General features: G+C 48.1%; 46 protein-coding genes and 2 long non-coding RNA genes across 134 annotated transcripts; 27 read left to right on the forward strand and 21 right to left on the reverse strand.

Moving 5' to 3' along the window:
• Positions 1–4,815: 4,815 nt before the first annotated feature.
• On the forward strand, positions 4,816–26,421 carry LOC1273814 (neurofibromin). Of its 8 annotated transcripts, XM_061647020.1 has the most exons (11): positions 4,816–5,011; positions 5,888–6,031; positions 6,097–6,283; positions 6,366–13,301; positions 13,382–13,665; positions 16,745–17,512; positions 19,746–19,841; positions 20,993–21,195; positions 21,293–21,479; positions 21,574–21,739; positions 24,664–26,421. In XM_061647020.1, the coding sequence occupies exons 1-11, from the start codon at positions 4,952–4,954 to the stop codon at positions 24,780–24,782; spliced, it is 9,150 nt and encodes a 3,049-aa protein (XP_061503004.1). In that variant the 5' UTR covers positions 4,816–4,951; the 3' UTR covers positions 24,783–26,421. The 8 variants fall into 8 exon arrangements, with proteins under 8 accessions (XP_061503004.1, XP_061502997.1, XP_061502999.1 ...); XM_061647013.1 differs by lacking the exon at positions 19,746–19,841 and having other exon boundaries at positions 24,652–26,421; XM_061647015.1 differs by lacking the exon at positions 19,746–19,841 and having other exon boundaries at positions 6,112–6,283; positions 24,652–26,421.
• Positions 26,422–27,217: 796 nt separating this feature from the next.
• LOC1273815 (neural/ectodermal development factor IMP-L2) lies at positions 27,218–45,541 on the reverse strand. 2 transcript variants are annotated; one of them, XM_003436357.2, is made up of 3 exons: positions 44,916–45,541; positions 29,264–29,621; positions 27,218–29,189 (listed from the first exon to the last, which is right to left on the reverse strand). In XM_003436357.2, exons 2-3 carry the CDS (start codon positions 29,615–29,617, stop codon positions 28,644–28,646), a joined length of 900 nt encoding a protein of 299 aa, XP_003436405.2. In that variant the 5' UTR covers positions 29,618–29,621; positions 44,916–45,541; the 3' UTR covers positions 27,218–28,643. The 2 variants fall into 2 exon arrangements, with proteins under 2 accessions (XP_003436405.2, XP_312831.6); XM_312831.6 differs by lacking the exon at positions 44,916–45,541 and adding an exon at positions 31,436–34,266.
• Positions 45,542–50,809: 5,268 nt separating this feature from the next.
• On the forward strand, positions 50,810–53,705 carry LOC1273816 (sulfide:quinone oxidoreductase, mitochondrial). Its single transcript, XM_312834.6, has 6 exons — positions 50,810–50,998; positions 51,143–51,248; positions 51,915–52,340; positions 52,421–52,630; positions 52,737–52,923; positions 53,088–53,705. The coding sequence occupies exons 1-6, from the start codon at positions 50,898–50,900 to the stop codon at positions 53,387–53,389; spliced, it is 1,332 nt and encodes a 443-aa protein (XP_312834.6). The 5' UTR covers positions 50,810–50,897; the 3' UTR covers positions 53,390–53,705.
• Positions 53,706–54,025: 320 nt separating this feature from the next.
• Positions 54,026–55,697, forward strand: LOC1273817 (seipin). 2 transcript variants are annotated; one of them, XM_003436358.2, is made up of 4 exons: positions 54,026–54,660; positions 54,755–54,894; positions 55,040–55,381; positions 55,470–55,697. In XM_003436358.2, the coding sequence occupies exons 1-4, from the start codon at positions 54,380–54,382 to the stop codon at positions 55,682–55,684; spliced, it is 978 nt and encodes a 325-aa protein (XP_003436406.1). In that variant the 5' UTR covers positions 54,026–54,379; the 3' UTR covers positions 55,685–55,697. The 2 variants fall into 2 exon arrangements, with proteins under 2 accessions (XP_003436406.1, XP_312835.4); XM_312835.5 differs by having other exon boundaries at positions 54,036–54,660; positions 54,755–54,903.
• Positions 55,698–82,782: 27,085 nt separating this feature from the next.
• On the forward strand, positions 82,783–108,765 carry LOC133391639 (uncharacterized). The gene is made up of 4 exons (XR_009765122.1): positions 82,783–83,004; positions 85,676–86,267; positions 103,179–103,349; positions 107,562–108,765. It is a non-coding gene; the product is annotated as an uncharacterized LOC133391639 (long non-coding RNA).
• Positions 108,766–134,471: 25,706 nt separating this feature from the next.
• Positions 134,472–183,451, reverse strand: LOC5667465 (uncharacterized). 3 transcript variants are annotated; one of them, XM_061647022.1, is made up of 3 exons: positions 183,338–183,451; positions 181,767–182,035; positions 134,472–147,857 (listed from the first exon to the last, which is right to left on the reverse strand). In XM_061647022.1, exon 3 carries the CDS (start codon positions 147,838–147,840, stop codon positions 143,224–143,226), a length of 4,617 nt encoding a protein of 1,538 aa, XP_061503006.1. In that variant the 5' UTR covers positions 147,841–147,857; positions 181,767–182,035; positions 183,338–183,451; the 3' UTR covers positions 134,472–143,223. The 3 variants fall into 3 exon arrangements, with proteins under 3 accessions (XP_061503006.1, XP_061503008.1, XP_061503007.1); XM_061647024.1 differs by lacking the exon at positions 183,338–183,451 and adding an exon at positions 183,084–183,324; XM_061647023.1 differs by lacking the exons at positions 181,767–182,035; positions 183,338–183,451 and adding an exon at positions 151,489–151,791.
• Positions 183,452–184,555: 1,104 nt separating this feature from the next.
• Positions 184,556–188,516, reverse strand: LOC1273818 (ralA-binding protein 1). The gene is made up of 5 exons (XM_312836.6): positions 188,231–188,516; positions 187,977–188,109; positions 186,899–187,738; positions 186,400–186,583; positions 184,556–186,289 (listed from the first exon to the last, which is right to left on the reverse strand). The coding sequence occupies exons 1-5, from the start codon at positions 188,409–188,411 to the stop codon at positions 185,564–185,566; spliced, it is 2,064 nt and encodes a 687-aa protein (XP_312836.6). The 5' UTR covers positions 188,412–188,516; the 3' UTR covers positions 184,556–185,563.
• A 64-nt stretch (positions 188,517–188,580) lies between these two features.
• On the reverse strand, positions 188,581–190,555 carry LOC5667466 (golgin-84). The gene is made up of 4 exons (XM_061643392.1): positions 189,345–190,555; positions 189,096–189,270; positions 188,945–189,020; positions 188,581–188,861 (listed from the first exon to the last, which is right to left on the reverse strand). The coding sequence occupies exons 1-4, from the start codon at positions 190,553–190,555 to the stop codon at positions 188,647–188,649; spliced, it is 1,677 nt and encodes a 558-aa protein (XP_061499376.1). The 3' UTR covers positions 188,581–188,646.
• A 45-nt stretch (positions 190,556–190,600) lies between these two features.
• Positions 190,601–192,189, forward strand: LOC1273820 (lanC-like protein 3 homolog). Its single transcript, XM_312838.6, has 2 exons — positions 190,601–191,011; positions 191,081–192,189. The coding sequence occupies exons 1-2, from the start codon at positions 190,750–190,752 to the stop codon at positions 192,157–192,159; spliced, it is 1,341 nt and encodes a 446-aa protein (XP_312838.5). The 5' UTR covers positions 190,601–190,749; the 3' UTR covers positions 192,160–192,189.
• A 37-nt stretch (positions 192,190–192,226) lies between these two features.
• On the forward strand, positions 192,227–193,802 carry LOC5667463 (uncharacterized). Its single transcript, XM_001688356.3, has 2 exons — positions 192,227–192,996; positions 193,096–193,802. Exons 1-2 carry the CDS (start codon positions 192,680–192,682, stop codon positions 193,661–193,663), a joined length of 885 nt encoding a protein of 294 aa, XP_001688408.3. The 5' UTR covers positions 192,227–192,679; the 3' UTR covers positions 193,664–193,802.
• A 1,600-nt stretch (positions 193,803–195,402) lies between these two features.
• On the forward strand, positions 195,403–197,660 carry LOC3290757 (uncharacterized). Its single transcript, XM_562918.5, has 3 exons — positions 195,403–195,850; positions 195,941–196,089; positions 196,188–197,660. Exons 1-3 carry the CDS (start codon positions 195,564–195,566, stop codon positions 197,009–197,011), a joined length of 1,260 nt encoding a protein of 419 aa, XP_562918.5. The 5' UTR covers positions 195,403–195,563; the 3' UTR covers positions 197,012–197,660.
• Positions 197,661–197,774: 114 nt separating this feature from the next.
• On the reverse strand, positions 197,775–200,053 carry LOC133391251 (uncharacterized). Its single transcript, XM_061643499.1, has one exon. It carries the CDS (start codon positions 198,938–198,940, stop codon positions 197,930–197,932), a length of 1,011 nt encoding a protein of 336 aa, XP_061499483.1. The 5' UTR covers positions 198,941–200,053; the 3' UTR covers positions 197,775–197,929.
• A 383-nt stretch (positions 200,054–200,436) lies between these two features.
• Positions 200,437–202,119, forward strand: LOC133391252 (uncharacterized). The gene is made up of 2 exons (XM_061643500.1): positions 200,437–200,638; positions 201,426–202,119. The coding sequence occupies exons 1-2, from the start codon at positions 200,573–200,575 to the stop codon at positions 201,810–201,812; spliced, it is 453 nt and encodes a 150-aa protein (XP_061499484.1). The 5' UTR covers positions 200,437–200,572; the 3' UTR covers positions 201,813–202,119.
• Positions 202,120–202,360: 241 nt separating this feature from the next.
• Positions 202,361–203,672, forward strand: LOC11175666 (uncharacterized). Its single transcript, XR_009764732.1, has 3 exons — positions 202,361–202,901; positions 203,191–203,289; positions 203,410–203,672. It is a non-coding gene; the product is annotated as an uncharacterized LOC11175666 (long non-coding RNA).
• A 1,788-nt stretch (positions 203,673–205,460) lies between these two features.
• Positions 205,461–206,929, forward strand: LOC11175912 (apolipophorin-3). Of its 2 annotated transcripts, XM_061643881.1 has the most exons (3): positions 205,461–205,587; positions 205,723–206,200; positions 206,289–206,929. In XM_061643881.1, the coding sequence occupies exons 2-3, from the start codon at positions 206,156–206,158 to the stop codon at positions 206,823–206,825; spliced, it is 582 nt and encodes a 193-aa protein (XP_061499865.1). In that variant the 5' UTR covers positions 205,461–205,587; positions 205,723–206,155; the 3' UTR covers positions 206,826–206,929. The 2 variants fall into 2 exon arrangements, with proteins under 2 accessions (XP_061499865.1, XP_003436408.1); XM_003436360.2 differs by having other exon boundaries at positions 205,572–206,200.
• A 1,285-nt stretch (positions 206,930–208,214) lies between these two features.
• LOC133391273 (uncharacterized) lies at positions 208,215–211,442 on the reverse strand. The gene is made up of 5 exons (XM_061643892.1): positions 210,696–211,442; positions 210,508–210,617; positions 210,272–210,439; positions 209,638–209,785; positions 208,215–209,509 (listed from the first exon to the last, which is right to left on the reverse strand). The coding sequence occupies exons 3-5, from the start codon at positions 210,305–210,307 to the stop codon at positions 208,368–208,370; spliced, it is 1,326 nt and encodes a 441-aa protein (XP_061499876.1). The 5' UTR covers positions 210,308–210,439; positions 210,508–210,617; positions 210,696–211,442; the 3' UTR covers positions 208,215–208,367.
• Positions 211,443–213,620: 2,178 nt separating this feature from the next.
• On the forward strand, positions 213,621–217,813 carry LOC5667459 (ankyrin repeat domain-containing protein 27). Its single transcript, XM_001688357.3, has one exon. The coding sequence runs from the start codon at positions 214,829–214,831 to the stop codon at positions 217,679–217,681; it is 2,853 nt and encodes a 950-aa protein (XP_001688409.3). The 5' UTR covers positions 213,621–214,828; the 3' UTR covers positions 217,682–217,813.
• A 1,009-nt stretch (positions 217,814–218,822) lies between these two features.
• On the reverse strand, positions 218,823–223,615 carry LOC1273824 (V-type proton ATPase catalytic subunit A). Of its 13 annotated transcripts, none has more exons than XM_003436363.2 (6): positions 223,495–223,615; positions 222,754–222,899; positions 221,835–222,029; positions 220,676–221,759; positions 220,204–220,600; positions 218,823–220,093 (listed from the first exon to the last, which is right to left on the reverse strand). In XM_003436363.2, exons 2-6 carry the CDS (start codon positions 222,827–222,829, stop codon positions 220,001–220,003), a joined length of 1,845 nt encoding a protein of 614 aa, XP_003436411.1. In that variant the 5' UTR covers positions 222,830–222,899; positions 223,495–223,615; the 3' UTR covers positions 218,823–220,000. The 13 variants fall into 13 exon arrangements, with proteins under 13 accessions (XP_003436411.1, XP_312843.1, XP_061499873.1 ...); XM_312843.6 differs by having other exon boundaries at positions 223,480–223,607; XM_061643889.1 differs by having other exon boundaries at positions 222,754–222,896; positions 223,495–223,594.
• Positions 223,616–224,455: 840 nt separating this feature from the next.
• LOC1273825 (elongin-B) lies at positions 224,456–226,803 on the forward strand. Of its 2 annotated transcripts, none has more exons than XM_003436364.2 (3): positions 224,456–224,605; positions 224,772–225,119; positions 225,654–226,803. In XM_003436364.2, the coding sequence occupies exons 2-3, from the start codon at positions 225,117–225,119 to the stop codon at positions 226,002–226,004; spliced, it is 354 nt and encodes a 117-aa protein (XP_003436412.2). In that variant the 5' UTR covers positions 224,456–224,605; positions 224,772–225,116; the 3' UTR covers positions 226,005–226,803. The 2 variants fall into 2 exon arrangements, with proteins under 2 accessions (XP_003436412.2, XP_312844.5); XM_312844.6 differs by having other exon boundaries at positions 224,586–224,704.
• On the reverse strand, positions 226,671–227,831 carry LOC1273826 (esterase AGAP003155). The gene is made up of 2 exons (XM_312845.6): positions 227,194–227,831; positions 226,671–227,110 (listed from the first exon to the last, which is right to left on the reverse strand). Exons 1-2 carry the CDS (start codon positions 227,723–227,725, stop codon positions 226,842–226,844), a joined length of 801 nt encoding a protein of 266 aa, XP_312845.6. The 5' UTR covers positions 227,726–227,831; the 3' UTR covers positions 226,671–226,841.
• Positions 227,832–227,872: 41 nt separating this feature from the next.
• Positions 227,873–231,402, forward strand: LOC1273827 (isoleucine--tRNA ligase, mitochondrial). Of its 2 annotated transcripts, XR_009764764.1 has the most exons (4): positions 227,873–228,128; positions 228,233–230,534; positions 230,613–231,105; positions 231,214–231,402. XR_009764764.1 is itself a non-coding variant. In XM_061643895.1 (3 exons), the coding sequence occupies exons 1-3, from the start codon at positions 227,949–227,951 to the stop codon at positions 231,050–231,052; spliced, it is 2,922 nt and encodes a 973-aa protein (XP_061499879.1). In that variant the 5' UTR covers positions 227,873–227,948; the 3' UTR covers positions 231,053–231,174. The 2 variants fall into 2 exon arrangements, 1 of the variants encoding a protein (XP_061499879.1); XM_061643895.1 differs by lacking the exon at positions 231,214–231,402 and having other exon boundaries at positions 230,613–231,174.
• On the reverse strand, positions 231,111–235,382 carry LOC1273828 (DNA polymerase iota). The gene has a single exon (XM_312847.6). It carries the CDS (start codon positions 234,392–234,394, stop codon positions 231,971–231,973), a length of 2,424 nt encoding a protein of 807 aa, XP_312847.6. The 5' UTR covers positions 234,395–235,382; the 3' UTR covers positions 231,111–231,970.
• Positions 235,383–235,672: 290 nt separating this feature from the next.
• On the forward strand, positions 235,673–240,472 carry LOC1273829 (serine/threonine-protein kinase stk11). The gene is made up of 6 exons (XM_312848.6): positions 235,673–237,042; positions 237,167–237,529; positions 237,598–237,734; positions 237,813–237,998; positions 238,069–238,226; positions 238,307–240,472. Exons 1-6 carry the CDS (start codon positions 236,539–236,541, stop codon positions 238,660–238,662), a joined length of 1,704 nt encoding a protein of 567 aa, XP_312848.6. The 5' UTR covers positions 235,673–236,538; the 3' UTR covers positions 238,663–240,472.
• Positions 240,473–241,503: 1,031 nt separating this feature from the next.
• Positions 241,504–245,130, reverse strand: LOC1273830 (integrator complex subunit 5). The gene is made up of 5 exons (XM_061643894.1): positions 244,970–245,130; positions 244,604–244,821; positions 243,923–244,532; positions 242,020–243,836; positions 241,504–241,946 (listed from the first exon to the last, which is right to left on the reverse strand). The coding sequence occupies exons 1-5, from the start codon at positions 245,127–245,129 to the stop codon at positions 241,572–241,574; spliced, it is 3,180 nt and encodes a 1,059-aa protein (XP_061499878.1). The 5' UTR covers position 245,130; the 3' UTR covers positions 241,504–241,571.
• Positions 245,131–246,205: 1,075 nt separating this feature from the next.
• Positions 246,206–264,870, forward strand: LOC1273831 (protein bunched, class 2/F/G isoform). The gene is made up of 5 exons (XM_061643896.1): positions 246,206–247,206; positions 252,910–253,098; positions 253,937–254,448; positions 256,015–256,472; positions 256,543–264,870. The coding sequence occupies exons 1-5, from the start codon at positions 247,164–247,166 to the stop codon at positions 259,787–259,789; spliced, it is 4,449 nt and encodes a 1,482-aa protein (XP_061499880.1). The 5' UTR covers positions 246,206–247,163; the 3' UTR covers positions 259,790–264,870.
• Positions 264,871–270,252: 5,382 nt separating this feature from the next.
• LOC1273832 (uncharacterized) lies at positions 270,253–272,244 on the forward strand. Its single transcript, XM_312851.5, has 4 exons — positions 270,253–270,636; positions 271,242–271,706; positions 271,774–271,933; positions 271,997–272,244. The coding sequence occupies exons 1-4, from the start codon at positions 270,486–270,488 to the stop codon at positions 272,118–272,120; spliced, it is 900 nt and encodes a 299-aa protein (XP_312851.4). The 5' UTR covers positions 270,253–270,485; the 3' UTR covers positions 272,121–272,244.
• A 644-nt stretch (positions 272,245–272,888) lies between these two features.
• On the reverse strand, positions 272,889–291,543 carry LOC3290758 (protein unc-13 homolog 4B). 5 transcript variants are annotated; one of them, XM_061651613.1, is made up of 11 exons: positions 290,486–291,543; positions 284,772–285,123; positions 279,540–279,898; positions 279,290–279,461; positions 277,339–277,931; positions 277,038–277,265; positions 276,462–276,969; positions 274,177–274,791; positions 273,682–274,109; positions 273,413–273,612; positions 272,889–273,344 (listed from the first exon to the last, which is right to left on the reverse strand). In XM_061651613.1, exons 1-11 carry the CDS (start codon positions 290,584–290,586, stop codon positions 273,223–273,225), a joined length of 3,678 nt encoding a protein of 1,225 aa, XP_061507597.1. In that variant the 5' UTR covers positions 290,587–291,543; the 3' UTR covers positions 272,889–273,222. The 5 variants fall into 5 exon arrangements, with proteins under 5 accessions (XP_061507597.1, XP_061507599.1, XP_312852.5 ...); XM_061651615.1 differs by having other exon boundaries at positions 284,772–285,048; positions 290,486–291,542; XM_312852.5 differs by lacking the exons at positions 284,772–285,123; positions 290,486–291,543 and adding an exon at positions 280,682–281,211.
• Positions 291,544–293,297: 1,754 nt separating this feature from the next.
• LOC1273835 (protein unc-13 homolog 4B) lies at positions 293,298–327,365 on the reverse strand. 5 transcript variants are annotated; one of them, XM_061651612.1, is made up of 14 exons: positions 327,178–327,365; positions 326,843–327,111; positions 326,395–326,768; positions 325,113–326,311; positions 324,678–325,047; positions 324,488–324,612; positions 324,072–324,417; positions 323,549–323,986; positions 322,980–323,482; positions 322,643–322,889; positions 322,445–322,573; positions 321,950–322,365; positions 321,531–321,864; positions 318,236–318,354 (listed from the first exon to the last, which is right to left on the reverse strand). In XM_061651612.1, the coding sequence occupies exons 1-13, from the start codon at positions 327,363–327,365 to the stop codon at positions 321,531–321,533; spliced, it is 4,938 nt and encodes a 1,645-aa protein (XP_061507596.1). In that variant the 3' UTR covers positions 318,236–318,354. The 5 variants fall into 5 exon arrangements, with proteins under 5 accessions (XP_061507595.1, XP_061507594.1, XP_003436413.2 ...); XM_061651611.1 differs by lacking the exons at positions 321,531–321,864; positions 321,950–322,365; positions 322,445–322,573; ... (8 more) ...; positions 326,843–327,111; positions 327,178–327,365 and adding exons at positions 293,298–293,553; positions 293,656–293,849; positions 293,932–294,380; ... (7 more) ...; positions 312,029–312,719; positions 320,116–320,206 and having other exon boundaries at positions 317,963–318,354; XM_061651610.1 differs by lacking the exons at positions 321,531–321,864; positions 321,950–322,365; positions 322,445–322,573; ... (8 more) ...; positions 326,843–327,111; positions 327,178–327,365 and adding exons at positions 293,298–293,553; positions 293,656–293,849; positions 293,932–294,380; ... (7 more) ...; positions 312,029–312,719; positions 319,053–320,176 and having other exon boundaries at positions 317,963–318,354.
• On the reverse strand, positions 301,246–304,481 carry LOC1273834 (succinate-semialdehyde dehydrogenase [NADP(+)] GabD). Its single transcript, XM_312856.5, has 2 exons — positions 302,810–304,481; positions 301,246–302,713 (listed from the first exon to the last, which is right to left on the reverse strand). Exons 1-2 carry the CDS (start codon positions 303,143–303,145, stop codon positions 301,478–301,480), a joined length of 1,572 nt encoding a protein of 523 aa, XP_312856.5. The 5' UTR covers positions 303,146–304,481; the 3' UTR covers positions 301,246–301,477.
• A 58-nt stretch (positions 327,366–327,423) lies between the features above and the next one.
• On the reverse strand, positions 327,424–338,705 carry LOC1273837 (NAD(P) transhydrogenase, mitochondrial). 6 transcript variants are annotated; one of them, XM_061651621.1, is made up of 10 exons: positions 338,571–338,705; positions 334,040–334,080; positions 333,759–333,902; positions 332,111–332,356; positions 331,908–332,019; positions 330,862–331,016; positions 330,646–330,786; positions 330,124–330,577; positions 327,861–329,967; positions 327,424–327,785 (listed from the first exon to the last, which is right to left on the reverse strand). In XM_061651621.1, the coding sequence occupies exons 4-10, from the start codon at positions 332,202–332,204 to the stop codon at positions 327,642–327,644; spliced, it is 3,207 nt and encodes a 1,068-aa protein (XP_061507605.1). In that variant the 5' UTR covers positions 332,205–332,356; positions 333,759–333,902; positions 334,040–334,080; positions 338,571–338,705; the 3' UTR covers positions 327,424–327,641. The 6 variants fall into 6 exon arrangements, with proteins under 6 accessions (XP_061507605.1, XP_061507603.1, XP_061507606.1 ...); XM_061651619.1 differs by lacking the exons at positions 333,759–333,902; positions 334,040–334,080; positions 338,571–338,705 and adding an exon at positions 332,752–333,023 and having other exon boundaries at positions 332,111–332,577; XM_061651622.1 differs by lacking the exons at positions 333,759–333,902; positions 334,040–334,080; positions 338,571–338,705 and adding an exon at positions 332,752–333,020.
• LOC1273838 (isocitrate dehydrogenase [NADP], mitochondrial) lies at positions 338,680–341,799 on the forward strand. Its single transcript, XM_312860.6, has 6 exons — positions 338,680–339,000; positions 339,382–339,524; positions 340,175–340,287; positions 340,393–340,976; positions 341,067–341,318; positions 341,387–341,799. The coding sequence occupies exons 2-6, from the start codon at positions 339,422–339,424 to the stop codon at positions 341,670–341,672; spliced, it is 1,338 nt and encodes a 445-aa protein (XP_312860.6). The 5' UTR covers positions 338,680–339,000; positions 339,382–339,421; the 3' UTR covers positions 341,673–341,799.
• On the reverse strand, positions 341,769–343,612 carry LOC1273839 (uncharacterized). Its single transcript, XM_312861.5, has 4 exons — positions 343,235–343,612; positions 342,851–343,126; positions 342,486–342,776; positions 341,769–342,400 (listed from the first exon to the last, which is right to left on the reverse strand). Exons 1-4 carry the CDS (start codon positions 343,473–343,475, stop codon positions 341,850–341,852), a joined length of 1,359 nt encoding a protein of 452 aa, XP_312861.5. The 5' UTR covers positions 343,476–343,612; the 3' UTR covers positions 341,769–341,849.
• Positions 343,613–345,919: 2,307 nt separating this feature from the next.
• On the forward strand, positions 345,920–347,639 carry LOC4576840 (uncharacterized). Its single transcript, XM_001237500.4, has 3 exons — positions 345,920–346,583; positions 346,688–347,008; positions 347,093–347,639. The coding sequence occupies exons 1-3, from the start codon at positions 346,265–346,267 to the stop codon at positions 347,542–347,544; spliced, it is 1,092 nt and encodes a 363-aa protein (XP_001237501.3). The 5' UTR covers positions 345,920–346,264; the 3' UTR covers positions 347,545–347,639.
• Positions 347,640–347,796: 157 nt separating this feature from the next.
• LOC1273841 (uncharacterized) lies at positions 347,797–385,922 on the forward strand. 17 transcript variants are annotated; one of them, XR_009765528.1, is made up of 13 exons: positions 349,044–349,324; positions 364,656–365,219; positions 365,461–365,660; positions 366,296–368,590; positions 368,676–368,815; positions 368,887–369,494; positions 369,570–369,698; positions 369,779–369,905; positions 369,989–370,116; positions 370,532–370,644; positions 377,082–382,665; positions 383,281–383,439; positions 383,608–385,922. XR_009765528.1 is itself a non-coding variant. In XM_061651638.1 (13 exons), the coding sequence occupies exons 2-13, from the start codon at positions 365,065–365,067 to the stop codon at positions 383,264–383,266; spliced, it is 9,099 nt and encodes a 3,032-aa protein (XP_061507622.1). In that variant the 5' UTR covers positions 349,044–349,324; positions 364,656–365,064; the 3' UTR covers positions 383,267–383,418. The 17 variants fall into 17 exon arrangements, 16 of the variants coding, with proteins under 16 accessions (XP_061507616.1, XP_061507612.1, XP_061507610.1 ...); XM_061651638.1 differs by lacking the exon at positions 383,608–385,922 and having other exon boundaries at positions 377,082–381,884; positions 382,383–382,665; positions 383,149–383,418; XM_061651639.1 differs by lacking the exon at positions 383,608–385,922 and having other exon boundaries at positions 377,082–380,558; positions 381,588–382,665; positions 383,149–383,418.
• A 52-nt stretch (positions 385,923–385,974) lies between these two features.
• On the reverse strand, positions 385,975–390,038 carry LOC1273845 (solute carrier family 23 member 2). Its single transcript, XM_312870.4, has 3 exons — positions 389,486–390,038; positions 386,355–387,877; positions 385,975–386,263 (listed from the first exon to the last, which is right to left on the reverse strand). Exons 1-3 carry the CDS (start codon positions 389,618–389,620, stop codon positions 386,209–386,211), a joined length of 1,713 nt encoding a protein of 570 aa, XP_312870.2. The 5' UTR covers positions 389,621–390,038; the 3' UTR covers positions 385,975–386,208.
• Positions 390,039–390,725: 687 nt separating this feature from the next.
• On the reverse strand, positions 390,726–393,027 carry LOC1273846 (protein max). Of its 8 annotated transcripts, XM_312872.6 has the most exons (7): positions 392,905–393,027; positions 392,556–392,813; positions 392,210–392,379; positions 392,048–392,116; positions 391,870–391,977; positions 391,655–391,778; positions 390,726–391,414 (listed from the first exon to the last, which is right to left on the reverse strand). In XM_312872.6, exons 3-7 carry the CDS (start codon positions 392,303–392,305, stop codon positions 391,233–391,235), a joined length of 579 nt encoding a protein of 192 aa, XP_312872.4. In that variant the 5' UTR covers positions 392,306–392,379; positions 392,556–392,813; positions 392,905–393,027; the 3' UTR covers positions 390,726–391,232. The 8 variants fall into 8 exon arrangements, with proteins under 8 accessions (XP_312872.4, XP_061507627.1, XP_061507631.1 ...); XM_061651643.1 differs by lacking the exon at positions 392,905–393,027 and having other exon boundaries at positions 391,858–391,977; positions 392,045–392,116; positions 392,210–392,419; positions 392,556–392,763; XM_061651647.1 differs by lacking the exon at positions 392,905–393,027 and having other exon boundaries at positions 391,858–391,977; positions 392,045–392,116; positions 392,556–392,762.
• Positions 393,028–393,042: 15 nt separating this feature from the next.
• LOC11175802 (uncharacterized) lies at positions 393,043–397,023 on the forward strand. Its single transcript, XM_061651641.1, has 5 exons — positions 393,043–393,302; positions 393,419–393,613; positions 393,682–394,379; positions 394,455–394,520; positions 394,609–397,023. Exons 1-5 carry the CDS (start codon positions 393,171–393,173, stop codon positions 396,833–396,835), a joined length of 3,318 nt encoding a protein of 1,105 aa, XP_061507625.1. The 5' UTR covers positions 393,043–393,170; the 3' UTR covers positions 396,836–397,023.
• Positions 396,965–397,984, reverse strand: LOC1273848 (thioredoxin domain-containing protein 17). Its single transcript, XM_312874.3, has 3 exons — positions 397,460–397,984; positions 397,298–397,382; positions 396,965–397,221 (listed from the first exon to the last, which is right to left on the reverse strand). Exons 1-3 carry the CDS (start codon positions 397,602–397,604, stop codon positions 397,068–397,070), a joined length of 384 nt encoding a protein of 127 aa, XP_312874.3. The 5' UTR covers positions 397,605–397,984; the 3' UTR covers positions 396,965–397,067.
• Positions 397,985–398,047: 63 nt separating this feature from the next.
• Positions 398,048–402,542, forward strand: LOC1273849 (E3 ubiquitin-protein ligase HRD1). Its single transcript, XM_061651642.1, has 5 exons — positions 398,048–398,698; positions 398,791–399,036; positions 399,121–399,500; positions 399,635–400,074; positions 400,148–402,542. The coding sequence occupies exons 1-5, from the start codon at positions 398,570–398,572 to the stop codon at positions 401,059–401,061; spliced, it is 2,109 nt and encodes a 702-aa protein (XP_061507626.1). The 5' UTR covers positions 398,048–398,569; the 3' UTR covers positions 401,062–402,542.
• Positions 402,543–402,684: 142 nt separating this feature from the next.
• On the reverse strand, positions 402,685–411,369 carry LOC1273851 (cyclin-dependent kinase-like 1). Of its 5 annotated transcripts, none has more exons than XM_061651651.1 (7): positions 410,342–411,369; positions 405,624–405,692; positions 404,180–404,516; positions 403,934–404,099; positions 403,558–403,808; positions 403,394–403,489; positions 402,685–403,322 (listed from the first exon to the last, which is right to left on the reverse strand). In XM_061651651.1, the coding sequence occupies exons 1-7, from the start codon at positions 410,407–410,409 to the stop codon at positions 403,068–403,070; spliced, it is 1,242 nt and encodes a 413-aa protein (XP_061507635.1). In that variant the 5' UTR covers positions 410,410–411,369; the 3' UTR covers positions 402,685–403,067. The 5 variants fall into 5 exon arrangements, with proteins under 5 accessions (XP_061507635.1, XP_061507637.1, XP_061507636.1 ...); XM_061651653.1 differs by having other exon boundaries at positions 404,180–404,486; positions 410,342–411,359; XM_061651652.1 differs by lacking the exon at positions 410,342–411,369 and adding an exon at positions 405,838–409,010.
• Positions 411,370–412,178: 809 nt separating this feature from the next.
• LOC3290763 (cell growth regulator with RING finger domain protein 1) lies at positions 412,179–432,201 on the forward strand. 4 transcript variants are annotated; one of them, XM_061651657.1, is made up of 9 exons: positions 412,179–412,433; positions 414,531–415,367; positions 416,191–416,490; positions 421,832–421,989; positions 424,442–424,613; positions 425,171–425,321; positions 428,339–428,446; positions 430,329–430,653; positions 431,103–432,201. In XM_061651657.1, exons 3-9 carry the CDS (start codon positions 416,384–416,386, stop codon positions 431,282–431,284), a joined length of 1,203 nt encoding a protein of 400 aa, XP_061507641.1. In that variant the 5' UTR covers positions 412,179–412,433; positions 414,531–415,367; positions 416,191–416,383; the 3' UTR covers positions 431,285–432,201. The 4 variants fall into 4 exon arrangements, with proteins under 4 accessions (XP_061507641.1, XP_061507640.1, XP_562955.5 ...); XM_061651656.1 differs by having other exon boundaries at positions 412,197–412,433; positions 414,531–414,656; XM_061651658.1 differs by lacking the exon at positions 412,179–412,433 and adding an exon at positions 413,880–413,970 and having other exon boundaries at positions 414,531–414,656.
• A 245-nt stretch (positions 432,202–432,446) lies between these two features.
• LOC1273854 (superkiller complex protein 2) lies at positions 432,447–436,721 on the forward strand. Its single transcript, XM_312880.5, has 5 exons — positions 432,447–432,610; positions 432,686–435,040; positions 435,135–435,897; positions 435,993–436,171; positions 436,256–436,721. The coding sequence occupies exons 1-5, from the start codon at positions 432,599–432,601 to the stop codon at positions 436,616–436,618; spliced, it is 3,672 nt and encodes a 1,223-aa protein (XP_312880.5). The 5' UTR covers positions 432,447–432,598; the 3' UTR covers positions 436,619–436,721.
• On the reverse strand, positions 436,708–437,945 carry LOC1273855 (protein SEC13 homolog). Its single transcript, XM_312881.6, has one exon. It carries the CDS (start codon positions 437,784–437,786, stop codon positions 436,815–436,817), a length of 972 nt encoding a protein of 323 aa, XP_312881.4. The 5' UTR covers positions 437,787–437,945; the 3' UTR covers positions 436,708–436,814.
• Positions 437,946–438,485: 540 nt separating this feature from the next.
• LOC1273856 (5-aminolevulinate synthase, erythroid-specific, mitochondrial) lies at positions 438,486–448,410 on the reverse strand. 4 transcript variants are annotated; one of them, XM_312882.6, is made up of 2 exons: positions 448,249–448,410; positions 438,486–441,108 (listed from the first exon to the last, which is right to left on the reverse strand). In XM_312882.6, exon 2 carries the CDS (start codon positions 441,046–441,048, stop codon positions 439,327–439,329), a length of 1,722 nt encoding a protein of 573 aa, XP_312882.6. In that variant the 5' UTR covers positions 441,049–441,108; positions 448,249–448,410; the 3' UTR covers positions 438,486–439,326. The 4 variants fall into 4 exon arrangements, with proteins under 4 accessions (XP_312882.6, XP_061497049.1, XP_061497051.1 ...); XM_061641065.1 differs by having other exon boundaries at positions 441,854–448,407; XM_061641067.1 differs by lacking the exon at positions 448,249–448,410 and adding an exon at positions 446,260–446,536.
• Positions 448,411–448,572: 162 nt separating this feature from the next.
• LOC1273857 (Golgi resident protein GCP60) lies at positions 448,573–452,016 on the forward strand. Its single transcript, XM_312883.5, has 6 exons — positions 448,573–449,236; positions 449,341–449,387; positions 449,467–450,163; positions 450,264–450,385; positions 450,454–450,625; positions 450,723–452,016. The coding sequence occupies exons 1-6, from the start codon at positions 449,065–449,067 to the stop codon at positions 450,971–450,973; spliced, it is 1,461 nt and encodes a 486-aa protein (XP_312883.4). The 5' UTR covers positions 448,573–449,064; the 3' UTR covers positions 450,974–452,016.
• A 15,350-nt stretch (positions 452,017–467,366) lies between these two features.
• Positions 467,367–489,846, forward strand: LOC3290764 (upstream stimulatory factor 2). Of its 4 annotated transcripts, none has more exons than XM_562960.4 (6): positions 467,367–469,990; positions 472,088–472,125; positions 472,255–472,305; positions 474,862–474,981; positions 475,356–475,474; positions 480,708–489,846. In XM_562960.4, exons 1-6 carry the CDS (start codon positions 469,950–469,952, stop codon positions 481,092–481,094), a joined length of 756 nt encoding a protein of 251 aa, XP_562960.3. In that variant the 5' UTR covers positions 467,367–469,949; the 3' UTR covers positions 481,095–489,846. The 4 variants fall into 4 exon arrangements, with proteins under 4 accessions (XP_562960.3, XP_061508311.1, XP_061508310.1 ...); XM_061652326.1 differs by lacking the exon at positions 467,367–469,990 and adding an exon at positions 471,083–471,438; XM_061652327.1 differs by lacking the exon at positions 474,862–474,981.
• Positions 489,847–495,591: 5,745 nt separating this feature from the next.
• LOC1273859 (tyrosine-protein phosphatase 69D) lies at positions 495,592–505,460 on the forward strand. 3 transcript variants are annotated; one of them, XM_061652323.1, is made up of 12 exons: positions 495,592–496,318; positions 496,417–496,525; positions 496,615–498,485; positions 498,553–498,780; positions 498,858–499,119; positions 499,265–499,853; positions 499,928–500,239; positions 500,316–500,468; positions 500,546–500,836; positions 500,918–501,216; positions 501,310–501,445; positions 501,530–505,460. In XM_061652323.1, exons 1-12 carry the CDS (start codon positions 496,237–496,239, stop codon positions 501,611–501,613), a joined length of 4,416 nt encoding a protein of 1,471 aa, XP_061508307.1. In that variant the 5' UTR covers positions 495,592–496,236; the 3' UTR covers positions 501,614–505,460. The 3 variants fall into 3 exon arrangements, with proteins under 3 accessions (XP_061508307.1, XP_061508308.1, XP_061508309.1); XM_061652324.1 differs by having other exon boundaries at positions 499,328–499,853; XM_061652325.1 differs by having other exon boundaries at positions 499,331–499,853.
• A 14,419-nt stretch (positions 505,461–519,879) lies between these two features.
• On the forward strand, positions 519,880–535,064 carry LOC1273860 (broad-complex core protein isoforms 1/2/3/4/5). 10 transcript variants are annotated; one of them, XM_061663626.1, is made up of 7 exons: positions 519,880–520,120; positions 523,019–523,219; positions 523,297–523,460; positions 530,381–530,612; positions 530,688–531,005; positions 531,073–532,448; positions 532,534–535,064. In XM_061663626.1, exons 4-7 carry the CDS (start codon positions 530,436–530,438, stop codon positions 533,135–533,137), a joined length of 2,475 nt encoding a protein of 824 aa, XP_061519610.1. In that variant the 5' UTR covers positions 519,880–520,120; positions 523,019–523,219; positions 523,297–523,460; positions 530,381–530,435; the 3' UTR covers positions 533,138–535,064. The 10 variants fall into 10 exon arrangements, with proteins under 10 accessions (XP_061519610.1, XP_061519604.1, XP_312886.5 ...); XM_061663620.1 differs by lacking the exon at positions 523,297–523,460; XM_061663624.1 differs by lacking the exons at positions 519,880–520,120; positions 523,297–523,460 and adding an exon at positions 520,150–520,268.
• Positions 535,065–538,724: the final 3,660 nt, after the last annotated feature.

The raw sequence follows: 538,724 nt of genomic DNA on the forward strand, positions 1-538,724 counted from the left end.
AATGAAGAATTAATCATTGTGCCTAATGGTGACATTTTCCCATAAATTGTTGCAAACAATGAAGTGCATCTATTTTCGTACAAAATCGTAATCAATAAATTAACATTGTGGTTGTCGGTTTCATGCGCACATCATGTTTCCTTGTTACAACGTCAAGGGCACGATTTTTGATCTACCACACGGAAACTGATCACTGTTGGCTTTTGGTTTGTTTCGCTTCCGCTTCTGCATTTGTTATGGTTTTTTTTTCAACTTTCTAACGCATATTCTTCCATTTACTGATAAGCTAGCCGCTTCCATGCTTAACAGGGCTCACATATGTCTATCGGCGTAAAAAACCAGCGAGCGCTAAAGAGAAACATCAGTTTAGCTAAACAATGCACCCACTCAACCGCAGACCGGCCGGCTGATTTGGCGGAAATGGATTATTGTTTGATGGTTTCAAGGTATAATCATAGCATGGTAATGATGTAGTGCACGGTCGTGGGTTATGGTCGAGATTGATCGCGATCCGTGCATACAGATATGTACCGTTCACTGCGAGATCAGAACTCATTCTTATTGTTAAAGTTTTTGATGATATGTTTGTTGGTGTTTTGCTGTGATGCGGTACCGTGAAGTCGATGCAAATATAAGAAAATTATTCTAAAATATTACCATGAAAGTCTTTTGTACATTTGTTAGTTAGTTCTACTAACAGTGATGATGCTATGCAATTAAAAAACATTGCCATTTAGTCAAGTTCATTGGTTCATTAGAATTGGTTTAAGCTTATGATGCTCGTTCCGGAGCATAACTTTCTCAATCAGAACGATCGGGATTAGGTTCCAAGCTATTTTAAACTTAGTAAATTCATTCGGAATGGTCAGACGCACGGAACGATTTGATGTATTGGCAGGGGCGAATTAAGCACTACGCAAACATAGCGGCCGCGTGGGACCCCGACGTCTCGAGGGGGTCCGAGCTTAGAAACCTACCCTGCACTCACAATTAATTTTTTTCTAAATCTTTTTCTGGTTTAGAAATTCTCTTAAAACTTCTCGCTCGTCATTTTCTCGGGAGAAAGGCCTACATTCGTGTGACCGCATAGAACCTCAACTCGTGTTAATCCGCCACTATGTATTGGGCCATTCAGATCGGTCGAAATAGTTTCTTTCTTTATCAAATAAAGCCTGTTCCGTTTCGTTCCTAGTAATTCAAAACTATTTTAAGCTTAACTCTGGTTCTCTCTCATAGAACAGATCGCGTACTCGATACGATACTGGACTCGATCATTTACCTGTAACGAATAAGTACTTAACCTATTGTGACTCTGGAATCACCTAGAATTTAATCACTCCATGAACCTGGTACTACATTAATCCCAAACCTGGAACTGATCCAATACCTTTACGTATGTTGATACAAATGAAGTTGTTTTCATGGTACAACCTATAACCGAACATTATTCTATTTGATACAGAATCTTTTTCGACTCTGTACCTTATATCGAATCCATCCGAGACTTGGAACATGTCCCAGCTTCTACTGCATTGATGGCACCAAATGTGTAATTAGGGATAGACATTGTGTGAGGAAATCCTTTGACAAATTTAATTAATTTAATCAAAAGATACAATTATCAGGCAATTCATTTCCCACCGTACACGTCAATAGCAATTTAATGCACATTTACTTTTAAAATTATTTCTAATAAAAAAAAATATCACTTCTTCTCTTGGGCGGTAGTGTTGGTTTAGCCCGCACTGTGGATAAACAAAGAACGAACCTCTCATCTCTACGACATTAACACAAATTTCCCCCTCCTTCACCAAACCCCACAGACCAAAATCGGTTTTCTCGAGCTCGCCAACGCTCCAAATCGTTGCGATTTTCGCTCGCTGGCGATTGTTTTTGTAAGGCGTTCCCGCCATGCAATTGACAGCGATTTGCGAGGGCGCGCAAGGGCTCGTACGCCATACAAGTTCACAGCCCCAGCGCCCTCGCTTTCGATCACGGCTCAAGCGCCACAGATTAAGCTTAAACGACTGGAAAATCAAATATTAAAAGAAAAAAACGAAAGCTCCATAGCTTCACTGGTTTGTTTGCTCAATAGATGTCGTTTTATAACTCATCATTATATAACTGTCCTTTTCTTGCAATGTGTTGTGCCTAACTTCATCTAATCATGGCCTATATACCTTTCAAACTTTCCTAGCAAAAATCAATAAGAATAGTATCATTGATCACCACCAACGATTGGAGTTTAGTATTTAAAAAATCTTATCGCCGTTCTAGTTCTAGCGATGCATAACTTCAATGCGAAACCAACAGTACAGTACAACAAACATAACAGTACAGAGGGAAGGCGAAAGCTCTTCAAACGAGGAAAGCTCCACTGGTTGGGTATCGCACCAACAGATGGCGCCACTAGCTTTTTGCTCTTTTTAGAATGCATGAGTCGTTCACCGTCTGCTAAACGAAGTCTTTCTATATTCCGTTGGGTAGGTAGAGAGCTTGACTCGTTTAGTGGTCATTTAATGGATTTGTGGCACTTGGGAACCGCTTCGATTTGAGGAAGAACGCATTGTGCAGCACGCCTAAAGCATTCTATCAGTTCTTTAATTTTATTTTCACTTCACTACGTCATGTTTTCATCAAAATTTAAAGCAAAAATTGCACTGTATCTGCGTCTAAATTGGTGTACGTGTAACAGCACCACGGGCGAGAAAGAGACAGACTGACTGATGCCAGCTGTGAGCACCAACAGAACGAATGGTGTAATGCAGGTATGTCAAACTGGCGGCCCGCGGGCCGCATGCGGCCCGCGTCGATTCTGAATGCGGCCCGCGAGAATATTTTGAGAATTGCTAAAAGCACTGCAAACCATAAATCTGTTATTACTATTTGTCAAAGTGTATTAAATTTTCCAGAGAAGAACAATCCTTTTGTTGGTATATGGAAACTAACATGAATGTACCCATAACATCTCATAAACTTATTCTACACAAAGGTACATATCAATCGAGACCCTTAAGAATCATTGAATCGAATGCAAGCTCAGTCGTATTATGTTTCGATTAAATTCTGAATATTAGCATAATTTTGTGCACACTCGATTGCACATTCTGTATGGAAAAATAGATCTGCGTCAACTGGCTACAAACGAAAAAGGAATGAAAATAACTTGATACATACACTAGGAAACTTCGCAACAACTAATGATGGATTGTCAGAATCGCATCCACGGCTCAAAACCATTTTCGATCTTAGCTATAGCAACTTCGAATCCGGCCAAATCAAACCAACAGTTACCGTTCGGTGCCGTCCGAAGCCTATAGAGCCGTTAGGAGCCATTCGGAACCGTTGGAGTCATCGGTTGTCCCACCGAATTTGACAATCTCCATGCCCCCGACTGCCGAGTAAAGGATTCATTCGGCTCCGATTTTTTTCCGACCTTAGAATGTTACATCATTGATATTCGATTGGAGCCACTTCTGTTTTTTGTCATAAACATGCCACCATAAATGTTAATAAAAGTGGTTGTAGCCAAGTTGCAATTATTTGTACCCCCCATTCTGCAAGACGAATTAATGTACTTTCCAACCTCTCCAAAAATTAAAACAAAAATAATATGATTACGCTTAAGTATAAGGGATTTAGATCAAGGATAAAAACAATCGAAATGCCGAAGCCTTGCAATACAAAGCTAATTAATTAATAGAGATTAATAGAGCTCAAACAGTCCTCAATTCCTCAATTCGTGAATCATCTCCCTTCAAGTGTCAAAAACAGATTTGCCGATCTGTATGGAATCACACTCCACGAATCTTCTTCAGATAAAATTATCGTTATTTAAAAAAAGTTATTCGTAAAATACGAATATATATTGTTATAAGAAGTGAATATGCCACCAGAACACTTGGAACTTGGAAATTAGCGAAAAATAATGTATAAACACGAGTTTTTACATTTTTTTCCTTGATCTGTCAAAAAAATACAAGTGTAAACAGTTTAAAATTAGGCTACTTATACTTACCTCGGGTGAAATCATGTAATCTACAAGAACTGCAAAAAAATAGGAATGACAGCGAACAGAACGGAACTTCCTACGACTCACAAAAAACGATAGAAAGCCCTCGTGTACGATAAAAGCAACAATTATGAAAAATAAAGCTGTTTACACAAGCAAATATTTTTGTTATTCATCCAGCGATGGATAGTTCGGATTGCATGAAAAAGATTCACCACAGGCTGCTGGACTTCCGCTACTTCAGTGAAAAAGTGTGTTTGACAGATTTTTGCTAGCACAACTTCCGTAAGAGAACGCGAGTAATGAAAAATATCCTATTTGAATAATAACATTGAAAGTACAATAAACATTTTTTCTAATATAAAAAAGAGCACATATGAAAATAACATCGGGAATTTGTACATAACAATCGATTCCAGATAAGAGGCGAGTAGTACAAAAACTCAATTAGAATAAAAATAAAAATGTAAATAGTACTTTAGATAAATATTGGGGTATTTTTTCCATTCTCCACTTTGCGGCCCGCGAATCACTGAAAATTTGTACTTGCGGCCCTCTGATGAAATGAGTTTGACACAGCTGGTGTAATGCATGACGTCATACGAGCAAAGCCGATGAGTAGCAAGAAGTTCAGTGCGAGGAAGCCTGAATGCTTGGCTAGACCGAACTGCTCTAGGTGAGAACAAGACGGCAAGAGAATTAGAGCGAGAAATGCCGCAAACAACCCTCGCATGGTTTGGCGGGGCAGCGAGCCGTCAGCCGTGACATTCGGATAGTTCGTGTCGTTGCGCCCATCCGGGCTGCGCAGGAGTGCACGATGGGACCTGCACAGAACTTTGCCTTGCCCCAAGTGCTACAGCACCAGAACTGCGTACGCTCCGTGCAAAAAGTGAAAATGCTGTGAAAAGTGACACCGCCCAGCACGGAAACCGCAACGAAATGGCTACACAGAAACCGGGCGAGTGGGCCAACTCACTGTTGGCCCGGTTCGAGGAGCAGGTACGTTGGAAAAACCCGCCCGTTACCACATCGTCGAGCAAAGTTGGCACACGGGCAGCGCCCCATTCGGGGGGCTACTGCTGGAGCTGACCTGCCCTGGTGGGACACCTGCGCAGGACGTGTGCGGGAGGAGTGGGGGTCGCGAGGGAAGCTGTCAGCAGCGCGAGGAGAAGATGCAGAAAAATCGATAAAACCTGTCCCATCATCATCTGGCATGCGCGTGCGGGGTTTGGTTGGCGTTTGTGTGTGGGATCTGGCATGCTCGGTCCGGGGCAGGCGCGTAGCACCATTTTTGTGAATGAATTCGTCTTTGGCCGACGGCCAGGCGGAGGCCGTGGTGGGTACGTGAGCCGGCGTAGGCGTGCGGGCAAGGGGCAGGCAGGCAGGCCGGCGGTTTGTTATTGTTTTTGTGCACGATGCTTCTGGGGGTGGGACTGTTGTAGAGTTTCACGTGGCCGATTGCGAGTTTCCCCTCCGATCGGCACCGGGAGGGGAAGTTAGCCGGCTGTAAACAATGTTCAAATGGGGAAGGTGTGTGTGTGCTGCAAAGGTAGGGGTTTGTTTATATTTACATTTGCCTGCGATGCCCCTATCGGTGTGGGGAGGGCCAAGCAACAGTTGCGAATAGAAAAAGAAAACGAGTTCGTTCATCGAAATGTTATTTGTCTGTGACGTTCTCATGAATGGGAATCGATCGGAGTTCGCGCACACTTGAAGCTATCCTAGATCTTAGAGAAATGGTATGAATGAACCGATGCATTGGGAAATGTAACGAAAAATTTCTACTTTATAGAGTTACTAAATTTATAGAATAAATGGTTTTTTTACTATATACTTTTAATTGTGTTCTTTCCTTTCACCCAATCCCCACCACAGCTCCCTTACCGCACCGGTCCCCATGGCACACAGGCGCGGCTCAGCATTGACGAAACGATGAACTGCTTGATACAGATATCGCGCTACCGCTTTTCACTCGTCATTTCCGGCCTGACGAAAATGTTGCAGCGTGTGAACGAGATTGTGAGTATCGGGCCTACCTCCCCCGTTCGGGCCGTCCGGTAGTGCTGCTTGGAACCTGAGCCTAGTTTATTATCTTACAGTTTCAACCGCCTGCCTGCCGGGGTCACGAGCCGGAACGGTGCTGCTATGATTCGTTGATCATCATCCTAGAGACGCTCGAACGGTGCCTGTCCGGGCAGTCGAAAGATACGGCACGTTTCGAGGAAGCGATGAATGTGAAGCTGCTCCTCAGGGAAATTTGCCAATTTATTGGTGCGTATTGTACAGGAAAAAAGGCTTTACTCTTTGCATCGCCGTCAGCATGTGTCCGTACCGTTCTGTTCCGTTCTTTCAGATATACAGAATGAAAACAATCAAAATGCCACCTCGCTGAAGGCGCTCGCCTCGAAGGTGCTGTTCGCACTGTCCCAGAACCACTTCGGGGCCGTGTTTAACCGCATCTCGGCCCGCCTGCAGGAGCTGAGCACGTGCGCGGAGGAGAATCCCGACTACAGCGACATCGAGCTGATCCAGCACATCGATCTGGACGTGCACCGGCTGACGAAGCTGCTGACGGAGACGATACAGAAGTTTAAGTCGCTGAAAAAGTCCGCCCACATGATCCTGCTCAGCTCGCTGGAGCGCGCGCTCTGGAACTGGATCGAGTTTCACCCGAAGGAGTTCGAGGACCTGCAGCGCAACCCGAACGACGAGCTGAGCAAATGCTGCGAAACGTTCTTCGACATACTGGACTCGTACTCGGAGAACAAGAAGGCCCGGGCCGCCGTGTGGCCGCTGCAGATCATGCTGCTGATACTGAGCCCGAAGGTGCTGGAGGAGATTGTGAACGCCGACTCGGGTGCGCCGTGCTCGCCGCGCCACCTGAAGAAGAAACACTTCATGGAGGGCATCAAGAAGGGGCTGGGGGCGCACGCGTCCTCCAAGCAGTCGACCGAATCGGCCGCGATCGCGTGCGTGAAGCTGTGCAAAGCGTCCACGTACATCAACATCAACGACTCGAACAACGTGACGTTCCAGCTGGTGCAGAGCGTGATAAACGATCTGAAGGCGCTGCTGTTCAACCCGGCGAAACCGTTCTCGCGCGGCCAGGGCTTTAACTTTCAAGACATCGATCTGATGATCGACTGCTGGGTGTCCTGCTTCCGCATCAAGCCGCACAACAACGAGGCGCTGAAGGTGTGCCTGAGTCTCAACTCGCCGCCGGCCTACCACTTTGTTATCGTCAGCTCGCTGCTGAAGATCGTCACCCAGGCGCGGCTACCCTGGTGGCCCCAGATCGACCTGGTGTACGCACGGTCCGGCGAGCTGCGAGGCCTCTTCACCGACACGCTGAACAAAGCGACCCAGGGCTACATCGCCCACACGCCGCTGCGCATGATCACCTCGCTGACGCTCAAATCGAAGGACGCCCAGAGCCGGCTGACCCGCCCGGACGAGGGACCAGCGCACAAGGCGCTGCTGCTGCTGATGGTGCGGCTCATCCATGCCGATCCGATGCTACTGCTGAACAGCCTCGGCAAGGCGGGGCACGAGGTGCAAAGCTCGACGCTCGAGCTGATCAACGGGCTCGTCTCGCTCGTGCACCAGCCCACGATGCCGGACGTGGCCCAGGAAGCGATGGAAGCGCTGCTCGCCCTGCACTCGCCCGACAAGATCGAGGTGTGGAATCCCGAGGCGCCGATCAACACGTTCTGGGACGTGAGCTCGCAGGTGCTGTTTTCGATCTCGCAAAAGCTGATCCAGCACCAGATCGCCAACTACACGGACGTGCTCAAGTGGCTGCGCGAGATACTGATCTGCCGCAACACGTTCCTGCAGCGGCACAAGGATTACGCGAACGTTGGCAGCCAGATCGCGATCTGCCGCCAGGCGCACATCAAGCTCGAGGTGGTCTTTTTCATGTACCTGTGGTCGGTCGATCTGGACGCGGTCATGGTGTCGCTGTCGTGCTTCGGGCTGCTGTGCGAGGAGGCGGAAATACGGTCCGGTTCGGACGAGCTTACCGTGGGCTTCATTCTGCCGAACTATCACCTCTACCAGGAGCTGTCGCACACCTCGGCCACGCTAACGTCGCCCCAGAATGCGGAATCGCGGTACAGCTTCTTCGAGCATCTGCACGGGCGTGTGACGCTGCAGCGCAACATCATGTCGCTGCTGCGCAAGATCGAACACTGCGTGAACGGTGTGCAGCCGGCATGGGAGGAAACGTTCCGCAACTGGGAGGTAACGAGCAAGCTGCTCCAGAGCTACCCGAAAGGGAAGCCGGAGGAAGGGCAGGCGGAGGTGTTTCACCGGAGCATGGGCAAACGGCGCGCGAGCCACCAGAGCTCCGAGCACGATCTCGAGGAGCAAATCACCGAGTGGGCCAACATGACCTGGTTCCTGCTGGCGCTCGGCGGTGTCTGCCTGCAGAAGCCTCGCAATCAGCGACAGGCGACGCAAGGCTACAATCTGCCGATCGGAACGGCCGGACCGTCCCTGATGCAATCCACCACCTCGCTGTCCAGCTCGAGCTCGGGGCGCGGCTCGATGCATCCGATCATGGGATCGCTGGTATCGTCGATCGGGCCGGGCAGCAGCCAGGAGGTGCAGTACTGCCCGGTGACCCAGTTCATTGGCCAGCTGTTGCGGCTGCTCGTGTGCAACAACGAAAAGTTCGGCCCGCAGATACAGAAGCACGTGAAGGAGCTGGTCGGGCAGGAAATGTCGGCCCAGCTGTATCCCATCCTGTTCGACCAGATACGCTCGATCGTGGAAAAGTTCTTCGACCAGCAGGGCCAGGTGGTCGTCACGGACATCAACACGCAGTTCATCGAGCACACGATCTACATCATGAAGTCGGTGCTGGACGGGCGGCAAAGCAAGGACCAGAACGACCAGCCGGCGAACGCGGAGCATCTCGGCGTGACGAGCATCGAGAATCTCATGCTAGCGATCGTACGGTACGTGCGCCACCTGGACATGACCGTGCATGCGATCCACATCAAGACCAAGCTCTGCCAGCTGGTGGAGGTGATGATGAAGCGGCGGGACGATCTCGCCTTCCGGCAGGAGATGAAGTTCCGCAACAAGCTGGTGGAGTATCTGACCGACTGGGTGATGGGCACGTCGCACCAGATCGCGCCGCCGGGCTCGGGTGACGTGACGATAATTACGCGCGATCTCGACCAGGCGTGCATGGAGGCGGTGGCGGCCCTGTTGCGCGGTTTGCCCCTCCAGCCGGAGGAATCGGACCGCGGCGATCTGATGGACGCGAAGAGCGCACTGTTTCTGAAGTACTTCACGCTGTTCATGAACCTGCTGAACGACTGCGTGGACGGTTCGGAAGCGGACAAAGACACGAACAATCCGCCGCTGTTGCCGCCCCGGCCGAGAGTAGCGGCCGGGAAGCTGACCGCCCTGCGCAACGCCACCATCCAGGCGATGTCCAACCTGCTGAGCGCGAACATCGACTCGGGCCTGATGCATTCGATCGATCTGAGCTACAACCCCGACCTGCAGACCCGGGCAGCGTTCATGGAGGTGCTGACGCAGATCCTGCAGCAGGGCACCGAGTTCGATACGCTTGCCGAGTCCGTGATGGCCGACCGGTTCGAGCAGCTGGTGCAGCTCGTGACGATGATCAGCGACAAGGGCGAGCTGCCGATCGCGATGGCCCTTGCCTCCGTGGTGACCACCTCCCAGATGGACGAGCTGGCCCGCGTGCTGGTGACACTGTTCGACGCGAAGCATCTGCTATCTCCGCTGCTGTGGAACATGTTCTACCGCGAGGTGGAAGTGTCCGACTGTATGCAGACGCTGTTCCGGGGGAACTCGCTCGGCAGCAAGATAATGGCGTTCTGCTTCAAGATTTACGGCGCGAGCTATCTGCAGGGGCTGCTCGAGCCGCTGATACGTCCACTGCTGGGCGACGAACCGACCAGCAGCTTCGAGGTGGACCCGGCCCGGCTCGAACCGACCGAGGACATTGAGGTGAACCGGAAAAACCTGATCGCCCTCACGCAGAAGGTGTTCGACGCGATCGTCAACTCGGCAGACCGGTTCCCGCCGCAGCTCCGCTCGATGTGCCACTGCCTGTACCAGGTGCTGAGCAAGCGGTTCCCGAACCTGCTGCAGAATAACATCGGCGCGGTCGGCACGGTGATCTTTCTGCGCTTCATCAACCCGGCGATCGTGTCGCCCCAGGAGCTGGGCATCGTCGGCAAGCAGGTACCGACGCAGATCAAGCGCGGCCTGATGCTGATGTCGAAAATACTGCAAAACATCGCCAACCACGTGGAGTTCTCGAAGGAGCAGCACATGCTGTGCTTTAACGATTTTCTGCGCGCCCACTTCGAGGCGGGCCGGCGCTTCTTCATACAGATCGCTTCCGACTGCGAGACGGTCGACCAGACGTCGCACAGCATGAGCTTCATCTCGGACGCGAACGTGCTGGCGCTGCACCGGTTGCTGTGGTCGCACCAGGAGCGCATCGGCGACTACCTGTCCAGCAGCCGGGACCACAAGGCGGTCGGGCGGCGCCCGTTCGACAAGATGGCCACGCTGCTCGCGTACCTCGGGCCGCCCGAGCACAAGCCGGTCGACTCGCATCTGCTCTTCTCGTCCTACGCCCGCTGGAGCTCGATCGACATGTCGTCGACCAACTTCGAGGAGATCATGGTGAAGCACCAGATGCACGAGAAGGAGGAGTTCAAGACGCTGAAATCGATGAACATCTTCTACCAGGCCGGCACGAGCAAGGCGGGCAATCCGGTGTTCTACTACATCGCGCGCCGCTACAAGATCGGCGAAACGAACGGCGACCTGCTGATCTACCACGTGATCCTGACGCTCAAACCGTTCTGCCACTCGCCGTTCGAGGTGGTGATCGACTTCACGCACACCTGCTCGGACAACCGCTTCCGGACGGAGTTTCTGCAGAAGTGGTTCTACGTGCTGCCGGAGGTCGCGTACGAGAATCTGTACGCCGCGTACATCTACAACTGCAACTCGTGGGTGCGCGAGTACACCAAGTTTCACGATCGCATACTGGCCCCGCTCAAGGGCTGCCGGAAGCTGATCTTTCTCGACTCGCCAGCCAAGCTGAACGACGTGATCGACCCGGAGCAGCAGAAGCTGCCCGGCGCGACCCTCTCGCTCGACGAAGATCTGAAGGTGTTCAACAACGCGCTCAAGCTGAGCCACAAGGACACGAAGGTGGCGATCAAGGTGGGGCCGACCGCGCTCCAGATTACGTCCGCCGAGAAGACGAAGGTGCTGGCCCACTCGGTGCTGCTGAACGACGTGTACTACGCGTCGGAAATCGAGGAGGTGTGCCTGGTGGACGACAACCAGTTCACGCTGTCGATCGCCAACGAAAGCTCGCAGCTCAGCTTCATCCACAACGACTGCGACAACATCGTGCAGGCGATCATACACATCCGCAACCGGTGGGAGCTGAGCCAGCCCGACTCGGTCACCGTGCATCAGAAGATCCGGCCGAAGGATGTGCCGGGCACGCTGCTCAACATGGCCCTGCTGAACCTAGGCTCGTCCGATCCGAACCTGCGCACGGCCGCGTACAACCAGCTGTGCGCCCTGACCGCGACCTTCGATCTGAAGATCGAGGGCCAGCTGCTCGAAACGCAGGGCCTCTGCATCCCGTCGAACAACACGATCTTCATCAAGTCGGTGAGCGAAACGTTGGCCACGAACGAGCCGCACCTGACGCTGGAGTTTCTCGAGGAGTGCATCCAGGGCTTTCAGCGCAGCACGATCGAGCTGAAGCATCTGTGTCTCGAGTACATGACGCCCTGGCTGGCGAATCTGGTACGGTTCTGCAAACCGTCCGACGAGGGCAAGCGGCAAAAGCAGGTAGCGCAGATCCTCGAGAAGCTGATCAATCTCACGATCGAGCAGAAGGAGATGTATCCCTCGATACAGGCCAAAATCTGGGGCTCGATCGGCCAGATACCGGAGCTGATCGATATGGTGCTGGACAACTTCATCCACAAGTCGGTCAGCTCCGGGCTCGGTTCGCCGCAGGTCGAGATAATGGCCGACACGGCGGTCGCGCTCGCCTCCGCCAACGTGCAGCTCGTGGCGAAGAAGGTGATCGGGCGGCTGTGCCGCGTGATGGACAAAACCTGCCACTCGCCGACGCAGTACCTCGAGCAGCACATGATGTGGGACGACATTGCGATACTCGCGCGCTATCTGCTGATGCTGTCGTTCAACAACTGTCTCGACGTGGCCCGCCATCTGCCGTACCTCTTCCACACGGTGACGTTTCTCGTGTGCACCGGCTCGCTGTCGATGCGCGCCTCGACCCACGGGCTCGTGATCAACATCATCCACTCGCTGTGTACCTGCACCAAGCCGTCCTTCTCGGAGGAAACCCAGCGCATGCTGCGCCTGTCGCTGGACGAGTTCTCCCTGCCCAAGTTCTATCTGCTGTTCGGCATCAGCAAGGTGAAGTCGGCCGCCGTCACGGCGTTCCGTTCCTCCTGCCGCCATCCGAACGACCGCTGGTTGGGCAACGAGCGTGTGTCGCAGGCACCACCAGCCGATCGCGAGCGACTGGCGCTGCCCTCGCTCGAGGTGATCACCGAGGCGCTGCTGGAAATCATGGAAGCCTGCATGCGCGACATTCCCGACTGCGACTGGCTGCAGACGTGGACGTCGCTAGCGAAAAGCTTCGCCTTCTGCTTCAATCCCGCCCTGCAGCCCCGGGCACTGATCGTGTTCGGCTGCATCTCGAAAAGCGTCACCGATCAGGACGTGAAGCAGCTGCTGCGCATCCTGGTGAAAGCGCTGGAATCGTTCAACGATATCATACTGCTCGAGGCGTTGGTAATGTGTCTGACCCGGCTGCAACCGCTGCTCCGGCCGGAATCGCCCATCCACCGGGCATTGTTTTGGGTGGCGGTAAGCGTCCTGCAGCTCGACGAATCGACCCTGTACGCGGCCGGTTTGGCACTGCTCGAGCAGAACCTGCACACGCTCAACTCGCAACAGCTGTTCGACAACCAGAACATTGCCGACGTGATGATGGCGACGCGGGAACCGCTCGAGTGGCACTTCAAGCAGCTCGACCATGCCGTCGGCCTGTCGTTCAAGTCGAACTTTCACTTCGCGCTGGTAGGGCATTTGCTGAAGGGCTTTCGGCACCCGACGCCAACCACCGTGTCGCGCACGTCCCGCGTACTGACGATGCTGCTCGGGATCGTTGCGAAACCGCACCGGCGGGACAAGTTCGAGGTAACGCCGGACAGTGTCGCCTATCTGACCGGTAAGTGTAATTGACCCCTCCCCTTTCGCTAGTGGTGCGACACTTTCACACACTCAATTTTTATTTTGCCTTTTTTGTAGCGCTCGTTTGCTTCTCGGAGGAGGTACGCTCACGCTGCCACGTCAAACACACCGTACCGCGATGGCCCGTAGAGTCGGGCGGTTCGGGCGATTCGGCCAGTGGTAGCAGTAGTGATCCGTCGGCACCAAACTCGGCCGGCGGTGGCCCACTAACGGGTGGATCGGGCCCTAGCGGCTCCAGCGGCTCCGGTGGCCATAGTGTGCGCCGTCAAAAGTCCTGGGATATGTTGGACCAGTCCGCTATCCAGTACGCACGCCAGTCGCACAAAGTACAGCAGCACCAGGTAGGTTCGGACGGAAGCTTGGGTTTGTTTTTCGTATTGGTGTTACCTCTGCTATCTAAACTAAATGTGAGTGACTCGCATAATCTATTGTACTGCGCATTTCGCATACTATTTCGGCCCCAGCTTGCACTAACCGTGGAGTTATCGTTTCGTGATTTTTAAGGCACACTCAGATTTAGAGAGTCTCCGTGGTCTTATGGTGGTCGTACCAGTTCCTACCTAGCCCGAACTTCCGATTAAGACTGTGAAAGATATAGTAAGCTAGAACTGGGTTGTTCCAATCTTACAGAGAGTTACCAGAGCCTTATTTTATACATAAGGAAGATGGATAATACCCTTGTGGAATAAGAACGCACTCTCGTTCATAATCACTTTAAAGTTTGTTTTACGATGTATCTAAAGCTGAATCCATAGTTCACATTGTGTCTCTGTTTGTGTAATAGCTTATACAACGTAATGATAAAACAATGACGTAAAGTGTCTGGTTACTTATTCTTAAGTAACTAGTAACAGATACTAGTTGTCGGATTGCAATAGAACGATTCATTGAAAGTAATCAGCTCGAATAACTAGTCACCAATAGTCACCAATAACTGGTAAGAGTAACTACTTAAAGTAAGGCCGCGCTCTGTCACCCTTCTAACAAGACATCAGACTCGAAGAAACGTATAGAGCTATTTGGAGGAGCACCGTAGGACAGTTTCGAATAAACAAGACAAACCTGTCAAATTATATGCGTTTTCTCGAGTCTGATGTCTTGTGCGATAGATAACAGAAAGCGCTCTAACTGGTTGAAAGCAACAGGTTATCAGCTGCAAAATGTAATGAGAATCACGTGACAATCACTACCGAATACAATGAACCTATCCGTGGTAGCTTGATGTTTAGTGCTGATATTCAATGAAATTGCGCCATGACATGTCCAACGCAACGGGCGAGTACTTGAGTCAAATCCGATACTCTGATTGACATGCTGAGCTTAATGCCGGCAACAGCATAATCATGTTTTTTTCTGACTGTGAACAGTGCTGTCAAATGACTGTCAAATGCTGTTTCAGTCACCAACACTCATGACTGTAACGAAGCTCAAATCAGCTACCGTATACAATTGAGGTGATCAGAGGTGAGATTTAAACAGTTGGTGAATCAATCACATGCTTCGTGACATTTTGTTTAGCACTAAACCCTTGATCACTCATTTAATTTTTTGGTCACTCATTTTCTGGCGTCGATAATTCCAACATTCATCGGACTCGGCGCATGGTCCCAATCAACAAAATGAGCATACTTTCTCGTTCTGTCTGGTTTGATGGTCTGTCGGGTCAACCAGAGCGAGAAAACATGCTCATTTTGTTGCTTGCAACCACTCGCACGCATCGCATATCTCCCATGACTATCATGATGATCACCGACAGAAAATGTCGCGACCAAGTGACTGACCAAGAGTTGGTTGCACAAAATATCACCAAGCATGTGATGACCGCAACAACTGTTTGAGTCTCACCTCTGATCATCACAGAAGAGCTCGTGACGCTGACTTCATGTTATTTCATTCAAAATTTGTCATGACTAGGTCAGTGACATTTTGCAGAACTGTTCACACTAAAAAAAGGTCATGACATAGTGACTGTCCAAGCGTTGGTTAATAAAATGCCAAGAGGCATGTATTGGGCACACCAACTGTTTGAGCATCACCTCTGATTATCACAATTGAGTACATGACGCTGACTTGGATATTGTTTCCTTGAGAATGTTTTATGACATTGACAGTGACATTTTGCAGCACTGGTCATCGTAGTCGAATACATTGAAAGGGTAAAATTATCTATTATAAATTAACTTTTTAACAGTAACTAGTTACAAACAGCTATTTGGCATTAATTAAATTACAAGGATGAACGTAATTAGTGAAAAATAACTGGTAATCGGAGCGATTCTTTACTAGCAAATGATTTCTAAAATAGTATTTTACCAGTTATCAGGTATTTTGACCAGTTACAAAAGATTATTCGTTTCTCTAATTTAAAGTCATATCCTAGCAACCAAAAATGACCCTGTTAGGGTCTTATCTACTCGAAAACGGCCAAAATGGCATAGAGAGTCGCACGATCGTCTGTTTTATTGGCGCTTATTCTCTATCGATCTGTCCACACTTCCACCTACTACAACTCGGCTCATTTCAGCTCATATAGATTGTACCACGGGCCCCTTACCACACTATTTGACTCCTTCAAGCAATCTGAGTGTAAGGTAGCATTGATGGTGTAAACTCCTTCTTTCTTTTCCCCGTTTGGTTGCTAAATTTCGGGTCTGGTAAAGATCGTGTGTTCTTCAATAGTTTCATTTGACAGTTATGATTTGATGGATTCCCATGTTTTTTTGTTTGTTTAATACACGTTTGAAAAGGATTGTTGCTGTTAAGTGCTCAATAAAATATAATCGTTGCATTTCACCGGTAGCTATTGTACATACGTGATTCATTAATTGTACATACGTTAGAACCATGTTGTCATACCATCTGCTCTTTATTTCTTGCCCATCAATCCAGTGTATCGTAATCATCATCATTATCATGCACTACATAATACTTCTGTGTGTATTTGTTCACCCTTGTACATATATATGTATATAGGCGTTGGATGAGTGAGTGGGGTTTGTAGTTACTTTTGTATTTAATGTTGCGAGAATAGGGTTAACATGTTCATACCGTTTGTCGTTTGTCGAAATCTCGATCGTTTCTTTTAGCCTAGAAGTAGAAGTTGTTTTGTTTCTGCCCCTTTGAGTAACTTGTGTAAACGTGCTCTGGTCTGGGCTAATCGTTTGAGACACACAACCACACCCGCAAACATCTACAAAAGATACACACTCAACAACTCGATGCAGTGGAAGAAAGGGGGAACATCTGCTTATTTTGGCATGTTTGAAATGCTTCACAAGACGATGAAGGACTATTGACTTCATTCAATAATGTTACACAAGACGATACACTCTACTGAAATGCACCCCACGGGGCGGCAATCGAAAAGTCCCACAAAGAAACAAAAGACAATGCCTTCCTCCCTTTTGCCCAATCTTATAGGAACCGGTCGTTATCAGAGGAAAGTCGTGGAGAAGTCTCGATTCGGCGCACAATCCGCACCTGGGAATGATCAGTCATTCCTCTTTCGTTACTCACGGTATCAACACTACTACCAACAACATCAACAACATGATCACCATGATCAACATGAACAGCAACACTTCAAACTCCATCACTCCAGGCATGCCTAACCTCAACAACAACAACAACAGCTCCATCCTTACTAACATCATCAGCAGCAACAACAACAACAACACTACTAACACCACTTCCACGGCCGGTAGTTTCGCTAGTGCTGTCGCCACTAACGCTACCACCGTCGCTGGCCCGCTAGGCGTCGGTGCGTACCAAAGCCAGCGGAACGATTTTCGGAACCGCCGCTCCTCGTCCGAACCGGTCAACCATGGGCAGATGGTACTGATGAACCCGAACATTGCCAAACTGATCGCGCTCAATCAGGGCCACACGCCCACCTACGGCCATGGAGGTGGTGGAGGTGTTGGTACCCACCAGCAGCCGAGCCAGGTCGCCATCGCTGCTGCAGTAACGGCTGCCGCGGCAGCCGCAGCGACGGCGGGTGCGGCCGCCGCTACTGGCACACAGTTACCACGGCCAACATCTCCACTGCCGCCGGCGGTTCCGACCGTACCGGTGACCACGGACGAAGAAGGCTCCGAGCAGGCGCGGGACGCGACAAAGCAAGGGACAAACAAGGACGAAAGCGAAAACTTTATCGTCGACTGCTTGCAAGACATATCATCGATCAAAGTAAGAGCGCCCGCAAAAACCGTTTCTGTTACGCATCCCACCATATCTTCCGTCCGTCTGTCTATGTTTTTTCTTTCTCTCTTTCTCTCTCTCCTTCGAGATACTTTGCTAGTACTACTACTACTACTAATTACTACTAATTACTACTAACTACTGCTGGCTCTACTATTACTATTCTATACCTCAAAATTTGAATACAGTTCACCACCCGCTACCATTTACACCTGGCCACTATCCACTACCACTACTATAACAAACCAATTAACAACTATTCCAATTCGTGCTATGTATGCAACAACAAAAAAACTCAAACGCTCAAACGTTCAATCGGTTGTTGTACTAGTGCTGATGATTAAACTCCTACGTACTTCTCTGTTGCTTCTCTACCTCGTTAAATTTTATTTCTTATTGATGTATTGTTGTACCTGTACCATATTCATACATTGCGTGTGTGATCATCTTGTGCGAATGTGTTTATAAATGTATGTATACCCGGATTATGTTGATGTTTTTTTTTCTTCTCTCCTGTGTATCAGTTTATCTACTGTTCAGTGTTGTATTTCAAGGGGGTACGGTTGTTGTAAATGATTACTATTGTTCTAAGGGCGATCGTGTGCTGTGTATGGTATTTTCTGCAAATCTTTCCAAATTATCTGGGCTCGATGTGTTGTAAGCTTATATTGGCAGTTTGCACGCGGTATTGTGAACGGTTGCTGTGGTGTAAAGGATAACCACGCAGGATCTTGCATGACTGGATGATGTATCGATTCCCATTCCGAGCGCGTTCAACAATCAATAAAATACTTCAAAATATATGACCTTATAGTAAAATTAAGCCTAATGATATGATAAACCTTCTTTGTGTATATGTGACACAGATCTGAAGATGAAGAAAATTGGCTGATTTATATTATAAATTATTTACTTTATACATTGAACTCTTCGTCTACAGTTTCTTTCAAAAGAAGAGTCCCCTAAGAGAATGTTGTTTATGTTGTAGAAAATCTACAATTGCAGCATGAATCGGGTCAGCCTTTCGTGTCTTTCGTGTCTGGGTTGTGTATTACCTGTTATCGATTGACAAATGTGTGTATTTGTTTATTTACGTGCTATAATATGTTTAAGTTCAAACATTAAAGCATCGCTTCAAACTGTATCTTTCCTTTTTGAGGGTATATTTCAACTTTACTAAAAAAACAAACATGCATTAGCTGACGGTATCGGCCACAAAACGAATAAGAAATAGAAAATATAATTTTTAGCTTGGCAAATGTGTATGTCTGGAGTGTTGAGGTAATTTGAGGAACCAAATGTCAAATTCCATTAAAAAAATATCTGAAAACTTAGTCATCCCTCTAAGAACTCGAAAATATTGCAAAAGCGAGAGGTAAATCTTGCCTCATATTGAACCCATTATTCAATATTCTAAGCTTGTGTATACGTGGTATTACTTTGATATTCTTTTTCTCTTTTCTTCTTATCCCAATTCTACTTTGCTCCGCCACCTCACCGCTCATCGGAACTCAACGATGAGACTGTTGCAATGCTCATAATAATTACTCTAAATACATAACCACACTCACATGCACGGACTTGTTTTCGTATATACAAACATGCAAAACTTTAAAATAATAATTTTTGTAACACGTTCCAATGTGCCACATATTTCATGTCACTATTTACCTTATTTGGGTTATGTTTTCATTTCAATTGTTTTTGTTTAACCTGTGTTCCCCTTTTTTGCTTTTGGGAATTTGTTTAAATTACTTCTTATTGTGTCTATATATATATATACATATTACCATGTCTTGTCTATACTATCATCTGATTGTTCTTATATCCTTCTATCTCTTTCTATTTTTCTCCGTTAATACGCCTCTTCTTTCTCTTTGCATGGACAATATACGGCAATTATCAATGTTCCGGCAATGTTCGCAAATAATTGCGTTAATTCAAACCATATCTGTCTGTCTGTTTGTATTTTTGCACTGATGTTTTTATTTTCCTCTTTCTAAATGTTTCTATAATCTACTGTTTTCTTTCACTGTTATTGCCTTCTTTTTACATTTATTTCCCTTTTTTCATTTTTTTTCATTATGAACACAAATTCTGTTTTTGGTTTTATATGATATATGTGTTGTATGTGTTTTCCTATCATTTCCCCGTTCAACATAATATACCTACAAAAAACAAATGGAAAAATTTCCCACACTTCCCATTAAAAAAAAAAAAGATTGCACGTATGCTGTTCAAAACCCACCGATCCTTCTCCGTTCCAACGACCAAAGAACGCCTGGGTAAATCAACGCGGATTGACAATCGTCAGAAGGTACCGGAAGCTAGAAAACAGAAAATAAACAGAAAAGCTAATTAAAAATCAAAACAAAAAAAAACATGTAGAGAATGTAATAAATCGTCCTGCTGCATCTCCTTCTCACACCTTTCTGATTAGATTTGATGTTCACTTCTTCACTTTTCAGATATGTTTCTTTCTGTCACTGTTTTGCTGTTTAGATGATTGTGTTTTACTCGCGTGTTTTTGTGTTAATGAATATTTATCTCCGTGCATTTTGATTATTGTTTTATGTTAGTACACTGTGTGCTTTCACTGCTTTTTGGGTTTCTTTTGTTATGTTTTAGGTTGTCTTATTAAGTTTTCTTTTGTTTATTTACTATCTTTTTCGTTGTTTGCCACTAACAGGTGTACATAAGTAAATTATCTATTTTGTTTTTATCATTTATCAATAACTTACAATTCTCGGTGGTGGGATTGTTTCAGAACGTTTTGTTGTACAAATTATGTACTGTGTATATTTGTGTTGTGTATGTCTATATATGTGTATGTATGATATTTTTCTGTTAGTTTCTGACCTTATCTCACCGGAGTTTTCTGTGCTCCCTTTATCTTTTATTCTCTCTGTTACTCTGTCACACTCTTCTTACTGTATATTTCTTCTGTCAGTGTCGATGTATGCCTTTAGTGAACTCTTATTCCGTCTAGTGGTACCTCGATCGGTAGCGATCGAGGCGCAGGTAGCGAAACTTGCATTAAAAACACTGCAGACTCACCTAGTCTGCCCTGTCTATCTATCTGTCTGTCTGTCTGTCTGTCTGTCTGTGTCTGTCTGTCCACCTTTCTACCTATTCTTTTCTATGCTCTCTTATACATTACGCGTGCTTTTAAACCCAAATTGTAAAGAAAGCATTAGGCAAAACAATGAAGTATGTTTACCGATAATAAAACCCACCGCTCGGGAATTGTGCACCATTTAGGCATATCTTTCTTGCAAACACCACCCTCACCACACCATACACACCGATAGTTTTGCTCACTATTCTGCGACCCACTTCTGCCGGTCGGCTCTCTCTTTTCCTTCAGTGCTCTTCGCTCTCCGTACCGAGACGAACCGAACCGTGTGCTCTAATCAATGATTTCTTTTGCGCTTACTTTATCCTCCGCACGCCGTAACACCGTACCAGGAACGTGGCTCACGGTCGTCGGTGTCGAACGAGTCGAACGTGCTGCTCGATCCGGAAGTGCTGCCCGACTCCTCGACCCAGGCGCTGGTGCTGACCGTGCTGGCAACGCTCGTCAAGTACACGACGGACGAGGCAGAGACGCGCGTCCTCTACCAATACCTGGCGGAAGGATCGATCGTATTTCCGAAGGTTTTCCCGGTGATGTGAGTGATGGAAGTGATGCTATGGGAGGAATTGCGAAGGAGTGTGTTTGTGATGTTTTTCTTTGTTTTTTTTTCTCTCCCTCCCCCCTGCACACAGTCACTCACTGCTAGATCAGAAGGTCAACAATGTCCTGTCGGTGTCGAACGATCAGATCGTGCTGGCATCGGTGCAGAGCATCATACAGAACATGCTGGCGAGCGAAGACGCTAGCCAGCAGCCCCTTCACTTCCTGCAGAGCTGCGGTTTCGGAGGGCTGTGGCGCTTTGCCGGACCATTTACCAAGGTAGGATCATTGTTTAAACTTCCAAAAAAACGACAACGACGCCATCGCCCGTAATGCTGCGTTGTTTCTGTTCTATTCTCCCCACTCCCCACAGTACAACATGATGGTGGAGTCGTCCGAGCTGTTCGTCAACTTCCTGGAGGCGATGGTGGAAACGTGTCTGCCGGTGGAGGAAAGCACCCCGATGCCACCGTCCCCCCGGCCGTACAATCTCAGCTCCAGCCTGAGCAGCCTCACGCTCGGCTCGCCGACGGATAAAGGTTCCTCCTCTAACTAATACTAGACCGAGATGTTCCTCTGTTTTGGTTCCGTTTCGCTGTTTTCTCGATGTGTTGTTACCGATGCTGCCGCGCGCCGCAGTAGCAACGGCGAACAGGCCGACGATCGTGACGATCACGAGCACCGTCCACGGCCGTGGTCGGACAGTTTCTACCGGCGGCTGCGGGCCCTCTTTACGCGCTGTGTCGATCATTTTCTGTAGAGCCAGACACACGTGTGTCTCTTATTGCTGTGTTGCTACTTCTTTTGGACGTTTCCGTGTGGTTTTTTTATATTTTTTTTTCGTGTCATCGTACACGCGTGTACTGGATGACGATCGTCCTGGCAGGCACCACCATCTCACATATGTTTCACTATTACTTACCATTACAAAGTGAGTGTGTGTGAATGTGTGTGTGAGATGGTTCTGTTAAGTAGTTTATTTTTACTTTACGATCCCTGTTTTATTATATATTCTTTTGATCTCTTAATCTTCATTATTGCATTGCTGCAGTAGTTTTCTACGCTCTGTATGTGTTTATATATATGCGTGTGTATTTCTCTCCTTCTCTGTATATGTGTATGTGTTTTCGGTATATCTTTACGCGTGATTGCCAGCGCTTCCTCCCCTTTTGTTTTGGTGGTATTTTTGTGTGCGTATTACACAGAGGAATTGGATCTCTCGACAGAAAAGCAACACCTTACATCTCTTACACCTTCTTGTCCCGATTGTACCTGCCGCGAATCAGTGCAAAAGCACACCTTATAATAGAAACGTCGGAAAAGAACATTGTCCATGCATTGATCTTACACCCATCTTCCCCAAGCAGCTGACCAGAGCAAAGCTTACAGGGTTTCTCTCACCAGTCTGCGCAACACTGCAAGCAGATGTTTCAAACTTGTCTATTACGTTTCAAATCATCGGTTGCTTGGACCGACATTCGGCAAACAATTTGTGCAATATTTCAAATGGAATGCTACTGGTCGGAAACGATGCTTATAATGTTTGAGAGCTGGATAGAGAGAAACCCTCCTAGAACACGTGTGTCTTACCCTTTATATGTCCCAATTTTGGTTACGTCTTAAGTAGTGAAAGAAACGCCATAACAACGTAAACAACGAGACGAGCTACGTGGCAGCTATACGCTATACTCTGTAGCAGACGGACTGCTCATTACTAGATCTGTTAGTTAGATTATGTAGTTGTTGTAGTCGCATTAGCTGTAAATTACTGCGGCTTGCTAACCAAGCCAACCAAATGAACACAAAACAAAGGTACCAATGTTTAGGCTGTAAGAGTCTCACAGTACATAATACCGTGTCCACCGGAACGATGAAATGTTCGGAACGATACGATTATCTGTCGAGTTTAGAGAAGCAGGAGAAAGCAATCACTAATGATAGAGAGAAGGCGAGCGAGTGAGAGCAAAGCTCTTTGCTTAGGTTATTTGCTTGTTAAGATATCTTGTTCGATGAGAGAACTGTTGGTGCTAGAGTAGGGAATGTTGTTGTACAAAAGCGTGGCGCAAGGGCGCCTATCGCCATATGACCCAAGTGACCATTACACCATCCTGTATGTATCCACTATATCCTAGCAATACATTTATTTATTGTTATCATCATCCGCGTGTGATCTCAGTGACTGTTTCGCGATGGGTTCGCGCTTATGCGCTATTTTCGGGTTCGTCGCCTGTGCTCTGTTGGTAGCAGAAGAAATCCTTAGTCACGCGACAGGGTTTGCCACTCGCTTTGGTGTATACGTTGTATTGTACTACATTTTACATTATATTTTTATTATGGAACCATTCTAACGATAGTAGACCGCTGGCTATCGAATTATTGTATGTGTGTATGTGTTTCAGAAAAAAATCTGCGTTTCAGAGTCAAAATTTACAGGGATTTTCAAGGGTTCTGAAACATTTGGCACACTTTCTGGATTCTTTCGCACGGAAAGTGATACTGCGACGGGAAATGATAAGCTGTCATTTTAATGAACTTTACAGGATTTCCCACGATTTATTGGTTGGTTCCCATATTTTTTTTGGGGTATTTCCACGAATTTTTGGGCATTTCTCAGAATTTTTTGGTTCAATTGTATTGATATCCAATCGAACGATACCAATACATTATGGGAACGAACCAACAATCTATGGGATACGATGAATAAATCGTGAGACGAGCCCAACAAATTATGAGAACCGCCCAATAAATCGTGGGAAACCCTGTATGTGTTGACGTAGCTTTATCACCTGCGCGCCAAAGCGTACCACTTCACGTGCGAAAGAGTCTAGAAAGTGTGCCAAAAGTATCAGAATGCCTGAAAACCCCTGCAAGTTTTACGCATTTAAAACTTGTTCAACATCCAGTATATTTGAAGCATGATGCAAAATTGTTGATCAAAAATCTGATGTTTGACATAATTTTCATCCTATTTATTGGCTGCTGCATATTTGCTATCGGTACCATTGACGGAATATTGCTATCTCCTAATTATTGGCTTTCCGCTTCTATTTTCAAAAACTTTTTGATTTTCTTTTTTCTCCTTCTCTATGTGCTTTTCCGATATGTCTCTATTTTTCTTCCCTCTTGTTCCTTCTTCTTTAAATGTTTTGTCACTTTACAAATTATGCATATGGACATCCCAACTTTGAACCCTCCTTTTTGCTCAATGTGTGATGATGACTGTGTTCTACCGTTCCGTTCCATCGATAATTTGCAACATTTTTACTTTCTTGTTCGAACATGCGGAGGTTCGTCTTTCGCTGTTCCACTTTTACGTTTCCGTTCACGTTTTTTTACATCTTTCTCGGTGTATTTGGTTGTATGTGTGTGTGTGTGTTTTCTTTTGGGACATACTTGGAATAAACCGATCTTGTTCCCTCCGGCGCACGCGCGTTCCTGTTTTAATTCGTAGCGTTCTCATCAGAATCTCTAGATCACGATGGGTTCAGTGGCAGCGTTAGCTCGTTGCGGCGTGCCTCCTGCAGCAAGGCGCGGACCGGCTCGAAGCACCGCTTCATCGACAGTCCGACGCACAATATCTAGTCAGAGATCTGGTGGAGCGCCGGCCGGATACTGCCCTCGATTGTGGCCGCAGCAGTGAGCCGTGCTGGAGCTTCCACCATCACCACCACCACCACCAAGAACACCACCGATGATACTGCTGATCCCCGGCGATCGCCTACTACGACTCAGCGACCCATGATCACGAACGAACAGCGGCCCTAACTCCACCAACCGATACCGCGGTGATTGGCCGCGAGAAAAGACGACACAATTGACAATTGATTGGAAAGGTTATCATGACAACAGAGAAACTTACTACGCTGTGCAAAGATTTTACATCAGTGTGCGCGCGTGTCTGTGTGTGTGTATCTGTGTTTGTGTGCACCCATTTGTGTGTTGCAGAGTGAATGCAGAGGGAGGTCAACTAGTGAAGGAGGCAAATTGATTTTTTTCCGGAATCGAATTGATACGATTTCGGCTGACTTCGGGTGATTCCGGTTGAGTCCGGACGACTCCGGACAAGTTAATTTTACAATGCAAATCTAAACAAACGAAAGTTAAGCGGCGCAAGCCGCAATTATACGGATGCTTATGATCACCATGTTATGGGTTGACGAATGGAAAACTATACTTTTTTATATTACGATGGAATTAGCTGCCATTACTGCAAGCAATGATATGCACTTTGATTTGACCTTGTTTGGATTCATCCAAAACCATCCTGTTTGAACACATCCAGGCCCATCCAGCGCCGTTCGTAATCAACCGGAATCGCCCGAAGCTAACCGGAATGGTTCGGAGTCATCTGGACTCATTCGGGGTCGTCGGGAGTGACCTGGAATCGGCGGGAGCCCTCCAAAGTTGGTCGCCGCATTCTTCCGGATTCGTCCTTGCACTTGTTTTTGATTCTGATTAGGATTCAGTGGATATCGGAGTGGATCTGCTCCGCATGACACATCACTAATCTCTACACGCCGTAATCATGCTGTGTGGTATCAGTACGTCGTTCGTAACAGAAGGGTGGACACTTCCCAACCCCATGGACTGGGTATTTGTTTGCGGATGTATTTGCGCCCAATCGTAGAATCCTATTGGAATATTCATTGGGCGAAGCGTCCAGTGCAGTGGTCGGCAAACTTTACGGCATAAAGAGCCAAAATCATCAACACATACCGGTTAGAATTGTATGTGCAAGAAACGAATTGATGAACTCACCACTATAATGTATAATGGTTCAAAGAACGGAGAAAAGCCCGCCATCTAGCGATCATTTGATCTAGTGCAAAGCACTATTTCTTAGGGACAAACAAGCGAGGTTCCGAGATCCGGAGCGATAACGCTAGCGAAAAATGGTGTGTTGGGTAAACATTTGAAATGTTGCATACATCCTAAGATAACGCAATACAGCCTTTTCAAGCTGGACAAACGCGTGAAAATGAAAAAAACAGGCAACGCAAGAATCGAAACAACTGAATCGAAATAATTTTCATTAGTAAGATTGCAAAAAAAAAACAACAACAACAAACAAAAAAACGTTTAGTACAATGTTTAGATTACGAGATGATACAATTTAATCACTCACGTTAAATGTATATTTTATATATGAATGGATTCTATCAATAAATGTTTAACATCACATATAGTAAAAAAAAAACATTAAAAAACTGGAACGGATTAATGAAGGGTTTAAACATCCTTCTCTTTTTTTAAATAACATTTATATTTATTGTTTTTTTAAAGCAAAAGTGAGTTATTACAGATTCTCTATTACAGTAATGCCCTGGCACTTCAGATACCGAATTTTGTAAGTTCGCCAAAGATTTAGGCTTCTATATATGTATAAAGTTTCTTAAACCTTGTAAGAATCATGATACCCTTTTTGAAATCTCTAAATGTCTCAAAAGATTGATTAATCCCTCTGTTTAAAAATATTTCCTTTATATTCCAAATATGAATGCTACTTTCATTCATATTTGACAACAATTCGTTTACAGAAACGTAGACGCTTTGGAGATTGAAGAATACCTAGAAACTTATTTATTTTTAGATATTATTTAATCCTTCGAGATAAATGAATCTTAAAAGCTTCATGAATATCCAGAACATCAACATTGAATGAATGAATAAATCTTCACAGGTACATGAGTGTTTTGAGAGTCATATGAATATTAAAAAAAATCAACTTTTAGATTTTAGATCTCTGATTCGTGACTCAAGATTCGTATAAATGAATCTTTTAAAAGATTAATGAAGTACAACACTATTCGAAACATGCAAGACTTATCTCGTAAGGAGTTGAAGTTGTTGCTGCTGTTCCAATATCCAATATCAATAAGCGTATATCATCATCAACGCAGAACATCCAGGACAACTACGACGTAACCAGGAGATGCTGTTCCGTATCCTACAGGTATGTTTTCTCAATTCCAAACACCCAATAACCCCATAACTGCACTACCAAAAAAAAAACGTTGTTTTCTTTTTTCTGTTCTTGGGTTTTTTTTTATTTGAAATGAAACATTTGCTTGATCCATTTACAATTCTTTGCACACAAACAACGGTTCCAACGTTCCTGTTGCTGCATCCGCGTTTTTTTTTTGCAACACACGACCGAGTGAACCGCACCGAGCAAAGGGAACACACATTTACGTGCACTCTTCGTGGGGCGGTCAGGGAGTGTTGGTGACGGTGTCCCTCAAACCGTCGTTGCCCTCGTGTGGGGGGTTGCGGGTTTTTTACCACTCAAGCACGAAGCAAACAAGCCACCCGCAAAACAACGTGCGGCACTTTGTACCGTGGTTCCTGTGTGCCACCAAATAGCTAGCTAGGGGCCCTATCTCCTAAGTGGTAATTGTAGTCACGGTAGCCTACCCGGCCCGTGCGTACGTTTTATCTGTGTATGTGTGTGTGTGTGTGTGTGCGTATGGGTGTGTATGTATGTGTGCATGTGTACGTATATCAACATGTAACAGCGATTGACATGAAGACGGAAAAGGTATTTCTATATGTACATAGTTGGTGGTGGTGGTTGGTTGATTTCTGGTATTTGCAACGTGTGTCTATTCCGTCTACCCTCCCGGTTCCCAAAAAAACTGATCACCAATGGCAGTCGTGGCACAGAGGGTGACGATGGCATGCTTCCAGATTTGGGGAAGGGAGGGGAGTACCTATTTCAACTCGGTATCGCCACTAAAAGCCTATAGATAGAGAGCATTCGTGCTGCAGAGTTTGTGATTTACATGTTCTCTTAGTGTACATGCACACACACACATACACACACGCCTACAAAGACACACACACAAACACACACTTTGAATATGTTCTCGTTACATCAAATAGGAGGTATATGTTAAATAAGTTAAAGTTAGTGAATGCATCCTGGATGCGCTGGAAGCAAGGGATGGTGGAAGAACCATTGGAGATTCCTCCCTTCTCCCGCCATCACCCCCTTCCTTCCCATGCGCATTACTGGTGCGTTAAGTTGGTGTGCTGTCTAACATTGATTGGTTGGTTGGTTTAGTATAAGCTAATGCGCTGCTCCACCCCACTCTCTCTCTCTCTCTATCTTCTCCGCTGGTTTGGATTCTAATAGTGCACAAACAACTTTAAATAAGTTAAGTATATGGCATAAGTTTGTTTTTTGTTCCTTTGCTTTGTTGCAGCTATTCTGCAAATACCGTACGCATCCGTTTGTTTTTTTTTTGCTTTTTCTTCTGTTTTTTTTCTTTTCATTCCATTATTCTAGCCTCTCTCTCCTACCCTTCCTTCTCAGCTTGTATTTTGTAAGTTTCCATCCATGTGTCCGTTACATCCGGGTACGGGAGCCGCATGGAAGATTGTTCCGGGTTTTCCCTGGGGGTCGTGGAGGGGTGTATGTGTGTGTGTTCGGTAGGCCGCACCTTAGTTGGGTCGTATCGGGTACACGAACGTTTCCGACTCATCCTTCGCCAGCACGTTCTTCGCGACGCACGTGTACGAGCCCATGTCGGCCCACCGCAGCCCGGTAATGATCAGCTCGCCGGTCGGGAGCGTGCGGAACCGCGCATCCTGCAGGCTGCCCACCACATTGCCCTCCTCGTTCAGCCAGGTAATCTCGGGCAGCGGCCGGCCGACCGCCTTGCACGGCAGCACCACGGTCGAGCCCATGTTCTCGAACAGCGTCTTGTAGTGGAGCGTGATGCGGGCGCCCTTCAGATTTTTGAACATCGTGTCGACGGCCGCAACCGGGCGCAGCAGCGGCACGTCGGAGTAGTTGCCGAGATGCGCCACACTGTCCACGTGGTACACGACGGTGGACGAGCTGACCTCCTGCCCGGCCGCCCGCCCGATGCAGGTGAAGGTGGTCTGGGAGGCGCGGGACGCCCGGTCAATCACCAGCCGCGTTACGACGCGCGCCACCGACGTCGGCGTGTCCTCCGAGATGACGTTCACGCTGATATCTTCCCACTGTAGTGAAAGGAGAGAGAGATAGAAGGTTAGTTAAGGGAGTGTCGCGCCACGATCGATGCTTTGCTACTTACATCAGCTGTCTGTCCGCTACCGTGCACCCACTGGACGGTGGGCGTCGGCGAGCCCATTATTTCGCACTCCAGCTCGACGGTGGTGCCACGGATTTGGGCGACGCGGGCCGGCGGTGCGGCGGTAATTTTCACAAACGTCGGTCTTATCGCGCGGCCCCCGTCTCCTCCGCGCACACTGCCCTCGGCCGACGAAACCACCGTGCCGGAGGAGGAGGAGGACGACGACGAGGCGGACGCGGACGCACCGAGGGCTGTGTCCGGGTCCAGGACGACGGCCCGCCCGCTACCGGGGGTAACGAGCAGGGCCAGCAGCAGGCACACGGCCAGCATCAGCAAATGCTTCACGTTCATCATGGCGCTGCAAGGAAAAACAAGCCGAGAGAGAGAGAGAGAGAGAGAGAGAAGGAAACACAATTAAAATCAGCTGTTGTAGAAAGACAGGTCAGTCTGTCAGGCGAAAGCGAGAGATCATCAGAGCCCCGTCAGGTGTACTCATTGTGTGCATGTGTGTGTGTGTGTGCTCGGTAGTTGCTCTTGCTTGTATCAGCCGTGAGCGGCGGCCGCGTGCTCTATCGCCATTTAGTGAACACACGGTGCGAGAGAAAAACGTCGCGGCGCGTGCACACCGGCCCGAAGAGCATAGAGCCGGCGCTATAAAAAAAGGGGTGAACGAAGGGCCCCGAACAGAGCGGTGTTCATCGGGCATCGGGCATGAGAAATTCCGATCGGAATTGCATCAGACACGGGTCGCGCTTTGTGGCAGCGAGTTTTCGACCATGAACAAGGCGCGCGAAATCCGACTGGCCAGGTGGTGGCAGTGAGCCGTGCCGTATGGTTTTTTTTGTTTTTTCGCAATGCTTTTTAACACAGCCCCGTGGTGGGGGAAGAGACCCAGTTTTGAGCGCGCTGTGTCACGTGCTGTTGTGAATGAGCACCATGATGATGATGATGATTGTACACGATAAGGCACAAGGAAAGGATATGTGGCATGCATCATTTGCAACCAGTGTAAATCGGTTTTACAAGAACAACCACAGACCCATTCATCGGCTAACATTTAATTCATTCTTTTTTTTTCATTTCAGTCGATCGTCTAGCACAACCACACATACACACGGCGCGATCAGAGAAGGCGTTTTTTTGGGGTTTTTATTTTTAAACACCATGCCATGGCACACTACTAACAGCGGAAGTGTGACGCGTGGGAAACAACGCTTACACAGAGCAACCGCGCTTCCGTTCTATCATCGAGAGTGAGCGCACACACACACACAGACATACGGTGAAAGATTTCGCCGTGATGATGACGTACCCGAGCGCGTATCAAAGTGTTCCGCTTATCATCATCGCGGGCGCAGTTTGGCGCCAAACGTGCGTGCGTGCGTGCTTGCGTGTATGTGTGGTGCGTATGTGATCAATCAAATCCATGCTCGAGTGACATCATTTAGCGGAGCAGTTGAAGAGAGAGAGAGAGAGATAGTGAGATACGACCGATCGTGTCTATGCGTGTCGCAGCATGTTCGCACAATCCGACCGATAACGGAAATTGACCGCCTTCTCGCGTGCGGCGTTTGCCAGTGAAAGCCAGTGCTGAAACAGTTCAATGAATGGAACGGAGAGGGGGGATTTAAATCGAAAAACGAGAGGAAGGGACCGACCACATGGTTCGCCGGTTTAAAGTGTCTAAATTTACTACGATGAACTCAACCCACAACAGCAGCAACAGCAAGGGCAGCAAACGAAAAGAAGAAGCTCACCTCTCTCTCTCTCTCTCTCTCTCTCTCTCTACTGCCACCGTGTTGCGTTGGTAGTGGGAAAGGACCGCAGTTTGTTGTACCGTGCCCAGGGAGGTGCGGGGGGGGGGGGGACACAAGCCAAATTCCAAAGGTTAAATGGCAAACCGCGAACACGTTTGGCTTGAACCCCCACCGCAACCCCCAAACGCCACGACCGCTGGCGACCCAAATATTCTTTTTACGACGCTGTCGTGTCGTGTGGTAGGAGAGTGGACAGGTTCCTTTTTTTTTATTTCTACTACTTTTTCGATTGCCGATTGTCTGCGCCGGCCTCCGCAAGGCAAAGCAGCATGTTTTAAGGCCAGCCGGCCGGCCATTTCGCTCCATGCAATCGCTTGGCGCAACAGAAAGAAGGGAGCGGGTGAAAAATACTTACTTTCTAACGTGCCTTTCGGGGCTGAAGGGGGGATGCTTTTCCGCAAATCTTTGCAACCGGGAAACTTTGCTCACACACAAACACACACAGACACTGACACAGACTGGAAGCAAGCCGTTGGCTGGGGTTGTGTTTCTTTGTTTCAAACGCTGGCGGTGACGGTTGGCGGTTGGTGGTTGGTGGTGGTAGCGGTGGTGCGCCTGGTACTGCCTTTGATGAGAAAATTGCGCACACACCAATACGAATCCCGCAAGTGTCCAATCGAATTTTCCTCCCGCTTGCTGCGATGCTTCCTCGTGCTGGAAGAGTCCGTCTGTTTCACACACAAATGTCTCTCTCTCTCTCTTTCGTTCTTTGTCGCTCTCTGTTCGTAGCTCGCTTCTTTCTTCTTTTGCTAGCTTTTCCAAGTAGCTTGCACGCGGTACAAACTTCTGCCGCTTCCTTGTCTTACTTCAAGCGCGGGAGCTCCACCACCGGGAGGGTCGTTAGGGTCGTTCGCTGTCTTGTGCGCCCTTTTGCGCCTTTCTCGCGGGCGGGCTTGATGATGAAGCAACTTCCTGCAGAAAGGGGGGTGGTGGGGTGGTATGCTAGACCGTTCAAGCCTTCGCCTTCAGCGCCGGTTTGGGTTTTCGGCTGCCGACGTCCCGGTCGTCGGTCAGGCGGTGTTTTCGAAGTAGCCTTCTTCTGCGGGACGAGCGTAAGTCAACCTACGCTCTAATTGCTTCTGCGACGGGAGGGGAGCGGGGTGCTTTCCCTTCGACACACACACACACACACCGGTGATCTCGATCGTACCGTTCCGCACACACAATTGATCTTTCCTTCGGTCCAGACGCGTGCTCCTGTGTCCCTCCGTCCGTCCTTTCTGCTCGAAACTATCTCGCTCTTTCGCTTTCTTGATCGCTCTTTTGTCTCCCTCTCTTTCTCACTCTCTGCCTCTCTCTCTCTCTCGTTCTTGCTGGTTCGTGCGGGTTGGACTCTCTGTCTCTCGCTCTCTCGCTCTCTCGCTCAAGCACACGCTCTGTTCGCTTCTCGCTATGCCGCCTGTTTCGCTAGCATAGACGAAAACTCTATTCTCCGTCACCGTTGGTACAGCGGTCACAATCACCCAGGCCAGGCAATCCGCGACACGCGCACACAAAAAACTCAAAAATCAAACCTTTTTTTTTGTATATTGCCAACACACACTTACACCAGCGTCCGGTGCGCGCCGCGTGTTATGTAATGTTTGAGTTTGTGAGATGTTTTATCAGCACATTTAGCAACATTAACTCGGAAAGGTTCACCTTTTCGCCGAACCCCAACATAGGGACGCTGCGTAGCTGCGTAGCTGCCGGCGGAGCCGTCGTGCCTAGAACAACCGCGGCGGGGGAACTGCAGCGGGGCTGGTTTCCTTTGCTTTTTTGTTGTTTCTTTTGGCGGATTTGTTCGGGGGCCTACTGGCACTGCACTGGCCCACACTGCTGATCTCACTCGAAACGAATCACGCACACACACACTCAATTACGCCTTTGTATGATGGGTACCAGCAGGTTCCGGATGAAGCTGCACGATGATGTCCCTTTTTTATTCGGTTGTATGACCGGTACACTAACACCACGCTACAATCGCTCCACAACCGTCGATGATATTGCTGCTAATAATAATGGCCGTACTACTACGGGTCGTTACCGCCAGCTTGCGGATGCTGCTTTCACACTGATGCTTGGACGACGATGATAGACGAATTGCACCAAGGGTGGACATTAAACGCGCTGTATGTGTGCCGTGGGTGCCGTCGTCCGTTGATTCGTGCTCAACAATCAAACGCTCCACACACTAGCACAGTAGTAGGCATCGATATGATACGTGTGGAAGCTGCTGCTGCTGCTGCTGCTGCTGCTACTGGTGACGTGACGTCAACGGGGCGCCGCTACTCGTCGATGGCTACTGCGGAGGATCGCACGGCAGATTACACCGTGACTGTGACTGTGTCCAGCGTAAGAGAGAGGGAGGGCTCAACACTACGCAACACTGCGATTGCAAGCCACCGGATCGAACAGGATCGCTCGTCGTGCCAGAGCAAAGGCGGGCTAAGGCTTTTTGCTTTCGCTAAGTCACCGTCGACACACACACACGCGCGCGCGGGCTCGCTCGATCGCTATTGTTTTGTCTAGCGCTCCTAACGCTAGCTAGTAATGGTCCTGCCCTGCTTGCTCTCGTTGCCTCCTGAATATCGTGTAACGCGGTACGAAGCTACAACACGGACACACACACTTGGTGGAAGAAAAACGATTGACACCGTCGCGGGTGGGGGGGAATGGATGGCAAACACTACCGTCGACACTCGGGCTACGAATGAATGGCCGACGGTGCCGGTGGCTCGAATTTATAATCTCTCGCTCACCCGTGGCGGGGGCGAACGCGCGCGCGCACCGTCCCGTGGTTCATTTTGCGTTCATTCTCTGTGCCCGTGTCTCTACGGCCACACTCGCCTGTCTCTATTCTCTCCGGCCGCACCGCTCTCTCGCTCTCGTGTGTCCTCGTAGCACACGAGACAAGCGGGTGTCCCGAACCGGTGGCCGGTGGTGGAAGGTGGCGGCGGCGGCGGCGGCAAACGCATTCCTTCTTCCGTTTTGTTAAAACGTGTCCCCAGCACACACGGTTTGTGTGTCGCGCGCTTACTCCGACAGATTATTAGCTTTACCCTCCCAGCGGAGCAGTGGCCGATGCGATACTTTTACTTGTTTTACTTGGGAGGGCGAGAGACGAAAGAGGGCTTCTGCAGGCACGGAAGAAACACGCCAGCCGGAAAACTGTATCGATGGTGGATCGGGCTGGTGGCCAGCGTGGCAATGGCGGCAATCGCAGTCATGATCAGAAGCCATTAGCACCGTTTCGTTCGCCGTTCGTTACATAAAATTGCCCCAACCACACATCCGAACTAATTGGGGGTTGGAAGGGAAGGAATGCTTACCACCACTCCCCCCCCTCCCCCTCCCTCGCGTTCGACACGGTCAACCCCCTGCATCACCTCCCTCGCTTTGCATTTGAATCCGATGATCTTTGAATCGTGTAACCCCCTTCCCCCCCCCCCCCCCCCCTTCCTTCTTTTCGTCCGTCGCCGGGTTGGGTTCGTGCCTTCGATCGTTCGATCGTACGATGCCGTCGTTCGTGCCCTTCCCAACACCTCCCCGAGTTAGTCACAGTCCGGCAGTCCATGGTGGTGGTGGTGGGATTGTTTCCTTCTCGCCAGACCTCCAATCGGGATCACGTTTGCACCAGCGTTCTTAGGGGCTCGGCAACTCCAGCGCAAATTTACCCCCGCGCTGAGCAACCTGTGAGCTCTAATTAGAATCTTTTTTTGTTCACTTTTTCCAATTGTTCCCTTTCGAGGCGTTAATGAGAATTGTTCACCGTCGCAGTGACGCGTTGCTCCAGCAAGGGCCATTTTTTTTTGCTGCTGCCCCTTCTTCCGAAGCCGAGCTCGAGTCGCTGTCGCACGGTGTTTGCCACACTTGCAGCGCAGGGATTAGGTGACCCTCTTTTTTCCCATCCCCAGCTCCAGTTGCTGGGATGATAAACCCGGCCTGATGGGCCATAAACTTACTCGGGACAAAAGGGGGGGGGGGGGGAAGAGGAGAGGAGCGTTATGTGCATGCGGCGGAAATATTGCACCGGAATCACAACCTTCCCGTGTTCCCGAGAGAGGTACTAGAGAGCAATGAGTTGCATCACCCGCGCTCTGCATGCTGTGGGATGGGAATACTTGGCGGATGGGTGTGTGTGTGTCTGGGCAGAATGTGACTTTCACGTGATACGCCACGCGATGGGCGAGCCTGGTCGAACATGAGGAAGGTTGCTGTGCCGTCCGTTGCCAGCGAACGCTCGAGGGCACACTTGATTCCGGGCGAAACAAGGGGAGAAAACACTACTCCCCCCCACCCGCTGTCATCTATACACGATGTGACAGTTTTCGTCAACTGTCAGTAAAAAGGCGGCTGCGGGGGTATAGGGAAGGAAGCTAAAACCGGGCTATAAATAAACGGTTAAGTTTAGTTTTCTTCCCGGAAAACCTTGAGGCGCGCGCTACCTGCTGATGGCGAGCACGGTGGACAGCCGAAGCGCCCATTGCCAAATACACAACAATTAACACCCTCCGGCGGTGACAGTCGCGATTGTTTCAATGCTTATCAGTGTCACCTCCGCCAAACCCGCTTCCGCTTCCTCCCGCTTTCCAAGGTTTCCAATTTGCTCCACAAACAAACAATCCCAAAAAGAAATAGATAGGGCTAACAAAACAGTGCGAATCAATCAGCGCGCGTGAGATACACATTTCGTCGTCCAGCGTGTTTTCGTAAACTTTCCATAGTTCCACGAACACACCAGCACGTGGGGGCGGCGTTGGACCGTAGTTCGGTAATTTTCCGATTGGAATTTATTACGCACCACCACGCGTTCGCGGTACGCGTCACGCTGATAATTAGCGGGGGAATGTATCGTATGTGTCTGTGTGTGTGTATGTATCGCCAGTTACACAACGAAGCCAGAACGAACGTTTGAGCAGCGATTGGGGGCTCGACCCAATCGAATGGGGCAGTGTGTGATACACGGTCATTAGCTAGTAGAACGTTGCGCGGTGGCGGCTTAATTAAACGTTTCTCGCACACGTGTGCTTGCGGGTGGGGGATGGATTTACAGTGACTAACAGACTAATCACACCCGGTCGCCCCACATCACAGTGTTCACATGCGACCCAAGAGGGGCCGGTCCAAGGTTTCTCCCAAACGGTGTGACTTTTTTCACCGGCGCGGAAAACACTCTGACGGCTTGACATTTTCCCCCTACACAGCCGCTCGACGCAACCGATGATCAGAATTTCATCATCCATCCGAGCGACTTCCTCGAAAGTCCAACACACACACACACACGTGGTGCAGGGTGCGCTCGCATATCAGCATGAGGTAGAAGGAAAAAAAAAACCCAAAACTATCCCACGTACGCCCCGCTAGCCCTTGCCCCCCCCCCCCCCTCCAGTGGGGCAAACAGCGCAACAGCGAGGTAAAAAGCAAAAAAGAAATAAATTGTTTAAACATTCCTTCGCTGCCATCGGAGTCGGAGTTCCCGCTGCCCCCGTTGAATGTCAACGCATGGCGTGCCCCTAACGGTAGCACACGGTTGCCGCAAAAAAAAACAGACACACACACATACACCTTCGGGAAGAGGCGCATCAAAGCATGTGGCATGTGATTACACATACCGGACAGCCCTCATCACCTCGCAGCCCTCAGTGTCGCAGCCCGTGCTGGTCCTTTCCTGCCCATCCCGCAAAGCTAACATTTGCTTTCCGTCACATCGGCGACCGACATCCTGTCCATGCCGGAGTATCCGTCGATGCCTAACTCGCAGCCGGCAGGTAATGTTCGGTGCGCTGCAATCTTAAAAGCTTCCAGCGAATGGCCCACACATTGTGCTGCACTGGGCGAGGGGAAGCGGAAGAGTGGGATAGATATCTTAATGCTGATATGACAATTTCTCTAACGACGAGCCGTCTTATCACCAGCTGTCGCCAGCGGGCTCTTGCGGCCTATTGCGTGTGAGAAACGCCGGCAAGCATGAACCCCGGGCCTCTCCTTTTCACTACCCCGTGGTACGTACCGGGTTTTGGGTCGACGCATATCTCGGTCGGCAACCTCTCCAACACACACACGCACACACGTGGGTCAACTGTCGCCACGACCTTCGATGGGCGATGATGCGGGGTTTGCCCACTTGCGACCGATCGATCAATCACCATTAGAAACGAATCACGATTGGAATCGCACACTGCCCGCCCGCCCGGTGAGATGCCCCCGTGTGTGTGTGTGTGTGTGTGGGCCCGAGGCAAGCCCTTATCTTTCAAGCCGCTCAAGTGAAGCGATTCGCTGCTACGCTCCAAAACCCTGCCGGAGCACGCGTAATTTGCAACGACATCAAGAAGCGCGTATCGTGTCGTTGTCTTATCGCACATTCGCTGGGCGCGTACGCGTTTGAATGAAGGATTGCTCATTATTGGGGCGTTCGAAAATTCTTACAGGTGTGTGCGGATCTATTGCGGTGGACGGTGCGGGGTTTCGATTGTAGGCAATTACGTTGTAGGCTATTGGCCAGCTGCTGCCAGATTTGACTGATTCGACTGATTGAGCTGGAATTTTCAAGACTGAAACCCTCCGTTCAATCATACCTTACTAATGAGAAAATGACGGAGATGGCAAATCGTCGAACATTTAGTTTCTATTGGCAGTCGCATCTGAACTTATTGCACCTTTTTTTCTAGCAATAAATTAAATCGTTTTTACTAAATTTGTTGCAATCTTTACGAAAAGTTCAAGCAAAAGCTGTTTAAAAATGAGGGTTACAAAACGCGTCGATCAAACTATCACTGATTTGCACTGCCAATCATTAAGGCCGGGGGACACTGTCCGTACTCGCTAGTGTAATTTCGATTTTCACTAGCACATCTGGCGGCGGCTGGTAGAAGCATTTTTCCAAACAACTTGGAGCGGCTGTAGAAAATATGTTATTTTCTATGTTTTTTACTTAATTCGGACAAGAAAAGTTTTGTAAAAGGTAGATGCTCATGTCCTGCACGCATTACATCCATTTTCATGAAAAAAACGATGGAAAAACTACTTATTTTTGAGATCCGGCATGACCATTCCCTCGATGACCTAAAAACGCTTCCACCAGCCGCCGCCAGATGCGCTAGTGAAAATCGAAATTATACTAGCGTGTACGGACAGGCTCCCCCGGCCTTAAAGGCCGGGGGAGACTGTCCGTACTCGCAAATGTAATTTTGATTTTACTAGCGCATCTGGCGGCGGCTGGTGGAAGTTTTTTTTGTCATCAAGGGAATGGTCGTGCCGGATCTCAAATTTAAGTTGTTTTTTCACCGTTTTTTGATGCGAAAATGGCTGAAATACGTGAACAACATATTCATCTATCAATTTCATAGCTTTTCCAGTCCAGTTAAAGTAAAAAACAAGGAAAAATAACTTATTTTCTGAAGCGACTTCAAGTTGTTTGGCAAAATGCTTCGGTCAGCTGCCGCCAGATGCGCTAGTGAAAATCAAAATTACGCTTGCGAGTACGATCAATGTAGCCCGGCCTTTACAGTTGCCTAGATACAACGGTTGCTTTAATTTATTTCAAAACTATCCTGCTCAGTGATGCCTACAATATGGCAAAATATTGAAAATACGTCCACTGAAGCCACCATTTCATTACCTTTTTTTACATTTTGACAATCGCTACGATCGTTTCCGTATTCGATCGAGTTTGGGCAAGTGGCTGCATTTAGGCCCGTGTCTGTGATTTTATCGCACGTGCTGTCAAACGCTTTTTCGTATAATATTGCGATTAATTGGATGATTTGAATAATATAACTATTATGAAAAATTAATTTGAGATTGTTCCTACAAAACACCACACATTTAGTTTGACAGATAAAATCGGATGCGGCGTCCGACGAAATCAAATTTTTTTGATTCCGTCGTACGACGAAATCGCACGTCCGACGTTATCTGTCACATCCCATATAGAATTTTGACAGGCCTTCCGATAAAATCGCATCCGATGGAGCACAGACATGGGCCTTATGGGTTAAAATGTGTAAGTGCTAACCAGAACCTTCGTGGCTTAGTGTGAAAGACGTAGCGCATCAGCTTCAAAGGGCATGACTGGACGGGGTTCAATTCCCAACCAATGATTAGGCGCGTGACACAACTCCTCTAGGTTTATAATAACCTTGTTTTTATAGGTTAGTTTGCGGTTGATCAAGATCGCCAAGTACACTAGAGTTGTATTTTTCAATTAACTGAATTAGCTGTCTGGTGGAGTGCAAATCCTTATGCCCACGAGAATCGAAACTCTCTCCTCCCTTTCTCCGTTTCTCTCTCAAAATGAGGGGGATTCATTAAGTGAAAAATATGTTAGTCTTAGCCCTGCCCCCCCTCCCCACGGTGATTGATTTGCATTCAATAACCAATTTACGTTAAATCATGCGATGCAAAAAGCTTTGCCTTTAATGCAATATTGCTCCCGCGGCCGTGTTGATAAGATAGGGCTCGGGGAGGAGCGCGCGCGATAAGCGTCATTCGGTGGCCGGATGACGACCAAACCTGATGACGGGACGATTTTTCCATCCCGATTACGCCCCAGATCGAGAAGGAAATGGGTGTGGGTGCTTAGCTGTGCAAAAACAAAAAAAGAGAGAGAAAACGCAAACAAACGGCTTAGGAGAAGCTGCCCGAAGATTGATCAGACAGACGTACGTCGGCTTATGTATGACGGCTAGCCGCGAACCACGGTGCTAACCAGGTTCGCTCTGATTTGCGCGAAAGGCTAAGGCTTAGCGGAAATGGGTTTTCAACGGTGAGGTAAAGCTTAAACCACCCTCCGCGCAGCCTTCCGGAAAAAAACGGCGGTGTGCTGCGGAATTACGCTTGCTAAGCCGAATGGAAACGTGCTGCACAAGGGGCGAATGGAAGAGGAATCATTAATGACCCAGCAACAGTGCCCGATTGGCAACGCGCGAAAAAGCCATTCGCCTCTGTATAATCCCTTCCCTTTGCCCGTGGCCTCACATTACCCACCCCACTCACACACACACTCACACATATACACGTTTTTAAAGGGCGATCATCCACACGGGCACGTCCCCACCCCCCCACTCACGACGATGCCGCGCACACCGGTTTTGATTCGATATCTGCCATGCTGTATTAATTTCACACCCGTTGCCTCTCGGGACACACTCACAAGTAAATGTGTGTGTGTGTGTATATGTGTGTATGTGCATGTGGCTTAAGCGGAGTGTGATCGCGACCGCGAAAAAAAAAAGCGGCGACCGCAAAAACCCCAGCCAGCCGCTCGCTCAGCTGTCGCACGATCGCACTCTGCGCACCAGCCGCACCCGGCCTGCCTGCGTGTACACAACGTGTCCGCACCGGCTGCACCATGCGCTTTGACGCTGCGACTAGTGTTTTAGGATGGACAGGGGGGGGGGGAATTAGCGATGGGGAACCCCCGGGTACGGCAGCCGCAGCATCAGCCCCAGACACGATGGAGCCGATCACGTTCGGGCGCTGGTCGGCGATCGGTCGGCGATCGTACGCAAAGACCACCGCGAGCGCGCGCGCGCGCACACACACGGTTGACGCAACTCGTGGTGGCCCTTTGTGGCCATACACAGCCGGAGCTTGTGACAGGCCGTTTAGCAGCCGGGCTCTCCTTCCATCTCTTTCTCTTCCCCCACTCCCCCCACCGGGGTTTCAGACTGGCTAATGAATGACCGTGCAAGTTTATCGCGCGATCTTTTTGCTGATGTGTGCATGTGGGGCCGTTGCTTCTGCCGTGTCATTTCATTCCTCTGTGCAGACCGCCGGTCACTTTCGTGATTGGAAGCGTTTCGGAATTGGCACGTCCCCCCCCCCTCGACCGAACAAGAGAGACAGAGAGAGAGTGGGAGTGGGAGAAAGAGTAAGCGAGGATTGTACAAAAGCTCCGCCATCCTCCTTGCCGATCGCGATCGCGCGAGGAAAGAACTGACGTCAATTCTTGTCTCTTTCTCCATTTTCCCTTCCAAAGAGGGGTAGAGTTGAACTGGGGGCGGGGGGGAATATGTTTGACAAATTTATGATTCACGAACACCATTAACGTAATGCTGGCGGCACGACACGCCGGTGGCCAATCTACTGCTGGGGACCAACGAACACGTGCTTTTTTTATTGCTTTCGAGAGTTGGCTAATGGTCAAATGAGCAAAAAGAATGGAAAAAAAAGAAGCAACCAAGATTGGTGGAGGAAAGTCCACGATATCAGCCATCTACCCGCGCATCTCCAAACGGCCTAGACCGCGTGGCCTCTCCCAGCGGCGTGCGGTCAATGCGATAGGTTAGTTGCGCATAGATAGGTGCGCATCCGCCTCGGTGGAGCAAAACGTTCGTTGCGCGCAACGGCAACACGGACGCAACGTGGCGCGTGAGTGGCCGGCTGCATCGCGTGCTGCAACTCTATTGCACGAAACTGCCGCGGCCAACCCACACACCAATAGGAAGTGTGTGAGTGTGTGTGCATGCGTACACGAGGCAGATACGAAATCAGTTCAAATGAGACAGCAGAACGACTCGCAACGAAGCGTCGCAATCGCAACGAAGCAAACCCCGGCCCGGTTGTATCCTTTTTGCCCTCACCCTCATCCACCCCTCCCGTCGAAAACGGAACGACTACCAAGGTCAAAATAACTATAAAAATGACATATTACACAGCTCACAGCTGTTCGCGCGTTCGCTGTCTGTTGCCCCGCTGTCAGTTATGAGGACGGATGCGTTATTCCATTCGGGTGGGGGGGGTCGGTGGGGGGTGGGGGAGTGGTGTAATAAGGCAAGGGGCGAATCAAAAAAGGTGACCGGGTAAATGAACAGGTCAAGTGACGTGTCCTCTCCCTTTGCGCCGGAGCGTGCGCTTCCACTTCCTCGTCAGCCTGTGCCAAACGTGATTCAATGTGATCATCGTCGAATCTTGCACGATCAGTCTTCTTTTTGCTTGATCTTCGATGATCGTACAAGGCAAGAAAAGCACAAAGCATTTGCCTGCAGGCCTGTTGCCCGACTTTAAAAGCGACCGGCCGGGCTGGATAGTGTGCTGTCCGGCGTGTGCCAAACGATGGGCACCGAAAACTAGTTTTACCAACACACCAACATGCAACATTCCTGTCCGCGCGCTCACCTTCGCCGTACCTTTACAGAATGGGCTGGAATTTCCGTTCATAAAACGTTTATCTCGAGCATTTAAAATGAGCACGCGGTGGTGCTACACTAAAAAGGAAGCACCGCGCGATGACTCACGATCGTTAATCGGGGCTCCTCCGCCCGTTTGCTGCTTCCTCGTTCCGCACACACACACAACTAGCCCTGGGGGCAGTGATCCTTTTTCTTCTTTTCCTTTCTGTCAGCTGATACGATGGGCAGCAGAAGCCATAAAATGGCACAGTTTTTTGTTGTTGTATTTTAAATCTTTAAAACCTGGTCCACTTGACGACAAACGCCGTTCGGAATGGTTGGTTGGCTGCATGCAGGGCCGCTTGATCGCGGAACTGTCGCCGCCCGCCCTGCCCTCGTATATTATATGCTCGAAACTGGATTGATCGATGTCACCTCCCCCCGGGGGGTAAGGGGAAGGAAAAAGAACGGCGGGGACTGGGGAAGTACACGGAGGCAACGTTCTACATGATCACCGTCACGTACGCATGTCAAAGGCCATATAGAAAGGGAAAGTGCCTCGGTACGTGCTGGTAGCCGGTGCCGGTCTAACGAGGGGAAGGAGGGAATGTGGAGGGGAAGGAGGGAATAGAAGAATTATCTCGCCTAGCACCGTGTGCATCTAGTGCGGTAACTTTCCCGCCAGGGGTTTTACATTCCGTGTTCCGTGGTCCAGGCAGGTTGACCACCGATCGGGTGTGGGGCACGATGATGGATGATGGGGATGGGGAAGGAGGGCCTGTATCATGTAATTGGTAAGCTGTAATCGCGGGTTTTCTCGCGCAATCACCCGCCACTGTTGCGCGTCGTGACGTATTGTTGTAGGTGAATAGTGCTGCTCATAGTGTGTGTGTGTGTGTGTGGGGGGGGGGGGGGGGGGGCAATTTAATGAATCATTTAATTAGTTGCATTCAAACCGAACCGTTTGTCATTCAAAGTTAAGTGGTAGAATAATCAGAAGCCGCAGATAACTTGTGAGTACGATCAGATCCGATTGTTGCATACCACGTGGGCGATTGTCTGGCCGAGTAAGGGCATGTAAATGTAGAAAAGGATAATTGATTTCACCACCGTTCAATACGGTAGCATAGAAACGGTTTATTATGCATGTATTTGATGGGGCTTCAAACGCCAGTACGACATTCTAATAGTTTTAAAACAATTATAAAGAAATTACTTGGCAGAAGAATGATAAGTAAATACAGAGGTTTTCAGGGGTTCTCAAAGTTGTGGGACAGTTACGCCCAAAAGTCATTCTTACAGGAGATGAACATTATACTATTGGAATTGGTACCCGTTTTGGGCAAGCTCACTTGAAATTCCTGTTAGATTTTGGCCAAAAAGGTTGCAATAGAGTCCAATTCCCATCACATTAGATTATTTTCTCTTGAGAAAGAGTAAAAATAAAAAGTCGAACAATTATGAGAACCCATAACCCTTTTTCATCAACAAAACTGGTAAATTTAGATTATTTTTATTTATTTTAATTTACTCTTTCGTCGCAAAAAAATTGTACCAATTAAAAAAAAAAAACCTCAAACCTACGGTTTGATGATCGTGCTTAGTGTTTTCGTGAATAAGAAACGATCCGTGCGATAAGGGCCAGTGACGATCGTTGCACTAAAAATAGGCGACCGTGTTTGGTACGATTATTTTGCTTTGGCACGCCAATCGACCGCTCAGCCAGGTGAATCGAGTGCAGCAAATCAAATAAATACACACAAACCCATGGAGTTGCATGAATGACCTGTACAAGGAACCGTGCGACGGAGCGTCTTCAAGAAACGTTCAAACATACACACACGGTCACCGTCAACTGATAAGCAGTATCAGCGACAACATCCAGCAGGGCTTTTGTGATTTGCCCCGGCACGTTCTTCCCTGCGAGCGATCACGAGACTAGAAAATGGGCGTTGACATGGGTAGATAATGGAACGTCACGTGAAGCTGGGCAGGCAAGTAACGCTCCCGTAACGCTCTGCGCGAGGAGTGCGGTCCAGGTGCTGATGTGCATTTGTTCAGTGACGTTAACGGCGGTTTGCTACTGCTCGAGATGGATGGCAACACTGATCTAACACGCTCGCTTATCATTAGCCACCAGGGCGCGCTAGCTTTGCACGGGTTAGCGTGCAACGGGTTGGCAACACTGCCGTTGATAGCATATAGTTCTCCTTCTTATGCTGACCCGGGTGTGGCTGATTGCTCGCTGGCGGCATTGCCTTATCGAAAGCCACTTCACACGGCAGGATTGGAAGCGCCTCAAGGAGGGCATTAGTCTTTCCACTGCCTGCAACTTTGCAAATAAGGTGTTGTTTTATAATCGCAACAACAACAGCGGCCACTTCATTTGCTGAGTGGCGTGGGCCAGCTCAAGAAATCTGACCAAAAACGGGTTCCATAATAATCACCTTAGCGATAGGCCACCAAATTGCCCGCAGTTCTTTGTGTTTCGCTGCGAGCGGCAAACTTTCCTAGGATTCAAATCCATCATTCTATCAGGATGTTGCGCGAAGCTCAGAATGCGATGGCTGGTAACATATGGTTGCGCACTAATCAGTGCAAGCGAAACGCTGCTTATTGCTCTTTCCACCTCATCAAACACACACACACGGCAAACGATCGATCATGTTGGGTGTTGGGTGTTATGCTATTAATACTTTTAATTATTTTGCCACCTCTGGCCACACGACGCTCGTCACTTACCTTGGTCTCCGGTGCGGCACTGTTACTCGGAACGCACGGGGTCGTTTTTCCACCGAAACGGTCACACTTTCCGGGGAACTCTCGCGGACGACAACACGTGCAGCTACTCGGTTGCACCGGAACACAGATTTAAACGCGACCAATACTAATGTGCCCACCGTTGAACGTCGCCACGCAACAGGACGAAATGATTGTTCTGCACTGTTTTTTCTGTTTTTCCTTCAAAAAATGAAGTTTAAAATTGTTTGCAACCGGCACACACTCGCGTCTCTGAAAACCACACCAAACTCACTTTGTCCGATGCAAATTCTCTTTTATTACTCTGCAAACACTGCCCACTACTGCTACTAAAACTCTGTCCTGCACTGTTTCCACCCGTTTCCTTCTGTTCAGCAGGGTTTGCTGGGGGTTTTGGTACGATCAGATCGTTGCGGCTATCGACACACGATTAAACTTCTGCCGGCACTGTAACTTCCTTTTATAATCCTTGATGGAAATTTATACACTATCCGCCGCACACACCACACACACACCCCATCCCTATCCGGGGCATGCCACCCGCTTGCCAAGATTCCCGCGCGCGCATACACCGCACCGCGCCGCACGCAGTCGGGCGAAAAAGAGAAGCAACGGCTGCGAAAAGATGCTGCGCACCACCGCTTGCCAGCGGCCGCCGTGTAGGAGCATGGCGGAAAAGTAGTCGAAATGGATGGACCAAACGAATGGTGGAAGAGGGGGGGGGGAAGCAGGGGGTTGCGTTTTGAGTGTAGCTAGAGCAGGAGGAACGATACGAGTGGAGAGAATAGATGGCACGAGCTTCTCGCTTCGGCTCCTTTGCCGCGAACTGTGCAACAGGCAGTTAGATCGGGGCGAGCGAGCGAAAGATGGAGACAAAAAGAGAGAGAGAGAGAGAGAGAGAGTGCGAGTGTAGCGATGGATATCATACGAGCAAGATGGAGAAGGATGCTGAGCAGCGCGCGGTAGTAGTAGTAGTAGGCGATGGATTGGACGATATCGAGCGGCAAACTGCTCCAGCACGCTTCGCGCGTATAGCGAAACCCTTCTGTGCTTAATTGTTAGCAATTTCTGAAAGCTTTCGCTCCCTCTCTTTCCCTCTCTCTCTCTCGCTCTCTCCCTCTCTTTCTCTAAACAATTAAAGCTTTCAAACAGAGTTCTATGACACGTTACAGGGAATCAAATTAAATAAATAATGTTTAATTGTTCCTTTTTTTGTTAAGCATGTCGCCACCGCTGCTTCTCCCCTTTTGCGGCAACGGTTTTCACGGCAAATTTGAACCGACCGACGATGACGCATCGTATCGGCCGGGAGGGCACGGCGGGTTGTGGCCGGTGGTTGGCAGTTGGCGGCACTATGTCCTTTCTTGCTTGCTGTGGCGGAGAAAAGTATATTTGAGCAATTGACTTTCCACAACGAAATGCACCACCATGCTGACCGCGTATGTGTGTGTGTGTGTGTGTGCGCTCAAAGGACCCCCCGCCGTGGGGCAGAAACAAATGGTGATGGTTGGGGTCTGATAATGCGTGATGATGTGTGCCACTGTATGCCACTGCAATCGGTGACGTTCGGTTCAATTGATGACTTAATTCTTGACAAGCGGCAGCATATCGATCATTTCAATTGGCGATGATTTCTTACCCACCCGCCTAGTTATTTAATTCAATTCCGAACCAATCCCGACCCGTAGCTGCGCAGCCAAAGGGGTGGCCAGGGTAAACCTCCCCCTTGTTCGGGGCGTGATGCGCGCGTCATCAGGCGACGGAGGTTTGATGGTGTGCCGCCTGGAACGCGCGACGATCTGCGCTGCGAAGACGATTCTTGCTTCAAGGTGTTTCGGGGGGTGAACCATTTCAGCTAGTCGGCTGCGGCCATCAATTTATTCCCACCTATAATCGAGGTTAGACCGGCAGGGAAGCACCTTTACCCGAAAAAGGGGGAAAGGAAACTGCTAGAGCGTCTAGCAACCCGGGCGCGAGTGTACGCATTTTTTTTTCGTCTTCCTTTCTGCCCCTTCCTCATGCTTCCCCTTAGCAGGGGACCTGCACTCCTCTCGCGCAAACGGCGAGGCTACACCCCTGTGAAATTCATCATTAATCCATTACAATTCGGTTAATAGATTTTGCTGGCGCTTCTCATCAGGAATCCTGCTGCTTTTCAATTGATTGAAATGAAGGCGACTGTAAGCGAGTCGGCAAGCAGTGGAGTGGAATTGGGGGAGCTGCGGAAGGGGAAGTGTGGGGGGGAAGAATTTGCCGGATAGGTGACGCCTCTGGCCAGTCTTCACTGCTGGCGATGGCTGGCGGCTGGCTGGCTGGTGAGGGGAAGGCGCCGGGACGCGGGGTTGCTTGGATACTCGACCAACCGCAGCCCAGCCTGGGGCGATTACGCCGCAGCGACGGCGCGGGACGATGCTTCCAAGCGTCCCGTAGCCTGAGCGCCCAATTTGCCATTCAGATGTACGGATGTCCTCTCCTGGCTACTGAATCATGCATGCGAGATATTAGAGACGAGGTGTTGCTGATGATGATGATGCTGCTGCTACAGCCGCTCCTGCTGCTGTTGCGACGTTCAGGTGTGTGTAACCTGCGACAGGCTAGCAGTACACACGCAGCAGGGAGTAGAGCAATCCGCGCAAAGCTCCCGCCTGGTGAGGAGATTTCAGCCGCCGAATTAGAATATCAGAAAGACAAGTGAGGTTACGATGTGCATGACATTTGCATCCATGAACAGAACTCCCCAAGAGGGAGGACACGGCACAGAGCAGGGGCGCGTATGTCGGGCCGGTTTGGTGCTGGAGCCGTACGAGAGTCGTTCGTCACCGGCTCCGCGCCTGCCTCTGGTGGTGTTGATCTGGAATGGTTTAGATACAATCGAATTAAAAGAAGCCCCACATGCGCTGGCAGTGTAATTAGCTGCCGCGGGGTAAACATGATTGTTGGCAATGAGTACGCAGGAACCATGTCCCTTTTTCCTTCCTTCTTTGTGGGCTAACAATGCATGGCAGTAAAAAGTAACGATCCACAAAAGAGATACTAGTTGCTGTTGTATTTATCTGCTGTTAGCTCCTTTAAGAAGAAGGCTCTATTAACATGCGTCTCCATGCCGATTATCGTACAGAAAGTGGACGTCTTTCTCTCCATGTTCATTAGCTCATCGGTATTGATTAGTAACTAACTCTATTAGTAACAATGGTTGTAGATTTAAAAGATGTTTAATATTTTAAAAATAATTTATTGGTCTATTCGAAATACGTGTTGGCTCCAACAAGGCAAAATGGGACAAATTCTCATACAGAATCGTTACTCCCTAGAAAAGACAAACTATCTAGTCTAGACTTGTCTAATGTGTCCTAAAGTTTCTGGTACTGAAAAAGTATTCAAAAAATAAGCATATTCTTCCTAGCTCCTACGAGGACTTGCTTTTTGTTGGTGAATTATTGTAACAATCAATCTTGTTTTGCTGGATTATTTGATAGTCAGATAAATGGCGGGTTTATAGTATCGGAGGCACTAGGCAGTGACCAAAATGTAGGCTTCCTGATACTTCAAAACTAGCATCTACATACATTTTGTTTCAATGGAGAGCAGAGTGTTCCTATCCATAAATCAGGTTCAGAATTGATGACTTATCGGCTATCTTTTTCTAATACCGATACTAAAACATAAGTTGGACTTACTTTCCTGGGCATCCCTAAACCGATGGAGATCATCAAACCATTTCCGATAGTAATTTCCACCTATTTACAGCACCTTTCCATCGCTTGGCTGGTTGCTCCAGCCTCCCAGTCTTTGGATACGTCGTAGTACTACTTGCAAGATTCATTTCATCTGTTCCACCAGGATGTTAGAAAGAGCTGTGATTTTCCTATTTGCGTTCCTGATAAGGTTTTACGCGTTTAAATAAATAGAAAATGCGTGAATGATAGAGGCGGTGAATGTGAATCATTCCTCATACAGACATTCACCATTTGTAACAGATTGTCTTTGACATTCCATTTAAATAGTAAAAATAACTCTCATTAGCCTTTATCAGGACGGTGGGACCGCGTAGGACGTTATGAAAAAAAAATGGAAATAGACAAACAATTGATAAAAAAACATACTCAAACGGAACCGTTCACTACTTCCTTATCAGGCCTATTAATTACTCCAAATGAGTCCGCTAGGCATTCGGAGCTAAAAATATATTTGGTGGATTTTGGTTTTTGCTTTGCCAGCATAATAGCGAAATAATCATTTCGGCCCGTCGCGGGGTCATTCCATAAGGCAGACCTGAGACACTTGTTGGGTTGGTTGAGCGTCATTGCTGTTTGTGTCCCATAACGATGGAAGAAAAGTCGCTGCAGTTCACAAATAGATTAAGCAATTAAGACGTAACTGGTGTGTCCAGTGTGTCCAGGGGCATTGTTTGGGTGACACACACATACAAATAGCGCAAAGATTAACGATTTATACTATGAAATGATAGGCAAATCAGCCAACATCTGCATTTTGAGACTACGAAATGATGTTGCTCTTGCGGAAAGATGACGAATATAGGTACGTGTTGTTTTAGGCTACATAATATTCTCACCATAAAAAATACGTAAGAATGTAACTCAAAATTGGAAGTGATCAATAGTATTTCTCGTATAGGGAACAAAAAAGACTCATAAAACTATGTGAAATGATGACTAAAGGCCAGACAGTGAATTGGAGATATGGATCTAGCAAAGACACTTCATTGGTCACTAAGCTTTAGCGAAGAAGCTAAAGAAGAATTTGACCGGTGAGTGGCCAGAAAAGTGGTAGAAAGTGTTAATAAAAAAAAAACAAATCTTTTTTTTTTTGGACAACCTGAACAGGTTTTTACATCCAATTTTTTCTTTATTTTTATAGAGACTTTGAGCCAATTGGCCTCATTCGCCTCTTTAGCTTTTACATCCAATGACGTTGAGTTGTGGATGATTGCAACTGCCAACGATTGTGTACTTTACATCTCGGTCATTATTCGATTACTGGAAAAGATTTTGTGACGTTTTACTGTGAGATGTGCTAATGAGAAAAGTGATAAAATACCTGTCACATGCTAAACATACATCTTTCAGAGTATCTGTAGTGCCGGTCTCATGGTACATTTGTCAACTCGTACGACTTAACAACATGCCCATACTTTTTTTTGCTTTTGCAACTGTTCCGTTCATTCCAGTACTATAAAATTTAACTGCATTGTCTCGTGGATTAGTTTAAGTGCGAACTCACGATTTGCGATGAGTTAGTCTTAGTTAGTTAGAGGCACGCCATCAACGAAGTTGTTAATTATTTTAAAGCAAATTTCTTATTGAGATCACTTTCTCGCTTTTTCGAAGTAATTAAATAAATAAAAAATCAATTATAACCTTTACGAGCAGGATTCGATTCCGACCTGAATGTTTTCCTTCGAATTAAGGACCAAAAACTGAGGACCGAGCAAGCCAAAAAACTATAAAGAAGAATAAGAATATTCCATATAGTAAGTTTAATAAATTAACCGATAATGCCTTATATTCTCATTCATCCATTTCAAAAGTCTACGAAAGTAAAACATTCGTTAAGTAGCGGCAAATTTAAATTGCGGCACATTGCAACCGGCTCAACTTTTCAACCCCTTTCCATAAACACATGTCAAAAACGTCATAATTTTGTTTACATCGAAGCGGCAAAACAAAAGGGCAAGGATAATGTATTTAGAAGGTTGATTTTTATCGCTTTTGCTGGGCGACATTGTGGGGGACATCTGTCACTCTCTGCATACAAATTTCATTACCCCGCACCACCCCTCCCCGATTTTTATACCGGAGCCCCCGGAAGAGAAATGTCAAGTCGAGAAATGTCATTTTGCTCTGAACAACTTCACCTTGTCATTTATAACACCTTGATCTTTTGGGCCCGTAGACATACGGTGGCATAAGATTGTGCAAGAAGGACGTTGGTTCGCAAACAAAAATGATAAAAGTGTTGTGTTATACAATTAAAACAGCAAATTCTCCGCTTAGTATTGCGGCAAGAGGATTCGCAACAAGCGGCATTCTGAACGAAAACCACAAGTAAGTCAAACGAAATGAAACGGGAAGATCCAAAAAGGGTGCGCAACAGGTTGTTGTTTTTTCGGGGAAAGTTCCCCGAAAAAGTTTCTCCTCCGGAATGAGATTTTATGACAACGTTTTCTTATTGCTTTACTTTCTTTTCAGATGTAAACTGTTAGTGGTTGGTGGGGGCGCCGGAGGATGTTCCGTGGCGGCAAAAGCATCCAACAAGCTGGGGGCCGGAAAAGTGATTGTGCTGGAACCGGCTGATGTAAGTTGCAGTTTTAACAGTTAAAACTCGATCTTTATCAAACGAATGTTGAAAAAAATGAACCAAAAACCAATTGGATTCATCCTAATCAAATGAAAGTCAATTGGCTAGAGGTGCAATATCAGCAGCAGTACGGCTTATCGACTTCCTGTGCACTATCGGTCGAACCGTGGTTGCGTTTGTTAGCCCAATCGAGTGTTGTAAAATGCATGTATTCTGCTTAGCAACATTCGTTACACATTGATCTCTTTCTGTTTCAACGATTTCACTCTTAAGATCTGGCCTTTTTTGGTGCTATTTTTATTGTTTTCAATTAGCTTGTCTGGTCTGACGGACTTAGCCCCATTTAGAGTGTACATTTGGACCGTCATCATTGTGTAGCTTGTGCTAATGAATTAAACAAACTATAGTGACTTTGCATTTTGTCCCAGGCAAAAAAGATCGAACGGGAAAATAGCCGTGAATGTTTTATTAGTACTCTCCTACCCTTTGTTCGTTTCATTTTTTATTGCTCTAATGGCCTCGAGAGAATTTATTTGCTACTAGGAATTGGGTGGGGCACAATAATGCATATAAAAAAAGCGTAGTAACAAATTTATATTTCTCAAGCGCGCTGCTCCTACATAAACCAATTAAAACATCATCATGCTATTTTCCTTCTTCCAGAACCACTATTATCAGCCGATGTTCACCCTAATCGGCGGTGGCATTAAAAAGCTGGAGGACAGCTTTCGCCCAATGAAGAGCGTTCTGCCCGCGCTGGCCACGTGGATCAAGGATTCGGCCGCAAAGTTTGAGCCCGAAAGTAACACCGTCCACACCAGTGGTGGTGATACAATCGAGTACGAATATTTGCTCGTTGCCGTCGGATTGCAGCTGAATTACGACAAAATTCCGGGCCTGCTGGAAGCCCTGTCGATACCGAACGGGAAGGTGTGCTCGAACTACTCGCCGAAGTATGTCGACCGTACCTACCAGGCGCTGAAGAACTTCCGCACCGGCAACGCCGTGTTCACCTTCCCGAACAGTCCGGTCAAGTGTCCCGGAGCGCCCCAGAAGGTGCTGTACATTGCGGAGCACTATTTACGCAAGGTAGTTTTGGTAGTCGTGGCTGACTGACAGGGGGTTAGTGCAATTGATTTAAACATTTTTTTTTTTACTTCAACCACCAGTCCAGAAAGCGCAAAAATGCGCAGCTCCATTACAACACCTCGCTGCCGGTGCTGTTCGGCGTAAAGCACTATGCCGATGCGCTCTGGGAAATAGTGAAGAAACGGGACATTAATGTAAATCTGCGCACGAACCTAGTCGAGGTGAAACCCGGCACGGATGAAGCTGTGTTCGAAAATCTCGACAAGCCGGACGAGCGGTTTACCGTTAAGGTAAGGTTAAGTAGGTCAGGTGCCTGCGGGCAGGCCACGGACGAACGGGTTGGAGAGGGCACAATTGTAACATGATTGCATACGATTTGCTTGTGCATATTTGCAGTACGAGCTGCTGCACGTCACCCCGCCGATGGGTGCCCCGGATGTGCTGAAGGCTTGCAAAAGCCTAGTTACCGAGGTGGGCTTCGTAGACGTGAACAAGGATACGCTGCAGCATCAGAAATTCAGCAACGTCTTTGCGATCGGTGACTGCTCATCTTCGCCGAATTCTAAAACAGCAGCGTCCGTCGGTAAGCGAAAACGAGACCTCATTGTACATGCAAATGAAGCAGGCAGGCAGGCAGGCAGCCAAAGGCAGGACTGTTGATCCATTTGCATTGCATATGCATATTCGATGATGGTGGAACGATACATTTGTGTGAACGCTTCTTGTCGCTGTTCTTCTTCCATTCAGCCGCCCAGACGCAAGTGGTGTACAAAAATTTAATGGCTGTGATGGAGGGCCGCACACCTAATCGAGTTTTCGACGGGTACGCGTCCTGCCCGCTGGTCACGGGATACAACACGTGTATGCTGGCCGAGTTCGATTACTCCCTGACGCCCTTGGAAACTTTCCCGCTCGATCAGCGCAAGGAGCGCTTCACAATGTACCTCATGAAGAAGGATTTCATGCCCCCGCTCTACTGGCATCTGCTGCTGAACGGTCTGTGGAATGGGCCGGGACTGATGCGAAAGTTGATGCATTTCCGGCTGTAAGCGCAACGCGTTGAATGACCTGTCTGGTACATTGGTTTATTTTGCTCTTTGTTGTCCAACTTTTCGATATCGATCGAATAGGAATGAAGGGATGAGAGATTATACATCACGTTAGTATCGATCTAACCACTGCAAATCGATCTAATCCACTGGTGATTGAATCAAATGCAATTATTTTACAGTCTATCTTTTAATGTTTTCCCGAGATTTATCGTAAATGTTTAAACTAGCTTAAAGCTACATTCTAAATTGCATTCAAAATCAGTTGGTAAATAAACTATCAAATGCAACATGTGCAATATCAAACCTTTAAAAATGTGGCGCTATATTTTAGTAAAAATACTTTAATAAGCATTATTTTCAACAACTATTCATGATCATACATCATTGTTTAAATTTAAAAAAAATTAAACACAACACAGCAATGCAAGGGGCAATATCCCCGTCATGGAATTATGTTTTAAAATCGGTTTCTTCAAATGCGTACCATTTGCAACTACTTTTAAATTGATAAGTTTTTCTCAATTTTTTGCCATTTCGTTGTTTTTCTTGCTTTTTCGAAAATTTCTTTCACAAAATAAAATAAACATTTCCTAACGAAATGTCCTTGGACCGACCACAGTGTAGAGCCAGACCAAAACAAACAAACGTCAAAACGGTTTCGATTTGGCTTCTGCTGAACTTTGTTCCGCATCATGCGATTGTAAACTTACGGTTCAGGAGTTACCCCGTTTTGTGGAGCGTCGTGAAATGTGAAAAATCGTGCATAAAGTGCATTGAACTTACACAAAACCGATTCCATCTTTCCTTTCAACATTCCCGCATAAAGACCATTCCGGTGGCGGAAGTTGTGATGTGCTTGCGGCCACGGCTTCTCCGCTTTAAGATCGTTAACCGTACTGCGGGCTGATTATCAAGGAGGCAACGATTCCTTATCTATTCCTTATCCCGTACCACAGCCATTCGCTTGCCTCCCGTTGCACACGTAACATGGGTCTGATTGGTTTGGTGTTGATGATTTTGGACCCTTTCAAAATCGTACGAAACTATGTATTCAAACCGGTCGCTACGCTGGGCCTGGCCGCGGCCGAGGAGTACCGAGCGCGGAAGGAAAAGAGTGTGACCACTACGAAGAACGTGTTCCTGAAGCTGCTCGTCGTCGTGCTCGTCGGCTTTTCCGTCGTGTGGGCCTCCATCTTCCTGTACCTGTACTTCTACTACTCCTACATGCCCTCCGTTTTGCACGTGAAGGATGTGCACCTGAACATACGGTATGTGCCCCCCCTGGCGTGACGGCAGAATGTATGCAGCGCACGCTTCACGCTTCAAGCAGCATTATTAACTCGATTTCTTCTCGCTTTGCAGCGAATGTCAAGATAATGCGTACGATTGCAAACCTTATCCGACGGCGAACGTTGCGCTGACTAATCATCAACGGTTCCTGATGGTGGGACAGCCGTACAAGATCGTACTGAACCTGGAAATGCCCGAATCTGAACACAATGGTAAAATAGGTAATCGGTTGTAGCAAGTGTTTGTTCTACTGCTCTCGGGAGGGTGGTTTACCTGGGTTGTAGCTGGTGTTGTAGTGTGTGTTTAGGCATCCTTCTACGAAAAAACCAATTCATCTCTCTTTCTTCCCACGTTCAGGCATGTTCACCGTGTGCGGTACGGTTAAGGACTACGGGCACGTCGAGGTGGCGCGTTCCTGCCGCATGTCCATGCTGCACTACAAATCCGACCTGCTGAAAACGATTCTAACGTTCGTGTTTGCGCCACTGCTAGTATTCGGTTATCGGGAGGAGAAGCAGCTGGTAACGGTGGAGCTGTTCTCCAACTTTCTCGACGACTCGACCCATCCCGCCACCAACATCGACATCACCATCCACTGTCGGGACATTCAGCTGTACTCGGCCCAGTTACAGGTGGTCGCGAACTTTACCGGCCTGCGGTATCTAATGTTTAACTGGCCCGTGTTGTCCGCGCTTATCGGTAAGCAAGTCATGCCACTGCTCGCAGCGCTATGTATTCGCTCGTCGCGGAATACGGATAGTAATGTACCTGTATTGTGTCGTTGCAGGCATCACCACGAATCTATTTTTCATTCTAATCGTCTGCGTACTGAGCTGGTACCACTGGGACGATACGGAGTGGATATCGGACATCCGGGACAGGTATCAGCAAATCGTGAAGGGCGTATCGAAGGTCAATGCTGCAATGGAGCAAACGAAAGCGGTCAACCCGCTCAAGGACACCGACACGCCATCGAAAGACTGGCTTCTAGACGAGGAGTGATATTGGTATGGAGCAGAGGGGTTTATTTTTCTTTGTGGGTTTGTAATAAAGTGTTACATTTTTTACATACGTTTTGAATCCATAGTATTGGATCGGAGGGTATTCTATATTTTTTAAATGCGCATCATTTAAATTAACGACCAGAGTGCAACGATTTTGCAGGATGGTATGTTTGACAGAGGTGTCAAACTCATGTCGAGCAACGGAACCCTACAACGTTTGCAGTCGACAGTAAAATGTGTCCAATTGCGATAGAAATTGTGCAATCGTGATACACAAACAACATAATTATCAGAAAAATTTAGTAATTTAATGTTTCATGTAAGTGTTCCACCATAAGTAAGTTGTATTTTCTGCCGATTTATTGATTATCCATATAAATATGCATTATTTATTCAAACGGTTGAACTATCACCAATTCCATTAATTATTTTCTTGTGGAATGAAAATAAGCATTATATTATAACATAGATATTTCAAAAGCAGTTTTTTTGACATAGGAATGGGCAACAACCCTCCTTGGGCTGTATGTCGATATTTCCGACCAAACGAACCTCGTTCAACAACCACAGTTGCTGAGCGATCGTACAGTTCAGTAAAGTGATCGAGGATTTTGAAACATATAATTGCCGGTATAAGAAACATTTATAAATCCAGCATTAAAATATAAGAATCACAAATGCAAATACCAATTATTGATCCATCCGGCCCACAACTACGCCAATACAGTGTGGTGGTAATATTTAATTTTATTTAATTTTAACACCCATGAGTCACAGGGTGGATCCCGCATCAATCAAAATTTAAAACCACCAACACACAATTTTACCTTCGCCCACCACTTCTTTACCCCCCCTTTTCTCCAACGGACCAGAAGATTTTATTTACACAAATCTTCCTCCTTCCCACAATCGAATGGCCTTGGAGGAAAAAGGAAAATGCGTGTGCGTAGCTTGTCTTACAGTCTTACAGGTACGAGACAACCAGAGAGAGAGAGAGAGGGGGTGAGACAGCCCGAAGCGCAGCGCGCAGCTTCGTCGTGGCCGAAATAATAGGGAAATTGAAAATGGTTTTTAAAAATAGCACAATCGGCAGTTTGGCTGCCGAGCACGGTTCGCGTTCTGTCCTTCCCAACCACCCCTTCCACACCCCCATCGCGTGCCAGTTATCGCGCAGACAGTGGTGGGGCATAGTTCTCAGACTCGACTTGAAATGTTTCCCCCAACCGCCACGACCCGAGTGGGCTAGGGGGATCGCGTTGATGCTCCTATTACGCAAGAGCCGAGGGCGCATTATCATGCGCAAATTTGGCAAACTTGGTTGCTTCAAAACGGAAAACGAGATTACACTTCCATCTCCTAGGCACGACACGGACAGCACGACGACAGCGGGCACAGGCCGACGCGTAACGGGAAACGATCAGCAAACACTCACAGAACACTCTCAAACGCTCAAGCTACAGCGCGGGCATGATGACATCATTGCAACACTGCCGTCACAAGGCGGGTTGTAATGAAAAAGCACACATACACACAATCCGTTTCTAAATAGTAGAACCTCTAAATGTCGCCAGGGGAGAGGAAGAAAAAAAACGGCTCCTTATGGAGTTGCTGAATCAAGAAAACAGAAAAATGGAAAGAAATAGAAAGTTGCATTTTGGGAGCGTTTTTTGGGGGAGAGAAAGCTGAGCAAACAGCAAGTAAAGCATTGTTGAACTACGGTATACACGTCCATACACACCTTCTTCGCACCGGCAGTACGATCACCAAACAAACATCGAGAGAGTTATCCAAATCTTTCGATCTGTCATCAGCTCTTGTCCGATGAACAATATGTTTACATCGAAGGTTCAAAGAAAAGTTTGAAGATAAAAGAAACACATTTACGTACACATTATTAAACATTCTTGTGTGTAACGTGTAACGGTCCCATTCGGTATGGGTTCGCATATAGTTCGCTTGTGATCATCAACAATGATGGTGAGATGATGGGGAAGATACGCTTAGAGCTGCGAAAATTCGACCAAACCGTGTGTCCATCCATCTGGCAAGTCAAATAAACGACATCTTTATGAGCCAGCAGCAACAATGAACTGCCGTTCACTGGCGGTAAATGACGATAATTTCGCGTTTCGTGTCCGGTTCCCAGGCGTCTTATGGACCTTTTTTTCTGCATCATTCTCAAGCAAAAATCTTCAACCTCTCGGTCGATGACACTCTGCGCTCATACGCTCATAATCATAGTACGCATTAGACCACAATAGAGCAGCAGTGTTGCCGATGATCGAGAAACGATCGCGATCGATAGTGGTGAAGAGAACACCCGCTCCATATCATTTCTTCTTTTTTCCAACAATTAGAGACTCCAGTGTATGCATTACGATGCGTGTACGTCAATTATGCCAAGATACAAATCATCGCGTATGTCCACACGTACTCATTGCTGGTAAGCGATGACGACTCTCTCTCTCTCGACTGTCGTCTGTAACATGCTGCTGTCGACACGCATTCTATCGACCGGTGCTGGAACTCTGGCTCTGGATATGGTGCGTAATTAAAATTATCATTCAACACACACACACACGCACGAGCGGACGATAATTAGAATCGGAACTGCCACCAGACAGGAAGCTCCGTTCGTACGGCTGCCCGGAAGAACACACATACACACGGGCGACGGCCGATTCCAATCGCAATTGTCCCATCCGTCTGTTCGTCTGTTGCAGTTTTGCGCACCCTCCCAACCCCTCCAGCCCACCGGTCGGGAAAACGGGCGGAGTGAGTAATTAGAACTTAGATTTACTACCCAACCCCCCCAACGACCCCCGTCTCTCCACCGGAACTGGTTAACGCGAACAGGAGTTTGTGCGAACAGCCTTCCCCCCCCCCCCCCCCGCAGGCCACAGCACCACCATTCCGGAAGTTGAGTACATGAGCGTTTCCGTTTGCTCCAAACGGGTTGGCGGGGTGAAAGAAAAGAAAGTTGTTTGGGGACCGAGAGGATGTTGAGCGTAGTTATAACACAGTGGAATAAAAGAGGAGCAGAAACTAAACAATGAACTTGTATGTAATGTATTTTAAACTAGACTGACAATATTAAACATTTTCTAAAGACTACTATGATGTGTTCATTGCACACATGTTGCTTTCTCAACACTCCTCCTCAACGTGTGCCATGAAGCCCTAACATCTCCGTAAATTTTCTTTGTTTTGTTGCTCCTAGTGGTTTCGTTAGAATGTCCGCAACCATCTCTTCCGTGGGACAATATTCAAGCATCATTTTTCTAGATTCACACTGTTGTTTGACAAAGTGTTCTTTTGTTTCAATGTGTTTCGATCGACGATTGGTTCTATCAGAGTTGACGAAACAAATGCAACTCTGGTTATCCTCAAAGATTTTAACGGGGTTTTCAATATGTTCTCCTAAGTCTTTCATCAATCGAGTAAGCCACATTTGTTCTTGAGTAGCTTCACTTAAGGAAATATATTCTGATTCCATCGATGATAATGCAATGCTGGTTTGTTTGCGACTGGCCCATGACACAGCTCCACTAGCATAGAAAAACACATATCCGGAAGTCGATTTTCTTGTTATAGTATCACCTGCCCAGTCAGCATCAGAATAACCAATCAAATCGCTACCAGCTTTGTTGAAAGTGAGCTTAAAATGTTTAGTTGCTTTTAAATATCTTACAACACGCTTAGCCGCAACCCAGCATGATTCAGTAGGATTACTGACATTACGACCAAGTATTCCCGTACTTACAGCAATATCTGGTCGCGTACACACCGATATGTATAGAAGAGCACCAACTAGACTTCTATATTGAGTAGAGTCTTTCAAAATAGAGCTTGAGTCTTGCTGCTTCAAAAATCCTTCATCCATCGGTGTTTTCGCAGTTTTTGCTTCGCTCAATCCGAACTTACGAATCAATTTTTCAATGTAACCTTCGAGGCTAACGCTGTAGTTACCTTTTTCATATTTAACCTCCATTCCCAGAAAGTAACTAACTGGTCCCAGGTCCGTCATTTCGAAATGTTCGGTTAAAGCGTGATACACAGAATCAATGAGAGTCTCGTCCACACAACCGACTATCATATCATCCACGTACACTAAAATGTAGACTCTTTTTCCATCTTCAGTTTTAATGTACAGACACTGATCAGCAGCACTTTGTTGGAAGCCAATCTCTAGCAGAACACCGTGCAGTTTCTGGTTCCAACATCGAGCTGATTGTTTCAGACCATAAATACTCTTTTTCAATCGACAAACCAAATGCTCTTTGCCTTTTATCTCGTATCCAGGTGGTTGTCGCATAAAAAGCTCCTGATCTAGATCACCATATAAATAGGCCGTTTTAATATCTAAATGCCGTAATTTCATCTGTGTTTTAGAAGCTATAGCGAGCATCAAACGAAATGTTGTATGGCTTGTGACCGGAGCAAATACTTGATCATAGTCTTCGCCAAATTGCTGGGAATAGCCTTGCGCCACTAGACGAGCTTTGTGTTTGATTACTTGTCCAGCTGCATTTCTTTTCAACTTAAAAATCCAGCGGCAACCAACAACCTTTCTGCCAGCAGGTAGCTCTACCAATGCATCCCATGTTCCGTTTTCTTCGTGTGATTTCAGTTCATTTTCCATTGCCGATATCCATTTTTCGCGCGCTGCACAGACAAAAACTTCTTTCAAATTTCTGGGTTCTTCGTTTTGTTCAGAAGATCCCGCCATATAACTTTCATCCCTGAATCGAACAGGTGCGATGCCTTTTGTTGTTCGCGTGGACCTACGTACACTTTGATGCATTTCAATAGCCCCTGGTTCATCTGATAGTTCGCCATCAGATGCACTGTTGTATGGTGTAACATCAAGTTCATCTACAGTATCGTTCATGTTCGATTCCCTAATGCAGGAGGATTCAGCAGAAGCCTCCATTTGAACGATGTTTTCTCTCGTGGTAGTTTCTTCTGCGCGACATAATGAAGGAGTTGATCCAAGTGGCAGTACCACTACTCCTCCTGATGTCGTTGGTTTCGGTTTTGTTCCAATTTTCTCAATCTCGCATTGTTCTAAAAATTTTGCGTCACGACTAATGGTAATTGTTTTCGTCTCCAGGTTTACGAATCGATAGGCCTTCTGATTGTCCGCGTATCCGACGAATACCAACTTTTCAGCCTTTTTATCCAACTTACGCCGTTTTTCTTTAGGAATGTGTACGAAAGCTTCTGAACCAAATACTCGAAGATGTTCATACGAAGGATTCTTTCCGTGCCACATTTCGTAAGGTGTCGATTCCAGTAAGGAGGATGGCAAGCGATTTTGTAAATAATTGGCAGTGGTGATCGCTTCACCCCAGAACACCTTGTCCATGTTCGATTCTGCCAACATGCATCTCATCATTTCAACGAGGTACCGGTTCTTACGTTCAGCCACGCCGTTTTGTTGTGGAGAATATGGGGCAGTTTGTTGATGCACGATCCCGTGATCTACAAAAAATTCCTTTAAAGAATTGCTCCTGTATTCACCACCACCATCCGATCTGATGACTTTCGGATAGTGTCCAAACTGTGTTTTCATCATGGTGCAATATTCTCTGATCCGGTTTTCTGTCTCACACTTGTTTTTCACCAGGTAGATAATTGTATACCGACTAAAATCATCAACCATAGTCATAAAATATCGGCTTCCTCGGGCTGTTGATACTTCAAACGGTCCTCCCAAGTCCGTATGTATCAGTTCGCCAACACCAGATGTCCTTGAAGATGAAGAATTTGGGAAAGGATCACGGCTCATCTTCCCTTCACAGCATGATCCACAAATGGATTTCACATGACATCGGTTGATGTTCAAGCCGCTTCCCAAATTGTTCCGCGCAATCTTCATTATGGCTTCTATGTCACGATGGCCAAATCGACGATGCCATAGGTGTATACAGGAAGCTTCATGGTTTTTATCTACCAACATGGCTTGTTCAGCCTGTTTTAGATAATACAGACCACCTTTACGTTCACCAATCAGCAATACTTGTTTTCCTTTCAGGACACGACATCCATACCTATCGAAAAACATTTCGAATCCATTATCGGTAATTTTACTTACAGATAATAGGTTTGTCGTCAAAGATGGTACATGACACACATTGTCCAAGGAAACTTTCTTGCGTTTTCCGTTTCCATCCATGGAAAACAATTTGCAGTTTCCGACACCAGCTGACTTGATGGAATCTCCGTTCGCTAATGAAATCGAGGATTGCTTCGATTTATCTATTAATTTCAAAATAGACGTATTGTTCGTCATATGAGAAGTTGCACCAGAATCGAAACACCATGGTCCAGTTTCGTTTCTTTCTCCAATGAACAAACATACTTCCTCTCGATTGTCTTCATTAGCAACGTTGACGCTTTCACCATCTAGTTTACTTCTTTTGTCTGCAGCCCATTTTCTACAGTCTTTTCTTATGTGCCCATTCTTCTTGCAATAATGGCACTGTTTTTCCTTGTTGGTTGTTAGTTTCCTGTCCTTCCAAAATTTCGTGATATTCTTTCCTCCAGATAGTAACGCTTTATCTTCATCTGCACCATCTGCTCGACGTCTTCCTTCATCCAACAATTTGCCTTTTACATAATCCACCGTAAGATCTTCATCAGGCCTACTTTCCAAAGCCACGATCAAACCATCAAAGGATTTTGGCAAACTGGACAACATTAACGCGACAAAGGATGGATCTTTCATTTCTTCTCCCAGCGCAATTAAACGAAGTCGCAGAGAACATAGTTCTTTGAGATGGTTAGAAATGTCTCCACCTTCAGTCATTTTTGTGGCAAACATTTTTCGCATGACGTGTATTTTGCTGGACAAAGATGAACGCTCATGATAGCCTTTTAGGGCATCCCACATATCTTTCGATGAACTCGTTTGCATGACATGGATGAGTTGGCTGTCGTCCAACGACAGACCGATCAGTGCCCTAGCACGTTCATCATTCGCAATCCATGCAGCGTCGGGACTTGCTGGTTTCGAATCTTTCACGACAGTCAGCACCTTTTCCCTTGCTAACAAAAGTTCCATCTTGAATTTCCATATTGCGTAATTTTGATCGTTTAATTTTTCAATGGTGACGTGTGATTCAGACATGTTTCTAGATTTAAGTTTTCAGTGTTTCTTCAAGATTAAAATTTTCGATAAGTTTTCAGTATTTCTTCAAGATTAAAATTTTCGATAGATTATTACTTCAATATAACACAAACTTAACACTTGTTCGACAGTACTTCTGGGCCCATAACCTGTTAAGCGTAGTTATAACACAGTGGAATAAAAGAGGAGCAGAAACTAAACAATGAACTTGTATGTAATGTATTTTAAACTAGACTGACAATATTAAACATTTTCTAAAGACTACTATGATGTGTTCATTGCACACATGTTGCTTTCTCAACAGAGGAGAGGGAACGGATTGCAACGGGAACGGATCCGGCATGGATGGGTTTACGGCACTTTTCTACCCACTTTCATTGGCCAGCCAACGAACGGAAGGAAGTGCATGTATAGAGTATAATTGTGGTCTGCGCGTTCATCCTGCAAGCGATCTCAACACTCGGCACACGATCAAGTAAAGGAGGAAAACAGGGAAATGATGTCGGAGGGGGAGAGGGTAAATTCTAGCAAAAAAAGATAAGAGTCTCTTGGCTACCTTTGGTGGAAGGTAAGAAGACGGAAAAAAGAGATCTTCATCAGCCCTATGCTGGTTCCTATCCGTCACCTCGAATACAGAGGAGGGGGGGGGGGGGGGCTGATCACTTCCTGTGTGCTGTGATAACTAGGGGTCTCCGGTGTCTCCCTCAGTAGAAAACAGTCAACACACAAACGCACAGACACATCGCAGACCGTTCTTGCCCCATTTCCCCCCATCCCCCCATCCCTTCACACAGGCACTACTTGCTGCTTACCCGACTACGCAAAACGGCCCGAAGGCGACACATCCGGCTGATTACTTCATCGGATTCGCTAGCGCTTTATCCCCGCCGCAGCCGAGTTTATTGCTCCCGTATGGATCTCAAAAATAAACATGTGTGGCGCGCGCACACGCAACGACAAAAAAAAAGAGTATCAAACGGCTTAACGGTGCGCGTATGTCTCTCGCGTATATTCGCAGTTGGGACAACCGAATTTTTGGGGACGAAAGTAAGGGAGATAGAGAGAGAGAGAAAGGCACTAACCATGAAACGCTACCATGTGTCAATACGCTGTCGCTGGCGGCTTAGTGGTCGGCCGTGAGGGGGGGGGGGGGGGGGGGAGGTGAAGGAGGAGTTAAATTTGGATTAGGATATTGCCGGGAATAGGCACTTAGGACGGTGATGGGGCAAAAAGAAGTGCAATTTCCAAGCTTTACCCCTCTACACACAACGATACGTAGTGGGCGACAGGAATGAGCTACTATGGATGGTTTTGACTTTGAAGATTGACTTTGAAGAGGTTTCGTCGGAATAGTGTAAACTTCCCAATAACTCGAGTTCTCTTAACTTTGTTCATAGTTTATTCCTCTGGACATGGCAATTGTATCTCCCATACTAGAACGCACTTTCAAAGAGAGCTACATAAAAAAGTAGTAGTGTTGGGTGCGTCTTATTTACTTGAGTCTGAATGAATCTTTAAAAGCTTCAATAAATCTGGATCTCGATTGAAAAGATTCATGAATCTCTAAAGATACATGAATCTCAAGATATCTAGGGAATACAGGATTTTCGAGGATTATATAGACATGTTCAGCGATTTGTAGATTCGTTCAGGCATATAATAGACTCTTTCAGCTAGATATAGAATTGTTCGGAAGTAGGCGTTGACATGTTCAGCGATTCTGTAGTGTTGTCATTTGTTTTGTTTACACCCTGTGCCGCAGCATTCAATTTTTCATTCTTAAATACCATAAAAGTAGCAAATAATCATTCCCCAAGCTGTTTAATACATAAATTAGTTGAAAAAAGCATATTTTTTCGAAAACCGTTTGTTTACCTCCTGATGAGAATGATGGAAGATGCAATCCAAGAGGTACGAAAGTGGCAGCTCTACAGTATAACCGAACATGTCAACGCCTACTTCCGAAAAATTCTATATCTCACTGAAAGAGTCTATTATATGCCTGAACGAATCTACAACTCGCTGAACATGCCTATACATAATCCTCGAAAACCCTGTACAGAATCTCCAAAGATTCATAGAGCTTGAGCTTCTTCTTACTCTTCTTCTTCGCGTAACGACCTACGTGGTCTTCTTGTATTTGGCGTAACGTCCTACGCGGACATCTCGAGACTTCATTCATTACCACCGGATAGTCAAATCCTTGCTAAGGAGGCACGGTCCATTCTAAGCTTGAACCCATGACGGGCATTTTATTGAGTCGTTCGAGTTGACGACTGTACCACGGGACCTACGTGGTCATACCAGTCTATACAGGCTCTGGTGACTTCATAGCAAGTATAACCACGTAGCCGGATAGTCTGTACTTGCTGCGGGGAGAAGGTCCATTGCGAAGTTTGAACTCAGGACGGGGATATTGCTATAAGTTGTGCGAGTTAACACCACTGTACCACGGGATCGTGCAATCGAATCTTAATCTTATTCAAATTTATCGAATCTTTATTCATGCATCTTTGGAGGTTCGATGCGAGATTCGAATCACTCATCGCTGAAGATTCTGAGATATGAATGAATCTCAACGAAAGATTCATGAAACACAACACTAAAAAGAAGTAAGACTTGCTGATCTGCTCTAATGGTGTTAGTGTGATCCACCAAACCCGTTTACAGTCTACTCTCGAATTCGAGCAGTTTATGCGCTCCGAAGATATTGTAACTGGAATATCTGCGTATGTCAAATATCACAATTTTCAGCCAAAACACATTTGCTGTACGAGCAATTTAAATTAAAAGTGAATGTTTTTAACATTAAAATAATTATGTAAAAAAGATCATGCAAATTTTCTAAGCACATTTTTTTTCTTTTCAGACTATATTGAATGAGTATACAGTTAGTAAGCTAATGGTGACAGTTAGTGAATTAACGAACATCAAATCTCAGTGATTCCCATGGGCGTTATAAATACTTCTTAGTCCAGCATTTTCGAGACGAGAAATCATTGTAATAGCAAATCAAGAACGCCAGCGTCTTACTTAAGGTAAGCAGACCACACACTGGCAGCACCAGAACAACCCCTCCCCCCCACCCCATCTTTGCATATCGAAGGGAATTGAATCTTTATTAATTCAGCTCTAACCTTGAGCTGAAATTTTCAATTCTTCAACCATCTGGTACCCACATTGAATGTGGCACCAGACTCAAAACAAGCAACGTCCCCTTCAACACATCCAGAGCAGCAACGATCCTGCTAGTTGCGCATGTGTGTGTGCGTTTCTTCGTCTATGTGTGTGTGTGTGTTGATAACGGATGAATTACCCAACAATGTTCACAATCACAGCGATAACGCACAGTCCCTTAACAATACACAAAACAAACACAGAGCGTTAGCATCCCCTAATTTCCACCCTTCACTCCCTTCAGTATGATCCACCGTGTTCGTGTTCAGCAGCTGACGGAATGTGCTGAACTACGTCTCTGCGTGTGTGCGTACGCTAGTACGTACGCAAATGTGCAAGTGTGTTCGTACTGCCGTGAACGCATCTTCCGCAGCAGCCCGACTTTCGATGACGTCAGCAGCAGTAGGCGAGTGCGTGCGCACGCAAGCAAAGCGACAGCTCTCTCGCTCTCTATCTCTCTCTCTCTTTCGATCAGTTAATTTACGGCGCCAGTGCAAAGTGTGTTCGATTGGTGTCCAATTGTCCGCGTATGTAGTTTTCTACTAAAAATGTTCTACTAAACGCGTACTCATATCGTACTCATCATCGTCGGGTCACACCAACGTATGGGCAGTAGACCCAGCCGTGACTGTGTGTTTGTGGCCTTATTGATAAGCCGCAAATTGCTGAAGTTTGTTGGCCAGCAATTTCTAAACCCAACCCACGAGAGATCAAGGGGGTCTGTATGGGGTGCGCCTAGCAGCTGGTCCCCTTCTGTGTGAGTACATTTAAAATTTAAATGCCCCGCGCCGGGCGCGCGCTCTCTCTCTCTTTCACTCTCTCTCTCTCTCTCTCTCTGTCCAGCCCGAGATGATAAATCTCCGGAAGAAGTCTGCAAAGGCGTGGCAGGATGGGCCAACACTACTGCACACTCACACGCACACACATATATACAGGAAAATTCGCTTCCGTTGCGTTGCAGATAGAACCACGTCTGGCATTGGGGTGGCCGAAAGTTGTGCGTGGTGGCCGAAGGGCTAACGCCGGTACTGGGGCTGTGGTGCTGGGATGGGAACGTGGGGCAACGAAATTGCGAAAAACGAAACACACTAATCGACAAAACGGTCGAAATATGCAAACAGAACCATTCGCGAGTCGGTCGGTTTCCTCCGTTACATCTCCGGTTTTCTTCTTTTTCTGCTTCTTTTTGTGTGTGTGTATGTGTCTTGGTGCCGCTTGTGCCCCCTTGGCGTAATGTGAGATCTCGTGATCGGTTGTGTTGGGGAGCCAGGCGCCGGAATTGGCACCGTTGCGGCCCCTTTCCTGCGCATGGCATCCGTATCTCCCCCCCCCCCATTTGGAGGCCATTTTTCAACGGGGGACGATAGTATCTCGGTGTGGGCCCCGTATGTAATAGACACGATCGGTATGTGCGTGTGTGTGTGTTTGCTCCAGTTTGCGTGTTGTGTTCGTGCGCGGGAGGTTAACGCGATAGATTAGAGTCGCCGACATTGCTGCGAGCGCTTGGAACGCGTACGAAATACGAACGCGCAAAGCAAATTCGCTGGCTGGTTTGCTGAAATACTCTATTCTCCGGTACGGAAGTAAAGTCACGGCTTTGGCCAACACTGGCCATCGATCACCAGCATCACTTACTATTACCATATTGCCTGTGCTCTAATAACGAGAGCGCCACTGGCTACCCGATTGGCGCATGCAGATCGAATCCTAGCTTGGCCGGCTTATGCCACTTGAAATTCTTGGCGATCTTCGGCAGCAGTTTCGGGCAGTTTAGCGCAACCGAATTGCCAATAACGGTGCTCCATAGAGGAAGCTGTATCAGACGTTCGTTGGCTTGTATGTGTGGTTGGCGTTTGGGGCGAAATTACACCATCACCACTGCTAATCATTTTTGCATTTGGAAATGTTTGGAGAAAGCTATTCCATTTTTTTTCGATTCGTGTAACAATATGAAGAAAAGAAGGGAGCAAGAGTGGCTACGTTAGAAACAGTTTCCAATTCTGGTTGCATCTGTTTGTTGTGGCAATCCTAAAGCAGAAAAGATGATTTTTTATGTGACTCCCCATTGACTTATGGTGCTCTTCTGGAAAGAACTTATCAAGAACACAATGTCCTTGAAACAACCATTATGATTCTTACTTATTTTGTAGCATAGCATGAATTTTGTCGAGCTAGTCATAAATTATATCCATATACCGTCTTCCACGAAAATGGAAATTTGAATGTTTTGTTATATTTACCACTCGTTCGTTACATAAACCATACTGAAACAGTCTAAACTAGGGGATAGGTAATCATGAGCGAACCTGAGGGGGAACGTTTCGGCACCTTGATTGGAGTGAACAACATCAGGTTCAGCTATTCAGCTTCATTCCATTGCCGAATCTAATGCAGTTCATGCAGGGGTTTTCAGAGGGTTCTCATAATGTTGGGACACTTTCTTTACTCTGGCTTACGTGCCCAAATCCTATAAGAATTTCCAATGTGCGCGTCCAAAATCTCATCTAATAGGAATTTCCTATGTGTCTATCCAAAAAGAGTGCCGAAGAGTCCAATTCCCAGCACATCCCAGCACGTTTACTTCCACGTAACAAATTGTCCCAAAATGATAAAGGACTGCTGAAAAAATCCTATGAGGTAGGATAGGATAGGAAACCATTCTTTCCTGGGTCCTATTAACAACAATTATTAATGTCGATCTGAAGTTACTGACAACGATAGGCCCACAAATCGCTCATAAGTTCCAGAGAACAACCCAGTCAGACAGCCTTCTGTTGATTTACCCATGCGAGCAGTTTTGTGTCTGTCATAACAGTAATTTAAGAGAAATTTAGCGGTACGAAGTGTTGTCGTTTGTTGTCAGTGAAAAGATGTAAAAAAGAACAAAAAGAGTATTGTTTTAATTATCTTTTAGTAGAAGACTAAACGCGTTGTTCAAAACTAGGTGTTTGAACGTAGGCGGTGTGTTCAAAACTGTAAAATGTAAAAATCAGCCGAGAAATTGTGTTTATCAGTGCTAATTGTGCATCACCTTCTCCGGGAAAAGCGGCTGTTCAAGTCGAGTTTGCTTAAAAAAACATTATTATCGTTTGTATAAATTAAAGAAAATGATTAAATATAACCATTAAACTGTAATATAATACATTTCGTGTTATTTATTTACAATTTGGCCGAAAAAAAATAAAAATAAAATAGAGGAAGGAATAGGATCTATCAAAAATGCTCGAATGGGTAATTTAACGACTGCTAATTTACCAATAAATTACTCTTAAATTACCGGTAATTTAGCGGAAAAATAGGGGCAAATTAAGTCCGATTTGTCTGACTGGGAATCACTAGGAATATTGCTCATATGAACGACGCTCCAAATATCGTTCATAAATAGCTATGAACAATCGCGCCAAAGATAGTTCAAATGATCCTTTATCTTTATCCCAGCCAGGTTAAAAACCTAATGGAGTGGTTCCGTTCCTTTCCAGCAGGGAACGAATCCAATCCACCCGGCCAGATTGCCATCTCTAGTCTAAATATTCGCTTTTTCTACATTTTTGCATGCTTTTCATGTGATCAGCAAAACTAATGTACGTATTAATGTATTAAATTAGTGTAACATAATGTATTAATCTTGTGTGAAAGGATAGAAGCTACGCAAAAAATTAAGATTATTTACAGGATCTTTACCCTTCTTCAAAACAATGTATCCCCAATATTCACCTGGAAAGAGCACTACTTAAATCGTGTGTATGTGTGTGTGTTTTTTTTATTATGCAAAAACTTTCTCAGCTTCCCCCCTCGATTCTCTCCCCTCGAACACGTGCTATACTGCTGCCGCTGCTGTTTGCGCCGGGCTAGTCGCTGCTTTCAAAAGGAAATTAATCTCCTTTCCATCTATCTGTATTACCCACCCCGCTCCCCGAGTAACGGCCTATCCCTCAAGATCGTTACCGCACCCCTCCCTCCCCCCCCCGCAACCCCCTTTACCCCCAGAGGTCCGCGATCCAATCAGCCGCGATTGATGTGCAAAAAATTGGCGCTGCCAACCCTTTTCTCCACTACCTGGCGTGGCGTGGCGGTGGCGCAACGAAAAAAAAGGCTCGTTTTGTTTGGAATGGAAAAAGAAAGAAGAAAAATAAGGTAGGCCCACAAAAAAAAAACCACACTCGAAACAAAAAAAGGGGGGAGAAATGCGTACCTTGGCGAGACCAAAATGGCAATCGCGGGGCGAATGCAGGACGGCGAAAGCAAGATAAAAATCCGATAGCACCAACAACCAGCAAACACACATACAAACAAAAGAACAGCAAAACTGGCAACAGCAAAAGAGGTTTCCGCGATCGAGCGACTCGGCTGGGCGATCGATCGCGGGAGGGTTCGGTGGAAGAAAGGAAACACACATAAAGAATTCAACCCTTAAAAGCCAAAAACTTAAACCGAAACGAAAAAAAAAACAACCAACGGCAACCAAGAACAACAACAACAGCACAATCCGCTGTTCTGCAGAAATCGTGAGATGGGGTGTCCCTCCCTCCGGTGGAAAGTGCGCTTGATTTATTGACCGGCGTTTTGGTCTTTTGGCCGGCCCGGCCCAGGCCCCCGTCGTCCGTGCGTTTGGTCCGCGTGTGTGCGGTGTTTTGCTAAATTTATTCAAATTTCAAGTTCAATACACAAAATACCGCAGGCCATTCGATTCGAGTGCGTGAGAGAGAGAGAGAGAGAGAGAGAGAGAGAGAGAGAGAGAGAGAGCCGAGCGATCGGTCACGGCGTACAAACGTAAGCATAAACCGGCCTTCCTTCATGGTCCTTTGGGTCCTACGGGATCTCAGATGCCGTCAAAACCGTTTCGCACGATGACGCTGTGTTAAACCGCTCCTCCCGAACCACCCAACCCCATTCACCAGCCATCGGAATAAAAACGGCAATCCGTTGTGCGGCCAAATCGGCCCAATGTCGAAGGTGACGCATGCCGAAACAGCGCTACAAGGCGGGTGGAGCGTGGTGGTGGTGGTGGTGGTAGGCGATTGTGGTTACAGGAAGGCGGAGTGGTAGGCGGTGTGCCGGATTGCGCAGGAAGCGATAGAACCGGAATGGCAGAGCGGGTGAATGGCCCGGATCAGATCGACCTACCTACCCGAAATGCTTCATTCTGGAAAGAGAGAGCGAGAGCGAAGAGAGAGAGAGATAGACAGAGAGAGAGAGAGAGAGAGAGAGAGAGAGAGAGAGAGACCAAGGCGAGTACGTTTATGCGATCGACCGCCCAGAACGATCCTTCACTCCCCACTTTGGACCACACGATCGCTAGGGGGTGGCGGGGTTTGGGGGTCTATGGGTGATTGGGGTTGCGTTGGGGATCGGTTCGGGGTGGGCCCAAATCCAGGCCACCCGAGTGAACAGTGCAAAAAGGAAGCAAAACCGTTTCAGACCTCCGACCACGACCAGCGAGCGCTCCAGCGGCGTGAGGGAGGGGAGCGGTGGTTCAGGAAAAGAGAAAAGTCTTAACGGCAAATGTCCAACAACGCGACCAGCAACGGACAGTGACGGCAACGAGCGGGCTCAAACTCCCCGGGCAGCGGGTATAAACAAAAGTTTTATAGAAATACACAAATTTAAAGCGATGCAAACACGCACCTACTTGGTACGTTCTGCTCACCCTATTTCGAATATTAGTAGGTCCGGGAGTGGAGATCTAATGGGGGGGGGGGGGGGAGGGGGAAGGGCATCAGATGTTAAATGTTGCTCCATTCCGCGCTCAATCTCGGCTCAAGAAAGGTTGATCGGCGAACGGCAAAACGCGCGGCTCGCTGAAATGCGTCAGTGTATGGGTTTTTGTTAAAGGGAGACTAGGATAGATAGAGAGAGAAAGAGAGATAGAGAGAGAAAGAAAGAGAGAGAGCAAACCTATCGGAACAGACACAAAAAAGGCCACAGCAGGGAATGTTGAAGCGAAAGCGACCAAAGCAATAGGCCGCAAAGGTTCGGTGGAGGGCAAATAGGAGAGCGGCGATTTGATGGGGTGAGCAACAAGGAACAAGGCCGGGAGGGGGGGGGGGGGGAGGACCAAAATGAAAGGAGTGAAAAGCGCTCGGTCTGCTCTTCGGGCCGGGCAGAAACCGCATTCCACGATCAAATTCCCACGCATTCCTCTCGCATAGTCGTTTCCAGTGAGTCGTTGTTCCCGGGGCTCGAACCACCACCCCACCCGAGCTCCCCCGCCCCACCCCATCCGATGCATCATTTTCAATCTCTTCCCTTTTGATCCTGGTTTCGCCGGGCAATGTGTGCTCTCTCTCCTTTTCGCTCTCTTTCTTTTCTGCTCGTCGATCGTCTGCAGAACCTAGCGGATGATCGTCGTTTTCGCAGCATCCGCAAGGAACCAGCGATGGATTGGTTCGCGCGAGGGTCTGGATAGAGCAGAGGGTCGGGGGATTGATGAAGATAAGATGAGCGGGAGAGAAAGAAAGAAAGCGGAGCGAGAGAGCAGATTGTAGCTCGCGGTTGGACGCCAGCCGACCGACCGACCGACCGGAACGCGGTTCCGCAGCCCAGAGCGCCAGAGATCAGCAGGGAAAACGGGGCATCTCTGGGAGTTTCTTAGTGGGTTGGCGCACCGACAGAATGCCGCAACAAGCAGGTAAGTCGAAGCGATATGAAAGAGAGCATGGGGAACTAAATGGGAAGATTCGTTCAACAGCAACTCCGCATATATGGGCTTTCGGCCGGCGCAAAGTGGGCTCTCCTAAAGGCACCAAAACGGGGCCCGTCTGTCCCTCCGTACCGTCACGTTTCCCCGATCGCGTGAGTGAACGATCTTTACGATCATGCGGGATCCTTTTTTTTTTTTTGACGATTGCAAAAGTATTGCATGTGGAGCACAAGCAAGCAAACGCACACGAAGAGGGCCAGTTTGGGGTGCGCAACGGTGCCATTTCGCCTGCGATACGTTCTCGAAATCCGAGGGAAACAATCTCAGCGCCCTTTAAATACAGGCACAAGTACTAACGACAAGTTGTAATTGTATCAGTAAGGCGAATTACGAAAAATTTTAATGGTAAAAAATTGGAAAAATGGTAATTGTGTGGAGTTTCTATAGACTTTTCTCCAAATCCAATCGGTAGGCTCATCTCCAAATGCTCACGTCACCAGTGGAAAGTGGACTCATGGAATGTTGATCTCTTCGTAGAGTTGAGCCGGAACCATCAAACAGCCAGCTGTTTTATCAGCTGGATATCAGCCAGCTGTTTTATATGGAGTTTGACACATGGCTGCTGAAATCATGTTAACACTCGACAGAAAACCACACACGAAACAAGCCTCAGATTTTTTTGCCTAGATCGGCGATCGGCAAAGTGCAGCTCGCGAGCCAGATCCGGATCTTTGATATTGAGATGGCGGCTCTTCAAAGTTCATATATTTTCATAGTATTTTCACAAATGTTTGCTCTTGGGTTAGCAATTTGACTCTTCACCTGAAACTCTACGAACATTTTTATAGAATTTGGCGGTCGGACTTTTCAAACATCCTTATTGGCATATCATACCACTTTTGTATTAAAATGTTGTCATTTTGTATTAAACTGACAGTTTTCAGATAGCGGGTCACCGAAATAACGTTATACCTAAGGTAACCTGGTGTCACAACAAGGATGGAGATCTGGTTAGTAACTAGCCAGAAGTCCTCTCGCGGTGGACTTAGTACTTTGATGAATGACTCAACGACTAGTTTAACGAACAGCTAGAGGCTCTACTAGCAGATAGTGTCTTGATATCGCCACTTAGCATCGACGGAACACAACAAGCTATCCATCGGCTAAAAAATACCAAGGCACGCGGAACCGACGGAATCGCAGCTGAACTGATCAAAAATGGAGGTGCACGAGATAGAAAACCAGATTCATCAAATTGTTACTGAGGTGTGGGATAGCGAAACGATGTGCCTTGTGATTGAAATCTCGTTGTTGGACTGCAACAACTGCAAGGGTATTACGGTGTGGACTACCGCTTGTAAAATATTCTCTCTGATCCTTCAGGATCGTCGTGTCCCGCACGTCGAAGAGATAGTCGGACACTATCAAAGTGGATTCCGAAACGGAAAATCAAGCACTTATCAGATCTTCACCATTCGGCAGATCCTGAAGAAGATGGCAGAATATAGACACATCACAACACATCTCCATTGACATCCAAACTGCATATAATAGCATTGCCAAGAATCCCGGCCAAAGTGATAAAGCTAGTTAGAATGACTATGACCAACGTCACTTGCCAGGTCTTCGAGACGGGCTTGCCTGTCTCCTATTCATCTTGGCGCTAGAGAACCGGCCATCCGGGACTCGAGAGTGGAGACTTCGGGAACCATCTTCTATTAGTCAACCCAGATTCTGGCGTATGCTGATGATGTAGACATCATTGGTCTGCGGCTCTCTTATGTAGTAGAAGCCTACCAAGGGATCAAACAGGCGGCAGAGAACCTCGGATTGCAGATAAACGAGGCAAAATCCAAACTGATGGTGGCAATATCAGCGACCCTACCAGCAACAAATCCAAACTTACGTAGGCGTAACGTATATATAGGTCAACGCACTTTTGAAATCGTCCCAGAATTGACCTTTCTCGGGTCAAATGTCAGCAACGACAATGGCATGGTTGCTGAGATGCGCGCAAGGATACTGGCTGCGAACCAGTCATTCTACAGCCTGAGAAATCAGTCAACCTCAAAGAACCTGTCGCGACGGACGAAGCTGGATAGCCATATAGTTCCGGTACTCACATACGCCTCTGGGACATGGACACTGTAAAAATCTGACGAAACTCTCTTTACTCCGTTTGTGTGGAAGGACAATGGAGGAGTCGTTATAACGACGTGCTATACGAGCTGTACGGCGACCTCACTATCGTGCAGCGTATCAAGTTCGTCAGGGTCCGGTGGGCTAGCCATGTTGTACGCATGGAAACGGACGAACCAGTCCGTAAATTCTTGTCAGGCCGTCCACAAGGACAGAGGAGGCGTAGTAGCGCCAAATTCAGGTGTCAAGATGTCGTGAAGGCATCCGCCATTAAGGCCTAGATTACAGGATAACAGACTGGCAGACGAAGGAGCGAAACAGGTATAGTAAGTAAATAAGTAAGTAAGTAAGTAAGTGAGTAAGTAAGTAAGTAAGTAAGTAAGTAAGTACGTAAGTAAGTAAGTAAGTAAGTAAGTAAGTAAGTAAGTAAGTAAGTAAGTAAGGCAGTTCTACTGTAGTTTAATCCACGTTCCTCGTTGTAGATAACAAGAAAAAAACCCATTCAAATCAGAATAGTCCATTGCAACAATGTGAATATGAATGATTTATTATTTTCAGCACAACTATATCTTAACAAGTCAGTATTTCAAAACATAATTTTTCTTTCTTTTTTATGATCGTTGTTATTATTTTATAATGCCTTCTTATGTTTTAATCGAAGAGTGTGTTTGTCTGTCTTAATTTGTATGTTTCAACTAGTTTACCGTACAATTAGCAAAATACAAGAATTTATCAATTACAATGCTATCCATCCGTCATTTGTTCATTATTGATCCAATCCATTATACTCTCTTTTCTAATGAGGTTTTGCCATGATCAAATACTTGTAGTATTTGGAGCATTGTTTGTGTTGAGCAGTGGAATTTGAACCCTTCTCCCGTTTGCCTTATTTTTGTGGATGATTCCTTACTTTTTCTCTAATTGCAGAGGTTATGCATTAAGTCAGAGAACAGGAAGGTTTATTATTTACAGAAAAAAACTACAACTACATTGTAGCGTTCAATCTACTCTTCTAATTATTGATAGAAAAATCACCACACAATGTCTAAAATTCCAAACACACAACCAAAACCCAACCAACGAAACAGCTATCATAGCACGGGCAATCAATAGCATCGTCGCTGCATAGATTAGGAACCGTTCGTTTGTTTTGTTTTCGTTGCATTCCAGCGCCCTGGGAAGGTCAGGCGGACGACAGGGAGACATGTTGTTTGTTTCCTTTGGGCTTTTCGCCATGCCGAAAGCCATTGAACTGATATAGCAGCAGCAGCAGCAGCAGCAAACGTTGGGAAACATAAACTCTGCCATATTATGTTTTGTTTTTTTCTTTCAAATTCCTAACTCTACCGAACCGATTGTGAATGATTATTTAAATCGGGGATCTTTCACTGTTTGTCTGTGTTTGTGCGAGTGTGTGTGTGTTTCCATAAAGTCCAACAAACCACCCCACAAGGCTGACTTTATCTCCCTCTTTCTAGTGGTGTTTTATTTCTTCTTTTTGTTGCTGCTATTTGTCACTAACGGTTCCTAAGCTGTTGAAAAAGTGATGAGGAGAGGAAGAGGGGGGGGGGGGGTGAGGCCAGTGGTGAGGTGCCCACACAGTGTACGACCGCATTCCAGTGTACCCTTCTATCGTTGCCGACGATCACCACCATCGCGGAGTGGCCTACGAAGCAACCGAGAGAAAGAGAGAGAGACACACACACACACACGTACACAGAGAGGCGAGGGTCCGGTAACGAACGAATCTTAGTTGGCCACTTTCATTCAACAAAAAAGCCCGGTGTGTGGCCTTGCCTAGTTCGCGGCGAAAGAATGCCAAGTCCCGTTAGAAAGTCTTTCGAGTGTGCGCCGAATGTTCACGGTCAACGTGCCCCTGGCTAGACCACTACCACCGCACGTACACACCCATAAGGCTGGACACAGTCGTTGTTCCACCCTATCCCCAACCCCATGAGTTGGCAGGCAGGCAGCATCGTCAGCATCGGAACCGAGCGGTGTTTCAGGAATTTCGTGCTGGCAAAGCAGAAAAGCCACCAATACAGGGCCATCTGGACAAAAGCAATGCTGGTGCCTGGGTTTGGATGGTTCGATGTTGGAAGTATGCAGGATGATAATATGCGAACATATCAAATCGAGTTATTCTTTTGCTTTACTGTGTGTGTGTTTGACGCCACAATTGCGACAAAAGAAGGAATTTTGAACTCCAATTGTGGCAAATGCTGCTACGTGATCATGCCGGAAAATGGCACGATCACTTTAAAAGGCGTCTTAAGCAGTAGGACGGCAGTGGTCTGTTACGAATCACTGGAATCGATCCACGTCCGGGCTTGCAGAAGTTGGCATTATCATGCATTCTGATTTCCAAACCGCCCGTTTGAAGTCCGCTTATATCCATCCACGTTGTGTAATCCAATAATTGGTAAGGACGCATAATGACAAATACTCAACCAACCTAGACGATGCGCCGAAATGTGACGCTCAAAAATGTATCATCCTGCAGCCGAATTGAATACTGCAACACGAGAGCACGGGCGAGTCAGCAAGTGGCAAATAATTCCCCCAAACCTCACTGCGGCCGTGAAAGCGGCAAACAAACCCTCGCAAACATCGTACATTGTCGAACGGCGGATGATTCGGAGCTACAGACACTCTTCCCTCGGAGCAGCAGCAAAGCAAAGAAAACAAACCCGACATGCACTAAACGACCTGCCAGGCTGGCAAGTTTTGGGCCGAAATAATAAAGAAAAAAAAACTAAAAATCACCTCCCCGCGACACACCAACGCGGGCGACGTCCAGGCTGGAATGTGTGCACGCGGATGTATGCTGCTGCATACAAAAATCGGTTGGATGTCCGCGCCTGCCCGGTTGTACGCCGGCCAAAAACACACCTAAGCTGCCCTTGCATAAGCAACCCTCCCCAGAGCCACCCGCTTTTGAAAAAAGCTCCCCGTATGTGTGTGTGTGTGAGCGTACCGGAGGCCTCCGGATTCTCCGGTTTCAGCAAACCATTGCAACATTCCAGCGACGGTTTGAAGATGTTTCTAAAAGCCCTCAAACCCTCTGTTCCACTGTAGCTTTGTGCGCTTCGTTCCGAACTCTCGCCCCGAAATGTAGATCCTGTTCTCTTCGGACCCCCACTTCAGTATGTGTGTGTGTGTGTGTGTGTGTGTGTGTGTGTGTGTGTGTGTGTGTGTTTGTGCTGTTTCTCTTTGCCTCTCTTGATCGCATTTATTTCGCTACCTTTGCTGGTTTTGATTCTGGAGCTTCGCGATGAAATATCCATGGCGGTGGTGCTCACACTTCAACAAGGGGCCCGGCGGCTGTACTGGCATGATCACGGAATGGAATGCAAGTTCCTTCACCTCCATGTACCATATCCACTCCCCACCCGGTGCGGGGATGGCGAGATCGTTTCGATCGGTTTGGAGCACGTAAGCGACGAACCCAAACTGCTGATCGCGTCCCCGTCAGCATGCGTCTAGTGGGCGCACAATGCAGGCGCACACACTGGCTCCAAGGGCTAACTATTGAAGTATGTGTATGTGTGTGTATGCGCACAAAGCTACTGGCCACTGTTTGGTCGTTGGTGCTCGCTGGAATGTCTGCGCTTAGATTGCCCAACAAGAGGGAACGAGGAAAAGGCAACCTTTGCCAAGGTTTTTGACCTTGAAAAGCACCCTGTGCACGGAAGAAGAACGTCGATTCCCAGTTCAATGCAGCTGCCCTTGGGTGTACCTTGTACGAAATATACACACACACAAAAGACTCGCTAGACGCATGGCTGATTGCTCGCCGCTTCCTACCGAAAAACTATCCCAAAAAGTCCACTCGCCGTCTTGCGGTACCTTTGCTTTCCGGTTTTTCCGTCGGGCGCGCCAATATTTAAATATCGCGAAAACGCGAGTGCGCGCGCGAAACCCGAATTTTTGTTGGGTGGAAAACGACGGGAAAAAGGGGTTAACAACACAACCACCCGAAACGGCCAAGGGGCGCTTCCCTTGGATTAAAAAGTGATCGGCGGCGCGGCGGAAACGAGCACAAACCCAAAGAAAAAAAGGGTTCGTCTCCTGGCCGCCCGTGTCATCCTTGACGCTCGCTCTCTCTCTCTCTCTCTCTCTCTCTCTCTCTTTCTCTCTCGGCAGGGCATTTTGGGCATGCCGCGTGTCCCTACATTTCGGGTGCAAAGAATGCCTGCCTAATTAGCAGAGGGAAAACGAGTCGTCGTCGGTCAGGATCCGGGCCAGGATGATAGCAATAGACGACGACGAAGACATTGGCGCTGCGTCTTAAAGCCTGTTCCCGAGCAAGAGTTATGGGAAAATGGCAACGTTTGGTCTGCGCTTCCACCGCGAATCCTGGAAAGATGCTGGAAAAGGAAGGGTGACGGACAAAAAACGGTCGCCTTTCGGGCGTGTGTGCCCACCCGAAAAGGAAGGCCTCGTCGTTCAGCAGCAGCAGCCCCTTTTGCTAACGGCATTTTGTTTTGTTTCTTTGCTGTTTTTTTTTTTTATTATTGTACACATTTTTGGGTTGCGCAGATCGGTGTGCTTGCGCGATGCAAAGTTTTTCTATGCGCGAGCGGGAAGCAGCGGCGAGAATTCGAGAACATCTCCGGCCATTCCGGCCATTCATGGTGGCTTGTTTGGCTGGCTGATTGTGTTGTCCCTCTTTGGCCGTTTTGTGTTTTTGGGGTTCCCCCTCCACACATACACTCCACAATCCGGTGGGGATTTGGAGTCCGCAGCAACCGTTCGCGCAGTTCGTCGCCTGTTCACGCACACCTACCGCGCGCGCGCGCGCGGGTAACACTAAACCCGGTTGAACCGTTGTTTTTTTCGGCTTTTCGGTACGGAATCGGAACCGCCGACCATCAAGCGGGGAAACCTTACACCTCACTCAATCGGTAATTAATTAGGCAGAAAATTGCCTCCCGCGATGCAGATAATCGGCCCCAGATCGGGGACAAACCCAAGCAGAGTCGGAGGGGGGGGGGGGGGACGTGTTTTGTTTGTCGGAAACCTATTGCGGACCTCGTGCGATCGGGTTTCTCGGGTTCGCCGTAGAAAAAAACAAACCCCCAAAATGCTTCAAAAGGTCCCCGGGCCGGTTCATTCACAACAACGGAGAAAGAAAAGAGGAAAAAAAAAACAGTGAGAGAAAACTGACCAAAACGGTTCTATAAAAATTTATGACCCGTACCGTGTCCACCTCTTGGTTGGGCTCGCTTGGGTGGGAAATTATGTGCGCGGTGTGCCTGCCTGGGCTCTGTGGGCGCGAGATTTGCGATATGGTGTGCGGCCGCCCGGAGTGGAATTTGGCTTAAAGGTCCATCCGACCGGGCCAAAGGGTTCGCAGGGTAGGGTTTTTTTGTTCTTCCTGCTCCAGCTCTGCACGTCCGACTGCACTGATCGTCCATGATCTACATTTGCGCTGCGCACTCGGCCCCGAACCGATAATGGGTAACAGGATGTGGATAGAGAAAGTTCCCGGCCCGTCCGGCCCATCGTCGGCGTCGTCGTCGTGCCACGATTTCCACGTGCGAGTTGTGCGTCCGACGTTGGGAAATTATCATAGGTATGCTAATGCCTTCACGCGGCTAGCGGGCTTTCCGTGTCCGACCTAGAAAAGCGTACATTGTACGGTGATCGTGGTGGTGGTGGTGGTGGTAGTGTGGAGCTCGCACCGTCACCAAGCCGCGTGCAACGCGAGCGAAAAATGTGTCTCCGGTGCTGGTCGAGGTGCTCGTCCGCTGGCGACACGAGGACACTTGATGTAAAGGTCGGAACGGAGACAAAGGAGAACGGGGGGAGGGTAGGGACGGCTACTGCATTATGTAACAGGAGGGGGCGCGCGATAAGATAACATTCCAGTGGGTGGTGGTGTTGGGCGTCCGCTACAGCGCCCTATGTTGTTTCAGTAGCGTTCACATGACTTGTTGAAGCAGTGTAGTTTGGAATGCTAGGTCATCCGCTTGTAGAGTGGATGGTTGGGAGGGGTGCTGGGAGCGAGGAAATCGGTTGTCTATTTTGTTTCAAACACCAAAATCACACTCCTCATTAAAGGTGAACGCGTGAGGACCTACTGCTTCTGCCAACAACAAATTCCTGATATTGTACGGAAGCTTGAGCTGGAGCTTGGAGATCCTCCTCCCGGGCAGCGGTGCGGAAAGCCTGGAACGCGGAGACATTCATCAGCGTCGTCACGCGACGGTGAAAGGTTTTTCACCGCGAGTCTCCAACGGCAGAGCGGCAGGCCAGCTGATCGCGATCGAGCGAGATCGTGAGCTGAACAACATCCGCGTTTACATGCGCTAAACAGCGCTCATTCATGGTTCCAGGGCTAGGGCGCAACATTCCCGCTGATGGTGGAGCAAGCCGAGCGCTGGTGGTCCCTCACAAACACACACACACACACACCCAGGGCAGGCTGGTTTTGGTTTGACCTCAAATCAGGAACTGGAAACGACATTCCTTTGGAAGTGGCCCTCTGGCGGGGCGCGCACTGGGGCGCGAGTTCGAACGAGGAAGCTTTCCCGGAGATCGCGGTTGGCGTGGCATTCTCAACCCGGCCGTCCGGGAAGTTTGTGGAACACGCCAGAGAACACGTAGAAGACGCAGGGTGTAGAGGGAAAGTTTTGGATGCGCAAAAAATCTTACATCTCACATGACCTCAATGGAGGAGCTCCAGGGTAACGAGTCGTTTTTTGTTGCTGCTGATAACACACGAACACTTTTCATCCCTTTTTGTGGCGCGTTACAGCCAGCTAATCACGCACCGGGAGAAGATGAATGATCACCATCATCATCATTGTGCGTAATGAATATGGCAGGGGTAAAAAAGACTTGGACTCTTGGAGCATGGTTGAAAAAGATCATGTTGCCATGTGCCAGCAGTTTACTAGGGGGTCCGCTAAGGGTCTTTTGTACGATGACTTTGTACACTTAACCATACGCTGTCACTCTAATTTGTAGTCAAATCTACTACAAATGACTCCTTTCTGTGATTAAATGGTCATGAAATGGAATTGTTCTACCGTATTTGTTTGCATCATTTACTACATTTTTTACCCGTAATAGCAAATTCAACAAAGTCCAATCTGTTACCGTTTTTGTTTCTCTTTTTTTTTTGGTTGGTTTCGACGATATTGGCCAGGCTTTGCGCGAAGGAATGTCAAACATTTTCACCACGGCGAGCTGTTCGAGCGCATTGCGCATGTAGTTGCGCGAGAGCGCCAAACGTCTGCAAAGCGACTATTGGAACACGCGCGTGTGTGTGAGTGAGTGAGTGAGAGAAAAAAGGAAACGGCGATAGAGAAAGATCCACGGTACGGCGAGAGGAGCACCAACTGAACCAATCTACAAGCGACTCACATAACTTAAAATTCGTGATTCGCGGCAACTAATACATTTGATGAACGAAAGTTTTAGCTCCAAAATCTTCTAATTCGTAGCTTTGATGACTGTTTTGGCTTGAAGGTAATGTAATGAACCGTTGAATGATACTTATTGCACATTGTCATAAATGCAAATGTCTTAAATTTACACAATGAATGCCTGTATGCCCCTCCACGAACGGTTCCCTTCAGTTCTTTTCCTCCCGTTAAGACTTTCTAGTTCCAATTAAAATTTACCAAAACCCTGCAAAACTTCGGTAACAGTGTGAAGCAAAAAAAAAACCCTTTTCATTTGCATGTTTTTTTGAGTGTGTTCTGCCTCTGGTTCGTGCAACTGTATTGGGGCAGCCTTTACACACGCGAAGGAATGTCAAACATTTTCACCACCACGCTCTCTGAGCCGTTCGAGTTGTGCGCGTGAGAGATAGAGTGAGAGAGAGAGCACACTCATGCCAGCGCGCGCGTGAGACGTAACGAGCGAGTGAGAAAGAGAGAGAGAGCGCGAAAAAAGAGCGAGAGCGGCACAGCATCGGCGAGAGCGCGCTGAACAGCTGAACCAATACAAAAGCTGACGGGCCCGCAGCGCCACAAAAAAGAGGGAAAGAAACACACACACACAAGCGCACGTCCTCAACGCACGTCAGGCGAGGAGCAGCTCCGAAGAATACCGAAGAAACGCCAAACATTCTCAGCAAGACAGGTATCGAGTGAAGTCACAGTTTCCGCGTGCAGAGCGCGCTTTTGGTGGTGTGGTTCGGTGTGTGGCCGTGGTTCGAACCGTGGCCGTCCCTTCCCGCAGCGGCCAGCGGAATCAGTGTGCTGTGTGGCGCAAGGTAATGAAGAAGTGTTTTAGGCGTTACGGCGGCTGTAACGGCAACTGATCGCGTGTAGTATGCGTGCGCCATACACTGCTCCTCTTTGGAGTTGCGGGGGGTTCACTTACCAAAAGCTGTACCGCGGGTGCGGGTTGAACACTCTGAATTCCTATGGCTACTGTGCGAGTCATCTGTGCGTGTGTGTGTGTGGTGTGTGTGCTGGGAGGTGTAGTGTGTAAAATGTGTGCTACCGCAATTAGTTCCGTTACTATCTGCAATTGCTGGTGCGTTTGATCTTTTTTTTCGAGGGGGAAAAAATGTACCTTTTTCGCTGGTGACGGATTTTTCCATAGACCGCCCTTTTCCGCAGTTTGTGCCAAGGCAGGACCGAGCAGGCAGGGAGGAGAAGGTGTGTAAAATGTGGTGTAACTTTGAACTGGTTACCGGTGGACTTTGGACTGCTGATGAACTGCTAGTAGACTCTGTAGAGCGCTGTGTGCTGCGTGTGTGTGTGTGCATCGTAAAAAAACAGTAGTGTCTCTGTGTGCTGCGATGTCTCTCGCCGAGTTGATCGCCAGTGGTAGAATAGAATTGGTTGGTCGGTTGGTTGGTGGTGTGTGCGCGCCGATCTACTGTGGCTTTGCGTTTCTCGCGTGTGCGCTCATCGTCTTCCCCGTAGTGTGTGTTGGTTGGAGGGTCTCTAGAAATTTCGGTTGAACAACAGCACGCACAGCAACGCCGATGTCACACTCAATACGCATTGGTGGGTGGGGACCGAGTTTGCGGATTAGCAAGCAACGTAAAGGCCGGGCTACATTGACCGTACTTCGTAGTGTAATTCTGATTTTCACTAGCGCATCTGGCGGAAGCTGGTGGAAGCTTTTTTTGGTTGTCGAGGGAATGGTCATGCCGGATCTCAAATTTAAGTTATTTTTTCACCGTTTTTTAATGCGAAAATGGCTGAAATACTTGCACAATATGTTTATCTATCAATTACAAAGCTTTTCCAGTCCAGTTAAAGTAAAAAACATGGAAAAATAACGCATTTTCTGGAGCGGCTCCAAATTGTTTGGAAAAATGCTTCGGTCAGGCGCCGCCAGATGCGCTAGTGAAAATCAAAATTACACCAGCGAGTACGATCAATGTAGCCCGGCCTTAACGACCACCAAAGGACACACACAACACGCCGTGTTTGTCGTCGATATCGTCTACCTTTACCTCTTTACCTTTTGGAAAAGTGTTGAGCGTTTTGCACGGCCGCAAACACCACACCGTTCCCGGAACCGTTCCGGAATTAGCCCGGCATGTGTGTGTGTGTGTGTGGCGAAGAAAATCGTCAGCCCAACAGCACAACACATTTCTTGCAAACCATCATCTTCTTCTCAGGCATAGAGGGGCCTACTCGATGAGCTCTGCGGTCTGCACCAACACCACCACCCTGTGCTTGGTGTGGAGGATTCGTTCGATTTTTCCCTCCGCATATTTCCGTGGCACTGTGTCCGAATCTAATTGAAGTTAATTGAAAGCTTGACTCTTTGGATTGGATGGGGCCGCGACCGACCGCCCGTCAGCCGCACGGCGGTGGACACATTCTTCTGCCGTGTTTGTGGAACCAAAAATATGGAGCGGGTGGGGGGCAGGGGGGTGACAGGGGTGCTCTGGTGGTGTGGCGGTACACGCGCGTCACCAGCATTGGTTCCGTGTGTAGTGTGCGCTCTAGCTGTGTGTTGCTCCTCGTTTTCGGCTAACTTGTGTCACGCATACACACAACACCACTTGACAAAAAAACAAATTTTGTATTAGATAAAGAGCACTAATGCGTGTGCACATGGCCAGTGTTGTTACCCCCCCCCCCCCCCTGGTGTAAGCAATAGAATAATAGAGTTTGAGCGATGATGGTGTACCAATTTTGGGGAGAGTCCAGTTAAATTTGAATACAACTAACACACACACATACGCAGATACATTTTGGGGTTAAGAGGTTTTTGGTAATATGCAGAGTTGCGCATACAACACACAGACACACCCGTGATGGTGGCACTTGTCTTATCCTCAGAACGCCCGCATCATTTCGGGACGCAAGAGGGTGGTTCAAAGTTTTCCTCGCTTTCAGAAGAAGGAAGTGTTGCTGCTTGAACACCACCAACACACACTACACACTGGGCAAAAAGACATCCAGATCGGAGGCCACCACAACCACAGTAGGCCATGATTCTTTGCACTACTACTGCGCAGTGGCAAGTGTTGGCTTTTCGAATTGTTGCGCAGAAGGCGAACCTCTCTACATCCGTGCCGGTGTGTTCTACGATTGTTGTGTTGGGGTTTTTGTTTCACCTGTGGCAGCAAATCGTTTGATGGACGCTTGACGGTGCACACATACACACAAACACACAAGGAGAGGTGCTAATACAGTATGCAAAGAAGCAGCGAGTGTGGACACTTCCGGAACTGCGTTGCGTCTCGTCCTTCAATTGGAGGGAGATTCAAATAGGTTGTGTGACGTTTTGGTTCGAACACAACTGTCTTTTCGTCCACAGCAAAGCACTTACACCTAGAATCGGGGAATCGTTCGTAAGCCTAGAAACTGGCCTAGACATTTTTAATTCGAAATCATGCAAACACGGCGCAAAACAGCGATAAATAACTGATATTTCAATTAGTCTCGTTTCTATTTTTTTTTTTTTTGCAGATCGGATCGTTCCCTGGAAACTAAGTATGGGTGTCGCCAGCAGAAAACGGAAGACGAGCAAAAATTATGCACCCATTCAACAACTTGCAGCAGCTTCCAGGGAAGTGCCAGTAGTGCAATGAAAAAATCCGGAGCAACCATCCTCACTGGGTGTGCTGGTGTGGGTGCGTGCACGTACGTGACAGCCAGCTGGCGCTATACAGGATCGCCAACGACGTCAGGGGGTGACTGCAGTCAATAACAATCGTGCTGGTTGTGAAGAAACCGGTACATTATCAAGCAACGCCCCGCCGCTACATCCTCCATAACGCTGAGATGTGAATTCTCTCCTCGAATGTGGGGTGGCAAAACGCAGAACGACGGCACCACTACCATCCAATCATCCCGACCCCCCGCTCAATAGCTTGTTGGCAATCGCGCGGTACAAAAAAAAAGGGCAAGAGAACCTGAGGACGGGGAGCGCACCCCTTATCCCGGTACGGCGGTTCCGCGGGTTGCTGCTATTTCGTGAAGGAGAACACCACCACCGGGCCACCACGAGATTTTAATGAGTTTTCGTCGTCCCACTGCTCCCCGTTGTGGAGCCGATGATGTAAGTATCGCACACACACACACTCGTCTCTAAGCAAATCGGTTGGTGGTGGGGGGTTGGTGGTGGGGGGTTGGTGGTGCTGGCATCTCATGACTTTGCGCATTGCATTGGTTTGAAACAAAAAAACAGAGATGGACACAGGAATTAATGTGGGTGTTTTTGTGTTCCTACTCACAAAAGAATTATTATTTTTTTTAGCATTCATAAGGAATTTTGTTGTAAAAAAAGTTTGGAAGCAAAAACACGACGGTCGATCACGGCTTCATAAGCTTCATTTAGGATCGTATGCCTTTTTGGTGGAAGATGGTGTGCGATATGGCATTACCTGTTACGCACTGTGGCTGGAATAAGCAGCATCTTTCCCTTCTCATGTGTCAAATCACCCCTTTCTTGTGGTCGCCAAGTATGTGTGTGTGTGTATGTTGTCAAATTACTACCAATTCTAGCTTCTCGCTCACTGATAAGAATGTGCATGTGAGGGAGCGGATTATTTTTAGCCGTGTGTAGTTACGGCTGCGGCTAGCAACAGAGCATCGGGGCGGGCTACTACATCATGTAAAATCATTAGATAAGCTGTCTCGCTCTTTCCCTCCCTACTTTTCGCTCTTTTCTACACACATACACACACAGACACAAGCACATGCTCTCAAAGGCAATGGAGGAACAAGCGGAACGAGGGAATAGGCCACAGGGCGTAGGCCCATGAGACTCGAGGAAAACGGTTAAGAAAAGAGGAGTTTTGTTAGACGAAACAGGGAGGCCAGTAGTGTGTGTCCCCCTCTCTCTCTCTCTCTCTCTCTCTCTCTCTCTCTCTCTCTCTCTCTCTCTCTCTCTCTCTCTCTCTCTCTCTCTCTCTCTCTCTCTCTCTCTCTCTCTCTCTCTCTCTCTATCTGTCTCTTTCTTTCGCTGTCTCTCTTCGTATGGGGGTGTCCGCATTGCGCGTGCGAGAGTATATTTGTCTTGCGTGTGGTGACACCCTCGTTTAGATCGCTTCCTCTCCGGGGGTGTCGTTTTAGTAGTATCGAACCACCAACCCCACCTGCGGGGAGGATGGGGTTTAGTAATAGTGTGTCCGGTTGTCGATGAGTTGGCGATCTGCTCCCCATCCATCCGGGTTAGTTGCTCATGGCGGCGCGATGGTAGGCGCCGCGATTCCGGCCGCAAGATGTATGCGCGCAAATAAAGTTAAGCCTCCGCGCTCGGGTTCGGGATCGAGCTGCGAGCAGTCGTGTAGGCCGTTTGTGCCGCCGAGCGCAGGAGTAGTTTGTCGTGGGCTAGCTATTTTAACTTGACAGTTAAAGTATATTACACCACCGCCGGAAACAATGGCGAATTGGTGACGTGCGGCGACGGGGTAGTAGCAGTGTTGCGCACACAGTGGGGCAGCCACACAGAGGTGGGACGAATTTATATGTATTACACAAACACACACACACACACACACACACACACGCAGTGTGATGTGTGTGTGGGGCAATGGCGCCAGACGTGAATCTCGGGGGCGATCTTTCTAATCGCGCGGCTGTCCGGAGGAGCACGCGAGATAACCTTGCCCATTGCCGCTCCACAAAACCATGACGAAAAAAAAAATCCCCCTTTCGGAGCCAAACACTGATATGTGTATAAGCGTATTATGGCTCGAGATCGAGCCAGAAACCCCCACGATCATGCGCGCGCCCCGCGTTTGTGGGTGTTTTCAATGTCCGTTACTATCTTTGGTTGCAAATTGGAAGCTTCAGACCGACGCGCTCTGCATTGTACAATGAGCAAAAAAGGTGGATATTTTTGCAACAACAGCAGCAAAAAGAGTAAATATGTTTCACATACAAACACAGCAAACGGCGGTTTCCGTACCCAAACGGTAGGGAGCAAACCTCTCTCTCTCTATATTTAGTACCCAAAACGGATATTGGGATCTGTGACTGATTTATGGATTAAAACATTTCCCATTTTCAAGGTTGCGCATCCCACACCAAAGGCAAAAGTGCGGCGAAGAGCAGAGAACAATCTCTGTAAAAGAGCGGTGAAAGACAAGAAAGAAAGAAAGAAAAAAAAAACAATCTCACACAACCCAACCCTGAGATTCCACGATCATCTGCGATCCCACACACGGCCACAACGGTGTGTGAATCCCGCGTGTTGTGTGCATTGAAAACCCAGAAGTAAAAGGAAGCGAAAGAGAGAGAGAGAGGAGCGAGAGTAAATGCGCACGCAAAAGGGCGAAATGGTGAAACACACGGAGCTAAAGAAGAGATTCCCTTGTGAGAAACGACACTTCGGGCAACGGCACAAAAGCCAACGGAGGTCGGCCGAATCCAGTTCACTTTGTCCCGATTCCGACTGCTGCTGCTGCTGCTGCTGCTGGTGCTTGGAGTGTGTGAATCTTCCCTCGCCTGCTCGCTCGCACGCTGGGATTATGGTCACGTCCGTCCTGCCGATCCCGTCCCATCAGCACACCCTCGTCATCGTCCGTGGTGTGTGTCCTACCGAGAAGGATGAAGGTGGTTGGTTTTGGCATTGTAAAACCGGCGGTGCGCGCGCGGCGGCGTTGCACAAACGACAAGAGAGCGCGTCGTCGGTTGCGGTGTGTGTGTGTGGATGTGTGCGCGCGCGCGGGGTCGAGTGGGTTGGTTCGGTGGTTGGGCCCGGGATCGGTTTTTGGTTCTGCACCAACCAACCAACCCAACAACCATGGTGGCGCGAATGGTGGCGGCGGTGACGGAGTTGTTCTCACGAGAAAATGTACAATTTTCTGGGAACCGGACCGATTCCGAGATGATTTCCGCTATCTTTCTACGCGGGGTCCCCCGATGCGAACGACACACGCGCTCTTGCCCGCGCCCAGGGTTATCTCTCCACCGCTTGATTGTCCCGCCGTAATGTTGTGTCTCTTACTCTGCAGCTCGGCGAAAGAAACTGTGGATGGTTTCTCAGTTGTTTTTTTTTGTTTATGGCCAAAATGATATGGAGATCATCATTATAAACAACAAAAATGAACCTTTTCCGCGCCTGCTTGAAATGTTATTGCTGGTCCGTTGGTTTCCCTTCATGCACACGGCACGGGACATAGGCCAAGCAGGTCAGAGAGAGAGAAAACACCACCCTCCCCGACTGCATTTAATCATTGTTTATGTTGCAATCAGCACGTTCTTTCTGTTTATCGTTTTGTGAAGGGGCTTATTGAATCTACCGGATGCTATATGATGATCATACGATCATTTGAAGATTATTGGAATGTTTGCATTCGAATCAAAAAGAGCGTTTACAGACCACCATAATTGTCTCTCTCCCTACAGACCAACCAGTGTCTGAGGTCCTCTCCGGTTCGATCGGTGCCATCAAGTTAAGCCTTTAACTTATCAAACAGCAAGAAAGAAACTGTGCTGCGGACTATGTGTGATTCTCCGCCACGCCAAGAAAGATGGCCAAGGGGGGTGTGGAGATGTACAAGAAAGCAGAAAGGCAACGAAACAACATTCCTTTCGCCTGTCGGAGAATGTCTGCGCTGCTGTCGGGCGCGCTGCAAATTCTGGACAGAGCCGACGACGGCACACACTCACGCACACACACACTTACCGCGCTCACATTAAACGAAGAAACTCCAAATCGGGGCCTGTGCGGGGAAAGGAAAAGAAATGATCACACGGTTTGTGTGTCTCTGTCTGTGTGTGTGTCTGTCTGTGTACGAATGTATGCTGCCCTTCGTTGGGTCCCGTGCACATGCAAAATGGAGCAAAAACAGAGGGAAACACGAGGCATGACGCAAAGTGAAGGGGGGAATGGTGGCTACAGATCGAACCGGTGGAATGTGTGTGCGATTTAAACGCACGGAACGGTTGGCGATGAAGGGTAAGGGGGGGCTGCCTTCGGATCTCCCGAAAATAAGTCCGTCGTGTTCATCCCATATATGCGGTCGCGCTTGGCGTGTTGCTGGTGCGGCGAACATATTTGCTATCATTTTATGCTTTCGGTGGTCGGGCGGGTTCGTTTTCCAATTTCTTCGCTCACTGGTTCTGTGTACGTGTTTGTGTGTGTGTGTATACTTTTATATCTTTTGCCTACACCCTTTTTCGGTTTCTTTCGCGCCCCGTTCGTTTTGGGGTTTGCGTTCGCCCAGCTTTTTCTGTGGTTAGAATGTGGTTCTTTCTCTAAATAGAGAGGGAGAAAGAGAGAGAGAGGGAGTGCCCAGTGTTGCGGTGGAATGTGTAGCCGGTTTTCATACACCTCCCCCCCCCCCCCCCTCTCTCCACCGGGCCATTTCTCGACCCTGCTGGTATGCTGGTCGTGTCTGTGTGTGTATGTGTCCCTTTTCTTTCCTTCCTTCTGCACGTAGAGACCATCGGGGGAGAGAGAAGTTGGTGCGGAGGATCGTGCTCGATCGCCACAAGCCAAGCCGCCGGTGGTTGGTGTTTAAAGGAAATTTATGAATGAACTCAATCCATTCCACCGGAGGAGCCTTCCGCGCGCGCGGCAAGTTCAACGAACTCTCTCTCTGCGCCTCGCTGCACGGCGGGACGGTAGATGGCCGTTTGGTGTGTATTGCATTGGCGTGTTTCGTTCGATCATTCGTGTGTGTGTGTCTGTGTATTAGAGGATGAGATTGTTCGATTGACACTAAGAAGAAAAGGAATGTTGAAGGAAGAAGGGGAAGGGGGAGACACGTTACACATTGCTGTGGTGTGCGCCCAATAGCGATAAAAATGTCTGCGGCGGCGATATGGTTGACTTTGTTTATGCTAAAACTAATGCTAAAGCTTAACAGCAATACTCTTGACAATTTTCATGAAATTGCTTGAGCGGTTCTTTACTATTAACTATATTTAATTATCCATCAATTTATGGGTTTCTCATATTTACTATTCAGTGAAGCTCGGTCATAATCCCGGTCATTAAGAGAAGCTCCGATGCGCACTACTCAACCCTCAACATTTGAGAAAGTATCTGAAATCATTATCAAAAGCATAATAAGTATCAATTTCAGGTATGGCTTTTTCTTTCTCCAACTGCATGAATGATGGTTGCACCCCGAGCAATCATGCAGGGAGAGGTGCGGGTTAGGTACGCGTGTAAGGGTTATCGAAGGTTCAAACAAGTGCAGCGCGCACTGCACCTCCTCCAACCACGCTGTTCCGTATGTAGTGCGCATTCAGTCGACTGCGTCCAATTAGAAACGCCATTCCAATGCAACGCGCAGCTCGCGGCCCAGCAGCGCAACCACACTCTCGAATGCCGTCCTCTGTTCCCGCCTTCCTCCCCATAGCCACACGCCACTTGAGTCACGCAATTGGGTTGGGTTTGGAGAGAACAACGCACGGAATGCGCTCCCCGCGATTGTTGCAGTTAATAAAGTTATTAATGGATTGCACCATGCATCCGCGGCGGGCTGTGTCGCGGCGGTATTTATTTATCTACCCCCCGCGCGCGTCTGGTGGCGTGGCCGGTTACAATTGCCCTAGTATTAGTAGTCGTAGTTCTTCGACACCTCTATCTCTCGAGTCACAGTTCGACCTAGTTTTTGAGCAAACACACAACCCAGTAGTAGTAGCAACATAGCAGCGAGTGACGAGAGGTTCATGTCCCGATTTTCCCCGTTCATTGGGTCCATCTTATCCCAGTGCGCTACGACGACGACGCGACACTTACGGCGATCTCTCTGGTGCGCGTCGTTCGGGGGGGCGGTTTGCGCAAGCAGTGTATATTTCAGCAGGCTGTTTGTGCCTCTCACTTGCGGTTTGTGGGTCGGCGCATGCGTGCGTTGTTCCGGCGGGCGAGAAAGATGGATGGTGTGTTGTGCTGTGTAGTTTCACGACTTATTTCCTAACGCGCAGCGGACTGCTCTAAACTGCTGCCGCTGCTGGTTGAGGGAGAGGGGCGAGGGCAAAGAATGTCTTCTAAGTCGTGCGAGCGAGACTTACTTCCGGTTGTGGATGGGGATTCGTTTTTTTCACTTCACTCTTCTGCCGTCATCTATCATCTGCTCTCGAAATCATCGAGGGTAACGGGGGTTGTTCCGTTTCTTCCGGCAATGTCGAGACGGCAATGTTGGTTGTGTTGTGTCGGGACGGGCGTTGGGAGTTTATTTCTGTCCCCTGGGTTTGTGTGTGTGTGCTCTGTTGTAAGAGAGAGAGAGAGAGAGAGAGTATATGTCTGTTCTATATTGCTGATATGGTTGCGAGTTCAGTTGGAAGCAATTGAAGTTAGCTTATTTGCATTATTTTTTGAACATCTTTCAAAATATCTGGCATCTTGTGACCGTATTTGGTGATAATAACATAGTTTAGACCTTTGTTTTTAATTGCCACTGTTAGAAAGGGGCTATAATAAGCTAACTCTATCCGTTCCTTCATTTTACCCCATCTTTTATGAATTAGCAGCTTATTCATTTCTTCTTTTCCAACACAAACACGCCGCCGCTACGCAACATTTGAATAATGGGTGTGGGAATCGCGAGAAATCGTGTCGTCAACGCGCGGCGCATATATTTGGCCACATTCAATCATCGTTCGCAAATTGGGGGAAAAGAAAATAAAGCATTCACTGGTTGTGTGTGTGTGTGCATTTTTTTGCGCTTTTCGTACCTTCCTTTTCTACACGAAAACCGTTTTGCTACATGCCGTGGTTTTTTGTTTGCCAAAGAGAGAAAGTAGCAGCTCTAGCGGATTGAGAAAGGGGGAAAAGTAGTGAAACACACACTCCGCTAAGGAAGGAAGGGAGGTCCGTCAAGCGGAAAGAAACTAGTTTGGGCGAGCCATAGCAAAGTAGTTACCTTCGGCTGGTTGAGAGGTGGCTCTGTCTTATCCTTTTCAAAATAAACCTCTTTTACCTCCTTTTTTTTTGTTGTTTGGTTCAAAGCCGAGCTGACCTTTAACGCGCGAGAGCGTGCGAGCCCGGCTTTGAGCAGCCTTTAGCATAGAGTTTTTGGGCATATTTTACACAATGACTGTTAATGTGGGGCAAAAACCCTAAAAAAATGAAGACCAACGCACTCGAAAAAACGGAGGGAACTGAAAAATAAATTAACGGGAAAACCCGCGTTACAAGATTAGATTCTCATGCATTTTTTGTGTTTGTGTGGCACCAATGAAGAAGAGAATCAAGCGCGCGCACTGTCTTGGGTACGCGCACGGAAGTGGTACGGAGTGATGGTGTGGCATGACAAAGCGGAAGTGAAGGTACACACACGCAAACAGTTTCGTTAAAACCTTCACGTGTGGTGATGTAATTGTGTTTGATTTAGACACACACACACACACGCACGAACCCTTGCGGGGTGCGATTTTCGCGTTTTTGGAAGATGAAAAGTGCGCAAAACTAGCGTAAAACGTGCGGCGGCTGCTTTTCGAACCCGACGATCTCCGTCTCTCACTGGCAGGGCGCTTTCTACTGCGCTTGCGTGTGTTCGGTCGGGGAAAAGTAAAATCTTTGTGCATAAAGAGACGCGTTTCGAATGGTGAAGGCACATGTGTTCGTTCGTTCGTTCGTTTCATGTGTGCTTGCTGGTTTAGTTTCCAAATTTCGCGGATATTTGCGATCGTGTTTCACGAATGTTTTCTTAAAACCTCCCAAGAGAGGGACTGGTGGGCTACCAACCAAGGAAAAGGAATTGGCACGAAACAACGGAGCAAAGCGGCCTTTTAGAGTATAAGCAAACAAGGTTGTAGGAGGTCCAACCAATCTACAAAGTTCGATTCCCTTCGATCGGGCTTAAACCAACGGCATCTGTTTAAAATCATCGTAACATATCAAGCAGATCTCACCTCACTCACATTTTTTTCTTTACATCAAGCTGTTCAAGGAGAAAAACGCATACTCGGGTGATCTTAAATGCCTAGGAATAATCGATCGAGTCCGGATGAAACGCACGTATCTATGTAGAAGTTTACGTATCTATGACTACAATGGAAGCAGCAAAGGAATTTCGTTTTATATTGCCCCAGGGTTGATCTTGCCCCCCGACCAGCTTTATAATGCCTAGGTTGCCTTCACAGCAGGGAGGGGTCCTATAAGGGTATTATAATGATGGCAATATGACTAACACCTGAGGAGTTTATGATAGGAAAGGCGGGTGCCGTGTATAGGAATTGAATGAATTAAACATTTGCTGTTCATGATTGCTCAACGCCATTGTTAATTGGTTGCTAGTTTAGTACTACCAACATCTACCAACCGACCATCTATCACACCGTCGTGGACTAGTCAACAATCCGAAGTTGACTCCGATCCATAATTTAGGAACTGACTCCGGAGTGTAGGTCCACCGTGCATTATCTGGAGTCGTTCGGAATCATCCGGAATCTTCCGGACTCCAATTCCAACCAATTTCGGACGACTCCGGACGACTCAGAACGATTTCGAACGAATCCGAACGACTTTGGATGACTCTGACTACCAATGACTCCTAACGACTCCTAACGACTCCGGACGACTCCGAATCCTCGCAGAACTATTGGTTGCCATTTTGCCGGAGTTGGAATCGGGCTAACAATAGCCGGAGTTGGATCGGAGTCGTAGGGGTGCGCTCCAAAGAGCACATCACTACCGTGAACCTTACCAACTTCCACAGTTGACTCTTTCTAGGAATTCTGAGAGTGTTGGAATGTGGTTTATTCGCTTCCCGACAAGAGATGAGCGAACATTGATTACTTTTGTTTTAGCATCACATTCATTCGGAAGGGTTCCTCCATATTTGGGCATATTTTAAACTCTTATTCTCTAGGGTACCTTCCAGGGATGCTTGATGGTCGTTACTGGGGAGCGTAATTATCCAACATCATCAGCACTTGCTCTTTAGAAGGAGACAAGTAAACGCAAGGCTTCAGCAATGAACGGTAGGAGGGTGTGAGAGTGGAACCTATAGTGTAATTATTTGTGTAACTACCCTCCTTGGCTCCTGGCGGTGTTTTGCTGCATATCATTTTCTATTTGCATTGAATGCATCATCATGATGATGTGAGTCGACGACGACGACGACCGAAAGCAAAACGGTTTTACATGCACTCGATAGATGTGTGCAAAATGGTGGCATCCCCGCGTACACGAACCTGCCATTGAGTGTGTGCCTGTTGGTGTGGTGGTTTAGAAAACATCCGCCAATTAGTAAACATGGGTTTTTCCACCTCATACGACTAGCTGCTTTCTCACACATCCGCAGCTTTCCAGCTCCCCGTAGCTTTTCCAACCGGATCGGCCGGATTTCCCAGATAATCACACACATACACGAGATGGCTCCTCTTGCTGCAAGGGCTGCCGCTTTAGCCCTCGTTCTTCTATATGCCACGATTTTTTGGAAAGAAGATGAACTGGGGCGGGAAAGAAAGAAACTAGTTAAATAAATTCCCATAGTATACTTCAAAGCCATTCTCTCCCTTCGCGCGGGAATTTGGTTGCCTTCCCCTGTCTCTCATAACCGATCATAACCGTAATTTTTCTCGGTTATGTTGATGGCTGGGAAGGAGAAGGAGGAGGAGTGGTGGTACACCTTACCACAGACACAACGAAAAATGGGAAGCAAAAGGGAAGGGGTTGTTTTATGAGGAATTTTTAGTTTTTCTCACCTTTTGGTTTGAATGGGCGTCTGTTTGTCCGTTGCGGCCCCGTGTTCGGTGGGTATATTTAAAGCAGTGTTTAGCTGATTGACAGACAGCGTAATTGCTGCCAGGGTAAGAACGGTATTAGAAATCTCTTCGGGCATGTCGTCTCCTCTTTTAGCTATTAGTACGTGCCTTGTGAGTGTGTCTGTCTGTGGATTTGGTTCGGGTCACTATTTTCACGGATGTGCCATTTCTCAGGCGAGCGCGCTCGCGCAAAACTAATCGCCCGCGGTGTTTGGCGTCGTCGTCGTCGTGTTCGCCTTTTATGTTTCGAAGATGGTGGAATGTCGGCGCCACGCTGCTGCGCCAAGTCGTTTGTGTGTCCATAGTTGTGTTTGTTTGCTGGCAGCCAACGCCTCTGACCTGTGGCTGGCCCTGTGACTGGCCTGACGTGCTCTCCTCTCGGGTGCCGTCGAATGGCTGGAAATGGCCTTTTTTGCTGTTGTTGTCGCACCGGTGGTGGGTAGAGCTTGTCGTCGGCCTCTTTCGTCGTGAGTCGGTGGCGGTACGTGCCCGTTTGTCAAACTTTCGTTGCCTTTTTTGGGGAGGCTCTGGGGCGGTTGAGAATCGCAAATGTGTGCGGCGGTGCGTCGGTGGTGGTTCGTTCGTTCGTAACCGGAACCAAACACTCTTCGCCACTATGTTGAAAACGGAATGAAGGAAGACAAAAACTACTGGCCAAATCATCATCGTCGTCATCGCCCTTTCCGCCAGTTGGCAAATAAGGCCTGTGGACAGTGGTGAGGAGTTGTGCTACTACCTCTGCAATGGATGGGAGAAAGATAATTGTGAACAAAAGTAGAGTGGTGTTTTTGCAAAGCCAATAGTAGGCAGCTAGACTTTTTCTGATTCATGCTCTTGCCCTCCTACCACACCATCCATGGTCATTCCGTCGTAGCGGTTTGATGTTGGTAAAAACCCACGGCCGCCAGATTGAAACGGCCGCCCTCGGCCTGACCAAAGACACACTACCTACAAAGACAACCTTCTTCAACTATTATTTTGTATCGTGAGCAGCACATACCAGGCAGGCAGGCAGCGCGTGCGTTAAAATATTTGTCACGCATTGCGCTTATCGCAGTCTGTGTGATATGTATTTTGCTTGAGACATCTCCTCTTCAGCCTTTATCTCTTCAACCACCCTGGCTGAAATATATTACAACACTTCTTACAGCAGCACGGGGGTGAGCAAAAGGTATAGAACGTGTCTTCTTCGTCTCTCGCTGTTCGACACGGACAGTTTGTGGCAGTTCCACCTGTGTCTGTCTCTCACGGTTCCGATTTTACGACGGCTCGAGGACACACGGGCGCGCGTGAACATGGTTTATGTTCATGTACGAAGGTTGTTACAACACCAACCCGATAGACAACGACAGACAGACACCGAGGGCAGAGAGAGAGAGAGAGAGCGGATAGAAACACTGCCGACAATGTTGTCTTTTGGTGCGATAAGGTGTGGCGTTTTGTTTCTTCCCCCCAATGTCAATAGTGCCTGCTCTCTGGCGCCATTGGCCTGGACTGCAGTACCTCTTTGCGTTGATTGGATTTTAAGCTCTGCTGACACTCGGGGCGGCTAATGTGGAACCAATCGCTACCTATCGTTAGCAGCTAGCTAGATTGAAGATCCGCTTTCTTGCTCTTACGCAATGACTTGAACCGGAAGTTGCGAATGACCCATCCAGATTCGAAATGTTTGATGTCTCCTCCAAACACAAACAAGTGGTGCAAAAGGGAGCGAAAGCCTCTATGAATGACTTAGTAATCAACAACTGTCCCAGATGTGGGTTGGACTCATCATGATGGACTGGGCTGCTGCTGCTGCTCGTCTTATCAGGGGGTTAACCGAACCCCGCGCACGTAACCTTTACACCTTTAGCTTTAGAAATCTCCTCTGTTTGGCCTGGCCTGCTCATCTGCCAGTGAACGGGGTCAGCCTCTAATCTTTTGTCGGTCAGCGGGTTGTTGTGATTGGACGAGCAACGACGTGATTCAATCAAGAGCAGCCTCCTTTCGGGTGGTTTAAATGACGAGCATGGGTGTATTCAGTTCGCGTTTCCAGTGGCGGCAACAAACAAACAATGTTGCTGATAAGCGCAATACAACATTTGTTTCTTCAATGGGGTGGTGTAGTGTTGTGCTCTTTGGAGTGCACACACGATTCCGATCCGACTTCGACTATTGTTAGTCCAATTCCGCGACTCCAGGAAAATCCGAACCACTAGTTCTGCGCGGAGTCGGAGGCGTTCGGAGTCGCCCGGAGTCGTCCGGAATTGTCCTGAGTCGTTCGTAGTCGTCCGAAGACGTTCGGAGTCGTCCGAAGACGTTCGGAGTCGTCCAAAGGCGTTCGGAGTCGTCCGGAGTCGGAGTCGTTCGGAGTCGTCCGAAGTCGTTCGTAGTCGTTCGGAGTCGTCCGGAGTCATCCGGAGTCGCTCGGAGTTGTTCGGAGTCGCTCGGAGTAGTTTGGAGTCGGAGTCGGCCAGAGTTAACCAGAGTCGGAGTCATTGGGAGTCGTCTAGAGTCGATCGGAGTCAACCGGAAACGGAGTTGATCGGAGTCAACAGGAGTCGTCCGGTGCAATGTGCTTGTGATCAGGCATTTAATTTCGTTGTCTTTCTTTTTCTTTCACTTTGCGCGTGCACTTCTTATACAGGCCTTTGTGTCGAAGGCCGACTTCGGAAGACTCCAACTCCAACCGATTCCGGACGACTTCGGACGACTCCGGACGACTCCGGACGGCTCCGGACGTCTCCGGACGACTCCGGACGACTCCGACTCCGGACGATTCCGGGCGACTCCAGACGACTCCATACGACTCCAGACGACTTCAGACGACTTCAGACGACTTCAGACGACTCCAGACGACTCCGGACGACTCCTGACGACTCCGACTCCGAACGACTCCGGACTACTCCGGACGTCTCCAGACGACTCCGGACGATTCTGGACTACTCCGTCTCCAAACGACTCCGGATAATTCCGGGCGGACCTACCTTCCGGAGTCGGTTCCGAAATTATCGGAGTCGGATCGGAGTCGATACTGGATTTTTGCCAGCTTTACCCATCACTAGTGTGGTGTGTGTGTGTTTGTGTGTGAGGTAGCATCTATCACCATCCTTCTTATTTAGTAGCAATCACAGAGAGGCACAGCTTTAGTGCTTTTGTGCCACGTTTAGTTTTCCATTATCAACTCCGGTCGGTCATTCCTTCGTGTACAGATGATGATTGATTTCATGAGATCGTCGTGTGCGCCTTGTGCATTGTTTGCCGTCGGTCTTCAGAACAGTGTGTGCGCGCCGACCTTTGGAATTTGCTCTGCTTTGAAGCACAATAATCAGGCGCTGCTACACTTTAGATTGCGCGCATACTTATCAGTTATATACGAGCTCCTCCTCCTCCTCCTCTTACACACAGAGATCCAAGATGCATACGTTACATTCACCAGCAGGCATGTTCTTTCCACCCAGCAGCAGTTGCAGCAGCAGCACACACGAGATGAGGAGTGCAACAGGAGCGCAAACAGCATCATCGTGTGTGTGTGTGTGTGTGTCTGCGCCCCGGACCTGTGTGCAGTAGACGTGAACGATGATGATGATCATGCACACGACACACGCGATGCACATGAATACCGCGGGCGGTGGTGTGCATTTCATTCGTGAACGGAAGGGAAGAGCGAGACAAAGAGGACGGTACAAGGTGAGGGGAATGCGTCTGAACACATTCTCTCAGGGTTTGGCAAAAACCACAAGAGAAGCGCCGTACTTATCCCTACAGAACGTCCGCGAAGAGAAGGAAGAACACACGGGCGATACAATCCTAGGCACCCCACACACAAACGGGTTAAGGATTTGATGCCGATTAGAGCGAACGAGAGGAGGCGAACAAGCGAACGAGAAACGATACCCCTGCGAAGAAAGAGAATTAGAAAGGAGAAACCGCAATAGCGCGGCGTACGAAAAAGAACGAGAGAGAGAGAGAGAGAGAGAGAGAGAGGTAGAAAGAAACGGAGCGACGAACCTCCACCGGTTCGCGGTAGTGTGATGTGGGAAGTGCGAGAGCGAGTCAGCAATATGCGCCGTGCTGTTGCTGCACCACCACCACCACCACTACTGAGCACGGTTGGCGGTTGATTTCATTCAACTTTTTCAACCGTCATTCATACGACCGGGCGACGACGATGTACTTTCTGCCTTTCTGCCGGCGCAACCACAACCCCCCCGTCCGGGCTCACACAACAACCGTGCCCATTCATAATTTTAGCTTCATTCATGGGCTGCTCGAACGATGTAGGAAGAGAGTGGTAGAGAAGGGGTCGCCGCTCGGTTTGGTTGCTTTGCCCTGTAGTGCAATTTTCCAACGCATGTTCTGTGCTCTGTATGTTAGGGAGTCTCGTGTATGTATGTGTGAGTAATTTAAATACCCAATCGTTTTTTGGGGGTTTGGGGGAAAATGGTCCCTTAAACCTTAAATCATACTCAGGATGATGAAGAAATCCCACAAGAGAGAGCCCCAGCGTTTTATCGTTTAATGTACAACCACAGTCCAACGTGCGAGGATCGATCTCCTCGCGCATTGGGGTTTTAGTAGGGTTCGTCGTGTTGCAGTTAATTTGTAACTATTATTACGTGTCTCGAATGCTGTTGTGCTGCTATTATTTATGCGCCACCAACACACACACACACACAAACACATATTTTAAATCTCGTGCGCCCCAAAACTAATGAGCAATTATTCACTTGTTTGACTCCTTTTTCGCTCTGGCGCGCGGTGTACGCTTGGTGGTGGATGGCGCCTCCGCGGCGATGGCTCTCGACCACAGCGTGCCCCCAGCTACCTTTTTGTTACCCCTTTGCTCCCTCCGTCAGCAACCGAGAACTGTAATTTGTGTTTTTAGTTCGATCACGTTCAACGTGCACATCATAATGCTGCCCACCACCCATCATCACCGAAACCCATCATAAAATAATGCCGACGAACCTCCTGGAAGAGAGAGAGAGGCGGTGAGTGGGGCTTCAAGCCGCAGGAATGCACGTTGCGGATCGGTGTCGCCGGTGCGGATTTTGGGATGAAGGGGTGAAGCAGGAAAGATGGATAGAGGGGAAAAAAGCGAAGAAAAGTAATTTTCTTGTGTGGTGCCCGCTCGCGCTGCACATGATTCAAGATTAAACTGCTCTCGATGTATCTCGCTCGGCTTCGGGTCCTCCGCTCGTTTCTTGCGGCAAGCGTTGAAATCTTGCGCCCAGCGTCTCTGAGCGGCGTCAGTTGATGGCAAACTGCCGAAACACAACGTGATTGGGTGAAGATGCACTATCCCGGAGGTGGTTACAACAATCCTCTCAGTAACCGTGGCGTTATAATTCATTTTGCTGGGTGTACAGTGTGGTCTCCATTTGAGGGCACTGAAGCGATATTTGCTGTGGCGCTGTGGCTCTTTGGGCTATAATATGCAGGATGTAACACCATCATCACCACCGCTCCCAACAAGCAGCAATCGGGGCGAGTTAAACTATGAATGTGTACGGAGATGAATCATACTTTTCCGTGCCACCACCACAAGGCTTTAGTTTGAACAAAAATCACAGTGCCAATCAATGGCATGCCACACAGAGGCCACCGATGGAGGGTGGAAATGGTAGCCTGCCTGCCTGCCAGGAGGAGAAGCAAGAGACGAAGAAGAGGAAGAAGAAGCACTGGATCGTGTCATGGCACACGCAAACTTGTTTCCTCACCCGAGGGGGGGGTGGTCAGCCCCGAGGTGGAAACGAGTTTCTCAGTGCCTTTGGTGTGCGGAGTCATAGAGAGCGAGAGAGGTGTTAAAGTGTGGCGCAAGGGCCTCCCGGAAAGAAGGGACAAGTGTGCTGTTTTGTGTGTGAGAGAGGGAAGTGAAAACTACATTCCAGTGGCGCGCGTTTTACCGAGAAACTTTAAATCCAAAAGCGCCGTTGCCGGCTTTTTTGTATGTACAGATAGATATATCTCTCCCTGAGTAAGTTGTTGTGCGGCAATGATGTGGACGGACGGACCGGCCACGGAGTCACGTAGTAGTCGATGGTCAGGTTTGAAATGGGTTTTTTTTCTCCCCCTCCTCTCCCGCCCGCCCCGTACACCCCATAGCGTGCGTGTATATTAAGTGCTATGCAAATTTCAGCTCGATTCCGGTGAAAACCTTCGTGAAGTACACTTCTACTACCACCAACCTACTACCCTCTGGAGTGTTGTGTGACTTATGTGTATTATAACACGCCTTCGTCTGCTCGTTTGTTGGAAATTTTCTTTGTTGGTTGGAGTTTTTACTTTTACACACATCCCCTAGGAGGAAGTTGATCGTAATTAGTTGTTTGTTTTATGTTTCGTTTGCTAACAGTGTGACAGCGGTGAAGGGGGTCCTGTTTTTTGCCATTTTGGTTCCTCATTGTAAGTAAGACATGTCGGAGTGTGCAGATTACATTGTCGTCGTCAACGCTTCAACTCCACCATCCGTAGACAGTTTCTTTGAATTCGCTCTCGCGCAAAAGGGAGTCCGATGACGCGCATTCCATTCGCATCAGATCAGCAGTTTTGTGCTGTGTGCGCCGCCGCCAGGGTTTAGTGTGCTGCGCGTGTTGGCGGCCTCCAAATAGGCCATTGGTGTTGATGATCGCATGCCCGAGATTACAGTGTGTGTGTGTGTGTCTCTTTGTACGCAGAATGTCGCTTAGTCATAGACGTTACGCGGTCGATCGGTCACCGCAGATATTCGTCCATAACACATAACCGCTCATCAGTGTGTACTCTACTCTCACACTGTGGCAGTTGTGTTGTAGGTGTTGGTTGGGTTTGTGATTGGATTCTATCGAGGAAGAGGGGGGAGACTGAACTCCTCCGCACCGTCTCAGTGTCTAAGTAAGACACAGTTATGTAAGCAAACCGGTTGTCGGCATTGCCGAGGACGAGTTTTTGCGTACCGAGTGCGCGCCACAGACACAGACTCTGAGACACACAAGTGTGCGGTGTATGCATGATGATGATGCTGATGAGAATTATTCCAGACCTTGCTCTCTGTGGCCGCTTAGAGCTCTTGCGCAAATGCTAAAGGTCACCATCACTCATATAATTCGTGTTCTTATGGCTCACTCGTTTTGCATAAGGCGACACCAACACTCGTTCAACAGACGATCGGCTCAAATGTGCAAAAACGAGGGAAACACTCAGCTTCACATCTGTAGTACCAAAATTTTAACACATTTATTTCATTGAAAAAAATATATAATTTTAAACTCCATCTGGAACAAGTTGTTCGCGCATATGTCTAATGTTTTCTCTCTTCCTTTTTGTCTATTTGCAGAATCATCAAACCTTTATCAGGGCGCCGTTTTGACTATACTTCCGGTTGGTCTTTTTTTTGGCGGCGTCATGTACAACGTGTGTCACAAATGTTCTGGCGGCACAGGAACAACCTCTACCCTCCCAACCGTAGGCCATGAATGTGGATCATTGAAGCGCACACACACACACAGTAAGCAAACATCATCATCCAATATAGCAGCGAGAGAGCCACCTTGTGTGCTGGCGCAGAGCATATTTTCGGAACCCGTTAGGGGGGGAGCCTTTTTTCCATGTGCCCTTTACAACATTCCCTGCGCCAATGGGGTTTGCGCATGTCTCTGTGAATAAGGGGGAATGTAGGGGCACATTCTTCTTCTAAGAGAGTTGTTTTTTACACAGTAAGCTCTAGCGGAAGTTGGCTCCAGATGTTTCTAAAATGTGTGTCACTGCATCTGCGTGTGCGTCTGTGCGCGCAGTTTGATGGGACATACATTGTACACCCCACACTTGAGAAACGATGATTATTTCATTATCAATCGGCGTATTGATTTTCTTACAATGCTTTTCTAGCATTTTCTTCTAATCGTTACACAAACGGTTGCTTCATTCCTCCTCCTCCTCGTTCATATTACTTTTCTCTCTCTCTCTCTCTCTCTCTCTCTCTCTCTCTCTCTCTCTCTCTCTCTCTCTCTCTCTCTCTCTCTCTCTCTCTCTCTCTCGCTCTCTCTCTCTCTCTCGCTCTTTCTTCCCTTTGTCATGGTGTCCCTCATACCACACACCATTTTGCGACTGACTGATCCCTCTAGCTTAGATCGCTCTGATGGATGATGTGCATGTACCCGCGGTAGTGTTGGCGTGATGTGTGATGGTAGTAGTAGTAGTAGGACGCGCGCGCGGTACTGGTTTTGTTGTCCGCTGTGGGCCCAAGCGTAGAGGCGCAGAGGGAGGGAGGCAGGCAGCGGCGCCGCCGCATTTGATTCAGGCCTGTGATAGTACGGCAATTTTCTAGCTTTAGTTCGTGAATGAACATCGTCCAGTCTACACCACAACGCGCGGGGTGCGCTGCGTTGTCGATCGCCACAGCAGCAGATCCGGGGCCAGTTTCCAGTTTGCCAGTCGTGGGCATTCCAAGCTCTGAAGTGGTAGGGTGCATAACAAAAAAAAAAACAGGAAATGAAGTAGAAAAAAAAACAAAAGGAGATGTTTTTGGTTCTCCACCAGCACCATCAATTTTCCTATTAGAAACATTTCTCTTCGTGGCCCTCCCAGTGTCGATGAACGATCAAGCGATGAAGCCGCCAGATGTATCAAAGAAAGGGAGACAGAAGGTACGAAGTAAGAGCAAGAGATTAGAGAGAGAGATAGAGACAGGGAGAGCAAGGAAGAAAGTGCAGCTTTATAAATCGGAGCAAAGGTTCGTTCATTATCGATCCAATGTATAATATCGAAGTGTGGCCGCATGAGAGGGCCAGAAACCGCGCAAACCGCGTGTGTGTATGTGTGTGTGTGTGTTTACACGAGGGTGCAACATTCCAAAGCCCTCCAGGCGGTCTGTGTGTGTGTGTGTGTGTGTGCGGTGTGCTGCGCGCACCGGTTAAATCAAAAGACCATCACGTTGCTGCTGGGTGTGCTGCCAATCCCCCATCATCCAAGCAGTCGCCTCCTAACCCTTGGATGATTGGTAGTTGGTAAGTGGTGGTACACCACCAGCGTGTGTTGTACTGTAACGGCATTCGGCAGCGGACTCCTTGGATCTCTCCTGCTTCTGGCTCTTGCTTCGCGCTCCTATCGGTGTTCAGCTGTTGTGTGGCGGCATTCCTCCGGCTCGTTTGCTGTGTCGACCAACGTCTTTGGTGGAGGAGCGCGAACCCTCTACAATGTGTGTGGAACCAGCAGGGGAAGCGTGGAATGTTCGAGTGTGTATCAACAAGCTCGCGCGAAGCCGCGCAGAGAGAGAGAGAGATAGTGGTGTTGTGGAGTCGCCCGTGTGTCGTGAATGTATGGTGGGTTATCATCATCCGACCACCACCATCACCGACCGACCTGGCAGTCGCCCAGTTGTTGGCTTTCACTCGGCATTACTATGATCATCTTTATCATCATCGCCGTCGTCGTCGTCGCCGTGTATTGCTGGAGAGGGCGGAAGGGCCCTGCTGCTGGCGGCAGCTGATGGAATCTTGTCCTTTTGAGGATGATGGTATCAATTTTTTAGATCGTTCAAAGACAACCCACTACTACATCCATCCCACCTTTTCCCCCCAAGCGGCGGGGACTGCGCGCTATGAAAAAAGAAGAGAATCATTCATAAAAGTCATTCAGCGGAGGGGACTGTGACCGTGTGCCACTCGATTGCAGCAATCTGGGAAGAGGAGGAAACCACCTAACAGGAAAGCGGCACCGGGGTGAAGGAAGCAATACAGGGGGCGGAGGGAAGAAGAGAAGCAGGAATGTGGGGGCAGGGCTTGCTCTTTTTATGGTTGAAAGTTGGCCGCCCGGCGTCGCTGAGAGCGCCATACACTGAGCGATATTGGAAAAGAAAGTTATGCTGCTTTGGTGGTATTGGTGTATTATTTCGTCTCGTTGCTCTCTTTGCTCGCCCAATACGAAAGACACACACGGTATTCAGTTGAGGGGGGGAGGGGGGGAGGTAAGAGGGGGATTGTTAGTAGGGTGGCTGTAGTTTATTTAGAACGGGATATTGTAGTGCGCGCGCCCCTCTTGACGCACGACTGCGCGAGAGTGGCCGCGAGTCCCACCGGATGTTTACTCTATATACATAGTATAGAGGTGGGGGGGGGGGGAGGAATAGTTGGAGAGTGTGAAGGGCATCGGAAGGAAAGTGGACAAAAAAAAACTGCACACACTCACACCGACATGCGAACGAACAACATCATCATTCACTGTAAAGTAGTCCAGAGTCCGGGTTGAAGTCGTGATTGGCAGTCTCCACAGCCCCCATTCCTCTCTGCTCTCTTGGCGTGTAAATTGAAGCCTCACGCCTCATGGTGGTGGTACTTTCATTCACAGATTTCTGTCCACTTTGTTGTGCGCTTCCGAAGGGAGGTCGAGGGGGGCACCACAAATGCTGGAAGCAAAATAAGAAGCAAGAAAAAGGAGCGTGTCGTTGAGTAGGCTGTGCAGCGCTGATTATCTCAAGCTAAATGGGTAGTGTGTGTAAGTAGGCGCCCATGGCACAGAGGTCGAAAGTACAGATACGGAGGGGGGAGCCGTGACCCATTCCCCTGGTGTGTTGGTTTTGGTGTGCGACGTGCAATGACGTCCTCTTTGCGGCGCGGTAAGACGGGTTTTTATTTTGCTTTTTTTCCTTAACCTTTCAAATTCCAGCCTGTGTGTGTGTGTGTGTGGCTGGATTGTGTTTCTTCTCAATACATTGTAGCTTGAGAGCCGCTGCTCCATGGTGATGTGCCTTACATAGCGCAGAAAAGGAACGCGAACCCGTGGAGTAGGAGTAGTGGAAATGTGCTGCTGCGACTACTTTGATGTTTCGAAACGCGGCGATGTGTGGTGCCTCAAGCCTCAAGTGAAGAAGGGGAGAGCATTACCGACCCGCTAATTCATGAATTTTCTGCTTGTGTGCGTGCGTCCGTGCGGTGATGTATTGCTGCATCTTGAGAGGAAGTCTCCTCCTGCTTCGCGGCTTATACCTGCAATCATAATTTTGACACATTTTTAACGAGAAAAGCTGCGCACTGGTGTCCATATAGTCTCTCCGTGCAGGTGTGGAGGAGGAGAAGGAGCAGGAGCAAGGCACGATCGCCGCTGCTGGTTTGGTTAACGCGCGGGTATAAAAGCATAAATCAACGATAATTGTTCGTCGATTACATTTTAATTTACACATCATCATGAGCGGGGGGAGGGGGGGCATTGGCGCGCGCGCAGCTCGAATGGAACCGAATTTTCTTGGTTGGTGGTGGTTTTGGTGGTGGTGGTGATGCGTCCTTCTTCAAGCGGCAAAAAGGGAATCGGCGAGAAAAGGAGAGCCAAAAGGCCACCACCGGCGGCCGACAGCTTTATCATTCGAAGTTCGCGTGTGTGTGTGTTTGTACCTCCACCATGCAAAGGGGGAAAGCACATGAGACCCTTCGATGAGCACGAAACTGTGTTTCTTCTTCTTCTTTTTCCGCGTGCACGTAGGACCGGCAGGAGGCGGCGGTGGCGGCGGCGCTAATTAATGGTTCAATTTGTTGTAGAGCGCGCCCAATGCGCCTGGACCTCTCTGGCGGTCTGGTTGGTCAGCCACTGTGACTTGTGTTTTACAATATTGTATATTTGCTTATTTATACACATACACACACGTACGTACACCACTGACCAGGCCACTTCTCCTCCCCTCTCTCTGCTGTGCTGGCTCGTTTAGCTAATTTTTCTTCTCTTCTTTCAGCTGCTAAATCTAATCAGAAACACCATCCCCCTGCCACCCGCTCCCTGGTCACCTTCTCGCGATCGCCTCGATCATCATCAAGTCCATTGAGGGTTGCTGCTGGTGTTGCTGCTGCTGTTGCCGTGTGCCTCTGCTCTCCACCTAACGATCGCAGTAGGGCCAGTCGGGGAATGGGCAGGCGAATTTCTTCATCAATTAGCCTGTCAGCTACACCAACGGCGCGCGCGGGAGGAGCGCTACGTCGTCGGCGGGTGATGAAGAAGGGGGGAGGAGGAGAGAGTGCACATTCCATTCGCGCAGCAGCAGAGCTCGGTGGATGGATGGAGAGCTGTTGTTCGGATGATGGCTTTCCCGACCCCAGGAACGCCGCAACCATGTTGCTGCTGATGCTGCTGCTGCTTCTGCAACCCTTCATTGTGTGTGTGTTTGTGTGGTTGCCTGTGGCTGCTCAAGCACGTCAAACACAACACACTACCCGCGACTCGAGATGTGGTGGTAGGCTCGTGTTTAAGGTTCCGTCTCAATACAACGCGGGGAGCGCTTCCTTTTTGGCCCCAGCTCTGTCGGGCACAGAAGAAAACTGTTGGCCAGCCACGAAATCAATTCGCCGGCAACAGACACACCGCTCCTGGTAGCAGCAGCAGCAGCAGTTCGTCGACCCGCGCGGGCACGACGTTGCATTCCATTGGTGGAGCAGAGAGAGAGAGGGAGAATAGGGCGGCTGCGCGCCTGTGTGTCACCACACACAGCTCCCCAGTGAAACGAGTCTCTCTGTTTCTGTTTCGGTGCTTTTTGTGTGTGCGTGCGCCCAAAACGCCGCAGACAAACAGGAGGAGATATGGTTATGGTGGTAGCCATTGACTTTCTTTGACCGCGAAAGCTCCCAAAGCCTGCGCAGACATCAATTCTGGCGATAAGAGGAAACAACTCATGGGAACGGAAGCAGCAGACACACGGGGGAGAGGAGTGGTGGACCCCAATGGGTTCCCTTTACTCAAGAATTTCCCCCAATATGTCCCGTTTCGACGTGTGTGTGTGTGTATCGGTGCTGAGATTGAAGTGTTGATCGTGTGCTGATCATCGTTAAAAGTTGAAGGACCCACCGATCCTGTTTCGTTATGTGTGTTGATCGGGTTGTGATTTCGTCGTCGGGATCGGAGTGGGAGAGGGTGTGTGTGTGTGTGGATGAAATGTAATCACAGAACCGGTTTTCATTTTCGATCTGACTTATTTTTTTTCACAAACAAGTGAGATCACTTTGAAAGCTGATTTTGTACAATTAATTCAACGAGACCCAAACCACACAAATCAACCACACCCGCGTCATGTTGCCATGCGAAAAATGAAGTGAGAGCGAATGTATAAGAATGTGTGTTGTGTGTGAAAGAAAAATGTTGGTAAAATTATGAATATCGAAGACCTATGTAGCAATACATGCTTAAGCAGTAGGTGAGTATATGGATCATCATCATCGGCGCTTTTTTTCTTTTGCAGATACAAAAAAAAACTTAAAATTAAATCCATAACGAGGATACTACAATCGATTGGGAGGAGTCAAGACGGATCTTATCTCGAAGGATGATCGTTATAAGCAGGCCAGGAACAGCAGGGGACTCGAGGTCCTCAGACACGGACAAGCTATATATTAACCTAATTTCCTACAGGTGCTCCTTCACCACATCCTTCACGGGTCCTTATCCTTACGGGATTTAACAGGAGTTCCCATAGCTGTGGGACACTTCATTGATTCTTTCCTATATGAAAAGAGCTTGATGTAAAGGGAATTGAACTCTATAGCACTCTTCTTAAACAAATCCAATACGAATTTCCAAGAAGCCTTCCAATAAGGATGCCATAGAGCCTAATTTCCCTAATATGAAGTTAAATTCCTATAAGAAAAAGTAAAGGAAGTGTCCCACAACTATGAGAACCTCCGGAAAACACTGTATCGGAGATTCTGTTTGACTTTTTTTGTGCCACGTGGCCAGTGAAGCAATTCCAAGAACACGGAGCTACACCAGCTTCAAACAATCGTGTTTATTCATCTCGCTCTTTCTCCCCTGCTCTCTCTCTTTCTCTCTCTCTCTCTCTCTCTCTCTCTGTGTCTGTCTCTGTCTCTCATACTTCCCGTTGCTCTCAGTAGTAGGCGATGCTTTTTTAGCTCGAACAACGGCGGCCCGGGTGATGATGGGTCACTTGGATGGAATGCACAATTACCCTTGCGTTGTCAATCAATCAATGAAGTCATACTGCGCTGAACCTGAGACTAGCTGCTCCTCTATGAAGGGTGATGACGCCGATGATACGAAGCCGCTGGCAGGGTGGAAGGGGAGGGGGGGGGGGGAAGGGTGTTCCGATGACTAATGATTGCGTCTCAATTCCAGTGCAATTTGTTGCCGTGCTGTCATATTGAAGAAACTGATTGAATTACATCACTCCTTGTGCTGTAAATCATTTAGCAAGTTACTGTGCAGGACTTATAAAGATGATGAGAATATTAAGGAGCTGACTACCTCTGACATATGAATGGAAATGAGAAAATAAAGCCAAACAAGAAAAAAGCACTTCAAAATATAACAAACTTGCGTACAAAATGAGAGGCGGCTCTTCTTTCTCGTCCACCGCGATGAAGGGTGCAATAAAACTCTGTGTGTGTTGCGGTGTATGGCCATCGAAGGTGTGAGAGACCGCCCCTCCCCTGTCCTCCCAATGTATTTGGAATTCCAAACGGCCAGCAGCAGCTGATGGAATGCGCGCCACCCTCTCGATCGCGCTTCCCTATTTTATTCCACTTTAAAGCAAACACCTTCCCATCACACCCCCCCCCCCACCCATCCTAGGTCAACCGTTATGCTGCTGGCGGTTCGGTGGAAGAAGGTGAGGTTAGGAATTTAAACTATGCGCTTAAACGGGTTTGTATCTTCCATCCCATGGCCTAACACTTTTGGCGTACGCCGTTAGTGTACGCCAAAAACAATGAAAGGGGTTGCGGGAAAACAAAAAGGAAGGGACAAGAAAAGGGAAGCAATACAGAGAGAGAAACAGAGAGAGAGAGTAATCCTTTTGTATTTGGCTGTTGATGATGGTGTTGTGGCTGAAAAGGCCGCCGCCGCCGCCGCCGATGTTGATGGGTCCGTTTTCGGCGTGAACGGAACGTGTGAAGCAAAACCGGTTCTCGTGCTTTTTTATGGGCGCATTGATCATGTTGCCACGGATCATTTGCCCCACCATCGCTGTTGCCTTGGATGGAAGGATGAGGTGATGGTTGTCTGCCCCGGCGGTGGGGGGAAGAAGCAAAAACGCAGGTATGCGTTTTCGTCTCTTCTGCGGACGCCGCGGGAGTAGCGGAATGAACCGTATCACACGAACCCCCCGCACCGATGTTTTGGTGCTATAAGCTGTATCTGGGTCGGATGGTGTTTTTAGGAAGGAAAAGGCTAAATTGGGCTGCAGGATGGTGTGTATCCTCTGCTGTTACGACCAAGCTCAAACCGTTGAAAAATCGCAGCATTGAAGCAATGTTGTCCGGTTTCTATCACAATTTTCTTTTACTTCATATCTTGGTTTGTTTTTAAACGTAAAAAAATGCTTTACAATTCACCTACGAATTCTAATCTTCAATAACGGTACAGCATGTGCACACGAAGCTGGTGCTTACCCGCTGTGCAAATTTGCTCAGCGTGACCGTTTCAGCCTAACGGTATGCAATGTGCCTTCTCAATTCTTATCGACAATTGCGCTACCTATATGTCAAAAAATAACATTCAACTATTTCAGCCTGACAGTATGCAATGTTTCGTCACAATTCCACTTATCGATTATTGCGCCATCTATAGGTCTAAAGGAATAGCATGCAACAGTTTCAGCCTGACGGTATGCAATGTCTCGTCACAATTCAACTTATCGACGATTGCGCCACCTATGCGTCATAAGAAATAGCATGCCACTGTTTCAGCCTGACTGTATGCAATTATTTTATTTTTAATTTAACCTGAAGGTATGCAATAAGGGAGCAGCTCTCTCTAAAGGCCTTTTACGCCCGAAGTGCATGCAATAAGTGTTTGCTATTTATTCTATTTTCACCACAAATGTCGCTCCCTAATTGTATGCAATGTTGTTACTATGCAATGCTCCAAAATGTATGCAATGCGTGAAACAAATTTTCAAATTGTTAATCGAATTTAGCGGTTTTTTTGTCGTTTATTCCACAAGGATACCACGACTTTTTCTGAAATGTGTTCACGCGTTTAGAGCTACTTAAATGGCAACACAACTTTGACCGAAGCAATAGCAACTGGATATGAGGCATGACTTCGAGCATGACCAAAAGAGAACAATACATGAAAGATGTTAGCAATAAAACAACATACCTGTGTGTGTGTTTTCCCACTCTAATTACTGTGATATATTATTGTAAATGCTGAACAAAAGAAGAGATAAACACTAAATACAACCCACTTTGTTCCAAACATTTTGTAAGTATATTTTCTGCCTTTAGCCTTAGATACAAATTACATTACATACATTGGTTGCGTGTGTGTGTGTGTGTGTTTGTGTGTCTTTTTGTTGTTGTCATAGAATGTTAAATATATTACTTGTCCGGGTGTTTTTGGTTTTTGCTTTATCTTAGGTTCGTCTCCAAAACCCTCCCTCCTTTCCCTCCTCTCTGCCACCTCAATACCGCCAATCAACAACAACGCAACGTGTTGCTTGTTCGTTTGCGGAACAAAGGGGGATAAGGAGAGAGAGACCGAGCGAATAAGAACGCAACACGAGAGGGAGAGATGCGTGTGTGTGTGTGTGTGTGTGTATGTGTCTTGAGGCGATCTTGAGATCATGGGCGAATGTCGAATGCCTTTTGAATGTCGTGTCGGAACACGTTCCGAATGTTTTTGTAATACACTCACTTGGTTCCACCCACTAATCTGCTATAGGCGTATTGCCCGTTTCGTAAAAATGAGTAAATAAAAAAAATCTGAAAACCCCTTCAAAGCCTTGTTCGAGATTTCAAGCTAAACAAACAAAACAATGATTGGAAATGATGATTCCGGCAGTGCTGTGTGTTTTGTGTAGTTCTAGCACCCTTCAGATAACTCTGCCGAAACGTTTGCATTTCGCGACAGTTTAAAATATAACGATTCTGTTCTGTTTGTACGTTTGTACGTCCTTTTGCTGTATTGCTGTGAGTGTGTGGTGCAGTAACAGTAACGCGTTGCGCCCGAGAAGTATGCAATTGCGTAATTCATCATCACGATTATCGTTAACATCGTCATCATCATCGTAGCCGCCTTCCGAGGTAGTTTGGTTAGAATTTGCACACTTCTACAAGCGAACAGCCATTTGCCTGCTTCTGTTTCCATTTGAACTTTAAAGTAAATGCATTAGTGTGCAAAAGTGTAACGTGTTTGAATGATTGTGTTGCTCCTGTTCAACAACATTCGAACGCGCTTGCATCCCTCTCTCACGCTCTCGCTCTCTTTATTTCTCTCTCTACGTTTCTCTCGATTAGTGCTAAGTGATGCACACACAGACACACGTTTTTTGCGAGGTTTTTTTTTGTTGATTATTTTTGTTTGCTTGAAAAGGTTGGATCAAAAATCCATCAACCAAGAGGAGGTAGATTGCGTTTTGTTTGGTTTGTTTATTTATTTGTTTGTTTCTTTGTTTACTTGTTCATTTGCTAGGTTTTTGTTTCTCATTTGTTTTTTTTTCTTTTGTTGGTTGTCAATTTATTTTCCTTTACTTGTTTGGTTGTTTGTACTCTTGTTTGTATGTTTATTTTTCTCTATTATTTTGTTTGTCTTGTCAGCTTGTTTGTCGTGTAAATACCAGCATAATTGGAAGAGCACCAAAAAGGAAACCTCTCCTTTTTCATGTTTTTGTTTTTTTTTTATTTTCAAGAAATACATGTAAAATGTGCATGTTTTTGGTTGTAAGAATTTCAAAATTGCTTTTCCCGCTCTGTTCCCCGAAATTGCTCCCCCAAATCCCGGCATACACACACACATACACACATTCACATCTGGTACAGGTTGAAAGGACGCGTTATTACCATTGTGCAGTCTACTTTGACGAATAAATTTTATATTTATTAATACCGAACCGGGCCACACACACACACACACACTCACACATTCCGTGGTACCCACTTTTCTTCCACCTTTCGTCAGACTCTGAGGCAATCTCCATGGTAACCCAACGATATGGGTTTACACTTACACCGCGGAAAGTGGGGGTAAAGATGTCGAAGGGACGTTTGTGTGTGTGTTTTTTTTTGTTGTTTTCAATCCGAAGACTCACACACACACACACACACACACAGTTTATGGGAAAGCATCTTTGGCGAAGGAATTTAATAAATTTCCATTTCACCCGCGCACATTACACCGCAGCCGCCGCGCGTAACGCAAAAAATTGTTTCCCCGAAAGAACCAGAAGCTCTGTCAACCTCTGTGTGTGTGTGACCAATATCAGGATCCAATAGATCTTTTCCAGTTGGAATTTGTGGCCAAGTGGTTTCGCTGGAACGCCGGTTTTGCTCCAATTGCTCCAATAGCGAAATCGGTGGCCAGCGTGTGTTGCTAAGCCCAAGGTGCTTCTCATGGCCTGCTGGGAGAATTTGGAGGAACAGCAGCAGAACAGCAGAAGAAAGAGAAAAGCACAAAATAAAGGAACCAAAACAACCGTTCAGCAAGAGCAAAAACAGTGAAGGAGCAAGAAATTCTGCAATGGGTGAAAGTGAAGTGAACGACTCCACCGAAAATCATATCCAAGGGGAGGGTGGGAGGTCCAGTTTTTGAAAGGACCCACCCCAAAAACTAAGGTTTATCTACAATGTTGGGCTTTTTTATTGGTAGCCATTTTTATATCTGCTTCTGACATTGCACATACACACATATTGCCATTGCGCGCCGGCCGGTGGAGCAAGCAAGCCTCACATAAAACAAAGACAGGGAACAGGGGTGAGTGGAAGCAAAGTGGGGGGGGTGAGGGGGACTTTCTTTCAGCCTTTCCCAGTCTGCGCTTTGCTTTGATATCCCGTGAGTGGGTGGGTGGTTGAGAGGCGCGGGTACAATTGAGGCTCGAATGTTTCCCCCCTCCCTCCCCGGGTTTACCCCGTTCTTACCGATTCTGGTCCGCGCCCGCGCGTGTGTGTGTGTGTTCGTTTTTCATTTTGTCATCACTGCCACGCAAAACCATTCAATCGGCGCTCGAGTTTTAGAGGCGCGGTGGCGTGGGAAAAATGTGCCCCTTTCCCATCCCTTATATCTCCCGGCCAATTCCATTGGCGGTACTGGGTTTGCTTTTACCTGGCTGATAAATTTGGACGACTCTTGCCAGCAACCCGGTCGCACCAATCCCACCCAACGAGTGCAATAAAACATGAAATGTTACAACAACAACCAAAAAAAAAAGTCAATAGATAGATTGGTTGTCGGTGTGGCTGCAGGTGAGGTGTGGGGGAGCCTTTTTTTGGATAAAAATAAAATTTGTTATGTAAAAAGGCGCCATGTTTTGCAGTTTTTGACGAAGATGACGATGGCGGTAGTGTAGCGGGTACCTGTGGCACCCGTGGACGACTTTTCAACTTTCAATAACGTTACTGGTGAGTTTGTTTATGGCGTGGCTCGAAATGAAAGAGGGTTGTTTTTTTTTTTAGTTTTCTGAGAAACTCAACGGTTGATTCGTTTTCGTTTGAATTTAACAAGTGTTGTATTTTTAAACATGTAGACGTATTATGTGTATAGGGTTCGCATTGTATAAGAGGAAGAGTCTTAAGGAAACAAATTCTTGCAATTGTTTTACTATTTATCCATTTTTACCATTTGTTATAAGAACAAAAGTTAAAAATTTTGTTTGCAATTTTGTTGGTTTATGTTTGTGCTTTGAAAACTCAAAACATATAACCAATCAAACAATCCGAGGATCTAATCAGAGGATCAAACGATATCTGTCCCCAAAAGAATGAAGATAGAATGGAAAGATCATTTAGGGTTTTAATGGATTTGAGCGTTAACTTACAAAAACAAACTGCCCTAATGTGCCCCCTTTCAAACCTGGCATCGTATGCAAGTCCGCAAGTCTCAGCCGCAGGTATAAGGTTTGAACAACATATCTCGTCCAAATTCAGAAAGTATTAAACCAAATATTCGGTTTAATAAGCTCCAGGGCTTGGAGGGTTTTAATTTAATTTTTGGAAAAAAGGTCTCATTTATCTCACTCCTATCCCTCTAAGTAGCTTCGTAGTTTCGTCCCGTGCTAGTTAGAATAAATTATTCACACAATTTAATTCTGCTACCAAAACTCGTTGACTTAAAGAGCGTGGAAACTTAAGCCTTAACATCGGCACAGCTCAGTCCGAGGCGCCAAATAGCTTTCAATTAGAGATCAAAATCGTCTTATTATTCAAATAGTTTTTCTTTCCCACTCCGGAACGCGCGGAATAGTAATCATTCAGTTGAGTCATTTATCACTGATTGTGTCCTCTTTCTTCAACTCAAGCCAAACGTCTTTATCGTCCATCTATCTAACAATAATAAAAAAAACTACAATCATTCCTTTTCGACACCTCCGAATGTCCTCAGGCTGTACCTTCCGCTAGAACTACCATCCCCGTTGGCCGAGCCCGCCCGATAAGCGGAAAGCTAATATTTCTCACAAACATTTTCATTGGCAAGCATTTGTCAAAAAGTGGCCGCGTTTTTTGCTCACTTCTTGTCTTGTGGGCACACACACACACACACACAGACGCACAAATTGAATTGAGACAGCGGGGCGACTGGTCTTAATTTTGCACCGCTTTGCTTCTTCGCTTACTGCCAGCAGCACGGTGTTCGTATGGTGGCTCAAAGGCTCGCCCACCATCAATAACGCACGGCAGCGGAATGGAAGGAGGAAACGAACAAGAAGCTACACAAGGACATCCTTGCTTCCTTGGCCGCTGTTGCTTGTCCGGTAGCCAGCGATTGAGCCGCTAAAAATCGACGGAAAATGACACCTTCCGCTTTGTAGCCTACATTCAGGCGTTTAGCGGTGAGTTGCGCTTCCTCTAGTGTGCTGTGCCTGTGGCTACTACGACTCACACTTCTCGGTCTCACAAACCGCAATCGCTGTGCGTTGTAGTAGTAGTAGTAGTTGCTGTTGTTTTCTGTTTCGTTTTTCTTCCATTCTTGCGCTGATTCGGTATTTGAATAAATCGACAATTTACATAAGAGGAAGAAATGTTGTTTTTTTTCCTCCTCACGCCAAGGTAAACAAAAAAAAGCGCCAAACTGACAAAACGCGCCTAGGCCTAGGGGGAAAGGCTCACCTCTCACCCACACACATCTCCAGTCGAGGACATTGTAACGCCACTTCTTAAATCACCAAATCTAACACAAACAGCAACAACGAAAGAGGAAAAAAACAACAACATCTGAAAACACATCAACATCAGGAATGCAAATAATTTAATAAATTAATAAAATTATGATGGAAAGCCGTTCGCCTTTCGGGAGCCACAGGGTGGTCCCGCGTTGCCGTCCATCGGGTAAAGCAGGAAGGAACATTATGGGGGGGCCAAGTGGAAAAGGGAAAACAAAACAGGAACGAGCAACTTGTGAATAAATTAAATTGCGTTAAACTTTTCACCCGGTGAGTGTATTTTACATCCCTTCCCAACCCACCCCCCCCCCCCCCCCCATCCCCTACCAAATTAGGCCGGAAAGGACCCGTGGCGGAGCTGGTGGTGCCCATAATGAGGTGCGCGAATAAGATTAACGTAAATATATAGGCTCGTCTACACATTGGCCTGGTCTGCTTCGCGTTTTGTACTTCCTTCCAGCTTAGAGAAGGTGAAAAGAGGGTGGAGGGGGGGGGGGGGGAGTGACGAGGAGTTTTCACAGCTTGCTTTGAGGGAAGCAATGTTGTAGTGTGTTACCTAACACACGACATGGTAACAATATGGGTTAAAAATTGGGACTGTTTTAAAGTGGTTTAAGATTTTTGGTCAGAAAGTCATATTACATCAATTTGATTATTGTAAAAATTAAGGAAAGAATCGTTTACAGTTCGATAATTTCATTTTTGGTGCCTTCCATTTTACACTTCACTTCAACTTATCAAGCTGACACGATTTCCCTGAGATTTGTTTAGTTTGTTAGCTTTGTTTTATTGTTTAGTTGCAATTTTGTTGAATTTGTTTCTGTTGTTTGCTCTGTTTTGTTTGCTTATCTTTTAAGTTCTGTTTGTCTTGTTTGTTTGTTTATTTGTTTTTATATGCTCTTGGTTTGTTTTTTTTTCGCTTGTCTATTGTTGTTCCTTCTTCTGTTTGCACATTGCGCTCTTACCGACTAACGTTGTTCATCTTCCTCGTTTTTTGTTTGTTTTACAGTTTATTTAAAATCCAGTACACCTAAAATATTTTATATTTCATCCACTAATGACTAATTTTGATTTTGTGCCTCCGATATATCTTTTCGCTCCACCGCTTTAACCACTCTTTGCTGCCCTCCCATCGTTGCATGCAAAACAGATTTAGCTGTGTTTTCAATCATCTTTTCAAAACGTAAACTAACGCGACCCAGCGATGTGAATGCTCATCCACAGAACACGGCACCACGCGCCTACACACGTGGCAAAGTAACGAAACTCAAAACGGCCCGCTGGCTGCTCGATTTTCCTTTTTATAAGTGTTTATTGAAAACAAACAAATTCCTTCGGTTTGCTCTCTCTCTCTCTCTCTCTCTCTCCATCTCTCTCCCTGTCTGCTCTGTTTTGTGATACTTTTTGATTGTTGGCTCATGAAACTTACTTACTTACGTTTGATTTGGTTTGGTGGTACGAAACGAAATAGAGTAACGTAAACCTATAAGCACAGTCGATCACACGATTGTTTTTTTTTCTTTTTGCTTTCCCATTCTCTTTCCTTCTTTTGCTCTGTGTTTGCTCTTTTGCCATCTCTCCACACCAATATATTCACCAATATTTCTTCTCCCAACAATTTTGATTTTTTGCTCATCTTACATCTAAAATATTTTTTTCCTTTTTATATGTATATGTATATATATATATATATGTTTTTTGTCTTTTGTCTTTTGCAAATAGATTAAAGTTTTGGGTTTTTGTTTTGCCTTTCTATACTGGAACCGCTCTCTTTGCTTTATGGATGAGGAGGGGTGGCGGGGGGTAGGGGGTGGTGGGAGAAAAACAACACAACAATCAATATTATTTCTATGTCTAATAATCTTACTACTATTATTATTATTATTCTTATTATTCTTATTACTATTATTATTTGGCTGTGTATGTAAGGTTGCAAAACAAACACCGAAGCGTTCAAATGAGACATGTTTTTGGGTTAAGTTTTTGGGGTTTTTAATGATAGTGCTTTTTACGAGTTTCAGACACTTACAACAAAACCATGCCGATTAACGTCACAATGAAGTGAAATGGTTCCTTGGCAGTTCAAATTCAGATAGAAATGTTCTAAAGATAAGGTATGGCGAAGTGTAACGTAAAAAAAACAACTTCAATAGATTTATTAGAACAGTCAAGCTAAAATGGTAACGTGGCATAACTACACTTTATTCTTTGTTAGAAAATTGCATCACGGGTCAGAGATAGTTTAAGCGTGTGTCAACCAACATACAAAATCGTGAGGTCATAAATAAAAGTTTGTGAGGGTTCGTTTTTTATTCGATTTTCAGCACAAAATTGCGATTTCCCTTTTTTGCCCTCTCCACCTAATGGAATGGAATTAAGCAAAAGAGAAATTATAAAAAGGAAAAATACGTTTACGATATACTCAATGTTTCACAGACATTATTATAAATCTTTTGTTTCAAACATTTCGGAACAATGTCAATAAATGTCTGAATAAAAAAATGTAAATATTTTGTAAATTGTAAATAAATCGTAGGCGACACTCGAAAAAATATTATGAAACAATCAAAAACGTTGCGTTGTAAAATGTCCCACCAGGAAATTGTAACAGTCCGTTCCGTGGCAAAAAAGGTCCACAAAATAGGGAAAAAAGACACGGTACAAACACGAAAAAAAATCGAAAATAAATCCAAAATTTTGCAGCTGCTCCGCACACACACACACCGGGCGATTTTCGATTTTCTGCTCATTATTGAGAATTGTCGTCGTTTTACTACGACGAACAACAACGAAAAAAAAGTAGCATCCATCCACCCTGTCAAATTTCAAAAAGGGTTGGAAATCCCCAAAAATTGAGCCGCTGTCACTGGTGTGGCACATGCTGAAATGGCGTCGAAATCGACGAAAACGAAAAAGGGTTCCTAGCCAAAACTCGGTACCAAATGCCGTCATACCCTCTTTCCCTCTCCCCTGTGCGCTGTGTTTTGATAGACCCTCGCCTCACCCTCTGCCCGTGTCGCCAGGACTCGTGCGCACACCACACATGTGCGTCGCGCCGTGGTGGTGGTGCGTATCGTAAAATTAATATTTATCTTTCACGCCGCTGCGCTGCTGCGCGCACACCTTAAAGGATTGCACAGCGCGCTGGTTCAAAAGCGAAACATTAAAAAAAAGAGAGAAGGAGAAGAATAATAAAAGGGACACACATGAATGCAGCAGAGCAGGCTACAGTTTTGGGGGAAAAAGTAGCGAGTTTTACACCAAAATTGTACGAGCGGCGACCCCTTTTCTACGCACCCGTGGCACCCGTGCGCTTGTTTTTGATTAGCAACTAGGAATGCGACTAGAGCAAAGGTACGGTTCGGGTCCGTTACCATCTAACCCCTTGATTCGGCTAGCGAAGTGGGACCGGGGGCGAACGTAAAGGACGTGGTGACGACACCATATGCACCTCGAATTGCGACCCTACCGGTGTGCGTGCTCGGAAAGGTGTGTGTGTGTCAGAGAGGAAGAGTGCGATGGAAGTGCAACGTAAAGCGAGATTTGCCTGCTCCTTTTTTTGAAGGTTTTGTTTGAAAATTGTAGACCCCTGTGTACCTTACCGAACTTGGTCCTCTGACGTCCAACGAGTCCCAACGATACGCGGCACGCTCGCTCGCTCACTATCCGACACAAGTGATGGATAAATTTTGCTGAATTTTGTTCGCTTTTAAAATTCCCGTCCCCTTTTTGAGGCATTAGGCTGGGGACTGTTCCCTCTCGCTGCTGGTCCTGGACGTGTTGGACGGAACGGGAAGGGTCCATCCGGTTCGTAATAAGCTTTAAGAAGCCTTTGCCCGCTTCCCTTTCGTGGTAGGGTGTCGCGTGTTTCACAATTTTACCGGATTAACGATTTCTCCCCCCTCCCCCTTTGTATTGAGGGATTTTCGATCCGTTTTGTTTCTTCTGCTTTATCGTCAAACATTAGCAACAGGAGACGGGGCTTTTCAACGGGGCTCATCAGGCCCGATAATCCTTTTAATGCCACACTAGTAATTTGCGCTTTCTTTCCTTTCTTGTTAGATAAAAATGTGTAATTAGACAAAATTCTGGTTAGGAAAACACGCAACTCAGCGGGAATGTGAATTACAATCAGAATAATTACAAAACAGATATTTCTTGCAGCGACTTTTCAATCAAACACATCGTTTAGAACGTGTCGCACAACAAACGTCGTCCTAGTGCCGCAAACTTTCTCCATCCCCGTTCATCCTGCCAGACGCTGCTTTCCTCCCAAGGCAAGGCGTGTTTTTACGACCACATGTTAGTGACGCCACGAAACACCCATAAATGTCAATTTGAATAAGCGATAAAAGCTCGACCGGCCGGTCTCGGTCGGTCTGAGCGAAGGATCGCGACATCTCTCGATATCCCGATTGCCACCACGACAGACGCAGCGTGTGTCGTTGTTGACATTTTCTCGCTTTTAATGTGTGCGAGTCGTTGCTTAGTCGTTGGGAGGGTAAAAGCGAGTGCTGGGATTGGTAGGCAAATTTTGGTCCCGAAAAAAACATAATGGATCGCTTAAGTTCCATGATTCCCCAACAGCCCCAACCGGCCACACTTTGCGGTAGGTCAGGGCCGATTTTGTGAAGAAAACTTTCCGGCCCCGAGACACAGAGTTTTCATCCGGCAGGAAAGCTTCTCCTCGATAGCGCCCAGGCGCGCCCTACTCGGTGTCAGTGTTGTGTAAGGAAGCAGCAGGAGAAGCAATACCAAAAAATGACAATTAAAAAGCGCAACGAACGGACAACCTTTTTTTTTGGTTTGGTTGGTTGGTTTGTTGGTTCGTCCCCTTTTATTTTCCCCGGGTGCAAACTTTCGCCCGATCGTTTCACGTGCCCGGCGCGTGTTGCGTTTTGCGCGAACCCGATTGCACTTTGACCGACACGGAGGACGCACACACACACGCACATACGCACAATCGGGGCAACCCCAATTTCCACGGTTCGCGTAAAGTTTAGAAAACAACCGGGTAACCCCTTGACGGGGTTACCTTTCCATCCCTTCCGGTTCCCCCGGTTCGTGTTTTCTCCGTACGGGGGTTAGTGGCTCGTAATTGAAACCTTTTACACAACCAGCGACACGGAGGGGGTTTTCGAACCGGAAGCAGGTAAGACCCGCGTGTGTGTGTGTGTCTGTGTGCGTAAACTTTGGCGACCCTTTTCTGGTTGATTAAGGTTTTTTTTTGGAAAAAAAGACTTTTTTGGTGGAAAATTTTTAACCAAAAAAAAAAAAAAAAAAAAAAACAAGTCAAGCTCAGCTCACAATGGGCCGAATAGCAACAGGCTGCTTAAAGGAAGAATGAAGGGATTGGAGAAAAAAAAACTCAGCGTTGTTTCCCCTTTTCAATCGATTTTGTTGGGTGCAAAAATGGTCGAGAGGAAAGCAGAGGGAACCAATTAAAACATTAGCTACCCATGCATCAATCCATTATATGTGCGCTGTTGTGTCGATTGTGTTTTTTTTTGTTGCGTGTTTGCGCTTGCTGATACATTGTTATACAAAAAAAGGGTTTTAATAGATTCGCTTGCAACACCATTTATTAGTTCCCATTTTGCAGAACGTTGCCAAGGTTATTGTAAACTTAAGCTATTGGATTAGATCAACCAACAACTTTTCACTAGTCCAATTGTGAGCATTCTTTTTGAAAATGTTCTTTATATTCTTACTTCCCCCAAACAACCGAAATCGCTCCGAAAGGTTACACCCGAAACGATGACAAACGATGCTGCTGCCCTCGATGTGAAGCAATTTTGCGCCCGAAAAACCACAAACTGCCAGGGAAAGCGTACAACAAACCCCACACGCGGAGGAGGGAAAAACAATGCCAAAAAATCTCATTACATACTTGTGCGCCGTTTTCTCATCCGCCTTCGCCCCAACCTCCTCCCGGAGCAAAAAATGCTCCTTTTTTAGCCACTCTTGTTGTCCGTTGGGGGGGGGGGGGGGGAAGAAAGCATGTATGCCGTGGAAGCAAAGCGGTAAAACTTGCCAAACAACATGCCCACAGCAAATTGCGTACCTTCGCACGGAAAGAACAAACGATCGGTCGCAACGGGGTAAGGAAGCTAAAGGATCTTCCTTTGCGAGGTAAAACTGTTTTTGCCCCTCACGCGACCAGACGGCGCGGTGGCAGAGGCGGCAGGTGGCGGCGAGAAGAATATATTCTCTAAATTTTGCTCCATATATTACAAATCGACCGATATCGGCCCCTTTCTGGAGGCTTTCGGGCGGTGGTTTGGGTAAAGATGGTTTTATTTTTACCCTTCCAGCAAAAAGAAAAGATCCATCGATTGGGAGATGGGAGTGGGACAGGAAGGGAGTGGAGTTTTATCACACGGACGGTGTGTAAGCATAACGCTTGCATACAGTGTAGTTGAAACATAATGGAAGCAAATTGAATTTCGGAACGATGAAGCAATACTTCTTGGTACGGCAGCGTGGCGGCCAAAGTGGTCCTTCGAACCGGATCAATTGCGCTGACGACAAACAGCGCGGAACGCATGGTGCAGAAGTTGTTTTTTCCTTTGCCATTGCTTGCGATGAAACATGTAAAATGCGACAATGCTAAAAATAACAATCAAATATTGAATAATTTCATAAAAATAATTCTCAAAAGTGAAAGAAATGAATTCATCACATCTGTTTGAATGCTCAAGACTCTCCAAGGAAAGGTGTCCACCTCACAATCCTCAACAGAGTAAGGGGGAAGGGGGGGGGGGGACACAACAACCACATCCATCCTATATACTTTTCCTTAGCAACCGAGCAGCAATGCTGGCCGGGGAAACTCATCGCTAAAGATGGAGCGCAGCAACCGGTGCGCTGAGTGCGTGAGGTGAGTGACTTTCCCCGCCAACTGTGCACACAAACACACACACACACACACACCTTGATGGGAGCCGGCGAGAGTGACCCGCACACACACAACGGTGGGGGAAATCGGAAAAATCGAACTCACGCACGAAAATCGGTTGATCGGTTTCTTGAGCGATGGAGGGGGGTTTGCGTATTTTTTTTCCCTCTCCATCACCAACACCAACGCCACCATCGAACACAATCGAACATCATTCAATTTCTTCCACCACCATGTCCCAGCATGGCCCGCTGTCTTCGCAATAGTGATGGAGCATTTTTCGTTGCCCACTCTTGCTCTCTCTCTCTCTCGCTCCCTTTTTGCTCGCGTTTTTCCTTTTCCACGGTGTGTGCAATGTGAAAAAGGGAGGCGGTCGGAAGGAGGGCGCCGGGTGGATCGGTTTGTTCGAAAGAAAAACCATAATCGAACTCGGGCCCACTATACTGCGCTTGAGAAGCACACGTTCGGGCCTCGTTTTCTTTTTGCCTCTCACGGGTGATGAAAAATGTTGAGGCTATGTGCATGCGTGTGTGTGTGTGAAGTTTTTCTTTCATTTTCGGCTTTTCTTTAGGAAGTTTTATACATTTTTTTCCTCTCTCTCATGGGCTTTTGGGCAATTGGGGTGACGAGGGTGCAGAGAAGTGCAGGGAGGCGCATATTTCTTAAAGGTCCTTTTGCGTAGAGGTAACACGTGAAGACTGAAGGCGGCTTGCGGGGTGTAGTGTTTCTTGTGTAGATTTGTGGTTGTAGGTGGAAGCAGGCGGAAGAGACGACCAAAAACTCGATAAGTGTTGGTGTTGAGATGAAGGGAAAAGGGAGCGGTTGGGTGCGGGGAGGGCACACAAAGTTCGTCTTCTCGCCTATGGTTTTTTTTTCCTTTTGCGAACCACGACACGGCACAATTGCGGCCTCTCGGTGCGATGTGCGGTGGGGGTTCGCATGGAGCGAAATGGGCAGGAGTGGAATATTGATTTTCAATAACGTACAGGCAGCAGCAGCGGCACCGCACTTTATATTTTCATTTTTATTTATATGTAGCAAAGTTGGGTGCTTGTGCTACAGTTCCCCGCGGTCCGGGGGAAAACTACCAGCGCAGAGCATGTGCAATGAGCGGGACACGTTAGGGTTGCTGGGAAGCGTTCCTTCGCCTTGGCCGCCTGCTGTCCGGTCTGCTACGCACTGTGCAAAGTTAGTGCAAAATTTAGTTTAGAGCTCAATTGTGACAAACAGTTTCACAAGAGTCGAGCCTATAAAGCGTTGGTGAGAGATCGAAACACTTTACTGTGCTCGTCATTTAGCAAATCATGCTTCTGCAATTATTGCAAGGAAAATTAATGCTCCCTTTATCATGAAATTTCCTTAATTCTAGTTATTTGAAAGTTGACGTTGCAATGTGCAATCGAGGGACGCCTTAATTCGCACCGTTGTCGCCATTGGCAACGGGACGGCCGCGTGCGGTGTAAGATAAACCGGCGCAAGGATATCACCGCTTGTGTGTGTGTGTGTGGTTGCCATTTGTGGTTGCAGGCTTAAAAGTGTGTCCATCACCACTAAACCGTCTGTTTGCATACTGACACGATACACAGCGGTCCGGATAAGAAAAAAAAAATCCGGGAAAACATTAACCACAACGGGAGCACTCTCTCCCTCACTCGCTCTCTCTCTTTCTCTCATACGTGTGTGTGTGTGTGAGTGTGCGAGTGTAATGTTGAACCAGTTTCAAGGATGCATTTGCCTGTCTGCTCGCACATTAGCTTTGGTGGGTCGTCGCCGGGCAGTGTGCGAAGCAAGAGGAAACCCACCCACCACCGAGTGACCAGCGAGTGTTGCTATGGTCGAGAAAATCATCATCCCACCCACGCACATGAAGTTTTATTTATTTTTTGCTCAACCCCCCGTCTGTCCTGCCACTACACACCCGTACGAGCGTGTTCTGGAGCGAGAGAGAGAGAGAGCCATCAGCGAGCAGGGCTTGTGAGCAGGACACCAAACCAACTGGCCGGACCGGATAACACTTGCCAACTTTACACACCAACTGTGGCCGAAAAGGGCGAGAAGTAGTGTACGGGAAACCGCAGCGCCCGATATCGCCTTGCTCAGCAATTTTACACCCGTGGGGCGAGAGAACCCTTGCATGCCAAGATTTCAAAACTGGTTTTTGCATGTAAGCTAACCGTTACAATAAGGGATTAAGTTGCTTTGAAACCCCAAAAATTAAACTGATTTTCCATTTGACAAAAAATAAATTAAATATATTCACTGTCGCTAAGTATGTGACCACCAAAGCGGAGGGTTGCAAGGGTTTGCTTGGTAGTAGGGAGGCGCCCGGAGCCCGCCAACCCGCAAGACAAAACCGTTCGTCGCCTACTTCGTCGCCGGGAAGGCCAAGTTGTCGTTAGCAGCATTCTTTATCATTATCACTAGCACGCGCTGCCCTAGTTGGACGAAAATCCCCGTTTCTCGAATTTCCCTTCTTCAGACAACATGCCCTCCACACACACACACACACATGGACGGACATACACATTTGTGACCGATTCAATGTGTAGTTCCGATTGCTTTCCTCCTTCCAGCAACTGTGGCTGTGTGAGCTTCTTTACACAATTCAACATTTTATGTAGCCCGCTCGTATAGAATCTGCCGTCAAGTTTCGTTCTTTTGTATCCTTGCACGATGTTTCTCTATCTCATCCTCTCTCTCTCGCTCTCTTACTCTGAACACATTTGGTGCCCAGTACGGTAAGGAGTTCCAGCGTCTTCCAAACAACCCTCCTCCCCGCTCCACCCCATGAAGGGGCTGTGCAGTGGCGCCTTTTGGTCAGTTTATTTCTTTTCATCTCTTAAATATTTTTATATGCCTTCATAAGCACCCTGGTGGAGCCATGACAACGCCCCAAACGGCGGACGCGGCTGGACGTAATGGCCACTGTGGGGGTGGGCGTTGGACATGACATGAGGGTGTCGGAAGGGATGCAACAACAACAGCAGCAGCAGCAGCAGCAGCCCAAAGCAAAAAAAGCTGCTCGCTATATTGCCATTTGCTGTTTGTGTGCTCATATGTGTAGGAGGGCTAGGAGCGAGGGACGTGGGGGGGGGGTTAAATATTTGGGTGGGGTGTCGACGGGGCGGGTGTTGCGGGTGGCGACAGTGACGTACAGTGTTCTCGCCCGCCGATGGTGAACGGAAATGGAGCCTTTGCTTAATTAATTAAAAGAGCAAAACGAACGGAACGCTGGTGGGGGGATTGGAAGGATGGATCTGTGATTTTTGGAGGGTTTTTGGTTTCGGTGGTTCAATAGGTCCTCCAACTCCGTTCACTGCCTTTCAATTCCCTGATGTCACACACCCTCTCTCTCTCTCTCTCGCTCGCTCGCTCTGCAAGTACAACGCGAGATATAAAGGATAATTCCTCGAAAAGATGTCGCTATCCGCAATGTCGCACACACATCCTAACGGAGAAACAGTGGCAGGGGAAGGATGGATGTAGTTAACACGGACCGCTCACGGTGGCAGAGGTGGTGGTGATGGTGGTGGTGGTACAGACAGACGGTGCAAAAAATAAATTGGAAACCATATCTTTCCAACCGCAGCAAAAGTGGCCAAAATTCCGGCACCGATTGCCGATCAATAAGGGAGACGCGGCGCGGAGACCGGAAGGAGCGGTGCTTCATCCAACGTACAAGCACACGCAGGCACGCAGAAACTGTCCTTTCGGTGGTTCGACAGTTTCGGGCATGGATGGAGACGATTCGAAAACTATGGAAATTCGTTGCTTATTGACAAGCAATTAGAACTATCAATAAAAAAACATTTGCACCAGCTTTGCCAACGAGGGTGGACCGGATTATGCTTTCCTAAGCAGATATCCTGCAGAAAATATGTATGAAATATACTTTGGCCAAAATCGTATTGGAAATGGTCAAATGCGTATTGAAGGTTCGCTTTTATACGTATGCGTTGGCATTTTCCTGTAGAGAATCTTGTTAGACAAAGGCGGAATGGAGCGTAGAAGACGAACCCCCGCTGCTTATACCTCGGTTCCAGCAATACAATCGATCGTTTGTAATAATGAAGGCAGATCAAATTAGATGCATTATACATTCAGCCATTCTGCCTCGGAATCCATAATGCAAATTGAAAATTTTTGAAAATCAACACAAAAACAACCTTCCCACCCCAGAAGCTTAACCATGTTCGGTGGGGAGAGTGCTCATATTTCTTCAACCTCAATCTAGTTAAAAGGGAAGGGACACACACACACACTGATCATCTTCTGCACCGTGTAGTGATGGATTTTGGGGGTAGACCCACAAACCCAGACCATCCAACGAAAGGCCCCGTACCAACTATTTGGTACGCCTCCGGAGGGCGCCGAGCGATGAAGTAGTTATGCATAATTTAGCCATCGCTCAAAATTGGAATAAATTTTTCGTTCACTCTAAACATTCCGGTCCTACCGGCCGAGATAAAAAAAGGAAGAAAAAAAAAACACCCCAAACACAGACGATCCTGTCAGGGCCTGCACGATTGCAGCAGCAGCAGCAGCAGCTCGGAAAAGGAACGAAAAAAAAAACGCCCAGCGTGACGAATGCAGCAAAACTTTGATAAATTATTCATTTTGCTCAATCTCATTTAAAATGGCAAAATCTCCTTCCATTCAGCGCAACTGTGTTCAATTTGTTCAAAACACTTTCCAGCTCCAGCTCGTCTTTTCACCTCCCTTGCCTTTTGCGTGAACCACACATAAGTCAAACTTGCGCTACACCTCCTCGTCCGCCTGATAAGAAGCCGCCGCAACGACGTCGTCGCTTTGGATGACATTTACCAAAAATGAAAGTTGCGCAAACGGGGGGGGAGGGGGGAGGGGGGGGGAGCGAACAAAAAAAGACACACCAGCACCGGCACACCGAAGGCTTTGTTGGATGGATTTTGTAAAGTTTAATTAAAATTTTTACTTTACCTTCTTTTTTTTGGCTTTCCCCAGGCTTTCCAAGGAATGAAAAGCAAAAAAAAACCAACAACGATATTACAACATCACAACACGGTAATCTCTCTTGCGGTGCTGATGGTAGGGATGCAAACCGACACACCAAAATGTGCTTAAAAAAATAGAAATTCACCGGTGAAAGGTGCGAACAAACAGCGCCATTTCCCGGGCGTCGCCTTTCGTTTTCCATAAATTTGGAATTTTCCAAACGATCGCCAGGGCCAGGGAGCACAACCAACACCACCACCACCACCATCACCACCACTAGGACATTCTTCATCCTTCATTTATCATCAGCAAAAGGCGAAAGTTTTGTTGTTGTGGTGCTGCTGTTTGTTTGTGGGTTTGTTTTTTTTTTTTTGCTTCGTTTTTTACATTCTCGTCCCATCTCATAACACCGTTTTCCATCACTCAACGATTGCAATGGGAAAAAATTGGTAGGCGATAGAGTAAAGCAAGAAGGGAGAAGCTCTCCCATAGCACATTGGAACCCAACAGGCGTCAACTGATGAGCATAAGGAGCAACAAAAACAAAAAAAAACTTAGACAACAACAAGAAAAAGGGCATTCCACAACACCACACCATCGAACCACAAATACGCCACCCTCCCTCCCCCCTCCCTACCCTCACACACCAGCCATCCTGTCGTTCGTTGTCGCAGTCTTTCGTCACAGCCACAAACTACAGCATAAAAATTGAGATATATCAACCATGCTCTCGCTCCTCCACGACGTTCCGTGCGCTGCTGCCCTTCCAATGCATCCGCGCGCAAGCATTCCGGTGTGTGTGTGTGTGTGTGTTTTTGTGTTGCTGCTACTGCTGTTGTACCATGCTTAATTTTCTTCCCCCAACTACTGCCGGTGTGATAACGAACCAAGAAGTTCAAATAAAAGTAAGAAAAGCAAACGATCACAAACCAAAAAAAAAAAACGCAAAAATCCAAACCGTCACCTGCTTCGCGAAGTAACGTTTTGTGTTTGTTGCTGCGTGTGTTTCTTTTTTTGTTCTGTTTTCCCAATGCGAGCACCCGGGGACTTTACTGGGGGGGAGGTGGGTGTGTACCACACTACCCGGCGAGGAGGTAAGATGTATTTTCTAAATAAGCCCCATCCTTGCCACCATCGCAAGACGCACGACGATAGACAAAACCTGCCTCCCAAAAGCCGGGTGGGGAGCAAACTGTGAGGTTTTTCTTTCTCCGAGCACACACACACACCGAGAGTGAGAGAGAGAGAGAGAGTGTCTTTGCATGGCTGTTTTTTTTTTCTTCACCATTTCGTCAACTGGCATTCCGGAAGGGAGAGGGAGGTATTGGGAGGCTGGCGTTGGCCTGGGCGGGTATAAATCATCCTTCCATTTATCTCTCCGGTCTCATTTCACGTTCTAGCCATCAAATTCTTCATGCAATCGCTCGCAACCGCAACACACGCCACCGTTTCTAGCCCCTCCAACACCCCTCAGCCACCCGAAAAAGCGGTGGGGGAAAAAAACTAGAAGGAAGCAGCATTGCCGGTGCAAAACTCTTGCTTCCCAACTACCCTCCGAATTGGTATGCTGTGCCGCTGCTGCTGCTCTCGGCAAAAGTGAAAGTTGTGAAAAATAGGATCTACTCTAGCGATGAAAAACGCAATGCATTGCGGCGGGCGGCACAGAGAGGCGATGGGGAGGTAAGGAGGTAAGGACAACAGAAAAAAAAAGTTTTCTGTTGTCGGAAAATTTTTCTTCACTTTCATCATCATCGCCAGCATGAGAATGGCGTTTTTTTTTGGTTGCTACTGCTGCTACTTCTTCTCTCGACCTGCGTTGGTACGACTGCGAATGTAAGTAGAATCTTCACGGGCTAGTACACTCGGCCGGGGCAGTGTCGGAATGGCTACGAGACCAGGAGTCTAGAGCAAGACGAATTTGGCCCCAAAGTTCGGCTCAGTTCTTACTCACTTTTTCCTTTTTACACATTTTTGTGCAAGGTAAAATTATCTGGTAAAAGAAATTGAATGTTAGGATCGTTCCGGTAAAGATGAAAAATGTGTTGACTTGTACAAAGGAAAAATGGAGCTACGGTGAAAGGTTTTTCGTAATGCATTCGAGCGACGAGAGAAAGCCTATGTGGTCATATTTGCTTACCGATGACGAGAGGGGGAAATACATCGGGAAGATGAGGTATTTAAGCTTTGTAATAAGCCTTATTTTCAATAAAATTGTTTTCAATTTCTAAACGCAAAAAAACGATCGTTTCGGTCTAGCTTTAGGCAGGATTTGAATCTAGCACATCTGTGAAAACGAAATGCCAAAATGCATGTTTCCAATAAAATTGTGAAACAAATCTTTGCTATCAGGGAATTCTTAAAAGCCTTCGTTAAACTTAAAAAAATACGGATTATAAAGAATTTAAAATAAAACTTTCCTTAAAACAGATTGGACGGTGCCATTGTACAATCTCACCCAGTGCTGTCTTTCTGCATTAAACTGCAAGACCCTCGAATGGTTTTTGCTCCCCGGGCTAGCTGGGAAAGGTAAAAATTGGCACAAGCAACACATTGGCCTACGTAAGATATTCCAAACGATAAGAGAAGAAGCTTTTTTTCTTCTTCATTTGCCCATTTTCATGTTTTCTATAGAATATGTAGATAGTTGGGGAGGCAAAGGACCAGAGGAAAACATGCCAATACTCACCACACATATAGAGGCTTTGTGTGTGTGTGTGTGTGTGTGTGTGTGTGTGTGTGTGTGTGTGTGCAGGAGCAGGAAATTGAACAACCCACATTTGCTGTGCCAAAACCTCAGCAAAAGCAACAAAAAAAAGCCCATAGAGAAAAGCGCAGTTTCACGCAACCAAGTCGGTCCAACCGGGCTCTGTGTCCTAGATTTGGTAATGGCAACAAGCCCGCAAACCATGCCCAGTGTACGTTGGCCTGATGCTGCATACCCAGCATAGCATAGAGAGCACCGAGAAACGCATCTTTCGTCTGTGCGTAGAGTAGGGTGGAAAATGAAAACCATTTCCCTTCTTTTTTTTGCAAAGTGCCACCATCACCACCAGCCACCACCACTATCGGCGGAAGTGCGTCAGCGTTAGCTATCGATGGTACCACGTCCATCCGGCACTGATGAATGTTTATGCAAGCTTCCAAGATGCTGGTGCGTTGCTTGCTTCGTGATGTTTTTCAATATACCTCAATATGGTGTAGCACTACTCTGCCATCATCGCGGTGTGGAGTCCAACCAAACAACCAAGCAACTGACGTACAAAAAAAACAGTATGAATCAACCGAACAAATGCGCTAGATTCGCTTTTGTTGATTCTGAGCGTGATGGTGGAGGACCAACGAATAGAGAGGCGAGAGCATGGGAAAAGAGCAGAATTTTTGATGTATGCTACACGTTTTGTGGTTGTTTCGCAATTTCACTTTACGTAAGACGAACGCCTGAAGGAGCCCGTTGCACATGTGGCCAGAAGTAAATCGACAAGGTGGTAGTGGCGATTCGAACCTACCACGCTCCCATCTAGCTCTACTATCGTCTAGTTTACTTAAGAAGAGGGAAACAAAAGCATAGGAAAAAGGGAAAGGAAAGGAGAAACAGGGGGATACGAAAATATAGATTCAATCCCAACTAAATGAACACAAATAGTAAATCAAGTAGCCAACATTTCCTTCTTTACTTGGGCGTGAAAAGAGAAAGAGTGCACAAAATAGACTCATTTTGGAAGGAACAGTTGATTGAAAGGTGGAGTAGAATGAGACCGAAGGTCCATTGCAAATGTACAAGCCGGAGCACGGATACGTGCAAATGCATGTTTACTTGGCGTGTGAAAAATTACAAACAGATGAAGCCGTTGGACACGTTAACTCCAGCGAGTTTATGTTGCATTAAGAAGTGAAGAAGTTTAAAGCAAAATAAACCATTTAATTCCCAACACGCACTGTGGCCTTCGCGAGCGAGCGACAAACAAGGATGCTAAAAGTTTTGCAACCCAATAACATGACATCAAATGTCGTAAACTGTGACCCGGACTGAGGGCGCACACCACATTACGAGAGCACGATAAACGACTGCTTGCTGTTTCTTTTTTTTATTGTCGCAGTTGAATAAAACATATTCAAGCGTTGTAGGAGGATACACTTCCTTTTTGTCGAGAAAGGATGTGCAATTTTATAGGTTATAAAACATAATCCATCCACAAACCATAAATTGCATGATGGATGGACCCCCAACCAAACCAACAACCGACGCCGACTGTCGAAATCTTCAACTTGCAGCCCTTAACACAGCATCCGTCTCGCCCTCCCTGTACAGCCTCGCCGCTACATCGCCTCCGTACAGTGAGTGAGTCTGTTTGATGTGATGTTAAAATCGTAAAGAAGCGGATATGATCTTTTAACGATTATTTGATTGAGCTAGGCGTGGGGCGAAGGTAAATGAAGTGCTTTGTAAACTTGTGTTTTGCAATTAGTATATACGGAAACTCGTAAAAAGCGCGTACCATCCATAACTACCTGAAGCGGTCAGCTTTGCTTAACGGTAAAAAACAAAACAAAACAAAACAACTTTTCAACTCATTTGTTGCCATAACAGAGCGATGTAAAACCGCGTGAGAAAAAAAAGAAACTAAAAAACATTAACTTGGTAACTGGCATTTTGAAACTCACGCTCTGTTTCCTTTGTATTTGAGAGCAAAACGGGTTTGTTTACCGGGTTTTGTTTGTGTTTTCTTGTTCTGTTTGCTTATTCTTTGTGTGTGTTGTAGGAAGGTGATACGGGGGGAGTTTTTGAACCTGAACCAGTGGCACCTACAAAATAACAGGTGCACACGGGTACAAAGGTTCTTTTGATTTTTCGCTCATTTTTTTTTGCTTTAAATGTATGCTTTTTCCACCACCTTTTTGCTCCATTTGTTTTGGTTGCATTAGAGTTGCATTAAGTTTAGGGTTTTTGCTTCAAAAGGTACGTTTTGTTGTTACTTGCTACTTTGTATCTTTGTCCGGTCTAACCATATACACGCAACATACTATTGGTTTGATTTTCCGTTTTGCTTGCACTTTTGTTACTATTCCATTAGCCACTTTTTTATCGTTTGCAGCGTTTTATAGGTTCCACTTATCTGCTGCTATTGTTATTGTTATTTTTGTGTTTCATTTCTTTCTTTCTTGTGTTATCTTCTTTTTTAGGAAGAGAATTTGTTTGTAATAGTGTTCGTTTGTGTGTTGAGAGATAATTCACACATAGTTTTACATTGTTTTACCTTCCTCTGTTAGTCTATTAGTTTGCTGTTGTGTCTTGTTATACTTCCTGAGACTGTTGAACAATGTTGTTTCACGCAATTTGTATTTTGTTTGTTTCTTTACCCGCCCACGAAGCCCCCCGAAAACCTTAACCTCATAAAACACTGCTTTGTTCTGCTGCTACTAATAATTGTTACGATATAAGTTTGTTTACCATACACACACTGTCCACTGTTTTGCTTTTTACGTCCACAACAAACGATTCTTCACAGTGGGAAGGATATCCAGTGCCATCGCCACTCGGCTTTGGTTGTAATATTAATGTAATGTTACGCGTATGAAACTTGCTGAAAACAAAATTTCCTCAATAAGCAGTTTTCGCGTTTCTAGAAACAGTTTTCCCGTCCCTGAAATGTTGTTCCATTTGAAGTATGCTTTCCTTCTTTGCAGTGGGGCGTGGATTTGTTACTAAATGTTTGTGTTTTATTTCTTTCCTTAAAGTACACACAATTATTCCGGCAACCATAGTAGTAGGTAAGTTAGGTTTCGGTTTGCTTTCCCTTTCCTTACGTATCCTTACACACGAAAATGTCTGTTGTAGTTCTGGACGCCTGAGAATTTGTTCTAAGATATATATATGTGTGAATGCATGCGTTCAATTCATAGTTAGAGTACGAGAGACATACGAATAAACTCCAAATTTGCTGCGTTCTAAATGCAATTTAACTACACATACCATTATGCCATGCACTGTCGTTACATGGTTGCAATATTTTTCGATTTCTTTCTTTTTTTTTGTACAAAATCATCAACCATCATCCGTTGGATAAGGTTTTTGTTATGCTTTTTCTTTACGCGATGTGTTTGTAGTTCTGCCCTATCTCATTCGCCTGTTTGAGAAGGTGGATTTTATGTGTATTATGTGATGTTGGTGTAATCATCGTTTGGCTCGCCTTGCCGATTCCTTGAAATGTTCATGTTTTTTTTCGCTGTTTTTTTCCTTGTTATAATAATCGATCCCATTACGTTATCTCGTTGAAGCATCCACATTTCGCGATGTACGGCCATTTGCTGCGTTCAGTGTTCCCGGCGCGCATCGATTACAGGTTTCAGCCGTAACCGATTATGCACAATTGTTCTCGCGTTGCACGATTTCGAAACGACAGGCTATCGAGTATCGATCGCTGCTGCCTACCCGCTCTGCCTCGGTTACACGTGGGGTTGATGCGCTTTTATTGCATTTGGCAGCTCCCGTGCTCGAGATACGGAGCAGAATAATGCGCGTCGTAGGCAAGTCGTCGGTAAATTGAGCCAATCTTTGTACTACCCTGGTGGTCAAGTTGTTATTTTTTTGTTTTATTTTATCTCTGTTCGGGTTGGTTTGTTCCGTCCACTTTCGTCGCCCGCCTGCTATTTGCTATCAACCGCTGATCAATTCTGGACAAGGGTCATCTAGGCGTTGGCCATTGTATCAGTTTGCAAAGGGACTGTGAAATGAAATTCATTTTCGAACAAAAAAAGCAGCTCTCGGTTGCCATCGGGTTTGTCCCGAGCTGGAGGGTTCATTTTACAGGATAAAGCAACGTGAAAATATCACGTGCCCTTGAAGAATGCAATAGAAAAAATGCATTCGTTTCACAAATTCGGCACATGCACTGCCGATAGAATTACCCAAAAACCATATTCCACCCTAGCTTCGCAAGCTTACTGCTGCAAAATATGGAAACCCAAAACTCACTCACCCTCCCGCAAAAATGAGATGCAAATTTTTGATTCCTACGAGTGTTTCGGACCGACCGACCGACCGTTTGCCCCGTGCCGATGGCCGTTAATTCATCGATACAATCGGCTTTTCGCTTGTGCATGTGTCCTGCAGCAGCAGCATGGAATAATTATAATTTATGCTGTTAATTTGGTTACGGTGGAAACGACCGTTCCCTTTAAGAAGGGAGAAATCAGCAATCTCATACAATTGTCAGTGTGTGAATTTGAATCTAGTTCAGTAAAATTGAAGTCGTAGAATACAAAAGAAGAAATACAAATCTATGCACACACACACATACTACAAAGAGCAATGAATCATGAATATCCGAACAACGACGCAAAAAAGGACGAAAAATCTCCCAAAAACACCAAGCGACGAACGTGTCCTGTACACAGACACACACGCGGAGGCTGCAAATTGGTTCAACCGTCGTTGTTCAATAGTTTTTAGGACCTTCGGGAAGAGATACGAACCTTCTGCAGTCCCCTTCTCTCCTCGGTTCACCCAAAAGGTTTCGAAGGGAAACGTTTGTTAACATTGACGGAAGGGACAATGCCGTGGCGGCGATCGGTTTTCCTTCGAATGCAAAGCATGGGGTCCCCCTTGTGCAGCGCAACCAAAAACCATTATTATTTTCAAAACAGTGTGTAACATATCGCGGAACGAGCACGCGATTGGAATTGAGCATTGAGAGGAAAAGTAGAAGAAAAAAAAGTTTTCCTCTGAATGGAATAAAGCATTACATAGTGGCAGGAGCCATTAATTGTGCCAGATTTTGAATATTTTCGGTTAAATTTTTGGGATTGGCATGCCCTTGCGATGCCCGTTGCTCGGTATCCTGTGGCGAGTAGGGTCCGATTTTTATGCCAAGCAGCAATAAACGTTCAGTATTGAACAATTAAACTAGAGAGAAAAGCGAAATTCGAGCCCATCTCTGCAGGTTCGTGTTTGGGAGTGGGGGAAAGGTTGCGTGCAGCTTCCCTGCCGCGCTTTAAAAGCGGCCCGTGGGATGAAACATATTTGTGTGTAAAAAAATGTAATTTATCACCACAAAGCTGCGACAGTTTATGATGCATTTCGTTTTCCAGCGTTATTGATTTTTTTACGACAAACTAGCGATACAGACACATGTGTGTGTGAGTGGCAAAAATGGTGTCCAGCGTGATAAATTGGCGCAAAAAAAACAGCGAAGAGCACAAGATTTCTGGCGTGGCGTCAAATGTTGTGCGCTCCCTCTGCCTTTGGTCGATAAAAATTGAAGTGGACACATCAAACAATAAGACTAAAATAACACTCCAACTCACACACGCAGACGCATCTTCGGTCACATTCGAAAACAACAAAACAAAAACCTTATGCTTCCCAAACAGTGAGCCCCCGAGCCCGAAGAGGCGTAAAATAACACATAACCGCCCAATCGTGCAGCAGTAAAGGGCCCGAGACGGACGCAGAGATGGTGGCATCCCAACAAAAAAACACCAACCCAATGAACCGTTCGGTGGTCATTAACTGCGCACATACATAAATTTAATCAAATTTATATGATCCTTACTGGTTCGCCACCAATCCACCCTCTCCCCGCCACAAAGTAGGAAATGGATTGACCAGTTTTACAGAACCCATCCGCACAGAAGTTCGAAGGGGCTCGCCATTAATCCACCCCAGACTGACCGGTTTGTGGGAGTAGTAGTAGTAGTAGTAGTAGTAGTGGTAGTGTGTGGAAGGGTGCAGGACAAAAACCGGACGGATTTATATGTGTCCCAGCGCGTCCCGGCTCCCCGGGCCACGACGACCCAGCGTTGGATGTTGACGTTACCGCCGAAATGGTATCAGTCTTCGACTTCGACAGATATTGGATCGGGTTTAGTCGTTTGTCGCATGTCTCTTTCTCTTTCTCACACCCTCAAACCTCCTCTGCCATACCATTAGTTTTTACTGTTATTTTTTTTTTTTTTCGCTTTTTCGGGCACTGGCACTTTCGGTAGATATTATGGGAAAAATCGAAATAAAAACTTCAGCTTCGATAATGACTTCGAGATAGCATAATGAACGCTTGAGGCCGCTGAGGAAAGGAAATGGCAGGCGTACGCGCGTGAAACAAAAAATAAAATCGATAAATAATTTATTTTCCCTCGGCCACCACCCGTCCCGTGGCCACACCAGTACTATGCCAGCGCAGGAAGCGAACAAAATACTAACGACGGCTTATCATAATAGCCACCGCGAAAGAGACAGAGAGAGAGCGCGCGAGAGGGGATTTTATATTTTGATAAGAATTGTTTGTTTGTTTTGTAACCACAAAAAATACACTCCTTTCGCAGTTGCTGCCACAGAGAGGGTGAGATATTGGTGTGTGTGTGTGTGTGTGTGTGTGTGTGTGTGTGTGTGTGTGTGTGTGTGTGTGTGTGTGTGTGTGTGTGTGTGTGTGTGTGTGTGTGTGTGTGTGTGTGTGTGTGTGTGTAATAACAATCGCCACCAAACTGTCCAGCAAGTTTTGGCCGTGGCTCGGTACAGCTCCATGTGTTGCTGGTCACATCGAACGAAAAACGAAACTTTTTTTTTATTATAAAAACCACTAATGGGTCGTTCATTAACATTGTGCACACTCGGTCTGGGACATAAAGCACGCGCCGGGAAGATGGGTGGTGTCATCCCGAAGGACTCGCGAACATGGCGCCAGTTTGTTCAAACTTTTCCGATTTACAAATCTCATCTCTACCGACGACCACGGCTATTTCAATTCATAAAATAACACATTCAAAATCGCGATAAGATTGTTAGTTCGCCTCAAACTTTAACTCTCAAACTGACTGTAAAACATCTAAACCTTATCGCGCCAACAATTTCCATCGTGGCACGGAGCGAACGAACGAACTTCAACGGCGCACGCTTTCAAAGACAGCGAAGCAACGTCTGAAGCGGCGCCTAATAATCACTTCATTTCGATGCAAAATGCTATCGCGCCATAACGAATCGGATGCCACAATCGTTCTACCATGCCACCGTTGAGAAGGGAAACTTCACTGGCTGAAGAATCCTGTGGTGTGTGTGTGTGTTCTGGGTGAATTTTCTTTGGGGTTTCTTTCGCAGTGTTTGTGTCTTGTATCGCCTTAGAACCCGAAACAGACTTTTAGATCTAGGCGATCTAGATTCTACGCTGTTGAGCTGTAAGCTAGACAAACACATCCTTGTCGACAGCGTTAAAAGAACCATGAAGCAAGCGATTATGTGCCGTTACGAATGATTTAATTAAATCGGAGTATGCAAAACACCCCACGGGCCGGGACTCCAGGTTTCGCTATCTCTTAGCGACTCAGGTTGACTAGTGGTGGATGTCTAAGGTGGAAAACGATGGACAAAACATTCAACACGCATTCAGTCATTGTTAAAAGGGTGTTAAATATGGAGCTAATGGTGTGTTCTATGTCATCTAAATATGGCATTCAAAATAATCGGTCTTCCCTCGCGTTTAACTTTCAACGCATGACAACGAATGGTTTTGAATAAATTTCAGAAGAAACCAGCAATTGATAGGAGATAGCGTAACGTGGACGAACGGAACATCATTAGGATCGTGTGATTATCTGCTGGAAGTTCAGTCTCTTGTTGAGGTATTAGCAGTCGCGATGTATAGTTGATGATATTCGATCAGGCGCCAGATTTGATCTTTGGTGTAGTTTCGTCCTAACATCTGCCTAATACTCTGTCTGTGTGTGTGTCTGTCGTCGAAGTTAGATAGTGAAAAGGTGTGATACCAACTATGGCATGTGTTTGATACAGTACTCTATGTAGCATCCTTCGCTGCTTCTGCTGTTTCTCTAAGTAGTTCTCTCCTGCAGCATTCATCACCAGCCGATTGCTCGGTCTTACAAAGCATACACACTTTAGGTCTTTAGCATGTTCTAGTTGCATTATTATCAATTATTGTTTTGCCCTTTGCTGTTACGACCCGGTCGCTTTTGTGTTTCTTGCCCGTGTCATTTGTCTTCCCGTGGTGTCTAGTCTTCCCGGTCACAATTAATTACAAACACTTCATATATCACCCGAAATTATATATTACAAATATATGAAATATTACTAATTAATTCTTAATTACTCAAACAATCCAGCTTCCGAACGTCCCTAACGCACACATCTCGCGCTCCTGTAGCCCGTGCTTTGCTTACGTCATTTGTTTGCAGTGTTTCTCTCACTTCCTTCTGTATATTGTTTCGTTTCTTCTATTCCGCTTTCGAGCCTGGGTACGCTTTCTTATTGATCCGTTTGTCCGCAATTGCTAAAAAAAAGGCACACAGCATTGTACAGTTCCATTGTTGTTTTTTTTTGTTTTGTTTTATAGCAATTGCAGAAAACGTGCTATTATCATCATATGTTACGCATTCATAGTCCTTGTTTTGCTATTTCTCGCATTTACGCTCTTTCTCTTGCTCTCTGTCTTGCTTGGTACCAACCCTGAAGATTCTTACAAGAAAGTCTTTCCTATCTTTCCACGCCTTCATGTCTTGTTTCGAAGGAAACCAACGGGTTGGAGAGCCTGCTACGCACCCGCCATATATCCTGCCGCTTCGCCACAAAAGGTGCCAAAGCAGTGGATCAACAATTGTGCAGAATCGCTTTGCGAATTTCCGCGACCAACCGTACGATACACTGAAGTGCAAACGACGGGGGTTTTCTCCCGCTAAACCTGAGCAACTGCTCGAGAATCCTGGATCGCTTTTGCCCGTTGCCGTAGATTTGCGGGGGTTTTTTGTATGTTGTTTTATCTTAACGCATCGCTGGGATTGGAACCTCCAATGAGGAGAAGGGAACTGTCTTCTGGTTCGTTTGTACTAAACTACTAAACTGCTAAGCGGGACTGATCGACTGATGGAACAGCAATTACTGATACCGGAAACAGGACACTAAAACCAGAAGAGCTCTGCCAGAACCAATTGGGGGTAGCCACACCCCCGTCTGCATATGACCGAATCGGGAAAAGGGACACACCGTGACACCGAACGGAAAGACGTCAAAAAAGTAAGCGTACAAATTAGTTACACCAAGGTTGTTATCCTAAGGATCTTGCAACTCGCCTATTTCTACTGCGTACTGGCTGTACTACGGGCTGCTCGACTCCTCCATGATGTCAAACACGAGACGGGAAGATCGCTTAAACTTAAAAGCGATCACTAACTTAAACTAGCTCTGCTGCCCCGAGAGTTTGGTTGCAACAAATGTCTAACGAGCCTCTTTGGTAATTACTCTGTTGTGGGTTGCTGGGTGGTAAAAGGATTGCGTTAAAACAGCTGAGGAAAAAGAGACAGCATACTAACACTAACAGCTTAAGTTTTCTTTGTTTTAGGGGTGTTTAGGTAATTACGCTAGGATATATATATAATAATGTATGTATATGTATATGTATAAGTATATGCTATAAATGGTAGATTTTGTTTAATGATCTAATCGCCCTTTGGTTTCGGTTTTGACTAGCAATGATTTGAATGTTTGGTTCGCTCAACATATTACGACGACATATTACGTACTGAAGGAGGAAGTGTTGTTGTGGCCAACGGGGAGCTTGCCCCGAATCTCCCGGCCCTGTTACCCACTGTACTTTGTGTTGCCTTGCTTTGCGGGGTTTATTTTTGTTATCTTCGTTTAAATAGAATCTCTTGTACTTACAGGATCTACGGCGCCTTCTGGTAACTTTCGGTGTTTGTGTGAGTTTGGATAAGTATTTCTGCGCTTTGCGGCGACGTGTACTTTGTCTACGTTCTAAGTGGTAGGTGCACTACCTTTTATCATCCCTGAATAGTTGCGTGCCGCCACACGCCCTTGCCCTCGGTAGCTCGCAGTTACGTTTAGCCTAATATTTGTTGCACTCTCTTCCGGTCTGCCATCGGTTGTACGATCGAATACCCTGAGTAAATGGTAATGCATGTTTTGGAATGATTCTCCTATACATCATCATCCCTGATTTGTGTTTGTCTGTGTTTGCATAAATATACATTCTGTCTGGGTTTTTGTTTGTTTGTTACGTTCTTGTTTCACTACACTACACATAACCTAAAGATGCAAACAATCAGAAACGATGCAGCGCTTTTAAACCATTTCAAACAAACACTTCTTCTCTGCGCTCAATGGTACAATCGGTTGCATAAATTATCAACAATCCCTACTATGGCGTTCACAAAAAATGATATTTTAGCGCTACACACTTATCGAGTTTGTTTGTTTGTTCGTCTGGTTTATGTTTGCGGATTTATTTGCGCATCTCCTATCACGCGAAAATGGCCGCAAAGCACAATTTAGGTTCTGCCGTCTCTATCCTTCTTTCAACGACGCGTAAGACTTTTTCTCTAAAAAAATCTATCATACCCGAAGAGATACAACAAGTTCAGTTGTCAGTTTGTTTCAGTTTTACTCATAATAGGAACTTTGTTAGAACATCACGAAGAAGTTAGCCTTCTCTGCTGCCTTCCTGCCACGCCGCTAAATGAATCTCCTGCACACAGGCGCACCCGTGGACCCACTCTTATTTTCATCCGCCTCTTACCCACGGGCAGATGCATTACACGCTCTATTTTGTTGTTATTTTGATTAATTTGCCATATCATTTGAAAGATTAGTCGAGACAAACATTCATTGTTTTTGTTTTGTTTCGATCGCTTTTTTTCGGTCGCTACTTCGCTTTGCTTGGGCTGTGTGGGAGCAATTTGATAAAAAGCTTGACAGTTTACTGATTCGGTTAAAACAATCATCCTTCCACACAGTGTGACAGCGGGGACATGGCACAGAGACTTTATAATGACCTTGCTGGTTTGTTTGTGTTTGTTAGCGTTTTTTTTATAGGTAACTCTCTCTTTGGTTCAGTCTTGCGCTTCAATCCTGCATGTAAGGTGGCACCTTTACCACCAATGCCTGCACGCACTACACATATGAAGGAAGTTTTGCTTAGTTTTGCTGCGTGTGTATGGCCTTAGTTTTGCATCCAAACGCGTTTTGGATGGTGATACTTGTTGCAACGATTACGATTAAAGCCCTTCTGTCTTGTGTGAATTTCTCTACAAGTGTCTGACAGCGTCGAAACAGACAGGCCATAGCATTATGCTTGGTTTGCTGCCGGCAAACCAAGAACTTATGCTTTCGCTCCCGGCGATTAGGTCTACTTTAAAGGTTAGGGGTTTTACATTCACTAGCTTCACATATTATTATACTTTTTTCTTCTTCTTCTTCTTGCGATAGATCTAGGTCGTGGATTTGGATTTTTGTTTTCTTCTTCGAAAGGATAAGTTTTACGTACGTATTTGCGGATTTTCTTTGCGATACAAGGTTGATTTTGCCCGGTCAGCACTCGGTTCAGCCGGTCGGGTAATTTGGATGACTAGAGACTAGAGAGGAAGGGAACGGTCCGAGCGTTCACACCCGGTTCCCACTCCCGGCTCGGTTTAGGCCGGGCTCAGATTGAACGATATTGTCATCGGCGAGAGGATACGCTCTTTAACGGGTAGGAAAACAACGGCTGGTACGAACCTGTGATCCGGGGCGAGCGGCGACGACCCGTCCGCCTTGTCGGCGGCATCCCGGGGCGACCGGGGACCCCCGCCGGCACCTGCTGCCGACTCCTCGATCAGGAACGACTGCATCATGAGCGGGCCGCTCTGCTGGGGCAGCGCGTACACGGCCGGGCGCTGGGTCAGGTTGGCCACCTCGGAGAGCATCGCGGCCGGCTCACCGCGCGCCGACGGCGAGGAGGCGGGCTTGGGCGACGCTGGCTTCGGCGGTGCGTCCGGCTCGGGGCGGGGCGATCCGGCCCGCTCGGGGCTTTGGGAGCGTCGGGCCGGCTGCTGGTGTAGGTTGAGCGCTTCCTGCGACAGCGATGGTATCGGTGTGGAGGCCGGCGTCGACGAGGGCGTCTCGGACGAGGTGCCGGGCATGAGCTGGCTGGCCGGCTGGTCCTTCGCCAGCGAGACGGCCGATTCGGACTTGAGCAGCGGTGCGAACGGTGCCGCTCCGAGGGCAGCGGCCGCAGCAGCCGCCGCCGCCGCAGCCGCAGCCGCCACCGCTTGCGCTTCCTCTTGCTGTTGATGGTGCTGCTGCTGCTGCTGCTGCTGCTGAAGAAGCTGCTGTTGTACGATGCTCAAGCTGGAGTGCGACCGTTCGTGGATGAACAGCAACGGCAGCAGTGGCGTCGCGAACGAGCAGTACGAACACTGGTACCCCTTCAGGCCGCCCATCGGCGAGCCTGGCTGTTGCTGGTCCGGCCCGAACAGTGCCGGAATGCTGCCGGCCCCCTTCGGCAGGAACTTGGCGGCCTCGGCCGGGCTCAGTCCACCGAACGGCGACTTTGGCCCATACTTGCCGCCATCGCTGTTTGCCGCCGCCGCCCCGTTCGGTACCTTCAGCGACGGGCTGTTCGATTTGCTGCGGCTATTGCCACTGCCGGCGCTACCCGGCCCATTCCCCATCAACGTGCCCCCGTTCTGGGCGCCGAGCTTCTGCTCCAGCTCCTTCAGCTTCTCCACGCCCACCTTGCCGTGGTCGCAGAGCAGATGCGCCCGCAGCCACTTGGCGCTGCGGAAGCGCCGGCTGCACAGCGGACACACCTCGGTAAAGTGCGAGTAGTACCGGTTGCTCAGGTCGCTGACCTCGCCCGGCTTCAGGTCGGCCGGTCCGCCGGGGAACCCGCCGTCGGTTGACTCCGCGCCCAGCTCGCCGGCCAGCGCGGCCGCACCGTTCTGGCGCGGCTGCGGCAGCGGTGCGCCCTCCTCCACGATGCCGTGCGTGTTGTGCTTGTGCACGCGCAGGAAGTACTTGCTGCACAGCTCCTTGTTGCAGATGTTGCACACGACGCCCCCGATCTGGGCCCCGTTCTCGATCTCGATGCCGTGCATGCGCTGCATGTGCGTCTTCATGAAGTACTTGTTGCACAGCTCCTTGTTGCAGATCTCGCAGTAGCTGCTGGTGGGCGTCATCGAGAAGCTGGGTTTGCGGTCGGCGTACGCCGGAGCGCCCGGTGGCATCGGGACGTTGCCACCGGCCGAACCACCGCTTCCAGCACCACCCGCCAGCGGTCCCGTCGTTGGACGCTCCGGCGTGACGAAACCCTCGCGCTTCGGACTCGCCATACCCGGCAGCCCGCCGCCGTGCACCTCCACCAGGTGCTGCTTCAGCATGTACACGTTCGCGAACTCCTTGTCGCACTGCTTGCACGTCTCGAGCGCGTCGGCGTTCGGCGTGGGCACTCGCGACCCCTTCGGGCCGTTGTTGTTGTCCAGCGCGAGCGCCCCGTGCTCCTGGATCATGTGGGCGTGCAGCAGGTACTGATTGGCCAGCTCCTTGCCGCACACGCCGCAGCCCACCTTCCGCTGCTGCTGCTGCTGCATGCTGTTCAGATCGTTCAGCTGCATGATCATGGACTGTAGCTTCTGCAGGTCGACGCTGATCGCTTCCGCATCCTCGTCGCTGCCGTCCTTGGCCCCCTCGGCACCGCTCCCGTTGCCCGGTGCGCCGTCCTGCGACTGCTGCTGATCGTCCGACTCACCGCCGCCATTGTCCAGCTTCGCCGACGGGGACTGTTCGCGCTTAATCTCCACCCCCTTGGCACCTTCGATCGCGATCGAGCCGCTGCTGCTGCTGCTGCTGCCATTGCCCGCCCCGGTCAGCTCACCGCCACCAGCCGCCATCAGCTTCCGCAGTGAGGAAGGGGACGCGGCCTGCAGCGCCATCTGCGCACCGACAACATCCGCCGCCGTACCGCCCATGATCAGGTTCAGCGGGCTGGTCTGCAGGAACGGGGCCCACGGTTGGCGCGCCTCGTCCTTCAGCTCGTCCGGCGTGGGCAGGATGCCGTGGCGCTTCAGCTTGTGCGTGCGCAGGAAGTACTTGTTGCAGTACTCCTTGCAGCAGATTTCGCAAAACGCTTCCGGGTTGACGACGCCGAGACGGCGCAGCTTGTCCGCGGAGAAGTTCGCCTCCTTGGCGGCCTGCATCGAATGGGGCGACAGCTTGCGGGGCTGCGGCGTGAACGTGGCGTCCTCCTGCTCGATCGTGTAGTCCTCGCGGAACCCATCGGGAAGCTGTAGCGCACTGGGCGTGATGCTCGCGGTGGAGTCGACACCGCCCGCGTCCGGCGCGTCCTGCCGGGAGCTGGCGTGTTTGGCGGTCTGTTGCTGCTGCTGCTGCTGTTGGTTTTGCAGCTGCTGGTGGTATTGTTGCTGCAGATGATGCTGAAGCTGCTGCTGTAGCTGTTGTTGCTGATGAAGCTGCTGCTGCTGCTGCTGTTGCTGCTGTTGCAGCTGATGATTACTGCTGCTCGACAGCTCGTGCGCCTTGCTGCGATGTTTGCGCATGGCGCTGAGACTGCTGAACTTTTTGAAACAAATGTCACAAAACACGGTGGGCTGTATTGGGTTGGGCGTTCCCCCGGCGACCTTTGGCGAGTGAGCCGAGCGGGCTGGTAATGGTGGCATCGGTTTGCCCGCACTTTGCTGACTTTGCTGCTGCTGTTGCTGCTGCTGTTGACCAGCTGCCAGGGATTGGACATGTCCCCCCTGCAGCATCGACTGGGGCGCCATACGTTCCGTCTCGAGCGCCAGCGCCGGCAGCTGCTTCTCCATCGGTTCGCCCGCCATCGGGCCCGGGTGTTGCTGCAGCTGGAACACCTGCGACAGCTGGTGAATCGGATTGAACGGGTTGCTCATGGCGGACAGGGCGGAGCTGTTCGCGTCCGCGCTGCCGTTGCTCGCGGCCGGCTCGTAGATGCCGTGCTTGTTCGCCTTGTGCGTCTTCAGGAAGTACTTGTTGCAGAACTCCTTGTTGCACAGGTCGCAGTAAGCTTCCGGGTTGAAGATGCGCAGCGGCGGTACGCCCGGTCCGCGCCCGGCCCCGCTGCCCTCGCCGGCCGGCCCGAACGCCGAAACAGACGGCACGCCCAGCAGGGGCAGCTGCGGCAGATAGCCCGAGGCGGACAGGGCGGCGGCCGCCTCCGGTGGGAACGGAAAGGACAGCCCCGCTATCGAGATCCAGTCGTCCGCCTTCGGCAGACTGCTCCGAATTTCCCCGTCCCATTCCGGGTCCATCAGCAGCTCCTTCTTGAGCGAGATCTTCGGTGGGCTTGCTGCCGTGGCGTGCTGTTCCGGTTGCCGTTTTCCCTCCCCATCGTCGGCCGTCGGTGAATCGTGCCTCGGTTGCGTGTGTGCTGTTGGATGCCCATTACCACCTTCGCGCTCACCGTCCTGGCGCCGCTGCCCATCATCCTCACTGGCAGAGGCGCTTTTTCTAACAGGCGACTGCTCGCGGCTTCTCGGTTCTTCTTCGGCAAGCGATTGGGCCCGCTCGTCCCGGCCATCGTCGTGCTCCTCGTCCTCACTTCGCGCCAGCGAGCTCGATTCACGATCCGCCGCTGCCCGCACGCCGCTCAGCGCGATGAAACTGTTCAGCTTGGAGGTGAGGAAGCTCTCCGGCAGCGTTGCACCGGCACTGGCTAGCCCGAGAAACCCTTCGCTGTTCTGCTGCTGATGTTGCTGCTGCAGCTGCAGGTGCTTCTGCTGTAATTGACTCAGGTTCGAGAGGAATATCTTCTGGAAGTTGTTCTGCTGCTCCTCGAGCAGGGCGGCTTCCTCCTCGTCGTCGCCGGTTTCCATTGCGGGGCTGGCGGGATTCGGCGACCCGTTCGCTTCCCCCGTTGCTCGATGCTGCTGCTCCTCTTCCGGAGCGGGCCGCGCTTCATCGGCGGACCGTTCGTCCACATCGACTATCGTCGTGTCGGCCGCCGGTGGCACCTCGATGGCCGCACCGTTGGAGGAGAACCGGATCGGCATCGACTGCTTGCGGCGCTTCTTGGACAGATCGGGCAGCGAGTCCGAGCTGAGCTGGGAGGTGGTGGTCAGCGTGCTGCTTTGCGTAGTGGCCGCGTTCAGGAACGAGGACGAGAGCGTACGCTTGGACGCTTTCAGCGTGGAGCTGTGGGAGCTGTTGGTTTGCGATGAGTTCGAGGCATCGCTCAGCACCGCTTCCTCGCCGCTCAGTTCCGGCGGCGGCGTGGCGTAGACTGAGGCAGCCATCGCGCGCTTGTTGATCACTGTTACGGGGAGGACGGAATGGAAAGAAGGCAACGAGTTAGAGATATTTTAGAGGTTCGCATTAAAAACAGAAATTGAAATGTTTGTGTGAATATTACAAACAGGTTCATTAACTATCTATTGGGTGGGGGGCAGGAACAGAAACACACATCATTTGGCGACATCTGTTCCCGTTTTGGAGCTGTGCAGAGTAGTGTGCAGCGGCTTCGCACTCTATACAAGAGCTTTACAACCACACCTCACGAATCGATCGATCAGCCAACCGCCACCGTCTGTTCCGGCAACCGTTCGGCATAACGCCCCAGAAGGTGCCAAAATAAATGTGTTTTTCTCCCCCTGCTTTCGACCCCGATGGCCCCTACCACCTAACAACTCAAACGGTGAAACGGAAAAAAGGGTTCGTCGCTTGGGCGGCGCGGATGGAAAGGCAAAAGGCAGGCGCGGAGCGGGATAGATAAACATATTTTTCGGTTTTATTTCGGCTCTAACGCGCGCGCGCTTCCAGCTGATAGTGAAGCGCAACCATCAGCAGGACCAACTGGCTGGCGTTGGGGGTTTGTTTTTTTTTGTTGCCCTTTTTTACACCTGCCTGCTTGCCCGGGTACTCTGCCGTTTGTCCCGCGTGGCCAGATAAAGTTTGCTGTAATCAGGAGTGAGGTGTTGTGTGTGGTGCTAAAAAGTGCGTTCGGTTTGAAAGTTGCGCTTTGGCCCGGCCGGGGCCCGGTAATGGCAGGCAGGCCAGGTTGGGCAGTGTCCCCCCGCAAGAAACATCAACGCGGTGTTAGGGCGTCGCCGGCAAACTATTAGTCACCCTCCTGACAGGGATCGTGTGTGTGTAGCAGGGTATGAAGAAGGAAAAGGAGCACCGTGAAATAACGAAAACATGTCGAGTGTTGAAATTAGAAAAGCATAAAGCCACAGCCATTTCGACAAAAATCGACCCACCCGTGTTCGTGTTTTCGTCGTCCTCGAAGGGCACTCGGAAGCCGTGGATGCGTACCCTCCCTCCCAAAAAAAAAAAAAGAAAACACAGCCACCTCCCCCGCCAGTGGACACACCACCGATTAATATATAATTGTCGAAAGTTTCTTTTCTCTCTTTCTCTCGGTAGACCCCTCCCTCGCTGCCTGATAGGGTTCGTTATCGTACATATTTAAAATGTAGCATTACCATATGCACACACACACGCACACGCACGCACACACATGTTCACTAACAGCTAGCTTGAAAGTACTCCATCATAGCTGTCCGGGGGCGAAAGGTGGCCCCCGGTAATGGTGTGTGTCATTACCGTCATTAGTTAAATTTTGTTTTCACTATTGCGCAGCCCATTGGGGGTGGATAGGCGGTGGGTGACGATTAATGGCTAAATCGTCAAGAGAAGGACATACCGGCCGGAGGGCAGAGTTATAATGACCCGTGGCCTTCCTTTATGAATGTGTACAAGCTAGAAGCTCAGTTTTGAATGTATTCTAAAATTCTACATTTTAATAAAAAAGGTTGAAACTGTCGCTCAACTCTTTACGCCTTCTGTTGCGTCCGCTGCAACCATTCGAAGGGCGGCATATCGCAAGGGCCTCTGGGACACCGACAAGAATAATAAACGTTCAACAAGGACCATCTGCGACATCTACGACACACACACACGGGTGAAAAATCAAACACAACTTTACTCCACCACTTTACAGCAGCAGCAGAGAGGAGAGAGGTGTTTTGTGGTATCGCCATGCTGAGTCACAACACGATCCCTTAATGGTCGCCGACTGCTGTGCCGATTGTACCGAAACAAGCAATGAAGTGACTGAATGGTTTTTGAATGAACCTTTCCCGACGGGCGCGGGTTCGGACGGCCAGCCTCGAGCGGAGGGAGAGTGCAAGACCGTGACAAAGGAAAACAGCCGAAAATAAGGGATAGCGAATTTAAAATCCCAAACCCCCGTACCCAAACCCATTTGTTCGGAGCTGCTCGCAAAGCACAGTGTAAAGCAATGTGATGACGGGTGGTGGTGTTGTGTCCGCTTTCCGCTCAAGGTGCATGGGATAGGTAGCTGGCAAACAAGGGGTTTGTCGCTTGATTTGCTGAGGCTGCGGCCCTTCGCAAAAACCAAATGCAAAATTAATCTTTAAACTGTTGCTCTCCTGTTGCATTCAAACCACTGGCTTTGGTTTACAATTTGAACCTTGTGACGTTGTGATTTTTTCTTGCATAAATTAATCTCTACCGCGCTTCCAAAGCACCGCAAAAACCTTGTCGGTCCACTACGGTTGGCGCCAGTTTGTCGCGAGTGTCTTTCCTCAGCCTGCAAAGTAGCAATAGAATATTCAATAATATCGACAAAGAAAAAACTACCAACCCCACGCACGCATCACCGAAAAGTTAACTCAACCGAATCGCAAAACGGGACGGACACCAAGCACAACAAGAAGATGAAAAAAACGATCCTCCCGATATCTAAAGAAAAACAGTTTTACAAAGTGATATAAAACTTCCAAACAAAAGGAATATAAAACAGGCATATTCCATTCCGCGTGTGTCTGTCTGGGGCCATTTTTCTTCCTGCTCCTTGTATTTGCCGTCAACAAATGCCCTTCTGCTGCAAGCCCAAGCGGGTTCGTGTTTTGTGCTCTGGTTTTGAAACAATGCAAAGCAAAAAAAAACATTCACAAACATTTCCTCAATTTAAAAACAGTGCACCACCATAAAGCTGGCTGGCTGGCGTTGTTTCTCGGCTCACATCACATCTTATGGCACCTTCCCATCCCATCCGTTTGACTCCCACGTTTGGGTTCATTTTTTCCAACTGGGACCAAGACCCGCACCAGACACGGAGGACCAAAGCCATCGAGAAAAAAGGACAGTAAAACGGGAGGCTATTTGTTTGCAATCTACATATTTGTCAGACGCATTGCAAGACAAGACGAACAAGACCATGCAGCAGGAGAGTGGGAAGAGATTGGGTTGGGTGCAAGGAACGAATTTTTCAGTGAACAGATAAAGACAACCAAAAAAAGAGTGCAAAGTCTGGATTCTATCACGATTGCCGAATGAGAAATGGGAGTTTCCATCTTCCATATTTACGAGCTACAAAAGTTGTGTTGCGTTGGATATCCAAAACGGGGCGTCGGCGGAGTCCTTTTTTGCTGTCGGCGTATGAATTTTATTTATTTTTTTAAAACGGTTGTTTTCCTCTGCTAGTTTGTTTGCTTCGCAGTGGCAAACCGCTGGGGAAAACATGAAAATAACGAGACACAAAAAGGCTGCAGATAAAACTATCAAACTATACTCATAAAACGGAAGCAAGCATAAAGCCAAACTGCTTCCTTCACAAATCGTTCTACAAACACACACAGTGGGGGAATCCATCTCCATCCATTCAAATTTAGTTGTTTTTCTCCTTTCAATGTAAAGTTTTGATTGAAAACTTGAAAGCTGTTTGGAGACTATCTCAAGCACAACACACACTCTTAAGAGTAAGATTACAAGTACACAGAGCCACTTTCAAGTACACATTTCCATGCATTAATAACAGTTTTTCTTTACAAGAAAACAGTTAATTTTGCTATATCGTTTCTGCCCCGAAAATAAACACATAATTCACCTCATCATCATCAGCCCTTCTTTACACTTACATTTTAACTGTTTCTTTTGTTAAATATTTCCTTTGACTGTAGTTTTCCAATCGGTACCGTACGAATCTCACGACACGCAAAAGCACGAATATCTTCGACACTCTGTATCGCTCTGTATCTCTAAATGTGACGGCACATGTTCGCACCTCTGCACCTTCTGTCTCACGCGCTATCCCGACGGATACTGACGAATTTCGGTGAAAAAGCAGCAAATTGAAATCCAAAAAATACTAACACTCAACCAAACGCACAAAGCTTTTTCCCTGCCCCTTTCCCCGCGGCTGGCCAGCATCCCCTTGGCTGGCCCGTTGACGCTAATTTTTGAGCAAAAAAGAAGAGAAAGAAAGCAACAACAACAACAAAGAAAAAAACAGCAACACAGTAACGAAACGCATCCATGCTGCACAATCGGTCGGGGTTCGTCGTCTCTGTCTCCCTTCTTTTCGCCCATTTTTTCTTCCCCCCTCGTCCCTTGTGTGAAAAAGAAAAACGCGATTTTTGGGTGAAAAAATCGAAAAATCCCATTAAAACCTAGGCCCCGAACCCGAATGTGGGCCAGTGGGACGGTGGTCCTAAAACGGAGGGAAGGGACGGGATTTGCGCTGCACCGTTGCACCGCTACCGGTCGCTGCTGGTTGCTGGTTGCTGGCTTGCGGATCACAATGCAGCACAACCCCCGGCGGGCACAACAGCAGCAGCAGCCTCAAACCGATCGGCACACACACACACACAGCCATTAGGGACGCGTGTCATATCGAATAATGAGAGCGTACCGAAAGACGACGAACACGGGACAACCGATGGATGAATGGCCTGCTGCTGCACATATATGCATACCGGTCAGTGGCGACAGCAGTTTCCGAAGGGATCGCGAGCAAAGAAGCAATGGTTTTAATTTTTCCCGTCCAATAGCATCCCTGTGCCGATTCGGGGATTATGCTTTATGCCGATCACACACACACATTCGCTTGCTTTACACGCAGCACACAGCAGCAAAGCTAATAATGCACCCCTATTGCACCGCGGTCCCGATTGATTGGAAACTGTATTCAATTTTTCGGACCTCTTCACTCACTCGGCCCCGATTTATGTTAATTTACTCAGCGTTCCCCGGCGGCTCCGGGTGCTATGAATTATTTGGTCACCCCCTCCCCGCCAGTATTCGTTCGGGACACGAGCCGAGCAACGGCGAGTGCGAAGTGCTGTAATTGTTGGTCATAACGAATTGTAATATACGTTTTTTTTGGCTGCTTTAGCTACCCTGATACCTCCTGGCTTTAAAAAGCGTTCAGCGTCTTTCTAAATACCTTATCGGAAACACTCCTTCAAAGCGCTTCCACCACCATAATTGACCTATTTGACGAGCAACGAGCACATCCGGGAGAGGAATACCAAAAAAACAAAAAAAATAAAGCCACCTCCATATCCTCCGACCGAAGAAAAATCAATACCGGCTTTTCAATTAGTGGATTTCGTAACGTTCATCAGAGCCACAAAGCCTACGCTCATTTTCCGTCTTATTGCGGTGTTTAACACCCTTCGCGCAGTGTAATAACCCGCAGCCCCGGCCGTTGTGGCACGGTTGTGATTTGTGAACGTGTGTGTCCACCCCCAAGGGGGGGGGGGGGTTGGGGGGGGGGTCCCAAGATACTAATCCTCCTTCGGAAACGCTCACAGGAAATTTGACTTGTCCGGTGGGCCGTTTGTTTTTTGTTTTTTGCGGATTGGAAACCGTAAACTGGCCTTCTGGAAACCCTACAAGGACTTTTCTTCAAAATTGTCTTACTCTGATTTGGGCGCACCTTGAACGCATGCACACACACACACATGCGCCTGGCAACGCTAAAGCCGTCCATCATTTGTGCGGTGAGGAATTATTAAGAATTCAAAAAACAGCCGTCCCCGGTGGTACAGGGCGCGGACAAGGCGCAAGGCGACGAACCTCATTGCTGCTGTCATTGCGCTGAGCCGCCGTCTGCGTATGCAAAGGTGCCGTTGCTGTGCACGACGATCGCATGTGCTGAAATTTATTGGATTTCAACTAAGGATAATCCACCCCCGCGGGAGTCGTTGTCGTCGTTGTGTCGTGCGGTGCCATGTGCCCCACAGACGGCGGTTCCTGGAGACGACGGATATTACGGCACGGTTTGAAGGACATTCACAGAAACCGTTCAGAGTATACCACCCACCAAAATAAAAAAAAAAAAAAAAAACACGCGGGGGATGAACGAGAAAATAAAAATCCTCCACCGGTGTACGCGTGTGTCTGTGTGTTACCCCACAGACGCTTTACGCCGTATGTACAGGAGGTACAGTGAAATATAAATATTTATTACCCTTCAATGCGGAGTTGGGTACACACATTGCGGGAGGTTCGGAAAGGAGGCGAAATAAAACAAAAGCCCCGAAGAAAGTAGATCAGACCATGAAAATCCTTCCACGCCGGTGGCCGGCGGGAAGAGTTGCCCGGCTCCGTATTTACCTATTCAATGAGAGCGCAATGTGGGGGGGGGGGGGGGGGCAAAAAAAAGCTATATAAAACTGTACGTCTATCAAAAACCACCCCGAAACCCTGTAAAATAAAAATCAATTCTATTGAAAGCTGCCGGCGGAAGGGGGCATGAAACTAAAGGCCCCACCCGGTATGCGGCCGCCATTCGGACATAAACCAAACAATTGACAAATGCCCCGACTCTTACTGCTTTTGCTAGGAAACAGCGGTGTGTGTGTGCCAAGGATTCCAAGACGTAGTGGAACAGATCCCCCCCCCCCCCACATTGGTGAAGGCTTTCGAGCGCGTCTTTGCAGCCAAACACCAACGGGCGCTACTGGTAGGACGACGCTATAATAATAAAGTTATATTTTAATGCATTCATTATGGTTACGATTCTTTTTCTTTGTTTTCTTTTCTTTTGCTCGCTCGCGTTTGGTTCGCTTCAAAGCAGCCGGGGAGCTTTTTGAACTCGAGAGGAAAAAGGGTATCCCCAAAGGGGAAGGTGGGTCGTTTGAATAAATTGATAGTTATGGAAGGAAACTATCAAATTTAAATAAAAATAGCTCCATATAAAACAACAGCACCAGCAGCACCAGCAGCAACGATGGTCATGTATTCCAATGTTTCTCCATCTGACTCGGGCGCCCGTACTTTCCCGGTTGGCTGACTTTTGACAGTAAATTTTTACCACATTCAGATCGCCTTAAGTTGCCATTAAAAAAAAGAAAGAGGAGAACCAAATGAAGCTAAACATGCCACCCCACACCCCAGCCCACTAACCGCCAGTTTTCCTTCCGTTTTCAATCGGTTGGTAGTGTGTGGTACACGATAGTTTTACTATTCTTCTGTGAAACTTTCGATTCCACTCGTAAGTACAGCAATTGTTACCCGTTTACGTTTACGTGGAGCGTTTGTTGGGGGGAAAATCCTTTTTGAAAACAAAACCCTCCACTAATCACCTCTCGGTAGCACCTCCCGGACGGTCAACTTACTATCTTCCCTCTGTTTTACGTAACCCATCATCCATTTACATTTCTGCCTTTATTGTGTTACAAGAGCCAGTTGTGTTGCCTTTTCCGTTTTTCTTCGGTGAACTTTTATTTTTTATATCTTTTCGCCTCCAACCTCACCTCATTTGACTGGCCCAGCTTTGGATGATAATCTGCCAATGTCCACCAGGAGAGAGGGCCAACCCGATGACAGTGGCGGGACCGGAGGGAGATGGTTAATTTTACGACATGGGCGTCTTCCGTTCTCACCTCGGTTCAAAAATCGTCCACCAACACGACACACGGTGGGACGCTCGGTCACTAAAAATCAACATCCAGGTGCTAAGGTGCTGGCCGCCATCAGCGTGGTGTGGTCACCAATTTCGGCTAATTTTATTACGGCCGTTCGCGCTCACTGTTACGAAGTGCTTTACTTTCATAACCTCGCACAGAGAGAGAGAGACCATGTGCCACCGGCGCCCACCGCACCGAATATGCGCCATCTGCTGGGTGTGTGTGTTATCCTCAAAAATTATGTACCACCGCTTGCCAGGGCGCTTTCGACACCTTCTCCTCGGGTAATTCGGGCAATTTTGTTTGTCCACCTTACTCAAAAGGAGAGACAGAGAGAGAAGGAGAGCGAGAGCACTAGTAATCGAATGGGAACGTTTGAACTACAGGGCAGGCTGGGACATGCTGTTGGTGGAACGTAGTGGAAGTAATCGAGGGAAAATCGCCCCCTAAGCACCACCGAAGGTACTTTTCACATGGGACAGGCACGGTGAGCTGCCGTGCCTTCCAAATGAATATGCATTGTTTTTATTCGAACGAGCGCTTTTGAGCGCAATGGCGCAATGGCTGTCCGAGTCTCATTAGCGTCATGCTGGTTTGTGAGCAAAGACAAAGCAGCGCTGATTTAGAGCGGCTAAACAAAAATGTGCCACCGAATGGTGGAAGGGCAAAGTCGCCCTTAAAAGGACGCAAAAGTGTGCAGGCAAGCAAGTCGTACCGTTTTGACCGCTGCAATTGTTTTAACGCGTGTATTTGTACGGCATCAATTGCAGGAGAGTTGGTTTAGCTTGCGCTGGCATTTTAAAAAGGAAAAGAAGACAATATTAACTATTTTTCTTGCAATGATCCTACTTATTGCAGTATCCTTCATAATTGATTGCATCAAAAATCGATAACATTTATTGGTTATTTTGCTAAATCCGAAGTGAAAAGAAACGCTTCCTGTTTGATGGATATGGTAAATCTATCAATTCCTCCATTATCCTACCGTATCCAAAGAAAGGTGAGAGCGTCAAATTAAAGCCTAGTTCAGGTCACCTTCTCTTAATTGACCGGTTTGAAAGTCTTGGTGCAGAAGTTGAAAAGGAAATTCAAACGTAACGAGCTCAAGTTATGGACAGACAGATTCAAGTATCCGACTCCAAGTGGTAAAAAGGTGCTTGTATAAGAGAGTCATTGTTATCCAGTGGCGTCAGCTTAGGTTATCCAAGTCTTAGGGTTGTTCAAAGTAGACTTTTTCTTCTTTGACACAACAACCGTTGTCGATCAATGCCAATCTGTACCATTAGTGGGCTTGGCTTTCAGTGTGGCCCTCATTGATTACTTATAGCAGAATAGAGGCATGGTCCATTTGGGGATTGAACCCATGACGGACAGGTTTATAAGTCGTCCAAGTAGATTTTCCACGAGTAAAAGTGGGTTGATAGTAGTGTTGGGTAATTCAGATTCAGATTCATGAATCTTAATGAATCTTTGGAATGATTCAATGAATCTGAATCCCGATTGGAAAGATTCATGAATCTCAAAGTTTCATGAATCTTCAAAGATTCGTGAATCTCGAAAGATTCGTAAATCTCGAAACATTTATGAATCTCGAAAAAAATCATGAATCTCGAAAGATTCATGAATCTCAAAAGTTTCTTATATCTAGAAAGATTAACAAATCTCTAGGGGTTCATGAAACTCTAAGGATTTATAAATCTCTAAAATTCATAAAGCTTGAGCTTTTTATTATTCTTCTTTTTGGCGTAACAACCTACGTGGTCATGCCAGCCTATACAGGCTTTTGAGACTTCTTGGAAAGTACCACGCAGTTGAACCGACAACGGGCATCTTTGAAGATTCGTTAATCTTTGAAGATTCGTGAATCTTTAGAGATTCATGAATCTTTGAAGATTCGACTCGGGATTCGAATCACTCGTCACTGAAGATTCATATGAATGAATCTCAACGAAAGATTCATGAAACCCATCACTAGTTGATAGTGCTGGTTGCAAAAACAAGCTCTATTTTTAGCAAAGATTTCTGACGCCATATTTCAAATGAATAATCAACTCGGGTTGACTAAGAGTGTCAAGATACGATGTATGATGTTTATAGGGCATCACTCCAATAATTTTGCGGCCAAAATTGAGTTGCAAGCTGGACCTAAGGTCATAAAGGAATTAGAAACTATGACCATGGAGCATCAGAACATTTAATAAGACTTCTTAGGATTTTTGAAATAATAATAACACACGAAGAAGTTAAGAAACAAATATTTTATGGAGCAATAGTTGGAAAGCTTAAATTTGGAAACTAAATGTTAAACAAATAATGAATACTGATATCACACGATAAATCGACTGTGCGCCATTACCGGATTGCTAGTCAATTCAACATCATGAACTTCATTCATTTTCAACTCTTAGAATCCCATCTCAATACAGTCTATTTTTTAATTTTAACGGTATCTACTTATGGCATTGAGATACCTTGCAAACCCCTGTAAGAATTGTGTTATGTAGGACCAAAGGATAATGCTCATGCCATACAATGTTTGTGATTGTGAATCAGAATGATTGGTAACAAGTTTCCAAATACTCCAAATCGTTACGCGACTCTCGAGAGAATTTGTGGCATGCACAAAAAAAGGACACTCGTAAACCCCTTCTGTTTCGTGTCGCTCAATGACTCATTTTTGTGCCAGGATGTATAATTTAAGCAACGCTATTTATCTTACCTCTACTCACCCACCCCACCCACATCCCTCCTCCGACACCCAGTTCAAATACGTGGACTAATTTTTCACCTACGCAGCAACTGTTCACCAGCACCAGCCAGCCAGCCAGCCAGTACCACACCGACAGCCAAAAAAAACAACAACCTCCCGAAATGAAACAACACTTGGAATGTCCAGCACCGAAAGCCTCTACTCGTGTGCCTTCTTCCGCCTCCCCTCCCCGATTGTCTGTTTTTCGCTCAGCCTTTTTCAAATAATTCATTATGCGCGCTCCACAGCCCGGCAAATAAACAAATAGTGCGTCCCGGCCCGCCAGACAGGCCAATGTTTGCAGTTGGCATAGATACACAATCGTGGCATACATATAGCCCGCACCGCAACCTGCAGCTCTCAGCCGTCCCACCGTATCCTTCCATGGCGGGGTCTCTCGCCTTCGTCTTCCTGCCTTTCTGGCCGGGCTTTGTCCCCCCCGCTTTTATGGCTTGCTCATTCCCGGTTCAATTGATCGGTGCCGTCCAATCCATCGGTCGAAGTCATTTTCACCGCTCTCGGCACCATCACTCGCTCGCTCCCTCTATCCTGCTGTCTCTTTCTGCAACGCAAGTGCGCTCACTAAAGCAATACACATCCTTTCGGTATCGGATCGACAAATAGTCGAACGAAAGTACGGAAAAAGCCAAACTCGAAACGGGGAAAAAAAATTGGAGCAGCGCAGAGTTTTTCTTCTCTTTTATCCGTTTCCTTTTTCCGCACACAGTTGACCAGTGAACAATGTAAAAGCCTCCATCTCTCTCTCTATCTCTCTTGCCTATGTGTGTGTGTGTGTGTGTGTTTGCTCGTGTACTTCTGTTATGTGCTATCTCACACGTGTGCACCACAGGAAGGAAGCAACATCTAACGGTGATAGGAGGTGAACCGTGGCCGGGGGAGAAAAACGCGGGGAGAAACTTTAATAAGTGACTTGAATTGTACACACTTCCATTCCCTTTCCCCTCCAAGCTCCTTTTTCCTTCGTATCATTCCTTCCTCGCACACATTCGAGTTTCTTCTAATTTTCCTTCCCGACCCTTTCTCGTCCTCGCTCACGTTACACACACTTTCACTGGAAAATATGAAAGAAGCGAAACAGCAAATGAGAAAGCAAACCCCGTACAGAAATGAAGACAGTGGGCAACAACATTTTCCAGGAAATCGTTGCCGCCCCCGCACAACATCCTTCTACAACCCCCGCGAGGGTGGTGGTGGTCAGGGAAACACACGTCGTGGAACAAGTCACAGAGGTAGGGCCGAAATATCTCACTTCGTTCGAATCGTAACGAAGGCACACACAGCATCACCAACTCTACACACACACACACACACACTCGTCGGTCTCTCCTCCATCTGGCCCTTTTCCCTCTTCCAGCTGCGCATCCAAAGTCCGGCCAGGCGGGAGGGCGACGATAACGACCGAAACGAGGGCGCACACGTGTATGCGCGCGTACATAAATGTTGCTCCTAACATCGGCATCGATATGTGTGTGATGTATGCGTTGCGTGTGTGAGGAGTTGGCTGGTGGGATGCTTCAGGCGGTGAAGAGCAAGTGCACGCTTATCGTCCTTTTTTGCCGGGCTAGCTTTTGTTAACACTCACCGCCAACCTTCACATCCTACCGGCGCCACCCGCGACTTATCCGGTCCAGTCCGTGTACTCGTCCGTGCTTTTGACGTCTTGCTGTCAGTCAAACTGATGTCTTTGTACACTACCGAGATGGGCAACTTCGCCATTACAGGGTTTCCCACGATTTATTGGTTGGTTCCCATCAATTTTTGGTGGGTTCCCATGTTTGTTTGGTGCGTTCCCACGGTTTTTTGGTCGTTTCCCAGAATTTGTTGGTGCAATTGTATTGATATCCAATCGGAAAATACCAATAAATTATGGGAACGAACCAAAAATCTATGGGATACGACCAAAAAATCGTGGAAACGCACCAAAAAATCATGGGAACTGACCAATAAATCGTGGGAAACCCTGTAATGTTGCAATGTAAGGCGTGACGTTGTAGTGATGCCGAAGTTTTTATTTTCAAAACGTCAAAAATGATCCATTTTTGGAAAATAAATCCTACTGAACTATGTTAAAGCCCTGTTATTTTGAAGCTAAAGTACATGTTTAATATTTAGATAATTCGAATCAAGTTTCGAACATTTTTTTAATGTTACAATCACTCCATTAGACTTGTCGTTTGTCCAATTTTCTCAAAGTATTCTACCCTGTCGTGCACGCATTTAAATTTCTCCATCGAATAATGCCAACCTTAGCATGGACAGGGAAAAAAGCAACAAAGATTTTCCCCTTTTGCCCAATGCACAGAGTCTTTCATTCTCTCTCCCACACACACACACACACACACACACACACACATCTCTCAATGGAAGCGGCATGGTGGTATCTCATTTTCCACCGCACGGTAACTCACGGTCCCAAAAACCAAAACACCACCGCCCGGCCGGTTTGTTTTTGTTTGGTTTGGCCGGAGGAGAGCTCCTACCTTTGACGGGCTTTCACTTTCTATACGCTCAGCTTTTCCGACTGCTGAAAAGTGAAAGTCGCTCAGCGTTCTCAGCGCCGGCATACGAGACGCGACAGACGAGCGAGCAAAAGGACGAACCTGCTTCGGCCGAACGCATCGAAGAAAGTGAAAACTCACCCCGAGAGCAGCGGGTGATGCGTGGTTGTGTTGGTGAGTGAGTTTTTAATTTTTCCACCCATACTCCCGAAAGTGCGCGCAAGGAAACGGGGGAAAACTGTTTCAGTTTTGGTCGGTTTGCACATAGGGCAGCGAGGACACGCAGGCGTACACTTAAGCAACCACTAACCTTCAGCGATGTGCAGCGGTACCGGTGTGTGTGTGTGTGTCTTTGTCAGGGAAAGGGAAAATCCTTACCAACAGAGAATTAGATTTTCTGTCCCACTTTACAGTGGCGGTACTACGGTATGTGTGCAGCTTATAATTTATTGCGCATTTTTATTGCTTTTCTCGCACGGGAAGCCATTTGTACAGAATTTACAAGGAAATAGCACAACAAATGTGTTTCAAAGTTTACATTAAATTCTTCATCACAAACACCTATTACAAAAAGGGAAATTGTTTCACTGTAAGAATAACAGTAGGTCTTGGTTTGAGTTTTAGCTCATACACTATTAAAGAAAGCATTCAAATTGAAAAGGATACACATTTCCAATCCAGCATACTTTAAGCAAGTAAATCATCTCAAACCCAGCATCACAGCATCCTTAAAATGCACTAACGAACCCTTCATCTAACCGAAACCCCACCGGACGACAGCATCGCCTCTCTAAATTAGGTCAAACGGCGCACATGCCACAGCATCTCCATGTTCGATACACAATCAGACACGCCCGGTCGATGGCACCGAAACCCCTTTTTTGTGGGCGAAGTCTGCCGACCTTGTCCTTGAAACTTCAAACCCCCTGCGCCCGATTTTACAATTTCATCGTCGAACGGGACGACACAGCAGCCAGCCCCGAATGCCGGCTACGAAATCAAACACAACAATAAACCCATCTCAAAGCCTCAACCCACCCAGCCACCCACTGCCAGCCCGCCATCCCGCTGCAAAATATAATAAACTCCTCAATACGGTGCCCTCCGGTCTTTCTCTCCGCCAGACACACACCGCCAGCTGCGCAAAACTTAAAAAAGTGAAATAAAACCCGGCCCGGCAGGTCTAAAGTCAACAAACGCGCGCCGTGCTCCTGCCCCGCCACTTCTCGTGTCCTATGTCGTGGTGGGGTGGGTGGTGTGTTTTTGGCCGAACGAATGGCTGGCGAATTTTCATTCCACCCACTCCCCCCGCCCGCCTAGAGACCATCAAACTGCCATCGTGACTTTTTGCTCCGACTCCGGCCCAGCATTCGCCGTGTACCGATCATTCGATCCTGCTCTCTCTCTCGCTCTGTCTCTCTCTTTCTCTATGGTTCTGCTCAACCATGCCCTAAATCTCGTTTGTTTTACATGAGTCTTTCTACAGACGCAGCCGGAAGGAAAAGCAAGGGAAGGAAGAGGATATTCGCAACAGGTTGCATCATTTGAGAGCATTTTAAAATAATTTCTCCCCGCTTCGCATTTTATGTATTTGAAGCGGCGGTGCCTCTTATGTACGGCACGCGCCCCGGAAAAACACGCTGTACCTTTTTGGGAGGGAGGGATTCGTTTTTTCTTACTACCATCGGTACGATGGCGAAAGTGATTGTTGCGTGCCATTTACGAAAGTGTGTCAAACGTGCGCTACAGATGGGTCCCCAACGAGATGGTTTTTTGAATATTTCATTTTCGATGCTATTTACTGCTAATTTTAATATCGAAATTTATTACTTACAACATACTTGTTGCATAACATACTTATATTTGAAGAATAAAGACAAATCTCCAGCGTTTACTGTATCTGAAAGATGATAGATTGCTACAACAACCGCGTATAAATTAAAACATTTACATGCCTCACGCATACGTTCTTATCATTTGACTTGACAAACTCCAAACGCTGCGAATCCTAAGAGCAGTGTACTTGCTATACGAATCTATCTTACCCAGTTCACTTATCTCTCATAACAGACAGCTTTGCGAAACAGAGACCACTTGCAAAAAGAAAGAAAAAACCGCTGGACCAAAAACAGTGCTGTATGATGAATTATTGTTCAAAAGGGAAGATAAATGAAACAGATTGGTCCAGCAGCCGGCAGAATTACACCGAAAGCCGCGAAGACGAATGTGCGAGTGTCCTCATCGAACCGAGGCAGCGAAAATAAATCTGTAATCTGTGCTGCCCATTATTCCCGGCCTCGAAAGAAGCATACACGCACATAGTTCGCATGGGGACAGCTTGGTCGGGCCGGAGAAGGTTAGAATAATTTATGTATGAAACTGTCACTATCGTCCCGGGGGCTCATCATTGTCATGCGTAAAAATTTGGCCCCGATGATCTCGGTACGATATGGTCCTTGCTTATCCTGATCCATTATTTTGTAGCCTGTACGAACATTGGGAGCTTCCCTTTCCTGTTGCTGATGCTTACTTGCACAAGTCTTTCTCATAAATGTATGTCCTTTTTTTAGTTAACAAATGGAAACAGTATAGAGATGGTGAAATGGAGGCGCTGTATCTTTCATCATTCCAGTACGTGGGTGACGGGCAATAAACACGTGCAGTGGTTGTTTAAATTACTATTACACGCTTCACTACTTAATATTATTATATTACACTATTAAGCTGTTTAGTAAACAAATATTATTATTTTTTAACAAACTTCTACTTCCATTTTTGTGCTTTTGTTGTAAAAACAACCCCAACAGCATCGCATTTTATCCACCAAATCAATAAATATCGGTACCCTTATCCCTTACGAAACGAATCGTGTTTAAGTGCGATTTCTTGTGAAGCCTTCCGGTCTTACGAGAGCTACTAGAGCGCGTACGCTGAGCTTCGGTCAAGGATCTACGATGCAGCAAATAAAAAAAAGGAATCGATAATGTAACTGATTCGTCGTTGAACCACTAGCAAACCATTCTAATAATTAAACATCTTGCTTGCCTAAACGTGATTCAAAGTGAACAAAACAACCCGCTAGACTATGTAGCTCGAATGATACAAAACCCCGAAAAGTTTCAACCGGTCTTAAATATCACTCGCTGCGTTAATTATAAATCTAAACTTTCATTGCTCAATTATCCCTATTTCCCGGGGGTGAGTTAATTTGATTCCCTCTGTCCCTGTTTCAAACGCTCTATAGGCCATCGTCACGTTCTTGCTCCATAGTGCTCGTGCTCGGGGGAACAGTAGCGTTTTTCGCTAGAATGGAAAGGAAAATGTAAAAACTTTCCGAAGAAACCAACCGAGAAGACACACACACACACACATACACCATTGGACAATCACCACGAACCCACCCACACACACACGCAACTGATTTGCATTAGACAGCGCACATTCATTTTTATGTTTTCCTAAATGTGTACAGCGCACATTAAGCTAAACACATAAGAGCCTAATAAGAAATTACATAAATATTAATTTAATGTACACCAGACCAGCAGCAGCAGTAGCAACGCAACCACCCATTTTGCTGCTTCGCACCTGGTTCGGTTGTGTCTTTTCTTCGGGAAAGGGAACGAACCACGTTTATTGTGGATTTTGCCTTCTTCGAAACCTTCTTCTTTGCGAAGCGCAGGATAGTAACGTGTGTCCACTTTCGCGCCGAGCCTTGGAGTTGAAGAGGAAACTAACACCCAGCGGGATGCGTGGAGTTGGGATGGGAGAGAGGACCTTAAGATAAGAGTATCCGAACCGGCGCCGCTACTTGGTCGGCAGAGAACGAAAAGGGAAAAGTTGGATTAATTTTTACTTTCCATTTACCAGGCTATTGGACAGCAGTGGGCGAGTGTTCTTGAATTTCTTAGTGAATTGGTGAAAGTCTGCATTGAATGGACTTTAATGTAATTAGACATTAAGGATTTCAGTATAAAACTTATACACCTGCATCACAACTTTCCCTGTATCATACATATATTTATTTAGTCGTTAATGAAGTACTTCACAAATCCTGGGTGCCAGAAGGTAAAAATGTAAATATAAATAAGGAAACTTATCCTCCAAGTACCTTTCTTTATAATTACCCTCAACCGCGATGAAAGGGCGAAAAACGGATGGCCAGACCATAAAGTTGAGGAGTGTTTAACCAGGTCGTATGAAAAATTAAACAGACATAAACTTAATTTTTACTTCGCCTATGCAACCGAAAGGCCCCATATCGGTGCCTAGCTTTGGTGCCACACCGCCAGAATAGACAGCACATGTCCCGTGTGCAAAGCGGCGAAAAACATCGCAGCGAACCTAGAACGGGCACGGGGACTTGGAAGCGAACACACACACACACACACAAACCCGCCACCAAACGCACCAAGACCTTCAGTCACGCAAACAACGCGTTTGTCTTCGTACGGAGGCGGTGTTGATGATGAAGTGGTAAGCACGACTACAGCCTTTTGGGCCGTTTGGTTCTCTCTTTCTTTCTCTTTCTCTCTCTCGTCCGTAGTGGGCTGAATGTAATGAGTTCACAAACGATCAAAACGACCCAGCGGAAGTGTTCTAGCGTCGCGTTGATAAACGCAGGGCGCCGGTTGGCGATTTCATTGGGCCAACACCACCCTGTCACCCTGTTCAGCACATTCGTTGGAGTGGAGACGGCGAAGTGAGGTCAGGAAAATTTCACTACGGAAAAGATACGTCGGCCCAGAATCTGATGAAGCCATTTCTATGCAAAGAGATCAATCGTAAAATTATTCCACTGCCAAGCCCAACCCGCCTAGGCTTGCTGGTGACATAAAATTATTACAACCCAGAAAGCCCCGGACCGTAAGGGGCCACAAGGAAGAGAGGACGACGACATCGCCCTGCTGCCGTAGTTCATTTTACACATATTTTAAATCGCTGGACCATTGGTGCTATAAAAAGGCGCGAACGATGAAGCATGTTGGAAGCAGGAGGGAGTGCGTGGAGTTGTAAAATTAATGCATGATTAGAAGTCTAACAACATTTTCTATATGAAGTTTATGTGTACACTATGTGACTATGATTTCCTATGTATGGTGAGCACTTCGAAAGTGGAAATTTGTTGAGGGATTGAATGTTAAATTGTAGTTATTTTTTGTTAATTTTTGATAGCCGAAATATATTATGAATTACGTATCAGATGAAAGACTAAATATCATAATTAATATTGTACAAAAAGGTCACCTCATAATCCTGTTCATGTGCATCCGTTTATTCGCTTCGAGATCATGGTTATGAATTAAATTTTAAAATCAAGTGCACAACGTATGATGCATTCAACTTCATATTTCAGTTTGCTTTTTAGTAAAATAAAACCAAAATAAAATAAAGTTATATTTTCACTGCAGAATAACTCTAATATCTTCATTCAATTGAGATACTTGATGTGGTTTAGCAAATCAAGTATAGTATTCATAGTGTTATCGAAAGAAATCGAAAGTTAATGTTACTTTATATGAAACTGGTAATAAGCACAACACATTCACTTACTTCATAGAAAAAAATCTAGAAAGTAATGCGAAGAGTATGAAATTAGATGCAAACCCAAGCAACAATGTAACACAAAATATGAAAAGTTAAACAGTAAAAGGGAAGCATTAAGTGAAGATGACGTGTGAACATAAAAGTGCGTGGGCCAAAACACACACACACACACACAAGGCAAGAAGGCGCCGTCGTGTACACTTTGCTCGACAAACAACCAGAAAGAAAGACTGCATGCGAAAGGGCAATGAGGTCGGAAGGGAGGGAGGGTGTAATTTTCCCCCCTTTTCTTCACTGTTTCCCCTTACCATTTATCCAACGTTTCCCGGAAACAGGGCGAAGAAAAAGGAAAATCAAATCTTGACAGGTTTTCAATAGGGAAAAGTTAGCAGAAGCTTGGTTTGTATATGTTTTGAAAGCGGACCAGGACGAGCAGCCCCGTTGGACGTTGTTGGAGGTAATGAAAGTGACTTTATGTTGAAAATGAATAAACGTATGCGGAGAGGAGAAGGATGAAGAAAAATGACTGAGCTAAAGGGACGAGATATGTACGCCAAGATAGAAGGAATTAAATAAAGTAGAAAATAGAGCAAGCGCGAGCGATTCGAGAGAGAGAGAGAGAGAGAGAGAGCGAGAGAGAGCGAGAGAGGCAGCAGCATCCTCCTCGAAAAGCCTGGCCCCCGGTCCCGGGGAAAACGCGACAGGACAGCGCAAAAATAAACATTAACAGCAGCCTGCGGTGAGGAGAAAATTTATACATCCACCGACGAAATATGAAACACTCGCGCTCATTTGGCCGAAAGCAATGGGCCGAGGGAAAGAACCTCGGCCGAGGAAAAGACGTCAAGTAAGCACCACTTTCCAGCACATACACGCAAGCGACCACGCATGCACGAACACACCACACACACATGAGGCTGACGATGATGATGATGATGATGATAAGGCTCGAGAGAAAAATCGCCGCCCTGTGTTGTTCCGCTTTCCACTCCGCCTTTCCCTGTCGACGCACGGACGCTGCCCAAGACACGATGCGTTGCCCAGACCCCGGGGGCTAGCGCACATAAAGATATAACGCCAACACACGCGCAGCATCACCCCCGCGCCACCGTATGCGCACAAACACACGCCAACACAGGCGAGAGTTATAATTAATTAAAAATATTATATTTATTGTACATAGGAAATTCAAGCAAAATATTCGCTTCTCTTTTTCCTTCTCCGCCATGCTGGTGTGCATGAATCGGTCGGTGTGCGCGTACCGACACACACATGCAGACACAATTTGGCTCTGTATTTGCGAGCGCTTATTTATCATACATTTTAGCTTTTAGCCCGGGTGCTGTTGATTGGATTTCGGAGTGCAAAATACCGAAAAAAAGGAATCCAATGGCGAGATTGGACAAAGAAGTTACCAGCTTTTCGGGCAGGCAACATACACACTCACTGATACACACAGCTACACACACACGGCTTTTCGCACACTATCGATTTGTCCGAGTTTGCCAACAGTGCACAAAATATCTATCTGTCGTAATGTTGTGTCATCAAGCACCACACCGGCACAGAGGCAGACGGAGACGGATCACTCGACCCTTCATCTGCCTGTCCGGAACCCTCCCCCCATTGGTCCCGGTTCCTGCCCAAATGTCTTGCATGCTGCTCGTTGCACTTGGAGGATGGAAAATAAAAGTATAATCCCAACCTGGCCCGGGCTGACTCTACCTGGAGGATTATGTGTGCTGAAGAATTCAATATGTACCCGGTTTATAGATTGCGTCAAGCGGGCGCAACCCCTTTTGCTATGGCACGTAACCCTCCCTCTTACCAGAGTGCGGAAGAGAAACGGCAAAACACACACACAGGAAAATGGATGGATGCGATGGCCTTGCGACCGTAGCCACTCCAGCCCAAGCCCAAGGTAGCCCTAGCAACCCCTCTCCACGAGCGTTATATGTATGCTCCCTTTCCAGGGCCGGTACACGTTGGCGGAGGAATAAAAAATCAGAAACATAGTAATGAACCTTATATCGATACGTGATCAGATTAGCAAAATTATTTTGCAACAAGCTGCAAACCGAGTGCCGAGGACCATCCAACACAATTACGGACTTTCGGTGCGCCGGCAACGGTGTCTGGGAGGGTATGCTGGATGGCGGAAGGGGGATGAACTATAGAGGGATCTTCCTTTTTTCCTTTTTTTGCGTACTTATTGGTATACATCGCTATCGGTCGGTATTTTCCAAGACATTCCTACTACGCTTCTTCTGTGCAGGGAATAATCCCAACAAAACATGGGCAACAATACATGCAGTGAAATTAGATTTTGAACTTCACGATGGAATTTCCTCGTCAAGGATGAGCAGGTGGCTTGGTAAATTGCAACAGTTTTGGAATATGTTGCCAAATATTTAGAATTTAACCATAACTTAATAGAAGAAACATTGAAAAGCCTTAGTAAAAGCCGATTCTCCAATAACACGGCAACAGTAGCAAGCCATATCCTTCCATCAATACTAGTAACGAAACATTCGTCCCGAATCTACTAGATTCGTTCCGTTCCTTCCACGGAACAAATTACAAACAAAATTAAAAAGTAAGTTTTTGCACCCACGTGATGTTGAATAAGAGAAGGTTAAAACAGGAACTGTTTTAATAATTTAAAAGGAGCAAGGGAAGAAATTATGTGTGACCGTTTTTTTTTTCTGAAAATTGATTTGATTTCTAGAAATATACCGTATTTCTTCACCTATCTAGCGCAACAACAGTTGTGTCAAATTTTCCAACTAACATTTAGATATTCATAAATGAAAAGAGCCTACATCATGCGTTCCGTTCCTTTTCGAGCAGGAACTAGTTCCGTTCGGAAATGAATTGATTTTTCCAACACTATTCACAGCTTGGGCAGTAAGTCAAGGATTCTTATAAGATTTTCCAATAAGATTATCCGAGTAATGGAATTCATGATTCAAAACAACAGCAAAAAGGAGTAACTAAGTAAAGAAAACGAAAACAATTGCACAAACGGTAAAAAGGCACCAGCAACGAAGGAAACAACATAATGCAAAAGCTAATCTCCCCTTCCCCACACGTGTGTTTCTTCTGCAGTGTGACCGTTGCTGCAGGAGCAAACAGGAGCCGTGCTGCAGCTTATGGGCCAGAGAGCCTTACCCGGGCCGGCTTTTACGTTTTCAGGTTCTTCTGGCCCTTGGTACGGCCCAGGGAGGGAGTGCCCCCAAGTGCCAACCAACCATCGGTGACGTAATGTAATAAAGTATTGATTGATTTCATTTTTCCAACCAATGCGTGTGTTTGTGTAGTTGCGAGTTGCGACGGAGATTGGGGCTGTAGTGCCCGGGCAATGGACGTGCACTGCACATATTGCAAACGAAAGGTAATGGAATTGGTTGCCCGGTTCGGGATCATACTATGCTAGATTAGCAGGTATGTCCCCGCACGCACGCCGGATACAAAATGAATCTCCCGTGATGAGAGATAGAGCCGAGGTCTGGCCCGGCGGTGGAAGGGTTCGTTGTGTTTGTGCTTCATGCACGATATATACTGTTAAAAAGACGTACAGATTCGATTACTATTTTTTGTGCTGTGAGCAGAAAGAGGGAAAAGCAAGAAATTCCAGCAATACAGGAGAGTTACTGCCAAAGTGAAAGTACGAAATGGTTTCTTTCCCTTGCCACAGGCTTGGCCAAATTTTGATGGAAATTTTTTTCCATACCCTCTGAAAAGTTGAGCTCGTAGGACGTCAAAAAGCACTGACCGCGCTCCCAAAATGCACTTTCCCTGATTAAGCACGATGATAGCATACCCGGGGAAAAATACTCCAACAGTTTGCTTTTAATCTGATTGTCAAATGGCAAGAATGCCCGAACAAAACCAACAAACAAAAAACAAAGGCACAAACGTCCTTTAAACAGCCCTTCCCGGGTGGCGTTTTCTTTGGTCAGAAAAAAAAACAGAAATTATAAGCAACCTCCCGTCCTCAAAACAAACCCATCCCAAACGCCTAACGATCATCAGCGGTCAGACTCGGTCAGAGCGTCAGGCCCCCTAACGATGGAGACAAGGGAGGAAGAATAGAGAAGGATGTTCCACGCGTTTTTCTCGCGCATACGACAACAGCGCACAATAACAACGGTAAAAGGTAAAACGAATGATAATATACCCTTTACATCCCTCCAGTCATCAAAGGGACGGCCCGGAAAGAAGGACGACGACGACGACGACCACGCAGTTTTTCAAGTCCAGCGCGAGCTCCACCCTAAAATCGTCGTAACCATAATCATCAACCTAATCGTCGTCACCGTCAGCAGGCAGCACCGCACTGTCCAGCGCTTGCCGCAGGAAGTTCCCCCTCCCCTCCGCACGTTCGTTGGGCGCAATGAAAATATCATAAATGAAAAATAACCTAAACGCTATTTCGGTTTTAAAGAACCATGGCAGGGCATTAGGGGCGTAATAATTGTGAGCACGCGATTTCGTTGTAACCGACCGAGTCCTCGTCATCGTCCTCCTCTTGACGGTTGTGGCGGCATTCACAGCGGCAACGAGCGGACCCGGGAAAGGACAGTGGAATCGTTGGGCGGCGCTGACCGGAAAGCACAATCCAAAGCAACGCGAACGAACTGCGCCCACTGCGCCCTTAATCTGTGGGAGGAGGGAAGGAAGCATTCCCAGTTCAACCTAACCAATTCGTTGGCCGCGATAGTGTGTAGATTTCGTTTTTATGATTAGATTTTCTGTTTTAGAGTTCTGTTTTAAGATTGATTTTTGTTGCGGTGCTGCTGGTTGAGTATTTGTTTTTTTGCTCTCCGCTGCAAATAAGCGTGACAGTGTTAAAGTTTATGCCCGCGAGCTGCTACAATAAAACAGCGCCCAACGACGGGGAAACCCCTTTGGGAAAGGCAAATTAACCAAAAACACATCGGATAGCTGGATTTATTTAAATTAACTTTATCGACCGTTCGACCGTACGGTTTGCTCCTGCGTTTTGCCTCATTCCGCGTGGGGGAGAAGAGGGAAATTAAACACCCTTTTCCCCTGTGATGTCTCCACTCCATTTACGTTCTTTAGGTGTATGTATACCCAGTGTCGGCTTTTGACTGCGCATTGTAAAAAAAAGAAAAAACAAAATAGTTCACCAGACCAAAGGTCATAACTTGAAAGTGAAATTAATGAAAAACGAAAAGCTTTGTTGCCGCGTTAGCCGCTACTGGCAGGGCACGAGCGGGTAGTTCTAATTTATAGCACCGCGAATGGCCATTTGAATTCAAACTGTGGCGCACGGTAGTAGTTTTGGCGTGAGAAGAAGGGAAGGAGAAAGTTATGATTTTAATGGCGCACATATTTTACTGCTTTCGTTGAATTTTTAGGTGAAAATAAGCCGAAGTAGAGCTGCTGAAACATCTTTTCCAACCGCATTAAAGTAGCGTTAACAGTAGCAAGTAATAAGCAAGATTTGCATAGCAAAATTCCCATTGAAATTGCCCCAACCAAAAGCCAAACTTAAAGCCCGTACTCCCTCCCAAACGGATTGTACCGCATCGTAGCCAAACTTTAAATCCCTCGACGTTAAAAGTAGCACAACGACGAACCTTAAAACATACCCATCGAAAGGAAAGGTTATTATAGCTCACCCTCTTTTCCTCTCCCACTCCCTGCCCACCAGTGCCATCCCAAAACATCGTTGCGTATGCGCGCAACTGGTGATCTTTAAAATTTAGCACAGACCGTCTCGTAAACCCACACCAAACAGCAAATCTCACTTTAATGGCATTCGGGGCGGAATGGTGTGTGTGTGTTCGAAAGGCGATGAAAACTTTAACGTGACCCTGGACCCTCGCAAAACAAACCCCACCCTCCCTCTCAAGCGGTGTCCTATATCCTACGGCAAGCGGCTTTAAACTGTGTGACGATAAAGGAGCAAGATTCTTTAAAGTCATTTGCCAGGTTCAATCTTTCCGTTGCCGTCAACGCACGAAACGGCCGCTTCCCACCCACGACAAAAGTCTCGTCCATGTAAGATTCACGTTCTCTCTATCTCCCTCTCTCTCTCTCTCCTTATTCCTCTTCTTAGCTTCGTATCTCTAAAATTCTAACGTGAAAAACGGGCAACAGAGAGGCAAAACCCATTGGAAATAAGGATAGAGAGTTGCAATAAAAAAAAATTAGCTACTAAAAACTGTCCATGTATCTCCATGACGTTTCAAGCACACCCACACACACCCACATACTCCCACACACACACACACACACACACATACGTGACGGGGGAGAATTATCTTTTGCTAAAATGAGTATTTTCGGACCAGTGGTCACTAGGTAAAAATGCTACTAACCGAGAAACACATAAAAGTTGCAAACACCACCATCCGTCGGCCGCCCAACCACCATCCTGCCTCGCCAAAACACACAAACCTCCAAGCAACCATTCGGCCACACACACGCGCGCGCAAAGGACGCATAAGGATTCGCTTACGCTCTTCAAGTACATCACACTCATACAAACACACACACATACATCGGAGACATCGGTGGGCGAATGGTCTTCTCGGTCGTGACGGATTCGGGAGAAAACGGCCCTACATTTCCTCAGGATTTTCCTTTTCCGCTTTCGTTTTTTTTTTATTTACATCTTTCCAAAAGTGAAAGTGAAAATCCCGGCCCCGCGGCTCGGTCCGATTTGAACTGACCAAACCTGAAGAAAAAAACCCTCCATAAACCCGAACGATGTGTGCGGTGCATGTGTGTGTACGCAAAAGTAGGAAAAACAGCAACAGGGAGTGCGGAGCTGATGGGAGGAGGTGGAAACTGAGCGGACGAAAGTGAAAGTATGTACACAGAGGCATGCATATGGGGTAAGGACATACATACACACACACGCTCATCTCCCTTACCACGCCAACAAATCGCCCCCGTTCCTCGCCCTGCAAAGGGAGGAAATGGCGTGAGCACAACGACGACGTTCGCGAAAAGGCAAGAAAAATAAAGTTTGCCCGCAGACGACGATGACGGTTGGAGGGCTATGTCTTCGTGGGCCTATCGCAGTGTGCCAGAAAGGGAAGCGAAGCACGTGTGAAATGGGAGTGTTGCTCTGGAAGGAGCGAGTGAGTGACAAGAGCGCACCAAACCAAAAAGGGAGAGCCCTGTGGAGAGCGCTGTGAACTCAGGGAAAGAGGGCAAGCTCATAACTCATCTCCTTTCGCTGGGGCTCCCTTTCACCAGGCGCCAGGGGCAGGAAAACTGTGGGGATACACCACAGTCAGTGTGTGCGTGTGTGTGTGTGTGCCTGCGACGTTCAACATTTCAATCGTATCTTGGGAGAGGTTTGTTTTCTTTTGCCCTTCCTTTTGCCTTCCGGCAGCATTGCCCCAGTGTCCCGGCGCTTTCGACATTTCTTTCTCATTTAACACAACTTTCACTCCCTCTGCCACCATCCTTTCCTCCCACTGATATCCCCCACCTCCCTCATTCACCCCTCGTGGCCACTGTCTCTCATTTTCTTTTCTCCAAAGCCCAGCAGAAGGATGTGAGTTTCTTTTGAAAAACAAGGAAAAACTCCAACCCCTATTCACACGCACACACACACGTACACACGAGACGTTCGGTCATTTAAATTGAGGCCAGCGTCGGGCCAGCCCCGCAACAGAACAAATTCGCCGGACACAGCCGGAATACAGCATAACACACTATCCAGGAAGTCGCAAGACTTGTAGGCAGGTGGAGGGTGTCGGCGGTGGCGGCGGCAAAGGACCAGAAAACGCACGCAGTTGTGTTAGGAGGGTGAAGAGAACAACAACAACAAAAAAACACTCATCATTGCATCCCCATCCTCTCCGTCCACCGCCGGTGTGAGTGATGTGAGCTTCTTTGCCTTTTTTTCTCACCAGACGACGACGACGACGACGAAGATTTGATTCGTGCCCTCTCGCTCGCTGGCCCACGAAACCGACCGCCGTCGGGGAAGCCGGAAAGAGAGGAAACATCCGCCTGTCTCCCTACCCCGGCCATCCTCACAAATCGCCCACGTTGGATGGACGAACGGCCATTACATCACACGCCACGCCAGTGTCCTCTGGCTGGGCCCCGTTTTCCAGCCACCTCCAGCCACCGACGCGCCTACTACTACCCAACTGCTCTCAATCGCACATTGTACTTGCACACCAACACTCACACGCACACGCATCCTTGGATCAGTTTTTATTTTATTTCCTTTACTACCGCCGGCTCTCTCATAGCACCCGCTCCAACCTACTTCGCCTTTAATTCCCTCAAGCGTATCGTGCTGTAATGGTGTGTGTGTGTGTGTGTGTGTGTGTGCATGTTTCTGTGTTGAGGTCCGGGGAGGCCTGAGTAATAAGAGGGGGGATGAAAATCGAAAGTAAAAACTTTTCTCATTTTTACATTCGCTCCGCTTCAACTTTGTGGCCCCCACGTTGAGCAGCATCCGCCACTGACCGTTGCCTTTTTTCTGCACCAGTTTTCCCTCGAGTGAGAAGGACTGACGTACACAGACAGAGATAGAGATAGAGAGAGAGAGAGAGAGAGAGAGAGAGAGAGCTCAAATTCAAAGTGAGAAAGACGATGAGCGATAAACTGACCAGCGGAAAGCCCACGCGAAGGGAACCCCACACAACTGGACTTTCTCCGATTTGTTACGTCTTCCTCTTCTTTTTTATAATGTTAGACGAACAACACACGCCGGACACGCTCTCCTTCGGCCCGTTTGCATTCCCTACTTTCTTCTTTGGCAGGATTTTTTCTTCCGTTATTGCGTTTTCCACACCGCACACACTGGCACATTCATCTTTTGGGGCTGCGGCTCGGCTGGACAGTCCTGCCAACTGCTCTCCCACCACCATCCATCACACACCCAACACCCTCATCCCCTCAAATCGTGAGCAACTTTCCCTGTGCAAGATGGACAAGCCTGAGTCTTTTGCTTTTCTCTTTTCCACTCACGGCCAGCCCGCGGTGACTGACTTTGATAGATAATTTTTCTTTTTCTCTCTCCCTTCCAAGCACGAATGTGAATTTTCTCCTTTCCATTTCTAAATTCTTTCCGCACGCTGGGCTGGGCTTGCTGGGCTGGACTTGCCCTTGTGTGTGTGTGTGTGTGTGTGTGTGTTGATGTGAGTGTAAGCCTCAGCATCCCTAGTTTTCTTTTATCGCGTTATTAATTTTACGCGATTTTTGTACTTTTGCCTCGGTTTTGTTTGTTTGTTTGAAGGCCAGTCGGACGCGTCCAGTCCCTCGGTTTTCGGCCCCACAACACACCTTGGCATTTTTCCTTCGCTTGCTTTTTCAACGGAGAAATTACTGTGAGCCTTGTGCATACTTTTTGGGGGGGGGGGGGCAATTCTCTTTTCAAAGTAAGGCAGATTAATGGCATCTAATCCGCAACTGCCTCGATCGATGGTTCTGCTGATGGTTTTTGTGCTTTCCAGCTCGGACTTCGATTGCCAGCAGCATTCTTTTTTTTTTTGTTGTTGTTTCGTTGCTTCCTATGGCTTCTTTATGTATCTGTGTGTGTGTACTGTGTCGTCGTATCAATATCGTACAAAATGCAATACATAGTGCACAATCGCCAATCGGATGAGAGTGTACATATGCTCGGGAATAATTATTTACACGGTTTGTTTCTATTCAATCCACCACGTCTCTCCCACTTCCCACGAGCACAGCTATCCAATTTCTAATATGAACAGATAAGGCAATGTGTTTACCTTTGCAACAAAATATTGTAACACAAACACACACGATCGGGTACATACGAGAAGAGCCATTGGGATGCTGTTTTCCACGACTTGCCAAACAAATAGCGGAGATTTTAATCAATTATCAATAATAAAGATATTTTCTTTACGTTCTGTCCACACCCTCATCGTACAGGTTCTGAAGAAATTCCACACAGCACTGTTTTATCTAATTCATCTAAGATAATGTATTTCAGCTTCAGTTGGTTTGTGTTCGCAAGAACGGGGAAATTAAGTTCCAGGAACGAAAACAAAGCTCGCTACACCATAAAGGTCTGATGAGTTTTGGCAAATATTTTTATTCATTCTTTGAAAATTAGCAGCATTTGTTTGCTGCTGTAGCTTCACGTATCATTCCGTACGTAGAAATGAAAGAATAAAAAAATGTGTGTTTGCATGTTTTGAAAGGAAAAAGAGAAAACTTGCCCGAAAGAGAAAACGAAATGAGAAAGATTAAGTTTGTTTAAGAAAAAGGTTTTAGGCAGTATCTAATGCATAGCAGAGCAAATAGCATTATTCATCATTTGCGAGATCTTTTTTTCAATTTACCTGTTACCTTTCATGAGATGTATGTATTTCATATCTCTAAGATCGTTAAAATAGATATTGAAACGACCAAGGTCATAATTTAAAATTATGTTGCTGTTGCTATACATCAAATCGGCTTTTGTTCCTAGGGAGATCGTGTATAATGATGACTACAATGAATAGTAAAGCTGCCTTCTACTGGGTTGCTTAGTCGATTAGAGTTACAGTTAGAGAGTTAGAGGTTAGAGAGTTAGAGTTAGAGTTGCATTTGGGAATGGTTTTACATTTGAGATAACGTTATCATTTAATGTCACAGTGCAGTTGAATTAACTGCGATTGAAAGCCATTACTAAATTATACATAGCGTGCCTTTTATACGAAATCTCACAATTCCAACAATTCTAATTATAGATATTAATCACTTTGATCATATAAAATGAAAGTACTAAAATGACTGACCTCAAAAGAACCTTGAATCAAATTTGGCAAACAAAACTGACAAAGCTGCACTGATTTCTGACGGTTTAACAGTAAATAAAGGTTATGTGAGGCTTGGTAATAGTAAATCCTGTACACGTCATTGCTCTTGTTGGAACGATGGCGATGCACTTAACCTGTTAGTAAGTCAGAGAAGTTAAAATAGAGGCGTAAGGTCCAATAATAACTGAGTAACTGAATCCTTCTTCTTTGGCTCAACATAACCGTTGTCGGTGAAGGCGCCTGCCTGTACCACTACTTGTGGACTTAGCTTTTAGTGACTTATTGCTTTCCTTTCCATAGCAGGATAGTCAGTCCTCCCGTATGGCGGCACGGTCCATTCGGGGCTTGAGCCCATGACGGGCATGTTGTTAAGTCGTACGAGTTGACGACTGTACCACGAGACCGGCTCAAAGTAACTGAATAAATAACTCTTTTTCTCAAACTAATATTTCCTGGATATCTTTTACTTTTGAGTGAGTTGCATAGATAATTAAGAACCTGCTAATGCGTTACAACATATGACTCAGGCTCATAAATTTCTTCCCGAAATTCCTAGAGCACAACTACAAGCTACTATTTACAGTTTTTCCCTCAACTCAAATCCAATCCAATGCACGAATGTACAGCCACATCTTTAGCACACCTCAAAGGATCGTTTCTAGCAGCCCAACCAGTGTACGATCGAAATGATCTACCAATATAGCTTTCCATTGATGCCACACTGTAATCACGAGGAGGTTCAGGACATGTTTCAATTTTCGGTGACATTTGTCCATTTTCCTATCAATAACAGACCATCCAGCGACCAGTGCCCACGACAAGAGGACACTTCAGATCTGTATCGTTGTGTGCTAGCTGCTTTCTTTACCCTCTGCTTACCCCTCCAATTCCAGTCCCATTGGCCGAATAGCGAATAGCGGTTCCCGTTCCTGCATCCTGCAAACCACTTTCGCCATGTCAATTCTTACTGATTTCAATGTAATTTTCTTCTCATTTATTCAATGACATGGCGATTTGATACATTTTCCCTACGATTGCTGCTGGACAGTCACTTCCCCGCTACCCATCTACCATTATCCTGTCTCTCCATGATTCCCCCCTCCCCCCTTCCAACGTCAGTTGGATTGTGTAACGTCAACATGTACACACACGGTGCGAAGAAGCGACCTGGCAATTGCGACTTCTTCTAGCGGCAGCGGTGGAGGAGGCGCGCGCACGGATGGCTGGCTGGGCAGATAAATTTCCTGTTTGTGGAAAATTTCCCCGAAACCCCACGGCAGACCCTGCAGCGCGCCATGTGTGGACGTGGGTGGTTGGTTGGTGGGTGGTTATTATGAGTACTGTTTTTTTTCTTCCTCTTCTTCTTTGTCCGCTCCTCTTCCTGCTATCGCACAGTTATGCTTTCTTCCGTCCCAACCCCGGCGCCGATGGCAACACGCGGAAGGAAGGTGGCGAAGGTTTTTTGGTCAACCAAGCACCGGCTCGAGGGGCGCCTATCCTATGGAGAGCCATTCGCCGCCACTCTCGATATCTAGTTAGGCGCACATAATCCACCCCAGCCGCCGTGTGTGACCGACGAGCATAACGACAACAACAAAAAAACGACACCCGCCCCGTTATGAAAAGCTACCGTGTCATCGCCAACAGGCAGCATAGTAGTTGGTAGAAGGAGGCGAGGGAGGGTGCAGAAGCGGAAGGGAGTGAGCGGGCAGTCGATTTTGTCCACCGGATACCACACGACGACGACGACGACACAATCGAGCATACATCATCGCCAACAACATCATCATCAACATCGTCATCATCTTCCATCATCGGCACTTGTATCCTTTTTGAGGGGGGTGGGCAACGACGGGTGTCCGAGGGAAGCCGAAAAGAGGTGCACCAGAAAAAAAGGCAACTCGTACAGAACCGTGTAACGAACTGGGTACCGCCGCGGACAGTGTTGAAAAGTGACACAGGTCGGTCCTACTCCCCCACTTCCCGATGCTTCCAGGGTACGGCCCGACCCGTCAGACGAAGAAGAAGAAGAAGAAAAAGAAGCCTCTTCAAGGTGATGATATAAGGGCCGGGAGAGTGAGGGCCAACGGGGCAGATTTCGCGCAGCACAAGGGGCACACGCAGGGAAAACGGGATGAAATAAAACCGTCTTTATGCGGGCACACGCACATATACACGAGCGCGCGCGCGCCCGAAACGTCACATACACCACAGAGGGTGGCCAAAAATAGGCAAACAAATATCCTCCAGCCACCTTTTGCGTGGCGTATCTTTTTGTCCTTTCTCTTCTTATTCTGCTTCTTCCTCCGACAGGACAAATCGCCCATGTACGAATAGATACATGCACACGCGCTCCTCACCACCGCACACAGGGCACAGGACGCAGGCGAACGCAAATAGGACCAGAATTGCCAGCCCGTCCACCCACTCCCTTTGCCATCCTTGTGTGTTTGCCACCCTTGTGTGTGCCGTCGTTCGGTGAGCGAAGGACATTACTTTCGCCACGGTGAAGGCTTTTCTATTTCCTAATTTCACAAAAAATAAATTGGAGGAAAATTATTAATATTTATTTATTGATGATCTGATCAGAAATATTGATAAGACTTCGCCCCGGCTCGACGGTATCGGTGGTTTCGGAGAGGGCAAACGTGTGTGTGTATGTGACAGGCAGAAAGAAGCAGAAGAGTTTTCTTCCTTCTTATATTTTTTTTTTGCTTGGCCAACGGAATCAACTGTTGTAATAGGAGAGAAAATTGCGCACCAGTAAATTGGAGGTTTGAAGGAGTTTGAATGACCGGAGGGATCGGGGAGTGGGGGCAGGAAATGGAAATATGCAGTCGAATTAGAGACGGACCATCGGATCGTTTCTTCGGCAACATTGAACCGGCCATCGAAAAGTGAAGCCCTAAAAGAGTATTTACTATTGTTGATTTAAATGTAGTCTAAAAGAGAGAGAGAGAGAGTGAGCTATCTTAACTGTGGGTCATTGATTGGCCGTAAATTATCTACTGGAAATCTTTTACAATACTTATGTCATGTTACATACCGTTCTGATTCAAATTACGGACAGCTTCAAACTCCGGAAATTCCTCATGTTTTTAACTAATTTTCTTCATATTTTATCGCTGGCCATACTGCTTTTAATTTTTTAGATGATTGCCATGACGTACTACAATCAATTAAAAATGTGTCTGGCCCCTAGTAGGCCCTGATGCCACAGTAAATAAATATTTTCTATAGAGTCAGTCTCCGGTGGTCTTAGCATTCTTAGCAGTTTTGCTAAAAACCGACGCCAGTGTAATTTTGTCTATAATTCTTTATAATCGCGTCCACGTGCATTGAAGTACATCGGAATTCATTGTCGAAGTAGTTATCAACGTGATAACAACAGTGTTTTATCATATTGTGCTCTGAGTTTATTTTAAACACGTATTTAATACTGTCCGGAATTAGAAACAAATTATTTTTACCTTGTTTTTAATTCCAAACAACCGAAGCAAATTCTTATTACATAAAAATAAGAATAAGGGGCTAATTACATAAAAATATTTGTTTAGACAGCGATGTAAACAAGAGCAACGACTCAGTGATAGTAATAAATTTACGATATTTGAATATAGATGTGTTCCAGGAGGCCACCGACCCTCAGAATTGGGTGTTCGAGCCTTAAAATAAGTTAAAATAAAAAAGATGTATTGTGTGTGTGTAAAAGTCAAGATAATTGACGAAATTTCGTGGCTGTCCGGAATTTGAATCAAAACGTCCGTAATATGAAACATGTCGTCGAAAATGTCCGGAATGTAAATCAAAATATCATTGTAATTTCATGCATTTTTGCGATGTTTCGAGTACAATTATTGGATTTTTTTTTATTTTTCCTCAAATGTAGAAGGTTTTCTTTTAGTTAACTGAGGTAAGCAGAGCTATTATGGCCGATTAAATTTGAATTAGCATGAAAACATCAAACGTCAAAAATTTCCTATGGGTCCGTAATTCGAAGCAATACGGTGTATGTATTGGTCAATTGTTGTGTTTGTTTTATCATTGGATTATTATGTGTGTGTATTAGCTAGCTATGTACTAACCAAATAGTTTCAGTAAAAGCCTGCACACTCACATGCAATTTGCATACACTGTTTTGCACAAATTATAGCTGAACCTGAGCGTTAAGCTTTATTTCTTGTAAGAGGGTTTCTTTTTTTTGCTTGATTTTTGCCTTTAAAGTATTTTTTTCCGGTACTACAGAAAATTGTTTATCTAAGCCATATATTGCATGGAAAATTCAATGAGACGAGAACAGAGATTAATGCTAAAAACTTCAACACATCTTCACCAAAAATAGATGTAAAAATAATAATAAACTTAACTAACCAACAAACAAACTCTTTCACATTACTGGTACCAATATATGGATACGCTAGCAGCAATTTAAATGCGATAAATCCCTTCATCGTCCCATTCGCAAACCGCACCCTGCAGGCGAGATTGTAAAGTTCAATGGCCTTTATCATCCTCCCTTCGGTCAGTCAGGCTTACAACTTCCGGCTCAACAGAACCTGCCGTTTGTGTGTATTTTGGTGAGTGTGTGTGTGTGTGTCGGTTCACTAATTAACCCTGAAGAAGAACATTGCCGAAGGTTGTTCCCTCTCAGCTTAGCACGGCCTAGCTCAGCCCATCCACCCCGGCCATTCGATTCCCTGCACCACCTACTAGGGGTGGAATTTTTCACGCACTGGACCAGAGACTGGACAAAGGGAAATCGGTTCCGGTCACCCTTAGGTACAGTAACATCTGTGATGTTTGAAAGTTCGGAACAGTCTCAGAAGAGTTTGATTCTTTGAATTTGTTTATTTTAAATGTTGTCTTAGATTTAAAAAAAAACACTAAAATACTGTAACTTTCTCTTACCTTAGTGAGCGTGTTTAAGTACTTCTACGCCGCTCGCCCAACGACATCCGGATTGCACTGTATTGGTACTGGTAGGAAGGTGAGGTAGAACTGGTACAGAGGCAATACGGACGTTCCGAACACCTCTTCTTCTTCTTCTTCTTCTTCTGCTTCTACTTAATACACACTTTCTTCTTTTCTTATCACAATATTATTATATCTTCTTCTCTCTACTATGTCGCGCTTAACTTGTTGCTAGTACAGTGGGATACATTCACGTTGGTCGGTCACTAGCGAACAGGCGAGAAGATAAAACAGACAACGTTCGATCATCGTTAGATGAAACTCCGAAACAACTTTCAATTACATTACATTCACACAAGCATAATATGTTTCATGTTGCAAACGCTTCTAAATATACTCGGCTTTTATTGCCCCTGCCAAGAATTTTTTTTAAAGACATTGAATCCACCATTTGAGCAATCAAAGTTGCTGTTCGTGGACAGATTGGACGGTTGGAGTTTTACACAACACCACCGGGAATGTAAAACTGTTCCTTTTTTTTGTTTCGCACCCAAACCCGATTTATAGTTTCTGTTGAATCGATATTTGTGACTTTACGAAACAGTTTAAGCTTCCACCTATTACATAGGGGCCGGAATAATGATAATAAAAAAAAAAACACGATCCCACCCAATACCCCCAATCACTCCCCCACCAAACCCATGAATCCATCATGATTCTTGAGGAAATAAAAAAAAAAGGAATGCAACCCCCTTCGATATTTTCTTCTATTTGACACGGAAACTTGAACATAAAAACTTCCAACGCTCCCACCTACCCACATGGTCCGAAGCGGGATTCAACAAAGGAAGAATGTGTCGTAAATCAAAAAAATAATCAATTTTGCTCCAGTTGGGGAAAACGGGAGCGTTGTGGAGAGACGCTGAACAACGCTGAAATGGAATCGCGTGAAGCAGTTTTAAAAAGGCATTGAAACGCACTTTTGCACCACACAAGTTCTACTAAGTTTCACAAATGTTCCCCCTTGTTGGGGATATTCACGCAGCGAAAGCACGTTGTATTTCCGCGAATACTTTTCGGCACGGAAGGGCGCACATTGCACAATTAGTCACACGCTGTTGGATTCGAGCATGCCCTCGGAACATTCACATTGCCGAAAATCCTACAGGATTCAAACAGGAAATTTTCCACAGATCACATCACCACTGATTGAACGGTCTAGTGTTCTGCGTGTGTGCCTGTGTAATGTCCTTATCGCTGCGGGCAACACTTCGGGCAAGTCACTCCAGGACGCGAGAAGCACACAAAACTTACGGGCACAAAACTTCACAGCGATAAAACACCAACACCTAACTAATCATTTCAAACACACTATAGCGTCCGTCCGGGGGATGGTATATGAGCGCACACAAACAGTGCGAATGTCGCGCGCGCGTTGCCGCACTGCTTGCAGTAGAACCGATGCCGGCCTGCTTTGTTGTACTATATGTTGTTGCCGTGTGTGGTTACACTTTTGCCTACTTTGGTTCACAAAATTTCCCCCCTAAAAAAAAAAAGAAATCTCCAACCCCTCGTAGCTCCGCTTCCGTCTGTGCGTGTGAGTGTATGTTTTTGCTTGTGTGTTCCTGGGGTAGCCGGGCTACACGCGCCGTTCCGGAGGCTACCGCTTCGGACGCGACTTTTTTACAGACTGACTGACTCGGTGCGGCGAAGGTGTGCGCCAGACTCGGACTCCCGAGCGGTCGCGGTTCCGAGCAACCGTCCATGTAACCACCCCGCCCGGCCCCGTGTCCGGCTGCTTAAGGGCACGACGACACTCCTCCCCCACCTCCCCCTCGTATAAGGCAGCAACAAAAAAGAACGCACTCGCCCCATTCCGTGCAGCGACCGCGCGCACCGGACAACACATGGCAACGAGCCGAGGACGAGCGCGAGACAGAGAAGTAGAGAGCAAGACAGAGAGAGAGATAGCACGGGCGTCATACAGAGAGAGACAGAAAATTTCAATCCTACACAATTTGTCGTCCTGCAGGCAGAAGGAGAGCAGTACTAAACCAGAGCGTTTGAACAGGACAGCAGGAGTGGTGGTGGTTTTGGGGAACAGGACAGCAGTCAGAGAGCGGAACAGCATGCAAACTTTTCTCCTGCCGATTTTTACTTCACGCTGGTCTGTTCACGTTCCTTTTCCACCAACACACGTTCGTGCTGGTGTAGTTGTGTGCGATCGGTTTCCCTTTCGTTTGTCCTGTTTTTTTTTTCCTCGTGCTGTTGGTTTGGTTTCTGCAATGAAGGCGCCCACTCGGTAAAATCTGGGGGAAAAAGGATATTTGAATTTCTCTCCGCTTTGGTGAGCACCGCCGCTCCCTGCACATCAATGCAGCTCGAAGGAAGGTTGCAGTCGCATCGCACTACACGCTGCCGACGCAGCTGATGGCTGGGAAGTGAGAAGGACAGAACGTGCTAAGGTAGGCACGATTTTTGACAACACATCCCTTTACGGCGTGGAACGTGTACAACTGGAAGGGAAGATACGAAAGGAAAATAGAAGAAAAAAAAACAAATAATCCACCCTCGCACATCGGTGCGGTGCGTTTTTCCGATGATATGCACTTCGCTTTATGTTTCTCACAGCATCCACACACACACTCGCACACACAGCGAACAGTTGCGATTTGCTGTAGCGCAAAAGCACACATGTGTTCACCTTCTACAATCCCTTCCACAAGGCTTACTTTGATGAATGATGAATTTTTGAAGTAAGAATGAAACAATAAACTTAACATTCGTGAATTGGTTAATATATTTCCGTTTATTTAAACATGTTTGTTCTCGCTTTTGCACTTGACTGTTTAATCTGTAAACAACATTTGTATGAAAAGCATTTTTCAGATTTTTGTTTTTGCACATCCAACCACTTTACACACACGCTGCAATTTGCACTGCACACACTGTGTGTTTCTCTTCCCCCGCCTGCTGAGCAAAAATTTGAGTGGAAATCCATCCCCTAGCCACAGGGTACCACCACCTAATTGTCACCACCACGTCGAACCGTATTTACTTATCTCTCGGTACACCACGTTACCGCTCGAAACAATTTTTGTTTTGTGTGCGCGCGCATATTTCTTTTCTTTTTTGTGTTGCCTTCGCTTGCATGTAACAACAGCCGAAAGGAACATACATTTTGGAACCGCTCTCGCAAAAAAGAAAAAAAGAAACGAAAAGGGGAATTCAAATTCGAACACACCAAAGTTGCTCACGCTCCTTCAACTGTACAACTTCCCCTTTTGCAGACAGCGATGTCGGTTTTACCAGTAGCGCACTCAGCACGCTTGGAGCACAGTGCAAATATGAAGGTGAGGACGATTCATGCATGCTAGTTTTGATGCTCCTATAAATGATGTTCTTTCGCGTTTTAGTTGCCCGTTGCCGTGCAGTTGGCAGAGCTCCATTGCTATACTGTGTGCGTCTAATATTTTACATAATAAATAGTCTTTGAAAGATTATTCTACGGACAACAAGCTAGTGATGGATATTTTGTGAGCATCTACCACAAAAGAGCTAATTTAAAATGTTTGAATACTTAAAAACAAACCTCTTAAAGCTATGTTTTAAACAGCGCGATTCCACTGGAAACTACTCAAATTCAAACATTATGCACTTTGCCTTGAGAATATTACACTCAACCGCATTCCATTGCACGAGTTTAAGCGTGTTGGAATAAACCAGAGCTTACGCGAGCGATAGAGAGCTAATTTCGATCTATCTACAACATACACCTCCCTCCAGTCAAATTCTTAAATTCTGTATCGGTTCAGCGCCAGCTCTACCTGCATCTGTATGAGGTTCTTGTTTTCTTCAAATATTTCCTTCGCCAGCATCTGGCGCTTCTGCTCGAGCAGCGCATTTTCCTTCACGTAATGTGCCATCAGTTTATCGTACTCCTCGCTAGCCGTCAGCGAGGCGTCCAGGCTGGCGGGCGCATTGTTCGCGCACCCATCCACCACTAGCAGCTTCTTCATCTTCACTATCTCATTGCGCTCCGTTTGAATGCGGGCCTGCAGTTGCGCTTTCCAGTTGACCAGCTCTTGATTTTCCAGCTGCAGCCGTATGAGCGTCAAGTACTCCGGATGGTTTTGGGGCAGCAGCAAAAACCCGTTGTCCGTCACGGTTACCTTATCACTTACCGGGACCGGGGCTTCCGAGGCGACCGGTTGACCTGCAGCGGCACCGTCCGCTTTCCCCACCACCGTCGCCATGGCCGTGTCGGGCGAATTGGCTATGGACAGTTTGCGTTCGGCCGGGGCCGTTTCGTCCGGCGTTTCTTGGGGTGTGTTTTTGGCTTCCGTGTTTGTGGCCGACTCGGTCGAGATCGCTGTTACCGTTTTGATCGACGACTCATCGTCCGAGCAGGACAGTTTCGCCTTTTGCAGATTCAAATCAATCGAAATGTCACCATCGACCGTGTCGTCGAGGCTTTTCTGTACGCAGTCTGACTTTTTCTCGAACGAGCGTAACTTGCGCTGCAATGAGTGGGAGGGAAAAGGGTGAGGAACTGGGGTGCGCAATGTTTGCTCATGTGGTTTAGCCATACGCGCTGTATGGCAGAAACGGGTTAGTTAGGCAAACTTACCTTCAGCTGTGTAATAATGCGCTGCACCTCCCAAAGCTGTTCTTCGCGCTTCTTCGTCACAAAGCCGGCATTCATTTCGGCGTGTATTTGTGCCAGCAAACTTTCCTGCTTTCTTAGCTCGGTCGATATTTCCTCGGGTGTTTCGGGTAGATTTGGGCTGGATGCTGTTATCGGTGGAACATACCTGAAAGTGAACGTGGAAACCGATATTAGCTGTAGAAATCTAGCTTCACTCAACGCAATGTCTCCGTACTTGAGCAAAAAGCTAGAAAGAAGCTTTACTCGAGTCTTTTTAAACATCACGACGGCAGGTTTTCTACGAGCACGAGACGTATTCAACGGTGCTTTTGAGAAAACTGTGCCAACGAGCGTAATGCACTACACGCGGACAACCATTGCTTTCTTATCTTGAGTTGTTTGAGCTATGCTGACGGTACACAACTTATCTAGATACACGGGCAATCAACCGAAAGCCGAAACAACCCTACCAGATACTCACTTATGTAAGATGGTGTCGGCAAACAGCGTGCTACAGTGGCACAGTATCGCCACGAAGAGGCGGTGCGACATCTGAAGCGTCGGACTCAGCAGCATCGCAATGTTCTGCGCGTTCATCTTGGTGAAATCTTCATTCTGCGTCACGGCATCGACGTGCATAAACATCCAGGACAGCAGGGTTCGGTTGCAGCTGGGCAGCTGCTCGACCAAGCACACCAGCTCCTGCTCCTGCTGGGAAACCTGCGAATGGGAGGCCACCTCCTCGAAGCGCGACGACAGATCGGTGGTAAGTATCGGTTCCGGCAGCTCGCGCAAAAACATCTTCAGCAGTCCGCAGGCAATCGGCACGTCCATCTCACCGCTGCACGATCCCTCGCGGTTATTGTACGTACGCTTCAGCTGCTGCAGCTTTGTCTTGACCGCCTCCACCTTGTAGATCTGTTCGCTCTGCAGACCATGCTCCTGCAGGTAATCGATACAGTCGCGCACAACCAGCGGCAGGTTTATGCCGTCGTGGCAGCGACTCCGCTCGGTTGCCAGGCCCAGCGACACGCCAAAGATGGGCTGTGCGTCGCCCAGCTCCAGCACCTCCTCGCTGACGCTGCCCTGCTTCAGCTTTTTCTCCTTCTTGTCTTTCGATTTTTCCTTCTTCTCCTTTTCCTTCTTTTCCTTGTCCTTTTTCTTGTCCTTTTCCTTTTCGCCCTTCTCCGGCGGTTTCACGCTTTCCTCCTGCTTCGACGTTTCCGGCCTGTCCTTGTCCTTTTCACGCGACTTTTCCCTCTTTTCCTTGCTCTTCGACGGAAACTTGAAGGTTTTGGATTTTTTCGTTTTCGACGGGCTCCTGCCAAAGAGAAATATTGATTTACTCCACATACTCACACCGGTATACAGTGCACATGGAAATGGGTGCACACAGAGCGGGCGTTCTTCTGCACTGCACTGCAAGTGCGACTGAGCAGCACACATGCTGCTGCTGCTGCTGCTGCCGCCGCCGTACACTAATGCACATGCACTCCCGCCAGCGCCCCAAAACCCCTGTGCACTCCCGGGTGAGGAGAGGGAGAAAGCAACGCTCTTACTTTGTTTCGAGCTCCTCTTCCGGCGAGCTTTCACCTTCCAGGGTGGCGTAAGCTGTTTTCTTTTCCTTCTTATCCTTTCTGCGGCCTATGAGCAGCTCCTTTTTGCTGACCTTTTCCGGATCAGCGTCACTAACTGTTGAATGTGACCAAAAAAAAAGCAGACAAAAGAAGAAACACCTCAGTTAGCTCTCGCGTCTGTTCGGTCCCCGGCCGAAAACGGGCGTGTCGTAGGGCCCCATCTACGGGATACGCACAATCTTTGTCATCCTTTTTGCTTTTCCCACTAGCATCGGAACCGTATAGGCCGGGAAAATCTTTTTCCACACAATCCGGACTATCGAAATCCATCGCGACTTTGCACACCACGGGAAATTGATCGGGAAGGTGCGCGATTTGTTGTTGTTTACTTTTCTTTGCCCCAGCAGCGAATGACATTTGACGGGCTGCAAATTCACCACACCATTCAGCAGCGCAGCTCGGTGTGGTGTAATCTATTTCACCACCCTGCAAGGATTTCAAAGGATCTGCCGTTCACGGACCATTGCGAGGGTATTTCTTTCTTGCGCTTTAAATTAACAATATGGAACGAAGCTCGAAACTGGAGTTTAACTATAGGAGGACTTTTAGTTTATTCGTAAAATTTACAACTAACAAAAACGTGATTAAAACATTATGTCGGGGTAGACGACAGGAGCACAAACATGACCCATAGATGAAGCACGGCCACATAAACTATCACAAGAATGCGGATCAGCGGGTAGCGACGCAGAAACACGCCCAACCGTATGCCGATCGAATCGAGCGACGAGTATGCCCGTTTCATTCGCCGAGCGACGTTGTTGTCGAATGGCGTTTCGAGCATAAAGTTTGGGACTTGCGATTTGGCTGAAAGGTAGAGAAGACAGTTTAGAAACGAATTCATTTGTACTCCTGCATCACCCACAAGTCCAAGGGTTGTGTGTTTTTACCATCATCAGTTACGTTGCTATTTAGATAGACTGCCCGTTGCTGCCTCACTTGCGATGCGGTATTTCTATACTGGTTCTGGAATAAAATACGGTTTTGTTTCCATTAGAAAAATACAAAATTCAGCGCTTGATTTTACACATCGAACCCTACCTCCAACTTTTCCAGCTGTATTCGAAGTGCGTTCCGTTCGACTGTGACGGTTTCCAGCGCCGTTTGCTTTTGCACTAACGACTGCGTTAACGAAGCTAGCCGATCTTCCTGATCATTTAGTGGACTAACCGGTCGGGTGTGGATTTTGTTCCGAAGTTTGCTGTTCTCCGACTCTCTGAAAATGGGGGAATAAAACACGCTTAAAAAGAGTTCACCCATACAGCAAAATAACCCTACTCTAGTACATACTTTTCATGCAGTCGTAGCGTGAAGCTGGTGCGTTGTTTAATCAAATCCTCCCGAACGGATGCTAGTTCCCTTTGCTTCAGTTTAAAATCATCCTCCAGGACGCTAAACTTATCAGCATCCAGCAGAATTTGCTGCTGCAGCCGTTGTACATTCTGTTCTAGTGCGTGTACTGTTACCCGCAGCTTTTCTTCCGCGTTCATCCACTGCGCTTCGCGCTGTTTCATCCGGTCATTCAGGCTGGTCAGCTCTTCCGCCAGGTTAGCTTTCTCTTGTCGCGTTTGTTCCAGCTCTATTTGCAATATCTGTTCCGCATTGCTGTGCTTGGAGTCGGTTGAATCGGTCGAGTCCGTTCTACCGCTGCCACTCATCTGCTCTTTCAACTGTTCAATCGTTTTCTCTTTCAGCTGCAGTGTCGCATGTGCCCGAACGCGATACTGCTGCAGCTCGGTCAGCGCATTTTCCGTCTCGAGCCTTGCCATGTCCAGCTTGGAGTTCAGCTCCTGCTCACTCTGTATGTGCTTGGCAATCGTTGATTCCAGCTCGGAGATGGATTTCACGTACTTGCCGTTGGCCTCCTCGAGGCTGAGCAGCTTTCCCGCCAAAGCCATTTTCTCCTCGGACAGGTTCTGGCACAGCACCTCGAGCTCGAGCAGTTTGCTTTCCGTCTCGCCATTGCTAAGCTGCTGCGACAGTGTACTATCAAGCTCACTTTTCAGCTCGTCCCGCTCGGCCTTAATTTCGGCCAGCACGATTTTGATCGCCGCCAGCTCCTGCTCGATGCTGTAGCTCGGTTCCGGTTTGCTGTAGCTCGCATTTTCCGCCACTGCCTCACTCATATCGATCACTGTGCCTTCCTTCTTTGAGTTCAGCGAACTGCGCCTGGACGATGCTTCGGACGCATTCAGCTTCTCGGACTTGGACGATTGTGTTTCCACCTCCGCGTCTAAGCTTTTTTCGTTCGAAGCACTCGACGCCGAGCGCACCATCCCTCGGGCTGGTTTTTTGTTCAGCAGCGTACTTTTCTGGACAACCCTCGGCTTGGGTGCTGGCTGGTGCGGAGGAACTTCATTCGTCATCACACTGACCTCGATGAGGGGAGCACCTTCCACATCATCAGACATGGGACGTGTTTGCAGCACCGTCGCCGCATTCTGATCAATTTTCGTGAGTATGTTTTCCGCTTTGCCCGCCAAATCTTGGAACCAGGACATGGCGCATCGAACGTTTTAATACTTTCAGCTTGGAATGTTTTACAAGAACTCGGTTGAAGATGGTGCACACAGATTGTACGTGAAATTGCTTCTTTTTTTTCTGTGTGGTGTGGAATGTAAATATTTACGTCTGTCACGCTGAAGGCAGCTGTCAAAAGTGGCAGTGCTGCCAGCAAATTCAATTTTCGAGGACAATGTTTACCACTGGGTTTGTTTACATTTCCACCTTCAACGAATATCCTTTTTTTGGTGCAAGTGCCCACATTCGATTCGTCCCGATGGGTGAACGATACTTTGCCAATCCTTATGATGACTACGACGAAAAAACGCACGGCAAGGAGGAGAATCAGCTGGTTGCTCGGGAGAGCGTGCTGCAGCTTATCAAAAAGTACGTGGACATTATTCAACAAAATGTAAACAGCAAGATGCGCGACGATCTCTATGTGGGAATCGCAGGTTGGTATTGATTATTTTCAAAGAGAATCGCTGCAATAATACAATAAATGTTCAACAATCTCCCCTTAGGAATTGCTTTCATGTTTTGGAAACTTGCACAGTCGGACGAAACAAAGCACATGTTTCCATGTTTGGATCTTGCATCGAAATACATTGGCGAAGCTAAGCACCGCTCGAGGGAAAAACGCGATAAATCGAGCAAAAATGCCGTTGCCTTTCTGTGCGGCGGTTCCGGCATTGCGGCCGTATCTGCAGCAATCGCCAACGAAATGGGAAAACTGCAAGAGATGGAGAACGATTTGGAAAGCTTCCTACAGGGATGTCCACCGTGTGCCAACGTCAAAGGCACCGACGCAGATGAAGTGCTTGTAGGACGGGCCGGTTACCTACACGGAGCGTACTGGTTGAATCAAGCAATCACACCGAAACCAATCGAAAACGAAGCAATTTCCGAAATATGCCAAACGCTCATAAAGCGTGGCCGCAGTGTAGCACACTCACTGCGCTTAGCGGTTCCTCTGATGTATGAATACCATGAAAAGGCGTATCTCGGTGCGGCTCACGGAGTTTGTGCTATCCTGCACGCTCTGCTAGAATCGCCCTGGTTCGATCGGGACGCAACGGATCGCTTCAGTGGTTCCTCTACCAAATTAGCCGACATCAAAAGTACGATCGATTACGTGCTCACGCTGCAGGATGGCAGTGGAAACTTTCCTACGCGAATCGATTCGAACCGAATGCTCGTCCACTGGTGCCATGGATGTGGTGGAGCGATTTATCTGTTCGCTAAAGCCTTTCTCACCTTCCGCGAGGACAAGTATCTCGATTGTTGCAGAAAATGCGCCGACGAACTCTGGCGCCATGGACTGTTGCGCAAGGGGCCGGGCATTTGTCACGGGGTAGCCGGTAATGGGTATGCCTTCCTGCTGATGTACCGCTTAACGGGTGAGAAGCGTTATCTGTATCGGGCGGTAAAGTTTGCTGAATTTCTAAACTCAAGCTCCTTTGCAAGCGTGCTGCTTGCACCCGATCGCCCCTTCAGCTTGTACGAGGGGTTGGCGGGGACGGTATGCTTTTTGGTCGATCTGCTCACTCCCATGCGGTCCTCGTTTCCATTCATGGATGTGTTTGAACGAAAATGTGTTTAAAAATAAAATTGACCATTTGTAAACTCTAAATTCCCAGACTATGGACTTAGTATCGAGAATGGACTCCCGAACCAAAAATGCCGAATCTCACCCCGCTCTAGGTAGATAAATGCAGCGTAGCAGAATGAAAGGCGGTTCCGGTATGCGCAACCACAGTGCGCTGTAACTTCGTGCTTGCAACTATCAACTATAAACAGTTCGTTGTTGGCCCCTCGCGGATTGATGTAGCGGGCAGCCTGCTTGCCGAAACTCACCTGCCGCAATGATGCCGAGGCACGTCGCGTCTGCATCATCCGAGCCACAACGGGGCTGTGTGACCTTGGCTAGCCCGCTGGGCGGCATAACAATCGAACGTGGTACATGGCTGGGAGCCTCCAGCCAGCAACCAGCCCAACGATCGGTTTCAACGTATAAAACCACCCCCGGGAGTCTTTGGTGCCGTCAGTCGTTTTGACGGTCAAGTTCAGAACAGTTTGCTCACCTGCGGAAAAGGTGACCCGATTGCCGATCAACAACCATCATGAGGATCGTTGTAGCGCTGGTGGTTGTCCTAGTGGCGCTGGCCGTGGCCGACGCAAAGTGCAACAAGTGCAATCACAACGAGTGCGAATGTGAGCTGAAGATTGCCCGCGGGCCAACGCCTCAAGTGTTCCCATTTTTCAAGAAGAAAAAGTGCAACGTTACTAAGCCGCTGGAGCTGAAGCCGACGCCGGACGTTTGCTCCTGCGAACAGGAGTACCGCATTCGTCCCTCCTGCTCGGAGCACATCGAGCCGAAGTTTGCCAAGTCGCGATCGTGCGAGTGTGGTTTCGATCATCATCCAGCGCAACCGAAACCGTAAATAAAGCGCGCCATACACTTGCGCACCGACGCCCGGTTACGCAACGCAGTCAAGACTAATGTTAAGTGGTTATTTTATTTTTATTCTTTTCGCAGCAAATATTCCGTCGACATGATCAGCCAGCAGCTGGCCATCGAGCACGCAAACAAGCAAAGAATCCCGGAAACGGACCTGCACATGTACATTAACCCGATGGCACCGCCACCGACGCCCAAGTGCGATAGCATCGCGGAGGAGCAACTGTACAAGCTGCACAAGCACGTGCTGGAGCTGAAGCCACCGAAGCGGAAGCGCGTCCACTATCGCGTCCACTCCTCGGAGGAGGCGGAAGGGGCACCGTGCAATCCGAAGGGTCAGAGCTACTATGACATCTGCTACGGCAAGGTGGAGGTGAAGGAGCCGAAGTTTAACTTGCGTCCGCAGGATGGGCCAGTGTGTGACAACTGCCAGGACAAATCGACGGCAGAGGAGATGGACGAGTCGGAGGAGGACTATTCTCCCGAGCAGCCCATCAAGTACTGCTCGAAGTGTTCGAAGACTAAGAGCAAATGTGGTTGTGCGACGTGTGCCAATAGTTACGTCGAAGAGACGGAAGAGGACGACAGTCCGTACTTCCGTCGGGCACGCTCTTCCGATGATGGCGTATCGGGGCTGGTAGTCTAGGATGTGAATGGGAGGGCAGACTATTTCGCTGATTTCCTGTTGTGATATGCTAGTATAAACCTAGTGGTTTGCTGTTCCACATTTGCATACATGCTTGTACATAATAACAAGAAAATATAATGTTTTTGTGATAATTATATCTGAGAGTTTTGATTTCTAACGTCGGTTTCAGGTTTCTTACGTTTCAGCATTCCAATTAGATAGTCTATAGCTATCAACAATGGATAGAGATGGTCTGTTCTGGTCATTAGACCAAGAATCGTGGAGACCACAAATTGAGAAATTTCATTCTATCACTTCTTTATTGATACTAAATTCCACGAGGTCATTAACCCTAGACTTCAAAGTTTTCCTCAAAGTTTTCATTGAAAGTTATTAGAACGATCTGATAGAATGGTCAGTCTTTCTTGATCTTCTTTTGCCGGATCCTTTCCATAACAGATGCAACCCGAAAGATTATATCCAAAATGACCATAAAACTGCTGAAATTCCAATTATTAATATAATACAAATTTAATTTAATTTTACGTCCACATGTATAAGAACTTTGCCCTAGCATTGAATGATCTAGGCTATGTTTTACCTAGCAGTAGCGTACAAACCCAATCCAGTATTTTGAAGAGCGCCCGGTCTACATGGGATTTGCAGTCTTCAGAGCCAACAAGTGGTTTAGTAATGTATGGAATGGTTGCACTACAGGAGCGTTCCGAAATCACCCCACACAAACCCAGTTAGATGATCTTCATCTGCTGTAAAATAATCCTAAATCATCATGAAAAAAGCCAAAATTTTATAAATTAATCTAAAATACGGACATCAGACATTATAGCCATTTTTACCCATAGCAGTATGTTAGTCACCGCTGTGTACAGGAGACGAAGTGTTATTGAACTACCGTCTGCCGCAGATAATACCATTACCCACAGACGGTACAGACTCAACCAGCAAAAAGGTGCCAATTTTCGTGCACAAAAACGAATGTAGTCTGAAGACTTAAGACGGATAAGACGGATTGAACTGTGAACGTCACGTCTGCTTCAATGATTCAAGTTTCTACTTCAACAATCATTCCAATCATTATCGAGTAAGCTCCTTCTCCACCATGGACGCTTATTTGATAATCCAGTATCATTGTAATGACGTGCCCGTGCCAAGGTCACTCTCGACCTGTTCGTGTCTACAACGTACTACATGATCTAACGATTGTACTGCCAAACGCATATATGTAAATTAAAATATTTATGAAATGTTTTATTATTTTTATTCATTATTTAAAGCGTAGACTGTCAACAGACTTGCCGCACGTGCTAAAAAGTGCTTACCAAACTACCAGCTAATCCACGTTTAGCAGGCGAGAGAGTGATTCAACAATCTCACAACCTCCCCAACACTGGCGCATTGCGCGTTTATCTGCCTAAACGCTTTGATGCGCCGGCGCTTTTTCGCGCAAATGAAAAGCTTCACCACACCTTGCGCTCCAGTTTGCTTTGGCGCGAAATGCTTATCGGACACAAAAATCCTTACCACAGCGTGCCAAACGTGGCCAAACATGCTGAGCCCGTGAGACTCCACTGCTATGCCACCTATGGGGAGTTGTGTTGTTCCTACGTAGTAAAACAAACCGCGCAATGAGCTCACCCATTTGCACTACGTGACCTTTCTTGAGGCGCTTTATGTAACGCTCGGCTACCGTTTGTAATCGTTCTACGCGAAAGCAAACCACTGTCGACCATCGTACGGCGCGTGCACTCCCCTGTTATCCGAGCTCTTCGTTATCTGTCGCAGTATGTCCGAAATGTGCGCCGGCGTGTTGTAAGCCGTGTTGTGCCGTTTGGGGTTAGAAAAGTTATAAAACATTCCCACCGTAGCTGGTCAGCTTCCAGAGCTCACCTGTGACAAGATGAAGTTCGTTGGCTGGATCGTGCTTACCGCGGTGGTGCTGGTGATCTGCGTCGGGGTGCGATGGGGCGATGCCTTACCCGCCCGCGATGGCTATCCGCGCGAACCGTGCTGCAAGGACTGTCCCGCCTGTCGGCATCATTTCGACGTGGAGGCGCCGAAGGATCCGGGCTGCCGGAAGCTGCACAACTTCCACTACGATGTGGAAAAGTTTACCGACTGCCATAAGGAAACGTACGATCGGTTGGATGCGGCTGTGGAGGATTTGCCCGAGCGGGGCTGCCGGAAGTAAGTGATCGCACTGTGATCGGATGCGGGAGGGAACAGTTCTCTTTAAAGATGTTGGTGTATTTGTGTGTATTTGTTTTGGCCATGTAGATCGTACCATTATCACTACGACGTCCAGAAGCCGTGCTGTTGCGAGGAGGAAAACTACGACACTTACGATTTCGAGGTGCTGGAGCCGAAAAGGAAGCCAAAGTGCTCCAAAGTGAAGCTGGAAGCGTACGCGGATCATCCTGTGCGGGGTAAGTTGGCGCGACTGTGCGATCGGTTTTTGGAAGTGAGTTATCGTGAAAATGCTCACCATCTATGTCCTTCGTTTGCTTTCTTTTCGTCGTTACAGAGTGTCAGTGCGACTGCCGGAATAGACGGTACGTGATAAACGGGATGAACGGTAGCCGAACGCTGCCGGACGACGATAGTGATCGTAATCGCATACCGAGAATGCGCCGTGGTATTATGGATCCTTTTCCAACGGATCACCGCACAAACGCACCATGCGAAACTGGCGCACCGATGCACTTTTTCTACTCCACCCCACAGCACGGGCCGGGAAGGGCAAACTTGCGCGCCAGAAGGCTTGCTTTGCGCCGGGACCTTCCGCATCGATTCAGAGCAAAGCGCAAAGAGTTCGATATGAACGGTGGAAGTGGGTTTTGGTGTCGCTGTATGCCCTTGGAGCGGGATCGGGATGGTTATGTACAGAGCGGTAAACCGGACGAGCTGGTTGGTGCGCCGGCAAGATCATCGGCCGCCCTCCGGGGTGGCCCCGTTGAGCCTGCCGTGTACATTGGCGACGCCTCGAACCCGGTGACGTACGAGCAGATCAAAAAGCATCTCGATGCCCTGCCAAGGGAAGACTACAGCCCCACGACGAACGATGTGATCGGCAATTTGACCGTTCTGTTCTATGATATTTATCAGCAAAAGCATAAGAAGAATTTTACCCTCCCGTTGAAGTACGGTACGCGTACCGTAATCGATCAGGGGGACGGCATACATACGTACGATATTGGGCCGATCGAGGGGGAGTACAAGCCGCCCAAGTTGAATCGCATTGCGACCAAGGGTTTGCGCCTGATCGGCAGGAAAATTGACCGCAAAACGGATCCGTCCGCTGGGCAGCGAAGCAATCGGTTGCGCAACCGTCCACGAAAGGGCGCTTGAGGGTTAATTTGAATTGTAGGCTTTAACGTATTTTAAGATAGTTTTATTGTACATGCAGTGTTAAATCGATTTAATTTAATTTTACTTCATTACTCTCTTCTCGAACACATCATTAGCTGACCTGGACGATCTTGATCTGACGATCATTTCTTCGACTGGGCCACGGCTATACCTGGCTAACCTGGTGGACGTTGTAAAGGGACAGGACAAATATGTTGAGGTGACTTATTTCCAGACGTGACGCGTCCCAACATAGACTTGAAGCATTTCCTATTGAGAATTGCTCAGACGATCGGACGAGGAGAACAAACTTATTAAGTGTAAAAAAATATAAATAAAAAAAGACCAAAACTGAAGTAATGCTGAATGTTTTATGAAGTGTTTTAGGCCACGGAAAACCAAGTACCAAATGCTCTATTATTTGGTTGGATAGTCTGGGTTTGGTTGGAAAGCTGAACGGGATCGATTCTCATTTGGGGACCATCCAATCAGTTATATTATTTCACAAAATAACCATCAAATTGTAGAACATATTGCACACCATACTCTTTGTAAGAATATTCTATTTAGCAAATTTATGCGTTTGTGCTTTCAGTACATAATTTAATGAAAATAGTTGAGGAATGGAATGGCCTTGCTTTTGGTTTATGAATTGCCAAATTTCCATTTAAATAGAACGAGAAAATTTCCATTAAAATTTCGATGCCACCTTCGCTCGATCACTTAACGAACCTTTAGGACAAGAATGATCAAGTACCTAGTGTTGTGTTTTAGTGGCTTAGTAGTACTCTTATTTTTGTTATCTTTATTTAAATAAATTTTCACATAATAAATACGTTGCAATCCTAATTCGTGCGTGCCATTTTTCCTATTCTATAGCAGTTTATAACAATAATTTAACAAACAGTTTCACTAAACTCAATAATACTCCCACGATCCATCATTATCACATTCCTCCCCACTACAGTCTTGCTTCGATTCCTCCGAACTGGCCGACGACTTTCGCCTTCGCGTGTTGTACTTCTGCGGCATCCGCCGGTACGCAACGGGACGCAAACGACCGTCCCGCGTATACAGCCGCTCCCGCGATTCATTCGACTCCCCGGGCTTGGTCTCCACACCATCGCTCTTCGGCTCATCAGACGAAGTGCTTTCTACCGTACCATCACCCCGAGAGGATTCCAGCTCCTCCTCCTCTGTGGGCTCAAAAATGGCCCCACCAGAGTCACCATCCGAGCGGATAAAAAGTTGCTCAAACTTTAGCTGCTCCTTGGACGCGTTTTCTTCTTCCGACGAATCAGCCCGCTCGGCATACTTCCGCCTCCGCATCACCTTCCTCGCACAGGGCTTGTCGCGAGCGTAGTCTTCGTCTGCCATCTCCTCCTGTTCCTGCTCCTCGTTCGTGTCCTTCTCCTCACTGCTCGAATAGTGCGGCGCCAAATAGCGCTGCGGACGTCTTGCCGCCTTGCAACTCTCCTCCGACTGTTGCGCCAGACAGCGCATCAGCTTGCGCACGCTTCGGTTGTTGCGATCGTACACCTCGTGCAGATACTTCCGGAAGCAGCTCGGCAGATTACCTTCGTCCAACTGCTGCTCGAGCGAGCTGAACCGTTTTGGCGATCGTTCCTGCTCCATCATTCCGTTCGGATCGGTTTCCACGTGCCAAAAGTGTTGCAAAAACGTGTCCGCATTGTCGTTCATCGATGGTTCGGAGCGAGATCCTCGTGCGCGTTTGCGTTGCTGCCGCTTCAGCTCATCGACGCTGGGATAGATTTCCATCGGTCGTACGATGTCGAGTTCGCCGGTCGCCTGTCGTTTCACTTGCTGACCTGCCGGCGATGGGCTTTGATCGGACGACTCGAGATGAAACCATACCGGCTCGAGTTCAATCCTCAGCTTGTCACTGTCCGTCAGCTTCCGTATGTGCATCACGTGTTGCGAAGGTTCCGCGCTGTACAGAAAATCCCCATTAACCTGCAGCAAATGCAAGCAATTCGTGCTAAATTTAAATAATTAAAACAAAATTTTGCTCCCTCTTACCTCGGGTGGGAAAAATCCGGCAGCTAGCACAGAACCGAATACAACAATTTCCACGAGCCCGTTCATCGTTCCGTCTGGCACTGGTGAGACGCTGCCCCGGCGCAGGGTTAGTAGTTGAACCTGCTCGTCATAGCACAGTCCATAGGTTGCAGTTGTTCTGTTTAAAACAGTAAACACCAAAATCCTTCACTTCGAAGCTCACACAAACAGCCCGCGCAGAAGGTCAATCAAACGGGCCGGATCCGCCGTTTGTAGTGCTTGTGGAATGAAAACAACACATTTTCTTAGCAATCGGAGACACCAAGTCGGCCAAAAGGAGAGGTTGGTTGGACAGGGTTTACGTGACTTTCACTTTTGTTGTGCTTTCGCACTTACATTCTGCTGGCAACACAGTTTAACCTCGGCGCTTTTTTTTCGTTCCATTTCTTTCTTTGTTGGAGGCAAACTTTTAAAAGACTCACAGGTAAACGTGCAAACGTATGAGAGAAAGCGATCTTGTTCACTTGCTAGATGGACACACGATCGTTTTGCGGCAGTGAACTAGCAGCTAGAATGCATTTGTATTAGAGATGGGAAACTCTGATTCAGATTCATGTATCAAAATTATTCTTCAAAGTGAAATGAACCTAAATGACATATTCTCTCTAGTTTAGTGAATTTGGAATGATGTGTGAATCACAAAAGGTTCTTCAATGTGACAAATATTGTTAGTCCCTAAAGGAACATGATTCTCTAAAACATCACGCATTTATAAGAGCATGAATCAATAAGATTCATATATATTTCTACAGATCTATAGATCTTTCGCTTTGCTCTGTTTTGCCTCTTCATTGCACTTCACTACATACGATCTTGAATCTTTAATACATTGAATAGATCTTCAAATCTGCCCATCGTCGGAAAACCTTACACATCGGAAGTATATATACTACCAACGGTAACTCCTTAGACATACATATATTTTGACTCAAAGGAGATAAATGAATCGATCTTCAAATGACTCATGACACACGATTCTTTATCGATGATGATGAGTCGTTGGAGATTTATGCATGAGTCGGGAATGATTCATAAAACACAGCAATAATCTTACTCGTTTATTTTCTCACCGGCTTCTCTTTCTAGCACTTAACTAGCACTCATCTGCGCACGAAAAACATGCCAAACTCATCACATTGCTCACAGCAAATCCTTGACCGTAAAACGGCAGTCTGTAATCATGCACGATGCAAATCGATTTGTGGTTGGCACGATAGCTCATTTGAAGACCGGATTGCACGGTGACGTTCACATTTTTACCAGTCCCCGGTGCCGGTTATGTTTACATCCGGCGGGGGTCATTCGTGGGAGTGTTTTAGCAAATGCTGGTCGGCAAAGACGAAATAGTCACAGCCACAGTCCCGTTCGTACGTGTCACCCGTTCGGTCCGACCAGGAGCCTCTTCCCCGCAGGGCTAAACCCAGTACCAGATGCCGATGTGTCCATCCATAGGAGCGTCCAGATCGGTTAGGCCCTAAAATCATGCAGCTCGTACAGATAGTGACCGTGTTCAGCTGTATCGTTTTACAGCTTCAATCAGTGGAAGGTGTAAGTATGCGTTTAGGGGACGGGTGCTGCTGCTACATTACAACCGGAGCACGTGCAGACACTTTGAAGAAAACCGTTTCGAGTGACCAATGCTTGCCTTCTTGCCCAAACTATGACCTTCGATGGTGACGCACGGTGCAGCTGAAGTATCGCGCTGAGCCGAACGTGGTACCGATAGTGCCGGCCAGTGCGTTTGGCAACGAATTAGAGACGACACGGAGCGCCCCAAAATCACCCCTGCTAGAGATAGTGCTTCGCATTCTGGACAGCATACAGATTGTGCCGAAGAAGCGGTCAAGGCGACGGGCGCGATCGTACATCCCTGCTTCCGGGGACGCGCTACGTCTATCTGCTACGGGTAACTGAACCGTTATGCCCCTTTGTGGAAAATTAATCGCTTTTAGTGTGTTGGTGACGTTGGATGGCTTTATTAGGGCGAAACAATAGTTACAGCATTCGCTTACAGTGCGCTACCCCATTATCTGTCATTATCACCGGCTTGAACATAGAATGTTACGATCGTCGATCGTGTCGTGTTTGAAATCGCTAACTTTTCTTCGATAGCACGCCGATGAGTTTGCACTGCACGGTCCGCGGGGTCTAATACGCATTAAGTCAACAGTCATGGTTGCCAGGTTGCCTTCTCTGTCTCTGTGTGTGTGTGTCTGTGTTTCTTTTTTACGTAATTTGATATTGGTGGCATGATGTCGAAGTTGGTGACACAGTGTTCCGTTTTTTTGTTGAACGATTTTTCCCTCCACCCGTATTTTTTGCATTCCATTCACAGCTACCGCCGTTTTTCGGGAGTTCAATTTTCGGAGGGCGGGTGGAGAAACCACTGATGGCACTATCGCTAGAATCTAGCGAGACGGCAGCAGCGCCGGCTTCCGACCAGCTTGATGACGATGATTACGATTATGCTGATGTCGATGATGGTGATGATGTCGATGATGGTGATGATGATCGAAGGGAAGGGTTTTTCCCACTGACCAGCTATCAGCTGAGGCAGCTAACCAGCTCCAGGCGGTTTTACGATATGGTGCTGGGCGTGCTGGGCGTGATGGAGACCGAAGCGCGCCACCAGGTGCAACGTGCCCGGGACCGTAAGCAGGAAATCGTGCGATCAGCAAACGGTGGGGACGATCGGCCGACGTCCGAAGAGCAGCCGGCGTAATGTGTTGTCAATTTTGTGCTGATGAAAGGAAAACTATACACTACCGAACTAACGATAGGGATGCCGTATAAGTAAGGGAGAGAAGGAAAGCGAGAGAGACAGGGAGAGAGAGAGAGAGAGAGAGAGAGATAGAGATAAAGAGAGAGAAACAAACGAACAATATGATCCACCAAACTGGATCGGAGGGCAATCCGCGTGAACCCGGGCGCGAGCCGCGCTGCAGTTGACATTGAATTCCAATTGAAATAAACTTGTACCTTATTGACAAAAGGCCGTGACGGTGGTGATGGAGGACCAACGCGAAAGATGCAATGCAATGATCGCTGATGTGTGGAATGAACATTTTGAACAGCTACATGAGAACTAAATAGCTCCAACCGCTCTAATAGAAAGCCATGCGCAAAGTTTGAAAAGACTTGCATGTGCGCACCCTTTACAACTTCATTTGCGCCTGATAATGGATGCCAAAAGCCTCATTTTTGTGTAGAATTCCTCCAGCAATCGTAATTCTGCTAAATTCGACTGACGTCGCACGCTATCATCAATCGGAAGTTGCACGAACTCCGACGATCGGCCCGTTGTTTACGGGCCGTCGCTCCTATCGCGCTGTCGAACTTCGGCGCACGACTACGGTAGGTAGGTGATACAGGGCAAGCGGCAGGCCCTGATAAGGTAGCAAGACAAAAAAAGGGATTTGAACTAAATTGTGGGAAGCACACGCACACACACACACACGCACCCAACAACCCCCGAACGAGCGTAACGATCGTAGAGTAGTCGCTGGTCGGTACATGAATGTGCTAACGCGATCGCGTCTCCTCCGCCGCAAACATCAACGATCGCCACCGCCACACATGAGCCATCCGGCTAGCGTACATAAAATATCAGTTCAAGTGCGACGACTTTGAACATTCGTGATTACAAGCTCGCCCGTGTCGGATCGCAAGTGATCGCTGCTAGAAGTCGGAAGAACGATCCTAGTTTCTGTTTAAAGTTTCTTTTTTTGTGTGTGTGAATTTTGTGTGGAAATTGCTTAACGCCATGGCCAAGCTGGGACTGCTGTTTATCGTCATCTTCTGCATCGTTCAGGTGAACATGTGAAACGATTTCTTTTAGAAGTAACAGTCTATTGGTAGTGAAACAGAACGGCTCAGATGCGCGATCACGTGCTAGTACTGCGAATTGTACTTGTGAAGTGAAGTGATCACGAAGTGTTCCCCGAAAATTGATAACCTAATCGCTTCAGTTCACTTGCCAGCTTTAAACTTGGGCTTGATTAAAGTTTTGTTTTGGATTTTTTGATTACTTTTTTCTACAACTGCGTAATATGCTCATCATTTTGTTCTCCCTCCTTTCCTTTTCTACCGCACTCTGTTAGATCACCCTTGCCGCCCGTCTACGGCGCGATGTCGTCGAGGAGGGTGTACAAACGCTGAAGAAAACAATCTCCGACACATTCACAAAGGAAAACGTTGATGTAAGTGATACAGCAGCTGACAGACAGTCCACTGCTACGAACAAATTGTAATTTGCGTATCTAAATGTCATTAATTCTATTGTTCTTTCTTTCCTGTTCTACGCCGTAAAACAATCCTAGACCTTCTTCGACAAGCTTTCGCAGTTCGGTGAGATGTTCAAGGAAAAGGCGGGCGAGCTAGGCGACACCATCAAATCGAAGGTGAATGAGGCGACAAGCTAAACGGTCGGATCGCTAAGCTGCTTCGAGGTTACCATCACAGCGCTAAAAAAACTCAACAAACCGAAACAAAATAAAATAAAATAAAACCCTCGTTTTGCTCGTCCCAGTATACAGATATGTAAATTTCAATGCAGAACAAATATAACAAGTGATTCAACTTATCTGCTTCTTTGTTTCAATTCAATTAGTTGTTGTGGATTCCTTATCTAAGCGTGGCCATGAAAAATGGTTTCAACCTTTCTTCTTAAATCGTTTTATACAAACAGCCTGAAGATTACCACAATTTAAGCTTATCTACTGTTGTTTCTTAAAGTCGTTAGACGACTATTTGCTGTCGATCAGTATATTATGTGCTTTTGGAAGGCTTTTGGCTATTTAATTATCAATGAGCTCCATTTTATTCTAATTCCGAACATTTTAATTTAAATTTATATGCACAATGCACTGTTTATTTCTCGTTGAACCTTGTAAATATTCGACGATGTTTGGCTTCCTGCACTTTTGTCCAATTGTGATGCAAAGAAACGCCTTTTTCCCCTAAAACAGATACGGCGATAATTATCACTAACGCAACTGCAATCATATCAGGAAGACTAAACACGTTCCTTTGCGTGTGTGAGGCGAATGAACAACTAGCTGTAATTAAAAATAAAATACATCATAAGGCAAGCCAATGTACTGGTACAGGCTAGAAGGTCCGTCACTGTACTTGACGCTCACTGTACAGCGATATTTTTGGTTATATGCTAGTCCTTTCCGTTGCTTTTGATTTTGAAACGCCTTCTAAAACGCCATGGAGCTGTCACACGTTAGACACAAATCCATGCAATTGTTCATAGTTTGAAATTGACAACTACAGTGGAGCGCCGTTTATCCGGGTACCTTTTATCCGGCTTTCCGTTTATCCGTGCTGGTGAGAAATGACAGATCAATACAAAAGTGACATTGCGTTATGAGGAGGATATTTGAAAAAGCGGTTATAAGAGCACATTGTCATAACAAAAAACACTATAATTCATGGCAAATTTCAAATATTCTCATTGGAAAAACATGAATTTAATGAAAACTGGGTTATTTTTATCAGAAAATAAGAAAATTTTCCAAAACCTAAGCAGGAATTGGTAATAAAATAATCATTCGACTCATTATCCGTGTTATTCGCTTATCCGGGCGAGTTCAAGTCCCGAGAAGCCCGGATAAACGGCGCTCCACTGTAAATTTATTTTTCATTTTTATTTTACTTTTTCTGCATACATTGGTTTTGAATTGCTTTTAAACATACATTTTTTTCCTATGCCTTACACTATGTTATTGGTAATTGACTCGTTAATTGCTTACCCTATAATTAAAAAACAAAACAAATCCAACTACGCCAGCAGCTACGACAGCAGCTCTAAGCGCGAACGTGTTTGACAACCCTGGTACGAAAGCTTTTAGTAGCTTTCAATTGAAAGCTTTGCTAGGAATTAAATTTATTCGTTAGACACATGCGTTTGCGATTTCATGGATGCAAAATAATCCAGATCATAAGTTTATCTTCATTTCGATTTGTCAAGATTGTGTTCCACCAATAATTGATAAACAAAAATGAAAGAGATCAAACGAGGATTATTAAAAACTAAAACAATGATTTTAATTATTAAATAAATTTCACTACACCAATCCGAACACTGTGCCAAGTCTTTGAGCCAGGCCCTCTGAATACATTCGGACAATTCTTCACTCACGCTACGCCATGCATGACTGGAATATAAATCACCCTGTCCATCATGAGATCGCTTTCAATTGGATTGAATTTAGCATAACAATCCGGAGCGCCAGTAGAAGTTGACCACCGATACTCTTTTTGGCCAGCCTAGAACCGTGAGCCGAGCTCACAAAGACACGGATGAACATAAACACACCGCACACCTCGGCCCTCGAGCTGCTCCTTTAGCTTGCCTCACATCAAACGTGTTCCCTTGGCTTAAGATTACCGTACCTTTTCCCCAGTGATAATTGGAAGTAAAAATACTGCGATAAGCAGGGGTGCGGTTTTTTTTCTAGCAGACACACATTCAAAGGCAGCATGAGGTGGTGAGAGCTGTGATTTTGCATTCACTTACTATAAAACGTTTTATTCTTTTCCAACAATCATTTCATTCTATTCGTCCCCAATGTTGATAATCAATTGTTTCATCTTTTGCTGTGCACTCATCGGAAAATATTTAGCTAACTTGCGAACGTTGGACTATTGGACCATCTTCCTCCACCCCCTCCGCCCCTGCACCCTGGCTCACTAAACGCACCCCGCAAGGAGATATCAATAGACGAATATGATAATGGTGCGAGAATCTTTCCATGATGTGTCGGTTCTGTTCTGCGCCCAGCGGTTTCCTTTTCCGCGTCCGCCGCCGCACGTTCGAGCATCGGTCGATCGGTCGGCCACAAAACGCACACTCACACACAGCCACAGAGAGCGGGTGGCGGCAAAATCGACCACCGGTGTGGTGGGGCGTATAAAATCGTACCTCGACGCTGTTAGGCGCTTCAGTTGTGTGTTAGAATCTGCCTCGCTCTAACGCTGCCCTCCGCACCCGCGATTAGTGTGAATCTGTCGATCGATTCAGTGTGATTCCGACGGGAAAAAAGTGAAACAATCACCATGGCAAAGCTAGTGTTGATCGTCCTGGCCCTGTGTGCCGTTCAGGTGTGTGTTTGTGCAGAACTTTGCTGTACATAAATACCGTGAAACTGTGTATGCTAATGATTTTTTTGCATTTTTATTTGGCAAACAGGGAAGCTTCGCGATGGTTCGTCGTGATGCCCCGGCAGCGCCGGCCGAGGAGCCCAACTTCTTCCAGTCGATCATGAGCATCAAGGACAAGATCGAGGGCGTGTTCCAGGAGACGCAACAGAACGTGCTCAAGTCGCTCGGCTTCCAGTCGAACGAGGAGGTGGTGCAGACGATCCAGACCAACACCAACCAGTACGTCGAGCGGCTCCGGTCGGTGCAGGGCGTGATCGAGGAGGAGGTGAAGAAGAACTCGGACATCTTCGAGCCGATCCTGAAGGACCTGAACACCAAGCTGGCCCAGACGACGGCCACCCTGTCCGAGCAGAACCCGGAGGTGGTGCAGAAGGCGAAGGAGTACCAGGCCCAGGTCCAGAGCAACGTGCAGGCCCTGGTGGCCGAGGCCCAGAAGACGGTCGAGAAGCTGAAGGAGGACACGCGCGTGCCGACCGAGAACATCCAGGACGCGCTCAAGAAGCTGTACGACTACACGTTCGAGACGTTGACCAAGACGGCCAACGAGCTGAAGCCAAAGAACTAAGGGCCGCCACTCACTCGCTGACCCCGATGGGGGGTTTGGGCGGACGCGGCGAAAGGTACAAATTTGTTAAAATAAAAATACGTTAAAAAAAACAATAATACAAATGAGTGTTCTACAAAAGTTTGAGTCCTACGTACATGATGGCAAATAGCGTGGATCGCATCCAAGGTGAAGAGCGATCGATTGATTCCACCGCGTGGAACATTTTTAGAAAAATGCAACGATCGCACTGGCCCCTGAGTGTGCCCCAGGGCCGTATCTCCCCTGATTCCCCACTGCGGCACCGACGCCTTGCTGACAACGGCAATCGGGAGAGAAAAGGTTATCAAACTGTAAACCGTACCCGATTCCAGCAAAATCCCGGAACCGTGGGTTTAATTTTTTGCCAAAATGTGCAAAAATATTTGTTCCCAGGAAATCGCATGATTTCGCAGGAATGCTTGCGTCGCGCGCGCGCCTGATGTCCAATATATTGCTTCGCTCAGCATCATTAGTACGCGGCGCGTACGCAACGAACTGCATCGTGCTCTTTTTCACTTCTGCGCCAATACGCAATGATTGCCATTTCGGGAAAGCCAACACCTTGACAAAACTGCACCAGAAACCTAGGTTAGGTTTAATTTTGTTTTTTTGTTTGGTACTGTGTACGTGACGCATACGCATATTTGCAAATCGTAGCGTTTTCCACCGATCATCTGATCGACGGTAGCCAATTACGACGGAGGGTGCCAAATCGAGCACACAAGCAACTTCCGAAACATGCGTTTCCCGCCGCCCGAGTAGGCCATGGATGCGCACGCACAGCGTGTGTACGCAGTGTACAGAACGACCTCTCAGCGCAAGCGATTTCATGTTTCAATGGTGGAGGAGTTTGAGGCGCGCATCTAACATTGGTTGTGGTTGTGGCCACTAATTATTGTGGGTCACACGTCAGAAACCGGTCTCAGCTGCGTCTCAAAACAGAGAAGTTCTCATGTCTAGAGGTGAGGGAAGGCGGGGGTGCAGATGCAGCCTACCTAAAATGTATCCACGTTTATCGGCATGTTATCTGTTGCTCGCTATCTTCACGACAGCGAAAAGATGACGCTGGTGGAATTTAAAGTGTTTGTGTTAGTCATAGGTTTATGAAAACACTCCTCCCCCACCCCATCCCGCCTCCCTGCAGCCCCAGCGTCCATTTCGTATGTCAACAGGGGAAACATTAGCCTTAACAATAGGAAGTAACGCGCACAAGTTAATGTGCGCTTTGTAGCCATGAGCAATGCTGCCCGTGCGCAAGGCAAGCGCGCAATGTAGCTTTGCGTAAGCATTGATGCATGAAGCTGTTACGTTGCAGATATGTACTAGACGTCAACAACAACGGAAATAAAAAATACACTTTAAAACATCTTTTTTTACATTTAAATTCATTAAAAAGTATCACCAAATAGAACTTTATTCTAGCAAAACTTGCACCTTGTCGCTCTTCTAAAGTACTTCTAGAGAATTATCTATTTACAAACTCCCCGTCCCATTGCACTCCTCCTCCTCTTCCTCCTCCTCCTAATCCAACTCCTCACTCTCGTACAACCGTGCCAGCCGGCGGATCGATTGCTTCGTTTTGCGCTGTATAAACTCGTCCACGTGCGAAAAGATGGTCACAATGCCCATCAACCGTTCCAGTGTCCCATGTACCTTCTCCGCCCGCTCGACACTGCTCTCGGGATGCTCGCCGGAACCGACGGCCGGTGGTGCCAGCAGCCGGGACATGGCAGGCAGCAGCAGTGGTCGTGCAGGCGCTGGCGGTAACTTCAGCTCGCCATAGTCCTCGTAGTCGTCGTACTCGTCGTAGTCACCGCGCCGATCGATCGTTTCCTCCGACGAGTAGATATGGTTGGCGAGCGATCGTTTGCTGTGCTGAGGTCGGTATGTCCGCTGACAGCCACAGGATGGGACAGGGACCGCTTTCGGTTCCGCTTCCTCCTGCCGGATGCTTCTGGGTAGTAAGCGGACTGGCGGTGGAATTGTACCGGCGGCAAGTGCGAGAGCCTGGGGAGATGCTCGGGCGGCATAGGACAGCAGGAGATCGTCTTCCAGATGGTCAAGATTGAGCCTGGTGATGTCCAGCTTCGGTCGAGGCGGTCTGTGACTTGTTGTGCTTGTTGTGGTCAACCTGCTCGATGACGGTGCGGTAGTTCTTGTCGTGCGCCTGGTGGTGCTGGGAGGCCTGGGACTACTGCTGGTGCTCGTTTGCTGGCGCGTCTTGCGTCGACGTACCTTCCGCACGGTTGTCGTTCTCGTGGTCGTGCTAGTGGTGGTCGTGGTGGTGGTCAGCGAATTTCCTTTACCCTGCCGTGCTCCAGCGATGGAACTGTCCTCTGCCAAACGGTGCTCAGACGCCTCCCGACTGTCCGGCTGTGCCCAACCGTCCAGCAAGCGTACGTCGGCGATCGGGTCCGGCAGGGCCAGGTCCTGCTCTATCCCATTTCCCTTCAGCTCGATCGCATCGATCGGCCCGACCGGTGGCACCGGATGCACGTAACCCATCCCGAACTCATTCCGTCTGTCATCCACAGTATCGCGAGCCTCAGGTAATGGCCGATCGGCGTCGAGTTCTCTGCTACCGTTTCCCTCCAGCTCATCGGCGACATCGAACGTTCTCGAGTGGAACTGATTGAACAGTTTCACCGAGATCATCTCACTGGCTGCAATCCGGAAAAAAGCAATAAAAAGGGGAAAAGGGAAAGAAGAAACCATAACCACCGCCACCGATTAGACTGCTGCTCGCTTATCACTGATCGCTCGACGTGGACCGCGGTCTTGGAGTACTTGCCTTTTTCGCGGTCGAGCTGCTGCAGATCGTGAAACAGCGGACCGTGCAGCACACTTTCGCCATCGTCCTCGGTTGGCACAATCGCCACGGTTCCGGGTGGCGGCTTGCTCACTTCCAAAAACCGCCCATCCAATCGCGCCACGAGGCTCTGTGACGATCGGCGATGAGGAAGGTTTTTTTGTTATTTGCACACAAGAGAAAGAGAGATAGAGAGTGAGTGTGTGTGTGTGTTTGAAAGAAATTTAGTACAGCAAAAAAAAAAAGGTGAAAAGAGCACTTGATTATGTCACGACTGCATTATCACTGGGGACTGCTGCTGCTGCTGCTGCTGTTATGTCATTGAACGTTTCTGGCCGATTCTACCGCAAGCTCACTCCCGCCGCCGCACTCCCGCGGTATGATAACACGATTCCACGTGCGTTTTTTTACCCCCAACATCCTTTTCCGGTGCTGATTAGCTAGCTCATTAGACAGGCCCGGTATAAGAGATTTTTAAACTTTTTTTTTGGTGCTACCACTCATCACCATATTAAAATGTTCCACCCGTTTTTTTGCTCCACTTTAAATTAATAACACTTTTAACGACAACCGATCCTGGCTCGGACCGTTCCGTTTGCTCGTTAGTGCTACTTACCGATAAAAGCAGCAGTCCCACCGCCCGCAGCAGCATGTTGGACAATTGTGGCGATCGTTCGGCCCACCGGGGCCGTTGGAACCGCCAACGTTTGGTCGACCCACCCTACTGGCCGCCCCGGGCGAGTGGGATTGTTTTCGGAAGGCATGCCAAAGTCTGCGTACTATGCTGTGCATACGGTGACAAACAAACAAACATAAATGAGTGGCCAGTAAGAACCTGTTCGTCTGTTCTACCCTTTCTCTGCCGGCTAGCGGTACATTGCGAGCGAGATGGAAAAGCCCCTCCACCTGGAGAAGGAAAAGTTGGCTCCGTTTGCTTCCTGGATGAGGTGGTAATGGGTGAGCTTTCTCGGCGATACAAAATAAATAAAAAATATTTTTTTTAACAAAAAAGAAGAGCCCCGCTACTCGAGAGCTTTTACCTGTAAGCTAAACAAGCGGTTTGTGGATTTTGTGTTGCCTTTTATGCATTTAATGCCACGGAATTTCGTAAATGTTTTATCATAACGCTTTACAGAAATGATTTTAATATACATTTACTTTACTTATTTCTCTATTTAGAAAAAAACATCATTTTAAACATAGAAATTTCGAGAATTAATTAAATTTTAATGATGTTCACTTATACTGGCTTATCTTGTGTTTTTGCTCAACTATAACGACAACACACTCCCTCCTGTCCCAAAAATTCAAAAGTGAATGGCATCATTGTAAATCATTTCATCCGTTTTCCCTCATTTTTTGGGTGCCAAGATTTTGATAAGCAATGCTCCAACAGCACCGCATTGCCTAATTTCGCGTTTCGTGCAGCAGTCAAAAACTGTTCAGCAAAAGGAAGAAAAAAAACAAAAACGCTTAAAAACACGCAACCGATGTCAGGCTGGTATAGTCAACAACATTCCATAAATTCAGCTGCGTAGCGCCGGCTGACTGCGTCCCGTCTAAAATAACGCAAAACGATCGGATTTGCCGCGGCCGCAATGTTGACGGTGCGTACATGTATGCGCCCCCGCCGTTACCCGAATGAATATGAAAATCCATTTCCTGAGAAGCTGCCACCACTGATAGATGTGTGTGTGTGTCTGTTCCTAAAAGCATCGTTACACACCAGCCACACACCCATAGGCCTACACGCCGTACATGAGCTTAATTGAATGAACGTGACCGGGCTGGAATATAGAATGTAATGGCTAACACGCCGAAACGCGCCACCGAACCGTAAACAATACAACTATGCAACCTTGACGTTCAGCGGGCAGGATAAAATTAGCGCTTGAAATGATTTAAAACAGTTACCCACCAAACAACATAAGGGGAATTAAAAGTGTCTCTTTGTAAAAAAATTGTCATTCCAATACATTCGGCGTGCGTGTACCAGTGATTGCTTGGCAGCAGAGTCGCAACATGATCATTAGTGGAAAGTAGTGACGGGAATGTAGTTGCGCGATAACGCGATAATCACCACCATATTGCCTGCACAGGACAGCGGCTCAAACAACAAACAGTCAAACGCAAGCAAGAGTGATTGATTGAATTATGTAAAGATGTGCGATAAGAATACGCCAGCAGCATATTGGCTTCCGTTTGGAAAATGTTGGTTTTTGTGACAGCCGAACGATAATCACAATCGTTGCCCACAGTTAGTAGAAGACGGCCTTACCCCGACCGTGAATTGTTGCCGCTTATCACACACACACGTACTAGTGTTCCATGCAGTGCGCATCATAAGCGCATCAGCAGCACCAAATGCTATACGCAAACCGAGGCGAGTGGTCATTGCGTTTACTGTGGGTCAGTGCTTCTCAACGCATTAATGCAGCTTGCGTTTCCCGTGCTGTTTTTTTTTTTTGTCGTGTGTTGCATTTCAAGCGGTGATGGTTTTGTGAAGAAATATTTACTGAACGAATTCGCTAGTAGCTCTTCTCGATTGCATGTCCACTATTTATTGACACATTTATTGCATTTTTATTAAAAAATCATAAGATTTTGGTTTTATGTATAACTCGTTTTTTTCTGAACTGAACAACTGAACTGAACAACACATCGAACTTCCAACCAGAAACGCATACCTACTTGTATGTGAGTGTTATGTATAATTATAAATTACAGTTGAACCCCTCACCACGAGTACTCTTTATAATGAGTTTTTCGCATAATGAGCAAGTCTAAATGCTCTACAAATACCCCTCTTAACGAGTAAAATCTCGCATAGCGAGCAAATCAAAGTTTTGTTAACGATAAGAATTCGTTATCATATCGATAGTTTCAATACTAAGAATCAAAGCTTTCAAGCTATTTCCAAAAGCCAATCTACCAGTCCAAAACTCACAAAGCTATATAAAAATCGACTCCACATCCGAATAACTCTTTTCAAAAACAAATAGCAGAGCTGAGACTTTTGCTGCGCTCAACAACAGGTTGAGTAAGTGAGGTAGTTTCTTGAGTTTAATTGCTCCATTTCCTTTCTTCTTATTATGACAATATTGGAGGCTCTCTTCGGCTTCGGCCGTGGATTTTAGTGTGTAGTGCACCTCCCTTAAGAAGCGTGTGTTTCACAAGTGTGAGGTGTATTGATAGGTGTTGTTCTTGTATGCATTCTTGATCTAATTGCTCGTGAAGGCGAGGATTTCGATACTGTGAATTGATAAATGCATTACGGTTACCACTTGGTGGTACTCTGCATGGTTGTGATGCATATAATCCCTGCACTTTTCTTGACCTAGAACCAATTATTTCACTTTTTTTCACTTTTCATACAAAATGTATGGAAAACAGATTCTCACATAACGAGTTTTTCGCATAACGAGTGAGTCATTGGAACGGATTAAACTCGTTATGAGGGGTTTCAGTGCAGTTTTAAAAGGGCCTATTTGTTGGTCTGTTCGAAAAATGCGCGTCGGCTCTTACAAGGCCGGGCAGCATCGATCTCGAACCAGACCGTGTCCTCCATTAGCAGCTTTTGTTCAAAAACGTTTGTTTCTTCTTCAGCTATCAATTATTTTGCTTTGTTTTTCTATTTCTTCGTTACTCATCTTTTAGGGACTTTAGTTTCGCTATAGCATATCTGAAATTGCATTTAAGCTGATGTCAGTTTACTTGAAGGTGACTGTAAAGGTACTGGTTTTAGCACCCACTGTCCCTATATGTATGCTGTTGTAAAAAGGCTCTCTCCCTCATTTATGCGCATCTCTCATTACATCTACACCCGCGCACTCTCTCTCTCTCTCTCTCTCTCTCTCTCTCTCTCTCTCTCTCTCTCTCTCTCTCTCTCTTTCTTTCTTTCTCTGTATCCTATCTCTTTCCATCGGTGAAGCATGCAGACTGCACGATGTGGGAAGCTCACCAGTGCGCTGCGATTCATAATCAGCCATCACATTCATGATCTTACTCAAGAAATTATTCAACTTTACAACGACCGTGCACGATGGCGGGGGGGGGGGGGAGAGGGGAGGGTACAAAGCAGTACAAACAAACGGATTGTGTGGTATTACCAACTCATCGTCGTGCTCTCTCGCTCTCCGCTCTCCCTCTCTCTATCGCACGTACCTCGTCTTGTGCCAGTCGTCAAGGGGTTGCGCTCCACTAGCAGAGTGGCGATCGCAGTAGGCACCGTGAATTTGCTGTGCGCTCAACCGTGCGTCTAGTAGTGGTTCACTTCTGGTGTTGTCGTTGCCGTTTGTGGACATCGTGGCTGGTCGTATAGTCCGTGAAGCCCCACAGCACCGACGTAGGCACGGTTAGGGAGTCGAATAGAGGAAAAATAAAAATCACAAGAAAACGGAATTGGTGGCGGATTTTTTGTTGTCGTGTTTCGATTGATGGTAGCCGAAGATGGAAAGCAGCTAGCAGCCGTGAACCGAAGAACCAGTTACCAGTGTCGCGTTTTCATTTCGACGGCAGTTCCATCGCGAAGGTTACACCGCGAGCATCCTCGGACTGCAGTCGCTGTGCTGCGTTTGTGGTTGTGTGTGTGTGTGTGTTTGGTATGTGTCTGTACGCTGCTGGTGGTTTAGTGTGTGCACAGTGGGGCAATAAAGAGAATGGAAAGTGTGGCCAAAGAACCGTTCCAATAGTGTGACGTACGAACGGCGCAAAGGGACGCACCAGGACAAAAGCCGTACAAGTGCGTGGTGTACCGCAGCCAGTGACTAAACTATCGCATCTCTGTGGCGACGAAGGTGGAAGGATTCAGCGGGAGTTGCTGGATATTCTGTTACCCTTCTGCAGAGCAGATTGTGCGGCTCGAAAGACGGGCCCAGCGGCAATGGTTCGAGCGAAGTGTTTCATTCCAAACCGCTCAGCAGAACTGATGCGTTGTCGGACAGTGTGATATTGTGCGATTGAGTGCAAACAGTTTTCCATTCCGTTGGAGGTTTTCCTAGGTTTGTGTAACCACCGCGTGTGTGTGTAAGCGCCGAGAGTGAAACCACGGGTGAAACCGTTTCACCCCAAATCGCACTAGTAATAATAGCAATAGAAGTAGTAGTGTGGTAGTCGTAGCGTGGTTGGTAGCCAGGCCGTGGTAGTGAGCGCGCACGCGCACGCGCAATAGTGAATGTCTTCTGCAGCGACGGCAACGGGTGGTGGTCAGTGGAGGTCAGCGCGCGCACAAGCAACGGCCCAGCTCGGCGCAATGGATTTGCAGCACTACGACGAAGACATTTCCGCCAACGGGTACTACCGGCGGCTGCTGTCCGATCATTACAGCATCCTCGAGACGGCCACGGTCGAGGGCTGGATCGTGTGCGTCCCGCGCCACGGTTCGTTCGGTCCGCAGTGTCTGGTCGATCAGGAGTTCGCGCTGGCGCACATACTCGTGCCGAACGAGGAGCTGCCCGAGACGCACTTCTTCAACCTGAACTTTCTGCAGCTGAAGCTGGACGAGCGGGCGCTCGTGTTCGGGGACGTGCGCGTCCGCATCCTGTTCGAGGAGATCTTCTACCGGGACGGGCTGAAGTACAAGGTGTGGTGCGTCGAGCGGCCGCTGCACGACATGAAGAAGTACGGCGTGTACGCGGAGGACGACCAGCTGTCCCTCGGGCGCTTCCTTGGCATTGGCAGCCTGACCGCGGCGGTCGAGTTCATCCGGACGGCGGCCAAGAAGAAGGACATCTTTGGGCGGATCGACGCGAAGGTGCAGCAGTTCGTGCGGGCGAACGGGGACTTTACCCGCTGGCGCTACGAGGAGCAGCAGGCCGGCGTGAAGATGATCTACGTGGAGTGCCTGGAGCTGATACTGCAGAACCGGAAGCTGAAGGACCGGTGCCAGCGGGACATGCTGCTGCGGGGCAACGTGAAGGTGGCGATCGAGACGTACGTGATGGACAAGCTGTACGATCACGTGCGGAGCGTGATCGACGTGTGCCGAGCGGAGCAGGCGGAAGCGTTCAACAAGACGGTGCGCAACCTGGGCGACGTGCACTGTGCCGAGTTCGAGATTGCGCAGCGGTACGGCGAGCTGATCCCGGTCGCGAAGAAGGAGCTGGTGCGGATCGATTACGCCCGCACGGTCATCGACAAGATCGGGTGTCTGCAGCGGGTGATGGAGGTGCTGACCAAGGGGCAGCAGCAGCAGCAGCAGCACGCGGTCACGACCGACCATCTGGTGCCGCTGTTCATATTCCTCATCCTGAAGTCGGGCCTGACGCACTGGATCATGACGATCACGTTTCTGAAGGAGTTCCAGTTCAACAACGTGTTCCGGGAGCAGCGGATCGAGACGGGCGAGCACGGGTATCTCATTGCCACGCTCGAGGCCGCCATCGTCTACATTAGCTGCGGCAGCATTGCCCGCACCCAGCGGCTCGGCGTGCGGCTCGATCGGGCGCGCGGACTGGCCGGCACGCCGCCCGACTCCGACAGCGACTCGACGGGCTCGGCGTCCACTGGGGACTGGGAGTTTCGCTGCGCGGACGACTTCCTCGACTATCTGCTCGCGCTGATGCGCAACGACGACGAGGTGCGCATCGTGGAGCTGCTGCAGGACATCACCAACAACCAGGCGCTGCTGTGCGGGGGGCCGACCGAGGCCGGCTACTACTACCTGCCCTCGATCGACGACCAGAACCGGCAGGGCCAGGCGGCGATCCATCTGGCCGCCATCCTCGGCAACGCGAAGCTGCTCACGCTCATCCTCTCGCTGCAGCCGAACGTGAACGCGGTCGACGGGCGGAACTGGACCGCGCTGCACTACGCGGCAGCGAACGGGCACCAGAATCTGCTGCTGCTGCTGCTGCACGCCGGCATCAACATTAACAGCACCAGCAACGACGCCCACACATCGCTCCATTTGGCGTGTCTAAATGGCCACAGCGGATGCGTGAAGGCGCTGCTGTACTTTTCCGAGCACATGCGCATCTACGTCGACGTGAACGCGGCGACCGAGCTGGGCCACACGCCGCTCCACTATGCGGCCAAGTGGGGCTTTCTCGACATCGTCGAGACGCTGCTCGAGTACGCGGCCCGGGTCGACGTGACGAACAAGCTGGGCGCGACCCCGCTACGCTACGCGCACAACGTGCGCATCGCGAAGCTGCTCGTGGACGCGCTGCGCGATCAGCGCCGGTCCGCGAGCGGGCGGCCGGGTCAGCCGAACTCAGGGAAGGCAGCAGCAGCAGCAGCGACGATTGTGCCCCAACCGACAACGCTTTACTTCGCGGAGGATTTCAGCTACGCCGGCGACGGTCGGCCGGAGGAGGTGCGCGAGCAGCGCACGATCGAGGAGATGAAACGGATCGAGAAAGCGCTGGAAGCCATTGCCGCCCAGGACACGAAGCTTGCCTGCGTGTACCTGGGCCTGGACGAGGGTACGCCGGGCGAAACGAACCACCGAACCGAGGGCCAGCCGCAACTGCCGTCCACCGGCGAGAAACTGTGCCACCCGTTGTGCACCTGCAACCGGTGCGTGCGGCGATCGTCCGAGTTTTACAATCTGCTGCGCCGCCCATTCGCCGGACTGTCCGCGAAACCGGCCGAGGACGAATCGACCACGGTGCAACGGGTCGATCTGAACGCCGTCAACGGGGAAGGCTACACGGCCCTGCACGTGGCGGCGATGCACGGCAACGTGGAGATGGTGCGCGTGCTGCTGGACCACAAGGTCAATCCCACCATTCGGCTCAAGTCCGGTGCGACCGCGCTGCACCTGGCGACGCGCGAACGGCGGCTGCGCATCGTGCGGCTGCTGCTCGCGCGCTGCACCGCGGCGGCCGACATCGTCGACCTGAAGGATAGCCGGGGCGACACGCCACTGCACTACGCGGTGGAGCAGAACAACCTGCAGCTGGTGCAGATGCTGCTGGAGGCGAAGGCCGACCGGAGCATCCGCAATCTGCAGGGCAAGCGGCCGATCGACATCGCGAAAAGCAGCCTCTACTTCAATGTGGTCAATTTGCTCGAGCAGCGGTAGCGCACTGCGGGGGCGGCGGGTGTTGTGAATATAGAGTGTATGGGGCAGTTTGTAAATATTTCCAGTTTCTCTTTTGCTATCGCTAGTGTTGATTTACAACGTTAATAAAAGCTAAACCTTATTTGTTAAGCAGCCGTTTGCGCCTGATACGTGCACAGTTTGTCCTCACGATAATGTCCGAAACTGGAGAATGAGTAACGCAGAGGTTACAGATACGTGGCACTTTGTTTGGAATGCAATTTTCCGATGGTTTGCTTTATTTCCTTATTCATCTTCCTATGTGTGTGTGTGTTAGGTCGAAGGTACAGTACAATTCGCAAACTCTTGCGCTACAACATTGTGTCTTGGGTACAGGCGATCCTTTTCTCGCTGGACTTGATCTTACCGGTAATGGAGCATGACATTTACAAGAGCGATAAGAAGAAAAAACACTCACACACATACACGATTACCGACGGACCGATAAAAACACGGGTTGCGTTTGTTCGTACATCGAGAAGAAAGCTTTGAGTATGAATTTCTACCAAATCTTATCTCAGAGAAGAAGAGAGAAAAAAAGCAAACGGATCGTGTTAACGCGCTCGAGGCCCTACATGCAAACCGACGAGCAGATAAGCACAGTAAATTGTTTTAAACAATTGGACACAACGGTTTTAAAAATTTAACAACAAAACAAAGGATTGCAACAGAACCGCCCCAAACGGCTGGGACGAGAAAAGGAGAATGTTAACATACTAAAAAGAAGTAAACAGACGTGACTAACATAGCTCTAGAGTAGATGAAACGATGAGTAGTAATAGTACTAGTAGTAGCAGTACAAGAGCAGCACCTGTCCCTGTTGACCACACTCTGGTGGGGCGAGGAGAAGGTGCTCGCACACTTTCACGATGATATGAATAAACAATAGTAACAGCAAATAATTAGCGCCAAACTTAACGAACGTTGTCCTAAACGCCTAAACGATTGAAATTGCAATTGCAAAAGTAAATCACCTTTCCCTGCCCGGTGTTGTTCGCGGTGTTGCTGTGGCTTTTTCGCTCACAATTTCAAGGTACGATCCACGGGTGTTTGTTGTATTCGCTCCATCAAAACGGGCGGCGCCATCCCCCATGATGCTCGATTGTAAAGGATTATCTATGTGTTCAGTAATGCTTAATAGATCTATTTTAATTTTATGTTTTGTGTGTGTATATATATACTTGTTTTTTTTCTTCTTCTTCTTCTAGCGACTAATCCACCGCTACATGGACGTTCGCCTTTTTCTACAGAAAGTTTATCTGCGCAACAACAAAACAAACAAAAAATACATATTATATATATATATAGTAGTACCATAACACATAAGTCGGCTCTCCTTATTGTACGTTTAACGACATTTTGTAACCCTCGAATTGCTCTTTCACTCCTGCTGCTTGATGCTCTCCCCGTGTGCAGGCTGCTGGCCGGGCCGGGTTAAGTTATGCGCTGTTTTTTTTCTCGCTGTTGCCGTTGTTGTTGACTCGATTAAGACCCCTCTTTTTTCGGTGTTGCTGTGCGTCCAAATTCAATGAACAGGCGCACTTATTACATAAATATATAGACCACGTTTTTGCGAACGGATAAATTAGCGCGTTGTTGTTTCGATCTTGTGTCTGCCTGCAGGCCGAGCAGGCCCTAACCGCGGAGAGCATTCAGCAGTGTGGGAAAGCAGTTGCATGTTCGCGGACGATGATTTAGATGCACTTGCAAGACACAAGTTGCAAGTTGCTTTTCCGCGGCTCCTGTGTTTCCCTCTTTTCTGCCTATCTGCCTGATTGTTATGTAGAAACAAATTAAAAAGGTTTTTCTTCTCACAGACACACACACACCTCTAACTCTCTCATGGACGCGACGACGGTGGTGTGGACACACGGTTGTAGTTATCCCCTTTTTGTTGATGTTAATTATTTTTCTGCTCGTGTTGCTTTTGTTCCGTGTGCCCATCCTCATCGTCCGATCTAAGGACAAGACTACATCTACCTCGCTTGTGGAATACTTGTTGCATGGATGTGTGTGTGTGTGTGCATGTGTACATAAACGGGTTGCAGCATTGATGCCATAATTATGTATCTACGTAAAACGTCTCATGTGTTGCATTGCGCTAAATCGGTTTGCGCAGCCGTCCCGCAGCCGCAGCTCCTCTCCCCAAAGGATGCGGCCGGCGGATTGTGGCTGGCAAACGCGATAAAAAAAACTTATCGTTAATAGTACAACTTTCTCCTTCGACATGCTGGCACATGCTGCTGCTGCTGCTGCTGCTGCTGCTGCTCCGTTGTTCCACTGTCAGGAGATAGAGCCCGCTTAATCTTCTAGGTTGCGGAATGCCTGCTGCATGTCTTCGTACAGCTGATCGAAGTCGGCCTTGATCTTCGGCTCGCCGTCTTTCACTGGGTCCTGCGAGGAACGAGAACGAACGAAAAAGGTACATTAACACCCCTTGTCCAGCCCGTGTAGCTCCAGTCGGCTGCTTGCTAACCCTGACCCCCCCCCCCCCCCCCCCTTACCTTGAACTTCATCGACGACAGCTGGTACAGAATCTGGCCCATCGAGTCGCGGATCACGTTCCAGGTGATCTTGTTCTCGGACTGTGCGGTCGTTTCCACGGCGTGGCGCGCCATATCGTAGAAGCCGATCATGTTCTTCAGCATGCCGACGGTCTTGTAGAACGGACAGAAGCGATCGTACGCGGAGTACGAGTTCTGCTGCAGGAAGTCGTCCTTCAGCAGCTTGGCGACCTCGAGCGTGATCTTGTCAGTTTCGGCCAGCGACGCCTTACCGACGAGCTGCACGATTTCGGACAGATCCTCCTCCTCCTGCAGGATTTCCTTCACCTTGGTACGCATCGGCACAAACTCCGGGAAGTTCTTGTCGTAGAAATCTTCCAGAGCGCGCATGTACTTGCTGGAAAGGTGGTGGAGCGAAAAAAGTGAAAGGTTATAATACGAAACACTTGTGCGCAAACCGCACTTCACTTACCTGTACGAAATCAACCAGTTGATCGAGGGGAAGTGCTTACGCTGGGCCAGCTTCTTGTCCAAACCCCAGAACACCTGCACAATGCCGAGCGTGGCGGAAGTGACGGGATCGGAGAAATCACCACCGGGCGGCGAGACGGCACCGACGATCGACACGGAACCTTCGCGCTCCGGATTGCCGAGACACTTGACGCGACCGGCGCGCTCGTAGAACGAGGCTAGACGGGCGCCCAGGTAGGCCGGGTAGCCGGAATCGGCCGGCATCTCCGCCAGACGGCCGGAGATTTCTCGCAGCGCCTCAGCCCAACGGGAGGTGGAATCGGCCATCATCGACACGTTGTAGCCCATGTCGCGGAAGTACTCCGACAGCGTAATACCGGTGTAGATGGAAGCTTCACGAGCAGCGACAGGCATGTTCGAGGTGTTGGCGACCAGCGCGGTACGCTTCATGATCGACTCGGTCACACCGTCAATCTCGACCGACAGCTCGGGGAAATCGCGCAACACTTCCGACATCTCGTTACCACGCTCACCGCAGCCGACGTACACGATCACGTCCGAGTTGGAGTACTTGGACAGCGACTGTGAGATGACGGTTTTGCCGCAACCGAACGCACCGGGGATGGCGGTGGTGCCGCCCTGGACGCACGGGAACAGAGAGTCCAGCACGCGCTGCCCGGTCAGCAGCGGGTGGTTGGCCGGCAGCTTCTCCGTTACCGGGCGCGGCTGACGCACCGGCCACACCTGCAACATGGTGAACTTGCTGATCTCACCGTCGAACTCCGTCTCCAGAATTACGTCGTCGACGGTGTAGTTGCCGGACGGGGCAATGTACTTCACCGTACCCTTGGCGCGCGGCGGCACCATCAGCTTGTGCTTGACGAGCGTGTTCTCGTGCACGATGCCGTACAGATCGCCGCCGGTAATGTGCGAGCCCGCCTTCACGTTCAGCGGGTTGAAGCTCCAGCTCTGCGTACGCGACAGGCACGGCACGTTGATACCCTTCGGAATGTAGATCGAGCTGGTCATTTCGTTAATGTCCTTCAGCGGACGCTGGATACCGTCAAAGATGCTGCCCATGATACCTAGTGGAGGGGTGGGAAGAGGGGTTGGTGGTTATGTTGGAGCTCGCTTAGCAACGGCACAGCAGCTTTGCCTACCTGGACCGAGCTCCACCGACAACGGCTTGCCGGTACGCAGCACTGGATCGCCGACGGTGACGCCGGACGTTTCTTCGTACACCTGGATGGTTGCCATGTCACCTTCCAGACGGATGATTTCACCGACCAGCTCGTAGTATCCGACACGGACCAGCTCGTACATAGCCGAGCCGGACATACGCTCCGCCGTCACGACTGAAAAATGGAAACAAAAACATTGTTACTAATTACTATTCATTGCGCAAATATTTTGCATTACAGGAAAGTACATGGGAGTTGAATAGCATTTCATCTCATTCGCATTCATTTTTTTTACGATATCAAAATATACAAAACAGAGGAGGAAAAATAAATTTCACAACAAACAAATTGATTCATATCCATCGTCTGCATCACATGGCGTACACCATCATCTGACCCATTCCACCAGATACCAGTAAGTAACCAAACGTTACATAATTCTGGAATTACCATGCAAAGCCTAATTGTAGTGCGGCCACGCCAAAAGCCATCAGCCTTCATCGCACATCCCTCGAAGGTTTCATTTTGCTGTGCAATTAATTTGCCAAAAAAAAACAATATATAAACAATCCATTCCAATTGGACGACAACCGTCTCCTCCTCGGGCAGCAGTGGATCACATGAACCGATTCATAACACGCACACACACACACACATACATACGCGCGATAGCAATGCAATCAACACAAGCACACAATACCACTTCACACGTCATGTGACTTCTGGCGACCAGCGACATCTCGGCCGAGTGACAGATGAAGGGAAGAAAATTTCGTCTGCTTTTTCGCCCCCATCACGGCCATAGCGGAAAATGTTCCGTGTTTTCTGCGCTTTGCCGGAAAATGGACATAAACGGCCCCGATGTAACGTGAAAAAGAGGCATTTTTCTTTTACTCACCGGGACCGGACACGGCGAAAACGTATCCGAATTTGGACTCGCGGTCCTCATCGCTGATTTTCTTCAGGTTCGACATTTTCTATCTCGCTCTCTCGTGACGGGCTGTGTCGATCCCTTTTTCTGCTGGCTTCCTACTGGATGTTCTGCTGTAAATTAGGGGAAAAATACACCCAAATTAATCGCGTTCTCCTCGGACTATCTCCGGGGCTCGTGCTCAAAGAAAGGTCAGCTGATCAGTGTGCAAAGACTCGAGGCATCTATCTCACAAACGCAATAAGCGACCAACAGAGTGACACGGGGGAAGGAACTGCTGCTGCTGCTGGTGCAGGTGCTGCGGGTCATGTGACCTGTTTGGTTCGGGCTCACAGCGAGCACAGTTTACAGCGAAATTGGATATATTTCTACTAAAATGTGATCTTTCAAGACAAGTTATCCTCTTTGCAATTAATTTCTTACGTTTCAGCAAGGGTTTGGCAGCACTCCGCAAAAACTTTTTGCAAAAACAAATGACGAAGGAAGGACCGACAGCAAGAGAGCCCGAAACAACAAAAATCGATCGATAGTCTCGGCTTTTTTGCACAACAATTACCCTCTAGCCCGCAGCCACAAATAGAAACCTTTCTTTGAGCACTTTGAGCACACTGGTGCACTTTTGCGAATGGGTGCAAAGTTGTCGTGGATCAAAAGTAATTAACACAGTACTCTAATCTTGAATACGAACTTTACCAGCCGACCACTTACGCAGAATTCGAGATTGGAAATGCCTGACGGAGAAGAACTGAACAAACGTTTCATCAAACGTTTGGAACTTCGTTTTCTTCTCTTTCCCTTTTTTCCTTTTCCAACGCCCAACAACAGCGAGAAAGAGATGGCGCCAGAGAATGACGTTTTTGACGTTCGAATTGCGCAACCCAAGTAACAAATTCCACCGCTGTGACGTTAGCGCTGATGTCGGTGCATAAAAAATCGAAATCGGAGGAAAATGAGCATGGAAATTGGATCGACCTTTCGCGTCCGCCGTTCTCTTCCCCCATATCAAAATTTGGGGGTTTTCCAGGAAATCAGGAAAAGCCAACGATGGATAATAGGGCAAGGAACAATGAAATGTTGAATCTTATACGAACGTCACACGAGGCGTAAACTTTGGCGTAAACTGGACTTCAACCAAACAACCTTATTATTTTTTGACGGGTAGTTCGCGCTCTCCGATACAAATCAGGAGTAAACTTTTTGAGGAGACGCTTCGTGTGACGTTGGTATTACACTATTCAGTGAGACGCTGGATACCCTTTATTCGACTGTTCTTTTATCTGTGGTGTTGTGAAATAATAGTTCAATACAAAGATGAAAGAAAACCGCGAAGATGACGCAAAACCTAATATCAGAACATATTTAGCTATTGTAAACCCAAAATGCATGCCAAATTTAAAATATGTTTATCAAAGAAATATGCAATTATTAAAAACTGGCAATGTTTCCTCTAACATAGGGCAACTTTCCTGCTTTTAAAAAAACTGCATTAAAAAAACACAGAATATTTTCCGAATATCCGGACAAGGTCAGGGCCCGATGCGCCCGCATATATGACATTCCAATGTAGTTTTTACGAGTTATTATAGTTACACGACTTTCTGTCAAGTAAAAAGTTACTGTATAATTTTATAAATTATTAATCACGCTAATATATTCTGAACCATCCGACCGGCTGCGCTTCATGAGGGCTGCCTGTACGATGCAGCGTGATTGTCAAAATCGTACGTGCCAATGTGACAATAGGCGCAGAGCGAGATCAGGAGAGGGAGAAAGAAGAAAAATAAAAAAAGCACCAGACGACTCAGACGGAGCGAGCAAGGTAAATTATATCTATTTTCCCTCAAGTTTTACGCCAGGAATTGTGTAGCTTTAGCACGGTGGCAGCGGCCGTGCATTAGTAGAACGCCTGGCAATAGACGTAGTGTGTCCAGCCGCTATCGTGCTGCACCGGGTTCGACGACTATTCACATGACGTATTGTTTCAGGATCGATTTTTTTGGGCGCTAATCAGCAAACGGCAGGTGCACCAACACCATCCCAAAGCCAGCAGTGGGTCCGAAAGCGCCGTACGGCAAGCAAGCGGTAGTGACCAAAACATCCCGTGGCCAGTGTCCTCCCCCATTGCCAGCCAGCGCTCACCGATCGCAGGATTCTCCGAAGCGAAAGTTGTGTACCCTGCTTGTGTGTGTGTGCGTGCGTGCGTGTTTGTGTAGTTTGTGCGTCAAAGGACACACAGAGGGGTGTGCGCAAAAGAGAAGGCAACAGTCATCGCAGTAGGATCAACACATACACGCAACGAGTAGCGGCGGTAGTGCATTTGCTTTGACAAAATGGTAAGTGTCACGACGTGGTGCATTTTTGACTATTCACGCTCGCCGCGACTGACGCGCAACATATATTGGGTGACGCCGGGGTTACCTAGCGAAGGGGGAGCAATCGAACAATCGAGGTAGACGGCGCCCGGTTGAGATGGAGAGCGGGGCTCTCGTTTTCCAGCAAGCAGGCAGCTCCGCGGCCTGCTGATAAGATCACGCAAGCGGCGAACGCATGACGATGGAACCTCGGCAGAAGGGGCAAAGCGATGAACTTTGGCCGGATCCGTTCGTCACCGTAGTTCTATCGCGAGCTCCATACACACAGCGGGCCGGCGCCATATGTCATGCGAGTGAGATTTCCCGCACGCACATGTATAGCCACACCGCTCCTCCCTTCGCTAGGTGCCGATCCCTATCTGCTTATCGATGGGACGGCGGATTAGCAATTAGCCAGTAGGGCAATGCGCGGGCAAGCCAGCAATAAATGGCTAACCTGTTTTGTTTCTCTCGCAACGGCGTTCGGTGCTGCCGTTTTTTTTTTTTTGTTTTCAGGATGTATTTATGATGATCCGGCGGAAGAAGACGACGATTTTCACCGATGCCAAAGAGACGACGCCGGTGTACGAGCTGAAGAAAATGATCGAAGGAATACTCAAAGTGCCTCCCCGTGATCAACGACTATACAACAAAGACAACATGCTGATGGACGATGACAAAACGCTGCAGGACTGCGGCATCACGGTCGTGACAGCGAAAGCGCAATGCCCCGCACAGCTCGGCCTAGCGGTGCGCGAAAATGGCGACTTCGAGTCGCTCGAGCTGACACCCTACTCCCTGCCGCCCGACCTACCGGACGTGATGAAAAACCAGGATACCGCCAACGGCCAGGACCAGCTCGCCTAAGCCTAGGGGAGGAGGAGAAGGGCGCATGGGCGGGCTAGCGGGCGGGCGAGGCCAAAGCTAGAATGTTTGGGGTTTACTGTGTTTCGTTCACACTATTACTACTGTCTCTTTCTCTCTCTCTATCTCTCCCTTCCTCACACAATCCTTCTGCACACGTTCTAACCACAGGTCTTGGCAGCCTTTTCCCCCGTATTGGTGTGAGACAGACCCTACCAGCACTCCGGGTCACCGAATGCACACGCTTGTTGTCCTGCTAACACGTTTACGTTTCCGAACCCATTTACCCTACTTACCCCTCCTCTCTCGCAGTGGCATCCACTCACGTCTACGAAATGTACTACAAGCGCTTGTAAGCAGCTAACAATTACTGAATTTGCGAGATATGTGCTCACACGGCCCCAATGATGTTGGCGGTGTGTGTGTGCGTGCGTGCGTGTGTTTCTGGGTCCCAAACGAACAAGATTGAATTAATTGATGTCGGCAATACAATGTTGTTAATCGCGATTACACTGGATTTTTTTCTTCATTTAAGCCGTGTTGATGAGGGAAAACTTTGGCAGCACGGAGTAAACGGAATTCTACCACCCCACCATCCCCTTCTCATCCGGATGCCACTGCATCATGCCAACCCCCCTCACACACACACATACACAGACAGGGATAGTATAGCTTTGACCTTTCTTCCTCTTTTGGGTAATTTTATTCGTATGGTTTTTTTTTGAGTAATTAAATTATGGAAATGAGACGAAGAAGTTAGGGAAGGAAAATCTATGGAACTTACTGGAGTCAAACTTTTAAACTAGCGTATTATTTTTGCTCTCCGCCGCCTGCTTTATTCTAGTCCGAATCCGAATCGCTTCCGTTCTGCAGCCCTTCGTGTACCGGCTGCAACGCCGACTCTTCCGCCTCCTCCTGGCCTTCTAGATGGAAACTGTTCTCCTCCGTTGCGTTCTGCAGTTCTTTGGCTTCCAGATGTTGCTGCAATTGGTCGCGGAAAAAGTCCACGTACGTTTCCTTCAGCGAGGCCTGAGCTGGGAAGTAGTGTCCGCCCGGGTGGGTAACGACCTCTGGATCCAAGAAGGTGTCCGCTAACGCTTCACTCATGTCTAAAATGGCACCAACAAAATACAGGTCTCTTAATTGCTGTTTTGAGTCAAATCCCCCCCCCCCCCCCCCGCTGCACCATTACCCTTTGTAATGATTTCGTCCGTCTCGCCGAAAATGTGTAGCGACGGTATCTGCACCTTGTTTTCGTAGTAGTTCAGGTGCACCAGGCTGCCGGACCGGAAGCCGGACGCGACGACGGCAAACTGTGGCTTCATCGTGGTCATTCCCCGCGCGCTCAGATCGCACAGCAGCCCCACAAAGCAGGCGCCCTGTGAGAAGCCCAACAGCCCGTGGCAACCCTCCGCCTGCCAGGTGCGCTCGACCAGCCGCAGGCTCTCGTCGAACCCGTACGCCGGTCCGCCCTGGTTGGTGCCCTTGAAGGTGCGATCGTCCTTGTTGAACCACCAGCTCCGCTGGTTCGGATCCGGCTCACCACCGTCTGCTTCGAGCGGGGCTGCCGGGTGCGGTGCCGAGACAAACACAAACTCTACGTACTTGTTGACCATCTTGCGAAATGAGCCGAGCTTAGACTTGAAGCTATCCGCATTCTGCCGGTAGCCGTGCAGTGCAAGCACTTTCAGCTTTTCCTCACCCGCACCGGACACCTTCGACATTTCCACAGTGTGCTGATTCGCGAAAAATGCCGCCGACTAGTGTTTTGGCTCCGTGCTCGAGTCCGTCCTCGCTAACCGCATTTTCCGGCCCATTTTGACAGCTGTTTCTGCATTTGATGACATTAGAAAATGAAAACAAAACAACAACACACACACACACACATAGCTACCGGTTGGCACGACGGCCGTCGAATCGATTGCCGATCTTCGCAGTGTGGAAAAAATGTTGCCAAAAAAGCACGGCTGGGTGATCGGAGTGCGAGCGACGATCCGATACCTTACCACGAAAAGTGCCCCCAAGCCGGAGCTCAAGTACACCAGCACGGTCAATCTGCCGAAAACCAAGTTCCCCGCCCGGCTGAGTGCGGAAAAACGGGCCCAGGTCGAGGAACAGCTACGCAAGGTAAGGTTGTTTGCAACAAAGTGTGCCGTGTGGCGAACAGGGCAGCACCGGGTTACGAAATACGCTAACCGTGGCAGCATTTTGACGGGTTTTCCCTCTTTTAGAGCTGCTTGAGCGAACTGTACCACTGGAACAGGAGCGCGCTGCCGGCGGACAGTGAGTTCATCCTGCACGATGGTCCACCGTACGCGAACGGTGATCTGCATATGGGCCATGCGGTCAACAAAATCCTGAAGGATCTCATACTGAAGCACAAAATCATTGGCGGCACGCGGGTACACTACGTGCCGGGCTGGGACTGTCACGGGTTGCCGATCGAGCTGAAAGCGCTGGAAGCGTTCAACCGGAAAAGGGCCAAACCGGCGGGTTCAACCGGTCAAACGGCACGCGAAATCCGCCACACGGCGCGACAGTTTGCGCTAGAAACGATCGACAAGCAGAAGGCCGGGTTCGAATCCTGGGGTGTGACCGGCGCTTGGCACGATGCCGAGGGTTGCTATCGATCGCTCGACCCTGCCTACATTAGTGCCCAGTTGCAGCTGTTTTACGAGCTGTATGAGCGGAAACTGATCTATCGCGATCTGAAACCCGTCTACTGGTCGCCCTCGTCCCAGTCTGCGTTGGCCGAGGCGGAACTGGAGTACGACGAGGCGCACCAGAGCCCTTCGCTGTACCTAAAGCTAGCGCTCGAGAATGGAGGTGCCGACTGTGCAGCGCTTCGCAACCATCGCCCGGAGGGGGGTGAGATATACGCCGCCATCTGGACGACCACTCCCTGGACACTGCCCGCCAATCAGGCCGTGTGCTACAATCCCGCGCTCGATTACTGCCTAGTACGCTCCGCTGCCGCCGGTGAGCTGCTGCTCGTGGGGAAGGATCTCATCGACTATCTAGCCACGCAGCTGGAAACTGCACTGACGGTGCTGCAAACCATACCCGGCCGGGAGCTGCACACTCTGAAGTACCACCATCCGCTAAACCGCCAGACGGTGCTGCCATTTTTACCGGCCGCCCACGTGAAGGCAGAAAAGGGTACCGGACTGGTGCACACGGCACCGGCCCACGGGCCGGAAGACTTTCTCGTGTGCTTGGAGCGCAAGATAGCGATCGAGAATTTGATCGATGAGCGGGGCCGGTACACCGACCGGGCGCCTCCATTCCTGCACGGGAAGTATGCCCTCACCGAGGGCAACCAGCTGGTGACGGAGGCACTCGCCGGCTCTACGCTCAAACTAACCACCCTCGTGCATTCGTACCCGATCGATTGGCGCACGAAACAACCGGTCATGCTGCGGGCCAGCGATCAGTGGTTCATCGATACCGACAGCCTGAAGCAGCGCGCGCTGGAGGAAATCAAATCGGTCGACATCTATCCGCGCACGTCGTCCGACGTGAGCAAGAAGGTGATCGAAGGCCAGCTGCGCAAACGGCCGTACTGGTGCATTTCGCGCCAGCGTGCCTGGGGCGTACCGATTCCCGCGCTGTACGACACGGTGACGAAGCAACCGATCGTTAGCGGACCGCTGATTGCCGCCATCGATGCACGGCTGCAGAAGGAAGGGAGCGTAGACTTCTGGTGGACGGCACCGGTGGAGGAGCTCGTACCGGCGGCAGTGCTGCAGGAGCTCGGTCTCACCCCCGACCGGGTGACGATGGGCAGGGACATTCTCGACATCTGGTTCGATTCGGGCGTTTCGTGGCTGACCGTGTTGGGGAAGGAGCGCGTCGCCGACCTGTACCTGGAGGGTGTGGATCAGTTTACCGGCTGGTTCCAGTCGTCCCTGCTGACCAGTGTGGCGGCCCGCGGCAAAGCGCCGTACCGGGCCATCTTTGTGCACGGCTTTGCGGTGGACGAGCACGGCATGAAGATGTCGAAATCGCTCGGCAACGTGATCTGCCCGCAGCAGTTCGCAAAGCAGTACGGTTGCGATGCGCTACGGTGGTGGGTGTGTGCGCACGCCATACAGAACACCTCGATTCCGGTCAGCCACAAGCTGCTCGGCTCGTCGGCGGAGAGCGTGCAGAAGCTGCGCGGCATTTTAAAGTTTCTGCTCGGCGTGGTGGCGCCCCGTGGTCCGGAGGAAGGCAAGCCATCGCCTGCCATTGTGCTCGATGCGTCGCCGCACATCGATCGATACTTTCTGCACGAGCTGGAAGGCTTCCATCGCCAGGCGTTCGAGCTGTACGACTCGTACCAGCACAACAGGGCGACGGCGGTCATACTTAACTTCTGCCTGTCGACACTGTCCGGGCTGTATCTGCACGTGATCAAGGACCGGCTGTACTGTGGGTCGCCCGAGCAGCACAGCCATTTGAGGGCGATCCTCGACCACACCTATCGCACGCTGGCACAAGTGCTGTGGCCGATCGTACCGTTCCTGGTCGAAGAGAGCTGGACATTTTATGGTAAATATGACGATATTGTGTTCCCACCATGCTCGTTCACTGTACGCGTATCTCGTTGCAATTGTTTCCCTTCCACAGAGCAAGATTATTTCTACAAATCCAAGCCACAAACGCAGCAAAGTGTTTGCCGGAGTGGAGACGATGCGGCGGCATCGGTACAAGCTGTTCAGTGTGCTCTCGCGCTACGTCACGCCGTCTATCAGCAGGCACAGCTGAACGTGAACACCTGGCTGCTGGAGGTGGCCGTTGAGTGCAACGATAACGATCTGGCCCTCCTATCGATGCTACATCCCGCCTTGAACGGACACGAACACTCGACGGAACTCTGCGAGCTGCTACAGGTTGGTTCCGTCGCGCTGCGTAAAGGAGCGCCGAAGCAGGCTGGTGCTGAAGGAACTCGGTTCACCGTCACCGTCACCAAGTCTGACAAAACGCTTTGCCCGCGTTGCCGGCGATTCTTGGTGTCGGAAGCGCAACCGATCTGTGAACGGTGCAGTACAGTGTTAGGACGACAGTAGCTCTCGGGCGGCTTTCGGATGCCTGCAATTGTGGGACTCCAGTCTGGCAAACGGTGGGTTTGATCGGTTTAACAACTTGTTATTCTGTATTTGTTTCACTATTAAACATTATATTCTCTCAATTCTCTTCTACCTCCCTCTCTTTCTCTCTCTCCTCTTAGGCGGGAATGGTTTTAAGTTGCTGTAAATGATTGTTGCTGATAAATGGGTGAAAGGCAAACCGAAGTGGCTTTGTTGTGTACGGTAAAATGCTTTGCTCAGTAATGTAAGTATGTACAGAACGATGAAAAATGAAGTTGTAGGGAAAAGAAGAACGGAAAAATAGAAGCAAACAAAAATTAAAACCAAAACGCAAACAGTTGCATAAGAAATTAAATCGCCACCAACGTCTTTCGTCTCCTCCGTTAGAGAGAGAGCGTTGGGGGCAGTAGTAGTAGCCTCGGCAAACGTATAAAAGGTAACAACACATAACGTACATCTTTTCCGCAAAAGCTTAACTCATAAATCACCACACACTATAAGGAAAACTAAAAATCAAAAAACGATTACGATAAGAACAGTACTTCTTCGCCTATGTTCCGATTGAGAATTTAAAACACTCGCCGGCCGTGTAGAGTGGTTCGGTGTAACGGTGTAAACGAAATAGAGAGCGCCAAATTTGCCGAAAAAAACGAAACAAAACAATGAAACAAACAAATCAACTCAAGAACGTGTTACTCTAAGCGATAAAACCAACACTGTCCCTGCGCTCCGTCCGTACACCGTGTGTGCGGGCCGTGCCATGACCGGACGTTTCGCGGACGTATGTTTGCAGTGTGTTTACCATCGATATGAAACAAAAGAGAGAAAAAAGGACACACCACGTATCGATGTATATATATACTATTAAGATGCGACAGTTAATACGAGATAACGATGCTACGTGTTTTTAACGAAGTAGCGATGTAAAGTGTTTTTAGCGCTACCCTTACCGGTCGTCGTGGCAGCGTTCGTGGAAGGGGCACTGCTATTACTACTACTGCTGCTGCTGCTACTACTGCTGCTATTAGTGGTGGAATTGTTGCTGTGAGTACTGTTTGGGCTCCCACTGGCGCCCGGCCCCAGCAGGTTCGGTTTGCTGGAGGGAGCCATTCCCGCTGCGCTGGAACTACCGCCGGCCGTCACCAGCATGCCGGCACCGTTCGCTCGTCGCCAGTTAGCGAGCAGCTCCTGCTGGACGTCCGCCGGCAGCGCATGGAACACTTCCGGATCCACGCTAGGCGGAAGGAGATTTGTACTTTTGCTATGATGATTCTTCTGCTCGCCCTGGTAGTGGCTGTGGTGGTGGTGGTGGTGGTGGTGGTGATGGTGGTGTTGTTGATGGTCCCCACTTGCTCCACGATCGCACCCCGCCGCAGAGGGGGATGATACGCTGACCTCCATCTTACTGCTGCTGCTGCCAGCCGCGGTTGCCATGCTGCAATCGTTCGACGCGCCTGCTGCTGGCCGGAGCACCGTGCATGATGATGATGCGTCGGTCGCAATTCGCTCGCGGAAGAAGGACGTTTGCTTCGCTGCTGTTGTTGCGGCCGTGCTGCTGGTGGTGGAAACGTCCATCGGTGCACCGGACGACGGCGAAGACGAGGCAGCAGCAACCGCTGTGGTGCCGCCGGACGGATGGGCATCTTGATCGAACTCTTTGGAATTCAGGCGCAGATCGGCGACACGCAGCTTGCTGAGCGTCGTTTCGTCCGGTTCGCTGTTGCCGTAGTGCCGGTCCTGTGTGCTTGCGGGCCGCCGGCCCTGACAGAACAGCAGCCGGCGCGATTTCTTCGGCGACGGTTCCGCGTCCGATTCCGAGCCGGACAGGGACGCGACCGAACCGGCGTCGGACGAGCAGCACGGCTCGCAGTCCATCGCCGACAGCGACAGGGCGGACTTGTTCGAGCAGAAGCTGATGTCGCTGAGCGTGATCGACTCGTTGCTCAGGTTCGTGATCGACTGCACCTCGATGTCGGACTTTTTGATCAGAAAGTTGGCGATCGATTTGCTGCCGATGCGCCGCTCCTGGAACTTGAAGAACGACAGCCCGAGCAGCGTTATGTTGAACGGCTGCCGCAGGTCCACCATGCGCTCAAACACCTTCATCACGATGGTGAGAATTTTCTCCTGCGCACCGTCCGCCAGCACGAGCCGGCCGCCCACGTGCCGGAACATGGAGGGCAGCAGCTTGTCCTGCTTGGACTCCCGGTGGGTGGTCCGCTTCGCCAGGTCGTACTTGCGCACGGTCACCTTGATCGCGATCGGTACCCGGCCATCGTCCGCGATGTTTTTCACCAACCGCACCAACAGGTGGCGGAACTTGTCCTCCGCATCCGCCCGCACCGAGATGGAGGGGCAGGAGTCCTCCAGGCCGACGGATTTCGGTTTCCCCGTCGGCCGCACGACCGTATCGTCCCGCCCGAGGGCAAGCTGCTTCAGCCGGACGGCCTGCTCGTAGCCCAGATGTTTCGTGAGCCGATCCAGCTCGATGCACTGCAGATCCGTGACGGTGCTAATGCCGCAGCTGTCGGCCAACGTTTGGGCCGTCTTCTCCCCGATCCCGGTGAGGCTGCGCACCGAACCGAGCGACGCGACGAACGCGGTCGCGTGCGTGGGCAGCAGCACCGTCTGTTTGTTCTGCTTGTGGACGGCACCGACCAGCTTGGCCAGCAGCTTGTTGTGCGCGATGCCGGCACAGCAGCGCAGCCCCAGCTCCTGGAATATGCTGTCCCGTATCTCCTGGGCCAGGTGCGTCGCCAGTATCAGTCTTCGATCACAGCCACAGCAGCAACAGCGCCGGAACAGGTCGCGGTCCGTCTCCCGGTGGGACGGTGGGTCGAGCGCGCTCGATTCATCGGTCCGGGGCGGGTGTATGAACCCCTGCACAAAGTCTAGCTTTGCCAGCGCCGCACTGTCCCCGGCCCCCTCCAGCTGTTCGAGCCGTTCCGCGATCAGCTCCGTTACGTCGAGATAGTTTTCGTCCAGCCCGAGCTTCTCGACGTGCGGCGTAAACCGGTGCATGATTTCGTTGATCCGCACCGACATCGCCTTGTACTTGGTAATGTCTTCGCCGTTGAGCAGCACCAGCTCGGGACAGGCGGCGAGCGCTTCCTTCACCGGCTGCAGCTTCTTGATGCCTTTCTCGCGCGCGATGTAGTTCGAGGTCACTACGCAAAAGCGTTGCTTCACCGCGAACGGTTTATCCTTGAGCGAAGGGTTGAGCACTTCCTCCACCTGGGCGTAGTAGTAATCCATGTCGATGTGAATGATGACCCGCGGATGGACACACTCCTCATCATCTGTGTCCTTTGCACCGTCCATCGTGATGCTAGGGCCCTCAGCCCGCCTGCCTCGCGCACTCACTATCCCGCGTTCGTACAGCGCCTGCTAATGACACTGTTGCACAAAACTAACTCCCTCACTGTGGGTGCTAGAACTCGAGTACAGATCTGGATCGACTGGATGGCACTAGTAGTGCTAATGATGGTGGCCGTATCACGGCAATGGTTTTGAGCGTCAGCACCACAGCAGCCATAGGCAGCAGACGACCGCAGGTATACACAATGACCGCCTGCCCGATCGGTTGAGCTGGTCCGAGGTGGCGGCGCAATTTAGTGAAGGGATCGACGAACTGTGGCCCTCTGTTTCATTCAAACGAGCGCATCCGTCGGCTGCACTGGATGGTGGAGGGCAAGGCAACAATGGTAACGACACATTTATGCTGGCCGCTGGATCGATGTGGCCGAATGATGCAGCTGCAGATGCTTCTGCAGCAAACCCACACTGTTTGTTTACGAAACGCACATCGCGCTCGTCTCGGACCCGGTAGGATTGCTTTGCTCCTCCGTCGGTTGGTCCCGCTCCGACCCCGTTCGGGAGAAAGTTGGTCACTGACGGCAGGGAATTTGGTAACTTTCTTTTCCCCCGTTTGTCACCCCGAATGGGACACCGATTCTTGGCACAGCACAACACAACACATCGACTCTCTCTCTCCTTCCCCTTGTCGGTTCTAGCGTTGATGCCGCAGTAAATACGCTACAGTTCCGTTGTGTGCTTGCGTGTATGTGTGACGAAGCTCTATTGTTTCGCGGGAGGGTTTTTCGTTCGCGCTTTAGCACATGCCGTTTTGTCGAGCTTTTTTTAAACAGTGTGTAAACAATCGGAAGCTGCAAGCAGCTGTTTTTTTATCGAGATTGAGCGATGACGATGACCAACTTCATTATGCATAAAACGTTTCACAAATCATTTACTGCAGGCGACATGCGGTTATCTCGCTCGCACCGCATGCTGCTCTCTCACGCCTGCCCAAACGTCTGACGGCTTTCCCCATTGCCCAAGGAACGGATCGAACGTTTCGAATGGGGTTTATGTTGAACCCTCAATAGGCTATTTTCAATAGTTTCTGCCATTCACAATTGCTTCCTTAACGTGTGGCACGAAAGATCTTTCTTGTTGCTGCATGATAGGAGTTTTCTTGCGCATTTTATTTACATTTCTATCATACTCTTGGTTTGACCAGTTTTACTGTATCCGTTTCTGAAGGGATAAAAAAGCAACCAACTTCCGTTTACATGCCCTTGGTCGAATTCTAACCCTGTCAGTGACAGCGTACCGTTTCGCAGTAATCGGTGTATGTTTTTCTGGATGTCTAGAACGTTTGTCAAATGCACCGAAAAAAAAAAGCAAATCAAACGTCAATTAGTTGTGATTAGTTTTTTGCTAAACAAAATAACAAAAGGTTAAATTTGCACGTTCCGTAGTTCCTTTTTCGGCTGGCCTCTTCCGGCCTTGGGTGCAACTGGTAATTCACGTGTGCGTGCGCGTCCGGCCATCCCCCGTTCCCTGGGCCAGCTGAGGCGAAGCGTAAATCCCCCGGGGGAACTGGTGGCCGAATATGTGAGGCTAGCAGGCAGTCGCGTGTGTTGTGTATATGTGGTGACCCAGCATCGCGGACACAAGGACACATTCTCGAAGCGAAGTGGTTGTTACACCACCGTGTCCGGGGGGGGACAAGGGCGTAGAAGCTTCCGTTCGCCGCCGTGTGTGTGTGTGTTTGTTTGTGTCTGTTTGTTCGCTCGTTCGCGACAGGGCGTGTGCGAAGTGGCCTTCCGGGCTTACCGTTCTTAATGATTGGCCCCACACCGACGGCTCGTCGCACCGATTGCGCGCCCGACTGCACGGCCGATCCTTTTTCGGTGCGCTGCGCGTACATTGGTTGTGACTGGTTGGGCGATCTTTTCTAACATCCTTCCTCTCAGCACGTCCCCGCCCAGGCACCCCTCATCTTTGCCCCTATTAACACACCACACACACATACACATTCAAAAGCACAGGAAGAGGCGCGGTAGACGCGGTAGAAGATTAGCAAGTGTTACGTTCGGCAAGCCACCCTCTCCTCCGCGCTTGCTTCCAACCTCGCAACCTTCGGCCTCCCTTTCCACTTCCTCGCTGACACGGTGCAAGCAATGAACAGCAGCTTCCCAGCGGCAATACCGTACTCAAACGATGGTGGCCACCGTAGCAAGCCGACGAGCGCAACCCACAACAACAACGGCTCGTGCGTGAACGATGCGCACGGCAGCGACGAGGACGAGGAGCAGGCGCACGGGCAGGATCGGTTCGCGTTTGCCTGCGATGAGCCGCCCCCGGACGGTCGGTTGCAGCCGTCCGACAGCCTGGAGGACGACCTGGAAGAGGTGTACAGGACGTGCAACACGCAGTCGGCGGTGGAGTGGATCAACGACGACGATGAGCTGGAGCGGTTGGATCTGCCGCTCGAATCGCTCGACCCCACCGGTGGTGGCACGGTCTTCAACCGGGTGGACAGCTCAGACATCATCTACCAGGAGAAGAAGAAAAAGTGCAAGCTGGTCGGCAAGTACGTGATGGGGGACGTGCTTGGCGAGGGAAGCTACGGCAAGGTGAAGGAGGTGCTCGATTCCGAAACGCTTAATCGACGGGCGGTGAAGGTAAGACGTAACACTGCGGATCAATTTTCTACCCTCCCACGGGGGGAAGGTGCGGTTCGAGCTCGAGCCCAAGGTCTTTCCCATGCTCACCGAGTGCCGTTTCCTTTTCGATCGGATTGTGCAGATACTCACCAAACGCAAACTACGACGCATTCCAAATGGCGAGCAGAATGTGCGGAGCGAGATCAAGCTGCTGCGCAAGCTGCAGCACCGGAACGTGATCGAGCTGCTGGACGTGCTGTACAACGAGCAGAAGCAGAAGATGTATCTGATCATGGAGTACTGCGTCGGGGGGCTGCAGGAGATGCTGGACTCGGTGCCGGACAAGCGGCTACCGATACACCAGGCGCACGACTACTTCGTCCAGCTGCTGGACGGGCTGGAGTATCTGCACGGTCGCGGCATCATACACAAGGACATCAAGCCGGGCAATCTGCTGCTAACGCTGGACCACACGCTGAAGATTTCCGACTTTGGTGTGGCGGAGGTCAGTACGCTTGCGGGGCGGCCTGGGTACCATTTTCTAATCTCCGGTTTTTGCTTCCACCGGCACAGGCACTGGACACTTTCGCACCCACGGACGAATGCACGACCGGGCAAGGTTCGCCCGCCTTTCAGCCGCCGGAAATAGCGAACGGACACGAGGTATTCTCAGGATTTAAAGTTGATATCTGGAGCACGGGCGTTACACTGTGAGTATTGGTTGATGAATGCGACCGCCCCGTATTGGTACGTCGATGGCTAATGCTTGCTTCCGTTTTCCCACGCAGGTACAATATAACTACCGGATTGTATCCGTTCGAAGGTGATAATATTTATAAACTGTTAGAAAACATAGGCAAATGTGAATGGAATCCGCCGGAATGGTTAGAGCCGCGGCTGGCCGACTTGCTCGTGAACATACTGCAGGCGGATCCCCGAAGACGCTTCACCCTGCAGCAGATCCGGCACCATGAGTAGGGCGCACATTTATTTGACCCCGTTAGATTTTGAGGCCGTTAATTCCCTTTTTTTATTTGTTTTTAGATGGTTCCAGTTTGCACCGGATGCGAACAGCCCGCTCGTACCGATACCACCGTTGAAAGGCGATTGGAATAGATGTTCCACCGTGCTGCCTTACCTGATAGCTCATCACTATGGAAACGATCGTGACATGCCGTACTACACCGAGCACGACATTAATGGTGCGCGTGTGCTTCGCCGTTTTCCAGGGTTCGTTTCATCTCATGTGTTTTTGTTTACTTTTTTTCTTTTTTTGTGTTAGAAATGGCACGGCAACAGTACGATTCGTACACGGAGGGTGGACTGTACGACCGTGCCTACCTGCCCGCACCGACCATGGACTCCCTGTCGTTTCACACCGACGACCAGGGGAGCGAGACGGGCCTAAGGCGTGCCTACTACAACCAGCCGAACAGTGGCAGCGGTCGTTCGACGGTCGAGAAGCGTCCGTCCCGCAGCTTCTCGCTGTCGCCGAAGCCGAGCATCCGGCACATGATCGGCACCAGCTGCCCGGCCACGACGGCCAACAGCAGCAGCAGCAGCAGCGGCAAGCGGCGCTCGCGCAAAACTGTTTCGTGCATATCTTGGCGCAAGTGGCCCCATTGCCGGCAGTCCTGAATACTCCCCCGCCCCGAGGGGTTGGTGGTGTGTGGTAAGCGGTGTTGGATAGATGTTGTATATGTTTTTGTTCATTCTGTTCGTATCATTACTAAGTTTTACTTTTGAATAAGCTAAGCCGGTGGTAGGACGACACAGACCTCAGATGACGCCGAGACGCGACGCGGCAGGATCGGAAGAGCAAAAAATTAAAAGTGAATCAATGCAAGGAATTATTATTTAAACTCAGGTTTCGTTAGGTATCCGGGTGCGTGCGCAACCCGACGGTGCGCAGGATGCAATCACGCAAGGATGTGTGCGCAGGGAGGATTGTTTGCGAAGCGTGAATGATGCGTGAATTTGCCGATCACGTTTCAAGTAGCTAGTGTATTTTTTGAATTCCACAGTCAAACAAAAAATCTCCCAACAATACAATTAATGCATCATTTTGCGTTTTCAAGCTGTGTATAGTAGTTAGGTTGCAAGGCGGTAGATCTTTGCATCAGTTTTCCGTTTAAATACCTGCCCTCGAGCGTGTCCTCGTACCATCCGCAAGTCGCATGTGCTCGCAACAGTGTGCTTAGGCTGGTCATAGATGCGTTAAAGTGTATTACGATTTTCTTTTGTTTCATTTTTCTCCAATTCTATATTGTAACCAAAGCGATTCAGCAATCCATTATTGCTTCACTGCAGGTGTAAAGTTGTACAGTTTGCTTTGCCAATAGCTGCTGTACCACAGCGATTGTGTCTTGCCTTTTGCGATGGAGTTGGCACGGTGGTGCTGCGCACTGTCGGATTCGTTTGCGTATCAATCTCAGGCGGCATCTTGACGATCGATCCTCCCGCCGCTGGCCCACTCCACTGCTTATGTGATGTGGCAGTAGCATAAGCCCTCAGTTTCTCAGTCATCTAGCAGAGAGCTATTATTATAGATAATAATAATGGGATAGGAATGTTCGAGAATGGCCGAACCGTTAACAGCGATGTAAATCGACCCGCGGTCGAAGTTTCCTAGTCACGGTAAGAAATCATTTCGGGTGGGTACAGGCGCAACAAACATGTTCTCTCGTAGAAAGTGATTCTGAACTAAGGAAGTGTGAAGGAAGGGGAAGAAAGGGGAGCACGAAGAGAGCGGGGGGCCTAGTACAGTTTGTAATTTATGCGAAGTGAATCGATCAAAAAAGCGTTACGCATTTCGGTAGCAGCATGCAACTATCGCATTGCATATTTTGCATCCAAAACCAGTCTTCCTTGCCATAATGAGACACAGAGACAAACACGAGACAAACACGAGAAAAAGTAGAAAACGCCACGCATGGGCTAATTGCCTTACGTTTGTTGTTGGTGGGCTTTACACGTCCGATACGCCGGCGCGGAAAATATACATTACAAATTAAAGCGTTTTGCTCCAGTAAGAGAGCCGGGCTCACTGTTAGCGCCATGTAGACAGAGCACGTGCTGTAAAGATGCATACACACATACACAGACACAGACACAGAAAGCCTCATTGCCATATAGCAAAAACCAGCAAAATGTTCGTAGTTTAGTTCGCAGTTGCATACACAGGACAGAATGGATCGATGCGCCCGGAATTGATGCGCCGTTAATAACAAGCCGATGCAAGCAATTAGTTAAGCCTAAGCCTGCTTAAGCGACCCACAAACAAACACATCCACAAAACGTGGTGAGATCACACACAAACACGACACTAATAGAGAGCGAGCGAGCGAGAGGACGATATAGTTTTTTTTAAATATAAATTATCATTAAAGAAACAGAATTGAAAAATGACTTGAAAATAAAAACAATCGTTTGTGTGTAAGAGAGAAAATAGTTTGTACACCGTACAGCCGTTTGGTGTTTTATCGCTTGTTTGCTAGAGCATGCGTGTGTGTTGGTTTGGTCCATCTAGTTAACTAGGAGTTTCAAGTCCTTTTCAAACAAGCTGTCAGCGTCACAGCAGGCCAACGGAATCCACAACGTTCAATCAAGGTAGTACAAAACAGGTTTGCGAAACTAAAAAAAGAGCATTTAAATAATTTTAAAATCCCTATTTCTAGCATACCACACGCTCCCACCATGGAGGCTAGCAGTGGCAGTAAAATACGACCGCTGGTACAGTTTGACATTGACGCCCGGCTAAAGAGCATCAAGCGGATATGCACCGAGCTGGCGGCCAGCGAACGATGGTGTGAGGATAAACTGTCCAACATAAGCCGATTGCATCGCACAATGCTGGAAATGATGAAGGACGACAATGTGAGCATACCGCCCGGAATGATGATAGTGGACCATCCGGACGGTGAGTCGGAAGCAGTGGCGGTAATGCGGCTACTGCAGCTGCTGCTCGAACAGAAGCGCTCTCTGGAGGAGAAAACCCAACGGCTGGAGGCAGCTATTAGAGCGTTTAAGGAGCAGTTTGAAAAACTATTTTAACGATGGCGAAGTAGGAGGGTAGTATTGTGGAATTTGATTATGTTTTCTTTTGTTTTAAATACATATCCAATAGTCTTCTTCATTTGGCACAACAACCGTTGTCGGTTAAAGTCTGCCTGTATCACTCTAGTGGGCGCCTTCTTGGCTTTCAGTGAATTACTGATTACACATAGCAGGATAGTCAGTCCTACGGCGTATGGGGGCACGTTCCATTCGGGGGACTTGAACCCATGACGGGCATGTTAAGTCGTACGAGTTAACGACTGTACCACCAGACCAGCACGAAATGCAATAGTACATTAGTGCTATATCTACTCAGTGTAGGTTTCCGGGAAGAGCATGTGTGTATTGAAATTCTATCCTGATGGATGCTTTACGGTTAGAATGAGCAGAACTAAGACACAACCATGCGCAAAAGGCACAAGCTAGTTAAGAATTGTTCCATTTTAATTGTACTTTTTCATCTGCATTGCTCGATTGAAACCTTCCTACTGTTACAGCGGTTCCTGTCCCGGTCCTAATGCATGCGCAGCAAAGCCCCCGCTCGGTCCCGCTTTTGGTCCCTGGTCTCCAGCGCCACTTCCGCCCACTATGTACCCCTGCACCAGCGGTTGCTGCGTTGGTTGGCCGCTGTTACTGGCACTGGGATTGCGCAGTTCCGGCCCCACAAACATCTGATGGTACAGATGGCCCACCTTGGTGAGCTTCTTTTGCATGGTGTTGCGCAGCGGGTTGGTGTACTGGAGCGGTGGTCGCGACGTCAGCGGATCGCGCCAATGGAACCCGGTCGGATCGCACACAAACAGCACGGGCGAGGGGACATGATCCTTCATGTAGTTCCACACGCATTCCTTCAGCACGTAAGCGATCTACGGCAAAAAAAATTAACTCAAATTAGCCACTGTACAGTAAAACAGAGACCGTTATTTGACGCATGCTTACCTCCGGTCCGTCGAAGTACTCCAGCACAATGTGCAGATAGCTAAGCGGTGGCGGTAGCAGCTGTGCCAGTGCCATCAGCTCGAGCAGCTTCGTCGTCATGTACAGCAGGTCCGTCTTCTGGCCGTTCAGCGTTTCCGCCGTCTTCGAGCGCCACTGGTGCAGGGCGGAAGCGCAGAGCGCTCGGAGCAACACCGAGCAGTAGCAGAGCGATGGCCGGTAGCACGCTACCAGGCCCAGAATCGACCAGAGGATCGGCGAGTGCCGAAAGGTGCGCTGTATCTGCAGGTCGCGCTCCATCGTGACGCGTATGAAGTCCTCCTCCGGCCACGGCAGCCCGTTGTACATCACGTCCGGCGAAATCATCTCCACCAGCAGCAGCGACACGTAGCTAAACCCATCGATCGTGGCCTGGTGGTCGTTCACGTCCTGGCAGCAGGCGACGATCGCGTTCAGCAGATGGTTCTGCATATCGGACGCCGGCCCGACCGCCTTTTTGCTCGGTATTTTCGGCCCCTGGCCGATGATGCCCGCGTGCAGCACCGTCGCCCGGGAGGCGTTGAGCGCGATGCCCTGCTTCTGGTTGAGCCGTATCAGCAGATCGTCCGGCTTGTCGAAGCTGTACGCTTGCGATTCCGCCTGCGAACCAAACAGATCGCCGTACAGGAACAGTGCCCCCTCGAGCAGCTCGCGCAGGGCTGCGGTGCGGGCGGCTTTCCGGTGGCCGCAGTGCTTGGACAGCAGGCTGTACACCCGGTTCAGCGACTCGTCGAGCGATTCCGGAACGGTGCCGGACGGAACGCTCGTGCCGGCGGTGGACAGCTTAAGGCAGTAGAAAAAATATTTCACCAACAGCTGGGACAGCTTCAGCGTTTGGGCGGTTCCGATCGTTACGCTCTTGCCGAGATCCATACACTCGATCAGTCTTACCGTTTCGTGGATGAGGTCTTTGTACGTTACTGTTCGGCTGCCAGTGCCTAGCCGATGCTGCTCATCCGTTTCCATAGGTTCCGGTCGTTCGTTTTTTACTCTTTTGCCCGGTTCGTTCGCGTTTTCCTGCACTGCCTGCGTCGCCCTGACCGTACACCCACCTCCTTGCGTGTCGTCCTGCCTTTCTCGGCTCATGAAATTTTCCCATATCTTTAGCACCCGATCGAGCAGCTCGTGCATCATGCCGGTGCAGTTCACTTTGCGCAGCGTGCTGCCGAGGATGGCCGTGCGTTCCAGCTTCAACAGCTCCACCAGGTTGTGCAGAATGTTCCAACACTCTACCCGCTTGCACGGACTGATCAGTATCTTTTCGAAGGCCGTTTCGAACGCGGGCTTTACCTTCGGCACGTCCACCGTGCCGTGCGGACCGCCTAGCACTCGGACGAGCGCATTTAGGTGCGGTTTGGTGCTGGCAGCCAATGCCGGTTCACTCACCGACAGAAGGTAAACGATTGTTTGGTGAAACACGGAGTTGGATTTGAAGCTGGCCAGTAGAATTAATCGTACAGCGACTTGCTGCAGGTAGGGAACGTCGGAGGTACAGCTGCTCCACAGCATTTCTCGCATTCCGTCGCGTATGATGTCCTCGAGCAGGGCCGTAGTATGCTTGTCCAGCACGAGCGTTTCCAGCTCGATGAACATCATTTCGAGCAGCTCCTGGCACCAGCTGTGCTGGGTGGACATTTTCGCAAGTATCAGCGTCACCCGGATGGCGTGCTTTTTCATCTTTAGCAGTAGGCTGGCCACGGTGTGCAGCACGTAGGGGAGGCCAATATTGGCGGGCCAGTTTTTCGGCTGCACCGTAAGGATTGGTAGTCGATTTTCGTCATCTGCAAGACAAAGGAAAGCCCATAATAAGTGTAAAAAATGCATGCAATTCTTCATGCATAATGCGCGAACGCATCGGCATACTTACGAAGCTCCAGAAATACGGCCACCAGCGCTTGCGAGATCGTTTCGGAAGCTTTGGCTAGCATTAGTAGATATGGTATCGGTTGCTTGTACGAGGCGACGTGTTCTAGCGTCGATTTCAGAGCTTTCCGCAAATCACTTTCGTGCGCCAGCCCGAGATAACTTAGCACCTCCACCTCCGACTCGGACGGCTGATCGAAGTCACCGTTAAAGCGGGCCACTCCCATCGACAGCATGCTCGACATCACCCGGAGCGGAAAGCAACCGCCCAGTCGGGCCACCACCCAGTCGAAGAACGGTGTGTGCGTACCGTAGATGACTAGCATCTCGTTGATGCACTCGTCCATTTCGCGCTGGTCCAGCTTCTCAAAGCACAGCGCACTGAGGCTGAGCAGGTAGCGGATGGCACTACAGCCCAGCCATAGGTTGCACGCTCCGCGAATGTCCGGTGGTCGGCGACGGCAGTGCTTTTTGCACACCTCGCCGAGGAGCTTCAAGCACCAGGACGATATCACGGGACACCAGGCGGTTGGGCCGACCGTTACCAGCCGCTCGAGGGCTTCGTGTATTTCCTGCACCGCTTCATCGTCTACCGAGGGATCGGGAAGGTTTTTCTGCAAAAAGACAAAAATCAACGTACGTCAGTTGTTTTGGCAAAACGAGAATGGATAATTTTACGCCACACCTCAGCACTAAGCATGTACACTTTAACGGCATTGTTGAACACGAGCGTGAAGTAATCAAACACCGCATCTCTCGTCGAGGGAAGATCCTCGAGCAGGTGTAGGGCACTTTTTACCAGTGCGCCCGTATCCTTCAGCGGAACTCCCTTGTACAGCAGGGACACACTTTTCACGAAGTACTGAAGCTCGGCAAGGATCGGTTGCTTTATCATGGCTGGATCTGAAGCATTTAAAACGAACAATAGTTAGTATGCTGATTGGATGGAAGAACACGATATAAACAAACGCCGCTACGCCAACGAAGGGTAATTATTCGTTTGGATTAAAGGCATTTAGTTTAAATGTGCATTGAAAATAGCTCGAAATACCTTTGCGTTTTTGCTTAGCTCGCTTAACTAAGGTAAAAATGTTTAAAGTCTCTTTATAATCAAACTTTTGCACAAATTCCGTCCACCAGTGTTTATGAAAGCAGCAGTTTTGTTCCAGCGGAAGACAAACGTCAAGCTTGTTCAAAGCAACGTCAAACATCAATGCGCACAGTGTGACATTTAGCTGGGCAAAATTCAAATAAAAAAGGTGAACGTTGTTAACCTTTTTGTCTACAGCTGCTGTCAAATCGAACGATGCAGTGCAATCGAGTTTTCTCAAGAGTGTTTGACAGTCTAAAGGCGCGAGGTCAAGGTGTATTTATCTAGAAGGTGAATTGTTAACGCGTTTGCCGGGCGCCATAATTGAGAATTGTTATGTCAAATCGCATACAACTTTCTATACCCCCGCTAGCCCTTCTCGATTTTAATACCGGAGCTCCCAGTGTTGTTATGTCAAGTCGTGAAATGTCAATTTTTTCTGAAGCACTTCACCTCCTAATATCCATCACGAGGTCACGAGAGTGACAAAATGATAAACAAAATTTAAAACGTAAGCTTTTGTCACTTTTTTGAGCTTTTGTCAATATTTTGTCATCTAAAATATGGACAAAAGTTGAGTCAGGAAATAAAGTTGACAAAAGTTGACAAAAAGTGGCAGTTTTTGACATTTGCGAGAAGGCGTAAACAAATAAGTAAGGGCAGTGGTAACGCCCTTTCGATGCAATTTTATCGGACGCTGCTGTCAAACGCTTCTTCGATGCATATTGCGATTATTTGGATGATTTGAATGGATTAACCATTATAAAAAATATGCTGTTTCTACATAACCTACATAATAAGATTGACAGATAAAATCGGATACGACAATCCGACGAAATCAAAACATTGTATTTTTGACGTACAATAAGATTATTTCCTAACATAAAGTTTTATAAAAGAGAAATAGAACCCCAGGGATAAAATCAACATGCTTTCTCATGCTTCTGTCCAACTGACTCTCAAGCTAATAGATCGAGATAGCAAGCTAATTTCGTAATCTTTGGAAAATGCCATATCATACAGTTGACGCTTGGTATTCCGCACTTGAGAGCAGGACACAGTTAATTAAACATTAAACAATCGAGAACGTTCTCAAGCTTTCGTTCTCATAGCCACGTTGCCGAGAAACGGAAAATAAAATATGATAAAAGGCGCTTTCCATCTTTTGTCCATTGATCGATGCCGCCGAGACGGTTGTGCGTGCGTCGACTGTCAAACGCGCTCGACTGCCATCGTACGTTTCCTCTCTGCGGAAGCAGCGCTGCCTTGCTTTGTTTTGGTTTTGCTTTTGTAAGTGATGGATCGTGATGGGTAGCTAGCTAGTCAGAGGAGAGCAAAATCGGCCAGTGTGTCCGCTGTACAGTGTTTATTTGAAACACCATTTTCATCATCGTACTTCGTTATCCGCGGCAGCGTGAAAGTCCCGTCTCGGAGCGAAAAGAAAAGTCCCCCCAGGCCGCCGTTGGCGCAGCGTTTTTTCGCTTTTTTTCGGGATAGTACCGTGTTTGTGCGTGCGTGCGTGCGTGCGTGTGTGTGTGTCTGTGTGCGCGTGTCTCCGTGTGTGGTGTATGTTGTTGTTGGAACCGGGTGAAAAGCCACCTTTTCCAATTTACCTGCCTCACCACACTCGCCAAATCCCCAAATCGACACACCAGCCAGCCACCAGTGCGCCATTGCCCGTTTTGGCCGATTGCAAGCCTCGTCGTCACGCCGTCAGCAGGCAAGCAGCCACTCCGTTCTGTCACCCAGTGTGCGTCGCCATCTCGTCGAGCAGCAGCAGCAGCAGCAGCACGGACGCGTCCATGTGTGCGTACGTGCGTTGATAAAATTGGCTATTTACGCTTGCCCGAATCGACGACGGGGGGTCTCGATCCTGTCGAAAGCGCAGCACAGTTTCCTAGCATCGGGAAGCTGTCGTGTTCACAACCCATCCATCGGTAGCAGCCGCAGCCTCGACCATCGTCGGTTCGCATCGACGGTTCCGAGGTGGCATCAGTGGAGCGATATAGTGGAGCGTCCATCGACTAACGGCCCCCGGCAGCAGGGATCTGCACTGTTGCGTCGCAGATTTGGCCCAAACCACCGCCACCAGCACCAGCCGCTAGAGCGACGATATCCGGCACTCCCGAGATAGAGTAGCAGCAGCAGCAGCACCATGGTAGAACGCATTGTGGAGGAGTGTTGCGACGTGAATTCCGGTGAGTGTGTGTTTTCCCTTTTTTCGTAGGTCCTACGTGACTGGCTGAACGCGCTCGCGCTTCTCCATCACCACCACCACCATCACCTCAGTTTTCTTTTCCCTCTCTGGTGTGGTGTCGATGGCGAAAGGAGCAAAAACACGGCGATGCGCAGTACGCAGGTGCTACCGGCATTTTCGGTGCTGGCAAGACGACAACACGGAACACCCGGCAAGGATGAAAACAGTGCGCCCCAAAGGAGCAAGGACACGGGTGTGCATATATTCGTTCACCACATAAGCGCAGCGGCGGAGGTGGGGGGAGCTTGTTTAGACGTTGACTTCGCGCTAGTCGAACCATCGTCGTTAGATGCACCACGCAAGGGGGTGGTAGTGCGGGGGGTGCAAAGAAAACGGGAGAGAAAGAGGCGCAGCAGCAGTGTGTGTGTGTGCGTCAAAAAGATCACAAACACAGATCGCACCCGCCTAGTGGGAAGAAAGAAGAGCAGCATGATGGCGTTTACACACACCAGCGCACACGGCTGGTGCTGCTCATCGAGCTGTGGAGCGGAAAGAACATGTTTTTTACGGGCACACACAGCCAGGCCATGGCATGGAGCGTGGTGGTTGGCGGCAATGATGATGGTGGTGTGGCGGCGGTTCGAGTCCCAGCGTGTGTGTGCTCTGGCCACTTGATTTGTATTCGACTTTCGAACGACATTCTGGAATATATTTCCTTCGTTCGCCCATTCACGGTTCAACCTGCGGCTGACCCCCGCTCCCTGCCCCTTGCGTGTGGGTACCGCATGCAAAATCCTATGCCAAATGTGTGTGTTTGAGCACCGTGGGGACAAGAAACGGCGAACGCTTTTGACGTCTCTCTTTTCTCCGACGCCCCTTTTGCAAAGGTTACTACTGCCTGCTGCCTAGCAATGGCCTGTGTAACCCCTTAATACCTGCGGATGGCGTCTCACAAGCAATGTTTTGAAAAGGTGGCACAGTCAATACTTGTTGCCAAAACAGTGGAAGAGAGTACAGGGGCAAGGAGGAGGAGGGCATTGGCAGTGCAACGCTGCTAACTAAAAAAAGAGTCAGAAAACAGGGCTGCGCTGGTTTTTGTATTCCTTTCGATAAGAAACCAAAACGAAATTGTTTCGTAAAGAAAGCTGACGCTGAGAATTATTCAACAAAAATGTCAAAAATGTCCTCATTTTGATCCTTAGCAATCCGAGAAAAAAGGCCCTTTTCATCTCGCCATCGTCCGATTCGGCAGCGATTCCTCATTCGACGGAGGCTGTGTGAATGTGTGTTTGAACCTGCAACACAAAAAAATGGTATGTGTGTGTTGTGCATCCACATCACCGTGTGTGGACGATGGAACACACCGCCGCGCACCACCACTACACATCATCATTTGCAGGTTAGCCACTTTTTCTTGGCCGATTCAAGAAAAAAAACCCTTCAAAGCAGGACTGCTGCATAACCATCCAGAAAAGGGACAATTTTTCCGTTCCCAGGATGGGAATGGCAGAAGGGAAAAGGGTCCGGTAATAAAAAAGCTAAAATTCGAAACCGTTGGCTCTCTAGAATATTGCGTTTCGGTGCGCACGTATGCACTTTTTGTTGTATTTGGTGTGTGGCGCTGCGGTGGCCTGTTTTTCTCTGTCGGTCTCTTTTCGGCCTGCGCTGCTGAGCGTTCTACCGACTAGCTCTCGCTCTCTCTCTCTCTCTCGCTCTCACTCACCTCTCTAACGCTCGCCGCGCTCCATTCGCCACACCGCACTTCCGCACGCACTCACCGCTTTTGCGCTCACACAACTCTTCGTTGGTGCGCCGCGCACAGTGGTGGTGTGCACATACAACACATCTGCCAGCGGCTGCGGGTGTGTGCGTGTCTATGAAGGGTGCGTAGTCAACGTCAACAGACTCGGGTGTGTGTGTATGTACCGATCGCGAGCTACGCACACATTCAAGTAGCAGCTGCTCACGTAGTCCGCACCCCCTGGCCCGCCCCTTTCCCTTCGCCTTTCACAAGGGTTTGGTGGATGTTATTGTGATGAAGAAGAACGGAACACACCAAACGCGTTTGGTTTTGTTAGGGTAAGGAGGGGTGCGTAGGATGAAAGGGGTAGATATGGTACGATCCCCCCGGTGAATGGGCAACGGTTCGCTGTTTCGTTGTATGTGGCGTGAGTTTATAAACACACAGACACACACACACACACAGAGGCACCGCGGTTCGACGTTCGCTGCTACGTCTGTACACAACGACGCATACCAGCGTGCCTGTTTGCGTGCGACGAGAATACACACACACTCGCACCGCCGCCGTTCAGTGTGTGCGCGCTGCGGCGAGATGTGGTGTGTGACGACGAGACCCGTTCGAATCTCATCAACGTCGTCGTCGTCGAATCGCCAAATTTAACACGCAATAGGTTTTGCCACGATGTTTTGCTACTACCCCCGGTGCTGCTGCTGCTGCTACAGGGCGGTGGGGCGGTAGTGCCCGCGATTGAATGTGCTGCGGCAGCGGCAATGTGGTCCCAGAACCTCCTCTGAATGTGTTTAATAATTGAAATCTGCTCCACTCTCTTTTCCGTTGGGGCCATCTTCTTCTATCGCCCAAGATTACAGCGCAGTACATTGTTGCCTATTTCCTCCCCGTCTTGGACGTCAGCGGGCGCCGCCACCATCGCCTACTGTTCGCCTACTTCTCCCGTAAGCGCCTCACACACTTGAATGTCATTCGCTTTTGCGTATCTCGTTTCTGGCCGAATCTGCCAAAGCCGCACTGCCGGCAAATGGACAATGCTAGTGAAAGGGGGGAGGGGGGAAGAAACATTGTAGGGCGCGATTTATGCTTGTTTTTGTGTGGGCCATTTTAAGCCCCATTCGAATTAATCAGCAGCTCTCCCGATAGGTTGCTATTTGGTCACGGCGATGACGGCTACGCTCTCGCCGCGTTGCCAAACGTCAAAATAACAACAACAATACACGGTACCACCGCCATGATGTACCCGTGGGCCACCACACCCCCTCCCCTGCCCAGCACTTCCGGTACCCATTGATGTTTGTTTTGATGCACGAATTTACGCCAGCTTTTTTTTTACTTTTTCTTACTATCTCTCCAAAACGGCACGACAAGGCGACCGACCAACTCGCAACTTGATTTTCACCTTTCCTTTGCATCGCGGTTGGTAGTCGTTGTCGGAGTGCGTGCTATCGGCGTCCTTCGAATGCAACTCGAGTAGTAGAGTTTGTAATGAAAGTAAAAGGGACTATTTTGTGGCATTTTTTACCCTTGAATTTAGATGTCTCAGGTTAAACTAGCATACCGAAAACCATTCTGTACAAACACAACTCAATGTGACACCTTTTGGATGATGTAAAAGTGGTAGGGGAAGGCAATTCCACGTGCAATCCCTGCTTCAACGTCAATGTTTTGCGTTCTTGGTGGTGCGTATTACATGGCATAAACAAGTAAATATTGCACATGTATCATTCGTGCGGGATTGTGATTCTCACGGGTTTCGGTCTTACTTACACCGCCGATTTGCTCTTTCTTTGACATGAAATTGCTGTTCCGACAGGTTTGTGTGTGTCTGTCGTGAATCTAAAAAGAAGTGAAACAAAAAAAAAAACCCAGATCCAATCCATCGTGTTTTGTCCATTGCTATTTCCTTCATCGCGAAGGAAAAAGCACGTTGTGTGTGCTCTGTTTTTTTGTTGTTTCTGCTGTAGTATTAGACGGTTCCGCCCGAAAGACGAACAAGCCAGCTCCCCCCCCTTATAGCGACGACCTTCGCAAAAACGCAAAAGAGGAAGGGGGAGGTGCACGGTTGTTGTTCGTACCGGTTCAACGGTTCGGGTGCTAGAGATAACAACCAACAACCAACCAGAGTGAGGGAGGTAAAAATTGTCAACCCCACACCCCCACCAGAGTGGAGGGGGAAACATAATTAAAAGAAGAAAAAAAGATCAAACAAACAAAATAAACACCACATCACAGAAATGACGTCTTCCCACAACGCGCGGACAACGGATCTCTCTATCTATCTGACACACACTGATCGTCAACGTCTTTTCCCAACAAGCACGGGAGATCGAATCGAATGGTGATGGGTGAACACACCGAAGGAGTGGATGTGCCATGGGTGGCCAAATATATTTGTAGCACGTTTTTGTTGCCGCCGGCTCGCAGCAACTCAAACGGAGACGACACAACTCGACCATACCACAACGACAACAACGCGGTGCATAAATAACTCGACCGATATATCTTCCTTGTTGATCGTCGTCGTCGCAGTAGGCATCTTAAAACGTTAAAAAGGATCTGCCGCCGGTAACTTCGACGCGATACTCTCGCGAAGCAGGCGAACGTGTGCTGGGAGGGAACAAAAGAACCCGGAAGAAAGGGGTAGAAGAGCGAGAGAGAGAGGGAGTGGTAACTTTCTTTGCTTCCTGTCCCCTCCTGTTGATGATGGACAAACGGATGAAATTTCCTCATATTCACCCGTAACGGTGAGATGTTGTGTACCGCGTGGTGTTTTCTGTTTCATCATCATCATCATCATCATCATCTTCAGCGTCATCGTTGCTTTTGGTTTGTGCAAAATGAGTAATCAAATCCGGAAAAAGAAACTTTTCTGCCACCACTCATTCTGAATTGTGTGTGTGGGAGTTGCCTGGGGGATTGCATTGTGGGGAGGGGACAGTGACACTTTTGAAGGTGTAAGGGGATGATTTTGTTGTTGTTGTTTTCATTGCAATGTAGCCAAGTGTTGGTTTAATTGGGGCGCACTGCAACGGCGACGGGCTTTGGCAGTAGACGGAAGCTTTGGTCATTATTTTACCCCCATACACACAGTAGGCTGAGTTATTGGATTTGTCCGTCTAATTGCGATGGCTGACACACACACAACGGGCCACAGAAATGATGCAATTTTCGCCGACATTTGAAAGTGTTTCTACTGCTGGAATGAAATTGATTCTTACATTCAATTTCATAAGAACGTTATATTCTCAGTAATTAAAGAAAAAAACGCAGTTTCTAGCCCACCAGAGCTCTGGCGTGCGTCGTTTACAGTTCTTCAATTTCCACAATTAAAACATTGTGTTATATTTACTTCGATTAACTGCTACATCGCGTTCTCCAGGGATAATGCACCATACTAGCGATGGGAAAAATAAGGATTTCGTCGGAATCAACTCCGGCTAGCTCCGAAGTTTTCTGGAATCAATTTCGGATAGTAGATCCAGAATCAGTTTCCGGAATCAAATCCGGAATCGGTTCCGGAATCGAAATCGGCTCCGGCATCGGAATTGGCTCGAAAATCAAAATCGTCTTCGAAACGTAGTCGGTTTCGGCCTTTTCATAAGAATAAGCGTTTGGGTCCAAGGATGCTAAGTATTGATTAGCCGCAGAGAATCAAAATTTACTTGTAAACGATCCATTCTCATGGAGATTCTTGGACTGATTTCGCTTCTGAAACTTTTTACTTCAATGCTAGAACTGATTCTGTTCGATTATGATTTCGATGCTGGAATTGATTCCAATGCTGAAATCGACTCTGGAATCGGAATTGATTCCAGGATCGGAATCAGCTCCGTAAATGATTCCCAATTCCCACCACTACACCACACAATTAAAAAAAGACGTCAAACAATTAATCCCGTACTAAAAAATCCTTCTCTCTCTTTCTCGTATGTTCTTTTATTGTTTTAGATCCAACCCGCAAAACCGATGTCGCACGGTACAGCAGCGAGGAGGTGTCGGGCAACGAGTCCACCGAGGCACGCATGCTATCCGAAGCCGAACGGCAGGCCGACTTCAACCGGCACAAGGAGGAGATGAAGCGCAAGCGGCGCCGAAAGAAACGCACCAGCTCATCGATGCAGTCGTCATGTTTTCAAGGTAAATGAAGCCACACACCGCGCTTCGTACCGTGCCTACCGGTGCATGGGGCTGCTCCGACCAACACCAACGCCGCCTCACCGTCATCACCACACCCCGCCGCAACACCTGATGCACAATTATCGTTAAACGGTTCTTACTACTATACTCACACGTACACCCCTCCTCCGCTAACGCGTTGTGTGTTGTACGATTCGGGTGCATCGTTTAAAAGATCGGATTTGCTAAATCGGCTTTAGCGGCAGCAAGAGCGCGCACCCACCGCTTTAGCGCCGCTCTGTGGCCGCTCCAAGTGAGAAGAATTCTTTCGCAATGTGGGCGCACCACATTTGTCTCTGGCGGCGGGTGGTGGTGGTGATCGTGGTGGTGGAAAAGTGCAGTGTGCAGTCTCTATGTCGTATGTATGCGTGCCGGTGTGTGTGTGTTTCTGTTTGTGTCGGTTGTTTGTAGTTTACTCGCAAAACGCATTGCCCTACTAACCGGCCAACCACCCCTCACGGCCAGCCAGGTTGATTGGATTCCTTTCGCTTGCGTGCATCTATCATCCCACTTGAACACACACACACACACACAGATAGGCACAAACGCGCATGTACGACTACGATTGATGATCTGCAATCAAGCGAACACAATAGAGTAGCGAACTGTAATATGGCCGGTGATGATGATAACATTTAACAGCTTTGGCGGCAATTGCGTTAGATACAAAACAACATAGAGGCTGTAACGGGGAATGTGCGTCCTTCCATTTTTCCCCCGGGCCGGCAAATCAAAAACCGTATTCCCATCGCTAACCTGCTCCCGTATCGATCCCCTGCTCTTTTTTCTCCCCACGCAGAGCTGTACAAGCTGACTGGCGAGGTGCTGGGCGAGGGTGCGTACGCGTCGGTCCAGACGTGCATCAACATCTACACCGAGCTGGAGTACGCGGTGAAGATCATCGACAAAATACCGGGGCACGCGCGCGGCCGCGTCTTCCGCGAGGTGGAAACGTTTCACCACTGCCAGGGGCACCCGAACATCTTGCAGCTGTTAGAGTTTTTCGAGGATGACGAAAAGTTCTATCTAGTGTTCGAGAAGATCAACGGCGGGCCGCTGCTGACCCGCATCCAGGAGAACGTCTGCTTCTCCGAGTACGATGCGGCGCAGATCATCAAGGAGATCGCGTCCGGGCTGGACTTTCTGCACAAGAAGGGCATCGCCCACCGGGACCTGAAGCCGGAGAACATCCTGTGCGTCTATCCGGACAAGCTGTGCCCGATCAAGATCTGCGACTTCGATCTCGGCTCCGGGATCAAGTTTACCACCAACATCTCGTCGCCGAACGCCACGCCGCAGCTTTTAACACCGGTAAGCCAGTGCAGTGAACGGGGGGAGAAATTAACCGTGATGGTGGTGGTAGCACAAAATGGGAGTGGGGGAGTGCGCGCAGCACCATCATCCCGTGTTGTTGTTTTCGTAGTCACTTATCGCCGGGAAGGCATCTTTTTTTTTGCTTGTTGTTGTTTTTCTTGTTGCTCTTCCCCTTTCTGCGGCTTCTTCTTCTGGTTGGTCATCGTTCTCCCAGTTGGGACGGCTGATTGCTACCGATGGTAGCGCGGTGATAAGACATGACTAAGGTTACCTTGTTTTTGTTGTTTTTTTTCCACCCCTCACGTATGTCTATATTTTGATTTTATGGGTCAACATTCGTACTATAAACCCATTCGCGGGAGGGTCCCGCGGTAGGAGGGGCACACGGGTGATGCATTTTTTTCGCGTGCTTGCTTCCTTCAAGTTTGCTTCCTTTCCTTCTTAATCTACTATTGTGAAACGTAATGAAATTGGACACCACGTTGCGTTGTGCTGTTCTGCTTTTGATGTTGTTGTGTGGGGGTAAAGATAAAACGGCATTGGTCTTATTTGATGTGCCTTTTGGGTATCGCGACCCAAACAACATCCACCCGCCTTGTGCGCACATTTGCTGCCTCATCGTGATAAGAGACAGGCATATGGGCTGGGTGGGTGGTAATTGATTTGTGTTCCTTGGCTATGTCCCGTCTCGATGGACTCGGGAGAAGAAGCCGGCACGGTGTGAAGATTGAACCCAAGAGATTCCAAGCCCTTGCTGTGGCTCTTTTTGTTTATGTTTGTAACTTTTGGATAGAAACAGATGCTACTTTCTCGTATACTATCGCAAATCGCAACGAAGAGAATAGCCCACCATGTCCGCACCTTTCCTGTTTTGGCGTTAAATATTTGTTCTTTGTTTAAAATTTAACGTATACAGTGTGTGTACACATATTAGCACGGTTGCAATTAACACGGCAGGGATATTACCTGCGACGGTGTGGCGTGAGTAGATAAGTAACAAGGCAAACATGTTTGTCTGCCGAGTTCCTGTGGCCAACTACTGCGGCTGTGTGTGTAGTAGTGCTCAGTTTCACCTTCATACGAACCCCCCTCACCCGGCGTTGAACGCTGATTTGCGATTTAGGCGACATTGTATCGATGCAGTAACGTCGCGAAGATGTCGGCGAAACTATGTAATGGATGGTCCCGCCTGGGGGGAAACGATCAGTGTGTGTGAAGTGGTTGTTTGTTCACATCGGGGGGGAAATAGTTTAAAACCTTCACTAGGTGCGCGAATTACTGACAACTTGACCTCTCCATGGGCTATCGATAAGAGGGAAAGAGGAGGGACCCTGCTGGCAGTTGTTGATAAGGAAGAGCGATGGTCGGAATGCTGGAAGGATTATTATTCCCTTTTTTTAGCGTGTGCGGTGGAGAGGAAGAGAGGGAGCACATTGTAAGCCTCTCCTCCTGCCGTTGAACGTTCGTTTCGATTGCCTCTTGGTATTTCTTCCCCCGTGCGCACAAGAAAGTGAAATCATCACTAATGCTCCGCTATCGTTTTCTCCTTCCCTTTTCCCATAGGTCGGTAGTGCCGAATTTATGGCACCGGAAGTTGTCGATCTGTTCGTCGGTGAGTCGAACTACTACGACAAACGATGCGACCTGTGGTCGCTGGGCGTGATCGCGTACATACTGCTGTGCGGCTATCCGCCCTTCTCGGGCAACTGCGAGCAGGACTGCGGCTGGAACCGGGGCGAGAACTGTCGCACCTGCCAGGAGCTGCTGTTCGAGTCGATCCAGGAGGGCCGGTACTGCTTCCCGGACAGCGAGTGGCAGGACGTGAGCGAGGAGGCGAAGGACCTGATCCGGGGGCTGCTGGTGAAGGAGGCGCCGAAGCGCTTGAGCGCCACGGCCGTCCTGAACCATCCGTGGATTCGCATCAGCGACGATACGGAGTGTGCGGTCGGTGGTATCAACTCGAAGGCGAACAAGGAGAAGCAGCGCCGCCGGGTGCTGAAGACGCCTGGTGTAATTCGACGGTAAGCCCAACCGACGATCGTTGTGTGGAATGTGTTTTTAATCGATGTTTCTTTTCTCTCGCCTCCGTAGAAACCAATCTGCGCTCGAGTTGTCCCACTTTGCCGAATCGGCCATGGCGGTCAAGCGCGTCATCATGCAGCACTTTTCCATGCGCTACGACTATATGGCGAAGGAGCGTCCCAACATCTATCAACCGTCGTACAATGGCAGTGTGGAGCCGGCGGCAAAGCCCACCGAGACCGTGCTACCGACGCTGGTGGTTGAGACAGGGAACGCACAGCCGCCGAACAGCAGCAGCAGCAGCAGCAGCAGCAGTGGTGTTGTGAAACCGTTTGTGCCGCGAACGGAAGAACCTAATGGAGTCTGTGATGAAGATGAACTGTGTAAGGAACGGGACGAAGGGATGGGAATGCAACCAATGACCACAAACCACGTTGAGACGGGAAAGGAATGGGAAAAGGATGAGGAGGAGCAGAAGGAGCTTATCAGAGGTAGCTACCAAAACGTTTCCATCGATAGCCAGAACATGGGGGCGGCGGCGGCGACCGGAGTAAAGGTGCCGACCATCACGATTGCCTCCGTTGCCGCCGGTAACGCCGATGTGGCGGTGGGAGCTGCAACTATCGAAATAGTTGTGAACAGTACGTCTTCCGGAAGCGAGGGTGATTGCACCTTCTCCAGCAATACTATTGCCGCGGGCCGCAGCGGATCCGATGAACGGGGCAGTATTGTTGGCAGCGGCGGCGAGGCGGAGCGGAAGGATTTTCCGCAGCAGGAGAATACGAGTGACAAAGAATTGCAAAGTTCTGATCCACCGAAAAACAATGCTGCCGGCGGTGGTGCACGTGATGATCAAGATGATGATTCTGTACTGACTGGTGGTAAAGCCGTGGCCGAGGCTCGTGCGGACGAAGCGCGGGAGAAGGAGCTGGAGAAGGCAAAGGAAGTGGTGGTGGAATTGTCTCCACAATCGTCCACGCTCTCCTCCCCGGTGCGCAGTATCGTCGGCTCGAAGGCAACCGGCGGCCCGAGGAAGGCCAGCAACGGTTGGGATATTCCGCCCGAGTCGAACTGGCGGTACCGGGGCGAGCAGCAGCAGCACCAGCAAAGTCCTTCCTCGTACGAGTACAACAGTCGCAGCCAGCACGCGCACGGCTACAAGTACGGTAGCTCGGGCTTCGGGTCGAGCTACAAGGGCGGCCGCAGCGGTCACTACCACTCACACCCGCAGCACCACCAACACCATCACCATCATCACAACAATGTGCATTACAGTAACTATCACCATCATCACAGCAGCAACCACCACTCGCATCCACCGATGTCGTCGACGGGGTCCTATCGGCAGCAGAATGGATCCGGCCACCACCACGCCGGGTCGCACGGCGGCCACTACGGTAACAGCCACGGCAACCATAACTACAGCAATGGCAGCAGTATTGCGCCTCGGTACGGACGCATCGTGCGAGCAGGCGCCACCAGTAACGAACCGTTCGACGGTGGCTTCGAGGGCCGGTCGGGCATGATGGCGAAGCAGCAGCGCCATTCGTCGCAGCAGCAGCAGCAGCACTATCCGTACAGCCACCATCCTAATCACGGTTCGTCGTCGTCGTCATCGGCATCGCTGACGTCCTGGCGTGCCCAACCGTCGCCGGCGTACGGAAGCAACCAGCACCGGTACGGTGACGCGGCCGGAACCGGCGACGAGGCGGAAACCTACCATCGGTACCACAATGGCAACAACAATAGCAGCAGCAATGGCGGCGGCGGTGGCGGCATGCTGACTGCGTCGCAGTCACACTACGGCAACGGGAAGATCACCACCAACCCGAATAACTTTAATCACCATCAGTACAATCGCGGAGGAACCAATAATAATGTTAATAATAATACTAGCAGCGTTAGTAGCAGCGGAGGAAGTAGTCATCATCCGGCAAGGATGAACGGGGGCAACACCAGTGGCCATCCAAGTCAGTACCACCATCAGCAGCAGCAGCAGCAGCAGCAGCAGCAGCAGCAGCAAAACCATCAGTACCATCACTACGCAGGAGTGAACAATAATAATGGCTCGAACCATTACTATCACAATGGCACCGGACGGGGAGGCGATGGTGGTGGTATGGGACATTACAACAGCAGCAACAATAATCATCATTACGGTGCTGGCAATGGTCATGGTGGCCAACAGCAGCAAAAATCGATGCCATATCGTGCGGTGGTGGTGCAGCATCATCACCAGCAGCATCAGCAGTACCAAAATCAACGCTATGCTTCACCATCGTCCTACGGTGGGATGCGACGCCCCACGCAGAGTCTGATGATCGATGCGGTCGACGGTGCCGGCATGAAAGGAGCGGCGGCCGGTCCGAGACGCGCCAGCGCTGGCCAGCAGCAATCATCACTACCAATGCAACGGGCGTCTCCACCGCAACAGTCGCAGCAGCAGCAGCAGAGTAGGAGTAATGTTAACTGTGATCCAACTACAAATACTATGAATAGATATAAGCTTTATCATTCTAACTCGACCACGATCCTGAGCGCCCTCAAGCGGGAAACGCGCAACTACGGCTACCAGTCGATGATGGTCGGTGGCTTCGAGGGCCTGAACCTGAACGGTGGCGATCACTACCAACCGGCCGACGAGGGCGAAGAGGCAATGCTGGAGGAACCTCCGTTCCACCTGATACCGCGGCGCAACGACGAGGCGGAGCAGCAGCAACAGCAGCAGCAGAAGCTGCAGCAGCAGCAGGATGCAATCGACAACATCGACGAGGGCGTTTACAGCAGCAGCTCGAGCAGCAACACCAGCAGCCACAGTGGCAACAGCATCATCAGTGGCAACATAGCCACCACTACGGTGGCCGGGTTCGGCGGCACCGGCGGCTCGGGCATCCTTGCCGAGCTAGCGATGGCCGACGGGCTGCCGGTCGGGCTTTCGCCACCGAACGAAAGCTTGCTAATGCAGCGCCGCCTGTCGCTCAAGTCGCGCAGCCTCTGTCTGCCGGTCACGATCGGTAAGGCATCGCCGGCGCCGCCACCACTGGCCATCATGCCCGCCGTGGTGAAGATGGTCCCTTCGTCGGGCGGCGAGTTTGAGGAGTGCACCACCAACGGTCACCAGCAGCGGGAGGAGGAACCGTCGCCACTGTCCTCTCCGGAGCAGCGCAGCGACGAGGAAGTGGGAGGCTGCCCAATCTTTGCGGCCGCGCGCCATGATGCAGAAGGATACTATCCGTACTATCCGCGCAATGGTAGGGTCGGTACGACCGGCGTTACGACGACGCCAACGCTAACCATTACTACGCACAGTGGCTAGGAGGAGGGGGAGAGGGATGTACGTGTGCTCCCCGGGGGACGATTCGCCATCACTGTCGTCCCGTTTTCTACTTCTTGCTTTTTTAACCATCAGCCTGCAGTCGACAGTGGACGGCGGAGCAGGGAAAGATGAACGAATGTGGAGGCATGCTTTGTTTCCCGACTTTGTTCACTCTTTTCTTCTCCCACCGTCGCTGGCGCGTCACTGAACCGGTTTGATTTGATGCATGCCTTGCCCCAACCCGCGCATGCTTTGTTTTTGTCAACATGGCATTCTGTTTTGGAATGCTGCGTACAATTTGATTGTGCAAATAAATTTTGGAAGATCCCATTGTGTGAACCAACTGATAGGATCGGATGTATATTGTTTAGATTGTTAAACTACGTCTTTAAGTCACCCCAACCATCTTAATTGGGCTTCAGACTGACATAAAATATTTGATGCTATACGGATAGAGTAACTATTTACCGTAAAGAGAGAGAGAGAGAGAGAGAGATGGAGAGAGAAAAAAACGTTATTGTGCGTTCGTTTGAAGGAAGAGTGGAAGAATGTGGGAGTGTGTGTGTAGTGTAGTGTAGCGAGAGGAGAGAAAAGCTTCTATTGTGCTGAGATTTCGATAATGCAATAAAGGGAAGCGAAGCAAAGAGCACAGTCGGGAATAATATTGTAAACAGGATAGATATTAGAGGACATCGTGATATCTTTACCTGTATTTGTACACACCACGCACACAGGCCAAGCATCGATACTTTTGTATTTAATCTTTTTTTTTGTACTTTACACTTTTTTTAAACAAAATTCTTGTTTTCTCTTCGCGTATCAATTTGTACTGGAAACTATCACACAAAATTGGTGGAATATTTGCAGAGAGTAAAGAAAAAAAAATACTGCGATTACGGGAATTGTTTGAATTTTGAAATTGAATCGAATTGGAATACGAAAAATACATACGCGTATCTGTGGACTATTTTTCTCCCCTTATATTGTTTTGTTTTGGGTTTGCTCTCGCAGGAGTATACTGAAATATACCTGCGAGTATAGTAGATGTTAGTAAATATCATTCGAACGAACGACACAATAAAATCAAGGGATGTTGCTCCAGTGGTGCAGTCGAACGCGGGCAGTGGCCTAGGGGTTGTAGAAATAATGGTTAGCGTTGCAAGCGTCCGTCGTCCCCATATAGTGTTAGTATTGGATAAGGTCCTACCAGGTAGGTGGGTCTACCAGATCGTGGTCGAAAATTACTATACAACAAAAAACGAAAAGCGAAAAGAGCAAACTTTGTCAAACGCGCATACACTCGAAAAGGAACCATCCAAACTGTCGAAAACAAAAAGATAGAGAGAGAGAGAGAAAAACAAAACAAACTCAAACCGAAAGCCGCCGCCTCCTTCCGCACACTCCTCTCCGCCTGTGCTGAAAACAGTGGTACGCGCACGATGTTGCTACGCTCAGAGTGATTCGTGTATTTCGAGACGAAACCGTCGGCGCTGCTGCGTAGCTTTAGAGGACGCGCTATGTAGAGTGGTGCGCAACCATTTTTTGTTTGTTTTTGTTTGCGCACATATCTCTCCCGTTTGTCTGTCGGGCGACTACCGGTTGGCTGCAAGAAGCGGTCGGTTTATTTTTACTCTTTTTTTTTTTTTTGGGCAATGCATTGCTTGTGCACGCGCGTGCCCCAGCTTCTCGCAAGTAGTGTGGAAGTAGTAGCGTGTGGCGCATAGTAGCAGTGTAGTGTAATGGCCACAGGGGGCGGGAAGTTACAAGAGACATACACGCTGGGCGGTGATGTGATGTGATGAGCGAGAAGGAGGCGCAGCAGGAACACAACCACGAACCTACCTTCTTTATGTGAGCGCGGGGAGCACAGGCTCTTGAGGATGTGAATACCGCGAACGCGACAACACGAGAGCAGTAGAGGCAGAGTGTCGACTAGTGATGAGAACGACAAGTGAAGTGAAGTGTTGTAATCCTTAAGAAGAACAAAACATAAAAAAGCGGCACTAAAACATGGCAGAAATAGGGGAAAAGGGAACAGGGAAAGCCCGAAACCCGAAAACAAAAACAATATTGGGAAAGCACATGCTCTTGCAATATTGACATAGACGGCAGAAGAAGAGAGGTGTCCGTTAATTCCTGTACGCGCACTTCGCCATTCTCCTCTTCCATTGTTGGGTAGATGTTGCTACATTTTTAAAAAGAACACTGTTGTACAACCCGTTTTGACCATGCGTGTTGTACTGCAACGCTGTGTGGGTGCTTTTCTTTCTTTCCTTTTTTTATTTTTTATTGTACAGTGTACATCTTTTTTGTTGTTGTTTTAAATGTTAAAGTAAAAAAGGAACGAAGGAAGAAACGCGCAAAAAATGAGCGATTTTTTTTTGGTGTGTGAAGTTGTTGGGAGGAAGAACTGTGAAGCTGCTTGATTTTTCTTCGGGAAAAAAGCGATACAAAAGTGATGAATGATGTTGTTTGTGAACATTGAACGTCCAGCTAAGGAATGATGCGTATAAAGTAGCATCATGTTGATGATATTTGCATAAGCTTTGCTAATGATGCCGTATGTTATTAGCAGCTTGAAACCCCTCAGGAGGCGTGAGGTTATTTTTTTATGAGAAATATATTGTTTTTTACCCTAATCATTTTTTAAAAATGAAAATGTAAACCAAACCCCCAGCAGCAACGGCATTTTGCATTTGATCCCCTTTTTTTTTAATTCTTTTCTAAATCAGTTCTTTTGTGAGTTATCATCCAGTGTGGATGATGAAGAATCGAACACTTCCTCTCCCAGTTAACTTACACTTACTCACTCACTCACTCACATCATTAATTGTTAAGATAACTGGTTTTTTTCCTCATCTTAACGTCTAAAACATTCGCTTTCCCTTTTCCTAAATGGGCTTACACTACTATTGTTTTCCCTATCACAAACAACGCCGTTCTAGTATTAAGAAGTTTCTAACGAACGAGAACTTAGAAGATCGGGGATTAAGAGAGAGATAGAGAGTGAGAGAGGGAGAATAAGAAGCATCTCCAAAAACACCACCACCACCAATGAAAGAGTGAAAACAAGAGCAGCATACGTGTGTGCGAGGTTTAACTCGCAGCAATTAAGAAGCAATATACGAAGTAATCTTACATGAAGACGAAAATCAGTAGCCCGTAGCAACCCCCTTTACCCTTTACTTCCGTTGCAACCGGGTCGGTTGCAGTAGGCGGGCCAGAACGCACACGACTGGGGCGGGAGAAACGCACATACAGGACAATGGTGTTTGTGTGGTTCAGTTGTGGTAAACAGAACGGCCAATTACACTTCCCATCTTTTGTGTGCCTGTGTGCCGATCTAGTAGCCCTCCCGTGCCCGGATACGACAACCTCTTCTCCTATCCCCACTGTCTCCTATTTCATCTTCTCCCATTGGATAATAATAGTATAAGCAAACAAACAAGGCGAAAACAAACTCCCCCCTAAACTTGCGCTTCTACATTCAAACAACACGGACTTGTACCATACCAAACAAAATGGCTCTTTGTTCTGGCTTGTATTACTAGTAACGTGCGCGATTATTGAGTTTAACAAAAAAGGGCAAAAAGAAACAAAAACAAGTAGGTGCAAAAACAAAAGGAAGCAACAAAACACACAAAAACATTTGCTACAGAGACATTGCTTTAGAAAAGTATTATGTCGCAAAAAAAGAAGAAAAAAAACACAAAAGACTGGTCTTAACACAAAAGCAGGAGAGAAAGCTACGAGAGAAATGTGAGAGAGGAAGATAAAAATGATGTTACAAAAATCACAACAAAAAAAACTAACTAACGATGAAGAGGAAGGTGTGTGGCCCCGTAAATATTTCATGATGCGTGATAAGGGTGATTGGCAGCGATTCGTTTGGGGGAAAGTAAATGAAGTAGAACGGGCGGGGGCGTATACAAAATACACAAAATTGATAGGGTTTTGCTTTGGTTTTTATTTTGCTAGTAAAAAAACACACAAGGTTACAAGAAGTGTTGTAAAAATTGGGAAATTAGAAAGAGAAAAGGAAAAGACGATGAGTAGCTAAAACAATAGAAAATGATTAGCAGAAATAATAATTGGTAGCAAAGTTAAAACTATTTTTTGGCGTAATATTAGTGCGGTAATACACATTAAAATTATGTTTGTTTTAGTTTGGTCAAAGAAACGAAAGTAACGAGAAATTATATATGCACAAGGAAAACACCATTTGGAGATCGTACTCAAACAACAATAACAACGAAAAGCTACAAAAATCACATGACCCACAAACACAAGTTGGCGAACAATGCAGCGATATGCCGAAGAGGAGCGCTCAACAGCCACACAGCCAAGATGAGTGAGATATGGAGAAAGGGAAGGTGGTACGCAAGAACACAACAAGTATGTTTTGCGAGCATTTGTTTATTTTTGTTGGTTTGATTTATTGTTTAAATCAAGAGTGATAAGTGACAAGCAAGACGGAAGGAGAAAAAAGCCCCCCAAAACCTATGATTACTTATGTCGTGTAGGGGGGGGGGGGGGGGGGGGGTTCAGGAATACAGGAAAGGCCAAACGCAAAGCAAAGAACTAACGCAATGGTACAATACACAAACACAAACCCAGTAAGTGGAGTAAAAACAAAAACAAAAACAAAAAACAAAATCAAACAAAAAAATACACGAAAGACGTGAAAAGCATTGAACATTTAATGTTAAGGGGGGGCGATCACTATTAGGATTTCCCCCCTGCCTAACCCTCCAAGAAAGTTAATCGAAGAAGAGAAGAAGAAAAAAACACTCAAGAATAACAAACAGGAAGAAAAAGAAAATGAAAAGGAAAGATACACACAAAAAAAGAAACAAAACCACTAGAAGAGAAAAAAAGAAAGAAAAAAATAAGAAACGAGAGAAGTATATATTTTTATGAATTATAAAACAAACAAAAAAACACAACACAACAAAACAATTTGAAAAGAAACAGCACACTAAACTTTCCCAAACGGTACCCCACAGTATAAGTAAGGGAGTGAAAGAGGGTGGCGTGATGTTTTTGTAGGGAGAAAATACGTACACTCACACACACACACACACGCAAAAAGGAGAAAAAAACACACCAAAACAAAAAGAGGAGAAAATAAATACAAAAAAAAATGTGAAAAACTTAAAGTGATGAATCTATCAATCTACTAAACACAAAGAAAAACATCCATAAAACACACAAACACAAAGAATCACAATGGAAAAGAATAAATCCACATACAAACGAGAAAAAAAGAAGAAGATACAAACAAAGGAAGCAAAAAGCACTATTTACTTATACTCTAATAAGGCGAAAGCAGCGAAAAGAAGAGAGTTAGGGAGGAGAGGAACGAAAAAGAGAGGAAACAGACACAGTTCCATGGAACGAGCAAGTGTTGTGGTTTAGTACAGGGGGTGGGGTGCGGAGACAGGAAGCAAAATCGGTCCGAATGCGTTTGTTTTGGAGCACACTCCACTCCTTCGAGAAAAGAACTCTTTTCGCTCTATTGTTGTTGAAGATGCCATAATTGTGTGACACGATTTTGCTTACCGTTTTGTTTCCTCCCGGGGGAGGGTTCCTAGCGGCTTTTGTGTGCGCGAGTGGGGAGACGATTTGATCCATAATGGTCCCATGAGTGGCGGACCGGCGCGGTACGAAAACGAAGAAAACGAAGAAGAAGAAGAGGAAGGAAACAATAAGAAATGACCTGAACATATTTTCCATATTATATGAAAGTAACTGTTTTTTGTCTGTTTTGATTCTTTTTTATACTTATATATACACCCACAAATACTACGACAAAACTGAACTGATAATTATGAGACGGGGAGGCGAACTATTGTACGATCGAGGCAGGCAAGTCAGCAGGAGAGGTTGGAGTTACAAGAAGAAGAAGAAGCAGAAGAAGCAGAAGAAGCAGAACACGAAAAGTGGTGAACCATTTGTTGTAGAAGAGACAATTTCCATTAGCGTACGCGCGCACGCTGTACCAACATTTTCCGTATTTACACCGTGTTTACTATTTTGTATGTGTTTTTTTCTGCTTTCCGTTTAAACTTTTCACTACATCCAAAACGGTGCAACAATTTCTGGAAGGTGAAAGAGTTCCCGAAATAAGGAATATACACAAACACTCAACAAAAAAACAACACTTACATACACACCTATATACATAATGGCACGTGAAAATAGGATTATTCCGCTGCGGACAAATGAGTGTGTGAATGTGTGTGAGTGGATATATCTCTGTCGTCGCAAGTTGTCATCACGGTTCGAGGGCGCTTGGAGTTGTAGAACGATAAGCAAAGCAAATAAGGAGAAGTAAAGTGGGAGCGAGCGGTAAAGAGGGCAAGCAGCAGGAGAGTGAAGAAAAGGAAAGAGCAGAGAAGAAAGGTAACAAAAATTAAAAAGAAATGCAAAAAAAAGAACCCTACAAATAAACGAAAACGAATGATAAAACAGTTTTACTATTATTCTCCGTTGACGCAGTAACGTTCTCCCGTTTGCATGGGGGAAGGAGCCATATTTCCAATGTGTACTATGATGACATCCGCTTCCTGCAGGAGCAGGAGAAGTTGAAAAGCGTCCTCAGCTCGTTCGAGTGAACGACGAAAATCCGTTCGTCGCTCACAGGTTTGCGTTGCCGTAGTTACAAAAGATTCCTAAGTGATGTATTATTCTTATAAGAATCATCGTATGAATTTGGGATCATTACAGAGTTGTCCACGATTTATTGGTCAGTTCCCATGATTTGTTGGGCTCGTCTCACGATTTATTCATCGTATCCCATAGAGTTTTGGTTCGTTCCCATAATTTATTGGTATTGTCCGATTGGATATCAATATAATTGGACCAAAAAATTCTGGGAAACGACAAAAAATCGTGGGAACACACCAAAAAAATATGGGAACCATCCAATAAATCGTGGGAAACCCTGTAAGGCCGGGGACATTGTCCGTACTCGGTAGTGTAATTTCGATTTTCACTAGCGTATCTGGCGGCGGTTGGTGGAATTTTTTTTTTGGGTCAACGAGGGAATGGTCGTGCCGGATCTTCAAATAAAGTAGTTTTTCCATCGTTTTTTGTCATGAAAATGGATGTAATGTGCATATACTTTGAACAAAATTTTTCTCGTCCGAATTAAAATTATTTTCGTCCAAATTAAAAATGCAAAAATAACATATTTTCTTCAATTTTTTTGGAAAATGCTTCGGTCAGCCGCCGCCAGATGCACCATCACTCTCCTGGCAACCGTTTGCATCGTGCGTTAATCACTTCATTCCTACTGGTGTATCTCGTGAAAATGTTTCTCTGCTTGATGGAATGTCGGTAAACGGTTTGCTGCAATTATCTGGCATAAAAAATATACGCGGAAGTCAATTGGACCTTCTATTTGCCAATGCTGCCAATGCTATGCCTTCCTGGAGCGCTGCTCCCCCGTCATAGCTTCTTCACCTGTTCCACTCGTCGCGCTAGACAATCATCATCCTGCTCATGAGACAAGTGTGCTCCTTACGCACTCTCGCCCTGCATCCTCTCAACGAATACCTACGGCTCGTATGTTCAATTTTAGGAAACTGGACTACCAAAAGCTTCATCATATTTTAGCCGGTACCGATTGGTCCTTTACTGATGCTGACTGTGACATAAATCATGCTGTAGCAGCGTTTACTAATGTAATCACTTCCGCCTTCCCTTCCTGCTGTCCTCTCCTATCCTGTCTACCGATCCCGTCTTCGCTCCTTTTCCGTACCATAAACATAAACTTCCTACTCCTTCGTGAATAATTGTATACTATAGTCAGTAAGCACTATTGCTGTAACCCAACGTGGCCGAGCAATTGATAAAATAAAAATAAATAAATAAATAAATAATTCCCTTTTTGTAATAGATTGCTGTGACTTGTAAAACTTGAGTGTACTTGCGCACAAAGTACGCATCCAGTACCTATTTCCAGTAAGTAATTCTAGCCCGTGTTCTAAAGCTGATTATGCTACGGTGCTGTTGTTATTGGGCCTCAGTACGTTGGAGCGAACGACGGAATTCCGTTGGTCGCGATATTCATTTTCCCTCATCAAAGTAGGCCAGATGTTCATCCTACTAGAGTTTTGGGAATATTTTATAAGAGGAAGCTCACGGGGAAAATGAACTACCCTACATGACAACGTTCGTTCCCATTTCTATGGTGGGAAATCCGTGAGGTTTTGAGCTGCGGATTTCTAGCGCATTGGTTTGTAAGTGATTATGAGCATCCCGCCAACCTTACGGTATATCACGTTTAGGCAAATTGTCAGAAAACCATTCATTCTTGTTACAATAATACATTAATCCGGATTTTTTTACTAAGGCTACACAAAAACGGTGAGCGACGAACGGATTTTCATCGTTTGCTTCAACGTGCTGAGGACCAAAGATCAATTTTGTGTCACAGGTTTGCTCGTTGATATAAATTACGTCCGCCTTTTGATGGGCTTCCTTAAATTGATTCGAAGAAAATATAGCGAATCTGGCTGGAGCTGCTGGAATTGCAAGCTATCAGCTATAAATAGCTGCGAAATTTCCAAACCATGATGAATAGCTTAATGTAAAAATTGCATCTTTTTTTGTTCTGAAAATGGTTATGCTTTTTAAAGTACTGCTATCGTTAGTTTGATAAACCAACATTTGGTACAAACTACAAATTCACACCTACATCCGATAGATCGTCTGCAGTTGCTTCAGCATGTCACGTCGTTTAATAGTTCGTTGAACAGCTACGCTGTCATTAAATAGCAGTTCCTGTAGCTGTTTCTCGCTTTGTTAGCTCCGTGTCACACGTTCAACTAATAACCTTCATTAACACGCGTACTCCATTGAAAAAAAACTCCTCTCATCCAATTTATCACCTTCCATCCTGGGGCATCATGGGGCCGAAGTATCCGGTAAACTTTCCCTCTTGTTTGCGTCAGCGGTCCGAATTTCTGATCTACAATCTCTGCACACACCCGCCGCCACAGTTCGCATTTTGGCACAATTTTGTATTTACTGCTCCTTTGTGAAAACGGCCGGCTTTGCACCATTGCACGTGTTCTACACCGGTGTGCTGCGGATTCGGTATTATCGATCGCGTAAAAAACTCTCTCCCGCGGTTGGTGCGCGGGTCGCAGTAACCGTTGCGCGGGTAGCACGTGCTTAGCATCAGTAGTGCGACAGGGTTTCGCGCTTGCACCGTGTATGCGTGCGTGCGTGCGTTTTTTTTTCGAGGCCATCAAAAGGGAAGGAATGCTTGCGCGTACCACTGCTTGCGGGCCGCGCCACCTTTTACGCATGCAAAGCATGCGTGACATGTTTTGCTTCTGCGCGCTTGTGCGGAAGATCCGTCAATTCTCTTCGATCGATTGTGCGCTTTCTTAGTTCCGGTGTCGGTACCCGGAGGGGCGGAGCGTTGCGGGAGGCAGTGTTTTTGGCGTTCCGGCTGGCGCGCTGGAGTTATTAAATGGGGTTGGACGGGCACACGTTTGTTTGCTTTGGAGGCAAATTTTTGGAGATTGGAGAAAGCACTTTCTTTCCCTCTCTTTCGTTCTTCTCCGTTTCGCGGATGTATGTCTGTGACTGGGTTTGGGGGCAGCATTCTAGCTTGCGTTGCGCTTGCGTGTTAATAAAGTGGGGGGAGAGAATGGGTTTTTTTGGGTATGTTTCGAATGCGTGAATGCACTCAAACAAATGCAACAATAGTAGTGTGATTGTTTGGAGCAGGTACATGAAGGAAGGTACAAAGGGTAGATCGCGTCGGAAGAGAGAGAGAGAGAGAGAGAGAGAGAGAGAGAGAGAGAGAGAGAGAGAGAGAGAGAGAGAGAGAGAGAGAGAGAAAGGGTTCAGAAACAAATTGAGCCATATTGTTCGGTCGAAGAAGGCGATCACTGCACTGTGCGGGAGAGTGGAGCTATTGTTCCCTTGTTATGATTCTTATTCAGTATTGCGAAAGAACAGTTATAAAATATTGATTAAAAAAATATCGCAAAATTAACGTAAATTCAAATTATTAAAAAAAATTGATTAATTATTTTATTTAAATTGTTTGAAAATTAGTTTGAACAAAAATCTCATATGACAGTTTAACAGGTTGTGCAGATTCGTAGTTTGATTAAACCATACGAAGCTGGAACTGTTTTAAAAATATTTTACTATAGGTAAGTTTGTAAATACATGTGCATAAACATATATAGGTAAGTAAGTTGCTTTTCAAAACATTCTTTATCAACAAAAAGTGTCGAAACATGTGTGTACGCTTGCAAAGCATCACGTCACACGTTGGCCCCACGCTCTCTTACATTTGCGTGCTTGGGTTTTGGAATATCGCTCAACCGCGTTACCATAGGTTACCATACCAACGAACGAAAGGGGAAGTTTCTAATCTGTCTCAACGCACCGAAAAGGGCGAGCTACGGTGCGAGCCTTTATTTTAGTAGTCTAGTGTACGTTCCGGGAGCCGTCAGTTAATGGAGTGCTTTCGAGCGATACGGACGTGTACGGTACGGCGCCTGTAAGCGACTGTGACGCACAGGTTGTTTGTGATCGATCGGTGCAAAGGGTGAAAAGCAGCAGTAGTGTACAGTTCGCGGGTGCAGAACGTGGTGGTGCTTACGTCTTCCATTGCCTTGCCAACGAGGTGGAAGTAACTTAACGTTAGTGACAATAAAGCATAATGGCGAAAGTGGTGCTGATCGTGACTGTTGCGGCGGTGGCCATCATTGGCTGCAGTACGGCTGCCGATGTGGAGGAAGCGAAAAATGCGAAAGATTCCTATCTGGCGGCGTTGAAAAATTCACACAAAATTAATGCACTACCGTATAAAGGTAAGGAGGGAGGACAGGGTTTTTGTCGTAGCCGGAAGTGAAAGCGATTCGTTGGCAAACGGGTTGATATTTGACGTGATATTAGTGAGAAGATTTAGCAAAAATAAAAAGTACTCTAAACAACGAAATGTGTAAAGTGTAAGCATTGCGCAATGTCAAGAATAAATGACGAATGAAGGCTAAAATGGATTTGCTCAAAGATTACAAAAAGATAAACATTGTTCTAGTCTCAAATTCTTTTCGAAACAAAACAAAGTGATAATTATCATTCTGCTTTATCTGAAATTGGAATTCCAAAATATTAAAAATAGTTAAAATATATTTTGGTTTAGAATGCTTCCGAAATATTTTTGGATTCGTCCTACGATTTTTCGAGTGCTATCTAGATTTTGTTTTAGACCGATCGTTCCATTGGATTCAAAATATATGGGAAAGGGTGAATAAGTCATGAAATGAACACAAAAAAATCAAGAAGCAACCAAAAAATCATCGAAAACACTAAAAAAATGTTAATGTGAATGTGATCTTCATAGATAATTTTACAGCTTACATGTGATGTATCTTAATTATTACTATTGATCAATAAAACTAATGCACTTATACAGGCACACCGATCCGGATATCCCGGGGCGACTACAACATCGTCCCATCCAGCTCGTACGATTACAGTGTTCCTGCGGGAAGCTATGGACCACCAACCTCCACCGGCAATGAGCTGTATCAACCGGCTCCACATAAAGAGTACGGCCCACCAGCACCAAAGCCCGTCTATGGTCCGCCGAAACCTATCTATGGACCACCCCCACCACCACCACCACCATCCGGCCCCGTTAGCCATGGCATGCCGTACTTCAGCCCAGAAAACTGGCTACTAAGCAAGCTAAAGTTTAAGTTCGATCTCTTCACGATCGGCAAAATACTGCTGAAGCTGGTAATCTTCAAGAAGATCGTCAAGTTCATCGCCCTGCTCTGTTTGCTGTTCTTCATTCCAACGCTGAAGCCTTCCGGCGGCGGTGGCCACAGTGAGGAAAGCAGCGAAGAAGAACGTCGACGATCGTACGACTTGCAGTGTAAGCAGGAAGGCTCCGGTGGCATTTTTTCTTTCTACTAAACTATCTCACTTTACCGGTTTAACAGTTGACTACGAACGACGGCTCGGTGAGATGACCAAGTTTGGACTAACTGCGCTGGAAGCGTTCACCGTCGATAACGCACTGTACTGCCCGGAGGAGAACCTGCTTTCCTGTCGCTTCAAGCGCATGTTTGACGTCATCGATGAGTCTTATCCCGTGTCCAGGTAGATATGGTGCAGTATAAATTATCAACCATTTCTTAATTATGCTCTAATTCCCTTTGCAAGGATCTACACCATTTATCTGCCGCCAACGGAGAGGGACAGTGCGCTGCAAAGTGCATCGTCGGAGGAAGAGCATGACACGCGAAAGCAGCCCGATAGTAATGTGGGTCAGGAGGAAGAAAATTAGCTGCCATATGAATATCGGTACCAGGCCGGGGTAGTGTACTGTTCGTGTTAGTAAAGAAAGTCAACTCTGGCAGAGCTGTTGCAGTGTTTAGTTTTGTTTCGAATAAAATATTTAATAATTTATTAATAATTATAATAACAGATTTTCATTCCTTTTTCGTTGAATTCGTATACCATACGCAGCTAGTTAACGTACGCAGCCAGTTGTTCAGTATGGCGTACCATGCGTCTCCATCGTGTTGAGCTCCAACGGGAAAAAGGACGATGCTTCAAGTGAATCCGTGTTCCTTTATCAACCATTGTTGATGTTAATTTTGCTGTGACATTCATTTCCGTATTTCTCTCAGTTTTTCCTTCACTGCCCATAAATGTGTTGCAGTACCCGGAAGAAAATAATTTCACAAACAAATTAACGAAAAAATCACGAACGCAGCCAACCGTTATGGATGAACAACCATGCGTCTCCACCATGCTAGGAGCAATAGAAATATTTACATTTTTGATGCTTTTTACTGATGTTTCATAGCGTCAGTATTCTATACGTACACAAATACTTTTGTGGGACCTATTGAATCGATTAAACACTTCAAATTATTGTAATACGAAACGCTTTTTTAGTACACTGACTATCTTTATGGCCATAATTAAATTTACAACGAATGTAATTGAAAAAATAGTGATATCTCGTCGTTCAATTATGTGAGTTCTTGTCATCATGCAAACAGCATATTTTCAATACGGGTCTTAAATGAAGTAGTACATGGTTGTATAAAATGTAACTCATTTATTGTACAAAAAATTAAGTGTTTAAATCGAAATTCAAGCATGGCTTCACATTCTTCATCAAATTTAATCTAAACCTGTTTAATTGCTAATGGTTCATTAAGACTTTAAGAAAAAAAAAACACCATTTGAGACCAATCTCATGGTGTATGAGCATTCTTATAAAAATGACGAAAAGCAATGCAATTAAACTGTAACGTTGTTATTTCAATAAAAAAGAGCTATCACTTTGCCTTACCTCTAATGCCACAAAAACAAAAAGAAATCCAAGGTAGATTTCAAACTGGTTCGAGCAACAAACGAACGGATGTACGCTGCCCTTACAAGCTAAGCGTACTCATCGTGTACGGCGCAATGCCCATCTTTTGTTTAAGCTTTTTCAAAAACTGGGCCGCCATCTTGTCATGGTTACGGTTTTCGAGTGCAGTCACGGAGTAGGAGGCTGTGCGGAGAGAATAAAAAGCAAACGTTAGCATGCTAAACACCCCCTTCGGCAGCGCTTTACCCTACCGATCGTGAACGGGAGGCTGAGTGGAATGGTGATGGGTGCGATCTCGTGCGCCTCACTCGCGTCACGCACCACCGGTATCGCATCGAGCCGTAGGAAACATTCGCCGATGTGCTTCTGGCTCAGGCCGAGCAGCTCCGACACCTTCACGTTCAGCATGAGCAGTGCATCCTTGAGGGAATGTTGAACCGGATTGATTTTGCTGCAAACAGGGATGAAAGTAAACATAAGATTAATTTGCTACAACGATGGATCGACGGCACTGACGTACAGTGTAAACGATTCGTTGTAGATGGGGGAATAGTTTTTCGACTTCGTTTTCGTCTTCAGCTCCGGCAGCGGTGCACCGAACTGATCCGGCGGCAGCACGTTCAGCTTCACGTAGCTGTCGCACGAGTGTTTGTAGTCCTTCGGCAGGCGCAACTGCTCGGCCCGCAGCACCTTGATCTGGAGCCCGTCCGGCTGGAACCAGCAGCGCACGGTGAGTTGCCCATTTTCCGGCTCCTCCAGCTGGTCCTGCTGCCGGACGCGCTCCAGATAGTAGCGATGGATGAGCTCGCTCGTGGTGCAGCTGAACGTTTCCAGCCGTTCACCGATCGTGGAGCAGGCGATCGTTTCGCTGATCGTGCGGAAGTAGTGCTGGCTGAGCTGGGTGTAACAGTCGCGCAATCGCTGGAACGTTGAAATGGAGTCTTTTTTCTGAAACGGTGGAGAAGAAAGGATAATGTCAATGCGAAGAGAGCTTCCAGCCGCGGAGAGGCTTTACCTCTAAGAGCTTCTTAATGATTTCATCCATCGTTGTTTCGAGCACCGTCCAGAGATCTTGCTCCACGGCGTGCAGATCGACCTCGGTCAGGCTCTCGCGCAGCAGCGCCGCCGACTGTACGATCCAGTGCCGCAATCGTTCGACGTGCTCCACTGGCGATGCTTGCGGTTTGCTGGCAAAGAATCCGCCCGTCAGCGTTCCGTTCGGGCTGCCACCGTTCGGGCCAACTTCGCCGCAGGCAAGGATCAGCGCGCGAGTTGTCTGTGTCACGTGATCGGCAATGTAGCGCACACACTTCTGTCGCCAGCTCGCCAGCCCATCGATCGGCAGCATCTCGTCGGCCATCAGCTGTTCGAGCGAGGTTTTGCGCGTCTTTTCGGGTGTGTCGCTTTCGACCGACCCGTTAACGCGCGGCTGACTGTAGCCGAGTTCGGCGGGAAGTCGGGCCAGGCTTTGCATCAGCACGCTCACGTTCGAAAGCACCGTTAGTGATCGTTCGAGCGTTGCTAGCTGCGTTGCGTTTAGTCCACCGGCCGAGCCAACCGTTGAGCCGTGCAGTGTTTTCACCTTGGAGAGTAGACGATCGGCATAGAAAATGCAGCAGCTACAGATATCCTGCGAAGGAGTGTGTGAAATCAGACGGTTGGAGTTACATTTTTGTGAGCAACAAAGATATAAAGATAAATAACAAAATAAACAATATCTAATGCAAATATGCACTAGAGGAATAAACTTTCTTAGGGTTATACTGAATTCTGGTGGAGAGCATATCCAGTGGACGTGTTATAACTGTACTACCAGGCGGTGTAGTAGTAAAGTCGTCAACTCGTTCGACTTAATAACATGACAGTCATGGGTTCAGACCTCATATGGGGACCGTCTGTCTCTCTGTAGCAAGGACTGACTTGGACTTGACTGATTTGGCTGCGTGGTACTGGATCAAGTCTCGAGAGCCTGCATAGCCCGACATGTCCGCGTAGGACGTTACACCAAATAGAAGAAGCTGCTTTGTCTGTACTATAAACCACAATACGAACCGTTTAGGATTATTGGTGTATTAGTTAATTTGGCCCTGTAACAGGATTATGCAACAAAATTCTCAGGTACCCCATAGAGCCTAGGGACATATCATGAGAGACTGTTGAGAACTGATCCCGCTCTCATATCGGTCCTGGAACTTATACAGAATCCAATTCTATAACTGTTCCTGATTCCATACATGCAAACATAATGTATTTTGATTTTGATTCCATACATGCGACAGAAGTGTGTGCGCTACATTGCCGATCACGTGACACAGACAACTCGCGCGCTGATCCTTGCCTGTGGCGAAGTCTAGTACTGTTCTCAATTCTTCTGGAGCTGGTTCTGGATCTGATTTTGAACTTGTATTGTTCTTGGAATTGATGCTGACCCCAAATCGGCCATGGAAATGATTCCAAACGAGAAATTGAACAAACCTTTAATGACCCTGGATCACTGGAATCACAAACCATTACCGGTGTTGGAACTGATCTTGACCCCACGTCGGTATTGTAACTCTTCCCAATGTTAATCCAGTTTAAGAACTTTAGCAGAATTTGTCTCAGTCTGTTAACAAATTTAAATCCTGAGTTGATCCTGGAACCAATTTAGTATCTACTCCGATCCTGGAACTGATTCCGCTACTCGTCAACGAACCACCAACGTGATGTTCGGAGTTATGCCGCTAAGAATGTGCTTTGATTATCTTCATCTTCGCTTTCTTATCCGTTCTATAGTATCTAATTCCGTGATAATCAAACACATTGAATCAGACATCAGCGGAACTATAAGGAAGCTAAGACTACTTCGTGCAGTTTCGACTGGATGTGTAGAATGCAGACATGTTAGGCAGAGAATGCAGGCAACAGGCATGGTGGAAGATGGCCTCTATGAAAGCCCCATTCCTCCACACAAGTACATCGGCACATTCAAAGAGTTTTGTATCAAAACGAAGATTGTGGGATGCTAATGATCTTGGAAGATCTTTCTTTGTAATATTCCCCAAAAACACTGATTACGAACCATTTTGCGCTAGATGCTCATCTCATGCATACAGTGCATACATCTCAACAAGGATCCCGCATGTGTGACGTGAAGTAAAACGATTTGAAAAACAATCTTATCAAGAAACGGCAGCTAAAACCGAGATGGTGAGTTCTGGATATAGATTTTCCATTGGAGGAAGTTGCTTCGGTGAACCATAACAAATGACAGAGTCACAACACTCAATCAAATCGAATCAAACAAACAAACATAATTACCCCGATGCTTCGCTTGAGGAACTTCTTCATCTCGTCCTTATCCGGCCACGCCAGCTGATCCCAGAAGATCTTGATCTGCGAGATGATCTCCAAAATTTCCCCCGTAGAGGAGGAACACTTCGGCCCTGGAACGGCACCGGTCGCTGGTCGCAGATCGTCCTCCTCCAACACGGTAACGACACGGGAAATCGTCTTGATCGCAAACACGTCCAGATAGTACACGATGCCACCGCGGAACCATTGGTGAAACTCGACGATGTACGGATTGTGTGCACACTGAACCACCGTGTCGGTTTGCTGCAGGAACAGCTTCAGTATCAGGTACAGCTCGAACAGTGTTGAGCTCATGTCGAGGCTTTCCATCTCGGCCCGCCGCTCCAGCTGCTCCATCCGGAGCGTGATCTTCTTAAAGCCGTTGCAAATGGTCTGCACGATCGGGCGGAGATGGGAGACGATACGTGCCTCGTGCTGGATGCAGATCTCCCGGCTATAGTCAATGTCCATTACGCTGCAAATGTAGCATAGAAATCGTTAGTGTGGTTGAAGCTTTGGCAAAGTTTCGCGATCGTTAGCAACCTTTTAAACACTCCATCGTAGTACGTTTTGGCACGGAGCAGATCGGCCTGCAGCAGCTGCACAAACTTGATCAGCGATCGTAGCTTCTCCTCGTTCGACTGGCTGCCCTCGATCGCGGACGCTAGGGACGTCTCGAACCAGGTTCGTGCACCAAGCTGCACTGCCAGCACCGTTGCTTCCTTCATGGTGGAATGCTTCGTACAGTCCACCGCCATCTGCTTTAAGGCGCTGAGAATGAGTAAAAAACCAAGGGTTTTCCATAAATTTGAGTGTCTATCTCCTTCAGTGTCTTCCACCTTACCGTACGGTGGCATCGGAAAACAGATTCGCTCCCTTGCGCATGGCTAGTTGGTCCGCCTTCGCCAGCAGCTGCAGCACGGCTGTAACCGTCTTAACGATATCCTTATCACCGGCCAACCGTTTGCGCATCTTCACCACGATCGACAGGCAGGAGGGCAGGATGCGGCGGGCACCTTCCCAGAAGCGTTCCCGCTCGTCGTCGGTCGTTAGGGCGACCTCGTACGCACCGCACAGCTTGTCCAGCACGCTCTCCAGCAGCGTGATCGACAGCGGGTAGGTCAGATGCACCTGCGTATAGACGAACCAGGCAATGAGCGTCTGCTCGATGGCGGTTAGATTGGCACACTTGGTGTACTGCTGCAGGATCGCTTCTCCTTCGCTGGTCAGCTTGCCGGCCCACCAGTACCGGGCGACGCTGGAGCTGCGCAGCTCGTACTCCAGGATGCAGCGCAGCATCTGCTCGTACTCGTGCTTGGCGGTCGCCTTCTCCAGCTTGGAGGTGAAGAAGAACTTCACCTTGATCGTGCCCTGCGGTTCGGGTTTCTTTTTCTTCGCCAGATTGTACCACGAGATTAACCCGGTCGATGTGATGGACTGTAGAATGTAAGAATACGAGAAGTTTAGTGATATAGTTTCAAAACACAATGTAAAGTATAAAGAGATTTGATTCGAAAGGGGAAAAGCTATCGAATTGGTTACGATCAGGTGTGCGCGCTCGTTTGCAATTCATACTAGCGTCCTCTATGTGTGAACATATGAAGCTATCTCGTACGTTTCTATTATAAAGGCCTATTTAGAGATCGAGTTAAAGTGAACTAATTTCTTATAATTATATTTCAGCTATAATATTTTAAAGTAAGGTGAATATTGCATTATTTGTTTGGTATATGAACAATTATAAATTTAATATATAATTTAATTAATATTTGATTCGCTTTACAAAAAATACGGTGAAGTTCAAATGTTAGCTTTCAATGGCGGAAAACTGTTGTTACATTTAATATTTTACTATTGGAAATAGCAATTCAATAGTTGAAGAATAGAATATACTTTCATTTGGCATCTAATGCTCTTCATGTTTATGTGTTATTATATATTCTTCTTCTTGTTTGGCTCAACTACCGTTGTCGATCAAGGCCTGCCTGTAGGGTTGGCTTTCAGTGACTTACAGGGTTTTCCAGGGGTTTTCATAGTTTTGGGACACTTCCTGGACTCTTTCTTATGGGAAGTGAATTTCATAAGTTGGAAATTGAACTATATGCCAACCTTTTTGTACAGGATCGTTTGAAATTCCTATTAGATTTGTCCAACAAAGGTGCCATAGAGTCCAATTCCCATTACATTAAGTTCATTTCACTTAAGAAAGAGCCAATTAAGTGTCCCACAGCTATGAGAACTTCTGGAAAACCCTGTATGGATTTCCTCCAAGGATATCACGGGCATGTTGTTAAGTCGTACGAGTTGACGACTGTACCACTTGACCGGCTTGTTATTATACATTACTGGAAAACAAAAAATCGCGCACACTTTCATTTAAACACTAAATAGATCAAAGTGTATGAAAGGGAAACTGCAATTTAAATATTTTGATTTGAATTGTTTAAAAATATTCTAAAATACTATTAATTGGTATTTTACACTAAACTAAAGTTAACTGGATTCTCCAGCAGATAGATATTTTCCCCTATCAAATTAACCTTCTTAATCAACTATTTTGTCTCAAATTCCACCAAAATGTGAACATTTTGTTTCAAAAGGTTAATTTTCACTGGAACTTATTTTTTTCATTGGAGAATTTGATTGCTAACTTTTTGATCCATAAGATTGCTTTTTTTGTGCTAAACATAGCAAAAACTTCAAATGTTTATCCTCATTTTCACAATATATTTAATAACTGCTTGAAGTTGAATAAAATTTTGCAAATAATCAAGAAAATAATCGAAACTAATTACCTCCAACGGAATGCTGGCGCGTCCAATCATTTTAGCGTGCGATGCGACAGGATTAAACAGCGACAGCACATACTTCTTAGCGATGCGCAACGCTCGCAGGAATTTGTTCGGATTGTCACTGTTGTTGAACACTTCGATGATAAGCGTTTCCTTTGTGTCCTGCTTGACGGCACTGGGGAACAAAAACAAAACAAAAAAAGGGTTCATCACACACTGCTTAGCCACATCAACAAGCCCGCCGACTACCTACACAGGAAACTGCTGATTCCAGGACGGATTTAGCGTCCCCGGTACCGTTGCCGTTCGGTGCAGTTCGCGTGGCTTCTCCTGCAGATACACGATCACGAACGTGTTCGGTAGCGGCGGCTGCCGGTCGGGCTCGTCTGCCGGTGGTCCGTTCAGTTTGGCCTCCATCACTTCCACCCGCAGGTAGATGTCCTGGGCGAGCATGGTTTCGACGCGCTGCTCTAGCACTGCATGCCGCGCCTCGTCCACCCCGAACGCTTCCTGAATGTAGGAGTAGAGCCCCTTCTGGGTGAGCTTCTTCTGTCGATCGACGATGTTGCCCTGCTTGATCTCGTGCAGCACCTTCTCGTACAGTATCTCGACCTTTGTAGCGTAAAGGAAAAGATGAAACAGCAAGAAGATTGAAATTGAAGTGGTTAAATTGTTACAATATTATGCCATTAGGAGCAAAAGATTGCACGAGATCTAGAGAACAGCTTATAGGAAGTACAAGCCGTTATCTAAAGCGTGGGTCCGGGGGGCCTTATCAATGTTACAGCTTTGCATAACTGGCATGATACACACGAGAAACACTCGTTTGTGATAGCAAAGTAACACTTTTTTGTCCCCACTTAGATAGCGTACATAATATAGCAAGTATGCTATAGGAACCAGGCATTTTTAGTGATGAAATGAAAGAATTAGTGTCAAGTTTTATTAATTATACATTTCTTAAACGAAAAATATGTTGGAAATAGTTGAGAACTACGATATTTCTTGATTTGGAGTCTAAAGCCAAGAACCGTACTTCACGTTCACTTTCACTCGATCACTAAATGTAAGTCTATATTAACTCCCTCAACAGAGAGCCATGAAAGGTGCAAATGTTTCATTTTCTAGCATCCCAAACGTTTGGCAAGTCAACGCAACATCATCACATGTTAATCATCACTCTGCCCTTTTAATTTCAGTTTTGTGGGAGAAGCAGCTTATCACGACCGCACCATCTCGCGTTGTTGATTAAACGGATAGAGCGAGCGCTTCATAGTGACACGACGCACAAGCGAAACCAGATGTTTTCTGGCTTTCATTACCACCCGAGCACACCATCGATCATTCTAACGGTAACCTTAACAAAAGAAATGGAATAACCCCGTCCGCGATTACCATCTTGCCCGATGAAACAACAATTGCACTTGCAGCGCTAGCACCTTCCTTCTAGCGGACAATTGAACCGAACAAATTCCAACCCGCACGATTGATCTTGCACTCATGGAAAAGTCCACAAAAGCAGGGGGATGAATCTTAGCTGCTTTGTGTCACCGGGTTGGAATTTTCTCCTGTGTCACTGGCCACTCTGGCGCCCTTAGCCGGACGGATTTAATTGGCCCGGACAGCTCCGTTTGGCGTACCCGCACCCAACACAAAAAGGACACAATGCGCGGGTAATTGTTTCTCGCTCAACCGTACAAGGGCAACTGCGAAGAGTCAGAGAGAGTGCGAGCGAGCGAACGAGAGAGAGTGCCGCATTAAAAATAGCGCTTCAACGCTCGACATGTGATCGTGGGTTGCAGTACGGCCCGGTGATAAACCACCATCCGACGGCAGCACTATCAGCAAACAGCGAAACAGGCGGCCGGGCACCCATCTTGACGTGCTCCAAACGTCATCCACACAAGCCAACGCTGGAAGACGTACTACTGGCAGGGCAAGAGCAGTGGTGGCTGCATTTCCTTAGTGATCCGCGTAAGTATCCGCAGCGATTAATCGCTATCGGCGGCTTCTACTAGGTCATACGCAGATGGTGCCGACTGTGGTGGATGCTGCAGATGGTGGTGGAAGAATACACACACAGTGCGTGCTGCGACGTGACTGCAAACTGCAAAACTTCCTGATTCGCTGCACTTGTCAGCTACTTGAGATTGGCGTAACGAAAATCAGTTGCGTTTCGTGGCGTTTGTGGCGTCATCGCGCGCAACTGCTTTCCATTACTCACAGCCGTCAGCAGGATGATGCATAATTGGATCCATACATAATCTTAAGGTTCGTGGGATGGGAATGAAAATTCCAATTTGTGCAGACCGCTCGCACATCCCTCTAATCTTGACCTTGGTCGTGTGTTATCTTGCGGCCTTCAGCAATCGGAGATCGGTTGAGTGATTATCTTGCAATAAGCAACCAAACATATTCACGTGCCAAACGTGACGCGCCCCACAGCAACTCATTAGGGACCCCGTCAATCAGCGCGTCCAATATCGGCTCAACTTAGTGGCGCGATCGAGCAAGAGAGCGCGTGAGTGATGTGGTAGTAGCTTCTTTTAAAAATAGTCCAGAAGAAAGCATCTCGAGGTGTGTGCGAGATGTTTGGTGTTTAGGGATGGTTTTAATTGTGTTTAAAACTTCATTCCACGTTTGTGTGTTTCACTTGCAAACGGCTCGTAATATCTGTGCCTGATCGGGGTTGATCGACTAATCTTCTGCTGCTAATTACCTACATTTAGATCGCTTGCTTTGGCATGTATATGTGTTTTTTTTTGCTGCTCGTTAATCCCTTTGCTCGTTTACTTACGCTCGCGGGATGTAACAGTTTGCAAAGACACGTCCACAACTGCGATTGGGATGGTACAAAAGTTTAGTTCAATTCCGGAACTCAAGTGATGTTTAGATGTGGTATAATTGAATAACCTACTTCCACTTAAGCTTAGACGGGTTTTGAGGGGTTATTATACTTTTGGCGCAAGTGAGTGAGTGACTTATTTTTATAGAGATTTTGCGGTCTTACTAATTCGCCTCTTTTAGCGCAAGTGAAATAGTTATTTGATGCGCTGGTGATAAAGCTGCCACCTTTCTGAATCTTGTGTGCCGTAATGTGGATTCTATTGCACATGTATAATTTTGAAAAACGAAAAAAAAAATCGTGGTGTTATCAATATTGAAATGGAATTCGATGAGATTTTTTTATAAGGATTTTTGCAAAACTTTCAAATCTTAAAGAGTGGAAAATTTGACGCTCGAATAAAGGTGCCGTAGAATCCACATGTCGACATGGTATATTCTGAAAGGTGACAGTTTGATAATCTCTTTTTCTTCTTCTTTTTCTTCTTCTTCTTCTTCTTCTTCTTCTTCTTCTTATTCTTCTTCTTATTCTTCTTCTTCTTCTTCTTCTTCTTCTTCTTCTTCTTCTTCTTCTTCTTTTTCTTCTTTTTCTTCTTCTTCTTCTTCTTCTTCTTCTACTACTACTACTACTACTACTACTACTTCTTCTTCCTTTTCTTTTTATTCTTCTTCTTCTTCTTCTTCTTCTTCTTTTTCTTATTATTTTGCGAAACAACCGATATCGATCAAGACCTGCATGTATCACTAATGCATTTGACTATCAGTGACTTATTTATTGACCCATAACATGATACATGGTTGCTCTAGCAAGCTTAACATCAATAACGAACAATTCAATCCCGTGAAATACATTTCAACAATAAAAATGTAATCTCGAATCATCTAGAGTCTTTTCTTCTTCTTCTATTTGGCGTAAACGTCCTACGCGGACATGCCGGGCTATACAGGCTCTTTCAAGACTTTATTCAATACCACGTAGTCGGATAGTCAGTCCTTACTACGGGGGGACGGTCTATTCCGGGCTTGAACCCATTACGGGCGTGTTATTAGGTCGTTCGAGTTAACGACTGTACCACGGGACCGCCCATCATCTGAAGCCTCAAAGATAGATCGTTATTGTTTGCTCGGCATTCGTACGACTTTCATTTGACAATTTTTGCAGTTTATTTTTTACGGTTTGGAAATGAATCTAACAGTGTTGAGGTGGCTAGAGGAACCCTAAAACCTGTTCAACATATGGGGAATTAACCGCTGACGGGCATGTTGTTAAATCGTGTGAGTTGACGACTTTATGACCGGACCGATTTGATCACCAGCATGTCATACACATCACATTCCATGCGAAAGAGTCCAGAAAGTGTGGTAAAAGGGTTAGAACCTGTGCTCTTCAGTCACATTTCTATATTAGTAAATTTCCTAATTATTTCGTAAAATCTTTCTTGGCCCCACAAATGTTCAGCTATTGGATATGTATCATCAGGATTTCTATTCCATAACATCCTTAAATTGTGTTTCTAATCAATGTTACTCTCCTTCTATCTATCTCTCTCTCTCTCTCTCTCTCTCTCTCTCTCTCTCTCTCTCTCTCTCTTGCACTTATTTTTCTTGTGTTGTATTTTTGCTTTGATCTGGACAGCTTCTATTGCAATGAAGTGATTTTCTATGATCAGCTATGACATCTATGTGTTGGTTGGTTGGGTCTTACTTTATCCCTTTGACACTTTGAGATGTGACGGGGCCATATTCCAATTATTTTTTAATGCTATTTCAAGTTTGCAGCACGATGTTTCAAAACGTCTACATAACAGGGTTTCCCACGATTTATTGGTTGGTTCCCATCAATTTTTGGTGGATTCCCATATTTTTATCGTGCGTTCCCACGATTTTTTGGTCGTTTCCCAGAATTTGTTGGTCTATTTGTATTGATATCCAATCGGAAAATACCAATAAATTATGGGAACGAATCAAAAATCTATGGGATACGACCAAAAAATCGTGGGAACGCACCAAAAAATCATGAAAACTGACCAATAAATCGTGGGAAACCCTGTATTCAATATCGCACAATCCAGAGAGCACAATCTCGATTCGGTTGCACTCTTTTTCGAATGCCAGAGCGCTAACGTGGCCCGGGATCCCGGGTCGGGATCGGGAAAAAACGCCCCATATATAGGCCCTTCTACATGGCTCAGTTCACTTTGCCTATACCGAAATAGCCATCCTCCAATAAAACCCAATAAATTTAGACTAAAACACAACCTAACTGCACGACTTTTGCATCCACCCAAACAAACGAATACACCAACCCAAGCCCCTTGTTCTCGTTCTCGCAAAGATCGTTTCTTTCGCCGGGTTTTGCAAGCAAACGACCGCAAACGCATAAACCGAACCGATCGACTTACATTTCGCCGAAGCGGGGGGAGGGGAGGCGATTCCACCCGCCCGGGAAGCCGCCGATCGAAAGTAGGTGTGTGCGATGTCTTTCAATTGATGATGATGGGTTATTTATGGAAGCCCCCCTCGGTAGCACACAAAGGCACACATTCACCCCGCTGCACTGCTAATTCGACGCGATCGCGGCGTATTTCGCGCAGTCCCATTTCCCCCTCCCAATCAGACCCCCCTCCCGCTGTCTACTTACATAGTTTTCCGCGTCACCCAGCTTGCCCGGCGAAGCATCTCCGTTGGAGGCGATCGGCGGGCCGAGAATCCCTGCCGGGCCGAGAATCGCGGCGACCGACGATGGTCCAGCAGGTCCACCACCGCCCGGTCCGGCCGTTCCGTTGGCGGGTGGTGGTGTGTCCGATTCCTCGCCGTGGGGCGGCACGGGACTGTTTACGTGTAGCAGAAACGCATCGGAGCGTTGCTTGAGCAGGGTGCCGAACTTTTCGAAGAATGGCTTCCGTCGGCCGGGCCGCCTGCGTGCCGGAACGGTCGGCGAGGGAAGAAAGAAGGGCAAGAGTTTGGTGGTTAGGGAGGGAGTGTGAACTTTGCTGCGCATCGTTTGCACGAGTTGGATGTGCGGTGTAGTACGGCAAGGAGGAGGAGGAGAAGAAGAAAAAGTATTGAAAATTAATGAAGATCGCTAGCCGAAATGTTTCCAAACCAAACCATTACAAAAAAACCACACACACACACACACATGCACCTCACTCACTAACCCCCCAACGTTGGGGTGTGGTGGGAAACGGACAAACATGCTTTGGTGTAAACAAATAAGATAGATTTAATTGTTTGATCGATGATCGTGTTCGCCGTTTTACGAAGCTGCACAGCTGTGTAGCCGTGAGCGCTCGATCGCTCGGTGTATAAATTATGCTCACGATAAATTATGCTCAAGCGCCATCTCTGGAATGTAAAAGCAAAGAACAAACGACCAACAAAAGAAGATACAATCGAGTAGGAGATGAGAGTAGAAGGAAGAAAAAAAGTCCGGTGATCTTCGGAATTGTTTATTTTATCAGAATGATGTGCTGCGAAGATCATTTTAACTTCATTCGCTGGTTTGATTCCGGTTTGAAGGCGAAACATGATATTCATCATCGATGTTCGAGTGTTGCCGCGATTATCGGAACCGTTCGGTAGCAGCGCGCATTCGACGTTAATGTTGATTGTTAAATTAATGATCATGTTTGAATTGCATCATTTGTTGAATATTGTAATATTGAAAAAAAGTGGAATATTTAACCTTTAAAGATCAACATTGTGACAAATATAATATTACCATTCAGTCATTATTAACAAAAGAAAACCCGTTATGAATATCCCATGTCGTATGCTTATAATCCGGATTGCCTCAGATTGTGGGATTGTAAGATTGTTTTCCTGCTTCAAAATACACAAATACACCGGACTAATCTAACATCGACTTGGATCGACCTACACAATGCTCCGGCGAACCTTCGCCAGCCAGTCAATCGTAAGTGACCTGTAGAATCTCCTTGTGGGAAGCCTCTCATTCCCCCGTGGGCAGTGCGCGACAGCAGCGAGAACAGGTTTTTCTTGGTCCGTGGTTTCGCTCGACCGTGCCGCCGATTGGTCGCGTAATTATGCACAACGGGACAGTAAGGGACCCAGGAAACTGTCAGTCTGGTCTGGCGGCGAACCACTTCGTGGTGACTGAACGTGGCACACAGCGAGAGCGCTCCAGAGCCGCTAGAAACGTTAGAGGCGGTTAATGAAAGCTTCCTCCACCAGGGCCGACAATTGGCATCATAAGGGGTTACAATCGTTGACAGAGTGTCACCTAAATGCGAATCGGTGGCACATCATTGTGGTCAATTATTGAACGGTACTCGACGATGTCGATGGGAAACCCCGACCAGGCAAGGATGCAGTGGTGTGAATTACCGAGTTCTCTAAGCTGACGTAAACACGCTTTCACGCTTTGCTGCGTATGTGTATTGCGCTGACCAGTTGCTGACATTTGGTGATGATAATTTAGGAAAGTGTACCGGAAAAAAGAAGCAAATATTTACCAACGTCCACAAACGTCACGTAGAGCCGAGATTTGGGTTCGGTCAGTAAGCTGGTCAATCAATATTTGAAGCATTTTGAACGCAAACGGCCTTGGCCCAAAGTTGACGGTGAGCAAATACCGGTTGCCGGTGGCTTAGAGGCGGATGAAAAGGCTCAAATGTCATTGCTTAGTTGAAAATACCATTGCCTAAGGTTGCCTCCCGAATCTTTTTCCGAATTTTACATCTTTTTTAAAGGCCCATGACAAACGACTCTCCTTATCTTCCTACCATTCTACACTCATAGGCTCGCCCACAGGGAGTCGAGCACTTATGTTACGCACACGATTATTAATTTCTTCCTCAATCAATTTGATTTTCCTAATCCCAGTAACCGTTGATTATTCTTCCAAATCCTTCCACGTCGCAATAAGAAGTTTCTGGAAACCCGAACAATCCGGTCCGAGCGGATAATCGGGTAAACGTGCAAGGACAAATTTAGTATAAAAGTAGGCCATATTCTAAATGAAGAGAGATTCAAACGCAGAAGCTCTTGGAGTTAAGAGGTTTAATTCCAACATCCGAAATAGGACAGAGCCCCTGGATTTCCAAGCCAAACACCTCCTTCCATCTGCATAGACTTCCCAACCTTTGGATTAGAAGCAACTAGCGGGGAAAGGACTGGTTAGTAGGCAAAGTATCAAAGACTCTGTCCACAATTGCTGTTTGTTTCTCATCCGCTACGACCCTGCGACTCTTGCTGAGGGCCAAACCTTCGCGTGGACTGCCGGAGAAGCTCGGTTCGTAACAACTTATGAGTCACCAAAGTTCAGCAAACTGTACGGATCGCTCTTTCTGTCAACACAATCACTACATCCAACGTATTGGACGCAAAATTTCTCTCGCCTAGCGGAACTTCTCTCCCAAATGTTCCCCCGGTGGAACAACATTAAAAAACACGCAAATCTTCAACACACGCACGCGGGGAATTTCCTTACGCACACAGCTTTTTTGTACGTAAGCCTTTCAATTCGTTCGCGTTTTGGAAACAGACTGGCGTTCCTATCAAATTATGCATCTTCTACTGCACGATTGAGTTGCATGTGCTGTGTAAGTGGCAGAAAGAATTCTCCCATCAAATTATCCAAACAAAAAACAAATCAAATCCTCCAGCAATGTGAACGACATAACGATCGCACGAAACAGTGTGCCTTCTTACTATTCTGACATCTTACAGGAGCGGGAGGCACTACCACTACTACTATTGGGCAGCGGAACGCCTCGCAATGACGCCATTCGGCACTGAATCATACGCAAATGAGCGTTACGCAAGCGCTGGAGCAATGAATCTGGAGGAATGATAACAATGGCCGGCCACTGTATATTCCAGGCCAACCGGCGTCTATCGGTCTTGTAAATATTCACCCCTCCAACCCCTTTTGTGGGAGATGCTGTCGGGCTGATGGATGATCGCGTTTAGCAAGGGAAGGCCCGAGTTTGGGAAGGTGCTGCCTCACATTCGCTATCGTTCAATCAACCCAACAGAACGCCGCGGGCGGGGGATTTCTTTCGGGTTTAAGGAGATTGTGTTACAGAAAAAAACAACCTTATAATTAATAAATTAAGACACACTTCGTGTGAGCTTATAAGAGATCTTGTTTGTTTCGTATTGTAGATCAGCTTGGCAAAGATGCACAATGATCTACGAATGAGTAAAGCATTTAATTCTATTAGAATAAAAAATAACGTAAAAGAGAGGCTGATGTAAGTTAAATGCATATACACATTCCCATAATGCTGAAATGCCCGTAACATGTGTCGTAAATCCTACTTAAAGGCTGTGGCCGCTTAATTCATTTCCCAATGAGGAAGGCCCACACATAATGGGGACACTTTCGATGTACACATTAAATCCCGCCAGTACATGATTTTTGCATTTTCGCTTGGAAGAATTTGCCCTTTTATTTTTGCCCTCACACAGTAGTACTTTGTGAAAACCGCTCATTTAAAATTAATGCGACGCGCCGTACTGAGCGTGATTTCACTTCCCCCAAGATGGTGGAACCGGTTGTGCATACCGGTTGCCGCAGGTTCTATTCTACCAGCCAGAGTCTAAACCTTACCGTGGTCGGATAGTACGGGAACCTGGTTAATATCAAACACTGAACCGGTTTTGTTATCGTTGCATCATCCGGGGGAGCCGGGTCCGATATGTTGCAAACGAATAGAGTAAAATCCTTTCAGATCGTGATGCAGAACACAACACCTATACACTATTGTCGATGTATTATTTTTTTCTTTGTATTTTTTTAAGGCTGTAACGCAAGGCAGTAAACCTCATTTCGGTTGTTCAACTTTTACTTTTCCGCCCACAAACAATCTCATTTCGGGGGTAAAGTGAAAGAAAGGATGGCCATCGACCCAACGCGTGGGCACACACACGCAAAACACGTGCTTCTTCACATTTAAATGTCAATGTGGCCTGTTGTTGGCAACGTTTGCCGATTCGATTTTTGGTAACGGTGTCGTCTACCGGGATCTGCTAAAGAAAAACCGGTCTTTTTAATGGCATACGAATCGCATAATGTTATAACTCTCTCCAGATTCAGTTCGGCTATGTTTTGGATGTTCGGTTTCATTTTTGCTTGTCTTAGCGATCGATTATGTTATTAGTAATAAAATACCACCAGGGGACTGTTGTGATGCATAATATGCTCTATCTTTACATTACAAGATTGAAAGATCTAATACACATGTCAATACTGTGCAATTTCTAGCTCCAGTACAGGGTTTCTCTAACCAGCTTACAGGGTTTATTGGTTGGTTCCCATCAATTTTTGGTGGGTTCCCATATTTTTTGGTGCGTTCTGACGATTTTTTGGCCGTTTCACAGAATTTTTTGGTCCAATTGTATTGATATCCAATGATACCAATAAATTATGGGAACGAACCAAAAATCTATGGGATACGATCAAAAAATCGTGGGAACGCACTAAAATATCATTAGAACTGACCAATAAATCGTGGGAAACCCTGTAACATCGGAAACGAAGAATTCAATCCCGTAAAATATATTTCAACAATAAAAATTGGACCTCGAATGATCTGTCATTGCTTGATATACGCACGACATTCATTTGACAATGTTGAATAGGGATTTTACGGATTGGAAATGAAGCTTACAGTGTTGAGCTGGCTAGAGAAACACTGTAAGTACTTTCTGTTAACCTAATCGCGACTACAAAATTGATTGGATGGACTTTACACTGTTTTCCGGCTCAGTTTTCAATATGAACAGCATTATTCAAGACTTGCAAAGATGTTTTTCAACCTCTGTCATTATTTGTGACAGTTTTGCTGTTGAAAAACACCTCTCGCGATTGTTGAATAATGCAGTTTCCATTAGAAACTGACGCGTAAAACAATGCATCGACATTCCTAGGTAATCTGACATAGACGATAAACTATCGTTGCTCTATTTACTTGATTCTTTTTTATAAACTTTTCTACTTTTTTATTATCCTCCACAACGTTTTCACATTTAAGTGACCTCTAATCGAAGCAAAAAAAAGTAAACAGAACAAAACATCCTCTCAACTAACAAAGACTTTAAAAAACATCACCGATCACCGATCGCTAGAATGAAGAGAGAAACATTCCTGTCTCAACGCTGCCTTCAACCGTCGCCGTGGAAACGCGCGGTTCAGCCTGGGGGTGAAAAATTCGACCGACATTTTTGCGCACAAAGAGGAAAACAAAACCAAAACAAAACAGTCACACACACACAAACACACACTCTCTATCTCTTGAAAAACCATCAGAAAAGAGAGTTAAAACACCGCTCGTTACACATTGCTCTTGCTCTAGCGGGCATGCACGGTTTCGCCCTTACTCTTACCCATCAGCCGGTACGACCGCTGGCACCGTTCCTCCACCGCCCGGTGACTCCTTCACCGCGGGGCGATGTCCATCACTACTCGCCACCGACATTTCCACCATTTGTGATCTGCAACACCCTTTGAGAGAGAGCTTTTCTTTTGCTACAACAAGCGGCCACCAGCTTCCCCTTTCCAATCACGAATCTTTTAGCACGAATGCAACCCTTCTCTGCGGAGGCACTCACTACCCCCCTTTTGCAGAGGTGAGGGTAGGAAATGCCGGTAATGCTATTTTTACTAGATTCGCGGAAAATCGGCAATCACGTAATCGGAAGCAGGGAATGCTCTTGCGCCTTCGTCGTTGCACACTGAGCGGCCGAAAATGGCGACGAACGCTCTTCTTTGCACCACGGGTTTGCCGTTGTTCTTTTGGTGGTACTTGTTATTGGCACACGCACACACACACAGTCACTTTGCTCCCGAGGGATGGGTCCCTCGTGGGAATGAGTTGATGATGCTTTTATAGCTTTTTGCTGCCATATCGTGAACCATTGAGCACATTTGATTTTTAAAAGCACACTTTTGATTTGGCAGGGCGGATTAAAACACACACATACACAAATACACCAATGCACGAATGTGACTCCCAGTCCAGCCTTCCACAACCTGTGACCTTCAAATTTCCAAAAGGGTTGCTAAGATAAATCTTCCACCTTTCGGTCGCTTTGCTTTGGTTCTTCGCGTCTTGTTTCGTCCGCAACAAAACTCGCCACACCACGCCACCACGTCTGTTTATTGCGTGTGCCGCGCGTCGTCAACGACTTAGCGTGCTTCTTTTTTTTCTTTGTGTGTTACCCTCTCAATTCACTTGTGTTTTTATTTTTGTGTTTCCCTTGTCTTTCGCTTCCTGGGTGAACGGTGTACACTGGTCAGAGACTTCCCCGCACTCCCGGATAATGCAGAAAAAGGCACAATAATGCTCAACAGCACCACGCTTGCTGATGACCCTGATAGCTGAGCACGCTTCACGATCGACGCTTCGCGCTGCAGCCTTCCATGGTGGAAGCTCTCGGACGACTGCGTGAGCAGCAGCAACAGCAGCAGCACCAGCAGCAGGAGAACGCAATCGACTTTACCGAACGAATGTCTCTTGCTTTGGCCGCTTTGCGCGTACTCTCTTTCTCTCACGTGTTGGCAGGTGTATGCAACTTTTGGGGTAGGGGTACAACTTCTTGCATGTAACTGACCGTTTTGGTTGGATAAAAATGTGTAGGAAGAATTAAAACGTGGTTCTTCTTGTAATTACATTTTAGCTTTTGCAAAATTGGATATTTATACCTGCATGATGTTACTTATAATTTTGTTTTCATGTCATTGTTAAAGCTTAGGATATGTACAACAACAAGTTCTTAATTTCGGATCAAAGTTAACGTTTTAGCATCAATAGTTTTAAGGCATTATCAGAAGGAAACGTGCCCATTTTGATCTCATTGTTTACATGTTATATGGATCGAGCTGATCATGTGAACATTGATTATTTTCCTATGGGAGGAATATTTAGTTAAAGATATTTAAGAGTATTTGAGCCTAAGTCGTATTCCTAGATCAACTATACGGGTCGAAACGTCCTGTTCCATAGCATGGTCAGCTCACCAAAGCCTTACGATCTTGAAACGCGGCATCTGCGTTTGCTCACAGAGGTTGAACAGAGTCTACTAATCAGAGGCGATTGTGAGTACTGCCACTTTAAGATACTATCAACCAACAACACTTTTTACGTCACATATTATTGAAAAGCTTGGAAAAGGAGAAGTAGAACACGTTTGCTATACATGATTTCTCAAGTTTTATTTTATGTTTCCCGAAATACAGGCGGTCCCCGAGATACACGGTACCTCTTATACGCGGATTCGAAGATACGCGGTTTTCTAAATTTGACAGTTCTTTGAGCAAATTGTACTGATTTGACACATCAATTGTCAAATGCCGAATACTTTCCCTTTTGATCGAATGTTTAAAACTAATTCAAAAGGTTTAAAACTGTAAAATTCAGTCAGAATCATATCAAATAATTAATTGAGTGGCTAAAACCATACCATACTAGCAAAATTACGCAAAAATTAGTTATATTTAGCCTGGAAATCACGAGATTCGACTTACGCGGAAATTCGAGATACGCGGTATTTTGCGGCCGTTTTAGGTCCCCATTAACCGTGTATCTCGGGGACCGCCTGTATTAAAAAATTTAAAAAAAAATTTGTCCCACAATTTGCAGACTGTTTCTCAAAATTTTATGCATCATCAGAAATACAGCAATGAAATTCCAATGTAATTCATGGGAACTATTTAAGATTATGAAGAAAGCAATAATTAAATCGTACCAGAGATTGAAAACATATGGTTTAAAAAGAAATCGGAAAACATCAAATAAGTGTGAAACAACCACGTAATCTTGGGAAACCCTGTACATTAAATGGACATATGTAATGGAAATGCCATATGGATATGATGGGTATTTCCATATATACCGTTGAGACATTGCAGTTTGTAATAGTGAATTTCAGGCTACTATGTGATCTCACGCTGAAGATCTTATTGGAATCTCCCATCAATCGGTGTTACTATCGTCCAATTCCATCTCCTTCGATCACGCGAATGTTCAGAATACTTCGAGCGATTTCAATAGTGTAAGCTCGATGTCAATTGAAGTCACGTATTAAACAAAACGATCTAGAAACAAGAACCAAAGGAATATCCATCCTTGTAATTGTCAATCAATCACGATCATAGTCATCATGAGTATTGGTCAGAAATGTGTAATGCATTACCTTATACATCAAAAAAAGGTTCCAACAGAACACTACCACAGTTATATTTTCTTTGTTCTTCATCATTTCGAAACTATTACGTCAACAATTATAAATACGTGTTACAGCCCGCCTTCATTTCAGCGTAGGCCGTTCTCCAATCTTCGAGCTCCCAGACCAAATGCTTCTTTACTGGCCCATCTTCTGCTTTAGCTTCTTGATAAACTCTTTGGCCTGTTTATCACCCTGCCGATATTCAAGCGCTCGCAGGCAGTCGATATCTACGGAACAGTTGTGAAGGAAAAAAGGAAATGTGATGTAATGAAGCCTTCTTTCATAGAGGAAGATCAAGCTTGTTAATGCTCCTCTGCCCGTGATCTTACCCATCTTTTGTGGTCGCGTTAAGATGAGATGCTTCTGTTCGATTTTCCCCGCATCGCCCGATATGTCCGCTATGTCATTAAAGCTTAGATAACACTCGGCCAGATATTGGTTGGACATGCCGAACAGATCCTTATCCTTGATGCTGAACATGATCAGTGCGTTCGGAATGGCGCGCTGCTCGGGAGTAAAGGTTCTAACAGGAGGTAACAAAAGAATTTGTTGATTTTGACCAAAACTTTACAACCTCCTGAAACGGATCGAAACAACCAACTTACATCACAAACTTCTCATCGTACAGTGGGAACAGCGTTTTGCTCTGACACTGCGTTTTCGGCTTGGCCACGCCGACGAACCGTTCCTCGGGCAGGAAGTGGACGCGCACGAACGGATCGCAGGACCCGTTGCCGTCCATCGGCTTCAGATTGCGCGCGTTCACAATCTCCAGCTCGAGCACGTTCTCCTTGAAGAAGCACTGAACCGTAAGCATACCGTAGCCGGTGGCCGACGCATCGCTCTGGTTCTGCTCCTCTAGCCTATCTAAGTAATACTGATGGATGAGATCGGTCGTTTCGTACCCGTGCAGCTGCAGCAGGCGCTCGATGTGCGCGAGCGTCTCCTTGTCGGCGGCCGTTTCGGACTCTCGGTTTTCCGCCGTCTTGAAGTTAGCCACCATCAGGTGCAGCGTGTCGCGCAGGTTGGCAAAGAAGGAAGGGGGCCGTCGTTTCTGTTGTGCAAAAGAATTGGGCATTAGAATGGTTGGCAATGGTCAGCTCCAAAACCGAGCAGACTGCACTTACATCCAAGTTACTCTGGATGAGGTCGTACAGGATCGTCGTCAGCTCTGCCCAGATTGCGTCCAGTACGCGCTCGAAGTTGATCTCATTCAGCTCCGCGTTCAGCACGCTCAGCGATTCCTCCATGTACATCATCAGCCGATCGAGCGAGTTCGAGTCTTGCTGCAGCAGTTCCGCACCCTCCACGAGGAAGCGTCGCATTGCCGGAGCCATCTTGCGTGCCAGTTTCTCCACGAGATCGAGAATCTTGTTCTTTTCCGTATCGATCGCGTTATCCAGCACGGCTCGGAGCGTTTCCTTGCAACGATCCGCCTCGATGCTGCTCTGCACATCGCCCAACTTAGCCAGTATGTCATCTACGCCCAGCTCCGTCGCAAACGGCTTCAGACTCTGTCGGATGTAGTCGATGTTGTTGATGGCGAGGCACCACTCGCTCGTTACTTCAAACTTTTTCTCGTACACGTTCTCCACCACGCCGAGGTTTTCAACGCGCGCCGACATCCGATCGGCGTAAAACACACAGCAGCGACAGATGTCCTGGGAAGGAAGAATTTGTAAGCAGCACATCAAATAATCGTCCGTCACTTAATTCAGCCAACAAACGACACTTACATCCACAATTTTCGCCACAAATATGTACGCTCCCTCCACGTCGGGCCAGGCGAGTTGCTGCCAGAAGATTTTGATCTGATAGAAGATCGCCAGCGTATCGACGGCCGAGGACGAGTATTTCACCGTCTCGTCCACCGGCTGCAGCTTGTCCAGCTCGATCGCCTTATGGATGCGCATCAGCGCCTTGTACACCGCAATGTCCAGCCAGTGGGTGACGCCGGTCGTGAACCAGCGATGGTACTCGTCGATCGCGAAGTTACTCTCGCCCGGGCTGAGTGCCGTGCCGAGCGTGCAGAAGCGCTTCAGCACCAGGTACAGCTCGAACAGCGTCGTGCCCATGTTGATGTCCTCGTACTCGATGAACCCACTGTCACCGCCCCGGTGCGATGACGTCTCGGGCAGGTCGATGCGCTTCAGCTTGCGGCAGATATCCTCCACCGTCGGTTTGATCAGCTCCGCCAGCTTCAACTCGTACGTAATGTACAGCTCCTTGGTGTATGGGAAATGCATAATTCTGAAAAGCAAACAAATGGCCGTTAGTACTTTTCGTCTCAATTCTCCAGCATTCCTGCACCTACTCTTGAAATGTTTTGTCATAGTATTCGATGGATTTCTGTATGTCCGACCGGACAAGCTGAATGATTTTGATTAAATTCTGCAGCCGATCCTCGTCGGTGCCGGTCTGCAGAAAGTGCCCTTCCTTGATGCCGCCAAACCAATCCTCCGCCCCGGACACGACCGCACTGGCCAGCGCCTCGCGAATGTCCCAGTTCGGTTCGGTATCGTTTGACCGCCGGATCCATCCGTACATCTGCACCGGGAACAGATCCGTCCCTTCGGGCGGCTCCAGCAGCGCAACCTTCGCAATAATGTTCAGCACACTGTTCAGCGTCTTCAGCAGCAGCTTGTCGCCCGTATTCTTCTTGCGCAGCTTCCGGACGGCGGAAAAGCAGGACGGTAGCAGCTTCTTTGTCGCCTCCCAGAAGCTCTTCTGCTCCTCCTCCGATACGGCCAGCGTCTGTATCGGGCGGACCAGCTTCTCCAGCAGCGTGTCGAACAGCACAAACGACAGCGGATGGTCCTGGTGAATCGCCGCAAAGACGGACCACTGGATGAAGGCTTCCGTGGTGGAGGAGAGCCCACTCTGGGCGGAGTGTTGCGTCAGCACCGCCTCGCCCTGGATCGTGAACTTGCCCGACCACCAGTACGGCGTGACCTTGGACGATTCCAGCTCGTGCAGCAGCAGAATGCGCAACAGATGGCGATGCTCCTGGGCCGCTACCTGGCTGTTTTTCTCCGAGCTAAAGTTCAGTCTTATCCGGATCGTACCCTGGCGGCGCAGCTTGTTCTTCTTGTCCAGATTGTACCACATCAGCATGCCCGAGGCTGGAATTGACTATGAACGAGAGAGGCCGAGTGTAAATAATGCAACGGATATCACTGCACTATTATGCCCTACCTTCAACGGGATGCTGGTACGACCGATCAGTTCATTGTCGTGCTTGCCAGTTGATGCGGTCTGCGCAATCTCCTTCATCAGCTTGCGCAGTCCACGCACGCCCTTGACTTCGAACAGTTTGTTCATTTTCTCCTTCACCGTTTCGGCGGGATCAAAGTCCCACACCTCCACGATCAGATTGGCATCGTTTGCGTCCTCAGCAATTGGCCTGCGGGGAAGCGGATAAAGGAAAATCTTAGGATTAGTACAAGTATTGGGTAAATCTGATTCAGATTCATGAATTTGAATGAATCTTTGAAATGATTCAATGAATCTCAAAGATTCATGAATCTTAAAATATTCTTGAATTGAACCAAAGATTGATGAATCTCAAAAGACTCATTAATCTCGAAAGATTCATATCTCAAGGGATTCATGAATGAAGATGAGATTCATACATCTCCAAAAATTCATAGAGCTTGAGCTTCTCATTATTCTTCTTTTGGAAGCAACAACCTACATGGTCATGCTAGCCTATACAGGCTTTCGGAACTTCTTGGCAAGTCCACGCAGCCGGATAGTTTGTTTTGCTACGGCGAGACGATTTAAGATGTTGGGGATGTTGTTTGGTGAGATCGCACAAATTAACTATATTGCAAATCATACATCTCTAAGATTCATGAATCTCTGGAGATATATGAATTTTAAAGGATTTATTAAATCCTTGGAGATTCATTATTCTTTACAGATTCATGAATCTTTAAAGAGTCGATTCGAGATTCTAATCACTCATCACTGAAGATTCTCACACATTAAGATCTGCATACTTTAATAATACACTTATAATTTGATCTTTACTACAAGTCTTGTTTCAATAAGAATTCCGTCTACTCGGATAGAAAATCTACATTCCACTTTTCCATCGACTCAAACTTGCTGTAAGATGATGCTCTCTTGTTGCACACCTTTGCAATGCCATTTCACTCGCCCTGACCCGCTTAATTCCGATGCCAACGGAGCGACCTTAAGCAGAGCAGTGCTAGTAGTGAGCGTAACGTTTGGCGGACTTAATAATTTTCCAACGCAAGACAAATACGAATGGGAAAAACAGAAAAGATCACCAGCAAAAGATGCTCGATTACTTACAGCGAGAAGTGTTCCTCCCACACCGGGTTGAGCGTGCCCGCCTTTACCGAGGTGTTGTAGCGATGGTTCGGATTGGACGCGATGTACATCGTGACGAACGGGTCGGACAGACCGTTCGAATCTTTCGGCTCCAGATCCTTCGCCTCGACGATCTCGACGTTTAGCCGGAGCTGGGGCGCTTCCTTGTCGCGCGCTATCTGCAGTATCTCGTTGTGCTTCTCGTCCGACATCTTGAACGCTTCCTGTATGTAGGGAAAAAGGACGTCCACGTTGAGCTCCTCATCGTCGCAACCGATGTTGTGGATGTTCTCGAACAGGATCTCCTCGTACAGCTCCTCGATCTGGCCGGGGGGAAAAGGCGGGAAATTTGTTACACAAGGAGATAAACTAATGCACTAAATAAAAACCCTAAACACATTACGGTCATCGAATGGACGATCAGGCTGGCTTGCTGTTCGATCTCTTCCTTCCGCACACCCCGGAACGGATGGTACGGCAATCGACCGGGCCGGTTGGCCGTGGTCGTGCCGTACGGGTTCTCCGAAGCCCGCCGGGCAGTGGTGGACCCGTAGTCACGCTCCTGCTGCCGATGGACGGCCGGTTTTTCGCGTCGATCGAGCGAACGGAACGATTTCGTCAAGCGCAGTGTACCGAACTTGATGTTGAACTTTTTGTTACCACTTAAACCGCCTCCGTGAAGGAGCCGCGGCAACGAGTAAGTGCTCATGGCGGGAAGTTAATTTCTTTGGCGTGTTTCTTCTAGCCGTCGTAGGTAGTTAGGGGAAAACGGGAAATAGTATCGTGCAAACTATCTGCCACACAACCGATCGATTACATAAAATGCTCCAAATTCGTTTGGTTTCTACTTCACACTCAACAAGACACAACCATTTTCGTTGACCTCTAGCTTATCGATCAACGATCGTACGGGTTTTTCGAATTTCTAACTAAACCCGAGCGGCTATGTAACGTGTAATAAATTCAATTAAAACATTCCATCACACACACACACATACACATCTCACGCACGTTTCTGGGGTGATTTTGAAAAACGCTACACCTTGCAATATTCTGTTTCGGTGGGTGGAATATAGGAGAATCCGCACACTTCAGCGTTAGCACATCCGTTTTGTCGGTGTGGTTTTTTGATGGTTGTGTTGCACAGACACACACACTCTAGCGAACCGTTCCCAAACCAGCCGGGGACCGCGAAATTTGAGTATTTTATTTTTACCTTCCCTCTATTCTACACCGCGAGCACAAGGCGCGAAATGATTCGTTCTATTTTCATAACACCCATGCAAGAACAAAAACGCCGATACCGATTGAACCGGGCGGGCGTGATCATTTCCACCCCTTTTTTTGCACTAAGAAGATCCAGCCATTAGCCTCTCAAACTTTTGCGCTTAGAGTAAGCGATTGAGCTAAGCCTTTTTGTGGTACTAATTCGAAAAAAACGGGTTCGTTGCTTCAATCACTTTCCACTGATAGCGCTACAATTAACGTTACATATAAACTAAACTCGAACTCTTGCGATCTCTTGTTTCACTGCTTCGACTGGGATGTTGCTGCTGCTGATGCTGCTGCAACTGAACACGCGAAACCGTTGATCCTGTTTACATTTGCACGGTCACAGCAGCGAACGAACTAAAGCTAAATTAAATCGTCTACCCTCGTCAAACACTCGCTGGCCGCGCGCTGGTGCTGGCGCAAGAAGGAACGGAAGCAATGGTCACGCTTTGCGGCGACCCCTTCCGCCTGCTTCCGTGCCGGGTGAGGATGCACACTCTGTCGCGAAAATCCTCGTGCTCCGTTAGGAAGCTATAGGAACATAGCTTAGGGAAGGAGCGCGCGCGGTGAAAAACATACTCAACCGGGTGTAAACCGGGCCAGTAGGTACGGTCGCGGCAAGGGAAAATACGCACGAGCGAAGAAAAATACAGTCGCGTTCGTGTAAAGTTCGACGTTTGCAGTTCTTTGAACTAAAGTTTTCGTTTGAACTATTTTGAACTATTCCGATAGTACATTTAAATTGTGAGTATTTTGAGCGACTTTAATGTAATTTATTCGCTGAAGATTTAACTTCTAGGATCTTTCAAGAGATACGATAACACCTTTGTTGAGCTTTTAGTTGTCCGTGACTGTCCGCACACGCACATTTCCGAACGGATGCGATTCGATTCGTCATTGACGAAGATATAAATAAGCCAAGCTGACCTGCGCGGAAATATCCCCTGTCTAATGGTACGGTCGCGCGCGGCTCCATCAGCTAGTTACCCCGTGCACATCAACCGCTGGCGACGAATCCTGCCAAGAGCGGTGATTTGGAACATTGGCCCCGCCAAAAAAAAAAAAAACCCTGCCAAACCCAGGCTGGCTTATGTTGGAGTAGGTTAGGTACGGCTGGCTAGCTGTAGAGAGTCTGCAAAGGAGCGGCACCCTCAACGGGATACACAACGAATAGTTTGGTCGTTCGATACGCTTTACGATCGATTTGTTTGCTTTCTAAACATTGGAGTTGGCCTGAAAGATCGATCAATAATCTCTTTCTTGGCGAATGGTTTATTTGTGGTACCGACGGTCATTAAAGCAGGATTGTAAATAAATAGTTATTGCGCAAGCAAGTGATTAAATCAACCTCATTTGTTGTATCTCATGCGTGGGATATACATTATTAAAGTTTTGAGACCTGCTAAACAAATGGTTTCGACTAATAAGTTTTGAGGTGTGAACATAAACCGGGTGCTTTCAGCCTAAGAACGTCTAGCATATGCGTGTGTATGCTTAACGAGCGTTCTATTATTACCAGCATAGTGCATAATTAATCTTCAGCTGAACTTGAAACTAGTTGACCGATCCCCAAACACGTCATTTCGGCATGCTCACTGCGCGAGACCTTGTGAAAATATCAAGGCAACTTCGGCGTAGCTGCTGCGCCCTGCAATCTCTACCGAAACGGGCGGCGGCGCTATCTAACTCGCTAGACAGAGCACGTGCTCGTATTTTTAGCACGGCCAACGGCCAGTCCAACCTGTACCTAACCTCACCGAAGCGAACACGGTACACAAACTTTAGTTAATATCTCGAACGCAACATGCCGTCGCCGTTCGTCCATTCGATGTCCATTCATACGCTCTCTCGCTTTCTGCTGTAACGAGCTTTCGTGCATATATGTATATCTATACTTACATTCCACCCGAACACATCCTCGATAAATTCTGCCTGCTTTTCCTGCTGGTCTTCGGAGTCGCTTTCGTCCAGCAGCGTTTCGGTGCCGCTGTCTTCCGCTTCCGCGACCGGTGGCAGCGTCGTTGGGTCGGCGCCCGATTCGGCTTCCGCCTCGTTCTCGTCCGGGAACGGTTCCAGTCGGGCGCGGACGCTTTCATCGTTTTGGATGGACTTTTGGCGCAGGATCGAGCCAAACTTCTCGAAGAAACTACCATCGAGATCTTGAATGCTGGGGATGGGAAATGGACAAAATCGATGAGTTTTCAGAATTAATTTAATTAAGTAAACTTTAACAAAAAAATGTTACAATACACTTTCTCAACCTATCTCCAATGCAACAAAGCCTCAAGGCTCTACACAGGCTGTGCGCATACTCTTCATTAGATGTGATTTATTGATTAAACAGTTTCGTTTACATATACAGTTATAACTTAATGCCTAATGCATTGGTATTTTCTTGTCCAAGCAAATGGAAGACGTACAATGGAGTTGCATGTTTCAGTGTGCGCAAGTTATGCATATAATGCTGCGGAATTATTCATTGCGTTGCAGATGACTAGTAGCACCTACCGTGCCTATTGCCTTATTATTAGCACACCCAGCTTACTGGAGATTGCCATAGCACAGATATTTTATGTAGACGTATTCATCGATGCCGTGGCGCGAGCCTTCGCGTCCAATTCCCGACTCCTTTATGCCGCCGAATGCAGCCTCCGTCGCCGAGATGAGTCCCTCGTTGATGCCGATCATGCCCGTCTCGAGCTGGCGCGCCACCCGGAACACCTGGTTCAGATCGTTCGAGAAGAAATAGCCGGCCAGTCCGCGCCGCGTACCGTTAGCGATGGCCAGTGCTTCGGCTTCCGTCTTGAACCGTACCACCGACACGACCGGACCGAACACTTCCTCGTTGTACAGCAGCATGTTGTCGCGCAGATCCGTCACGACCGTTGGCTCGTAGTAGAGCGGACCCAGCTCGGGCAGTGTTTTGCCACCCGTGTGCACTTTGGCACCCTTGTCCTTCGCATCCTGCACGAACTGGTCCACCTTCTTCAGCTGGGCCTGATTGATGAGCGGACCAATCTGCACGCCATCCCGACTGCCATCGCCGATCGCCAGCTTGCGAATGCGCTCGATCAGCTTCGCCACGAACTCATCGTGCACCTCGTCCTGTATCAGGAACCGGTTCGCCGAAATGCACGTCTGGCCGCAGTTCCGGAACTTGGAGTTCATGGCCCCGGTCAGTGCTTTCTCCATGTCGGCCGACTTAAACACGATGAACGGTGCATTGCCGCCCAGCTCGAGCCCGATGCGCTTTACCCCGTCCGCGCACTGCCGGTACAGCAGCTTGCCGACCTCGGTCGAGCCGGTAAACGAAATGGCCGCCACCTTATCGCTACCGCACAGCAGCTGCCCAATTTCGGCCGCGTGCGTTCGGCTGCTCGTTATCACGTTGATAACACCCTTCGGAAAGCCGGCCTCCTCAGCGAGCCGAGCCAACGCCAGCGCGGTCAGTGGCGTGTCTTCGGCCGGCTTTATAACCACCGTACAGCCCGCCGCAATGGCCGCGGCCGCTTTGCGCGTGATCATGGCGTGCGGGAAGTTCCAGGGCGTAATCAGGCCCGCCACACCGACCGGATTGCGCGTCATCATAATCTGCCGATTGGCGACCGGCGATGGGACGATCTCGCCGTAGATGCGGCGAGCCTCCTCCGCGAACCATTCGACGAACGAGTTACCGTACGCGACCTCCCCGAGCGATTCCACCAGCGGTTTGCCCGACTCGGCCGTCATGATGCTGGCAATCTCCTGCCGGTTCTTCTCCATCAGTGCGTGCCAGTTCTGAAACGGAGCAGGGAGGGAAAAACCAACTCTTATATCACGACTGACCGGAGGGTGCGCTTAATTGAAGTTAATACCCTTCAATTGGTAGCAAACCTTCAACAGGGCGGCCCGCTCCTTGGCGGTGCTGTTATGCCATCGCGGCTCGTAGAACGCGTCGTACGCTGCATCGATGGCCAGCTGCACGTCATCCCGGGCCATGTCCGGTACCGCTCCCAGCACCGCACCGTTGGCAGGGTTCTGCACGTCGAAGGTGGCGCCCGACCGGGCCCCAATCCAGCTGCCATTGACGTACGCCTGGCTCTGCCTCAGCGGATTGCTATGCATTGTTCGCGTTGTGCAAGCCGTCACAGTGTTGAAACTCAAACGCAATCCGGATCGACCGTAGTACCACTTGCCCGTGGAGCGCAGGAGCAAAACTGAACGAATCATTTTCACGACACGGTGACGATGTTGGATCGCGTTTGATGTTCGCGTTTAATCGCAAGCGTTATCTAACGACTATTATTTGGCGAACCGATAGTGAGAACAAAGTATGCCAATATTGACCGTTTGATTGATTAGAAGCACGAACGGCGGGATGTCGTGCCCGAGATTCTTCTCGACTGTGAGCCGCCCTACACACACGCTCCCACTTGCAGCAACGAACCAAAACCAAAACAAATCCTCCGCAGTGCGAGCATTGACAGCTCTCGCCGGATGGGTTTAGAGTGCAGAGTTGAAAAGTCGAGAAGGACGACATTCAAACGAAAATACGTTGCAAGCAGAAACGCGACTTTTCTTATAAGACGAATGCAGTATTTTCAAATAGGACAAACTTACATTAGGAATGGAATATGGTGGCTCATTTAAAACTGCTACATACTTTAGTATAATTAATTACCTCTAAATCACCACATATTAGATCGTGATTGAATAGCGCGAACTCGCCACAGTATCGTGCATCGTGATAAAGCAGACCCATTATGATTAGTAGATAGGAGCGTATGTTATTTCACGCTTTTATCTTGATCAACAGCACCGTACAGAATGTCCACCACATTGCAGCGTGGCAAGGGACATGTGACACACAAATACAACCTGCAGCGATTGTTACGTACGACGTATCAGGTTATCATCTGATCTCGCCGTTGAACTTGAGGCTGGTGGGCGAAACAGTTTGAAACGATCAAACTCCACCGGTACACATGTGAGCACACCGGTACGGCACACACACATAAACACATTACGGAAATGATCAATTTACTTGGTATTTATCATATTCGTTTTCTTTTTTCTTCTTGAAATTGGAATCGAAAAACGGCTCGAGGAAATAGAAATATGATCGTTAGTAACTAAAGGCATAAAGGCGCATATGATGTAACATGCCTCCATGGGTTGAAAGATTAAAAACGTGTAAAAACAAACAAACTGAGCACGGCGCATGCCTTTTGCAAGCAAAACGGATGACACATACTGGCGCCCGAAGTCTAAACATTCTGTCAGAACATCGATTTCGTTCCATGAACTAGCGAGGAATGAGCTGTTTTGTGTAAAAGCTGGCTGCTTCTTTCAGTGCACTTTCCGTTAGTATTATTGGCAAATGTTGTTTCACGACTTTCCAGTTTTTTTGTTTCACATTTAAAATGAGCACTCAATTTTCACACCGCAACAGAATGCGTCCCATTTGCATGGAATTTCCTTTTGGGTGGTGAATTTACACTATTGTGCTAATGTGCGAAGGGAAAAAAATACAGTTAACACGTTCCGGGTGCTCTTATACGTACATGGACTGATGCTCGGTCGGTGGTTTCTGCTTTTGCTCCTGAATCTTGTCGTAGAAACCTTTCCACATCGCTTCCTCGTCCATCTTGATGCTGCCAAGGATCGATGCACACTGAGGACAGCAAAACGGGAGGGAGTTTGAAACTGCGGCACGTTAGATTCACTACTAGCAGGCACTGTTCTTGCTAGAGGCGCACGCTGTTGCACAAACGCACCAAGCAAACGGGGGGGAGCTACACACTAGGGCACTGTTTTCGATCTGTTTGAATTTATCAAATCATTAGAGATGTTGGTGGGTTGTACGAGTATGTTTTCTACTGTTGTTTGCATTGAACGTTTCCGACAATATTTCGTACGTTATTATTATGAACTTGAACAACATTAACTGTTTGAATTATACCGCGGATTTTTTTTCTTTTAAGATCGCTTTAATTAACGCGCTAGAGTTCGAACTATTGAATCTTTCAACATACATTGTGTACACAATAAATCATTTCCCATTATAAGACCGACCGGTACGCTTAGGAATGTGTATGCCCTATAGAAAACATCGCAACGCTTAGTGCGCCGCCACAATCGCTCGGCACAGAGACGTTGATTACAATTTTAAATTGGCAATACTATTTAACCGGAAAGCGACTAGGAAGTAAACCTGCCTCAACTTGTCCGCTGGCATTAAGCTGAGTCCAAGCCCCTGAGTGGCTTTATATGAACATCATGCGTACTGTTAACGCCTTTTTCGTTGGACTTGCGTACGGCAATAGGCATGTACGCAACAAAGCTTCCGAGGGCGACAAGTGAAGTGTCTGAAGCCGTCAAACACATCTAGAAATAATTTGTAACGGTTAGGTTAGCATGGGTTAGCGGTTAGCAAATAAAACTTCAACTCAATATTTATATATTCAATATTTGATGATGATTTTAAGCGCCAACGTTTGCGTACACCTCTCTTTCCTGCGTGTCTATGCCGCCCAAGGTCTCCACCAAATCCGATGATTAAGATGCGAGAAGTGATCTCCATTGGATACTGAGTGGGGGGGGGGGGGGGGGCGCTTACTAAGAGCCAGGGTTTACTCATAACCAAACAATGCGCCACTATAAATTGTTGGGGGCTTAGTAATACTTTACCAACCGGCACCGAGCAAGAGCGTAATCGCTAGCAAGGGTGATGTCACTTGGGTATCTGAGAGAATACCCAAACCAACATCCCACTGCACAATGGTTGGCCTTATAGGGAGGTAGACAACTAGAAAGAGAACTAAAAAAAACACGTTTCCTCATCTAAATTATCTTCCGTTGGGCCAACCTGCACTGAGGTGTGTTCGGGGAGAGACTGCACAACAACAAAAAAGTGGGCACGAGACAAACAAGGGCACGGTCAGCGCAACACAATCAGAACGGTTTCCATTAGCACTTTGCCGGTTGACGTGCAATTCTAAAGCGTAACAACAGATAGAGAACAATACACGCAACAGTGCAGAACAAAAATGTGAAAAAAGCGATAATGAGAAACAGTGAATATTCTATAAATTGTATACAACGCTAGGCTTTCTGTTGTGTCGGTTCTGTACGACTTAACAACATGCCCGTCATGGGTTCAAACCCCGAATGGACCGTGCCCCCATTTGTAGGACTGACTATCCTGCTATGTGTAATCAGTAAGTCACTGAAACCCAATCCCACTAGTGATACAGGGCAAACCTTAATCGACAACAGCTGTTGTACCAAAGAAGAAGAAGAAGAAGAATATGAAGAAGTCTTACTATAAACATATCAAACAAACCACTGCACTGCATCTATCATGCTGGTGCTTCGTAGGAAAACCGTTCCATCCTGACCTTGGTTTAAAAGTCGTATCGTCAAGCGAATGCCGGCCGCAAAACATGGGCTTGATAAACTGTTGCCGGTACGGTTCGCTAGCTACGCGATGCCCCTTACTTTTGCGCTTGGACAGTCAACACAGCACGGGCGGTGCAATAGGGACGGCTGGTTGTCGATCAGACTCGGGAGAGACAACAGCATCCATTGATGAAGCACATTGCAATCCGCCTTACCGGATGAGAAGGGTCAGGAAAGGGACGACGACCCACTTAAACAAGATCCGTTTGGAGTGGGATCACTGTAAGATCATTGAGTGCGCTGATCACACACTGATCGATGTGTTCCAGATGACGGAAACATGTACATGATGAGTAAGTTTGCTGCAAATTTGAAGTACCACTTACTGACATTCTGATGTCATTCGCTATGCACTAATGCACTAAGTTCTCTATTTCAGAAGCCCACTAGTACTCGTTATACTAAACATTTGAAATATTAATAGATTTTTAGCTTTAGTTCTGGTAGGAAGTGTCTCTCTGAGTATGTCTGCATTTAACGAAATAAACGAAAAACTATTCAACTGTTTGGGAAACGATATCAGAATATACACAACAATTTCTACCCAATCTTAAATTTCACATATAAGCTTTGCTCTCCAAAGCGAAACGTATAGAAATATTGTCGGAAACGTATTTTGCTTCAAAGCGTTTGTTTATGGCCATTTCGGCTGCCTTCCAGCCAACGCAAAACCGGCTTTAAGCGAACGGAACCGAAGGAAATAAAATCACATTTCAACGCCTGCGCAACGCGCCATCGTCGAAAATTCAAGATTTTGTCTTCACACTTGTTGGTTCCCACCCGGTTCGCGCTGCACCATTCGCCAAAAATGTTGACGAAGCTCAACGCTGACGTAAGCAGCACTGCACGATCGGCAATGGATGCTGTCCTATATATTTTTTTGTTTGCTACTGCTTGACACACATACACTTTTTTGTGGCTTTCACCAGTCACTTTAATCGGTTGTTTAAGAACTGTTTAACACTAACAGGCAAGGTGATCTTCAGGAGGTGATTCGTCGTTCGTTGTTGAAAAATCCCCTCCTCGCAGGGGTGAGCATCAACAAAGTTCACTCGGGGCGCACATTCACGTAGTGCATTGCTCACCTTACACGTAGACGCGAATTTTCGGGTAAACGGTTCACGCAAACACTCAACCACGATCACAATTTGACGAAAAACAGACACTCGACGGGGGGAGCAAACGATCAACAATTCTAGACAGGGCAGGCGCAACGAACCAACCAACCAGTCAGCTGCTCACTCAACCGCTCTGTCGGATGCAACAACATCTACTGAATGTGACGCCGATCGCAACGCCCGTCCGGAAGGTTGTTTAGCGACGTCGGCGTTCTCCTCACACACACACAGCCATCCCCGGCCGTTGGAAACCGGGTAGTAGTAGACGTGATTGTGATGTGTTTCGCTCGCTGGCACCCCGGGGAGAAAAAAACCCTCCGCGACACGATCACGAAGGAAACAGACGGCCACGATCGCGTAGGGTTCAGTGGGGATGCCCCATCGCATCCAAGGGTTGTGTGTGCGTGTGTAGTAAACGGAGTGTAATGCGCGTGTGTAATGTTTAATTCAATTGTTTCGCTTTCGGCTAGCGATCATAGGGTTTGTTTTGTTTACAAACGAACCGCAACCGATCGCACCTAATGCCCAGGTGACGCAGTTAGAGCTGTCACAGCGATCGTTTGAAAATGGTTAGACGCCGTTCCAATGCAGAATTCGTAGTTCGGGCAATTATTTACCAAAACCTTTTGAATTTAAACATTCTCTCAACCTGCACCTGCATACGATATCGTCCACTGCAACGGTAATAAAGGAACAACATAGAGCCGCGCCAGCGTGTCTAATGCGCCGATGGCGGCATCATTTCAATTACCTAAATTATCTTTCCTACCCGACTGGAGTTACCTGAAGTGAATTGTAAAAATGGTTGTCTTTTGAACTTAAAACACCAAAAAAACTCACTTCATTCGCCTCACGAGGCCATGCTTCGCAAACACACCTATACTCACATCTGAGGTACGCCGGTTACGAAAGGGCCTGAGAGAAACAATCACGTATAGGGCGGGCGAGACCTTTGTTGAGCTGCGTGTTAGGAAAGGTAAATTTTTGGAGGCTATTTTTCTCACATGAACGCCGCACGCCGCGTTCCATGCGCTAAAGGGTCGGACAGTGCGCCACAAAAGGCAAACCGCTGATCGCTCGCAGGAAGCTTCGGACGAGCTTTGAAACCCTCGATCAGAATCAATGCTTGCGCTTCGACACGCGGGTTGTTGCTTATTATGGGTAATAGGGCTCATTGGCTTGGTGAAACAACACCATTTAAAAAGGATAACGGATAACGGATAAAACAGCATGACATTGATATTGTCTTATAAGCAATAGCAACCACTTCCGTTACGCTGTAGCATTTTTGAGCTTTTGTAAAGGATTCGTTCCTCATTTTAAATAAATTCCTGCTTTAATTCAATATATATTCCTACCTTTACGACATCTTGATTCATTTTTGTCCTTGATTAAAAATAAAAAATTAAAAACCTCTCAAACTCATTTCGAATTATAATTAAAAATTGTTATGTTTTCGTACTCTATACGTCCAGGTGTATGATTAACAATTAATTTATCTTTGAAAAAAAAAGAAATTTTAAACAATGATCATAAAACTATCATACGTTCCAAATAAACAAAAGTTTTAAAGAAACAAAGTTTAGCTGAGTGTCTTTCTTATAGGATTTCTATTATTATAACACTTATGATTCCATCATGTCGTATTGGAATTTAACTTGGACAAACTGAGTTTCATAATGAATTTGTGAATTAATTCATATTTAAATTGCTGAATAAACGAATGTGGTCCATTTAATAATTAACATAAAACAGACCTTGGAGTGGAGATCTGATCTTGAAAATATCACATCAAATGCTATCAAAGAGACGAATGAGGCCAATGTATTCGATGTTTCTGCTAAAAAAGAAATAATAATAATAAAAATAAATAAAATAAAATGAAATGCGATCATATTTCCTTCAACCATTCCCACGTCATCGATCGAAGGGTTAATCTGAAAGCTTTTACTTGTAGATGTGAAGCCGCACTAGCGCAACTCCAAACGCAACCCACGTCACAGCCAACCTGTGCGGATTGCCGGCAAGGTCGTGTACCTGCGGTTGCCCAACGTAAGCAGAGGGAAATCCATGCGGAAACTACAACGCCAACCTGACCATACCAGCCGGTGTTGCATGTTGCGTGTGAATGTGGTAGTGATCGCGAATTGAGGGAGGAGGGAGAAACTACAACAAGTGAGGCAGTGACGGCGCTCGCGCTGTTTGCACGCTTAGTGACGTCACGAAACATGCTTAGCTCGTACAGTATGTTGTCGATGTTGAGTGGATGATTTGCTTTGTGGTATATTTTTTTGGATACTAACATTTTCCACTTCAAATTCATATAAATCTGCTCAAGAGCTGACATTAATCTATATGTAAGCAACCAACAAAAAATGCAATAAATTTCGCCTTTAAGTTTAATGATTTTGGATCAAATTTACGAAATGATTTCTATAATAAGAATATGATGCATATAAACTTTTTCACTTGATCGCTTGATCGCGTTGTTAGAGCCTGCTAACTGTACAAGTGTGCAGCACATTTCCTCACACGTACGAAGCAACATATGATTAGCTTTCTTTACGCATAAATATAACAAATAAAACTGAAAACATAAATGAACCAAATGTTTACATTTACGATCATCTTACTTTCGATTTTAAGCTTCCCTCACTCACAAGACACCACTTTACCCCCGCACTGGCCTATGTTGTAGAGTTCGGATTTGAATTTACCAACAATTACCGATTGGCAACAACACGAACATGGTGCGATTGCTGTGTTTGTGTTAAAAAACGTCTTCAAACGTAAACAAAGAGATCCACCCAGACGGTAAGCTATCGGATTCGTTTTCAGGCTAGGCTAACTTTTCGCCAGAAGACGTTCCAATTTTTCGAGGTCACATGAAAGATGCACATGGTTAGCGTTGAAAGTCTATAATTGGATGTGTTGCTGTTACTGTTGTTGTGGTTGATTCGCCATTTTTTAAAGCGATCATCAACACGCTATAAGAATGTTTCGAACGTACGGACACAGTTCAAGATATGAGACAGACATTCATGGCGTTGATTCATTGTTGCTACTAGGTGAAATGTAATGCTATAAATTCCACAAACTTCTTTCTCTCCCAGTTTCTGCATTCCGATGTGCAAGAGCAACCAATTCTACAGCAAAATAGTATTCGAAGAGATTTAGTGATGATATTAATACATTAGAATTCGTTGTAGAACGTTTAGCCAAAGATGAACCGATATAGAGTATTACATTTTCACTCTGTTTCATTAGACACTTCTTTAATACTTCATAGACTTTGATCGTGATCAAAAACTGATCGTCAGCATCTTTTAATGTCACTTTACTTTTGCCTATTCCCAATAGATGACACCACTAGCACTATTACTAGTACTATTTGTGCTATCGCACAGTTCACTTTCTCTTCACAATATTGACAGATGACAGGTTTTTCAAAACATTGCAATACCTTGAATACTTCAATCTTTAAGGATACAAACATTACTTGCCTTATCCAGTCTTCTTTGAAAAAACACTCAGTTAAACGCGAAACTCTCTACCTAACTCAACGGTACTAACCTGCCATCCTTGCCTTTGGTAGGCTTCCCCTGCTTGGAGCGTATTTTGCGCAGCATCCCCAGGCTAAAGTACTTCTGCCAGGCGCTCTCCTCCTCGTCGTCGTACTTGTACGTGAAGAAACTGCCACCGCCGCTCGTCAGAAAGGTGTTGGTCCGCCGGGCCCGTCCGTTCTTACCAGCCCGTCCGAATAGCCTGTCCGACCAAAGCGACCGACTGTCCGCCGGTTTGGACGATCCGTTCCGTAGCCGTGCCGACTGTTGGCCGACCTCGTTTAGGCAGTTTTCACTTTTGCTCCACCGACCGGCCCCGTTGGACGCTCGATTGCCAATGCTGAACAGATTATGTATGCTTCCGCTCCAACGCCCAAAAGTGCTCGTCGGAGGGGCTAATGAATTCGACTGCGTCTGTGCCGGTTTTTGATCGCTTGAGTTATTTTCGGCACGCTGCTTTGCGCCTAGTTTGATCTGCTGCTGCCGGCTGGAGTGCGGCCCGACCACAGGGTTTTTCGCGACTTCGATCGTCGGTACAACTCGATCCGTAGTCCCGTTCCTGCGCGTCCTCGACTGTTTGCGATTTTCAGACGGCGATTGTTCGTCCACTATCGGCAAGTGGTCCAGGCTGCTCCGGTACATGATCGAGTTGGAGTCGATGGCGTTCAGCATGGTGGAGCTGCCGGTATCGAAGCTGCGCCGCTCGTACTGCTCCAGCTGGTTCGCTACCTCGGAGTAGTAGCTGAGCGTTCTATAGCTTTGCTCACTCTCGTCACCGTACCCCGGTGACTCGGACGGCCAGTTCTGTCATGAGCGGAGGAAGAGGGAGAGAGAGGACCAGAAGAAATACATCAAAACAAAATGACGATAATAATGACGAGCGCGGATGTCCTTGCGGGGAAGCGCAGCGTGGCGTTACGGTCACTCCACGCAATGCAGAAGCACTCACATGTGACCTCCGACCGACTTACCTTGAAGTGTTCCGGTGGCATAGTTTGGCGTTTGTTGTAGAATGGCGTGTACATTTTGTAGTTGAGTGGATTGCGCGCATCACTGTTGATGCCGAGCACGAGGCAGGAGGACTGTGCGGCTACCGATTCCTGACAGGACTCGCGCAACGTGGCTCGCTCGGTGGCAACGCCATGCCTTCGCCTCGGTACCACGGGTCGCACCCGGTTTTCATCTCCCTCCAAAATGGCCGTATTGATCCCGTTTGCAATCTGCAAGTTGAGGGTTACATTGCCGTATGCGCCTGTTCTTCGTCGCTGAGGTACTCTTGGTTTGGCGCGTTCTACCGTACCGGGATCGTACTCGATCGCGTTCGGAATCGAAACTTCCGATTGGGACAGTGACGGGCTGCAGTCTTGTGAGTCGCTGTGGCTTACGATGTACGAACTATGACGAAAGGCAGCATCGGCACTGGGTCCATTTTGTAGCTCCGACGTTGCAAAGAGATTGTTCTTTCTAAACAACGCCTGCGAGGGTAGGGGAGCCGTGCCGACGCGCGAATGGCGCCGCTGGCGTATGGGATGATGGGTGCGGCGAAACGTCGTCAGGGACACATCGTCCGGCTCGTCTTCCATGAAGGGTATTTGATTAACGATTACGTTGGTCTGGTAGATGGGATTCGTTGGATGACAACAGCTGGAACAATGGTCGAAGCTGGCGGGAGAAAGATAAAGAGCATTAGCTTAATCATACCGGAAGTCTGGTGGGTCATAGTATTTGATGTTTAGGTATTTTGTAATGTCTAAATGTTACAGGATTAGTTCCAACAACTTTATGCTCACGTGTTTTCCACGTTTATCAAACAGAAACGCTATTATCTAGTACGTTAGATAAGAAAATTTACTACATAACTGGTTTGTTTTTTCTAAGGTTAATTAGAAGTGAGTAATTACGATTAAGATTCATGAATCTAAATGAATCGTTAAAATGGATAAAATAATATGAATTCTAAAAATAGATATTTATTATTGTCACTAAAAAACAGATTAAGTAAACCACTACTTCTAGTCTAATCTATTCAGCTTACTTCGAAATAACTTCTTCTATTGACTAACGTCCTACTCGAAGAAGCCGGTATTTACATGCTTTGAGACGTATTCAGAATCACGTAGCCTGATCGTTATGTCCTTGCTATTCTAGGCTTGAACTCGAGTTCGAATTGCAGACCCTCGAGATCCCTTCAAATATTTGATTACCAAGATCATTGTTCAACAACCTTGTTCATACATTACATAAAACATGTTTGAAAATGTTTAAAAACTGTTGTAATAAAAATATCACGCGATACAGCATGTTCCAAGCGCACATTTGCCAACAGTGTGCAGGTACAATGACCCGAAAACGTTGCTTTTATATTACCCTTTACCGCTTGAAGGACAGTTGTTGCTTCTTATCAAAGCGTGAACCAAGACACAACACAATCCAACCGTTTCGATATGTCAACGGAACAACTGAAAGCATGGCGCACGTGTGATTCACCAAGAATTGCTACATAGTGTGGTACATGCTTTCGGTACGCATCCAGCATGTGCAGTCACAGATGTGTGGAAATGGGTTGAAGCTGTTATTCGAAAGCACGAATGTAGTTGTATGTGTAGTTGGATGTATGGATAAAATGATAAAATGTATGTTCTGTGTTCTAGTTGTTCCCCTTTCATAATGCTGCCGATTGGACTCTCCAATCTACATAAAGTCCAATTAGCGCGATTTTGCATGTTCTATTGATGTATGAGGGATTCCCCTCAGCGGCTGACATCGCAGGCGGTCAGAAACAGAGAAATACTTAATTCACACAGATAAAAACTAAAAATTCTTAACCATTCTCTTTCTGAGTCATACTATTTGTTAAAACGATAAAGTTGGTTCTACCACTTCTTTTTTGTACATACAACGATTTAAAAGGCATTTTAAACTTCGTTATCCACTTACGTTCCAATCACATTTTGCTGCGAATGCGAATAAATTCAATCGAACGGAATAAACACTAAAGAGAGAGAAAAAAACAAATGTTCTACAAACACTACCGGAACGAATACGATCACACTTTCCGACACGGATGGCCAAACGACTTTACAAACTGTCACTTCGTACGAACGCCAATGCAGAACTGCGGAATACATTTTCACTGGCAGCACCGTTGCCTGCCGTACTTTTGCAGACATTTTCAAGTGAATGAACAAAACAGAAGGGTGCCGCCGATACGTAGGTGCGTACCAAGCACCGCCAGCATTTTTCCGGCAATGTGTAGCGGTGGTGCTATGTAGTGTTAGATCGAAACGGTGTGAGCGATAAAATGAACTACCCTCCTCGCCGAAACGTCAAGGGACAAGTTCAATGACAAACACAACGGGCCAAGACGTGGTTCGTTTCTGTTTTATGTTGATTGTATGCCTACAAGCATGAATCAGCAGTTGGATAGTAATTAGAGAACGTGTGAAAATAACATAGTCGAAGGAAGATGCACAGCAAAAATGGCATAAATAATGTTTTTAATGCTCGAGTAGTGAGCTTTATACATAGTACAGCTGTCAAATGTACTGTATAGCAATTATTCCGCCTTTGATTCAAAGCCAAAATGAATAGAAACCATACTAAAAAAAAAAAACATAAACAAAATTACTAATCTAATTCTGGACATGGCAGAGTCTTTACATTGGAGGGTTTTACAATTCTAGCATAAAATATTATCCCTGAGATTCATCAAAACTTAGAAGAAAATGTTGATAGGAAATAACAACATTAGTTTAAGCCTTTAAAAATCATCACTGGCCGCTTTATAGACTTCCAAGGGTCGCATTTGTCCCGCTGGTCGCAGTTTAAAGACCTATGATATATTCTATATTCGCACTCCTACATGTCTCGATTCGTTGGACCATCTTCTTGTTAGTCTGATTATCCGGTTAAATGGTACTAATAATTTTACAAATGCTGTAAAGACCGGTACGGCATTGTAGTTCGTTTAATCTTAATGTAAGAATATAGAGTAAATCGTGTTGCAATGTTTATCGATACAGAAAGATACTTTTTAAATAATCTCTAAACCAGTGATGTCAAACTCGTTTCGGGTCGCGGGCCGGATTAGAGTTCAAAATATTCCCGCGGGCCGCAGTTGAGTGGTGTTGGGTGGGAGAATCTGGGTGTGAATAAAATTCTACCTTTTTATTCTTAAGTAAATCATTAAGATATTTTAAGTTTATGTCATTTTTTGTTTTCTCCATCACACACTACACGACATGGTGCTTTCGATCAACGAAGATTATTAAGGACTTATTCTTTGACCTAGAATCGTATGTCCATTTTTTCGTTCACAGTTTACATTTACTCATACATAAGTTTGGTGACAGTTGCCCTAACTCGAACATTTTATCGTTCTTATGCAATGCCCCAGATATATGCTTTGAGGCTGCCTGGACGATTCTTTAAACCTCGTATATCGCCTCAACATATCGACACACGAATAACAAATGCTGCATTTTGTCAACGCCTATTACTAATAACGATAGCTCATAATTTTAGAACTATATCGGCAAATATTCGCAAGATATGAGGCCTTTTTTAAGGAAAAGAGTCTTCCAGCTTCTAATAGGCCTCATACAATTCACGCCATTTTAAAGTGCTTGGATTTTCAAGATTTTTTAAGATGTCGGTCTGATTTTTCAGAAGGGTAGCTAAAGAGTACCCTCAACAATTAAGTGAAGAAAGTGGCATTCCGAGTGGTATACATGGATTCCAAATCATCCAGCAAGCCTCAAAGTCAGAAAATGGGTGAAAATATAGGAAAATATGAGTTCGACTTAAGGGAGCCGCCAGCAAACAAGAACTAATACACATGCCACATGCCATCTTTGCGGATACCTTCCCAAAAACAGCCACTATAAGTAACTTACTTCACACTTTGTCAATCGAACTATTGAGACTGAATGGTGAAATCATCTTCCTCGGAAGTCTCGTAATCTACAATCTACTTCAGTTACATTCAAATAGCTGCCAAAGTTCTGCGCGGCCCGGATTGATAGGCTTCGCGGGCCATATGTTTGACATCTCTGCATCTCTCTCTCTCTCTTTAAACGTAAAAAAATATTACTCGTTGTGTAATTATACAGGTGTCCCCCGAGGTACGACTGTATTTGGGACCGAAAAAATGGCCCAAAGCAAGGCGTAAGTCGAAATAGTCGTATGTCGAATATCTGTCAAAGTTAAGTTTAAAACCGAAGTTGAAGAAGCGAAATCTATGATATCGTGATTTTTATTTGAAATAATGTTTGATAATGTATTAATTTTACAAGGAAAGTCGTTTACGTGATATAAATATCAAAGATCGACTAGTTGTAGAATCTTTGGAAATGTCAGCACAGAAATTCAAAAAAATACATCAATTTCTTCTCACTGACAACTTTCAAAATGTCAAAATCAAATGTCAAAAATGTGAAACTGTCAAAATCAAAATCGTCGTATCTGCGAATTGTCGTAACTCGAGGAGGTCGTAACTCGGGGAACGCCTGTATTAAATCCTAGAGTTAATACTATTCTGCTAGACCAGGGGTCTCCCAACTACGGCCCGCGGGCCGCATGCGGCCCTCAAGAGCTTATAATGCGGCCCACGATGACTTTGCCAGAGTTAATATAAATATTACGTTATTATGAATTTTTCAAATAAAAATGTATTTTTTACTTTTCTTAGACAAAAATCAAGCCTTAGTAACACGAAACTGTACAAGTATTAGTATTTTGTTACTTTACTTTAGTTTTGTATTTTACTTTAGTATTTTGTTGTAAAAACGAGATTTAAACGTTCACTCATCAGTTAAAGGTAGCGTCAAATGGCCCCCAACATAGTTATTTTTGAAGCAATGTGGCCCGCAAGCTGAAAAGTTTGGAGGCCCCTGTGTTAGACCAACCAACCGGGCATTTTCATAGATAAAGTTTTAAAACACAATTATTTTTGTGACTTATGGCCGTAAAAACATATCAGCAAACAAACATGTTTTGATTAATTTAACGAAATTTACTGTTGAGCTTAATTGAAAGTATTGCTAAAGCTGATATTGTATATAAAATAATAGTTTATAGCTAAATTTAGAATCTGACTGGTTTCTGTGCCTAAACTGACACTTTAGAAACAAAAATGAGAAAGACTGTTAAGGCCGGGCTACATTGATCGTACTCCTGAGTGTAATTTTTGTGAACGCGTACGCCATCTAGCGGTGGCGGGTTGAAGCTACATGTTGGTATAATTTATCTGTCAAAAAACGTTTTGGGTCGAGGAGGCTATAATTTTACCCAATGATGGATAGATGTTGGAAGATGGGGAAAAATGTTGCCCAGCGCTTTGTATCAATGACGATTTGTCCAACAACAACAATTAACGGCCTACTTTGTTGCAATTTATAGGCGTGTATCAACATTTCAAACGGCATACAAGTAGCCTGGTCAAAACTTGATGAGACACCAAGCATGAATAATTTTGACACATAAATTATACCGACATCTAGCTTGCGCTGGTCGCCGCCAGATGCGCTAGTGAAAATAAAAATTACACTTGCGAGTACGATCAATGTAGCCCGGCCTTTAGAATGTATTGCATTAGTTTAAATCAATTATGTTTGATGCTTTGAGATGAAAAAACAATAACCTTTTCTATGATTTTCTACACAAAACCAGTATGATGCTGTCCCATTTTACCAGATACCAGTAGATTTGTTTATCTCTACGCAACGTAATATTACCACCTAAGTTATAAACACTGCATACGTACTGTACGTTTCATATGTTTTGAACGTAGTTATACATCATGTACTTGCAATAGCATAGTTCTGCACCCGCCGTGCGCTTTGTTTACATGCATGCTGAAACCCTCCTGTCTAGCTCCTCATTCTCCACAGGCGAGCTCCACTTACCTGTTGCGATGGAAACCGTATCGATGATGCCCACTGTCCGGCAGCAGGTCATCGCACTGCACTGATTTATCTTCATACTGACGCTCCTCCAGACTGACCGGTATATCACCGCCCGCCACATCCACACCACAGCACGGCACAATTCCAGCCTTATGCACTTTCGCGGATTTCACCCCCATTAGCCCCAGGCCCGGCTTCAGCCAAGGAGGAGCACTAATTTTGCGCAAACCTTTCTTCTTTACTTTCATCTCACTTTGGACATACTGTGCGGCACCCGTTCTTGCCGCCATAATGTCTTGTTCTTTGGCGGTCTGCATTCTTGGTTCACTATCACGGCAAAGCTCACATTACCACCACTGAATTTGGAACGTACTGTTTGGCGTTTGGCAAAACTAGAACCAGAGAAAGAAAGAGAAAATGCGAATGAACTTGTTTACTGACTTGTCAAAAGACCTGCAAAATCGATTTCTGCACTGTCCAATGCTTGCTAGGATCGGTGCCGGCGTCCTGGCAGGGATGACCTATCATCCTGCACTGACAGCGAAACCGCAAAGACAACCCATAAAACCCGGCACACACGCTGGCACACAAACGGCCCGGTTTCTTCAATTTGTTTTAGTTTTTTTTTCGCTGGCAACTATCGATGCGAGGAAAATGGAACTTTATGTAATGGGAAAATACCAGAACTAACGACAGCAAGGGGGGGTTCATCGGAACGACAGAACGGGTAGACAGATAGTTCCAAAGGTTGGCTATCATCCAAACACCCGCACACACCCACCAAGAACCCGCACACGGAGTAGAATCGGCATCGAGGGAATGAGTCATCGCGATTCGATTCCGAGGACGATAAAGTAAGAAATTTGCCATACGCAACAGAAAGCAATCGATTTTCCACTGCCCGTTTTCTTTCCCGCCAAACTGCCGCCCGTATCTGGAGGCAGGTAGTTAGTATCAAGGTTGTTTCTGGGCGAGTCAGTCACGCAATTAATATTAGTCATATTGTGACTTTCGATCGAATTGATGCACTGTTTTGCACATGACGCACTATGTCACAACTTTCTTCTATTTTTATTACACTATCACTTACAATGATTGATCCTACATTCATCTTCACAAAATTGAACACATTTCACACACTACACCGAGCACCACTTCAAATTAACTGTACTGCATCATACACCACAAACTCGTATGCACTGGCGTTGCTCGTCGCTTGATGCCACCTATCCCGAATTATGCCACATAAACTACAGTCCATGGAGCGGGGTGCGGCCAGAATCAACCCAACAACCAACACAGGAGGCACAGTTAATCACATTCACCTGTATTAAAACGCGCGCGATGAGGCACGAATTTTACGCGATCACAATGGACGGTGGACCGCGCACCAACGTGGTCGCCTACTTGGACCGTCCCGGTGATTGCAATTACTACTACACTATCTTGGACGCCACCATGCGCGCCGCGTTTGGGTGGTTTTATTTATTTACATTCTGTTGTAACACACAGCGTGGCAGATATCTCAATGTGTAATCTTGGTGAAACTGAACCATGTTTATTGTAGGCATACAGAACACACACACACTGAGTGGGGCAATTTTTTCGCGCAGCCTTGACACGTCCGAAGAGATTGGGACTCCGCGGCAGATAGAACACGATACAGTTAGTAGGGAACACTACTTGTTGCGGTTTCTCACACTTTCTTTTCATTGGATTGGCTCTTCAAAGTGCTGCAGTAACGCATGCTGCTACCTTTGAAGTTTGAATTGCAGCAATTGACAGGAAAGGTTAAACACTTAGTTTTCATTTCTAAAAGGTTGTCATAATCAAACTGGTGGAATTTCCGTTTGCATAAACACGACCAAACAACAAGAACACTATGATTCGTAGTTTGTCTCCCACCGTGATACGATCACAAAGAAAAAAAACCGGAGACGTATGCCGGCACTGGTGGAATCTTCTCATCTGGAGTAATCGGTCCGGGATGACACATCTTTACTATCCCCCGGGATGGGCACAAATTCGCGCGAATATCTTCATGGTTCCCGAAACCCTTCCCTCGTTGTACCAATTAATCGCAACGCAGATGAACTGTTAATTGACTAATGGTGCACAGACAGTCCGTGGGTCGCAAACACACTCACACTTACACTCAGGCTGCGGCCCGGGAGCGACAATCCACATGTTGGCCACCAGCCAGCCGACCAAACTGCACTGGAGCACTGAACGCGCATTCTGAATCGAATGGACTTGTTTGTTCCGATGGACACCGCCACCGGCCGCCCGCGACGAGAAGCGAGAGGGTCAGAGGAATCAGAACGGCAACATAACATACAACATGTGTGTGTGTGTATCTGTGGGGGGGGCAAAGTTACGGGCATGCCCACCACGCCAGACTTCCGTCGCGGGACAAAAAAAACTTCCACGGGTGTATGTGTTTGGTATGTCTTTCTCTCTCTCTCTCTCTTTATCTCTTATACCATTATTTTGCATCTTCTTTGTGTTGGGGCAACCCGCACTGCGTGACAAACGAAGCGAAACAAGGCATTACACGCTTGCCGCCCTCTTGCTGTTGGTGTGTGTGCGTGTCACGCTTCTATGGTTGCTATGGTAACAAAACAATAGATACATGGTCGTCATCGCGCCACAAGCACAAGCTACAATCGCGTTCGTAAAGTGTATGCATTCACCAACATAAAAAGAAGTATACCTCTCTCCCTCACACATCAATCTCTCTCTGCCTCCACCCTCTTCACAAGACAATTTAGATTTGTCTTGATGAGCCTTGGTGGAGAGTGTGTAATGTTTGGCGGCGTGGGGGAGGGGATTTTCTCCCGCAATGTTGCCCCCAACGTGATTGAATCGAGCGGATGAGACATCCCCTCTCGCTCGTCCCACCGGTCGGAACAGTCAGAGTCACGCATTGCACGAATTGCAACCCCCTTCACGTGCGAGGGTCAACCGGAAATGGGAAACCTGCTTTTCCACCTGCCGAAGAGTGTGCCCGCCGCGATTCAGCCAACCGTAACGGTACGGTTCGGTTCTGGGGTCTGAACTTTCCAACCAATATGGTCTCCTCCCGCACATCCAACTCCCCCCCTCCCCTTCCTCCTCCCCGCCTCATCGGAAGCCCTTTATCACTTCCAAACCTCTACCCCTACGCGGGAAATGTCACCCGGATGGCCCTAATTTTTGGTTTCCCTCTTTAATTTGCCCGAATTTCCTCCCCATTCCAATTAGAATTTGAAATATTCAAACCGAAGTAGTACAGCTCTGTCGATTAATGCTACAAACGCATCACGCATGATAAATAAATTAGTGGAAGACGTAACACGCCACAGAGACACGATTGTTCGGGAATTAAAGGTTCGTAGTTTACCTTTCTTGATCACGATTTGTGTTTTTTTACGCTCGCTATGCATAGAATTCCAATACTAATGCAACTTTTAGATTCTTTGTGGCACAAAGGGATAAAAAACCTTATTCTAAATACTAATTTTATTTTAAAAACATGCAAAAACACGGTCAGTTCTCATGCATCCTCCAGTAGCCAACATAAACATACCTAATTCCCCAGCAGGTGATGAACGTTGTGCGTCATGACGCTGGTAGACGCCGTCAGGGTCGGATACGTCTTGAGCCGCTGCAGCTCGAGCATCGTGCCGAGCTCGAGTATGTGCGTGTGCTGCGCTTGCACCAGCCGCACCAGGCGGGCCCGCTCGACGATCGCCGTCATCCGGTCCTGGGTTGCCTTCTGTTCCGTCTGCTCCAGCTCCGCATCCCGCTGCAGATGCTGCTCCGTCACGTCAATGTTGAGCGTGCGCGTTTGCTGATCCAACTGCTTGTTGTCCTTGCGCTTCGTCGCAATACGCTGCTCGATCTCTTCGAGAGCGGTTTTGCTACGCGTGTGCAAAACGAAACGAAAACAAACATGCATCAGAAACAGTCTACCATTGGGCGGAGCAAACGTTCAGCATCACTTACAGTTCCTGCAACATTTCCTCCTCGTTCTGGACCGCGTTCCGTATCTTTTTCTCCAGCGCCATCTGGCTAAAATCTTCCGACCGCTTCATACCCTTCATCTTCAGCCAGCTCTGGACCTCTTTGGTGATCTTGCACTTCTCCACCGTGGCGAGCTGATCGCGCAGATCGCGCAGCTGCAGCTTCAGTGCCCGGTGTTCCCACTCCTGGAAGATGATTTTGCGCCGGAACAGGGCTGCATTGATCATGGCGTTCAGTTTTTTCGTCCCGGCTCGCCGGATGATGGCATTGATGTCCTCGACGTCGGTTCGGTGAATTAGTACGCAACGGTCAAAGTCGCTCGTCCGACCGGACTGCTGAATTTCGATCCAGCCACGCTTCATCACAAGCTGAACCGTTCGGTTGGTAGCGGCCTCAAACTGTGGGTAAGGTAAGAAGAATCCCAGTAAACCAAAGCCGATTGCTGATGCCAATCTGCACTGATTTACTATAACCCACCTGATCATTCTGCAACTGCTCCAGAGATTGTTCCAGGGAAGTTAGTACATTGCGCTTGCTGGTAATTTCGCGCTGAAATGCGGCTATGGCTGCTTCCGCGTCGGAGAGCATCAGCTCACAGCTTTTGAGCTACGTTTTGGAAGACCAGTCCGATTAGCACGAGCATGTTTGAATGTTTCGCAAGTCCACGACACTCACCCTAAACTCACTCTCGATCTTGATGCGACGCATTTTGATCAGCGTCTGCCACAGGCTGCTGTCCATTCCGGCCGGACAGTTGGAGGGTTGGTCCAGCGACTCGCAGTGCGCCAGATAGTCCTGACATTCCTTGGGCAGCAGCAAGTTGCCGTGCGTACCGGGCGTCTTCTTCGCCACGATCCGCTTTGCCATATCCTGAAACACCGACACGGTGACGATCGACCGTAGCTGAGTCTTGGGTCTTCGTCTGGAGGGGAAATTCAAATAAGAGATGTAAAGTTTAAGGCCCAACTCTGTATCTCCAAAGATCTGCGATCTCCAGGACGACAGACATTACTTGAATATCTTGTACGCTTGATCGACGAGTGCCGACTGGGCCGTGTCGGAAAAGTTAATCTTAAACTGCTTGTCCAGCAGCCGATCCTTCGTCCGCAGCGTGTCGTACGTGTTCCTGTAGTCCGCCGCCTTCTCCTGGAATTCGTTCAGCACCTCCGTCAGCTGGTCGGTGTAGTCGGCGTTCTGTTCGATCTGGGCCCGCAACCGAGCAACGTTTGCATCATACACCAGCCGGGCGTGATTGTAGAGCGTTGCGCGAAGAATGCGCATCTCTTCCTGCCGAATGGCCGCCTCGATGATGATCTTCTGGAGCGTCAGCTTCGCCACCGCGGTGTTGAACCGTTTGATCTGCTCATCCAGACTGATGGCCAGCTCGTGCAGCTCGTCCTGGAGCATCTTTCGGTAGCGCAGCCTTTCCTGGTGCAACACTCTGCTTTGCTCTTCGTATTCGTTCACCTCGCGTATGTCGGTTTCGTTGTAGTGCTGTGGTTCCTTCCCAATTTCCTGCAAGCAAAACACAACAAAAAGCGTGAGTCTGTATTCTTGTCCACAAATCATGCCCTCGAGTACCAAGCATTGGGGCAGCGGTAAACTCTTTTTAATCTCATCCTCCCACCGATGCTCCAGCACACCGTCCATCATTGTCACGAGAGCACGATCCTTGAAATCGTCCTCCAGGAGTTCGCGCTGTCTTCGCTCACGCTCCTGCCGTTCCAGCTCCAACAGCCGTTCCACGCTCGGACTGATGTAGGGTGCCACCGGAATCTCGCTGTCCTCCGTGTGTATGATCGTGTCTGGTCGTTCGTCTGCCGCATACTTGGGATCTTCAATTTCCGTCACCTCGAACTTGTTCCGATCGGCCATCAGATTGCCAAGAAAGACCAACTCCTGCTGAACGTACCGTGCCCTACGGTTGCGCTTCAACACCAGCTCCATCTCCTCGTGCTTGAGTGTTTTGATCTGTTCAAATTTTTCGTTCAACAGCGTACGTAACTTTTCAATCTCCAACTGTCGGGAATGTACATTTTGGAAGGAAAAAAACATTTTGATCGGACACCACATGGGACGATAGAAACACTTGGTCGCGACTTACATCACCATAGATAAGCTCAAAGTACAGCTGCTCAAACGTGACCACCTCGAGCTGGTCGTATCTCAGCGCATACGGTTGAAAGAACTGGTGCGTAGTCGTACCGGACAAGGCGTACGATTTCTCCAACGAAGCTCGGGCCAGATTGTCTAGCTCGTTGGCATACTCGGGATCACGGTTAAGGATTGATTCCAGCTGATAGGTAGGCGTCGGTTTCCACGGCAACAGCGCATCGTGACTGGCGTTCAGCTCCGTCTCCCGATACACGCGCACCTTCTCCAGGTGTTGTCTGTACTCGTTAGCTGGCACAATGGCATAGTTTTCTACAAATGCTTTCTTAAACATCGGTCTGAGCAGACGAAAAACGTTATCGTTTCGGAGTCTAAATACATCAAAACACGTGCTTTTCCAACACATACCTGATTTTCCAGGGCTTTTTGGTCATTATCATCCAACAGTTTTCAATCAGCTTCTCGTTAATATCTTTCTGTGATTCGATGAACTGCTGCAAACGCTTCTTCTCCTCGTCTTTTGTATGGTTTGCCTGCGTCAAAAGAGATCTATGTTAAGTATTAATCCCTTCTCCAACCATCCCAGCAGCTAGCTTACTTCCAGTGTGAGCTTTTCCGTCGCCTCCGCATTCAAGTTAAACACCTGCAACGGGAACCGCTCCTCCACGGGAGCTCGTTCGTTGTGATTAAGTAGCTCTTTGAGCTGGTGCTTTATCTCACCAAACTCGGCAAAAATTGCCTCGTGTTCGGGTTCGTATATTTTGCCCTTTTCTTCCCACCGTTCCCTTTCTGCTTGCTCTATCCATGGAATCGCTGCGTCGATGACCGTTTCGTCGAGCAAAGATGAGATTTCTGCCTCACACGGTAGCGATTTCGATGTATTGGATATCGTATTAGGACTTTGGGGAATTGGTTGCAGCAACTTTAAAACCGTCAGCATTCCACTGTGGCATAGTACCGTTAAAAACCTACGTGAAAAGTAAAATAATTTTTAAAATTTCGAAGTATCTCAGTTTCAAATTTTGATACGCACTCGCTACTTCTGTCCAAGGAGATCTGCTTGATTCCTCCGTTGAATCGTGCATCAAAAGTTAAGGAACAAATCAGTCGGTCTGTCGCACACTCGTAAAGCGCAATCTTGCCATCCATCGACCAAACGTACAGGTAACGGTCGTCTACGCACAGTTCCAAATGCGACACCGCCAGTGGAGTTTTGATCGTTCGGAGCAGCACAACGTCAATGTCTGCATCCGTTCGTGTAATCTCCAGCAAATCAATAACGTTGGTCCGTATTTCATAGGCGTAGAAATTCAAATTGGTGCCAGCGCACTTTGGAATAATGTGACAGTAACCTTTCGGCAGCCTTAGTTGCGTTCTCGTCGTCTCCTCCAGGCTGCGCTGCTTCACGATAAATTCAATTGAACTGAAGCTAATGGTGTCTTCCGTTTCTAGCGGTTGCACAACCAAAACCTCCTGACTGCTGCACCACATGAACAAGTGCTTGGCTTTTCCTAACTCCCCAAACACTTGCAGCACGTTCATTTGCCACCCGTCGGACAGCTCTAAAATTGCTATCTGACCTGTTGCATCCACCGCACCGAAGTATCTACTATCTGCGATGGCAAACACCACCGAAACAATCGGATGGCGCGAAAGGTACAACCGTCCGAAAAGCTTCACTTGCTTACCATCAACTGCAACTAGATGTAGATATCCGGTGTCTGAGCCTACCACGAAAAAAGGCATTTCCGGGTGATGGGCAATGGATGTCACCCGGCCTACGGTTATTGTATCTCCCGCTGCCCCGGTCTCAAGCTGCAAAAGCTTGACCGTACCGGCCGCCGGTTTAATTCCAACCAGCTGTTGTTGGGCATCATTCAAGCTGTTGTTAAAAAATCTATATCCCACGTCCAAATCTTTGACAATTTGAAACTCCACATTGCGCACGTCCGTATCCAGCACCGTGCGCATAATGAAGCCCTCCGTCGTAATGCCCAACAGCCCTTCGGCGGTGGAATAGCTTAGCAGCAGGCTGTACGAGGCATCCGACTGGGTAGACCACATTTGATTCCAGGTGCCTTTCTGTTTCTTGTAGAAGTTGACCTGCCCATCCGGCGCGCTAACGAAAAGACCGCCCTTGCAGTAGAACACATGGGGGATGTACTCCTGATCGGTTGTCAAAGGTTCGGGATTGCATATGGTTTGACTGATCTGTCCTGTTGATGCTAGTATCTGCAGAGAGAGAGAGACAGAGAGAGAGAGGGAGATCGTTACAGAGAAATAGTGTTTGAAGTAGATAACCCACGGCAACTTACAATGAACACTTTTGCCCGTTGTGTAACCACTGCCAGGTTCCCATCGATCAGAAAGGTCACACATAGGGGTAGCTCATCCGTGTCCAACTCCAAGTGAACCGTTCGTTCAATCAGCCGGCTGATACGGATGTTCCCATGCACCTCCCAGAGTTTAAGGTCCGGCTTACGGGGCGCATACTGACACACGGCAAACACTGCCGATGGGCTGCAAATCAAACGCTGCACTTCGCAGAATATGGAAGAAGGTTTCTTGCACAGCAGCTCCTTGCTTCTCCACGCGTACACTTCCAGCGAATAGTCCGGCACACCGGTAAGAGCTACCAGTAGCTCACTCTCGGAAAAGCAAAGTGCCGTGTAGGAGCATTCCGTTTGATCTGAAAAGACGATCACATCACACACTCTTCACCATGCATATTTATGAACATTTTTGCAAATTACAATCGCCCACCTCCTTCAAGAATCGACAGCACAGTGTTGGCCGGATACGACACAAGCAATATGCGGGGATTGGTGCATCGTTCCGCAAACGCCACTATAGGAAACAGCTTGTGGCCTGCGATGCAGGCTACCCCATTGCCCGAGTGTACACCGTCGGCCGAATAGTACGACTTGGCCGTAGTTTTCAAGTTCACGAACAGAATATGGCCACCCATCGCTATGGCGACCGCCGCGTTACCAACGACGCAAGCCATCTCAACCACGCCTGGATTGATCCATCTGCAAGGGAGGAGTTGGAAAAGATGGAACACAATGTGCGTTTTAGGGTTTCTGAACATCACTTACAGCGCCTTAGTTCGGATATTTTGCTCCATTCTCGGTTTGGCTTGTTGAGTTCGCTTAAAAAGTGTTTTCACATAAAAGAAACCGCGCACTCCCAGCTCTGAACTGCTACTGACACTGAACGAATGTCTTCCGATAAACAAGGTCGTGGCATGCTTGTACGATTGCCAAGGTAACCAACGCTGACACATTTGTTTACTACCGAAAGAGAGGCTATCATCGCTTAGCTTCTACAACAACGCTTCAATAATCAATGTACACCATAAAACACTTTATTTTACACATTACATAAACCATAGAATTTTAACATTGTATGGCCACGGTTGTTATCGCACGGTTTTTTCTTACATTACCACTCACTTAATTAAATGCTTGTGCTGCTGCTGCTGTCGCCTCGGTCGGCAAACGGCGCTTAGTGAAGTAAAGTACCCAAATCCCCCATTCCCAATAATTTCGTCACTCTGCCCTCAGTTGTCTTCCTTAATCTTGCCCAGCAGGGCGTCGCACGTCTTCTTCGCGTCACCGAGCAACATCGAGGTGTTCGGTTTGTAGAAGATCGGGTTGTCCACTGCCGCGTAACCGACGCCAAGCGAACGCTTCATCACAACCACCTACAGATAGATAAAAGCTCCAGGTTAGTGATGTCCCACGAATATGCCGGTAACAGCTCCAGCGCCTCCACTTACCTGATCCGCCTTCCAGACGCGCAGCACCGGCATGCCGGCAATGATCGAGTTCGGGTCGTCCTCGGCCGCACTGTTCACCGTGTCGTTCGCACCGATCACCAGCACCAGATCAGTCTCGTCAAAGTCTTCGTTGATCTCCTCCATCTCGAGCACGTCGTCGTACGGGACGCCCGCCTCCGCCAGCAGCACGTTCAGCTGGCCCGGCATCCGGCCCGCCACCGGATGGATGCCGAAACGTACCTTCTTGCCGCGCGCCTTCAACAAGCTCACCATCTCCGCGATCGGGTACTGCGCCTTGGCCACGCACAGCCCATACCCGGGCGTGATGATGATGTTCTTCGAGTTGCGTATCATCTCCACCACGCCGTCCACGTTTACCTCCGTGTGGGTGCCCACTATTTCTGCCGGCTTGCCGCCGGCCGTCGAGGTCGTACCGTACCCGCCCAGGATCACGTTCGGCAGCGACCGGTTCATCGCTTTGCACATGATGTAGGACAGGATGGCACCGGACGAACCGATCAGGGCGCCCACGATCGTCATCAGGTTGTTGTTCAGCATGAACCCTTCCGCGCACAGCGCCCAACCGGAGTACGAGTTCAGCACCGTGATGACGACCGGCATGTCGGCGCCACCGATGGCAGCCGTCAGCGTGACGCCCATCGCCGTCGACATGGCGGCCGTCGCACCGAGCAGTCCCAGCCCGCCGGCCATCGTCGGCTCCAGGTAGAACGCACCCATAGCGGCCAGATTGCCCGCCAGCAGGCCTCCGTTGATGAAGTGTCGGCCGGGCAGCAGCAGTGGGGCCGAGTTGAGGACGCCCTGCAGCTTGCCGTACGCTACGAGCGATCCACTAAACGTGACGCCCCCGATGTACGTGCCCAGAAACAGGGCCGTCTTCAGCACGTTGGCCGCCGGGTCGGTCGCCAGCGTGGGGAAATCGTGCATGTACGTCGCCACACAGGTCAGCACAGCGGCGGCACCGACCAGGCTGTGGAAGGCGGCCACCAGCTGCGGTAGATCCGTAATTTGAATGCGCTTCGCAATGATCGATCCGAGCAGTCCGCCCAGTCCAGCCACACCGCCCATCTGCATCAGCACCTCCGTGCTCGGCGCCATGTGCCCCAGGGTGGCGGCAATACCGCCCGTAACGCCCATCATGCCGAGCGCATTGCCCAGCCGGGACGTTTTCTGCGAGGACAGCCCGACGAGCGCCCCGATACAGCACAGACTCGAGGCCAGATATGCCATCTGGTGGATTTCGGGCAGCTGCTGCAGTGCACCGACACCGTACCCGCCCAGGAACACGGCGGCCGGGATGCCGTACAGGTAGTTGTGCTCGGGCGGGTCCGTCGGGCGCTTAAACATGTCCAGCATGCGCTGCGTCACGAGAAAGCCGCCGAAAATGTTGACGAACGAAATGAGCGCTGCACTGGCCGCGAGCGTTTCGATCGTGTTGGACGGCATCACACCGCCACCCATCAGCAGCAGCCCCCCGACGGCCGTTATGCCCGAGATGGCGTTCGTGACGGACATGAGCGGCGAGTGGAGGGCGGGCGTAACGCCCCACACCGTGTGGTAGCCCACGATGCCGGACATTGCGAACGTCGTCATCATGGTGGTGAAGGCGGCATTCGGGGCCACTGCGCCGAGCCCCAGCAACGTGCCCAGCCCGCCCGTATACATGAGGCTGCTGCGGAGCGTCTCCTTGAACGGGTCGGCCGGCAGCGCTTCCGCTTTGATGGCGGCCGGCTTGCTGGCCGCGACTGCCGGCGGAGGCTTGGCCGACACGGGAATGACTGGCGGTGGCCACATTAGGTTGCCGCCCTGCAGCACCATGCTGCCGCGCACCACCTCGTCCTCGGGATTGATGTGAAAGTGGTCCTTCTCGCCCATCGACAGGAGAAACTTGGAGATGTTGTTCGCGTACAGCGTCGAGCTTTGCGTCGGCAGCCGGCTCGGGAAGTCGGTCAGCCCAACGTGCACCACATCGTGCACCACCTTGATCTCGCCCGGGACGGTCGTTTGCACGTTGCCGCCGGTTTCGGCCGCCAGATCGACGATCACGCTGCCGGGCTTCATCGATTTTACCATTTCCTCCGTGATGAGACTGATGGAAAGAGAGAAAGCGAGAGAGAAAACGAACGATTAACCACGTGTTTAGTAGAGTTCTGCTGCGCGTGCTGTATGCAATGTTGTACACAAACGGCGGTTTCAACATTCCAACTTGCACAAAACACTCGCACGCAACTCGCCCGCAACTTACAGCGGCGCCTTTTTGCCCGGGATGAGCGCGGTCGTAATGATCACGTCCACCTCCTTGCACTGCTTCGCAAACAGTGCCATCTCCGCCTCGATAAACTCCTTGCTCATCTCCTTACTGTAGCCGCCCGCCGTCGAACCGTCCTCGCTGATGTTGATGGTCAGAAACTCGGCGCCCATGCTCTCCACCTGCTCCTTCACGACCGGGCGCGTATCGAACGCGCGCACGATCGCACCCATGCCGCGGGCCTGCCCGATCGCGGCCAACCCGGCCACGCCGCCGCCAATGACCAGAATCTTGGCCGGCGGTACCTTACCGGCCGCCGTAATCTGGCCGGTAAAGAAGCGCGGAAAATGGTTGGCCGCCTCGATGACGGCCCGGTAGCCGGAGATGTTGGCCATCGAGGACAGTGCGTCGAACACTTGCGCACGGGAAATGCGCGGAATCGCATCCATCGCTGCAAAGGAATGAAGGCGTCAATTAGCACGGACAGTTTTTATCAAGGCGCTTCGTGATGTTGTTTACCAAATGCATTAATTTTCCGCTGTGCCAGCTTGTCGATCAGCTCCTTGTTTTGGGCCGGATACAGGAAGGAGATCAGCGTCGATGCGTCCCGCAGCTGGGGAATTTCGGGCTCGATCGGTTGCCGTACTTTCAGCACAATGTCTGCGCGGTTGGAGTATACGCAAGTAGCAGTAAATTAGATTCATTTCCCAATCGAATCGCTTCATATTTACGTACCAGTTTCGAACGCTTTGCGACCGTCGACGATACTGGCCCCGGCCGCTTCATAGTCGGCGTCGCGGAACTTTGCATTCAAACCAGCGCCACTTTCCACCTGCACCTTGAACCCTTTCTTGACCAGTGTGCCGGCAACAACCGGTGTAACGGATACTCTGTAGGATAGGTAAAAGACAGGGAAAATAACCATTAGTTAAAATGTAAATTGCAAAATAAACTTTGAAATATTTTGACGCATTTCTGTGTTGGTTCACAATGGCAACATACATTCATACAATTTCAAACCCAATTTTAGAATTTTTGTTCAACAATAATCCCAAAAGGTACGTAAAGTACTAGCAGTTTTGCTATACAATCTACTAAATGTTTTATAGCAGAATTGTCATATATTAGGTAATTTGAAGTGCTACTTTAAAAAAAGTGGTGTAAATAAAATACAATTAAAAAAATAGTTATTTTAAATAGTTCATACTTTCTAAACAGTACAATAAATTCACAAAGGTTTCCTTTTCTATATCCCTAATGCCAATATCGATTATAAGTCGTTTATTCCGATTATAATTATCGCTAATGACAGATAATAATAATTATTATATTATTAATATTATTAATACTATTTTTCAAATTATTTAAATACATTTTAAATTGCAAAGAAAGTGATAAGGAATCTCCCCCATCCCATCCATGCATTCCATGGGTTATGAAATGCACTTGAGGCTGTAACTGATTACAAGTGGTACGAGCGAGATAAAGGCATAAACGGTTATCTGAAGAAATAAAGATTTAGCTTACACTATGCTGCGAGATGCTGATAAGCTCGATTTTTTTGCTTAAAACAATCTTCTTGTTTTTCTTATATGTTTCATAGACATATTTGTACCACGAAACCACCGATCGTCCTTGATACAGGTGGACACAAGTCAGGATGGGATTCAAACCAATGCTTTAATGGTATTTCGATATAAATTAACAATAAGATGCTATTTCGATATTAATCTTTCTTATCTTACATCAGCTCTTGCCTGGATTAAATTACTTCTTCTTACCGCTTTTCGTTGGCCCATCTCTCCTTCGGCACACCGATGACCAGATTCTGGTACGGAACGCCTTTCACTGCCGTCGCCGGTTTGCCATCCTTCTGCAGTAGCTTAACGCTTCCTAAAAGCAAACATTTCAACAGAGAAACATTAACAATTTCATCTCATCCTGTCCTCCCTCTTAGCCAGAAAGAAAGCGCCTAGTGCCAAACCTGAGAACAATCGCAGCGGATGCACCGGTTTCGCCAGTTGTAGCAGTGCATCTCCCTGCAGCTGGCAGCACAGCCGTAACACACCGCGCGTCATAGTGTGCGTTGGGTGGTGGTGCGGTGCAGTCACTTACAGCAGCAGCTCGTCCTCCCGTCCTCCCGCACCCGCGTCCACTCCTTCTGCCCGGTGGCTTTCACCCTCGCTGTCTTCGATTGGCAATATTCCGCTGGGCGCCCGCAGTTATCAATCTGGCACGAAAAACAACGTGGCAAATATGATAATGCAATGCAGTCGCACCTTCGCTCGTCTCTCTCTCTCTTCTTTTTGTTTAGTTTAGTAGCGATTAAAGACACTTTCGATCGTGGTGATCTTGATGCACTCTATGCACTATTCAATGTCAACTAAAGTACTCTTGTAATGAAGACTCTTAGTAATGATGGGACAGATGTTAACACTTTTACACTATTCTCTATGAAAACAAGCCAGCAAACACAACAATGTGTCGATTAAAACAAAAAATTGCAATGATAAAATTGCGTGTCACGCACACGCACTCTTGCGCTGGTGAAACGCACACATCCACGCACCGGATCGCAACCGGTAAAGATCGCGCAGCAGAAGAGCGCACACAGGCGCGACAAACCAAAAACAGTAACAAAAACAGCAGTAACGATAAGGGCAATAACAGCAGCAGCAGCAGCAGCCGGCGTAGCACGCGCGAACACACAGCACTTCACTAACGATGGCCTGTAAACGACCCAAAGCACGACCGGCGGGGGCCGTCGACACACACAGGAATAGCGGTCCGCACGCGCGCGTGTGGACGGTTGCGCACGACGGTGGAAATGACAACAGCTCGCGAGAGACGGCGACGACGGACTGGCCTGCGCTGCCGGCCGGCCTGGGACCGGATCTGTCCCGATCGGCAGCGCAACGAAATCACGAACCGAACCACGAAGAGAAAGAGAAAGAAAGAGAGAGAGTGTGCGAGCCGGTTGGACTCTCTGAGCTGTTGTGAGTTGTGATACGCGAGAGATCCACACACACGTACAATAAGCCGGCCGGTTAGCAGGGGGACAGGACCACATAACAGGGGTGGGTGGGTGACAGTGCAGGAGATGCATTGAGCTTCCTTTCCCGCTGCACATCCGACACCCTTTTTGATGGGAGGCAGGGGGAGTTGTGAGATCACGTTCACGGTTGCTCTCATCCAGTTAATAACCCGCGGTCCCTCCGTCGATTAAGCTGACTGTGCGGTGAGGTCAGGAGACGAAAAGGGGTGGTAAACCAGGAGGTGGGGAAGAAATCATTCCCGTGCCTCGCTTCTAAACCCACGGGTTTGCATAAAAAATGATATTTTTTGCATGTTTTGGTTCTCTACTCCGACATCACACCAGTTTAAGGGCAGGGAACGGCAACCGGCGAAGCTGCGCTTTGAAGCTTAAATATTAATAAGACTAAAACATTCTTTTTTCATCGCAAATTTGAATAAAAACGAATAAAAACGTGTATAAAAACATAACTAACTTGATCAAAACACCTAAGATCTTGTGTTTAACTGATCTTTGATGGAAACAATCAAACACTTCTGCCTATGGCAAATGATTACAACAAAATAGAAACATAATTCATGCGTTCTAAAGTACGTACAAGTTGCTTAGGATGAACCTGGAGGATGGCTAAACCCTTTGACTTCAAGCAAGTCCTGCTCGGGATCGATTCCCGCCTGAATCTCTGGCGCCTCCTCGTGACCATTACGTGGCTCGTGGCTTTTGAATACGTCCTATTATAAAACTGCCATTTACCGCACATGTTGTAATGCGATATATAAATATAAGAAGAAAAAGAAAAAAAATATAAATAAGAAAAAATAACTTAAAATTTAAATTAAAGTAAATTTAATAAATAATAATAATTGAAAAAAATATTACCTCAACGTGATCATCCATACAGAATTGTCATTTGATCAACCCTGAAATAACAATAAAACAAAAAATAAACATATTAAAAAACTCACATGAAAACAGGAGTGCAATAACTGTGGCATGTATTTAACGCATCTAAATTACTGCTTCGCTGTACATAGTTGGTCTAATCATCCTAAGCAGGAGATAAGTTATTTAAACAAAAGCAGAGAAGAACGATCTTCATCTTTAAAAAAAAAAACACAAAATCCCACAAGATATTTTAAAACCAAGTGTAGCAAGTGTAAAGTCAGCATCTAATCATCTACGATAACTGGCCCCTTCTAACACACGCATAGGAAAAGACACACCCAACAATTTTGCGATACGCGCACCCGAGCCCCGAGACAGATGAAATTGCGTCTTATTTAATTCTGTTTTGGACGCCACCCCGACCCAGGCACACACACACACCACACCCCCGTTCGAACCTGCCCCGACCGCATATCAAACGGGAAGCAACGACCTGGGAACGGTGACTGAGTGTGTGTGTGTTTAGGCATGTTTTATTTACGCGGCAGTTAGGGGATGAGAACCGGCGAATGCCGGCATTTAGCGCGAACAAGAAGATCGTGCCCACCCCAACGATCGTCTAACAAAAAACAAATCCGGGACAACTGTACAGTGCCAACCAGAATGTGGAAACAAAATGCCAAATCGAAACTTTCATTAAAAAAAACTGGTTCCAGCAGGAGCAATGCAGGAAAAGGTCACCAAATGCGCGATAACGTTTGCGACATTGCCAATACACCAATCACCAATTCTTGGCAATGGCAATTTGCAATCCTCCGTGCCTTTCCCTCTCCGTTGAATGCTGCATATTTGTTTGTCTGTTGATTAAAAAGTAAACAGTAAAAAATAGGCCAATTTGGAGCAGCGTGTGATTAGCAGCTGGTTCGCCTTGGGGCTGCCGGATTGCTTTCCGGTCCCTCCAGAACGGCCATACGACCATAATTCTCAACCGTTGTTGTGTGCATCAGCAGCTCATCTATGAATAGAACTAATTCGCATGCTTTTACGTCAGCATTGTGGCGGAATTGATTCGCCTCTCTCTCCTCCTTCTTTCATCCCGTTCATAACCTCTCATCGATATCGGACTGTGCTCCAGAGCGTTGTGCGAAGCCAAAACCGTACCTAAAACGAGCAATAAAAGGAAAGAAATTGATTGCAATGCACATTTCCCTGCCCCGTGCAACAACCCGTGGTGTGATATTGCCAGCGTTATCAACACCTCCGAAACGATATTTAAGCCCTTCACCATCACCATATGATCGAGCAACAACCGTCGAGCGGCTTTAGCGCGAAACGAACCGTCGTCGTTGTTGGTTGACGGGTTTATCACCTTGATAAGCATTGTTTGGCAAACTTTATGCTTATGGGACGGGGGGACGGGGTTGTATGAACTTTTACATGTTGATTGTGTTACACCCCGGGCGTAGGGGTGGAGTGGTCCGGTGCTGAAGGGTGGATAAACTTTGCTCCAAAACAAAAACAAACAAACACTGCGCCGGCGGCTGCACACGCGCAGGTTACGCAAAAGAGCGCTTGGCGTGCGCGCAAAAACAAAACAAAAAGCGCGAACAAACGTTATCAAAACTGTTCTAACAAAAGTGTTCATTATCATCACTCACAATTGGTCAGGCAGTGCAGTATGTTAAAGCAGGGGAGCCCAAAACGATTGCTTCTTATCATTAGCAAGTCACCCGCCCCCCTGCCAAGTTGGGAATGTGCTTGTTGCTCGCTTGGGTTCAATTGTTCAAACGCAGAGGTTATTAAGTAACCGTTGGGTCGGTGGGTGGTTTACTTTTGTGCAAAATAATTAAGACAAACGATAAGACGATCTAAACGCCATACGAACAAAAAGAACAACAATGCTATCTTGTGATGACATTTATACTGTTTTGGACAGGTCCCGCGGTCAGGCACAACCCCCCGTAGTAATGATGTGCTCTTGTACTAGGGAGTTTGAGTGTTGTTCCTCTGATACGGCTACATGTACGGCTTCGTTCACCACGGCCTACTGCTGTTATCTAGTGCAACAGCAACAAGTGTTTGTTGGGGAAGGAAGACAAGACAGCCGAAATGGTGGGCGACATTTGGGTATGTCTGAAATGGATGCTGATGCTATCGCTCTAGCAATAAAGTTCATTGAACCTAAAGACAAAGAAGAAAGTGCAAAATATTCACATTAATGATACTGATTTGATCGACACCGTTTGCAATTTCTTAAACATAGAATTAAAATTCTTTTTAAAATGATTAATAACGATCTTCTCACTGTGATGCTCTATACAGGGTTTTTCCAGGAATTCTCATAGCTTCCGAGTGGGACCTTTATTGACTCTTTCCTACATAAAATGAGCTTAATGTAATGGGAATTGGACTCTAAAGCAACCTTGATGGACAATTCAAATAAGAATTGCCTAGGAGCCTGTCCAAAAAGGGTGCCATAGAGTCCAATTTCCAACATACGAAGTTTACTTCCTATAAGAAAGAGTCGAGGAAGTGTCGCACAACTATGAGAACCCCTGGAAAACCCTGTAATATTAACCGAAAACTTTCCCTTCCCTTAATTCTCATTGTCCAGCGACACACGACGATAAGAGAGGCGCTCGAAAGATGGTTCAAGCATCCACTCCCCCCGAAAAACAATCATGTTCGTTTATCACTCATTATCGTCACTTAACGTTTTCCTCCGAATGAAATTGACGGGAAGGATGGACTTACATTGACTATTATTGATTTTCTTCCCTTCCCCGTTGGGCGGGCGGTTGGTAGGCTTTCAAGTAAATAACGCATCGATTGTGAATAGCACAGCAGGCTGGTGGAAAAATCCATCTCCAGAAACGCAGGGGGTCATTTCTACACACCCAGTGGGAGAAAGAGAGGGAGAGAGTGTGTGTGCGTGCAGCAAAACGCAAGTGCGGGCCTTTGATAGACGACCCTCGTCGCTTTTAAACAAATCAACCATTCGGTCACGGCCACAATCTTATCTCTCTGCTCTGTCTGTCCAACGGATGCCTGGTGGTGGATGGCATCTGCACCATCTGGATGGAGACAGTGATTGCTCGCAAAGGACCACAGTTGCTGCATTACTATGGATTCCATCGAAGTAAGCGTGACTTCTTCAGATTCCCTCGTAAATGCTGCCGCCTTTCTGCTATTTCCAACTCAACTCAAAAGTGATAATACCCCATAGAACGCAAAAAAGAACCCCGAAAAGGACATCCTTCCCCATACAGGCACTGACTTTTAATCCGAACTGCGTCGCAGCGCAACGCAACGAACGAAACACGCACAACTGGCCGGCCTTGAAAGCAGCCACATCCACCGATTCCAGACCGTTGAACGAACGCGCTACTCCCGCGCCGTCCCCGTGCTCCCAACCCATCCGGAACGGTCCTGTACAAAAGTCGAAAAGCAGCTCGATGACGACGACAAGCCCCCGTGCGACCAGAACCCACCCCCCCCCCCCCCCGTTTTCAGCACAACACATTCCGGTCACGTTGGATGCGTTCGTTGGATTGGCAAACTGCGACCCGTCAGAGAGGCCACAAACCCCCCCCCCCCCCCCCCTCACACGCGCGCACTAAGGTAAATGTATCACACACACGCCAGCATACGCCGGGGTTAAAGAGAAAGCAGGAAATGTTTATAATAAAAGCGATTCTATGCGTGCGACATTTGCTAAAAATAAGCTGCAAAAGCAGTATCTTATAAACCGATTTGCGCAAGAGGGAAGCGGGTCACACAGGTCGGGTTTTTTGCTGAACGCTTGGTGAATTTCATCTACCAGGTCACAGTGCGGGACGCCACATTAACGGTCCTTGGGTGCAGCAGTGCTTCATGTTTGACCTCTTAAGAAGATTTCCCTCAAGAGAGGTGAAAACGTGTACTAGAGACGTTGTGATGACAACCCTGAACAGGATCGGTGTCCAAACAGGTCCCGCGAAAGGAAAGGCGCGACTCCGGCAAACCAGTTCCAATCCTGGTTGCACATTCGCAGGGTCTGTCTGTGTGTGTCTGGATGTAACTACAATGCAATATCGCGGAACATGATCGATGCAGGAGCACACACACGAGCACGCATTTTAAAATTCGCGTGTGGTGGTCGCGGGGGAATCATTCTTTGCCTTTTCTCCTGTCTGGAAATTGCAAAACCTTGGGCCCTAGCGATACGTCACGGGGCACCGTGGCTAAGGGGGTTTTGAATATACATATTTGCAAATGCGGCCATTGCCATGGTCCACAGGACGCTGCAGACGAGCTAAAAATAATAAGCAAATGCGTTTATGTCAGTGGCGCACAAGCGCGGCGCGCACGGCAGAGGATTAATTGAGATGCAGCGGGCGGACGGGAGGGCGACAATCGGGACGAGTGGGCCGGCCGGGTGCGTTCGCAGCCGCCTACGGATCGTGCGCTAAGTCTCGTATACAAAATAGAACCACACAGCTACCAACACATACTCGTACACACACACACACACACACATACGCACCGTTCTCTCGGCCAACTTGACGCACCCGTGCGCGCCTTGATCCGCTCTCGCACCGGAACGCACGCATCAGCAGCAGCGGAGTTCCTTATCACGAGCGGGTTTCTCTTCCAATTCGGGATTGCTCTCCGACTCGAGCCGGCACCGTCATCATCGGGCGGAGAGTGCCGCGCGGCCATATGGCTCTCCGTGGACCAGCGTGCCGCACTCTGTTCGTGACCAGCGTGGCAGTAGCACCGTCATCACCTTCGCGTTCGTTCACATCCCGTCCGTCCGTCCGACTGTGTGGTTCCGCGGACTGTGCCCCGTGTAGCTCTTCTCGTTTGCGAATCTTTCTTCACTTCACTTGCCGGTTCCGGTTGCAAAGGAAACGTAACGAGCCAACCGATACGCACGCACCATTCCGTGTTCCGAACGTTCACCAACACTGTGTGTGAGTTAGCCAGCGGTTTGTTTACCTTTTTTTTCGACACCTTCTGTCAAAGTTGCTTTCCCCGAGGAAGCAGGGCTTGCCGGGTTTCCCTGCAAACTGGGAAAAGCAACCACGCCACGGAACGGTGCCACTTTATTGTAGCCGCTATGTGTGTGTCTCAGTGTTGTTCACCCCCCTAAAAATACTCACCCCTTATCAGGTGGATGAACCGACGGCACTGATAATGCTTTTTGTGACGTTGGATTTTTGGTTGGGTCAAATTCCTCCGCGTAGCTTCTTTCCATTGTCAAATGATTGTTTATGTTTTTCTCTCTCTTTCTCTCTCTCTCTCTCTCTGTGTATCGCTCTCCCCCACTCACTCGCTCTTTCTTTTTTTTGCAGAACATTTTAGTGCAAATCGTGTAATAAAAACCGCACCAACATGGCCCGTCTTCTCGCCCGCTTCTGCAAAACGCTTCCGGTGCAGGGTACCTCAACTCGGACGATCCTGCCTGCCGTTACCATGGTGCCGTCACGCGCACGCAGTAAGTATAGTTGTTTCCCACTCACGCTAACGCACCCCTTTTCGGCACGTAACGGGTAGACCTCGTGCGCTTCTTCGCTGCGTGCATGCGCGAGCGACTCTCCGCGTGGAGAAAAATGCATGCTTGCGCTGCCGTTGCAATTGCACTCCGCCATAATCGTGTCCAGCAATGGAAGGCGCGCACGACCCTGACCCATTTTTGTTAGCCACTGACCATCGCTCTGTCTGGAGTTCGGGTTTTGCCACGTGCCCACAGCTTCTTACAAGAAAATGCTTTAAATGTGCACTCTTTCGTAATGGCGGATGTTACGCCATGATTACTTTCCCCCGACACCGGCATTGGGGCTCACAAGCCCCACTTATTTGACTAGCGGACTGGCAGCTAAAATCAAAACAGTTTCAAAGGTCGTTCGTGGCTGCACAATCACGATTTAATAATCTGATATTTTTTTTGCATCGCCTGCTGGAATTGCATTGCGGTGCATCCTTCTCGTGATGTGTGTGTGTGCGTGTGTGTTGCTTTGCCTCCAAGTGATAAGGCATTACACACTGCCCCAAATGGGTGGCCTTGAAACTATTTCCCATTGCCGGATGAGGGATGCATTGGTGTATTATTGGTACTGATTTTACTATTTTCTTCCTTTTTTTTAGGCTCCGACACCCGTATTCAGGCCGTAAAGCCTATAGTGGAGATGGACGGCGATGAGATGACCCGCATCATCTGGCAGTTCATCAAGGACAAGCTGATCTTTCCTTATGTTAAGGTTTGTACGATCATCACGCTCAAAAACGGGAGAAAGCAAATAATAATATCTTCTACTTTTTGGATCATTGCTATCTCAACAAACCCCCCCCCATCCCCCGGACAGGTCGAAGCACTTTACTACGATCTCGGACTTCCCTATCGCGACCAAACGAACGATCAGGTCACGATCGATGCCGCCCACGCCATGCTGAAGCACAACGTCGGCATCAAGTGTGCGACGATCACGCCGGACGAGCAGCGCGTCGAGGAGTTCAAGCTGAAGAAGATGTGGCTGAGCCCGAACGGCACGATCCGTAACATACTCGGCGGCACGGTGTTCCGCGAGCCGATCATCTGCAACAACATTCCCCGCATCGTGCCCGGCTGGACGAAGCCGATCGTGATCGGGCGTCACGCGCACGGCGACCAGTACAAGGCGCAGGACTACGTGGTGCGCAAGCCCGGCACGGTCAAGATGGTGTACACCGGCGAGGACGGCACGGTGGAGGAGATCCAGCTGTACAAGTACACCTCGCCCGGTGTGGCGCTGGCCATGTACAACACGGACGAGTCGATCAGCGCGTTCGCGCACTCCTCGTTCCAGGTGGCGCTGGGCAAGCGGTGGCCACTGTACCTGTCCACCAAGAACACGATCCTGAAGCGCTACGACGGTCGCTTCAAGGACATTTTCCAGGAGATTTACGAGAAGTATGGAATGCATCAGCTGCTGTTAAATTGTTGCCTTTCTAATGAAGTTCTCTTTTTCCCCATTGTTTGGCTTCGCGGTTGACCATGCAGAGACTACAAGAAGCAGTTCGAGGAGGCCAAGATCTGGTACGAGCACCGGCTGATCGATGATATGGTCGCGCAAGCGCTGAAATCGTCCGGCGAGTTCGTGTGGGCCTGCAAGAACTACGACGGCGACGTGCAGTCAGACATCGTCGCCCAGGGTTACGGTTCGCTCGGTCTCATGACGTCCGTGCTGGTGTGCCCGGACGGCAAAACGGTCGAATCGGAAGCCGCACACGGAACGGTCACCCGCCACTACCGGTAAGCCGTTGGCAGCTTCCGCACCATATCCATAGCAGTCGCTGTATAACGTCCTTTCTTCTCTCCAGCGAGCATCAAAAGGGACGCCCCACTTCCACCAATCCGATCGCTTCGATCTTCGCGTGGACGCGCGGCTTGGAGCACCGTGCGAAGCTGGACAACACGCCCGAACTGGCCCGCTTCTCGAAGGCGCTCGAGAAGGCCTGCGTCGACACGGTGGAGTCGGGCAAGATGACCAAGGATCTGGCCCTGTGCATTCACGGCTCGCGCAACCTCAAGGACAGCATGTACCTGAACACGCAGGACTTCCTGGAAGCCATCTCCGAGCAGCTGGAGCGCACGTGGAAGAAGTAGAGAGTGGCCACACTCGCCCCTCACATCCCTCCCTGCCTTTCTATTTTGTATCATATATGCAGTAATCTTTTTCCACCCCAATCAAAAGTGTGTATGTGAATTAAAATAAAAACTTTTTATTACACTATTCGAGGCGGATCAACTTCCAGGGACCGGTGGGGGGTACGCATTCGCGGCCTACGATGTGGCCCGGTTTTCCTTCGCATTCTCGGCGTTCGCTGCCGTTTTGCTGCCCGGCTTGCCGCCGCCGGGTTCCGCTTTGGCCAGATCGCCGCTTACCCGTTTGGCCAGCGGTTTGCGGCCCGCCGGAGGGAGCGCTTTGCGTGCGATCTTGCGACCGAGCTTGATCTGAATGGCGTGGTTGGTGGGAGCACTCTTGCTGGAAGCACCTGTGGTGGTGGTCGCCGACCCTCCCCGGTTGCTGTTGTTCGTGTTGCTGCTGCCGCTGCTACCGTTGCCCGGGGGGTTCGTCCCTTCGCGCCCGTTCTTTCCATTGCCCAGCGCCGCCTTGGCCACCGATTTGCCCTCCTTCGGTATGCCCGGCAGGTCCAGCTTCTCGATCGTTATGCGCCGCCGGCGGAACGTTTGCTGGTTGGCCCGCTTGAGCAGGTCGGCCGGGATCGGTAGCTTGAAGCAGACGTACCCCGCCCGTTGATGGGGAATTTGATCGAGGGCAACCACGTCACCGAACGGTTGAAAGAAGATTCGCAGCGCATTGTTCGACAGCTCTGCGAAGGGTAGGGAGAGGAAAGAAAGATCCCGAACGTTATCGAACGTATTCCTGCGGCCTCTTGCCTCGTTTTCTGCACTCACCATCCGGATTACAGTACTTTTGATATGCCATCTGTACGGAAATTTGACGCTCCTTGAAGGTGCTTCGGTTTAGGCCCTTCGCTGCAGCCCGTGCCTCCGCTCTTCGCCGGAACCGAATGTGACAGTTGACCGAGCGCAGCTGTGCGTACTCGGCATCCGTCAGTACCAGCGTGCCGTCGGGAAACTCCATCCGTATCGACCGGATCGGGCCAAACATCTTGAAGTGCTGCCACAGCTCCTGGCGCGTCGTTGCTGCCGGTACGTTCTCAACATACACACAGTTTTCCGTCCCTATGTTGGGAAGACGGAGCCAAAAAGGTTCTTAACACAGTCTACCCTAACCGCGGTGGCCATTTAATACTTACCCAACAGGGACGGGTTCATAATCGGTTTGGCGCTGTAGGTGCTTTCGGTCTTCACCTCGCACGCATTCTTGGCACTTTCCGGTGAGTCAAACTCGATCGTACTGCACAGGTATGGGCCCGTCTCGAACGGATACTGTGGCTGGCGGCCCACTATGTTCCGACCGCCGCGGGTTCGCAGCTCAATCGACAGCACCATCCCGTAGCGCTGGAACAGCTGGTACAGCTCGGACTTTTTCGTACCGCCCGGAATGTTGCTCACAAACACGCTCTTTTTCACTACAAACCAAGCAGGCCAGACAGGGTATGACGATTAGCTGAGTGTGCGCCCGTGTGTGTGTGTGTGTGTGTTTGCGCGTGAGTGTTTAGGCGTGTGCCAATACTTACTGTGCTGGAGAAAGTATTCATCTCCCTCGCAGATTTCGCCATTGCTGAAGTAGAGCTTTTTCACCTGCTCCTGTTTGGCGGCCGACGGGTCTGCCTCGTACGTGAAGTAGAAGAATCGTTTCAAGCCCTTGTTTTTGATGTCCACCTTTTTCAGCATTCCCAGCACGGCTTGCCGATTCTGGCGCTTTCTGGCCGGCACGTTGTCCGGCTTTTCCCCGCCGGAGGATGTGGAGGAGTTCATTGTTCGCTTCTTCCCGCACACTGTTTGCCAAGGGGACTCTGGGGACTTGCTACATACGCGAACAATTGTTCACAAAAAACTTCGCACCCTGCCAAGGTAGGTGGAATTTGTTTATGTCGCGGCATCCTCTGGCACAAGGTGTGTATAGCAAAAGTGGCCCAAGAAACAAAATCTGCCTATATGACGTTTGTTCGGACATCAGTTTCCAGCTAAACTGTTGATTTGGGCGAGGTCGTGCGATTTTCTAATAAGTTCGGTTTTATTCTTTCGAATGTGAGGGTAAATAATGATGAAAAACAAACAATCAATTGGTTCTTGTGTTGAAAAGGAACGAACCGTTTTAATTCTATGTTTCTTGAGCATTTTAAAATTTAATTAAAAAAATCCACATTCCAAGAGATCCAGCAAATTAGTGATGGGCAAGGTAATGGTCAGAACCTCGCCGCATGCGATTTTGCCGCATGCGATTTTGCCGCATGCGGCAAGAAAAGAGTTTTCTCAATTTTCTAGCTTTTCAAGGTATTATAATGATATTTTGTTGTTCCTTTTTAAAGATAATCATTCATTGATATGATTTTAGACATTTGACATCTGAAATAAAATCGCATGCGGAGATGCAACAAAATCAAAAGATTTTGATTTTGCCGCATCGCCGCATGCGGCAGATTCGCAAGTGCTGTCATTAACGTCAAATCCCATTCAAAAGCTTGCGGCAAAATCGCATGCAGCGAGGTTCTGACCGCTGCTTAAGGTAGCGGTCTAATGTTGTTGCGCTCAACATTGTTGCTCGGAAACGTATCGCTGAGGTGGTCTACCCCCTGTTTACACATGCCAATCGCCAGTAGCGAACCCATCGAACTCCTGTCAAAATTATATGGAGATACGAGATACGATATGGAGGGTACGATGGGTTTTCCATCACTTGCGGGTATCCAGTAGCTCTGTGTCGAAATGTTCGAGAGGGCTAATGTAAACACACGGTATGAATGCTGGCAACATTTCACTTTGAAATTGTTTAGCGTCGAAAATTAACCAATTAACAGCTCAGAGTTTATGTTTTATCGTTCACTTGTTGAATAAAGTGTTGAAAAAATAAAATATACACCAAAAAATGTATTATAAATGCAAAAATTCCAAACTTAGCGGATGTCAACAAAACACACACTGCTGTTGTGTCATTTCATACACCCGATTACAATGCTAACTGTCAAAATCCATACATTTTGCCAGCAACTATGTTGCGCGCAACAAGATTAGACCGCTGCCTAAAGTTGGTATAAATCTGGAATCGACTCCGATCCAACTCCGATAATTTCGGAATCGACTCTATATTTTTACCAACTTTCTGGAGTTTCTTTTTGCCAGAGTAATTTGGAATAGTCCCGAATTACCGAAGTCGTCATCGAAAGTCGTCCGTAGTTGTTCGGAGTTGGCTGCAGTCGTTAGGAGTCGGAGTCATCTGGAGTCGTCCGGAGTCGTTCGGAGTCGTCCAGAGTCGTTCGGAGTCTTTCGGAGTCGTTGGAGTCGTCAGGAATCGGTTGGAATCGAAGTCGTCCGGAGTCGTCCGGAGTTGGCCTTCGAAATAAAGCCCTGCATACGAAGTACACGGGGAAAGTGAAGTCTCACTCCGAATGACTCCGGACGATTCCGACTCCGGAGGGAACAAGTGGTTCGGATTTTTCCGGAGTTGGAATCCGACTAATAATAGTCGGAGTCGGAACGGAGTCGTGAGTGCTCTCCAAAGAGTACAAAGTCTATATAATACAGAGGTCGAGTCGTCCAGAACATTTGATCAAAAAGCGTGGGAAAGTTTTGACAGCTGGATGAAAAAGCTTCAATAGTTTCATCGTAGCATACATTGAGGTTTTAGTTGTTGTGCATGCAGTGGTCTGAAAGCATTTTCGGCCATTTTTACATCGTTTGTTTGTAATATTGTACTTTAAAAAGTTGACAAATATCAAGAAAAGATAGAATTATAGTGAAATTATCAATTACAACAAGATCAGTGCCCGAAATTACGACGAAATCTTGTGCAGCTCAAGAGGGTCAAAGCTAAGAGGCCAGATTTCTGATTGTGGTCATTTTTAAGTGATGAATTACTGAAAAAACTACTCCATGCCACGTTCATGAGAAGGAAATGTATAGTTACACTTGATTTTGTGCAGAAAAAGCACAATTAGCCCTAAAAAGTGTATGGTTGTTTGGAATCGTTTGTGAACGCTTTTTCATCTAACTGTCAAAAATGAGCTTTCAAAATGGTGGACCAAAATCGAGCTATGCATCGACCTCTGTATTATATGGACTTTGAAAGAGTACATCACTGTAGCAAATTTCAAAGCAGCCCTGAAAACCCGTACATGTCAGGCAAAAACTGTGGGGCGAAAACGAGCTGTCAACGGATCAAACCGCGTGGGTTTACAGGGTTTACCAAATAATTTTGCGATTTGTACTGTGCGCACGAAATTTATTGTGATAATTGCGAAGAATTTTCACTGGCCCTAAATTAATTTACTGGCCCTAAATACATCCATTTTTGTGTAAAAATCCGTTAAGTTATATCGAATTTATAGACCATCCAACTCGTCAAATAGGGTCAAAATGGTCTAATTGGACGAGGATTTCTAATTTCGCCAATACGTAGCGGTCAAAATATGCAGCACATCTCGCAAAATGAGATGGTCTACCCTGCATTTGTTCGGTGTATTGTGGTGACAGCCGGTTAAAAACACGCTGTTCAGTTGGTTCTGTTTTGGTAGCATCTTGGTGAAATAAACTTAAAAAATCTAATAATGAAACGTACAGCAGAGAAAAAGCCCCTCAAGGCAAAGAAAGTCGCAAAGTTAAACAAAAATACAATCGAGGAAAAGACGCACGAAAAGCGGAAACTAAAGAAGGAAAAGAAGGCCAAGGTGGAAACAGAATCGAAGGAAGAGGAACTAGCCCCAGAGCAAGAGATGGACGCTGCTGTGGAGAACGAGGCAAATGAGGAAGAGGAGGACGTTGAGAACGACGATGCCGGTGTTGCCAATGGCGAGGGAAAAGCAAAATCAAAAGCTAAGACCCCGAAGGTAAAGGAGGTTAAACAGGAAGCAAAACAAAAGCCAAGAGGTATGTCCAAGCGAGCATGATAATCATTCCGAACCTAACGCTTTCATTTCGTTTCGTTATTTTAAACCGATATTATCTTCTTTTATGCACCACGCATTCGGCAGGAAAGGAATACACCATCTTTGTTGGCAACCTTCCCAAAACGATCAAGCAGAAGGATCTGCGAGTCATGTTCAGCAAGTACGGCACCATACAGACGATTCGTCTTCGGACGAATACGGGTTTGAAATTGTTCAACAAGAAAGCGCTGTCGAAAGTGCCTTCCCTGAACGCGTACGTAGTTTACAACTCCAAGGAGGAAATGGAACAGGCCTGTCAGCTGGACGGGGAAATGGTGAGCAACAATCGCATCCGCGTGTGTCCGGCTGACAAGAAGCAGATTGGCGACGCGAAAGCGACCGTCTTCGTGGGAAATATCGCCAGAGGTAATGTGGCGTTCCGATGGAAAGGAGAAGAAGTAACAGCACACACGAAACCTAACCCAAAATATTCTCCCATTTCCCACGCAGGCACAACCGATAATGATCTGCACGAATTCTTTAGTCGCGTCGGGCCGATCGAATACGTCCGGCAGATCGGGGACAAGTACGTGGCGTACGTGTGCTTCAAGAAGGGCGTCTCCATCATGAAAGCCCTCAAGCTGAACCAGGAATCGCTGAACGGTCGGCTGATTCGGGTGGAAAAGGTGGACACGACGCGCACCAACGTGAAGGTCAACAAGAAGGGACACGTGGTGCCGCGAAACCGGCTGCCCGCCAGCCCGGGCGCGAATACGGCCACTGCACCAGCGGGGGAAGGCAAAGCGAACAGCACTGGTGGCGGTGCGGGAGCCAAATTCCACGGTAAGGTGGCGCACGCGAAGGACAAGAAGAGCAATGTTAGTCTGAAGAAGGGCAAGGGCTCGGTAGCGCAGAAGAAAATGCTCGCCAGCAAACTGAAGGCAGCGATGAAGCAGAAGTAGGCGCAGTAAGCGAAACGGGAAATAATAAGCAGAATGTATTGTTTAGATGTTTCCCGTTTTCTGAAATATATTGTAATTTACCTGCCGATCGTAAATACCATTCTAATCGCTGGGAAATGGTGTTAGAAAATTGGAGAAAACCCTTCTTTTTTGTTGCGAAGTAATTTGAATATTTTGTTGTTGTGCGTTATAGCACCAACACACACGCGAAGCGCGCACAGCACAAACATCAAAACGCCGGCGCACTGTATTGACAGTTGCGACTGGTGCACCGCCCAGTGGGTAAGGTGGTTTCTAGGGGGGGTAGAGCGTGCATTTCTTTTGTTTACATTTTTGCTATTCCCTGTCCGGCCACAGGGTGTATGAGTGTGTGCGTGTGTGTGCGCCTGCAGAGCGGGAAGCACAAGGGCCGCGTATGAACGAGACAGCAGTCGTACCGAGGACAGCGAAAGTGAAGCCAGAGTACGAAGCCAGGGTCCGCCAGCAGCGGTTACAGCGCCACGAACGGAAGGTCTGGACCCGGTACCGGACCGGTTGATGGGTGGTGAGTAGATGGTGCTACTACATCTGTGACGTTGTGCGTTTTTTAAGCCATCTGGGCCATGGTAAAGCTTGAACACTTGGACCCCAAAACAACACCTACAAATGGGCAAAAGTTCTGTCCGTCTATTTGGGAAGGGGTGAGTAAGTCATCCACCCCCACTTTCCGGGCCAGGATTTCGCCGTGCGGAGGCGTTTCCCGACCCATGAGTGTGACTGAAATGCAACGTCGGTGTGCATGTGTTTGTGTGTGTGTGTGTGTGTGATGGTAGTGTGTGTCACCCGTCGCCCGGTTGTTACCTTCGCAACCGAGTCCACCGCCAACGCGCGTCATCGTGCGCCGTCTGTATACGCCTTCTGCCCACTCTCCGCGCGGTCATTTCAACCCCCTCCCCCCGTTCTTTTGTATGGATGACTGTGCATGCAGGAAGCTTGAGTGAGAGGGGGACGGGGTGGGGGGGGGGGGGGTGTTTTGAGCGCCGTGCACACATGTGTTTCCGCTTGCTACCCTTCTGTCCCTAGCGTTTGAAAAGGGAACGTCGCTCTCTCTTTCTCTCTCTGCCGCTGTTTTTCTTACAACTGTGGTCTCTCTCGCCCGTTCATTCGCTCGTTTCGGCTCTCTTTTGCAATATCCAACAGCACACTGGGATGCTGCAATACACAAGGGCCATTGTTTTACAAGCCATTTCTCTTCCAAAACATTACAACCACCCCAATCGATTCGTTTAGGAGCTCTCTGGCAACATCGCTTAATATTTTCTTCTCAAATGCGCATTTTAAACTCGTGATTGCATCCTCCCGGCCCCAAAATTATGACCACACACACACCGACACCGCCCCACTGTGCACTCGCTCGCGCTCTTTCGCTCTCTTTGTTTTTCGTTAGACGCTCTCTCCGCGGTTCACGGTGCGCTGGCTGTGTGCATGCATCATCCCGTCCGTCATCGGGGTGGTGAGATCATCAACTCACCCCCGCGCGCGCACACACAGTAACAGGCGCTAGGGAGGGGAGCGGGAGGGGTGCGAGGAGGACGATTCTCGCCTTGCTCCGGTGCTTTGCTACGATTTGGGAGTTTTCAGTCCACTTCACACATCCATCGGAAAAGGGGCCCTTGTGCGTGCGTGTACACACGTGCGTCCGTGCGTGCGTGAGTGTTCCCATCGCGTTGCTTGCTTCCGTTTGGCTCTGCTCGGCTTCAGTTGCATACCTCTGCATACGGTAGAAAAAAAGCAAAACAAAGTAAGCGTATACACCTTCCCCCCCTGCCCTCTCTCCCAGAAGGCAACGCGGGCGGAGTTGATCAATTGGTGCGCCCTCTCCCCTCCCTGAGATAGTGTTCGGAGGATGGCGACGGACGATTTTAGGGGTAAAAGGGTAGTTTTTTGTTGAACAGTTATGGTGCTGGAGCACTTTTGATGGATTTACCAAACCGTGGTCGTGCGGTGTGTGGTTCCTGCGCTTCGCTTTATTGGTGTGTTGTGAGTGCGTGCGGGTTTTTATTTTTATTTCGTCGCGGTTCATTAGCGACAGTGTTCGTGCGTGTATGTTTGCTGTAGTGTTTCCATATGAAGGCAAGAAAAATACAGAGGGAAAAAGAGAGAGAGAGAGAGAGAGAGAGAGAGAGAGAGAGAGAGAGAGAGAGAGAGAGAGAGAGAGAGAGAGAGAGAGAGAGAGAGAGAGAGAGAGAGAGAAAGAGAGAGAGAGAGTGAAAGAGAGAGAAAGAGAGAGAAAGAGAGAGAAAGAGAGAGAGAGAATAGAGCCGTCGTAAGGCAAATGAAGGAAATCGATTAGGAAATCTTCCTTCTAACCAATCGTTTTCTCAATGAATGAGAAATGCACATCCCTAATGGTACGATCTTCACACACACACAGATGTGTGGCTGAGTGTGAGCCTCGCTAACCTCACCCTCATCGATGTGTGGTATTTCTATCGTCGATAATGTGACGATCGAGACTGTTACGGGGGGGGGGGGGGGGGGGGGGGGGGGGTCTGACTTCCCCCTTCAATGCCGTGGCGCGCACGAAGACGATGGCTGCGGTGCGGTGACAGCAATCACGATCGCGACGTGCTGCTGGCCGGAGACAGAGAGCGAGGGGTGCCGGAACCGGACGGCCGTGGTGTGTGCGCGAAGAAGCAGTTGCTCGTGCTAAAAATACATGCCTACGCATAGATACGTATGTGCGTGTTCGTGCGTTTCGGTACGGCTGTTGGCTCCCCCTGTCCTGCACCGGAGTACGGTGAACACCCCACCAACACGATCTGTGTCCGCCCACGGGCCCAGTGGAAGTTCCCCGTTTTTTGATCTGCTGCTCTGTTCTCTTCCTTCGAAACGCCCTCCTCGACACATTCACTGGGTGGGAAAGGGAGGAAGGGGGTTTGTCATACAAAAAAGAAGAAGACCGAAACGGAAACTTTATAAAGCCGTCTATATTTTGAAGGGAAAGTGCAACTGTGTTACAAAACGGTGTCTTCTCCCGTCAACGGACCATTTACCTTTAAAAAAAGAACATTTTACGCTGAAAAATGATAAGAAATAATGTAAGCGCGCTTGTGCCAAACGGTGATAAAGGTCCACTTGCCCCGTGTTGGTGTGCAAACCGTGCTTATGAGTGTGCGTGTGTGTGCACCGGGGCAACCGAAAATGGCGAAACAGTGCGTCCGATCCGATCGTCGTAGCAGGCGGCCGGTGGTGGCAGTGCAATTCGTGGCCCCCGGGGTGAGCAGAGCTGTGAGCAGCAGCCCAAAACCAGACAGTTCCGCGAGAGCGAAGCTGTGCGAGATGCTGACGAAAAAGCGTGAAAAAGTGAATTTCCCAATTGGAATTTGTGAGAAAACTGTTCAATCGGTAGCGGTGTAATCGGCAAAAAACTAAAAAGGGAATTTTCCAATTGGATTTTGTGAGAAAACAGTCCAATCGGTGTAAATCGGGGCTGTTAGGAGTGTTTGAATTTCGTTTCCCTTCGAACAAACGTAATGGAGTCGCCTTGTCCGTATGGGGCGTGCGGCTCGTATAAATAAAAAAAAGCATCACGACACACATACGCACACATACACAGCTGGCACAACAGGCAATACGATCATACATGCATACACGCACACGGTAGAAGTGGAAGAAAATGCAACATAATTAACTGCAAACTGCATGGAGCGCGGCCGTGTTGCGTGTTTAGGGTGAAAAGTGCATCTTACTCCACCTCTTGCGCCCAAGCAATGTGACGGATGAGGGACAGGGCCGTTTTTTTTGGTGGTAGTTTCCGTCGACCATCTCCCTCCTCTCCAGCCTTTCGGAATGTGTGTGTGTATGGATCGTGTGCCGAAATGGGTTGCTGTGAGCCAAAACTCGAAATCTCTCCCTTTTTCGGTTGTGAAGCGCAACCGATCTCACCGAGGCAAGAGTGAGAAAGAGGGACATCCGTCGGGTCTGTGTGTGTGTGTGTATTTTCCGTGAGCAAAACTGGGGTGGGTTGAGAGCAAAACGCATCTCTCGCGCCGCCGCTGCCGCCGCCGCCGCCGCTTGTTGAAGCACACACACACACACACACACACGAACATTTTCAGGAAATCGAGGAAAACCCAAACCGTTTCTCGGCGTTTATTTTTGGAAATGTGTTTTCTCGGCACGCTCTGCTCGCACGCCCCGACAGTGTGCAGTGCCTGGCCGATAGACAGACAGAGCAGCAGCAGCAGCAGCCGTAGCAGCGACAGTTCACGCCAGGTTTGTCGGCGATCGGCCGTTCGTTCGAGGGTTCGTGGCGTGTCACTGTGTAGGAAATTGTCACGCCCGGTCGTAGGGACCAACATCCGACCGGGTGGTGGTGGTGGTGGTGCTGGTGGATGTAGCTCGGAGTGTTCGGTTCTGTATTAGGGCTGTGCTGTGTTGTATTATGCGTGTGTGTCAGAATAAGAAAACAGAAATCAACCCGAAGAACAGGGGAGCAATAAAAAGGCCGGGAAAAAGCGCACCAAATACCGATACAGTAGGCTGTGTACGTGCGTTCGTTCGTTCCATCCGTCCACGCGCGTGTGTGTGTGTGTGTGTGTGTGTTTGAATAGTGATGGAAAATCGTCTTCTGGTGTGAAGGATCGGAAAAAAGGGCCGGGCCCTTCCAAATGAAAGGAAGTGTCTACCCATAACGTGTGTGTGTATGTCTCTGTGTATGTATGTGAGTAAGTGGAACACAGTCATTCCTTTGTAAACGGAAAAGCCAGGAAATGGGGGGTGGAGGCAACCGGTTTGAGACGAATCCTTCCTCACCGTAGTGAGCAAAAAAAAAACAGGAAAATCTTCCGCTACCGCACGGAAGAGTCGGTGTTGCTGTTGGTGCTCGAGTGAAGTGGAAAATCGGTGAAAATGAGAAAAGCGTACAACCAGATCCACCCCACTTGGAAACCGCAGCACGCGACAATTTGCGCGAATGGCGGGTGGTGGGGCTGTGAACAACTCCTCCCGTGCCGTGGGGAGGCAATGTACGGTGGTAAGAAAAATGGAGAGAAAAGAAAAAAGAGAAAACACACAACCGTCTAGTAGGCACGGAGAAGAAAACACACGTACGTATATTATGCACTTCATCAACCATCTTGGATGGAGGTTGAAATAGGACGGCAAAAGCTTTGTTGTTGTTGTTGTTGTTGTTGTTGGGGGCTTTCTTTCAAGGGTGGAAAACTGTGCAGCAGCAAGCATGGAAATGGGGGACGAAAATAAAAAGATCACACACAAAATATGATGGAAAAGGTTCCCATTTCTTTTTTTTTTGTCGGAAAAATCTTTGCATCTGTTGTTGGAGTTTTTCCCCATTAGGAGCTTGACGTGCAAGGGTTGAGGACACTTTTGCGAGTTTTCCACTTTGATTTGGCTCTGCTTCGGAACGATCGCTCCCTGGTGCAAAAGTTCCGGTTTTCGTTGGAACTGTGTTTGTGTGTGTGCGTGCCTGTTTTTGTGCCATAGATGGGTGTGGGTGCCCAATAGTCGTGTGTTTGTGACGGAAGGCTCTGATAAACCGCTCGTAAAGCGGATAAATAATGAGCCCGTTTTTGGTCGGTGGGATGGTGTGGTGTGCGAGCGAGCAGGATACGCTAAGAAAGTTTTTCACTTCGGTACGAGAACTGGCCGGGAGCAAGATGATAACCGGCACCGGGGTGGCGTGTAAAGTGTGAGTGCGTAATCAAACAATTAATTAGCATTATCGAACGTGGGATGGTGAGCCGCACCGACAGTGACATATATTTTGGGTGGAAGAAGGGGTTTTGCCCCCCTTCTGCTAGCTTCACACCCTTTTTATATCTACTGCTTCGGACCGTCGGCGTTGATCGATGACGCCGCTTTTGGGTGGCGCTTTTTAGTAGATAAAGACGAGCAGCAGGAAGGTTTGTTGCTTTTTCTGTCGGATTTTTGTTTATCCGGCGCTGTATTGTCCAAAGCTGTACACTTTTGGGTGGCTTTGGCGGTCGCATTCTGAATGCCCCACCCAGCCTTTTCGGTTGTGAATAGTTTTGTCCTTTTAGATGTTTCCTAGGTCACCGTATGTCCTTCCAAAAACCGTATGCAGTGACAAAACTTAAAAGGCACATACACACTTAAAAATATTTCACGACCTCGGTTAAAAAAACTGCCGAAATTCGTCGGCTCTTTCGATTCTTGCTGATATGTCAGTTGAAAATTTCCCATTGCCGATAATCAGTACCATTTAAAACCGAAATATCGATTAAAAAAAATATTTTAACCAAAACTCGGCAACACAACATGCCGATTACGTACGTTAACACTGCTGTCACCGAGGTCATCCGTCAAAATAACCGAAATTTCGGCTATGTTATTTGAGTTAGCCGAGGCTCGGTTTTCTATGGGATGGGATGAACGAGGATGGTCAAATATCGATTTCGTGCAACCCTGACCACATTCCGAAGGATGTCGCCAGACGAAACCTCCACCTTCTTGTATGTGTACATATTGCTGAATATGTATGTGTATGTGTGTGTGTGTATGGTCCATGGTCTCGATCCAATTTCCAAACGGAAGCACCTTTGGGCGATGGGCCGTCGTCCATAAACAAACTCATAATTGAGTCCGGGCCCGTCCTTCAGGCGAGACACACTGTCCACTGGAGGAGCCAGCTAAAGTGTTCGCTCGATTCGATCGTAAACTTTGCTCCATCTCCGGAGTGTGAGCGCATTTTTAAGAGAAATTCAAAATTACCATTTTCACGGGGGACCGACGGAGGAAGGGAAAGAGGGCTGCTTTTCGATGAAGTCAAACAACAACAATAAGAATAAGAGATGGTTATGGCAAGGAAAAGAAGCGAGCCTGACATCCCTCGTGGAGGAGGAGTGTGATTTGAATAATTTGTCCTTCGTGTAGTGCATTTTATAAATGAATTTCCAAGTCAGGGGGTGGGGGGGGGGGGGGGTGGAGTTGCATTCCAACGAACGATAGAATCTAATTAAATAAAAACTTTTAACTTCCTCTCGGCACAATCCACCCTGGGGGACTGTTTTTTCGGGGTAAAGATCGGAGCCACGGAAGTCATTCGGCAGTATAAAGTAAAATAGTTTCCGGGCACTAAGGATGCACAAGTTGTAGGAACTTTTCCGCCTGGGGGGTTTGGGGTGAGCAGAGCGAGTCTGTTAGATTACCATTTATTTCCTTCGCTTTCTATCTCAAACGCAAGTCACTAATGCGATTACCTTTGGGTGCGAGAAGTCTAAAGCACGAGCAACGAGAGATGGCCAATCCAATCGGACCGACGGCTGTGTATTCCAATGGGATTCTTCGGGCACAAGTGAAGTATTGTGAGCTGTTTGACAAGTTGTGGAATTTTTTTTAAAATAAATTCCGCCTCTCGAAGGCATGTTCAACGATGATTGTGACATCAGTTGAATGTATTTCGGTGTCTGATGAACAAAAGACTAATATTTAATAAAGCTCGTGCTTGTAGAATTTACTGTAATGGTGCTTGGGAAAATAAGCCCTAAAATATGACTTAAATAAGTCCCAATACATGATTGGTACACAGAAGGAAAAGTCGCTTTTCCTTTTCTCACAGTTCAGATGAACTTTTTGGTGTCGATGCTACGTTAGTATACGGTTGATAACACAAAACATGGACCCATTGACACATAAATTACCATCAACTACTCACACTCAATGTGCTTTCGAATGAAAAGGAATGCTAAAAGGTTTGCTTGCGAAAAGAGGAAAAAAAACAGCTTAAACATAATTTATCATTGGAATGAACTATACCAGGGAAAAGCAACTGTTTGGAGCTTGATCGAACAAAATCATGAAAATTAATCATTTCTTTGATTTAAATCAAATTAATCGGTCAATTTTGGAATTCTTTGTATCCTGCTTTAGTGGATAGCTTATGCGACACAATCATTTCCACTGGGGAAACAAGCTGAAGCAACCAACAGTTTGCCCATCCCTGGTTAAAAACGGCGTTCGAGTCATGGAGGAGATCGGTAGAAATTGAGACGCTTTCTGCATCGACCCAAACCCGTTGTACTCGGCCATCCTTGAAGAAACTGCATCAAGGGTCACTCTTCTTCTCCTCCCGCTATACTGTTTTCAGATCGTACCATTATGTACCTCCCCCTGATGAGAGCGTCTGTGATAACTATATACATCCGACGGGGCTATGTAGCTCGGAGTGCACCCGGGTGTTCGGTCTCTTGCCTCAACCCCAACTCTCTACACTGGTGGTCGTCGTGCCTTATCAGTGCCCTACACATGCCGAGCGAAACCGGGTCGGTCCCTTTTAAGCTTCGAGCTTCGTTCCATTTCAACAGTGTGCACCCACCCACCCTAATGTACACCGGGTCCTTCAAGCAGCAGATCCCTTTTGGAACCTTTGCCGTCTCTCTCACCCGGTGTTGTTGGGTGTTTCAGTTCCGGCTCAATTCAGTTTGGTCCGCATTTGTGAAAAGCAATTTTCCAAGCAATGCATCCAACCAGATGATGAAGCGGGTCAAGGGGGTGGAGTATGTAAACGGAAGCTCATTTATTCACGCCCGCTTTTGCAAACTGCCAACTTACGCCGTGCTCAATCAGAGGGAAGATCGTTTCTCCGGGAAGAATATTTTCGTAAGAAAAATGATGTGAATCGTGATGAAATGTTTCTGATTATAAACAGGTTGCTAACATAATGATAACATTAAGCGAACTGTTATTCGAATTGGAAAACGTAGCAATTAAAGAAGGGCATAATTGGGTACAGGTTGTACAGGATTTGGTATTAAAGTTCAATTTGATCTATACAGCATTTTTCCACTTTCCATTCCAGTAGTTTTTAGTTATTTGTTATTTTTTCTATGTGTGTCTATGATGCGCCAATGAACAAAAAATAGATGCCATTTTCTCAATAGATCTTTGTAATATTTGTGTTCGAGAAAATCACATGGAAACTGAATTCCACTGAAAAACTCAATAAGGACTTCTGGTGAAGGAAAAGTTCTCTTATTGAAACCCGTTCTTAAATAAGTTTGCTGAAATCGGCTCCAGATATTTGTGTGGAAGTGGTGGCACACAGTGGAGTGCTTTGGTTCATTTTATGAGCGTTTAACAATCCTGTTCCGCAATTGCATCAGCTTACTTTGGAACGTCATTCGCTTTGCCCAAATATCCACATATCCACATATCGATGGCATTTCCCCTTGCGAGTGGGCATCGCGTACGGGTGAAGCTTTTTTTGAAGCAGAATTTCTTATCAACGGAACAGAAAAAAAATGCACACAAATAAGCAAACACAGTGCTTTTCTCCAGTGAGTTCGGTTGGCAGAAACTCATTTCGGAAGCGTGTGTTTGCCCAAAGCGAAAGTTCTTGCACACGCTGCGACGGCGAAGGCGACGATACCGGAGCACTACGGATTCTACCGGGTTTTCTACTTAACCCCTTCTTCCCGGGGGCGGACGGAACGGCAAATATTGAGGCTGTGACTTGCTCTCCAGCTTGCCGATACCGGATATTGGAGCACATTTTTATCGCATTTTATCGCAAACGGAGCCAACACAGCTCTCTCTCTCTCTCTCTCTCTCTCTCTTTCTCTCTCTCTCTCTTTCTCTCTCTCTCTCTATCTCTTCTCGCTGCGCTTCTCGCTGAGGTAGTTAGGTGGCGGTTGATGGTAAAATTATTTGCTGATGAAATTTTGCAAATCCTCCACTAACCCTACACTTGTCTTTTGCAGCGAATGCCGCCCGCACGTGTGTTTGTTTTTTCGTGTGCTCTCCTTCGCTATTTGATAGTCTGTGGGTGGGGATCTGTTTGTGTGTGTGTGTGTGAATATGTGCGTGGTAGCTTAAACGCTACTAATCCTACTTTTCCAGTTTGGGTGTTCTGCTGTTGTGTGCCCAAATCGATGCGATAAAATGATCAACGTTGTAATGTAATAATGGTGCAAACTTCAGCAAACTTGAGCACAACAAATGGGCAATGAATTGACTTCGCTGGTGCTGTTGTTCAAAAAAAGAATAGCGTTTCTTGCATACCAACTGACACAGTGGAAAGCTGTGTGAATGTCGTGGTCTGTGATTGATGTAATCTGTTTTAGGGTTATTCCTGCTGTGTTTTTTGTTCACGAATCAATAATACATTACTCTAACTGGTTCGTATCGTCCGTAAATGTATTGTACAATTCGTATAGAAATGTAGTAAAAGATTAGTGTTGATTATGTTCAAACTTTAAACATTCTGATCTTGATAGGTTTAGGCATTACATGGTTTTAAAGGGTCAAACATATTGTTAAATCTATGTAACTGTGACGGTGCACATTTTCTATAAATGGAATAATGTACTTTTACAGTATTTAACAAGAACTTTTATCAATATTGCATATATTTTTCAATCTATATTATTTTATTTCATGTACTGTTTTATTTATTTTTATGACACAAGGTGAACTTTTGCTTGCTTAAACTAATTAAAGCTAACTAAAACCACCAACGATGCCGTAAATAATACAACTTATTTGCCAAAAGGGAAAAATGAAGCTTTGAAAAAGTATCAATCATTGGGGCCCTTCACGATTCTAGTTTTATATGGAGTTTGACAGTTGGAGACTAAAATCATGTTAAAAAAATCCATACAAAACCACACACAATACTAGTCTGCAATTTTCAGTCTAGATTATTCTAGCCTGAAAGCTAGAATCAGATTCGAGTACCTGCTCGAAAAATGGCAAAACAAGGAGGTGTTTACATTTATCCCAAGGTGCATTAAAGAGATCTGGTGATGGAATCCAGAATTAAAGTGTATGTAGTCCAGGTGGTCTCATAGCATTTTTATAACCATATTCTGACGTCTCTTTTTGCCAGGATTTGCGATTTTTTTGCTCAAACAGGCTTTCTGGATGCTTAACGAATACACAAAACATTCTTAAAATCATCATTTAGAAGCAGAAGCGTTAAAAATCAGCCTTCTAAATACATACACTTTGGGATAAGCCCATCTTTATGCTATACCCACTTTGATCCGCTGCTCGAAAACTGCTATACAATGCAAACAGCTGACAGGCTGAAATTTCAGCCTACGATCTAGAAACGGAAAGGGGTCCATTATCGGAAAATTCTGAAAAACGAATTATTTATTTATATCACCGAGATGAAAGTTGGAGATGAATTGAAGAGGAAAATTACACCAAAGTATACATGCATACTTTAAAGAAAACTAAACATTAAAATCGCACAAACCATATTGCTGCAGGCGAACAACTGGCAAACAATTCCCTTTGTAAGCTTTCGCAACAATTTATAATGAACTCCGCACGGTTGGCAACATCTGCTAATCGAATGTAGCCATCTAGATCATCTATTTTTCACGATTTGTGCTCCACTTTCGCAGCGATTCGCACTACAACAGTAGTCGGTCTATTTGACCCTGCCCTGGCGGCACACTACCAGGGCTTGGCCACACTCTCCGAGCTGGAGCTGAGAACGCATGCAGAGGAGAAGGAGAAGAGAGTTGCTCTCGCTTTACGATACCGTTCAACTGCTCCACCAGGACCGCCCCTTCGTAGAAAAGTGGCACCGGGTGGGGAAGCTAAAAGGAAGAACGCTTCGAATTGTTTATCTGTTTGTTGTTTGTCTGTCGGGGCCCGGAGAGATGGCCTTGGTCGGCTGGTTGGCTCGCTGGAAGCCAATCCGACCAACCGCACGGCACGGCTCACGGAGCAACATTTGCTACGTTTTGCTTCTGGCGAGCTGCTGGTTGCTGGTGCTGGTCGCGCTCTGCCTTTGCTGAAAAACCTCAAAACAGTTGCGCGAATCGCGTATCCTTCAGCTACATCACTCTTGTGGTTCTTGTGTGTGCGTGTGTGTGTGCATGCTGTGGCTTGAACGACGACCAAACCGTGCACGAGAAGGCAGTGCGCGTAGGCAGTGTGGAAAGGCGTTATTTTGTTTAAAATGTCTGGCCCAGCACAGCGACGAGATTGTGACGGAGATGTTGTGCGCTCCGATCGTGCTCCGATGGGGGGGCAAAATAGGAAAATAATTAATGTCCCGCGGGTGGTTTGTGGTGTCGAGATGACTTTACTCTTCCACCCCCAATCCCCCATTCCGATCATCGGAACCATGTTTACATAACGCACAAACGTTCGTTCGTTGCCTGCCCCTGCCGCAGCGTTTGAAAACGTTAATTGGAATTGAAATTGACGACGCCCACGTGCACGGTGGGTGCCGGTTGGGTGTTTTTGATCACTTTTGTTTGTCTCTCAAAATTTCAGGAAAGCCTTACAGGGTTTTCTAGAAGTTCTCATAGCTGTGGGACACCTTGTTGGATCCTTCTTACTTGAAATGAGCTTATTGTAACGGGAATTGGACTCTATAGCACTCTCGTTTAACAAATCCAATAGGAATTTTCAAGGAGCCTTCCAATGAGGGTGCCATAGAGTACAATTTCCATCATACGTAGTTCACTTCCCATAAGAAAGAGTCAAGGAAGTGTCCCACAACTATGAGAACCCCTGGAAAACCCTGTATAGATTCAGTTATGTTTTTAATAATTACTGGCTCAAAAAGCACTACGGTTCTTCAGTTATTCATCCACAAGTGCACATTTTCCTTCTTACCGCGGCTGACTGATACGTAAGGGCGATCATTACAGTTACGAGTAGGCCCGTCCATCGGTGTGTTTGGAGTGTTTGTTTCGTTTCATCTTTTCTCTTCTCTGTTCGTTTCGTTTCATTTGCCCATCCAGGCGTCCGCCCGCACTGGGCCAGCCTCACGATACCATTAAAACAGATGCTCATGCGTGAAATAAAGTAATATCATAAAAGAAGGCGAAACCAAAATTCACAACACAAAAACCAATACCAAAAGGGGAAACTGGCGACCCCAACGGGTGGCTGTGGTGGGCGGTGGTGGGAGGCGTGCGCTCGTCGCGCGTGAAGCTGTTTGCATGTGATGCTCACGCGTCACTAATGACATCGGCATTGGGCTTCCTGCCAGACGCGCAACGGCAAAATAGGAGGGCAAGGGTGGCAAAATTAAATCACTTCACCAAACACCACCACACCACACGGGGTTTCGGGGTTCTCAATAGAGAGCGTGAAAAGAGAGCTGGGATGGGAGGGGAGGGAGTGGGGCTTCATCATTATGCAATAGGAAATTTTTAACTTCACGCAAATGTGTACCACCAGCAGCAGGGTGTGTGTGTGTGTGTGTGTGTGATCGTGACAAATGAGGACAAATCATAAGCGCCTGCTTGTGGGTGGCATCCCGTATGCTCGCAGCGAGCCCTACAAAACCGGTTCGGTTAATGATGTTTTAATGAGGGAACAATATTGTTCATAATATATGAAGCGATGGTACGTTTGTGTGTGTGTGTGCAATGGTCGCGATGTAGGTTTCTGTTGTTCTCGATGCTGATGATTTGTTCAACAGTATTGCTTATTTTAGGAAACTCAGCCATCGTTTTCAACTAACCCAAATCGACTAATTATCGTTACCACAATTTAGGTAACCAGATCGTCTAACAATTACATATCGATGCCGATCATGCTCATACAACCGCAATGGAAAAATAGGGCACTTTGCCAGAAAACTTTCCAGTGTGTATGTGTGTGTGCCTTCTAACCCTTCGTTTCGTTCCATCTACAGCTGCCTCTTGTGTGAATAATTGAATTTAATTATCATTTCATAATAATCCTCACTCGATGGGGCGCTATTGAAAAGGGAAAACTCCCCCATTTTCCACCCAATCGGCGGTAAAATTAAGCTGCAAAACAATTCAATGTGGCACTTTAAGCTTCTCGTTTTCCGGAAAGGGTAAGGGGTTTGGTGAAAGTTTTCCCATTGAGTTTTAATTCAATTCTAGGGCTGCTGGAAGCTACCGCGATGGAGACGCATGGTACTTCATCGCGAGTAGGCGTTACACGCACTCTAAATGGCTGGATTTAGTTGTGTGAAATGTGATAAAATACCTTATAATTTTAGATTTATATGAAAATTTAACAAATATTGATACTGTTCGAAGTGTTTTGGTATACAGTGGCTCGGAAACATCACAACAAACACCTTTAAACTAAAAAAACACCCCGCGACGCTGTTCATTCATTTTCAGCACCCGCAACATTACACCCACCATCATTACGATTAAATTGCGTTTTAAAATCACGTCTCTACTTTGTAATGCACGGCCGCAATGAACGATATTCAAAACGCTCGGACGATCGCAAAGAGGCGCGAGACACATTCAGCATCCTTTTTGTTGTCGCACACACGGTGTTTTTTTTTCTTTCTCTTGTTGGCACACTGTCCATTGAACTCGGCTGCATTGCGTTCGCCGTACGAGGACGCGGGAGGGGTGAAAAATGTGGTGAGGGGAGCGGGGGCAAAACGATGAGTTGAGAGTGTTGTTTTTACAGTGTTTGTGTTTCAATTCGTCCCTGAAAAAAGCACAGGCCAATCAAGAGTCTGCTTTGTTCGTCTTAGTTAGCCATCCAATATGCCTTACATTGTATACATGTATGGAATGACTGTTGCTCAAAACTAAATAGAAAATGCTTTTTCTAAAATATCATGATTAAGAGATAGGATAAGAGGCGTTGAGTTAAATAAAAACTGCAAAAGAATTAATAAAAATAATTAAAAAGCATTTCAGCTCACATTTCTGCTCTTCCGCTTCTGCATTGTGGTCCCTCTCAATCGTGAGCATTCCAACACATAAAATCGGCTTTTGTGTTTTTTCTGCATTTTTCAAACACGAACAACTTTTTCCTTTTTGCTTGCTTGATCGTCTCATAGGCCTGTCGAATAGTGTCTTACATGCACAGCACTACGTACGTGCCGACACGAAAAACGTCTCTAGAGCACTAAGTAAGTGTGCGTGATAGAACACTGAACCGCTCGCCGCTGCACTCTCTCTCTCTCTTCTGCTTTCTTTGACAAATATTTGTCTCTCACCCCGTGGCGCCTCCATTCGATAGTGTTTTTCGTGTTTTGCTCTTGTTCTTGTTGTTTAATTTTACGCTCCCGCTTTACGTTTTGTGAGGAAAATGAGCGACCATTTCTCACAGCGACCGCATTGTCGCTCACGGCACTCACAAGTTGATCGTTTGATCGTTCGCCGTCTCATCGTTGCCCCCTTACGCGACACCTTACGCATGACGACGAGCAGCAGCAGCAGCAGCAGCTGCTGTGTGTGTGATGGACTCGCGCACCGTTCGGAAATCTCTCTCAACACAAATGTCCCACCAGTTGTGTGCGCACTACGCCAGCAGTGGTACAAGTTTTTTCCACCGCTCCACACAATCAGTTCGAACTGTGTTGCGGCTCGTTAGCACGCTTCACGCGCGCGCGCGCCTTGTGTCAGTCAGTGCCGGTTATCAGCCGCAGGTAATGGGGGTTTTCAGTGGACCAGTGGTAGTGTTAGCGTTACCGATCATTATGTTACGCTCCCGTGCTTAGTGTGGAAGGAGATATGCGGCACCAAAAATGCGACTTTGCTGCTCAGCTGGTAGAGCATTGGTGAAAATTTGCGTGTCTATGCACACGCCATTTTCGCTTCTCCAAGCACACCTGCCCCGTTTGCTCCCGTGCGCCGCTGGATGGGTGGGACGGATGGGACAGGGAAATGAACACGCTCCCATGATGGCGGTCCAACCGACCGTAGATCGCAAAATGGCGGATCTGGCGGATGTGTTTGTTGCCTCTTGTTGCAAAATGAAAATATTTCGGTCCTCCGTGTGTCGCACACACTCTCTCTCGCGCGCGCGTTCGGGGGTTTTGTGTTTTCTTTTCCTTTATTTTTATTTTTTTCACTCTTTCTCTCTTCTGGTTTTCGTTGGTTAATCCAAATCCACTTTTCCGTGGACACACTCTGGTGCTGTGTGCACATGCCAAAGAGTCTGTGTCTGTGTGGCTTTTGGGGATTGGGGATGCGGAGCGCTGGTGTTCGTTAGTTCGCATCTGCAGTTGCGAGGATGCCTTAGGGTGAATGTCACAACCGTTTCGTTTGTGCGTGTGCGTGTGCCGTCCATAGTGTTTGAATGGGAGGGAGGCGGGGGCCTGTGATTTCGTCGCGTTTTGCGATGCGAGCAAAGTGGACGAGCAGCGGAGACAGAAGGGCCCAGGAGAGGTATGGCGGTTTAGGCAACTGCCAACTGAGGCCAACATTTGGAGATGCTCGTCTGTAACGTCGCGGCGGCGCGACGGTCGGTCACGCAAAAGCTTTCGACGGCGAAGCCGACGAAACCAATCTATTTATACCGTACTTAGTAACACACAGCGGCACACGCGGCGGCCCGCTCTGCATACATTTGGCCATCGATAGCATCGTTCTCGGCCGATGGGAATTTAATGGCAAGCCTAGTAGTTGTGGGGACTTTTTTTTCATCATTCGCTTTCGAAAACTTTTTCGACCGTGGTGCTGCTGTAGAAGGTGAAGTTGAAATAGTTTGGGGGAAGGATTGTCAACCATAAACGAGTTATTAGATCGATCGTATGCAGTGAAATGGAAAGTGAGTGTGACGAGCCACAACGGCACAGCAAGAAGATTCGGTCGGTCGGAATCAAGAATCGAACTGCCAATCGATAAGTGTCTGCTCCGGCAGCCCAACCCGAGTTCGAGTGACAGAACTGTGTGGCAGAGGTTAGTAGTGAGTTTGTCCTTGCCCCGGCTGCAGACGGACCTTCATACGGTTAAGTGTGTGCGTGTGTTTGTATGTGTTGCATAGAAGTGAATGTGCAAGATCATTCAAGGACCTAACAAAGTGCGTATAATACGGAATTAGAGAGAGAAATTGTTTAAGAAAAACGCCAAACCTTGCCTTGGTGAAAGTTGGTTCATTCTGAGACATTACTAAAAATTTTCACGAGTATAAATGCAATTTGTGAAAAGAACAGTGAAAAGTGTAGCTAAAAACGGTGCAGTTCAAATAACAAGTGACAAATAGACTGGCGAGAAAGTGAAAAGAATGTTTTAACGGAAACAATCGTACATAGTGCATAGTTTAATACTTTGTAGAGTTACGTTATCTTATTTCTCTAGTCTATTATTAACCGTTTTTTAGACATTTTCCTTGTTTTCTGTACGCGCATTTTTAAACTAAATCATTTTTTCTTGTCCATTTTGCAGATTTTAGCACTAAGAAAACGGGAACCGCTTAACTAAAGAACGTAAAATTTGTACATTGTTTGTTTGCCTGTCCTGTATACAAGCGTTCCTTCCTTCCGTACGGTGTGTGGCCTGATATTTATGAAACAGAACGCAACGCCACACGCTGTAGTGTTTTCTCGCCACCGTCGCCGAAAATTTCGCATAAAAAACCACAATTAGGTAGTGGTGGAAGCTGTACCACGCAATACCACGGCAAAAGAGGAGTGCGGGAGCGGAAAAATTGTGCACGTTTCCTACCGTAATAACGTGTGTGCGCGCGTGTGTTTGAATGTGTGTAAAGTGTGTGACGTGACTGTGTTAGTGGGTGTGATTTATAGAGACTGAAAACTCACAGCAGCAAACAACACACACACACACTCGCAACAAAATGGTGATAGGCGAGCAGGTGGAAGGTGGCGAGGCGATGCCTCCCTCGCCCCAACAGTTCCCGCCACAGAAGGCCACGATAGAGAACATCATGAGCGGCATAGAGAACACCGGTGCGGTCAAGATGAACAATCATAGGAAAAAGCTGCGCCAGAGGTTAGTACCGACCGAGGGGAGCAAGCAATCAAGTTTTTCCTCCATTTTTTGTTGTTTTTTTTTTGGGGAAAAAACTTCCTATTTACGACACTGAAACTAAAACCAAAAAATAGTTGTTCAAACCATTCGCCGAACGGTGGATTTAATTAAAGTTTTGGAAGGGGAAGGGGCCTGCTTTTATTTGCAATTTAATGTTTTCTGTATGGTTCGTTTCACATGCCCTCTCTCTCTCTTACGCCAGATTTGACATAATAAAAAAGCTCGGCCAGGGCACGTACGGTAAGGTGCAGCTCGGCATCAACAAGGAAACGGGACAGGAGGTGGCCATCAAGACGATCAAGAAGAGCAAGATAGAAACGGAAGCAGATCTCATTCGGATACGGCGCGAGGTACAGATTATGAGCTCCGTCCAGCATCCCAACATAATACACATTTACGAAGGTACGTTTACGGTAAGGCAGGGCAGGGAGGGAGAAAGTAAACTATACACAACGGCGGCCCACGCTGCTCCAATTATGATGGCCCGCGCGGAGGACTCAGGGCAAATTGCATGAGCTCGAGACGAAAACACAATTAATTTTGCTCGGTACGTCGCCTACCCACCCGAGTACGATATCGGGCAAAATTGGCAATACGCTATGATTAGTACTGATAACGAGGAAGGGAGAGATAGAGAGAAGATGATCTGAGATTTGCAAGAGTGAATTGTGCAGAGTTAAATTCTTCTTGTTGTCCTTGTGGATGAGTCACAGTCAGGCTTACGAGGAGATGCGGTCTCCGTTGGGAATCGAACAGGTATGCACCTTATAGCAGCCGGCTCGTCTATCCAATGGACTACTGGCCTGACACGTACAGAAGGTGTTATAAGGCCCAATAAAAGGCTGTTTGAAGGCGGAAGATTTCGCTACAATGGGTGTTTTTCATTACAATGGGCAATTGTTTGATAAATTTGTGTATGACACTCGAGAGCTTCCACATATAGCGGCTTCCGATAAAGTTATTCCCTCTCCATCGCCTTTACATTAATGTTTTTTTTTCTGCTTCCATCTTCCAAATTCACCCCCTCTACTCGGCAGTATTTGAAAACCGCGAAAAGATGGTGCTAGTCATGGAGTTTGCGGCCGGGGGCGAGCTGTACGACTACCTGTCCGAGCGCAAGGTGCTGGCGGAGGAGGAAGCGCGCCGCATCTTTCGCCAGGTGTCGACCGCGATCTACTACTGCCACAAGCACAAAATTTGCCATCGCGACCTGAAGCTCGAGAACATCCTGCTGGACGAGCACGGCAACGCGAAGATCGCCGACTTCGGCCTGTCGAACGTGTTCGACGAGCAGCGGCTGCTGGCCACCTTCTGCGGGTCGCCGCTGTACGCGTCGCCCGAGATCGTCAAGGGCACGCCGTACCAGGGACCGGAGGTGGACTGCTGGTCCCTGGGCGTCCTGCTCTACACGCTCGTCTACGGCGCGATGCCGTTCGACGGCGCCAACTTCAAGCGGCTGGTGAAGCAGATCAGCCAGGGCGACTACTTCGAGCCGAAGAAGCCGTCCCGTGCGTCGCCGCTGATCCGCGAGATGCTGACCGTGTGTCCGTCGCACCGGGCCAACATCGAGCAGATCTGCAACCACTGGTGGGTGAACGAGGGCTACGAGGAGTCGTGTCTGGATCTGGCGGAAGAGCTCGCCAACCAGACGCCGGTCCGGCTGGATGTGCTGCTGTCGCTCGCGCCACCGTCGGTTACCGCCGACCAGCTGCTCGTTGGCAATGGGCAGGAGGACGCGAAGGCGAAGGATCGCATCCAGCGCAGCCACTCGATGGGTTCGATCGTCGAGATGGGCGGCACGGAGGCGGAACGGCGCATTCTCGATATGGTGGCGGCGGGCGGTGAGGCGGCCCTGATGCCGTCGCCCACGCGCACCATCACACCGGCAGAGGCGGCGACGGCGGCCGGTGTCGGCAGCCCGCAGGCCCAGACGAAGCGCAAGCTCGAGACGACGGTTTCGACGGAGAATGCAACAGGCGCGGTAAAGAAGAAGGATAAGGCGGACCCACCGTCCCCGGCCCAGGCCCGCATCCCTGAGGACATGGACGTGGAGGAAGCGGCCGTGGCGGGTACGCCAACGCAAGCAGCTGCAGACGAGCAGGCGGCCGAACCGGTCCAACCGACGGCGCAGGAGGAGGCCACCAAACCCACCGACTCGGCGGCACAACCGAACGAGAGCAAGTTCGAGGCGCAGGAAGTGCTGGAAGACCTGCAAAACCTGGAAAACATGTGCGACGAGCTGTTGCTGGAGGCGGCCCACACCCAACCACCGCCGTCCGAGGCCGGCGCAAACGGAGCCACCGAACCGCCACCCTCATCGCCGCCCGTCAAAACCGTTTCGAGCGTGCGGGCGAAGCTGGAAAAGCTGGAAAAGGGTGAAATCGGCGCGAAACCGGCCGTCCCGTCGTCGACCGCCCCCCTGCCCACGGTGCGCAAGGTGTTCGGCAAGAACAAAACGACCGATCTCACGACCGCCATCAACGAGGTGAACGCGCGGAAGGGCGAACCGGCACCGTTGGCCGGCAGTGCGCACCGTTCCGCCAGCAGCGTGGAGCGCAAGAACAGCCTGCCGGACGAGAGCCTGGCGCGGACGGCCGAACGGCGCAAGTCGCGCATCCTCGAGACGGCGGAAAAGTTCCAGCAGCTAAACCAGCAGCAGCCGGGCGGCGGGGATAAGTTTAAGAAGTTTGTCCTGCCGGGCGGCGGCGTACCGACCGTCGGCAACTACAAGAAGGAGTTCGAGCGCAAGACTGGGCTGAGCACGTCGTCGACCTTTACCAAACCGCCGGCCACCACCCCGCAGGGCGCGACCACCGGTGAAGGCGAGTCGGGCGGGTCGGCGCCAAGCACACCGCCTGCATTTGCCGGTTCGGCCAAGAATCTCGCAACCTACCAGCAGCAGCAGCAGCAGGGAACCGATTCGCCACCCCTGGCCGCGACCAAATCGGACGACGAGGTGAAGGAGAGCGATTCGAAGAGTTCGGTCGGCAGCTTCTCGCTGGAGGACGCGCGCCGCTCGATGGAGAACTCGATCGCGATGCTGAGCCGGGCGAAGCCGAACGACTCCGCACCGTCCACGCCGACCGCGATCGATCAACTGTGCGCGCGCACCGAGAGCGTCTCGATGATGGAGGACAGCGAGCGGGAGCGCAAGCTGAAGAATGCGCGCGAAATCATCGGCAACGCGATCCCGATCGGGCGGCTGCGCAAGCCGCCGATGCCGTTCGGTGCGAACGGCCGCTCGACGACCGGGACGCTCGGCATCAACAAGCCGTACCGCATGGGTTCGGAAACGCCCGAGCCGCGCTGCGACACGATGTCCATCCCGAGAAGTATGTGGTCGTCGTGTGTTACCTTACCCAGTACCATGGTGTAGATGTTATCTGATTTACTTTTTCTCTGTTTGCTTACTTGCAGAAGTATCGATCGGAAGCATCCCGAGCCCGCCCAAGGACGAGACAAAAACGTCGCACGCCGAAATCACGCTCAAGTCGGCCACGCTGCCACGGCGAAAGCTGTCCAAACCGCTCGAACTGCAAGGCGATGCACAATCGAAGGTAACCGACCTATTCTTCCCACTAGGAGTTGTGCGTTCCATTCTAACAATTCTGCTTTCTTTCCTTGCCAGCCGGACCACCGTATGCAGTCACCGCTGCAGCCACCCGCCTTCGCGCCGATGCGCTTCTCCACCGAGGTGCAGCACCAGATGCCGGATCTGCGCAGTGCGCCGGTCGGGCGCGAACATCCGCCCGCCTTCGCACCGATGGCCCACCAGCACCAGCAGCATCTGCACCATCGGGCCAACAGTCTGGAGCCGCAGGGCAAGGAGCAGCCGGCCGGCGCGGGTCCGCAAAAACCGCCCACATATCAACGGACGGCGTCCGGTGCGTACGGTGGCGTTCCATCGCCTGCCCAGCTCGGTCGCGCATCGCTGTCGCGCCAGTCGACGAACGAGTCGAACGACTCGGACAACACGCTCTCGCAGGGTCCGATGTCGACGAACGCGTCCGGCCTAATGTCCGGCACGGTCAGCACCAGCGGCAGCACCACGATGCCGATCAAGAAGAGCCCCCGGGAGTACATCATACCGATCGCGGTCGAGGGCGGTGGTATTGTGACGCCGCGTGCCAACAGCCTGGAGCCGTCCGAATCGAACGCGTCCTCGACCGGTGTGTCCGGGGCGGCCGGTGCTGGGTTCGGTATGAAGCCGCGCCTTGGCCGACCGCGCCGTTTGGGGTAAGTGCGTTTGGGGAGCTTTGTGCCAGCTGTGGTGTTGCAACTCATGTTTTTTTCTTCTTTTTGTCTTGGTAGCTCCCTGCTGTCGGAGCATGACGGTGAGCCGGGCGAGATTACGTCCTTCCCACGACTGAACAGGCATACCTCGCTGGGACGTGAGAGTGATACCGAGGAGCCGAAATTCCACATGATGCATCGGCTCAGGTGCGTTTCAACTTCACGCGCACACAAATCGCACACAAACGCCCAACTGACCCTGAATGCTTTACTTACTTCTTTTGCAGGAGCACACGACCATCGAAGAGGGGCACGGCAGACCCGAACGATTCGGCCAGCTCGGGCGAGGAGGACGACGACGATGGTTTTGAAATACTGACGGCGGAAAACCTGTTCTCCACGCTGCTGTCTCGCGTAAGCGCAAAAACAGTCAAACCTGGCGCATGGCAATTGCAACTAACTGACCCTTTTCCCCCCCCTCCGTTTCCGCCACCCAGGTTCGTGCACTAACCAATCGTCTGAATGTGAACGATGTCAACTCACCGCGCTTCCCGGCGTCACGCTTCATGAGCAATCTGCGCCAAACGCAGGCACCGTTCTGGCATCATCAGGATCCGTTCGGCAGGTATGTGTTGGCGTGTTGAGTTGATGGGGGAGCCTATCTTACCACCTATCTTGGAGAGGTTTGCAATATATTCTAAAGCTCGGGAGTGAACGGAAAGCTCTTTTGGAACCGTTTGATAGAAATTTTGCAACACACCTTAAACTCTAGCGAAACCTACTTTAAGTAGAAGCGAGTGACATACAAAGCAAAGGTTTGTGATGATCCGTCCGTCTGTTGTCCAACTAAACTTATCTGTGCCGGTCTATGAACATTGACAGTTCATTCATCTTGCATCGATTTCTTTCACCGTTTGAATATTTTGTGTTCTCGATCAACTTTCCACTCAAGCGTCATCTTCAAATGATGTATCGAAACTCGTTCTGCCCTATTTTGCTAATTCAGCTCTAATACTCTCTTTCCCTCTAATGTCCAATAGGAATCTCGCCGACGGTGGCAGTGCGGCCAACGCCTGGCGGCACAGCATGTCCCGGGACCTGAGCACGGACATCGATTCAATGTTTTCGCGTAGCGGAGCCACACTTCCAAGAGGTGAATATAGTAGCCTTTTTAAGTAGTAGGTTGTCATTAGAGCCGAGAGACGTTTTTTTTATTATTGCACACCCATCCCCGCCTACCCAACCTGCTGTTTCAATGTTCTTTTTCAATGTTATCGCTCAAAATTGCCAACTTAATCGACTCCCTTTCTCATAATTGGGGAGCTCATCTCTTCCCGTCTCATGTCGCGCATACTCTTTAGCTGTTCTTTTTTGTCATCACTGTTAGCACTCACTTCACGGATTTGATGGTTTGCATTCAACCGGGTTTTTAACGGATCTTAACGATTTCCTTTTTTGTTTATTTTTTTTAAATCTCAACGACGCGTGCGTTCTTCCAACCACACCCTCACCCCCCTTACCAACCCCCTCTTACGTATTTGCAACCTTTAGAAGCAAAAGTTCAGCGGCGCGAAGCAAAGAATCGGTTTAAATACGTACTTTGACGGTTTTCCTTAGTGCAACTCCTAGTTCTCCTGTCTTAATTTAGCTTAGCGGCCCTAAGCGTTTCAAATCGACCGCAACAACGAAACAGCAGCGTCACGGGGAGGGGTTTCGATTTTACTGTTTCAATTATTCTATCGTGCGTTTTACATTAGCACTTCCCCCAATGGATTAGTGTGTGATGTGAGTTTTGTTTGGTTGTCGTGTTGTTTTATTTCTTCTCCTCCATACAAACATACATTGCTGCGCTTATACTGTTACTTGCACCTTCCGCCTGTTCTTTTGAGCGATATACAAAGCAAAAGGAAACTGTGTGGGTGTGTTTTCTAGTAAGAGAAGATTCGTTGCAACTTCCTCGCGCGTTCCAATACAGTTGGTAAAAACGAAAGAAAAATATAAACAAAACACACACACACAAAAACAGAGAAATAGACAAAGCGAGCAAGGGCATATGTGCATATGCAATGAGAATACGATACGACGATACAGAAGAGGGAAAGTAAAAAAAAAACAAGGAAAATCATTCATCACATCGTGCAGCGTGCGTGAATCGTGTGTGATCCGCTTTTACAAGTCTTTGTTATTTTTCTTCATTTTCCGTTCAGAGCCCCTTTCTAGAAATTAACCGTGTTTTTTCCGTGCACTAGCTTTTAATGACTGTTATTAGTTAAGGTTATTGATTTTCAAAACCAATCGAGCATACAATTTGCTACTACTACTACTACTACTATTACTATTACTACTACTAGCGACTGCGAACATATGAGCGAAAAAAAGGTAGTGTTGTTTGTTTTTATTCCTCCTTTTTAATAGCAATACTGATAATATTCACTTAATAGATATGGTTGCCATCAACATTGTTACAAACCGATAACCCATAACGCTGCATTGCAAGCACACTCCAAACCAAGACAAACAAACAATAAATACCAGTTATAACTATCAACAACACTCTACAAGGATGGAGAAGGAGGAGAGATATCTTTTTCTCTCGCTCTTTTTGCTCCTTTCGTAGCCTGTTCAGCCGGTAATAGCAATGCAATTGGCAAACCACTACTCTCACTACTACTACAACACGCGTAATACGATATGTTGCTGTACTTATTCACTGTTTTTGATCGTTGTAGTGCCGTAGAAGTGTTTGTTGTTTTGTTTTTTGGAGTATTTTTGTACTATGGTTGTTTTTTTTCTTCTCTCGAATATATTATTACTTTTATTTTTGCACTCACCCACACACACACACACACACACGCCCACACACTGAACTGAACACGCGACAAAATGGAAAAGATAAATGTTCCAACCTTCATCGGTAAAATGAGAGTTGATAAAAGGGAGTAAACAGTTTAGAAACAAAGCAAAATACCTTCAACAACAATAAAAGATAAACTTAAGATCAGGAATATGAAGCACTATTGCAACTACAGCAACTACAACAAGAATAAGTAGGAGATAAAAATAAGAGCAGAACAAAAAAATACCCGTAAACGCAAATCAAACAAAGCAATACAGGGGTGCTGATGAGATGGGGAAGATAAATGACTATACGTTATTTAAGCGAAACTATACTATTGAACGGAATGATGCTACACTGTCAATTAAATAAAGTAATAATGTTTGTTGAAATAAAAAAATACACATTTTCTTATTTTTTTTAAATAGTTTTCCAAAAAAACAACATTTTCTTTTCCTCCCTATCCCCTCTGGAAACTATTTTATTTTTCCTCTTTGTTTGTTCCTTTCGCGCTAGCTCGTTCCATTTCTCCCTAGTTTAATGTTTTTTCTTGCACATTTACTTTACCCTCTTAACTTTTTTCTTCTCCGTTCTGCCAAAGCAATGTGTAAATCTAAAATATTTGTTTAGTGTCCCTCTCACGCTCTCAACAGTAGCGAAATCCCCTTCACGTTTGTACATTTCCTTACCGGTTAGGAGAATGAAAATTTACCTTGTTTTCTGTATCTAAATTTTCTAAAGCGGTTTACATTGAAACAATTACTTCAAACACGTTAATCGATCGATTGTGGTGGAAACATTGTTCTTTTACATTTTACTAGCGTTCACAATGCTCCAAACAAACGCACAAAACGGACGGATGGTTAAAGTTGGCAGACAGCATCGGAAACAGCAAAGCTGACAATAAAGAAAAAGAGAGATTAATGTAACCGATATTATTAACTAGTGATTTTAGTGTGCCCCCACTGAGACGAGAGGTTAACTAAAGAAATATTTTGGATTTTGTGTAACTTTTGTGCATTGAGCGGACTCCTCTATTCCGAAAAAAACAAACCCTATAAATAGATGAAATAGAAGCAAATTTTCAAAAGAATAATCCGAAGATATTTCTCTGTCAAACTTTAACCATTTGTCTATATATACTCTTTTTTCTTTATTTATGTGCTTATGTGATATTTGTGCGTATATGTGTGTGTTATTTTGTGTGTGTAGTTAAGTTTGCTTTTAATGTTTTCTGTGTTTTGCACTATGTTATACAATCACATCAAACCATAATGCAATGTGTGTGTGTGTGTGTGTGTGTGTGTTTATAAACTCTCTCCTGATTTATGTACGGTTTTGTAACTGTTCGAAGAAATATAAAGATTAAGTTAAAATCTATATGTTTTGGTTTTTGGATAGTTTTACTGTTACTTTGGCTGTAGCATTTACGAAAAAGATGGATAAGATTATTTAGAGCGAATAACTAGTTTGTATTATGGAATTTCTAACAATGAAATAGTCTAAAACCTAAAAAGAATTACTATTTATTTACTATTAACTTGCTTTTGTATGAAGACGATAGTGTATGAAGAACAATACGAAGAAAAAGAGAAAAACTAATATGAAAACAAATCACACTGTGGCAAACAAGAGTAGAGAAGGACAAGCAACAGAAACTAAACACATGAGTAAACTAAATTAAAACAGGTTTGATCAATATTGTGCTCAACGGTAAAACTAATGTAACAAAATCATGCATAGAAGCTTTAACAATTACACAAAACAACAACAAAGAAACCTTGCTGCTAAACACAACAAAAGAAAAAGCATAATATCACTGCAACACGTGTGCGTAGATTCGCCTTTATGTTTTCATTGTAATTCAACCTTGAACACCATTCATCTACAACAACATTATCATAGTATCTTGAGCATGGCGTCACGCCCCCACTCTCCATGTCATACAACTCTGCTCCATGTGTTCGTTTCATTACTAAGCCCTGCGCGCATCCTTTTCCGTTTACGCAAGCACCATGCGCAAGTTAGCATTTCGTCCATTTCGTTCCGTTCTGTTCTGTATCTACGGTTCTTTTTGCTGCATTAATCATTTCTTTCATGTTTTTGTACCTTTGGGGTTCGTTCACTCAGTATCAGCAATGATCACACTACTTCTTCTACTACTACAACAACTACTACTGCTACTTGTATCCATTCCGTGCTCATGGTTGCGTGTTATTCTTTTTTTTTATGTGATTGCAGTGGGTTTCCGCGTTACGTTATCTCATGTACCCAAAGCCGGTGCAAGTAGTAGTACCCACACGGTCACTACTGCACCGACAAACCTAGCCACTACTGCTAGTCCTACTTCACCTACAACGACTTCTTCCAACACTACAAACAACAACAACAACAACAACAACAACAACAGCAACTGAGGCAAACATCTACCACAGCAGCTGTCCAGGAAGTGCGTGTAATCAAGCATTAAGAGAGGGAGATTGAGAGAGAAATGGTTTAAAAAAGAAGAAAGTTTTCCAACAAAATGATAGCTAGAGCAGTGAAGAATATATACCAAAAACAAGCTTAGTAAACACTAGTAGCAGCAGCAGCACCCTTCTATGCCTTACTTGTGTACTTCCTACTAAACATACCCACTTGATGCCTTCTCGTTTGCCATGACTAACATCAACTGAATAGGTCCAAACACACAGATCGACTTTTTATTTTCCTAATAACCATACCATAATACGGTGTTAGTGTTAGTGAAATAGTATTTGGATCGTTTTACTATGCGATCATGCAGTAAAATGCTAAAACAGCTAAACCACATAGTAACGTGTAGTTACTTTGTAGCGCAATCGCTTTGCCCTGTGTGCAGAAACAAACTAAGAAAAGAGTAGACTTTAAAATAGATGAATCAAAAACCAAAACAACCTCAGAAAAGGAAAACAGCATAGTAGTAAAGCAAAAATTACACTAAAACTTGCAAGAACACTTAACGTGCTGTGTTATGATCGTTGCTTTGCTTGCCATAAAAAACACGTGTTTCACAAACAAATCAACAAAAACCTATACAGCCCAAAACACTAAAACCTCCGCGTGGCCTACACTAACTGCAATTGGAATTGAAAACGTTCCTACTGATATTAGAACAAGTGATAGTAAAACTACCAAACAAAAACCAAAACAAAAGTAGAAAAGTATACTCTGTCTACACACGTCAGGAAAATCTGCTGTTTAATTTATGTTTATTATTCTGTTTTAAAAAGTCTCGCGCGCATTAAATTCTTCTTCTTGATGGCGTAATGACAATTGTACTTATATGCGCAGGTGTGTGTATTATTTAATTAATTCCTTGTGCTTTTACTACCGGGGGTCATCCATCAGTCCCCCATAGTGTCGATGAGAATCGAACCACGTTCGGTCTTAAAAGGAGCCGCCGCGCTTACCATTGATCTATCCAGGCACTCTTGGTGAATACATAAAAATAACCTATTTAAACGATCAAGCCTTATCCCGCGTCCATGTAGCGTCCACGTTTGCTAGTTTTCATAGTTTTTTTTCGTTTATGTATGTGTGTGTGTCTGTATGACAGCGAATAGGAAAGAACTTGATTCGTTAAAAAAAAACCCCATTCGTTACAAGCGATAGTTCTTGAATTGCAATGCGTTCATTTGCGTCCATAAGTTAGCAAAAGTGAGTTATGCGAAATAAAAAAAAATCGATATAAAATGCGAACCAGATTGTATCATTTTTCTTTCTCACCCATAATATATTTTACGAATCTTTACGAAAGGACGATTTGCATGTTTTGTTTATGTTTGCATGTGTGTTGTGTTCAACCTCCTACCCTACCCCGTCTCTAACCGGTTCTTATTTGCATGCGCTTAGTTGAACGTTTGAAACAGTTAGTTAGTTTGCCGATATGCTTAGTATCTCAGTACACGACTCGGCCTTAGTGTTGTTGTTGTTGCTGGCTGGCAGGCTGGTTGGCTGGCTGGCTGGCCCGCATGAACGTAACTCAATGTCACCGACGCCGACAACGCGACACCGGTCGACAACCCGCATCGCAAGGTAGCCAAGCACGTCACACAGGTACGTACGCACACGTGATACAGGACGCTTCAGGACCCCAGTCACGATAGAAAGGACCTGTTTCTCTAGCTATCTCTAGCATCGATTCATCATCTACATTGCATTCTTCATGCTACAGCTACACCTTCACCCAAGCTTTCAATCTCCCTCCGTCACGTGATTTCGTCACGTGTTGCTCATGATCACGTCCCATCGGTTGCTGCTTTTGGTGAGGCCGCTAAAATTGCCTACCCTTCATCCATCATCAACAGCGAAACACACCGGGCACTCTTCTCCCAATCCGTGATTTCGTGTCCTCCAGACCCTCATGACTTGGAAACGATACAAACAGAACTGTAACAAAATTATCAAAATTTATGTAGATTTGACTGTTGCAAAATTTTGTCATTCCCTTTACCTGCGAACTGTATTCGTTTTTTCTTTCTCTTTTTCTCTCTTTCTCTCTTTCTCTCCTTTTCTCTTTATGCTATCTTCCCGATTCTCTTAATCCTGGTCACACACAATCTAAACCAAAACCAAAAATCCGTATGTGTTCCGCTGGCTCCCGATCGCTACCATATGCCCTTCCTTTCCCTTTCTCTCTTTCCCCTCCTCTGTGCATCACCCATCCTCATGACCCATGGCATTCTCTCTCTCTCTCTCTCTCTCTTTCTCTACACCACTTTCATCTCTTCCAGGCACTAGACTCAGAACACAAAGTAATCATGTAACGAATAGTAATAACAGCAACAACAGCAACCAAAACCACTACCATCATCCCCATCATCAGCAACCGCCACCAGTGCCACCAAACAGCAGCAGCAACAGCATCCGCAGTAGTTATAACAATAGATATAGCTATCATCATCAACCCGCCTCATCTAACCCTGCCCCCAGCTCCACCTCCTCCTTCTACAAGGATCTGGCATCCTTGGCCGCGTACGGTGCGAACGGTACTGGCGGGGCGGCCGGTAGTGACAGTCGCGACGTCAGCCTCTCCAGCGGTACCGGTGGTGGTGGTGGTGGTGGTGGAGCGGGCAGCAACGATGACGAAAGCAGCATATCCAGCACACTCAGCACCAATGGCAACGGGTACCGCCATCAGCCACTGGCCGCGACGATGACCGGCGGCGGTAATGGTGACCTCGGCGACCCGGGCACGGGCGAGGAAAATCTCGATCTGCGCGATCTCGATCTGTCGCAGCTGCGACTGTCGAAGCGCGATCTGGAAACGCTGTCCAGCATAACGCCCGCCCTGTCCCAGCGCGTGCAGGAGCAACTGTTGGCGCAGCTTCCCCCCCAGCAGGCCCGCAAACTGTCCCGCACACTGTCCATGCAGGGCGGTGGAGGAGGCACAGGGGCCGGTTCGTTGCCAACGGGTGCAGCGGCGGCTAACCAGCGACTGTACAGGCGAAGCTACAGCAACAGCTCGGGTAATCGATCGCTCGATGCAACGGCCGACTACGGAGCGACGAGCGGCGGCGTCGGTGAGTTCAGCCGTCGCCGGGCAGGGAGTCAGCCGCGCGACATCCTGTCGCCCCCGCCGGCCTACCAAACGTCAGCGCCACTGTACGAGAAGTACGCCCCGTACGGTACGAGCATTCCAGCGGCCGGTGCCGACTCCTCGTCCGGTATGTCCTCGTTTGTGCGCGACTACGACAGCAACACACGGAAGGCGCTCTCACCACACACCACCACCACCACATTGACACGTGCTACCGGGTCCGCTCTCACTACAAGCACAACCACAACACCACCACCACCACCATCAACTCTCCGTTACACCAGCAGCAGTGCGGGTGGCGAGACGACCGCTGCGCCGACCAAGCGCTTGTCCCGGTTTCTGCGGCCCGACTTCTTCGACACGCCGCCGAAAGAGCGGGACGCACCAACCGATCCGCCCGAGCGGGACGCTCGCACCTCCCCGTACGGTGGATCGGGCGGATCGGGGGTGACGTTGCGCGAGGGTGCCACCGGTAGGCAGCAGCGGCGCGAAAAGCTGGCCAACGATACGATCACCGATCGGTTGAGCTACTTCCTGGAGAAGTACGGCAAACCGGACGACGACGGAGGGGTGACACCGATCGGCGATCGGGGCAGGCGTAGCGTTTCGCGTTCGCGCGACCTCGAGCCGGAAGGTGCGGCGAGCCAGCCGGAACAGCGGTACCGGACGCCGGAGGAGACACTGTCGATACTGCAGGAGCAGCTGCAAGATCTCACCAACATGACCTCGCTGGCAGCTGGCAGTCAGATGTCGAAGCTGTTGAGCGGTGGAGGCGGTGGCGATGCCATCGTGACATCGAACGGGCCAGGGACTGGCGAATGCCAGCTGCCTGGATGCACAGAGTGTGAGGGAAAGCAGGATGGGAAAGCTGCCCAGGTGGCAAACGAATCTAGCGAAACGAAAGGTACTTCCGGCACTGTTGCAACAGAATCGGCAGCTGCAGCAGGTCCAACGAAAAAGATAGTAAAGGTAAAGAAGGTCAAGGTAGTGAAGAAGACAACGACAGGGGCGGAAAATGGAGTCACAACAGCGGGAGGTGACGGTGAAGCTGCCGCCACCACGTCGGTGGTGAAGAAGGTTAAAAAAGTGGACTCAACTCCAACGGACGCGTCGGAAGGCTCCAACCCCACTGTGCCAGTGGTTAAAAAGGAATCCAAACTAATGCGCCCCAAGTCTTATCCCTACAAGGAGCCGGGACAGGAAGTTGCCAAGCTGTCCGTGGGTGGTGACATTGCGCTTGAGGTGAATGGGAAAGCAGGTGCTAATGCTGCAACTTCCCCTGCAAACGTGACACAAGATCCCTCGACCGAGACCCAAACGACCCAAACGGCAGCTGTGAACGGCACAGCGAGTGTGAGTACGGCGGCGAGTAAACTGGCACGCCCAAAGAGTTTCCCCTCGTCCAAGCTAACGCCACCGAAGGAACTGAAGCTGCTGAAATCCCCCGCCAGCAGTGAGCGGGATGCTGCCAGTGAGCAGAAGGCGCCACCAACGTCAAAAGCCGAACCTGCCACCAACGGAACGCTGGGTGCTCCGGTGCAAGAGGTGGACGGACCATCGGCCGCCACCAGTCCGCCCAAGAGGGTGAAGAAAGTTATTCGCATCGTGAAGAAGGTTACCAAAACGACCGATGCCAACGGGAAGGTGGTCATTACCACCACCACGATGCCGGCCGATGGAGCCGCCGGACCGGTGAAAACTACCAAAGAAACGGTCGGCAAAACCGTTACCATCAAGGAGCAGGGTACGGCGGGAACTGCAGCAGATGCCGGCGAGAAGCAATCAAAGGAGAAATCAAAATCACCCGAAAAGAAACCAAAGCAGGGCTTTCTGGCCAGCATCGGGCAGCGGTTTGAGAAGTTCCGCGACACCAGCAAGAGCAGCAAGGAAAAGAAAGCAGCGGCAGCAGCGGCAGCAGCCTCCGCCACGACGACCTCCACCACATCAGGAGAAACCCTGCCCGATACGGCCGTCCCGGTGATGGTGCCCGGCACTACGCAGATCGTGGACGGCGTTACGCCGGACGTGCTGGTAGGCAAACCCACCGAGACGGCCAACGCGTCCAAGAAGGATAAAAAGAAGGGTGGCAAAGCGGCGGGCACCACCGAGGACAAGACGCCAGCCGATGGCAGCTCCAGCACCATCGCGAAGAGTGCCACCGGAGGAGCAGACCAGAAGCAGGCCCGCAAGTCACGCATCGACACGGTGATCAGGAATTTGCGCGAGCTGTCCGCCGGACCGAAGCTGCCGGAGGTAACCGAGTCGAAGCTGATCAAGCGCGCCGTCAGCGTGGAGGAGATGCCGGGCACGTTCAATCGCTGCGGCGTCACCAAGGTACTGGGGCTGTTCAAGAAAATTGAGAAAGATTCACGCAATAACCACCATCATCACCGTCTTCTTAATACCAAGTCATCTAGCCACATCCTGATGGGGGGCCGAACGGCGATGGACGACGGCGACCACCCGACGGTGACGATGCCCGACCTGATGATGCAGCAGCCGATCGAGGCGGGTCAGGCCCGGATGCGCAACACCAACTCGCTGCTGCCCTCGTTGTCGCGCAAAAAGCCGTACGGTGGGGCAAGAAGCGACACCGTGCTGGCGCACCAGCTCGACGGTCTGCTAGCGAACGGTGGTGACGCTCTGGACGGTGGAGGTGATTTCGAGCAGCGTAAGTTTAAGGTGATGCCACAGCCCGGTCCGCACCAGTCGCAGATACCGGTCAAGTACGGCTGTCCCGGTTGCGATGCGGTGGGCACTGGCGGCAACAGCAGCACCACCACCACCGCTACCACCGATACCGGAGGCAGCAGCAGCAATGGCAACAACAATGGCGTCGCCAACGGAGCGCCAGAAGCGTGTCTGACGCACGCGCAAACCACCACCGCCGTCGGGACGGGTAGTAGTAGTGGCGCGTGCAGTGTGCACGTGCAGCGGCCTCCTCCACCGCAAGACACGGACCGGAGGGGCCGGGCCCGGGCGCTTACCATCGACCTGGAGCAGGCCGTACACTCCGCGACGGAAAAGTTGAAGCGCCTGCAGCAGGCCAACAGCATTCATCTCAGTAACATCCCGACACAGCAACCGCTACTACCCCATGGTCACCATAGTAACCACAACAACAACAACTACATCAAAAACCCTAGCAAAACTAGCTTAAGCGCTTGCACTACTAAGATCCCCTCCAGTCACACCAACCACACTGCAAACGGTAGCGTACACAACAACAACAACAACAACACTAGTAGCGGCATGGCACAGGCGGCGGCACCTGCCGGTGGCAATAACAACTACAGCTATCCGCCCCCACTCCCCAGCGAAATGGCGGCCGGGACGGCGGCCACCTCGCCGTGCGGGTATAGCAACAACATCAACAACAACAACAACAACAGCCTCTCCCATCACTACAGCACACTGACACCGTCGTACGATAGCATTACCAACTACTCGTCTGGTTCGCGAAGTAGCCCGTACGACGACAACTCCTCCAGCACGTTCCTATCGCCGTCGGAGGAGCGCGAACTGTACTTCGACAGCTGGTCGGTCTGCTCGGACGAGCTGATGGGGCACGGCGACGGCACCGGGATGGGTGGTGGTCACCCGCTCCATTCCTCGTCCGTGTCGCCCGCGTCCCGGCGCCACTCCTCGGTGCGGCTACTTACCCCGAACCAACCGCTACTACACTCTGTCTCCTCCCCAGTAGATCCGGACGCGGAGAGCGTCATCGAGCGCATCCGGCGCAAGAGCTTCTACACCCGGTTCAACGACACGAAGAAGCCGGCCAAGCGGGCCTCCGCCAGCAGTCTGGGGGGCGGGCTTGGCAGCGGTAGCAACCTTACGGCCGCCGGCCACGCCAAGGACAGCGCCAGCTACGGGTACTACGGGGCGGGCAGTGGCACTGCGGCGGTGCGCGAAAAGTCCCTGTCGCGCGGCGGCTCCTCCTCCTACATTCTGAACCGCCCGGGCAAGGAGTCGGCGTCCTACGGTGTCGGTGTGGGTAAGTACGACACGGCAGGCTATGCGACGGTCGGCCGTACCGACCATCGGGGGTACGCGACGATGGTGAACCTTGGCGTGAAGCCGAACCGAAGCGCGGCCCGGCTGCGCCAGAGCAGCCTGGACGTGGTGGCGGGCGACTATCAACAGCACCAACAGCCATCACACTACCACCATCACCACCATCACCACCACCACCATCCCCAACAACAACAACAGTCTACGTTGGCGGGACTGTCCCGTACCGGGTCGCGGCTACTAACCACCGACGACGGTGATTCCCTGACCGACGGTTTAACCTACACCAACCTACTGAACAACAACAACAACAGTAGCAACAACACTACCAGCAACCACAAATACACACGCAACACCTACTACGAAAGTACGGCCGTGCCGTCGCCGTACGGAACGTACGCACCGAGACGTCGGTCCTCGTTTGTGGCCGCCGGGTACGGATCGTCTAACATCGCTTCATCCTCTTCATCGATTGCGCTAGATCTGCTCAAGGACCACCACCAGGGGCCCCGGGATGGGTCGGCGAGCTACGGCAATCTGGCCACGACTGGGTCGTCCTCCTCCACCAACACACTGTCCGCGTCGGATAACTATGGAAGCGGCGGCGGCGGCGGTGGCGGCGGAAGCAGCAACACCACCACCTCCACGGCAGCATCCCGCACCATCCGGCCGTACGAGACGAGAAGCAGCTCGCTGCTCACTCCGACGGCGCTGCGCGATGCGGGACGTTACACCGGCCGGTACGATAGTGGTACACTGACCAAGTAAGTAAATACACTAAGCTACTTGGATGCGAGAGTGTGAGTGTGTGTGTGTGTTTGTTGGTGTGTGTTGTGTTTTGAAAAGAGAAACATGCATACTGTGTTTAAAAGGTAACATTGCGCGGCAAATTGCATACCGGCAGGCGTGACGCTTTGCGAATTGCATACTTTTGGGCGGAATTGTAGTTGAAATTTATTCACGTCTCAGATGCTTGTTTGTTTCCCAATTCCAACCATTTCAATACTTTTTACACACAAATGGTAACAATGTATTGTTCGTTGAGGTGTTTCCCATGGTTCTAATGTTTGTAACCGTCATTGTTCTGGTCCCATTTGTCTCTTACACTCCCCTGAAACCGTCTGCATCGTATCGTACATGTCCGATCCACCTCCACGGTTTTTTCTTGTTGCTTCCTGTTTATTTTTTGTAACGGAAATAGTGAGACCGTAATTATCCTTGCTCTTTAACCACGCCACTATCCTTAGCAAAGCACTGCAACTAATCAAAGGCCGACTCTATTCCCTCTTGCTCCGGGTTACAACCCCAACCGGTGGTTCCCCGGACCCCGCGCCCCAACGCCAACGCACGAACGCCCGCTGGTAACGCACCACCGCCAGCCCATCCCGCCATCGTTCCACCCTCTATCGAAGCTTCATGATGAGCCTGAAGCTTGCCTAAGGCCAGCCTCCGGCGCAGACCGTCTGCTGCCGCTGGCGCTTTCCTTCGTTTCCCTTCTTTTTCTCCTTCTGTTTTGCTGCCATTGCTGGTCGCCCTAGGTAAAGTAGGAGGAGGGATCTTTCTTGCCATCATTCGAGTTGGAAAGATCCGAGCGACTGCAAATAATCGCAACAAACACTTTACTAACTGTACCGTAAACGCAAGCCAATGTTCTAATCTTGATTCGGTATTTTTCTTTTTCTCCTCATTGCTTCCCCTGCCAACAGAAACTATCGCACACGGACCTCGTCAACGTCTAAATCAACCGACAATGCATAAAGCGTAGTGGGAGGGAATGGGTGAAAGGATTCAAACAGTTGTCGCAACAGCAACACATATATACCAATTAGTGTAGATCCTTCCTTAGCCAGGGTGGTGCCACTTTACTTCTCCAACGCTCCAATGGAATATATATAAATGGGTATATGTGTGTGTGTGTGATCCTGGCTTGCAACCAAAAGAAGAAACCAAAAACCCAAACCAGCAAGAAAAATAGCAAGCAGCGATAAACTTTACTGGTTATTTTAGATGAACGTTATAGACTAGAAACCATTGCATTTAGGCCAAAAAAACATACACGCATACGCGTTAGTGAATTGTTACAGCAGAGAATGCCAAACCCGCCAAAACCCGCCAAACGTTGATCAAACACGAATAGCGTTATGTAAAAGGGCTACAAACTTCTTGTAAGAAGAAAGATAGCGAGTGAAAAGGAGAGAAAATGAGAGAGAGAAAGAGCAGTAATAATGTAACACCATTTGAACCGGAGACTTTTAACGTGTATATTTAAACAAATGGGTTTTTATCCGATCCTCATGCTCCATTTCACACCAATTGTGTGTGCGTGTCTCCTTATTGGGAGCAGTACAATTCCGGTGATCCGGAGCTTCCGTGGAGTAAGAAGGGCACTAATGTTACCGTGACGGTATCACCACTGACTCAACCCACCGGCAGACCATCAGGGCTCAAGAGAAGAACCGAAGAAAAAACCGTGGAACACCATGCGATCACCATGCGTCTCCATGGAGCATCGATCATGCCGCCACCGTTTCTTGCATCTCTACGCTGTATTATTTTTTCGGTTTCCATTTTCCGGGGGTCCATCCTCACCTTTCGGGGGAATTAAAGTGTAGCAAATAACAACACAGTGAAGCAGAAAATCCCGCTCGCGTTCGCTCACAGACTCTGCGCATCACCGCCACGTGGTGTGGTGATCATCCTTTGCGTCACGATCTGAGCCCGTCGCTTGGTCGGGATTTTCTCTCACGCATACACACACACTCTTACGGGAAGGATTATTGTTATGAGCAGCTTCGTTAGTGCGGGTAAAAGATCAGGGTAGACACGTGTACGAGACAGAAAGTCACAAGCAATAGTCACACGGAACTGAGACGGGGAAAAATCGAAGAGAGCTGTTAAAAATGTGTGTGCCATCGAATCGAATTTTAAGCAGCCGGGGCAAAGGGGGGGAATCGGGATACTCTCCCAAACTGTCGACCTCGGTTTGTTCGTTTTTTTTTTTTATTTAAATTAGCAAATTAATCAAAATCGGAACACGCTTCAAGCAGGTGTTTACAATAAAACCAGCACGGTGCGGGTAGCAAAGAGCGGGAAAAAAGCATTGGGAAGATACGGTGTGTACTGTTTGTGTGCTAGCAGAAACGTTGTTATACACTATTTTTACAATTTTATGTCAATTGTATTTAAAAAAACAAACAAATCAAAACTAAACAAAGCGGTTACGACACGCTCAGAGCAGAGTGGCCGAGAGACTTATCGACCCAGTGTTATCTCCGAGGCGAACGGCAATAAAACAGGCAATGCAGGATTGTACAGTTGAAGCAGACAGTTAACGAATAATCGGTTTGGCGGTTTGAAAGAAGAAGAAAAAAAACATCACCGTGTTTAGTGTTGTTGCAGAATGTACTGTGATGTGAAGAAAGGGGCGAATAATTATCAAGTTTTTGGATGTTTGTTGTGCGCGGGACAGATTTATCAGTTTGAATTCAGTCCGTTATCAACACAACAGGAAAGGCAACGACAGAACGCGTGATAGAGAACAAGGAAAGGGACGGAAAGGAACAGGGACAAGTTTTTAAAAACCATCAACCAAACCATTGGTAGCAAAAAACCAGTACGCGCGGTTATTTTAGCAAATCATTGGATGCCAAAACTAGACGGAGTAGAAACGAATAAAAAAAAACCAACCAAACCCACAGCAAAGAAAACCAAACAAAAAACAATCACCCCCAACAAAAACTAGCAATAATTGTTGCACCGTTACCCGCGGTGTGTGCAGGAACAGAACACGTGTATCGAGAACGGGATGGAAGCACCGTTGCCATGACTGCGCTGCTGTCTTCCAGCTGTACTGTCGGGCGATCAGGAAGAACCCCATTTAGGGGATTGGGGGTTTGGAATGCGATCGGGCCCCGGTGCAGCAGGAAGCCCCAAATACCATCGCGTATGCCATCTGGTATGCCATTAAATATTGGTAGCACAGTATTGTGAGTTTATCAATAAACTAGATTCATGGAATGAGCCACGGTGCAGCAAACAACACCATTGCTACAATTGATGACCGGATTGCTTAGTTTTTGTTTGTGTCGTTTTGTCTTTCTTTCTTTAATTCAACTTCATTTCTATATTCCACTACCGTGAGCCGTCCCGTTGCGAAACAGAAGCGGCCGTGTCAGTTGCGAATCAACCCGCCTGGATGCGTGGCATGCCATGCCAAATTCCGTACATCGCAACGGCGTTAAAGTGGGTCTCCAGGGCGGTGTATCCGAGAAAAGGACTCGCCCTTTGACCTGTATGTATGTCCCCACTCAGAGCTTCATTCTGTACGTTGGCAGGAACGGTACGTATCGGGTCCACTTCCATCTGCAAATGACCAATAAAAAAAAAAAAACCGATAACTTTTAAAGCCTTCCAATTCCCACACGATATCTCTCCTGACTCTGCCCAAGCTTACCTTCTCATTAGCTGCATACCATACGGGAAATCGAACGTGCTTTTCTCCCACGCGAGACCACCCGCCGGCAAGTCATCGTTGTCCTGCGCCGTCTCGAGGGCCATCTCCTTCGACCAAGCGACAAGGCCACGCTCCTCCGGCGTGCCGGGTATCAGATTATCCAGCACACAGCCAAGCACACCCCCGACGAGGATGGTCGTGCCGAGCAGTACCGAGAGCGTGGAGTCGACCGTCTGATTGCCCGTCTGGATCGCGCCCGGATGCTCCTGCAGCCACAGGCACAGCACGAGCGGGAAGAAGAACGACACGCCCAGTATGTACAGATTGCGCGAGGAGCGCAGATCGACGTACTGCAGCGCGGCCAGCCCGAACGCCGTGATCATGCCGAACATGACGCAAAAGATGCCACCGACCACCGGATCCGGGATCATGATGAACGCAGCCCCGAACTTGTTCAGCACGCCCTGCAGCACCATGATGAGGGCGGCCCACTGTATGACCCGCCGGCTGCCCACCTTCGTCACGCCGATCGCACCGACGTTCTCGCCGAACGTGTTGGTCCCGTTGCCGGAGCCCCACAGCCCCGCCAGCATCGTGCCGAGCCCCTCGATGCCGATGCCCCGGTTGATGGCGTGCAGGGGTGGCGGTGGCGCCGCACACATCTGCGCTATCGTCGGATAGTAGCTGATCGATTCGACCGTGCAGGCCAGCACGCCGGCCAGCATGCCCAGCACGCCCGCCAGCGACACGGTCGGCAGCCCGAACTGGCCCGGGTACGGTACGCGGAACCACTCCGCGTCCTGCAGCACGCGCAACCGCACATCGGTACGGGCCGGGTGTCCCTCGGGAAAGACGCCCGTCGCCGTCAGCACGCCGCACACCGTCCACATGATGGCGATCGTGAGCAGCACGGGAAACAGCTTGAACAGCGGGAACCAGACCACGCGCAAACCGTGCCCCTTGCGGTAGGCAATGCCCGGGAACGGCACCTCGCCCATGACCTGCGAGAACAGCGTCAGCATGGCGGTCGTGCCGACGGCGATGCCCCACTGCTTGGAGGCCGTTTCACTGGCATGCTGGAAGAGCGTTATACCAACCAGCGCCACCGTGGGGACGATCGTCAGAGGGGTGATGATGCGCAGCAGCTTCCCCACCAGCCCGCTGAATCCGAGCACGAGCTGTGTCACGGCCGCCACGGCAATCGCACCGGACAGCTCGCGCATCCGCACCTGCCACAGCTCGGTGCGGTCGGTGTCGGTCATCGCGTCGATTGCGTCGGCCGGTGGACACTTCCACTGGGGCAGGTTCAGGATGGCGAGCGTCGGCACGAGAAACGAGATCGTGCCGCCCTGGACGAGGGGCAATCGGCAGCCCCACGTTGCCTGCAGGTACGTGATCAGCCCGGTGACGAAGATCATGGTGGAAATGATCGTACCGCGGGCCGGATCTTCATCCCTCATGCACAGGGCGGGCGTCAGAATGAACGGAATCGAAACGATTGCCCCAATCATCGTTAGATAGTGCTACGGAGAGTGGGAAATACGGAGAAAGAGAGATGAGAGATGAGAGAGATGGGAGTCAGAGCTAGAAATGCTACTTTGGAGTCATGATGATCCTCCTCTGAACTGAAGCTTAGTAAGCTGGAAGAGACTACATCGTTCTGCACGAGTTAAACGTTGGTGTTCACTATCTACGAACGATATCATAAATTGATAAAAGCGAATTGTTGAATGATAGGTGAACGCACTTTTGAAGTCGTCCCAGAATTCATCTATCTCGGATCAAAGGTCAGCAACGACAATAGCATGGAAGTTGAGTTGCCCGCAAGGATGCTAGCTGTCAACCGGTCATTCTACAGGCTGAGAAAGAAGTTCACCTCAAAGAACCTGTCGCGATGGACGAAGCTGGAACTATATAGCACCCAGTTCGTACCGGTACTCACATACGCCTCTGAGACATGGACACTGTCCAAATCTGACGAAACCCTCTTAGCCGCGTTCGAGAGGAAGATGCTCAGAAGGATTCTTGGCCCGGTTCGTGTGGAAGGACAATGGAGGAGCCGTTATAACGACGAGTTATACGAGATGTCCACAAGGACAGAGGAAGCATGGTAGGCCCAAATTGAGGTGGCAAGATGGCGTGAAGGCGTTCGCCATTAAGGCCGGGATAACGGACTGGCAGGCGAAGGCGCGAAACCTTGAGCGGTTTCGGACACTCCTGAGACAGGCCAAGACTGCAAAGCGGTTGTACCGCCGGATAATGAATAATTGAATTAATGCTAATTCAAACTCACAGTTCCTAGCGCATCCTCCGGTGCAATCCAGAGCCGTTGCAGCCGCTCTCAAAGCGTAGTCGGTAGGTCATTGAAGTCAAACCCCCTAGTTTAAACAGTTTCGACAACTCTAACCGGCCCCGAGGGATTCGATGCCTACGATGCATCCGACAAGCGGCTACAAAAGAGAGATGCCGGTTCCGAAGCCGTGGAAGGTTCGTTCCGTTCCTCAATCAGAACGATCTAGAACGTTTGCAAAGGTTGGAATGGTTGGAACGGATCTGTTGGAACAGCGGAACGATTGGAACGGCCGGATCGATTGGTACGAATAGGACGGTCGGAATGGTTGGAACAGTCGAAATTGGAATCAGATCTGATAAATGAAGATATTTGTTAGGCCGCAAATACACGACGCGCGTTTCCGCGGGCGCGTTCAAACGCGTATAACAGTTCCGCAGAGATATCCAGCTGAGCATCTCTGCGTTTCCGCGGTAGCGCGTTCGAATGACATTTCATTTCTATGGCTGGATTGTTATACGCGTTTCCGCGGGCGCGGAAACGCGCGTCGTGTATTTGCGGCCTTATGTGTTCCACATTCCTGACACTCCGACACACACTCACACGCACACACACACATACAACAGCCATTAAAAGGCGCTGCTCGTATTCCAACTTGTGTGCGAATCAATCAATTAATTGAATAATTGTGCTCCAAGTCAATCAAAACCCCCCTCAACGGCCAATCAAACAATACGCTCGAACTCGAAACAATCTCCAGCACAATGCTCAATCTCGTGTTGACCAGCACTCCAGCACTTTATCATTCTGCTACCGTGTGGCCTGTCACAAAACTACGCACCTGTAGCGCCATCATGATGCAGAAGTACCACGGCGGATTGTCGTCGATGCCATAGTTGATGTCCGCACCACGTGCCTTGCCTTCAGGCTTGCTTTCGGTTGACTGTTCCGGTGCACACTGCCGCTCTGTATCCATCGTGTCTGGCCGCAACTGGTTGCCGATCGATCGAGCAGGGTGAGTTTCAGCACTTCGGTATGATTGAATCACCACAGCTAATGAGCAAACCGATCGAAAGGGTAATTGACTAGCACGTAATTGAAGGAACAAATCAACGGCAAACCGTTTTTGCACACTGTAGAGAGGTGTTAATTGCTGCTCATGCTAAGTGATCGCCCAGGTACAAATCACACTCTGTACAGATGATTCTGTTCTACGATCACTCAAATTCTCAACAGCGTTTTACACACTAAACTTCACACAAACAACGACGGCGCGACTGACGGGCCTGTAGTGAAAGTTCCGCCACTTCAACTCAGGAAGGAAGCACAATCTCGGCGGACGACGTTTGCACCCGTCGGCTGCTCGGTGGCGTGTGTGCGCTAACATTTTAGAGCAGCAGCTCATCTAACCTTCCCATTGTTCCCATGAGCGGGAAGTAATTTTCCACTCTTTACGACACACGCCATAAAACCGTTCGAGCGACTGTCAATATGTGTCCCGTGTCTGGGGCTTGGTGTTATCAATGATAAAAAAACGAGCAGCCCGACGACGGCAGTTTAGATGGTTTGCAGCCAACAAAGCACACGCGTGCGCTCCGCATCATTTACGGAGTTGGCGTAGCATATTTTATTCCTTCTTTTTCTGCATTTTCGTGATGTGTGGTGTATGGAGCAGTAGTAACCGGTGCGTCTCCTACAGCGGGGAGCACATACTCCTCTTGTTGACATCGCACGCCAGTCCATTGGTAACTGCTCTGCTGAGAGTCAATGGATTGATGCGCGCCAACCGTCGTTACGGCCGTTGCGCAAAGCAGTTGACACTGTCGCCAACCATCATTTACACAGTGCATAGTGCGTATGGATCATCTGTTTCATGAATGCTTTCATGCTTACGTTAGGAACAGCTGTACGCCAAGGTAAGTTATCGTAATGTACAACTGCTTTAGCCGCCTTTACACAGCTACCAACCATCAGCTGCAGTGCTCATATCTTGGGCGTGCTATTTAGAGAATCCTATTGACTTAAGATAGTATATACTACGCTCCCGGTTCCAATGAAACCCTACAGCACATCATGTCATGTTTTATTGAAATGCTAAATATAGTTTTATTGTATCTCTTCTCTCGATTATGCACAATAATGACACTTTTCCTACAATTTAATATTATATATGTTTTTGTTTTTCTTCGACTGCCATAACTCAAGCGTAACCCATTGTGTTTTTCATGCATACAGTCATCAAATTTGCAAATGTTGTTCCGTGGTGTGGTGTGTTTACCAGATTGTTCCCGGTATTATGAACAAATAATTAATTTACATCAATGAAAGAAAAAGGATTCAATTCGTTAGGATCTTTGTACGGAAACAGAACTGTACGGAAGCGCAAATCGAGCTGTTTCGAGAGCTAAAATAATATGTAAATGTAACCTTAAAGCAAACTCTACAAGCTACCACGTACGCGAAGTAACGCCGATGATTGTGCCGTTACTTAGCAAAAAAAAAAAAAAAACGAGCAAAAGAAAAGAAACCATAAGAAAAAATGTTACCAAATTCCGCCCACTGTGGCCAGACGGTCTCTCTTTCTCTCTCTAGTAGTTCGCATTCGTTTTCATCTTCTTGTTTCGCCGCGCACCGAGCCCGTTGTTGTTGTTGGTAGGAACCTCGTCAATGTCGGAGCTGTCGGAACCGCGCGACCCGTCCTGGAACGCAAGCCCAAGATCAGCACCGTCGACGAAGTTGCCGGACGCCCGTGCCTGCTCCAGGTGGCGGACTGCAGTTGGTGTACGGGTAATGGGCGGAAAGCAAAGCAGATTATAAATTTTACATTAGTACATGTGTTCTCCCGGCTAGGGTTCGGCTAATGGCGTCGAGAGGCGTTTTTTAATGTCCCGCATTGCAACCAGACCAGACATTAATATTAATTGCAAAACCCAACCCACCCCGGGCTTAGGTCCACACCCGGATGATTCGGCACGGGTTTGCTTCGTGTGTGCAAATGTCGCTTACTTACTTTGCGATTCGAGCATATTGTTTTGCCGCCGCAGATCGTCAATGTCTTGCTGATGTGAGTTGTTCTTCCGTCGCATGAACTGGATGTATTCGGCCGCTTTCTTCAGTATCTGGGCGCGGCTGGCCTGTGAACGAATGTGCATCGAACATCGAAACGTGTTAGCATGATTAGAAGCGCCGTTTTGGTGGAGGGCGGGCACGCACTTCTCTGCTTACCTTCTCGCCCTGCAGCGACGGTACGGAGTCGCGCAGTGAGGTGAAACTGTCCTTGATGTGATCGCGCCTCTTCCGCTCAAGGGCATTGTGGTGAGCGCGCTTTTCGGCCTGTAATAATAAACAGAACGTCAGCGTGAAAAGATGTACCCGAAAGGGGAAAAGGCAATTCTACAACTACCTGTGAGTAAAGATGGCTCCCAGCGCCGGAACGCGATTGGGATTTGGTGTTGTCCGAATCATCACCATCCTGTTTTGGTGGCGGGGAGAGGGAGAAGCATAAGATTTTTAATAAAATTACAAACCACACATCCATCCATCTCGCTTTAAACGCTTCACTTACATCGCTCTCTATGTCAATGTCCCGATCATCGTCGCTCATATCGTACCACTCGGCGGTGCTTGGCTTCCGTCCTTGGTTATCCTCGTGCAAGCGCATCCACGGGCTGTTACTGTCTACGATGCTTCTCAAGGGCGGGATGCTTCGAGCTGTGTGCTTCGGGGTTTGGGAAACTGTTCCAACCAACATAAGGAAGAAAAACCATACAGCTTACTGCGTCGTTACCGATGCCATCTCTGTTCCATCCCACTTCCCACCACAATGCACACGCAGCGCGCGACCACGGTACCGCCGGGAAGGGTATGGCGTAGGAGCACAATCACAACAACATCCGTTTGTTTACACTTACCTCGCTGTGGCACAAGTGGCTCACTTACGATCAACGAACACTCCGGGTCACTGTTTCCGGCGGGGGGAATGTGCACGCAGCCAAATGATCCTTTTCTATTGGCGAAAACGGTGGCAACAAGGACACACGAAAATGGCTCGGCAATATTCCTTCGAGAGCACGATGTTTACCTCCAGGAGATGCAGAGCTGTCACGTACGACAGGAAATTTTATGGCAGGGCTAGCGAAAACGGCAGCACATTTACGTAAAGGAATGTACTTAAAAAGAATCATTTCGAATCAAGAATAGAATAATAAGTTGTTGTTTTTTTGAACTAGATATTTTTAAGACTTCGGAAGGAATGCATACCATGTATTTAGCTATAATTTCTTGTTGTGTTCGTGGATTGTTCAAAATAAACATTAATCACATGGCAATATTGTTCCCAACAAATAAAGTGTATACGAACCCTGTCCGAAGAAACCGTCTGACGTCTCACTTTGACAGCCTTCAAACGTCGCGGCAGGCGAACGTAATTCAAAAGCAACGAACAAATCCGCGCTCCAAAACACAGACACCGCGTCGATGATGCGTTCGTGCCGCTGCTAGTTAGTGTAAAAATCCAACCACCGACAATGGCCATTCCAGCTTCGAGAGTGTTAATAAACGACCTGGAAAGCAAAGACGAACTGTATACAGTGTTGCTGGAAGAGTTGCGTAAAAGTGGAATCAAATATCGCAAGGAAAAAAATTCCAAAGCGTCCCAGGTAGGGTGGCGGTGTTGAATTGCACCATGAAGCGTTTTTCCCCAGGAGTGTAGTGCGGCGTAAATCCGCACCACAGTGCTCGAGTGCTTTGATTGAACGGTAATTTGTCGTTACAGGATAAAGCGAAATCGAAAAGAATCTTCAAAACGCCTTTGCATGCGCTAGAGCTAACCGATGTGCTGCTTGCTAGCGGCGGCATAGTGCAGATACCGCTGTTTGTGTCGAACGCTTGTCAGTTGATACTGGAAAATGTAGACACGGAAGGGCTCTTTCGGAAGGCCGGTTCCAACAAACGCCAGCAACAGATCAAAGTAACCGATTGTCTGTCGCTGTTTTTCTATCATTCTGACCTTTTTGTGGTGGTGTTTTGTTATTTCAGGCGGGTTTGGAGTCCGGCATTCCGTTGGGCAAATCGCATCACGTCATCGACGTCGCTAACATCATCAAGACGTTCTTTCGCGATCTGCCCGAAGCGCTGCTACCATGCGGAAACGTGCAGGAAGCTCTGATCCGGTGTCTAATCGGTGGTGGCAACGACGACAAAGTGCACAAGCTCATGATGACCTGTTTGCTTTTGCCACCGCTGACGCTCAACACGCTAGCCTACTTCATGCAGTTTCTGCATACGGTGTCGATGCATGCCGATAAGAACAAGATGACGACGGAAAACTTGGCCCTAATTTTAACGCCAAGCATCATGCCGATAACGGAATCGATTCAGCAGCGATTTAACAGCCACGTCCGGGTGCTGCAATTGCTGATCGAACATTCCCAGCAGATTGGACTGATTCCGGAAGCCATACTGGGCCAGCTGAAAGACGACATCGGCAGCAACGCGAGCATGCTGATGAGCAATGTGACGGACAAAAAGAAGAAAAAGCGCCGCAGCGGTTCGCTGACCCGCATGTTCAATGGGTTCAAGAAGATGGTAAGTGCGATCGGGTCGTCGGAGAATTTGGACAAAACGGATGAAAAGTGTGAACATGATCCAACTCTAACGATTGGCACGCCCTGTTTGAGTAAATCGGCAAAGAAACGAAAGGTAACGGAGGGTAACGCGTTCAGTGCGAAAAAGAAGTAAGTATAGGATTGTCTATGTGTGATTGAACCCGGAACCTTTTGCCTAATTGATCATTGTGTTCGTCTTAACAGAAAGGAAGTGACCTCCATGTTGCCGGATAATCATGATCTACTACCCTGCGCTCCCCTCGTTGTTAAGTGAGTTTCAATGTGTTCTAAAAGCTTATCCGTTTCGATCCATATCTTTAATACTTACTCATCTTTAATAACATTTAATATCTTTTAGGGAACCGAAAAAAAGCCGATTAAGTCTCGGAGGTAGTAAGAAACCGAGCAAAGTGGTACAACGTTTGCTGCCGAGCGGGTCAATACCGTCGATTGCTGAGGGCAAACCAATGGAACGGCGTTGGAGCGTAGTTGGTGCACCGTGGGGTCGCAAAAAGCACAACCGCAACAAACCGCCGGAGACGGATAGCAAAGCAGACGGTGATTCGGGAGCTAAGACTGAGGATGAGTTCGATTCGGAATCGAGGCGGAAATCGCTGCTGCTTGCGGGTGGTCGCATGTCTCCGGTAGTGTCCATGCCCTGCCTGGTCAGTGTGGACCCACTCTCCACGACGATGAACAACATGAACGGCGAGCTGGTAGAGGTGACAGCGGAAGATGAAGCCGACGGCGAGGACTTCCTCAAGATCCGGCGCAGCGAGTATGAAGCGATCAAAAAGCGGATGTCGGATATTGAGACGAAGTTGTCGAAGGAATTCACTGCGCTGGTCGGGCGGGAAGACGTGCTGCTGGACAATGTCGAGGACAAGTATCGGCAAACGTTGGAGCAGACGGAACCGATCGAAGCGACCTGCGCCACGACGGATCAGCTGGCGAAACGACTGAGTCGTGAGCTGAAAATCCGGCGGAGCGGCGAACATAAGGTGATCCGATCGCCGAGCGCAAGAAAAATTGGCACCATTCGTCGACGCAGCCAGGAAGCGGTACGATTGTCGCGCAACCAATCGTGGCACATTGGCAACGGCACGAAAGACTTTTCCGCCGCAGTTGCGAACGGCGCAACGGTGGATCTATCGTTCTACACCAAGCCGGGCGGCTTGAGACGTGGCCGTCCGAACACAGTCCAGACTGGCCTGAAGGCCCCTGACTCATCTACGACGACGTCTACGACCGGCGCAGATTTGGAGCCGGCTGTGAGGGCGACGGAAAAACAAGCCACCACACCACTTAGGACCAGCTTAACGACCAGTATGGGAGGAGGAAACTACACGGACGAAGAGAAGGAAGAAAAATGGGTCAATGCGGAAAGCTACTTCGAGACGCACAACGTCACCGACGATAATGCGTCAAGTGTAATGGATACAACGGCCGAATTTCTCACACCCTGTAAGGTGCTGATGGAAGATTACTTTAAGACGCCAGAGCAAACGTCTCGCCGGGCATCGTTACGATCCGCTTCAAAGCAGCAGCAGAACGCTTTCTGCACCCCAACACCTTTCGTGACGCGAATCGACATCAATACGCAGGGCATCAAGACGCCGATGCTGCCGCCGGTGGTTCCGCCGCGCATAAAAACACCCGCTCGGACACCGAAACTTCCGCCACGCACGCCGGGCAGCGCGGTACGGCAGCCCGACTCGGCCAGCCTGCTCAAGTCACACATTACTCCGCTGCAGGAAGCGCAAAGCGGTCGCGCATCCATCGCGCGCATTCGCAGCCAAAATGCGGGCATGGTCATGGCCAAGGCAAAGCTGTTCGATGGGCTGGTTACGAACTCGGGACACGATTCCCTATCCGGAGGTGCACCCGGGAAGCGAACACCGATCGCCAACCGTCGTCAGAGTGCCAAATTTCGTTCGGCGACCGTTGCAATGCCGCTGACCGTTGCCGCGTCCGAAGCGACCGGTGGACTGCCGCGCGAATCCGGCGTACATATTCGCCAGATACAGAAACTACGGTCATCCTCGGCACACCATCACGGCAGCGTACACCGCAGCCCGCGAAAATCGACCCCCCGAAAGCGGGCGTTCACCAAGTCGACCCACGGCGGTGCGATAAACCGGCGGGAAAAGCTCCGCCAAGCGACCAAGGGTAGCGGCACGGCCAATGCACTCGGGTCTGCCGGAGCGACACTGTCCTCCAAGGCGCTACTCAGCTCCCCTCGAATCGTTCGCCGGCTGCAGGAAAATATGCACGAACATCTTTCTGCCGCGAACGTGAATGTTGTGTCGCTCTCGCCAAACATAAAGGGTAACGTAGGGAGTAAACCAGCGCTGGCTTCGCCCAAGATGACGACACCGCACATCCGCAAGCAATTGCTGCGCAACTCACCCAGACGCATCCTGGCAGCGACGCCAGGTCGGGACAATCGAATGCCACACGGCGGCGAGCGATTTCAAACGCCTCTGAAGGCAACCCCACTATCCCGTCTAGCGATCTGTACCGCGCCCGGGTTCGAGAACAGTCCCGACCGAACGCCCCATACCCGAGCGGCCAATGTTCGTTGATGGGGAAGGAAAGGTGTCACACTGTACCAGATTTTTAAAAAAATATCGTTCTATTAGTGCCAGCGTCATTTTAATTTCATGTATTAGTTAGCGAGTTTTAAAAAAAGGGTTCAACGTATTTGCGCGCCGAACCCTGTAAAAAGAGTGCGATTTTATTGCGAACAAAATATACATATTTTAACACGAGAGAGAGAATCCACCACGATCGTCATTCCCGTTTCGCCATATCGCTTTAGTCGTCTTCCGAAAAGAACAGTTCCAGCAGGTCGGCCTTGCCACACTGTTCACCTTCGAGGCGCTGCGGCTGCTTCCACCGGATCATGGTCGGAATGACGGACAGATGCGTGTTAGTGTCCTTGCGGAAAGGATTGTTCATATCCTTCCAGCTACGGTGCAGGAAAAGGAAAGTCGAACGATCAGCATGACAATGAGGTTGTGAGAAAACCCGGTTTCAATACTCACGTTGGACGATCGCCCACATCGACGTAGATGAAATGCGAATTCTCCGGAGCGTTCGTTTCGATCGCCTTCTCAATGAATGGTGCCGCTGTTGGAGAAAAGGGGAAGAAACAAGTTGATTAATTCATCCGTTCGGGTACTGTACCAGCCCATCCCTGCCATTACCATCGACACAGTCGCCACACCAGCTCAAACCATTCTCGAGCTTTGCGCCGGTGAAGAGAATATTGATCGCACCGCCGTTTCCGTTGAAGTCTTTCATAAATGCAACGAATGCATCGTATCCGGCGACATGATGTTTATGCACCATGATGAACGGCTATTATAACAGTGCTCTGAACAAAACCCGTGACCCTGTGATCGCTGCGTACCGATAGCAATGGAGACAGTGTATTGTCCACTTGTCGCTATATTGGGATGCTTGAGGGACGCTGCTAGATAACAGCGCTATCAATTTTCTATGCTGCTGGACAATTTTAAGCCGGCTGGCGGTGACAGAATTGCATTGTTTTGGGAACGGTGCTGTTGCGAACTACAGTGCTGTTCAATTTGTATTCGACAGCTCACTGTGAAAGTGTCAAATTGTCTGGTTTTACGTATTTTCTAACAAGCGATTGATGAATCAGCTTTTGAGCTTATTCTCCTGTTAACTCTTTTTCTTATCACTCGTTTAGTTGCGCTAGAAATAATATTTCAAACATAAAATAACAAATTGGCCCACTGTGCTCCGCTGGTGAAAAATAGAGACCCACCTTGGCATGGAAACCTTGGCCGAAGTTTTGACATATGTTGCAATCAGCGATGTTGCGTTTGTGACAGGTCTTCGGAAAATAGTGGTGTTTACGTGTACTTTAAAAGTGTAGTAAAGAACACAAGAATTACAGCTTTTCGCAAGGTCCACAACGCACCCCGTTTGCCGTCCCCCGCAGCCACCCCTCCAATTTGGGTAAACAGTCGTACGTGGGTGCCGCGCACTGGTCGGACCAGTTTGATGGGAGCAAACTTTGGCACCGGAAGAGTCGACGGAACGAAAACGAATGAAACACGGTGCACTGGGCGGAGAGGTGAAGAAGTTTTCTCGCGGACGAGCTTCGGCTTACAACAGGTGCTGGTGCAGCGGTGGTAAAAGCGTTCCTCCGTTCCCCGTTCGTGGGTGCCCGCCGGGAAGCTTCGCGCGACAACTGCGTTCCACCGGACGGTCCGGAGGTCCCCGAGGTAGACACGATTAACATATTCTTCGAAACCATCAGCCAGCTGGCTGAAAACTGCGTCAAGATGCGTACGCTCGGGCTGTCCGTGTTCAGCATGCTGCTGACCGGGCTGGTGATTGGCAACGCGTACTATCAGAAGAAACAGTTCTACCCGTCCGTCGTGTACATCACCAAGTCGAACCCGAGCATGGCCGTAAGTTTTCACATGACCTCGACTGTCGCGAGTCGGGCCTTTTTTGTGGTTGTTGTAGTTGTTTGGTGTAACAACGTCTCTTTTTTTCATAGGTTATCTACATTCAGTCGCTCGTGCTGGTGCTGATGTTGGGCAAGCTGATGAAGAAAATCTTCCTCGGCACGCTGCGGGCGGCCGAGTTCGAGCATCTGATGGAGCGGTTCTGGTACGCGCTGACCGAAACCTGTCTAGCGTTTACCGTCTTTCGGGACGACTTTAATCCCAAATTTGTGGCACTGTTTACCGTGCTGCTGTTTCTAAAGTCCTTCCATTGGCTGGCAGAGGATCGTGTCGATTATGTGAGTAGAGGGGAGAAAAAAACAAGCCAACGTTGCAATGTAACTAATTTCCTCCCACATTTCAATCTGTTCAACCGCTTTCAGATGGAGCGCAGTCCCGTGATTGGATGGTTGTTCCACGTCCGCGTGGCCGGACTGCTGCTCTGTTTGGGGCTGTTCGATTATGAGCTCATTTCGTACGCCTACCAGTCGACCATCGCGAAAGGCGTCACGGTGCAGCTCGTGTTTGGGTTCGAGTATGCGATCCTAATGACGATGGTCATTAACACGGCCATTAAGTACATCTTCCACGCAGCCGAGCTGCGCTCAGACACGCCGTGGGAGAACAAGGCCGTGTTTCTGCTGTACACCGAGCTGATCATTGGCTTTACGCGCGTCGTACTGTACGTGGTGTTTGTTATTTTGATGGTTAAGATATTCACCCTGCCCATGTTTGCCTTCCGCCCGATGTACTACACGATGCGGTAAGTAATGGCATCATCATGCTAACCGTCCAGAACTTATCTTATCAAAAAATGCTCCCTTGCTCATGATCTTCTCTTCTTACCATACACACACACACACACACACGCGCGCACACATACATACATACATACAGAAACTTCAAGAAGGCGCTTAACGACGTAATTCTCTCGCGGCGTGCTATCCGCAACATGAACACGCTCTACCCGGACGCAACGCCCGAGGAGCTGCAGATGTCGGACAACATCTGCATCATCTGCCGGGAGGATATGGTGAGCAACTCGAAGAAACTGCCCTGCGGTCACATTTTCCACACCGCCTGTCTGCGCTCCTGGTTCCAACGGCAGCAAACCTGTCCCACCTGCCGGTTAAACATTTTACGCACCCCGATTACGGCCGCCACTGCAGCCGTGAATCCGGCGCCAAACAACAACGCGAACGATGCCAACAATGGTGCCGGTGGGGCCACCGGTAACGATGCCAGCCGTCCAACGGTCGTCGCCGGAAGTGTGGCCGGTACTGCCGGTGTTGCTGGTGGCGTTGGAGCGGTTGCCGCTGGAGCTGCATTGCCGAACGGTGAGTAGCATTGAGGGGAGGAAACCAACCTTTTATTTACCATTCTTGTTTTTTTTACTTTCATTTCCCGCAGGACTGACAGCGACGGGCACGAATGCAATGCCCCTGTTTCCACCTGCACCCATGGTTCTGCCACCGTTCCCGTTCGTGGGCATGCCGTCGTACACGATGCCTTTGCCGCCGGTACCGCCATCGCTGGACACACTGTCCGACGAGGAGGTGCGCGCAATGGAGGGCAGCGAGCGGCGCCATGTGGAGGAGCGCATCAAGCATCTGCAAAACATACGCACCCTGCTCGATGCATCCGTTGCGCTGATGAACCAGTACGCAGCCATAACGGCCCGGTTGCCGCCGGAAGCGGTGGCCCATCTGCAACAGCAGCCGCCAGCTCAAATGCCACCAAATCTACCGCTGGTCAATCCGACCGCTACGAAACCCACTGGCACGGGTGAAACTGATGCGGCCGGAGCAGCTACAGCAGCTGCGAGTACGAGCGGTACCAGTAATGCATCAATCACAGCAACCGTTGCTCCAGAGAGTAGCAGCAGCAGCAGCGGTAGCAGTAATAAGCCAAGCAGCAGTAGTAAGGTTAGTGATAGTGATAGCAGTAGGGTAAGTGGCGGCAGCGGTACCTCCGGCAAGGCCGCCGATTCCAGCACGGCACTGAGTCAGCCGAAGCTGGAAGATCTCGGCCCGATCAGCAGCGACGAGGAGGATTTCGCGGTGAAGCTGAAAAAGGAACCGCTGCCTAGCAACAGTAAGGCTTTTCTCATCACACCCGATCAGCTGGACGAGATTGGGGCGGGCGACAACGGTGCGTCCCCCGGTTCGTCCAAATCGTCGTCGGAGGTCAACGGGGGCGAGGGCACACTGAAACGACCGGAAAGTGCGGCCATGAACGAGTTACGCCGACGACGGTTGGAAAAGTTTGCCACCACAAGCACAACGGAACCGGCGGCCAGTCAGCAGCAGCAGCAGCAGCAGTAGAAACACTAGATCGATTCTGCAGGTAAGTAGTACAGTGTAGTATCTTCTCTACATTCTGTTTTGCGGGGAGATATTCAACCAACCGAACCGGCTGGATCGTCTTCCAATGCCAGCACGATAACGAGACATGGACGCAATGCAAATAGGGCGGACAGAATCGCGGAAAAGACAACCCACGGAAGGCAATACAAAACATGCGATGTAAGGACCACATTCACCAGCACACATACACACACACACACACATATGCTCACATTAATGCAGTACGCTTGCAGTTTCGAGCTAATTAGCGCGCGTCCCGTGTTCGGTTGCTTTCCATTAGAGTCCAGAGAGATAGACATGAGTCAAAGTGTATGTCCCTGTCCTATTGACAGTCTATCCTCCGCATGCCTGGTGCACGGAGCCTAGGCAGGATATTCGACTTTTTAAGCATAATAAATGTATGCATTCTTATTCCTCCCGTAAGCTTAGCTGCGATCGTGTTAGCCTGTTACACTCCCTATTGCTTTTGTCAGTTACTTTCGATTGTTTATTAAGTTACATTGTGTGCAAGTGTGGTGTTGTTTTAACGTGTCTTTAAAAACTGCTGCATTTTGTTAAACGTTGCTTCCGTTTGGTGTTAGACCTGCCGCGCAGCCAAACAATTTTCGTAATAGGATTGTAGTTTTGTTTTTGTTTTTTTTTATTTGCATTCCCGCTCCCTTTCCCTCGCTAGGACCCTCTACCGAAAGACCAAATAAAAGTCGAATGCGTATTGTAATTGAAGCAAAAGATTATGCTAATCTGGTTGTGTGGTGTGCAGGTGGGACGCGCCCCGATGCACATGAAGTGGTGGACATTTTTCTTGTAATGTTTTCCCGTTTTCGGTGCAAATGGTCACACGCACACACACACACACACACACACACACACACACACACACACGCAGTCACATAATCAGAACTGTTCGGACATGTAAGGAGAGCGTAAGGTAAAATATAAACGGAAATTAAAATATGACTGTAAGAATGCAAACTACACACAGAGCAGTCGGAAAGCAGTACTTGCGGGGTGTGTGTGTGCGCGCGTGCAATGCCGGGGAAAGGTAGCGCAACAAAAGAAGTGATTATGGTAAAAGAAGAGTAAAAATAAATAAACAAAAGATGTATAAAATCGAACCGCTTGGTAGGGAAACAATCGGCTTAAGATATTCGCTATTGTTTTTGTACGAGCGCGAGCGCAACTGGGTTGTTCAGCTAGATAGGTGCGTGAGTGCGTGATATGAAGATGCTCCAGCTCTCAGGATCGTTGAGGACGCTCCAAAACCGTGATTGGACATGCGAAATGCTGAACGAACGAAGGAAATAGTCGGATTATTAAAGGTGTTTTCTGTGCGCGCTCGTGTGCGCAAGCGAAATAAATGTAATGTAAATAATGCTATCATATTGTAATATGAACTTTAAAAAATAATAAAGGCAAATCAATACAAAAATTAAGTAAAACGAGCCTAGCCACCCTTTGACACATAGTAGCAGGACATGCGAAGAGGAAAGAAATCGACAAAACCTACCGTTGGCTCATGTTTGGAGAAGAAGTGATTCCATTCCCGGATGTTTTTTTAAATAATTTAAAATAAATCCCCGCTTTGTTATAGTTTCATTCATATATTGATGATACAGTTTACTTCATGTATATAATTTTAATTAGATTTTGCTTTGTTTTTTTCAGTTCTGTCGAGATGTTGGGCTGAACCTGTTAAGTTAGAAACAAAAAAGAGTGGGCTGCATAACAAAACGAAGATGTAACTGACACGCAAACGCTTCATGCTGCTGCTAAGAATAAAAGGGTGTCAATTTCTACGCTGGTCACAACATAGTAATGTGAAGAAGCCCCCGACATGTTTATCACCGCAGCTGGGAAAACAGGTTGGCGTTTGCATTGAACCGGGTAGAAAATTCCAGCACAAAAAAGAGAGAAAAAAACCCCACTCCCCCTTCCCCCACTTGTTCGAATGCACACCCCTCGCTTTAGATGGTTGGCAAGTGGTGGTCGGAGCGCAGGAACAGATTCTTCTGCGGGACGCGCGACTCCTGCGTGCCGGGTAGCTGCGGTAGCGAGGTGTTCGAAGTTTTCGGCTTCAGTTCCCGCGTGCCCGTCTGCTTCTGCTCGAGCGTAATCGTCTGCTCGATCTCCTTCTGCTTGGTGATGTAGTCTTCGAAGTACGGATGCGTGGCCAACCGCTCGCAGGACCAGCGTTTGGCGGGATCCTTGTCCAAGCATTTCTGGGTGGCGCAAAGAAATGAACCGTCAGTCCCTAGGGTGTTGCAAAACGATAAAGTAAAAGAAGACTTACCTTAAGAAAATCCATCATCAACGGATTGGCTAAGGTACGGGATGGCATCTTGGCTTCGAGCGTTTCCAGTGTCGGTGGCACGGGAAGCGTTATACCCTGCAGGAACACACAAAAAAGGGCGTATAATGTAATAGGCTGTCGAAATTGGCGCATTGCCGACATACCTTGAAGAACTCATTCTGATTGAAGATGGCCAGATGCCGAGGTAGTAGATCGCCGAGTGTGCGCCGTATCAGGTAGAGCTGATCGACGTCGCTGCGGCCGGGCCAGAGGGCATCACCGCGCACCAGCTCGGCAAACACACACCCGATGGCCCACACGTCCACCGGCGTACCGTACTGTGTGTCGCCGACCAGCAGTTCCGGCGCTCGGTACCATCGCGTTGCTACATAGTCTGTATAATTTTCACCGGGGCCTGGGCAATGAATTTCCACAGCAGCATGTGAGAGAGAAAGAGAGAGCAGGAGAGCAAGTAAATGATATGAGAGAAGACCGTAGCTACCAGCACAACATCCACTGTGTACTACGTCCACTACTTACTAAGCATTCGAGCGAAACCGAAATCGCACAGCTTCACCTGCCCCTGTGCCGTGAGCAGAATGTTTTCCGGCTTGATGTCCCGGTGCAGACAACCCTGCTTGTGACAGTAGGCAACACCCTGGATGGTTTGGTACGTGATCTGCTTGGTTAGATTATCTGGACAGCCCTGCAAGCACGCAAAACGACACATCCGCATGAGCAGGTACGCTCTACACATTGCACGTTGCACTACACCGCTCCACCTACCTCCGGATGTCGCTCCAGCTCGTGCAGGACGGTGTGTTCGCAAAACTCAAACACCAGATGAAGGCGACGCTTCCGCCGGAACACCTCCAGCAGGCAGACCAGGTTCGGGTGCTTCAGGTTCTTCAGCAGGCGTATCTCCCGCAGCGCGATCTTGCGTATGGCCGGATCGTCCTCCGACTCGACGAAGCGCTTGACCGCGACGAGCGACCCCGTCTCGCGGTCCCGGCACTTGTACACCACCCCGTACGATCCTTCGCCGAGCCGGCTTAGCTTCTCGTACCGGTCCATCCTACTGCTGCCGCGCGATCTGGAAAACAGGGTCGACAGGACGAACATGCTGCCGTAAGCGAGGGGGCCGGTAAGTGGTGGGTAAGCCGCCGGCCGCTGTGCCGGCCAATCGTCCCGCGGATGATGGGAAGACGCAGCACAGCAGCTACTGCAGCCGCAGTGTCCGGACACTACTTGCTCGGGGAAACTGTGCAGGACCGTGCGCGACCGAACGAATCCCAGCGTTGTGCCCTGGAACATTCTCCAGCGTGTACTGACTGGCGGTCGCGCATAGTCGCAAACACACCGTAACTGGACACTGGAGGTTTGCTGGGGTGGACCCCAGTGACGGTGCCGAATCGCTAAATGGGAAAATCGCCTGACCAGTTAAGCTTTCTCTCCCTCTTTCCTTCTATCAATCAGCGCTCTTTGTGCGGGAAGAGCAGAAATGCCTTTGTGTACAGCGTGGGGTCAGTCGTGCTCACGGATCGACGGACGGAAGATTGTTCGGATTTAGGAAAATTCCACCGCGCGAGCACGAGAGAAACCAGCTGCGGACCGCGGAATCCTTCACACGAGTCCTTCGATTCGAAACGCAAACGTTCTTCAACTAGCCTTGGTTGGCTTTTGGGCGTGGAGGCCGTCCCAGCAACCCGGGCCGTTGGACCCTTCAATGTCAGGGAGCGAGCAGAAAGCGTACATTACCTACGCGCACTCTCACAAACCAGGGACTCATGTCCCTCTTCCACACGAACATTATTCAAACCAGCTTGGACAGGTCGCTCGGAGGTAAGTGTACTAGCGCACATGCTGAACCCTAGTAGTCGTGGAGTGGTCAGAGAGAAAGCACGACTACCGCACCCGTACTATATGGGTAGCGATGGGTGGGTAAGATTGCAAGTAAAATCAATATTCTGTGCGACGTTGGGCCGCTTCACACGATGATGGTGTTCACCGTCTTCCTGCCCTACGGCGACACGGCACCTTAGTTTGAACATTGTTTGGCGGTTACAACTCAGCGTCTTCACTCAGCGTGTAGAACGGGCTTTCGGAAACAAATCGAACATTGTGGTTATGTCGTCATGGAGTAGTTTCGTTACTACCAGGAAAACAACCCTTTTCCAATATCTTTCGCCTCTCTCAACCGTAAAACGCAAACGTGACATTTGTCTCTTACCTTTCCTGTATGGCTTTTATAACTCCTTCCGCTTTCGACTCGCCGGATGTCCATCTGAAGGGTAGATTGCTGTGGAAGAGGAAGAAACAAAATGTGGTTGGAATGAAAAATGGTATGAATTTTGTATGAAATTCTAAGGGTGTGTAATCATAATGTCGTTCTCGGCTGTTCTCAATGACTTTTTAATAGGGATATCTTCTTTATGGGATTTTACCCAACTGCTGTAAATTGATGATGGTTAAATAGGTTCTGGCTGTTCCACATTATACAAAGATTTTGTTTTCAGTACAATCGCCTCGCCACAATGGGGGATGATGTTTATCCGAACGAGCACCATAAGGATTTGTGGATTCGAGCCTTTTGTTTCTACTTCAACCCATGTGTACCCTTCGTCGTTAACTATTCTCAACCCCTTCTAAAGGTAATGGATATTTCTCGAACTTTTTCAAACACCTTTCCGTGCGTGGGCAAGGCAAGAAGGGTTCCATTATGGAGAGTGTGTGGGGGGGAGGGGATAGTTCCTATAACAAGCAAGAAGAGGGTAAAAGGAACGGGGGGGAGGTGATTTTTATCGACAATAATTATCGCGCCATTGTGCCCCGCAAGAAACGGGGGAATGGATGGGAAGAACCGTCTTACGACCACCCATTACTACTACTAGCCGTTTTGCCGTAGTGCCAACAGTGGGCCAGTAGTGTTTGGTGCAAGCATCCGACCTGGCGGTAGGGTTGACCTTTCGGTTGCAAAGTTTCGGATCGATTGCGAGAAAACCACTGCCGCCGCTGCCGCCGTCAGGCAACTTCAACTTTTACACACCGGTACACACGGCACACACATAAGTAATCGTTTAAGGTCAGAGGCTAAAACGATCGTTAAAGCAATTTGTTTTTTTTTACTTCTTCTTCTGTTGTGTGTTGTTCCTCTGTAGAACAATTTTCCTTCTTGTTGCTTCACTTGGTTCATTGCGTAAAATCGGTTCGCGTAGAGTGAGTTGGATGCGTAAGAACATGTTTTAGTAGGAACCCATTTTTCATGTTTTTTTGAGTTTTTGTTTTTTGTGATTCCAAGAATTGCCAAGCGCGATATGAAAACGATTACCAAGGATGTGAATCATCTATGGGGCAACGCAGAATTGGGTGAAGTTGCCACAGGAGCATTCCAGAATCACATATGGCGCGCTAATGAGGTCCCTTAAAGGATCATATTGAGTTAAATTTTATAAAGCTGCATTGATATGTGATGAATTAAAACATCTTCAACTCCGTACACATAAGTACTTTCTCTTCATCTTTACGATTCAAACGTATATGGGATTTGAACTTGGTCCGTTCATGTAGCAATTCATGTTCAAGCCAGCACAGCTACCAATTATACTTGGGATGTTCATTAATTTCAAAACACGGCCGATAATGGTTTAAATCATTCCTTCGCTAGCTCCTCTATACGACTGGCAACATTTCACTATTCGTAGATAAACGTACGAACTGCGTATCTCGGACATTCGCTGGTAAAAACTGAGCAGTACACGCTCATTTTTACCATCTTATGTATGTTCTGCAATACATTTCATGCCTGTGCTACAATTCGGAGAGGTTTTCGCCTGAAAGCCAGATTTGAGGCATTAAAATTCAAACAATTGTATTGCTGTATCGTCAAAAAAAAAATGCTAAAAGTACAATAATTAATTAAAAAAATATATAATTTCATTTTGCAATAAATGAAAGATCATTCAATTCCTCAACGGATACACAGGGGTGGTTTAAGCGGTACGCAAACAAAGCGGCCGTGCGGATATAAATTCTCGCTCGTCACTTCAGAAGGCCTTACATTCGTGTGAACGCTTAGGACATCCAATCGTGTTAATACGCCACTGCGGATACATATCCTTGTAAATTGAACGCTCTTAACGAGTTTTACTGCTATTGCCCTGATAATTTCACATAAATTATCGTTCAGAAATGGAGTAACAATATCAAATTATATTTAAATAGTTTAACCATCTGGAATTTGTGATAATTCATTGGGGACGTTCAATTACCTGCCGTTTTATGCATTTAAGGACATACTTTGGGTTGTTGTGTAGTACATGTAATTGAAAAAAACGCCCCAAAATTCCATTTCTGGACCTCTAATCTCTGCTTGATGTAAAATATTTACTAGAAACGACATTTCAATGAAGGTTATTCTTATTTTAGCACCAATTCTAATCTCAACGCCATTATTATCGTTCAGTTCCATAGAAATGGGATTGAACTTTGTTTAGAGAGTAATATCTTCTCAGATATTGGTTCAAGCCCCAAATAGACCGTGCCGCCGTACGTAGGACTGACTATCCTGCTATGGGTGGTAATCCAAAAGTCACTGAAAAGCCAACCCCATAAGTGGTACAAGCAGGCCATGACCGACAACGGTTGTTGAGCCAAAAGAAGAAGAATATCTTCTCAGAATATTTTCTTTTTACAATAGCATTTCAAATATAAATTCTTCATATGCCTAGTACATTCGGGCGTCGGAGGAAAATCACCCAATCCCCAATATCTAAAAATATCAAAAAGCTTCTTGGTGACTAAGCGGAACTTTACAAAACGATAACGTTTTGTTTTCATCGTTCGATTATCAATATCGATTAAGTTTGTCTCCATAATAACTGGACAAGATCCGACAACCTTTAACTAGAGCTCTCTGTAATCATACGGTACGCGATGGGTTCAATTTGTCAATAGCACAAATACTCCAATATCCATCATTTTTCACGTTGACATTGAAATGCTGCATACAGCAGAACGCTGTCCTACGGGAGGTTAGTGTGAGGTATTTGAGGCGGTCCTATAGCTATTTCTACGTCCGGCTATCATGCATGTTGCACTAATCTAGATCATTAATGCTGGACGACACCACTCATCAATCAACCGTTTAACATGACTCCCCGACCCGCCGGACCTGGCAATGAGTGGCTAGTAGAGTGGTAATAGAGCAGCAGATTTTAAATTCAATCAATAAGTACTAATACTAATGGCATCGGGGTATCGGTGGGGTTCCGGTCTATATCTATGGGCTATGTCCACCTGCGGACCTTGAACAATTGAAACACATCCGTTTCAGAGGATGACGAAACCCAAAACGGACCAACACGCCCGTGAGTCATACGATTGCAATGGACATTTCACATACCATGTAGTCGGTGCAAGTAATCCAACCTTGGATGGCTCTTATTGAGGGGTCAATTATTGGGAGTCCCCTTTTAAAAAAACCTATGTCCAACCCAATACGACATAGTGCTGTTAAGGGTTGCCATTTCGATACATCATACTCCCTGCCAGTGTGTGTGTGTAATTCGTCTAAGATTAGCATTGTACACCGTGAAAGATAAGGCGTCTATATCCTGTTGACATTTCGGCCACCTCTCCGATATAAATGGTCGCGTATGGTTCGTCCAAATTGTCACACAGTAGCCTGCAGTTAACCGGTGGACAAACCCAACCCAACATCGCCCACAAATCCTCACACTTTCAGCAAAACACACCCCTATACACCCCACTCCCTCCTGGAAAGATGGCTGCCAAGCTGATTGTCGTTGCTTCCGCTCTGCTGGTTGCTGTCGCACCGTTTGCCGCCTCCAACCCGGTCCGGCCGCTACCAGTAAGTCTTCAGTCCAACCTGGGCGCTCAGAAGAACATGGACATCCATCTGCCGGAAGGTGCCACCTCGGTCACGGCGGACACGATCAACAACCTCTCGATCGTGTTTGCGGACACGGTGTACATCCTGGCGGACGGAAGTGTTGTGCCGGAGAACCCGACCACTACCACTGGGCTGCCGCCACTTTCGACGACAACCGCAACGCCGCCGGCCAATGGCGGTGGCACCGGTTCACCCGTCATCACGCCACCCACCTTCCCCGGCCGGAAGTAAGGTAGGGTTCGTCGTGCGGTTCGGATCGATAATGGCATTACCAGCTAGACACGGCTGACGACTGATGACGATGTGTGCAAAATCGAAACTAAAGAAAATAAAACGAACAGTTGAGCAGGAACAACAAAATACACATGCACGTGCACAACCACACCGGGGGTACACAAAGCACCGAGAAAACAAACGGGTTAGAGCAAAGGGGCGGGTGGGCCATCCTCTTCCCGCTTTTCCTGGCCCCGCGTTTTTACATTGCCATTCATGATTTCGCTTTCATTGCGCTCATCAGTCTCGTGTGTGGTTCGCTGGTTCGATTATGCCAAAAAACATGCCAATCGACCGGTTTTGTTTTGCATTAGGGGACGAACAGGGGGCGAACTTGGAAAATTGGACCCATAAATAACTCTTTACTTATGAACGAAGTCCTCTATCTCTCACTCTCTTTCTCTCTCTCATTTCGTTTTCTCTCTTTCACTCGCTCCCAAAATCGTTCTCAGCAGACTGTGCTGTGTTTTGAGGGGCAGGCAAGCAAAGCGGGGGTTTATTATTGCGAGGAGTTCAAAGCACTGCACGCCACTGCGGCCCCATTATCCTTAGCTACCGGAAAGGCTGGCCAGCACCAGCACCGTGCGGGATTGAAACTGGATTGGGCCCGCGGTGGGTGACTACAGAAAGCCAACCATTTTGTATTATTTTGTAACTCTTGATCGTTTCCAACGCATCCTTTGATTAACGCCATCACGCATTTCGACGATGCTCGTGGAGCGGATGTTTGTAAAGCATGGGGTACCTAAGCTGGACATAATTACCTGCGTGGTAGTAGCGGTAAATGATTACCAAACAACCACAACCGTTTCTCCCCGAACCATTTGTCCATACGGACCGCCACGTTGCTACCGTTCGGTGCGGGTTGTGGATGGGTGGTGGCCGTGGTCGCAGTACGCTTGACTTCCAGTATAGGGCCCCTGACCGTTGATGTGCTGGTTCCGCGCAGGCAGGTAGTATCTTCGATTCACTTCGCACTGACCCGTTCGCGTCACACGCAATGGCGCCGAAGGACACCTGGAGCGTTTTGTTGGGCGGTTTGTCCTGCGTTTCTCTACTATTCGAAACTCTTGCACTTTTCGCACTTAACTATGCACTTGTTCAGATCACCACCTGGTATCAGGGTGCGTCGTTACTAGCTCCTTCTTGCACGTGAAGCTCGGGCCACCCATTGGAAAGCAATCCGTGTAGTAGTTAAGCAGCAGTAGTAGTAGCACACTCGTGTTCCGTACAACGCTCAGCGGTCCACGGGTCCAATCGCCAGGCAGGGGCTCTGCTCGAAAACTGAATGAGCGAAAATCGATCGCGCAGTCCACACGAAGTTCACACTGCTTTCCGATTGTTTCACTGCCCCTCACTTCGACACCCGGTTTGGAGTGCACTAGCGCGGCATACTATTTCTCACACCAGGCACACCACCAGGTTTACCACACAGCGAAAAAGGGAGCGACCAGGACCATCGGCCGGAAGAATGACCACAACATTTGCAGACCTTCGGGGCGGCCCAACCGGATGAATATTTTAGCGCGGTTTCGCGGAGTCTTTGGCGTGACTTTTCGATGTTTTTCCTCTCTTTTTTCGCTAGGACGGAAGGTGTAGCCAGTATCCAGTGGATACACGCTGTGTGGTGAACGTTCTTCCTGTTTCTCTGGGTCGAATGTGCTCGTGCTGCACGCGCCTAGCTCACTGGAGCACCGGATTCGGGTTGCGCCGTACCCCGTAGGACTGCGAAGAAAATCGTTCTGCTGAAGGGAAGGGTGAAAAAGTTTGCTACCATGGTAACGGTGAAAAACAAAACAAATTTGCTCCGTCGTGTGGCTGGCCCGGCCCTGTCGGTGGGTTGGGTTGAGTTGGGTTGGCGCGTGTGTTTAGGTCGGTCGGTACCTAGTTCCATTCGGGCACACAGACATACACACTGTGACCGGTGGTGGGAACTGCTCGTCCTGGGTGTCCTGTGGCAGTGCAGCGGAACAGGCCAGAAGCTGTAAATAATGTTCGTGCGACACCTGTGTGACTGTGACCCACCATGTTTGTACGGGAGGGAGGTGGGAGTGTATCTACATTTCTTTTGTTTTATTATTCATGCTGTCAATCCATCATTATCATCATCATGTTGCAGATCGATACGATTGATCAGATAATGTGAAGGTGAAGTAGATACGCTGGGATAATAGCAGAAGATGAGGAAGAAGTGCGATACAATATTATTCCTTTGGGTTCTTTTTTTGTATTATTATAACTGCATGGAGTGATATGATTGATAGGAATGAGACTGAACATGATTTCTGTTCTATTTTTTTTATTAATCATTTTTTACCAATCCTAGTACATATTTATCTGGAAATATATGTTTAATTAAACAAATTAATACAATTCTCTCAAATTTTGCAATTCCTTAACATTTTCAACTTTCTTATTGCGCGTAATAATTACTAAAGCCTTAAAATAATTGTTTCTCGAGGTATTTGCAGCTCCAACGGCTGTTTTAAATTTTGCTCAGGGATTATTTTGTGCTGCATGGGCAAAATACCTCTTCCCGTCAGCTGTCGTTAGCCTGTCAAATGTGGTGGGGTAATTTTTGAATCAGCTGATGCTTGGCAGCGTGCGCCGAACTGCTATCGAATGTTTTTCTTGCCCGCAGAAGAAGAAGAAAAAAACACACTCACACACAACCCCCCTCGCTCAATAACAAACGTGACTAATGGAAGGAAACTATGGTTTTTGTGCGCGAGGCTGGTAGCAAAGCCAGAAAAGCAAGAAGAAAAAAAGCGGTTGCGGTTCTGCGTATTGCATTAACAGTGCGTGTACAGGCCAAACGATAATACCACGCCGAAAGGAGCCGCCAGCAGCAGGCAGGTACGTACGTAATAGAGTGTAGTTGGACCAGATAGCATACTGCGTATGGTGCGCAGAAAAATGCGGAAAATCGCTTCCCAAAGCAATGCTGAGTGTGTGTGTGTGTGGCCGCTGGCAGCATCGTTTGTCGTAACGCGATACGCCTGCCACCCTTGGGGCAGAAGTTCTAGAAGATGCCACTTTGTTGTGGTGCGTACAGAGATGCGCCCGGATCTAGGTGAGCAGCAAGCAAAGCAGCACGATAAGGGCGAAAGTTTTGGCCCATCCGATTTTGTTTTGAGCAAACAACCAGAGCAATGCAAATTTGTTTAGCCCACTTATCGTCCCCTATTCTAATTCTTGCCATTTCGAAGAAAAGCAGATGTGTGATGATATTGTGCTGTTTTTTTTTTGTATCGGTGGAATAATAGAGTCTTATCTCACATCCATCATCATCATCGTCAAGCCTTTTTTTTTGTTGGTGCTAAACACCCCCGGGATAATGCTAATAAATGTGCCAAATTCGGCATGCAAACACGGTCAATTCTCAGAGCCGGTCGCTGCCGTGGGACGGCTTACGCCACCGTTTCCCACCGTCGGCCGGCGGAAGTATACCGCCAAGGGAAACTGTGGCACGGATAAATGCTGTGTCCCAAATTTTTGCACCTTTTTTTTGCTGTTGTACTTTCTTCATCCCACGATCATCGGGGCTGGTGCACCGTTAGGGCTGGCGTGTTGGCTGAGGTTGGGTTGGGCAGGCAAGCAAAAAAAAAGGGAGAATAGAAATTGGTGAACGAATAGCCAACTCTCGCCTGTAGATCGAACGGATAGGAGCTGGCTCTGTGGCTTAACGTTAAACGGTATTTCGGGGTTTAGTTGCCCCAAAATGAGGCTATAAAAGGGAATGGAAGTAAATTGTGGCATGGGTTTTTTTTTGGTTTTGCTGCGCGTTTTGGTTTCATCTCAACGGACAAAGCCTTGTTTAAGGCACACTTTCTTGCCAAGTACCGTAGCAGCAGCAGCAATAGTAGTTGTAGTGGTAGTACCTGGCATTAAAAGGTTTGCCCTCCAGACAACACCGTCGGGCGGCTGCTTCCCTCCCGCAGCTGTATCGATGTAAAATATAAACAAGAACCTACCCGGTGAAGGACGACGCCTACCCCGACTGCTGGTGGGGATAAAGCGAAGCACCCCACCAGCACGGCGCATCATCACCAACGGCAACAGCACCCAAAGTCTGCCCTTCGTGGGACGACGCACTGTACTTGTGCAACTACACAACACAAACACACACAGTGCAGCAAGCACAGAGCGAGAGAGAGAGAAAGAGTGAGAGAGGAAAATTAGTAAAGAAAACGATAGAAAGCGCAGTGAGAAAGAGAAGGAAGGTCGAAGCCGGTCAGGTACCGTCGCTGGTGTGTGTACATGTACAACATCAATGAACTTCTGAGCAAACACAAATGTCCTTCCTGGTGGTGGACGCGGATGCATGACGACGACGACGGGTCCGCTCCAGCCGATAATGTCATCGCCGCCGGAAGGAAGCAAACCGAACCCCGTAAGCAATCTAGTTAGCCAGCCGTGTGTTGGAAGAAAACGAAACGAGCTCCTCCGTCCCAGCAGCAGCAGCAGCAGCAGCAGCAGCAGCCAGTGCGCCAACAACGTGTACGCGGCAGTATAGAAGGAGGAGGGAGAGAGAAAAACTACAGAATCAACTGTGCAAACATCGGTGCAAACGCGATAAGGCTGATTGTGAGGGCTCGGAGCAGGCGAAACGATCGAAACAACCTCTCGCTGGCGTGCTGCTCAAAGGCGAAAACCCCCGACCGCACTTCAAGGAGAGGGAGGAAACATTCCTATAACATGATGTAATATATTAGCACTTTAGCCAAAAAAGAAAGGCTTCCGAAGCAATGGATAATGTGCAGCGGGACCGTTCCTGCCAGAATCTTACCTTCGTTATGTTTCTTTGGTTTGCAGAGAATGGGAATTTTGGAATTTCGAAATGAAGCTCAATCGCGGAAAGGGAAATCTTCGCGGGTTTGGTTGATTTGCCTACGAGAACGATCGTTTTAGCTGTATCGAGTAATACCCATACTTTTTGGCTTTTCTTTTCAGCGCGGATTAAGTAATTACTGAAGAACAAATGGATGTAGGACGACTACCAATTCGAACGCGTCTTCTTAATTTCATGTTGTGCCAATCACTGGAACGGTGAAGCAAACTTGTGCAAAACAGAAACAGGTATCGTTCGCTTTGAATCCTGCACGATCGCTTCCCATTTTTGGCTGCCGAGTAGATCGAACCGCGCATCGAGAGTAGCGCATCCGTCGGGGCGTATTCAGCTGACAGCTTGACGGTCGATCGCCACAAACAGTATGCTTTAGAACAGCCTGACCACGAATGTTGGGAAGCAGAAATACGATAAACCAAACCAAAAACAACAACAAAAAAAAGGAAACCAACAAAAACGATATCAACAACACCTTACTGAACTCGTGCGCAACGAACGATACACGGTCTGCAGCAAAGTGCACCGCGGGCTTGATGCTGCTGCTGCTGCTGCTGGACTGCAGCTAGTTTTGCCCCCTCCACCATCACCAGCATCGCTTATTCTTTTCATCTTGTGCACGATCGCGCTCCGCCGCCCTTGCACCAGGCACCATTCGCTTGATTCGGCTCGGCTGCTGCCCGTTCGCGAACGCTCGCGGCCGTAACGGCAGCGGTGGGGAGGCATCCACTGAAGCCACACCGACCGGGCGCGGACGCATTCACGCAGGGTTCAGTTATGTTTCAGCGCTGGTGAGAAGCGGAGGCAATGTGCGGGCAATTCGGTCGGGAAACATCGCTACCCCAATAGTTTGCCGTGGTCGATTCACGCTGACGTTGTTTGCACGCTGCGGGCTGTTGTTTGACGTGAGCGCATACAAACCTTGGGCGCGTGGGGGTGGTTAGGTGAGCATAAAAAGCACACTGCACAAGCGCAAGAGGGCACGGGCAGAGCGTACTGTTTAAATGGTCGCACAACATTAGCGAGCTGTGTGCGACCCGACAAACGACGAAGAGCTGATCGATCGACAGGCGCAAGCACTTCTGCCTGTCTGGCGAGCGGCTGCGCGAGAATACCGTTCTGAACGTCCGGACCAGAGCGACCGGAGCGAAAGCTGCGCCGATCCGCGGCGCGGAGAGAGGTTAATCAACTCGGCAGTGTGGTGCGCGCGGTTCGTTTGCGTGAAAGTTCATCCACTCGGAAACTGCGCAACAACATAACACCATTTCTTGCTGCGTGCGTGTGCGGAGAAGCACGGACGAGCAAAGGCGCGTGAGCGAAGTGGCCGCCTCGGTGTATGTTTGCGTGTGTGTGTGTGTGAATGCTGTATGTAAACGCCGGCGCTTAAAGCAAGCAAACCTCGAGCACAGGCAGCATAAAAGTGCGAACGATATAGGAAAACTCGAACGATCAAACAAGCAAACGAACGATCTTCATTCGGGTTACTTTCTCTTTCCCCGTGTCCCATCTGTCGTCACACCGTGGCAGCGCGTGACTGTTGGGCTGATGTTGTTGTGATCGGCAACACTCGTCCTCCTGCATACCGGTGGCCGGTTCAAGATCAAAACGAGATCGCGTTCCATAGTATGCTGATGATCGGATGCTTGTGCGCCGTAAGATATCGTCGCGTGCTTGCTCGAACGAAAACTGTAGTGTTTGTTTGTTTGTTTGTTTGGCTGGTTCGAGTTTGACTTAATTTTATTTATTATCAAAAACATCATCCAATAGTGATTTTGTAGTGTTGTTTGTGTGTTGTGTGTGTGCGCGCTTGTTTTTCGTGACATATACTGCTTGGTCTGTGTGTTTTAAAAGCCGAAGTGAAGCGCAGAAAAAGGCGCATACCGGAACGGGTGCTGAAGTAATCGCACCGTATACAAATACTTTCAAGTGTCCAGCAACAACAGCACAGCGACAAGCGAAGATGAGTGCGTTTAGTACGTTAACATTTTCGGCGGCAGAAATCACCAACCTGCTGCCGCTGACAGCGGTGATCGTGTGCATCGGTGCCACCATCATGTTCCTGATCAAGTGAGTAATAGAATCGCCTTCACTAATCTTCTTCCCTTTAATGTACCCCCGTTTTCATCTCTACATTCAGACCCTTCAAAACACTTTTCCATTATAGTGGAAAAATAATGGAAACCGAAAGTTGTGGTAGAAATCGTCCAAACTGAAAGAGAAATGGTACGGTTGATGTTGTTCGCCCCTGCGAATACATTTGTCACGGTGCATCAATTTCCCCCTCAGCAGTGCGCACGCCTCGGTGGCCTATTGGCGGTGGATGTGGCACGTGGCTGTGTTTCCCGGCCACCCCCCGAAAAGGGATGTGTGGGATGTGATGAAACTCGTTTTTTTTTCATCTTCTTCTTAAAACCCTCAACCATGTGGCAGCCCCGATTGTTGTGTGTATCTTCGCTAAACTTCCGGGGTTTCGCATGGGGTCTTTTTTTTTTCTTCGAAATTTCAAGGGCGAATTTACAACGGTCCAATAGTTGACAAAACGCGCTGTTTTCGGTCACCGGTGGCGTAAATGGATTGCGTTTCTTCCTCGCGCATCTCCATAAACGCGTTGATTTAGAACCGACCGGAGAATTCACAACCAACCAGCTGGACATCAAAACATCAAGAAAGCGCAAGAAATCACGCAGAAGCGCTTGCGCTCGTCCGCGTTTTTGTATCGCCAAAAGGTCGAAAACTGGTTCCCCAAACGTTTGGGTGTGAGGGGGGGATTGTTATTTTTGTGCCTTTTAATATGCATCATCGAGCAACCATCCAGCCCGTTGAAGCGTGGCGTTGATCCGTGGGTGCTGGCGCCGAATTAACGGAAACGATCGTTTCATGAGCGATCAATCAAAACAATGCTAATTGGTTTAGCAAGATGAACGGTGCGACATTCTGGCCAAAATCGCAAAGGAAGGACCAGGAATAGTTGCACTAACGGAGCTAGACTGTGTCATTTTTGTGTAGGGAATATTTTTGGGCTAAAATGAACTCATCTCATGATAATAGTGACTGTTATCAGACACTAAAGATGAGAATGAGCCATATAAAACCTAAAAAGTTGAATACCACTCTTGGGTAATTAAGTAACGAATTGTGCTTAACTGTATAATGATTTGATCTTTCGAAACAAGAAATTCCAAGCAAATCAAACGCACTTTTGTTCAACGTGCCATATTTCTTTCCCAAAGGTTCTGCTGCTATCTGTTGTCACAGGTCGCACATCAATAACGTAAACGTTTTGTAACATCAAAGCACTTGCAAACAACAGCAAGATAAGAACGCGAGCTACGGGGAACTCCGATTCGCAAGTCGCCCCCACCACCGCCACCGCCCCCACCGTCACTAAACGCCAAACGCGTCTATGGGCAACGGGCCGGCGGACGCGACGCCAAACGCCTAGGCGCGCGCGTCCTTGAAAGTGCGACGCGCGATGCCAGAAGCAGAAGAAACAAATCGTCCCAAAAGGTGGCAATGTTTCAATGTTCCTTTTACGTTATCGGCCCTCGCACCCGCCTCTAGCTGGGCCTTAACGTGCTGTATATATTTGTCACTTTTGTACGATTTCCGAACCGCAACAATGGGGGGAGTGGGAGAGAGGTGACGGTGTTGGTTCGGGAGGAAGTTGGTTGGTTGGTGGATTGGTGTAACCGTGGGCAGCATAAATTAACGAACACCAACACCACCCTCGGTCGGATTGGGGGATCTGCTGTGTGTGTGTTTTTTGTGTAGTTGTTGTTGAGGTTCCTACCAAGCAGTCAAAGACAACGGAGAAGGGATCGGTGGGTGGGGTGACTCGGGTGAACGATCAACGCGACGGCACCCTACGAAAGCTAGCTAGTTGTTGTACCGGCGTTATTATGATTTCATTATCATTTGCAACCGGCGTGCCGGTGACCGAACCGAAAACCGAGTAGGGAAGCAACTGGCGAACGGCGGCAGCATTTGCTCTGTTCGTGAGTGCGTGCGTTCAACCGTACGCCAACCGTGGCCATACATTTTTGGAACGGGAAGAAGGGGTGCTGGGCCGAGAAGGAGAGCGCCGAAGTGATCGCGTACGACACGTAACCATAAAACGGATCAGAGCAGCAGTTGTCTTCCGCATAACGACGCACCGTTGAAGTTTGGTGAATCGGCGAACCGCATCAAACGGCGGGCTAATGGTGCTGCTACTACTACTACTACAACAGGTGGCAAATTTGTATATTGGAAAGAGGTGGCTTTTGGTGTGCAAGCTGTGGGGTTATAGTTGATCTCTCGTAAGCGTGCTCTCGTATTGAGTTGAGATCTTTTGGATGTGCATCCTCAAATCCATGGGATGGGAAGGATGTGTCCAACTTGCAAATTCGCAATGTGATAGAATTAGTGCAGCATTCCAGTGTGCTTTGGAGCATCTAAAATACTGCTTACTACTGCAACTATCTCCATCAAATCTTCTTATCTTTTTCGACAATAATCATAATTAATCTAGGGCCTGCTAAAAGCCACGGTTAGGTTAGGCTCTGTGATCTGTGGTTGATTTGTTTTCCAATACCAGGATGTAGTCAGTTCTGTGTATGGAAGGTTGCGTATGGGGCACGAACCCATGATGAGCCAGTCGTTAGGTCGTGCGATTTGACAATTGTACTACGGGACACGACCTCGGAGATTGAAGTAAATAGTTAATAAATTCTATGTTCTATGTGCTGCTAGGCGATTATACGACCGGTAGCTGTCAGCGTCATTTGAGCTTGAAAAAGTTCTTATTCTTCCATTGACTTAGTTGCTGGTAAGCGATTACGTTTTGGACTGGAAAATTACTGGAGTCGCACTGAAGAACTTGGAATAAAAAGGCTTCTTCTACTAGTTATAGACATCTTATGGTCCTAAGCATGGCGTTAATCATTGCTGCACGATTTACACATGTAAACTTGCGAAGTTAGTTGACTTGACTGTTCAGTACAATGTCACATTGGGGTTTCTCCAATATGTACGCGGGTCATAGCATAAAGCAATCAATTTTATTAATGTAAATGTTACAAGGACGGGGAAAACCCCTCTACAACGAGAAAGTACCTCACTCAGGTTAACCTGCAAGAGTTCACCGTGGGCAACAATGTTTTTTTTTAACTTCTTGTGGTCATGTCATTAGGATCACAATTCGGTATGCATAGTCCTTTTACGGAAAAACAGTTTGATGGAAGGTTTTTGTTTCTGACTGGAATGAATCGATGGCTTTTAGAGGAATTCGCATGAACAGTGAACACAGTTTCGTATGTTTCTGTGGCAGTTTGTGTCTAGCAGCCTAGTGACCCTATGCCTGGATTCCAACCTGGAACATTTGTTACGGTTGTTTATGATATTGACAACGCCGGTCACACCAGACCCGTGCCTTTTCAGGCCTGTTTCATATAACATTCTTTCCCACATCATGCCCCATGTACACGTTTCGTTTCGTGCGAAACCAATTCGTTCCAAACGGGGTTGCGTGGTCATGCCGAACGGCCCCAAAAAGCCACCCATATGTTGTACATATCCCACCAAAATGAAAGCTTCTTGAAGATCGATCTCTGTACAGTTCTGCGAGCGGCGGATCGAGGAGCGGCAGTATATTCACCATTGCCATCCTGTAACTACCTCCTCGTGGTGCAAATTTCTGCAACAAAACCAGAAGAAGAAAAAAACCTCTCAGAAACGTACCACAACCCCTCACTTGGGGGATGCTGTGCAGAGCGCCAGAGTCGTGGTGGTGAGCGCTATAAAACAAACGCGCACACTCACGCACACAACACCTTCGCCACATTCGGTCAGCCTTGACTTGGTTTTAAACCGGTGTGCTGCTGCTGCTGCTACTGCTGCTGGATCGTGTCTGTCCCATCGTGTGCGCCAACCAACCAACTAACCAACACACGCCCCAGCGCACACGAACGTGAAATCCCAACACACCGACCCGGAGACAACGCCGTCGTCTCGGGTCTGGTGATCGATCGGTGGCGAAGCAATGATCATGTGTGCAACAGCTTCGTACGAGGGACACAGTATATTAGACCATTTAGCTGCAAGATCCTGCCCGGGTTGTTGTGTGTTGTGCTGTTCCGTTCGCCGGGCGGGAGAGTGAACGGACCAAACGGAATCGGTTTGCAATTCCGCCAGTCTAAATCCAGCATGCGGCGCGTTCTTGCGTCGTTTGCGACACGTCATCTACGGACCGCTTGCAAGCCTTTGGGCTGACGACGCTGCCTTGCGTCAGCTGATGCCAGTGATCGATGCCGTGAGGGTCAATTTACGCGTGTCGTGTTCTGCGACGGCATGCCGGTTTCGCCATTGCTCTTTATTGCAGATGGACATGGACACCGACAACTATCCCAATCCTTGTTCGTGCCAGCGCCTGAAGCGACGCTGTTCTGTACGGTGACGGCTACAGCCTGCCCTAGAAGGGATGCTGTCGATCGCTGTCGGTGTCTCTTCAGGGTGCAGGCAGGTTGGTTCGTACTTTCGAAGTGTGTGCTACCGGTATCTCCCATGGTGAAGCGATTGACTCAACAAACGTCTGTGTACCGATAGCACAAGAAGTGTGAAGCAATCGAACACTCTTTGCGGCAGCAATCGAACACTTTCTTTCCCTTGGGTGGTGTTGCGCCCGTGCACAGTTACAGCAAAACCACCGCCTACTGCTGTGGATGCTGCAGGGTAAGCTGCGGGTACTGCTGCTTACCGCTGCCCTCAAGCAGTTCAAAGTCAAGCATCGGAGTGGTCAGTTAAAACCGACTGCGAGCCACAAACCAGTGTGAACGTCTGAGTAGGACTTGAGAATGAATGTCGTCGAAGTAGCAGCAGGCTTTGAAACGACTATGCGAGTGAGCACAAGTGGGGTAAAGGACGCTGCATCTGACCGGCAACCGCTTTATGTATGGGGGAAGGCCATCGCGCAGTGCACAAGTCCGAGTGTGTTTAATTTCTTTAACGGTTCTTCAACTATTTACCACAACCACCGCCGCCCCACCTAACCTTCGTGATCGGTGTGTACTTGTACACCTTTACCATTTAGTGGATCACTGCAAACTCACTCACCACGCGGGGCTCAAGTCAATTTGATAGACCTTCATACCGTTGCTCCGCGGTCGCTGTCCGCTCTGGCCCACATTCCGTTATACACCCTTTACCGTTACTCTTCGATGTCTCTGACCACGGGACTACAGACCACGATTCATCTCATTACTCACACCGTCATCATCAACATCATGATCATCATCTTCTTCTTCTTAAGTAGAGAATAACAAAGAAACAAACACCCCAAAAAAAAACTCATACTCATCTGTGTATTTCTTTCTCTCTGTCTCTCTCTCTATCTCTCTCTGTGTACACACACACACAACTCGTTTACTTCCAGGGCCGCCGTGATACTTCGAGTGCAGGCCGATGACGTGTTAAGGCCGTCGAACGTAACGCAGCAGAACCATAACGTGCATGTACCGCGCCTCAAAATGACCCGCGTCCACATACCGTTCACTGTCCGGCTGCTCGACGCGGGAAACAATTCGTTCGACGGTAGGTTGACCGATGGTTTGGGAGAGGAGGGCCCGCGGCCCTGCAATGCTCGGTAACATAATAAGATGAGAAAGAACACCGTGTCCGAATGTGTGTGGCACAGAACACCGAACGTGCGTAATGAATGTGGTAAGAAGAAAAAAAACGAGGCTGCGGGACGGGCTGCGAGGTGTTGCACCTATCGAATTCTTTCGATCCGGTCACCGTCACCAATCCAAGAATGCGGTGTGTGGCATGGCTCCCCTCGCCTCAGCCCCAGTCGCGCTCGAAGTTCACTCGATCGCGTACGAAATTGTTACGAAACGATCGGTCGGTAGCAGTTTCGCATTCGGGGGTAGAATGGAGTCGATCGCGGCACTTTAAAACCAAATACACGCAGAATGCTAGCTACAAAAAAGGGACAGCAACACGATATTCGATAGTAAAGATAGTAATATTGTTTTTTTTTGTTTAGATAAAAGTGAGAGGGAAATTAGCAAATCACAAAGAAGCGGCTCCCATGTTCGATCAAGCGAGGAAAATAGATTGTGCAGAGTTTGACCACATCCGCATGGCAGGACAAAGCTAGGAACTAGAAAATTACCAGCACTTTATGGTTAGAATCGGTCAAAACAGTTCAAACCATGTCGTACGGCGAAGAGTTACGAGCACGTGCTGCGTGTAATACGCCGGTAACGCCTTGTGTCAACAGTTTTGCATCTTCGTGTCGCAGTTTCGATCCAATTTCGCATTCGAACCGAGACAGTGATAGCAGTGTTTTACGGCGCACGTCCGTAAAGAGGGTATTTAAAGTGCAAACATGTTGGTAAAACAAATTAGGAAAGTATAAAGCACCGGGGAGCAGCAGAACAGATCACGCAATGATGAGGTGTTAGAAGGAAGGACAGGCAGAAGAGGACGACTGGGGTTGCATCGTTTGCTAACAAACTGCTCACATACACGGTGTTATTTGTATGCAGCGCACGTTTAGCACATTTTTGCTGTGTTTTCCGGCTCGAGGTACAAATTTCTGGTCAGTTTTGCATTTCGACATTATGAGCAGTTGGCTTTTTGGCATGGTTTTTTGTTCTATATTCACATTCAGCCTGCCAGTCGCTGCTTTTGTGGCTGGAATTTATATGGCGTTTGATTAGAAGAAGATGATCGTGACGCACGCTGGCACTCGTGTCGGTAGAACAAACGCTCGCACTGAAAGAGTTCACGAGAAGCCACGTGGTGACGTACACCGTCCACCGGGTCGCGGTTGTAAGATGCATCACCCGGGGGCCCCGCTTCACACTCCCGCTTGCTTTGCAGTGCGATCATCATAGGCGTACAAAGTGAATGCAATGTGCGCGGGTCCGCGGCTCAAGTGCACTACCACCTTGCGCACTCGTATACAAAGTAGTGAAAAGAAAACCATGTGTATTGCCAATGATTCTACATCAGTTCGATTTCCCTCAAGCAACGCTAAAATGCTTTCCCACTCACACACACACACACACAAACACACACCTACCCGCACAAAACCCATAAATTGCCCTATCGTTCATCTGGACCATAAATTGCTCTCTCGTTCATCCACCGGACCAGTTCCAGTTTGCAACGCCATGTTAACCTAGAATTAGTGGCCCGTTTTTTTTCTGCCCATCCAGTCCTCCCTAGGGATGTCGTGCACGATCAACCGTCCGTCCGTTGTGTGACATTGAGTCATCGGGCTAGCTTTGCCGCGCACGCACGTACGACTCTGTCCATTCTATTAGAACTTTACCGCTAGTCTCTCCGGCCGTACCACTCACCACAGACAGACGGCGGCGATGGCAGCGACGATAAGTGAGTGTGTAATACCTGTTCTGATGACTAGCCACCCCGGCAGAGCACTACGTGACCGAGATCACGTGAGGTGCTCCACGGTGACCGGTGACCCATGGCGGTAAAGAGTTGCCCCTGCCAAGCAGACGGCCGTTGTTGGCGGGGGTAATTGTCGTCATACCGGTAGCCGGGCGGCTGTACTGCTGCACCCTTTTGCATTACAGTTCTGGATTTCCCAAGCGATCCGACTGTTCCTGCCGTGGGTGAGAGAGTAGGAAGCGGCGCAGGCAAACGGATTGAATAATTTCACTTTCTGCGTGTACCGTACGCCAGCCACCAGTGTGGTGCGCCGCATTCTAGCGCCAAAGGGTCGCCATCAATGCGAGGGAGAAACAGGTTTTCCTTTACATTTGCTTCCTTACTCACATTTTCTCAGATCAGAGATTATCTAACATCGGCTTTGTTTTACTTCCTTCATGTCTAATCATTCGACTGTCATTAGCGGCTGCTGCTAATCTGCAAGACGTGCGTGACATTGCAACCTGCCGCGCCGGTAGCTGACTAATATCACTTACAAACACACACATTGCGTTGTTTTTGCTTCAAATCAGTGTTTAATCTTGTTTTTCCTCTTTTCTGCTGCACTGTTCTTTCCTTCCAGAGGTACGGCTAGCGGTGTCCAGTCAGGTGAAGTACTCGCTGCAAGCGTTCTGGGGCGTCTCCATCCGCGAGCTGCATGTGTCGCTGTGGCGCACGTGGAACGACCTGCGGGACGCATCGAATTCGCACATCGTCGACTCCAGCTACTGTCAGCAACTGGCAACTAACGTAAGGTCTGACTTCACTGCCCCCTTGTACGGGGATATCATATCACCTTTCCGGGTGCGAGGCGGCTGGCTGTCCAGATTCTGCGACCATCTTTGTTGCCATTAATTTCTGCTTGGTCTTTTGTCACACGGGCACTTGTTCTCATGTGGGGTTTTGGTTTTGGTTGCAGAATGTGTCCTTTGCTTCTTATCGGCAAAGGTGATCGAACCCTCGGAACGATTTCGCGATCGACCAAGCATACCAGCAAACCAGTTTTGCGAATCTGCTCAAATATTCATGATTATCGCGATTTTGTTGTTGTTGCTGTTGCTATTTGCCTTTTCGAAATTCCCAATCACAGTTTAGTCGAGTAGAGAAGTGACACAGCACAAGCGAGAACGTTCCAGGCTTTAATCCCGGCAGCTTATTTTATGCGTTAGCTTAGCATTATTAGCATATTCGCCTCGCTTCTATACTACTACTACACGATCAATCTAATCTGACTTTGCGCGTGGTGTCGTTTTCTTTCTCTCCATCTTGATCTTCCGGTTCGTGGTTCGTGGTCGCTGCAACCCAAAAATAGATGCTGCCAACCGCACACGGAACATGTCATCACGCTACAGTCCCCGAAGCCACCGCTGATCCTGGGCGCACCGCCCCGACTCGCCTACCCGCTGGTGGTGTTTATGATCCGTGAAACGGAACCGGAGGAGCTGCTGCATCCGGACGAGACGGTAAGTGGCGGCTGAGTGGTGTTTTATTGCTATTAAGCTATCGTTGCGGATTCTCATTAGGTGGGAAGGGTGGAGACCAAATGATGAGATTATCGAAACCCCAGAACCCATCCCTTGCCAGTGTCTTTGGGGGGCGATGCGCAAATAGAAGCAACCCGCTCCCGACGGGAATTACCCCACACAGCGGGACGGAACTCGTGTCTTCACTTTCTCTTTGACCTAAAAGGTGACCTCCAGCCCGAAAAAGGAGTTGCTACAGATCGACCGTCATCACCGAGCGGACACCCCGTGTCCGCGATTACGCGGCTGTTGCCGGGATGATATTGATTTTTGCATTTCCTCTCGCCTGTCAGCCTGCCTCTCCCTGTGTATCGATTACGCCATCCGACCGGGGGGATGTTTTTGTGCCTTCCTCTGTGTGTGCATACATTAAATATTGAGTAATCGTTTTCATGAGCAGCTTCTTGCTTTCTCCCTTTCTTGATCTCAATCATATGGCACCGAAAGGTTCAGCGCTCGTGTCTCTGTGTGTGTGTGTGTGTTTATACAAAAACGCGCGTTCCGCCCAACCACATTGTCCCACATTTTTGCGATACATGGCCGGCTACAACAGTGGGGCCGGTTTATCCCATGTTTTTTTTTGCGGAACTCAACTCGAGAGTAAACAGATTATGTAAAACATATAATAGCGTTATAACGATTATTCCCCATTTCCTCGTTTCCATATGCAAACAGCCAAATTTGGCGGAATCGTCGTTTCGCGGGACTTTTTCCTTCCCCGCTTTTGACCGATTATGACGACTTTGTGAGTGTGAGGAGGCAGTGGGCTTTGGGGACAAACATAAAATAGCACGTACGTGCATATGAGCGGGTTTGCGTGCGGAAGCACACAGGAAGATGCCGAAATAAGGCAAAACAAACACAGTTCTGGCGGCGGCGATTGCACAACCAAAATAGCAATTGATCAATCGGTGTGTGTACTGTATATTGTTACCACCTTTACCGTATCTGTTCCGGTGAGAGTTTGTTTATCCTGGTTTTATTCCTTTCTTGTAGGTCAATGCGTCAATGCGTGATAGCGGGGAGAAGTTGAAGAAGAAGAAGACCAACTTTCTACCCACGGGAAATGTGACGAGCTTCTACAACCTAAGCATCGTCTTGAAAACCGAGCTCGTTCAGCCGAGCATCGCGAGTGACCTTCGGATAGAAAATCTCGCCACAACTCGTTGTGAAAGTTTCCCTTTTCCCTTCAAAGGGGTGGAGGAAAGAAAGTTTAGTTCATCTCCGTGAAGCTTCCACCTAAATGAATGCGCACCACGCACCGGTGAAAGACGGGCTGCACCACGTGCGTTTCTGGTGGTACATTGGGCGCGCGTGTAAGCGTCTCCGCGCAAGCGCTTGACGCAAAAGCCACGAACCGGATCGTCCCCGTCACGCTGGTAGAAAAGAAAGGGACATACTTTCACCGTGGCAATAGGTGGCCCAACCGACCGATCTTCTTTGCATCTCGCGAAACGCTGCACTTACGAACGGCGTTTCACTTTCTTTTTGCGCGACCCCGGCAGCGCCCTGCTCTTCACGGAAGAAGGACGTAGTTTTGGAAGGTTTTTTTGTGGTTATTTGTATGGTTTGCTTGCTGGATGTGGTTGAGTAATGATCAGAGTTTGAAAGTACAATAGTTTGTGAGTCATGCATGTGCCGGGAAGATGGCGCGGGGAGACGGGAAATGGAATATCCATTGAAATACTCTCACTCGACGAGAAAGCATGATGACGGGGTGCAGATACTTCCATTCTTCACAACCTGCCTGTTTCTGTTTGGAATTGCTGTTTGGAGGATTTTTTGCAATTTTTTTTGTTTCGAGAAACTAACGAGAAAAGCAAATTACCTCAATGTCACTCCGACTCCGCGGGCCGCTTAATAACATCGCACACTAATAATAATAATAGTGTGTCGTAATACTTTGGCTGGTTCCTTTCGCTTCCATCGACAGTCAAAACTGGCCAGCACGCGTTTGTGTGTGTGTGTGTGTGTGATGTTGTCTTGTGCCGCCGGGTCGTCAAACGGGTTTTTTTCTTGGCAGGAAGTGATGATTATGCTTGCGATACCGATCGGGATCATCGCGTTTGCCTCTGTTTATTGTTGACTCCCGGAAGGGATGAGTAGCGCAAGCGGATCTCTTCAAATAGCCGGCCATTTCTCTGGACCCGGCAGTACAGGCACATGAGAGGAGGCTCATACAATCGGCACCGTCGCGTAGTCGCGGGTCGTTTGGATGCTGTTTGCGTTTCTTCTATTTCAATGTTGACCGGCAGAACGTTTGTGGAACGGTTCCAAACACATATATGTGTGCCGTGTGTGCCATCCATCAATCCGCTCGAATGACACATTAGAATGACGTACGGTTGGAAAGAATGTGGGATGGTTTTGCCATACATCACCTTGGACCGTGTGCCGTATGCCGTATGAAAGCGCCCGACCGTCGCCCGGTTGCTATTTCTGCGGACCGCTGCGTCCTTGAAGACGTTGTTTGGCTGTAGCGCAAGGCCGCCCCAAACAAATGCTGCTGTGGTGTATAACAAAACGCCTTGTACGATAATGAGGTACCATATTTCAAAGCCATCCATCGGCCGGTACATACATAAATCTCCTCAGAGCGAAGCCTACTGCGTTATGCTTGGCAGCGTTTGGCAGCAACCCGGTGATGTGTTGTGCCGGTGTTGTGCTTCGGGATTCGGGATGAAGGGTACGCTGGGAAACGTGTTTGCTGAAATTTGATAAAACGAAGAGGTGGCCAAAAATGGCCAATCAATAATAGAATACGGAAAATCGTAAAAGTACAGTTAAACGACCTCTACGGGTGAAAGGATTGTATTTATAAGCTAGTAAAGCCGCTTAGAATAATCAATAACTCTTGTATGAGCAGCGTGCGAGTTCTTTTCACCATTACGATGACCATGAACCACCGTCTAATCTCAACTGTGTGTGTTTTTTCTTTTATTTTTTTTTTTCTACAGGTAATTCTGGTAAATGTCGTCCATTTGCGGGATCCGGTCTGTCCACTGCCGACGTCTATTTTGGCCCAGTACTTGAAGCAGGCGAGCGGTCAACTATCTTGCTTAAAGGTAAGTAGCGTAAGACGAAGCGACAACAACAACCACCAACCACCAACCACCACACGTGCCCGTGCGACTGCAGCTGCTCGCACCGTTTGCCTTAGTCGCGTCGAAAGTTAACGAACCTGCACGGCACTGTACAAGACAGTGGCCACGGTTGATTAGCCCCTCAAATACTAGCCACCTGTTTGATTGGCTCACACACACACACACACACACATTGGAGAGTGGTCAGATTAATTGACTAAATGGAATTTGGATTCGCACGCGGACTTAGAACAAACATCACGCTTCTCCTGCATGTAGCGCGCGGTGCGGAGGCTCGTCGTTGCGCAATCGCGGCACAAGAGGCATGGACCGCGTGTGGTGCATGTGTGTACCACCGGTGAGTGTACCCGCAAGCAGTGCTAGCAGAGCATGGCGGGCACTGTGACCTTCACAGTTCACAGACTGACTGACTGGCAAAGGGCGATCAGCCTACCAGAAGATCGGCGATAGCTGCATTTGGAGACCGAGAATACCGGTGCCACAATGTTTAATGCCCGCCTGTTGTGCATATGAAAAAACGAAAAAGCAACAACAAGCAGAAAAACGCGCGTGATGGAAGCTGGAAAACGTGTAACGTGCGCAGCGAGTGCGCACCGCAGACAACGACGGTTTTACATACACACGAGGGAAGGATGGTTTTGTTTTTCTTTCTGCACCATCTCCCTCCCTACCACAAAAACCCACACCCCCCCCTGGTGCGCACGGACATGGCACACCGTTCGTTGGCCAGTTTTCTTTTTCATGGGCAACATGTGGCAATCGGCAACAGCAGCAGCAGCAGCAGCAACGTATAGGCTTCGCGTGTGCGAGTTTGGTGTACGCCAACGCCAATGAAGCTGGCCGCGTGGTGCCTGCAAAGGGAAGCGAAGGGAGGGGTGGGGCAAGGGAACGGTAAAAACGGTCGTTGAGCTACCGCGAAAAGCGGACTGGTTTCTCGTTGCTGTTGTCCATAACGAACCTGTGAAACATTGCAGCCGCCCCTCGCCCCTCCGACGGGTCCACCGCGTGCGTCCAGTGATCGATTCAAATGAACTCATTGCAGATCGCGCTAGTGCTGCTACTACAACTACTACGATACTTTTTTTTGTTTGTCAGATTCGGAATACCGGTTTACGCGGATAGCTTTGGTTAATTTGCCTTCTTTTTGGTCCGCTCGGTCGGTCGGTTGGTAGTGGTGGTGGTGGTGGTGGTTTGCCTTCGATTAGCGTTGGTGGTTCGGTTCGTGCCTTCCGTTCCGCTCTGCATCGGGGGTAAACGGGATGAGGATTAGATCCGAGACCACTCTTGAGATTAGCGTAGAAGCCACCTCTCTCCTCGATCGGGTTATCCATATTTTAGTTTCAATTTGCGATAGAACGGTACACCAATGCGGGCTGGTTGAGGTTTGTGTGGTCGATGCTCTGAAGGTCACTCACACGAGTGTACCGCCCGTCGAATGTTGGAACGGCGAATGGCAGAACAGAAGAACATGGAGTTGAACCGAAGAATAAGGAAAAAGGGGGCACAATTGCCACTTCCACCGTTCGTTAATTCGCGTCCATCGGGCTTTGGGGCTTTTTGCTGTGTGAAAAACTTAACAACCCGTAGCGCGATAGTTAAAAGGTGGAAGCTGCTTTTGAGTCACTTTTACCTCCAAAAACCATGCACTATTCATGGGAAGTTTGAAATTACACGCTCACTGAACAGCATGCTGTATGACAATGTCGCTTCTTAACTCACCGGAACCGCGATCGCTCACCACGATCGTGTAATTATTCCCTCCTCTCCCCTGTTTTTTCATCATACACTTTAAAATTTCATCTAATCTCATACCGTTTTCTATCACTTTCCATTTCCCTTGCAGCAACTCTACCTGGCCACCGGTGATCCCATGACGGCGGACGAAGCAGCGAGCAGCGCCGCGAATGGCGCTGGCCAATCGGGCAATGGCGGTGGCGGTACGGGCAGCACCACCAGCACCACCGGAACGGGCACCACCGTCCCGACCGGTACACTGTCGCTGGCGGAACCGGTAGCCTGCGCTGGCAATAATGAGCCGCTGCTCTGTTCCGACTCGGCGCCGCGCGACTGCCCGGTCGGGGAGCAGCTGTGCGTCGTGTGCCATTACTTTCCACTTTCCCGGGCGCTGCTACCGTGCCGACATACGTGCATCTGTGCAGTTTGCTTCTGTAAGTACAGGGTCGGGGAGCGCGTCGTTAAATCGTTTGCTTTCACCCCAAACCCGCATCCCTCACCGGCCTAATCAATGTTGATTTTCTATTAAAGCGTTTAGAAAAACAAGTCATTAATTAGTTGAAAGTATTGTTGGCATGGTGTATCGTAGTAATAATTAGTCGACTTAAATTTCCCACCCCCCTCTCTCTCTCTCTATCTGTGTACTGACGTCGCACGCATGCTAATGAGACAGTCGTTAGACTGAAGCATATTCTCGTTAACCCCTGCTAAGGTTAACCGCGTGTGTGCGCGAGTCTGTAAGTCGATCAATTCACCGTAGCGGCCGTACCTAACCGTGGAACTTTTCCTTCACGCCGTCTCCCTCACTCTCTCATTGATCGTTTCGCTTTTCCCTTCTTTCTCGGTTTTCTCATCAACATCACACTCCACTCTCCGTCCGCAGCCAAACTGGACCGGTGTCCGATGTGTCGGGCCACGATATCGAGCTACTTCTGCATACGAACCGAGGAATATCTGCCGGCTAATTCGACAAACGAGCTTAAGGTCAACGGCAAACCGAAAGGAACCGTTCACTGGCTGGACGCGCTTAACGATCGGCTAACCGATTTTCTGGGCTTTCGGTGAAGCAGCCGCCGCCGCCGCCGCCGCCGAACGCGTCGTTGTGTGTCCGGTCGACAGGACAGCAAGGGGCAGCGGAAGGAGCGTTGAAGCTGAACAGCGGAACGAAGGGACCGATGGCTGAGCCGGAACGAGGCCGTGTGGGTGGATTGGACGAGAGCGATCGCGTTCGGTTCGTTCGATTCGCGTTGGATTCGCCGGCATGGCGGCTTCCATTTCGGTTGGCTGATTGGTCATCGGGGTTCTGGATTTGTCTTCCGGCAAAAGAAATGGAAAAAAAGCAAGCACTAGAATGTGTTTGAAGAGCTAGGAGAGGGAGAGGAGTTAAAAACACGATTATAATATGAAAAAAGCAACAATGTTAAGTATTAGTTTTAGGTACGTTTCAGTGGTAAGGGTTTTCGTTCCAAACACGTCCCCCCGCCCCCGCAGCCCCCTCCGATCGGCGAGTAAAGCTCAGACTACGCGCTGAGGAAGGGAAAGTATCGCGTGAAAGCGAATCGTCGATTCGCTGATAAGGGGCGGAAGAGCAGTGCGTCCTTTGAGGAATGGGGTGGGCATTTACGATATATGAACATGAATGGCTTTGCATTCGGATAAACAGCAGGGCAAATGGGGCAAGCTAGTGGGGTCTAGCTAGATCGGTGGTGTTTTGTGCACGACGAATGCTGTGGCCGGTTCGAATGGTTCGTTTTATTTGAGAATGTTTGCAAGCCAACTATATCAATACGTGAACCCGTTTTCGATAAGGTTTATTTCTGTAGCTGTGATTTTTTTAAAAAGACGAAAACGTAAGTGATGCGCGTGTGTGTGTTAGCAAAGGCAAAAAAAAATAACCGGAAAAAGAAGAATCAAAAGTCTTTATCTACGGATGACTGATTTGTGTTTTAAATAAAGGTTTATTAACGCTGTGAAACAATGAGCGTGTGGGCGTGTTGTTGTTTTATTCGTAAGGTGAACGATAAAAATCGAAAGAAAGTTCGTGCTAAATTAGTGTAAATATATCACTGAAAAAGGGCAAGTAGTGATTTCGTTCCGCATTAGTGTCGGTGGTTCAGTTGCGCTTAACGTACGTTTTAAATTTTAAGCACAGACAGCTCTAACGGCACAATGTCAGAACTCAAGCTTTCGATCGGCGTCTTTAAACCAAACCTAAAAAAATACAAAGAACCAGCAAATCAGAAACAAAACAGAAAAAAACATCGTATGTGGCTGGTTTCGTACGCCGGTCGTTGTAAATAACAGTGTTTTAGACAATATTTAACCGCCCTGAAGTGAAATTTCCCACATTCAACCCGAAAGCATCCCAATATCTTCAGCATGAGTTTCGATGTAATGTTGCGGAGAGTCGATTTTTCCTTTTCCGCTCCGCAATTCCGCTGATCGCTTTGCTCACGCTCATTCTAGCCGACCTGGTTAAAGGAACCGCCGCCGATCGTGGAAGACACGGAAGACCTGCTGCGCGCCTTTATTCTCGAGCCGAAAATCCCCATCCACGAGCCCAAACCGTACTTCGAACCGCGCCATCCCTCCTTCGACCAGCTGTACGACATTCCGCACGCACCGATCAGCACCCGGATCGTGCCGGACCGCTGCCCGGAGACGGGAAAGGTGCTGGACTTTATCGAAACGCAGGTGCAGAATGCGGGCTCGACGGCCAAAAACTCCATGTCGCTGCAGCGCGAACCGACCGAATCGATCGATTCGGCCCGTGGTTCCGCCTCGTACTTTCCCTTCTGGCCGGGAGGGTTCGACGAGCCGGAAAGTGTGCTGGCCGGACTAGTACCCAGCCCGCTGTTTGAGACGGATTTGAAATCGTGCCCGCCCGGGTTCGCTACCGGTGTTGAGTTTGAGGCACCGCCCACCGGGACGGACGGTGCGCGCGCGACGGAAGACAGCGGGAAGAGCGGTATGGTCGATCTGCTGTCCGCGATTGCCAGCGAGGAAGCGTTCGTCGAGCTGCTGCCCGAAGGGTTGCAAACGAAACTGTCCACCAACGACCAGTCAACGCAGGGCACACAGCAAGAACCACTGCCGGCGGGTATCGACGAGGAGGAGGGTCTGCTGGCGGTGACCGGTGAGCAGGAGGCCGGCGAACAGGTGCTGAAAATTTCCACCGTCACCAACAACGCGCTCCAGAGCGCCGAGTGGGCCGAGATGCTGGACATTTCGAAACCGGTGGACGATTTCTACGTGAAAATCCCCACCATGGCGCACCGGTTCCCGTTCGAGCTGGACATCTTCCAGAAGCAGGCGATCCTGAAGCTGGAGGAGCACAGCCACGTGTTCGTGGCGGCGCACACGTCCGCCGGCAAGACGGTCGTGGCGGAGTACGCGATCGCCCTGTCGAAAAAGCACATGACCAAAACGATCTACACGTCCCCGATCAAGGCACTGTCGAACCAGAAGTATCGCGACTTCAAGACCACCTTCCAGGACGTCGGGCTGATCACCGGGGACATACAGATCGATCCGACCGCGTCCTGCCTCATCATGACGACCGAGATCCTGCGCTCGATGCTGTACTGCGGCAGCGACATTACGCGCGACCTCGAGTACGTCATCTTCGACGAGGTGCACTACATCACCGACTCCGACCGGGGGCACGTGTGGGAGGAGGTGCTGATCCTGCTGCCCGACCACGTCTGCATCGTGATGCTGAGCGCCACCGTGCCGAACACGATCGAGTTCGCCAACTGGGTGGGCAAGACGAAGAAGAAGCGCGTGTGGGTCGTCAGCACGGCCAAGCGGCCGGTCCCGCTCGAGCACTACCTGTACACCGGGTTTGGCGGCAAGTCGAAGGACGACTCGTTCCTGATCGTGAACGCGCAGAGCCAGTTCGTGCAGGACGGGTACCGGCGGGCGAAGGAAAGCTACGAGGCGAAGCAGGCGAAAAGCACGGGCCGCCGGACCAACGGCCCCTACAGCCAGCGGCAGGAGCAAACCCTGTGGGTCGGGCTGATCGATCATCTGCAGAAGAAGGAGAAACTGCCGGTGGTTGCGTTCACGCTGTCGCGCAACCGGTGCGACAACAACGCGGAAGCGCTCATGTCGTGCGATCTGACGACGGCGCGCGAGAAGTACGCCATCACGTCGTTCTTCCAGCAGTGCCTGCAGCGGCTGGTGCCGGCCGACCGTGTGCTGCCGCAGGTGCAGCAGATCCAGAGCTGCCTCGAGCGGGGCATCGGCATCCATCACAGCGGCATCCTGCCCATCCTGAAGGAGATCGTGGAGATGCTGTTTGCCCGCGGGCTCGTGAAGATACTGTTCGCGACGGAGACGTTTGCGATGGGCGTTAACATGCCCGCGCGCACCGTCATCTTTGACAGTACGCGCAAGTTCGATGGGCAGGCGTTCCGGCCGCTGCAACCGTCCGAGTACACGCAGATGGCGGGCCGGGCCGGGCGGCGCGGTCTCGACAAGACCGGCACGGTCATCATCCTGTGCAAGCAGAACCTGCCGCTCGATGGCGAGCTGAAGACGATGATACTCGGCAAGCCGGTCCGGCTGGAGTCGCAGTTCCGGCTGACGTACGCGATGATGCTGTACCTGTTGCGGGTGGAGCTGGTCTCGGTGGAGAACATGATGCTGCACAGCTTCCGGGAGTTCGACAAGCGCCAGCAGATGCCCCAGAGCAAGCTGGAGCTGAACCAGGTGCAGGAGAAGATGTCCGCGCTGAGCAAGCTGAGCGATCATCTGCAGCCGCTGTGCGAGTTTTACGAAGCGGCCAGCGAGTACCTTAACCTTCGGAATGAGCTGCTCGTAAGTAAATGGCGGAGGGGCAAAGCAGCATACCGCTGAGAATGAGCCGTGTTCCAACAATTTGTTCTCCTTTTTGCTCTCCATTTCTCTCCAGCCCAAGCAGCTGTGCCAACCGAAGGCAATCAACGAGCTTAAGGTAGGCCGCGTTGTCGTGGTAACGGACGAGCACCACTACAACAAGCTCGGCATACTGCTCTCCGTCTCGGTGCAGTCGCACAAAGAGCTGAAGCTGGTCGTGCTGGTGCTGGATCATTGCGCGAGTGGCAAAACCCAGCCGGCATCGCCGGAAACGCTCAACCGGGGACCGCTCTGGCATCAGATGCTGTCGCTCGCCCTGCCCTACCAAACCTTCCTGCCCGAGGGTGTCGGTGGCCACGCCGTGCTTACCCTCGCTCCGGTGAATTTGATCGAGCTGACCAAGCACACGATCAAGTGCGACGCGAACGGTATCATCCGCAGCTGGGAGTATCGGCTCATACCGCGGTTCCGCGATGCGCCCCCGTCCCAGTCGACGATCGAGGCCGTCGCTGCGCTGGCCGAGCTGAATGCGACGGTGGTGCAGGCCGGGTCCGTCGCTGGCACGCTCGAGCTGGTTCGGTTCCCGCGCGATCTAACCAATCTCGAGCTAACGCAGCAGCTGCAGGTAGCCCAGGGCCGGCTGAACCGTTGGCTGCCGTACACTGGGATGGCCGACTTTGAGCACGAGTTTGCTGTGGTGTACGATCGCAAGCAGCTCGAGCGGAAGCTGGACGAGCTCAAGTACCAGGCGTCGTACGAAAGTCTCTCGCTGTACCCGGACTACTGCCGGAAGCTGCAGGTGCTGCAGGAGCTCAAGTACATCGACGATATGCAGCAAGGTAGGCACACGGCTCACAGAACAAAGCAGGCGACGATGAGTAGTCGAGGACCGTATATTGAGGTGGGTTTTGTTTGTATCGTTTCTATCGTTCAGTGGCAATGAAGGGCCGTGTCGCTTGCGAGATGGGTCAGAACGAGCTGATGATAACGGAGCTGGTGATGCGCAACATACTGACCGATCTGCAGCCGGCCGAAATCGCTGCCCTGCTCTCCAGCCTGGTGTTTCAAGCGAAATCGGACGTCACTCCCAAGCTCACCGAGACGCTCCAAAAGGTAAGTGGTGTGATCGGTTTGCATCGCTTGCTGTGATTGCTTTGAGTCTCAATGCTCCACCGTTCGCTTTCGTTCGCTCCACAGGCCGAGGCCCAGTTCCGCGAGGTGGAAAACGACATCCGGCTGGTGGAGCGCCAGTACGGCGTGACGGATGTGTGCAAAAAGGAGGAGCTCAACTTTGGCCTGACCGAGGTGGTGTACGAGTGGGCGCGCAACAAACCGTTCGCCGAAATTATGCTGCTGACCGACATCAAGGAGGGCATTATCGTGCGCTGCATCCAGCAGCTGAACGAGACGCTGTGCAATGTGAAGGACGCGGCGCGCATCATTGGCGATCCGGTGCTGCACAGCAAGATGGAGGAAGCGTCCAACGCGATCAAGCGCGACATCGTGTTTGCGGCCAGTCTGTACACCTCCAGCACACCGATCGTGATTGGGGAAGTGTAATCTGTACCAGGGGAGGCGGGGGGATCGCTTGTTGATTTAGCTGATTTTGTAATCGGGCAAAGGAATGGAAAGTTAAGAATTTTCCACTCTTTTTTCAAATTAATATTTAAAAGTATTTTTTATTGATTACATAGTTACAATGGAATACGCAAGCTTAACCGGTTGAAAAAAAAGAAACGCACGTCGGGTCACCCTTTTACAGTGTTCGCTGTTCCGGGATGAAGTTGTTCTGAGCCGCCGCCCCGGTGGACGCACTGTTCGTGTCCTCGCTGATGCAGATCCACTGGCCCTCGGCCGTTTCCTTCCACAGACTGACCTTGTTGTCGCCGCCGGACACGCCCAAAATGTTGCCCGTCAGCGACCAGCTCACGTTCCACACGACGTCGTCGAAGTTGTGCAGGACGGCCGGCTGCCAGTTCGCCAGATCGTCGCTCGTCCAGATCACGACCCGCCGGTCCTGCGAGCAGCTGGCGATCTGGTGCCGCGGCATACCGACGCTCGGTGCCCACGCCACATCGCGCACCCAGTCCGAGTGCAGTTCGAGCCGCTTCTCCTCCTCCCAGCGGTCGCCGTCCTCCTTCCAGATCTTGATCGCGTTGTCGCACCCGCCCGACACCAGCCGCTTCACCGCGAGGTTCGTCTTGCTCGGGCGCTGATCGAACGCCGGCTCGGGGACGGTCGCCGGACACCAGCTGACCGTGTTGCAGCCGATCGTGTGCGCGTTCGGGATTTTCTTGCAGTCCCACGTGCCGGCCTCCACGTTGGCGGTCAGGATCGAGATCGAACCGTCGGAGCTACCGCACGCCAGCACCAGCCCGTACTCGGCCGGTGCCCAGGCGACCGAATTTACCGACGAGTCGTGGTTGCTGTACTCGTACCACTTGGTCCAGTCGCCCGGGCCGGCCTCCTTCCACACGATCACCTTGCGGTCGTACGAGCAGGAGGCCAGCACGTTACCGTACCGGGGGTGGCCCCAGGCCACCTGCCACACCGGACCGCCGTGGCCCTTCAGGTCGGCCGCCAGCGTCTGGGCACCGTTCTTGATGTCGAAAATTTTGACCGAATTGTCCGACGAGCAGGTGGCCAACCGGAGCCCGTAGTAATCTACATCGGCACAGTGGATCATGTCCTCGTGGCCGGTATCGATCGTGTTGAGCACGGATACCATTTTGCGGGTGCGGGTGAGCAAAATTTGTTGCAAGAAATGGGTGCAAAATTAGGGGCCGCTGCGGGAGTGTGTTTTGGAAAACTTTACCACTGATATTTGACGTGGAACAAAAACACAGCGCGCGCTGTTGACACAATCGTGCACAGTGGGACCTTTCTGGGTGTGGGGACTATCGTGTCTGACAGATAAATGCATAATTATTTAAAAAAAGCGGTCGTCTGGAAACATGATTTAGCAGTAAGCTTATTTTTAAGCTCATTTTAGGGGTTTGTAAGAGAAGATTACAATTAATGAACAAAATACTCAAGCCACATTCTAATTTGTGGTACCGTACCGCTGTATTCTGTCAGCATCTGTACCGCGTACCGAACGGCACGTCGTGCATCATCACGTGGATGACAAAAGCGTTTAAAACATCCGTTGCTCGTACTTTCTCTATATAATTTTAGTGGAATATTTTCTATAGAATGGTCAGTATATTTAATTATTTTAAGATTTTTAACAATTTTCCAAAGATAGTTCCTTTACATACAGGTCGTATTACGGGTTTTAAATGATAGGAAATTTAAGCGAATTGTCAAATTCTCAGTCAATCAATTGTAATGTTACCCCATCCCACTCTCAAGGGTATGGCATAAATCTTTCTCGAAATCGTTTTCGGACTGCTTTTTTTCGAAGGACAATTATCCACCTCTGTAGTTTTGCCATAATTTGAAATAACATTTATTTTAGACGACAGTGTATATAATGTATACTTTTTGTGTTTGTGTGGAATAGACATTTTTAATTCAACTGTTAATTTATTGTCAACGACATATCGACGAAAAGCTGCTGTGTTGCTCACGCTACTGCTGTTGCTGCTGCTACTGGCGATCAAGATAGAAATTTTGTCGTGTCGACATTACGGCCCAGATTGCATCCGGTGTACGATCTCGCCGGCAGAAACAACAAAAGACAGCTGGTGTTGTAATAAGTAGTAGGTAGAATTTTCCCTCACGGGCCCGCTTGGCTGGCCGAGCGGAATAAACATAAAACAAAACAAGACAGATAGATAACAAATTCGGTAACTACGACTCTGGAATGGAGCAAGGCCTAGAAGGGAGGGGGGGTCACCATTTCACAACGCAACATGATTGTAAAAATGCCCGCCTGGAAGCGGAATTAACAACGGGTTACATTGGTTTACAACACAGTGGAACAACATTCAACATTGCACCTACATAAATATAACGAGCAGGGGGGAAAGAGATAGAGAGAGAGACAGAGGACACACTCGTCCGGCAAGGATAACCGGAAAGGGGAGATTGTGTCCGAAAATAATACGGCTTTTTTTGATTCCGCATGTCGATATGTCATTGCGTCCTCCGACACAACCGGACCGCGAAGGACTATTATACTCTTTTTGCCTGGTTGTCTGTTTGTGTACAGCTTCCCAACACCGAAGCGATCACCCCAAAAGTGTACCATTTTTTCCCTTCCCCGAGAGCACACCTACACCTCGATGGAAGCAATTTTGCGCCTCATACCGCTCTCTCTCTCTCTAATTGGCCACGGCAGCGATCTGCGGGCAGTTCGGTATCTGGCAGTGGAGCTCCTGGGCGCAGCTGGACGCGCCAGCCTGCGTGCGCGCCTCGAAGCGATCGAACAGCAGCGGCTTCCGGCAGAAGGCACACTCCTCCGGGCAGTGTTTGCCGCCCAGCGGCATCTTGAGATCCTGCCAGACCACCTTCATGTCGCGCACCAGCTCGTCCATCATGGCGCGCGTATGGTGAGGCGTCGGAGCCAGCCGAAGCTTCTCCTCACCGCGCGCCACCGTCGGATAGTTGATCGCCTGCACGTAATGCCCGAAGCGCTGGATCATGCGGTCCGACAGCTCGGTGCACTGCTGCGGATTGCCGATCTTCACCGGAATGATGTGGCTCGGCGTATGCTCCACCGGGAAGCCCTCCTCCTGCAGCCGCTTGCGCAGATAGCGCACGTTCGACTGGTGGCGGGCGCGCAGCTCGCGGCCCTCCTCCGACGCGAGAATGTCGACCGCCTTCAGCGCACCGCACAGCACGGTCGGTGGCAGCGAGGTGGTAAAGATAAACCCGGCCGCATACGACCGGATCATGTCAATCAGCAGCGCCGTCCCGGCAATGTACCCGCCGACGTTGCCGAACGCCTTCCCGAGCGTGCCGGAAATGATGTCCATGTTGTGCAGCTGGCCCTCCCGCTCACCGATTCCCGCCCCATGCTCACCGTACAGCCCGACCGCGTGCACCTCGTCCACGAACGTTAGCGCACCGTACTCGTGCGCGATCTCGCACAGCTCCTCCAGCGGACAGACCGCGCCCGACATCGAGTGGACCGTCTCGAACGCGACAATCTTCGGCAGCGACCGGTCGACGCGCTGCAGCAGCTCGCGCAGATGCGCCGGATCGTTGTGGCGGAAGATGTGCTTCGGCACGCCACTGTTGCGGATGCCCTGTATCATCGAGGCGTGGTTGCCGGCGTCGGAAAAGATGTGACAGCCGGGCAGCGCCTTCGCCAGCGTGAACAGCGTCGAATCGTTCGCCACGAAGCAGGAGGTGAAGAGCAGCGCGCTCTCCTTCTGGTGCAGCTCGGCCAGCCGGCGCTCCAGGTTTTCGTGGTTCATCGAGTTGCCGGAAATGTTGCGCGTACCGCCCGCCCCGGTGCCGTACGTTTCGAGCGCGTCGGCGACCGCCCGCTTCACCTCCGGATGGCACGACATGCCGAGGTAGTCGTTCGAGCACCACACCGTAATCGGCCGCTCGCCCCAGGAGTACTCGAGCGCCCGCGGGAACTGCCCGTCGGCGGCCAGCCGGTTCACCTTCTTGAACACCCGGTACGAGTGGTCCTGCTTCTTGCGCAGGATCTGCTCGTGGAAGAAGTCCTCGTACTGGAACGTGCGTTCCGCCGGTATCTCCACGCTTTCCGCGCCGAGCTTCTTCACGTGCGGTGCGGCCGTGCTCAGGAACGGACACTTGTTCCCGGCGGCCGGCTGCTGCTGCACCGGATGCGGCTGCTGCATCGAGCTCAGGTTGCGCCGGGCCTCGGTCGACGCATCCTTCTTGACGGTGGTGGTGGGCGTCTCCTGGGCGCCGGAACCAACCGCACCGCCGGCCGCCGGTGCACCACCCTGCAGGGTGGAGATGGTGCGCTGCACCACCGGACACTGGGCACCGTACGTTTTGAGCAGGGCCGGCGCATAGTTGCGCACGTAGCTCGTGCTGAGACGGGTCAGGAACGGGCAAGGCATCTTCTTAATGCTGCTTACCGTGCGGGCAACGAACAGGGAGGTGGTGGTTAGATTGAAGAGCTGCAAAAATTGTCAGAAAAAGAGAAGGAGGATTAACGAATGGTTAAATACAGCGTTAGATGAATGTTTCAAATTCAAACAAAAATACTCCAAAAACTGTGCGCTGGTTCCATTTCAACTAACGCACGATTTCAATAGGGGAAAGAGAAGGTGGAGCCAAAGAAGGGATCCAGGTCGATCATGGTCAGTGCGAGCAATTTGCCAAGCAAAACACATTCGACTTGCAAATTGTCCCCCGTGTCCATGAGCCGCTTGGGATAGAGGTACAGAGGGGAAAAGGGGAACGAATCCCCCCTCATGTCGGCTTTGCGTCAATCGACAGTACTGCTTGCGCACACCTTGGATCTTTTGCGCGAGCGAAGCGAAGGCCAACGACGCGCTCTAAGTCAACGGCATTGAAGTCAATATTTTGAGTTCTTTGTTTATTGCCTTTACCCACCGGTAAACTAATCGCTAAAAGACGTCTAAGCAAATACAGTCAAATCTCACCCTTGGCAACGAAAAAGAACATTCCAGTGTGGAGCAATTCCGAATGAGTGCCGGTGCTTGTGGCACTCAGACACTTTTGGGCATTAGATGAGAGAGAGTTTGACCACTCAAACGATCCTGCTTTGCTTAGTACATCTTGTGCCGGATAAACGATTAGGTCGTATTCAACTTCTTATCTTCTTACAGACAACCTGCGCTCAGTTCAATTTCCAGACAAAACATTCAAACATTTGAGTAAATAAACGGCATCACAAACCTGCATCATATTTGTGGATTTCGGGAGTTAGATGTTCCTATGAGGCGTACAAAACAGAGTCTTCCGGGCGTAAATTCGGATCACTTAGTAAACGTACAACAAAAAAACGACAGATAATGTTGCTGAATTGCTTCTTGATCTGGATGCGATGACTAGGTCCACCAAGACGCTCACTCATCAATCAACGTGTCCAGCGTGAAACAAGTTTCTTGCTTACGCACCTATTCGCCCGATACACTGCTATTACCAGGGTTGTTTTTTTTAAAGCTTGTGTCTCTCACAAGATATACCTCCACACCTCTGGAGGGCACTAAACTTTCGAAACCGCACGGTATGCCCCTTGGCACCGCGATCGCAACACACAGTAGTAGGCGCTGCGCGGTATGGTTAGTCCAACTGCCCAATAGGTATATAATAATCACAATCGAGTCACCATCGCCTTCTTAACCGCAACACCACGGCACTGCTGCAGACACTACCAATGCACCACTGAACGCATGGGCCGGCCACAGCCACAGGTCAGCCACTGTCTCTGGCGGTGGTGCCTAATCCACCTCTTCCTCCTCCTCGCTCCGCAAATGTGTATAATAGTGCTCTTATATTAGAGAGCAAAGAGTGGGAGCAGACACGCAGATCACAGCAGTCAATCGTTCCAGGTAAGCGACGGTTCGAATGGGAGGCCACCACCACCAATATGCTTTCAAACAACAGCACACACACGCACGCAGATGTCGATTCGGGTGGCAAAACTGGCAAGCTTTGGTTTTACTCTACATGGATCCGTACCAGATCGGCAACTGTCGAACGGCGCACGGGGTGTCGTTCGCTTTATATACCAAACCCGCCGCCCGGCAATCTCTGCAGGGTCGGGTCCACACACAGCACACGATTGTTGCTGCTGCCTGTAGATGGATGGCTCCTGCAGAGCAGTTCTTTCCCCACTCTTCGGACTGCAGTGTGGTGGTGCCCTTAATCTGCTCTGATACCGGTGACGGTGATGCTGTTTTGCAGATGATTGCGCCACCGTATTCAATGGTGATCTCCCTCCGTACGCAGGGAGTTCTCACCTTGCGATTCGCCACCCACAGATAACGGTGGACTCTCCCTTCTTACGGTTTAACTGCATCCGAAAACTGTTGCCGTCGTGTTACAACGCGCTGGAACGCGAAGATGCGCGTTGGCTTGTTTGCGAAATAGCATTAGACAACTGAACCGCGAAGAATGATTCCTGGCGGGCGCAAAACAGCCGTACTCGCGCACAGTACACCAAGAGACAGGGAAGGTCGTACAGGACACAAACAGGGTCACACGACGATGGAAGGATGATGAATTTTAATAACCTTCTACCGTTGCGCGTTGCCTTTGGCGCCGGAAACGACGTAGAGAGCGGAGCGCGGAAGGGGAAAAAGAGGGGGGGGGGGGGGGTGCTTCCAATTGATTCGAATGGCAAATGAGAACTGTAGAACGATTTCGTGCCGATAAGTAATTTCTTATCGGATATCGCGGGGCGCTACTACTCTTGGCACGATGTTCGTGTTCGATACAGTAATGGCGTGGCGTTTGTATCGTGCCATTTGCACGAGCTTACCGAAGGCCTAATTTGGTTCGTTATTACACTGGCTATTGGTTTAAAGGAAGTGCGCGATTGACGTTAAAACCTGGGGACGGTGAAAGGTAAAGAAATAGCTGACACCATCTGTAACAATAGCGCAAAGCTACAAACGGGAGTATTGTAGGTGCGCACTTGTTACTGTATCATTTGAACAGGCGTACTGTCTTGCCACAATAACAAGGTTTGTAGGGGGGTTTGTATGGCGAAAAGTGTACTGAGGTGCAGAGTAAACAAACTCCAACCAGTTGATTGATTGCCACTTTTCCGGACACGTATGCGAGGAAATAAAGAACTGAACGCTATGTAGGTATTCTACAGCAGAATTTGGTACAAAATTCCAGTAGGAATCCAGTCATTCCAATGGCCATATTTTGCTAACTTTGAACAAGAATCCATGTCTCACTAGGGAAGATTTCTTCACTCTTGGTGTCGGCTGCTCTCTACAGTGAATTGTTCCGTAAGTCGACATCAATATTGGCTGATGCTATGGACAGTTGTGGCTGGCCATGGTACCGGAGGAGCGATAGGACGAACGATGACTTCAAAGTGCCGCTTCTGATGCTTCCCGCCATCAACCTAGTTTCCTTTGTCCTGTTTGGTTTATCTGCATACCAAGGGCTTCCTGACCGACTGTGCTAGATCCTGTGGGATGCTTTTGCTACACCGAAGAGTAACGATTGTCCCTAGTATACATCATTTCCGGGTCATAGAAGAAAAAGACTATCAGGGCTACCCAGTATCCTTATTTTTGTTCCTCTTTGTGTAATATGAGTAATGAGCTAGGCGATCATGCAGGCTTTACAAGACAGCCTCGAATGGGAATCTACCCAAGCCTGAAGGGAGCATTATGTCTAACCGTAAAATCTAAATTATTCATCATTATACTAAGATCGTTGCCACAGTCCTGAGATTGGAGGAGCAGTCGTTAGCTCGCACGATTTAAAAACATGCTCGTCGTTGGTTCAAGTCTCATATCGATCGTCTTCCCGACTGTCTATCGCGTGGTATTTAATAATTATTGTACAAGTGGTTAATTTTTTTAGGTTATTAAATACGATAAAGACATACAGATAAGTATTCTAAATCTTCTCAGATGTTTGAATCATAGTTGAAATGTTCAAATCTCTGAAGCCACTCTTCTACTAATATTTCAACATCTTTTGGCGACCTGCTAGTGAATCATTATTTTGCATTCAACTCACTTAGTCTCTGGTCCGAGTTAGGGATTTACTCCTCTTTTGGGATTCTACTTCCTGAATGTTTTGGAAATGGAGTACAAAATTCATTGAGTCATAAACATATCCCCAATATCCGTAATCTACTCTCTTCCTTTAATTTCAGTTCAAATAATCACACTTAACGGATGCTCCTTTTGAATTGCCATCAACTCGGAACCTTCTGCGGAGTGAAACGAATTAAGAGACCAACAAGAATTGTAGTCACCAAACTCAAACATTCTAATTAAGACAGACGGACCCAAAGATTGTATTCACAAAATCAATCAGCATCTAAAGCAGCACAGGACAGGGGGAAGCCGTTCGTTAAAAACTGACCAGTCATCAGCGGCTTTTCAAACACGCGATTTGTTCAGTCTCCCCCCCTTCGCAAAGCTTAAGTTGTTTTGCGTCGCGACACTTGAAACGTGATATTTCATTAAACGAACCAACCGTTTGTTTAACGATGCCCCCCATAGCCCATCGATGCACGGAAATACAAAGAGCGGAGGGCAAGTGTTCAGCGCTAGATAAAAGTAGCACCTTGTCAGCCAAGGACAAGTAAGTGGTAGGCCGGGGATGGTTGAAAGTCATCGGATGTGGTTGCGATGGTAATGGGGTGGAGTGGTACCGTAGTGGGATTACTTTTTATGGCTATGGTTGTGAGATAGTCCATGAAAAAACAGGCAAAAAAGTGTCTTATCGCTGTGCGGGCATATGCGCTACCCAGTGTAATGGAGCCAAGTTGGAAGCCAAATAACTCGTTACAACCGGTTGCCGAAAATCGGATGAACTGGTAGTGCTTCCTGGTCCAAGAACCACAGAAACGCCGCGTCTACCGACTACTACAACTACTGAAAAGGTATAACAAAAAACCGATGCCAACTACGTTAGCAAGCAATGAGCACTAGACAACTGGGTATCACACCGTACGTCGTCCATGGTCCACTTACATCTCCACTCTGCAGACGCATAAATCACAAAATCAAGGAAATAAGTGCGTCTGTCTGCCAATTGATTGCTACAAAACCAACCGGAATGGTTTTCGTTTCCGTTCGCCAGATCAGCAACTGAAGCAACAACAACAAAAAAACCAAATTCTTGCAAAATACCATACAGAGATTACCATACCGGGCCCCGTCTGACGGAAAGTATGGTTGCAAAGTTGAACAGGGGTTACCGGCTAGATAGGATGGATGTGTTCCACTCTGCTACCTCAACTTAAAACAGCTTAATGCTACGGATTGGGCGATCTGTTGCAGTGAAACAGTGACCCATGGGGCGGTACCTCACCATTACTTATCGGGGGCACTCGCGGGCTAATTGACGAAGTTTGCCATTTTGCACAATTCTTCACAACACGATTAACAATTAATCAATACCCGCAGACAGGCCGAGCATTACATCATTGCCCAAAACCGATCGGACATTGAACCGATTTTCCATATTTAAACTTGCAATGATTAAGTATAAAGCTTTACTTACTGTCTAATCGGCTGTCGGGAAACAGAGTCGTGTCGGTTAAGTGCCTGTTCGGTGTTGATTTTCAAGCCCTAAACATAAAACTCGTTCACCCTCACCTTAGCACAGCTTTGGACCCACCAAGAACGTGGCGGAATACACAACGTACGCGGCGACGATCGCTTTCGTTTCGTCAACCTACTTTTTAGTCGCGGTTGGCCTATGCAAACTCCCTCTTGTTGCTATGGAGACAGACGGGCACACACACACACACGTTTGGGGGAATTGAGAAATCTTTGCCAGCAGCGAAACTTCCGTGGATGGTGAAGGTTCACTTTGCACTGCCCGCGAACGCTCGTCGGCCAGCGGTCGTGACTGGACGCGCAATGTTCCACCACGCCACACTGTCGCGATCCAACGCAACCCCTTCCACGGTGCTTTGTCGCGTTCGTGGTGGTGATGGTGGTGGTGGTGTTTGTGGTGGCGTTCGTAGAGTTAAAGCAAGCGCGTGTCTGCTCGCAGATTGGAAAGGAACAAATCGTGCTGGTGGGTTATGTGCACGATGTGTGTGTGTTGTTTTTTTTCTCTCTCACTTGATACAATCATCATTGCATAGCACATTGATAAAGGTTTGCTCTTAAAAATCACACAAATCGGTAGCGCCTGCTATCATGTAACATGGTGCTGATATGCTTATACGGTTGCACATTTGCTCCACGCGATATCTTCAAGATGACACATTTTAGAAACCTACAATTTCTGTCTAGTCACTGTTTGTGCGAAAGCCCTTCCCTACATGGCACGATCGCAGCAAAAATAATGTACTTGCCATACTTTTTTTATCACACAGCTCTTGGTTACGCCGGTGTGCGTTCGATAGCAAATAAAAAGAAACCATGAAACTTTCCATTTTTGATTTTATACGACCAGATTTTCCGGTCACGATGAAACACGGTGACGGCGACCAAACCGCTTGGCGCGGGTCGTCGCGCTAATCGTGACTCGTCGCAAACCGCACGCAACCATTTGAGACACACAGATTACATCAGTTTGTTGTTTGTCTCCCCTTTCTGCAGTGCGACGCGGTTGATGTACTGATATCCATTTTATGGCTGGGTGGTAACGTGTTTTGGCTGCGCTAAGTCTTGCTGAAGGAGATTGGCAAAATATTAAGCTTAGAAATCAATCATCCCCGATCCTTTAATAGCTTTAAATTAAGGACCGTTCTTTACCTTTCTCATGTACCGATGATTAACGACTACGATGTCTGGGACCGTCCAAAATGTCCAAAAAAACCTTCCATTAATCATAGAATACTAAACATTCTCTTTTTGCGGTACAGTAATCTCGTTTGCAGGTTGAACAGAGTAATTCAGAACGATTAAAGTGGTTTGTAAAATTCAAGGGCAGGCAATATCTCAACCCATCAACTGCGGACTGGTCCTAACCGGATAGTAACGTTGTGACATCAAACGAAAAAAAAAAATGGTTCACGCGAAGGCCAAACAGCCAGTGGAGGTCAGCACGGCGGTAATAAACATAGTCCTATCACATTCTCGCGCATGAAAACAGCATTACTGTGCGAGCATAGCTCCGTCACGTGCCATCAGCAATGAGGTCAATCTTTACTTTGGCTGTCGCTGCGAGGATCGTTGCGAGCCGCTGCAAAATGCACACAATATTAGGCAATGTTCTCGCACCAACCGATCGAACGATGCTAAATTTAAACGGACTTAAGTTGATGGTTGGCTATTGTTCAAAAAGGCCCCTATTATGCAATGTAAAGGGGAGCAGCAAAGGGTGGGGGTTTGCCCAACCAACTCAATGTAAAAATCTTACATGATGTGAGAGTTCTAGAAAATCACATATGACCCCTCAGCCATTGATCGCACCTCTCGACATCGCTCGTCAGCTGGGATGCCTTTTAGAAATGATCCAATAGGTCTGCAAAAATGCTGCACCAACCGAGCATATGCTGCTCTGTACGTATCCGCCCATTGCATAATTGCACAACATAAGTGGAATGGTACATATCGTGGTGATCCCTCTTTCCGTCAGCGAGCTAAAACTAAATAATAAGCAACTATGAAAGGATTGACTCAACGTACCTTAACAACTCTTGCCGGAACAAGTTTCCGTTCACTGTCTGCAGCAGCGGGCTCAAATTTTCACTTCTGTAACGACGAAACCACGTTCGATTTCACCAATAAATCGCGAACCAACTTTTCAGGACAACAAAATTTGCAAACCCCTTTTGACAGCACATGTGTCGAAACGGGGGGAAAAGGGAGGGGGAAGTCGTTTCGTTTATGGTATCGAGTTCGCGGGTTTACTGCATTTGTCAAAGCAAGGTTTATATAGTATCGGCACAGTGTGATGTTCAGCAAATATAAACCAACAATAAAAAAGTACTTATCGAATTTCCAGTGCGGTTTGGTGTATGTGTGTGTGAATTTTCTCTCGGTTCAAATAAAAAAGCGCTTGATGATGAAATACAAAAGAGAAACTAATCCAGAATCCGAGTTTCGCAAAAAGTGCACCTCACAATCGTATGACGGATAGCATCATCATTCAACATGCTGCTTCGTGTAATTGCGCCTTCACGAAAACAACACCCCCTCCCGCACCCTACGTTCTATTGGATGCGAAAAGATTTTTTTGACAGAACAGTGATGACACCAGAAAACAAATGAAAAGAAATAAGAACTTTTCTTCTGGGTGGACGTGTAAGTTGCTGTTTCGACACAGTGCCTAGCGTAAAGCGACACTTTCTTTGCCTCACCAATTTTCCGGCGGCACGGCAGTCCTGCAGTAAGAGCGCACGCAAGCAAGGCTGGGACAACGCAGCGTAGCGAATTTTCCCCCGAGTGTTCCCACCCAGTGTTGATAAGAACGGAGCAACGTCGTCGCCCAGGGGGGTGGTGATGGATAGCACGGCACAGCAGAAAGCAACCATGATAGGCGGAGACAATTTGGAGCTTTCCTTCAAAGACCTTTCCCTCGACGCGGGAACCGTCGGCGAAGATAGCAGTAAAATCTTGAAATGGAACCTGCCGCTGAAGGAGCTGTACAAGCTGGCGTGCAGTTTTTACAAAGGTAGGAGAGCGGAACGGTCACACAAGCATTCCGGCGCACACACTGACGCGCACTCCGTGGCACTAAAGCGCAACAGCTAAATGCGTCTCTTGTTTTTGTTGTAGAAAAATCTGGAAAAGCGATCCATCTAAGCTATGAGGACAATTTAAAGGTAAGCACCTGCGAGATTTTGCAGTGAAGGGAAACAAAATAACCTTTTCCGGTTTGTTTACGTGGTTGCGCGTTCACAGCTGGTGGCGTTCACACAGCAGGCCGCACATGGACCGCTGGACCTGTCCAAGGCACCGCCGCTCGGTATGTTCGATGTGATCGGCAAAGATCGCAGAATAGCGTGGCAGCAGCTTGGCACGATTACGAAGCTGCAGGCGATGGAGGGCTTCATCGATCTGCTCGACCGGCTGTGCCCGCTGTTCAAGCCGTACGTCGAAGCGATCAAAAAGGACCGGGAGGAAAAGGCACGCCGGGCGGAGCAGGAGGAAATCCAGCGCACCGAGGCGCTCGCCGCCGAACGGGAGCGGCAGGAGGAGCTGGCGCGGCTTGAGAGTGAGAAGAACCGGGAAGAGCTGCACCGGCGACAGCTGCAGGATGCGCTGAACCAGCAAACGTACCATCAGTTTAAGGAGTACGCGGAGATCCAATTCCCGGGCAATCCGGAGCAGCAGGCCGTACTGATACGGCAGCTGCAGAACGAACACTACCACCAGTACATGCAGCAGCTGCAGGCCCAGGTGGCCACCAATTTGGCCCGGCTGAAGAGCTTATCGGACGGCGAGGAGGACGACACACCGACCGCGGTCGTGTGCGAGAATGGTGCTGCTGGGGCGATCGAGCCGGCAGCGGCTAACGAGTTTGCCAACGCGAATAACGCCAAGGAAAATAGTCAATTCGAATTTAAGGAACAGTGCGACAGTGACAACGACTCTGGAGGTAATTGGTGGTGGTGCATTGTGTAGTCGGTTTGGTTTGGTTTTTCTTGCAACCCTTAATGTTATTATGTCTTCCCTTGGTGCGTGTCCGTTTCTTGTAGATTACGCAGTAATCAGCCCGGCAAACATGTGGACAAAGCCAGACATTAAGCTGTTCAAGCAGGAAGTGATGGCAGGGAAAGGGGATGGAGTGATACGCGTAAATCATGGCGACACCGTAACGGTAAGATCCCCTTGTGCCGGTCACAAATGGACGAAGGAAGCATACGCACATCGTTTCTGCCATTGCAGGTGAAGGTGCCAACGCACGAGGGCGGTTCGTGTTTGTTCTGGGAGTTTGCCACCGACAGCTACGATATCGGGTTCGGCGTTTACTTCGAATGGGGCAAACCACCGACGACCGAGGTGTCGGTGCACATTAGCGAAAGCGACGAGGACGACGACACGATAGAGGAGGACGATGGTAAGTGATGGTCGAAAAACGCACCCACCGCAACAGTAGCGGCTCGACATAGCCCAATGCTAATATGCACCAATTCCCAATTCCATCTCCCGTGCAGAGGTCATTTGTGCGGAAGATCTGGAGTGCGGCCAGGTGCAGAGCAGCCAAATGAGTTCGGCCGGCAGTGCGCTCGGTTCGCGCAATCCCATCTCGATCATCATACCGATCTACAGGCGCGAGTGTCACCAGGAAGTGTACGCCGGTTCGCACACGTACCCGGGCGAGGGCACGTACTTGCTCAAGTTCGACAACTCCTACAGCCTGTGGCGCCCGAAGACACTCTACTATAAGGTGTTTTACACGCGATAAAATCCGACACGAACCAAAACTCGACCGGCGTATGTGAGAGTTTTCGCGCAAAAAAAGGGTAGCAGAGAGACACAGAGAGGTGATGAGGTAGAGAGAGATGGAGAGAGCGAGAGAAGATTGGGAAAAGAGCAACGGACAAACACACAGAGCCGCAAATATTTAGAGGAAATACTTTATCTTTACTTGTATGGAATAACTACTAACGATAAATCCTTGTGGTGTGATGTCGTTCCCTTCCCTGTTTGTGGTGCGTGCTTACCACCACGTGGGCACCCATATTCAAATCATCCCCAGGTCGTTTGATCAAACCAAAACAAAAAACAAAACAAAAAACAAAAAAACAAAAGCAAACTGTCGTATCGCAGGCAAAATATCTTGTTCCCTAGATTCAATAGAGTATATTAGTTGCAAATACTACGTTACGATCCGATGGGGCCGTCCGGGGAGGGGCCGTAGGGCAGACCGTTTGAAGAAACCATATCGCTGGCCCCGTGGCGTTGTGCTCCGTTGTTCTCGAGTCTATTAGCTAATTCGATCGGGCGATCCAGCCAACATACGTTTGTTGGCAGCTGAAGCAGAAGTTGAATGGTGAATGATTCATTCCAAGGTTTTGTGCAATCGTGTGCGTGTTTGTATGAGTATTGGCCGCGTGTAGTTCCCAAAATGATGAAACAACACTTCCCTTGCGGCGGCGGCGAGGGTGTGCGCGTCCCAGTGTGTGATGATCGGTTGATGGTGTGGGGGCTGAACATGGTACGATAGTTAAATGAAATAGGAAGAAAAAGGCAAACAAGTCCAACTAAACCCTTCCCCCTTTTCCTCACTCCTGCAACCTCCCCTCTACCCTCCACCTCCCCCGCCACACCAATAGGCCATCCCGGGCAACACACTTACTAAACGATAATGGATGTTGATTGTTCAGCGAATTATAAAACCGCTGTCCCGCGTGGCACCGGCCACTGAACGGGAAGAGGGGGAGGGTGAAAAAGTGGAAAATAAAACCGGCGAAATTGATGGTATACATTTTGTTCAATGTAAACAAACTTGGGTTTCGTTTCTTCTGCGAGGTGTGCGTGTGTGTGTGTGCGGTTGTGATCCAGGTCCAGGTGGAAATATGGCGGACGGCCATGCTCTCGTGCGCGGAAGGGAAACCAGGCGCAATAAATCTTGCGCACAATCGTATCGCGCGCGCAACGGGCCATTCATTACGCGTTTTTTGTTTGTTCTTCCCTCCACGGAAATGCATCGTTTGTATTGTGCTGTATTTGGTGCGGTTTTTCCTTCCTCCACGGTGTGTCCCTGAGCCTAAAATGTGTGTGTGTGTGCATGTGAAAAATTGGCGGATAAAGGGCTCGCTTCGGATGCTGTACATCCGACTGATCGACCGTGTATGTATGTGTGTGTGTGTGCTCGTACCATACGGCCAACCATTATCGTTCGTCAACGGGTTGCGAGCCCGAGTCGTGTGCCACGCAATGGCCGGACAGGGGGGGGACAACAGTGTCAACCCCGCCCGGGTTGACGGGAAAAACGGCCAACGCCGATAACGGACCCCAAACAATTGGCCTTAAACAAACAAAACGGTGGGGCGGCAGTGGAATGGAGACACACTGAAATCTAGATTTCCACATGTGCACAACACCCACGAAAAGGGAGAGGGCGAGGCTGAACCGGGCCCCGGGGCCAAGGGTTGCCGGAGACAGCAGCCGGAGACCGCGGCAGTTACTCACGTGCGCGACAAACGATGGGAAAAATGACACTAATCAATGTCCAATCTGTCTAATGGGGCGGGTGGTGTCTTATGGAAAACAGCCAAACGATAATGGCCATCAAAGCTAGGCTGGGGGAGCTTTGGGGGGAACCTGGTGGTAGCGGGTGGGCCACACACCGGAACAGATGATGACCGGCAGCGACAGCAGCAGTGGCACACACACACGCGGTTGGGTAGCTCACGATGTGTCAAGGTTGTACATTACCGGGCACGATCGCGTGCATATGATCGCGGGATGTAAGGCAGCAGTGCAAATGGGGTGGCAAACGAGGAGTAAGAAGAAGATCGTATGGTAAAGAAAACCTCCAACCGCCGTGGAAATGTTGTTACTTTCCATTACAGCATTAGTAGAGAGGGAGGGAGAGAGAGAGAGAAAGGAAGGAAGGAAGGAGAGACAACAAAAAACAACTTCATTCATATGTATCGTAACGTTGCGCGGAGCTATCTTTTCCACGATCATCACCAACATCCGATCATTGTTGTTGAACGGTGTCGGTGTTGGTGGAGAAAACTAATAGACGGAAAATCGTTTCATCTTTTTTTTTATTACCCAATCCTTTATATATGTAGAAAATTGCGTTACATTTATCTTATCTATGTCTCTTTCCGTCTATTTTTTAAATTTTTGGCAAACAATTCAAAAACACGTGCCATTAGCATCGTGGTTGCGAAAGACGCCATCCTAACAGTTGGTTGTTGATTTTCGAGTCTATTTACGGTGCAAGCAGTTCATCATCAACAACAAAAAAGGTGGGTGATGATAATTCCTAATCAACAGTATCGGCAATCGTAACAAAACAGAAACCCTCAAAACAGCCTTGAACAGTCGTCACCCAATAGGTAAGATAAATGAGCACATCAATTATTGGGGAGAAGAAGAAAAAAAAGGGTTCAAAGGGAGCACACCAGTATCTGTTATCTTTTAATTAGCATCCCCCAACCCTTGCCTTGGGCCAACGGTCGCCACCAAGATCCGCAGCCCAAAGATCGAACCTCAACGCGGGCGCCTCAGCACGGGAAAGCTATTTTCGTTCCGCATTAGTACAGAATCGATCGATCTTGGGGACACTTACGAACATACATGCACACCTTCCTTGGCTGTGCGCTATGGATGTTACAGAATTGTTGTTTTTTTAGTTTGTGGTTGTGTATTTTCAACCCGCGAGGTGGTTACGGAATTGCTTATCAACGATGAGATGTTGACACTTTAAATTACCATACCGCACATTCACAGACACACAGCCTCATCCAGACCCGCTCGATCCAGTTACTGGTTCTGGTGGTCTTCCAGCGAGATATCTCGTACCTCGTCACTGCGGATCTAATAAGGGTAGTTGCTTCCTTCTCCCCCTTTTTTTACCAAACACCCACCCTTCCACACCTGCCTGGCACACAATTACGCCGAGGGATCGTATACATTGGGGTTGAATAATGGGGTTGTAACATGTTTGTAAAGTTTGCAAAATATCACCGACCCCAACCCGGACGACGACACCCGCTGGGCACAGTCGCTGGTATCCGTGTGTTGTGCTGGAAATTTCCAAATGCACCGCACGGAGGTGGGAAGTGCATATATGAGGGCTGTTATAATAACCTTGCGCATCGTTTTGCACATCGTATAATCAATCGCGAAAAGGCGTCAGGTCAATAGATGATGGGTGTTTTGTTACATCCAATATTTGGAGTGATCCAATTATGTCTGACGTTGGACATTGAAGACATCCAAGGGTTTATTATGCAGCACATGAAGAGAAAAAGCACACAGCAAGCATTAATCATCATCATCATTGCGCGATATCGGGTCTAAAGTTCTTGGAGAAAACAAACACATTACACATCGACCGAGTACGCAGTAGACACACGCAGCAAAGTCTGTCAGCAAACGATTACCAAAGGGTCCGCGCACGTCAGCACATAACACCATCGAGAACAAGGAGGACCATGGGAAATGTCTCCGACGCTTCGGCTAATGTGTCGGACGTTTAATTAGAACACAGGCCAGGCGTAGAATCGTGTACATCGCTAACATCTCTCTCCCTCTCTCTCTCTCTCTCTCTCTCTCTCTCTCTCTCTCTCTCTCTCTCTCTCTCTTTCGCTCGTTCGTTAGTTCCCCGGATGGGACCGGGTTAGTGCTGGTTCCTTTGTCGATAAAGCCTAATGAGTCACCAGAGGGCCACCCCATCGGCACCGCGCATACATATGCATTTGTGCCTACTAGGCGTTTAAGCAACTTTACGCTGACATTTACAGTTCTGAGTTGTTACGGGACATGGCGGGGCACGGGCCATAATATGCTAGACCCCGGCGAGGAGAGAAAACTGCGACAAAAGTGAACATCAATCCACAGTGCCACAGATTGATGGCAGTTGTCGCCACCGATTGAATGTGTCGCGGAAGAGCAATATTGCAACATTTTTTTGCCGGTCAGCTCACACTTACATCCAGCGCCCAGAGCGAGCTAATTGCAGTTCGTATCGTATCGATGCACTCGGTGCCATTTACGGACGGGGAAATTTAAATGTCTACGCTGTTTAACGCATGCGCATGATAAGAGACATAGCTGAGAGGTGATAAAACGGGGCCCTACATCACAACAGCAGCCTTGCACAAGCACACACACACACACATGCCCGATCCCGGCACGGGAGTTGGGAGATATAGCTTATCAACATTAAAAAAGGAGAGGAACAGACAAGAAGGGAAGCTACAACGCCAAGACACTGATCAGAGAGGCGTAGTATGATGCAAGCTGCAGCGGGCTCGCGCGAAACAGGCGCAAAACGTGCGCATGTGAGGAGCGTAGAAGATAACGCCCGGGGATGGAACAGTATTCAAATCAACTCGACGATGCGCCAACTGAAGGCGAGAGACGGGGCCGTCAGCAGGGAACTTGCATAATAAAGTTTGATAAAACGATCAAGAACGTCACCCCTTGCAAAGGGTGGGAGCTTAGGCTCTGACGGACAGGCAAGTCATCCTCAGCATCGGCAGGAACCAGGGAGAGGAAGTCTTCTGGACGAAGACGAAGAAGACAGATAGCGAGACAGATAGCAGTAACACCGTGGGAGCCGTTGGACAACACCAGGCCGCGGCCAGGCTCTGCTGCAGTGTCACTTTCGTCACTACGCCGGGGTGATAAGGGATTGCAGGGACAAAAAAAGGGAAAACGGAACGCCTTCTAGCGTCTCCGCGGGTGTGTGATAACGAGCTCAAGATGTGATGTGGTTGGTAAGTGTCAGCAAGGGTTGACAGAAGCCAGAGCAACGACAGAGCTCCAACCAACTATCCAGTAGTGACAACCAACAGTAGGCTATGTAAATTAATTTTGCCCTTATTTATTTTTTGTACGTCCGTGGACGATGGGCGGGAAGGTGGAGGGGTGGGAATACTTGCCCTAGATCTTTGGGCCCTGTCTTTCGGCCGTAAATTGGTTTATCTGGTGGGAAGGGGCAGAAGGTTGGGGAGGATATCTTGGACGGCAACAGCTCTCGGTACGAAACAAGTTATCCTTTGCGTCGATTTCGTTCAATTCCTGGAGGTCTAAATTATTGCCGTGGAAGCGTGTAGGTCGCGACGCAGCGAGCGTACGGGCGAGTTCTCTTTGTGATTTCCTGCCCGTCTGCTGCTGCTGCTGCCCTTTCCCGTATCGAAGAAGGTGGTAGTCATCGTCACACGGCGTCATAACTTCTTGGTGTTTTGATTATTTATTATTCCGCTCAAAGGTCAGATTTTTATGCGTAAAACTTGCGCCCGGGATATGGTGGTGCGCATGAAAGCTCGATTGCGCATGAAACAAGTGCAGATTGCGCGCCAGTGTACGATCCAGCGGTTCTTAACACTTGTTGTTGATGTTGTCTTTAGTACGATAGCAAGAGAGAGAGCTGAAAGCTGCAACATTGCTATGATAATTGGAATTGTTGCCGTTCTTTTGCTTCATTTGCGTTAAACGCTATACTATATGGTATTCTCTTTCTTTCGAGCCTACGATTCCGATTCGTTCCGCAGAAGTTCGTCGTATGAATTTATATGCTGAGGCAGTTTAAGTTTTAATTAGGTTTGTTGGATTGAAGCTATAGTACTATTTGATTACAAGCAATGTGAAGTGAAATAAAGTCAGCTGCTTTTGCTAGATGTTGAATGTCCACTGTACACTGTATACAAATTAAACCGTTATAAAAATATGGCCGTCGTACGTTTTTTTTCTGAAACGAACTGTTGATTGCTTCAATAATGGATAGTTCTATAACATAAGCAAAGCTTAAACCATAACTTAATAACATGCCCGTCACGGGTTCAAGCCTGAAATGGACCGTACCCCGTACGATTCAAAAAGTCACAGAAGTCCTATAGGTTTGTATAAAAGTACAACAACGATTCCATTATCATATCAAGCTTAATCTTTTTAGAATGTAGAATGTAGCGAATTAGTAACATTTGTTACAATAAAATACAATACATTTTGTAATTAAATACAATAAAGCTAGTTTGTCGACTTTTGGACTATTGCACCATCCTTGCGAAAGTAACTTCTTCTATTTGGCAATACGCCCTATCGTGACTTATTCAGTATCACGCAGCCAGATGCTCAGTTATTGCTACGTGGGGACGGTCCATTTAAGGCTTGAACCCAGAACGGGCAAGTTATTAAGTCGTACCAGTTGCCGACTATACAACCGGAACGCCTCTTATAGTTTTGAAAACAACTTTGTTATGAAAAATTCGCAAAGAATTGCATTAAAATTATGGAATTTATGAGTTTGGTAATGATGCTGGTTCTCTTAGTCCTTACGCACGTGGCGGTAGCAGCAGAGTTGTTGAGAAGCGCTGGAACCAATCTTATTTATTCGTCCCTCGTTTACTCCCCGCGCGCTGAGGGATGACGCGTTCGATTGTTCGAATCGACTGGGCAGGAGCGGATGAAGGGAGAAGAAGAAAAAAATCCCCCGACGTAAAACGTACTTATGCAGAACACTTGCGCGTGTGTCTGTGTGTTTATGTACTTGTGCTGCGACTACCTGTGCACGCACCTGGGTTGAGAAGGTGATGATGGGGGGGGGGGGAAGAGGTGGTTGCGCGAGAATCCATTCCACAAAACGATCAGCGAGAAAACCGGGGTCAACGAATAATGGGTGTATTTAGGTCAACGGAACATTAATGAACGACACACACTCACTGCGAAGCTGGGGGCTCTCGGCGTGTATGCGGTATGTTGGTTGGCGGCTCGCGCACTGATCGACGCGAGATCGACGCACGCAGCGTGGTTTTAGTACGCACAGCGCTTTTAAAAGGTGGTCGAATCATAATCAAAATTGCACACACAATCACACACGCCTGCGCAGCCGTGGTGTGTACGCACACCGTGCACATGTGCGCCACAGCGAGCCACACACAGTTGCAATGAACACTGGAGTTTATGGAGTGCTGTGTAGAAGAGAGCGCAATTTGTTGGAAATTTTATAGAAATACCAATACACACACACAAACACACACACCGGCACACCAGTCCATGGAGGTGATAGTTGGAAACGGCTGCTAAACTGTACACGGGACATTTAAATAAATCACAAAAATATTCTACACTCGAGTGACCGAGGGTGGCTGCGACGTGGTATCACACCTCCCCCTCCCCTTCCCCCCCGTGCACAAGATAACACAATTCATGCTAATGGTAATGAGGTAATGCCTCTCCCCGGTTGAGGGTGACCCGCACCGCCAACACCAACCCACCCCACGACCTGTGTCCTCCTGTTCTCGGTGCAAAATTACACCATCGTTCGAAACTCCTGGGTTTGCGGTGGAGGGGGCCGTTCCGATTCGGACAGATTGAAGCTTGCAATCCAATTTATCATTCTCGCTTGCTTGCTTGTTTGCTAGGTGCTGGGGTTCGTGTGTCCGGCGTGCTGGTAAAGGGTCAAACCCTAGGACGACCTGCCCTCTAGCCCAAGTCGGTCGTCGGCGGTGAGTTGGCGGTCAACTGGGGCCCGGGTTTTTGGTCCCGGCGATGTGGTGCGGAATGGGTGCCACCGCTGTGACTATCAATTAAATGTTTCTCTCTCACTCACTCCTCTCTATTCATGGCGATCTACCCCAAATTATGCCCCGCCGGCGCGTTTAATGTCAACGCTGTGCGGACAGAAAATCGATCATTTTCCTCCAATGCTCACCACGGTTACCATGGCAATGGTTTACGGTGGCGGTGGCGGTCGAAAGCCGAAACTTGATCAAAACAACGGGACGTTTTTTTTTTTTAATTTTAGTCTCAACAGTCAATCTGGGGCTCCATTTTCGGCAGTCTGACGAAATGTTTTCCTAATCGTTTCCGTCGTTTTCGACTGCTCGTATTATCAGGAGCGGTACAGTGTATTTGACACGTACCCACACACACACACACACACGCGCGAGCACACACTCAAATGTGCTCATCATTAGAGAGGGAGTGATCACTGCTGTCGTCGCTTCTTCTCGTCCCTCGTGGCTGTGGTGTGGTTGTGTTTCGAGCAGTGCGACACACGTTTTTCACACCAATCTGACAAATGGCGCTCGCTAATGAACTTCCATTAGATTAGAGTACCTCCCCGCCAACCCCCCCCCCCCCCCATCTCCCTCTCTCTTTGCCGTTGCATTGAAGGGTGGCGCCCCCGGAACACATCCTTCGCCATTGTGCACATGCGCACTGCCTATACCTCTGCCGGCGTTACCATACTGTGGCGTTGCCGCAGCTTTCGCGCACTTTGGTCGTGTGTGTTTGCGTATTGCGTCGAGCGAGAGTAGTGCGGGAGATTTCAACGATGGTAGCAAACAGGAACGGAACGGAAATTTGCGCAACATGACGAGGGATTGTGTTTTAGGGTGATGATTGACAGTTCGTTGGAAGTAGAATCAAGGACGAGAGAGAATGAGAGAGAGAGAGAGAGCTGATTTTGTTTATTTCAAATCAGTTGTTTGTCCATTTTGCTGTTGTGTTGTGACTCATACACACCCAAGGCTTGTCTTTGTTGGAAAAACCCTCGTTTAAAAAGTTGAGTCCCATCAATGCAGCTTTGGCATGCGTTAAATATAGAGATTAGCAATTCTGGAAAGTGTTTAACCGGCGCTGGTAAATAATTTTTATATGTATATGTCAGGCTGTTTGGTGCCGGTCCCTGCGGCAACCCTACAATTACCGTGTACCGTGCGCCAGCCCCCGTCCTTGTTCGATCCTCGCCCGGTTTGGGGGGCAACCGTCAAGCCTATCTACCAACACAAAGATGGGGAGGGAGGGGGATGGGGAAGGGTTGGCAACCCACCAATCCTGTTCGTAACGCCATTTCGTCGCTAGAACGTGGCCCACTGCTCCAGTTAGTTAATTTTGACGACTGGCCAACCCAAGGTCACGAGCTTCCGAAAGGGGGGGGGGGGGGGGGGATATCGAATACGATGTTGTACCGGCCGCAGTTGCAAGTCACCGAATCTCGATCCTTTCGATATTGCGAGCGTCTCCCCCATCCCTCCGCTCGTTCCAATTACACTCGGTTACACTTGAACTTGAGAACGGAGTTGCCTGCCACCTCCCACCCTCGGGGAGCCCCACCATACACCGGTTTGCAGCACGTTAGTTTCGCTTAGACCATCTCCAAGATGCTGTAGGCCGCGGGCGACCAGACTTGGAGACTTGGTTTCGAGGCGTCACACACACACACATGCGGCAAAGACAGCGCAGCAGCTGCCAGACCTTCGCCTTCCCGCGCGGAGACTGGAGCCGGTTGCGGCAAAGATCAAGTCAAGATCACGATCGGCTGTCAAAAGACGGATCGGTCGCTAGTGTTAGTGTGTGTGTGTGTGTGTGCGCTACTAGATGCCGTTTTTTTATCTTCCTTTGCTAAGTTTGGTGTTTTTGTTTCTTTTTGATTTATTTTCTCACTCGATGTGTGTATGTGTGCGTGCGTGCGCACACCGAGTCACTAATAATTTATCCACTCGGTTTCAGCTTCGCACGGCGGCGGCGGCGGCGGCGGCGGGGGCCACGTCGTGTTTGACACATTGACACATATTCCGGTGTAGAAGTAAAAGGGAGTTTTTGATCCGGTCCGCGGGGCCCCGGGGCGAGTTCTTGAATGTCTTGACCTCATGCGCGATTCTTATCATGGGTTGTTGTTGTTGTTATTGTTGTTGGTTCGATTTTGTTTACAACCGCTTTTGTTGTTGTTGTTGTTGTTGTTGCTGTTTGATGACATTTGGCAGCATGGCACTAATCGAAGCAGAAGGCTCAACACCCCTTTAAATCGAGTACAAAGAGAGAATCGGAGGAGAGGGAGAGAGAGAGAGTGAGTGAGAGAGTAAGAGAAGGGTCAAAACAAAAGCAAATAAATGAGATACATTGATACTAAGAGAGAGAGAGAGAGAGACAGAGAAAGAGAGAGAAAGAGAGAGAGAGAGAGAGAGAGAGAGAGAGAGAATGAGAGAATCGATCATCGTTTCGTGATGATCATTCTGATGATGTTGCCAATATGTTCAAGATCTATGCTTCTCACCCTTCCCTCTTTGCTCCCCTTACTCGCCCTCCCCCCTCCTCCTCACCCATTCGCACGGGTAATTCCCAACCCCGGTGAATGTAAACTTGTTTCTGCATCATGCCCCGGCGTCAAGGTGGAATTAAGAAAAAATAAAGATCACTACTACACGACAGCACTCGCGGAGTTTGCGCGATGTTTGTGGGACTTTTGGCGATCTTGGACGCCGACTACGCGCATTTACGGACGTCCGAGGCGTCCTCTGTGCTCCCTTCACCGCTCCCCCGTTCCACAAGCCACCCCTGCAGGAGCCCGAGTTGGAGGTTAATCTCGGCAGACTTCAGGGCGACGCTGGTAATACGATCTGCTGCGATCGGCGATAGTGCCGGTGATCAGTTTTATGAGCACGCTCGGTTTGCGATGGTCGCTTTCCGTGTTTACTATTGGCGGGCGCAATGCGTTTTGTAAGTGGAACGAATGGAAGGATACGGATCGGCCATTGCGATCGGGGCGAAACCCCAGCCCCGGTTTCGTAACGGGCGTTTCGTTGTGTGTTAAGATCTGCCACCTTTTGGGGGAATGATCGATGCGTTATCAGACGTTGGGGGGCTGACGGCTGTTAAAAGACCTTATTTATTGTGAGCCTTCGTTGTGTCTTTATAATGAATATTTATTGCAACAAAACTCAGGATGGGGGGAAGGAAGAGGGGATGATGGAGGGTTAACTATTCCCGTACATCCCTCACAACAGGCTCCCGTTTATCATACTTTCTCTGGTGTGTGTGTGTGTATGTGTGTGTGCTTTATTTGGATGGGCTTTGCATTTTTCACTCGTGTCTGTGCGTGTGTTTTTGTTTGCGCTGCGCAACAACGTGCGCAACAACGAACGCATGTCAAGTGGCAAAAAGCCACTTTTTCAACGCTCCGCGCCCTTCCGCAGCTCTTGTTCTCGATTTCTCCGTCCACACCCGCCTGATAAGCCCCACTCTCCCCCCTCCCCTCTCTGACGGACCGCACCGATAATGATCACCGTGTGTCACATGAAGTACCCTTCAGCGTCATCGATTACGGTGTTGCCCCCTTTGGGAGGGGAGTGGGAAGAGGGGGAAATTCGAGGCTTTGGAGCGTTGGGCCTACTGCACAGTCATTCATTCGGCACATTCGCGAACTGATTTCGTTGGATTGCGCCGTTGTCGTCGTCGTTATTGGACTGTTTTATTGTTTGACCCCCAACTCCCCCGCCCCGATGATCCACCCACTACTACCCGGACTCGCCAAATATCATGGCCATCATGGCGGTAGGTGAGGGGCAGAGGACGCTTATCGCGTGCGTGTGTGTCATGCATGTTGAATGAAGCGTTTTCCTCAACCCCCCCCCCCCCCCCCACACTCACCACACTGCTGCGACGGTTTGATCGCTAAAATTTCATCGTTTCATATTTCATGCAAATGTGAGTGCTAGGGGAGGTGGGGTGGGCAACATGGTTGGTGGCTTTTGTTTTAGTTTCGAGCTTTCGGCGTGTGCGCATGTTTATTTAGTTATGCGTTCAACGGCAACCGAATGCCATCGGATGGATGTATGCATGTGTGTGCGAAGAGTAATTTGTTTGATTCTGCACACACACACACATACGTGATCATTATTTTCTTCAAATGGGGGGGACAGACAGGTGGGAGGGATGGTTTTTGGGGAGAACACGTACCGATCGTCACGTTTCTTAGTTTCAACGGTAATTTGACTGATAAAAGTTGCCAAAACTCGCTACAGGGTTTCCGCCCCATGGATTTTTTCAATTTCAATATTTCAATTTTTAGTATTTTTAACGTTTTTTTTACATTTTTTACCCGATAAAATTCACATGGTCACATTTCTTCTTCTTTTGTGGCTTAACAACCGTTGTCGGATAAGGCCTGCATGTACCCACTTGTGAGGTTGGCTTTCAGTGACTTTTGGATTACCCCATAGCAGGATAGTCAGTCCTACGAGTGGCGGCACGGTCCATTTGGGGCTCGAACCCATGACGGGCATGTTGTTAAGTCGTACGAGTTGACGACTGTACCACGAGACCGGCTTATTTGGTGGTTACAGTACGGTTACATGTACAACAAATTTATTACAAATACCCAATATCTTTTTTAAAAAATTTAAAACAGTGACATAAATAGTAAAAAAAACTCATTAAAAGTGTCAAAAAACCACACAGACCCCAGTAATTCGTATAATGCGGTTGGAGCTTGTTTACTCCACAACACTACTGCAAACACCGAATAGCATCGCAACCGTTGGAGAACAAGCAGCGCCACCACCACCCAAGCACAAAGCAAACATAATCTACATCAAATTCCGTCCCCTGTCAACAGCGCTTTCCGCACACTTGCCCGTCGTGGCGGTAGAACATTTACCCCTCTCTCCACCACACACACACACACACACACCCACTCCCACAGCCAGTCGGTGAAGGTATGCGGATTACGAATGCTTTCCGCCGTGGCCAATACTCCGGAACATTGGACCGGACATTGACAATTTACGGCGATAATTACTTTTCAAACTCCTCCCGCTTCACCACCCGCACGCGGAAGTGGTGTGAGGGGGTGGTGCTTCCCGAGAAGTGCGCGGATCCCATGATGCGCATGAGGCGATGCGCTACCGCGTTCGAACTGCGGGGGGGGGACTTCTTGACAGCTTACTTGGCATCAGTACAGCCAGCGCCCAATGTAATACAGGTTCGCCGGGCGGGGAAAACCGGGCCCCACTGGGTGGATGAGCGTGATAATGAAGTAGTATGGCCCAGAGTGGTTGTTGGGAATGTACAAAGGCAATAAAATGAAAGCAAAAAGCAAAAAAAAGCGATTCACTTCGGGCGCCTTACTCGAAGTAGGCTATGGAGACACAGGATAGGCAGCGGCTTCTTCTTCTTTCTTTTTTTCTTTGCTCAGTTTTCATACCGGACATGCAAATGACCGAATCCGATGAAAACAGCACGTACACGTACGGTGTTGTAAGCAATTTATCTACCCTCGAAACCATCTCGGAGGAACAAAAAAGTGAAGCCCATTTTTTATTACAAAATTACCGCTGCGGACGAAACGTGAGGATGAAATGCATCGAAAGCGCAGTGAGAAAAACGGCAACCCCATTCCAGACACTTGTCAAGCGGTTGCAAGCTTTCTTGCTGGCATAATTTCCAATTAGAAAACGTGCGGGGTAGCGGCTGCGCAAATCAATAATTTAGCAGAGAAGCTCAATCATTGCGCGTTTGCCGGCAAGGTTGCGATCGAGCCAATGGGGGCGCAATCTTCCGAAGCGAAGGTTAGTAGTTTGTGCATGCGTGTCAAAGTCCGGTGGCGGTTTTGGAGGGCGGGGAGGGGGGAAACGGCGTTTTACCTGGGATTACCAGGTGGGGACCTTAAAATGATCGATCAGCGAGGGGGGGTTTAAAGGGAAAAAAGCACACGCGCAAGCTGTGCGCGCTCACGGGGCTACCTAATGGGCAGAACGCTTGACGGCGGCTCGCCCTCCAAAGTGCAACACTCCAGCTGCAGTGTTCCGGCTCCGTTGCACGACGAATCGAATTTGACAGTTTCAAGGAGCTTTGTGGCTTTGTGCGTGGAAAGTCGTGTAGAAAACGCTGGTCGAAAATGGCACGGCCGGTTAGAAGTTCTGCATCGAAAAGGGCTGCGCTTCATTAATCAATCCAACCGTACAAACGCAACCACACTGTGTCACAGCAGCCCGCTTATTGCAACAATGTTTGCACAATGTAAAAATAAACCTGTGCTTTGCAATTCCCTCAGGTCGGCCTTCTTCTTTTTTTTTTGGGAGGGAGACTTTCGGTGCAGTTTAGATAAGCTTAAACCGCACAATCGCGCAGAGGCACACAGAGACACGGGGCGCTTTTACGGTTTGGTGCGCACCTTACCTGGTTCACACTTTCGAATTGGAAACTCTTAAGCCACCCACCGATAGGGACAAATCCGTCCGCCGGTGACAAGATAGAATGGATTTGTTGCGGGCTTTCGAAAACAAACAGAACGAATCGAAACGAAAACATTAATCCGCCCGTTCCAACGGTGACCAACGGTGGCCTCGGGGACCGCATGGGGCGCTTTTCACACTCTCGCCGCGGCCCGGATTTAGGGCCCGGACACATTGAGGCTGGAAAATGCTCGCTGGAATGCGCAAGGGTGTACGTACGGTGCAGGTGTTTTCCGAATGCACCGGAGTGCAGTGTTGTTGTATGTGTGTGTGTTTATGTTCTAATCGGGCCAGTGTGCTTTTGATTCTTGGTTCGCATGATGGGTTGGCATGGGAACGGATAGCGAGAGAGAGAGAGAGAGAGAGAGAAGAAGAGAGAGAGAAGCGTACAATCGAAACGTGAAAGTACGAGCGGCGCGCCGATTCAATAGAACTGTGCACAGAAACACGCCGCGCGCACCAACACTCTGCCAGTTTCCGTTTCACGTGCCAATCGAACACGTCGCGGTACATTTGCCCTTGCCCGTATGCCTATCCTCGTACCCTTTGCAGCCCTCGCCCTCCCATCCGGTCCCATCGGGCGGCCGCTGGATGCGGCGCGATTAAGAACCGCTTAAAGCGGCGCATCGAGGCATAAACGTGCAGCTACCTTAAACAGTGCGTGCCAAGTGTTTGTGCCAGCACAGAAATGCGATTTGCATTTGACGAAAATTGAGTTATTTGTTTTGGTTACAAAACAAATTAATCAACCTTACTTTTCAATTTAATAAGTTTATTGTGAATTCTTCCTCTTTGGTACAACAACTGTTGTCGGTCAAGGTCTGCCTGTACCACCATTAATGGGCTTGGCTATCTGTAGCTTATTGATTTATCCATAGCAGGATTGTCAGTCCAACATACGGTTCATATGAGATTTGAACCCATGACGGGCATGTTATTGAGACTTTTGAGTTGTTTACTGTACTACGGGACCTCCCTAATGAAATTATTATTGAATTGAATTGTATTGTCTTTATTGTGAATGAAATAATTTATTAATGAGGCTTTAAACTATATTTTTTCATTACCAAACAAATTAAAGCTTATTACGGTTTGGAATCTCTTATTATGGTTTAATAAACGATATATATAGAGTTGTTTGATAGACTTGAAACCAACTAAATGTGAAAAACATATTCACCATTAAACGTAAAATGACATTTTTATAGAAACAAAAATATGAAAACATCCATCTTATGGTTTAAATATTTCCGTACAATAGCTATTTATTTGACGATTGCTGCAATATGTTTTATTAAGCATCTTTAAAGTGGATTTCAAAACATTTTTTTTTATTTAGTTTGGATACTTCTATATTATAAGTTTCAGCATAAGTTCACAACAACAAGACCTTTGATCAAGGAACAAAAAAAAAGTGGTTAAAAGTGAGAATGACGAACTATATTATTTAATAATTATGAAGCTGAAGAAGCATTTCTAAGAGCTAGAGCTTAGGCCGGTTTCGTCATACTTTTTTCTAGTCGTATAGCCTAACAACAAGCCGAATATGCGTTCAAATCTTGATTGAATCGAACAGCCCATATGCAGGACTTGATATTCTGCTATAAGGAGAAATCAATCAAGTCACTAGTATTTCACCAAACTTCTCGCTGAATCCATTTCACTACTATGGCTGTTATTGTTCTACTAAGCATCTATTGATCTTTTGATACGACTTAATCCATATTTTGATGTGACTTTTCGTTAATTAAATGACTGATTCAGCCGTAAAGTCTTGATTTGTACTATACATATTAGAAATACGAGAATTGATTGTACTCATGAAATATACAGTACATACATTAAAAGCATAGTTTTCTTTAGCTTCAATCGTAGTCTGCTGTAAGTCCAACATTATATGGAGCTGACTATTTCTAACTTATTTTAACCTACAGCCCGATAATGAGTGCTTTGTTTAAGGAACGATAAGATGCAGATAACGTCTTCGCTCTGCCTTACAGGCGCAGTTATCTATTAAACCATTTATAAGAATACCAACATAATTATTAATTCACAGGAAATCAGATAATTACAAACAAATATACCTTTCATAAATACTTATTCAACAAATATTTTATTATAAATATTCATTGATCGCTCTGCTAATGAGGAAAACTGCCCATGTAAACGAGTCTTTTCGAATCTATTATTCATAAATTCCCAACCATGTCCATCGGTGCCAAAATTGGTACCCCACTGTACCCTCTCCTATGCGGGCTCTGTAGCTATGCACTGTGTCTGACGATCCGTCTTCTGTCTGTCTGCGACTATCGCTACATCCCGTCGCCGTCGCACGTGCTCGTGCCGTCCGTCGCCCTCTCCGTGACGCCCTTCCATTGACAAACCCACCAACACAACCCACAAACACTGGTGCAGGCAGGTGGATGCGGGTAGCTGCGACGCCCGCTGAGTGTCTCTGGCTGTGTATGTGTGTGTGTGTGTGTGCGTGCGTGCAGCTGATTCGTGTGTTTGTTTACTCCGCCCGTCCCGTCCGCGTGTATACGCTCGCGCTCTCTAGCCGGCGGCGAAGCAACACGTTCGACGTAAGCGCGACAATATGACGGGCTCACGCTCAGAAGTGCGCGGAGGCTCCCATATCAACAAATGCGCGGCCACATTCATTCAGTTACGCACCGCCGCGCAGTAAACATCGCTCCGTTCGCCGTTTCGTGTGCCGTACTTTGTTTTTCTCTTCCACTTGCTTTCCGTTGCTTGCGCGGCCCAGCATACGCTCTCACGCGCGCTTGGTGGCGGGCAGCAGGTTTAGCAGCAGCGAACGCGAATCGCACGCAAGAGAGTTTGCGAATTTTACGTGTTGCCAAAAACAAAGCAAAAAAAAAAAACGTAATCTTGTGCCCGGTATACAAATACATACAGAGTGCTTCTGGGTCGATTCGTTGGTGTGTGATTTCTCGCGCGCGCCCGACTAGTATTCGCGAGTGTATTGCGCGTGAACGTGAACGCTTGTGTGAAAGAAATAAAAGCTGAGTGATTCACGACCTGCAGGTCTGAACGGCCTTTACAACAGAGCACGCCAGGGGCGAATATTTCGCTCTACTCGCAATCTTTGCATTTTCGGGGTAGACACCTCGCGGGACAGCAGTAGTAGTAGCAGCGGCAGCTCGCTAGTTAGTGTGCGAACGTCCGGTGCACTGCTGTCAGCACCACACAGCAGGCAGTTGCCAACGGTTACCGAGCGACGGTTAGAATTAGCGCAAACCGGAGGGTTTTTTTCCTTGCACGCGTAAATTAAACCCAGTCTCAGCGCAACCCGGTTAGCACGCGGCAACGGCAAGGTATTCCCAACACGCGCAAGGTGGGTGGGCAAAATTCACCGTTCTCCGTCTCCTTTGCCGGACAGCAAAAAGTGTGAATTTCCGTCTCGATAAAACGGTTTCCCGTCCCTTTTGGTGACGTCACGTTGCACAGCATCAAGCTACAGCCTTCGCGCGGTCTCTGGCCTACTCACCAAAAGAACTGTCAAACTGCCGTGCGCAAAGGAGGCGTTTTGTTTTTGTTTATCCCCTTTCGCTGAACTACGTCTTCTCCACCCTCTGCGCTCCCGCGATTGAGAGAGAGAGAGAGCGAGAGCGTACAGAAAAGGGGAGAACGAGAGAAAGTGCAAGAGAGCGCAATTTCTCGACACAAAATTTGACAGGTTGTTGTTTTGCGAGGGGGTGGCGAAAGGCGCGTGTCACGAAAAAGCCCAACCTTAAGGGCAGAGGGCACAGAGCAAAGCAAGAGACACACATTTTTCCCGACCCCGACAAGACAAGAAAAGAAAAAGCAATCAAACGGAACAATTGTTATGTTCTGCAGTTTACAAACAAACGATTGATTTGACGCGTCCAAAGTGCGTGCGTGCGTGAAGTTTGTGAGAACATCAACAAAAAAAGAATAAGAAGAAGAAGGCAAAAGGACGAACTCGTCGCGCACGGGTCGGGACAGTGCATCTTTGCTCGCCCCACGTTTGGGGGAAAATAAAGCGAAGCGAACAAGTGTGACGGCGACGAGCGGTTTTCCCTCCGAGTGAGTGTGTGTGTCTGTGTGTATATGCTAAAATTGTTAGAACAGAGAGAAAGTGATCAGTTTTAGGGGGGGAGGAAATAAACGGAAGAGCATTTTGAGTGAAGGGCGCCCGCGCTCCCGAGTTTCTGTGTGTGAGTTTGTGTTTGGTACGGGAAGGTTTGGGCATAAAGGAAAAGGAAAATACAATTTTCCCGAAAAGTGTACAATCAGCAAGTAACGCACAAAAGCCCCACCAAGGCAAGAGAGTGAGAGAGAGTGTCACATACACGCGACAACGCACGACAAGGGATATCATAAGCAGCAGGAGCAGCAGTGATAGTAGTAGTGGTAGTAGTAGTTGTAGTAGCAGTAGCACAAACAGGACGTACCCGAGTTGGCCAAACGGAACGCCAACGCCACCGCCACAAGCGTCCGTCAAAGCGTCCCACCAAAGGTGGTAGTGCCCTCCTCAAACGGGTGGCCACCGAAAAAGGCTGGGTGGCTCCACCGAAAGAACGAGTGCGTGTGCGTGCGTGCGTGCGTGTTTGTGATTGTGAAAAGGGATGCCCCAGAGTAGGTGTTCCAGCAGCTTTTGCGTGATTGTATAGTGTGTGTGTGCGTGCGTGCGTGTGTGTGTGTCGCTGTGTTCCTGGGTTACCTGTGCGACCAGCGGAAAACACGGCCCTCATCATGAATAAGCTCGACTACGATGTAGATTGCTTAGAAATAAGGTAATTAATAAGGTTGCAAACCGACGAACCCCGATGAGAGTGCATTAAAGGCGGCAAGAAACGACGAATGGCGAGGCGAAACCTTCCCCCCCACAGCGATTTCCACGCACGGATTTATTGATTACGCGCGTCCAAAGGAGTGGAGACGGGGGGAGGAGGCAGGTTGGTGGCCACATCGAGCCCGAGCACAAAAACCCCGAGCGAAGAACCCCCGTTCTAGTGTATGTGTGTGTGTATGTGTGTGGGTGGAATGTAGAAGGGGAGATGAAAAGTGCCCGACCCACCAATCCCTATAATTTTCCACCCGTTTCGCGAGCGGTGCTGTGTGTACTATTGCTTCAATTGTTTTAGTGCATTTTTGTGTTTTTTTTTATTTTGCTTTTCGTTGTGTGAGTGTGTTTGTGCTTCTCTCGCACACACGCGCGTGTTTTTTTTTTTTGCTTCCCTCGACCAACTTTTGCTCAATTTTCCTCCCACTCAAGCGTGCTCACGCACTTTTTACGCTCACGCAGCTCCCCACCGTTCCCACCGCAGTGCCTCGATCCTGCCTACGTAAGAGAGAGAGAGAGAGAGAGCGAGAGAGATGCAAAACAGTGACAGTTTTCCCTGTGCACCTTCCACCGCTCCCTCACACCCCAAACAACAGTCCCAATTGTGGGAAGCATCCTTTCATTCAACAAAACTGGCCGCCCTTCCGCGCGTCGTCGTACAACTTGTGCTTACGCTCTTTCGCTCTCTTTCTCTCTCTCCTACGAGAGCGAGCATTTTTCCGATTGTTTTCCCAAGCACACACTCACAGAGCGACAGTAGGAAGAGAGACGAATTGTTTTCTGCAATTTTCATCCCACACAGGTGGATGGGACAGACAGATGGGCAAAGAGAGCTGTCGCGGGGGATATTTTTGCTCCTTGAGCGTGTTCTTGTTTTCAAACGCTCTCTCTCTCTCTCTCCCTCTCTCGGTCTCTGCCTATTTGTAGTTCGCTATGATTACGCCTTGCACACTGCACAGAATCACACATCGCAGAGCAGTGAAGAGTTCGCTTTTTGGCGTTTCGCAAACAACTAACTAACGTACCCCCCCGCGTAGTAGGTGTTGGCTTTTTTTCGGTGGCGTTTGCGTTGGTTTCGTTTCTTCGACCAAGCAGGCCGAGAAAAAGTTCCAAAACTGTTCACCCCTTTGTTCGCCCTCCCCCCCCTTAAATCACTGTGCTTGGTGTGCGTTTAGTTTGAATTCGTTTGTAGCGTAAAGTGAAAAATCCATCGCAACATCAAAGGCGCACCACCCTCGTCACCACCCAACAGCAGCAGCCACCCACACACATCGATGGTGTTGTAGAGCAAAAATGTGTGCCGAATTTTCCACCCTCTAGTGTGTTTGTTTGCGTGTCCGTGTCCGTGTGTGTGTGTGTCTGTATAGTAGTTCCCTTTGTGTCTTTGATGGACGAACGGTAAGCAGTGTGGGTGTCGTTTGTTGCAAGTGCAAGTGCAATACCAAACGGGAGGTTGCTTTTTTTTGCACTACCGCCTGAGAGGCACTGAAAATAGTATCAACCTCTCTCTCTCTCTCTCTGCCTCCCCAGCTCTAGCAAGACGTGTTCCGTTCGCTTCCCTCCGTGCTAGCAGACCGCAGAGGCTGCGACCATAGGCACGGGTGGGTGCGAAACTATGAAAAAAGGGATGCCCACACAGCACAGTGGCAGCCCTCGTTTGGGGATGTTTTCTTGAAACCTTATAGAAAGTGCTCCAAGAGCGTACTCGATTCTGCTGGCCTGTCGCGGATGCGTCATTTTGCCATCCGTTGCATGCTGTGCTCCACAATCTTGCCTTTTGCGTGCTAGACGGCATACGCCTCGCATTCTTGTCGCTATTCTTGCCCTCCTTGCCTCCCTTTAACGTTTCGCCACTGAACGATGAAAGTGAAAGTGACACAGAGACTGAGATAGAGCCAGCGTTCTAATCGTTATCGTTTCTCTTCCTTTCTTTTATTCCTTTTTTTGTTGTTGCTATTTTAACGCTCCCTCGACGCTTCGCTGCACCGACGACGACCTCGCTCGATGGCGATACCAAACTGGCAAACGCAAAAATGAACCAACACAGTGACGACCTGATAAGCATGGCCGAGGACAATACTCTTGGTAAGTGTTGTGGCTAAGGAGCAGCAGCAGCAGCAGTAGGCGTGCACGCGCGTCAAATGTCTAATGTTTTCCTTTCTTTCTTATTTGTTTCTATCGCTCTTTCTCTCCCTCTCTCTCTCTCTCTTGCAGGTGATTTTTCACATATCGACGATGACCTACAGTTTACAGTGAAAAACGATGGTACATTTGCGTTTGCTTCCACCGGCACGTCCCCCACACATAAACAACCTAAAGCACCGTCAACACCATACACACGTTTCCCGCTCATTCGCTCTATCTCTCTTGCTCTCGCACAATCCCGCTATCCCTCGTATCTCCTATGCAACTCAACCTACCTCCGAGATGCACTGCATCTCTCCAGCCCTCTGGCTCACACCCCCCCCCCCCCACCCCTAGTTCCCACCCAACTACACACGAGAATGAAAGTGAACCCACCGGTCGGCTAAGGGCAAGAACCGTGTCCCGGCACTACTCGTCAGCAAGAATTTCGGTCACCCAGCACCCGTTTGTTGGTGTTGTGGACGGGCACCACCGTGCACCATGGGCCATCGTCTCGTTACACGCTACGACACCGCCGGCACCCCCACCCGCTTCGTCGCTCTCATGTGAGGGCATGTGCGTTACTTTATCAGCCACCAGACCAGTGCACCATAAAAACAGGTGGCGACACCATGCGTCTCCTTCTTCTTACCCACCCCACCCAGGAGGTGACTGTCCTCTGCATGAAAAGTGGAGGGTGGATTGCTGGGAAGAGGTTGCCGCGGTGCAGCGGGTTTTTATTGCAACATCATATCGTGGCGAGCGTGCGCTGCTCTGCGCTGCGCGCACATTTGAGCGCTATGCGTCGCTGCAATAACTTATATTGCCTCCACTCGCCTGTTCGTGTGGTGAGATTATCGAAGGACCGAGCAATTGTTGGTTTGGTTCGCTCGTGTTAACAGGCGCAAAAATAGCCCCGAAACAATTGCCGACAGTGTGTGTGTGTCTCTGTGTTTCCGGATGGGTTCTAGTTTGCTGTCCGGGATGTAGAAACTAGAGGATGGGAAATTTAAAAACAAGTAAATAACGAAAGTAAATTACTAATAATGAATAGCTAGAAATAACTGGTCGTCTGAGAATAGTAAAATAATAGTTTAAAGAATAGTTTAAAGTAACTAGATAAAATACGGAATTTTCCAGAGGTTCTTATAATTGTGGAACATTTTCTGGACTCTTTGTTACGACCATCCTTTTTGGATAAACCGAATAGGAATTTCTAACGAGCCTTTTCAAAAAGAGTGCCATAGAGTCCAACTCCTTTTCTGTAAAGTTAACTTCCCAGAAGAAAGAGTCAAGTAAGGCATTGGTCTGATCTTGTTGCGCGCAACATTGTTGCTGACAAAATGTATAGCTTTGACAGCTAGCGCAACTTTGCTGCTGACCAAATTCAAACCAATTTGATTTTTGTCTGGCAACATTTTCTATTTACCTTGGTCATGGTAATCGCGTGTATGAAATGACACAGCAACAGTGTGCGTTTTGTTGACATCCGCTAAATATGGAATTTAAGCATTTGTAATACATTTTTTGGTCTATATATTATTATTCCAACACTTTATGCAGCAAGTGAATGATACAAAATAAACTCTGAGCTGTTCATTGCCCTACTTTTTGACGCTATACAATGTCAAATCGAACTGTTGCCAGCAATATTCATAGACCACCTCAGCGATATGTTTCTGAGCAACAATGTTGCGCCCAACAGCATTAGACCAATGCCTAAGTTGAATCTTCAAGGGACCGTCAGTTTAGAGAGATATGCATGTTGAGATCCAAGATGAGAAGTACCCAAGACAACCACGAGAAAACCCAGGCATTCTTGAACCAATATTTTTGTGAACTATCTTTGAAAATTCTTTTTTGGCCAAAAATTCCGCATGCGGAACCTACGGATGTGACAGTTTGAAAAAAATGCTGTTGACAGTTTGTACAAGGGTTTGGCAGCAGGCGGAATTGTGTGTCCGCGAAATATCGGTTCGTGCATTTTCAGCCTTAGAGAATTAAGGCTATCAAATTGCATATGAAACTTAGAGAATATTCACCTAAGAGAGATATTAATCTTGAAGAGATATTACATGTATGGAACATGGCGGGACCATCAAAATGTTCATCTTAAATAATTCTGCTTGAAGAGACTACACCTTAGAGAGCTTTCACTGTAATTACAAATTACATGTGATTCTGATATCAAATCAAATGTGTAAAAGAACCTAGTAAAAAAATAAATATCATTGGTTGATTGAATTGAATTGAATTTTTCAAAACTTACAAGATGTTTTTCAACAGCTGTCATTATACAGTTATTACTAGCAACGAGTGATTAATTACAAATAACTAGTTTAACATAACTGGTCGTTGGAACGAATTTTTCAACCTATAAAAAAGCAAAAGAAAAAGGCAAAACAAGTTTTTTTTTTCAATTAGTTACTGATTAGGGGGGGGGGGGGGTACGAGAGCGAGCGGGTATTGAGTTTTCGCTTTTACTTCTTCCCCATCTTCATCTCTCCTCCCGCCACTAACTTTCCTACCACTATCCTTTAGCCGTTTACACTACACCAGCGCACCACCACCCGTGTCACCCGTGTTTCACGTTTGCGTGTTGTTGATGGACCAGTAATTTCTCATGTTATTTTTTTTCTTTCCCCTTTTTTTTCTTTCCGTTCTCTTCTTTCTTTCTTCATTCTCCATCTCTCACAGGAATGCTCGCACTAAGATTAATACAAGTGGCAGACAGTTTAGATTCACCTAATTTTATCACAGGATCTCCAGCTAGTCCATACCCAACGCTAACAAACTCCAGCAACGATCCCAGTCAATGTAAATTGAAACCTTTGTTTTGTTTGTTTGTTTGTTTTTGTGTTACTGTTTTGTTTCTTTCTTTTTTTTAGTGTTCTTTTTCTGTTCCGTTTCCGTTTCCTTCTCTTTTTATGCGTGTGTATTTGTGTGTTTGTGTGTGTATTTATGCATTTTTGTTTCTGTTTTCGAGTAGTTTATAACATTCTGTTATCTTTCTTGCCCGTAAAAGAAATGTCTTGCTTCTTTATTGTTTGTAGTGTGTATGTGTGAATGGTTGTGTATTGTTATTGTTTGTTTTATTATTGTCTCCGTCTGTGTGCGCGATCCTTCTCGCGGTGAACCGTCCACTAATAGTGCACTTTCTCTCCCTTTCTCTCCCTTTCTCGTACCCGCAGGCTCTTTTCTAGTGTTTAAGAAAAACAACGACAACGTGAAACAGTCCCGCTCCGCCAACAGTGTCCGGGGGGTGCAGCGATCCTCCGACTGCAACGGTGACACGAACCTAAATCGAAAGGTAAGTGACAACAGCCCAAAGAGTGTGATTCACGCGAGTGAGAGAGCCCTTCAAAGCTATGAATGCACGAGGGCGAGGGTGGAAATTCCGACTAGCCCAAGTCAAGAAGCTAGCTCCTGCAGCACACTCAAGAAAAGTGGGTGACAAACAGAACTGCAGCACGCTGGGCAACCTCTTTAGCTTTAGCATCGGCTGAGCATGTGCGCTGCGCCCACTCCAAACGCGGTCACGGTAGCGTGTGTAACCTCGAAGAATGTGCCCTGACGCTTGCCATGCGTGACCCATCACGTCGGTGGACGCCGCGCACACTCACACCGACCAACGGGCCACTGTTTGGTTGGTGTTTGTCCGTTCTTATCCTTATCTTATCTGCAATGGAGTGTTAAAACACTTTCGTCTCATCGTCATCATCATCCTGATCCGGAGCAGGGTTTGGGACGGTACGGGCATTGGGCAACCGAAGCGACCCGGTCAAGTCGCAAGGTCCCAAGTCGCCGCCTTCGAGTGTCGTTTGCAAGTTGCAAAATAAGAAGCAACAAAAAAAGACGCCTTTACCACAATCAAATCATCCCACCGTCATGCGTATCGGAAAGCCTCGATTTCCTGTCCCTCGCAGTAGGGGATGTCCCAACAGCGGGGAAAGCCAAAAGCGGCGGGTGTAAGGGGTTGTGCCCAAGAATGTGGCCTAACCCGGACTCATGCCTGTGCGAAACAAGAACCCTCCGAACCGTTGCGCTCGCGCCCTCGGTGTGTCTGTTATCAAGAACATTTGCTGCTTCCATTTTTTGTTTTGCTTTTTGTCCATCAAAGCACTGGCCTTGGTGACAGTAAAGCGTGTGTGTGTGTGTATGTGCGTCGGTGGCCGCGAGGCCGCGTTTCCACACACGAGCGCGTGAGGGGCACTTACGTAAACGAAAAATTATACTTTTGCCACACAACCCCCTCCCCCGCACACACGGTTCGTAAACAGATGTGGCCAGTCCCCTGCCGTAGGGGGTAGGAAAAACTGCCCGCCGCAAAGATTGAGCCGAAGGGAAACTGTAACCACGGACGGAACTGCACCGAAAGAGAGAGAGAGAAAGATAGGGGAAGAGATGGTATTGTATTGTTGATATTCAAATTATCATTATCGTACGGCTTTGGTCGTTGTCACTGTCATCATCATCGCGCCCTAGTGGCAGGCGAGCAGGGAGGCACTACGGCCGTTCGTAATTTCTGCGGAAAAGGGATGAAAGACACGGATAGTGAGGGGAAGTTTGAGCTGCGAAGTTGGTGGAGGCGGTGGCGATCATATTATAGCTGGAGTGTGGCCCTTTGCGTCTCTCCCTCTCGCCGACCTCATGCATCGGCTTTTCAACTGATCTGTCCTAATCGTTTTGCTGACAGCTCGATCTCACCCCTTCGCGGCGATCGCCACCACACGATGGTGCCACCATTTTTCATTAGAAGGTTATGTTGCTGCTATGCTGTTACCTGTACACCTTGCCCACTCAACCTCCCGCTCTTCCCATCCGATCTAGAGCAAATAAAACGTTTTTAGTGGACCCGTACTAATTCGCTGTACAAATTCGTGTTAGCGTCCACGGGGCAGTGAGATTGATCGAACAAAAAACCTCACAATACGATTTCACTTTACGCCGCCCGATGGGTGCTCGGTCCTCAGGGAGGGTCCGTTCCACGCGGAAAATGGAGGCAGGGAGTCGGCCCCGGGCGTATGATTGTCGCATTACATCAGACATGCAAAAAAGCACGGACGATAACGCAACAATGTGAGCCAGCGCAGCAGCCGCGCAGCCGTTGTCGCGCGCGGCGCAATACCGGCGTGGCAACGCGATCACAGCAAGGCGCTACCTGCTGCTTAACGAGCTTCACTATTAATATCACAATGTGGGACGGGGGCAACGGAGGCAGTGGAGCGAAAGATAGGGCCCGCACGGGGGAGCCCCAGGATGGAATATTTATCCTTGGACTGTTTTGGGCTGTGATCTGGTTTTGTCCGGCGCCCATGATCGCCTCCCTCAACTGTCCCTTTTGCTTATCTACAAAGTGCCACACGGGGTGGCCACACGCCACCCCATCAGGCTGCTCTAATCGAGTGTCAGGGTTTTCCGGTGTTTAGCGGGTGCCGCACGCTTGTGCGCCCCTTGGTAATTGTGTCCATTTTTCGATGGTTCTAGGACGTCAGGGCATCGAAGAGCACAGCAGGCTCTTGGTGATCGAGTGACAGTGGATCAACGTTTCTATGCCATTAACCGAGGCCGTTGGTGAGATATGAGTTGAGTAAGTCTGTAGCATTTAAGAATAATTTAATAATTTGCGCACATGTAGCAAGGATGCAAATGAGACACGCGCCGCAAACCCTTTGGATAAATTATTTCCGCTGCTGCTCTACCTTTGGGAGTGTGATTACCCCCTTATTTCCATTGTTTGTGCAGGAAAAAGGCTGGCAGTATTGTGCCGCTACAAGAAATAATCCAACGATGACAAGCCACATACACGTGGAGGCCAGCTGATAAGTCTTATCACTACTGTATACACCGTCAATCGCCTACCTTGTCATGCAAAATTGGAACCAACGAGTCATCATCGCTCTGACGAGATGCTGTTTTCGTGTGTGTGTATGTGTGGTTGAATCATATCATGTGTGTATGTGTGGTTGAATCCTATCATCAACACTCCAAAATATTTGCCATGCATCTGGGTTTATAATAATCGAAATCCCAGTAACTGAAATTTTGACTGCGATATCAGTAAACTGAGCAAAAGCCCGCGTACTTTCGAGCAGCAGCTGAACACATGAATCATTTTTATTTGTGAATGTCTCCAACAAATCCTTCAATAGTGAACGAACTGCAAAACAACACCCTACCGATCAATACAAGCTAACCTATCCCTTTTTACGCTCAATCAAGTCGTCTGACCGATCCTATCGCCTATGACCAGCTCATAGCTTAAAGTTCACCCCGCACGATGGGGACGGGTGATGTGCCGTGGAGTTAAGAACGTTCTTACCCTCGTGCAAACCCTTTGACCCGCGGCAGCCCCGCAGATAGATGTCGCGGTGCCCTCCGATAGCTTACAAGTGTACGCTCTGCTGCTCATTCATTCACCTGTTTGGATTTGTTTCCATGCCACTCCGATGCCCACCGGAGCTTGCAGCACCGCAGGCGGGCGCGTGCGCGCTCGCAACCGCTCACACTGTGCGAACCTTGACATGAATAATTAAAACATCAACATCAGCCGACGACGTAAAGCGAAAGTCACCGGTATGACCTACCCCGCCGGTGATGGTGGTTGGTGGTTGGTAGTGACCCACGAAGAAGGAGCCCAAGAATACACGCTTCGGCAGAGAATGGTGCCGCGTCTGGTCACCGGACGTCTAGTGTCCCTCTCCCGGTCGGACCTAGATAGATCGCTTGCAGCACCAGCACCAGCAGCAGCACAAGCAATTTGCTGGGAATTCTTCTGAAGCAGCGCACGCGGTTGCTACATTCGATTTCTATTGAAGCAGGCTGCACGCACGCCCGCACGCACCACCCAATTGCATGCATCGATAAAGTTCAAGGCTATCGACTAATCAGAGGGTCTCACTTCCCCTCTCCCTTTCTCTCTTTCTCTCTTGCCCGTTTGCACCCTGGAGATGCTGGAAGAAGAATGGTTCGCTCGTACGGGGTCATTCAAGATTGTCAGAAGTTTCGGCATAGGGCCTCCTGGGGGGAGGTGAAGGCGTACACGGGTCGTGTATTCTCACGCCCTGGCCGACCTCCTCCCTCTCCCTTTGGCCCTTTCGCAGGCAGTTGGTGGTGTCGCGGTGTCTAAGCTACCTCGTTCTATATTTCTTCGGTTACTTGTCACACGCGCACACACCTGATACCCTTCCACCCCGGGGTGGCCTTTTAACCTCTGACGTTTTCGATTAGACCGGTGACGGTGCGCGCGACACAGGGCATTAATTAGCAATTAACCAGCACCACTGTCACACACTGGCTTGCCAGCCGGCAGCCTGCTTCCGATCGATCAAACGATTTACTTCCACTCGCCGGGAGTGTAAATGACTGCCATGCGTGCTCGCACACACACACACACACACATACAGGTGCATACAGTAACATACCGTCCATGCAGAGAGGTCGCTAGTGGAACGAGTCGCCACCATCTTGGTAGTCGCAACGCGCGAGTAGATCTATCCGATCGATCTCGTCAAGAACACGTACCACGCGTCTGGGGGCACAAGGGGGGCCATGCCGACCATGCCAACCTGTGTGTGTGTGTGCGTGTGTAGTAGTAGCTGCAGCAGTAGTGCTTTTTTGTTGCTGTTGGGCTTCACTACCTTTTGCCGCCCCCGGGCACGGCGACGGTGTCGACAATGACGACGAGGACTCTCCTCCGATACTAACCGAAACTGGTTATTTGAACTTGCCGATCGGCGGCATCGGCCGTTGGTGGTCGCGCGCGCGCTCGCTCAGCTCAATACACTATCAAAAGAGCGCATAAAAACCACGCAGCCCGCGTATGCATCGATGTCGCGCCAAGGTGAATGAAATAGTGCGAGAAACAGCAACGAAAACGAACAAACAAACAAAAAAAATCGCATGTCGCACAAGTCGCGCTGGAGATAAATGACCAGTCAGCGACAGTGACTAGGAGGAGTGCTCAATAGGGGTGGTGCGTTGCGGTTGCGCTTTTGCGCCAAAAGTGGCACGAGGAGAAGGAAAGCTTGCTGGTGGCTGGTGGTGGTCCTCTTTGCTTGCCTCCACCACACCACCTCCTTAGGGTTGGCTAGGGCTGCTGGTCGGAGTTTCTGTACAACGGAACCAAAAGGACACACATACACAGATCCGATGGTTTGGGCTGGTGTGCGTCGGTACCGATAGTAATAAATGGGATGTGGATGGGCTGCTAGATTATGCCGTGGGCAAGCCGGGCCGCCGTTGGCATCAATCAGCATTATCAGAGGGTTGGGAGGGCGTTTTTTTGAACGTGCGGGCTCGTTGACAAAGTCGATTAGAAATGGGAGAAGCGGCTGGAAAAACGTGATCGACGTCGTGGAACGGTTGATACCATCATCATCACAGCACACGATTATCAAAACCACAGAATGGCATATTTTTGTGGGTCGTTTCGGTTGTGGATCGTTAATCAAGTTCAATCATTTCTTACATTTCTAACGAAAAAAAAACAACCCCAAAATACCACTTCTCGCTGACGGTTCTTCACTTCTTCTCACTCACAGCAACAGCGCGATGATCGGCGAAGGGCGAACCACAACGAGATCGAGAGACGGCGGAGGGACAAAATCAACAACTGGATCCACGAGCTGAACAAAATCATCCCCGCCGAGCACATGAACAGCCCGTCGTCCGAGACGCAGAACAAGCAGAACAATGGCGGCCAGGGCGAGAACCTGTCGAAGGGTGGCATCCTGGCGAAAGCGTGCGAGTACATTACGCGGTTGAAAGACACCAGCGACAAGCTGACCGAGTGCCTTGCCGAGAAGGACCAGATACTGCTGGAGAACCTGCAGCTAAAGGAAAGCATCAACCAGCTGCTGGCGGAGAACAAGCGGCTCCAGACGCAGCTCCAGTTTGCGCTCGAAACGAACGTGAAGCTCGAGTCGTAGCTACTAGTGGTCGGTACTACTACTTTTACTAGGGAGCATCAGCAGCAGCAGCAGGATTCGGTCGAACCGATACAGCCGCTGGCGGAACTGCTGCTACAACAACATCAGCCTCATCATCTTCAACAAGATCATCATCATCTTCATCACCAGCAGCAGCAGCAGCAGCGTCATCATCTCCATCATACAAGCAGCCAGCAGAAAAGCGCACCCCAACAGTCTGTTGTAACGTATTGAAAAACGTATCAAAAGTGCATGGACAAAGGCAGAGGCATGAGCGAACCGAAATCTATCACTTGTAAGTACTATGAGCCCGTCAGGAAGAAAGCATGTAACATACACACACACACGACAAATATCGTTAAATGAATCAATTTGATCGCTAAAGTGGTAATTACGCGGGATCGATCGTTTGGTCACAGAATATGTAATACGAAACACGTGTAAAGCATGTCGCGCATGGTGCAGGGGTTCCGAGGGAGTTGGACAGCAGAACAAAAGCGTAAACTTAGATGATCGAACATGTGTGTGTGTGTGTGTATCATTGTATGTGTGCACAATTGTGTCAGAGGCCCGTATTACTGAGTTTTTAGTGTCATCAGAGCGTGACACAGTGGCAATAACGCTGGGCAATATCGTGCGATACTGTTGTGCCGTAGGGCAGGTCCCTACAGTGGTGGCTGTGGAAAATTTGTAGCACAGAAAATTGGTGTAGTAACGATCAAGTAAGATGAGGGCAGGGGAGTAGGGGGAAAGGGCCAGGAGATCCAACCCGTATGCAATATCATTATTATCCGTTCCGCGCATGGCATCGTGTAGGTATGTTTTTTTTTATCTTCGGTTCGGAGTTTAATGTCGCTTTTAATTCCCCCCGCCGTCTACTGAGTCGTACTCGACCCCGTAGGATGTAGGATCATATCTAAGTCAGCTAGCTCTAGTAAAACAATAGACGGCGACACTGTCACCCGATCGGGATTGTTTTGTTTGCTAAGCAGCAGATCTCGCCAGAATATTGAGACGATAGGGAAAGAAGTTATTCTGTGTGCCGTTTTTAGGGAGGTTTAGGATGGGATACACCAATCCCAGTAGGCGAATATCATTTTTGCTGTTAATGTTCCTCGATATCGCCTGTAGTTGTTACATTGATCAGTTGTGCTCGGGCTCGCTGCGGGTCTGCTAGGAAAAACTAAGCCCTTATAGTGCGCCACCATCGCCCAATAATCAATCGAAACTCGCAGACAGCACCATCATGTTGAAGTCTGGCCGTGATGATGCGGTGAAGCATTGAACGCATGTTTTTTAAAAAAAGGCCACTCTTCCGGTGATACGATCTTGCCGTTCCGAAGCTTGCGGCTTACTTTTTTCCTTCTTCTAGACCATCATCTCCGTCGCAGTCGTGGTCGACATGACACGCACCCGGAGTAGTGTCCGATTGCTGATAGGTAAACGAGGAAAGGAGTTCGTTTCAATTGCCGAACATGGCAGCATGACGATGGGGCATATGAATCAGCCGAAATGAAGCCATTGTTACGAAGGCTAATCTAATTCTCGGACGACGCCGGATGACTTGGGTCCCACAAGACTGTCGTCGTTGTTGCAAGACTCAGTTTTTGACTGAGTCTGCGCCCACTCCACTTGCGCCCGTCTGCTGATCAGTCCATTGGCCACCCATAGCACAGCACGACAAGAACACGAGATGATGACGAAGATGATGATGATGGGAAGAGAGATGGCTTATATCAACTTTATCAAACCGATCAATTAGATCCTGAGTTATACAGCGCTAGTTAAGCCCATCTAGCATCACGCCCGTGGCAAGGACGCCGGGGAAGAAGCAGAAACAGGAGGATAGTCCGGTATTTAAGCTTCCCCAATACGCTACTCAATCGATTGGTACGGCCCCCGTTTGATTTATTTGTTTATGGGGATCCACCCCGCCACGCCGTAGGACGCGCGCGTACGGACCTGCTGGGAGAGTCTCCCGATCAATTATTCGGCGACCGAGCGGAGGGACCGCCTTGGGGCCACCATGACGCCGGCTAGTGTGCTAGCGGACACGGCATACGGCAAGTGCGTGTGAGATAATGTTCATTCATATGACTGCGGTGTGACGTAGGTGGCCCCTCGAAAAGATAGCCAGCCGGAAAGGCTTGGATGGGGGATGGGGTGAAGTTGCTTTGTCCGATCTATATTCCTCCCCTATTCTTCGCTGTTTTTTTTTTCTTCTTTTGCTTTGCTGCCAGCGCGTCCCATAATCTTGACGTTGACAATTATGGCGCCAGCGCACATTTCGGACGCTTATCACTCATTATTTTTACTTTCCAGTCTCGCCCCTACTTCCCCTACTCCCATTCATCTCATGGTGGAAAGGGGACGCTAACGCAAGGGAGCTCTCCCCGGGGGTTTCGCCTATCGTTGGCCGTCGCGCTCTTGCTCTTGATGTCACAGAAAGGGTTGACAAATTTGCCATGCATGGATTGCACGGTGCCCTCGCGCGCGCCAACAGCAAGCGACTGGCTGTCGCTCACCGTCTGAGCATGTGTGTGTGTGTGTGTGTGTTATCTTGCCTGGAGGAAGGAAGGAAAAGAATTCCATCACCCATTATCTCGAACGCGGGTGTCTCTCGACCGTCCTATCCTCTCCGGTGTTGCCGAAGCAGTTTAAAGTCTCCGGCTGTGATGTGGAATGCGTCGCTGGAAGGTGACACGACACGATCAAAGCGCGGTTGATGTAATGAGACGCGTGTAACAGCAGCAACAATTGCGGAAGGCTCACCCGTCCGCGCGCTACGTAATGGTGACCGCGGCGGCGGCATTTGCATTCGGAAAAGATCATAATGTCGCTCATCCCGGTTCTCCGGGAGTAGGAATATCCGGAGGGTCATTATTTAGATGTGATAAGGGGGGGAAGACCGTCAGCATTGGGCGTTACATCGGAGAATCGAAATGTCAGTCGGGAATGCTTGTGTGCGCGATCAGTTTGCCCTTTAGCTAATTGCGCGCTTCGATTCAAGGAATCCAGCCTTCCAGTCCACAGCCCATCTCGCTAGTGCCCATCCATTCCCAATCGAATTTACTCAAGCAACGTGATCGATGTGGCAGGTTCGCGCGCCCTTCACGATGACGGTGCGGTGTAGCTGTTGCTGCTTTTTTGCACACTTTTGATCGGTATCGTTCAAGGGCCACCTTCGGGGGATTGACTGTCGGAATACAAAAGGCTACGACACACACACACACACATGTAACCAACAAATCACCAAAGAAAACCGAAACAACACTCAGAAGGGCCTACGCGGGGCCCCATCGACGACGTCACCGATTTATCGATATCATGTTCACTAATTGTTATTTCTTGTTAAATACGTGTTTCATGAGCATGACATTATTATCTACCCAACTTCTTCCTTTACCCTTCTCCCCCCAACGGAGTGGTGGGTCAAAATGGGGATAATTTGATGACGATTTGGTTTGGGTTTTTGTTGTTGTTGTTGTGTTTCAGTGGAAAACAAACCACACGCGACCCACGCGAGCCCGAGGGCACGTTCCGGCGGTTGACGGTGTTGTTGTTGTTGATATTACTGTTCGTGTTTTTGATGTATGTGAGCGTTGTTTGCGAGGTGGATGATGGCAACGACAGCGGCCGGAACCATATTTTGAACCAATCTTCTCTCGCCCCAGTTGTGTGGTCCCCCCGCGAACGCGCGCACAGGCCCCAAGGAAGATTGGTTTGTGGAAATGACAATAATCGAACTCGAAATTGCACCGACGATCGGTTGCACGATGCTCCTCCGGTTCCGGCCCGTTGTAGATGGCGAGGTGAAGGGGGTTGTGACGATGTTACTACATCTTAGTACATCGGGCATCGAAATGGGGACATGATGCAGCTAACATCCTGACGTCAGCGAATACGTCATCAAAACAGGGATAAAGACGTCATCGATGACGGAGATTCGCGGAGACAGTTCGCTGAGCAGTAGACAGTTTTGTTTTGTATTGAGCGGAGCAATTAACCCTGCCAGACGTAGTATTGTTTGTTCCACGTAGTTAGTGTGTTAGTTCTACCACTCCAAAATCACGACCAAAACAGGTCCCGCGTGTGATGATCACAACGGAGGGGAACCAAGCCAACAGTTTTAACACAGCCGTTTGTACATAGCAGATGCTTGGTGGAGTTGCGTTTACAAAACAAAAAAACAGGTTCCCATTTTTCAAAGCCATATGACGCTGTCTGTATCGATCATCTGTGAGTTGGAGATCTATGAGATCATTATAAAGCGTCGAAGAAGTTATCGCCCAGATCTGTTCCACTGTTCAATTAGCATCTTGATCGGAGGAAAGCTTGATGCTCTTGGTCGCCTGAGAGCGTGAAGATCAGTGCTTGTCGAGGTGATCCTAACGCATAAGTAAACAGTGGCACCCATTCGCACATTAGCCATTCAACTTTTTCAACCTTATGTTTTTTTTTTTGGTGCGCAAACAAAATCCCTGTTCTAAAAAGACTAGACCCTTTTTTGTAGATCTTAGCAAATTCCAAGATTTCTTTTGCATTGGTTGCTTAGTCCCAGCCTGAGTGAACACCCAAGTGAACACTGAGGACCATTCGACACGAAAAGATGCGATTGATCAGAGGCATCGACTGGTAAGTCTACGAGCTACGAGACAGATTGATTAATAGAATCCCCTTGCGGGCAAGTACTTATTAAAATGCCAGAGCGGCCAGAATGTGCTGCAAACGTTTAATTGGACCAATCGGGGAGGGCCGGTTGAAAAGCAAAAAAGTGATGTGTGCTTTGCGGGTTCTCTAGCAGTACGACCACCCTCGGCCACATTATCTCACACTGTGTGTCACATTGTGTTTGGCCCGGGTATGTGTGTATGTGTGGAGTATGTACGCAGATTTGTTGTACGAAGCATTAGAACGTGATAAATGGGATGCGCCGTGGGTTGTGGAGTTTAAACACACAGCTTGAGAGATCAGCCGTAACGGCTGATGGCGCCCTAGATTTGCTCACAAAACAATCGAGCCCACACCGTGGTGGACGGATGGCTTAAGCATTGGAGCTCCCTGTATACAGACGGCCAAGCATACACGGTGGCGTTGGTGAAAGATTTACAATCGTTAAAAGGTACTGGTGGAAGACGGCCATAGGCCAAAGCCTGCGTGGAAGGTTTGGCAAGACCGAGGGGCGACCGAAGGGGGTACTATCTTGTCCGTTCTAAGTCAACCAGGTATCAGAGCAGCAGCAGAGCGTGTGTGCAAATCATGTGTCACTAGAGGATTAGCTGGTGTGTGAGATTGGAACCGAGTTGTGGCCAGGATTTATAGTACGCCAGATTAGAGAGTATACCCCTGTTGGGTCCTGGTGCTGGTGATGAGTTTCGTCGCTGTTCGCTTTCTGCTCGGTAACTTACCAAGCGCTAGCCTGATAGTGGGCATGGACGAGCGCAGTATCAGTATTTCCATTGGTAGTATCCTATTCTACTTAGCATGATGTATTAGTTTGTTGTTTTTTTTTTTCATTTTTTGGGCGGGTAGACCAATCTGTTATCTAATTAAATAAGACGTAAATTCACGTGCGCACAAACACACACACACACTTCCGAACATTTAAGGTCACCAAGCAACGGGAAAATGGGAAGAATGGTGTTACGTTGCCATATTAAAGAATTTTAGTTGCTTTTGGTTGGCTGCCTGTTGCCTGTAGAAGTCGCCACTACGGTTTACTGCAGCTGCTGCTTACACCCTTTTTGAACAAAAATCAAGGGCGTGAGACGAACATGCGTGCAATTGTTTTATACATTCTTAGTTGCTAATTAAACTTTGGTGTAAGAAGTGGAAGAAGTCGAAGAAGCTGTTATTTGTTGCTTTGTTTAGATGTGTAAGTAAGCGTTAACTTTGCTGCATACGTTTTGCTAGTGATACACAAAAGCCCCGTCACGCTTTTCTTAGCGCAAGCCGTTGGGAGATGCGTGCGAGATACACGCAGCACATTATAGGTAAGAATAATGGTTACACTTAGTGCGAAAACCCGAACCAGTACACCAGAGCTAGCGGTGACCCAATTGAACTGAGAAAAGAGCGAGAGGGGTAGAGAGAGAGAGAGAAAGGGCGCAGTTACAGCATTACTGAATTGTAGTAGTATTTTGCGCTGCGACACGTTTTGGTTCTATTTCTGTTTCCGTTTTCTGTTATCATTGTTACGTAAAGCATTGTTAGGACCCAACGGCACAGTGGACACAGTGTGGGTCAGCCCATTTACTAAGGTTTAAAATATTAACAAATGCAATAATAGTGTTACGTCGTGTACGGAAGTGGCCGAGGAAGCGGCTGATGCGTGATGGAATCGTAAAGTATTCACTGTACAAAATGTAGTACAGCAAAAGCAGGAGGTTGCATTATTTACGCGGTAGGATGTGGGGTATCAAAACAGTAGCGAGTAGTTGAAGAATGCCGCCTTAAGTGCAACTGAGAGTAGGAAAAGGCCAACAACGATATCGACCATCATATGGTGTTAGGAAATAACGGTTAAGTGGAGAGAGCGGGAGAGAGATAGAGAGAGAGAGAGAGAGAGAGAGAGACGCTCAAAAGTATAAATTGAAGAAAAAAAAGCAAATAAAGAGAATAAGTCGAAGAAGCAAGATAACGAAATCTAATACAATAATTAAATTATAATTAAATAATTAAACGAAAAACAAAATACAAGTGTTACTAAATTATTGCTATTACAATAATATTACTTAAAAGAGAAGAAAGCGACACGAAAAAAACACGAAACAAATCAAACATGAATGAACCATTGTATTATCTACTAAAAACTAAAAAGGAAAACCAACCAACAAAACAAGGAATCGCGATAAACATACGTTCGGCTACAGTTTACAACTAAAAATGAATAAAAAAAAACAACAAGTAAAATAAAGTAATGTTAGCAAAACGACAGGACAAGAATATACATATATACATATAGAGAGAGGTTATAGAGTATATATATATGCAGAAAAAAGACAGATAAAAAACATATAGTATATTATATTATTACTATTATTATTGACACAGGTCGCCCGAGTGTTGTGAAGTATATAGTAGAAGCAAAACAAACAAAAAAAAACAAGCAAAACAAGACACGGCGGGAAGCGCGCAAAGAGAGAGAGAGAGAGAGAGAACCGAGAGAATCGAATCGAAGCCTACGATATATATTATATATATATACATATACCATATACAAAAAAAAACTTTCATCACTTTTGCTGTATATTCATCGATGTAGTTCTATTCATTCATTTTGTTGTGAGAAAACGTAACAAACAGACTAAACAACCAGCGAATAAAATAAAACGGAACGAAACGGGAAACCCAGAGCCGGTGTAAAGTCGAGAGGGAACGTAGCGCACGTCGTTGATGCAGCACCTTTTTCCACAGCAAACAGAGCAAGATGAGAGAGTAAATCGAAGCGATTTCAATGCTAATTATCACCACCCAGCAGAGATGAAAAATTACAAAACAAATATCCAAACGATCCACAAATAGACTTAAAAAATATATTGAAAAAACACCGACATATTAGACAGAGCAGAGGAACGATGAGATGCCATCGCAGACGATATTGTTTTTGTTCTTTTGGCTCCCCTTTAACAAGGTGGTGTACGTGCGTATCCAGTGCGTTTGATATCGATTGCAGGTGACGCCAGCAGGTGCGAATTAAACACATTAAACCTAACCCCGAAACGGAAGTTTACAGCAAAAGCAATGTTACAAACCTACTTCCTCACACTCGCACAATGTGTTATATAAAACAAAAAAGGTGAAGCGCGAGCGAATGCGTGTGTGGGGCGCGCGAAAAGCGCAAAAAGACATATAAAATCATTCAAAAATAAAACAAAACGTATTTACCGAAATCAAAGTTTCAAATTATTCCTAAAACAATACACTAATGAACTACGCAGATATTGTTAAATTAATGATAATTACATAAACCTACCACACAAAAATTGGGGGATGGATAAAACCGATTGGGGACTGTTTGTTTGTTGTTCGTCTGGCGGGCGGGAGGTGTGGTAGCAAATAAGCAATTGTGAAAAAAGAAAGATGAAACACAGTGACAAAAACACTCACACAAACACATACAGAGCCCCTGAAAGTGGAAAGCCATAGAACAAATCAAGCCAAGGAAGAAAACACGAAAGCATAGAACAGGCGACATGAAACGAAAACAGTAAAACAGAAAAAAAGAAAAGACATGAAACATTAAAACAACTAAACAAGCTGAAACAAACTGACTTTTAAATTGTTAAATCCACCTTCACAACAAGTAACCGAAAGAATTGGATTGTTGGACGGAAACAGCACGTTGCCATTGGCGAAGCAGCAAAGCAAAGGTAGGTGCAAGTGTACCTAGTACTGCTGGTGCCCCGGAAACCGGACGACGATGCAAAAAGTAGGCCGTTGGAAACGGTGCAGCAGCCGGGTGGCATCTAATGTCCAATGCAATGTGAAACAATAACGCTCACACACGCACAGAGGGTTGTCAAAGTAGTCAAACACAAACGCATATACAGAGCAACAACTAGCGACAGAAAAGGGGAACGGAAAATTGGTGCTGCCAAAAAGCGAACGAAAGAAACGATGAAAAACGTTGTGTAGTGAGAGTGTGTGTGAGAGAGAGAGAGAGAGAGAGAGATCGAGAAACTATTTGAAAATGGAGGTGAGAAAAAACATCGAAACATTAAACAAATAACAAAACAATTGCTGAAAACAACATTCTTCCCCGTTTTTGTGTCGGTTGTTTTGATGTGTTTGCCCGCTCGATGATCGCCTGGGAGTTCGTGACAGTACAATCCGAATCTTGTTCCGCGCACGTTCGTTTTTTTTTTCTTCCTTTTCATATTTGCATATTTACCAATCTATTGTGTTCGATTTCGAGCTATGGCTAACTCCTTCGAGCTCATGTTCTGTTGCCAGGGGTGTGGCGGTTCCGGTCTTCTTCATCTGTTATTAATTTTAAACCCCAAAAAATATTTACAAAAAAAACTGCGAAATTTTGTATCCATTACGTTACGTCCCTGTGCAAAGCATTCGCGACGCGTGCTGAAAGGTGAAGGTGGAGTAAATCGCCATTTTTCTACAACCCTCCTGCTGATGGCGGTAAGTAAAGTAGGTAAGTAGCAGTGTTCCAGACAAATAATGGAAAGTTGACAATCGAAATCTTCACACAAACACGCACACAAGTACACACAGTACAACAGTGCAAAGTGGTCCGGTAGTGAGTTTGTGTGGAAGCTGCTGCCATTGCTGGTCGTGAGTAAACTTCTTAGAAATCTCTCTAATTCAATGCCTGATCGCCCGGGCGCTGTGAAGCAATCGGATGGCGCCCCACAAAATGACGGAGTATGATGGGGACGGAGCCTGGTGCAAAACGTCAATACACGACTTCGCGCAATCCGCGCTAATTGGTGGGCCAAATATTGGGCAGATAATTTGAATGGGTGCGAGATAGAGCCAGTGTGTGTGAGGGAGAGCAGGAGTGCTGGGTCGAGCGGGGAGTGTGGGCCGGAAAGGCAGCAGTGACATATTGGGACACACAGATATGGCCACTCCGTGCGCGTGATTAAAGATGATAGACGCGGCAGGACGCGTTAACAGCGCGACGCTCTCAAACTCAACACTTATCGGCCAAAGCGAACGTCCTTGGCGGGTGTAGCGAACAAGTAGGGGGTGTGCGGGTGTGTGAGAGGAGCAAGATTCTCTTTGCAATGGAAGGTCAAAATTCATGGCTTACTTGCTGACAGTTGATTTAGGATGATGAATTATCTCGTTTGCTTTATCATATTTGCTTATTAATTTGTTTAAGTAAAGAAGGTGCCATAAAAGAATTGGGCAAACAAGTGGTTCGCTTCGCTTTCGCGCCGGGAGCAGAGCATTCCCAAACTCCTCCCAAAAGCAGGAACGCTCTGCTGTGACGTTTGCTGCAAAACCGTTAATGCCCCCGCCGCTTGGGATGTTCGTTAGTCCGAGTGGATTAGCTTTTTAGTTTGCCGTGTCCGTCCGCCCTGGAGACCACCCACCAGGAGCACATGAAAGGGTGGATCCGAACAAAAAAACCCCTCCGAAGGGTTGGACACATTTCTCCTTTTTCGGCCGGAACTGATAATGCCGACGCCAGTGGCGGTAGAGTTAAAAATAATTGATACACACCTTGGATCGGGTATTATAAGCTTTTGGCTGATCCGCTGTCCCCCGGTCCCGTCCCAAGTCGCAAGGGGTTGAGTCGTCTATCTGTGTTTCCTACGCAATCGCCCCTCCGTCCTTCTTTGGGGCTGCGCGTTCTAAACGCGCTTCCGAGTTATCAGACAGTTTATAATTAATATTTGCCCAGATAACACACCAGTGCAGTTGTTGAGGAAAGCGTCACGGCAACCGACAAAAAAAACGGCTTTACCAGGTACCGACCGATGACAGGTGGAATCCGAAAAATCCGTAATCCTTACGTCTTGCGCACGGAAGACACCGACCGCGGTGATGTTACGCGATATCCATGTGCGCTGCTACTACGTATCGGCGCGTACATGTGTAATCCCTGGGCTGGCGCGCAGGGGATGGCCCAAACTCGGATAGTACACATATGTGGTAGCGCCATCGAATGCAAATGGAAATGTTCCGCCGAAGCTAGCGTAAGTACCGGCTAATGCCGCAGCTCTCTAGCCCTGCCACCCCACCACCCGGGACCAAGTGCAACGCCCCAACCAAGGGGGGTTCGTTCGTGCGCTTTCCGTGAGCGCAGGCGACCTGCGCCGACGATTCGCGGAGACTTAAGTTTGCTTATTTTAATGTGTCACTAAAATGCTGAACGTGCATCGAATACGCGATGAGCGCGCGCGCCGCCGTGCTGTGTCATTCGTAGCGGATTCGTTGCGGATTCGAGGGTGAAATTCGAGGTTTGCTTTTCGTCGCGTAATGTACGAGATATTAAAATTACGAACATCAGAGGCAACACACACAACACACAATCAACTTCAACCTCGTTGACACACGAACACACTGATGAACATCATGTGCCTTTAATAATATTAATGAGAAATAATGGCCTCGCTCTTGTTGGCTTCTAGTACAAGGCGCGCGAGCGGCTCCTTTTCGTTGTTTCTGCAACCTTCGACAGGACAGTTATGGCAACACACTTTGGTCTATTGTTGTTTGATCGTTGCTCGATACGCTGGGCTTGATATTCGTTGATAAGCCCAGAAAGCAGGTGGTACGATTTGGGTAAACCTAGTGTCATCACCTTACTACCAACCAAAAGCTTTCAGGTTATAACGTGTCTTGGCTAATCAGGGTCACAGTAACAAAGGGTTTAAACACGTCCAAAACCGGACCCGACCATGGATGATGATATTTCCTGATCTTTTTAAGGACAACAAACATATTGCGCAGTAAAAACCGGACGCATTGGAGAGGAATGGTTCCCACAGTGGAATCGAACTACGTTCATAGCTTGCAGCACCCGACGCATGTATCGTTTGGATTGTTAGGCCGCCCAAGATACACGGTGTGAAAACTCAACCACTACAAACCAACCCGGGAGTGGACTGCTTTGCTTCTGCACCCATTCCACCCATCTCTACTGGAGGCACGGCACACTGAGGATCATAAACAAATTGAGCTACTTTATCGATCCTGTACAGTGTAGCAGCTTGTAAGTTTCTGCTGTAAAACCACAACGGGGTGTAATGTTTTCGGGTGCAATATAAATTGATTGAACGACACTGGACGAGACGCTTCAACCTCCACCCGACTATCATTGCGACGAAAGCTGGATCGCAATATTGCAGCCAGAGAGCATTTCGAATCATTTGTTACTGCCGTGACCATAAACATTACCCGTACCGGGGACACAATGGTAAGAGATAACAGATTAATGCGATAAATTTAAAGGGTTCGCCATAAACCGGTGGGAGGTTCATTGCTTTTGGTTTTTTCTCTATCTCTCTCTCTCTCTCTCTTTACGACACAATCTGTTAGGCGTCTCCCATACACACCATACGTATTCAGCGGTACCGATAATTTGTCACCCAAGACGATAAGTGTGAATTGGGTGCCCAGTTGATTAGGGCTATCTGTGCTCCATCCACATCCCCTCGGCCCGAAGTGGACACAGATCACGCGTACTGGAAGCCATCGGTATCGTGCTCGAGTCTGAAAAAGGGTGTTATTGTTCTACGAACGCGATCTGCACGCGAATGATAGAGTCCCCAGTTCGGTATGTGTGTATGTTTGTGTGTGTGGCTCTAGTAAGCAAGAAACGTGCACTCACTCTGCGCCGCCTTGATGAAGCCGTTATCAGTGCCTTTCGCCATCGTCACACGACAAGAGCTGACGCACTGACATAACTGACCAGGTAGCAGAGCACCGGGTCGCTGGTTGGCTCTTCGCCTCAAGCGTCCACACCTGCGCCGTTTGCCCGATATGGTTGGTCCTATGGTCCTATCGCTCGAATAGATTGTATTGTTCAAAGAAACTTATCAATTGCTACTATTGCCACAGAGTGTAGTAGGGTGCTGGGGGGGCGGGAGCTGGGTGCATCCTATTTTCTATCCCACTGATGGACGACGTGTCGTAAATTCTATGCGCCTTCCCTACCCTCGGGGGCTCCCATCCGGCAGATGAGGTGATGGTGCAACCGAAGCACATAAACAAGGGGAAGTAGAGCGCTAATATGAGATGGTTCTTAGCGTTTTGAAAACATTGTCTCATCTGCGAAGCCATCGTTTGTACAAACAGTACACCTTGGCGATAGGGCACAATTGAACAATCCCGGTGCCGGTCGCGGTGCCGAAGGCTCGTAAACTCTGATTAGCTCTGAGCGTGCCACGAGTGGAATGTATTATTAACTAAAAATATGGAAAATTGCTATCGGCGGATTCCACACGTAACCACATCCATCCCCCGCCCAGGTACCGTGTGTCGTGGCTCATTTGTAGCTTGTTCAAAGGTGTTTTGTTTTCTTTCTATTTGTGTGTGTGTGCCGCGTTGGCTTCTGTTCCCTATGCGCGCGGTGGTAGTATTGCTGTTGCTGCTGTTGCTGCTGCTGCTGTTGCTGCTGGGGCCAGCAGCAAAGATAAGGGAGTCAATCAGTCAAGTGGCAAGTAATCCACTCGACACACAATTGACAAGCGTTTGCGCCGATTGATTTAGTAATGCAATTATTGGGCCCTAGTGCCGTTCGATTCGCCATATCACACGCTTCTTTATTGTTTCTGTGATAAAAACCCTTAGCCCCGATGGTCCGAAATGTTGGATATGATGAACATGGTTTGATAGGCTGGTAACGTGCGTCGATAGGTTGTTCTTCCGGCGTTCCGACTGCTTGCGACGCAATGTTGTGAAAGATGTCGTGAAATAAAAGTCGATTATCAGTCCTTCCTACTACTACCACTGCTACTACTGGTAGAGATAGCTTTCTGCGTAAGCTACTGATAAATTTATACCGCCCTATCACAGCAGCTTGTTGTTATTATCGTTGCAGTAGAAAATTCAAATCCTAGCGCAACAGAACGACCATGCGTTCAACACAACGACCCGCGCCAAACGATACCTTAGAAACAGACGAAAAGTGTGTCCACCAGTAAAGTTCGATCTTTATCCCCGAGCTGTTATCGGCAACTGTTTCGTTATCCGATTTTATGGTTCTTTCCGGTAGATAAACTAGAGTTCTATTTTCGCACCGCTTTGTGTGAAGCATTCATGCGGAATTCCAGTTGTGGAAGATAAAAATATGGCAAAGATAAATTTCTGTACACTGCTAACAAAGCTAGTGCTGATAGCAAGAGAGATGCAAATGACTATGCAAAAGAATATTATAATTCCAAATAATAAAACCCCAGCAGCTAGATCTTGCACGAAAATAGTTTGTATTAATAACTTATGGATCCTTCCTTCCTTCTGTATCAAAGACTGACTATCCCGCTACGGATAATACTAAATACTACTAAATAAGACTCGAATGACCGCGCAGGTCGTTACGCCAAATAGAAAAATAAGACGAACAATCTAGCACTATGATATGAAATTCCGATCCATCACTTATCATTGTATATTTTAAGTTGTTGAGTAACTTTCATTTTTAAACTGTCTTACCGAAATAAACAGCATTTATAAATCCACCTAACCACTGTTGACTTTTTTTACAAAAAAAAAAAACTCCTCAAATACGGGTCCTAGGAACATAAACAATACGAGGCGCATCCATACAATCCGTACCATGCAGCACTCGTCAAAGCTAAGGACAGGATTTAATACACTATTCAAATTCCCATTAATGAATAATTAATCTGCATTCATCTATGCGTTTATTTGTGAATGTTGCAAGTTTTTGATCAATTTCCATTTAACAACTGAATAAAAACCAAACAAAATGCACAACACACATTCGCTACTTGGGCAAACGAGCGCACATGTACTGTCAACGCCACGAGCCGCTGCGCACCGGAGTCGGCTGTCAAACTGTGTCAACATGTACCAACCTGGGCTCACATTCACTTCGGTCGCCATTGTACACGGTTTTTGTTTTCCCATTCCCGTTTGGGTCCGCAAAAACGCTGCCGAAAAGTGCTGAAACCATGAAACAGAAGCAATAGAAAAGTGAGTGATGGTTGCGTGCAGTGTAGTTGCGATAGAATAAAGTGCGTTACGCGCACCGGCACAGTGCAGCGAGCGTGTGATAAGCCGCATCCGAACTGCCCCCGGAGAAAGGTGCGAGAGGGAGAAAGAGAGGTGTGTTTCGTGGGCGCTGTACGAGGAGCAGCAGCAGCAGCAGCAGCAGCAGCAGCAACCAGGCAAGAAAAAGTAGAAGCAACAGCGGAAAGCGTACCGGAGGCAGAACAATCAACGAACAAACGGGCGAGAGATAAATCCGTGTGTGAGTGTGTGGTTGTGTGTTGTGTGTGTGTGTGTGCTGTCCGTCCGTCCCCGCCCGCGGAAGCTGGGCAGTTTTCGCGGCACAGTTGGGTGTTGGCAGACAGGCAGCAGCAGCAGCAGCATCAGCAGATAGCATCAAATCATAAGAGGGGGCGGATTAGCAGCAGCGCAGGCGAAGCCGATCACAGTGCCATCGAAGAGCTGTTTTCCACACGCTCTTACCCGAAGACGGCAAGCAATGTGGAAAAAGCAAGCCCCCTTGTGCTGGCTCGTAAGTGTTTACGTCGTGTGTCAGCTGGTTGCAGCGAAGGATAGTCAAGGTATAGCAAAAGCAGACAACAAACACGCCCTGCCCTAGCGTACCGGTGCGTCTGACTGTCGCATGATGACTAATGCATCTTCCCCCAATCGTTTTCAGTGCGAGAGGAATACTTCATTGCCGGCAGTAACGGAACGCTGTCCTGTGCCACGTCCGAGAATCAGAACATAGTGTGGCAAAAGAATGGCGCAAACATTTCCAACTCACGGTAAGTGTGTGGGGTGGTGGGTGGATAGAGTTTGGAATTGGGAGTATAGTGCAATTAATTACTAATCACCATACTCGATCATTTTGCAGTATATCGTTCCTTATCGTGGACAGCAGTGAGGCGGTCCGGAAGCTGTCCTACCTCGATCCGGCGGACGAGGCGGACGAAGCAAACGCTCCGAAGCTGTACTACACCCTGACCATACACAATTTTACCAAATCCGACGAAGGTAACTACACCTGCTACAACCTGGAAAATGGTCTCAACGTGTCGTACACCGTGCGCACCGTAATTCTACCAAAGATCACCCAAACTAGCAACGAAAAGATTAGAACTAAGACGACCAGCACCCAGCAGCTGTACTGCGTGATCGAGGCGTTTCCGCTGTCGCACACGATCTACTGGGTGAAGGAGGATGCATCGGGCGAAAGCAGCCTGCGGGCGCTGGCCAACAACTCGGAACAGCGGGTGATCGACGAGCGGCACGTGAACGCCACCCTGACCCTGCGCGATCTCACCAAGGGCCACAACGGCACGTACTCGTGCGTGGTCCTGCCCTCGGCGCAGATGCAGGCGGCCAACTACGAGGTGAAGAAATCGATGGCGCTGCTGATACTGGACGTGCCGCAGGTAACGATCGATTACGCGAAAGCCGTCGGAGCGAACAAAATCTATCTCAACTGGACGGTCAACGATGGCAACGATCGGATCAAAAACTACATCGTGCGCTACCTGAAAACGGGCGACCAAACGTTCACGTACTATCGCGAGAAGATAGGAGGAAACAATTCGTTCTACGTGCTGGACGGGTTCGAGCCCGGCACGGACTACAAGATCAGCTTGGGCGCATCGAACGGGCAGGGCGACAGCAAGCACCACGAGTACAGCGAAACGATACGCACGCTCGACACGGACCCGAGCTTCACGCCGGAGGTCGAGGTGAAGGGCAGCTCGCACAGCACGATCACGATCGGCTGGGCACCGCCGCCGGCGAACCTCACCGACTACATCCAGTACTACGAGCTGGTCGTATCGCACGCCGGTGTGAACGACTCCGTCATGAAGAAGGAAGCGTTCCATCCGCAGAACAGCCGCAACCTGCCGTACATGTTCGATAACTTAGCGACCGCCACGACGTACAACTTTCGCGTGCGTGCCTGCAGCGAGCTGACGAAAATCTGCGGCAACTGGTCGGACCCGGTGAACGGGACGACGAGCGATGGGCAGGCGTCGGCGCCGCGCAGTCTGCAAATTACCTGCTCGCACCACAACATCTCGCGACGCAACTTTGTTCGGGTGCGCTGGGAGGTGCCCGAGTTTCCGAATGGGAAAATCATGTCGTATCAGGCCATTTTGAGCGGCGTGGCCAACTATCGGTCCGAGTTTGGCATGATGAAGAGCGACATCTGGGGACCGAAGATCAAAAACATCAACCCGGACTCGTACTCCACCGCGTACGCGACCGAGTACGACAATGTGCCGCCGAACACGAACTACACCGTGAACGTTACGGCGCACACGCGCACGAAGCGGCCTGGCGTGGTTGCGTCGGCCACCTGCACCATGCCGGCCACCACGCCAGACAATCTGGGGCGCATTAGCTGGGGCAAGCTGCGGACGGATCAGGACGATTGGATCTTTAAACTGTTTCTGCCCCGGCTGTCCGAGCGGAATGGACCGATCTGCTGCTACAAGGTGTACCTGACGCGCATCCACATACACCATAATGGGTCGCTGCCGGCGCCCGAGAACGCGCTCATCACGAGCTACGCGGACGTGCATTCGATTAATAACACGCACGGTGGAACCTATCTGGCCGAGGTGTTCGCCGGTATGAGCAGCCAGACGGAGGTGTTTCTGGGCGATGGTAAAAACAGTCCGGCAGTGGGCCTGTGTCCACAGTGCCTGCAAATGCGGCACCGTGTGCAGGTCGAGGCGGAACGTGCACCAGCAACGACAGGTCGGTGTCAGTTCGTTTTTGTGTCTGGAAGATCTGTTTTTTCATTTTCTTATGCGTTTTCCAACAGAATTGCCTGCGGCACGCGATGATCTACCGGCAGCAGATGATGTGACGGCAGCACCGGGAGCCCGGACGGGCAATGAAGCGGTTGCTCTAGAAGATGAGCGTAAAGCGTCCTCCAATCACGAGAAACGAGATACGGGCAAATATTATGAATCGCTGACACGGCTGGAAACGGTTTTTGACGGTGCTCTGGATCCAACGAGTAATTACACCGGATTCCTGGAGGTTGTCGGTAAGTGTGGTCGTAATTCTCCGTTGATGGTGTAAAGATGATGAACGAAATTTTCAATATTTGTTTCTCCACTGCAGTAAAAACCGACAGCGGCAATGATGGACGCGACTACCTGTCGACTTTTAGCGAGTACTTCCAGGAAATGAATGCCGGAGCACCGATGGAGGGAGACGTGGACGGAAACGATTTGTCCTACATACTGAACATTGTGATTCAAGTCCTGCTGGCACTGATTGCCGTGGTGGTGATTGTGCTAATGGTGCTGTGCTTCCTGCACAAGCACGTCAGCAACAACATCGCACAGGAGGGAGAGGCGATCAGTTTGGGCGACTCGTTGAGGTAAGCGTTCGCTGTTTCGATCAGTCTGGGGAGGGAAAATGGAACAGAGACCCATACCCATCGACGGTTTGGTTTTCCTGCGAGTTTTGTTTTGGTTGCCCCGGGACTATTTTTGCTCCCTTCCTGTCTCTCCCCTTCTCTACAGACGAGCCCTCTGCAATGGTGGCCGTGGTGTTAATGTTCATCATCGTCATTTGCTCGGTTCCAGCAGTGCCAAGCCGCCAGTGCTGCCGCCGATCTCGAAAGACGACCTGCCGAAGGCGTACAACGACAAGCACAAGGACTCGGACTACGGGTTCCAGCACGAGTTCGAGCTGCTGCCGGACAAGTTTGCCGACCGGACGACGAAGAACTCCGACATGAAGGAAAACATGCCCAAGAACCGGTACCCCGACATTAAGGCGTACGATCAGACGCGCGTAAAGCTCACGCCACTGAACGGATTGGCCGGCTCGGACTACATCAATGCGAACTTTGTCATCGGGTACAAGGAGCGCAAGAAGTTCATCTGCGCCCAGGGTCCGATGGATGCCACCATCAACGACTTTTGGCGCATGATCTGGGAGCAGCATCTGGAGATTATCGTAATGCTGACGAATCTGGAGGAGTACAACAAGACCAAGTGTGCCAAGTATTGGCCGGAAAGCACGAACGATTCCATCCAGTACGGCGAGCTGCTGATCACGTTCCAGTCGCTTACATACTACGCCGATTACATCATTCGCACGTTGAAGGTAGGACCGTAGGAGCTTGGCAGTTCATCCTGGCCGATCTTGGAGCAATAATGTTTTTTTTTCGTGTTGTGCAGGTTACGAAACGGTCCGCCAGCTCGGGTGAGGAAACGTCTCGCGAGATCAGCCAGTACCACTATTTGGCGTGGAAGGATTTCATGGCACCGGAACACCCGCAAGGCATAACGAAGTTTATCAACCGAATCAACTCCGAATACTCGCTGCAGCGTGGTCCCATTCTGGTGCATTGCAGTGCGGGCGTCGGTCGCACCGGTACGTTTGTAGCGCTCGACACGCTCATGCAGCAGCTGCAGGAGGAGGGCCAGGTGTTTATTTTCAACACAATTTGTGATATGCGATATCAAAGAAACTTCCTCGTCCAATCTTTGGTGAGTGTGTAATCAGCATTGTGCGGAAGCAACACAACTTAAGTTAAAAAAAATCAACAATTTGCTTCGATTTTAGAAACAATACATCTTTTTGTACCGTGCACTGGCCGAGCTGGCGTACTTTGGAGACACGGAGATCGATCAAAAGTCGCTGGCCAGCACCATCGAAGCGCTGAAGCAGCCGTCATCGGAGAACGTCGAAATATCGCGACTTGAGCTACAGTTCCAGGTAAGCAGGACGCTCATCGCCGCAAACGAAAACGCCAAAGAAATTTGGTTTTCATCGTTAATATTGTCCCTTTGCAGCGTCTAAAAGCGTTCCAAGAGGACACGCGCAAAACTACGACGATGGGCTCGAGCGAGGAAAACAAGGCGAAAAATCGCTCCGAATCGTGCATCCCGTACGACAAGAACCGCGTCATACTAGCCCCCATACCGGGCCGGGACAACTGCACCTACATTAATGCGTCCTTCATCGATGGGTACGATGACGAGAACAACTTCGTCATCACCCAGGACCCGATGGAGGATACCATTTTCGACTTTTGGCGCATGATATTCGAGCAACGCATCAAAACAATTGTCATGTTCTCGGAGGTAAGGTCCTTTGGCGAAGTGCGGCTTTTGTTTTACGCTAGTCCCCCTCTTGAAACTAACGGCGATTCTGCATCTCCCCAGATCGGCGACGGTCCAAACAAGTGTCCCCGGTACTGGGCCGACGAGGAGATGAAGTACGAAAATCTGCTAGTTTCGTACATTCAGAGCGAGAGTGGCCCTTACTACACGAAGCGCGAGTTCACCGTCACCAACTGCAAAACCAACGACACGATCCACGTGACACAGTTCCAGTACAATGGATGGCCCACGGTGGAGGGCGAGGTGCCGGAGGTGACCCGCGGTATGATCGAGATCGTGAACCAGGCGCAGAAGCATAGCTCTCAGCAGCAGGACATTTTTACGATTGCCGTTCACTGCAGGTAAGCGCGAACGTTTTTTTCTTTACTTTTGCACTTTTGTGCTACTTATTTGCGTGTATTCATGTACCTCTTCGCTGCCCTTTTCTTTCGCAGTCTCGGAACGGACAAAAGTTCTCTTTTCGTTGCCATGTGTATATTAGTGATGCAGCTGAAGACGGAGAAACGCGTCGATATTTGCACCGTGGTGCGAAAGCTTCGAGCACAACGTAGTTTAATGATACAGACATATGTAAGTAATGGGATTCCTTCGTTCAGAGCGAAATAAATTTTCCCGACCGAGCTCACTATCCGCTTTCATCCCTTTTCGTTCCAGGCACAATATGAGTTCCTGCATAGGGCTATTGTAAATTTTGCTGATCTGTATAAAATATCGCTAGGCATCGTGAACGATTGTTGATAGAAAGGGTAAGACCGTGTGACTCGAAGTAGTAATTAATATTCGAACAATATTAAACAATATATTACACACAAACACTACGCTCTAACCAGCAAACAAACAAAATACAATATACGTATCGTAAGTCGGGCAAAGTGAGTGTAGCGTAGCGATACTGAAATGAGGATCAGTAACGGAGCTGCTGCGCCGGAGCTCGTTTTGCATCTGCATTCCTTTGAAAGCAAAGGTTGGCGCTATGAGAAAAGGTGGACAGCTGGATTAGTGCGAGCTGTAAGGGTGTAGCGTAAAGGACAGGAAGGAGAAGTAGGACAAGCAAATCAGAGATTGAAGGCTTATTATCTGAAACGGTTTAGACAAACGAGAAAGTTCCAGTAAGTTAAGTTAGCGCAGCCGGGCGATGAGAAAGGGCGAGAAGACGTAGACCGCACAACCGATAACACACAACACCGAAACGTAGTAGTTTAACAGCACGAAAGCGAAGGATCAACACGAAAAAAGAAACCTAACATAACGAAGAAAGAAGTTTTGTGACTTCTTCTTTTTTGGAACATTTTATGTGCAGAATGACAATTAGGATTAACTCTTTTTATATACCGAATACACTGATACCACGCGATACAAGGAACCAACCGACCGTTCTTACACAAGCTGAAGATGATGATGATGATGGATGTACGATGATGAGGTGGTGAACACACCGAACTAACCCAGGAGAACAAAACGGAGACTACTGTAAAGCGACAAGCATGCGTTTTTGGTTTCGTTTGCCAACTATACTCTCAGCTATATGAGAAATTGCAATTGTACCACCTCTATTTCGACACCTCAGTCCCTATAAGCAGCCAGCCGAAGCTGCTGTGTGTTGGGTGGGAACAGTCGAGCCATGCTTTGCCTACACAAACGTGCTAGCCGAATGCGCGCTCCTGCATATAATTACGTGCCATCATCGATAGTTTTTTTTCTTTTTCGTTGTTTCCTTTTCCAAAAGTGTCGCCTTTGCCCCGCGCAACGATTCTCGGCGCCTTAAGCGAAGTAGCAAGCACACACAGCGCGATCGTGTAAACTGTGTACTGGATCGTACAAGACGATCGGTACTGTAGCACATTGAACAAATAGAAGCAAATCAGAATCAACGTATGTAGAGGAGAAAGGGGAAAGCGAACAACTGTGACACATTGCGCATCCAAACGAAGCGAACAAATGTAGCTTTTTGCGGCTATACAAATCTAGTCTGATATGATGATAAAACCTAAACTAGCAACTTTCCCCCCGGTGCATTATTACCACCCCTGCCGCTACGACTGCCGCTGGTGCTGTGCTGTGAGGGGAAATATATCTCACTAAATCATGTTATCCCTCCAACCAATGCTTCCATCGCCATCGCGGCAATAGGCGCTCGCATTTCGCAAGCATTTCGTGCTGTGTGCGCGTAACCCTCAGTAGCACAAGGATGGCTCAACTGTTCCCGCTCATCGAACGATCGTGGCGAAGAACGGCAATGATGATTGTAGCGATTTACACAGTTTTACACAGGTTTTTGTGTGTGAGGATGTTTGTTTTTTGGTTTACAGCTAGGTCCGATGCTTCGGTAGATTTACATCTCTTAGGTATTTGTGTTTATATTGCGACAATCCGTAGAAATTCTCAGAATCTAATTCTCTAATCGCCATCGCCTCGTCTAAAGCAGACGCTTACATTTACAACCTACCAGCACACACACATTCATTGATACTAAACGAAAACCAACCCAATTACTCATTAATTATATCGATTAGGCGTAAAATAAAATGTGAATCTAGCGATAGGGGGGTAGCACACTAGAGAAAGGGGGGAGAAAGACGGAGGGGGAATAATAATTGAACCTTTTGTTTGCACTTTAAGTTAATTCTCACTCTCATGCTTCTCATTCCCTAAGTCATCATTACCTTGCTCTGATAAACAATGTTGCTAAAAGCGGGGAGTAAAACCATCACGAGCGAAACCATTGGCCATGGCACAAATTAGAACAATTAACCAATCACAACACGCAACAGCATATAAATATTACCTGTAAGAGAGATAGATATCATCCCACGTAAAGACAATTTAAGTATCGCGCTTCCCACCAGGCCCGTTAGAGCATCGTTATTTTGTTTGAGTTTTGCTTTGTTCGGGGGGTGGTGCAAGGGTGAAAAAAAACACACACAAACATACACAACACAACACAACAAGAACTCATACGTTTTTGGCTTCTGTGGAGCCCGCGTGTAAGTCAACCCCGGACGCCCAGAGACGCGCACAACACCCATTTAAAAAAAAGTTCATCACACAAACACACATGCCGATGTGGTCGCAGTGCGCCTCTGTGCCTTCCATTCACGTGTAGAGAGGTTTTTAGCAGCCGAACCGGATGGATGACACACACACACACACACATTGTCTCTCGGACACACATAGTAGAGCCGCTTTTGCGTGGGGAGCAGGGTTGGAAAAGATAGGAAGAGGATGTAAAAGTTCAGTTTAATGTTTGTTTGTTTGTTTTTTTTTTGGTGCGTTTATTGGCATCCTTTTACAAGGGAAACAAAACACAACAGCAAACAGAGTCAAAAAAGGAGAAAGATAGTTCCGTATGCTTATTAGAGGTCGGCAGCAATCCTCCAAAAAATCGATTTGCTACGTGTGCTATAATAGCAGTGTTTGAATTAAGTTTCATAAATTAACGATTATCCTTATTGAGAGCAAAATACAAAGCAAAGCAAACACAGCATAATTATCAAAATAAGCAACAAACTAACAAACAAAAGAAATGCAAACGAAACAAAACAAAAAGGTGCGCCCAACGAGACAGTAAACAGATACTCTAGAACTACAAAAATACCTCTATTTGTGTGTAATAGTCAATAATGAGTAAGGCATCCAGTGCGCCGAACAGCAAGCAGATCAGCAGCAGCAGCAGCAGAAGCAGCAAATGCCAGTATGATATTTCTTTAGCGTATTTGTGGCGTCTGTGAGTAGAGCGAATGTGCGCGGATGAAGCATGCTAACGTGCAGCCAACGACAACGGGAGGAATACTAATATTAAGCCACAGTAATCGAATCCATCTACATCTGCAGGCAACACATTGCAAGTGCAGCAACAAGCATCAACAAACAAACAAACACGAGCAAAATCACATGTTAACCGAACTGGAAATCAAATAAACTAAATCATCGCCAGGCTGAACTAGGCCCAGACCCATTCATATGGTACGCGTGGTCCACGGTTGGGAACAAAACTGCAAACACCACAGCGTACAGTGGAGGCGGTGTACTGCAATTGATTCGAGAAATGGAAAACAGAAAGTCCAAATCGCCAAGTCAACCCAACCAGCGCTCTCTAGTAGTAGTGGTAGTAGTAGATAACTTCTGCTTAACTCTCGGAGTGGTAACATCCGTGTGGCTTATTTGTGTCTGCCCGGATGTCGTATATGTTGATCATGCATGCCGTGCGCTTATATAAATATGCATCAGCTGCTGCGCAACGCAGCGAACGCAGCCGCGAGTCGATTTTGTTTATGTGTGCTAAGAATTTTGCAATTTATTGTGTATAAAAGTGGAAGCAAGCAAACAAACAGGCAAAAAAGCTGAAACACAGTGCAGCGCGATAGCCATTTTTTTCAGCTATTCTCAAGAAAAAACCCGCCCGATGCATTAAAGAAGCTTGGACGCGGGCTTAAGTGAAAGAGCGAGCGAAAGGAAAAGCGGATTTTCAAATAATAACGGCAGGCGGTGAAAGCAAAGGAAAGTTAAGAAAAGAATGATAATAATAGAATGAAAGCGATTATGCAATGAGATAATGGGCGAATAAAAGTAAACAAAAAACTAAAAAGCGAATAATTGTTTTTTTTTTGCATAGAGCAGGACGTGTAAATGGAATGTGATACACGCTTATTGGGTAAGATTATTGTTGTTTTGCACTCTTCCCTTCACTTTGCGCGGCCGATTTAAGGTAATGTAGGAAGATTTGATCATCTCTGGAATGCCCAACAAACCTTTAGCAACTGTTTTGCAACAGATGTGGGCTGACTTCTTTGGAAACTATCCGAAAAATATGCGTTTCACTAAGCTCTAAAGGTTTTTAAGGATACATTTCATTCTGAACCATCAAACCTTGAAAGAATCTCAAATGAATTAGTATCTCGACATTTTTAACCGTTATCGAACCTTTTGGGTGTTATCGAAAGCTGGGTGCCAGTACCACCCTCCCCGATCGCCATCTACAGGGGGGGGGGGGGGGGGCTTAACTCGTCTTACAGTCTAGGGCCCCCGATACTCTAAATCCACCACTGGTAAGCTTAATTGAAACTAACCTTTTATTCTGAAATTGTTCTGAATGTCCCGTTGAACTGCACTTACTGTATCGTATTGTTCCACCGTTCCGTCTAATTTCACTCGACTCCATGCACAATATCACAGCACAATATGTTACTCGGATGTTCAATTACGTGTGTAACCAGATAATACTTGCTTTAAAATGTTAATTAAAAATGGCCTCCTGTTTTACATTTGTCCCTTTTGACTGGACAGTGACACATTTGCTGTCAGCGCGCAGCCAAAGGTAACTACGATCTGCTGAAGATGATCTAGGGAATCTGTTGTAGCATATCTGCTATACAGAACTTTTTATAAACCACACTATCAGCTATAGAACACATTGTAACACACTCTAGAAAACCAAAACACACTATTGCAACACATTCATTGTAAGATATTTAGCAAATCAGGTCATACCATAACAACACAACTGGTAGTTCAGGCCACACAGTTCTTATAAAAACAATTGTGAAACACTTCTTGAAAAAACCCGAATGACGCATAATAAGCAAATCAGGCGTTACTGCAGGCAAAATAGGTGAACCGAGAACGCATAGCAACTTATAAGCTCAGCGACGACAACATCCATTCTTTAGCAACAATAGTTGAAACTAGTGATGGGTAAAGTTGGCAAAAATCCGGAGTCGACTCCGATCCGACTCCGATAAATTCGGAACCGACTCCGGAAGGTAGGTCCGCGCTGCAATATCTGGAGTCGTCCGGAGTCGTCCGGAATCGCCCGGAGTCGTCCGGAGTCGTCCGGAATCGCCCGGAGTCGGAGTCGTCCGAAGTCGTCCGGAGTAGTTCGGAGTCGCCCAGAGTCGCCCGGAGTCGGAGTCGTCTGGAGTCGTTCAGAGTCGTTCGGAGTCGTTCGGAGTCGTTCGGAGTCTTTCGGAGTCGTTCGGAGTCGTTCGGAGTCTTTCGGAGTCGGAGTCGTCCGGAGTCGTCTGGAGTCGAACGACTCCGAACGACTCCGACTCCAGCGACTCCGGACGACTCCGAACGACTCCGGGCGGATCTAGTGGTTCCATTTTGCCGGAGTCGAAATCGAACTAACAATGGTCGGAGTCGGATCGGAGTCGTGGGTGCGCTCCAGAGAGCACATCACTACTTGAAACCTTCTTTCGTAATACAGTAAAACCGCAGCATAGGCACACATCGACGAACACCTCACACCAATTCAATTTATAAATTGTTACCAATAACAATAACACTTAATTAGGACAAAAACACATAGCAAAACCCGACGACGAAACCCATAACTTATTTTGAGTATAAATAAAACCAATTCCGACCATGGCAAGTCAGATTCGTTCGGATTATCATGATAGGACGTAACGCTGCCTAAAAACTTCGCCTTCCAACTTATCTCAAGAGTTTAGTTATGTCCCCCTACCCAAGGTAAGGCTTTTAAACTCAACAACGTTTCCAGGCCGACGATCCAACGACGATCAAGTGTTGAAAATTCCACCTCGACCAAAGTTTTATTCTAACTCGATCGAACTAAAATCAAACTTACTACACTGTTATTCAACAACATTTGCACCAACGAACCTGTAATTTTTGGAAAAGGATCGAGCCATTCATTCTGTGAAAAAAAAAGACGAATAAAACATAAAATTTTCGTATTTTTTGTCATTTTGCCAATTATGCTCACTTGGCAAGTTACACTTAGCCATGTGAGATGCTTATGGGTTTGCGCAACTTGGAAAGTTTTTGTATCCTCGATCCAGTTTAGCTCGCTCTCTCTCTTTCTCTCTCTCTATCTCTCTCTCTCTCTTTATCTCCCTCTCTCTCTCTCTCTCTCTCTCTCTCTCTCTCTCTCTCTCTATCTCTCTCTCTCTATCTCTCTCTTTTGCACACCCGAGGATGAAATCGGCATTCTCAATCAAGAAGGCGCTTTTTAACAATACAAGTCAAGACATAAGGCCTTTAACTTAATTTCAGCATCCGTTCGTCAAAAATGTTATCATGGCCGCCATTTACAAAAAAAAAAATTGTGAAAACAAAATTTCAAAATTGTCAGTATTTCTGATGATCACAATGGCAATCGAGTCCGGGGAAAGCTTAAATCAAATGGACAGCGATTACAACGCACTATCAAGGGTTAATATACATTTCCGCGATTCAGTTTCCGTCCAGCCCTGTAATTGGGTGATCTTAACTCGTGTCGGACAAACGGATTTTCCAAAGGTCCATTAATTCCACCCCAAAAAATGGCAAGAAAAGTGAAATGTTTTGTTTTTTAAAATATGTTTTACACATTGTTATGAGTTCATCCTACGTCTGGCCAAGCGGCACTGGAGATGAACACACATGTGTCTGTGTTTATGGCTGGGTTTTTGCTCGTTTGTAATTTAACCCGCCAGGAATCAGGCCGACTCATCGTCAGTGTGCCGACACTTTTCGCAGCTGCTACTGCCATAAGTGTGCGTGTGTGTGTCGTTGTTCATGCGCATGTACTTCACGCTTCACGCCAAAGCTTCCGTCGCCGTTCCCGTTCTGACGCGCGTTACGCAAAAGGGAAGCTGCGCGTGCAACAAACGCGCCCGGTCACACTGTTGCAGCGGCAGCAGCAGCAGGGCTCAAATTTAAAACCTTTTTTAAACCTTCCTAGTCTGTGTTTTTTTCCTCTTCTTTCGTCTATTGCATCCTGTCCTATCACCACCCCTTTCCCAAAAACCCCCTTGCTCCGGCGGCTGCACTATCGACTCGATGATAACAAAAGGGGTGAGGGGTGATCAGGAGGCGAATGAAACCGGTACCGAAAAAAGTACCACCTCATTCCGGTACGATTATTACCAGCATTGTGTGTGAGTGTGACTGTGTCTGTGCAAAGGATCGAATCGAAGGGATTTTTTTATCCATTTGTATTACGTTTATTCGCTTCAATTCACTCAAGCTTTGGAAAACGGTTTGAAAATGTGTTAACATTGCCGTAGCAGGGGGGGGGGGAGGGAGAGGGCGCCACACATAGGAGATTGCCAAATTGCATGAATTGCGCAAATGAAACGAGGCCAACGAACGTTTTCTTCCTTTTTTTTCATCCCGTTTCCCATTATCTAAAATCCGTTTCCGATCGTTTGTTGATGCTGCTCGAACCGTTTAAAAAGGGGTTTCCCCCGGTACTATGAAACGGCCAGCCACTGGCAGCACACACAGCCAAAGACCACTCTGCGCCAGACGGGAACCGGGAGAGAGATAGAAAGAGAGAGCGTGCGCGCGCGTAAGGGTTCGCCAAAAGGGCGCAAGGGTTTGCGCACTGCATAAAAGGGGGTATGTGTATGGGCAGACCGAGTGGCAGCAGCAACAGCAAAAAAAAAAAAAACAACGGAATCGCTCAAATCGAACCCGTCCAGATGAAAAATAACCCGAACAACCAACTCCAATCAAGAGCAGGACAATGAATGCGGGAAAAAACAGGAAAGCAAGCAAGAGCTGCTTGTAAGTGGAAAAAGGATGCAACAATGCGCCTAAATGCCGTCGGTAATCCGGGCGCGCAGATCGAGAGGGATTGCGCAAAAAAAAAGAAACACACACACACACAAGAGGAAACAATGAAGAACGATCTAACCCCAAAACGTCGGCAAAACCCCTGAAACGAATCTGTCTAAAAAGCGAACGCAAAAAGCAGGACGAACGCAAGATCGGTGCGAGATCGAAGTTGGACCAGACGAGAACCAAAGAAGGAAGAAGAAAAAAACATAGAAAGGGCCAAAGGGCGCTACTTTCCGAAGGGCGCTGCCGTTGGATGATTATTTACACGTTTAGCAAAGGTTTGGTACGGATTTTGCCTACGTCATCGGAAGGTAACAGAGAGGCGCCCGGGCTAGCAATGGAAGGAAAGAAAGGGGGAAAAAGGGAGATGAAAAGGTAGCGCAAAAAAAATGTACACGGTATCTAATATCATGTTCTTGATTCCTCGTCTCACCCCGTGTCTCTCTTTCGCTTCCTTCCGTTCCCTTTCCTCACTCCTTGCACACGCCGCAAGAAGAAGGGACCATTCTTTCGCACCTTATGTACACGCCGGCAAGGACAAAGGACACGCAGACACACACACACACGCAACAGGATGATGCACACTCGAGTCCAGCCGCCCGGTGGTGAGTTCAACGACCATAAAGGGATGCTGGGCGAGCGCGATTTGTTATCTGTTTTCCTGTTTTGATCCTGCTTAAAGGATTCATTAATAGCTTTGTCTACTCGTGTGTTCATTGCATGCATTAATTTGGTTCACTTGAAAGTGGGATATGTATGTGTGTGTGTGTGTGTGTGTGTGGGAAATGCGTTTAGTAAAGTAATGTTTAATTGCTTATTGCAAATGGGGTCTATTTATCATGATGCAAATGAGTGAAGGATAGCTTAATTGTGCTGCCGTTGGCCCTACGAACGGGTTAGGGTTCATCGTGTTTGGAAATTAATTTTGAAATTAATTTTTTGAATATTAAATTAAAATAACTCACAATGCTCTATTCCCTGTTTCACAAACATTTTTTATCAATTTATCTTTTGTTGTTTATTTTTATTGTTATATTTCCCAAAAATATTTACAATCATCCCATTATTTATTGATAGTTGTTTTTGTTTCTTAATATTTATAAATCTTTTCTACCATTTGTGAACATTCCATCCATGATGGGAAACTATAAATCAATTTTTGGACGAATAAAAAAATATTAAAAACTATCAATGAATCAACTGAGTAACAATATTATAAAATATTGAGAAACTAACAAAAAATAAAAGAGCAACAAGAAAAAGCGTTAATACAACATACAGATCAATACAAACAATAAAGCAGCAAAAAACGTTGACGATTTTTTTTTAAATTTCATTAGTTTATGATGATCATTTAAGTTTTACTACGTAAATTATTAAAGGGCGATAATTAACGAGCTAAAATACAAATAAAGGAATGTTCTCAGTGCGTAGAATATATATTATGAATTTAGAATTATTTTACTAGATTGGTTGGAGTTTGGTTTTAAGCCTGTTTAAATACCAGGTCTCAAGGCACAGCCGTCAACTGACACGATTTTAAAACAAACCCGTCATGGGTTCAAGCCCCGAACGGACAGTGCCGCCCGTAAGTTGCACTGACTATTCTGCAATGGGTAATCAATAAGTCAAAAATATCCAAGCCCATTAAGAACTTAGATTAAGATTAAATCGCTAAATAAGTAGAAGAAAAAGAGAACTTTTGAAATAGAACGTTTACCATTTTTTACTATTAACAAACGTTTTACTACATTTCTTAACTTTTGTCATTCCCGGGAGAAAATCAGTGCTTTCGTGAGCACAGTTTAATTAAACATATCCATTATGGGTTCAAATCTCGACCAAAACTTGAGTGCTTGTTCCGCTGATCAGCCAAGTTTACGAGGGGGAGCTGTGATAGACAGCTTAACCCTATTGCAATTGATACATTTAGAAAATCAAATTCGTTTCAAAACGTTCTTTTCAATAAAGGCAGATACATCTTGTTATAATTCTTCTATAATTGTATTTAACTGCATTGATGATCGTTTTTTGTGATTTAAACACAACACAATTGAATGGAAATGAGTGCTTCAGATAAGGAAGATATAACATTTCTTTAAATGGGTTTGAATTTAAACGAGACATCATTCAAACTTGCTTTCAATTGAACCAAGTTATTATAGCAACACAAAAAAAGCTTTCATTGTCCTGTAGTAGATCAACCGGCCCGGCCCAGTTCTAGTCATCTCATCTGTCCCAAAAACCACTTCAACTGTTCGTTGCGTTTGTCGTCGCTTATCGGAATTGAAGATATTACCGTGCGACCACTTTTCGAGGGAATGTCAATTTACCCACCCCAATTGCTGGAGCAGCACACCTCACTTTCCCAGAGCAGAGACATCTTGGCTAGACGGTTTTTTTCCTTCTTGCTTGCTATGTCTCCCTCCCTACTTTCTGATGTGCTAAAACCCATTCCGTCAAAATTGTCCATTCCAGTAGGTCTTGAGAGATTTCTCAGCACCTTGACAACCGACCGAGCAAGCATCCCGCTCTGCCGAAACCTTTTCGATCGCTCCGTTTCAACCGCCTAGCAGCAACATATGAAAAATCAACAACAAAAATAACAAAAGCACACACACACACACACGCACGCAGGTCTATGGTGAGGCGCGGAAAGAGGAAACCCCATGATGCCTGGGAAAGAAAGGGATCAAACTTGAAAACGGTTAAAAACTAGCAAAAAAATACACGCCAGGCGCTATTTTATTCCCCCTTTCCCACAAGCATACACGCGCATAGATTCGCCGACCATCACACACACGCACGTACACACACACTTATAGACTTTAAAATCGACTACCGTTTTTTTCATGCTGCCGGGGAAGGGTGAAAGAGCCGCACCACCACCACAACCGTATTTGCTGTTTGTCTGGCGTGCATTGCGTATGCCGCGGCGGCTCCCGGAAGGGACGACCCGGGGCCTGGAAAAGGGGCAACCCGTTTTTTAATGAAGGGATACACGGTGAGGCCGCTCGTTTGTTCGCTCGGGTTGGGATTTGGATTGTGTAGATTCACGTCATCTCATCTCGCTCGCTCTCTCTCTCTCTCTCTCTCTCTCCCTGTAGCTCTTTTTCTCCCTCATCGTATGCTCGTATCGCACCTCTTCACACTTTTCAGTGCGTGTTTTTTAGATGGGTTGAAAATTTCTGTTTTACCTTTGCCGTTTTTTTCTCTCTTCATGTTTGATTCACCCCACCGCCGCCGTCGCCGGTGGAAAACGGCTGCAAGGATTCTGGCCGCGCGGCAGCACCCCTTGCTTTTCGGGCTGGTCGGGTGCTCGGGACAGACTTTCAGTTCACCTGGGAACGGTATTGCGTGCGCATCTCTCTCTCGCGTACTCCAGGCGGCCCGGCGGTCATCCGGGGCCCCGGCAAAGCCAGCCCATTTTGCGGTGCGGTGGCCCCAGCATTTGGGTGGCCCGGGTTTAGTGGTCGTAGTGGCTCGCAAATAGGCTCCGCAAAAGACAATAGTGTGTATTGCTCAAAGTGTGTTTGCCGCAAAAAGCTCGCGCAAAAGCCTCGTTTTTTTGGTTCCTTTTTGTGAGGTTAAACAGTTAAACGCGTGTGATTATCGAGAAGTAAATTAGTCGAAACAAAGCGCAAATTCATTGCAAAACATACTTTAACTTGGATTAACATACGATTATTGGCAACAAACCAAAAAACAGCGTAAAATGCGTAATGCTCGTAATGCAGAGGAAAAGGAAACGGTTCTGCGTACGGCGAAATGCATTGCATACCCTACAGGCGCACCAGCAACGCCCCGCCGGAGGGTATGCAAACTACACTAAGCCTTTCTTCCTCCTGGCAAACGACACCGCCGACCCGGCCCGGGAAGCTACGCGACGTTCACGCGCCCCACGCAGATTAATTGAGTGTTTCCACGCTGGAAAAAGTGAAAGTGTTTCTTCATGCCGTACCACCCATGTATCGTATCAATTGTTCGCTACCGCCGCCATTTCCTTCCCGAGTGTGTTCTTTCCCGCTCGCACTGCCGGTCTCGTTGCGTGCGCGTTCCGATTGGTGGAACACGAGGCCAGGGAACTTCAACACCACCACCACGCACACACATATACATCGTGTGTGGGTGTTGATTTTCCCTCCCACCCATTCGTAACCGCTGCAAGCTATATCCTTCTCCCCCCAGCCTGCGTTTGTGTGTGTGTGTGTGTGTGTGTTGGTGAGTGCGCGAAAGTGTGTAGCAAAAGTAGCAAATATGGCGGCTGGTGTGTGTTGCGTGCTGCCGAAACAACGCTCGCTTTCGATGGCCGCTGTTTTTTTCCCCACTGTTGTGCATGTTGTCCACCGTGGCCTTGAAGGTCTAACTATTGCGTGGTTTAATTGGCACCAAAAAGCTTTCCCGGACTGGTTCTTTTTGTGGTTTTGGAAGCAGTTTTGATGGATGCAAGTGCCAGAAAGAGTGTGCAAAATTCGTCGAGTAGTGTCGCAAATGCGAAGCGTTTCCTTCCGCGAAAATGGAGGCTTGGAATGTAGTCGAAAGCGCCTCAGGAGTAAACAAAAAAGGATTGGTGCAATGGAAGATGAAGAAAGTGGACCAAAACGAATGTAAAGTTGTGTGCAAATAGGAGCAGATGCTTGAGAAAATGAGTTCAAAAGTAAGTTTGATTGCACAATGCCTTCGTAAGACGGGAAGAAAAGGTGTCTTCAAGGATGTGGCAGCTTACAACACAGACGTCTACACAGTTCCATCTGTTAGTGAATTAATAAATTCAACCCATCCCCTTGCACCGTAAACTATGTACCTTTATGTTGATCTTTTAGATTAATGGACGATTTAACGTGCCCGCGGACACTTTTGACACGTGAAACGCCACAAAACCCAACCACAAACGCTACCCACCGCTACCCCCTTTGGAAACACGTTTGATTGATGGCAACCATTTTAGGAACTCTCGGGTTGTAGATGCAGCTACAATTTAGCCGCTGCAAAGGCTCTGTGCTGTGCAGAACGAACGAGTACGAGGGTTAAATTTTTAATCACCGGAACAAACCATATGCAAAACCCGCACCATCCATACAAGCGAGCGCGTCACGCGAGGCTGTCAGTTTTCATTCGGTTTTGTGGGAAAACCCTCGCCTCCGGAACGACGACCGATGATTGCGGAACGGCGAAAATGCTGTATTATTGTGCACTGCTGCTGAACGTGTGTGTGAATGTGCGATTTTGTATGAAGAGTTGAAGAAAAAACACGTGCAAAGATGGACCAGACCTTCGCTTTTAAAGACGATTTCCCAAAGGTGCGTCGAAATGCATTTCAACATACGTAGATGTCTCTACGAGCAGGAACAAACTCCAGACGGCATGATATCATGGATTTTTTTACAAACAACGACAAGATGTATCGTCCAGATTGTGACACACACACGCACACACACACGCACGGACAAAGTGTTGGATTCAATGGACAAGTCATGTCGTTTTATGGACATTTTCAGTGGAAGAAAAATGGCAAAACTAACACTCTTAATCGATTCCATTAAACCATTATTGTGGACGTGCAATGGAAAATTTGAGACACTACCAGAGGGAGGAAGGGGGAGGGACAGATGGTGGCCAGAGCCAATCGACACCGGAGTCCGTTACAACCGAAGGACAGTGTTGACAGTGCCAGAGCTGGTAGGAATCGCTACATGGCGCTGCCAGTTTTAATCAACACCAGCCCGGGATCCCGGCTCCGGTGGGAAGAGTGCACAACACATTTTTTCTACATTTCCCTGTGTGATTGTGGTCCTTCGATCGTCCCTCAGTTTCCCCCCTTCAACAGCTGCACGATGCAATGCACCAACCCCTTTCCGGTCCATCCCAACCACCGGGAAAAGGCGTCAAACGATGGATAAGCGTTTTCCAGTAGAGCTTGCCGAAAAACCGGACCATAATTTATGCAGGAAGCTGCTGCACACTCGGCCAGTGTCTGCCGGCGACGACGACGAGGACGACGACGAAGGTAATGCATGTCAGCTGTGCTCTCTGTCTCTCTCTCTCTCTTTCGCTTGTCAGTTGATTTCCGTGCAATAATTTGTTTAATTATTCAATACAAACGATTGCAGCCAGCTCGACATGGATATCGCTGCGCGGAAAAGCGCGAGGAAAGTTTACAGAAAGGAGGAGCAAAATAAAAAAACGGAGAAAGATATAGAAGAAAAAACGAACGAAACCGACTGTTTCCAAAAACATGGAAACTGCATCAAGCCGGCTGTCGGTCAGTTTTCGGGCTGTCGAAGCCGTCTTCCGTGCATCTCCCCCCTAACTGAAAGTCTTCTGGTTGGCTTACACACAACAAGGTCAATAATTTGCATACGTCAGCATCCATCCGTAAGCCACTATCCATCGGACAGATGGATGGAGGCGCGGGAAGAGCGGGGAAAGGATTGCCCAAACTGTCAAACGTTGGGTTGACACGCTGTCAAAGGACGGCGGATGGAGCCGCGACCAACAAACGACGAACCCCCGCGGTTGAGTGCAAATTCAAGCGTTATGGAATCGTTGACAGCCGTGTGGCAAAGCGTATTGCCGGCTCTTGCTGCTCCCTGTTCGTACGGTTTGTGCAAGCCTTTCAAACGTTTACAATCAGACTACCGGTGGCAGCAGTAATTATGAATGCGCGAAATTGTGGCACATGTATGCAATTAGCTCGCTCAATCAAAAGGACGATCTGCAGTCGGAATATGGACGTGCAGGAACAAGGCTTTCCCATTAGTGTTTGTGAATATGATGGTTCAACTGTGTGTGTACGAAAGTGTTTTTTTTTTTGTTTTTGTTTTGCGTCATCTACCCGGATGCATACATTATGAGAGCGATATGGCCATCCATACTAAAACAAAGTTTGTAGCGTAGAAAGCTCTTTTGGCATAAATTGTCAAAGAAAATGGCATGTATGTTATATGTCCCGATTGTTACCAAAGTTTCGCATACGCAGCTTGATAACATTGGTCAAGGCAAAACAGCTAATGTAATGGAAACAAAAGTAGACAAGCAAATCATCAACATGTAACCGTGAAGATCAAACGATCAACGTGTGAATATACGATACAGCTTTGCTTTTTTAAACTTTGGTAGGGATTTGTGAGGTTTTTTATCAACCTTATTTAGTCGCTTCAGGGTTTGCGACAGTTAGTGCTCAAATGAATTTGATTTTGTAGATTTTTAATAATTATATTTCACATAACTCTTATCCACAATGTGAATGGTATATGTACCAAAAGCAAGAAGCAACAGCATTCCGCAACTACATGCAAATTTACAGTAAATTACATATAAACAAAAATATTCAAATTTACGTTTATTTCACGTGTAAATAGTTGGGAAAAGGATTATTCATTCGCTCGGTATCGAGTGATCTACATTTAAATATTTAGTTTGTGAGTTATAATCGAAAATTAATCCTTCATATTTACCTCAACTCGATCACAAAAGCTCAACTTTTTGACTAATGTTTGACAAGCTCGTGCCCATTTTAATTCCAAAAAAAATTCTCATACATGTTGAGTTTTCTCACATTTGCTATAACAATTGACGATAAAATAAAAGAAAATACTAATGTGATCGTGATGTTGCAAAAAAAGTATAATCAGCGGAAATTCTGTAGAGTTAAACCCTGTACAATTTAATTATTTAGCATCTATCTATCTCTTAATTGGCCTTAATTGCTGCTAGAAAATGTCAATTTAAAAAAAATTAATATTAGAAATACACACTTTCACGCTCATATACATAAGCATCTCGGAAAAGAATGAGTATATAATGTACTCCACAGTCGTAAAAATAAGCAATCAAAATATTGATACATTGTTTTTTTTCAGTAATTTACCCAAATACATAGCTTTTTGGTAAGATGCAATCTCCCCCTCTATTACAACAATATCTAATATCCGTCGTTGTTTACTTCCGCACTCGCTTATGTCCCAAAATTCGCGAAACCATATGCGCGCTGTTGCTGCTGCTGCTAATGCCAATGGCAACTTCACGCTTATATACTCGCGAAGGCAACGAAGAAAACGTTCGAATGGATGCACATCCACTACTGCGCTGGATGCACGGGACGGATGGCACCTGGCTCACATGCATGTATGTACCCCGCAATCGGTCGTCCTCCAGTGCGCGCACGTGTCGCACTAGTACATAGATCGATCGACCCTCTCTCTAACCGGAAAGCTCCCATCCGCACGGTGAGCTTTGTTAAGCTTTCGCCGAGATGCGATCAGTTGGTATCAGTTGTGTTCTGGCCACGAGCGTGGCGGGTCGTTCTATTCTACCCACTGTGCTACTGGTGTGGTGTGTCTGTTGCGATGTTGGTGTAGTGTTTGGATGTGATTCTAGTGCAAATAGTGTGTTGCGTGGTGGTGTTATGATTGCACAAAGTCCAATAAGGTAAGGTAGTTTGTAGTTAGTATATTATAGGCCTTTTACCTCCCAAAATCAAAACCACAGCAAAGTGAAACTGTACGTATACGTGTGATGTGTTTGTATAAAATTTTGATTGTTGCTCAGAAAGCCGTGTCGATTAAGCAATTCGCTTTCGGGCAGTAATCAAAGTCAAATACAACACTAACTCTGCATTGTCTGGTCGCTCTATACTTCCCAAACAAGTAGTATTAAGAATAGCTAAGCATTGATACGTATTCGAGTCGAGTTGGCATATCGATAGGGATCCTAATCAAACTTTATATTCCTAACGAAACCGTGATGTGATCGATGTGAACACTGTATTGGTCGAGACAGCTGCTTGAACGTATTTTGCAGGTTCTATGGTTATATTTCTATAAATATGCGGTATATGCAAAAATGTCAAAGTTTTTTTAGAAAAATGATTTTCCGACATTTTGATCTCGACTTATTTCTGTGAGATTTTTATTTGGTGATCACATATCGACACATCGACAACTTGATCGTCGATCGCATAGATATCACCGTTCTTTGGTTGTGGTTACTAGATGGCATTTTTTTAGATATCAGGAATTGACTCGTTCCCAATTAAATGTACAATAGAGAAAAGAGACCATTACTAAATACTAAAATAGCTGCTATTATTATCTATTCTTCTTCTTCTTCTTCTTTGGCTCAGCAACCGATGTCGGTCAAGGCCTGCCTGTACCCACTTGTGGGCTTGGCTTTCAGTGACTAATTGATTTCCCCCCCATAGCAGGATAGTCAATCCTACGTATGGCGGCACGGTCTATTTGGGGATCAAACCCATGACGGGCATGTTGTTAAGTCGTACGAGCTGACGACTGTACTACGAGACCGGCTATATTATTATCTTTATGGGGAATATATTCCAGTAGAGGTCAAATATAATTTATATGAGGAAATAATTGAAAAACAAACATGCGATTTTCTTCTTGTAATTCTACATCCAGCCAACAAAATAGTTTCCATAGCACTAATTATCCATAGCAGGGAAGTCAGTTCTACGTATGGAGACATGGACCATTCGGGTCTTGAACTCATGACGGGCATGTTTTTTTAAGTCGTACGAGTTGACGATTCTACCTTTAGACTGGCCACATTCTATTTGTACTTCCAGCCAACAAAATAGTTTCCATATTAGCTTTTACAACATCTTTTCAACAGTCCTTATTAAGCGTTATGACAAGTAAAGTGCCTTTACACGGTTTCCCACGATTTATTGGTTGGTTCCCATCAATTTTTGGTGGGTTCTTATATTTTTTTGGTGCGTTCCCACGATGTTTTGGCCGTTTCCCAGAATTTGTTGGTCCAATTGTATTGATATCCAATCGGAAAATACCAATAAATTATGGAAACGAACCAAAAATCTATGGGATACGATCAAAAAATCGTGGGAACGCACTAAAAAATCATGGAAACTATATAAGTTTTTGATTGAATTGAGTACATCACAAAATAAATTCAACTCTCAAGTGAGTTAAAAATATTCAAAAAGGCTTTAGTAATAAGACAGTTTTTATTAAATAATTACGCTTTTAGTAAATCAATAGTCGATCAATAATTTACGCACATGGTTGACCTTAAGGTACTCACTCGCTCTATAATGTGGCATGAGATTAACTAATCCCTGGAACACTATGAAATCTCACCGGTATGATCACGATCGCTGCAAATACTAGACCAAACATGTTGACGAACACGATCATCACTGCGCAGCAAGCCAACATTAAACTGCATCGTAGCTACTACACACCGCCGCATCGTACTATAGTTGCGATCGGCAATGTTGTGAATCGTTTCCGAGCGATCGTGTATCTACGCTCACAACCACCAAAAACGCTCCGCTCTCGGGAGCACTCTGGCAGAAATTTCCTTGTGCGGAAAGAACAAGAAGAAAAAAACGCCAACGGTCACGACACGGTTCTCACCGGGAAATGTTTTTCCCGGTAAACGAGCGCATCGCAGCTCCGTCCCGTCCGCAGATCGGCAGTCGATCGGCAAGTGTGAGTTGGGCACGACGAGCTCTCGCCTCTCGTGCTAACACGGGGCCACAAGCGCCATACACATCCGTCAGCGTAGCGCACTACCGGACGGGTCAATCGCACAAATCTACTTCCAAACATCGAACGAACGAAAAGAAAAGACCGAAAAGACAGCGCTCGACGGGCTACAGCGCTGGGCCTTCAGCGTTTGTGTAGCCACCATTAGGTAGTTAGTTTAGTGTGTGTGTGTGCGTGTGTTTGTTTTTTCGCAACCCGTTCCCGTTGATACAGGACACACAAGACACACGCGCGTTCCGTTACCATGTGCAGTAGTAGTTCCATTCCTTAACGACGTGGCAAGGCGTGAGCCGAGTGTGAGTGAATGTGTCTATTTTCCCCGCACGATGGTGAAAGTGCGTAAAATTTCAGCACATGCGGCTGATTAAAATCGATGTTTCTGTGTGTATGTGTGTGTGAAAGTAGAACAATTACACAGGGTGGTGATGAGATTCGAAAAAGGAAGAAGGAAAATGCACTACCTTTTCCCTCACTCATACGCATACACCGATGCGCATTCTTACTGGTTCCCCGGTTTCCCGGAATAGCAAAAAAGCACACACATGCAATGGGAGAAAGAGAGCGAGCGAGAGTGGTGACAAAGAGGGAGAGTGGAGAAAAGCGAGGAAAACAATCACGATCGCACATCGATCGTCACTCGGTCGGTGTCAATCTCATCTCTTGTTTCGAGTTTTTCTCGGTGTCCGCTTGAGAGTTTTTTTTTGTTCTGACGATGACGGTAAAGTCGTACACACACACACGCACAATGGCACACACTTTTCCCTTGGGATCCAACAACAACAACAACACACACCCCCCCACACAATTGGAGCCGATCTCGATCAGCGCACAGATCACATTTGGAGCTGATTGTAGTTGTGAGTTGTGAAAAAAGAAAAGGAAATCCCGGACACGACCGGGCACGATCGTGCGTGTGCGTATTGCAGTAAGCTCACACCGTCCCGTACCGACCCAAGAAGGAAATTATCCACATAACTTGCTTACTCCTCCTCCCCCCTTCCCCCCTCAGCCATCCACCACACAGTTCACGGGACCCTACGTGTGTGTGTGCGTCGATGGACATGGCAGATTGATGGACGTGCCCGTGTGGAGTGTCTCAAAAACCCCTGGCTGGATGTGGCTGCCGCTCGGTCGGGCAATTTTGGTGCGCAAAAGGTGCGAATGGAGACGCTTGGTTGTCACGCCGGAGACCCAGGGGCCAGGAGCTCCCCCCACACCACCATCCACCAACACGTTCGCACGCTCCGGCGGCACCGCGAGCAGCAGCAGCAAGACCTGTTGGCGCAGTCCACACTGCCCGCAAGAAGAAGTGCGCGGACTCGCCCGGACTGTCACTACTGCGCGGCGCGTTGCGCATTGTTGTAGTTGTAGTTTTCTCCAGGGCTGGCCGGCAGCAGCAGCAGCGGCGGCGGCGACAGCGGCCCGCACCGGCGGGTTGCCACTAAAAATAGTACAATTCGGCCTGGATTTTTGGGGGAAAAAGATGTCGTCGCAACCGTCGCCGCCGTCGTCGCTGCGAGCGCAACGTCTCCCTGCCTGACCGTCTGCCGCACTCGTCGGGGCGGTATCGTCCACACTGCGCCAAATGGAAAACGCGCTGGCACAGCCCGGAGCACAACACACGGAGGGCCGCCGACGACGGCGACGTTTGGCGTTCGCTTCTTCGTTCTATTTATTGCTGCGCTGCGGTCCGGACACGCGCTCGCTGCCGCGCCAGTCCATCCAAGCCAACATTGGCGAGCGTGCGGCTGTTTCGCTCCAACCCACTCTCACTCTCTCGCTGTGTCTCGCTCTCTCTCTCTCTTAGATGGGTGTTCTTGTCCCCCTTTTGCCCACACACACACACACACATGCACTGCTAGCCCGCAGCGATCGTTCGTCCGTCCACGGGAGGGAGGGCCATTTCATTCGCGGTCCGCCGATCGTTTGCGCTAAACGGTGTGTGCTGTCGTGCCCAGCCTCGACCAGCAGCAGCAGCAGCAGCAGTAGTAGTGATAGTAGGTTCGATTGGCTCGAGAATTGGCGCGGGGTGCGGGTCTGCCTCTGCTCACATAATCCTTTGGGGGGACGGCTTCGATCTGTGCGCAACAACAGGGTCATTGAATCGGAATGGGCTCCACGCAGGAATTAGGTGGCAGCTGAGCAGCAGTTGCAGTGTCCCGGGGCTTTTGTATTTTATACGTTCCTTGCGTTTGGTGTGTGTGTGTGTGTGTGTGTGGCCCAGGCCCACCAGTGCGTTGTGTGTTCCTCCGAACGACCGATGGAAGCGCCTGGTCGTTCACGATCAGTGCGCACATCACCTTTGCTCCACCAACAAGAAAGTCAACGGTCGATCGGTCGCGGTAAAGATCACGATGTGAGCAAGCGATAAGAAAGCAATTAAACACCACTCTCCACTCTGTGTGCCTGTGTTTGTTTGTTTTTCTTTTTTTTTTTAAGCAACTATCGATATAGGGGGTAATCCGAGGACCTTTTGCTGGCACGGATCACCACCAAAAAAAGCGAAAAAAAAGCAAATCCACCACAGCATGTGATATAAGTGCGCACTCTTCGCAGGGGATTGGAAGAGGGGACTGTGGGGGGGATGTGATCGTTTCGTGTGTTGATAGTCGCGGCCGGCCTGTCCATAGTGAAGCAACAACAACACCAAAAAACCCCATTCAGGCGCGCGAGTGATGTACGTTCGCTTCTGGGTGCGCACGCACGAAGTACGGCGCGTGGTGTGTTGAAGTGGTGGTAGCGAATATAAAAATAAACCCGCAACATGTGCCACCCCGCGCGGGTCCACGCTGTGAAGCCAGACCGCCGCCACCGTCTGGAACGTCCGCTGGAACACGTGTTCCGTGCACCTTTTGGGTTGCGCGGATCATCCGGGGCGTGTTACTTCTTGGTGGCTTAGCGAACGGTCGCGCGTGTGTGTGTGTGCAAAACCTGGACACCACCCTGGACTGTATGGATCGTGTGTTGTGGAGCGTTGTTTTAGTTCGTTGCGAATAGTGTTTCTTTACAAATTTGTCCTTTTTTTTTGGTTTTCGTTTTCATCCAGTCGACCCCGAACCGAATGTGCGCGTGAGGCAGGAAGTTTTACAGGATTGGTAGCACGCGCACACACACAGGATTGGTGTGTTCAGTGTTCCGTAGTGTACATGCAGCCGCACGCGGTGTGCGCGAAATAGTGGCGCACACATCGCAAAACACCTCCAACCGTGTACAACGACGGGGGGCAAAAGCTGAAAGGAAATCGAATGTAAGTTTGGAATCGTCGCACGAATCACAATGACACGCCCAAATCAAGCCCAAATCAATGGTTGGCTTCTCCCACAGCCCAGCGTATTGCCGTGAGTTGGCCAATTTCGTACCAATCCATTTAGTTGATAGAAACGTCCCTCCCTGGAGCAGGCAATCTTGCAATGATAATTTCTTGGACACCTCTTGGAAGATTGGCCTGACTCACTGCAAGACACTACAGTGTACGCTCATCACTCGGTGTGAGGATCGCCAGCTACTGTCGAGTGGGGGGTATAATTGAAGGAATTTTTCTTTTCGCGTTACGTTGCCCGACTTCCTTCTTTCCGTCGACCCCTTCTCCCCTTCCTCCCTCTCAGCACACACACACACACACTTGCTGCTGTGACCATTTTCCATCCCCTCCGATCAACCAACCACCCTGTTTTGGTTTTGAGCAGGCTGCTTTTGGGCTGATTCAATTACGATGGCCGAGAAGAGACGTAGGGGGTTAAAAATAAACTTAATTCTACTTTATCCATTTGCGCGCACTAAAGAGAGCGAACAAAAAGAAGAAGAAAATGACACACACACACATACGAATCAGCATCAACAACAGCAACATGACAAATAAATCACACACTCGTCGTTGTCCGTCGGCGTAGTCGTCGTCGTCGTCTGTCGTTGCCGTGCTATGAAAAACCAGCCGATTGCCCGCTGCTTGGCTCGTGGAGGCCAAAAGTAGTGAATAGGAGGCTGCAGTAGTGGGTTTTTGTGCGATCGCGCCTTTACCGACGACAATGGTCCGCATACTGTGTATGTGTGTTTTCGAAAGGACACTCACCGAGGGCACAATGCTCTCCATTTCACCTCCCTGCCTATGGCTTTGCTAATGCTGCTAAGAGTCCTTTTATGATCTTACAACAGTACAACAAAACAATGCAGATAGGGTTTTTTTTTGTACGCTTCCTTAGCATCATCGCTAAGTTCTCACTTGCCCTTAAAATGTATGCCCCATTTCGAAAAATGCATTTGAAAAACCTCCTGCAATCAGTGCCCTTTTTCCTACTCGCCGATCCCCTTTTGGTTGCAAAACCGCCAATGGATGATCGGCGATCGACAAAACGACATACCAACCAACACATTTTTCACGCGAGTTCGTGCGTGATTGATCGCTTGCCGAGCGTGATGTGACATAATCCACCACCAGCACAGCAGCCAGCACAACACGCCTGTGTTCACCGATCGCTCCAACGTGGTGTACAGAAGTGCGTTTTTTTTCATGGTGTTGTATGGCCAAAAAACACACACACTCACACAAACAGACACTCGTGCACAGCCACGATCAGCAACCGAGTGTGTCGAAGAATCGAAATTAGGAACGCTTCACACCAAAGCCAGCCAGGCCAGGCTTCAGGACAGGCAAATCAGATAGCAATCTAATCACGGATAGCGACAGAGAGAGAGAGCGATAGAGAGCGAGAGACAGTCATACACACACACACTCGAGCCACTCAAGTCAGTCGGGCCAAAGACACTGCGAGATATCTGCGTGATACACGGTGGTGATCGAACGGTGACGCGAATAATGGCTGCCTGAAGATGGGGCAGAGCGGGAGTGGAGAGAGGAGCGGTCCTAAAAATACACTGGACTATCGTAGTAGGATCTTCCCAGCTTCTTCGCAGCTGGTACTACAACACACAGGAGCATCGGGAGCAAGAATAAAACTCCGCTCACAGAACACAGAACAGAAAAATGCAACGATACCAAACACCAAAGTCCCGTGGTGCGTGTGTGTGTGTTTTTTTCGGGTCAACCCGTAGCAGTAAAATGACTTCCTCATTTGGAGAATCTTAAAAGGAGGGATGAGGGGGGGAATTGATGATTCGGGGCACGAGACACACTCGACCACCCGGCGCCGTCAGATAGCAGGATTTACGTAGCAGATGTCACATATTTAGAACTTGCTGCTCCGTGCTGTCCCAGTTCTGGATCGGAGTATGTCAATCACAAAACCTCTCGGATAATGTAGTGGTGAAGCGTTTTGCTACTATTGTACGATCACCTTTGATTATCTGCAAAACGATCGGAGGAATTGTGGTTTCATAGTAGACATTAACTAGAATAATACCAAATTCCAGGTTGGTGATGTTCTACTTTTTGTAGGTATCTTTAAAGTTCTGAAGTAAGGTGAAGTTCTGAATGTGTTTTATGAGGTGTGGTCCTTAAGTCCAGAGGGAATATGTCAAGAAGGAGGGATTATGTTATCGTTTCTTCGATATATGTGTCCCGGGATTTCCTAAAGTCTTACAGTCATTTCCGCCAACTTTTGGCTCTAAGGCATCATTTTATCTGAGGCACCACAGTGATCGTTTTTTGACTGTAAGACGATCGTTTTGTTTAGAAGGTTTTAGGTTTTGTATCACCAATAAATAAATAAATGAATTTTGTTAACATATTACGTTTGTTATGCAGTTTTTGAAGTCTTCAAAGGAGTCTGCAAGCTTTCTTAATTTCTTAACAACATTCTGAGCAAAGCGTTTACAATAGAACAGTACCATACTGTTCTTCTGTTCTGTAAAATGAAACATTAACAAATAACAAGTAACAAGATTCGAAGTCAAACAATTGTTGGAATATCGTTATGATTAATGTCTTATTTTAGTTCAAATCAGTAGCAATATTCACTGACCTTCTCCAGCTGCATATAATAATTGAAAATAATTTGTTTTGTCTGATACCATTTCCATAAAGCTTCTCCAATGTGAGAAGAAAGTAATTCTCGACAAATTTTCCAAAGCCGTACACTCTTGCTCACATTTCCGTGGGCAAGTGATTAGTTAACCTATGGGCAAGAAGGGGAATAATACAAATTCTTTGTCTTTTTTTGATTGCCATCGTAATCTAACAGTTTTTGGTATTTGATTCTCATTGGTGTTAATTTGTTGTCTCTAAAGAAGTGTTGATTCTTCCTGATTGTTTTTTTGTTGAATTTGTTCCGCCAATTCTTTCGTATTTCCTACAATTTTTTAAACATTATTTTTCATTACTGTTGGAACGAAGCAAATAAATCGTAAAAACAATTAAAATATGTGGGAAATGATCAAAAAATCGTGGAACGAATCCCAAAAAATGTCGCGAAACAAGCGAAACCCCTGTATCTTGGGTTGATTGTTTCGCCGAAAATGGATAAATTCATATTTAGAACATATTCTTGATTAGGTTTATCTTCGCATTAAACAACAAAAGCTACATTTCAATATAATTTTTGCAAAAAGAACAAGCCGTGTAAGGTATCCTCAAGTAAATACATATCCAATGCATCTGACTGCATCATCAATTCTGTGAGCCACTAAAAGATATCTCAAAGCAGTTCAAACCTAGCAAATTTGAGGAAATTAATGCTACAAAACGTGAACATTTTGAATTTGCAGATAAAATAAATAAAAAAACCCGAAAAATTGATTGACCCCGATTGATCCTCATCACTGCGACTCTTGCAACAGATCGAGTAGTGTCCGCGCGGAGTGGTAATCTAACACATTCAAAACTTGTAGATACCACCGCTTCCTATCCATAAACTGTAGAGATTCATCCAAGGACCGCACAGATCATGGGACAGTTTTATCATATTTTTCCTTGAGCTTGTGTACTACACACTAGCACACACATAATTAGCACAACGACTTGACCCATCAACGTTTTGGACACAAATCACAACTAAAGTAACTCTTCTAATGTAAGCCTTTCTCATGCAGCTCGTAGAGCTGTTGCAGGGAAAGCATTTTCTCGTGTTATTGTTCGACACAAGTGGCTATTGTTTTCCCGTAAGTCGATCACGGATCGCTGGTACACGTACGCGTGACGTACTGACGATGCTGACTCGGACAAGGACCGTCGACGATCGGACATTCCGCAACAACACAGCACAACATACATACCGTAGCAGCAGTTCGCGCCTCTCGTTGCGTACTTGCATTTGGCAATTGCTCTACGCTTACTCATTAACCCTGCGTCTTCGCTTTCCCCGTTTTCATTCCACCACATCTCTCCCTCTCTCTCTCTCTGTGTCATGCTCTCACACTCTTACACACACACTCACCGTCACACAGCTTGTCCTGTTCTCGTTTGATATCGGGTGGAAATTCGTCGCGTTCGGTGACATTCGCTCGTTGAATCCACACGGCTGTAGCGCGGAGCAGCGGATGGGTCGGCAACGATCATGGCGACGTCGAATTTCCAACGGTACACGACGCAGAGAGCGGAGTTTCGCGCACACACACACACACACAATCTTGCACACCAACTAGGGGGGAAACCAGCAAGGGAGGGGGGGGCTGCAGGGGGTGGCTCACAAAAAAGCGATTGCCGCATTATCATCAGCTTTTGTCTTCTGGGAGGATTTATTTTAAGAAATTCTATCAACCAGCAGCGCGCAGTGGGCAAACGGAATACGGGCAAACACAAACACACACACCAGCCAGCCAGCCAACCAGCCAGCAAGCCAGTCAGCCAGCCAGCCAGTCAGTCAGTCAGCCAGCGGCAACCTTTTCGAGCATCAGCAGCAGGCAGTCGTACAGTAGACGAGCATGGAAAATTTAAAAATACAAATCCCGTGCGCCGTGACAGACTGACAAACTGGCTGGCTGGCTTGGTTTTGGCGTTGGCTTTGGCGTTGGCTGGCTAGGTTGGCTGACAGTTTTCGGGGAGCCCGTTCGACGGACACACCAGCACAACCTACCTAAAAGGGTTCCGTGTCTGTATGTGTGTGTGTGCTTGTGTTTTAGTGTCTGTAAGAGTGGCAAAAAGGTATGCGCCGCCATGCATTGTTTCGGTGTGAGTTGTTCCCGGTGTGATTATGCCCCCGGATTTCGCGGTTTCCATCCCGTGTGTCCCGGTGGTGCTGGTATTTTTGTTCGTTTGGCCAGTTCCTCTCTCTCTCTCTCTCGCTCTGTCATCTATCCGCCCCATATCCCTCCCTCCTTGCTGCCGATCGAGGACGATCGCGGGAAAATCTAGATCCATCTCCCTCCCCATAAGACGAGATCGAGACGCGCATATCGGTGGAGCAATAAAAACAACAAACCCCATCCCCCCCCCCTGTCCACCAACCCCTCCCAGCAGATAGGGTGGTTGGAGTGTGGTCGTTTTATCCTTCTCTCTCCCACCGCGTCACTGGGCAGTGTTTTGTCCAACGGTCGATTCTTTACCCCGGACCGCGCGTGTGTGTGTGTAGGTCTGTGTTTTATTTGCCGTTTGTCACGCGCTCGGTCGTTTAAGTGGCGGTGTGACGGTGGCGATCGTAAACGGCGATCGACACACTCGAGGGGATGGTTTTTTTCTCCTGCTCCCCTCTCAGCAAACGGTGTCGTCCATTTTCCATGGCCCGGGTGACGAAAGGGCGGAAGGAAATGAGTAGAAAAAAAAAAAATTCACAAACACTCAGAGCTGTTGGTAGGACGTGCTACAGTGACATCGGAGGGAGAGGTTCGTCGTCACCAGTCAATGTCCTTACAGTCAAGGTGCATATGAATCACATGTGTGAAGAACCTTGGTGTACTGATGTTGCGGGAAATTATTCGTTTTTTTTTTGTTTTTTTGTTAATTTATTCCCACTGCCAAACCCACGTTCCATTAAGAAACGACGGCCGACGGCAGCAAGTGGGAGTGTCTAATCCGAGCGTCTAACGAACGCCCCAGACGGAATGGCTTGGTGGCTGCGCTTGATGCTGTCAATCATTGGCGCTTCCTTTTGTGCTTTCTTATGATGTATTCTTTAGTATTCTTATTGCCTATACTTGCCACCCTTTTGTTTGGGCCGGGTCATGCAGGTGGTTTTTCTCCGCGAAAGCAAACAGGAAGAAGCATGCAAACAGAGATCGTACCAAGATCGAAGATATGCTGGTAAAAAGAGAGGAGGGGGGAGTTACTAAAACATTACACCGTATTTTGTGTTTCAATTTTGTTCTGTTCCCCCTTACCCAAATTACTTCCTGCTTCTTACTTTTGCTCAAAACCAGTGGCTCTAAAACTAATCTTATTGTCTTTTTGTCGCGTTTCGTCGTCACCCTGGAAAGGGGGAGGGGGTGGCCAAGCGACCCAACGAATGGGGTGGGGGGGAGGGAAGGGGTGGGGATACACATGAGAAGGGAAAAATAGAACAAATTAAAGATCACAACCTCCTACCGAAGACGAGCGCCGCGCTTCCGTGTATCTTGCACAACCGATCTTGCACACATACACACACACACACACACGATCACACCGTGTCTCGCGTCCCAGAAATCCGTATAAATCACCCGCCCGCGTGGAGAAACCTTGCCCCCCTCCCGGCCCTGTCTTCCATCGTGTGCCACATCTCGCCATCCAACGAGATGTGTTTTTCCTCTCGCGATGTGTTTTCTAAATGCTCGCTCTCTCGCTTGGTGGCGTTATTTTTGTTGCTTGCTGCCTCCCTCCCCCCCCCCCCCTCCTTTATCTCCATTTGTCCGTCCGATCAAGTCCAAATTTTCCGCCACCCAGCAGAGAGCGAATGGAACTCGTACGATCGTACACACGATCGTTGTGACACTCTCTCTCTCTCTCTCTCTCTCGCTCTCTGTTTTCCGCGAGCCGCTCAGCGATACGGATCGCGAAAATCCCTTCCCCCCCCCCATCGGTAGTTGTGTGTCTGTGTACAACACCACCATCACGACTGTGTCTCAGTGTCAGTTGCCCTGAGCTCCACATTCCACGGAGACGGTGTGCCATCCTCCGGCCGGGGACCTGCTCTTCGAGCTGCGGGGAGAAACATTCCCACGACACACCGGCCCTAACAAGTGGTTGGTGCGTATCGCACACGCAACATGGGAAGGAAATATCCTCACAAACTACATACACACACAGCGAAATGATCGTACACATCGTATGACCCGCCCGGGAAGACAGAGAAGCGGGTGAAACGGAACGAAAAGCTCGTCGCCATGTGCGCGAAAATCGCCAATCGAAGGGCGCCCGACGCCACTAGTGTTTGTGTGTCTGTGATTGTGCGTTTGATCGGCGTTTGATCGGCATTGTCGTGTTCGCGCATTCGTTCGCGTACGGCGATTCGCCACACGTTGGAGCGTTTGGGCGCTTGTGTGCATCGCGCAAATGTGCTAAAAGGTTTCGCATTTCTTTCCTTTCTCTCGATACCGTTTGCAGCGCGCGTTTCCGTCCGTTCGCTGAAGTGACCTAAAATTGGCCTTTATTTTTAAAAATGGACACCGCAAACACGCACCCACTTGGAGGTCGGCCCGGTAGCTGCACCGGAGGAGGAGGTGTCGGTGGTGGTGGTGGTGGTGGTGGCGGTGGAGGAGGAGGTGGTGGAAGAATGCCAGGAGCAGCGGGCAGTTCAAGTCCGCAGCAGTTCTGCCTTCGATGGCACAATCATCAGGTAAGAGAGAGAGAGAGACTGAATGCCCAATTCCGGCCCCGCACCAACTAAACTTGCTCTAACTCATCCTGCTAGGCAAGCCTGCTCAGCTCGCTGCCGCTGCTGCTCGACCAGTCGCACCTTACCGACGTGACGCTGATGGCGGAGGGGCAGAAAATTAAGGCGCACCGGGTCGTCCTGAGCGCCTGCAGCACGTTCTTCTCCGAGCTGTTCCGCACGCTCGATGGCGCCCAGTACCCGGTGGTGGTGCTGCCGGGCGCATCGTACCACGCCGTCGCCGCGCTGATCACGTTCATGTACTCGGGCGAGGTGAACGTGTACGAGGCGCAGATATCCGTCCTGCTGTCGCTCGCCGAAACGCTCGGCATCAAAGGGCTGGCCGACTTTAACAGCGTAAGTACAATGCATTGACTCTGTAGCGCCCTGTGGATAACACGGTTGTTTGCCCTGACGCTTCCAGAACCCGAACAAATCCAGCACACCGTCGACGGAAGCGTCGTCGTCGCGGGACTCCGACGTACCGTCGCCGTACCATTCGATGAAGGTGTCCTCGCCGGTCGACAACTACTTCGCCCGCCCGTACGCGTTCGGGGCGGACCTGTTCGAGATGCGCCACGGGGCGCAGGCACTCAATCTGATCACCAACGCGGGCGGCTCAAATGGAGCGGCAGCATCGAACAGTGCCGGCACGGGCAGTGCCCCGCACAGCGAAGGATTCGCCGGCAACAACGCCGCGCACACAATCGCAGCCAATCTTTCCACCAGCAAGTCCGGCGACCTTTACGCGCGGTTCGAAGCCGAACGGAACGAGCAAATGTCGGCGGAAGCACTCTGCAAGCTGAACGAACTGAACCTGCACGCCGAGAGCGCTCTGCTGAAGGAGAAACAGCAACAGCACCATCTAAACCGGTCAGCCACGCCGGTACGCATGGCGGGCTACGCGCAGCAGCACGCGAACTCGCCCCACAACACCGCCGCTGCCGGTGACGCCCGGTCCGTCGTCGAGTCGGCACTGTTCGGCAGCTTTGGCAACGACAATGGCCGGGATTGCAAACTGTCCGCAAATGGACCGCTCCTGCTCGGACTGAAGCTAAAAGAGGAAGACATTTCCGACAGCATGCACCACCATCAGCTCAACCAATCGTACGGTTCCGTCCCGTCCACACCGACCGCACAAACGCCCGGGCTGGAGGATGCGGGGCGCGTTTCCCAGCCGAGCGCCGCGACGCGCAAAACACTGGCCGCCCAGGACACGGCCACGAGCAAGCGCAAAAAGCTGGAACAAATCACGGAAAGCCTGATCGAAACGCTGAAACAGTCCACCGAGTCCGGCAACAAGCTGCCACTGCATCTGTTCAGCAAACCGCCGACCGTGACGCCGGTCAGCAGCACGCAGAACCCGTACCTGGCGCACCATCACTTCCTCACGAACGAGAGCGCCTCCAAGACGCCGGAAAACTTTAGCCTCGAGTCGTCGCACCCGAACGCCGCCTCGAACGCGAACGCGCTGCGCGCTTCGCCTTCGATCGCGACCGCCACCACGCTCGGCACGGCCGCGTCACCGACGACGACCGCACCACCCGGCACCGGGTCGCTGCTCGCGCTCACCCCCTCCTCCTCGCCCGCCAGTGCGAACGAAAATCTGATCAAAACGCTTCACATTACCCATCCGGCGCAGGTAGCCGCGCTGCAGCAGCAGCAGCAGCAGTCATCACAGCAATCAGCCACGCAGAAGCCTCCCTCGTCGAAGCTGTACGCCACGTGCGTCATTTGCAACAAGCAGCTTAGCAACCAGTACAATCTGCGCGTGCACCTGGAAACGCACCAGAACGTTCGGTAAGTATCAGAGTGGGGGGGAGATTGTTTTCTTATTGGAAAGTTTGTTTGTATGTGTAACTTTGTGACTTACCCAATTTCGCAGCTACGCTTGCCAGGTGTGCTCGCACGTGTCGCGGAGCAAGGATGCGTTGCGAAAGCACGTCTCCTACCGCCATCCGGGCACACCGAGCCCGTGCGATCCGGACACGAAGCGGAAGCGCTCGAAGGGCAACGCGTACAGCCAGCTGGCGAAGCAGGACGGGCTGGCGGAGCAGCAGGCCGCAGCTATCCTGAACCACCACCAGCAACAACAGCAGCAGCAGCAGCAACAACAGCAAGCAAGCAATCTGCTTGCCAACCTAACAGCGCAGGGTCCGCTACCATCGTTCCTGCAGTCGATTGCCGCGCACAACAAATCGGCCGCCCTGCTGTTCAACCAAACGGTGTCGGTGGCGGCACTAGCACAGGCAGGGCAGGCCTGCAATCCGGCCACATCCACCACGCCACCCGCGCCAGCCGGTGGGCCAGCCGAACTGGGCGCGACGCCGGGCAAGCGGGATGCCACCACCGGTGCCACGGGTTCGGGCGAGACGGACGGTGTCGAAGACGGACGGCCCAAATCGGCACCCGATGGGAAGGTGGACGATTCGAAACCGGATGACCACCCATCCGCCCAAACGACCAAACAATCTGACAAAGACATTTAAAAAAGACCCCGACGCTGTTGTGCCGTACTCAAGTGGGAGGAGAGAGAAAGAGAGAGAGAGAGAGAGAGGAAGGAAGGAGTCCAACACCGGCTAGACATGGTGCCAGGAAATGAGAGAAAAAGAGATAGAGAGAGAGAGAGAGAAAGAGAGGAAGAAACATGCAGCCACCCTTGCCCGGAAAGGCAAAATGCTGCGGAATTTTACTGAAAAAAGACATTAGGTTTTAACGCTATTTAACTATACATACGCCGTAATGGCGCTAGTGCTAATACGAGATACGAGTTGATGTTGGAGTGCATACGCGCAAGCATCCCCTCATCCCCCACCCCTCTCTACAAGCGTGGCATTCGGAAGGCCCCGTCACCCACACCGTCCTTCGCCAGCGCAACGGTTTTGCGCAAACTTAGGCAAAATTTACGATTTTACATCTCCATCTCCAGCTTGAATTTCGTATTGTTTTACAAAGTTTTTCTTAGTTTCCTTCGTTCATTTTTTTTACGCACAGATTATTTCCCTTTATTTGCCCTCAGTTGTACTTAAACTTGTTCCCTAGCTGTGATAGTAAGACAATATTTTTGTATAGACCTGTAAAAGCTCTTTGCGTAAGACCTTTGTTTCGAACGATCCTACTGCAATCGGCCAGCATAAACGTTGGGAATCGCGTGGCTCAGATGGCGTACAGTTTTTTAGGCTTTCGGTTTCGCCCAACTCAGCTGCTGCTGCTACTACTATTATTTCTCACACTCAGTACACACACACTGAGGTAACAACAACCTATGTGCCTTACTTCATAGTAGAAAAAACACGCACTGTTACATTTAAAAGCTCTGCTACCTCACAAAATAGAGAGAGAGAGACAACCGTAGATGAAACATGCAGGACCGAATGTACCACTTCTTCGACGTGGTTGCCATGGAGCGTTTAGGAAAGAGAAACGTGTAAGCTGCTGTACTGTATAGCGAAATTGCGCGTCCCATTTTATAGCTGTCGATCGTTTGTTAGGACGGACGGAACCTTCTTCGAACACTTAAAAGACATTTAATTACCTACCCAGCGCCTCTCGCACGTTAGTGTTGGACATTTTCGCGAGAGGCCAATTTTTCTTTCCACCCCGTATGTAGTTTCTCCCCGAATTGAGTTGTTTTTGGTGTAGCTATTATTTCAAAAACCTCTACTACCCCAATCACACCGGAGGGGCACGTGGGGCCCCTCCTCTCCCGCTCCACCATATATTTATATTCGATCTAGTCTTTTTACCCTTTTATGCGCTCTCCCTCACCCCCCACTCCTACTGCCCTCGCACATCCAACGCCATAAAAAGCTGGCACACTACAGAGGGTGGAGTGGGGTGGCATGATTCGGTGGCACCGAGGATGGAAACGGGGGTTTGACAAAAAAAAGAGGACGCAATACAGAAGAAACATAAGAAAAGACAAACCTTTCTCTTTTAAGGATAATGGATAGGTTAGTAAATTTAAATGATATTTGATAACACCTTATATTACCACCAGCCCTGGCAGAAAAATGTGTTCTTTTTCCCTCCCGAGCCGCGGTTGGTTAAGACATGCGCGCGCACACACACACACAAACCCTGCGCGAACCTGCACTGCACACCCCACCACCGTTACCTACTGCGCTTACGCCTACCGTCGTACAGGAGGGAAGGGGAGGAGAGAAGAAAGAACGGTTCAATGTTACCAAAACGGGATCGAAGTGCACGGACATCACCAGTTCGCAGTAGGCGCGGTAGGGTGGGTGCGAGACAGGTGTTATTAAGAAGCTCTATGGCCTCTCTGGAAAAGAAATTAGTGAAAATCTGTTTTAATCAAGTATAAATAATGTTGACCTGTTTTTTTTTTGTAGACCACTGTGTTGAAACGAATCATAAACTAAACTAATACCAGTACACAAAACACACACACCAAAAGTAACAAAACTCGTGTTTTAAAATTTTTTTTTTTTTTTTTTATTCAGAAAGAACGGCTTTGGCCGTATTGCTTAATGTTAGGGTATAATCATACAATTCAAATGATTGCGAGACATTTCCTTCTCGCAATTATGGAAGGACACCTTATTCCGGGTGTGCTCGGACAGTGCAGATATTATCCAATCCAAGTCCTTGTCGAATGGCCTATTTTTTCGAAGCAGGGGTCGAGATCGTGCAATTCGTCGTCGTCCAATCCAGTTTGTTTTGTGAAGTCCATTCGTGGCAGGGGTCGAGATCATGTTGTATGTTGTCATCCGGCGTACTTGTCCGGATATGGATATGGATAGTCTTGAAGTTTTCGAAATATCCATTGCGGGTTCGATCCAGTCCGTTTTGAATAGTCCAGTAAGCGTAGCAGGGGTCTTTATGAAGTTTAGTTTCCAACGCTTTCGAGTGACGGTATTCATCTAGCATGTTTTTAGGAACCTTTTTTTACGAAGGACCTAGCCCTTTTTTTTGTCCTAGCCCTTGGCGAGGATCTGTATGCCGGGATCGAGGGTTAAAATCTTTGCAAGGACCTCATCCATGCAAAGATCTTCTGTCTCAAGCCGTGCCTGAACCTCCAGCCATACACATCACGCACATTCATTCATACATTCACACATACAGTCATTCATCACAAGCAAACTAGCGATTTACAACATGTAGCACAAGGACAAACAAATGGAGTATGGATGGGAAACATTACTCTTCCGGCCAACCAACCGATAGCAAGCCGTCCGAAGATGACAAACGTTCGCACCTCGACGGCACAAACTCATGTGCGAAAGCGCATGTCAACACAGACGACCAACCACCGCACAGCCAGCCACAAGAGTCTTGCCTTAGGGATGTCACACAGTTAAACCGTTAGCTCTGCAGAACCCAAAGATAACCCTTAAGAGGCTCCAGTCCGACCCAGCTAGTATATCCCGGATGGGGATACCAGGAGTTCTTTCCAGTTTCTCGACTGCATCCAACAAAGTGGGTCGTGCAGCCTCGTATTCCTCGCAAGACCACAGAAGATGGTCTATGTCGTGAAATCCAAGGCCGCAGCCACATGCTTTCGTGTCGACCTGTCCTATACGCTGGAGATGTGCGCCCAATGCGAAATGATTAGACATAAGTCTAGACATCATTCGAATGAATGCACGCTCTCCAGAGATGTCGCGGAACCAAGGTTTCAAAGAAACTCTAGGAGAGATCGAGTACAGGAACCTCCCAAGATCATCCGTGTCCCACAAGCTCTGCCAGCGTGCAATGCAGAAAGCTTGTGGGGCCCGTAAGAACTCGTGAGGGAGGATGGGTCTATCGTAAAAGGACCCTTCCGAAGCACCCTTCTTGGCCAAATGGTCTGCTTTCTCGTTTCCTAGGATGCCGCAATGAGCAGGCAACCATACCAGGGATATTCGAAACGATTTTTCAAACAGGGAGCTTAGGACTTTTAGAATTTCTTTTACAAAATAGTCTGGGCTCTTAATAGCCTTCACGGATTTTAATGCTTCAAGAGCACTTAGGCTGTCTGAAAAAATTACATACTGATCCGGAGGGCATGCACTTATCAACAGTAAGGCATAAAAGATTGCGGCGAGCTCCGCTACATAAACTGAGCATGGTTGGCGTAATTTAAAATATGCTTCGGTACACGTGTTATATACACCAAAACCAATGCCCTGCTCTGATGAGGATCCGTCAGTGTAAAAATGGTTTACATTTGGTTGGCCATGTCTTTCCACAAAAATGTTGGGAATTGTCATCCAGCGAAGATTATCAGGGATAGTTTTAATTGCCTCCTTCAACGAGGTATCTACACTTAAAATGGAACTGTAGGACTCTGGTAAGCTGGCACTACTAATGTTTTGAAAACTACTAGGGTGCACCTGTAGAGAAACAAAATCACGATAGACCTTCATGATTTTGCATTTAGAACCTATCTCTTGCAGTGTTTTAAAGTTCTCGATTATCAAGGGATTTGATACTGTAGAGCGGACGAAGAGGCGAAGCGATAGTAGCTCAAAACGCAGCTTTAGCGGCATCACTCCGGACATCACTTCGAGTGACATGTTGTGAGTCGACTTCATGCTACCTAGTGCGATTCTAAGACAGCGATACTGAATCCTCTCAAGTCGGATTAAATGCGACTTGGCTGCCCAGTGGAAGCATATGCAACCATACTCCAAGACGGACAGTATCGTTGTCTTATATAGGTTAAGGACGTCTTTGGGATGTGCACCCCACCAGAGTCCGGTAATCGTTCTGAGAAAATTGATTCTTCTTGTACATTTCTGTACCAGATAGTCAATATGTGTCCTCCATACATTTTTGCTATCAAACCAAACCCCTAGGTATCGAAAAGATCTGGCAATGGATATCTTTTTACCATATAAAAAGATATCGACCTTTGGGTCAACCAAATTCAAGCGTCTATTACTCCGTTTTCTCTGGAGAAAACTCGATACCTAGGTTTGTGGCCCACACTTCTAAATTGTTGAGTGTGGTTTGCAAAGGACTTTGAAGGTCGGCGATGCTGTTGCTGGCGACTGAAACAACACCGTCGTCCGCCAATTGCCTAAGGCTGCAGCCAGGTGCAAGGCATGTATCAATATCATTCACATAAAAATTATACAACAAGGGGCTCAAACAGGACCCTTGTGGTAGTCCATAGTAACTGACTCTCCGAATTTTCATGTGGCCATTGTCGAAATTCATTGCTTTTTCCGAAAGGAGGTTGAATAAGACGTTATTCAGTCTTGGGGTTAAGCCCGCAGATGATAACTTTTGACACAGAACATTGACTGATACTGAGTCAAAAGCCCCCTTGATGTCAAGAAATACAGATGCCATCATTTCTTTACGAGAATGAGCCATCTCGATTTCGGACATAAGCAGCGCCAAGCAATCGTTGGTACCCTTGCCTTTGCGAAAGCCAAATTGGGTACTTGACAAGAGGCCTTTGGATTCAAGCCAATTGTCCAGTCTAAAAAGAATCATTTTCTCAAATAGTTTTCGCAAGCAAGATAGCATTGCTATCGGTCGATAAGAATTATAGTCTGATGCCGGTTTGCCAGGTTTCAATAAGGTGACTACTTTCACTTCTCTCCACTCCAACGGGACGGTGTTAAGCTCCAACATAATGTTGAATAATCTCAACAGCCGTTTCCTCGCCAGATCTGGCAGATTATGGAGCAATTTGTTTCGAATCTGATCCAGTCCTGGAGACGAATTATTGCTGGAGTACAGAGCAAGCGATAGCTCAACCATTGAGAACGGTGAATCCATTTGCGGATCACTCCCATGAGCACTCTGTTGATATGGTGGTGCTTGAGCGAAATCAGGGCAGACTTTTTGTGCAAATGGCTCTAGCCATGCCCCAGAAACCCTTTCGCTCTCGTTTGTTGCTTTGCTGTTGCGCATCCTTTTCGCCATGCTCTGAAGCTCCGTTAGCGAAGTGGAAGGCTTGAGGTTTTTGACATACCTCGGCCAGTATGACCTTTTTTTTGCTTTAAGCAAGTTTTTGCACCTACGCTCCAGGCCTCTATAATGGATGTATAGATCCATGGAGCCGGTGTCTCTATACCTGGCAAAAGCCTTCCGCTTCGCTGAGAATGCCGCTTTACAATC

This window comes from Anopheles gambiae, chromosome 2, assembly GCF_943734735.2.
Source record: "Anopheles gambiae chromosome 2, idAnoGambNW_F1_1, whole genome shotgun sequence".
In the NCBI taxonomy this organism is placed as follows: Eukaryota; Metazoa; Arthropoda; class Insecta; order Diptera; family Culicidae; genus Anopheles; species Anopheles gambiae.

Coding starts and splice junctions, on each gene's coding strand:
- LOC5667459 (XM_001688357.3), top strand. CDS start 214,829: ATGTCTTCTGCAGCGACGGCAACGGGTGGTGGTCAGTGGAGGTCAGCG.
- LOC1273831 (XM_061643896.1), top strand. CDS start 247,164: ATGGTAGAACGCATTGTGGAGGAGTGTTGCGACGTGAATTCCG. Junction 247,207..252,909: donor GTGTTGCGACGTGAATTCCG/GTGAGTGTGTGT, acceptor TTATTGTTTTAG/ATCCAACCCGCAAAACCGAT. Junction 254,449..256,014: donor CGCCGCAGCTTTTAACACCG/GTAAGCCAGTGC, acceptor CTTTTCCCATAG/GTCGGTAGTGCCGAATTTAT.
- LOC1273817 (XM_312835.5), top strand. CDS start 54,380: ATGGGTCTGATTGGTTTGGTGTTGATGATTTTGGACCCTTTCAAAATC. Junction 54,904..55,039: donor TGAACACAATGGTAAAATAG/GTAATCGGTTGT, acceptor TCCCACGTTCAG/GCATGTTCACCGTGTGCGGT. Junction 55,382..55,469: donor CGTGTTGTCCGCGCTTATCG/GTAAGCAAGTCA, acceptor GTGTCGTTGCAG/GCATCACCACGAATCTATTT.
- LOC5667463 (XM_001688356.3), top strand. CDS start 192,680: ATGAGGATCGTTGTAGCGCTGGTGGTTGTCCTAGTGGCGCTGGCCGTG. Junction 192,997..193,095: donor CATCCAGCGCAACCGAAACC/GTAAATAAAGCG, acceptor TTCTTTTCGCAG/CAAATATTCCGTCGACATGA.
- LOC3290757 (XM_562918.5), top strand. CDS start 195,564: ATGAAGTTCGTTGGCTGGATCGTGCTTACCGCGGTGGTGCTGGTGATC. Junction 195,851..195,940: donor CCCGAGCGGGGCTGCCGGAA/GTAAGTGATCGC, acceptor TTGGCCATGTAG/ATCGTACCATTATCACTACG. Junction 196,090..196,187: donor CGCGGATCATCCTGTGCGGG/GTAAGTTGGCGC, acceptor TCGTCGTTACAG/AGTGTCAGTGCGACTGCCGG.
- LOC1273834 (XM_312856.5), bottom strand. CDS start 303,145: ATGATTCGTTCAGTTTTGCTCCTGCGCTCCACGGGCAAGTGGTACTAC. Junction 302,714..302,809: donor AGCGGGCCGCCCTGTTGAAG/GTTTGCTACCAA, acceptor GCTCCGTTTCAG/AACTGGCACGCACTGATGGA.
- LOC1273839 (XM_312861.5), bottom strand. CDS start 343,475: ATGAACTCCTCCACATCCTCCGGCGGGGAAAAGCCGGACAACGTGCCG. Junction 343,127..343,234: donor TGAATACTTTCTCCAGCACA/GTAAGTATTGGC, acceptor CTTGGTTTGTAG/TGAAAAAGAGCGTGTTTGTG. Junction 342,401..342,485: donor AAAGTACTGTAATCCGGATG/GTGAGTGCAGAA, acceptor TACCCTTCGCAG/AGCTGTCGAACAATGCGCTG.
- LOC133391273 (XM_061643892.1), bottom strand. CDS start 210,307: ATGCTGCTGCGGGCGGTGGGACTGCTGCTTTTATCG. Junction 209,786..210,271: donor TGGGACTGCTGCTTTTATCG/GTAAGTAGCACT, acceptor CGATCGTCACAG/AGCCTCGTGGCGCGATTGGA. Junction 209,510..209,637: donor GCAGCTCGACCGCGAAAAAG/GCAAGTACTCCA, acceptor TCCGGATTGCAG/CCAGTGAGATGATCTCGGTG.
- LOC1273837 (XM_061651621.1), bottom strand. CDS start 332,204: ATGACGCGCGGTGTGTTACGGCTGTGCTGCCAGCTGCAGGGAGATGCA. Junction 330,787..330,861: donor TCGCAAAGCGTTCGAAACTG/GTACGTAAATAT, acceptor CCAACCGCGCAG/ACATTGTGCTGAAAGTACGG. Junction 329,968..330,123: donor CCGGGCAAAAAGGCGCCGCT/GTAAGTTGCGGG, acceptor TCTTTCCATCAG/TCTCATCACGGAGGAAATGG.
- LOC1273845 (XM_312870.4), bottom strand. CDS start 389,620: ATGGATACAGAGCGGCAGTGTGCACCGGAACAGTCAACCGAAAGCAAG. Junction 387,878..389,485: donor GCATCATGATGGCGCTACAG/GTGCGTAGTTTT, acceptor CACTCTCCGTAG/CACTATCTAACGATGATTGG. Junction 386,264..386,354: donor GGTATGCAGCTAATGAGAAG/GTAAGCTTGGGC, acceptor GGTCATTTGCAG/ATGGAAGTGGACCCGATACG.
- LOC1273830 (XM_061643894.1), bottom strand. CDS start 245,129: ATGTTTGACGTTGCTTTGAACAAGCTTGACGTTTGTCTTCCGCTGGAA. Junction 244,822..244,969: donor AGCTAAGCAAAAACGCAAAG/GTATTTCGAGCT, acceptor TAAATGCTTCAG/ATCCAGCCATGATAAAGCAA. Junction 243,837..243,922: donor GGCCGTATTTCTGGAGCTTC/GTAAGTATGCCG, acceptor TTTGTCTTGCAG/ATGACGAAAATCGACTACCA.
- LOC1273814 (XM_061647020.1), top strand. CDS start 4,952: ATGGCTACACAGAAACCGGGCGAGTGGGCCAACTCACTGTTGGCCCGG. Junction 21,196..21,292: donor CCGAAGGTTTTCCCGGTGAT/GTGAGTGATGGA, acceptor CCCTGCACACAG/TCACTCACTGCTAGATCAGA. Junction 21,480..21,573: donor TTGCCGGACCATTTACCAAG/GTAGGATCATTG, acceptor CACTCCCCACAG/TACAACATGATGGTGGAGTC.
- LOC1273854 (XM_312880.5), top strand. Junction 435,041..435,134: donor ACCTTCGGAATGAGCTGCTC/GTAAGTAAATGG, acceptor ATTTCTCTCCAG/CCCAAGCAGCTGTGCCAACC. Junction 436,172..436,255: donor TCACCGAGACGCTCCAAAAG/GTAAGTGGTGTG, acceptor TTCGCTCCACAG/GCCGAGGCCCAGTTCCGCGA.
- LOC11175912 (XM_061643881.1), top strand. CDS start 206,156: ATGGCAAAGCTAGTGTTGATCGTCCTGGCCCTGTGTGCCGTTCAG. Junction 206,201..206,288: donor TGGCCCTGTGTGCCGTTCAG/GTGTGTGTTTGT, acceptor TTTGGCAAACAG/GGAAGCTTCGCGATGGTTCG.
- LOC133391251 (XM_061643499.1), bottom strand. CDS start 198,940: ATGCACATACGGAAGCTGACGGACAGTGACAAGCTGAGGATTGAACTC.
- LOC1273816 (XM_312834.6), top strand. CDS start 50,898: ATGATAAAAGTGTTGTGTTATACAATTAAAACAGCAAATTCTCCGCTT. Junction 51,249..51,914: donor TTGTGCTGGAACCGGCTGAT/GTAAGTTGCAGT, acceptor TCCTTCTTCCAG/AACCACTATTATCAGCCGAT. Junction 52,341..52,420: donor CGGAGCACTATTTACGCAAG/GTAGTTTTGGTA, acceptor TTCAACCACCAG/TCCAGAAAGCGCAAAAATGC.
- LOC1273818 (XM_312836.6), bottom strand. CDS start 188,411: ATGTCATTCGCTGCTGGGGCAAAGAAAAGTAAACAACAACAAATCGCG. Junction 186,584..186,898: donor GCCGACACCATCTTACATAA/GTGAGTATCTGG, acceptor GTTCACTTTCAG/GTATGTTCCACCGATAACAG. Junction 186,290..186,399: donor GCATTATTACACAGCTGAAG/GTAAGTTTGCCT, acceptor CACTCATTGCAG/CGCAAGTTACGCTCGTTCGA.
- LOC1273849 (XM_061651642.1), top strand. CDS start 398,570: ATGCGTACGCTCGGGCTGTCCGTGTTCAGCATGCTGCTGACCGGGCTG. Junction 399,037..399,120: donor CAGAGGATCGTGTCGATTAT/GTGAGTAGAGGG, acceptor AACCGCTTTCAG/ATGGAGCGCAGTCCCGTGAT. Junction 400,075..400,147: donor TGGAGCTGCATTGCCGAACG/GTGAGTAGCATT, acceptor CATTTCCCGCAG/GACTGACAGCGACGGGCACG.
- LOC1273815 (XM_003436357.2), bottom strand. CDS start 29,617: ATGATGAACGTGAAGCATTTGCTGATGCTGGCCGTGTGCCTGCTGCTG. Junction 29,190..29,263: donor GTAGCGGACAGACAGCTGAT/GTAAGTAGCAAA, acceptor CTTTCACTACAG/TGGGAAGATATCAGCGTGAA.
- LOC4576840 (XM_001237500.4), top strand. CDS start 346,265: ATGAAACGTACAGCAGAGAAAAAGCCCCTCAAGGCAAAGAAAGTCGCA. Junction 346,584..346,687: donor AGCAAAACAAAAGCCAAGAG/GTATGTCCAAGC, acceptor CGCATTCGGCAG/GAAAGGAATACACCATCTTT. Junction 347,009..347,092: donor CGTGGGAAATATCGCCAGAG/GTAATGTGGCGT, acceptor TTTCCCACGCAG/GCACAACCGATAATGATCTG.
- LOC1273820 (XM_312838.6), top strand. CDS start 190,750: ATGTTTACCACTGGGTTTGTTTACATTTCCACCTTCAACGAATATCCT. Junction 191,012..191,080: donor TCTCTATGTGGGAATCGCAG/GTTGGTATTGAT, acceptor ATCTCCCCTTAG/GAATTGCTTTCATGTTTTGG.
- LOC5667466 (XM_061643392.1), bottom strand. CDS start 190,555: ATGTCCTGGTTCCAAGATTTGGCGGGCAAAGCGGAAAACATACTCACG. Junction 189,271..189,344: donor ACGCTACGACTGCATGAAAA/GTATGTACTAGA, acceptor CCCCATTTTCAG/AGAGTCGGAGAACAGCAAAC. Junction 188,862..188,944: donor TAGCAACGTAACTGATGATG/GTAAAAACACAC, acceptor TCTACCTTTCAG/CCAAATCGCAAGTCCCAAAC.
- LOC1273857 (XM_312883.5), top strand. CDS start 449,065: ATGGATAGCACGGCACAGCAGAAAGCAACCATGATAGGCGGAGACAAT. Junction 449,237..449,340: donor GGCGTGCAGTTTTTACAAAG/GTAGGAGAGCGG, acceptor TTTTTGTTGTAG/AAAAATCTGGAAAAGCGATC. Junction 450,386..450,453: donor ATCATGGCGACACCGTAACG/GTAAGATCCCCT, acceptor CTGCCATTGCAG/GTGAAGGTGCCAACGCACGA.
- LOC1273829 (XM_312848.6), top strand. CDS start 236,539: ATGAACAGCAGCTTCCCAGCGGCAATACCGTACTCAAACGATGGTGGC. Junction 237,043..237,166: donor TTAATCGACGGGCGGTGAAG/GTAAGACGTAAC, acceptor CGGATTGTGCAG/ATACTCACCAAACGCAAACT. Junction 237,530..237,597: donor CCGACTTTGGTGTGGCGGAG/GTCAGTACGCTT, acceptor CCACCGGCACAG/GCACTGGACACTTTCGCACC.
- LOC1273860 (XM_061663626.1), top strand. CDS start 530,436: ATGGACACCGCAAACACGCACCCACTTGGAGGTCGGCCCGGTAGCTGC. Junction 531,006..531,072: donor GGCTGGCCGACTTTAACAGC/GTAAGTACAATG, acceptor TGACGCTTCCAG/AACCCGAACAAATCCAGCAC. Junction 532,449..532,533: donor GAAACGCACCAGAACGTTCG/GTAAGTATCAGA, acceptor CCAATTTCGCAG/CTACGCTTGCCAGGTGTGCT.
- LOC1273846 (XM_061651643.1), bottom strand. CDS start 392,395: ATGTTGGTTGGAACAGTTTCCCAAACCCCGAAGCACACAGCTCGAAGC. Junction 391,779..391,857: donor GCGAGAAGGTAAGCAGAGAA/GTGCGTGCCCGC, acceptor ATTCGTTCACAG/GCCAGCCGCGCCCAGATACT. Junction 391,415..391,654: donor CAATATGCTCGAATCGCAAA/GTAAGTAAGCGA, acceptor CACCAACTGCAG/TCCGCCACCTGGAGCAGGCA.
- LOC1273828 (XM_312847.6), bottom strand. CDS start 234,394: ATGGACGGTGCAAAGGACACAGATGATGAGGAGTGTGTCCATCCGCGG.
- LOC3290764 (XM_562960.4), top strand. CDS start 469,950: ATGAATAAGCTCGACTACGATGTAGATTGCTTAGAAATAAG. Junction 472,126..472,254: donor GGCCGAGGACAATACTCTTG/GTAAGTGTTGTG, acceptor TCTCTCTTGCAG/GTGATTTTTCACATATCGAC. Junction 472,306..474,861: donor GTTTACAGTGAAAAACGATG/GTACATTTGCGT, acceptor CATCTCTCACAG/GAATGCTCGCACTAAGATTA.
- LOC1273835 (XM_061651611.1), bottom strand. CDS start 318,279: ATGCAGACCGCCAAAGAACAAGACATTATGGCGGCAAGAACGGGTGCC. Junction 296,730..297,646: donor TGGGAGGAACACTTCTCGCT/GTAAGTAATCGA, acceptor GCTTCCCCGCAG/GCCAATTGCTGAGGACGCAA. Junction 296,459..296,521: donor GTACCAGCATCCCGTTGAAG/GTAGGGCATAAT, acceptor TCTCGTTCATAG/TCAATTCCAGCCTCGGGCAT.
- LOC1273827 (XM_061643895.1), top strand. CDS start 227,949: ATGTTGCCAAAAAAGCACGGCTGGGTGATCGGAGTGCGAGCGACGATC. Junction 228,129..228,232: donor TCGAGGAACAGCTACGCAAG/GTAAGGTTGTTT, acceptor TCCCTCTTTTAG/AGCTGCTTGAGCGAACTGTA. Junction 230,535..230,612: donor AGAGAGCTGGACATTTTATG/GTAAATATGACG, acceptor TCCCTTCCACAG/AGCAAGATTATTTCTACAAA.
- LOC11175802 (XM_061651641.1), top strand. CDS start 393,171: ATGGCCATTCCAGCTTCGAGAGTGTTAATAAACGACCTGGAAAGCAAA. Junction 393,303..393,418: donor AAAATTCCAAAGCGTCCCAG/GTAGGGTGGCGG, acceptor TTGTCGTTACAG/GATAAAGCGAAATCGAAAAG. Junction 394,380..394,454: donor GCGTTCAGTGCGAAAAAGAA/GTAAGTATAGGA, acceptor TCGTCTTAACAG/AAAGGAAGTGACCTCCATGT.
- LOC1273826 (XM_312845.6), bottom strand. CDS start 227,725: ATGTCGAAGGTGTCCGGTGCGGGTGAGGAAAAGCTGAAAGTGCTTGCA. Junction 227,111..227,193: donor GGACGAAATCATTACAAAGG/GTAATGGTGCAG, acceptor GTGCCATTTTAG/ACATGAGTGAAGCGTTAGCG.
- LOC3290758 (XM_061651613.1), bottom strand. CDS start 290,586: ATGGTGGAAATGTCGGTGGCGAGTAGTGATGGACATCGCCCCGCGGTG. Junction 279,899..284,771: donor TGGGTGACGCGGAAAACTAT/GTAAGTAGACAG, acceptor TACGCTACAAAG/GTCGAGATACTGTACGAGAA. Junction 273,345..273,412: donor CAGCCTCCCGTTCACGATCG/GTAGGGTAAAGC, acceptor CTCTCCGCACAG/CCTCCTACTCCGTGACTGCA.
- LOC1273851 (XM_312877.5), bottom strand. CDS start 404,707: ATGTTCCAGGGCACAACGCTGGGATTCGTTCGGTCGCGCACGGTCCTG. Junction 403,809..403,933: donor CGGTTTCGCTCGAATGCTTA/GTAAGTAGTGGA, acceptor TTCATTGCCCAG/GCCCCGGTGAAAATTATACA. Junction 403,323..403,393: donor TGATGATGGATTTTCTTAAG/GTAAGTCTTCTT, acceptor TGCGCCACCCAG/AAATGCTTGGACAAGGATCC.
- LOC1273838 (XM_312860.6), top strand. CDS start 339,422: ATGGCCCGTCTTCTCGCCCGCTTCTGCAAAACGCTTCCGGTGCAGGGT. Junction 340,288..340,392: donor TGATCTTTCCTTATGTTAAG/GTTTGTACGATC, acceptor TCCCCCGGACAG/GTCGAAGCACTTTACTACGA. Junction 341,319..341,386: donor ACGGTCACCCGCCACTACCG/GTAAGCCGTTGG, acceptor TCTTCTCTCCAG/CGAGCATCAAAAGGGACGCC.
- LOC1273848 (XM_312874.3), bottom strand. CDS start 397,604: ATGGTGCATAAACATCATGTCGCCGGATACGATGCATTCGTTGCATTT. Junction 397,383..397,459: donor GTGTGGCGACTGTGTCGATG/GTAATGGCAGGG, acceptor TTTCTCCAACAG/CGGCACCATTCATTGAGAAG. Junction 397,222..397,297: donor GATGTGGGCGATCGTCCAAC/GTGAGTATTGAA, acceptor CCTGCACCGTAG/CTGGAAGGATATGAACAATC.
- LOC1273832 (XM_312851.5), top strand. CDS start 270,486: ATGGCGAAAGTGGTGCTGATCGTGACTGTTGCGGCGGTGGCCATCATT. Junction 270,637..271,241: donor TAATGCACTACCGTATAAAG/GTAAGGAGGGAG, acceptor GCACTTATACAG/GCACACCGATCCGGATATCC. Junction 271,934..271,996: donor GAGTCTTATCCCGTGTCCAG/GTAGATATGGTG, acceptor TCCCTTTGCAAG/GATCTACACCATTTATCTGC.
- LOC5667465 (XM_061647022.1), bottom strand. CDS start 147,840: ATGGCTGCCTCAGTCTACGCCACGCCGCCGCCGGAACTGAGCGGCGAG.
- LOC1273841 (XM_061651632.1), top strand. CDS start 365,065: ATGGTGATAGGCGAGCAGGTGGAAGGTGGCGAGGCGATGCCTCCCTCG. Junction 370,117..370,531: donor CATCAGGATCCGTTCGGCAG/GTATGTGTTGGC, acceptor AATGTCCAATAG/GAATCTCGCCGACGGTGGCA. Junction 382,666..383,148: donor GATAGTGGTACACTGACCAA/GTAAGTAAATAC, acceptor CACTATCCTTAG/CAAAGCACTGCAACTAATCA.
- LOC1273855 (XM_312881.6), bottom strand. CDS start 437,786: ATGGTATCCGTGCTCAACACGATCGATACCGGCCACGAGGACATGATC.
- LOC1273824 (XM_003436363.2), bottom strand. CDS start 222,829: ATGTCGAACCTGAAGAAAATCAGCGATGAGGACCGCGAGTCCAAATTC. Junction 222,030..222,753: donor TTTCGCCGTGTCCGGTCCCG/GTGAGTAAAAGA, acceptor TCCATTTTTCAG/TCGTGACGGCGGAGCGTATG. Junction 221,760..221,834: donor GTCGGTGGAGCTCGGTCCAG/GTAGGCAAAGCT, acceptor CCCCTCCACTAG/GTATCATGGGCAGCATCTTT.
- LOC3290763 (XM_061651657.1), top strand. CDS start 416,384: ATGAGTGCGTTTAGTACGTTAACATTTTCGGCGGCAGAAATCACCAAC. Junction 416,491..421,831: donor ACCATCATGTTCCTGATCAA/GTGAGTAATAGA, acceptor GTTTACTTCCAG/GGCCGCCGTGATACTTCGAG. Junction 421,990..424,441: donor GGGAAACAATTCGTTCGACG/GTAGGTTGACCG, acceptor CTTTCCTTCCAG/AGGTACGGCTAGCGGTGTCC.
- LOC1273859 (XM_061652323.1), top strand. CDS start 496,237: ATGTGGAAAAAGCAAGCCCCCTTGTGCTGGCTCGTAAGTGTTTACGTC. Junction 500,240..500,315: donor ACTTCCTCGTCCAATCTTTG/GTGAGTGTGTAA, acceptor CTTCGATTTTAG/AAACAATACATCTTTTTGTA. Junction 501,446..501,529: donor GTTTAATGATACAGACATAT/GTAAGTAATGGG, acceptor TTTTCGTTCCAG/GCACAATATGAGTTCCTGCA.
- LOC133391252 (XM_061643500.1), top strand. CDS start 200,573: ATGCAGCTCGTACAGATAGTGACCGTGTTCAGCTGTATCGTTTTACAG. Junction 200,639..201,425: donor AGCTTCAATCAGTGGAAGGT/GTAAGTATGCGT, acceptor TTCCATTCACAG/CTACCGCCGTTTTTCGGGAG.